This window comes from Oncorhynchus mykiss, chromosome 28 (assembly GCF_057628025.1).
Source record: "Oncorhynchus mykiss isolate SJ-2025 chromosome 28, ASM5762802v1, whole genome shotgun sequence".
In the NCBI taxonomy this organism is placed as follows: domain Eukaryota; kingdom Metazoa; phylum Chordata; class Actinopteri; order Salmoniformes; family Salmonidae; genus Oncorhynchus; species Oncorhynchus mykiss.
Window position 1 is genome coordinate 1583762 of NC_143049.1, and position 545600 is coordinate 2129361.

The 545600-nt window shown below is 42.8% G+C and overlaps 13 protein-coding genes and 1 long non-coding RNA gene across 28 annotated transcripts; 9 read left to right on the plus strand and 5 right to left on the minus strand.

Moving 5' to 3' along the window:
* The first annotated feature begins 25777 nt into the window (after window positions 1–25777).
* Window positions 25778–165816, plus strand: LOC100136604 (insulin receptor). Of its 3 annotated transcripts, XR_005040201.2 has the most exons (25): window positions 25778–27251; window positions 47683–48243; window positions 73676–73806; window positions 74168–74361; window positions 131801–131940; window positions 132058–132202; window positions 132522–132736; window positions 133108–133234; window positions 133573–133688; window positions 134394–134525; window positions 138120–138287; window positions 144214–144412; window positions 148500–148792; window positions 149228–149367; window positions 149993–150152; window positions 150346–150448; window positions 151094–151161; window positions 151420–151649; window positions 152516–152626; window positions 152923–153085; window positions 154308–154437; window positions 163744–163878; window positions 164077–164485; window positions 164590–164683; window positions 164831–165816. XR_005040201.2 is itself a non-coding variant. In XM_036966058.2 (24 exons), exons 1-23 carry the CDS (start codon window positions 27167–27169, stop codon window positions 164468–164470), a joined length of 4140 nt encoding a protein of 1379 aa, XP_036821953.1. In that variant the 5' UTR covers window positions 25778–27166; the 3' UTR covers window positions 164471–164485; window positions 164590–165816. The 3 variants fall into 3 exon arrangements, 2 of the variants coding, with proteins under 2 accessions (XP_036821953.1, XP_036821952.1); XM_036966058.2 differs by having other exon boundaries at window positions 164590–165816; XM_036966057.2 differs by having other exon boundaries at window positions 164077–165816.
* On the plus strand, window positions 164590–205081 carry LOC110508311 (rho guanine nucleotide exchange factor 18). 5 transcript variants are annotated; one of them, XM_090225765.1, is made up of 19 exons: window positions 164590–164683; window positions 186899–187097; window positions 187248–187388; window positions 187584–187705; window positions 187873–187983; window positions 188959–189202; window positions 189419–189673; window positions 193412–193597; window positions 195160–195378; window positions 195669–195793; window positions 195936–196004; window positions 197749–197796; window positions 197963–198145; window positions 198727–198879; window positions 199082–199210; window positions 199325–199522; window positions 200238–200436; window positions 202152–202256; window positions 202408–205081. In XM_090225765.1, exons 2-19 carry the CDS (start codon window positions 186995–186997, stop codon window positions 202587–202589), a joined length of 2772 nt encoding a protein of 923 aa, XP_090081891.1. In that variant the 5' UTR covers window positions 164590–164683; window positions 186899–186994; the 3' UTR covers window positions 202590–205081. The 5 variants fall into 5 exon arrangements, with proteins under 5 accessions (XP_090081891.1, XP_021444412.3, XP_021444413.2 ...); XM_021588737.3 differs by lacking the exon at window positions 164590–164683 and adding an exon at window positions 181887–182127; XM_021588738.3 differs by lacking the exon at window positions 164590–164683 and adding an exon at window positions 182043–182177 and having other exon boundaries at window positions 187218–187388.
* LOC110508312 (signal peptide peptidase-like 2B) lies at window positions 203458–255832 on the minus strand. Of its 2 annotated transcripts, XM_036966059.2 has the most exons (15): window positions 255653–255832; window positions 248987–249103; window positions 248652–248834; window positions 246710–246799; window positions 246187–246326; window positions 231842–231984; window positions 231275–231371; window positions 230935–231051; window positions 223422–223503; window positions 221004–221078; window positions 220779–220841; window positions 220520–220619; window positions 214330–214407; window positions 214015–214175; window positions 203458–208650 (listed from the first exon to the last, which is right to left on the minus strand). In XM_036966059.2, the coding sequence occupies exons 1-15, from the start codon at window positions 255698–255700 to the stop codon at window positions 208549–208551; spliced, it is 1596 nt and encodes a 531-aa protein (XP_036821954.2). In that variant the 5' UTR covers window positions 255701–255832; the 3' UTR covers window positions 203458–208548. The 2 variants fall into 2 exon arrangements, 1 of the variants encoding a protein (XP_036821954.2); XR_016492950.1 differs by lacking the exon at window positions 223422–223503 and having other exon boundaries at window positions 205306–208650; window positions 255653–255753.
* A 133-nt stretch (window positions 255833–255965) lies between these two features.
* On the plus strand, window positions 255966–262697 carry LOC110508313 (U6 snRNA-associated Sm-like protein LSm7). The gene is made up of 4 exons (XM_021588741.3): window positions 255966–256053; window positions 261279–261393; window positions 261632–261703; window positions 261978–262697. Exons 1-4 carry the CDS (start codon window positions 256048–256050, stop codon window positions 262118–262120), a joined length of 336 nt encoding a protein of 111 aa, XP_021444416.1. The 5' UTR covers window positions 255966–256047; the 3' UTR covers window positions 262121–262697.
* Window positions 262698–278142: 15445 nt separating this feature from the next.
* LOC110508314 (death-associated protein kinase 3) lies at window positions 278143–292528 on the plus strand. Of its 3 annotated transcripts, none has more exons than XM_021588742.3 (11): window positions 278143–278528; window positions 279854–279949; window positions 284517–284738; window positions 285271–285409; window positions 286955–287084; window positions 287410–287458; window positions 287576–287602; window positions 287904–288056; window positions 288291–288336; window positions 290155–290366; window positions 290526–292528. In XM_021588742.3, the coding sequence occupies exons 2-11, from the start codon at window positions 279888–279890 to the stop codon at window positions 290839–290841; spliced, it is 1356 nt and encodes a 451-aa protein (XP_021444417.1). In that variant the 5' UTR covers window positions 278143–278528; window positions 279854–279887; the 3' UTR covers window positions 290842–292528. The 3 variants fall into 3 exon arrangements, with proteins under 3 accessions (XP_021444417.1, XP_021444418.1, XP_090081894.1); XM_021588743.3 differs by having other exon boundaries at window positions 278441–278688; XM_090225768.1 differs by lacking the exons at window positions 278143–278528; window positions 279854–279949 and adding an exon at window positions 280572–280824.
* A 321-nt stretch (window positions 292529–292849) lies between these two features.
* LOC110508203 (uncharacterized) lies at window positions 292850–295827 on the plus strand. The gene is made up of 7 exons (XM_021588637.3): window positions 292850–293026; window positions 293286–293466; window positions 293608–293784; window positions 294019–294115; window positions 294330–294483; window positions 294641–294666; window positions 294825–295827. Exons 2-7 carry the CDS (start codon window positions 293311–293313, stop codon window positions 294845–294847), a joined length of 633 nt encoding a protein of 210 aa, XP_021444312.1. The 5' UTR covers window positions 292850–293026; window positions 293286–293310; the 3' UTR covers window positions 294848–295827.
* Window positions 295806–300046, minus strand: LOC118944809 (uncharacterized). The gene is made up of 3 exons (XM_036965921.2): window positions 299362–300046; window positions 298630–298869; window positions 295806–298388 (listed from the first exon to the last, which is right to left on the minus strand). Exons 2-3 carry the CDS (start codon window positions 298684–298686, stop codon window positions 297537–297539), a joined length of 909 nt encoding a protein of 302 aa, XP_036821816.2. The 5' UTR covers window positions 298687–298869; window positions 299362–300046; the 3' UTR covers window positions 295806–297536.
* A 2014-nt stretch (window positions 300047–302060) lies between these two features.
* LOC110508316 (PWWP domain-containing DNA repair factor 3A) lies at window positions 302061–312604 on the plus strand. 5 transcript variants are annotated; one of them, XM_090225769.1, is made up of 12 exons: window positions 302061–302203; window positions 302809–304935; window positions 305381–305813; window positions 308391–308461; window positions 308547–308632; window positions 308766–308826; window positions 310153–310228; window positions 310331–310378; window positions 310556–310800; window positions 311020–311229; window positions 311698–311786; window positions 311887–312604. In XM_090225769.1, exons 2-12 carry the CDS (start codon window positions 302872–302874, stop codon window positions 311963–311965), a joined length of 3462 nt encoding a protein of 1153 aa, XP_090081895.1. In that variant the 5' UTR covers window positions 302061–302203; window positions 302809–302871; the 3' UTR covers window positions 311966–312604. The 5 variants fall into 5 exon arrangements, 4 of the variants coding, with proteins under 4 accessions (XP_090081895.1, XP_090081896.1, XP_090081897.1 ...); XR_016492951.1 differs by lacking the exon at window positions 308766–308826; XM_090225771.1 differs by lacking the exons at window positions 302809–304935; window positions 305381–305813 and having other exon boundaries at window positions 302107–302203.
* A 1634-nt stretch (window positions 312605–314238) lies between these two features.
* On the minus strand, window positions 314239–337459 carry phc3a (polyhomeotic homolog 3a). 2 transcript variants are annotated; one of them, XM_021588749.3, is made up of 13 exons: window positions 337259–337459; window positions 335106–335384; window positions 328454–328648; window positions 328222–328374; window positions 327917–328006; window positions 327250–327484; window positions 326198–327001; window positions 325955–326064; window positions 321758–321971; window positions 321563–321677; window positions 321064–321205; window positions 320288–320555; window positions 314239–315131 (listed from the first exon to the last, which is right to left on the minus strand). In XM_021588749.3, the coding sequence occupies exons 2-13, from the start codon at window positions 335340–335342 to the stop codon at window positions 314977–314979; spliced, it is 2718 nt and encodes a 905-aa protein (XP_021444424.1). In that variant the 5' UTR covers window positions 335343–335384; window positions 337259–337459; the 3' UTR covers window positions 314239–314976. The 2 variants fall into 2 exon arrangements, with proteins under 2 accessions (XP_021444424.1, XP_021444421.1); XM_021588746.3 differs by having other exon boundaries at window positions 325817–326064.
* Window positions 337460–344849: 7390 nt separating this feature from the next.
* Window positions 344850–413781, plus strand: prkci (protein kinase C, iota). The gene is made up of 17 exons (XM_021588751.3): window positions 344850–345231; window positions 364597–364718; window positions 372259–372348; window positions 373003–373053; window positions 373182–373267; window positions 392927–393064; window positions 393262–393325; window positions 402424–402479; window positions 402617–402793; window positions 403132–403316; window positions 403565–403700; window positions 403888–403975; window positions 404173–404298; window positions 405229–405308; window positions 405599–405688; window positions 409820–409935; window positions 411574–413781. Exons 1-17 carry the CDS (start codon window positions 345149–345151, stop codon window positions 411659–411661), a joined length of 1776 nt encoding a protein of 591 aa, XP_021444426.1. The 5' UTR covers window positions 344850–345148; the 3' UTR covers window positions 411662–413781.
* An 18221-nt stretch (window positions 413782–432002) lies between these two features.
* LOC110509188 (ski-like protein) lies at window positions 432003–466992 on the plus strand. Its single transcript, XM_036965927.2, has 8 exons — window positions 432003–432219; window positions 434457–435806; window positions 458457–458558; window positions 459024–459109; window positions 460082–460227; window positions 460690–460997; window positions 461456–461686; window positions 462081–466992. The coding sequence occupies exons 2-8, from the start codon at window positions 434649–434651 to the stop codon at window positions 462354–462356; spliced, it is 2307 nt and encodes a 768-aa protein (XP_036821822.2). The 5' UTR covers window positions 432003–432219; window positions 434457–434648; the 3' UTR covers window positions 462357–466992.
* Window positions 466993–467601: 609 nt separating this feature from the next.
* Window positions 467602–473599, minus strand: gpr160 (G protein-coupled receptor 160). Its single transcript, XM_090224746.1, is given in 7 exon segments — window positions 467602–467658; window positions 467660–467780; window positions 467782–467805; window positions 467807–467995; window positions 467997–468433; window positions 470272–470332; window positions 473520–473599. Coding segments are annotated over 7 exon segments (969 nt in total).
* A 2188-nt stretch (window positions 473600–475787) lies between these two features.
* On the plus strand, window positions 475788–506650 carry LOC149970658 (uncharacterized). Its single transcript, XR_016492952.1, has 2 exons — window positions 475788–476735; window positions 505687–506650. It is a non-coding gene; the product is annotated as an uncharacterized LOC149970658 (long non-coding RNA).
* Window positions 506651–507888: 1238 nt separating this feature from the next.
* On the minus strand, window positions 507889–514332 carry LOC110508204 (protein shisa-like-2A). The gene is made up of 4 exons (XM_090224747.1): window positions 514157–514332; window positions 509925–510107; window positions 508507–508643; window positions 507889–508046 (listed from the first exon to the last, which is right to left on the minus strand). The coding sequence occupies exons 1-4, from the start codon at window positions 514330–514332 to the stop codon at window positions 507889–507891; spliced, it is 654 nt and encodes a 217-aa protein (XP_090080873.1).
* Between the last annotated feature and the right edge of the window lie 31268 nt (window positions 514333–545600).

Genomic DNA, 545600 nt, shown 5'->3' on the forward strand with positions numbered 1-545600 from the left:
TGAGCTCAGGTGCACCATGTTTCCATTCATCATCCCTGAGATTTTTCTACAACTTGATTGGAGTTTACCTGTGGTAAATTAAATTGATTGGACACAATTTGGAAAGGCACACACCTGTCTATATAAGCTCCCACAGATGACAGTGCATGTCAGAGCAGAAACCAAGCCAGGAGGTCGAAGGAATTGTCCGTAGAGTGCCGAGACAGGATTGTGTCGAGGCACAGATATTGGGAAGGGTACCAACAAATGTGTGTGGCATTGAAGGGCCCCAAGAACACAGTGGCCTCCATCATTCTTAACTGGAAGAAGTTTGGAACCACAAAGACTCTTCCTAGAGCTTGCCGCCGGCCAAACTGAGCAATCGGGTGAGAAGGGCTTTGGTCAGGGAGGTGACCAAGAAACCGATGGTCCCGCTGACAGAGCTCCAGAGTAACTCTGTGGAGATGGGAGAACCTTCCAGAAGGACAACCATCTCTGCCACTCTCCAACAATCAGGCCTTCGTCGTAGAGTGGGCAGACGGAAGCCACTCCTCAGTAAAAGGCACATGACAGACCGCTTAGAGTTTGCCAAAAGGCACCCAAAGGACTCAGAACATGAGAAACAAGATTCTCTGGTCTGATTAAACCAAGATTGAACTCTTTGGCCTGAATGTCAAGCATCACGCCTGGAGGAAACCTGGCACCATCTGTTCTGCTCCTGAGCAAGGCAGTTAACCCTCTGTTCCCCGGGCGACTAAGACGTGGATGGCAGCCCCCCGCACCTCTCTGATTCAGAGGGGTTGGGTTAAATGCGGAAGACACATTTCAGTTGAATGCATTCAGCTGTACTCCTGACTAGGTATGCCCCTTTCCCTACGGTGAAGCATGGTGGTGGTAGCATCAGATGTTTTTCAGCGGCAGGATCTGAGACTAGTCGGGATTGAGGGGAAAGATGAACGGAGCAAAGTACAGAGAGATCCTTGATGAAAACCTGCTCCAGAGCTCTCAGGACCTCAGACTGGGGCGAAGGTTCACCTTCCAACAGGACAACGACCCTAGGCACACAGCCAAGACAATGGATGTCCTTGATTGGCCCAGCCAGAGCCTGGACTTGAACCCGATAGAACATCTCTGGAGAGACCTGAAAATAGGTGTGCAACGATGCTCCCCATCTAACCTGACAGAGCTTGAGAGGATCTGCAGAGAAGAATGGGAGAAACTCCCCAAACACAGGTGTGCCAAGCTTGTAGCGTCATACCCAAGAAGACTTGAGGGGCTTCAACAACATACTGAGTAAAGTGTCTGAATACTTATGTAAATGTGATTTAACTTTTTTATTTGTAATAAACTTTTTTTTAAATTGTTTTGCTTTGTCATTATGGGGTATTATGTAGATTGAAGGCAAAAAAAACAATTTAATCAATTTTAGAACAAGGCTGTAACATAACAAAATGTGGAAAAAGTAGAGGTCTGAATCATTTCCGAATGCACTGTACATATTCACATACGTGTGTGGGAGACCGTGTGAGTGCATGTTGCGTTTTATTTTTCCTTGTCAGCCACCATCTCTCCTAAACATGCACTCTCCACCAACTGTGAGTAAGCACAACTGTACATCTGTTGTGGGGAAATGGATAACACAATCTGTAGGCCTAAATATCTCCAATCCTAAAGTAAATTGGAGCATGCATAAAATGAATGAGTAATTATAATGTACTTACAGACTGTTTTATTTGTTCTTGTTAGCCACCCATCTGTGATTTTCTGCTACATAAAAAGCTGACGTCTGGAACTTCCTCCAGGTCATCTCTCTTGCAATTCCTTGGCCTTGGTTGCCTGATGAATCACCCTGATTTTTGTCGCTACATACATTCACTGTGGAGAACAAACATCAGTTTGACCTGAACAATGTGGATGGGTAGCCAGGAAATGCCCTTGGTACATTATTTTTATTTTTAAACATATTTGCCACTCCTGGGAACGCTGTACACATGTGAGGGCTGTTGGGGCCCCGTTTCAGCTCCAGATGACAAAACTTGCACACAGTCCCAGAAGGTTGCAGGTCTGCCGACTTCCTTTTTGTCATTCAAATATCTAATAAAACAAACTGTTGCTTTAACTGTGAATTTACTTTAATACACACAATCCTCAAATAAATGGAGCCAAGGAACTTGTATGTCGGCCCTGTATTAAAGAACGTAAATGGTTAAAGAAAAGTGGGATAAATAAAAACATATACCAATTTCATTTCAGGACCAAAAAACTGACAGCTGTGCCATATAAATTGCTAAATAGTTGGGAAGAGATTTTCGATGTACCCATTCCATGGCACATGGTTTATGAATGGATACGCAAAACAACGCCGGATTCAAAACTTCAAATTTTTCAATATAAATTACTATACAAAATTCTTGCAACTAATAGAATGTTATATATATGGGGGATACAATCTTCCCAGCTCTGCAGATTCTGCTGTGAGGAGGCAGAATCATTAGATCATTTATTTTGGTATTGTCCATTTGTAGCTCATTTTTGGTCACAGGTCCAGGAATGGCTGAACAATTGCAACATTTGCCTAGAACTAACACTACAGATAGCAATACTGGGTGATTTGAAAAGCCATAGTCCAAACAATAATATAATAATTATTTTAGCAAAAGTGTTTATTTTTAATTTACAATCTTTAGAAGCTATGAGAATAGGAAGGTTCAATTATTTTGTGAAGCATCACAGCACAGTTGAAAAATATATGGCAAGTAGAAATCCGAAATGGATGATGTTGAGAGACAGATGTGAGGGGTTGAGTGGAGCTGAAGGGTGGGACTAATAACAAGATAAACAATGTAAAGCATACGGGATCTGTAAAATGTATATACAGTGCCTTGCGAAAGTATTCGGCCCCCTTGAACTTTGCAACCTTTTGCCACATTTCAGGCTTCAAACACAAAGATATAAAACTGTATTTTTTTGTGAAGAATCAACAACAAGCGGGACACAATCATGAAGTGGAACGACATTTATTGGATATTTCAAACTTTTTTAACAAATCAAAAACTGAAAAATTGGGCGTGCAAAATTATTCAGCCCCCTTAAGTTAATACTTTGTAGCGCCACCTTTTGCTGCGATTACAGCTGTAAGTCGCTTGGGGTATGTCTCTATCAGTTTTGCACATCGAGAGACTGAAATTTTTTCCCATTCCTCCTTGCAAAACAGCTCAAGCGCAGTGAGGTTGGATGGAGAGCATTTGTGAACAGCAGTTTTCAGTTCTTTCCACAGATTCTCGATTGGATTCAGGTCTGGACTTTGACTTGGCCATTCTAACACCTGGATATGTTTATTTTTGAACCATTCCATTGTAGATTTTGCTTTATGTTTTGGATCATTGTCTTGTTGGAAGACAAATCTCCGTCCCAGTCTCAGGTCTTTTGCAGACTCCATCAGGTTTTCTTCCAGAATGGTCCTGTATTTGGCTCCATCCATCTTCCCATCAATTTTAACCATCTTCCCTGTCCCCGCTGAAGAAAAGCAGGCCCAAACCATGATGCTGCCACCACCATGTTTGACAGTGGGCATGGTGTGTTCAGGGTGATGAGCTGTGTTGCTTTTACGACAAACATAACGTTTTGCATTGTTGCCAAAAAGTTCAATTTTGGTTTCATCTGACCAGAGCACCTTCTTCCACATGTTTGGTGTGTCTCCCAGGTGGCTTGTGGCAAACTTTAAACAACACTTTTTATGGATATCTTTAAGAAATGGCTTTCTTCTTGCCACTCTTCCATAAAGGCCAGATTTGTGCAATATACGACTGATTGTTGTCCTATGGACAGAGTCTCCCACCTCAGCTGTAGATCTCTGCAGTTCATCCAGAGTGATCATGGGCCTCTTGGCTGCATCTCTGATCAGTCTTCTCCTTGTATGAGCTGAAAGTTTAGAGGGACGGCCAGGTCTTGGTAGATTTGCAGTGGTCTGATACTCCTTCCATTTCAATATTATCGCTTGCACAGTGCTCCTTGGGATGTTTAAAGCTTGGGAAATCTTTTTGTATCCAAATCCGGCTTTAAACTTCTTCACAACAGTATCTCGGACCTGCCTGGTGTGTTCCTTGTTCTTCATGATGCTCTCTGCGCTTTTAACGGACCTCTGAGACTATCACAGTGCAGGTGCATTTATACGGAGACTTGATTACACACAGGTGGATTGTATTTATCATCATTAGTCATTTAGGTCAACATTGGATCATTCAGAGATCCTCACTGAACTTCTGGAGAGAGTTTGCGGCACTGAAAGTAAAGGGGCTGAATAATTTTGCACGCCCAATTTTTCAGTTTTTGATTTGTTAAAAAAGTTTGAAATATCCAATAAATGTCGTTCCACTTCATGATTGTGTCCCACTTGTTGTTGATTCTTCACAAAAAAATACAGTTTTATATCTTTATGTTTGAAGCCTGAAATGTGGCAAAAGGTCGCAAAGTTCAAGGGGGCCGAATACTTTCGCAAGGCACTGTAGGTTCGGAACTTTTGTGAAATAGCATAGTTACAAATAGAAATCATCAAACTGGATGGACATCAGAAATAGAGGAAGGACTAAGAACAAACAAGAGAGAACTATTGTAAAGTAGACTGTGTCTGTAGAATGTGTATAAGATGTATGGATTGAAGGTAGAAGCAGAAGTGTTTATTAGTTTACTGAAATTGGGGGATCGGCGGAATGGTTTGTGGGGAATAATAATAAAGGTATATTCTTTAAAAAAGTATGTATGTCTATATTGGTATGTGTATGTATATATGTGTATATATATGCATTGGTGTATGGATATACTGTATATATTTACCAAAAAAATATGGGGGATTGGAAATGATGCAGACAATTACATTGGAAGCAACATTCTTTCCGCAATATTAAGCTGATCCACCCTCTAATTTTTTTAAATTAAAAAAAATATATATATAATAAAAACATTTAAAAAAAATAAATAAAATAAATTAATGGAGCCTACATTAAATAATGTATTTACATTATTAAGGTTGTGTGTGTGTGTGTGTGTGTGTGTGTGTGTGTGTGTGTGTGTGTGTGAGAATGTTTTTCAACTCAAAAAAGCACACCGAGTTTTCTCAAACTACAAATTAAGCAATACTCTTACAATATTATCAATCACACTGATTGGAAAGATTCTTAGAGTAATTATGTAGATATTGATAATTAATATGTAGGCATAGATATCTCCAATCCTAAAATAAAATAATGAAGTAATTACAATGCATTTACATTGGGGATAATGTGTGTGTGTGTGTGTGTGTGGGATGTTGTTTTATTTTTCCTTGTCAGCCACCTATCTCTGCTTTGTCAATCGTGATAGACCCGGTGTATGCACTTCTGGGTGAGGCTATCAGGGGCAGTGGTGGAGTGCATGGCAGATCTGAAAGAGAGAGGCACAAAGTGACAGTAGGTAAACAGTTGTTGGTGTGAGGGAGTGAGCGTATGTTTATGTAATATAATTCTGAATGACCTGTATCCATCTGGGAATCCTCAAAAGTTTCTCCCTTCGCAGCCAGTGTAGTAAGAACTGGTGCAGCCGGTAAATGAAATACCACAGCAGAGGACTACTGTGACTGCAGCTGAACTGGGGGGTGGCAGATCTAAAAGAGAGAGGCACAATTGTATTAACTGACAATAATCATACAACTAAACAGACAGAATGAGTGTAAGGCCTAGATTCGATCAGATCAAGCGTTAACCGGCGATATCCGACACCCACATAGCTGATGTTTTGGTGGTGTCTGAGGTGCAACTGCGTTGGATCTGTCAAATCAGGAAGCAGCTGCTCTTGATCATTGTCACAAAACTACACCCGTCCTACTCACGTTACACTTTCTTGTTCTGAATTTGCATGTTACATAGAATTAATGACACTCAAATTCTAAATCATTAAACTAAATAATGAGGATTTCTATCAGCCTAATCGAGGTGTAGATTACATCTCAAATTGCAGTATTCTAACTTGTGTGTTTGTGTGTGTGTGTGTGGGGCAACCACGCAGCAGACTTCATTTTCCCAACTTCTCATTGTACTTCCCTCGCAATCTGTGGTGTGTGTGATATGTGTTATTTTGACTCAGAAGTGAGTCAACCTGACCACATCCTTGTAGTAGGACATTCAGTGATTAGATTCAGATCTGGATTGACAATTACGCTACATCATGTGAAGTTAAAAAAACCTCTAGGGCTTAGTCTACACAAATTGAATAAAGGATGCAGGACCTGAGCCCTAGGACGAGGACTACCTGGCCTAATGACTCCTGGCTATCCCTGTCCCCAGTCCACCTGGTCGTGCTGAGGATTCAGTTTCTGCTGTTTCTGTCTGTTGCTATGGAACCCTGACCTGATCAGGACTCACCGGAAGTGCTACCTTGTCCCAGACCTACTGTTTGATCCTGTCTCTCTCTACTCTAATTGCTCAGCTATGAAGGGCCAACTGGCATTTACTCCTGAGGTGCTTAACTATTTCATAATCTATAACCATAATCTATATGTGATTATTAAATGGCTGCACTCTTTTATAATCTCTACCAGCACAGCCAGAAGAGGACTGGCAACCCCTCAGAGCCTGGTTCCTCTCTAAGTTTCTTCCTAGGTTCCTGCCTTTCTAGTTTAGTTTTTCCTAGCCACTGTGCTTCTACATCTGTATTGCTTGCTCTTAGGGGTTTTAGGCTGGGTATCTGAATAAGCACTTTGTGACAACTGCTAATGTAAAAGGGGCTATATGAAATACATTTGAAAGATTGCTTGTATATGTGTCGTCGTCGGCCTACTAGCTGCCATTGATTCCCTTTTTTGTTTCTGTTAGTTTGGTCTGATTGGTTACACCTGTTTTGAGTTTAGTTTTGTTTGTGGGCTATTTAAGGGCACTAGGCCCGCCGGCTTTTGTGCGGGCTTGTTTTCTGTTCATGGTGTTGGATTATTTGTGGATTCTATTTTTCCGGACAGTTTAGTCCTGTTTGTTTGGACTGGGTATTTTATGCGCCCTTGTGTTTGGCATGTCCGTTTTCACTGTCTTTGGAATAAAGATCCGCGTTCTGAACTACCTGCTCTCTGCGCCTGACTCCTCCACCCACTACTCCTAGAAGCCGTTACAATATGCTTCTATTCATGTTAGTAACTCTAAATATGACATCTTACATTTCCTCAATAGGATGCTGCACCTTAAGCCAACACTTTTTCCTGGTCTTTCCTGCTGGGGACAGGGGGCTTCAGGTTTGGGAATGAAGGGGCTAGAGAATTGGAATATTAACAATAATTAGTGTTCACATTTATGAATGAATTAACTTAAAATTTCAGTTAGCTGTGTACCTCATCTGATTGAGAATTGCTGATGATATGCTGTATATGTCAATTTTCATTTGAAAATCTGCCACCGAACCACACAATTCTATCTGGTGAGAGTGCACACAACCATTAGTTTCTTTTACCAGGTCAAAAATAACAATTTGTTAAAGGGAGACCTGGCAAAGAGGACAGGGCTCTCAAGTAAAAGGCATATCCATAGCATGGTATAGATAAAGACAATGAGACACAACAACATCTGCATGAATGTCTGATCTTTCTATAATATTAACTAATTAAACCATAAAGCCAACGAATAACATAACAATAGGAAGGCTATTGTTTCTGTATTGTAGCCTACTGTATCCCACCCCATCAACCAACTACTAGCTAGTGACAAGGCTACGTTGTTATCATTTAGTAATGTTGTACTGTAGCCTACTGCACCCCATATCAACCAACTTTCCAACTAACGTTAGTAGTGTTCAAGGCTATATTGTTGTCATTCAGTAATACTAATGGTACTGTAGTGTACTGTAGCCTAACACATACATACATACATACATACATACATACATACAGACATACATACAGTGCCTTGCGAAAGTATTCGCCCCCCTTGAACTTTGCGACCTTTTGCCACATTTCAGGCTTCAAACATAAAGATATGAAACTGTATTTTTTTGTGAAGAATCAACAACAAGTGGGACACAATCATGAAGTGGAACGACATTTATTGGATATTTCAAACTTTTTTAACAAATCAAAAACTGAAAAATTGGGCGTGCAAAATTATTCAGCCCCTTTACTTTCAGTGCAGCAAACTCTCTCCAGAAGTTCAGTGAGGATCTCTGAATGATCCAATGTTGACCTAAATGACTAATGATGATAAATACAATCCACCTGTGTGTAATCAAGTCTCTGTATAAATGCACCTGCACTGTGATAGTCTCAGAGGTCCGTTAAAAGGGCAGAGAGCATCATGAAGAACAAGGAACACACCAGGCAGGTCCGAGATACTGTTGTGAAGAAGTTTAAAGCCGGATTTGCATACAAAAAGATTTCCCAAGCTTTAAACATCCCAAGGAGCACTGTGCAAGCGATAATATTGAAATGGAAGGAGTATCAGACCACTGCAAATCTACCAAGACCTGGCCGTCCCTCTAAACTTTCAGCTCATACAAGGAGAAGACTGATCAGAGATGCAGCCAAGAGGCCCATGATCACTCTGGATGAACTGCAGAGATCTACAGCTGAGGTGGGAGACTCTGTCCATAGGACAACAATCAGTTGTATATTGCACAAATCTGGCCTTTATGGAAGAGTGGCAAGAAGAAAGCCATTTCTTAAAGATGTCCATAAAAAGTGTCGTTTAAAGTTTGCCACAAGCCACCTAGGAGACACACCAAACATGTGGAAGAAGGTGCTCTGGTCAGATGAAACCAAAATTGAACTTTTTGGCAACAATGCAAAACGTTATGTTTGGCGTAAAAGCAACACAGCTCATCACCCTGAACACACCATCCCCACTGTCAAACATGGTGGTGGCAGCATCATGGTTTGGGCATGATTTTCTTCAGCAGGGACAGGGAAGATGGTTAAAATTGATGGGAAGATGGATGGAGCCAAATACAGGACCATTCTGGAAGAAAACCTGATGGAGTCTGCAAAAGACCTGAGACTGGGACGGAGATTTGTCTTCCAACAAGACAATGATCCAAAACATAAAGCAAAATCTACAATGGAATGGTTCAAAAATAAACATATCCAGGTGTTAGAATGGCCAAGTCAAAGTCCAGACCTGAATCCAATCGAGAATCTGTGGAAAGAACTGAAAACTGCTGTTCACAAATGCTCTCCATCCAACCTCACTGAGCTCGAGCTGTTTTGCAAGGAGGAATGGGAAAAAATGTTAGTCTCTCGATGTGCAAAACTGATAGAGACATACCCCAAGCGACTTACAGCTGTAATCGCAGCAAAAGGTGGCGCTACAAAGTATTAACTTAAGGGGGCTGAATAATTTTGCACGCCCAATTTTTCAGTTTTTGATTTGTTAAAAAAGTTTGAAATATCCAATAAATGTCGTTCCACTTCATGATTGTGTCCCACTTGTTGTTGATTCTTCACAAAAAAATACAGTTTTATATCTTTATGTTTGAAGCCTGAAATGTGGCAAAAGGTCGCAAAGTTCAAGGGGGCCGAATACTTTCGCAAGGCACTGAACATACATACATACATACATACATACATACATACATACATACAGTTGTCGGAAGTTTAGATACACTTAGGTTGGAGTCATTAACACTTGATTTTCAACCACTCAACAAATGTCTTGTTAACAAACTATAGTTTTGGCAACTAATTTTTCCAAAAATTGTTTACAGACAGATTATTTCACTTATAATTCACTGTATCACAATTCCAGTGGGTCAGAAGTTTACATACACTAAGTTGACTATGCCTTTAAACAGCTGGGAAAATTTCAGATAATTATGTCATGGCTTTAGAAGCTTCTGATAGGCTAATTGACATAATTTGAGTCAATTGGAGGTGTACCTGAGGTCTACCTTCAAACTCAGTGCCTCTTTGCTTGACATCATGGGAAAATCAAAAGAAATCAGCCAAGACCTCAGGAAAAAAATTGTAGACCTCCACAAGTCTGGTTCACCCTTGGGAGCAATTTCCAAATGCCTGAAGGTACCACGTTCATCTGTACAAACAATAGTACGCAAGTATAAACACCATGGGACCATGCATTCTGTCTCCTAGAGATGAATGTACTTTGGTGCGAAAAGTGCAAATCAATCCCAGAACAACAGCAAAGGACCTTGTGAAGATGCTGGAGGATACAGGTACAAAAGTATCTATATCCACAGTAAAACGAGTCCTAGATCGACATAACCTGAAAGGCTGCTCAGCAATGAAGAAGCCACTGCTCCAAAACCGCCATAAAAAAAGTATACGGTTTGCAACTGCACATGGGGACAAAGATCATACTTTCTGGAGAAATGTCCTCTGGTCTGATGAAACAAAAATAGAACTGTTTGGCCATAATGACCATTGTTATGTTTGGAGGAAAAAGGGGGAGCTTGCGAGCCAAAGAACACCATCCCAACCGTGAAGCACGGGGGTGGCAGCATCATGTTGTGGGGGTGCTTTGCTGCAGGATGGACTGGTGGACTTCACAAAATAGATGGAATCATGAGGAGGAAAATTATGTGGATATATTGAAGCAACATCTCAAGATATCTTGGTCGCAAATGGGTCTTCCAAATGGATAATGACCCCAAGCATACTTCCAAAGTTGTGGCAAAATGGCTTAAGGACAACAAAGTCAAGGTATTGGAGTGGCCATCACAAAGCCCTGACCTCAATCCCGTAGAACATTTTTGGGCAGAACTGATAAAGCATGTGTGAGGTTGGAGGCCTACAAACCTGACTCGGTTACACCAGCTCTGTCAGAAAGAACGGGTCAAAATTCACCCAAATTATTGTGGGAAGCTTGTGGAAGGCTACCCAAAACGTTTGCCCCAAGTTAAACAATTTAAAGGCAATGCTACCAAATACTAATTGAGTGTATGTAAACTTCTGACCCACTGGGAATGTGATGAAAGAAATAAAAGCTGAAATAAATTATTTTCTCTACTATTATTCTGACATTTCACATTCTTAAAATAAAGTGGTGATCCTAACTGACCTAAGACAGGGAATTTTTACTATGATTAAATTTCAGGAATTGTGATAAAATGTGTTTAAATGTTTTTGGCTAAGGTGTATGTAAACTTCTGACTTCAACTGTACACAAATATAGCTAGCTAGTACGAGTTCATGTAAAACAACTCTACAGATGATTACAAAGTTCGAAAGCAAATTTGATTTACCGGTCTGCTGCTTTTGGGAACTAGATGGAGGCATCCACATAGGTCATCTAGCATCATTAGCTAGCTAGCATGTTAGCTATAAACGTTATCTATCCAGCAAAATGTTGACTTCAAAAATAACAGAAGCCATGATGACTTAGTACAATAAATCAAATAGGGTTGAAATAATTAACAGGCTAAAAGTACTTTTCTGTGACTCACTAGCTAACTTCAGCTTGCTAGCTCAGTGACTGGTGCTGGCACCTCTTCCTGTTGATAGTTTCCCCATGGGGAAATCAGACTATAAATCAGAAATCAGACTAATCAGAAAAAGAAAAAAAAAACGTTTTAAATAAACAAATAAATATAAATATATTTATAAATAAATAAACATATAAATATAAATATAAATAAATGTAAAAAACTAGCGCCACAAAACCAGAATTATATTACATCCGGGTTGGCAGCGTTTCTCAGCCAGTAGAAATCATGAATCAGCTGGCATCATTTTTATGAATATATACAAAGAAATTTCAATTGAAAAAAGGTGAAACGAAAAGGACAGTTTGCTGTCTTCCAGCTTCAGTATGAAGTGATTGAGTTAGCTGTGTTGTTGGCTAGCTCCTTTGAACAACAGTGTCCTGAGGAGTGAGCAAATGTTCTATGCCAGGCGAAATTTCGCCTATTTTCTCATTGTTATGTGTGTATCCAAATAAATGTCACTAGAAAACAGCTTAAACAAATGCAAAGGCAAATACTTTGCTGTTATTCTGGTTGCACTTTTTGACGTGACTGTAAATTAGCCATAATTGGCTAGCTAGCAAGCAAGGGATACGATCGTTGCCAGCCAGTATGACAATGGAACGTTTAGATCAAACAAATGGGTCGCGTCCATAGATATAGAATGAATGACCAGCCGGCTTGGGTAGCAACACTAGATTTGTGTATGGAATATTGTACAAGGAGGAAATAATATTAATAAATTCAGCAAAATAACGTTTTTTTATGAAAATATGTCAATCATTATTTGAATATGTTGGTAACCCTTGTATAAAAGTGTTAATGCCCTTCGAAGCTTGTGTTTGGAGGATATACATTATTGGCACGGTTTGCCAATACTAACAACACCCGTGACAATATATCCTCCAAACACTGGCTTCCCTGGCATTATCACTTAAGCAGAGACGCTGTCATAGCATATTTAGGTTCTAGTCCCAGATTAGGTGCACGAGACTGGACGAATACGTACATTGAATTAGTTCTCCTGGAACTGGATCGGGTCCAAACGCATGCAATGACACACGCACACACAAACACACACAGCCCCCCCCCCCCCCCCCCCCCCACACACACACACACACAAACCTCCATAGTAAATGAGCGTGTCCATTAAACCTCCAAAGCCCCAGTATCCATCAGCCAAGACTCAAAACAACAATGTTGTTTTTAGAAACACTAGAAAGGGGCAGCAGGAAGGAATATTTCTTGAGAACGAGACACCGTGGGACCCCGGGTGGTCCAAAGGGGAAGCCAGTGAGGTGGAAGAGGACGTCACACTCGGACTGAGTGGAAAGAGCGGATGGCATCACCTCTTCCTGAGTGCGGATCGTCGTGGCGCCCTGGCGGAGCCCTCGGATGAATCACTCTGTGAACTTTATTGTTGCTCCTGTCAGGCAGCTTCGTGTGAAAGGGTCTCTGTCTCTCACCTCTGCAGCACCCCTTTCCCTTCCCATGTTCTATATGTAGATCTCCGTCGGTGGAGTGCCTCCAGACAGACTGCGTCCTTCACTCCCATTGTCCACGGATGTTGGGTGGACCGTTTAACACAGGGATGGGTGTTTCTCACCTAACGGCCACTTCGACAAAAACTGAGTCCCAAATAGCCCCCTATTCCGCATGTATCACTACTTTTGACCTGTGCCCTGTAGTGCACTATGTAGGGAATAAGTTGCCTTACGGGATGCAGTCACTGCACATCACTGTTTAGTTTTTGTTCCACCAGGGGAAGGTTGGGAACTGTGAAGATTGGACAGAGTAGACCCACCATGACAGCCCCCACTCTCCTTCCCATCCTCACATATACAGTGCATTCGGAAAGTATTCAGATCAGCATTTTGTTACATTACGGCCTTATTCTAAAATTTATTAAATAGTTTTTCCCCTCATCAATCCACACACAATAATGAGAAAGCAAAATCAGGTTTAGACATTTTTGCACAATTATTACAAATAAAAATGGTAACATCACATTTACATAAGCATTCAGAACCTTTACTCGGTACTTTGTTGAAGCACCTTTGGCAGAGATTACAGCATCAAGTCTTCTCGGGTATGACGCTACAAACTTGGCACACATGTATTTGGGGAGATTCTTCCATTTGTTTCTGCAGATCCTCTCAAGCTCTGTCAGGTTGGATGGGGAGCATCGCCACACAGCTATTTTCAGGTCTCCAGAGATGTTTGATCGTGTTCAAGTCTGAGCTCTGGCTTGGGCACTCAAGGACATTCAGAGACTTTATTATTTATTTATTTATTTATTTCACCTTTATTTAACCAGGTAGACCAGTTGAGAACAAGTTCTCATTTACAACTGCGACCTGGCCAAGATAAAGCAAAGCAGTGCAACAAAAACAACACAGAGTAACACATAAACAAACGTATAGTCAATAACACTATACAGTGTGTGCAAATGTAGAAGAGTAGGGAGGTAAGTAGCAATAAATAGGCCATAGAGGCGAAATAATTACAATTTAGCATTAACACGAGTGATAGATGTGCAGATGATGATGTGCAAGTAGAAGTACTGGGGTGCAAAAAAGCAAGAGGGTAAGTAATAATATGGGGATGAGGTAGTTGGGTGTGCTGTTTACAGATTGGCTGTGTACAGGTACAGTGATCGGTAAGCTGCTCTGACAGCTGATGCTTAAAGCTAGTGAGGGAGATATAAGACTCCAGCTTCAGTGATTTTTGCAATTCGTTCCAGTCATTGGCAGCAGAGAACTGGAAGGAAAGGCGGCCAAAGGAAGTGTTGGCTTTGGGGATGACCAGTGAAATATACCTGCTGGAGTGCGTGCTATGGGTGGGTGTTGCTATGGTGACCAGTGAGCTGTGATAAGGCAGTGCTTTACCTAGCAGAGACTTACAGATTACCTGGAGCCAGTGGGTTTGGTGACAAATATGTAGTGAGGGCAGCAGGGGGTTGTCAGCGTAGCCTAGTGGTTAGAGCGGTGGACTAGCAACCGGAAGGTTGCAAGTTCAAACCCCTGAGCTGACAAGGTACAAATCTGTCATTCTGCCCCTGAACAGGTAGTTAACCCACTGTTCCTAGGCTGTCATTGAAAATAAGAATTTGTTCTTAACTGACTTGCCTAGTTAAATAAAGGTAAAATAAAAAAGGGCCAGCCAACAATAGCATACAGGTCACAGTGGTAGGTATTATATGGGGCTTTGGTGACAAAACAGATGGCACTGTGATAGACTACATCCAATTTTCTGAGTAGAGTGTTGGAAGCTATTTTGTAAATGACATCGCCGAAGTCAAGGATCGGTAGGATAGTCAGTTTTAGAGGGTATGTTTGGCAGCATGACTGAAGGAGGCTTTGTTGCGAAATAGGAAGCTAGATTTAATTTTGGATTGGAGATGCTTAATGTGAGTCTGGAAGGAGAGTTTACAGTCTACCAGACACCTAGGTATTTGTAGTTGTCCACATATTCTAAGTCAGAACCGTCAAGAGTAGTGATGCTAGCCGGGCGGGAGGATACAGGCAGCAATCGGTTAAAGCAATCGGTTAAAAATTCACTTAGTTTTACTAGCATTTAAAAGCAGTTGGAGGCCACGGAAGGAGGAGCTCGTTTGGAAGTTTGTTAGCACAGTGTCCAAAGAAGGGCCAGATGTAATACAGAATGTTGTTGTCTGCTTAGAGGTGGATCAGAGAATTACCAGCAACAAGAGTGACATCCTTGATATATACAGAGAAAAGAGTCGGCCAGAGAATTGAACGCTGTGGCACCCCCATAGAGACTGCCAGAGGTCTGGACAACAGGCCCTCCGATTTGACACACTCAACTCTATCTGAGAAGTAGTTGGTGAACCAGGCGGTGCAGTCATTTGAGAAGCCAAGGCTATTGAGTTTGCCAATAAGAATGTGGTGATTGACAGTGTCGAATGCCATAGCCAGGTCGATGAAGACGGCTGCATAGTACTGTCTTTTATCAATGGTGGTTATGATCTCATTTAGGACCTTGAGCGTGGCTGAGGTGCACCCATGACCAGCTCTGAAACTTTTTTGCACAGTAGAGAAGGTACGGTGGGATTCGAAATGGTTGGTGATCTGTTTGTTAACTTGGCTTTCAAAGATTTTAGTAAAGCAGGGTAGGATGGATATAGGTCTATACTTTTAGGTCTAGAGTGTCTCCCCCTTTGAAGAAGGGGATGACCGCGGCAGCTTTCCAATCTTTGTCCTGAAGCCACTCCTGCATTAGGGGAAGGGGAACCTTTGCCCCAGTCTGAGGTCCTGAGTGCTCTGGAGCAGGTTTTCTTCAAGGATCTCTGTACTTTTCTCCGTTCATCTTTCCCTCAATCCTGACTAGTCTCCCAGTCCTTGCCACTGAAAAGCATCCCCATAGCATTATGCTGCCAACAGCATGCTTCACCTTAGGGTGAAGAGTTCAATCTTAGTTTCATCAGACCAGAGAATCTTGTTACTCATGGTCTGAGAGTCTTTAGGTGTCTTTTGGCAAACTCCAAGCGGGATGTCATGTGCATTTTACTGAGGAGTGGCTTCTGTCTGGCCACTCTACCATAAAGGCCTGATTGGTGGAGGCCCTTCTCCGACCGATTGCTGAGTTTGGCCAGGCGGCCAGCTCTAGGGGGACTCTTGGTGGTTCCAAACTACTTCCATTTAAGAATGATGGAGGCCACTGTGTTCTTGGGGACCTTCAATGCTGCAGAAGTATTTTGGTACCCTTCCCCAGATCTGTTCCTTGACACAATCCTGTCTCGGAAGTCTGAAGACAATTAATTTGACCTCATGGCTTAGTTTTTGCTCTGAAATGCACTGTCAACTGTGGGACCTTATATAGACAGGTGTGTGCCTTTCCAAATCATGTCCAATCAATTGAATTTACTACAGATGGACTCCAATCCAGTTGTAGAAACATCTCAAGGATGATCAATGGAAACAGGATGCACCTGAGTCTCATGGCAAAGGGTCTTAATACTTATGTAAATAAAGTATTACTCTTTTCTATATTTAATACATTTCTAGAAACCTGTTTTCACTTTGTCATTGTGGGATATTGTATGTAGATTGAAGAGGATTTTTATTTATTTAATCCATTTTAGAATAAGGCTGTAACGTAACAAAATGTGGAAAAAGTCAACGGGTCTGAATACTTACCGAATGCACTGTATATATTCTACAAGACAAGCACTTTATGACACTGTGGCAGACTTGGCTGAATAACAAACACTAGGCTGAGCTACATATATTATCATACATGATATAACAGAGCGAGAGAGGCCTTCGCATGGCTCTTATCAGTCTGAACCCTGACCCTGTTGTTTTAGTCTTGTTTGAATAGTGTGCAGCTGGTTACCTACATAGAGGAACAAGCTGAGGGCTATTGGGTTAGCTTTTCAATACTGTGTCAAGGACATTCATGTGTAGCTCAAGGCTTGAGGTACTCGAAGGGCCGGTTTACCAGTGAATCTCCATTGAAAGTGTTTTTTAATCTGGAACTAGACTCAATCTGTTTTAAACCCTATTCCTCACTGACTGTTGTCCAGCGTTTATCTGGCCATTTTGATGGTTATGCTATCATCATGAGGTTTCTACTGTACGTCACCAGACGTCAGCCACACTGATCACTATGACATTTAAAGGTAATTTACAATTAAGACAACATCTGCAGCGTTGACTGAATGAAGTCTCGGAGACCGCAGTAAGATTGCCTTTAAATGTTTCATAGCCGAAAAGGGGGCTATCGGATTGAATAGTTAAGTAAGTAATGAGTCAAGCCCTAACAGATTTGCTCTAGCAGTAAGAGATTTGCTACCTAAGCTGTGATGACTCCATGGGTGTCCAATCTTGCTGCTTCATCCAGACTGTACCCCATTCCTGGGCAGAGCAGGTCTATGATCAGTTTACTTATCCTAAATCCTTACCTTAATCATTGAGGGAGATAATATATACATTGAGTGTACAAAACATTAAGAACACCTTCCTAATATAGAGTTGCACCCCCCCTCTTTTGTTCTAGTCAAGCACTATAACACACCTGATTCAACTAACAAGGGCTCAGTGATTATTTTGAATCAAGTGAGTTAGTGCTGGGTTTAACAAAATTGTGCACCCCTCTAAAGGTCCAGCATTGAGAAATACTGAGCTGTATGGTATACCCCTTCAAAGTAGGAGGATACATAATAAAATAAAAGATGACTGGTCATTGGTCAGAATGACATCAGATTGTGATGTCATGATCTGGGCAAAAAACTCCATACCATCCATCCCTGAACAGGCTGAAATTCCAGGCATTTTTTGAAACAGCTGTTAAAATGGCATTATCATAATTTTCTCTTTCAGATTGCTATTTATCATTTTTTTTACCCCCTTTTCTCCCCAATTTCATGGTATCCAATTGTTAGTAATTACTATCTTGTCTCATCGCTACAACTCCCGTACGGGCTCGGGAGAGACGAAGGTTGAAAGCCACGTGTCCTCCGAAACACAACAGCAGCATCCAACCCGGAATCCAGCCGCAACAATGTATCGGAGGAAACACCGTGCACCTGGCTACCTTGGTTAGCACGCACTGCACCCGGCCCGCCACTTGTCCCTACCGGCCAAGCCCTCCCTAACCCGGACGACACTAGGCCAATTGTGCATCGCCCCACGGACCTCCAGGTCGCGGCCGGCTGCGACAGAGCTTGGGCGCAAACCCAGAGTCTCTGGTGGCACAGCTAGCGCAGTGATGCAGTGCCCTAGACCACTGCGCCACCCGGGAGGCTATTTCAACCTCGTGGAAATATCTTTAAAAAAACGGGAAATCACATTTTTAACCACTGCCCCTTTAACACGGACAGCTTCTACTGAGATAGCGTTCCTCTTTAACGCATCTGATTCATTGGTGATTATTTCAGTCAGATGTGTTAGTGCTGGGTTAGAACAAGATTTTGCATCCCATAACAGAGAACTAGAAGAGTCTCAGTCTCTTCACTCACTTCTCCTGTTTGATGGATTTGATCCTCTCGATGAGGGTCCTCTCAGACTCCATGTCTATATCCGACCGGTTAAGATCATCCATTTGAGGTACGTCCAGCTCTGATGAATGTTTCTCTAAGATCTTCAGAGATACAGTATGAGCCAATATACCAGGCAGCAGACAAGACAACTATTTTTGGAAACGTGGGAATTGTATTCCCAAAGTGAAATTCCCAGTGGGAATTGGTATTTGGATCACCAGGTTTACATATTCTCAGATGTATTACACACAAGAGCATACCAAACATTAGGATCACCTGCCTAAATTTGAGTTGCACCCATCCCCCTTTTGCCATCAGAACAGCCTCAATTCTTCGGGGAATGGACTCTACAAGGTGTCGAAAGTGTTCCACTGGGATGCTGGGCCATGTTGATTCCAATGCTTCCCACAGATGTGTCAAGTTGGCTGGATGTCCATTGGGTGGTGGACCATTCTTGATACACACGTGGAACTGTGTGAAAAACCCAGCAGTGTTGCAGTTCTTGACACAACCGGTGTGCCTGACACCTAATATCATACCCTGTTCAAAGGGCACTTAAATCTTTTGTATTGCCCATTAACTGTCTGAATCCATGTCTCAATTGTCTCAAGGTTTAAAAATCTTTCTTTAACCTGTCTCCTCCCCTTCATCGACACTGAATGAAGTGGATTTAACAAGTGATATCAATAATGGATCATAGCTTTCACCTGGATTCACCTGGTCAGTCTATGTCTTGGAAAGAGCAGGTGTTCTTGATGTTTTGTACACTCAGTGTATATACTGAAAACTGACCTTAGATCAGTGTGTAGGATCAGCTACATAATCATCTCTGAGCTGGCCAATGCTGTGCAGTGTGTAATGGGATTTCAGAGAAACCCCTGAGAGAGAAGAGGGAGGTAGAGGGCGAGAGAGGGTAGCGAGAGAGAGAGAGGAAAATAGAGAGAGGGGCGAAAAAGAGGGTCCTAGCTTTGACCTGCCTCCCCCAGGCCCCTGGAACCGGATTAGGAGTCAGTCAGTCACTCAGTCAACAACAGCCTTCTGACTCTATGTCTACGTACCAAATACTACGGCACCCTATTCCCTATATAGTGCACTACTTTTGAGAGCCACAGAGCCATGAGGCTCTGGTCAAAAGTAGTGCATTACATACACTCTTAGAAAAAAAGGTGCTATCTGCACTGTAAAAGGGTTGCCGTGAATCTGACAGTAGATACAGGCAGCTCCGTGGTTAAAAAAAAATTATATAGTTTATATTACAGTACACCTGCTGTAATACGGTATCAAAGCTAGTGCTGTGTAAGGACAGTACAATACCGTAAATTGACTGTTTTATGCTGTAAAAAAACGAAATGCTAGTGTAATCTGAATGAATGGATGAATGAATTATCTACCATGGAACCAAAAAGGGTTCTCCTATGGGAACAGCTGAAGAACCACTTTGGAAAACTTTTGCTAGAGAATGGGGTGCCATTTGGGACACAGACCATGGCTCCATGGCTACTGGTTACATACTGTCAACAATAGCATCATGTGTTTACCGGTCATCTGCTATCCTTCAGTTGTCGTCAATAAGTAAGCCTTGTCCGAGCCAGAGTGGCCCATAGGGGCAGGAGCTTATCTGCTGTTTCATGTACCGTGAGTTGGCTTGATGTCCAAGTACACCCCCTGGACAGGAAGCTAGACTGTCAATACTACATCAATACTGCATGGCCCCAGTCTTAAATTGTTGTTCAAGAGAACCTCAGTAGACCTCACAACATGTATTTGTGTTTTAATGTCGCCATTAACTAGACCAGGCATTTATTTGTGTGCTCGTCATCGCTCTTATTTCCATCAGAAATGATGGGAAAGTATCTTGCTTCAATTTCCTCAAATGGTTATTGAACTACACTGTCAAGGAGGCAAAACAAGCCTTACTGTAAACACCCACAATCAGCCACTGCATACTGCTAAATAAATGATATTTTCCTCAATGGAAAACACTTTATTTGAAGTGTACCTACATGACTTGTATGACTTGTGAATGTGTAATGTAATCGCTTTGAATGTATTGTGAAGTGTTATACCCTTAAAAGAAACTGTTGCTGGAAATGTTGTGAACAAAAGACTGAACAGGGTGATTAAAACTAAAACTGCCTGGTGCCATAATGTTATTATAACTCCACATACCTACAGACAGACAGACTATGATATTATAATTTGTGTCAAGAAGTGCATCACAACCCTATTAGCTTCCTTACACCTTCTTATAATAAAAGATGTTCCCAGATTAGTGATGTGCTGAAATCGGCTCATTGGCTCAAAGCTGCTGGTCACCTCTCTCTCACCCTTACCCTCACCCCCCTCTCTCTCTTAACCTGTCTCCCTCTCTCCCATAGCCTTACTATAGCCCATAGCCATAGTAACTTTACTTCATAGTCATTTAGCAGACATTCTTATCCAGACCTATTTACAATAAGGGCATTAACTGAAATAGCTAAGGTAACCACATTCAATACCAATCATCACAAGTCAACACTTTTTGAAAAGAACTGCTATCAGAAAGCCCAGTGCTAGGCTCCATCCAGTGCCTGTGAGTGACTCACCTCCCACTACACAGCCTGCGGATGACACGTTGAACAGCATCATCATTAGTAAGATGGCTATAACATTCACGGCCTCCATATTGGCACTCAGAAGGAGCAGTCCTCCATGGGAATTAATGGAATTCTACAGCAGTATTTATTTGTATTGAGGACAGTAACATTAGTATTAGTACATTAGTAACTAACTTGGCATTTTTTGAAAGTAGAACATACATACAGGAAATATTTATTCAATTGTAGCAATATGTGGCAAATGATTTCAATTTATCCATGTTGCAGAGATCAGCACAGCACTGCCACCGGCAAATGTGTGCCGAGCTGGCACTTTCTATTCAGTTGAATAAAAAATATTGACACAAAAGCGTTGAAAAGAGGGTCAAAGTACTGTTGTTTAGACTGATTTGTCTCATGATTGGTCATCTCGTGTACAATCTGTGTTTCAGTCTGATCAGCTGTAGCCAACTAACAATCACAGCTGCAGGTAGCCTAGAGAAGCCTATGAGCTCTGATCCCATCTGGCCAGGGGAAACGAAGCAGTAATAGCCTAAGCTATGTTCCTGTATTTATAGCCGAAAATAGGCCTATTTATTTGTGTTAAGAGAAAATGTGAATGTCATCAAATTTGTTTTATATTAGAACTTCAGGCGGTTAGGCTACTTAGACATTATCAATCCAAAAGGATTGACTGGAATTAATCAATTAACACAATAGTGATGACGTACTGTGTGAGTAACTATTTAATTACAGATGTAAAGGCGTACAGCAAGCGCAGCCCTGTTAGTTGTATTGTCCAATCGCAGTTGTTGTGTAGTTTTTACAATACGACCAGATTATAAAAAGTCTTGTCCCATCATAGCCCATAAAACACAGTTTTACAGCTGACATATTACTATGCCAAGAGTGTGCATAGCTGTCATCAAGGCAAAGGGTGGCTACTTTGAAGAATATCAACTATAAAATATATTTAGATTTGTTTAACACTTTTTTGGTTACTACATGATTCCATATGTGTAATTTAATGGTTTTGATGTCTTCTCTATTATTCTACAATGTATAAAATAGTAAAAATAAAGAAACACCCTTGAATGAGTAGGTGTGTCCAAACTTTTGACTGGTACTGTAAGAATTCAGACCCTTTACTCAGTACTTTGTTGATGGACCTTTGGCAGCGATTACAGCCATGAGTCTTCTTGGGTATGATGCTACAAGTTTGGCACAACAGTATTTGGGGATTTTCTTACATTCTTCTCTGCAGGGCCTTTCAAGCTCTGTCAGTTTGGATGGGGAGTGTCGCTGCACAGGTACCCTTCCCCAGATCTGTGCCTCGACACAATCCTGTCTCGGAGCTCTACGGACAATTCCTTTGCCCTCATGGCTTGGTTTTTGCTCTGACATGCACTATCAACTGTGGGACATTATATAGATAGGTGTGTGCCTTTCCAGATCATGTCCAATCAATAGAATTTACTACAGGTGGACTCTAATCAAGTTGTAGAAACATCTCAAGGATGATCAATGGAAACAGGATGCACCTGAGCTCAATTTCGAGTCTCATAGCAAGTTTTAATACTTATGTAAATACAATATTTCTGTTTTCTATTTTTAATACATTTGCTAACATTTCTAAAAAAACTTTTTTTGTTTTGTCATTATGGGGTATTGTTTGTAGATTGATGAGGGGAAAAAAACATTGAATCCATTTTAAAATAAGGCTGTAACGTAACAAAATGTGGAAAAAGTCAAGGGGTCTTATTACTTTCCGAATGCACTTTATGGAAGCCCAATTCATTTTTATATGTTGATGCTATCTCAACATTTAGTATCTACAAATGTTGAGATACTACCTCAAAATATCGAGATACTACCTCAAGATATTGAGATCCTAACTCCAAATTTTGAGATACTAACTAGAAATGTTACCTGGTTAAGTTCTCAAGCTTCTACACGGGGAGCTCCAGCCGTTTCACAATTTTGTTTTAGCCCTGAACTAGTTCACTTGAATCGCCTAATCATTTAAAAGCATGCATTAAGGTGTCTGTAATATAATACACTTCTCAAAAATGAATGTAGTACCAAAATGGCTGCATAGTGGCTTCAATACAGCATCCCCTGTCAGTCATCCAGGGTTTATAGACATCATTGGTGTGTATGTGCGTGTTTGTGCATGTGTTTGAATTCCTGTAAGATTGAGGGCTATTTTCTCTTAATTGGTGACAGAAGAGGTTCCTTTTTTTATCCGAAATGTACTGGTCCTGCTGGGAAGGCAGGATGCTAACAGGTAGTGAGTTAACACTGGTAGTATTGTCCAGCCAATCCCCTGGCTGCCAGTACAGGAAAACTAATCTAAGTCATCTTTCCGCTTGTTGTTATCAGTTCTAAGCATCACCCATCAACTTTTCAACACAGGCAGGCTTGTGGTTAGTTATGATTACAGTAAATGAACAATAAGCATCTCCACCCTATCAAATCATGCGTCCCAAATGGGAGCCTATTCCCTATGTAGTGAACTACTTTTGACCAGGGCCCATAGGGCTCTCATCGAATGTCGTGCACTATATAGGTAATAGGGTGCCATTTTGGACGCAATGTAGTAAAATCTATTTTTATATTATTTTTTATTATCTATCTAGAACCCTTATTTTACCAGTTAAGTTGGTTGAGAAGAACACATTGTCCTCTCCACGCCAGCAACGAAGTGTGGGAAAGAGTTGGAGCCAGGGAAGAGGCGAGCCAGTATTTGTGGGTCGTTCCACCAGTTCGCTGCCTTTTGAGAAGTGTAACTTGGTCCCAAAAAACATTTATCATAAAGAGCACGTTTAACTTAATAAAAAACACGTTGTCCCAACTCAAGAGGGATAGGCCTTTGAAAAAGCCTTTTTGGTTCCACAGAACCATTTTGGGTTCCATGTAGAACCCTCTGTGGAATGGGTTCTACCTGGAACCAAACATGTTTTTCAAGGGGTTATCCTATGGGGACAGCTGAAGAACCCTTTTAGGATCTAGATAGCTCCTTTTTTTCTAAGTGTACTGTAAACATCAACACACATATGTTAGTCCCAAATGGCACCCTATCCCCCTATATAATGCTAAACTATTTAGGGAATAGGTCGCCATTTGGCACGGAAACATACTCCCACATCTTCAATAGTGTCTCTCTACAGCAGTGTAGGAAGAGACCCCATCAGTTCAGCCCTTTAAGACTGGCAAGTGAGACTAAGTATGCCGCAAATGGCACCCTATTCCCTACGTAGTGCATAACTTTTTTTAAAGTAGTGTACTAGTGCACAATGAGGAGAATAGGGTGCGATTTGGGATGTAACCCACCTTTTAAACAATGCATACATACAGAGAACACAAGTGAATTCAGAAAGCTAAAACTGGAAACAATTGGTACACAAATGTCTTAGTGATAGTCAGTTGTGTAAAGTACTTAAGTAAAAATACTTGAAAGTACTACTTAAGTAGTTTTCGGAGTATCTGAACTTTACTTTATTATTTCTATTTTTGACAACTTTTACTTCACTACATTCCTATGAAAAGTATGTACTTTTTACTCCATGCATTTACCCTGACACCCAAAAGTACTCGTTACATTTTGAATGCTTAGCAGGACAGGAAAATTGCCTAATTCACACACTTATCAAGAGAACATCCCTGGTCATCCCTACTGCCTCTGATGTTTGTAAATGATGTCTGAGTGTTGGAGCATGCCCCTGACTATCCGTAAATAAAATAAACAAGAAAATTACGCTGTCTGGTTTGCTTTATGTAAGGAGTTTGAAATGATATATACTTATACTTTGATACTTGAGTATATTTTAGCAATTACATTTACTTTCGATACTTAAGTACAGTACCAGTCAAACGTTTGAAATGATGTAATACATACATACATACACACACACACACACACACACACACACACACACACACACACACACACACACTACCAGTCAAAGATTTTAGAACACCTACTCATTCCAGAGTTTTTCTTTATTTCTACTATTTTCAAAACTATGAAACAACACATGAAATCATGTAGTAACCAAAAAAGTGTTAAACAAATCTTATATTTGTTAAAATTTGTATTTTATATTTGAGATTCTTCAAAGTAACAACACTTTGTCTTGATGACAGTTTTTCACACTCTTGGCATTAAGACAAAAAATAAGAAAAACCCTTGAATGAGTAGGTGTCCAAACTTTTGACTGGTACTGTATATTTAAAACAAAATGCTTTTAGACTTTTACTCAAGTAGTATTCTACTGGGTGACTTTCACTTTTATTTGAGTAATTTTCAATTAAGGTATCTTTACGTTTACTCAAGTATGAAAATTTGATACTTTTTCCACCACAGGTGATAGTTCCTCTCTAAGCGGTTAGCATTGACATGGTCTATCTGAGCATAGGAGTTTCAGTGCAGCTGTTTTTCCCATAAAGGCTGCCAAGAACTAACACAGAGAGAAGAGATAACAACGCTGGACAATGTGATATTTAAACAGGGTAACCTAGTGGTTTGAGCGTTAGGCCAGCAACCTTCGAATCCCCGAGCTGACGAGGTAAAAATGGTTCTGCCCCTGAGCCTGGCAGTTAACCCACCGTTCCCCGGGCGTCAAAAACGTGGATGTTGATTAAGGCGACAGTCTAAGTAATTAATAAAAATCCCTATCCAAATCAGTCAATTTAAACTATTGTTTTTTTTCTCCATGGGCTGCATCTCAATATCTCACACCCACCTATTTCGGCCTTCCGCATCTGCGTGAAAGGTGGCCAAGATATAGCGTTATTTCTAAGACATCCCGAAAATCGGTCTTCTTCTAAATATAGGACAGACACTTAAAAATCTTATTCCTTATGATTCATTTTTTAACTTTTTAAAAATTTTTTTAACATGTATGAATGTGTTATTTAATAATGCGTTTCTATGGGTTATAGTAGTAAAGATTATCCATGGTATGACCCCCGCTCGTTTGTAGCCTATTCACAGATGCAATGTAGGTTTTTACAGTATTTTTTAGTCTAACTGCCTAATCCAATATATTCCAGTCCGTGTTTTCCTTTAGCCCCAGCTGGCTCACTTGCAGGTTTTGTTTACTGGCGGAGGAGAGGCAGAGAAGAGGATTTAACAATCTACCTCTCATGTGGGAGACTAAAATATACGTTTTCGACTTTATTTTTTGCTGTTGTCGTTGTGCAATAACCATGTGGTCATTTTGAAGGGAGATATCCCTCATGTAAAATCACCGAAACGCGCTTTATTGTGAAGAAATAGTGCGAACAATTTGACCAACGGTGAAGTCTGACAGTCAATGTTGTCTTGAGTGGAAGTCTCGTTAATGTCAGTATTGACCGAATCGAGTTTGCGGTTTAATTGTTTATTCTCTCCATACAAGGTTCAGTTGAGTTTAAGTAAACTACCTATTAATCGAAATACTTTTGCGTTTATTATTGTGGTATTTTTTGGTGAAAGACACCAGCGGTGAGCGTGAAACGCAGTGACCCGTGGATTTGGTTTAGTACGCCACGCGTGCCATGAACCTGAAGTTGTCATAAGGGAAGCTACAGAATGTGGGACTGCGACACGAGAGAAATTTCTGCACATCACTAGCTGTGGTTTTTATCCTTTCAATGCAAGGGAATAAGCCATTTCCGAAGTAGATACACGGCGCCATAGCGAGTGTTACCGAAAGCGTAATTCAATTGCGAGTTGGTATCAAATCGCACAAACTTGCGTTGTGGCCTGCTGCACAGCCAGCTAACAGTAGCTAGCAGTTAGCTAGCTACTCAGCTTGGCCTGTTCTGACTGCGGATTGAATCAAGAACAATTGAAAAGACCCAATGCCATGCAAGTTATTGGCAAGTGAGACTTTAGCTTCGTTTGTCCACAATGAATCACACTGTTGCATTTGTTTGTGGCGATTTTGAATATCCACCAGATCTGTACAGATAACTAGCAGTGGCTAACCAGGTAGCTAGTGAACACGTTGGACTCTTAACTTCCCTCCGCCCATTTTTCCGGAATGCATGTTTTTATTTTTGTTTACCTCTGGGTTCTCGTGGTTTAGCTAACGAACCAATTGACAGCTACCACTTGCCAGCTAGTTTTAACCGAGTTGACACGGATTCTAACCCAGTTCTCGACTGTGTCTTCGGTCGGATATTGATTTAAGTAAATATGTGTCAGCGGACTTTACTTGTGGTTTTTGTGACTGCTGTCTACGTATGGAATTGTCAGCCAACGAATGGAGAAAATACAGAAAGTAAGTAGCTAGTTATAATCTTCTCACCCTACTCATCTGTTTCACATGTGTTCACTTGCATAATTGTACCTAATTTAACAGTGTCACTGTTAAATTAGGTGTCACTTTTGGAAGGCTCTGCTTTGACATCAATATCCGCTATGATGACAGCAAGGCCAGCCTTTTCGTTAGATACGCTAGATTTAAACGGACAAAGGTCAATTTTATTGACTTTTTGGTTAGTAAAAAAATTACTTAACCACCTAAACTGATCAAAATGCCTTTGCAACCTGCAATTGTTCATGTCTATCCCATAAATGTGCTTGGCTATCAAATAGGTGCGTACAATGTACATCACATTGATTAGGGGTAGGGTGTTAGGGCTCAAAATTAGACACTGGTTCTGGTGTTATACTTTGTATTCCATATAGTACACGCTTTATTTCATGAGGGTGTGAGACTTACAATCGCTGAGATCTTATTTTCACGTGATCAGAAAAGGTACAAAAAAAATTGTGGACAGGACAATGATAAACCCTTGTCAAAAAGGCACAAAATCACCTGTATGGATTCTTAATTTCAACAAGTTTTGTCCAATGTCTTAAGATGGAGGGATCATATTGTTCTGACATTTTATGAAATGTATATGTAATATTATGACAATTAGGCTCTTAATATGCACATTAGGCAGTAGGGAATGCATAATTACTGTAATTTGAGGGCCAATTGTCATATTAACAAATATACATGCTTTATGCATAACTGAGAGTTTGTAACAAATTGAAACATTTTTTGAAATTAGAATAAAAAATATATACGGCTTTATGCAAATTAGATGCATAATAATATGCTAAGTAGTCTATACAGAATAAAACAAATACAGTATGTTAAACCCATTAATTTAAAGTCAGGTGGTCCTATTGTTAACATATATATTGAGATATTATGCACTCCTGGGAGTCTACACTGAAGAGTAAGGTGGCGCCCACACACTTGAGTGCGCACACACAAACAAACACACACCAGGGGTGGTAACAGAGTAATTGGGGTGACATGATCATGAACAAAAAGTAGGGTAACTATTTACTAGTTAGTAAGTTAGGTTGTATTCAGTAGCCCCTCTGAATAGGACTAGAGTGCACACAAACACTTCTCAGCATCCCTACACACTCATACAGCACCAACACACACACACACAGCCTAACGCAGACTTACACTTCTCAGCACTCACACCAACACACATACGCCACATACGCCAATCAGTACTAGTCATTATTACAGGACTTGTACATGTATTAGCCATCTACATTACTGTGTGATTCACTAGATTGACTGTTGTGTTGCAAATACCAGTAAATTAGTTAACAAAATGACAGTTTAAAAGAGGGTACTTAATGTCAAACCAGACACTCTGAAATTACAGCAGGTTTATCACAGGACTGGATCAAATTGGATTAAACAAATTAGCATATTTCAAATGAAAGGTAAAGTATGGTACACCCATCTAGTACTGTATTGGGACCCCCTTTGCCTCCAAAACAGCCTGACTTCTTTGGGGCATATATTTTACAAGTTGGAAACATTCCACAGGGAGGTTGGTTCATGCTGACGCGATGGCATCACGCAGTTGCTGCAGATTGGACGGCAGTACACCACCGCCACCATTCTGTACCTTTGACATCAGTCAGGATGGGTCCATGTACTCATGCTGCTTGCAGCAAATCCTGACTCTGCCATCAGCATGACTCAAAAGGAACTGGGATTCCTTGGAAAAGGCCATGTTTTTCCACTCCTTAATTGTCTAGTGTTAGTAATCGTGTGCCAACTGGAGCCGCTTCTCCTTGTTTTTAGCTGATAGGAGTGGAACCCAGAACAGTGGTCGTCTGCTGCAATAGCCTGTGTGTGACGAGGATCGACGAGATGCCATTCTGCACACCACTGTTGTGCTGTTATTTGTCTTATTTGTGGCCCCAGTGGATGAGCCTATGCCCTCCCATGCCCACTCATGGCTGCACCGCTGCCCAGTCATGTGAAATCCATAGATTAGGGCCTAATTTATTTATTTCAATTGACTGATTTCCTTATGAACTCTAACTCAGTAAAATCTTTGAAATTGTTGCATGTTGCATTTATACATTTTTTTTCATTGTAAGTTGTTACGTCTTACATGTCCAAGCAGGAATGCATGATTCAAAATATTTTGATATGCAACCTAATCCAGTTATTGTCATGCATTTTGGATTGAACATTTTTAAAAATATTTTACCGTCAAATAGGGCTCCAGAATGTTTTGTTAAATAGAGATTAATTTGCCTTCATCTTTATGTACATTAACATTATATATTTGCTTAATTCAATTGGTGCTAATTCACCGCCTGAGGAAGTAGAAACTCAACACATTAGCTAGATCACGAACTGTAAATATAACACCTACTGCTAGTAGCCATGTAAGTGCAATGAGGCTAGTTCCCTTGCGATGGCCGATGCTCAATTTCACACCCTCTGTATTTCAAAGACATATCGGGTATCTTGATTGTAGAAGAGTGCTTTGAGCACAGTAATGATAGTTGAAAACTAACAACTATACCTACAGTAGAAGAGACACTCCTCTCTTTTTAATATGGACAACTAGTTGCTTCCAAAGTTGTTTTTTTTCCCCTGCCATTGCATTTTGAAGCAATTAAAAATGAAACTCGCACAGCCAAGTTAAAAGGTCGCATAATATGACTAAATTGTCACACTCTGGATTCCTGCGTATGGTTTCTATTCACCCCGTCTGCACCTGGTGACCCACTTGTGATTTTTAACTATTTGAAAAGCTGGGAAGAGTCAATGTAGTAGAATTCTTGACACTTTGTGATGAAATAGGCCTATACCTACTCTTGCACCAACACTATGCACCATTAATGTATTTGGGCATGGGAGTTAACCCTCTTAAACAGTCTTTGTCTAGCAGCATTGCAACAAATCAAACGCTCAACTAACACCTCTGTACTTGTTTTGGATGTTAAATGCTGTCGGGTTTGGTTTCAGCCTATGTGATGGGACGAGAGAACGAGTTGGACTGAGAGTTGGAAAAAACCTAATAGTAATGTCGGAGAGGTGCGAGAAGGGGGCCAGTCAGAGCCAGTAGCCGGGTAGCTACCCTTTTCATTAAACTGAAAGGGGGGGTGTTGAGATTGGGTAATGGCATCAGACCAGTTTGTGAGATTCTGTTGCTAGACTGACAATTCGTAAACAATTTGTGTATTGCTCGGCTACTGGCTCTGACTGGCCCCCTTCTCGCACCTCTCCGACTTGACAGTGAACCAGTGAGTGAGTGAGAGAAACTTGGGTCTCACGGAAAGTGTTTCATAACATTGACTGACAGTAACTGACCAATGCTTTTGCTGAACCAAGCCCGTGTCTGTATGTGACTTATGTTGTGAAGGAATTGTAAATGTTTATTGACCCAATACCTCTATCAAAATGGACAATTCTGGCTTGGGCAAGCTTAATTAATTCGTTTGTCAAAATGGCTAAATGAAACTAAAATCCTTGGTGGGTTTTATATTTAAATTTTTACATTTACATCACCCCATTTTACCAACTGAAGGTTTGAGTATAGGCATAGATTAAGAATTGTCCTATCTGTATCCTGTATCCTTTCTATTCTGTTGTCAGATCTGTATGCACAGGTCTCACCCTCCTTCCACATGGTAGAATGTCTTACGTTCTATTTCTGCCTGCAATGTTTGTTCATCATTACACTCTATTGTGCTACCATCCATCGTACGGTAGGTCACCTCGGGTACCAAGATACAGTAGTTAACCACAGGTCTCCAATGTAAAGTAGTAGTTCACCTCAGGTACCACCGTCCAGTAGTTCACCTCAGGTCTCCAACGTAGAGTAGTTCACCTCAGGTTACCAATGAAATCATTTGAAGTGGTCAGGTTGTCAAACCAGACAATATCAATATATCTTAGAAGTGTGCCTGAGGCTGGTCTAGCGGGTAATGCTGCCGCCTGCAGCATGTACACGTCACCCTTCAGCATGGGCACGTGTCCCGGCCCTACTACTACTCTGCGTCTACCTCCCTATCAGTGTCTCCCTGCTCATTTCCACTTAGCAGAATACATGTATTTTTGATATCTCCAAAGTGGCCAGGTTGTCAAACTACACATTATCAATCTATTCCTGAACCAGACAGTATCTACAGTGCATTCAGAAACTATTCAGACCCCTTGACTTTTTCAACATGCTGTTACGTTACAGCCTTATTATAAAGTGTATTAAATTAAAATTTGTACTCAATCTACACACAATACCCCATAATGACAAAGCGAAAACTGTTTTTTAGACATTTTTGCAAATGTATTAAAATTAAAAAACACCTTTTTATTTATATACAGTACCAGTCAAAAGTTTGGACACCTACTAATTCCAGGGTTTTTCTTGATTTTTACTATTTTCTACATTGTAGAATAATAGTGAAGACAAACTATGAAATAACACATACAAAATCATGTATAAACCAAAAAAGTGTTAAACAAATTAAAATATAATTGAGATTCTTTTAAGTAGCCACCCTTTGCCTTGACGACAGCTTTGCACACTTCGCATTTTCTCAACCAGCTTCATGAGGAATGCTTTTCCAACAGTCTTGAAGGAGTTCCCACATATGCTGAGCACTTGTTGGCTGCTTTTCCTTCACTCTGCAGTCCAACTCATCCAAACCAACTCAAAACAAATGATAGTCCCACTAAGCACAAACCAGATGGGAAGGCATATCGCTGCAGAATGCTGTGGTAGCCATGCTGGTTAAGTCTGCCTTGAATTCTAAATAAATCACAGATGGTGTCACCAGCAAAGCACCATCACACCAACTACACATGCAGAGATCATCCACTCACCGACTCTGTGTCTCACAAGACACGGCGGTTGGAACCAATAAATCTCAAATTTTGCAAAATCTGTTCTTTGGTCTGGTGTAATGTTCATTGCTCGTGTTTCTTGACGCAAGCAAGTCTATTATTATTATTATTGGTGTCCTTTAGTAGTGGTTTCTTTGCAGCAATTCGACCATGAAGGCCTGATTCACGCAGTCTCATCTGAACAGTTGACGTTGAGATGTCTAACTTGAACTCTGAAGAATTTAGGCTGCAATCTGAGGTGCAGTTAACTCTAATGAACTTATCCTCTGCAGCAGAGGTAATTCTGGGTCTTCCTTTCCTGTAGCGGTCTTCCTGAGAGACAGTTTCATCAAAGCGTCTGATGGTTTTTGCGTCTGCAGTTTAATAAACGTTTTCCCGATTGACTGACCTTCATGTCTTTAAGTAATAGACTGTCATTTCTCTTTGCAGATTTGAGCTGTTCTTGCCATAATATGAACTTGGTCTTTTACAAAATAGGGCTGTTTTCTGGTTACTATTTGATTCCACACGTATTATTTCTTAGTTTTGCTGTCTTCACTATTATTGTACAATGTAGAAAATAATACATTAAGCAAAACCCTTGACTGAGTAGGTGTCCTAACCTTTCACTGGTACTGTATGTAAATTAAATGTAATATTTCAGTTATTCATTTTTTATACAATTCTAAACCTGTTTTTTGCTTTGTTTTTATGGTGTATTGTGTGCAGATTGAGGGAACGCTCTAACCACTAGGCTGGTAGCCACGTTAGAGCGTTGGGCCAGTAACCGAAAGGTTGCGAGATCGAATACCCAAGCTGACATGGTAAAAATATGTTGCTCTGTCCCTGAACAAGGCAGTTAACCCACTGTTCCTAGGTTGTCATTGTAAATAAGAATTTGTTCTTAACTGACTTGCCTAGTTAAAGAAAGATAATCCATTTTAAAATAAGGATGTAACGTGACAAATGTGGAGAAAAGTCAAGGGGTCTGAATTTTTGCCGAATGCACTGTACATGTATCTATCCTTGAGGTGCTCAGGAGAGGGAATAGTCTAACCAAAAACCGTGTCAATCCATCTCACTCAAGAAGCTCAATTTCCACGCCTCATGTTAAAGACAGACATCCTTTTGTCATAAGTGTCACCCAGTGTGTAACTCTACTAAAGAACTAACTCTTGTTAAATGTCACTCGTCAAATGAGATCCGGTTGGTCTGTAATTGTGTAACATAACAAGCTATTGTCTGCATCCCAGATGATACCCCGTTCCCTATGTATACTGAACACAAATATAAATGCAACATGTAAAGAGTTGGTCCCATGTTTCATGTGATAAAATAAAATATCCCAGAAATATTGCATAAAATAAAAAGCTTTTTTTTTTCTCAAATTTTGTGCATAAATTTGTTGACATCCCTGTGAGCATTTCTCTTTGGCCATGATAATCCATCCACCTGACAGGTGTGGCATATCAAGAAGCTGATTAAACAGCATGATCATTACACAGGTGCACCTTGTGCTGGGGACAAAAAAGGCCACTCTAAAATGTGCAATTTTATTACACAACACAATGCCACAGATGTCTCAAGTTTTTAGGGCGAGTACAATTGGCATGCTGACTGCAGAGCTGTTGCCAGAGAATTTAATGTTAATTTCTCTACCATAAGATTCCTCTTTGTAAAAGTATTTATTTTCAACTCGCAATCTGTGGATTCGATTAGAAAGATTGAAATTGTACGTAAAACGTCACAGCATAGTTGAAAGATGTGTTGCGTAGAAACCCGAAGAGGGTGGCCAGCAGAGATGGGTGGGATAGGCTGAGGATTGGGATGTGGAATTGGAGACAAGTGGGAGTGGAGTTGCTGTGTGGGAGATAGAATGATGGTCAAAGATAAAAGTTTTAAAAAAAGTCAAGTTGAAACATAAAAAGTACATTTGAATGACACTGAGGCAGTGTTTTTACAACTAATGCCGGTTTGCCTGAGGCTGATGCCGTGCAGGTGTTTGTACACATGCATGTACACGCATTCATTCAAATTAACACACACAAGAACACACGCATACATGTAATAATGCCAGACATGCACACAAACATGTAGTTTGCTTTGCTGTTATGATTTTAGTTGTCCTTGATATCCATATCCATGTGCTTCTACACCTGCATTGCTTGCTGTTTGGGGTTTTAGGCTGGGTTTCTGTACAGCACTTTGAGATATCAGCTGATGTACGATATTTGTACGATATTTGATTTGATTTATTTATTTATACTTGACATTTTTCTGCATTGTTTGTTTTCTTCTGTCTTTTCACTTTCTCTTTAGTTCATTCTCTTGGTTGTTGGTGCATTGGGGTTTCTTGGGGGTGGGGAATGGAATTAATTGTATTTTTTATTTTTCTTCTTGGGGGAACTGTGGGAGGGGTCTCGAATGGTTGAGGGACAGCTATTGGGGAACTGTGGGGGGATCTTGGAGGGTTCATAGTTTATGTTTTTTGGCGTTGTGGGAGATCTGTCAACTTGGCCTTGAGCAGGGTATTGACCCTGGATGCTTCTGTGTGTCGCTCTGAATGGGAGTCTGTTCAATGACTGGTATGATATAGTTGTTGAGTGGCTTCACTGCAAGTATATTGTATGTTTCGGATATTCAATAAAATAAATACAAATATTCCTCCAATGTTTTAGAGAATTTTGCAGTATGTATGGCGTCGAGCGGTTTGGTATGGTTATGGTTATGGTATGGGCAGGCATAAGCTACGGACAACGAACATAATTGCATTTTATCGATGGCAGTTTGAATGCACAGAGATACCGTGACGAGCTCCTCAGGCCCATTGTCGTACCATTCATCCACCGTCATCACCTCATGTTTCAGCATGATAAGGCACTGCATCTCATTGCTAGAGGAGTTACTACAGACCCTGGTTCTATTCCAGGTTGTATCACAACCGGCCGTGATTGGGAGTCCCATAGGGCGGCACACAATTGGCCCAGCATTGTCTGGGTTAGGGTTTGGCTGGGGTAGGCAGTCATTGTAAATAAGAATTTGTTCTTATCTGCCATGCCTAGTTAAATAAAGGTTAAGTAAAAAATAGGGTGCTGACATGGCCACCACACAGGGAGAGTCAGTCAGTGGTGATCTCAGGTAATGAATCTGGTTATGTCCCAAAAGGCACCGTATTCCGTATATAGTGTACTACTTTTGACCAGCGCCCATCAAAAATAGTGTACTATATTGGGAATAGGGTGCCATTTGAGACACTCTGTGAGAAAACCATGAGTGTGTGTGTGTGGTTGATACACAGGAATTGTTTGTCTTTATTGTTCTCTTGAACAATAGTCCTTTAATCCTGGGTGACATGTTCAACTTTGTCAAGCTGTGAAACACCTCATTTTCAAGCAACTCAAGCACCTGGATCTGTGTGTATCAAGCAACTGAGTAAGAATGCTAATCTAGGATCAGTTCCCCTGTCTATAATCTTACTCATTATGATCTAAAAGTCAAACCTGAACCTGAATCAACACTCCTACTCCGAGATGCTTGATACATATGGCCCTTGATCTGACAATGTGCTTTCTTTCTGAGGTGCGTACTCAGTACGTGCCCTTGTCATGGAGGCCTAACTGACCTTGATCAAGGAAATGTCATATTACATGATACCATAAAGCAGGTAGGGATCCATTGTAGTGTTGCATGGTATACCAGTACCAAAACGTTGCCAACATTTTAGAATACGATTTCATCTGATACTACTGAATTTTTCGACCCTAAAATTCTAAATGTTTATAAAGTCAGTTTTGTTAATAAATTCAGTCAACGCAAAAAAAGCAACAGTAACTCTCCTGTATGCGCCCGTTCACTAATGTTCATTTCACTTTCATGTGTATATCACATTTAGCAGCTGTAATTAGCCAGCCACATCCCCTACCAGCAATCACTCACAGGTTCTCTCCGTCCTCTCTTCCTGCGCATCTGTTACATTTGGTTTTAAAATATAATTTAGCCATGATGTCAAGCAGGGATGCAGACCCTGGCGTTCTTCTGCTACATGTACATTTGATAGATTGGAGCAGTGTGCAGAGCGGGCAAAGTTGAAACATTGCATAATTTCATCACTTGGTATAACCAAGAGCACAGGCCTTTCTGAGTAGGCTTTGCAAGTTTGCTGTCAGCCTCTGAGTGTCAGAGAGAGAAAATAGAGCACAGTACTTTACAGCAATGAAAACGGCTTGTCTCTAGGGCACACCATTAATAAGAGATGACCCGTATTACCAGAGCGACTTTTTACAAATTCACATTCATTTTATATACTTTTACAAACAGCTGTTTTAAACTGTTCCCGGGTGGCTAATTATTGATTTGATAACAAACAACCTTGTTCAGTCATGTTACCTAACTAGCTAACAACCAGTTAAAGGAAAGATTCACCCATTAAGAATGTTCTATCGTTTTTCTATCTCTGAGCGATGTTCTATCGATTCCCGTGGTCATTTCATGTATGTTTAAGCTATTGCCTGTCAAGCATGCAGAAATACAGCCGGTATGACGAGTTTTGCATCGATACACATGAAAACATGAAATGACCCCAGGAGTCGATAGAATATCGTTCAGAGATGCAAAAAAACTATATATAACATTCAAAATGGTTGTTTTACGTTGTGTAATGTGAAACAGGATATGTAAAAGTTAATGCAGCTGGTGAGTTTGAGGAATGACTGAAGTACAGTGCATTTGGAAAGTATTCAGACTCCTTGACTTTTCCACATTTTGTTACATTACAGCATTATTCTGGGGCGGCAGGTGGTTAGAGCGTTGGGCCATTGAGCATTAACCGAAAGGTTGCTAGATCAAATCCCTGAGCTGACAAGGCAGTTAACCCACTGTTCCTAGGCTTTCATTGTAAATAAGTGTTCTTAACTGACTTGCCAAGTTAAATAAAGGTTTACATTTTTGAAATTTAAATTGTTTTCCACATGTGTCAAATACAATTTGATTTAATTTGAGGGGAACAAAGCAAAAATGCAGTGGAACTGGCTTCGAGGTCCAGAGTTGGGTTTGAAGGTCCTAGAGGCACAGTTCCTAAAAGCTTAAGCAATTATTCATCAATCGCCATCAAGTACCTTTAATACATTATAGAGATTTTTTAGAACATCATAGGCATAGTTGATCTCAGACTATGGTTAATACCGCTAATCCTTGTTAAGAGCCCGCTAGTAATTATTTAAAGTGCCTTTACTGTTCTGTTGTCTGAAACCTGAAATCTGTCTATTATTGGTAGCGTACTGGTTAGAGCGTTGGGCCAGTAACTGAAAGGTTGCTAGATCGAATCCCCAGATCAAGGCAGTTAACCCACTGTTCCCCAGGTGCCAAAGACATGGATGTCAATTTAAGGCAGCCCCCCCGCACCTCTCTGATTCAGAGGGGTTGGGTTAAATGCGGAAGACGCATTTCAGTTGACGGCATTCTTGGTATGGATTACATCACGCGCCGCTGCAGCCAATTGTCTGATCCGCTAGTGCCTCCCTGATCTTAGCTCCAGCAGCATATGTTGGAAAACAATAAACCAACGATCCACCTAGTAAAATCTTGAAAAGGGAAGTGTTGCAATAGCTGCTGGGTGTTTGTGTTCTTCCTGAGGCCACACTAGTGTAGGAGGGAGAGGCGTGTGAGGCCCAGGGAGAGGTTTATGTCCCAAATGGCACACTATTCGTATGTAGTAGATTACTTTGACCTGTAGTGAAGGAGGGAGAGTAGAGGGAGAGATGCACTCACACACATCTGGACAGTGCCCTTGCCCCCGCCTGTTGTCTACTTTTTCAGAAAAGGGCATCAAATTAACTGTGTGGTCAACCTACCGTTTCATTTTCACTTAACCTTTATTTATACAGGTTAGTCTAATTGAGATTTAAGTTTACATTTTTTAAATATTTTTTTTACAGTGAGACCTGTACAGTGTTTATGGAACCAGGCATGCAGCCAGTGTGGCTGTGGATGAAAACAAAATTCACCAGCCACTCAGACTCTGTACTATATGTAGCCTCATACCAGCGACATTTTCAGTGCAGGTTTATTTAGCCCATTCGTGTAGATACTATCTAAATGCATTCATAGTAGATGTAGGCAAGTATCTACATGCACTACATAAGAGTGCTGATGTTGGAGTTTTCTTCTTGAGTAGGTGAGTGTTTGAAGTGAATCAGAAGCTCCATAGCCGCCCTTATGTAGTTGGCTTGCGGGTTTCTTTTGGTATCTTCTTCCGGGAGAATCATGTCAGGACAACTGTACAGCTGCAGCATATTTTTGGGTTTTCATGTTCTGAAATGTTATTATATTCTGTAATATTATTTATATTCTGCAAAACCTTATCAGACAGTTTCATAATCTCTCAATTTCACCTTATAAATAGCTTGTTCAATTACAGAGCTTTTTCTTTCTAATCATAGACAATGGAACCTAAATTCTCAATTGACTTTAAGGATTCTAGAATTGAAGTCTAGGTTCTAGAATGAATGACCTGTATCTCCAGACAGCAGATTGTAATAGACAGTGTTTTTTTCTATTAGTTTTGCTAAAGTTTTATGTGCTATTTCAACAGATCAGTTTGCTCCAGCACCTACAGAGTTAACCTCTCACAGTCTACAGCAGATGACTGTTTAGGAATAGACGATTTTGTGTTAGTTTCTAGTTAGTTTCTACGAATATATTATTTCATTACTTGTTATTGCTGTGTTATATGATCCATTGCTGGCAATTCAGTGGTTTGCTCCAGCACCTACAGAGTTAACCTCCCAGCATGACTTTCCTATGACTCAATCCTGACCTTTGATTTTAACTCTCTGCCTGTTGTTAGTTGATCACCCCTGTTATTTCTTCATGCACAGGAGAGGTGGTACAAACGACAATTAAAGCCAATTAAGTTTGAATTCCTTTGCATGGGGATTCTGCTGTTTTGAGGAATAGAAATACATCATAGTTAGCCCCCCTCTACAACTCTCTTAATGGCTGTTAGACTCTGTCAGTGGTGGTGTGAGATATTATTGATCAGTGGAAATCTTCAGTCGTGATCCTTTTATCGATTATACAGTACCTCCGAGGCACAGACTTATCTCTATGTGTCTGTATGAGTTAGTCCAGCAGCCCCTGTCTGCCTGCCTGCCTGTCCGTGTGTGGCTGGTTTCCATGGTAACTCCATCGGTTTGCGTGATGTTCCCAAAACATCTCCTCTTTGTTTTTTTCCCAAGTTGATAGGAAGGACTCTTAACAGCTAGGTTGCTCCCCAAATGGCACAATATTACCTATGGGCCCTGGTCAAAAGTAGTGCACTATATAGGGAATAAGGTGCCATTTGAGCTCAGGCAGCCCTATACCTGTGGTGTTATGGATGGAATAGGATACCCCTCGACTGTTCATGAACTCTCTTACATCTGTGACGGTTGTCCCTGTTCTACCAGTTTGTGTTCTACACCGTTGTGACATCGGCGGTATTATTTGTTTGCATCAATGTTCAGTCATAGTAAAAACTCAATGTTAGTCATCATAGAATCTGGTACAGGTGAATCATGATTTGCCTCTGGAGAGTAACCAGCTTTCTACAGATGGGCATAAAGTTATATGATGAAAGCCTAACCACCACACTCAGCCACTGCTGTGTGGTAGGGTTGAACATTTTCCTGGTATTTTACAAATGTTCCATCCCGAGAATAAATCACTTTGCGATATACCTAAACCAACTATGTTTTTAGTGCCATTTAAATTGGACAATTAATAATGAGGCAAATAACAGTACTTTGGCTGTTTTTAGTTTTAATCAGTTTTTTTGTGAAACGCACCAAACAAGCTGTCGACCTCAATGGATACAGCGAGCCGCGATATCATACACAAGAGATGTCCTGCTTCATCTCTGGCCCTTTGCTTCAAGTCTACACTGCAATGGAGTACCACCATCATGACAATCAACATGTCCCCAAGGATAGGCTTCAAAACCAAGGAAGGGTGGCAGCAGAGGAGGAATTTGGATTCGGATGAAAAAAAACGCCCTTCAGAACACCTCTTCCATCTATTATGCATGGCAATGTAGAAAGCATAAGGAATAAGACTGATGAGTTACGGGCTTGTACCCAATACATCTGAGTACTGACAATCCTGCTTGATCTGTCTGAGACCTGGTTTATGGAACATGATCCCGACTCTGTTGTGGAGCTGCATGGCTACAGTGGGCATTCGTCAATGAGAAATATTGCAATCCTGCCCATATTACAACTAAGCACAAGGTCTGTACTAAAGATATTGAACTCCTTGCTCTTAACCTACGGCCATACTACCTGCCACAGGAAATAAATCCAGTCCGATTTATTTATTGTTTACATAGACTCCTCTGCTGACACACTCAAAGCTGCCGACTTGATTCATGACCTTGTATCCCAGGCTGGGACAGTCACCTGAAGCAGTAAAGCTAATCATGGGAGACTTTAATGTGTGCAATCCATCTCAACATTTACCATCATATCAGCAATATGTTACCTACCCGAACTGAAGCCTGTCTGGACCTCTGTTATGGTAACATCCCAGGTGTGTATTTTTCCAAGGCACTACCCAGTCTTGGGGGTTGGGATCATAACATGGTTCTGCTCATCCCAGTCTACAAAGTGTGTCTGCATCGAGAGAAGGCTTAAAAGGTAGAGATTCAAAGATGGACTCCTGAAGTGACTGAAGGATGCTTACTTTTTCTGTGGCTTAACCTCTCTGGGATCGTTCGGGATGCTAGCGTCCCACCTCGCCAACAGCCAGTGAAATTGCAGGGCGCCAAATTCAAAACAACAGAAATCTCATAATTAAAATTCCTCAACCATACAAGTATTTTACACCATTTTAATCGTTAATCGTTAATCCAACCACCGTGTCCGATTTCAAAAAGGCTTTTAGGCAAAAGCAGGTCAGCAACTAGTCACAGAAAGCATTCAGCCATTTTCCAACCAAAGAGAGGTGTCACAAAAAGCAGAAATATAGATAAAATTAATCACTAACCTTTGACAATCTTCATCAGATGACACTCCCGGGACTCAATGTTACACAATACATGTATGTTTTGTTCAATCAAGTTCATATTTCTATCCAAAAACCTCAGTTTACATTGGCGCCATGTTCAGAAATGCCTCCAAAACATCCGGAGAAATTGCAGAGCTACATCAAATACTCATCATAAACTTTGATGAAAGATACATGTTTTACATAGAATTAAAGATAAACTTGTTCTTAATGCAACCGCTGTGTCAGATTTCAAAAAAGCTTTACGGCAAAAGCACAATTTTCAATAATCTGAGAACAGCGTTCAGCCACAAAAGCAAGCCATACAGTTACCTGCCAAATTGTGGAGTCAACAAAAGTCATAAATAGCATTATAAATCTTAACTTACCTTTGCTGATCTTCGTCGGAATGCACTCCCAGGACTCCCACTTCCACAAGAAATGTTAGTTTTGTTCGATTACGTCCATATTTATGTCCAAATTCCTCCGTTTTAGTTTGCGCGTTTAGTTCACTATTCCAAAGGCACAATGCGCGAGCGCAAAATCCAGATGAAAAGTCAAGAGTTCCATTACAGTTTGTAGAAACATGTCAAACGATGTTTACAATCAATCCTTAGGGTCTTTTTATAATAAATCTTCAATAATATTCCAACCGGACAATAGCGTATTCATTACACATTACTGCGCGCAGTAAACTGATTGGCCTCAGCCTAGTCCACTTGTTGAAACAGCTCTTATTTGACACCCTTCCACAATAGAAACCTCAAACAACTTTCTAAAGACTGTTGACATCTGCTGGAAGCCTTGGGAAGTGCAATCTGGTCCCATAGACACAGCATATTGGATAGGCAATCACTTAAATGAAACTACAAACCTCAGATTTCCCACTTCCTGGTAGGATTTGTCTCAGGTTTTCGCCTGCCATTTGAGTTATGTTATGCTCACAGACATGATTCAAACAGTTCTAGAAACTTCAGAGTGTTTTCTATCCAATACTACTAATAATAAGCATATATTAGCATCTGGGACAGAGTAGCAGGCAGTTACTCTGGGCACCTTATTCATCCAAGCTACTCAATACTGCCCCCCTCTCACCAAGAAGTTAACAATTGTATTGATATTTACAGATGACATACAAGTTTCTTATTAAGGCACATGAAAGTTCACATGTTCAAGAAGGCATTTCTGCCACAAAAACACATTTTGATGAAAACATTTTTTTTACGTTCAAACGGCTCGCCTGTGAAGTCGTGACTTGCGACATACACCTAGTTTCCTGAATTGGGTCATATATTTTCAAGCAGAGTGGTGGCTGCATTATTTTGTGGGTATGCTTGTAATCATTGAACTGGGGAGGTTTCAGAATAAAAAATTTACGGACTGGAGCTAAGCACCGGCAAACATTTAAGGAAAACCTGTTTCCATTTGCTTTCGACCAGACACTGGGAGATGAATTCATCTTTCAGCAGGAGCTCTAACCTAAAACACAAGGTCAAATCTAAACTGGAGTTGCTTACCAAGAAGATGGTGAATGTTCCTAAGTGACCTAGTTAAAGTTTTGTCTTAAATCTGGTTGTCTAGCAATGGTTTTCTAGAAATGATCAACAATTTGAAAGAGCTTGAAGAGTTTTGAAAATAATAATGGGCAAATGTTGCACAATCAGGGTGTAGAAAGCTCTTCAGCCATGTTCACATGGGCAGTTTGAAGTGATTCAAATCCTATTGATTCGCATATCCGATTCGAATCTGTTCTTTTTCCTGCAGTCTGAACATCCAAAAAACACACTGAATCGGATATTATTCGAGCCACATTTCAAACCACCTTCGGAGGTGGTTTGAAGTCGGATACAAATCTGATTCCTGGCCATGACTTGTCTGAATGGTTAAATCTGATTTATTTGAAAGTCTTTTTACAATTTTGTACATTCAAAGCAACTGGGAAACATCCATGGCAGGCATTGTCACCTTAGCTTGCTACGTAACTTCTGAGGGATAGGAAGCATGAGCACCACCACCAATCAGCCTACACCACTGCACACAGACCTGTCGTTACTGTGACAACTGCTTTAGCCTTGTTTGCAAATGACTGCTACCTGAACAAACACACACATCCTATTTGGTCACATGCAACTTGCTATTTGGACAGTCCGTAGTCCAAAACAGATTTGAAAAACAAAACTCTATGAGCAGTAAGGCCTGCAGTGCCAAGCAGAATTGTAAGGCTGCGTTGAGACACTGACTTATCAATGACCCAAGCCCAGCTCAGTTAATCCCTACCATGCTGAGTTGTCATAATGCTTCATTCAGCAAATGTACATTATACCACGGGTGTTGGTAGACAATGTAAGTAACCTAATGTATGTCTCTCTAACTGCCCTGAATGCCTCTGCTAATCCTACAGCTATCGCATGCAGTAATCATGTGCCTTGTATGGTTGAGAGGGATGAGGCAAAAGGAATGGCAAATAAGTCTGTCTGCACAACCGATTGGCAAACCTATTGCAAATTGAGAAATCATATGACTAAAATTAATAAAAAGAATAAACTACACTGAAACAAAGATGCATGACAATAAGAATGGTAGTAAAAAGCTTTGGACCACCTTAAATGACATTTTGGGACAAAAGGCAAACTCCGCTCCATCGTTCACCAACTGATATTGCCAACTACTTTAATGCTTTTTTTCATTGGTAAGATTAGCAAATTTAGTCATGACATGCCAGCGACAAACTGACACTACACATCCAAGTATATCTGACCAAATTATGAAAGACTGGCTCAAATAGCCGACCAATCAACTTGTTACCAACCCTTAGTAAACTTTTGGAAAAAAATTGTGTTTGAGCAGATACAGGCTATTTTACAGTAAACAAATTGACAACAGACTTTCAGCATGCTTATAGGGACGGACATTCAACAAGCACAGCACTTACACAAATTGAGAGAAATTGATGATAAAAAGATTGGGGGCTGTTTTATTATATTTCAATGTGGCTTTTGACATTATCGATCATAGTCTGCTGCTCAAATCCATTTTAAACCCACTTTGTAACACAACAAAATGTGGAAAAAGTCAAGGGGTGTGAATACTTTCTGAAGGCACTGTATATAGTGCACTACTTTATCAACACTAGTCACTATCACCACAGTGGACTGTATTAGATTCTCAGTTAGGAATGCCAGGCTCTGGCTGAATGAGATGTCCATCCCAAATAGCATCCTATTCCCTATGTAGTGTACTATGTTGGGAATAGGGTGCCACTTGGGACATGACCAGCCTGGTCAAAGGTAGTGCACTGTAAAGGGAATAGGCTGCCATTTGGGACGCAAACAGTGTGTCCACACTCCACAGCACACTGCTGGGAGCTGTTTGTTCTCTGGTTCCCAGGCTGCTCCTTTGGGTCATTTACTGTCTCTCCCTGTGTATGTATCTCTATCTGTTTGGGTCATCTTACCGCTTCAGCCCTTCTGCCGCTTTCTCTCTCTCCCTGTCTCTCTATCTATCTCTCCCTGTTTCTCTATCTCATACACTCTCTGAGAGGGGCTCTCATGATGGGTGATGATTTGGGGTGTTTGTGATGGATATCTTAATTAACCCGTGATGTCCAACACCAGGGCCCTCTATAGTTGTTAGTAAGACTTGTTCTTATACCTCTACTTATCTGTGTAGTAACAATGCAATTACTGCAGTAATAACATTCTAATAACATGTTATTAGTCTTTAGTCATTGCTAAATGGAAGGATTGTTCCTTATTCCAGTTGTGTAATAACAAAACTCCATTACAATGCATTTACTAAATTAGGCTACTCTGTAACAATGGCATAGTAAAGTTGTTCTTACTATAGTAATTACAGTGTTACTACTCGGGTGTAGTCAGAGCAGTAACAGTGATCATGACAGATCAACACGATCCGGAAACGTCTTGTTTGGAAATAAGTGTTGCAATGACAGGTTTCAGAGTATGCACCGCATGGTTCAATGTTTTCCCACACAGACTGTCTCTTTCTTTCTCTCGCAATTCAATGAGGCTGTCATTGTAACTAAGAATCTGTTAAAGAAGGATTTTGAAGCCTTTAGACAATTGAGACGTGGATTGTTTCAATTGGGGTGGGGGGGCTGCAACTCAATATTAGGAAGGTGTTCTTAATGTTAGTTTTGACTACTTTAATAGTGGATTAGGTCTACTCTATGCAAAATTAGCATCTCTTCCCTGTTTCAAACCTGGTAGTTTGGCTGATGGGACTACCAGCTCTCTGTAACCTAGAGAGCAAAATTTACACTGAAGAAAAAATATAAATTCAATTTCAAAGATTTTACTGAGTTAATTCATATAAGGAAATCAGTCAATTGAAATACATAAATCAGGCCTTAACATGACTGGGACTAAAGTTATGTGTCTGTTGGTCCCTAAAATAAAAAAAAAGGTGATGGCGGTGGATGAATGGCACGACAATGGTCCTCAGGATCTCGTCACGGTATCTCTGCGTTCAAATTGGCATTGATTAAAATGCAATTGTGTTCATTGTCCGTAGCTCATGCCTGCCCATACCATAACCCCACTGCCACCATGGGGCACTCTGTTCACAACGTTGAAATCAACAAACAACTCGCCCAACAACTCGCCCATACACACTATCTGCCATGTGCCCGGTACAGTTGAAACTGTGATTCATCCGTGAAGAGCACAGTTCTCCAGCGTGCCAGTAGTCATCAAAAGTGAAATTAGCTTCCCTGAGAGAGTTTCTGACAGTTTGTGCAGAAATTCTTTGGTTGTGCAAACATCGTTTCATCAGCTGTCCAGGTGGCTGGTCTCCAATGATCCCGCAAGTGAAGAACCCGGAGATCTTGGGCTGGCGCGGTTACACGTGGTCTACAGTTGTTAGGCCGGTTGTACGTACTGCCAAATTCTCTAAAACAGCGTTGTAGGCGGCTTATGGTAGAGAAATTAACATTGACTTCTCTGGAAACAGCGCTGGTGGACATTCCTGCAGTCAGGATGCCAACTGCACGCTTCCTGAACTTGAGACATCTGTGGCATTGTGTTGTGTGACACAACTGCACATTTTAGAGTGGCCTTTTATTGTCCCTAGCACAAGTTGCACCTGTGTAATGAACATGCTGTTTAATCAGCTTATTGATATGCCACACCTATCAGGTGGATGGATTATCTTGGCAAAGGAGTGATGCTCACGAAGAGGGATGCAATCAAATGTATGCACAAAATTTATTTGAGAGAAAAAAGCTTTTTGTGCATACGGAACATTTCTGGGATATTTTATTTGTGCGCATGAATTATGAGACCAACACTTTTTACATGTTGCGTTTTATATTTTTGTTGAGTGTAGTTACTTAAATTACAGCCTCCAGCCCCATGCCAAATAAGAGTAGAGTTGTCAGTTGTGATAACAGAGCTTACTTCCGTATTGGAATAAAATGTGGGAAGAAACCAATGACAGCGGCCCCTAGTAGAATAATGCTTACAGCCAATGACAGTGCTCAATACTGGAATGTGGGTATTAACAGCCAATGATGGCGCTCTATATTATAATGTGGGTAACACCCAGATATGTGGTTGCTGAACCAACTGTCTGCAGAGAGGCATGGGTTTCGTCAAACCAAGATACTGTAGATACATAACCACATATATTGATGTGAAATTTGTTTCTTCTCAATCCAGACTATTTTAGTCTATTTTTATTATAGTCCTTGGTCTCTTTGCCCTAAAACTGGTTTTGCAATGAAGGTTATATTAAATATTACACAATTCACTTACTCTGAACTATGCATAGCATACTGTACAACCATTTCATGAAATAGCTGTTAGATTTTATCTATCAATTGTATTTAACCCTTAATCAATGTTGGTCAGTTAAGAATAATTTCCCATTTGCAGAAATAATGAGCTAACTAAGATATCATCAATATTCTTATTAATTAGGCTACATATAGCATCTTAATCAGACTTATGTGGCTATTGCTTGGGTTCACTGTCTACACAAATGTTATTCACATTCGATACAACACAATAATTGCCCCTGAGGGGATAAGTAAAAAAGTTGTATTGAATTGAAATAAAGATATGTATAAGTGAGGTAGGGCCCGTGAAGGTGTTCTTAATGAACTTAGTAGGTTGTAGCAAGCAAAATAAACAATAGCCTACTGCGGTTTATTTCTTGAACTATAAAAAGCTCAACTCTTGGGGATATGATACAATACAAAGCCGAACTGATCATTAAATTAATGTGCTTGAAATACATTTTTTTTCTTCCCAGGAGGTAAAAAATAACATTGCATGAATAGGATATAATGCGCTCACTCAGATTATTCCTCATAAGTGGTTGGTTGTGGAATCTTCTTTAATGAAGTCCATAGAATTTAGATTGACAACACACCAAAAAATATGCAGACCAATAAATGTCTTGACAGAATATTTTTGATGTGCAATACTATCGTTGCCAGAATCCCATCACTAATCAGTTTGTCTCCTCCCCTTCCACTTCTCTCTCCTCTCTTCCATTCCCCTCTCCTGCTTCCCTGAAGTATCCCCTGGAATCTGCTCCAGTAAGGACATCCGGAACAACGTGACCAACCTGCGCTCCCTGGAGAACTGCACAGTGATCGAGGGCCACCTGAAAATCATCCTCATGTTCAAGACCAAGCCCGAGGACTTCAGGGGCCTAAGTTACCCCAAACTGACCGTGGTCACAGACTTCCTCCTCCTGTTCAGGGTCTACGGCATGGAGAGCCTCAAAGACCTCTTCCCTAATCTCACTGTGATCCGAGGTAACAACCTGTTCTTCAACTATGCTCTGGTCTTCTTTGAAATGCTGCAGCTCAGGGATATCGGCCTCCATAGCCTGATGAATATCACTAGAGGAGCGGTGAGAATCGAGAAGAACCCAGACCTCTGCTACCTCTCCACCCTGGACTGGTCCAAGATCCTGGACACTGTGGAGGACAACTACATCGTAGCCAATAAGAATGACCGGGAGTGCGGGGACGTGTGTCCTGGGGCGGCCAAGGGGAAGACCACCTGTCAGCAGACCACCATCAACGGCCTCTTCAACGAACGCTGCTGGACGCACAAGCACTGCCAGAGAAGTAAGTCACTGGGTTCTTATTTAGTTAATCCTTTATTTAATCAGGACGTCCCAATGATGTCAGAAGACCTCTTTTACAAGGGAGACCTGACTGTCTTTGGTTCTTAGTCATTTCTTTGTACGATGGAAGGAGTGTTTGTATTTAAATGCATGTAAAATTGCACACTAGGATAGATGTTTCCTTCTCTGCGGTTATTCCATGTTTTGGATACTCACTCTGTTTTTTCCTGCCATAACCTCAATCTGGGAGAAGACCCACTGCCGTGCACAGGGCTTGTACTTGTTTTAATGTGTCCGATTATTTATGTTTTAGTGTTTTGCTATTTATAAGCGAAAGTAGATCAGGGATCTTATCTGATTGAGGTGAATCTGGAAGGGGAGAGGGAGGGCAGGGGAAAAAGAGGGGGAGCAATCAAGAGTGGGGGAAGTGTGAAAGAGAAATTGAGAGTGGGGAAAGTGTGTGTGATAGAGAAGGAGCTCTCAGGTTGCAGTGATGTCACTTAACATTCAAAGACCTGGTCTCCAGGGGAGATGAAGGAGAAGAGTTGTTAGAAAGCGAGAGTGGAGTGTGTGTGTGTGCGTCAGACGGAGTGTTGTAGTCTTGCCTAGACACTTACTCACTCACTCGTGTCCTTTAGTGTAGAAAGTCCAGCTGCAGAGCCAAGAAGTCATATGCTAACTATTAGGGGTGTAACGGTACAGTTCGGTATAGGGGCCTCGGTTCGGTCCGCACTGTGAACCCGAATGAATACATAAAAAAACACTAAGCCTATTGGCTATGCCTACGCTGTGTTGTAGGCCTATGCCTCTTGAGTAAATATGAGCTGAAAAAACATTTTGAGGCTATTCCGTTAAAACAACTAGAGCCTATGCGCCCGTTGTACTTCAAATTCAAATCTTAATTGGCACATTTCAAACTGTCCTTTTGTGAGGCGCAGCCAGGAACTAGTTCTGTGCGATGGTGAGTGGTGGGGTCGATAAACCAGAATTGGAGGATCCTCCATCATCGTTTAAATCTACAGTTTGGAGACATTTTGGCTTCGAAGTAGATTACAACTGCGATGGGCAGAGAGTAGTGGATAAAATGTTAACAGTATGTCGCTCAATAGCCTTTGCAGCTGCCAACACCTCAAATATGTTGACACATTTAAGCCGACATCACCCCAGTATACCGGAACAAGACAGAAACGCAAAGAAACATCAACACAACACCCTGCCCCCTCTGCATTCAAGCAGCACCTGGCAGCTGATTCTTACATGGCCAAAGAAATTAAAGGAGCGATAGGTAGGCGGTTTATATTTTTACAGTCTTTGGTTTATAGCCGAGGATATGCGCCCGTTTTTGGTGGTTGAGAATAGAGGGTTTCAGCACCTCGTGAAAGTGCTTGAGCCACATTACGAACTTCCCTCTTGCAACCGTTTCAGCAAACAGGTAGTACCCACTCTATATAAGCAGGCCAAAGCCAAAGTTTTCAATGAATTGGCCAATGCACTCTGTGTTGAGCTTATTTAACAGTGACAGCCCATCACATTACCCCAGAGTGGGAGATGTACTGTGCTACAGACACGCCCCCTTTATGAAAGTCACACGTGCACATCTGGCACTGAAGGAGTCAGGGTCATGGTGCGTTTAACTAATATAGAAGTGGGAATTTACCACATATGGCTGGGAAACATCTACTGGAGCAGCTCTCCAACTGGTAATTACTAATGAGAAACTCCTCCGGAGCACCCGCTTCACCCACATGGTGACCCTTGATGTCACCTACTAAGGAAATGGCCTCTTAAACAGCATTTTCAGCAGTTAAATGCAACAACAAAACTATTTTTATAAAAAGCTATCTATTTGTGTATTTTTTTTTACTATAAGTTATTACAATCATGATAGCTGTACTTAATTTATGATTGACGCAGCTTGTTGGCCATTAGCCAATCAGAGGTTCTCTGAAAGTAGTGCACTATATAGGGAATAGAATGCCATTAGGGGCACACCCTGCCTGCTGCTGAGGCCCGTTCTCCTTCTGAAGTGGGTTTGTTGTGAAACCAGGAGCCCACCCATTCCACATTCACACTGTTCAATCAGCTTTCAGTCTGAGCTTGGAGAAGAATGTAACATATGGGTATTACTGAACCCCCTCTCTCTGCTCTGCCTGCCTGGACTGCAGTATTACGTAACACACTGTAGAACAAACACACACACATATACAGTACCAGACAAAGTTTGGACAAACCTACTCATTCAAGGGTTTTTCATTATTTTTACTATTTTCTACATTGTAGAATAATAGTGAAGACATCAAAACGATGTCTAAACGATAATACATATAGAACCATGTAGTAACTAAGTGTTAAAACAATCAAAATATATTTGAGATTTTTCAATGTAGCCACCCTTTGCCTTGATGACAGCTTTGCACACTCTTGGCATTCTCTCAACCAGCTTCACCTGTAATGCTTTCCCAACAGTCTTGAAGGAGTTCCCACATGCTGAGCACTTGTTGGTTGCTTTTTTTCCCCACCATAATTTGCAAATAAATTCATAAAAAATCCTACAATGTGATTTTCTGGATTTTTTTTTCTCCCATTTTGTCTGTCATAGTTGAAGTGTAGCTATGATGAAAATTACAGGCCTCTCTCATCTTTTTAAGTGGCAGAACTTGCACAATTGGTGGCTGACTAAATACTTTTTGCCTCACTGTACGCCGTCTGCCATCTGCCCGGTACAGTTGGAACCATGATTCATCTGTGAAGAGCACACTTCTCCAGCCATTGAAGGTGAGCATTTGCCCCCTGAAGTTGGTTACGACGTCGAACTGCAGTCAGGTCAAGACCCTGGTGAGGACGACTAGCAAGCAGATGAGCTTCCCTGAGACAGTTTCTGACAGTTAGTGCAGAAATTCTTTGGTTGTGCAAACCCACAGTTTCATCAGTTGTTCGGTAGGCTGGTCTCAGATGATCCCGCAGGTGAAGAAACCGGATGTGGAGGTCCTCGGCTGGCGTGGTTACACGTGGTTTGCGGTTGTGTGGCCGGTTGTGCATACTGCCAAAATCTCTCATTGTCTTACGGTAAAGAAATTAAAATTAAATTATCTGGGAACAGATCTGGACATTCCTGCCGTCAGCATGCCAATTGGACGATCCCTCAAAACTTGAGACATCTGTGGTGTTGTTTAACAAAACTGCACATTTTAGTGGCCTTTTATTGTCTCCAGCACAAGGTGCACCTGTGTAATGATCATGCTGTTTAATTAACTTCTTGATATGCCACACCTGTCAGATGGATGGATTATCTTGGCAAAGGAGAAATGTTCACTAACAGGGATGTCAACAAACTTGTACACATCATTTGAGCAAAATAAGCTTTTTGTTTATATGGAACATTTTGAGGATCTTTTATTTCAACTCATGAAAAGTGGGACCAACACTACATGTTGCATTTATATTTTTGTTCAGTATATTTAGGAAAAGTCCAGGACTGATAGGGCGTGACATTAAAAATTGCAGAGTAATAAAACAATTAGTCATGAGCAGTCCAAATGGTCCAAATGACCGCCTTAGCGCTTCTAGTGTTAAATATGTGGTGACTGTTCCATGGGGTTTCTTTCAGAATGTCTTTGTTCTGGTGAAATAATCTCATTGCGGTAGTGACTACTGAGCCATGCTGTGCTGTGCTGTGGTGTTGCGTGACAGTCTGTCTTTCATAGGGGATTGAGCACCACAGCTTCTGTACAGCAGCTGGCCTTTAATGTACTTTAGTCAAATGGCATCCTATCCCCTATATAGTGCATTACTTTTGACCAGAGCCAAAAGTAGTGCACTCAATTGGGAAAAGGGATACACCCCAACAATGAGACTCCAGCTAAATGAGTGCTGAATGAGCCAGAGGTTCCCAGGAGACTGGTATTTGACACGCATTATAAAATTATCTTCATTATCTTCCCCTCAGAGAAGATTACACACACACACACACACACACAGCTGTGAGGGAGGGAGGAAAATATAGTGGGGGAGAGAAGGGGACCAAGAAAGAGAGGGAGAAGAACATATAGGAAGAGAGTAGCAGTAGCAGCCTGTGTTCCAGTGTTATGATTGGTGTTCCAGTGTTATGATTGGTGTTCCAGTGTTATGATTGGTGTGCCAGTATTACGGTAGGTGTGCCAGTGTTACGGTTGGTGGTTCAGTGTTACGGTTGGAGTTCCAGTGTTACGGTTGGAGTTCCAGTGTTACGGTTGGAGTTCCAGTGTTACGGTTGGAGTTCCAGTGTTACGGTTGGAGTTCCAGTGTTACGGTTGGAGTTCCAGTGTTACGGTTGGAGTTCCAGTGTTACGGTTGGAGTTCAGTGTTATGGTTGGTGTTACGGTTGGTGTTCCAGTGTTACGGTTGGTGTTCCAGTGTTACGGTTGGTGTTCCAGTGTTACGGTTGGTGTTCCAGTGTTACGGTTGGTGTTCCAGTGTTACGGTTGGTGTTCCAGTGTTACGGTAGATATGCCAGTGCTACGGTTGGAGTTCAGTGTTACGGTTGGAGTTCAGTGTTACGGTTGGAGTTCAGTGTTACGGTTGGAGTTCAGTGTTACGGTTGGAGTTCCAGTGTTACGGTTGGAGTTCCAGTGTTACGGTTGGAGTTCCAGTGTTACGGTTGGAGTTCCAGTGTTACGGTTGGAGTTCCAGTGTTACGGTTGGAGTTCCAGTGTTACGGTTGGAGTTCCAGTGTTACGGTTGGAGTTCCAGTGTTACGGTTGGAGTTCCAGTGTTATATATGGTTGGTGTTCCAGTGTTATGGTTGGTGTTCCAGTGTTATGGTTGGTGTTCCAGTGTTATGGTTGGAGTTCCAGTGTTACGGTTGGAGTTCCAGTGTTACGGTTGGAGTTCCAGTGTTATATATGGTTGGTGTTCCAGTGTTATGGTTGGTGTTCCAGTGTTATGGTTGGTGTTCCAGTGTTACGGTTGGTGTTCCAGTGTTACGGTTGGTGTTCCAGTTTTATGGTTGGTGTTCCAGTGTTATGGTTGGTGTTCCAGTGTTACGGTTGGTGTTCCAGTGTTATGGTTGGTGTTACGGTTGGTGTTACGGTTGGTGTTCCAGTGTTACGGTTGGTGTTCCAGTGTTACGGTTGGTGTTCCAGTGTTACAGTTGGTGTTCCAGTGTTATGGTTGGTGTTCCAGTGTTACGGTTGGTGTTCCAGTGTTATGGTTGGTGTTACGGTTGGTGTTACGGTTGGTGTTCCAGTGTTACGGTTGGTGTTCCAGTGTTACGGTTGGTGTTCCAGTGTTACGGTTGGTGTTCCAGTTTTATGGTTGGTGTTCCAGTGTTACGGTTGGTGTTCCAGTGTTATGGTTGGTGTTACGGTTGGTGTTCCAGTGTTACGGTTAGTGTTCCAATGGTGTTCCAGTGTTACGGTTGGTGTTCCAGTGTTATGGTTGGTGTTCCAGTGTTGGTGTTCCAGTGTTACGGTTGGTGTTCCAGTGTTATGGTTGGTGTTACGGTTGGTGTTCCAGTGTTACGGTTGGTGTTCCAGTGTTACGGTTGGTGTTCCAGTGTTATGGTTGGTGTTCCAGTTTTATGGTTGGTGTTCCAGTGTTACGGTTGGTGTTCCAGTGTTATGGTTGGTGTTACGGTTGGTGTTCCAGTGTTACGGTTGGTGTTCCAGTGTTACGGTTGGTGTTCCAGTGTTACGGTTGGAGTTCCAGTGTTACGGTTGGAGTTCCAGTGTTACGGTAGATATGCTAGTGCTACGGTTGGTGTTCAAGTGTTACGGTTGGAGTTCCAGTGTTATAAATGTGGTCCATATTGTGCTTACAGAATGACTTCTCTCTCTCGCTCGCACGGACCCTAAGAACTGTTGCAATGTTGCCTGGGTGTTATGTTACAGTCTTCATGTGCTGGTGAGTCCAGAAAGAGTCAGGTGAGGTGAATGGTGGTCATAAATATAGGCCTACGGATGGTCCAAATTTATCCTAATGGACGTCGCATACACTTGCCTCCACCAATCAGAGGCCTGTGGGATGGTCTGGGACACTAAGAATTTCCTAACTGCGAACACACACACAGCCTAAATCACCTAGCGTGTGTTTGACTGAAGATGTCCATTGTTTTTTCTAGCTTCTAGATAATAGCAGAGTAGCACAGTGGTGTAAGGGTGGATGTGTACCCCCCAGTGGTAGGCTGTGTGTGAGTGCACTTATGTATCTCTGTGTGCATGTGTATGTTTTTGTCTATAAGTCTGTGTCCACGTGTGTGTGTTTGTTGTGTGTGACACCTCTCTCCCCTGTGGCCGGCGGTGGTCTCCACACATCCCAGTCAAGTCTGTCTGGCACCAAGTCCATCTCCTCGTGGAACAATAGGAGTCCAAGTTCATAGAGTGTTCTATGCACGATTGTTTCCTGTCTTTGTGAGGCCAGTTCCTGTCCAAGGTTATGGATGGCCCCATGGGGCCGAGCGAGGGCCATCTCTCTCTCCGCATTGATGTTGCCGTGCAGACAGACTCTTTTACAACCAAAACACTTCCGCCATGTGACCTTATGTCTTGTTCCTTGAAAAGCAATGTATCTTCCTTTTGAAAAACTGATTTGGAGGGAATCAAGGGATTGTTAGCCTAATTATTGGGTTCTTACCTATAGTAGCTCATTGGTCTCCTCTTTCTTTGATTTGATTCTGACATGTGGAGCTCTGGTGAGAGGTGAGCCAATTTCAACAGCTCTGCCAGGCAAGAGGGAATGTGTGTGTGTTCATTAACCTGCCTGCCGTAGTGTTGCCGACTCATCCTCCTAAAACAGGATATGTGTTTGAAAGCCAAGCCAGCCCTGTCCAAGTCAAATCAATCAAACTTTATTTGTCACATGTGCCGAATACAACAAGTGTAGACTTTACCGTGAAATGCTTACTTACAAGCCCTTAACCAACAGTGCAGTTCAAGAAGAAGAAAATATTTACCAATAAAAAGTAACACAATAAGAATAACATTATGAGGCTATATACAGGAGGCACCGGTACCGATTCAGTGTGTGGGGGTACAGGCTAGTTGAGGTAATCTGTACATGTAGGTGGGGGCGAAGTGACTATGCATAGGTAACAAAAAACAGCGAGTAGCAGCAATGTATAAAAGGGAGGGGTGGGGTCGATGGAAATTGTGCCGATTTTATGAATTGTTCAGCAGTCCTATGGCTTGTAGGTAGAAGCTGTTGAGGAGCCTTTTGTTCCTAGACTTGGCGTTCCATGCCACGATGTGAATCACTCTCCATTTTCTTGAACTCTTGTAGAACTCAAACTAACTCTTCATTAAAACTCGTTTTTCAACCACTTCACAAATTTCTTGTTAAAGCTTGTTCGCAAATGGGTCTTCCAAATGGACAATGACCCCAAGCATACTTCCAAAGTTGTGGCAAAATGGCTTAAGGACAACAAAGTCAAGGTATCTGAGTGGCCATCACAAAGCCCTGACTTCAATCCTATCGAAAATTTGTGGGCTGAAATAAAAAAGAGTGTGCGAGCAAGGAGGCCTACAAACCTGACTCAGTTACACCAGCGCTGTCAGGAGGAACGGGCCAAAATTCACCCAACTTATTGTGGGAAGCTTGTGGAAGGTTACCCCAAACGTTTGACCCAAGTTAAACTATTTAAAGGTAATGCTACCAAATACTAATTGAGTGTATGTAAACTTCTAAACCACTGGGAATGTGATGAAAGAAATAAAAGCTGAAATAAATCATTCTCTCTACTATTATTCTGACATTTCACATTCTTAAAATGAAGTTATGATCCTAACTGACCTAAAACAGGGAATTTTTACTAGGATTAAATGTCAGGAATTGTGAAAAACTGAGTTTAAAAGTATTTGGTTAAGGTGTATGTAAACTTCTGACTTCAATTGTATGTAATCAAAAACTGTATGCTGTGTGTGTGTTTACGTATTCTATTTGCTGATTTAGTTAGTTAGTAAATAAATAATTAAGCCAATTTGTGTATCGCTGATTCATCACTTAGGGTTAGGGTTTGTGAAGATATCCAAGAACTGTGCGACGTTCATAATGAGACTGATGAGGTAATAATTAATAATTGACTGCTATCGAAGTAAGAGATATTTATATATTTTTAGAGTTGGTAAGTCAGGAGATGGTAACTCGCTAAATAACTTTTCCTGTGGTGCCCCAAATTCCTAATGCGTTAATTGTTACATGATTAATGAACCGTTGTAGGTAATTATTCGATAAATAGCAATCATCACATTATTGATAGTCATGACACTAGAAACATTAAACAACTGTTGTTCCCCAGCATTCCTAGAAAGAGGAGCACCAATTAGGGCTCCTGATCTGCGCAGCGGTCTAAGGCACTGCATCTCAGTGCTAGAGGCATCACTACAGACCCTTGTTCGATCCTGGGCTGTATCATAACCGGACGTAATTGGGAGTCCCATAGGGCGGTGCTCATTTGGCCCAGCATCATCCGGGTTAGGGTTTGGCCTGGGGTAGGCCGTCATTGTAAATTAGAATTTGTTCTTAACCGACTTGCCTAGTTAAATAAATGTATTTTAGTAATGTGCCTTCATGATTCACTACACTGTGTAGGAGGTCATATCCAAACGCCTGTCTCCCCTCCTTTCGGGACTCAAACAGATTTGTCGCGCTCTGGCGAGCTCTGGCGAGCTCTGGCGGGTTTTCCCCCTTAGTTGGTGTGAACACTACCCGAAGTCGGGAGCGCACTAAACAACGCGCTGTGGTTCCCTCAAAAAGGGTGGTCTCGGTCCAATTCCATTTGTACCTTTTATTGCGGTTCGCTGCAGATGAAAACACAGTCCAGACCAAAGAGGCAAGCAGTGTATTATTGGTTGTTTGACTGCAAGCATTTAATGAAATGCAAGTAGTACCATAACTTGATATCTCTGAAACATTCTGTGAGTAGTAGTGCATTTATGAGTGCATCTGATGCAGATTGGGGGAGACGGAGGCTATACCGTGGATATAGGCTACTAAATATAGCCTTTTGAAGTGAAATTCGTATGAATCATAGGTAGATTTAACGTGAGTATTTTTCTCCTTTAAACAAATGACATGGACGTGGTTTTGTTTATGCATTTTGTTCGTTTAACATTTGGAGATGTGAAACCAATGTAACAAATAATCCAACTTTGATTCGAACTATAACTCAGAACTGTGTGAAAATGCCTTAAGCCCTCTCTGTTCACACTCTGGTTGCTGCGCTACTGTACTACTTCGCAGTTCACCTCAATCTGGTGGTGGTGTTGTGCTGTAACGAACAGGGAGACACAGGTCAGTCAGTCTAGTGCCGCTTTGTGCTGCTCTGAGCCAGTTCACTGTGTGTCTGCTCGGCTGTAAGCCCTCGCTCAAGCTCAGCTCCTGGAATCTCTGGCATTTGAGGCATGTGTTAAAGCTGGGCAGACAAGTGTTTCTTCGCTACTCAGACAGTCACACACTGCTCAGACACACTCGTAGGCAGCACAGACACAAACACTCCGGCAGCACTTGTGTCTTGGGCTGTATACCGTACCCAGAGTAGGATTGTCAAACCTTTGAAGCTGTCTTTAAAGTTTATTAAATGTATATATTTCACTACAACATTTTTGCCAGTTAGATATCTTATAACTATTAAGATAACTGTCTAAAATGTGCTAAATACTCTCCAGTTGTGTGTTTGGTTTGCTAGCTATCTGAGTGGCTAACTTGCATGGTCAAGCGTCTCTTGAACTCAGCAGAGAATAGCCTCCTGGATCAAGATCCCTGCTGTTAAATACATTTTTGTGTGCATGCAGCACACTGTGACTAGCCTTTCTAGATACTTGTATAACTTTATGAGCTTAGTTATCTGTCCTTGCAATTTAGTTAGCACTTACAGTGCCTTGCGAAAGTATTCGGCCCCCTTGAACTTTGCGAACTTTTGCCACATTTCAGGCTTCAAACATAAAGATATAAAACTGTATTTTTTTGTGAAGAATCAACAACAAGTGGGACACAATCATGAAGTGGAACGACATTTATTGGATATTTCAAACTTTTTTAACAAATCAAAAACTGAAAAATTGGGCGTGCAAAATTATTCAGCCCCTTTTACTTTCAGTGCAGCAAACTCTCTCCAGAAGTTCAGTGAGGATCTCTGAATGATCCAATGTTGACCTAATGATGATAAATACAATCCACCTGTGTGTAATCAAATCTCCGTATAAATGCACCTGCACTGTGATAGTCTCAGAGGTCCGTTAAAAGCGCAGAGAGCATCATGAAGAACAAGGAACACACCAGGCAGGTCCGAGATACTGTTGTGAAGAAGTTTAAAGCCGGATTTGGATACAAAAATATTTCCCAAGCTTTAAACATCCCAAGGAGCACTGTGCAAGCGATAATATTGAAATGGAAGGAGTATCAGATCACTGCAAATCTACCAAGACCTGGCCGTCCCTCTAAACTTTCAGCTCATACAAGGAGAAGACTGATCAGAGATGCAGCCAAGAGGCCCATGATCACTCTGGATGAACTGCAGAGATCTACAGCTGAGGTGGGAGACTCTGTCCATAGGACAACAATCAGTCGTATATTGCCCGAATCTGGCCTTTATGGAAGAGTGGCAAGAAGAAAGCCATTTCTTAAAGATATCCATAAAAAGTGTTGTTTAAAGTTTGCCACAAGCCACCTGGGAGACACACCAAACATGTGGAAGAAGGTGCTCTGGTCAGATGAAACCAAAATTGAACTTTTTGGCAACAATGCAAAACGTTATGTTTGGCGTAAAAGCAACACAGCTCATCACCCTGAACACACCATCCCCACTGTCAAACATGGTGGTGGCAGCATCATGGTTTGGGCCTGCTTTTCTTCAGCAGGGACAGGGAAGATGGTTAAAATTGATGGGAAGATGGATGGAGCCAAATACAGGACCATTCTGGAGGAAAACCTGATGGAGTCTGCAAAAGACCTGAGACTGGGACGGAGATTTGTCTTCCAACAAGACAATGATCCAAAACATAAAGCAAAATCTACAATGGAATGGTTCAAAAATAAACATATCCAGGTGTTAGAATGGCCAAGTCAAAGTCCAGACCTGAATCCAATCGAGAATCTGTGGAAAGAACTGAAAACTGCTGTTCACAAATGCTCTCCATCCAACCTCACTGAGCTCGAGCTGTTTTGCAAGGAGGATTGTGTCCACTTCATGATTGTGTCCCACTTGTTGTTGATTCTTCACAAAAAAATACAGTTTTATATCTTTATGTTTGAAGCCTGAAATGTGGCAAAAGGTCGCAAAGTTCAAGGGGGCCGAATACTTTCGCAAGGCACTGTAGCTAGCATCCACTATGGTCATTTACATGTACGTTCTGATTAGACACTCATATTAGCGCCGGTAATACCACATTGTGTGCACTGCCGATTTATACGGTATGGCACAAGGACGGTATGAAAATGTGGATATCAAAAGTGTCACCTATACACAAGCATGAGATGAGAGGGGCCAGAGCGATGAGGGGAAGGAGCCTGACTGATGAGGTGGGGACTGAGAGATGCCTGCAGCATAGATAGGCATTCAGACTGCCTTTGCTGGTGTACAGACGAACTGCTGAGGAAAGATGCTTTTGGTATCCATGGACAGATTTAGCATGTGTTATTAAGTGGACTGTCCGGGTTAAAGTACCTGTAGTATGGCTTCCCTGTTGGCGCAGTGGTCTAAGGCACTGCATCGCAGTGCTAGCTGTGTCACCAGAGACTCTGGGTTCGAGCCCAGGCTCTGTCACAGCCGGCTGCGACCTGGAGGTCCATGGGGCGACACACAATTGGCCTAGCGTCGTCCGGGTTAGGGAAGGTTTGGCTGGAAGGGATATCCTTGTCTCATCGCGCACTAGCGACTCCTGTGTCTGGCCGGGCGCCGTGCACGCTGACCAGGTCGCTAGGTGTACGGTGTTTCCTCCGACACATTGGTGCGGCTGGCTTCCGGGTTGGATGCGCACTGTGTTAAGAAGCTTGGTTGGGCTGTGTTTCGGAGGACGCATGGCTTTCGACCTTCGTCTCTCCCGAGCCCGTACGGGAGTTGTAGCGATGAGACAAGATAGTAACTACTAACAATTGGATACCATGAAAAGGGGGTAAATCTTGTATAAGCCTAGTAGGTACTCCGATGCTCCAGCCACCAACACAACCCTTAATTGCTTGGCAACTGACAACTCTGTGACAGACTCAGCCTCCCGTATTAATTTGGCGCAGCTTCATGTCACAGTATTGACGTCTCTTGTAATTAAATAAACTAATTGGATAAAAAAAGCTAACTCAAAATACTGTACCTCTCCCACTTACTCCAACTTACTCCCCCGTCTGCTCTCTCTCTCTCCCTTCCTTAATTTCTCCCTGTTGGTCATCTGTATTCTTGTCACGTTGGAACATCCTGTCATTAGACCGCAGCGCTGGGTGATATTAAACAAAGTGCACCTCTCCTCCATGTTGTATATGCATCCCAAATGGCACTCTATTCCCTATATAGTGCACTACTATTGACCAGGGCACATAGTCTATGGTCAAATGTAGTGCACGATATAGGGAATAGGGTACCATTTGGGACTGACCCTGTGTGTTCTATTACTGAAGGCTGGCATAACAAACTAGCTAATGAAATTGTTTACAATTCTTGTTGCCGACAAACCCTGTTGCTATGACTCAGACCTGACTACCAACTGAGGAACTGGTTACCAGGAAATGAGAGAAATGACACAAGGTTATTATTATCCTATCTTTAATTTAAAATCACGCTTTAATTCAAAATTGACGGATAAAAGGTTTGACCCTTTAATTCCTCTGACATACTGTTCTCACCGTTTCCATCCTTTTCATCTACTCTCGCTCACTTGCGCTCTCCCTTACTCGCCCTCCCGCTCTTCCTTACTCGCCCTCCCGCTCTCCCTCATTCGCACTCGCCCTTCCGCTCACTCGCCCTCACTCGCACTCTCGCTCATCCTCCCGCTCATCCTCCCGCACCTGCCCTCGCTCACTCGCCCACCCGCCCTCGCTCACTCGCCCACCCGCCCTCGCTCTTTTGACAGAGTGCGTGCGTGCGTTCGGAGAGGCACTAAACTGCGAGAGGCAAGTAGGGAGGGACTAAGCAGGGACATGGGATGGTACAAGTGGTTAAAGTGCAGTAGACAAAGATGTGTAGGAGAGTAGCAGTTGTGAATGGAACATCAATAGCAGAAGATTGTGTGTGTGTGTGTGTGTGCATGTCACCGACTGACCTATGTGCTTGAGACACGCTAGTCATCAACCAGACCACATCAGTTTACAGCTCTTTCTCTCTCTCTCTTTCTTCGGGGGGAAAAAACAGATTTGATTTTCAAATCTCAAAATCTTTTTCAGTCGATCGGAAGATCACCATTTTAGGCTGTCAGACTCTCCTCATCTCATCTTTTCTCCATCTGATGCTTCTGCAATCATTTAGCAGCTAAATACCCACCTTGTTATGGTAGAGTGTTAATGACCAAGCGACCAGTACGCCACCACCACATTTCCTAGGTCTACATTTCAAATGGCAGGCGATTCTCTTTATAGTGCGCTACTTTTGACCCTACATGGTGTACTTCTTTTGACCAGGGCCCCTAGAGCACTGATCAAAAGTAGTGCACTATATAGGGAATGGGGTGCCATTTGGAGGACACACCACATTGTCTTGTGTGTTCTTAATTGACGCAGAAAGCCTGAATGGGGCTTCTCATGTTGCCATAGGGCTCTAGCCAAAAATAGTGCACTATATAGGAAATAGGGTGCCAATTAGGACGAACCCCGAATGTGGCTTATATTGTCCTGCTATGTTAAGCTAACAAGAAAGATAACGATTCTTACTAAATTACTATATTTAACTACGTTAGGGCTTAATATCACTTCCAGATACCACAGAGCACTCTTTTTCTCTCTCTTTTTCTCTTTCTCTCTTCCCCCACCCCCAGTGAAACTCGCCTCAAATTATTTTGTGGTCATAGTATGATTTCCTGATTACCCAATGTTGTCGTAAGAACAGCTGGGTAATAGCGCTGATATGATAGTCCCTGTTTGTTGTTGTTTTGTTTTACGTTTTGAGGGAATTAGGGTGTGTGTGTGTGACATGAAGAGAGCCAGGCATTCCTTCAGCATTCCTCCCAGCCTGCATCAGATCCACAACACTCAGTAACATGAACCCAGATATCCGTGTGTGTGTCTGGTTGCAGGCTCTCTTCGGGCAGATTTTCCCTTCAGCCCTGGGGTTCAAACCGTCAACCCTCCGGTTACTGGCCTGCCTCTCTAACCGCAAGGCTAGCGCTGCCTGTCCGCCTGTTCTTTCCATATGCCCATTGATAAGCTGTAACTGTTGTTGTGATTTCACACAGCGGCCCTGTGGCTTGAGTCGGGACCACATTCACAGGCTGCGTCTGAAATGGTATCCTATTCACTATATAGTACACACTACTTTTGACCAGGGCACATAAGGCTATGGTAAAAAGTTGTGCACTGTATAGGGTGCCATTTCGGATGCAGCCACACACAGCATTACTAAAGGACCCAGAAACAGAGAGAACTAAAGTCAGACTGGCAGCTCTTTTCACTGCTCCATAGTGGGCAGGGCTAAGCAGAGGAGCCCCATACCCTCTTCACAGTACTCAGTCAAACCAAGCTGAGCTGTAGTACTTTGGCCTGGTTACGCTTAAATATTGCGACAAGGAGAAAAAAATGTTAATTCATGTTTGCAAAACAATGTCCATACATGCTAGAACACTACAGTGCAAGAAGATATGTGATGATATGCTAACCATAATGCAAAAACATCAGCGAACTGACAGTGTGCGTGAGTAGGGCTCCAACGGGCCGACCCCTTCTTGCCTCGTGAATGACATCATTACTGGTTAAAGGGACGATTCTAAAAGTTTAATTTAGGCTTGTGGCGGTCACGAAATTTCATCAGCCGGTGATTGTAAAGCAAATAACTGTCAGTCTCACGGTAATTGACCGGCAATTAACATTAACACATTTAGCATCTCCTGGTGTCCACACACAGCCTAAAAGCCACTGACCTTTGGAACATCTACATTTTAAAAAGTATAATACATCCATGTAATATAGCCTGCAATCCATTATTTATTTTAGACAGGTCTAAAGAAACACGAAATGAAGAAAATGTAGTCTATTTCAGAAGAACAGAATAGCATACTCTGAGTTGTTCTTATGTTAGGTCCTGATCTGGCTATGCCAAATGGCTCTGGGCTACACTAGTTCATTTAGCAGACAAGATTTGCTTAGAAGTCCGTGGCATTATTTTATAGTATGAAGAATACAATTGAACAAAGCTGAATAATTTAGAAAGGATGTTTCCTCCAAACGGTTTGAGGGAGTCCGCACATGGGGCTATTCTGTGTTGAGCGGTTAACAAAGAAATAGGTACTCCTATATGCTTAATTTAGATTTATTAATGTAACTAGTTGTTCTACAAACATTGGGCTATATATTTAGATTTTTAATACATTGGGAAAGGGGGACACCTTGTCAGTTGTACAACCACATGTGTCTTCCGCATTTAACCCAATCCCTCTGAATCGGAGAGGTCTGGGGGACTGCCTTGTAAGGCTGCATGTTGCGACTCAAATAATGATTTGAAAAAAAGAATGAGCTCTGCACGCAGGCTGTATACACTTCATCAGTCTCTCATTCGACAAGGTTTTATTTAAAACCTCTTGGAACCACCCATCCCGGATCCGGGATAATTGTCATCAACTACACTAAATAGCATAGCGCAAAGGTCAAATAATCTTACTAGAAAATATTCATATTCATGAAATCACAAGTGAAATATAGCGAAACACAGCTTAGCCTTTTGTTAATCACCCTGTCGTCTCAGATTTTGAAATTATGCTTTACAGCGAAAACAATACAAGCGTTTGTTTAAGTTTATCGATATACTAACAAAACATTATGTACACCTAGCGGCAGGCAACTTGGTCAAGAAAATCAGAAAATCAGAAACGCAATCAAATTAATCGTTTACCTTTGATGAGCTTCGGATGTTTTCACTCACGAGACTCCCAGTTAGACAGCAAATGTTCCTTTTGTTCCATAAATATATTTTTTATATCCAAATACCTCCGTTTGTTTCATGCGTAATGCCTAGGAATCCACTGGAAATGGCGGTCACGACAACGCATACAAAAATTCCAAATTATATCCATAATATCGACAGAAACATGGCAAACGTTTTTTATAATCAATCCTCAAGGTGTTTTTCAAATATCTATTCGATAATATATCAACCGGGACAGTTGGCTTTTCACTAGGACCGGGAGGAAAAATGGCTACCTCTCTTTTTGCGCAAAAATCACACTGAAAGCCAACAACTGACTACTTACGCAATGTGGACGTTTACGCTCATTCTTCAAAATAAAGGCCTGAAACTACGTCTAAAGGCTGTAGACACTTTAGGGAAGCCACAGAAAAAGGAATCTGGTTGATATCCCTTTCAATGGGCAATAGGGATGCATAGAAAGACGGGGGTTTCAAAAAAAGATTCACTTCCTGATTGGATTTTTCTCAGGATTTCGCCAATATGTCAGTTCTGTTATACTCACAGACAATATATATTTTTTTGAAACTTTTGAGTGTTTTCTATCCTAAGCTGTCAATTATATGCATATTCTGGCATCTGGTTATGAGAAATAGGCAGTTTACTTTGCGAACGCTATTTTTCCCAAAATAAAAATAGTGCCCCATAGCTCCTTTCTAGTGCAGGCGTTCCACTAGCGGAACCTCTCGACAACATTCCGCTGAAAAGGCAGTGTGCGAAATTCAAAAATATTTTTTTAAATATTTAACTTTCACACATTAACCCAGTCCAATACAGCAAATGAAAGATAAACATCTTGTTAATCTACTCATCGTGTCCGATTAAAAAAAAAAAAAAAAAAAATGCTTTACAGCGAAAGCACAACATATGATGTTAGGTCATAGCCAAGTCAAAAAAACACAGCCATTTTTCCAGCCAAAGATTGGAGTCACAAAAGGCAGAAATATAGATAGAATTAATCACTAACCTTTGATGATCTTCATCAGATGACACTCATAGGACATCATGTTACACAATACATGTATGTTTTGTTCGATAATGTGCATATTTATATCCAAAAATCTCAGTTTAAATTGGTGCGTTATGTGCAGTAATGTTTTGATTCCAAAACATACAGTGATTTTGCAGAAATACTCATAATAAACATTGATAAAATATACAATTGTTATTCACAGAATTAAAGATAGACTTCTCCTTAATGCAACCGCTGTGTCAGATTTCAAAAAAACTTTACGGAGAAAGCATAATCTGAGAACTGCGCTCAGAGCCAAATCCAGCCAAAGAAATATCCGCCATGTTGGAGTCAGGATAAATATTCACTTACCTTTGATGATCTTCATCAGAAGGCACTCCCAGTTCGACAATAAATTACAGATTTTTTCCATAAAGTTCCACTAAGTCCATAATTTATGTCCAAATAGCCACTTGTTGTTAGCGTGTTCAGCCCAGTAATCCATCTTCATGAGGCGTGAGCACTTCGTCCAGACAAAAACTTGAAAAGTTCCGTTACAGGTCGTAGAAACCAGTCAAACGATATATGGAATCAATCTTTAGGATGTTTTTAACATAAATCATCAATAAGGTTCCAACTGGAGAATTTCGTTGCCTGAAGAAAAGCATTGGATGGATTACTCTCTTGACAACAAGGTTGATGAAATCCTCAACACTGGGGCCCCACAAGGGTGCGTTCTGAGCCCTCTCCTGTACTCCCTGTGTGGCCACGCACGCCTCCAAGTCAATCATCAAGTTTGCGGACGACACAACAGTGGTAGGCTTGATTACCAACAACGACGAGACGGCCTACAGGGAGGAGGTGAGGGCCCTCGGAGTGTGGTGTCAGGAAAATAACCTCACTCAACGTCAACAAAACTAAGGAGATGATTGTGGACTTCAGGAAACAGCAGAGGGAACACCCCCCTATCTACATCGATGGAACAGTAGTGGAGAGGGTAGTAAGTTTTAAGTTCCTCGGCGTACACATCACGGACAAACTGAATTGGTCCACCCACACAGACAGCATCGTGAAGAAGGCGCAGCAGCGCCTCTTCAACCTCAGGCTGAAGAAATTCGGCTTGTCACCAAAAGCACTCACGAACTTCTACAGATGCACAATCGAGAGCATCCTGTCGGGCTGTATCACCGCCTGGTACGGCAACTGCTCCGCCCTCAACCGTAAGGCTCTCCAGAGGGTAGTGAGGTCTGCACAACGCATCACCGGGGGCAAACTACCTGCCCTCCAGGACACCTACACCACCCGATGTCACAGGAAGGCCATAAAGATCATCAAGGACAACAACCACCCGAGCCACTGCCTGTTCACCCTGCTATCATCCAGAAGGCGAGGTCAGTACAGGTGCATCAAAGCTGGGACCGAGAGACTGAAAAACAGCTTCTATCTCAAGGCCATCAGACTGTTAATCAGCCACCACTAACATTGAGTGGCTGCTGCCAACACACTGACTCAACTCCAGCCACTTTAATAATGGGAATTGATGTAAAATATATCACTAGCCACTTTAAACAATGCTACTTAATATAATGTTTACATACCCTACATTATTCATCTCATATGTCTATGTATATACTGTACTCTATCATCTACTGCATCTTTATGTAATACATGTATCACTAGCCACTTTAAACTATGCCACTTTGTTTACATACTCATCTCATATGTATATACTGTACTCGATACCATCTACTGCATCTTGCCTATGCCGTTCTGTAGCATCACTCATTCATTTATCTTTATGTACATATTCTTTATCCCTTTACACTTGTGTGTATAAGGTAGTAGTTTTGGAATTGTTAGTTAGATTATTCGTTGGTTATTACTGCATTGTCGGAACTAGAAGCACAAGCATTTCGCTACACTCGCATTAACATCTGCTAACCATGTGTATGTGACAAATAAAATTTGATTTGATGATTTGATTTGATTTGGAACGAAAGCTAACTATTGGGAGCGCGCGTCACGAGCCTGAGACACTCTGCCAAACCACTGACTCATTCAGCTCCCATTCCCCGGTTGACATCTAGTGGAAGCCATAGGAAGTGCAACTTGACTCCATAGACACTGTGTGTTTGGTAAGCCAAGCTTTGAAAAACTACAAACCTCAGATTTCCCACTTCCTGGTTGGAGTTTTCTCAGGTTTTCGCCTGCCATATGAGTTCATTTATACTCTCAGACATCATTCAAACAGTTTTAGAAACTTCAGAGTGTTTTCTATGCACTTAAATAGTGAATGAAGGATGCTTTTCCCGTGGTTAATTTTCATGCAAGCCAGGTAGGGTATACCCCTGTTGTAAAGATAAGCATTGTGCTTAATATTAGGGAAGTTGAGAAATAAATATAGTAGGCCTAGCCTATAGAAAGCTGATGGGATCCTCCTGTTTAAGAGGCCATCACTCTGTTTTCTCTCGCAATTGCATAGCCTATAGAAATGTTTGCACAACATGAGCTCATGGACTCTCATAAAGTGTTTGATTTAGATTTTCGATTACATTTGGATTGATGTCAGAGTGATTAGAGGATCAATAGAGTCCTGAGTACCAGGCAGGTAGCAAGTTTGGTAGGCTACTAATGACCATCAGAAGCGTCAGAACTTTATGGAAGTCTTATTACCGTTGATAAACGGTCATGTGGAATTTGACTGCCTTCATGACTCGTGACCACCGGTTTGGCGGTAATACGGTCACCGCAACAGCCCTAGTTTACACTTCATATTCATCTCCAGCACCACCCCAACATCAACATACAGTGGGGCAAAAAAGTATTTAGTCAGCCACCAATTGTGCAAGTTCTCCCACTTAAAAAAATTAGAGGCCTGTAATTTTCATCATAGGTACACTTCAACTATGACAGACAAAATGAGAAAAAAAATCCAGAAAATCACATTGTAGGATTTTTAATGAATTTATTTGCAAATTATGGTGGAAAATAAGCATTTGGTCAATAACAAAAGTTTATTTCAATACTTTGTTATATACCCTTTGTTGGCAATGACAGAGGTCAAATGTTTTCTGTAAGTCTTCACAAGGTTTTCACACACTGTTGCTGGTATTTTGGCCCATTCCTCCATGCAGATCTCCTCTAGAGCAGTGATGTTTTGGGGCTGTTGCTGGGCAACACAGACTTTCAACTCCCTCCAAAGATTTTCTATGGGGTTGAGATCTGGAGACTGGCTAGGCCACTCCAGGCCCTTGAAATGCTTCTTACGAAGCCACTCCTTTGTTGCCCTGGCGGTGTGTTTGGGATCATTGTCATGCTGAAAGACCCAGACACGTTTCATCTTCAATGCCCTTGCTGGTGGAAGGAGGTTTTCACTCAAAATCTCCCGATACATGGCCCCATTCATTCTTTCCTTTACACGGATCAGTCGTCCTGGTCCCTTTGCAGAAAAACAGCCCCAAAGCATGATATTTCCACCCCCATGCTTCACAGTAGGTATGGTGTTCTTTGGATGCAACTCAGCATTCTTTGTCCTCCAAATACGACGAGTTGAGTTTTTTTTTTTTTTTCAAAAAGTTATATTTTGGTTTCATCTGACCATATGACATTCTCCCAATCTTCTTCTGGATCATCCAAATGCTCTCTAGCAAACTTCAGACGGGCCTGGACATGTACTGGCTTAAGCAGGGGGACACGTCTGGCACTGCAGGATTTGAGTCCCTGGCGGCGTAGTGTGTTACTGATGGTAGGCTTTGTTACTTTGGTCCCAGCTCTCTGCAGGTCATTCACTAGGTCCCCCCGTGTGGTTCTGGGATTTTTTATCACCGTTCTTGTGATCATTTTGACCCCACGGGGTGAGATCTTGCGTGGAGCCCCAGATTGAGGGAGATTATCAGTGGTCTTGTATGTCTTCCATTTCCTAATAATTGCTCCCACAGTTGATTTCTTCAAACCAAGCTGCTTGCCTATTGCAGATTCAGTCTTCCCAGCCTGGTGCAGGTCTACAATTTTGTTTCTGGTGTCCTTTGACAGCTCTTTGGTCTTGGCCATAGTGGAGTTTGGAGTGTGACTGCTTGAGGTTGTGGACAGGTGTCTTTTATACTGAAAGCAAGTTCAAACAGGTGCCATTAATACAGGTAACGAGTGGAGGACAGAGAGCCTCTTAAAGAAGTTACAGGTCTGTGAGAGCCAGAAATCTTGCATGTTTGTAGGTGACCAAATACTTACTTGTCTGTCATAGTTGAAGTGTACCTATGATGAAAATTACAGGCCTCATCTTTTTAAGTAGGAGAACTTGCACAATTGGTGGCTGACCAAATACTTTTTTGCCCCACTGTATGTGAAAATGGCATGTTTCAACGCTTTGTAGTAAAAAAGATCAATGAAGATAATGTGATAATGTGTTTTCCATGACAACATGTGGAGCCTCAAATAGAATTCGAATTTATAACGAAGTCAAAAACAAAGATTTAGCAGTTAGCTAGTCAAGTTGTTGTATTTTGAGGTTCAAAAAAGCAGAGATTTTGTGGTTGGAATTGCAGTATGACAATTTAGACGTGACCTAACAACGTTTGACAGACTGGTTTCGACTGGACAAACAAACAGTTGCTTAGCAACCGGATACAAACTTTTGTGAGTTCGAATATTTGGATAATCTTTATGATTGGAGGATAGCTGTGGGTTATCGAATCAGGATCCACTCCTCTGTTCTCCTCAAGGTCATTAATGATAAATGTTCATATTTGTAGATGGCAGAAAGGCCTGTTACTTTGACATTGACAAGGAGTGGAATGTTAGCTAAAGAGACTGGTACTCAGGCTAGAATGTCTCTGCTCTAACCGAGAAGTTTGGTCTTGACATCTTGCCACTTAGCTAGGAAGTTAGTAAACCAAATGCAAAGCTTGCACACATTTGTTTACATCTGTTAGTGAGCATTTCTCATTTGCAAAGAATAATCCATCCACCCGAACGGTGTGGCTTATCAAGAAGCTGATTAAACAGCATGATCATTACACAGGTGCACCTTGTGCTGGGGAAAATAAAAGGCCACCTTAAAATGGGCAGTTGTCACACAACACAATGCCACAAATTTCTCAAGTTTTGAGGGAGTGTGCAATTGGCATGCTGACTTCAGGAATGTCCACCAGAGCGGTTGCCAGAGATTTCATTTATTTACCATCAGCTGCCACAAATGTCATTTTAGAGAATTTGGCAGTATGTCCAACCGGCCTCACAACCTCAGACGATGTGTATGGCTTTGTGGGGCGAGTGGTTTGCTGATGTCAATGTTGAGAGCAGTGCCACATAGTGGTGGTGGGTTTAGGGTATGGGCAGGCGTAAGCTATAGACAACGAACACAATTGCATTTTAGGGATGGCAATTTGAATGCACAGAGATTCCATGACAAGACTCAGAGGCCCATTGTCATTCCATTAATCCACCGCCATCACCTCATGTTTCAGCATGATAATGCACGGCCCCATGTCGCAAGGATCTGTACACAATTCATGAAAGCTGAAAATGTCCCAGTTCTTCCATGGCCTCCATCCTCACCAGACATGTCACTCATTGAGTATGTTTGGGATGCTCTGACGTGTATGACAGCGTGTTCCAGTTTCCAACAATATCCAGCAACTTTGCACAGCCATTGAAGTGGAGTGGGACAACATTCCACAGGCCACAATCAACAGCCTGAACAACTCTATGACTATCTGTGACCGGGTATCTGTGACCAAGGTATCTATGACCAACAGATGCATATCTGCATTCCCAGACATGTGAAATCCTTATATTAGGGCTGAGTTAAGTAATTAATTAACTTAGTAAATTATTGGAAACTGTTGCATTTATATTTTGGTTCAGGATAATTTATTTGACACATCTTCGATAGTTATAAGCAGTGGTGTAGCAATCTCAGTGGCTTGTCCGAAATGGCACCCTATTCACTATATAGTGCACTATTGGGCCCATAGGGCTCTGGCCAAAAGTATTGCATTATACAGGGAATAGGGTGTCATTTTGGACACAGCCCGTGTCTCTCCTCATGACAATTCCTCACTGCCACACTGACAAGAGATGGAGTGGGTCAGTTTTTGTATGTGTGCTCGCATCAAAGTGAAGTGTCTGTCTGTTACTATGTAGCTCAGGTTTACTTTTCATGCATGCTGCCTCTGTGCCACTGTGTGAGTGACTGAGAGCAGTAGCAGTGTCTCCAGCACTTAAACGGTTAACTCTCAGCAGCTCCTCTTCTGAGTGGGGAGAGGTCATTTGAATGGCTAGCTTCCCCAACCAGACAACACATTGGTTAAAGCTGAGGGTGGATCTGCGGCTGCCGCTGTACTACAGAGTGGAGTCTACTCCCTTTACTGGATCAGGAGTCTGTTTGCTGTGTGTAGGCCTGCAGTCTGTTAGAGGGAGCGGCAGTATGTGTGTGGATTTTTATTTGGATGGGAGGGGTCGTCCATGTTGCAGCTGAGTTGAGAGTCTGGAGAGGAAAGGGGGAGACAGAGGGGCAGAGGGAACACCCAAAATTTAGAGAAAATACGTCAAGATGATTTTGTCGATGTAAGCTTCTCATTCAGAAATGTGTGTATCTAAACCCCTCTGTCCAGGATTTGAACAGAGGAAACATTTGATGCAGTTCTATTATCTGTCATTACCCTACTTTTACACAGATAAAGCGTGCAATTGTGCTGGTAAAAGAGTTTATCACTCAGGAGGATGTCAGTCACTTATTTTTCTCATTTTTGTTTTGCTCTGCATTTTCGTAGAGCTATATCTTTAGGTGTGTAAGTGTGTGTGTGTGCGCAGTTTGCTTGTTCAGTCTGTTATTCATGCACACAGACTCCAACAGTCCTTGTGGCCTGACCTGAGCCCCTCGTTAGGCTGCTGGTCAATCTTAATCTGTCTCGATAGGACTATATGGGATGAGCTAATCTGGTGGACAGGCAGTCAGCAAGGTGTTTACCTCTCTCTGACACACACACTGCCAGTGCCAACTGGCTCTGCACCTCAGCGATGGCACTGAACTTTACTGTGTGTGTGTACATGAGTGTGAGCACCTAACCAGTTTATTCTTGGCAGCTTGGCACTAGATGAAGCATGCGTGCGTGCGCCCGTGTGTGTGTGTGTGGGTGGCTAGGTCACATTTTTAGAAAGGGGCCAAGGCATCAGTAGCATTCAGTGTCTTCACAGCAAACCTGGGTCCAACACATACACTGAGTGTACAAAACATTTGGAACAACTTCTTCATGTTGAGTTGCACCCCCTTTTGTCCACAGAACAGGCATGGACTCTACAAAGTGTCGAAAGTGTTCCACAGGGATGCTCTCCCATGTTGACTCCAATGCTTCCCATAGTTGTGTCAAGTTGGCTTGATGTACTCTGGGTGGTGGACCATTCCTGTTAGGACTATAATGACACTAGAAGCTGGAAACTGTTGAGCGTGAAAAACCGGTGACACACTCAAACCGGTGCGCCTGGCACCTACTACCATACTCTGTTCAAAGGCACTTCAATCTTTTTTCTTGCCCATTCACCCTCTGAATGGCACACATACACAATCCATGTCTCAATTGTCTCAAGGCTTAAAAATCCTTAACCTGTCTCCTCCCCTTCATCTACACTGATTTGAAGTGGATTTAACAAGTGACATCAATAAGGTATCATAGCTTTAACCTGGATTCACCTGGTCAGGCTGTCATGGAAAGAGCATGTTTTGTACACTCATATATATCAAATTCTGAGTGAGAAAGTTAAACGCGCAAATATCCAATGTTAACCTTCTCTGTATATTCATGGTAACATCCACATTGGTAACATTCACAATGCAAAAGTGTTTAGAAACATATTCTATTCTTATTTACAATAAAAGTGACTCCAAAATGACACACTACATGATTTACCATTAATTTCTATTGGGCACAAAATAATCAGAAAAATAACCAAAACAAACCGCAAATGCATCCAACAAATGTGTGGAGTCACAAATTGATATAGTCATTGCATGCTATGAATATGGATCTAAACTTTTTACTACTTTAATACTCATACAAGTGAATTTGTCCCAAATACTTTTGGTCCCCTAAAATGGAGGGATTAAAAAAAAGGGATGTAATTTCTAAACAGTTCACCCAATATGGATGAAGATACCCTCAAATTAAAGCTGCGTCTGCACTTTAACCTCATAGTCATTGTATCATTTCAAGTCCAAAGTGCTGGAGGAAAGAGCCAAAACAACAACAACAACAACATTCACTGTCCCAATACTTTTGCAGTTCACTGTATCGCTCAGCCCTAGGTGGAAACATTCTGAAATCGAGTGAAACGGCCAGATATTACCTGAACTCTTTCTCTCTATGTAAATCCTGTCACTAACCCCCCCCCCCCCCCCCCCCGCCTTCTGCACTCCCACAGTGTGCCCCCCCAGCTGTAAGCACCGGGCCTGTACCAAGGACAACCAGTGTTGCCATGAGTCATGTCTGGGGGGCTGCTCTGAGCCCCAGAACAGCAGCAGCTGTGTAGCCTGCAAGAACCTCCAGCACCAGGTACCGTATGGAGCAGTTCAACACACTTGAGTAACATTTGTTGCATGGCAATAAAGTTTTCATTCTTCAAGAATTCAAATTCTTGATGGGTGCTAGAGATGTATTTTATTAACCTGTAGATTTATTAACCTGAGTTTTCCCTGTGAAATATAGTTAGATGCGTGCGTGCGTGCATACTAGACACAAGCTTACTTATCTATTGCTGGAGGGGGGGAAGCTGAATCAAAACAGAATCGTGTTTATTTAAACTTTATTTAAACATATGTCTGTCCAGCAATGGAAAATAGCACTTAAACGTGTTATACTGAATTGAATTGATGTGGATGCTTTCCATCAACTCATCCCTATTCCCTAATACCAGGAGGCCTGTGTGGACCGCTGTCCCCAGGGATATTACACCTACAGGGGCTGGCGCTGCGTCCCCTTCTCCTTCTGCCAGGACCTCCACAACAAGTGTAAGCAGAGCAAGAGCAGCGACTGCCATGAGTATGTTATCCACAACGGAGCCTGTATACCTGAGTGCCCCTCCGGATATACTACTGTCAACTCCACCACGTAAGTCTACTTACTGTATATTCAACTCTACACCGCGGTCAACTCCACTATGTAAGTCTATAATACAGTACTATACACCACCATCAACGCTAGCACGTGAGCCTAAGTACTATGTTTGTATGCTGTATGAATTATATTGTCAACTCAACAATGAAGGGTAAGTCTACTCTATACACCATTTACGTGTCTGCAGTCGTCTCAATAGGTACGCGTCTGCAGTCGTCTCAATATGTACGCGTCTGCAGTCGTCTCAATAGGTACGCGTCTGCAGTCGTCTCAATAGGTACGCGTCAGCAGTCGTCTCAATTGGTACGTGTCTGCAGTCGTCTCAATTGGTACGCGTCTGCAGTCGTCTCAATAGGTACGTGTCTGCAGTCGTCTCAATATGTACGTGTCTGCAGTCGTCTCAATAGGTACGCACGCGTCTGCAGTCGTCTCAATAGGTACGTGTCTGCAGTCGTCTCAATATGTACGTGTCTCCAGTCGTCTCAATATGTACGTGTCTGCAGTCGTCTCAATATGTACGTGTCTGCAGTCGTCTCAATAGGTACGTGTCTGCAGTCGTCTCAATAGGTACGTGTCTGCAGTCGTCTCAATAGGTACGTGTCTGCAGTCGTCTCAATAGGTACGTGTCTGCAGTCGTCTCAATATGTACCTGTCTGCAGTCGTCTCAATAGGTACGTGTCTGCAGTCGTCTCAATAGGTACGTGTCTGCAGTCGTCTCAATAGGTACGTGTCTGCAGTCGTCTCAATATGTACGTGTCTGCAGTCGTCTCAATATGTACCTGTCTGCAGTCGTCTCAATAGGTACATGTGCCGTCTTCTCAATAGGTACATGTGCAGTCGTCTTAATAGGGACGTGTCTGCAGTCGTCTCAATATGGACGTGTCAAAAGTCGTCTCAATATGGACGTGTCTGCAGTCGTCTCAATAGGGACGTGTCTGCAGTCGTCTCAATAGGTACGTGTCTGCAGTCGTCTCAATAGGTACGTGTCTGCAGTCGTCTCAATAGGTACGTGTCTGCAGTCGTCTCAATATTTACGTGTCTGCAGTCGTCTCAATATTTACGCGTCTGCAGTCGTCTCAATATGTACGCGTCTGCAGTCGTCTCAATAGGTACGCGTCTGCAGTCGTCTCAATATGTACGCGTCTGCAGTCGTCTCAATAGGTACGCGTCTGCAGTCGTCTCAATAGGTACGCGTCAGCAGTCGTCTCAATAGGTACGCGTCTGCAGTCGTCTCAATATGTACGTGTCTGCAGTCGTCTCAATAGGTACGTGTGCCGTCATCTCAATAAGGACTTCTATGCAGTCGTCTCAATAGGTACATCTGCAGTCGTCTCAATATGTTCGTGTCTGCAGTCGTCTCAATATGTACGTGTCTGCAGTCGTCTCAATAGGTACGTGTCTGCTGTCGTCTCAATAGGTACGTGTCTGCAGTCATCTCAATAGGTACGTGTGCCGTCATCTCAATAAGGACTTCTATGCAGTCGTCTCAATAGGTACATCTGCAGTCGTCTCAATAGGTACATCTGCAGTCGTCTCAATTTGTACGTGTCTGCAGTCGTCTCAATAGGTACGCGTCTGCAGTCGTCTCAATAGGTACGTGTCTGCAGTCGTCTCAATTTGTACGTGTCTGCAGTCGTCTCAATATGGACGTGTCTGCAGTCGTCTCAATATGTACGTGTCTCCAGTCGTCTCAATATGTACGTGTCTGCAGTCGTCTCAATAGGTACGTGTCTGCAGTCGTCTCAATTTGTACGTGTCTGCAGTCGTCTCAATATGGACGTGTCTGCAGTCGTCTCAATAGGTACGTGTCTGCAGTCGTCTCAATATGTACGTGTCTCCAGTCGTCTCAATATGTACGTGTCTGCAGTCGTCTCAATAGGTACGTGTCTGCAGTCGTCTCAATAGGTACGTGTGCCGTCATCTCAATAAGGACTTCTATGCAGTCGTCTCAATAGGTACATCTGCAGTCGTCTCAATATGTTCGTGTCTGCAGTCGTCTCAATATGTACGTGTCTGCAGTCGTCTCAATAGGTACATGTGCCGTCTTCTCAATAGGTACATGTGCAGTCGTCTCAATAGGTACATGTGCCGTCTTCTCAATAGGTACATGTGCAGTCGTCTCAATATGGACGTGTCTGCAGTTGTCTCAATAGGGACGTGTCTGCAGTCGTCTCAATATGTTCGTGTCTGCAGTCGTCTCAATAGGTACGTGTCTGCAGTCGTCTCAATAGGTACGTGTCTGCAGTCGTCTCAATAGGTACGTGTCTGCAGTCGTCTCAATATGGACGTGTCTGCAGTCGTCTCAATATGTACGTGTCTGCAGTCTCAATTTGTACGCGTCTGCAGTCGTCTCAATAGGTACGCGTCTGCAGTTGTCTCAATAGGTACGTGTCTGCAGTCGTCTCAATAGGTAAGTTTCTGCAGTCGTCTCAATAGGTACGCATCTGCAGTCGTCTCAATAGGTACGCGTCTGCAGTCTCAATAGGTACGTGTCTGCAGTCGTCTCAATAGGTACGTGTCTGCAGTCGTCTCAATAGGTACGCGTCTGCAGTCGTCTCAATAGGTACATGTGCCGTCTTCTCAATAGGTACATGTGCAGTCGTCTCAATAGGTACGTGTCTGCAGTCGTCTCAATATGGACGTGTCTGCAGTCGTCTCAATATGGACGTGTCTGCAGTCGTCGCAATAGGGACGTGTCTGCAGTCGTCTCAATAGAGACGTGTCTGCAGTCGTCTCAATAGGTACGTGTCTGCAGTCGTCTCAATAGGTACGTGTCTGCAGTCGTCTCAATAGGTACGTGTCTGCAGTCGTCTCAATATTTACGTGTCTGCAGTCGTCTCAATATTTACGTGTCTGCAGTCGTCTCAATAGGTACGTGTCTGCAGTCGTCTCAATAGGTACGTGTCTGCAGTCGTCTCAATAGGTACGTGTCTGCAGTCGTCTCAATATGTACGTGTCTGCAGTCGTCTCAATAGGTACGTGTCTGCAGTCGTCTCAATAGGTACGTTTCTGCAGTCGTCTCAATAGGTACATGTGCCGTCATCTCAATAGGTACATGTGCAGTCGTCTCAATATGTACGTGTCTGCAGTCGTCTCAATATGTACGTGTCTGCAGTCGTCTCAATATGTACGTGTCTGCAGTCGTCTCAATATGTACGTGTCTCCAGTCGTCTCAATATGTACGTGTCTGCAGTCGTCTCAATAGGTACGTGTCTGCAGTCGTCTCAATAGGTACGTGTGCCGTCATCTCAATAAGGACTTCTATGCAGTCGTCTCAATAGGTACGCGTCTGCAGTCGTCTCAATAGGTACGTGTGCCGTCATCTCAATAAGGACTTCTATGCAGTCGTCTCAATAGGTACGTGTCTGCAGTCGTCTCAATAGGTACGTGTGCCGTCATCTCAATAAGGACTTCTATGCAGTCGTCTCAATAGGTACGCGTCTGCAGTCGTCTCAATAGGTACGTGTCTGCAGTCGTCTCAATAGGTACGCGTCTGCAGTCGTCTAAATATGTATGCGTCTGCAGTCGTCTCAATAGGTACGTTTCTGCAGTCGTCTCAATAGGTACATGTGCCGTCATCTCAATAGGTACATGTGCAGTCGTCTCAATATGTACGTGTCTGCAGTCGTCTCAATATGTACGTGTCTGCAGTCGTCTCAATATGTACGTGTCTGCAGTCGTCTCAATATGTACGTGTCTGCAGTCGTCTCAATATGTACGTGTCTCCAGTCGTCTCAATATGTACGTGTCTGCAGTCGTCTCAATAGGTACGTGTCTGCAGTCGTCTCAATAGGTACGTGTGCCGTCATCTCAATAAGGACTTCTATGCAGTCGTCTCAATAGGTACATCTGCAGTCGTCTCAATATGTTCGTGTCTGCAGTCGTCTCAATATGTACGTGTCTGCAGTCGTCTCAATAGGTACATGTGCCGTCTTCTCAATAGGTACATGTGCAGTCGTCTCAATAGGTACATGTGCCGTCTTCTCAATAGGTACATGTGCAGTCGTCTCAATATGGACGTGTCTGCAGTTGTCTCAATAGGGACGTGTCTGCAGTCGTCTCAATATGTTCGTGTCTGCAGTCGTCTCAATATGTTCGTGTCTGCAGTCGTCTCAATAGGTACGTGTCTGCAGTCGTCTCAATAGGTACGTGTCTGCAGTCGTCTCAATAGGTACGTGTCTGCAGTCGTCTCAATATGGACGTGTCTGCAGTCGTCTCAATATGTACGTGTCTGCAGTCTCAATTTGTACGCGTCTGCAGTCGTCTCAATAGGTACGCGTCTGCAGTTGTCTCAATAGGTACGTGTCTGCAGTCGTCTCAATAGGTAAGTTTCTGCAGTCGTCTCAATAGGTACGCATCTGCAGTCGTCTCAATAGGTACGCGTCTGCAGTCGTCTCAATAGGTACGTGTCTGCAGTCGTCTCAATAGGTACGTGTCTGCAGTCGTCTCAATAGGTACGCGTCTGCAGTCGTCTCAATAGGTACATGTGCCGTCTTCTCAATAGGTACATGTGCAGTCGTCTCAATAGGTACGTGTCTGCAGTCGTCTCAATATGGACGTGTCTGCAGTCGTCTCAATATGGACGTGTCTGCAGTCGTCGCAATAGGGACGTGTCTGCAGTCGTCTCAATAGAGACGTGTCTGCAGTCGTCTCAATAGGTACGTGTCTGCAGTCGTCTCAATAGGTACGTGTCTGCAGTCGTCTCAATAGGTACGTGTCTGCAGTCGTCTCAATATTTACGTGTCTGCAGTCGTCTCAATATTTACGTGTCTGCAGTCGTCTCAATAGGTACGTGTCTGCAGTCGTCTCAATAGGTACGTGTCTGCAGTCGTCTCAATAGGTACGTGTCTGCAGTCGTCTCAATATGTACGTGTCTGCAGTCGTCTCAATAGGTACGTGTCTGCAGTCGTCTCAATAGGTACGTGTCTGCAGTCGTCTCAATAGGTACGTTTCTGCAGTCGTCTCAATAGGTACATGTGCCGTCATCTCAATAGGTACATGTGCAGTCGTCTCAATATGTACGTGTCTGCAGTCGTCTCAATATGTACGTGTCTGCAGTCGTCTCAATATGTACGTGTCTGCAGTCGTCTCAATATGTACGTGTCTGCAGTCGTCTCAATATGTACGTGTCTCCAGTCGTCTCAATATGTACGTGTCTGCAGTCGTCTCAATAGGTACGTGTCTGCAGTCGTCTCAATAGGTACGTGTGCCGTCATCTCAATAAGGACTTCTATGCAGTCGTCTCAATAGGTACGCGTCTGCAGTCGTCTCAATAGGTACGTGTCTGCAGTCGTCTCAATAGGTACGTGTCTGCAGTCGTCTCAATAGGTACGTGTCTGCAGTCGTCTCAATAGGTACGCGTCTGCAGTCGTCTAAATATGTATGCGTCTGCAGTCGTCTCAATAGGTACGTGTCTGCAGTCGTCTCAATAGGTACATGTGCCGTCATCTCAATAGGTACATGTGCAGTCGTCTCAATATGTACGTGTCTGCAGTCGTCTCAATATGTACGTGTCTGCAGTCGTCTCAATATGTACATGTCTGCAGTCGTCTCAATATGTACGTGTCTGCAGTCGTCTCAATATGTACGTGTCTCCAGTCGTCTCAATATGTACGTGTCTGCAGTCGTCTCAATAGGTACGTGTCTGCAGTCGTCTCAATAGGTACGTGTGCCGTCATCTCAATAAGGACTTCTATGCAGTCGTCTCAATAGGTACGCGTCTGCAGTCGTCTCAATAGGTACGTGTCTGCAGTCGTCTCAATAGGTACGTGTCTGCAGTCGTCTCAATAGGTACGCGTCTGCAGTCGTCTAAATATGTACGCGTCTGCAGTCGTCTCAATATGTACGTGTCTGCAGTCGTCTCAATATGTACGTGTCTGCAGTCGTCTCAATATGTACCTGTCTGCAGTCTTCTCAATAGGTACATGTGCCGTCTTCTCAATAGGTACATGTGCAGTCGTCTCAATAGGTACGTGTCTGCAGTCGTCTCAATATGGACGTGTCTGCAGTCGTCTCAATATGGACGTGTCTGCAGTCGTCTCAATATGGACGTGTCTGCAGTCGTCTCAATATGGACGTGTCTGCAGTCGTCTCAATATGGACGTGTCTGCAGTCGTCTCAATAGGGACGTGTCTGCAGTCGTCTCAATAGAGACGTGTCTGCAGTCGTCTCAATAGGTACGTGTCTGCAGTCGTCTCAATAGGTACGTGTCTGCAGTCGTCTCAATAGGTACGTGTCTGCAGTCGTCTCAATAGGTACGTGTCTGCAGTCGTCTCAATATTTACGTGTCTGCAGTCGTCTCAATATTTACGTGTCTGCAGTCGTCTCAATAGGTACGTGTCTGCAGTCGTCTCAATAGGTACGTGTCTGCAGTCGTCTCAATAGGTACGTGTCTGCAGTCGTCTCAATATGTACGTGTCTGCAGTCGTCTCAATAGGTACGTGTCTGCAGTCGTCTCAATAGGTACGTTTCTGCAGTCGTCTCAATAGGTACATGTGCCGTCATCTCAATAGGTACATGTGCAGTCGTCTCAATATGTACGTGTCTGCAGTCGTCTCAATATGTACGTGTCTGCAGTCGTCTCAATATGTACGTGTCTGCAGTCGTCTCAATATGTACGTGTCTGCAGTCGTCTCAATATGTACGTGTCTCCAGTCGTCTCAATATGTACGTGTCTGCAGTCGTCTCAATAGGTACGTGTCTGCAGTCGTCTCAATAGGTACGTGTGCCGTCATCTCAATAAGGACTTCTATGCAGTCGTCTCAATAGGTACATGTCTGCAGTCGTCTCAATATGTACGTGTCTGCAGTCGTCTCAATAGGTACGTGTCTGCAGTCGTCTCAATATGTACGTGTCTGCAGTCGTCTCAATATGGACGTGTCTGCAGTCGTCTCAATAGGTACATGTGCCATCATCTCAATAAGGACTTGTTTGCAGTCGTCTCAAAATGGACGTGTCTGCAGTCATCTCAATGGTTACATGTGCCGTCATCTCAATAGGTACATTTGCAGTCGTCTCAATATGTACGTGTCTGCAGGCGTCTCAATAGGTACATGTGCCGTCATCTCAATATGTACGTGTCTGCAGTCGTCTCAATATGGACGTGTCTGCAGTCGTCTCAATATGAACGTGTCTGCAGTCGTCTCAATATCTACCTGTCTGCAGTCGTCTCAATAGGTACATGTGCCGTCATCTCAATAGGTACATGTGCAGTCGTCTCAATATGTACGTGTCTGCAGTCGTCTCAATATGTACGTGTCTGCAGTCGTCTCAATAGGTACGTGTCTGCAGTCGTCTCAATATGTACGTGTCTGCAGTCGTCTCAATATGTACGTGTCTGCAGTCGTCTCAATAGGTACGTGTCTGCAGTCGTCTCAATAGGTACGTGTCTGCAGTCGTCTCAATATGTACGTGTCTGCAGTCGTCTCAATAGGTACGTGTCTGCAGTCGTCTCAGTAGGTATGCGTCTGCAGTCGTCTCAATAGGTACGTGTGCCGTCATCTCAATAAGGACTTGTATGCAGTCATCTCAATAAGGACTTGTATGCAGTCGTCTCAATATGTTCGTGTCTGCAGTCGTCTCAATATGTTCGTGTCTGCAGTCGTCTCAATATGTACGTGTCTGCAGTCGTCTCAATATGGACGTGTCTGCAGTCGTCTCAATAGGTACATGTGCCGTCATCTCAATAAGGACTTGTTTGCAGTCGTCTCAAAATGGACGTGTCTGCAGTCATCTCAATAGGTACATGTGCCGTCATCTCAATAGGTACATTTGCAGTCGTCTCAATATGTACGTGTCTGCAGGCGTCTCAATAGGTACATGTGCCGTCATCTCAATATGTACGTGTCTGCAGTCGTCTCAATATGGACGTGTCTGCAGTCGTCTCAATATGGACGTGTCTGCAGTCGTCTCAATATGTACGTGTCTGCAGTCGTCTCAATATCTACCTGTCTGCAGTCGTCTCAATAGGTACGTGTCTGCAGTCGTCTCAATATTTACATGTGCAGTCGTCTCAATATGTACCTGTCTGCAGTCGTCTCAATATGTACCTGTCTGCAGTCGTCTCAATATGTACGTGTCTGCAGTCGTCTCAATATGTACGTGTCTGCAGTCGTCTCAATAGGTACGCGTCTGCAGTCGTCTCAATAGGTACGTGTCTGCAGTCGTCTCAATATGTACGTGTCTGCAGTCGTCTCAATAGGTACGTGTCTGCAGTCGTCTCAATATGTACGTGTCTGCAGTCGTCTCAATAGGTACGTGTCTGCAGTCGTCTCAGTAGGTACGTGTCTGCAGTCGTCTCAGTAGGTACGTGTCTGCAGTCGTCTCAATAGGTACATATGCAGTCGTCTCAATAGGTACATATGCAGTCGTCTCAATATGTTCGTGTCTGCAGTCTTCTCAATATGTACGTGTCTGCAGTCGTCTCAATATGTACGCGTCTGCAGTCGTCTCAATTGGTACGCGTCTGCAGTCGTCTCAATTGGTACGCGTCTGCAGTCGTCTCAATATGTACGTGTCTGCAGTCGTCTCAATAGGTACGTGTCTGCAGTCGTCTCAATAGGTACGTGTCTGCAGTCGTCTCAATAGGTACGTGTCTGCAGTCGTCTCAATAGGTACGTGTCTGCAGTCATCTCAATATGTACCTGTCTGCAGTCGTCTCAATATGGACGTGTCTGCAGTCTTCTCAATAGGTACATGTGCCGTCTTCTCAATAGGTACATGTGCAGTCGTCTCAATATGTACGTGTCTGCAGTCGTCTCAATATGTACCTGTCTGCAGTCGTCTCAATATGGACGTGTCTGCAGTCGTCTCAATATGTACCTGTCTGCAGTCGTCTCAATAGGTACGTGTCTGCAGTCGTCTCAATAGGTACGTGTCTGCAGTCGTCTCAATAGGTACGTGTCAGCAGTCGCCTCAATAGGTACGTGTCTGCAGTCGTCTCAATATGTACCTGTGTGCAGTCGTCTCAATATGGACGTGTCAGCAGTCGTCTCAATAGGTACGTGTCTGCAGTCGTCTCAATATGTACCTGTCTGCAGTCGTCTCAATATGGACATGTCTGCAGTCGTCTCAATATGTACGCGTCTGCAGTCGTCTCAATAGGTACGCGTCTGCAGTCGTCTCAATAGGTACGCGTCTGCAGTCGTCTCAATAGGTACGCGTCTGCAGTCGTCTCAATAGGTACGCGTCTGCAGTCGTCTCAATTGGTACGCGTCTGCAGTCGTCTCAATTGGTACGCGTCTGCAGTCGTCTCAATTGGTACGCGTCTGCAGTCGTCTCAATTGGTACGCGTCTGCAGTCGTCTCAATAGGTACGTGTCTGCAGTCGTCTCAATATGTACGCGTCTGCAGTCGTCTCAATATGTTCGCGTCTGCAGTCGTCTCAATTGGTACGCATCTGCAGTCGTCTCAATTGGTACGCGTCTGCAGTCGTCTTAATAGGTACGTGTCTGCAGTCGTCTCAATAGGTACGTGTCTCAATAGGTACGTGTCTGCAGTCGTCTCAATAGGTACGCGTCTGCAGTCGTCTCAATAGGTACGCGTCTGCAGTCGTCTCAATATGTACGCGTCTGCAGTCGTCTCAATTGGTACGCGTCTGCAGTCGTCTCAATAGGTACGCGTCTGCAGTCGTCTCAATAGGTACGCGTCTGCAGTCGTCTCAATAGGTACGTGTCTGCAGTCGTCTCAATAGGTACGTGTCTCAATAGGTACGTGTCTGCAGTCGTCTCAATAGGTACGTGTCTGCAGTCGTCTCAATAGGTACGTGTCTGCAGTCGTCTCAATATGTACGTGTCTGCAGTCGTCTCAATATGTACGTGTCTGCAGTCGTCTCAATAGGTACGTGTCTGCAGTCGTCTCAATAGGTACGTGTCTGCAGTCGTCTCAATAGGTACGTGTCTGCAGTCGTCTCAATAGGTACGTGTCTGCAGTCGTCTCAATAGGTACGTGTCTGCAGTCGTCTCAATAGGTACGTGTCTGCAGTCGTCTCAATAGGTACGTGTCTGCAGTCGTCTCAATAGGTACGTGTCTGCAGTCGTCTCAATATGTACGTGTCTGCAGTCGTCTCAATATGTACGCGTCTGCAGTCGTCTCAATTGGTACGCGTCTGCAGTCGTCTCAATTGGTACGCGTCTGCAGTCGTCTCAATAGGTACGCGTCTGCAGTCGTCTCAATAGGTACGTGTCTGCAGTCGTCTCAATAGGTACGTGTCTCAATAGGTACGTGTCTGCAGTCGTCTCAATAGGTACGTGTCTGCAGTCGTCTCAATAGGTACGTGTCTGCAGTCGTCTCAATATGTACGTGTCTGCAGTCGTCTCAATATGTACGTGTCTGCAGTCGTCTCAATAGGTACGTGTCTGCAGTCGTCTCAATAGGTACATGTGCCGTCATCTCAATAGGTACATGTGCAGTCGTCTCAATATGTACGTGTCTGCAGTCGTCTCAATATGTACCTGTCTGCAGTCGTCTCAATATGTACGTGTCTGCAGTCGTCTCAATAGGTACGTGTCTGCAGTCGTCTCAATAGGTACGTGTCTGCAGTCGTCTCAATAGGTACGTGTCTGCAGTCGTCTCAATATGTACGTGTCTGCAGTCGTCTCAATATGTACGTGTCTGCAGTCGTCTCAATATGTACGTGTCTGCAGTCGTCTCAATATGTACGTGTCTGCAGTCGTCTCAATATGTACGTGTCTGCAGTCGTCTCAATATGTACGTGTCTGCAGTCGTCTCAATATGTACGTGTCTGCAGTCGTCTCAATAGGTACGTGTCTGCAGTCGTCTCAATATGTACGTGTCTCCAGTCGTCTCAATATGTACGTGTCTGCAGTCGTCTCAATAGGTACGTGTGCCGTCATCTCAATAAGGACTTCTATGCAGTCGTCTCAATAGGTACATCTGCAGTCGTCTCAATAGGTACGTGTCTCAATAGGTACGTGTCTGCAGTCGTCTCAATAGGTACGTGTCTGCAGTCGTCTCAATAGGTACGTGTCTGCAGTCGTCTCAATAGGTACGTGTCTGCAGTCGTCTCAATAGGTACGTGTCTGCAGTCGTCTCAATAGGTACGTGTCTGCAGTCGTCTCAATATGTACGTGTCTGCAGTCGTCTCAATATGGACGTGTCTGCAGTCGTCTCAATAGGTACATGTGCCGTCATCTCAATAAGGACTTGTTTGCAGTCGTCTCAAAATGGACGTGTCTGCAGTCATCTCAATAGGTACATGTGCCGTCATCTCAATAGGTACATTTGCAGTCGTCTCAATATGTACGTGTCTGCAGGCGTCTCAATAGGTACATGTGCCGTCATCTCAATATGTACGTGTCTGCAGTCGTCTCAATATGGACGTGTCTGCAGTCGTCTCAATATGGACGTGTCTGCAGTCGTCTCAATATGTACGTGTCTGCAGTCGTCTCAATATCTACCTGTCTGCAGTCGTCTCAATAGGTACGTGTCTGCAGTCGTCTCAATATTTACATGTGCAGTCGTCTCAATATGTACCTGTCTGCAGTCGTCTCAATATGTACCTGTCTGCAGTCGTCTCAATATGTACGTGTCTGCAGTCGTCTCAATATGTACGTGTCTGCAGTCGTCTCAATAGGTACGCGTCTGCAGTCGTCTCAATAGGTACGTGTCTGCAGTCGTCTCAATATGTACGTGTCTGCAGTCGTCTCAATAGGTACGTGTCTGCAGTCGTCTCAATATGTACGTGTCTGCAGTCGTCTCAATAGGTACGTGTCTGCAGTCGTCTCAGTAGGTACGTGTCTGCAGTCGTCTCAGTAGGTACGTGTCTGCAGTCGTCTCAATAGGTACATATGCAGTCGTCTCAATAGGTACATATGCAGTCGTCTCAATATGTTCGTGTCTGCAGTCTTCTCAATATGTACGTGTCTGCAGTCGTCTCAATATGTACGCGTCTGCAGTCGTCTCAATTGGTACGCGTCTGCAGTCGTCTCAATTGGTACGCGTCTGCAGTCGTCTCAATATGTACGTGTCTGCAGTCGTCTCAATAGGTACGTGTCTGCAGTCGTCTCAATAGGTACGTGTCTGCAGTCGTCTCAATAGGTACGTGTCTGCAGTCGTCTCAATAGGTACGTGTCTGCAGTCATCTCAATATGTACCTGTCTGCAGTCGTCTCAATATGGACGTGTCTGCAGTCTTCTCAATAGGTACATGTGCCGTCTTCTCAATAGGTACATGTGCAGTCGTCTCAATATGTACGTGTCTGCAGTCGTCTCAATATGTACCTGTCTGCAGTCGTCTCAATATGGACGTGTCTGCAGTCGTCTCAATATGTACCTGTCTGCAGTCGTCTCAATAGGTACGTGTCTGCAGTCGTCTCAATAGGTACGTGTCTGCAGTCGTCTCAATAGGTACGTGTCAGCAGTCGCCTCAATAGGTACGTGTCTGCAGTCGTCTCAATATGTACCTGTGTGCAGTCGTCTCAATATGGACGTGTCAGCAGTCGTCTCAATAGGTACGTGTCTGCAGTCGTCTCAATATGTACCTGTCTGCAGTCGTCTCAATATGGACATGTCTGCAGTCGTCTCAATATGTACGCGTCTGCAGTCGTCTCAATAGGTACGCGTCTGCAGTCGTCTCAATAGGTACGCGTCTGCAGTCGTCTCAATAGGTACGCGTCTGCAGTCGTCTCAATAGGTACGCGTCTGCAGTCGTCTCAATTGGTACGCGTCTGCAGTCGTCTCAATTGGTACGCGTCTGCAGTCGTCTCAATTGGTACGCGTCTGCAGTCGTCTCAATTGGTACGCGTCTGCAGTCGTCTCAATAGGTACGTGTCTGCAGTCGTCTCAATATGTACGCGTCTGCAGTCGTCTCAATATGTTCGCGTCTGCAGTCGTCTCAATTGGTACGCATCTGCAGTCGTCTCAATTGGTACGCGTCTGCAGTCGTCTTAATAGGTACGTGTCTGCAGTCGTCTCAATAGGTACGTGTCTCAATAGGTACGTGTCTGCAGTCGTCTCAATAGGTACGCGTCTGCAGTCGTCTCAATAGGTACGCGTCTGCAGTCGTCTCAATATGTACGCGTCTGCAGTCGTCTCAATTGGTACGCGTCTGCAGTCGTCTCAATAGGTACGCGTCTGCAGTCGTCTCAATAGGTACGCGTCTGCAGTCGTCTCAATAGGTACGTGTCTGCAGTCGTCTCAATAGGTACGTGTCTCAATAGGTACGTGTCTGCAGTCGTCTCAATAGGTACGTGTCTGCAGTCGTCTCAATAGGTACGTGTCTGCAGTCGTCTCAATATGTACGCGTCTGCAGTCGTCTCAATTGGTACGCGTCTGCAGTCGTCTCAATTGGTACGTGTCTGCAGTCGTCTCAATAGGTACGTGTCTGCAGTCGTCTCAATATGTACGTGTCTGCAGTCGTCTCAATATGTACGTGTCTGCAGTCGTCTCAATAGGTACGTGTCTGCAGTCGTCTCAATAGGTACGTGTCTGCAGTCGTCTCAATAGGTACGTGTCTGCAGTCGTCTCAATAGGTACGTGTCTGCAGTCGTCTCAATAGGTACGTGTCTGCAGTCGTCTCAATAGGTACGTGTCTGCAGTCGTCTCAATAGGTACGTGTCTGCAGTCGTCTCAATAGGTACGTGTCTGCAGTCGTCTCAATATGTACGTGTCTGCAGTCGTCTCAATATGTACGCGTCTGCAGTCGTCTCAATTGGTACGCGTCTGCAGTCGTCTCAATTGGTACGCGTCTGCAGTCGTCTCAATAGGTACGCGTCTGCAGTCGTCTCAATAGGTACGTGTCTGCAGTCGTCTCAATAGGTACGTGTCTCAATAGGTACGTGTCTGCAGTCGTCTCAATAGGTACGTGTCTGCAGTCGTCTCAATAGGTACGTGTCTGCAGTCGTCTCAATATGTACGTGTCTGCAGTCGTCTCAATATGTACGTGTCTGCAGTCGTCTCAATAGGTACGTGTCTGCAGTCGTCTCAATAGGTACATGTGCCGTCATCTCAATAGGTACATGTGCAGTCGTCTCAATATGTACGTGTCTGCAGTCGTCTCAATATGTACCTGTCTGCAGTCGTCTCAATATGTACGTGTCTGCAGTCGTCTCAATAGGTACGTGTCTGCAGTCGTCTCAATAGGTACGTGTCTGCAGTCGTCTCAATAGGTACGTGTCTGCAGTCGTCTCAATATGTACGTGTCTGCAGTCGTCTCAATATGTACGTGTCTGCAGTCGTCTCAATATGTACGTGTCTGCAGTCGTCTCAATATGTACGTGTCTGCAGTCGTCTCAATATGTACGTGTCTGCAGTCGTCTCAATATGTACGTGTCTGCAGTCGTCTCAATATGTACGTGTCTGCAGTCGTCTCAATAGGTACGTGTCTGCAGTCGTCTCAATATGTACGTGTCTCCAGTCGTCTCAATATGTACGTGTCTGCAGTCGTCTCAATAGGTACGTGTGCCGTCATCTCAATAAGGACTTCTATGCAGTCGTCTCAATAGGTACATCTGCAGTCGTCTCAATATGTTAGTGTCTGCAGTCGTTTTAATATGTACGTGTCTGCAGTCGTCTCAATAGGTACGTGTCTGCAGTCGTCTCAATATGTACGTGTCTGCAGTCGTCTCAATATGTACGTGTCTGCAGTCGTCTCAATTGGTACGTGTCTGCAGTCGTCTCAATTGGTACGTGTCTGCAGTCGTCTCAATAGGTACGTGTCTGCAGTCGTCTCAATATGTACGCGTCTGCAGTCGTCTCAATTGGTACGCGTCTGCAGTCGTCTCAATTGGTACGCGTCTGCAGTCGTCTCAATAGGTACGTGTCTGCAGTCGTCTCAATAGGTACGTGTCTCAATAGGTACGTGTCTGCAGTCGTCTCAATAGGTACGTGTCTGCAGTCGTCTCAATAGGTACGTGTCTGCAGTCGTCTCAATAGGTACATGTGCCGTCATCTCAATAGGTACATGTGCAGTCGTCTCAATATGTACGTGTCTGCATTCGTCTCAATATGTACCTGTCTGCAGTCGTCTCAATATGTACGTGTCTGCAGTCGTCTCAATATGTACGTGTCTGCAGTCGTCTCAATAGGTACGTGTCTCAATAGGTACGTGTCTGCAGTCGTCTCAATAGGTACGTGTCTGCAGTCGTCTCAATAGGTACGTGTCTGCAGTCGTCTCAATAGGTACGTGTCTGCAGTCGTCTCAATAGGTACGTGTCTGCAGTCGTCTCAATAGGTACGTGTCTGCAGTCGTCTCAATAGGTACGTGTCTGCAGTCGTCTCAATAGGTACGTGTCTGCAGTCGTCTCAATATGTACGTGTCTGCAGTCGTCTCAATATGTACGCGTCTGCAGTCGTCTCAATTGGTACGCGTCTGCAGTCGTCTCAATTGGTACGCGTCTGCAGTCGTCTCAATAGGTACGCGTCTGCAGTCGTCTCAATAGGTACGTGTCTGCAGTCGTCTCAATAGGTACGTGTCTCAATAGGTACGTGTCTGCAGTCGTCTCAATAGGTACGTGTCTGCAGTCGTCTCAATAGGTACGTGTCTGCAGTCGTCTCAATATGTACGTGTCTGCAGTCGTCTCAATAGGTACGTGTCTGCAGTCGTCTCAATAGGTACGTGTCTGCAGTCGTCTCAATAGGTACGTGTCTGCAGTCGTCTCAATATGTACGTGTCTGCAGTCGTCTCAATATGTACGCGTCTGCAGTCGTCTCAATTGGTACGCGTCTGCAGTCGTCTCAATTGGTACGCGTCTGCAGTCGTCTCAATTGGTACGCGTCTGCAGTCGTCTCAATAGGTACGCGTCTGCAGTCGTCTCAATAGGTACGTGTCTGCAGTCGTCTCAATAGGTACGTGTCTGCAGTCGTCTCAATAGGTACGTGTCTGCAGTCGTCTCAATATGTACGTGTCTGCAGTCGTCTCAATATGTACGTGTCTGCAGTCGTCTCAATAGGTACGTGTCTGCAGTCGTCTCAATAGGTACGTGTCTGCAGTCGTCTCAATAGGTACATGTGCCGTCATCTCAATAGGTACATGTGCAGTCGTCTCAATATGTACGTGTCTGCAGTCGTCTCAATATGTACCTGTCTGCAGTCGTCTCAATATGTACGTGTCTGCAGTCGTCTCAATAGGTACGTGTCTGCAGTCGTCTCAATAGGTACGTGTCTGCAGTCGTCTCAATAGGTACGTGTCTGCAGTCGTCTCAATAGGTACGTGTCTGCAGTCGTCTCAATATGTACGTGTCTGCAGTCGTCTCAATATGTACGTGTCTGCAGTCGTCTCAATATGTACGTGTCTGCAGTCGTCTCAATATGTACGTGTCTGCAGTCGTCTCAATATGTACGTGTCTGCAGTCGTCTCAATATGTACGTGTCTGCAGTCGTCTCAATATGTACGTGTCTGCAGTCGTCTCAATATGTACGTGTCTGCAGTCGTCTCAATAGGTACGTGTCTGCAGTCGTCTCAATATGTACGTGTCTCCAGTCGTCTCAATATGTACGTGTCTGCAGTCGTCTCAATAGGTACGTGTGCCGTCATCTCAATAAGGACTTCTATGCAGTCGTCTCAATAGGTACATCTGCAGTCGTCTCAATATGTTAGTGTCTGCAGTCGTTTTAATATGTACGTGTCTGCAGTCGTCTCAATAGGTACGTGTCTGCAGTCGTCTCAATATGTACGTGTCTGCAGTCGTCTCAATATGTACGTGTCTGCAGTCGTCTCAATTGGTACGTGTCTGCAGTCGTCTCAATTGGTACGTGTCTGCAGTCGTCTCAATAGGTACGTGTCTGCAGTCGTCTCAATATGTACGCGTCTGCAGTCGTCTCAATTGGTACGCGTCTGCAGTCGTCTCAATTGGTACGCGTCTGCAGTCGTCTCAATAGGTACGTGTCTGCAGTCGTCTCAATAGGTACGTGTCTCAATAGGTACGTGTCTGCAGTCGTCTCAATAGGTACGTGTCTGCAGTCGTCTCAATAGGTACATGTGCCGTCATCTCAATAGGTACATGTGCAGTCGTCTCAATATGTACGTGTCTGCATTCGTCTCAATATGTACCTGTCTGCAGTCGTCTCAATATGTACGTGTCTGCAGTCGTCTCAATATGTACGTGTCTGCAGTCGTCTCAATAGGTACGTGTCTGCAGTCGTCTCAATAGGTACATGTGCTGTCATCTCAATAGGTACATGTGCTGTCATCTCAATAGGTACATGTGCAGTCGTCTCAATATGTACGTGTCTGCAGGCGTCTCAATATGTACGTGTCTGCAGGCGTCTCAATATGTACGTGTCTGCAGTCGTCTCAATATGTACGTGTCTGCAGTCGTCTCAATATGTACGTGTCTGCAGTCGTCTCAATATGTACGTGTCTGCAGTCGTCTCAATAGGTACGTGTCTGCAGTCGTCTCAATATGTACGTGTCTCCAGTCGTCTCAATATGTACGTGTCTGCAGTCGTCTCAATAGGTACGTGTGCCGTCATCTCAATAAGGACTTCTATGCAGTCGTCTCAATAGGTACATCTGCAGTCGTCTCAATATGTACGTGTCTGCAGTCGTCTCAATATGTACGTGTCTGCAGTCGTCTCAATAGGTACGTGTCTGCAGTCGTCTCAATAGGTACGTGTCTGCAGTCGTCTCAATATGTACGTGTCTGCAGTCGTCTCAATATGTACGTGGCTGCAGTCGTCTCAATATGTACGTGTCTGCAGTCGTCTCAATAGGTACGTGTCTGCAGTCGTCTCAATAGGTACGTGTCTGCAGTCGTCTCAATTGGTACGTGTCTGCAGTCGTCTCAATAGGTACGTGTCTGCAGTCGTCTCAATAGGTACGTGTCTGCAGTCGTCTCAATAGGTGCGTGTCTGCAGTCGTCTCAATAGGTACGTGTCTGCAGTCGTCTCAATAGGTACGTGTCTGCATCATTTCAATAGGTACGTGTCTGCATTCGTCTCAATAGGTACGTGTCTGCAGTCGTCTCAATATGTACGTGTCTGCAGTCGTCTCAATATGTACGTGTCTGCAGTCGTCTCAATAGGTACGTGTCTGCAGTCGTCTCAATAGGTACGTGTCTGCAGTCGTCTCAATAGGTACGTGTCTGCAGTCGTCTCAATAGGTACGTGTCTGCAGTCGTCTCAATAGGTACATGTGCAGTCGTCTCAATATGTACGTGTCTGCAGGCGTCTCAATATGTACGTGTCTGCAGTCGTCTCAATATGTACGTGTCTGCAGTCGTCTCTATAGGTACGTGTCTGCAGTCGTCTCAATATGTACGTGTCTCCAGTCGTCTCAATAGGTACGTGTCTGCAGTCGTCTCAATAGGTACGTGTCTGCAGTCGTCTCAATAGGTACGTGTCTGCAGTCGTCTCAATAGGTACATGTGCAGTCGTCTCAATATGTACGTGTCTGCAGGCGTCTCAATATGTACGTGTCTGCAGTCGTCTCAATATGTACGTGTCTGCAGTCGTCTCTATAGGTACGTGTCTGCAGTCGTCTCAATATGTACGTGTCTCCAGTCGTCTCAATATGTACGTGTCTGCAGTCGTCTCAATAGGTACGTGTGCCGTCATCTCAATAAGGACTTCTATGCAGTCGTCTCAATAGGTACATCTGCAGTCGTCTCAATATGTTCGTGTCTGCAGTCGTTTTAATATGTACGTGTCTGCAGTCGTCTCAATATGTACGTGTCTGCAGTCGTCTCAATAGGTACGTGTCTGCAGTCGTCTCAATATGTACGTGTCTGCAGTCGTCTCAATATGTACGTGGCTGAAGTCGTCTCAATAGGTACGTGGCTGCAGTTGTCTCAATAGGTACGTGTCTGCAGTCGTCTCAATATGTACGTGTCTGCAGTCGTCTCAATAGGTACGTGTCTGCAGTCGTCTCAATAGGTACGTGTCTGCAGTCGTCTCAATAGGTACGTGTCTGCAGTCGTCTCAATAGGTACGTGTCTGCAGTCGTCTCAATAGGTACATGTGCTGTCATCTCAATAGGTACATGTGCTGTCATCTCAATAGGTACATGTGCAGTCGTCTCAATATGTACGTGTCTGCAGTCGTCTCAATATGTACGTGTCTGCAGTCGTCTCTATAGGTACGTGTCTGCAGTCGTCTCAATATGTACGTGTCTGCAGTCGTCTCAATATGTACGTGTCTGCAGTCGTCTCTATAGGTACGTGTCTGCAGTCGTCTCAATATGTACGTGTCTCCAGTCGTCTCAATAGGTACGTGTCTGCAGTCGTCTCAATAGGTACGTGTCTGCAGTCGTCTCAATAGGTACGTGTCTGCAGTCGTCTCAATAGGTACATGTGCAGTCGTCTCAATATGTACGTGTCTGCAGGCGTCTCAATATGTACGTGTCTGCAGTCGTCTCAATATGTACGTGTCTGCAGTCGTCTCTATAGGTACGTGTCTGCAGTCGTCTCAATATGTACGTGTCTCCAGTCGTCTCAATATGTACGTGTCTGCAGTCGTCTCAATAGGTACGTGTGCCGTCATCTCAATAAGGACTTCTATGCAGTCGTCTCAATAGGTACATCTGCAGTCGTCTCAATATGTTCGTGTCTGCAGTCGTTTTAATATGTACGTGTCTGCAGTCGTCTCAATATGTACGTGTCTGCAGTCGTCTCAATAGGTACGTGTCTGCAGTCGTCTCAATATGTACGTGTCTGCAGTCGTCTCAATATGTACGTGGCTGAAGTCGTCTCAATAGGTACGTGGCTGCAGTTGTCTCAATAGGTACGTGTCTGCAGTCGTCTCAATATGTACGTGTCTGCAGTCGTCTCAATATGTACGTGTCTGCAGTCGTCTCAATAGGTACGTGTCTGCAGTCGTCTCAATAGGTACGTGTCTGCAGTCGTCTCAATAGGTACGTGTCTGCAGTCGTCTCAATAGGTACGTGTCTGCAGTCGTCTCAATAGGTACATGTGCAGTCGTCTCAATATGTACGTGTCTGCAGGCGTCTCAATATGTACGTGTCTGCAGTCGTCTCAATATGTACGTGTCTGCAGTCGTCTCTATAGGTACGTGTCTGCAGTCGTCTCAATATGTACGTGTCTCCAGTCGTCTCAATAGGTACGTGTCTGCAGTCGTCTCAATAGGTACGTGTCTGCAGTCGTCTCAATAGGTACGTGTCTGCAGTCGTCTCAATAGGTACATGTGCAGTCGTCTCAATATGTACGTGTCTGCAGGCGTCTCAATATGTACGTGTCTGCAGTCGTCTCAATATGTACGTGTCTGCAGTCGTCTCTATAGGTACGTGTCTGCAGTCGTCTCAATATGTACGTGTCTCCAGTCGTCTCAATATGTACGTGTCTGCAGTCGTCTCAATAGGTACGTGTGCCGTCATCTCAATAAGGACTTCTATGCAGTCGTCTCAATAGGTACATCTGCAGTCGTCTCAATATGTTCGTGTCTGCAGTCGTTTTAATATGTACGTGTCTGCAGTCGTCTCAATATGTACGTGTCTGCAGTCGTCTCAATAGGTACGTGTCTGCAGTCGTCTCAATATGTACGTGTCTGCAGTCGTCTCAATATGTACGTGGCTGAAGTCGTCTCAATAGGTACGTGGCTGCAGTTGTCTCAATAGGTACGTGTCTGCAGTCGTCTCAATATGTACGTGTCTGCAGTCGTCTCAATAGGTACGTGTCTGCAGTCGTCTCAATAGGTACGTGTCTGCAGTCGTCTCAATAGGTACGTGTCTGCAGTCGTCTCAATAGGTACGTGTCTGCAGTCGTCTCAATAGGTACATGTGCTGTCATCTCAATAGGTACATGTGCTGTCATCTCAATAGGTACATGTGCAGTCGTCTCAATATGTACGTGTCTGCAGGCGTCTCAATATGTACGTGTCTGCAGTCGTCTCAATATGTACGTGTCTGCAGTCGTCTCAATATGTACGTGTCTGCAGTCGTCTCAATATGTACGTGTCTGCAGTCGTCTCAATAGGTACGTGTCTGCAGTCGTCTCAATATGTACGTGTCTCCAGTCGTCTCAATATGTACGTGTCTGCAGTCGTCTCAATAGGTACGTGTGCCGTCATCTCAATAAGGACTTCTATGCAGTCGTCTCAATAGGTACATCTGCAGTCGTCTCAATATGTTCGTGTCTGCAGTCGTTTTAATATGTACGTGTCTGCAGTCGTCTCAATATGTACGTGTCTGCAGTCGTCTCAATAGGTACGTGTCTGCAGTCGTCTCAATATGTACGTGTCTGCAGTCGTCTCAATAGGTACGTGTCTGCAGTCGTCTCAATATGTACGTGGCTGAAGTCGTCTCAATAGGTACGTGGCTGCAGTTGTCTCAATAGGTACGTGTCTGCAGTCGTCTCAATATGTACGTGTCTGCAGTCGTCTCAATAGGTACGTGTCTGCAGTCGTCTCAATAGGTACGTGTCTGCAGTCGTCTCAATAGGTACGTGTCTGCAGTCGTCTCAATAGGTACATGTGCTGTCATCTCAATAGGTACATGTGCTGTCATCTCAATAGGTACATGTGCAGTCGTCTCAATATGTACGTGTCTGCAGGCGTCTCAATATGTACGTGTCTGCAGTCGTCTCAATATGTACGTGTCTGCAGTCGTCTCAATATGTACGTGTCTGCAGTCGTCTCAATATGTACGTGTCTGCAGTCGTCTCAATATGTACGTGTCTGCAGTCGTCTCAATAGGTACGTGTCTGCAGTCGTCTCAATATGTACGTGTCTCCAGTCGTCTCAATATGTACGTGTCTGCAGTCGTCTCAATAGGTACGTGTGCCGTCATCTCAATAAGGACTTCTATGCAGTCGTCTCAATAGGTACATCTGCAGTCGTCTCAATATGTTAGTGTCTGCAGTCGTTTTAATATGTACGTGTCTGCAGTCGTCTCAATAGGTACGTGTCTGCAGTCGTCTCAATAGGTACGTGTCTGCAGTCGTCTCAATATGTACGTGTCTGCAGTCGTCGCAATAGGTACGTGTCTGCAGTCGTCTCAATATGTACGTGTCTGCAGTCGTCTCAATAGGTACGTGTCTGCAGTCGTCTCAATATGTACGTGGCTGCAGTCGTCTCAATAGGTACGTGGCTGCAGTCGTCTCAATAGGTACGTGTCTGCAGTCGTCTCAATATGTACGTGTCTGCAGTCGTCTCAATATGTACGTGTCTGCAGTCGTCTCAATATGTACGTGTCTGCAGTCGTCTCAATAGGTACGTGTCTGCAGTCGTCTCAATATGTACGTGTCTGCAGTCGTCTCAATATGTACGTGGCTGCAGTCGTCTCAATAGGTACGTGGCTGCAGTCGTCTCAATAGGTACGTGTCTGCAGTCGTCTCAATATGTACGTGTCTGCAGTCGTCTCAATAGGTACGTGTCTGCAGTCGTCTCAATAGGTACGTGTCTGCAGTCGTCTCAATTGGTACGTGTCTGCAGTCGTCTCAATATGTACGTGTCTGCAGTCGTCTCAATAGGTACGTGTCTGCAGTCGTCTCAATAGGTACGTGTCTGCAGTCGTCTCAATAGGTACGTGTCTGCAGTCGTCTCAATAGGTACGTGTCTGCAGTCGTCTCAATAGGTACGTGTCTGCATCATCTCAATAGGTACGTGTCTGCATTCGTCTCAATAGGTACGTGTCTGCAGTCGTCTCAATATGTACGTGTCTGCAGTCGTCTCAATATGTACGTGTCTGCAGTCGTCTCAATAGGTACGTGTCTGCAGTCGTCTCAATAGGTACGTGTCTGCAGTCGTCTCAATAGGTACGTGTGCTGTCATCTCAATAGGTACATGTGCAGTCGTCTCAATATGTACGTGTCTGCAGGCGTCTCAATATGTACGTGTCTGCAGGCGTCTCAATATGTACGTGTCTGCAGTCGTCTCTATAGGTACGTGTCTGCAGTCGTCTCAATATGTACGTGTCTCCAGTCGTCTCAATATGTACGTGTCTGCAGTCGTCTCAATAGGTACGTGTGCCATCATCTCAATAAGGACTTCTATGCAGTCGTCTCAATAGGTACATCTGCAGTCGTCTCAATATGTTCGTGTCTGCAGTCGTTTTAATATGTACGTGTCTGCAGTCGTCTCAATATGTACGTGTCTGCAGTCGTCTCAATAGGTACGTGTCTGCAGTCGTCTCAATATGTACGTGTCTGCAGTCGTCTCAATAGGTACGTGTCTGCAGTCGTCTCAATATGTACGTGGCTGAAGTCATCTCAATAGGTACGTGGCTGCAGTTGTCTCAATAGGTACGTGTCTGCAGTCGTCTCAATATGTACGTGGCTGCAGTCGTCTCAATATGTACGTGTCTGCAGTCGTCTCAATAGGTACGTGTCTGCAGTCGTCTCAATAGGTACGTGTGCCGTCATCTCAATAAGGACTTCTATGCAGTCGTCTCAATAGGTACGTGTCTGCAGTCGTCTCAATAGGTACATCTGCAGTCGTCTCAATATGTTCGTGTCTGCAGTCGTCTCAATATGTACGTGTCTGCAGTCGTTTCAATAGGTACGTGTCTGCAGTCGTCTCAATATGTACGTGTCTGCAGTCGTCTCAATATGTACGTGTCTGCAGTCGTCTCAATATGTACGTGGCTGCAGTCGTCTCAATAGGTACGTGGCTGCAGTCGTCTCAATAGGTACGTGTCTGCAGTCGTCTCAATAGGTACGTGTCTGCAGTCTCAATATGTACGTGTCTGCAGTCGTCTCAATATGTACGTGTCTGCAGTCGTCTCAATATGTACGTGTCTGCAGTCGTCTCAATTGGTACGTGTCTGCAGTCGTCTCAATAGGTACGTGTCTGCAGTCGTCTCAATTGGTACGTGTCTGCAGTCGTCTCAATTGGTACGTGTCTGCAGTCGTCTCAATAGGTACGTGTCTGCAGTCTCAATATGTACGTGTCTGCAGTCGTCTCAATATGTACGTGTCTGCAGTCGTCTCAATATGTACGTGTCTGCAGTCGTCTCAATTGGTACGTGTCTGCAGTCGTCTCAATAGGTACGTGTCTGCAGTCGTCTCAATTGGTACGTGTCTGCAGTCGTCTCAATAGGTACGTGTCTGCAGTCGTCTCAATTGGTACGTGTCTGCAGTCGTCTCAATTGGTACGTGTCTGCAGTCGTCTCAATAGGTACGTGTCTGCAGTCGTCTCAATAGGTACGTGTCTGCATTCGTCTCAATAGGTACGTACGTGTCTGCAGTCGTCTCAATAGGTACGTGTCTGCAGTCGTCTCAATAGGTACGTGTCTGCAGTCGTCTCAATAGGTACGTGTCTGCAGTCGTCTCAATAGGTACATGTGCTGTCATCTCAATAGGTACATGTGCAGTCATCTCAATAGGTACATGTGCAGTCGTCTCAATATGTACGTGTCTGCAGGCGTCTCAATATGTACGTGTCTGCAGTCGTCTCAATATGTACGTGTCTGCAGTCGTCTCAATATGTACGTGTCTGCAGTCGTCTCAATATGTACGTGTCTGCAGTCGTCTCAATAGGTACGTGTCTGCAGTTGTCTCAATATGTACGTGTCTCCAGTCGTCTCAATATGTACGTGTCTGCAGTCGTCTCAATAGGTACGTGTGCCGTCATCTCAATAAGGACTTCTATGCAGTCGTCTCAATAGGTACATCTGCAGTCGTCTCAATATGTTCGTGTCTGCAGTCGTTTTAATATGTACGTGTCTGCAGTCGTCTCAATAGGTACGTGGCTGCAGTCGTCTCAATAGGTACGTGTCTGCAGTCGTCTCAATAGGTACGTGTCTGCAGTCGTCTCAATTGGTACGTGTCTGCTGTCGTCTCAATAGGTACGTGTCTGCAGTCGTCTCAATAGGTACGTGTCTGCATTCGTCTCAATAGGTACGTGTCTGCAGTCGTCTCAATAGGTACGTGTCTGCAGTCGTCTCAATATGTACGTGTCTGCAGTCGTCTCAATAGGTACGTGTCTGCAGTCGTCTCAATAGGTACGTGTCTGCAGTCGTCTCAATAGGTACGTGTCTGCAGTCGTCTCAATAGGTACGTGTCTGCAGTCGTCTCAATAGGTACGTGTCTGCAGTCGTCTCAATAGGTACGTGTCTGCAGTCTCAATATGTACGTGTCTGCAGTCGTCTCAATATGTACGTGTCTGCAGTCGTCTCGATATGTACGTGTCTGCAGTCGTCTCAATATGTACGTGTCTGCTGTCGTCTCAATATGTACGTGTCTGCAGTCGTCTCAATATGTACGTGTCTGCAGTCGTCTCAATATCTACCTGTCTGCAGTCGTCTCAATAAGTACGTGTCTGCAGTCGTCTCAATATGTACGTGTCTGCAGTCGTCTCAATAGGTACGTGTCTGCAGTCGTCTCAATAGGTACGTGTGCCGTCATCTCAATAAGGACTTGTATGCAGTGGTCTCAATAGGTACATCTGCAGTCGTCTCAATAGGTACATCTGCAGTCGTCTCAATATGTTCGTGTCTGCAGTCGTCTCAATAGGTACGTGTCTGCAGTCGTTTCAATATGTACGTGTCTGCAGTCGTCTCAATAGGTACATTTGCAGTCGTCTCAATAGGTACATGTGCCGTCATCTCAATAGGTACATTTGCAGTCGTCTCAATATGTACGTGTCTGCAGGCGTCTCAATAGGTACATGTGCCGTCATCTCAATAGGTACGTGTCTGCAGTCATCTCAATATGGACGTGTCTGCAGTCGTCTCAATATGGACGTGTCTGCAGTCGTCTCAATATGTACGTGTCTGCAGTCGTCTCAATATCTACCTGTCTGCAGTCGTCTCAATAGGTACGTGTCTGCAGTCGTCTCAATAGGTACGTGTCTGCAGTCGTCTCAATAGGTACATGTGCCGTCATCTCAATAGGTACATGTGCAGTCGTCTCAATATGTACGTGTCTGCAGTCGTCTCAATATGTACCTGTCTGCAGTCGTCTCAATATGTACCTGTCCGCAGTCGTCTCAATAGGTACGTGTCTGCAGTCGTCTCAATATGTACGTGTCTGCAGTCGTCTCAATATGTACGTGTCTGCAGTCGTCTCAATAGGTACGTGTCTGCAGTCGTCTCAATATGTACGTGTCTGCAGTCGTCTTAATATGTACGTGTCTGCAGTCGTCTCAATAGGTACGTGTCTGCAGTCGTCTCAATATGTACGTGTCTGCAGTCGTCTCAATAGGTACGTGTCTGCAGTCGTCTCAATATGTACGTGTCTGCAGTCGTCTCAATATGTACGTGTCTGCAGTCGTCTCAATAGGTACGTGTCTGCAGTCGTCTCAGTAGGTACGTGTCTGCAGTCGTCTCAGTAGGTACGTGTCTGCAGTCATCTCAATAGGTACGTGTCTGCAGTCGTCTCAATATGTACGTGTCTGCAGTCGTCTCAATAGGTACGTGTCTGCAGTCGTCTCAATATGTACGCGTCTGCAGTCGTCTCAATTGGTACGCGTCTGCAGTCGTCTCAATATGTACGTGTCTGCAGTCGTCTTAATATGTACGTGTCTGCAGTCGTCTCAATAGGTACGTGTCTGCAGTCGTCTCAATATGTACGTGTCTGCAGTCGTCTCAATAGGTACGTGTCTGCAGTCGTCTCAATATGTACGCGTCTGCAGTCGTCTCAATTGGTACGCGTCTGCAGTCGTCTCAATTGGTACGTGTCTGCAGTCGTCTCAATAGGTACGTGTCTGCAGTCGTCTCAATATGTACCTGTCTGCAGTCGTCTCAATATGTACCTGTCTGCAGTCGTCTCAATATGTACCTGTCCGCAGTCGTCTCAATAGGTACGTGTCTGCAGTCGTCTCAATATGTACGTGTCTGCAGTCGTCTCAATATGTACGTGTCTGCAGTCGTCTCAATAGGTACGTGTCTGCAGTCGTCTCAATATGTACGTGTCTGCAGTCGTCTTAATATGTACGTGTCTGCAGTCGTCTCAATAGGTACGTGTCTGCAGTCGTCTCAATATGTACGTGTCTGCAGTCGTCTCAATAGGTACGTGTCTGCAGTCGTCTCAATATGTACGTGTCTGCAGTCGTCTCAATATGTACGTGTCTGCAGTCGTCTCAATAGGTACGTGTCTGCAGTCGTCTCAGTAGGTACGTGTCTGCAGTCGTCTCAGTAGGTACGTGTCTGCAGTCATCTCAATAGGTACATGTGCCGTCATCTCAAAAAGGACTTGTATGCAGTCGTCTCAATATGTACCTGTCTGCAGTCGTCTCAATAGGTACGTGTGCCGTCATCTCAATAAGGACTTGTATGCAGTCGTCTCAAAATGGACGTGTCTGCAGTCGTCTCAATAGGTACATGTGCCGTCATCTCAATAAGGACTTGTATGCAGTCGTCTCAAAATGGACGTGTCTGCAGTCGTCTCAATAGGTACATGTGCCGTCATCTCAATAGGTACATTTGCAGTCGTCTCAATATGTACGTGTCTGCAGTCGTCTCAATAGGTACATGTGCCGTCATCTCAATATGTACGTGTCTGCAGTCGTCTCAATATGGACGTGTCTGCAGCCGTCTCAATATGGACGTGTCTGCAGTCGTCTCAATATGTACGTGTCTGCAGTCGTCTCAATATCTACCTGTCTGCAGTCGTCTCAATAGGTACGTGTCTGCAGTCGTCTCAATATCTACCTGTCTGCAGTCGTCTCAATAGGTACATGTGCCGTCATCTCAATAGGTACATGTGCAGTCGTCTCAATATGGACGTGTCTCCAGTCGTCTCAATATGTATGTGTCTGCAGTCGTCTCAATAGGTACGTGTGCCGTCATCTCAATAAGGACTTGTATGCAGTCGTCTCAATAGGTACGTGTCTGCAGTCGTCTCAATAGGTACGTGTCTGCAGTCGTCTCAATAGGTACATGTGCCGTCATCTCAATAGGTACATGTGCAGTCGTCTCAATAGGTACGTGTCTGCAGTCGTCTCAATATGTACCTGTCTGCAGTCGTCTCAATATGTACGTGTCTGCAGTCGTCTCAATATGTACCTGTCTGCAGTCGTCTCAATAGGTACATCTGCAGTCGTCTCAATATGTACGTGTCTCCAGTCGTCTCAATATGTACGTGTCTGCAGTGGTCTCAATAGGTACGTGTCTGCAGTCGTCTCAGTAGGTACGTGTCTGCAGTCGTCTCAATAGGTACGTGTGCCGTCATCTCAATAAGGACTTGTCTGCAGTCGTCTCAATAGGTACATCTGCAGTCGTCTCAATATGTTTGTGTCTGCAGTCGTCTCAATATGTACGTGTCTGCAGTAATCTCAATATGTACGTGTCTGCAGTCGTCTCAATAGGTACATGTGCAGTCGCCTCAATAGGTACATGTGCAGTCTTCTCAATAGGTACATGTGCAGTCGTCTCAATAGGTACATGTGCAGTCGCCTCAATAGGTACATGTGCAGTCTTCTCAATAGGTACATGTGCAGTCGTCTCAATAGGTACATGTGCAGTCGTCTCAATAGGTACATGTGCAGTCGTCTCAATAGGTACATGTGCAGTCGTCTCCAATATGTACGTGTCTGCAGTCGTCTCAGTATTTACGTGTCTGCAGTCGTCTCAATAGGTACGTGTGCAGTCGTCTCAATAGGTACGTGTGCAGTCGTCTCAATAGGTACGTGTGCAGTCGTCTCAATAGGTACGTGTGCAGTCGTCTCAATAGGTACATGTGCAGTCGTCTCAATAGGTACATGTGCAGTCGTCTCAATAGGTACATGTGCCGTCATCTCAATAGGTACATGTGCAGTCGTCTCAATATGTACCTGTCTGCAGTCGTCTCAATATGTACGTGTCTGCAGTCGTCTCAATATGTACGTGTCTGCAGTCGTCTCAATATGTACGTGTCTGCAGTCGTCTCAATATGTACCTGTCTGCAGTCGTCTCAATAGGTACATCTGCAGTCGTATCAATATGTACTTGTCTCCAGTCGTCTCAATATGTACGTGTCTGCAGTCGTCTCAGTAGGTACGTGTCTGCAGTCGTCTCAATAGGTACGTGTGCTGTCATCTCAATAAGGACTTGTATGCAGTCGTCTCAATAGGTACGTGTCTGCAGTCGTCTCAATAGGTACATCTGCAGTCGTCTCAATATGTTCGTGTCTGCAGTCGTCTCAATATGTACGTGTCTGCAGTAATCTCAATATGTACGTGTCTGCAGTCGTCTCAGTAGGTACATGTGCAGTCGCCTCAATAGGTACATGTGCAGTCGCCTCAATAGGTACATGTGCAGTCGTCTCAATAGGTACATGTGCAGTCGTCTCAATAGGTACATGTGCAGTCGTCTCAATAGGTACATGTGCAGTCGTCTCAATAGGTACATGTGCAGTCGTCTCAATATGTACGTGTCTGCAGTCGTCTCAATATGTACGTGTCTGCAGTCTTCTCAATAGGTACATGTGCCGTCTTCTCAATTGGTACATGTGCAGTCGTCTCAATATGTACGTGTCTGCAGTCGTCTCAATATGTACGTGTCTGCAGTCGTCTCAATAGGTACGTGTCTGCAGTCGTCTCAATATGTACGTGTCTGCAGTCGTCTCAATATGTACGTGTCTGCAGTCGTCTCAATATGTACGTGTCTGCAGTCTTCTCAATAGGTACATGTGCCGTCTTCTCAATAGGTACGTGTCTGCAGTCGTCTCAATATGTACGTGTCTGCAGTCGTCTCAATAGGTACGTGTCTGCAGTCGTCTCAATATGTACGTGTCTGCAGTCGTCTCAATATGTACGTGTCTGCAGTCGTCTCAATATGTACGTGTCTGCAGTCGTCTCAATATGTACCTGTCTGCAGTCGTCTCAATAGGTACATCTGCAGTCGTCTCAATATGTACGTGTCTCCAGTCGTCTCAGTAGGTACGTGTCTGCAGTCGTCTCAATAGGTACGTGTGCCGTCATCTCAATAAGGACTTGTCTCCAGTCGTCTCAATATGTTTGTGTCTGCAGTAATCTCAATATGTATGTGTCTGCAGTCGTCTCAATAGGTACATGTGCAGTCGCCTCAATAGGTACATGTGCAGTCTTCTCAATAGGTACATGTGCAGTCGTCTCAATAGGTACATGTGCAGTCGTCTCAATAGGTACATGTGCAGTCGTCTCAATATGTACGTGTCTGCAGTCGTCTCAGTATTTACGTGTCTGCAGTCGTCTCAATAGGTACGTGTGCAGTCGTCTCAATAGGTACGTGTGCAGTCGTCTCAATAGGTACGTGTGCAGTCGTCTCAATAGGTACGTGTGCAGTCGTCTCAATAGGTACATGTGCAGTCGTCTCAATAGGTACATGTGCAGTCGTCTCAATAGGTACATGTGCCGTCGTCTCAATAGTTACATGTGCAGTCGTCTCAATATGTACCTGTCTGCAGTCGTCTCAATATGTACGTGTCTGCAGTCGTCTCAATATGTACGTGTCTGCAGTCGTCTCAATATGTACGTGTCTGCAGTCGTCTCAATATGTACGTGTCTGCAGTCGTCTCAATATGTACGTGTCTGCAGTCGTCTCAATATGTACCTGTCTGCTGTCGTCTCAATAGGTACGTGTCTGCAGTCGTCTCAATAGGTACATCTGCAGTCGTCTCAATATGTACGTGTCTCCAGTCGTCTCAATATGTACGTGTCTGCAGTCGTCTCAGTAGGTACGTGTCTGCAGTCGTCTCAATAGGTACGTGTGCTGTCATCTCAATAAGGACTTGTATGCAGTCGTCTCAATAGGTACGTGTCTGCAGTCGTCTCAATAGGTACATCTGCAGTCGTCTCAATATGTTCGTGTCTGCAGTCGTCTCAATATGTACGTGTCTGCAGTCGTCTCAATATGTACGTGTCTGCAGTCGTCTCAATATGTACGTGTCTGCAGTCGTCTCAATATGTACCTGTCTGCAGTCGTCTCAATAGGTACATCTGCAGTCGTCTCAATATGTACGTGTCTCCAGTCGTCTCAGTAGGTACGTGTCTGCAGTCGTCTCAATAGGTACGTGTGCCGTCATCTCAATAAGGACTTGTCTCCAGTCGTCTCAATATGTTTGTGTCTGCAGTAATCTCAATATGTATGTGTCTGCAGTCGTCTCAATAGGTACATGTGCAGTCGCCTCAATAGGTACATGTGCAGTCTTCTCAATAGGTACATGTGCAGTCGTCTCAATAGGTACATGTGCAGTCGTCTCAATAGGTACATGTGCAGTCGTCTCAATATGTACGTGTCTGCAGTCGTCTCAGTATTTACGTGTCTGCAGTCGTCTCAATAGGTACGTGTGCAGTCGTCTCAATAGGTACGTGTGCAGTCGTCTCAATAGGTACGTGTGCAGTCGTCTCAATAGGTACGTGTGCAGTCGTCTCAATAGGTACATGTGCAGTCGTCTCAATAGGTACATGTGCAGTCGTCTCAATAGGTACATGTGCAGTCGTCTCAATAGGTACATGTGCCGTCGTCTCAATAGTTACATGTGCAGTCGTCTCAATATGTACCTGTCTGCAGTCGTCTCAATATGTACGTGTCTGCAGTCGTCTCAATATGTACGTGTCTGCAGTCGTCTCAATATGTACGTGTCTGCAGTCGTCTCAATATGTACGTGTCTGCAGTCGTCTCAATATGTACGTGTCTGCAGTCGTCTCAATATGTACCTGTCTGCAGTCGTCTCAATAGGTACGTGTCTGCAGTCGTCTCAATAGGTACATCTGCAGTCGTCTCAATATGTACGTGTCTCCAGTCGTCTCAATATGTACGTGTCTGCAGTCGTCTCAGTAGGTACGTGTCTGCAGTCGTCTCAATAGGTACGTGTGCTGTCATCTCAATAAGGACTTGTATGCAGTCGTCTCAATAGGTACGTGTCTGCAGTCGTCTCAATAGGTACATCTGCAGTCGTCTCAATATGTTCGTGTCTGCAGTCGTCTCAATATGTACGTGTCTGCAGTCGTTTCAATATGTACGTGTCTGCAGTCGTCTCAAGAGGTACATTTGCAGTCGTCTCAATAGGTACATGTGCCGTCATCTCAATAGGTACATTTGCAGTCGTCTCAATATGTACGTGTCTGCAGGCGTCTCAATAGGTACGTGTCTGCAGTCGTCTCAATAGGTACATCTGCAGTCGTCTCAATATGTTCGTGTCTGCAGTCGTCTCAATAGGTACGTGTCTGCAGTCGTTTCAATATGTACGTGTCTGCAGTCGTCTCAATAGGTACATCTGCAGTCGTCTCAATATGTTCGTGTCTGCAGTCGTCTCAATAGGTACATTTGCAGTCGTCTCAATAGGTACATGTGCCGTCATCTCAATAGGTACATTTGCAGTCGTCTCAATATGTACGTGTCTGCAGGCGTCTCAATAGGTACATGTGCCGTCATCTCAATATGTACGTGTCTGCAGTCGTCTCAATATGGACGTGTCTGCAGTCGTCTCAATATGGACGTGTCTGCAGTCGTCTCAATATGTACGTGTCTGCAGTCGTCTCAATATCTACCTGTCTGCAGTCGTCTCAATAGGTACGTGTCTGCAGTCGTCTCAATAGGTACGTGTCTGCAGTCGTCTCAATAGGTACATGTGCCGTCATCTCAATAGGTACATGTGCAGTCGTCTCAATATGTACGTGTCTGCAGTCGTCTCAATATGTACGTGTCTGCAGTCGTCTCAATAGGTACGTGTCTGCAGTCGTCTCAATATGTACGTGTCTGCAGTCGTCTCAATATGTACGTGTCTGCAGTCGTCTCAATAGGTACGTGTCTGCAGTCGTCTCAATAGGTACGTGTCTGCAGTCGTCTCAATATGTACGTGTCTGCAGTCGTCTCAATATGTACGTGTCTGCAGTCGTCTCAATAGGTACGTGTCTGCAGTCGTCTCAATATGTACGTGTCTGCAGTCGTCTCAATATGTACTTGTCTGCAGTCGTCTCAATAGGTACGTGTCTGCAGTCGTCTCAGTAGGTACGTGTCTGCAGTCATCTCAATAGGTACGTGTGCCGTCATCTCAATAAGGACTTGTATGCAGTCGTCTCAATAGGTACGTGTCTGCAGTCGTCTCAATAGGTACGTGTCTGCAGTCGTCTCAATAGGTACATCTGCAGTCGTCTCAATATGTTCGTGTCTGCAGTCGTCTCAATATGTACGTGTCTGCAGTCGTCTCAATAGGTACGTGTCTGCAGTCGTCTCAATAGGTACGTGTCTGCAGTCGTCTCAATAGGTACGTGTCTGCAGTCGTCTCAATAGGTACATCTGCAGTCGTCTCAATATGTTCGTGTCTGCAGTCGTCTCAATATGTACGTGTCTGCAGTCGTCTCAATAGGTACGTGGCTGCAGTCGTCTCAATATGGACGTGTCTGCAGTCGTCTCAATAGGTACGTGTCTGCAGTCGTCTCAATATGTACGTGTCTGCAGTCGTCTCAATAGGTACGTGTGCCGTCATCTCAATAAGGACTTGTATGCAGTCGTCTCAATATGTACCTGTCTGCAGTCGTCTCAATAGGTACGTGTGCCGTCATCTCAATAAGGACTTGTCTGCAGTCGTCTCAATAGGTACATCTGCAGTCGTCTCAATAGGTACATGTGCAGTCTTCTCAATAGGTACATCTGCAGTCGTCTCAATATGTTCGTGTCTGCAGTCGTCTCAATATGTACGTGTCTGCAGTAATCTCAATATGTATGTGTCTGCAGTCGTCTCAATAGGTACATGTGCAGTCGCCTCAATAGGTACATGTGCAGTCTTCTCAATAGGTACATGTGCAGTCGTCTCAATAGGTACATGTGCAGTCGTCTCAATAGGTACATGTGCAGTCGTCTCAATAGGTACATGTGCAGTCGTCTCAATAGGTACATGTGCTGTCGTCTCAATATGTACGTGTCTGCAGTCGTCTCAGTATTTACGTGTCTGCAGTCGTCTCAATAGGTACGTGTGCAGTCATCTCAATAGGTACATCTGCAGTCGTCTCAATATGTACGTGTCTCCAGTCGTCTCAATATGTACGTGTCTGCAGTGGTCTCAATAGGTACGTGTCGGCAGTCGTCTCAGTAGGTACGTGTCTGCAGTCGTCTCAATAGGTACGTGTGCCGTCATCTCAATAAGGACTTGTCTGCAGTCGTCTCAATAGGTACATCTGCAGTCGTCTCAATAGGTACATGTGCAGTCTTCTCAATAGGTACATCTGCAGTCGTCTCAATATGTTCGTGTCTGCAGTCGTCTCAATATGTACGTGTCTGCAGTAATCTCAATATGTATGTGTCTGCAGTCGTCTCAATAGGTACATGTGCAGTCGCCTCAATAGGTACATGTGCAGTCTTCTCAATAGGTACATGTGCAGTCGTCTCAATAGGTACATGTGCAGTCGTCTCAATAGGTACATGTGCAGTCGTCTCAATAGGTACATGTGCAGTCGTCTCAATATGTTCGTGTCTGCAGTCGTCTCAATATGTACGTGTCTGCAGTCGTTTCAATATGTACGTGTCTGCAGTCGTCTCAAGAGGTACATTTGCAGTCGTCTCAATAGGTACATGTGCCGTCATCTCAATAGGTACATTTGCAGTCGTCTCAATATGTACGTGTCTGCAGGCGTCTCAATAGGTACGTGTCTGCAGTCGTCTCAATAGGTACATCTGCAGTCGTCTCAATATGTTCGTGTCTGCAGTCGTCTCAATAGGTACGTGTCTGCAGTCGTTTCAATATGTACGTGTCTGCAGTCGTCTCAATATGTACGTGTCTGCAGTCGTCTCAATAGGTACGTGTCTGCAGTCGTCTCAATAGGTACATCTGCAGTCGTCTCAATATGTTCGTGTCTGCAGTCGTCTCAATAGGTACGTGTCTGCAGTCGTTTCAATATGTACGTGTCTGCAGTCGTCTCAATAGGTACATTTGCAGTCGTCTCAATAGGTACATGTGCCGTCATCTCAATAGGTACATTTGCAGTCGTCTCAATATGTACGTGTCTGCAGGCGTCTCAATAGGTACATGTGCCGTCATCTCAATATGTACGTGTCTGCAGTCGTCTCAATATGGACGTGTCTGCAGTCGTCTCAATATGGACGTGTCTGCAGTCGTCTCAATATGTACGTGTCTGCAGTCGTCTCAATATCTACCTGTCTGCAGTCGTCTCAATAGGTACGTGTCTGCAGTCGTCTCAATAGGTACATGTCTGCAGTCGTCTCAATAGGTACATGTGCCGTCATCTCAATAGGTACATGTGCAGTCGTCTCAATATGTACGTGTCTGCAGTCGTCTCAATAGGTACGTGTCTGCAGTCGTCTCAATATGTACGTGTCTGCAGTCGTCTCAATATGTACGTGTCTGCAGTCGTCTCAATATGTACTTGTCTGCAGTCGTCTCAATAGGTACGTGTCTGCAGTCGTCTCAGTAGGTACGTGTCTGCAGTCGTCTCAATAGGTACGTGTCTGCAGTCGTTTCAATATGTACGTGTCTGCAGTCGTCTCAATATGTACGTGTCTGCAGTCGTCTCAATAGGTACGTGTCTGCAGTCGTCTCAATAGGTACATCTGCAGTCGTCTCAATATGTTCGTGTCTGCAGTCGTCTCAATAGGTACGTGTCTGCAGTCGTTTCAATATGTACGTGTCTGCAGTCGTCTCAATAGGTACATTTGCAGTCGTCTCAATAGGTACATGTGCCGTCATCTCAATAGGTACATTTGCAGTCGTCTCAATATGTACGTGTCTGCAGGCGTCTCAATAGGTACATGTGCCGTCATCTCAATAGGTACATGTGCAGTCGTCTCAATATGTACGTGTCTGCAGTCGTCTCAATATGTACGTGTCTGCAGTCGTCTCAATAGGTACGTGTCTGCAGTCGTCTCAATAGGTACGTGTCTGCAGTCGTCTCAATAGGTACGTGTCTGCAGTCGTCTCAATATGTACGTGTCTGCAGTCGTCTCAATATGTACTTGTCTGCAGTCGTCTCAATAGGTACGTGTCTGCAGTCGTCTCAGTAGGTACGTGTCTGCAGTCGTTTCAATATGTACGTGTCTGCAGTCGTTTCAATATGTACGTGTCTGCAGTCGTTTCAATATGTACGTGTCTGCAGTCGTCTCAATATGTACGTGTCTGCAGTCGTCTCAATAGGTACGTGTCTGCAGTCGTCTCAATAGGTACATCTGCAGTCGTCTCAATATGTTCGTGTCTGCAGTCGTCTCAATAGGTACGTGTCTGCAGTCGTTTCAATATGTACGTGTCTGCAGTCGTCTCAATAGGTACATTTGCAGTCGTCTCAATAGGTACATGTGCCGTCATCTCAATAGGTACATTTGCAGTCGTCTCAATAGGTACATTTGCAGTCGTCTCAATAGGTACATGTGCCGTCATCTCAATAGGTACATTTGCAGTCGTCTCAATATGTACGTGTCTGCAGGCGTCTCAATAGGTACATGTGCCGTCATCTCAATATGTACGTGTCTGCAGTCGTCTCAATATGGACGTGTCTGCAGTCGTCTCAATATGGACGTGTCTGCAGTCGTCTCAATATGGACGTGTCTGCAGTCGTCTCAATATGTACGTGTCTGCAGTCGTCTCAATATCTACCTGTCTGCAGTCGTCTCAATAGGTACGTGTCTGCAGTCGTCTCAATAGGTACGTGTCTGCAGTCGTCTCAATAGGTACATGTGCCGTCATCTCAATAGGTACATGTGCAGTCGTCTCAATATGTACGTGTCTGCAGTCGTCTCAATAGGTACGTGTCTGCAGTCGTCTCAATATGTACGTGTCTGCAGTCGTCTCAATATGTACGTGTCTGCAGTCGTCTCAATAGGTACGTGTCTGCAGTCGTCTCAATATGTACGTGTCTGCAGTCGTCTCAATATGTACTTGTCTGCAGTGGTCTCAATAGGTACGTTTCTGCAGTCGTCTCAGTAGGTACGTGTCTGCAGTCATCTCAATAGGTACGTGTGCCGTCATCTCAATAAGGACTTGTATGCAGTCGTCTCAATAGGTACGTGTCTGCAGTCGTCTCAATAGGTACGTGTCTGCAGTCGTCTCAATAGGTACATCTGCAGTCGTCTCAATATGTACGTGTCTGCAGTCGTCTCAATAGGTACGTGTCTGCAGTCGTCTCAATAGGTACGTGTCTGCAGTCGTCTCAATAGGTACGTGTCTGCAGTCGTCTCAATAGGTACATCTGCAGTCGTCTCAATATGTTCGTGTCTGCAGTCGTCTCAATATGTACGTGTCTGCAGTCGTCTCAATAGGTACGTGTCTGCAGTCGTCTCAATAGGTACGTGGCTGCAGTCGTCTCAATATGGACGTGTCTGCAGTCGTCTCAATATGTACGTGTCTGCAGTCGTCTCAATAGGTACGTGTGCCGTCATCTCAATAAGGACTTGTATGCAGTCGTCTCAATATGTACCTGTCTGCAGTCGTCTCAATAGGTACGTGTGCCGTCATCTCAATAAGGACTTGTCTGCAGTCGTCTCAATAGGTACATCTGCAGTCGTCTCAATAGGTACATGTGCAGTCTTCTCAATAGGTACATCTGCAGTCGTCTCAATATGTTCGTGTCTGCAGTCGTCTCAATATGTACGTGTCTGCAGTAATCTCAATATGTATGTGTCTGCAGTCGTCTCAATAGGTACATGTGCAGTCGCCTCAATAGGTACATGTGCAGTCTTCTCAATAGGTACATGTGCAGTCGTCTCAATAGACACATGTGCAGTCGTCTCAATAGGTACATGTGCAGTCGTCTCAATAGGTACATGTGCAGTCGTCTCAATATGTACGTGTCTGCAGTCGTCTCAGTATTTACGTGTCTGCAGTCGTCTCAATAGGTACGTGTGCAGTCATCTCAATAGGTACATCTGCAGTCGTCTCAATATGTACGTGTCTCCAGTCGTCTCAATATGTACGTGTCTGCAGTGGTCTCAATAGGTACGTGTCTGCAGTCGTCTCAGTAGGTACGTGTCTGCAGTCGTCTCAATAGGTACGTGTGCCGTCATCTCAATAAGGACTTGTCTGCAGTCGTCTCAATAGGTACATCTGCAGTCGTCTCAATAGGTACATGTGCAGTCTTCTCAATAGGTACATCTGCAGTCGTCTCAATATGTTCGTGTCTGCAGTCGTCTCAATATGTACGTGTCTGCAGTAATCTCAATATGTATGTGTCTGCAGTCGTCTCAATAGGTACATGTGCAGTCGCCTCAATAGGTACATGTGCAGTCTTCTCAATAGGTACATGTGCAGTCGTCTCAATAGGTACATGTGCAGTCGTCTCAATAGGTACATGTGCAGTCGTCTCAATAGGTACATGTGCAGTCGTCTCAATATGTACGTGTCTGCAGTCGTCTCAGTATTTACGTGTCTGCAGTCGTCTCAATAGGTACGTGTGCAGTCGTCTCAATAGGTACGTGTGCAGTCGTCTCAATATGTACCTGTCTGCAGTCGTCTCAATATGTACGTGTCTGCAGTCGTCTCAATATGTACGTGTCTGCAGTCGTCTCAATATGTACGTGTCTGCAGTCGTCTCAATATGTACGTGTCTGCAGTCGTCTCAATATGTACATGTCTGCAGTCGTCTCAATAGGTACGTGTCTGCAGTCGTCTCAATAGGTACATCTGCAGTCGTCTCGATATGTACGTGTCTCCAGTCGTCTCAATATGTACGTGTCTGCAGTCGTCTCAATAGGTACGTGTGCTGTCATCTCAATAAGGACTTGTATGCAGTCGTCTCAATAGGTACGTGTCTGCAGTCGTCTCAATAGGTACATCTGCAGTCGTCTCAATATGTTCGTGTCTGCAGTCGTCTCAATATGTACGTGTCTGCAGTAATCTCAATATGTACGTGTCTGCAGTCGTCTCAGTAGGTACATGTGCAGTCGCCTCAATAGGTACATGTGCAGTCGCCTCAATAGGTACATGTGCAGTCGCCTCAATAGGTACATGTGCAGTCGTCTCAATAGGTACATGTGCAGTCGTCTCAATAGGTACATGTGCAGTCGTCTCAATAGGTACATGTGCAGTCGTCTCAATAGGTACATGTGCAGTCGTCTCAATAGGTACATGTGCAGTCGTCTCAATATGTACGTGTGTGCAGTCGTCTCAATATGTACGTGTGTGCAGTCGTCTCAATATGTACGTGTGTGCAGTCGTCTCAATATGTACGTGTCTGCAGTCGTCTCAATATGTACCTGTCTGCAGTCGTCTCAATAGGTACGTGTCTGCAGTCGTCTCAATATGTACGTGTCTGCAGTCGTCTCAATATGTACGTGTCTGCAGTCTTCTCAATAGGTACATGTGCCGTCTTCTCAATAGGTACGTGTCTGCAGTCGTGTCAATATGTACGTGTCTGCAGTCGTCTCAATAGGTACGTGTCTGCAGTCGTCTCAATAGGTACGTGTCTGCAGTCGTCTCAATAGGTACGTGTCTGCAGTCGTCTCAATAGGTACATGTGCAGTCGTCTCAATAGGTACATGTGCAGTCGTCTCAATAGGTACATGTGCAGTCGTCTCAATAGGTACATGTGCAGTCGTCTCAATATGTACGTGTCTGCAGTCGTCTCAATATGTACGTGTCTGCAGTCGTCTCAATATGTACGTGTCTGCAGTCGTCTCAATAGGTAAGTGTCTGCAGTCGTCTCAATAGGTAAGTGTCTGCAGTCGTCTCAATATGTACGTGTCGTGTCTGCAGTCGTCTCAATAGGTACGTGTCTGCAGTCGTCTCAATAGGTACGTGTCTGCAGTCGTCTCAATAGGTACTTGTCTGCAGTCGTCTCAATAGGTACGTGTCTGCAGTCGTCTCAATAGGTACGTATGCCGTCATCTCAATCAGGACTTGTATGCATTCGTCTCAATAGGTACGTGTCTGCAGTCGTCTCAATAGGTACGTGTCTGCAATCGTCTCAATAGGTACGTGTCTGCAGTCGTCTCAATAGGTACCTTGTCTGCAGTCGTCTCAATAGGTACGTGTCTGCAGTTGTCTCAATAGATACGTGTCTGCAGTCATCTCAATAGATACGTGTCTGCAGTCATCTCAATAGTTACGTGTCTGCAGTAGAGGTCGACCGAATAATCGGAATGGCCGATTAATTAGGGCCGATTTCAAGTTTTCATAACAATCGGATATCGATATTTTTGGGCGCTGATTTGCCGATTTAAAAAAATATATGTATATTTAAAAAAATAATAATACAGTTTTTTTTTAAATATACCTTTATTTAGCTAGGCAAGTCAGAACACATTCTTACTTTCAATGACGGCCTAGAACGGTGGGTTAACTGCCTTGTTCAGGGGCAGAACAACAGATTTTCACCATGTCAGCTCGGGGGATCCAATCTTGCAACCTTACGCAATAACGACCTGCCTCTCTCTCGTTGCACTCCACAAGGAGACTGCCTGTTACGCAAATGCAGTAAGCCAAGGTAAGTTGCTAGCTAGCATTAAACTTATCTTATAAAAATCAATCAATCATAATCACTAGTTAACTACACATGGTTGATGATATTACTAGATATTATCTAGCGTGTCCTGCGTTGCATATAATCTGACTGAGCATACAAGCACACAAGTATCTGACTGAGCGGTGGTAGGCAGAAGCAGGCGCGTAAACATTCATTCAAACAGCACTTTCGTGCGTTTTGCCAGCAGCTCTTCGTTGTGCGTCAAGCATTGCGCTGTTTATGACTTCAAGCCTAACAACTCCCGAGATGAGGCTGGTGTAACCAAAGTGAAATGGCTAGCTATTTAGGGGGACGGAAGCTATACTGTTTCACTGGTAATACTAAAGTGCCTATAAGAACATCCAATAGTCAAAGGTTAATGAAATACAAATGGTATAGAGGGAAATAGTGCTATAATTCCTATAATAACTACAACCTAAAACTTCTTACCTGGGAATATTGAAGACTCACGTTAAAAGGAACCACCAGCTTTCAAATGTTCTCATGTTTTGAGCAAGGAACTGAAACGTTAGCTTTCTTACATGGCACATATTGCACTTTTACTTACTTCTCCAACACTTTGTTTTTGCATTATTTAAACCAAGTTGAACATGTTTCATTATTTACTTGAGGCTAAATTGATTTTATTGATGTGTTATATTAAGTTAAAATAAGTGTTTCAGTATTGTTGTAATTGTCATTATTACAAATAAAATAAAAAAAATCGGGCAATTAATCGTATCGGCTTTTTTGGCCCGCCACTAATCGGTATCGGTATCGGCGTTGAAAAATCATAATCGGTCGACCTCTAGTCTGCAGTCGTCTCAATATGTACATGTGCAGTCGTCTCAATAGGTACATGTGCAGTCGTCTCAATAGTTACGTGTCTGCAGTCGTCTCAATAGTTACGTGTCTGCAGTCGTCTCAATAGGTACGTGTCTGCAGTCGTCTCAATAGGTACGTGTCTGCAGTCGTCTCAATAGGTACGTGTCTGCAGTCGTCTCAATAGGTACGTGTCTGCAGTCGTCTCAATATGTACTTGTCTGCAGTCGTCTCAATATGTACGTGTCTGCAGTCGTCTCAATAGGTACATGTGCAGTCGTCTCAGTGTGGTTTCAGAGGAGTTGTGCCAGTTAGATCGAAATGCTGCAAAGCCCTTTGCATCACGTCCTGCTAATTTCTGCTGTACAGTGCAGCATGACAGTGCAGTACTGCAAGGCTCCCCTGTTGTACAACGGCTGTTTGTGTGTGCGCATGTGCGGCGCTGCAGTGGGAGTGTGGAGGCGTTGGTTGGCACAGTGTATTCGCTATGCAGACAGTTCAGCAAGTTCAGGTCAGAGCAGCTAGCAAAGCAGGCAGGGAAAACAGGGCAGTGGTGTGTGTGTGTGTGTGTGCAGTGTTTTGTGTTGGGCTACAGAATACATTCCTCATAGCATTTCATTTCTGTTTGCTATTGCTGTCTCCACTCCATAGCTGAGCCAGTCTGAACTAAGCCAGCTGAGACAGTCACTCATGCAGGGCTAGGCTACAGTGCTCATTGATTTGCCAATAACAATGTTTAAGGTCGTCTGCTTGTGTGCATTCTAATCCTGGCTTGCCACTAGAGAGAAGAATCTGGGTGTGTTTATCACAGTGACCTTCGTGTGTGTGTGTGTGCGAGACAGACAAGACTCCAGACACACTAATCATTAGTTGGACAGAGATGGGTCTGGCCTCTTCAGGCCTTGGTGTCTTTTGTTACAGCGTGAAAGCTGGGTAGGAGCTGGCTGTGTGGTTGGGGAGGGGCAGGCTGGAGGGTGGGCCAAGGTTGGTGGCTGGGTAGCTGGAGTCTGATGGCCCCACAGGTTATGGCCTGCATTTCACCACCCATTGTCCTCTCCTCAAATCTCTCCTTCTCTTCGTGTCGGAGTGCATGCTGGGAGTGAGTCGTCAAGCAGAGTGTTTGTGAGTGAGAGCGAATGGAATTTCTTTTCACTCTATTGGGTTTTGGTATGTACATATATATATATTGATTAGTTTAGTTGTTTTACGGATATATTGTTTAACTATCACTAAGCACGTATAGGGGTGGTGGGATCTTTGAGCACGTATAGGGGTGGTGGGATCTTTGAGGTTGTTTTTTGCGAGGGCACAACCAGCGGGTGGGGGCCTGGTTGCAATGGCCACTCGGAAATGTAGAGTTTGAAAAACTTAGTCGGAGGCATGGAGTAAAAATTCCTGCTGCGGCTGGGTGTTCAGTGGAAGAATGTAGCTTGGCTGTGGGTGCTATCATTGGGTATGATAGCATCAAATCAGCCTCAAGGATGAATAGCGCTGTAGTGATATTCTATCAATTGAAAGGGTGAATAAGATAGTTGAGAGGGGTGTTGTGTTGCGGGAGACACAGACGCCGGTATTTCCGCTTATGAATCCTGCGAAGAAAGTTATGCTTTCTAACGTGCCACCATTTGTTAGAGATGAAGTGTTAGAGCGAGAGTTATCTCGCCATGGTCAAATCGTATCTACAATAAAGAAGGTTCTTTTTGGATGCAAATCTCCGTTGTTGAAACATGTCGTGTCTCATAGGAGACAAGTGCATATGATTTTAAAGAAGGAAGGAGATGAACTGAATTGTCAAGTTTAAGATTGATGGATTTGATTATGTCTTCTATGCATCTACTGAATCAATGAAATGTTTTGGATGTGGAAAGAGAGGGGCATTTGGTGCGTAATTGTCCCGAGAATGAACGCGCTGAGCCTGGTAGTAGCTTTAGTGCGGGTGCAACTAACGTACCACAGCGAAGGGATGAAAATACTACAGGTGTAGGGGAAGAGAGAAGGTGGGCAGACGTGGTTGGAAAGTAGGAGAGGAAGGCATTGTGGATACGGGGGCAATTGTGGTAGATCAGAACAAAGAGGGAGGGGAAACAGTAGGTGAGATTGCGACTGCCGTCGCTGAGGTGGTGCTGGAAAATGAAATTGGAGGTCAAGAGGAGATTGAAAGAACCCAAAGGAAGCGGTGTTTTCAATATCTTAGGAGTAAAAGGAAGAATTTAAGGGGTGGTGAAGGGTCTAATTCTAAGAGAAAGGTAGAGATGGATAAATCAGGTGAAGATGGAACAGGTTGTAGAGATGGGGTTTTCTTCTGGGGAGGATAGCGAGAGTGAGTCATCTGACGCGTCACAACAATATAGTGAGATAGATGGGGTGGAAGGGAGGTATGGGATCGAGAAGATACGTCAATTTCTGAAGTTGACAAAAGGGAAGAAATATATGCAGGATTACAATGTAACTGATTTTTTCCCTGAACGTGAATTGTTTATTGAATCAGCAAAGTTTCTGATGTCAAAAATTACAGGGGGAGGTTTGAAAAGCCCTGAAATTGCCAGACTCAAGAAAGTGGTCACGAGAGTAATAAGTGATGCAAATTCAAAGTAAATGAAAGAGTTCAGTTGCAGTTTTACTCTGTAAAGAGATGTGGTGGCTGTATCTTCCTCTGTATTTTTTTCTTATCCATGAGCAGTTTTAAGATCTCTTCTTTCAAACGTAAATGGGGCAAGAGATGTTAAAAAAAGAGCCATGGTGTATGAGTTAATGAGGGGAAAGGGAAGCGACATAATTTTTCTACAAGAAACGCATAGTAATTTGGAAAATGAAGTTATGTGGCAACAGGAGTGGGGGGGGACAGTGGTGTGTAGTCATAAAAACTCAAAAAGTGGGGGTGTGGTTATCTTGTTCTCAAAAGGGTTTTTGCCTTTGTCATATGAGGTTGAAGAGGTAGTTGAGGGGAGGTTATTAAAAGTTAGAGCAAGGTATGAAAACATCAATATGTGTCTGATAAATGTATATGCCCCAGTGGTGACAGTTGAGAGGGTATGTTTTTTAGAGACATTATCAAATACCATTGAGAAATGTAACAAAGAAGATTATTTGTTTATTGCTGGGGATTTTAACTGCACAGTTAGTGATTTAGATAGAAATCACCAAGAACCTCATATAGCCTCAAGGACGTTTTTGAAACGCCTTATTGTAACAAATGAACTGTGTGATATTTGGCGGAGTCAACATGGAGGAACAAGGCAGTACACCTGGGCGCATGTGAGAGAGAACATCATCTCTATGGCCAGGTTAGATAGGTTTTATGTTTTTGAGCATCAATCTCAGGTCTGTAAATCAAGTGTGATAACTCCAGTGGGATTTTCTGATCATTGTTTAATAACAGAGGTGGTGTTCATTAACGATGTAAAACCTAAAAGCGCATACTGGCATTTTAATATAACTTTATTGAGTGATGCTCACTTCAGGAATTGTTTCAGTTTTTTTTGGGAGAGGTGGAGGTCTCAAAAGGCCAGTTTTGTATCCCTTCAACAATGGTGGATATAGGGAAAATCCAGATTCAACAATTTTGTAATCAATACACGGAGAATGTCACCAAGGATATCACCAGATCAATGAAAGCCCTAGAGATTGAAATAGTGGAACTCATGACGTTGGTTGAGACCACAGGAGATCGAGGCCATACTCAGGCCCTCAAGAGGAGAAAAGCTGCATTGGCAGATCTGCTGGGTATCAGAGCACAGGGGGCATTGGTGAGAAGTAAATTTCAGGGCATATCTGAAATGGATGCCTCATCCAAATTTTTCTTTGGTTTAGAGAAAAAGAATGGACAAAGAAAAATTATTCATTGTCTCAAATCAGCTGTTGGACAAGAGCTCACTAGCCCTAGTCAAATTAGAAAGAGGGCAGTAGAGTTCTATGCTGAGCTCTACAAGTGTGAGTACAAAGAGGACAAAACGGTGACACAGCAGTTCTTTGATGGGTCCCCAAAGGTGACCTGCAGAAGCTCAGGTTGAGCTTGAGCAACCATTGTCTTTGCAGGATTTATACACTGCATTAAATGGCATGGAAAATGGAAGGGCACCAGGCATTGATGGGCTTCCCGTTGACTTTTTTAAGTCTTTTTGGGCTATGTTGGGAGAGGATTGGTTAGAAGTAGCTAATGATAGTTTAACCGAAGGGTTACTACCAATAAGCTGCAGAAGGGCTGTCCTCACCCTACTGCCTAAAAAGGGTGACCTGAGGGAGGTGAAGAACTGGAGGCCGGTGGCTTTATTGTGTACTGATTATAAAATATTGTCAAAGGCTTTGTCCAACAGGCTGAAGGAGGTGATGGGGCAAATCATACATACGGATCAGTCCTACTGTGTTCCTGGCAGGCAGATAGGGATAACATTTCTCTGATTCGTGATTTTTTGGACGTCTCTAAGGCTATTGGGTTGGATGCTGGTCTAATTTCAATTGATCAGGAAAAGGCATTTGACCGAGTTGAACATCAATATTTATGGCACACGTTTGAGGCGTTTGGGTTCAGCTCTGGTTTTATTGCCATGATAAAGGTGATATATGGTGACATTGAAAGTGTATTGAAAGTTAACGGTGGTTTGAGTGCTCCTTTTAAAGTGTGTAGAGGTATTAGGCAGGGATGTTCTATGTCTGGGATGTTATATGCTATTGCTATAGAGCCACTACTAAATAGCATTAGAAGTCGCATTGCAGGGGTGTGCCTTTCAGAGGATATTCCTCCGTATTCCGTCTTTCAGCCTATGCTGATGATGTAGTTGTGCTAGTGAAAAATCAAGCGGAGGTGGATAGTTTGAGTCTAATGGTTGATCGTTTTAGGGGAATATCCTCTGCAAAGGTAAATTGGGAAAAGAGTTGTGCTTTACAGATTGGAGAATGGTCTGGAGGGATCATGGTTTTGCCAGGGGGGCTAGAATGGTGTAAGGGAGGTTTTAAGTATCTTGGAGTGTACCTAGGAGATGAGGGGACTATGGAAAAAAATTGGAGTGGGGTGGTTGAAATGGTGGAAGGGAGGATGAGGAGATGGCGTTGGTTACTATCTCGTATGTCATATAGGGGGCGCACTATTATAGTTAACAATGTGATTGCCTCTGCACTGTGGCATCGGTTGTCAGTTTTAGAACCACCATCTGGCCTTCTGGCTAAGATACAGGCAATTATTGTGGATTTCTTTTGGGATAAGTATCACTGGGTTCCACAAAGTGTTTTGTATTTGTCAAGAGGAGGGGGGACAAGGTCTTGTAACATCTTGCTAGTAGGGCTGCTGCTTTTCGGTTTCAGTTTATTCAAAGGTTGCTTTATGGACCGGAAAATGTGGTGTGGAGAGGGGTGGCAGGTCTTATATTACAGCGGGTTGGAGGATTAGGTTTAAAGAAGGCTTTATTTCTGGTTGATAGTAGCCAGATTTCTAGGGAGGAAATACCTCCGTTTTATAGAGGCCTTCTCAAGAGTGTGGAGCGTAATGAAGGTGTCCAGAAGAACTTCAGCGGAGTCAGTGCATTGGCTGTTGGAGGAACCTCTGGTGTATGGGGCAAGACTGGACTGTACAACTGCAGCTGTTCCACATTTCTCCAAGATTCTGGTGGAAGGGAAAATCATCACCTTAAGACAGTTAATGGCCTATGGCTGGGCCCGCCTTAATGGATGGGAAGACGGGTGGCAGAACAGTTGGGGATGAGGTCGGAAAGGATTGTCGCAAGAATGCTGGGGGAGCTGTAGGAAGGCTCTGTCAGCGGAAGAATGGGGTATGCTTAGTAGCCACAAGAAGAAGGTGCAAGATGAAGACGTCTCATTTCCAAAACTAGGGATTACACCAAATATCCCAGAGTCAGAAAGAAAGGCGTTATTGCTGGATTTGAGAGGGTTGGAGGAGGTGGGTTTGGATGAGGTGAATGGGAAGGAATTGTATAGGGTGTGTCAAGGTGTTGAATAAAGATAAATTGAAAAATAGAAAAGATACTCCATGGAGGGTAAAATTGGGCATTGATGACAAGGTAAAGCCAGCATGGAGAGCACTGTACAAACCACCGTTACAAAAGGGTACTGGTGATATGCAATGGAGGGTTTTCGTATGGCATTATTGCAGTTAATGCTTTTGTATCTGTTATTAACTCAGATGTTAGAGATGGATGTCCTTTTTGTAATAGAGAGCTACCTTGACTGTTTTATGGAGTGTGAGAGGATAAAACCTCTATTGGAAATGCTGGAACTTTGTTTAAAGCAGTAGGCAAGTTTTTCAATAACACTGTTTTTATTTTGGGGTTTCAATATAGTAAACAACAGAAAAGAAAATGTCAAATGTTAAATTTTATTTTGGGACAAGCTAAGATGTCAATTTTTCTGAGTAGGAAACATAAGATAGAAACGGGATATGGGCAGGATGTAAGATGTGTTTTTAAAGGTTTAGTGAAAGCAAGAATAAAGGTAGATTTTGAGTTCTTTTCAGCTGTAAAAGATCTCCTATTATTTGAGGAGAAGTGGGCCTACGAAAGAGCGCTTTGTTTTGTAGAGGAGGGGAAATTATTTTTTGCTGCTGAAATAAGTTGAATGTATATGTTATGTATTTATTTTTGTTTAGGAATAACATTTGTTGTTTCATTTCTGAAAAGGCAGTGTGTCATTATTTATGTTAACACTTGAGTAAAAAATAAAGGTTTTATAAAAACTCAAAACTCTCTCTCTCTCTCTCTCTCTCTCTCTCTCTCTCTCTCTCTCTCTCTCTCTCTCTCTCTCTCTCTCTCTCTCTCTCTCTCTCTCTCTCTCTCTCTCTCTCGTGTCGGAGTGCATGCTGGGAGTGAGTCGTCAAGCAGAGTGTTTGTGAGTGAGAGCGAATGGAATTTCTTTTCACTCTATTGGGTTTTGGTATGTACATATATATATATTGATTAGTTTAGTTGTTTTACGGGATATATTGTTTAACTATCACTAAGCACGTATAGGGGTGGTGGGATCTTTGAGCACGTATAGGGGTGGTGGGATCTTTGAGGTTGTTTTTTCGCTCAGGGCACAACCAGCGGGTGGGGCTGGTTGCAATGGCCACTCGCGGAAATGTAGAGTTTGAAAAACTTAGTCGGAGGCATGGAGTAAAAATTCCTGCTGCGGCTGGGTGTTCAGTGGAAGAATGTAGCTTGGCTGTGGGTGCTATCATTGGGTATGATAGCATCAAATCAGCCTCAAGGATGAATAGCGCTGTAGTGATATTCTTAGATTCAATTGAAAAGGTGAATAAGATAGTTGAGAGGGGTGTTGTGTTGCGGGAGACACAGACGCCGGTATTTCCGCTTATGAATCCTGCGAAGAAAGTTATGCTTTCTAACGTGCCACCATTTGTTAGAGATGAAGTGTTAGAGCGAGAGTTATCTCGCCATGGTCAAATCGTATCTACAATAAAGAAGGTTCTTTTTGGATGCAAATCTCCGTTGTTGAAACATGTCGTGTCTCATAGGAGACAAGTGCATATGATTTTAAAGAAGGAAGGAGATGAACTGAATTTAGCGTTTAGTTTTAAGATTGATGGATTTGATTATGTCTTCTATGCATCTACTGAATCAATGAAATGTTTTGGATGTGGAAGAGAGGGGCATTTGGTGCGTAATTGTCCCGAGAATGAACGCGCTGAGCCTGGTAGTAGCTTTAGTGCGGGTGCAACTAACGTACCACAGCGAAGGGATGAAAATACTACAGGTGTAGGGGAAGAGAGAAGATGGGCAGATGTGGTTGGAAAAGTAGGAGAGGAAGGCATTGTGGATACGGGGGCAATTGTGGTAGATCAGAACAAAGAGGGAGGGGAAACAGTAGGTGAGATTGCGACTGCCGTCGCTGAGGTGGTGCTGGAAAATGAAATTGGAGGTCAAGAGGAGATTGAAATAACGGAAAAGGAAGCGGATGTTTTCAAAATACCGAGGAGTAAAAGGAAGAATTTAAGGGGTGGTGAAGGGTCTAATTCTAAGAGAAAGGTAGAGATGGATAAATCAGGTGAAGATGAACAGGTTGTAGAGATGGGGTTTTCTTCTGGGGAGGATAGCGAGAGTGAGTCATCTGACGCGTCACAACAATATAGTGAGATAGATGGGGTGGAAGGGAGGTATGGGATCGAGAAGATACGTCAATTTCTGAAGTTGACAAAAGGCAAGAAATATATGCAGGATTACAATGTAACTGATTTTTTCCCTGAACGTGAATTGTTTATTGAATCAGCAAAGTTTCTGATGTCAAAAATTACAGGGGGAGGTTTGAAAAGCCCTGAAATTGCTAGACTCAAGAAAGTGGTCACGAGAGTAATAAGTGATGCAAATTCTAAAGAAAATGAAAGAGTTCAGTTGCAGTTTTAACTCTGTAAAGAGATGTGGTGGCTGTATCTTCCTCTGTATTTTTTTCTTATCCATGAGCAGTTTTAAGATCTCTTCTTTAAACGTAAATGGGGCAAGAGATGTTAAAAAAAGAGCCATGGTGTATGAGTTAATGAGGGGAAAGGGAAGTGACATAATTTTTCTACAAGAAACGCATAGTAATTTGGAAAATGAAGTTATGTGGCAACAGGAGTGGGGGGGGACAGTGGTGTGTAGTCATAAAAACTCAAAAAGTGGGGGTGTGGTTATCTTGTTCTCAAAAGGGTTTTTGCCTTTGTCATATGAGGTTGAAGAGGTAGTTGAGGGGAGGTTATTAAAAGTTAGAGCAAGGTATGAAAACATCAATATGTGTCTGATAAATGTATATGCCCCAGTGGTGACAGTTGAGAGGGTATGTTTTTTAGAGACATTATCAAATACCATTGAGAAATGTAACAAAGAAGATTATTTGTTTATTGCTGGGGATTTTAACTGCACAGTTAGTGATTTAGATAGAAATCACCAAGAACCTCATATAGCCTCAAGGACGTTTTTGAAACGCCTTATTGTAACAAATGAACTGTGTGATATTTGGCGGAGTCAACATGGAGGAACAAGGCAGTACACCTGGGCGCATGTGAGAGAGAACATCATCTCTATGGCCAGGTTAGATAGGTTTTATGTTTTTGAGCATCAATCTCAGGTCTGTAAATCAAGTGTGATAACTCCAGTGGGATTTTCTGATCATTGTTTAATAACAGAGGTGGTGTTCATTAACGATGTAAAACCTAAAAGCGCATACTGGCATTTTAATATAACTTTATTGAGTGATGCTCACTTCAGGAATTGTTTCAGTTTTTTTTGGGAGAGGTGGAGGTCTCAAAAGGCCAGTTTTGTATCCCTTCAACAATGGTGGGATATAGGGAAAATCCAGATTCAACAATTTTGTAATCAATACACGGAGAATGTCACCAAGGATATCACCAGATCAATGAAAGCCCTAGAGATTGAAATAGTGGAACTCATGACGTTGGTTGAGACCACAGGAGATCGAGGCCATACTCAGGCCCTCAAGAGGAGAAAAGCTGCATTGGCAGATCTGCTGGGTATCAGAGCACAGGGGGCATTGGTGAGAAGTAAATTTCAGGGCATATCTGAAATGGATGCCTCATCCAAATTTTTCTTTGGTTTAGAGAAAAAGAATGGACAAAGAAAAATTATTCATTGTCTCAAATCAGCTGTTGGACAAGAGCTCACTAGCCCTAGTGAAATTAGAAAGAGGGCAGTAGAGTTCTATGCTGAGCTCTACAAGTGTGAGTACAAAGAGGACAAAACGGTGACACAGCAGTTCTTTGATGGGCTCCCAAAGGTGCCTGCAGAAGCTCAGGTTGAGCTTGAGCAACCATTGTCTTTGCAGGATTTATACACTGCATTAAATGGCATGGAAAATGGAAGGGCACCAGGCATTGATGGGCTTCCCGTTGACTTTTTTAAGTCTTTTTGGGCTATGTTGGGAGAGGATTGGTTAGAAGTAGCTAATGATAGTTTAACCGAAGGGTTACTACCAATAAGCTGCAGAAGGGCTGTCCTCACCCTACTGCCTAAAAAGGGTGACCTGAGGGAGGTGAAGAACTGGAGGCCGGTGGCTTTATTGTGTACTGATTATAAAATATTGTCAAAGGCTTTGTCCAACAGGCTGAAGGAGGTGATGGGGCAAATCATACATACGGATCAGTCCTACTGTGTTCCTGGCAGGCAGATAGGGGATAACATTTCTCTGATTCGTGATTTTTTGGACGTCTCTAAGGCTATTGGGTTGGATGCTGGTCTAATTTCAATTGATCAGGAAAAGGCATTTGACCGAGTTGAACATCAATATTTATGGCACACGTTTGAGGCGTTTGGGTTCAGCTCTGGTTTTATTGCCATGATAAAGGTGATATATGGTGACATTGAAAGTGTATTGAAAGTTAACGGTGGTTTGAGTGCTCCTTTTAAAGTGTGTAGAGGTATTAGGCAGGGATGTTCTATGTCTGGGATGTTATATGCTATTGCTATAGAGCCACTACTAAATAGCATTAGAAGTCGCATTGCAGGGGTGTGCCTTTCAGAGGATATTCCTCCTATTCGTCTTTCAGCCTATGCTGATGATGTAGTTGTGCTAGTGAAAAATCAAGCGGAGGTGGATAGTTTGAGTCTAATGGTTGATCGTTTTAGGGGAATATCCTCTGCAAAGGTAAATTGGGAAAAGAGTTGTGCTTTACAGATTGGAGAATGGTCTGGAGGGATCATGGTTTTGCCAGGGGGGCTAGAATGGTGTAAGGGAGGTTTTAAGTATCTTGGAGTGTACCTAGGAGATGAGGGGACTATGGAAAAAAATTGGAGTGGGGTGGTTGAAATGGTGGAAGGGAGGATGAGGAGATGGCGTTGGTTACTATCTCGTATGTCATATAGGGGGCGCACTATTATAGTTAACAATGTGATTGCCTCTGCACTGTGGCATCGGTTGTCAGTTTTAGAACCACCATCTGGCCTTCTGGCTAAGATACAGGCAATTATTGTGGATTTCTTTTGGGATAAGTATCACTGGGTTCCACAAAGTGTTTTGTATTTGTCAAAAGAGGAGGGGGGACAAGGTCTTGTACATCTTGCTAGTAGGGCTGCTGCTTTTCGGTTTCAGTTTATTCAAAGGTTGCTTTATGGACCGGAAAATGTGGTGTGGAGAGGGGTGGCAGGTCTTATATTACAGCGGGTTGGAGGATTAGGTTTAAAGAAGGCTTTATTTCTGGTTGATAGTAGCCAGATTTCTAGGGAGGGAGTACCTCCGTTTTATAGAGGCCTTCTCAGAGTGTGGAGCGTAATGAAGGTGTCCAGAAGAACTTCAGCGGAGTCAGTGCATTGGCTGTTGGAGGAACCTCTGGTGTATGGGGCAAGACTGGACTGTACAACTGCAGCTGTTCCACATTTCTCCAAGATTCTGGTGAAGGGGAAAATCATCACCTTAAGACAGTTAATGGCCATGGCTGGGCCCGCCTTAATGGATGGAAGACGGGTGGCAGAACAGTTGGGGATGAGGTCGGAAAGGATTGTCGGACAAATGCTGGGGAGCTGTAGGAAGGCTCTGTCAGCGGAAGAATGGGGTATGCTTAGTAGCCACAAGAAGAAGGTGCAAGATGAAGACGTCTCATTTCCAAAACTAGGGATTACACCAAATATCCCAGAGTCAGAAAGAAAGGCGTTATTGCTGGATTTGAGAGGGTTGGAGGAGGTGGGTTTGGATGAGGTGAATGGGAAGGAATTGTATAGGGGGTGTGTCAAGGTGTTGAATAAAGATAAATTGAAAAATAGAAAAGATACTCCATGGAGGGTAAAATTGGGCATTGATGACAAGGTAAAGCCAGCATGGAGAGCACTGTACAAACCACCGTTACAAAAGGGTACTGGTGATATGCAATGGAGGGTTTTGCATGGCATCATTGCAGTTAATGCTTTTGTATCTGTTATTAACTCAGATGTTAGAGATGGATGTCCTTTTTGTAATATAAGAGAAACCATTTTTCACTGTTTTATGGAGTGTGAGAGGATAAAACCTCTATTGGAAATGCTGGAATCTTTGTTTAAAGCAGTAGGGGAGTTTTTCAATAACACTGTTTTTATTTTGGGGTTTCAATATAGTAAACAACAGAAAAGAAAATGTCAAATGTTAAATTTTATTTTGGGACAAGCTAAGATGTCAATTTTTCTGAGTAGGAAACATAAGATAGAAACGGGATATGGGCAGGATGTAAGATGTGTTTTTAAAGGTTTAGTGAAAGCAAGAATAAAAGTAGATTTTGAGTTCTTTTCAGCTGTAAAAGATCTCCTATTATTTGAGGAGAAGTGGGCCTACGAAAGAGCGCTTTGTTTTGTAGAGGAGGGGAAATTATTTTTTGCTGCTGAAATAAGTTGAATGTATATGTTATGTATTTATTTTTGTTTAGGAATAACATTTGTTGTTTCATTTCTGAAAAGGCAGTGTGTCATTATTTATGTTAACACTTGAGTAAAAAATAAAGGTTTTATAAAAACTCTCTCTCTCTCTCTCTCTCTCTCTCTCTCTCTCTCTCTCTCTCTCTCTCTCTCTCTCTCTCTCTCTCTCTCTCTCTCTCTCTCTCTCTCTCTCTCTCTCTCTCTCTCTCTCTCTCTCTCTCTCTCTCTCTCTCTCTCTCTCTCTCTCTCTCTCTCTCTCTCTCTCTCTCTCTCTCTCTCTCTCTCTCTCTCTCTCTCTCTCTCTCTCTCTCTCTCTCTCTCTCTCTCTCTCTCTCTCTCTCTCTCTCTCTCTCTCTCTCTCTCTCTCTCTCTCTCTCTCTCTCTCACACATATATTTTTCTACCCTCGCCCTCCACTATCCCAACTCTTTTCCTCTCTCGCTCTCACTATACATAATAGGTAGTGTTGTAAGTCATCCCGCCTGCCTATCATTATTGAATGCATCCCAAATGGCACCCTTTTCCCTATTTAGTGTACTACTTTTGACCAGGGCTCCCATAGTGACTATAGTGCACTATATACTGGGGTCATTTGCTGATGCTACAACAGTGTTGCTCTATCCAACACCACATACCGCCACTCTTCACGTATTAGTTTTAGTAAATCACACACGGACACACGTTTCCATGAAAATATGCTACAAATGCTGCAGGAAGAAACTAGACCTGACCCCATTTAGTTGACTGTACGATTGTTTGGTCGATAGGCTATTGATCTGCCAATATTATTTTTAATCGAGCAGTAACACGTATATTTTGGGGGGGGGCACACAAGACACCTGGCTGATTTGTGCCTGTCTCAGTGGGCTTATCTATTGCAGAGGCAACGGGGATGGCGGAGTCCAAGAAGAAGGGGAGTGTGGCTAAGATTCACAACGCATGTCTCTCTCCAGAATGCACTCGCTCTAGCCGATTCATGCACATTCATTGTTTCATAACTTCATTGTGTGAATTGTTTTCCCTTTGATTGTAAGTCTATCAATTCTCAATTGCATATATCACCAGTAGTACATTTACTGCTAATTCCCATAATTTCTAATGTACAATGTTGGTTGGGTTATGGTAATTTCTGTTAATGCATTCAATACTTTATTATTAAAGTAATTTACTGTTCTCATTGTTGGAGTGGACACATTGTTTGCAGAGCGCATAACCTATGCTACAGATACAAGATTTGGTTTATGGAATTCAAGTTCGACTTTTGTAAATTAATTCATTTTCTTTTGTTTGGAGCGCTCATGTCATTGTTGAGTAAGGACGCGCACCTGATTACGCATAGAAGTAGGCCTGGGCTATCTGGCCTGCTCACAAATGTGAGCCTATAAATGTGCCCATTTGTGGATCTGATAGTATTTCTGATTGTCTTAACTCACCACCACTAATGAGGTGTGGAGCTTCTCAAGTAAGGTTTTCTTCACCTCAAACATCAAACAGCAAGCGAAGAGTCCATCCATTGACAATGACAATAGTTCCTTAATGTACAGTGCATTCAGAAAGTATTCAGACCCCTTGACTTTTTCCACATTTTGTTACGTTACAGCCTTATTCTAAAATGGATTTAATGATTTTTTTTCACTCATCAATCGAGACATAATACCCCATAATGACAAAGCGAAAATAGGTTTTTAGAAATGTTTGCAAATTTATATTAAAACCTTTTTTATATTAAAAACCCCCAGAAATATAAGAATTCAGACCGTTTGCTAATGAGACTCGAAATTGAGCTCAGTTGCATCCTGTTTCCATTGATCATCCTTGAGATATTTCTACAACTTGAATGGAGTCCAACTGTGGTAAATTCAATTGATTGGACATGATTTTGAAAGGCACACACCTGTCTATATAAGATTTCACAGTTGACAGTGCATGTCTGAGCAAAAAACAAGCCATGAGGTCAAGGAGTTGTCCGTAGAGATCCAAGACAGGATTTAGTCGAGACACAGTTCTGGGGAAGGGTACCAAAACATTTCTGCAGCATTGAAGGTCCCTAAGATCACAGTCTTCATCATTCTTAAATGGAAAAAGATTGGAACCACAAAGACTCTTCCTAGAGCTGGCCGCCCTGCCAAACTGAGCAATTGGGGGAGAAGGGCCTTGTTCAGAGAGATGATCAAGAACCCGATGGTCACTCTGACAGAGCTCCAGAGTTCCTCTGTGGAGATGGAAGAACCTTCCATCAGGACAACCCTCTCTGCAACTCTCCACCAATCAGGTCTTTATGGTAGAGTGGCCAGACGGAAGCCACTAATCAGTAAAAGGCACATGACAGCTCACTTGGAGTTTGCCAAAAGACACCTAAAGTGTCTCAGACAATGAGAACAAGATTCTCTGATCTGATGAAACCAAGATTGAACTTTTTGGCCTGAATGCCAAGTGTCACATCTGAAGGAAACCTGGCACCATCCCTACGGTGAAGCATATGGTGGTGGCAGCATCATGCTGTGAGGATGTTTTTCAGCAGCAGGGACTGAGAGACTAGTCAGGATTGAGGGAAAGGTGAATGGAGCACTCAGGACCTCAGACTGGGGGCGAAGATTCCCCTTCCAACAGGACAACGACCCTAAGCACACAGACAAGACAACGCAGGAGTGGCTTCGAGACAAGTCTCTGATTGTCCTTGAGTGGCCCGGACTTGAACCCGATCAAACATCTCTGGAGAGACCTGAAAATAGCTGTGTAGCGACACTCCCCATCCAACCTGACAGAGCTTGAGAGGATCTGCAGAGAAGAATTGGAGAAACTCCCCAAATGTGCCAAGCTTGTAGCGTCATACCCAAGAAGACTCGAGGCTGTAATCGCTGCCAAAGGTGCTTCAACAAGGTACTGAATAAAGAATCTGGTACTTAATGTAAATGTCATATTTCAGTAGATTTTTAAAAATACATTTGCAAACATTTCTTAAAACCTGTTTTTGCTTTGTCATTATGGGGTATTGTGTGTAGATTGAGAGAGAGATAGAGAGACGTTTTACTTTAGTCGGACACAGCCCTAGGAGAAACGCACACTGAACCCAACAACAAAGGTTGGAAGACAAATGTCCTCTTCCTCGATGGAGCTGCCAGTGTGTGCGTGTGTGTGGATAACATAGTGAGTGTGCTTGTGTGCTCACTAGACCAGATCATTCTCTCACCTCTCAAACCAGTCAGCATAAAAACTACCTTGACACATCGTGAATGGTTTGGCTCTGTGTTTGAAGGTTGAAGGGCTCGATCAGGGCGTACGACATTGTATACTTCTCTCTTATGAAAGATTGAACTTAACTCCATTGTTAGGTTATAGAGTAGTCCTCGCTCTCATCCTCTCTCCCTCTCTCTGGGAAGGTTGAGGGGTAGATGAGGGCACCGTAGCTCTTATGAAAGGATTATTGCCTACTTCCTTCAATTCATCGTGAGGTGACTTGAGGTTATAGAGTAGCTGTTGGGCAAACTCTGCTCGCGTGTGTGTGCGTGCGTGTACCGCCAAGTGAGAGTTTGATTATGTCTGTGAAGTGGTTCCCACCTCCTGTGAGTCGAACTCGGTGACTATGTGAACTCTCTGACTGTGTTAGTCTGTGTGTCTACCCCAAGAGTGTGTTTTCTGACTTGTGTGTGTTTGTACCGTATGACCTTAGGGCTGGGAATTGCCAGGGACCTCACGGTATGATATTATCACGATACTTAGGTGCTGATACGATGTGTATTGCGGTTCTATGTGTCTCACGACTCTATATGTACTGTGATTTTATTGTGATCCGATTTTCCAAACATATTGCTCACTATATGTCTGCTGCTGAGGAACAAGAGAGAGCCATGAGAAAACGAGTTTTAGAGATAAGTGTTAACATGTTGGCATACCATTTCAAACATTTGAAAACAATCTGTAGTTTTGGCGCAGGTACAGCCGATTTAGGGCTAGCTAAGGTTAACTACCTAGCCATTTTTTTACTAATAGGTACTTGGAGTCAGAGTATCAATATAAAATTGCAAAAAATAATATTGCGATTCTCTACTGTATGTATTTTTCCCCTCATCCCTATCTGACGTGTGTGCTCTCTCCATCTCCTCCTGCAGGTTAATCTGTACTCCATGTGCTGGGCTGTGTCCTAAGGTGTGTATGGGCCAGAAGATGGTGGACTCTGTGACAGCAGCACAGGCTCTGAGAGGATGCACCGTGCTCAACGGCAGCATGGAAATCAACCTCAGAGGGGGAAGTGAGTATTGTGAGCCCTTGTCTAATTTACAAGTGTATGTGTGTGTCATTATGTCACCCCTGCTTGTAACCAAAGTTCCTTCTAAGTTAATAATAATTTGATTGTGTGCGTGTGTAGATAACATAGCAGCAGAGCTGGAGGCTAACCTTGGTCAGTTGGAGGAGATAACAGGGTATCTGACTGTCCGGCGCTCCTACGCCCTCGTCTCTCTCTCCTTCCTCCGCAAACTACAGGTCATCAGAGGGGACACACTGATAGATGGGTAAGTTGACTTTCCTTCTCGTCCTCTTCCTCCAACTTTCTTCTTCCAAGCCCTGCAGTTCGCTTCTTTCTCTTTCTGCTCCTCTTACTCCTCCTCCTCCTCCTCTCATATTCTAAACTATATCTGTCAGTAATACTTAAAATACACTTAAAAATACATCAGTATAATGTGTCTGTCAGGGTTGGGGTCAATTCCAGTCAATTCAGAAAGTACACAGGAATTCCAATTATATTTAATGAATTGGAATTTGTTTTACTTTCTGAATTGACTTGAATTTGAATAGAATTGACCCCAACCCTGGTGTCTGTTTCTTCCCCAGGGGTTACTCGTTCTATGCGTTAGACAACCAGAACCTGCGTCAGCTGTGGGACTGGAACAAACACAACCTGACCATCCTCCAGGGACGCATGTTCTTTCAACTCAACATTAAGCTCTGCATGTCAGAGATCCGCAAGATGGAGGAGGTGACAGGCACCAAAGACAGACAGCACAAGAACGACATCGTATCCAAGACCAATGGAGACCAGGCCTCCTGTAAGGAGCATACAGTCTTGAGTACACACACGCATGAACGCCAACACACAAATTTGCAGAGATGAAAACACTTTATATATATATGTTTTTTTTTATTTGAGTCATTTAGCAGACATTCTTATCCAGATCAACTTACAGGAGCAGTTAGTGTTAAGTGTCTTGCTCAAGGGCACATCAGCAGATTTTCACCTAGTCGGCTCGGGGATTCAAACCAGCGACCTTTTTCATCACTGGCCCAACGCTCTAGCCGCAAGGCTACCTGCCGCCCCACACACATGCTTGTGCACACACACGTACATACATCTGTAGTGTGTCACAGACCTAGGACAGTGTAGTACTGACCATATTGTGTGTGTGTGTGACTCTCTCAGGTGAGAACCAGGAGTTAAGGTTCACTCAGGTGCGTGCCACACATGATAAGATCGTGATCAGGTGGGAACCGTTCTGGCCTCCTGACTTCAGAGACCTGCTGGGCTTCATGCTCTTCTACAAGGAAGCGTAAGTACACACGTTTGTGTGTGTGTGTCGGACATGACTGTGCCATCTGAAATCATTTTTCAGAAGGGCAGCTGGAGTCCAAAGCCCTCAAGTTACTTTTGGGAATGAGCAGTTTCCAGAGAAGTGGAGTTTTAATTGTATCAGTACACTATGGGCTACAAACAGTCGTCCCTAGGAACTTAATACCATTTAACCACTTCCTTTCTGAAGAACTTTGCAGAATATTCAATGTACTCTGGAGCCTAGTACAATTCCTCCTTTCTAAGGACCTTTTTGGAGCAGTATGTGTGTCTCCTTATTTCTTATCTATGCTATTCTGTGTCTCTCCCCTCTCCCAGGCCCTACCGCAACGTGACAGAGTTTGACGGCCAGGACGCGTGTGGTTCTAACTGGGTAATAGTTGACCTGGATCCTCCAGCTCGGGCTACAGAGGGCAACCCACAGGTGGAGCCAGGTAACGTTTCATTCTCTTCTGTCTTACAACTGTATTGGAAAGGATAGATGTCTGTACACTGTCAAAATCTTGGGGGAAATCCAAAATAGAGGTTTGGATGCAGAAATATTGTGTTTATTAAGACATGATGCCCCAAAATGTGCATGAATAAAAATGGACAAAACAATGTTTTCGGTTGATTAAAGGTAGACTCAGCAATATGACGTAGCTGCAGAAAGTAAAGAGTATAAGTGGGTCAATTTCCACAACAACTAAGAGCGTTGAAGTGAGAGGCTCAACTTCTCCTATGTTTTGGTGCCCTGGCTACCGTGCTGTAACAGCATGAACTCTTGCACGTGCGATGATGCTGTGTGTGACTGTGTGAGAGCGAAGTCTTGCATTTAGTCTATCTTTAATCCATCATGAGTGTCACCTGTCTGTCAATCTGTCTAACAACTATACAGAATGGACGGACGGTTAAATTATTTTAGCTGCTTAGCCATTCATATTTGACAACTTTCAGCATACAGTACAGGTACATACTGGTCACTGTAGTAGAAAGGAAGCAACAACCAGTGTTTTGCTCAATAGTGTCCGTGCTGCAACACATCCCAGTAATATTGTTCCAGGTACCCCGATTCACTGTAGTAGCAAGGTAAGAACAAAAAGTGTTTCGCTCAATAGTGTCTGTGCTGCAGCATGTACCAATACTATTGTTCCTTCCAGGTACCCTGATCTTGTCTTTGAAGCCCTGGACGCAGTACGCCATCATGGTCAAGACCCAGCTCTCTGCCTCTGATGAACACCAGGTCCTCGGGGCCAAGAGCAAGATCATCTACATCAGGACCAACGCCACCAGTAAGAGCCCTTATTGAGATATTAGCTACCTCTCAAATGGCACCCTATTTCCTATATAGTGCACAACTTCTGACCATTATGGACCCTGATCGAAAGTAGTACACCATATAAGGAATAGGGTGACATTTGTGACGCAACCATACAGTTCTTCATTCAATTCTGTGAGTAAGACTCCTCATTCTCTCTGGTGATCTCAAGCCATCACCCCCCTCCCCCAACCCCTTAATCAGACCAACTGGTGAGTGGACTATCCAATATATTAATTGGCTAGCAGGTTCTCCAGAGTCAAAGGTAGGATTTGACCACCCCTGGTTAGGATAAGTGGTATAAGAGCTACAGTAGCTGGTAGATTGGCTGTTGTCCTCTGCCTCACCTCGACTGTTAGCTGAGGTGTGTCATAGCTAATGGCACGAGAACAAGGAAGAGGAAGGAAATGATGATGAGACAGGAGTGCTACTTGTACCTCCCAGTCTCATTGTGTCTCTGCTTCGTGCCCAATGTCTGAAGTCACACAAGCTGAGGTCATGAATCTGATGTCACCCTGTGTGTGTGTGTCTATCTGTGTATGTGTGTCACCCTGCGTGCATTTAGATCTCCCTGTGTGTGTGTGTCACTGTGTGTGTCACTGTGTGTGTCTCCAGAGGACATGCTGTGGTTTAGGGTTGAACACAGACAGGTGTCTAAGTTTGTCTGACTGGCTTCCTTTGTACTTGTTGTGCGTTGTCTCCTTCCTTCCTGATAAACCACATTACAGTGCCGCCTCGTCGCACCACGCAGCCTGGTGTGAGGCCACAGTTGGCACACAACCATCGGAGGCGGGCAGGCATGTCAAGGGTGTTCTAGTTGCAGTTCAAACAGTGTTCTACTGTAATTACAGTTTCACCGTTTTCGTCTCAAGCCTGGTCCCACATCTGTTTCCGCTTTATTGCCAAGTCCTTGTCACTTATTGTCACGTTATGTTTGGCTGGCATCCAGGCTACCTCTGTCTCTCTGTCTTTGTGGAGGTTGAACCGAACCTGGATTCAGCCCGTCTTGTGTCATGACTCCATCAACCACACATACAGTGCCTTGCGAAAGCCCCCTTGAACTTTGCGACCTTTTGCCACATTTCAGGCTTCAAACATGAAGATATAAAACTGTATTTTTTTGTGAAGAATCAACAACAAGTGGGACACAATCATGAAGTGGAACGACATTTATTGGATATTTCAAACTTTTTTAACAAATCAAAAACTGAAAAATTGGGCGTGCAAAATTATTCAGCCCCTTTACTTTCAGTGCAGCAAACTCTCTCCAGAAGTTCAGTGAGGATCTCTGAATAATCCAATGTTGACCTTAATGACTAATGATGATAAATACAATCCACCTGTGTGTAATCAAGTCTCCGTATAAATGCACCTGCACTGTGATAGTCTCAGAGGTCCGTTAAAAGCGCAGAGAGCATCATGAAGAACAAGGAACACACCAGGCAGGTCCGAGATACTGTTGTGAAGAAGTTTAAAGCCGGATTTGGATACAAAAAGATTTCCCAAGCTTTAAACATCCCAAGGAGCACTGTGCAAGCGATAATATTGAAATGGAAGGAGTATCAGACCACTGCAAATCTACCAAGACCTGGCCGTCCCTCTAAACTTTCAGCTCATACAAGGAGAAGACTGATCAGAGATGCAGCCAAGAGGCCCATGATCACTCTGGATGAACTGCAGAGATCTACAGCTGAGGTGGGAGACTCTGTCCATAGGACAACAATCAGTCGTATATTGCACAAATCTGGCCTTTATGGAAGAGTGGCAAGAAGAAAGCCATTTCTTAAAGATATCCATAAAAAGTGTTTTTAAAGTTTGCCACAAGCCACCTGGGAGACACACCAAACATGTGGAAGAAGGTGCTCTGGTCAGATGAAACCAAAATTGAACTTTTTGGCAACAATGCAAAACGTTATGTTTGGCGTAAAAGCAACACAGCTGAACACACACCATCCCCACTGTCAAACATGGTGGTGGCAGCATCATGGTTTGGGCCTGCTTTTCTTCAGCAGGGACAGGGAAGATGGTTAAAATTGATGGGAAGATGGATGGAGCCAAATACAGGACCATTCTGGAAGAAAACCTGATGGAGTCTGCAAAAGACCTGAGACTGGGATGGAGATTTGTCTTCCAACAAGACAATGATCCAAAACATAAAGCAAAATCTACAATGGAATGGTTCAAAAATAAACATATCCAGGTGTTAGAATGGCCAAGTCAAAGTCCAGACCTGAATCCAATCGAGAATCTGTGGAAAGAACTGAAAACTGCTGTTCACAAATGCTTTCCATCCAACCTCACTGAGCTCGAGCTGTTTTGCAAGGAGGAATGGGAAAAAAAATTAGTCTCTCGATGTGCAAAACTGATAGAGACATACCCCAAGCGACTTACAGCTGTAATCGCAGCAAAAGGTGGCGCTACAAAGTATTAACTTAAGGGGGCTGAATAATTTTGCACGCCCAATTTTTCAGTTTTTGATTTGTTAAAAAAGTTTGAAATATCCAATAAATGTCGTTCCACTTCATGATTGTGTCCCACTTGTTGTTGATTCTTCACAAAAAAATACAGTTTTATATCTTTATGTTTGAAGCCTGAAATGTGGCAAAAGGTCGCAAAGTTCAAGGGGGCCGAATACTTTCGCAAGGTGCTGTACCTCTAGGAGAAGCTTTCATTAAACATGATCTTTGTTCTCTAAAGTCATAGCAGCTGGCACAGCACTATCGACAAGCTGGCTGGAGGGTGGCGTGCATTCTCCAGGGTGTTCTGGTTTTTCTAGTTTCACCCACCTCGCCTGTCAGGCACCTGTCCTGTGTCACGACTCCGTCACCCCCACAAACGCTCACACACACACCTCGAGAGGAGAATCTGTCATTAGACTTACTGTTCATTGTTCTCTAACAGAGTCTGATAATGTGGTCTGACCTGTACCCTGTAGGTGTCACCGTCATCATCAGTCACAGACCGAATGTCATCACACACCGGTACAGACAGTGATGCCTGGTACTCTCTGTCCTGTCAGTCACTCACCCTGGGGTTTTTACCCCTCCCCCTTCCGCTGCTGATACATACGCTTATTTCTAAATAACTATAGTGTATCGAACACTGTGAACCTTTTTTGTTGGTTATCATATTGTTATTTGACTAAATAAAGGGGAGTTCATGTCTGGGCATTGACTTACGCAGGACTGCTGGTGCTCAATCCTCCCCAGTAGTTAGTTGATTGGTTATTTGGCCCGAGTACACTCAGTCTAAAATTCTTCAATGGTTAGCAAGGAAGAATGAGTACATAGCAGCAGTGTACAGATCTCAAGGCCACGATTTGAATACCCCTGCACTAACAGAATTTAGTTGGTTTATATCATAGACCAGGGATATTCAAATCTGATTCTGGACCTTTTTTTACCTGGTAGTTAATTGCACTCACCTGATGTCCCAAGTTTGAATCAGTCTCAGATTCGAAGGCAGGTGTATGAAAACCAGCAGTGGAACTGGACATCAGGTCCAGATTTGAGTTTCTCTGTCATAGACATTAGTAACCCGTATGGTATGTATCTGTGTTCTCCCCCAGAACCGTCCGTGCCCCTGGACCCCATCTCATCATCTAACTCGTCCTCTCAGATCATCCTGAAGTGGAAGCCCCCAACGGACCCCAACGGCAACATCACTCACTACCTGGTGTACTGTCAGCAGCAGCCTGAGGCCAGCGAGCTCTACAAGTTTGACTACTGTCAGAAAGGTGTGTTTTAGAGAGACTGTTCAATTCTATTATATTCTACAAATGCAACTTCAGTCAGAAAGGTGGTTCATAGGCATCATGTATACTGAACAAAAATATAAATGCAACATGCAACAATTTCATTGATTTTACTGAGTTACAGTTCATATGTGAAAATCAGTCAATTGAAATAAATTCATTAGGCCCTAATCTAGGGATTTCACATGACTGGTAATATAGATATGCATCTGTTGGTCACAGATACCTTAAAAATGGGCCAATGGGCCTCAGGATCTCGTCACGGTATCGATAAAATGCCATTGTGTTCGTTGTCCGTAGCTTATGCCTGCCCAAACCATAACCCTAACCCCACCGCCACCATGGGGCACTCTGTTCACAACGTTGACATCAGTAAACTGCTCGCCCACACGACGCCATACACATGGTCTCCGGTTGTGAGACCGGTTGGACGTACCAAATTCTCTAAAACGACGTTGGAGGTGGCTTATGGTAGAGAAATGAACATTTTATTCTCTGGCAACAGCTCTGACGGACATTCCTGCGGTCAGCATGCCAATTGCGCGCTCCCTCAAAACTTATGACATCTCTGGCATTGTGTTCTGTGACAAAACTGCACATTTTTGTTGCCGTTTATTGTGCACCTGTGTAATGGTCATGCTGTTTAATATGCCACACCTATCAGGTGGATGGATTATCTTGGCAAAGGAGAACTGCTCACCAACAGGGATGTAAACAAATGTGTGCACCCCCAAAAAATGTGTGCGTACTGAACATTTCTGGGATCTTTTATTTCAGCTCATGAAACATGGGACCAACACTATACATGTTGCGTTTATATTTTTGTTCAGTATAGTTATCATCATTAGTTTGACAACTATCATTAGTTTGACAACTATCATTAGTTTGACAACTGCCAGAAAGGTGAGTGTGAGTGTCTTCTTCGGTGGAATATTCTACTCTATTGGACTACTGCCAGAAAGGTGAGTGTCTTCTTTGGGTGGAATATTCTACTCTATTGGACTACTGCCAGAAAGGCAGTGTTTTCCATAAACGTCTAAATAGCCGATAACAGATTAGTTGTAAGCCGGCTACTTTTTCCACATCATAAATTAACTAGGTTTCTTTTCATTTAAAACTTTCAAATCGCAAGTCAGAAGAGTCTGTATAGGCTTCTCCCGAACGATATGCATAATCTAGTGATCTATTGGTAGGACAGGTACCTGTCAGTCACAAAGTGATACCTGTGTTATTTTTGTACACCGTGGTTGGCTGCAGTCAAATGTATTTTCATGGGGGAGGGAGACCATGATGTTTCTTCATTGTCTCCTGTGAGTGAATTTACATTTCCCATGTAATGTAAGTGGTAACGATGAGTTGAAATCCACTTAATTATTGTTATAATGTCCATGGTATAGCATCGGAACAAGTAAACCAAAGAGCTTGTTTGTATTTTCCTCGGATTATAAACCCGTGAAGACTTGTTAGTGACTGCTAAAGTGACTTGTCAGTGTAGCCTAGTGATGAGTTGTTCTGTTTGATCGGATTTGTTAGGGGCACGGAACCAGAACGCATCGGTTTGAGGGACGTTCATTTGGCTCCCTAATTTGCGTAATGATAGGCTACTACTGCTTTTTGGCGATTATCTGCAGATAAATTATGAAAACATTCAATGATTATGTTGAACACTCACTGCAGGAACAATTGGTAGTGGAGAGCGCCTCATTCTGGTCCAAAATATGATAAAGGAAAACGGATTGAAGTTTATAAAAGCTAATGTCATGATACATATATGGTATTATTAAAGATAGTGAAATGGCCTACTGGTTTGATTAAAGCGTTGACAATGAAGTAGTCAACTGCTGCTTTCTGTGTATTAAAGCTCATGTTTAACACCTGCTTCATTCTTCAGTCATACCTGTAGTTCTGTTTTTTGATTTTATATATATTTTTTAATTACCCCCCCTTTTTTTCCCTCCACAATTGTGTGGTATCCAATTGTAGTAGTTACAGTCTTGTCTCATCGCTGCAACTCCCATACAGACTCGGGAGAGGCGTCCTCCAAAACACAACCCAACCAAGCCGCACTGCTTCTTGACACAGCGCCCATCCAACCCGGAAGCCAGCCGCACCAATGTGTCGGAGGAAACACCGTACACCTGGCGACCTGGTCAGCGTGCACTGCGCCCGGCCCGTCACGGGAGTCGCTAGTGCGCGATGAGACAAGGACATCCCTGCCGGCCAAACCCTCCCTAACCCGGACGACGCCTAGGCCAATTATGCGCCGCCCCGTGGGCCTCCCTGTCGCGGCCGGCTGAGCTCGAACACAGAATCTCTGTTGGCATAGCTAGCACTGTGATGCAGTGCCTTAGACCACTGTGCCACCCGGGAGGCCTGTAGGTCTATTCTATTCCAACTGCTCTTAAATGCAAGTTAAACTAAGTGCACTAAGTTCAACTGATCGCTGCCCCCACCTGCCCGCCCGTCCAGCATCACTACTCTGGACGGTTCTGACTTAGAATATGTGGACAATTACAAATACATAGGTGTCTGGTTAGACTGTAAACTCTCCTTCCAGACTCACATTAAGCATCTCCAATCAAAAATTAAATCTAGAATCAGCTTCCTATTTCGCAACAAAGCATCCTTCACTCATGCTGCCAAACATACCCTCGTTAAACTGACCATCCTATCGATCCTTGACTTCAGCGATGTCATTTACAAAATCGCCTCCAACACTCAACTCAGCAAATTAGATGCAGTCTATCACAGTGCCATCCGTTTTGTCACCAAAGCCCCATATACTACCCACCACTGCGACCTGTATGCTCTCGTTGGCTGACCCTCGCTTCATTTTCGCCGCCAAACCCACTGGCTCCAGGTCATCTATAAGTCTTTGCTAGGTAAAGACCCGCCTTACTGGTCACCATAGCAGCACCCACCCTTAGCACGCGCTCCAGCAGGTATATTTCAGGTCACCCCCAAAGCCTGGTCACCCCCAAAGCCTATTCCTCCTTTGGCCGCCTTTCCTTCCAGTTCTCTACTGCCAATGACTGGAACAAATTGCAAAAATCACTGAGCTGGAGACTCATATCTCCCTCACTAACATCAGCCGTCAGAGCAGCTCACAGATCATTGCACCTGTAAATAGCCCATCCAACTACGTCATCCCCATATTGTTATTTATTTTTTTGCTCCTTTGCACCCCAGTATCTATACTGCACATTCATTTTCTGCACATCTATCACCCCAGTGTTTAATTGCTAAATTGTAATTACTTCACCACTACGGCCTATTTATTGCCTTACCTCCCTAATCTTTCCTCATTTGTACACACCATATATAGATTTTTTATATTGTGTTATTGACTGTATGTTTGTTTATTCCATGTGTAACTCTGTGTTGTTGTTTGTGTAGCACTGCTTTGCTTTATCTTGGCCAGCTCGCAGTTGTAAATGAGAACTTGTTCTCAGCTGGCCGACCTGGTTAAATATAGGTGAAATTAAAATAAAATGTAAAAATGGGCACCGGACTTTGTATAAAAGTGGGGGTGCACAATCTGGTGGCGGGTCTTGGGTTCCTCCCCAAATTGTTTCTTTTTTTAATACTTTTTTTGTGTTTGTTTTTTTTTTTACCCATTTTTCTCCCCAATTTTGTGGTATCCAATTGTTTAGTAGCTACTATCTTGTCTCATCGCTACAACTCCCGTATGGGCTCGGGAGAGACGAAGGTTGAAAGTCATGCGTCCTCCGATACACAACCCAACCAAGCCGCACTGCTTCTTAACACAGCGCGCATCCAACCCGGAATTCAGCCGCACCAATGTGTCTGGGGGAAACACTGTGCACCAGGCAACCTTGGTTAGTACGCACTGCGCCCGGCCCGCCACAGGAGACAAGGATTTCCCTACCGGCCAAACCCTCCCTAACCCGGACAACGCTAGGCCAATTGTGCGTCGCCCCACGGACCTCCCGGTCGCGGCCGGTTACAACAGAGCCTGGGCGTGAACCCAGAGTCTCTGGTGGCACAGCTTAACCGCTGCGCCACCCGGGAGGCCCCCAAATAGTTTCTTAACAGGGAATCTATGTTTACATGACAGAACATCCTTTCTTCCTAGGTTTTTGACACAAACTAAATTGAAAGACAAATGTTTCGGACTACAGTGCATTCGTAAAGTATTCAGACGCATTGACTTTTTCCACATTTTGTTACGTTACAGCCTTATTCTAGAATGGATTCAGTTGTTTTTTCCCCCTCAATCTACTCACAATACCCTATAATAACAAAGCAAAAACAGTTTTTTAGAAATATCACATTTACGCAAGTATTCAGACCCTTTACTCAGTACTTTGTTGAAGCACCTTTGGCAGTGATTACAGATTCAAGTCTTTTTGGATATGATGCTACAAGCTTGGCACACCTGTATTTGGGGAGTTTCTCCCATTCCTCCCTACAGATCTTCTCAAGTTCTGTTAGGTTGGATGGGGAGCGTTGCTGCACAACTATCGTCAGGTCTCTCCAGAGATATTCGATAGGGTTCAAGTCTGGGCTCTGGCTGGGCCACTCAAGGACATTCAGAAACTTGTCCCGAACCCACTCCCGTGTTGTCTTGGCTGTGTGCTTAGGGTCATTGTCCTGTTGGAAGGTGAACCTTCTCTGCTCTGGAGCAGATTTTCATCAAGGATCTCTCAGCACTTTGCTCTGTTCATCTTTCCCTCGATCCTGACTGGTCACCCCAGTCTTAGTCACCTCCTTGACCAAGGCCCTTCTCCCCCGATTGTTCAGTTCGGCCAGGTGGCCAGCTCTAGGAATTTATTTTTTTGTGGTTCCAAACTTCTTACCTTTAAGAATGATGGACGCCACTCTGTTTTTGGGGACCTTCATTTTTTGGTATCCTTCCCCAGATTTGTGCCATGACACAATCCTGTCTCGGAGCTCTACGGACAGTTCCTTTGACCTCCTGGCTTGGTTTTCGCTCTGACATTACTGTCATCTGTGGGACCTTGTATAGACAGGTGTGTGCCTTTCCAAATCATTCATGTCCAATACATTTACCCAATAAAGTTACATTTTTCAAATGATCTCTCTCAATAACATTTGTATATTGTCCCATGAAATAATCTGAACTCTTAATTTTTTGTCCCCCCCACCTAAAAAGGCTGCAATTTCCCCGCGACCCCGACTTTGAATACCACTGGCCTACAATATCCAAAACAACTAACACGCTGAATTCATACATTTTCAGTCATTTTAATTGTGAAGTCTCTTCTTTTTTTCTCAATAATACACCTAATTTTACCAATCTGGGAGGTAAAAGTTGTTAAAGTATTCAATGATTTAGTTGTGTATTTCGAATAGAATCAAGGCATTAGAATGTACCAGAGGCCACCAAAACAGAGCTCGTTCTACAAAAGAAATTCACCCCAGTCTGGAACACCCTGGCTGGCTATGTTTTCTATGTGTTACTCCATGTACTTGGAAAACCCTGTTGAAAGGTCAGGGTGTGCGAGACTGTGAAGTTCTGTGATTGAGGTGGATGGAATAGTTCTTTACCTGATTTGGCCTTCTAACAAGTGGCAGCCACTCACTCTGTGGCACACACACATGCTCTACTTTAACGTCTTCTCCTCCTCTACTCCCACTCACTCGCCCAAACAGTCAGGAGTCTAGACAACACTAGTCTGTAGGGGAATAATGTCAGAGTAGGTGTATATCAACCAGCAAAGATATTGCTGACAATTAATGACAGGCTCCCCCGGCTCTGTGTGCCTGTTTCTGTGTGCCTGTCTCTGTGCGCTTGTCTCTGTCTCCATCTTTGTCTGCCTCTCTCTGTATGTCTCCTCCTGTCTCCATCTTTGTATGTATATTTCTCTCTCTGTGTCACTGTCCGTCTTTGCCTCTGACTCTGTCTCTCCCTCCCTCCCTTCAGGTATGAAGCTGCCGTCACGGGTGCCCACCCAAGTGGACAGTGATGAGGAGGCCAAGTGGAACCAGACTGAGGATGAGGGGCAGGGTGGCCGCTGCTGTGCCTGTCCCAAAACAGACAAACAGCTGAAGAAGGAGGCAGAGGACTCAGAGTACCGCAAGACCTTCGAGAACTACATTCACAACGAGGTCTTCGAGCCCAAGTACGTATGACATCTACCTCAGTCAATCAATCAAGGACAAATGTCTCTATTTCTCTCTCTACTGCACCTGCTGTCTTGACCTGAATGCTCAGCTATGAAAAGCCAACTGACATTTACTCCTGAGGTGCTGACCTGTTGCACCCTCTGTAACCACTGTGATTATTATTTGACCCTGCTGGTCATCTATGAACGTTTGAACATCTTGAAGAACGATCTGGCTTTAATAGCCATATACTCTTATAATCTCCACCCGGCACAGCCAGAAGAGGACTGGCCACCCTCGGTGCCTGGTTCCTCTCTAGGTTTCTTCCTAGGTTCCTGCATTTCTAGGGAGTTTTTCCCAGCCACTGTGCTTCTACATCTGCATTGCTTGCTCTTAGGGGTTTTAGGCTGGGCTTCTGTATAAGCCCTTTGTGACAACTGCTGATGTAAAAAGGACTTTATATAATCCATTTGATTGATATTGATTGATTGATAAATCAATCAGTCAGTCTTTATTGTATAAATTATAATTTGTTAATTGTGTAATCAGGGTACAAAAGAACCAGCATACATAACATAACATAACACATCATGTACACACACTAGAGGTCAACCGATCGGCATGGCCAATAAATTAAGGTTGATTTCAAGTTTTCATTACAATCGGTAATCTGCCTTTTTGGACGCCGATTATGGCCAATTACATTGCAATCCACGAGTAAACTGTGTGGCAGGCTTGACCACCTGTTACGCGAGTGCAGCAAGGAGCCAATGTAAGTTGCTAGCTAGCATTAAACTTAGAATGTTTTTTATAAGATAACTTCACATAATCACCAGTTAACTACTCATGGTTGATGATATTACTAGGTTAACTAGCTTGTTCTGCGTTGATTATAACCAATGTGGTGCCTGTTAATTTATCATCGAATCACAGCCTACTTCAACTTCGCCAACGGGTGATGATATAACACAAGTGCATTAACCATAAACATCAATGCCTTTCTTAAAATCAATACACATTAGTATATATTTTTAAACCTGCATATTTAGTTAAAAGAAATTCATGTTAGCAGGCAATATTAACCAGGTGAAATTGTGTCACTTCTCTTGCATTCAGTGCACGCAGAGTCAGGGTATATGCAACAGTTTGGGCCGCCTGGCTCATTGCGAACTAATTTGCCAGAATTTTACAGAATTATGACATAACATTGAAGGTTGTGCAATGTAACAGCAATATTTAGACTTAGGGTTGCCACCCGCTCGATCAAATACGTAACGGTTCCGTATTTCACTGAAAGAATAAACTTTTTGTTTTCGAAATGATAGTTTCCGGATTTGACCATATTAATGACCTAAGGCTCATATTACTGTGTTTATTATATTATAATTAAGTCTATGATTTGATATTTGATAGAGCAGTCAGACTGACCGGTGATAGACAGCTGCATGCTCGTAAGCATTCATTCAAACCTTACTGCGTTAGCGATGATTGAAGCACAGCGCTGTTTATGACTTCAAGCCTATCAACTTCCGAGATTAGGCTGGCAATACTAAAGTGCCTATTAGAACATCCAATAGTCAAAGGTATATGAAACACAAAGGGTATAGAGAGAAATAGTCGACACGTCATAATTCCTAAAATAACTATAATATAATAACTACAACCTAAAACTTCTTAACTGGGAATATTGAACCACCAGCTTTCATATGTTCTGAGCAAGGAATTTAAACGTTAGCTTTTTTACATGGCACATACTACACTTTTACTTTCTTCTCCAACACTTTGTTTTTGCATTGTTTAAACCAAATTGAGCATGTTTCATTATTTATTTGAGACAAAATAGATTTTATTTATTTATTATATTAAGTTAAAATAAAAGTGTTCATTGTTCATTCAGTATTGTTGTAATTGTCATTATTACAAATATATATATAAAAATCATCCGATTAATCGATATTGGCCATTTTTGGTCCTCCAATAATCGGGATCGGCGTTGAAAATTCATAATCGGTCGACCTCTAACACACACACATTCACAATGTGTTTTAGGTAAGCTGTCGTCATTCATCATTTGTACCGCCATCCCTTCCCTTCCTGTTGTCAGACAAGCTGAGCGATCTTTACCTGCATACTGTTTCCCCAGCAACACACATCATCCAACTCGAATAACACAGGGCTGGGTTGCGTCCCAATAATCTCTCCTTTCTCCCGGTGTTCATGGATTTGAAAAGAAATGACTGACATGGAAACTTTTTCTAGCCCATGTCTACACTGGCGGGCATGCTTTGAAATGTATGGGGAGTAGTGAACGAGTGCACACTTCAGGAGGAAGGAGAGACTGTTGGGACGCAACAGTTATTTTTTCTTCAAGGCTAAATGGATCCTCATTTCGTTTAGTGCCTTCTGAATACGACTCAGCAACCTACCCAGTAGCAATAAACTCAACATAATGGTGTGATATATATACACTGCTCAAAAAAATAAAGGGAACACTAAAATAACACATCCTAGATCTGAATGAATGAAATATTCTTATTAAATACTTTTTTCTTTACATAGTTGAATGTGCTGACAACAAAATCACACAAAAATGATCAATGGAAATCAAATTTATCAACCCATGTAGGTCTGGATTTGGAGTGACACTCAAAATGGAAAAAAGTGGAAAAAAAAGTGGAAAACAACACTACAGGCTGATCCAACTTTGATGTAATGTCCTTAAAACAAGTCAAAATGAGGCTCAGTAGTGTGTGTGGCCTCCACGTGCCTGTATGACCTCCCTACAACGCCTGGGCATGCTCCTGATGAGGTGGCGGATGGTCTCCTGAGGGATCTCCTCCCAGACCTGGACTAAAGCATCCTCCATCTCCTGGACAGTCTGTGGTGCAACGTGGCGTTGGTGGATGGAGCGAGACATGATGTCCCAGATGTGCTCAATTGGATTCAGGTCTGGGGAACGGGCGGGCCAGTCCATAGCATCAATGCCTTCCTCTTGCAGGAACTGCTGACACACTCCAGCCACATGAGGTCTAGCATTGTCTTGCATTAGGAGGAAACCAGGGCCAACCGCACCAGCATATGGTCTCACAAGGGGTCTGAGGATCTCATCTCGGTACCTAATGGCAGTCAGGCTACCTCTGGCGAGCACATGGAGGGCTGTGCGGCCCCCCAAAGAAATGCCACCCCACACCATGACTGACCCACCGCCAAACCGGTCATGCTGGAGGATGTTGCAGGCAGCAGAACGTTCTCCACGGCGTCTCCAGACTGTCACGTCTGTCACATGTGCTCAGTGTGAACCTGCTTTCATCTGTGAAGAGCACAGGGCGCCAATCTTGGTGTTCTCTGGCAAATGCCAAACGTCCTGCACAGTGTTGGGCAGTAAGCACAACCCCCACCTGTGGACGTCGGGCCCTCACCCTCATGGAGTCTGTTTCTGACCGTTTGAGCAGACACATGCACATTTGTGGCCTGCTGGAGGTCATTTTGCAGGGCTCTGGCAGTGCTCCTCCTGCTCCTCCTTGCTCAAAGGCGGAGGTAGCGGTCCTGCTGCTGGGTTGTATGGCCTCCTCCACGTCTCCTGATGTACTGGCCTGTCTCCTGGTAGCGCCTCCATGCTCTGGACACTACGCTGACAGACACAGCAAACCTTCTTGCCACAGCTTGCATTGATGTGCCATCCTGGATGAGCTGCACTACCTGAGCCACTTGTGTGGGTTGTAGACTCCGTCTCATGCTACCACTAGAGTGAAAGCACCGCCAGCATTCAAAAGTGACCAAAACATCAGCCAGGAAGCATAGGAACTGAGAAGTGGTCTGTGGTTACCACCTGCAGAACCACTCCTTTATTGGGGGTGTCTTGCTAATTGCCTATAATTTCCACCTGTTGTCTATTCCATTTACACAACAGCATGTGAAATGTATTTTCAATCAATGTTGCTTCCTAAGTGGACAGTTTGATTTCAGAGAAGTGTGATTGACTTGGAGTTACATTGTTGTTTGAGTGTTCCCTTTATTTTTTTGAGCAGTGTATATAGCAAATAGTTATAATAAAATAAATGATTGATTTGATTAATTAATTGATTATCCCTCATTCCCTCCAAGACCAAGACAGCGCCGCTCCGCCATGGGCGTAGCCAATCAGACGCTGCCGTCATTCGCGGCGACTCCCACCACCCTGTCCGAAGGTTTCGCCACCCGCGGACCAGACAGTGACGATGCAAATGGTGTGGAGAGCACTAAAATCCAGCTGACAGTGTTTTCCAAGGAGTCTACGGTCATCTCCGGCCTCCGACACTTTACCTCGTACCAGATCGATGTGCTGGCCTGCAACCACCCCACAGACCCCTCACGCTGCAGTATGGCAGCCTTCGTCTCAGCTCGCACCATGCCTGAGGGTGAGGCTATCTACATACTAGCACACTACACATACACGCACACCCACTACTTAAAGCGATACTTTGGTAATGAGGCCTTTTATCTACTTTCCCAGAGTTAGATGAACTCATGGATTCCATTTTGATGTCTCTGTGTCCAGTATGAAGAAAGTTGGACATAGTTTCGCAAGCCAATGCTAACTAGCGTTAACGCAATGACTGGAAGTCCGTGGTATCTGCTTACATAAAAAGTGAATTCGACTCTGGGGAAGTAGAAAAAGGCCCTCATTACCAAAATCCCAAAGTATCCCTTTAAGAAACCACTGTAAGAAGTAATAAACCAGTTTAACATGATGATTTCTTGTCTACCTTTGCACAGTATTTCTAGACCAAGGATGTTTGTAGTAGTAGGATAGTAATGAGGCCATTTTAAAACCTTGTGTATCCTGTCTACAGACAAAGCAGATGACATAGTGGGGCCCATCAGCTATGACGTGACTGAGTACACAGTTCATATTAAGTGGCTTGAGCCTAATGCCCCCAACGGCATGATCATCCTGTATGAAGTCAACTATAAGAGACTGGGAGACACAGAGGTGAGAGCTCTCATACATGACACACAGGCACATAAGCAGACACGCACACACACACACACGTATGCAAACACACATAGGTACACAAGCATAAACACACACAAGCGCATGCATGCACGCACACACAAACAGACAAATACTGAACACTGGATGTGCCCTATAGTCTCACTTAATATAATACAGTCTCTCTGTGCTCTCATTTAGTGAATAGGACCGTTAATGGAAAAGTAATAATAGCCCAATGTTGCATCAGCGCTGTGTTTTAGTTACCATGGAAACGCTGCAAAGGCCATAGTCATCGCTGATGTTGAAAACAACATAATCACTCCGGTGGTTCTCAAGTAATAGTTATTGCACAAACATGTTTTTCTCAAATCAGGTCATTAGTTTTATTATTGGCTCATATGCAATGATTTCAAAACACATCTGATTCACACAGACATTCTATTCTATTTGCACCCAATCTTAAGTCTATTATTACGCATGGCCTGTTTTATCAATTCCTATTCTCAATCAATCAACAAAAAATATATATCTTAAGTGGCTTATTCAGCCCTTCTCCTGTCCCCTCCAATTCCTCTCCTCTTACAACGCAGATAAATGAAAATAAAGTGTGTGTTTGTTCTAGGAGCTGCACCACTGTGTGTCCAGGAAGATGTACCAGCAGTCGGGGGGCTGCAAGCTGAGAGTGGTGCATCCTGGGAATTATACCGTGAGGATCCGAGCCACCTCGCTGGCAGGAAACGGCTCCTGGACTGACCCCACACACTTCTACGTAGAAGACCTGCGTAAGAGACACACAGACCACTTGACCAATCAGTGAATCAATCAAAGATAAGTTGTATATGCAGCTTTTACATTAGCAGGACCAGAAACCTGGCCTAAATCTCCTAAACATTAGAGCACAGCGAGGCACAGTCAAATTAAGAAGATAATTGTATGTGACCATAACTGACTTTCTCCATGGCGATGTGTTTTTAGGGGTGGATCCATCCAATATGTTGAAGATTATCATTGGTTCAGTCATTTTTATCGTTTTGCTGATACTGATGACAGCGGGAGGATTCCTCATGTTCAAGAAGAAGTGAGTATTATGCTTACTACACGTCTATCTTACTACAGCCAACCCGACTGTCTATGAAAGAATCGGCCTGGTGTGTAGTCTGTTGTTCAAGAAAAGGTACGTAGTGTTACAAAGCTTCTCTCCTGACTAGTAGGATTACACCAGTAGTATTTATAGGCTTTTGTTACAGCACAGCACTAACACATGACTCAACTAATAGTGGTCTAAATTTCCATTCCATCAAACTTTATTTGCCACATGCGCGGAATACAACAAGTGTAGACTTTACCGTGAAATGCTTACTTACAAGCCTTGATACACACTGGAAACGGTTGAGCGTGAAAAACCCAGCAGCGTTGCAGTTCTTGAAACACTCAAACCGGTGCACCCTGACACCTACTACCATACCCCGTTCAAAGACACTTCAATCTTTTTTTCTTGTCCATTCATCCTCTGAATGCTACACAATCCATGTCTCAATTGTCTCGAGGTTTAAAAATCCTTAACCTGTCTCCTCCCCTTCATCTACACTGATGGACGTGGATTTAACAAGTGACATCAATAATGGATCATATAGCTTTCATCTGGTCAGTCTGTCATGTTTTGAGCACTCAAGTGTATAATCATGATATATTATTAACCCCTACCTCCTTGTGTTCCCTCAAGGCAAACCCAGGGCCCCTCTGGACCCCTCTACACATCGTCCAACCCAGAGTACCTTAGTGCTGCTGACAGTAAGGACACATTATGATAATATTCTTTGTTCTCAGCTGACCTTTGTGAATACACCTGTTTAAAAGCATAGCTGACTGGATTTTGATGTTATAACTAGTGTACCATGTAAATAGACAACTGACACATACTAGCTGTCACAACATTAGCACTATGGTGGATGTCTATGCGAATCAGAGATGTAGAATGTACAAGACTTGATTGTTACTGTCTAGTAGTGTCCAGCCATTGGCTGTGTGTGTGTGTGTTGTGATCTGCAGTGTACGAGCCAGACGACTGGGAGGTGGGCAGAGATAAGATCAACATCCTGCGTGAACTGGGTCAGGGCTCGTTCGGCATGGTCTACGAGGGCATCGCCAAGGACATTGTGAAGGGCGAGCCGGAGACAAGCGTGGCGGTGAAGACGGTCAACGAGTCGGCCAGTCTGAGAGAGAGAATAGAGTTCCTCAACGAGGCCTCCGTCATGAAGGGCTTCACCTGCCACCATGTGGTAAGAGACCTACAGAGGTTAAAGGGGATGCCACCTTACGTTTACATTTTTGTCATTTAGCAGCTTGTAATAAGGATCAATCAATAAAATGTATTTATAAAGCCCTTTTTACACCAGCCAATGTCACAAAGTACTATACAGAAACTTAGCCTAAAATCCCAAACATTAAGCAATGCAGGTGTAGAAGCATGGTGGCTAGGAAAAACTCCCTAGAAAGGCAGAAACCTAGAGAGGAACCAGGCTATGAGGGGTGGCCAGTCCTCTTCTGGCTGTTGGAGATTATAACAGTACATGGCCAAGATGTTCAAATGTTCATAGATGACCAGCAGGGTCAAATAATAATAATCACAGTAGTTGTAGAGGGTGCGGCAGGTGTACTCTCAGGAGTAAATGTCAGTTGGCTTTTCATAGCCGAGCATTCACAGTTAGAGACAGCAGGTGCGGTAGAGAGAGAGAGTCGGGTCCGGGACAAGGTAGCACGTCCAGTGAACAGGTCAGGGTTCATAGCCACAAGCAGAACAGTTGTAACTGGAGCAGCAGCACGACCAGGTGGACTGGGGACAGCAAGGAGTCATCAGGCCAGGTAGTTCCTGAGGCATGGTCCCAGGGTTCAGGTCCTCTGGGAGGAGAGGGAGAGAGAGAATTAGAGGGAGCATACTTAAATTCACACATGACACTGGATAAGACAGGATAAATACTCCGGACATAACAGACTGACGCTAGCCTCCCGACACAAACTATTGGTGAGGAAGGTGAGACCACCACATACCATGATCGTGAATAGTAGAATTGTCTTCAAAAAGTAGGTTGGTAGCTGCCACAGTTCAAGAATCAAAGCAAGTAAGGTAAACAAAATATTCCCTCAGGTGCGTCTGATGGGTGTGGTCTCTAAGGGCCAGCCTACTCTTGTTGTCATGGAGCTGATGACACACGGTGATTTGAAGAGCTACCTGCGCTGCCTCCGCCCTGACTCAGAGGTACATACACACACACACTCTACTGCCCCCTTGTGTCTTGTTGGAAACCAGACTAGTCTTGCACTGTCTCTAGCTGGCTGACTGACCAACTCTGATGGCCAGAGCGAGACTAAATTGCACCCGATTCCCTATATAGTGCACTACTTTTGACCTGAGCTCTATAGGCCCTGGTCAAAAGTAGTGCACGCTATACGGAATTGGGTGCCGTTTGGGATGCAACCTAGAATTATTGTGGCCCCCATGTTTTGTAAAATAGCCCTCGTATTAATAAATGTTTTATTGTTTATTTTTTACAGAATAACCCTACAGGGCGCCCGCCCCCCACTCTGAAGGAGATGATTCAGATGGCAGCAGAGATAGCAGACGGCATGGCCTACCTCAACGCCAAGAAGTTTGTCCACAGAGACCTGGCTGCTAGGAACTGCATGGTGGCGCAGGACTTCACTGTCAAGATAGGAGGTAGACTACACATATATACACGAGCTGGGATGATAAACCAAAAATGATCAACATTACTTTATTTTGCTTATGACGGTCATTTTTTGTGATTTTGCTACACAACGTTCCTGTAGATTGTTCTAAACCCATTATTTGGTCAACAGCCTATGCATTATTGTTTGTTCCTGTTATGAAAGTATCTGCCTGTTTCCCTTTGGCTGCTGTGTGAGCGAGCCACTCTCACTCCCTCTCCCGACTGCGCACGAACGAGGGCGAAATGGATTCTGAGAATTTGATCGTTGCTCAAAATACAATTGCGGGAAAATTGCGGGAAAAATACAGTTTTTAAAGCAACTACCGTTGTCCTAGTTACAGAGAGGAGAGTCACAGCTTTCTGTGAGTGTATAATTGATATATTTTGAGTTCATAGCACCACTTTATTTAGTATGGGTTTTGTTGTGGAGCTGAGTGGAGCGCTCCACTTGTGGTAAATAGACCTACATCAAGTAGCCTAGGCCTAGTGCTGGAAAGGTTTTGTACAACATTACATTTACTAATAGATTAATCAATTAGTCTACATGGCTATCCAGCAAAAAAATCATGTTTAGAGTAAGCTAAGTGTTTTGAGTTCCCACTTCCTCAGGCGGTGAATAATATAGCCTAGGCCACAAAGATGTCTGCAAATTCCTCTCTGAAGCACCCAAAGATAAATATGATCATTCTGGATCCTATTTTGACCCGTGGCACCTAAAAATATAAATCATGCATTCCGTGGATATGTTAGATGAAATAGCTTTTTTAATCATAGGCTACCATCTGTTGTCTTACTTGGCACTGGGAAAAATATGTATAGAGCCCTGCCGCTAATGTAAAGTAACTGTCCATTAAAAACAAAATGTATTGTTGTATTTATCGTTATCGAGCAAAATAGTTACGTTTTTCGCGTTATGACTTTTTGTCCATATCGCCCAGCTCCATTATATATACACACAAATGGCCGACAGTACTTGACTGTCAAGATAGGAGGTATGGCAACTCACCACCTTACTTTTAAAGGAGGGGAGTCGAACAAATTCAGTTGTACTGTTTCTACGGACTATACATTAATCAGTTAAATGCACCCTTATTAAGCGTTTAATATGTTAATATAGTTAAAACAAAGTCAAACAATACCATTTGAATATTTTTGATAGGGTCATAACAGATCTGTGGGTTGTGTTTTAATTGTCCCCCACTCCTTCAGACTTTGGCATGACCAGAGACATCTATGAGACAGACTACTACAGGAAGGGAGGGAAGGGTCTGCTTCCTGTCCGCTGGATGGCTCCTGAGTCTCTGAAGGATGGAGTGTTCACTGCAAACTCAGACTGCTGGTGAGGACACCTGACTGTGTTTGTCTGTCTTTCTCTGTGTGAATGCTTGCCGACTGTCGAAAGCAGGGATGGGCAACTGCAGTCCTCACGGGCCGAAGTGGTGTCACTGTTTTTATTTATTATACAAGGGGACAGGCCAGGTCAGGTCAGGTCGAGGGCAGGAAGAGGTCAGTAAGTCAGAGGTACAGAACGGCAGGCAGGCTCAGGGCAGGCAGAATGGTCCGAAATCCAAGGCAGCAATGAACAGGTACAGAATATCAGGCAGGCTCAGGGCAGGCAGAATGGTCAGAACCGGGGAGACTAGAAAACAGAAACTAGCAAGGCTGGAAATGGGAAAACACGCTAGTAAGACTTGATGGGACAAGACAAACTGGTATCAGACAAACAGAAAACACTGGAATAAATAACTAAGAGATAATGGGGACAAATGGGAGACACCTGGTGGGGGGTGGAGACAAGCAAAAGACAGGTGAAAAAGATCAGGGAGTGACGCATCAATGCAGAGAGGGAAATCTATACACAGTACCAGTCAAAAGTTTGGACACGTCCTCATTCAAGGTTTTTTTTTTTTTTTTTTTACTATTTTATACATTGTAGAATAATAGTGAATGCATCATAACTATGAAATGACACATAAGTAGTAACCAAAAAAGTGTTAAACAAATAGAAATATATTTTATATATGAGATTCTTCAAAGTAGCTTTGCCCTTTGCCTTGATGACAGTTTTGCACACTGTTAGCATTCTCTCAACCAGCTTCATGAGGTAGTCACCTGGAATGCATTTCAATTAACAGGTGTGCCATGTTAAAAGTTAATTTGTGGAATTTATTTCCTTCTTAATGCATTTGAGCCAATCAGTTGTCTAGTGACCCAGACAATATTATTGGCACCTTCTAGAAGGGGTGGTATACAGAATATAGTCATATTTTTATAAAGACCAAGTCCATATTATGGCAAGAACAGCTCAAATAAGAAAAGATAAACGACAGTCCATCATTAGTCAATCCGGAAAATTTCAAGAACTTTGAAAGTTTCTTCAAGTGCAGTCGCAAAAACCATCAAGTGCTATTATGAAACTGGCTCCCATGAAGACCGCACAGAAAGGGGGGACCCAGAGTTACCTCTGCAGCAGAGGATACGTTTGAATTACCAGCCTCAGAAATTGGAGCCCAAATAAATGCTTCACGGAGTTCAAGTAACAGACACATCTCAACATCAACTGTTCAGAGGAGACTGCGTGAATCAGGCCTTCATGGTCAAATTACTGCAAAGAAACCACTACTAAAGGACACCAATAAGAAGTAGAGACTTGCTTGGGCCAAGAAACACAAGCAATGGACATTAGACCGGTAGAAATCTGTCTTTTGGTTTGATGAGTCCAAATGTAAGATTTTTGGTTCCAACCGCTGTGTCTTTGTGAGACGCAGAGTAGGTGAACATGGAGGAGGAGGAGTTGTGATGGTGTGGGGTTGCTGACACTGTCTGTGATACACAATGAGTCAAATATACAATGAGTAACGATAACTTGGCTATATACAGTCGTGGCCAAAATATTGGCACCCTTGCACTTTTTTCGAACAATGCACCATTTCTTTCAGGAAACTGTTTAAATTAAAACATATTTTGGTATCCATATATTTATGTCTTCAGTGTGCAGTTGAACAAAACAAAAAATTAACTAAATCTTAGCTAATTCCACAAAGAATTCCTACAATGGGTGGCAGGTAGCCTAGTGGTTAGACCGTTGGGCCAGTAACCAAAAGGTTGCTGAATCAAATCCCGAGCTGTCAAGGTAAAAATCTGTCATTCTGCCCCCGAGCAAGGCAGTTCCCCAGACGCCAACGACGTGGATTTCAATTAAGGCAGCACCCCGCACCTCTCTGATTCAGAGGGGTTGGGTTAAATGCGGAAGAGACATTTCAGCTAAACGCATTCAGTTGTACAACTGACCAGGTATCCCCCTTTCCCCCAAATGAGCCAGACAATATTATTGGCACCTTCTAGAAGTAGTTAGAAATAATTAGATTCCAAGCAGGTGATTCTCATTTACTTTGGACTTGAACTCACCTGTGGTGAGTTGAAGGTGCCTGCAGTATAAACGTCACATATTCAACCAGTTTAAATAGAGAAGAGGACTCATTCTCCTGGTTTGTGTCACTGTGTTTACCGCAATGAGAATGGACAAAATAAAGAAAATCAGAGAGTTATCTGATGAGGTCAGACACAAGATTGTAGCCAAGCATGGACAAGTCCACCTCCAGAGACCTTGATGTTCCTGTTTCCACCATATGTAATGTTATCAAGAAGTTCAAGGCCCATGCCACTGTAGCCAACCTCATTGGACGTGGCCCCAAGATAATTTGATGGAAGATTGCAGCGAAGGACTGTTTGAATGTTGGAGAAAGCACCTCTGTCAAATGCCACACAGATTCAAGCTGACCTTCAGACACACAAGGTACGACAGTTTCAACTCGCACCATCCGTCGCCAACTCAATGAAAGGGGGTTATATGGTAGGAGACCCAGGAGGACCCCACTGCTGAGAGAAAGACATAAGAAAGCCTGACTGCAATTTCCCAAAACACACCTAAACATGACAAAATCCTTCTGAGAGAACATCCTGTGGACAGATGAGACCAAATTATAGCTTTTTGGTAAAGTACAGAAAACAAAATTAAGCTTTCAAAGAAAAGAACACCTTCGCTAAAGTCATACATGGAGGAGGTTGAGTGATGTTTTGGGGTTGCTTTGCTTTCTCTGGCACCGGGCACCTTGAACGGATGCATGGCATCATGAAATCAGGATGATACCAAGGTATTTTGGAGCGCAATGTCGTACCCAGTGTCAGAAAGCTCGGTCTCCGTCGAAGGTCATCGGTCTTCCAGCAGGACCCCAAAGACACTTCAAAAATCACCCAGGAATGGTTCAAGACAAAACGCTGGACTGTTCTGAAGTGGCCAGCAATGAGTCCAGATCTAAATCTCATTGAAAACATGGAGAGATCTGAAAACAGCAGTTAGGAGAATGCACCCTTCTAATCTGGGATAACTGCTGCATCAGTTTGCACAAGAGGAGTGTGCCAAACTGCCAGTACAGAGGTGCAGGAAGCTCATTGATGGTTATAGGAAGCGCTTGATTGCAGTTATTTTGACCAAAGGCTGTGCTACCAAATATTAAGTCTAGGGTGTGAATTATTTTGTCAATGGCATTTCTTACTTAAATGGATATATTACGTTCTGAATCAAAAACAAAGGTTCTGTAATATTAACAATAAAAAATTGTGGAGACCAAAAATGTTAAATTTCAACTTATTTTTAGTTACTTTAAAAAAGTACATGGGTGCCAATATTTTTGTCCATGATCTACGGGGTACCGAGTTGATATGCAGGGGTACGAGGCAATTTAGGTAAATATGTACATATAGGTAGGGGTAAAGTGACTCTGCAACAGGATAGATAATAAACGGTGGCAGTAGCGTATGTGATGAGTCAAAAGAAGTCAATGCAGATAGTCCGGGTAGCTATTTGGTTAACTATTTAGCAGTCGTAAAGGCCCTGCATGGTCAATCCGGCATCTGCATTGGCCGTGCGGCATTTGCGGTGATATGGCCTCTGCAGACATCAGGGCATTCATACTTCTCGCGCTTTACGGAGCAGCGCAGAGCCGTTGAGCATAGTTGTTGTGAAGGAAAGTGTCAAGGAGGTGAGTTTGTGTTTATACAGCACCTCCCGCCCCACCTACCATTAACCAATCAGGTCACTGGGTCATATACGGAGCCCTTTGCATCGTTACAAAATTTGGGAGGCGCACAGCGATGCGGTACAGATCTCCATTTTGCCTCTGCATGCCTCCATTTTTGGATCAAGCATAAATTGGCTTTTGTGGTTTGGGAGTAAAAGCTGTTCAGGGTCCTGATCAGTAGAGGCTGGTTGGAGGAGGGAGCTAAAGGAGGACAGGCTCATTGTAATGCCTGGAATGGAATAAATTGAACGGTATCAAACACATTAAGCATATGGAAATCACGTTTGACTTTGTTCCATTCATTCCATTCCAGCCATTACAATGCGCCTATCCTCCTATAGCTCATCCCACCAGCCTCTACTGGTCCTGTTGGTTACAGACTTGGTGCATTGGTACCGCTTGCCATGCAGTAGCAGAGAGAACAGTCTATGACTAGGGTGGCTGGAGTCTTTGACAATTTTTAGGGCCTTCCCCTGACACGGCCTGGTAGAAATGTCCTGGATGGCAGAGAGCTCGGATGGCATGTAAGCGCCTTGCCAAGTAGTTGCTGTAGCAAGTGGTGATGCAGGCAGTCAAGATGCTGTCAATGGTGCAGCTTTATAACATTTTGAGGATCTGAGGGCCCATGCCAAATCTTTTCAGCCTCCTGAGGGGCAAGAGGCATTGTCACACCTTCTTCACAACTGTGTTGGTGTGTGGACCATGTTAATTCCTTAATGAGGTGGACACCAATGAACTTGACACTCTTGACCCGCTCCAGTACAGCCGACGTGGATGGGGGGTGCTCGGACCTCCGTTTCCTGTTGTCCACAATCAGCTCCTTTGTCTTGCTGATAGTGCTGAGCGATTAACTGAAACTATTTTCTAGTTATTTTTCCGATTTTAACCCTTCGCGCGCCAATCCCTTTTTGCGGGATCCATTTGACAACATACAGTGAAATTGCAGAGTGCCAAATTCAAACTACAGAAGATAGTCAGATTTTCGACCATAAATGGTCCTTTTGTTCGATAAATTCCTTATTTATATCCCCAAAATGTCCATTTATTTGGCGCGTTTGATTCAGAAATACACAGGTTCCAACTCGCCCAACATGACTACAAAGTATCTAATAAATTACCTGTAAACTTGGTCCAAACATTTCAAACAACGTTCCTAATCCAACCTCAGGTATCCTAAAATGTAAATAACCAATAAAATTTAAGACAGGATAAACTGATTCCAATACCGGATAAAAAACAACGTGAAGCGAGTTCAAGTTCACGCTCACCAAACATTAGACTCCACCTGGAGTGACACTTACAAAGAACAGCCATACTTCTTCATTTCCCAAAAGAAAAACATCGAAAAAATGTCTAAAGACTGTTGACATCTAGTGGAAGCCATAGGAACTGAAACCAGGTTCCTATTAAATAGGGATTCCCATAGAAAACTATTGGGATATACTATGACCTCAATTTTTATCCTCCCTGGATGGTTTATCCTCGGAGTTTCGCCTGCCAAATCAGTTCTGTTATACTCACAGACATTATTTTAACAGTTTTCGAAACTTTAGAGTGTTTTCTATCCAAATCTACCAATTATATGCATATCCTAGCTTCTGGGCCTGAGTAACAGGCAGTTTACTTTGGGCACGCTTTTCATCCGGACGTGAAAATACTTCCCCCTATCTCTAAGAAGTTTTAAACAACTAATTGACCGACGCCTGTTCAATTATTTGAATTCCATTTTGTTCATTTTTTCCCCGGGACCGAGTTTGGGAAACCCTGATCTACAGTGGCTTGCGAAACTATTCACCCCCCTTGGCATTTTTCCTATTTTGTTGCCTTACAACCTGAAAATTTGGGGGTTTGTGTCATTTGATTTTACACAACATGCCTACTACCACTTTGAAGATGCAAAATATTTTTTGCGTGTGAAACAAACAAGAAATAATACAAATAAAACAGGACTTGAGCGTGCATAACTATCCCCCACCCCAAAGTCAATACTTTGTAGAGCCACCTTTTGAAGCAATTTCAGCAGCAAGTCTCTTGGGGTATGTCTCTATAAGATTGGCACATCTAGCCACTTGGGATTTTTGCCCATTCTTCAAGGCAAAACTTCTCCAGCGCCTTCAAGTTGGATGGGTTCCGCTGGTGTACAGCAATCTTTAAGTCATACCACAGATTCTCAATTGGATTGACGTCTGGGCTTTGACTAGGCCATTCTAAGACATTTAAATGTTTCCCCTTAAACCCATCGAGTGTTGCTTTAGCAGTATGCTTAGGGTCGTTGTCCTGCTGGAAGGTGAACCTCCATCCCAGTCTCAAATCTCTGAAAGACTGAAACAGGTTTCCCTCAAGAATTTCCCTGTATTTAGCGCCATCCATCATTCCTTCAATTCTGACCAGTTTCCCAGTCCCTGCCGATGAAAATCATCCCCACAGCATGATGCTGCCACTACCATGCTTGGTGTTCTCGGGGTGTTGTGTTTGCGCCAGACATAGCATTTTCCTTGATGGCCAAAAAGCTCAATTTTAGTCTCATCTGACCAGAGTACCTTCTTCCATATGTTTGGGGAGTCTCCCACATGGCCACTATTCCGAAAAGCCCAGCACTGTGGAGTGTATTGGCTTAAAGTGCTCCTATGGACAGATACTCCAATCTCCGCTGTGGAGCTTTGCAGCTCCTTCAGGATTATCTTTGGTCTCTTTGTTGCCTCTCTGATTAATGCCCTCCTTGCCTGGCCTGTGAGTTTTAGTGGGCGGCCCTCTCTTGGCAGGTTTGTTGTGCCATATTCTTTCCAATTTTTAATAATGGATTTAATGATGCTCCATGGGATGTTCAAAGTTTCTGATATTTTTTTACGACAGAACCCTTTACTTCTCCACAACTTTGTCCCTGGCCTGTTTGGAGAGCTCCTTGGTCTTCATGGTGCCGCCCCTTGCTTAGAGGTGTTGTAGACTCTGGGGCCTTTCAGAACAGGGGTACAGTTGAAGTCGGAAGTTTACATACATTTAGGTTGGAGTCATTAAAACTTGTTTTTCAACGACTCCACAAATTTCTTGTTAAAAAACTATAGTTTTGGCAAGTCGGTTAGGACATCTACTTTGTGGATGACACAAGTAACTTTTCCAACAATTGTTTACTGACAGATTATTTCACTTAGAATTCACTGTATTACAATTCCAGTGGGTCAGAAGTTTACATACACTAAGTTGACTGTGCCTTTAAATAGCTTGGAAAATTCCAGAAAATGTCATGGCTTTAGGATATTCTGATAGGCTAATTTACATCATTTGAGTCAATTGGAGGTGTACCTGTGGATGTATTTCAAGGCCTACCTTCAAACTCAGTGCCTCTTTGCTTGACATCATGAGAAAATCAAAATAAATCCGCCAAGACCTCAGAAAAGAATTGTAGGCCTCCACAAGCAATTTCCAAATGGCTGAAGGTACCATGTTCATCTGTACAAACAATAATATGCAAGTATAAACACCATGGGACCACGCACGCAGCCATCATACCGCTCAGGAAGGAGACGCGTTCTGTCTCCTACAGATGTACGTACTTTGGTGTGAAAAGTGCAAATCAATCCCAGAACAACAGCAAAGGACCATGTGAAGATGCTGGAGGAAACTGGTACAAAAGTATCTATATCCACAGTAAATCTGGTCCTATATCAACATAACCTGAAAGGCCGCTCAGCAAGGAAGAAGCCACTGCTCCAAAACCGCCATAAAGAAAGCCAGACTACGGTTTGCAGCTGCACATGGGGACAAAGATCGTACTTTTTGGAGAAATGTCCTCTGGTCTGATGAAACAAAAATAGAACTGTATGGCCATAATCACCATCGTTATGTTTGGAGGAAAAGGGAGAGGCTTGCAAGCCGTAGAACACCATGCCAACCGTGAAGCATGGGGGTGGCAGCATCATGTTGTGGGGATGCTTTGCTGCAGGAGGGACTGGTACACATCACAAAATAGATGGCATCATGAGGAAGGAAGATTATGTGGATATATTGAAACAACATCTCAAGACATCAGTCAGAAAGTTAAAGCTTGGTCGCAAATGGGTCTTTCAAATGGACAATGACCCCAAGCATACTTCCAAAGTTGTGGCAAAATGGCTTAAGGACAACAAAATCAAGGTATTGGAGTGGCCATTACAAAGCCCTAACCTCAATCCTATAGAAAAGTTGTGGGCAGAACTGAAAAGGTGTGTGTGAGCAAGGAGGCCTACAAACCTGACTCAGTTACACCAGCTCTGTCAGGAGGAATGGGCCAAAATTCACCCAACTTATTGTGGGACGCTTGTGGAAGGTTACTCCAAACGTTTGACCCAAGTTAAACTATTAAAGGTAATGCTACCAAATACTAATTGAGTGTATGTAAACTTCTGACCCACTAGGAATATGATGAAAGAAATAAAAGCTGAAAAAATCATTATTGCTACTATTATTCTGACATTTCACATTCTTAAAATAAAGTGGTGATCCTAAACAGGGAATTTTTACTAGAATTGTGAAAAACTGAGTTTAAATGTATTTGGCTAAGGTGTATGTAAACTTCCGACTTCAACTGTATATGTACTGAGATCATGTGACACTTAGATTGCACACAGGTGGACTTTAATTATGTCACTAATTATGTGACTCCTGAAGATAATTGGTTGCACCAGATCTTATTCATTTCTTCAAAGCAAAGGGGTGAAAACATATGCACTCACCACTTTTCCATGTATTTAAAAAAATATATCTAATTTAACTAGTCATTTTTTTCATTTCACTTCACCAATTTGGACTATTTGTGTATGTCCATTTCACAATCAATTTAAATTGCAGGTTGTAAATGCAACAAAATAGGAAAAACACCAATGGGGATGAATACTTTTGCAAGGCACTGTAAGATTGAAAGTTGGTATTCAGCACTCCTAAAATAGTGATTTTTGTCAGACAGTATAGGCAGCAGCTCTATACTTTATGAGTTGACTTGGAGTAAAGTAATAGTAATCAAATAAAACAAATATTTTATTAAAGTAATGTTAATAAGTGATAAGCAGTAATAGTGACAACTGTGGGACTTTTATTGTTCTATTCTGTGTTACAGCATTCAACCCACATGTATCGAAACCTAAATGGAAAACCGTGATTATTTTTGTAATAACCAAAATGAAACCGAACTGAGGTCAGAACAATAAATTCCTTAACACTACTTGCTGACGTTGAGTGAGAGGTTGTAGCCCTGGCACCTCACTGCCAGGTCACTGACCTCCTCCCTATAGGCTGTCTCATTGTCGTCGGTGATCAGGCCTATCACCATCGTGTCGCTAGTAAACACAGCTGATTAAACTAATTGCATTCTAAACTGAATATCATGATTATTTGATTATTGGAGTCAGGTGTGTTAGCTGGGACTGGGGCAAAAGTGTGAAACCAATCAGGCCCCCGAGGACTGGAGTTGCCTGGTCCAGATGGACAGAATCTGGATCTTCTCAAGATTTTCTCCCTACCTATCTACCTATGGAGTTTTTCCTTGCCAGTGATTTTTTTCTCTCTCCTATGTTTTTGTGTCTCTCTTCCAGGTCATTTGGTGTGGTGCTGTGGGAGGTCAGTACCCTAGCGGAGCAGCCATACCAGGGCCTGTCCAACGAGCAGGTCCTGAAGTTCGTCATGGACGGAGGATTTCTGGACCGACCAGACAACTGTGCTGACCGGCTGTAAGTCTCACCTCCATACTGTACATATCTATGTCCAGCTGTGACTGGTCATAACAAGATTAATAATTATTGAAGGGAACTGTATGGAACATGGATTACACTTCTGTGTGTGATATTGATGAAATCGTGTTTCAACGACAACGAACATCAGCTCTCAACTATAAGATGTAACAGCAACTCCTCTCTCCTGCTATTCAGACACGACCTGATGTCGATGTGCTGGCAGTATAACCCCAAGCTGCGTCCCAGCTTCCAGGAGATCATCGAAATGCTCCACGAGGACCTTCACCAGTCCTTCCAGGAGGTCTCCTTCTACTACAGTCAGGAAAACAAGCCTCAGGAGCAGGAGGACTTTGACCTAGACATGGACAACATGGAAAGCATTCCCCTGGACCCGTCCTCCTACTCCCAGAGAGGGGACCACAGTTCCTCGTACTCTCAGAGGGGAGACCACAGCTCGGAGAGGGACGAAGCGGGTTCATCGCTGGGGTTGAGACAAAACAGCTACGAGGAACACGTCCCGTACACACACATGAACGGGGGAAAGACGAATGGACGGATACTAGCTCTGCCTCGGTCTAGTCCCTCCTAACAGAACACTGTATGGGTATTGTATCCCTATCTCCCCTTAGGCCCAACCTTTTCCCTCACACAGATGCATAGATATAAATATATGAATATATTTTTCTTTTGTTTTTTCATTTTATATAGATAAACACTTTTATCACTCAGAGGCCCTCTGGAAGTGTACATATCTCAGGACGTTAATGCTCTCTTGTCAAGATGCCACATCCAATAGACTACGGTATGTATGTTAATGTTCACACAGGAAACACACACACACACACAACCACACAGACACTTTTTGTATTTAAGAAAGAACCCCCCGTGCTTCTTTCTAGTCTTTGATCCTTAAAAAATATATTTCCAATCTTCCACAAATGGGTGGCAGTTTGGGGAATCAACTGTGAATCTAACTTTGGGACAACCAGAAGGCTGCTAACCCGAGGACTCTCCAGACTGTCCCTTGCCCAGGCCGAGGCGCTCTCCCTTGGCAGGTCAGCCCTCACTGGGTCCCTGGGGCTCCCTGGGCCATGGAGGTCCACCTGGGTCGCTCAATGTAAAAGTGCCCTTCTCTTCTATCTCTGGCTGTAGCTTGCATCTTATGTCATGGAGCTGTGTCTCTGTATCTTTGTACTCTCAAGTCGTCAACAAACGACACACTTGAGAACTAACTTTTGGATGAATGAATGTTTCAAATCCAATTTTAAATCTTCAAACAAACTTTATCGATCCACTGGAGAAGCTTGTTGTCAATTTTCTCCTCACACTCTGCAGTATTCCAGCATCACACAGAAATAATTAACAGATTTTTGGGGTTATATATTTTTAATTTATTTACGTTTCATTTTCTCTTTGCGTTTTCACATTTACAGCTGAAGGATATTTAAAAAACTGTTTCAGAAAAACATTTTGACGAAAGAAACGAGTTCCTCAGAAGACATAGCTGCTTCTTTTTATATATTTTAGTGGGTATAGAAAATATAAATATATTATTGATATTTTTTTTTTGTACATAGTGGTTGACATACATTGTCTTTCATGAGGTATTTCCAGTCTGTAGAAAAAAAGGTTTTACATGTTTGTCTCTTATGTTTATTTTTTTCTAATCCAGAATTCATACTAATAATCATTTGGACTTGTGATAAACCAGCAGCATATGGTATTTTCTCTTGGCTTGGCCCGTTGATATCAGATCAAATCAAACTGTCTGCTCTTCATAAATAAAGCAGCACGGTGCAACATGACCACGCTCTTTCTCTGTCCACATGCTTCTGTTACTGTTTACTTTGTTGTTGTTTACTATGTCATGGTGTCATGTGTACAATTCATCTAATAGGTCGGTCTTTGCTGAAATAAAAGATCCCAGAAATATTACATACGCACTTAAATCTTATTTCTCTTAAATTTTGTGCACAAATTTGTTTACATCCCTGTTTAGTGAGCATATCTCCTTTGCCAAGATATGTCACACCTGTAAGGTGGATGGATTATCAAGAAGCTGATTAAACAGTATGATCATTACACAGGTGCACCTTGTACTGGGGACAATAAAAGGCCACTAACATGTGCACAACACAACACAAAGCCACATGTCTCATGTTTTGAGCAAGTGTACAATTGCCATGCTGAATGCAGGAATGTCCAACAGCTGTTGCCAGAAAATGTCATGTTAATTTCTCTTCCATAAGCCACCACCAACGTTACTTTAGAAAATTTGGCAGTACGTCCAACCGGCCTCACAACCGCAGACCACGTGTATGGCAGGCATAACCTACGGACAACAAACACAAATGCATTTTATCAATGGCAATTTGAATGCACAAAGATGAGGTGACGAGATCCTGAGGCACCTTGTCGTGCAATTCATCCATCACCTCATGTTTCATCGTGATAATGGATGGCTCCATGTCGCAAGGATCTGTACACAATTCCTGGAAGCTGAAAGTGTCCCAGTTCTTCCATGGCCTGCATACTCACCAGACATGTCACCCATTGAGCAGCACCCATTTACACAGCGTTTTCCAGTTCCCAATATCCAGCAACTTTGCACAGCCATTGAAGAGGAGTGGGACAACATTCCACAGGCCAAAATCAACAGCCTGAACAACTCTATGCGAAGGAGATGTGTCGCGCTGCATAGGGCAAATGGTCACACCAGATACTGACTGGATGTCTGATCCAAGCCACTACCTTTTTTTTAAGGTATCTGTGACCAACCGATGCACACAGTGGGGCGAAAAAGTATTTAGTCAGCCACCAATTGTGCAAGTTCTCCCACTTAAAAAGATGAGAGGCCTGTAATTTTCATGATAGGTACACTTCAACTATGACAGACAAAATGAGAAAAAAAATCCAGAAAATCACATTGTAGGATTTTTAATGAATTTATTTGCAAATTATGGTGGAAACAAGCAAAATTTCTGGCTCTCACAGACCTGTAACTTCTTCTTTAAGAGGCTCCTCTGTCCTCCACTCGTTACCTGTATTAATGGCACCTGTTTGAACTTGTTATCAGTATAAAAGACACCTGTCCACAACCTCAAACAGTCACACTCCAAACTCCACTAACACAATTGTAGACCTGCACCAGGCTGGGAAGACTGAATCTGCAATAGGTAAGCAGCTTGGTTTGAAGAAATCAACTGTGGGAGCAATTATTAGGAAATGGAAGACATACAAGACCACTGATAATCTCCCTCGATCTGGGGCTCCACGCAAGATCTCACCCTGTGGGGTCAAAATGATCACAAGAACGGTGAGCAAAAATCCCAGAACCACATGGGGGGACCTAGTGAATGACCTGCAGAGAGCTGGGACCAAAGTAACAAAGCCTACCATCAGTAACACACTACGTCACCAGGGACTCAAATTCTGCAGTGCCAGACGTGTCCCCCTGCTTAAGCCAGTACATGTCCAGGCCCGTCTGAAGTTTGCTAGAGAGCATTTGGATGATCCAGAAGAAGATTGGGAGAATGTCATATGGTCAGATGAAACCAAAATATAACTTTTTGGTAAAAACTCAACTGGTCGTTTTTTTTTTTACCTTTATTTAACTAGGCAAGTCAGTTAAGAACAAATTATTATTTTCAATGACGGCAGTGGGTTAACTGCCTGTTGAGGGGCAGAACGACAGATTTGTACCTTGTCAGCACGGGGGCTTGAACTTACAACCTTCCGGTTACTAGTCCAACACTCTAACCACTAGGCTACCCTTGGAGGACAAAGAATGCTGAGTTGCATCCAAAGAACACCAAAGCTACTGTGAAGCATGGGGGTGGAAACATCATGCTTTGGTGCTGTTTTTCTGCAAAGGGACCAGGGCGACTGATCCGTGTTAAGGAAAGAATGAAGTGGGCCATGTATATTGAGATTTTGAGTGAAAACCTCCTTCCATCAGCAAGGGCATTGAAGATGAAACGTGGCTGGGTCTTTCAGCATGACAATGGTCCTGGAGTGGCCTAGCCAGTCTCCAGATCTCAAACCCATAGAAAATCTTTGGAGGGAGTTGAAAGTCCGTGTTGCCCAACAACAGCCCCAAAACATCACTGCTCTAGAGAAGATCTGCATGGAGGAATGGGCCAAAATACCAGCAACTGTGTGTGAAAACCTTGTGAAGACTTACAGAAAACGTTTGACTTCTGTCATTGCCAACAAAGGGTATATAACAAAGTATTGAGATAAAAGTTTGGTATTGACCAAATACTTATTTTCCACCATCATTTGCAAATAAATTCATTAAAAATCCTACAATGTGATTTTTCTGGATGTCTGTCATAGTTGAAGTGTACCTATGATGAAAATTACAGGCCTCTCATCTTTTTAAGTGGGAGAACTTGCACAACTGGTGGCTGACTAAATACTTTTTTGCCCCACTGTATCTGTATTCCCATTCATGTGAAATCCATAGATTAGGCCCCATTTATTTATTTATATTGACTGATTTGCTTAGATGAACTGTAACTCAGGAAAAATCTTTGAAATTGAAGCATGTTGCGTTTATATTTTTGCTCTGTATAAATCAAATCCAATTGTATTGGTCACATACACATTTTTAGTAGAGGTTATTGCAGTTGTAGTGAAATACTAGCTCCAACAGTGCAGTGGCATCTAACAATTCACTACAATACAAACAAATCTAAAGGTAAAATAATGGAATTAAGAAATGTATAAATATTAGGACGAGTAATGTCGGAGTGGCATTGACTAAAATACAGTAGAATAGAATACGGTATATACATATGAAATGAGTAAAGAAGCATGTAAACATTAAAGTCACCAGCGATTCTATGTATATAGGGCAGCAGCCTCTAAGGTGCAGGGTTGAGTAACTGGGTGGTAGCCGGCTAGTGATGGCTATTTAACAGTCTGATGGCCTTGATATAGAAGCTGTTTTGCAGTCTTCCGGTCCCAGCTTTGATGCACCTGTACTGACCTCGCCTTCTGGATGGTAGCGGGGTGTACAGGCTGTGGCTCAGCTGGTTGATGTCCTTGATTACCTTTTTGGACGTCCTGTGACATTGGGTGCTGTAGGTGTCCTGGAGGGCAGGCAGTGTGCCCCTGGTGATGCATTTGGTAGTACACATCACCCTCTGGAGAGCCCTGTGGTTGCGGGCGGTGCAGTTGCCATGCCAGGCGGTGATACAGGATGCTTTCATTTGGATGCAGGATGCTTTCAAAAAGTTTGTGGTTCTTAGGGGCCAAGCCAAATTTCTTCAGCCTCCTTAGGTTGAATAGGCGCTGTTATGCCTTCTTCACCACACTTGTCTCTGTGGGTGGACCATTTTCTAAGCTTTTACCTTCTCCACTGCGGTCCCGTCGATGTGGATAGGGGGGTGCTGTTTCCTGAAGTCCACAATCAGCTCCTTCGTTTTGTTGACATTGAAGGAGAGGTTATTATCCTGGCACCACTCTGCCAGGGCCCTCACTTTCTCCCTTTAGGCTGTCTCGTCATTGTTGGTAATCAGGCCTACTACTGTTGAGTTGTCTGCAAACTTGATGATTGAGTTGAAGGCGTGCGCGGCCATGCAGTCATGGGTGAACAGGGAGTACAGGAGGGGGCTGAGCACGCACCCTTGTAGAACCCCTGTGTTGAGGATCAGCGAAGAGGAGGTGCTGTTTCCTACCTTCACCACCTGGGGGTGGCCCGTCAGGAAGACCAGGACCCAGTTACACAGGGCGGGGTTCAGATCCAGGGCCCCAAGCTAAATGATGAGCTTGGAGGGTACTATGGTGTTGAATGCTGAGCTACAGTCAATGAACAGCATTCTTACATAGGTATTCTTCTTGTCCAGATGGGATAGGGCAGTGTGCAGTGCGATGGTGATTGCATCGTCTGTGAATCTATTGGGGCGGTATGCAAATTGAAGTGGGTCTAGGGTGTCAGGTAAGCTAGAGGTTATATGATCCTTAACTAGCCTCTGAAAGCACTTCATGATGACAGAAGTGAGTGCTATGGGGCGATAGTCATTTAGTTCAGTTACTTTTGCTTTCTTGGGTACAAAAACAATGGTGGACATCTTGAAGCAAGTGGGGACAGCAGACTAGGATAGGGAGAGATTGAATACTACATTTTGGCCCAATTACCTCGACACGGGTGCCCCCGCACATTGACTCTGTACCGCCACCCCCTGTATATAGCCCCGCTATTGTTATTTACTGCTGCTCTATAAGTATTTGTTATTCTTATCTCTTAGTTTTTTTGTTGGTATTTTCTTAAAATTGCATTGTTGGTTACGGGCTTGTAAGTAAGCATTTCACTGGTAAAGTCTGCTACACCTGTTGTATTCGGCACGTGACAAATACAATTTGATTTGATATGTCCGTAAACACTCCAGCCAGCTGGTCTGCGCATGCTCTGAGGATGTGGCCAGGGATGCCGGCTGGGTCGGCAGCCTTGCAAGGTTTAAGACACTTAAATGTCTTACTCACATCGGCCACGGAGAACGAGAGCCAACCGTCCTTGGGGGCGGGCAGCATCGGTGGCACTGTGTTATCCTCAAAGCGGGCGAAAAAGGTGTTTAGCTTGTCCAGGAGCAAGAGGTCGGTGTCCGCGACGTGCTTGGTTTCCCATTTGTAATCCATGATTGTCTGTAGACCCTGCCACATACAGTAGTAGTCAAAAGTTTGGACACACCTACTCATTCCAGTTTTTCTTTATTTGTACTATTTTCTACGTTGTAGAATAATAGTGAAGATATCAAAACTATGACAAAACACATATGGAATCATGTAGTACCCAAAAAAGTGTTAAACAAATCAAAATATATTTTATATTTCAGATTCTTCAAATTAGCCACCCTTTGCCTTGATGACAGTTTTGCACACTTCGCATTCTCTCAACCAGCTTCACCTGGAATACTTTTCCAACTGTCTTGAAGGAGTTCCCACATATACTGAGCACTTGCTGGCTGCTTTTCCTTCACTCTGCGGTCCAAACCATCTCAAATGGGTTGAGGTCGGGTGATTGTGGAGGCCAGGTCATCTTATGTGGCACTCCATCACTCTCCTTATTGGTCAAATAGCCCTTACACAGCTTGGAGGTGTGTTTGGTTATTGTCCTGTTGAAATCAAATGATAGTCCCACTAAGCGCAAACCAGATTGGATGGTGTATGGCTGCAGAATGCTGGTTAAGTGTGCCTTGAATTCTAAATAAATCACAGACAGTGTCACCAGCAATCCACCCGACACAATCACACCTCCTCCTCCATGTTTCACGGTGGGAAATACACATGTAGAGATCATCCGTTCACCTACTCTGTGTCTCACAAAGACACGGCGGTTGGATCCAAAAATCTCAAATTTGGACTCATCAGACCAAAGGACAGATTTCCACCGGTCTAATATCCATTGCTTGTGTTTTTTGGCCCATGGAAGTCTCTTCTTCTTGTGGTTTATTTTCTGCAAATAGACCACGAAGGCCTGATTCACACTGTTCTCTGAACATTTGAGATGTGTCTTTTACTTGAAATTTGGAGCATTTATTTGGGCTGAAATTTCTGAGGCTGGTAACTAATTAACTTATCCTCTGCAGCAGAGGTAACTCTGGGTCTTCCTTTCCTGTGGCGATCCTCATGAGAGCCAGTTTCATTATAGCGCTTGATGGTTTTTACGACTCACTTGAAAAATCATTAAAAGTTCTTGAAAATTTCCGGATTGACTGACCACCATGTCTTAAAGTAACGATGGACAGTCATTTCTCTTTGCTTATTTGAGCTGTTCTTGACATACTTTTGACTTGGTCTTTTACCAAATAGGGACATCTGAATACCACCCCTACCTTGTCACAACACAACTGATTGGCTCAAATGCATTAAGAAGGAAAGAAATTCCACAAATTCACTTTCAACCAAGAATACATTTTAATTTAAATGCATTCCATGAAGCTGGTTGAGGGAATCCCAAACTGAGCAATTGGTGACCAAGTACCCAATAGTCACTCTGACAGAGCTCCAGAGTTCCTCTGTGGAGATGGTTGTCCTTCTGGAAGGTTCTCCCATCTCTGCAGCACTCCACCAATCAGGCCTTTATGGTAGAGTGGCCAGACAGAAGCCACTCCTCAGCAAAAGGCACATGACAGCCCACTTGAAGTTTGCCAAAAGGCACCTAAAGGACTCTCAGACCACAAGAAACAAGAGTATCTGCCTGATGTAACCAAGATTGAACTCTTTGGCCTGAATGCCAAGCATCATGAAGGAAACCAGTCACCACTCATCACCTGGCCAATACCATTACTAGCTGGCTTCCACCCGGTTACTCAACCCTGCACCTTAGAGGCTGCTGCCCTATATACTTAGACATGGAATCACTGGCCACTTTAATAATGGAACACTAATCACTTTAATCATGTTTACATACTGCTTTACTCATCTCAGTTCTCTCACTTAAAAAGATGAGAGAGGCCTGTAATTTTCCTCATAGGTACACTTCAACTATGACAGACAAAATTAGAAAAAAAATCCAGAAAATCACAATGGAGGATTTTTAATTTATTTATTTGCAAATTATGGTGGAAAATAAGTATTTGCTCAATAACAAAAGTTTATCTCAATACTTTGTTATATACCCTTTGTTGGCCATTGCAGAGGTCAAATGTTTTCTGTAAGTCTTCACAAGGTTTTCACACACTGTTGCTGGTATTTTGGCCCATTTCTCCATGCAGATCTCCTCTAGAGCAGTGATGTTTTGGGAATGTTGCTGGGCAACACGGACTTTCAACTCCCTCCAAAGATTTTCTATGGGGTTGAGATCTGGAGACTGGCTAGGCCACTCCAGGACCTTGAAATGCTTCTTACGAAGCCACTCCTTCGTTGCCCGGGTGGTGTGTTTGGGATCATTGTCATGCTGAAAGACCCAGCCACGTTTCATCTTCAATGCCCTTGCTGATGGTGGGGGGGTTTTCATTCAAAATCTCACGATGCATGGCCCCATTCATTCTTTCCTTTACACGGATCAGTCGTCCTGGTCCCTTTGCAGAAAAACAGCCCCAAAGCACCCCCATAATTCACAGTAGGTATGGTGTTCTTTGGATGCAACTCAGCATTCTTTGTCCTCCAAACACGGCGAGTTGAGTTATCAAAAAGTTATATTTTGGTTTCATCTGACCATATGACATTCTCCCAATCTTCTTCTGGATCATCCAAATGCTCTCGAGCAAACTTCAGACGGGCCTGGACATGTACTGGCTTAAGCAGGGGGACACGTCTGGCACTGCAGGATTTGAGTCCCTGACGGCATAGTGTGTTACTGATGGTAGGCTTTGTTACTTTGGTCCCAGCTCTCTGCAGGTCATTCACTAGGTCCCCCCGTGTGGTTCTGGGATTTTTGCTCACCGTTCTTGTGATCATTTTGACCCCACGGGGTGAGATCTTGCGTGGAGCCCCAGATCGAGGGAGATTATCAGTGGTCTTGTATGTCTTCCATTTCCTAATAATTGCTCCCACAGCTGATTTTTTTCAAACCAAGCTGCTTACCTATTGCAGATTCAGTCTTCCCAGCCTGGTGCAGGTCTACAATTTGGTTTCTGCTGTCCTTTGACAGCTCTTTGGTCTTGGCCATAGTGGAGTTTGGAGTGTGACTGTTTGAGGTTGTGGACAGGTGTCTTTTATACTGATAACAAGTTCAAACAGGTGCCATTAATACAGGTAACGAGTGGAGGACAGAGGAGCCTCTTAAAGAAGAAGTTACAGGTCTGTGAGAGCCAGAAATCTTGCTTGTTTGTAGGTGACCAAATACTTATGTTCTACCATAATTTGCAAATAAAATCATTAAATATCCTACAATGTGATTTTCTGGATTTTTTTTCCTAATTTTGTCTGTCATAGTTGAAGTGTACCTATGATGAAAATTACAGGCCTCTCATCTTTTTAAGTGGGAGAACTTGCACAATTGGTGGCTGACTAAATACTTTTTCGCCCCACTGTATGTGTGTGACTAATACAATTTGATTTGATCCCTATGGTGAATCATGGTGGTGGCAGAATCATCCTGGGGGATGTTTTACAGCGTCAGGGACTGGGAGACTAGTCAGGATCGAGGGAAAGATGAATGGAGCAAAGTACAGAGAGATCCTTGATGAAAACCTGCTCCAGAGCGCACAGGACTTCATACTGGGGCAAAGGTTCACCTTCCAACAGGACAACGATCCTAAACACACAGCCAAGACAACACGGGAGTGGCTTCAGGACAAGTCTCCGAATGTCCTTGAGTGGCCCAGCCAGAGCCTGTAACAAAAAGTGGCAAAAGTCAAGGGCTCTGAATACTTTATGACTGCGACGAAATAGACTACTACAAAAGCTACAAGTACATATTGTGTTACTATAATTCAGCATTTATCATCCATAGTACACTTGAAACTAAATAAACCATTATCATCATTGAATCTTGGGACAGCTCTTTGCCATCTGCACTTGATACCAGTTGGGGTCCTATGTGACTCACTGGACATAGCTAGCTAGCTAAGATTAGCTAGCGTAGCTAACTGTGACTGTTAGCTAGCTACAGTAACTATGTTAACCAGGTGCTTTCTTGTCTAGTCTTAGCTAGACTACCAATGTTTTATAAACTAAAACACTAGCTACAGTTGAAGTCAGAAGTTTACATACACTTAGGTTGGAGTCATTAAAACTTGTTTTTCAACCACGCCACATATTTCTTGTTTTAACAAACTATTGTTTTGGGAAGTCTGTTAGGACATCTACTTTGTGCATGACACAAGTCATTTTTATTAGGATTGAATGTCAGGAATTGTGAAAAACTGAGTTTCAATGTATTTGGCTAAGGTGTATGTAAAGTTCCGACTTCAACTGTAGCTCAATTAACTATCTAATATCACACAGGATAGACACTAAATGTATTGACTTAGCTAGCTACCTCTGCTCTAACAGTTGGCTAAGATAGCTAGCTAATATTAATGTTATCTGATGTTAACGGAGAAACTTTGAAAACAACCATGACCATTCAAGAATCTAAGCAAACCACAACGTCCAAACTAATTACTACAAATACAAAAGCTACAATTACGTATTTTGAACTTTTTGTTATCTTCTCCGGCTGGCCTCGACTGTTAACCAACTGAGTGACTCTAATAACGACCGTTGGAAAGACAGACGCCGAGTCGGGCTCGAGCTGCAAAGCAGATGGCTCGAGCAGCAGAGGCAGCCGCTGCTGAATCGTGTGTTTTTGTTTTTGCTAGCTGCCTATTAAGGATACTTAAGCAACGATTGATGTTGGCAATTGATGATACATGTATGATGTTCAGTGGCAACCCGTCATCACTGGTGGGTCTCAAATTGTCATTTGAGACCCATATGTTTTGCTTCCTTTTCAGAAACATCCAAATGGAACTTGTTCTTGTAGTCAGGTGCAGTTAGAGCTGCCGCCGCTGAAAGATCAGTTTTCAGGAGTGCAAAAGCTGTTGAGGCTTCAGGCGTCCAGGCCAGGGGAGAATGTAGGTTCCTGGGTCCAGCATCACGCACTATTTCCCTCAGGGGTTCAGTTTTGGATGTGTGTGCCACCGATATGGAATCAGATGACAGCATTTGAGGGAACTTGATAGCAGAATAGGTGCATCCTGTGTCTTACCAGGAACTGATGGGGGACACCCTCAACTTCGCACATCATTGTTGGTTCAGTGTGCTGTTGAAAGTGTTGCCTCCCTTCTCCTGCCGTGGGTGGTGAGCATCTTCATGGCCAGGGCATGGCGTTCCCTGTCATACCTTGGAACTGTGGTTGGTTGTAATCTTGCTGTTGGTTGTAGTATAGATGAGGAGGGGGTCCTCCTCTTCCTCTCCCTCTTCCTCTTCCTCTCCATTGCTGTTGCTGCGGGGAGAGTGGTTTCATGCAATCTCTGGCAAAGTGACCGGGAATTCCACAGTTATAACACTGGTAGTTTCCCTTTCTGGGTGGTCCAGCGTAGGGGCCCCGTTGAGCCCATTGTGGCTGTTGTTGTTGCAGGATATACTGCTGTGGGGGAGGGTATTGGGTTGGTTGGGCCCCCCTAGAGGCAGTGAGTGAGGCTGCCTGCTGTTGGATCATTTGAGAGACCGTCTGTGCTACGATCTGAGTGATATCTGGCTGTTCCCGTTGGTCTTGAGTTTCTTCTGTAATCATTTGTTTTTTAGGTTTCTCACCTTTCTGTGCCTCTTTTAGTTGAAGCTTCAAGAGTTGAACTTGGAGGGACTGGACCTGGCTCTCAGCTCCCCCTCTTTCCTTGTTGTGTTGGGATACATGGTGGTGCACATGCATATTGAATTGGGTCAGAGGAAGTGCAATCAACCCCACTGTTCCTCTGAGTTTGGTTTTAACATCTCCAGGACACCCGTTCACACATGCTGAGTGTGGTATCAGTGTGATCGAATGGTTCTTCGTGGACCGATCTCCATGTGGTCTTAGCCCTGTCCAGGTATGCTGCAGGTTGCTCACCTGGGTTGATTGTAAAGGAGGATAAGGTGGCATGGTTTCTTTCTGTAGGGTATGCTCTCCGTAGAACTTCCCATAATCTGGTACGGAAGGGGTCTATGGGCAGTGTTGGGGCCCGCCATCCAAGGTCAGCTGCTGTCATGAGGGCCTCCATGGTTCCGTGGTCGGTGGCTCTTGCTAGAAGTGCTTTCATGTCTCCTAGGCAGAGTTGCAGGCCTGACGTAAGTGTCTGCAGTTGAAGTAGCCACGCTGAAGCTCCCCCATGTAAGCTAGGCATCTGTTCCATCAAGGTTGTTAAATCAGTCATTTTCCAGGGCTGGTACTCCAAAGTGTGTGCATCACCTGGTGTCGGTCGCAGGGTGTACTGTCCTGCCATCTCCTGCTCTCGCTCTCTTCTATCAGCAATTCTGGAGGACCGACGGAGTGTTTCGGACCCCATTGATTCGGTAACTTCGGTTACTGTTCCTCTCATTATGCCTTCCACACGGAAGGCTCCCTCTCTGTTGTTATCTTGGTTAGCTATAAGCTCCCTGAGTTCCTTAGCCCGAGCTATTAATGATTGCAGCAGCTCCTGCATCCTAGTCACGTTTGGAGCTTCCATCGGAGCTGGGGTGAGCACCATGTCAATTTCTTCTTCGTTTTCAATATCCATGTTCTGATGACTGTCCTCCCTATCCGTCCGATAGAAGTGGTTTGAATCTAATCTTGTTTGTAGGTGTCCTCTGGTTTCAGAGGTGAGAGAGTTCACAGAGGAGCATTGCGGCCTCCGTTCCTGGGGGAGGCCTCCTGCGCCTGGAGTCCCAGTTTCGAGCTGTTCACATACAATATGGCCACCCGTTATCCCCAGTGTCATTTCCCCTTTTAACTCCCCTTGCTGTACTCTCAGAACTGGAGCCTGTATTGCGGGAGGTGCCCTGGACAGGAATGGGTTGTTACCGTGGAATGGGTTGTGTGACGGGCTCCGGTGATTTTGTCCCTTTGAGTATGGCGGGGGCTGAACTGCCTCCATTGTCAATTTTGGATATAGTGAGGAAGAAGCGGCCTCAGGGGGAGCCGTGGGTAAGTTTTCAGGCGGGGCTTTCTCTCTGTCTCTCGTGCCTATTTTTTTGAACATGTGTTTCTTGTTTCTCTCCGTCTCACTCGCTTTTGCCTGCTCTACTGCATCCTCTAGCTCTTTCTGCATACCTTGGAGTTCCCCCCATGTAGGGGGTCCTCCGCTAAAGTAACCCGCTTGTGTCCATTTTAGCCGTATTCCTTTCCACACTTTCTCCACTTTCTCATACTGTTCTTTACCTCCCGCTCTATCAATCATACTCTGATCTAAATATTCATTGAATTTGAGTTTGGGCGTGGTGGCTGCAGACATTTTATCTAATTTGCTGATATTGTGTATAATGCGTTATCTAGGTTTTTTCAGTCCTTACTATGTGGTGTTTATTTCTATCGTTGTATGCTTAGCCCGTCCCTGGTCGAGACCAGGGATGTACTGTGGAGCTGACTCAGACTTCTCCCATGCGCCCCCACCCTCGCACAGAAAGATCTTATCAGTAACCTGGTGGCATTCACGTGTGTGCTTCTCCGGCATGTAATTTGAATTTGTTCAGCGATTTGTTTAGGTATTTTCTAGAAATGATTCGGCGATTTCCTTTTGGAACAATATATCAGTGAATATATGCGGTTCTATAACAATTGTCAGAGTAATTCTAGCTCTGTAGGAAATATAGATAGAAATTTAGACAACTAAAAGTTGTTCAGTGAATTATTTAAATACTTTCTGCAAATAATTCAGTAACTTCCTTTTGGAACTTATATCAGTAAATTCAAGCGATTCTATAACAATTGTCAGAACAATTTTAACACTTTAGGCAATACCAGCAGAATTGAGAAACTGAAAATCAGTGTTAGCCCGGCCGCTGTGAATCAAAGCGTCACGTTGATTCGACTATTGGGTGGCTAGGCTATCAGCACGAGTGCATAATAGCCCAGTTACGTAACTTATCCTGGCGGTTACTCCACAACAAACGTTTCTCTCAATTTAATTTCTCCGGTCTCAAAATCGTGGAACGTCAACTCTAGTTCATACGTTTTCTCAATACTACATTCATTCGTACAAAATTCACATTGAATTTCCAACATCCATAATTGTGTCCTTTACATGTTAAAACACAGCCTCTGCTTAACCTCACCTCTATCAGATTTCAGAACAAACAGGGTTCCGAAGGAATTTAACACATTGGTCAATCACAATTCACACATTCCTATTAAAATAACTCCTCAATACTACATTCATTCGTACGAAATTCACATTGAATTTCCAACATCCATAATTGTGTCCTTTACATGTTAAAACACAGCCTCTATTTAACGTCACCTCTATACACAACCTAATATATTTATAATTAGGACAGTTTTCTATGCAGATTTCAGAACAAATAGGGTCCCGAAGGAATTTAACACATTGGTCAATCACAATTCATACATTCCTATTAAAATAACTCAGTATAAGCCAATTAGAAAAAATAAAACAAGCAAAACAAGATCTCTTTGATCAATGCCTTAGGTTCTTATGTAAAAATAATTTGGCAACGATTCATACTCACGCTCAGTACTTTCTGATCAAAATTTGGTTTAGACTATAATACAATATGCAGATTTCGATTTACCAGGCTCTGCTTACCTTTTAAGTAGAGCGCTCTGATCAGGTTTCCTGAGGCAAGACGAATGGTTGTGGTAGTTGTACTACCGGTCACTCTTCCATCAGATTTTGAGCCGCTGATTTGTCTCGCCTCTCACACCAACTTATCATAGATCGAATTCAGGAATAACCATCCTCTGCTACCAAGTTCTGTTGATGTTCAATTACTGGAGAGTTGAGACCAAATCACGGACGCTGGACAGAGTGGATTTCAGTTGTAACAAAAGGCAGTTTTAATGAGTCAAAAGATATCTTGTCCTGCCGTTTTACGTGCACGGACCTAGTTCATATAACTCATTAAGTGAGTCAGGTGAAAAAGGGACCTAGACATTGGTCACAGCAGATTTTATACATAGAATGATGTAGGTGGAGTCTTGTCGTGGTGGTCTTCTGACTGGTCCTGAAGAGTTGGAGGCGGGCCTGCTCCAGCCAGAGCAGGAGCCTCATTGGTGCACAGCATAGTCTTGTTCTGAGCACCCGACCAGTAGAGGGGGTTGAGATGTGTGTTTATACAAGGAGATATTTGTGTGTCTGGAAATCTGATACAGGAGAGCAGAGGGGGTCGTGAAAGAAGAGAACAGAGGGGGTCAGTTTTATGGCTGGGTGTATGTGTTCTTGCGATGGAATGTCTTTGTTTCCTGGGGTGGTAAGACAACAGAGCTGAGGGGGGGTAGTTTTATTGCTGGGTGAGTGAGCTGGTTCCTGTTTTAGCAGGGGTAAGTAAGATGACTTGAGTCAGACGGTTTGGCTTGGCGCTGTATAATATATGAGCTATGTGTATGAATGTTTACATATATATGTATATGACAAATGTAAAAAAAAACGTGTTAATAAAGCTGCATACAAACATGTCTCTTTTTTGCTCTTGAGTAAGGCAGCTCAAAAATGCAGGTTTCAGCCTAGCTCAGTGCTTTTTGTGATGGTGGGGCAGCCAGCGGAAAATACACAGCGTAGGGGTTGGTAATGTTCTCTAGTTGCACCGTGATTGGCTCAGTGTTCTGTCACGCATGGGGACACTACTTCACTGCAAAATCTACAGGGAGAACTCCAAAATTCAAGCCCCTTGGGTGCTGCCATAGATTTACATTAGAAGTGCCCATCCAAGAAGGCTCAAGGTAATTGGTAAAATGACATCAAATCACATATCTACCGTAGCTTTGATTGGACTGATCATGTCAACATCATATTTTCAAAATCTTAGCTAGCAAGCTAGTCAAGCAGTCATCATCATGAATCAAGTCGACAATCTACTGGCAAACCCTTTTCATTTCTTGTCATATGAAGAGAAATTAGAGATAAAACGTATTGGTGCTCATCGGCTTTTGGACATAAACATTACACAACAAGTTGGAAATCGCAAATTCAACAATGAGTGGATTGGATGAAATCAGTGGCTAACTGCAAGCGTTGCAGAGGAATCACTATTTTGCTACACCTGCCTGCTACTCGGTGGAGAGGGTGTGTGGTCCAAGTCTGGGATTAACGGTCTCTTTTCCAAGTTTAACAGGATAAGCATTCACACGCAATACCATCGGCCAGAAAAGGTTGAATACATTGGCCATGCTGTCAATCCAGCATTACTTCTGCCGCGTTCAAAACAACTGGAAACTCGAAACTGGGAAATCTCAGACTTCAGTAAGTTCACGACAACTGGGAACTCGGAAAAGAATGAGCTCAGACTGGGAAAATACGTTTTGAAAGGTCATCCAACTCAGAATTGCAAGTCAGGAACTCTGGCCTCTTTCTAGAGCTCTGACCTGAAGATCAGTGACATCATGATTCAACCATGTTTTTATCTGAGTTCCCAGTTGTCTTGAATAGACCATAAACTGTATGTTGTGCTGTAGCTGTTAGTAGCCCATGTGCCTCACCCTAATAATTTGGTCCCTTTTCCCTCAACTTAGCCCACTGTTCTGACTTGGTGGTGCACATGTAGCCTATGGCCTGTTTTAGATGAATGTAATCATTGAATATGGTAAGAGCTTTCATTGTCTGCTTATATGCCTCATTTATCTTACGGCTCTGACTTGGTGTACAGGGAGAATACTGTAAGAACGGCCCATGTTCTGAATTCTGTCGCTGTACATTTCAAAGGTGCTAAACAAATAGTTATTGACTACGTCCATCTTAGCTCGCTCATTGCTTTATTTGAAATTACGGATTGCATCTTATCCGCTCATCGTTACCATATGCCATAATTTGTACATCTCAATTGTCAGTAAAAAACACATTTGTTTTTAAGCAAGTCAGCCATGTTTTAAAAATGCAGTAAATTAGTCTGAATGCACTGTTTCGCTGGCAGAGAAGGCTATGTTGATAGCCAGGTATGGCGGTGGTATGGATTCACTCCATGGTGATGAAAAGAAAGTAGGTCCTAGCAGTTTGTGGGCACCGTTTGTCACCGTTATAGTCCACTGAATGTATTGTTTAGTGTTGTGTGTAGTGGCTTTGCTGGCATGCATTAAAAAAATATATGTTGAGATTGCCTCACCAAAATGTACATGCTAAAATCGCCACTGGTAGCAACCTAACCATTATGAAACTTATATTTGATCAAATAAACCTTATATGTAGCAAATTAGCATTTACATGTTTTGTTGACCACATTCGACCCTCATTAACCTCCATACAAAGATTCCTCACTTCGTGGTCTTATTTTCGAGGGCAGAATAACCCTCCAGTTTTGCCTCTTTCTCTGGTTGCGTTTAACTATTAAACGAACGACTCCCAGAATGCATTGAGAAGGTAGGATAACATAAAGAATGATAGAGGCTTCTAGTTGCCAAAATAATATTTTAGCATGGGCAGTGCCAATGAGGGCTTTCACCTATTTAATGTTGTCAGCTCGGTGGGACTTGCAACTTCATTGGCTGAACTCTCCTGGTGACCCTGTTGGCGTCATTGTCCAACCAGGTAATCAGGAAGGATCCGCCAATCGTGAAGAAGAAAATCACAGACGCTATAAAGGCACAGATACAAAGTGTCCTCTATCTATCTCTATGTAGGAAACGGCACAGGCTCGTACACGCAAACGCTGTCGATGCTATCCGGGATCCTTAGCAGCTGATACAAAGTAACAACATTTTTACTACAGTTTGCGCTGGAATTAGTTCGAGGGTGGGGGTAAGAATTTATCGAGACTATCGGGTTGATGTCATATTTTATAGTTTTATTTCACGGGGAAATGAAATACTTCTTGTTGACTTAGTCAGGTCAGGTGTTACAGCCTATGTGGACCTGGCAAATGAATGTTGCTAGGTTGGTTGGGTCGCCATAAAAACGTTACATTGCAATGATCCCAGTAACGACATGTATTTGACGTACTGAAATGAAATGCTTTACAAACATATGCCTTGTAGCCTTCAAACTTAAATTCCTACCTCAATGCAATATTTGCTCAAAATAAGCTGTTGAAAGTCATTCAAGTCACTTGGATGTTATCTGTTGTCAAACTAAGATGTTGAATATCCATCTCTCTCCAAGACATCAAAGTGTAAACGTTAACAGACACCCACTTGTACCTATTTATCTACACATTTCTCACCACTACTGAAATTAACACCTGCCATTCACACTCGGGGCTATTCCCTGTTAGGGAGTGAAAAGGTTCTAAACCTCAGTGGCTGTGTTTAAAACAGTACATTACATTAGAAAGACAGATCATCATGGATCCCTGTTAGAAGATCTGACAGGGGTCACTATCACCTCTCAGATAGAAACTAAACATGGGACACTGTTGAGCAAGCTACCTATATGGTGTGTGTGTGGGGGGGGGGGGCGCATTAGTGAGGCTGTATTCTGTATTTTTCAGTTTGTCCATGCAGAACCCCTGATGGGAGTAGGTCACATGATTATAAGTAGGCCTAGCTAGCTGTGCTGGAGCTCACACTCTCTCACACACACACACCACTCACATAATTTTCCTCCAACCCAAGGATTTAGACTCTCGCATGAGAATTCACCTCCACAGTCCACAAACGCACGCACAGAGCGAGAGAGCAAAAGGGAGAGAAATATACTTTAGCTATTTCCTGTTAATGAGTAAACAGTGTGTCAAGGCCCCTACCCTGTGGACATCATGAAGGGAGCATGTTGAACATTTGCTAGTGGCAGTGTACTGACTAATGTTTTACAGGCAGTCAGTGTTGTAGTGGAGTATTTTTTTTATTTTGCATTACATTCGTTTACAGTTTTTTTTCTGGGAGAATGCATTGAAAGTAGAGAAAGCGTTAATCTATTGATACTGCGTTCACCTGCCGGGATACTTGGCTGACCTGTATTTCACGCTCCACACCCCCTCTCCCCTCCTCCCCTTTCCTCCCAGGTCAGTATGGGGAAGTGTAAAACTTACATTCCTAAATGGCACCCTATTCCCTATGTAGTGCATTACTTGTATGGGCCCTGATCAAAAGTAGTGCACCATGTAGGGAATAGGGTGCCTCTTCTTGACTCTCTGTGTAGTGTACTGTAGGAGGAAGCTGTGTCCTGTCTGTTGTGTACTTAACAGGTGAGCCAGAGACTGTAGCGACAGAAGGGTGTGTGAACTGTGTCTTTAGTACCCAGCTGTGTGAACTAAGCCACACACACACACACACACACACATGCAGCCAGTGGGTTACTTTACTCTATGGCACATACTCCTGTCTGTATGTTTCGGCCAGCCTTGGTGTCACTAGGCTGTCACTGGTGTGTGTGTGTGTCCACCCACCCACCCAGTAGAGAGAGATCTTTGAGCTACAGTGGTTGGACATATAAGACCAAACTTGCTCTGAGGCCCATACATACTGATGGTGTACTGACATAACCCTTTCTCCATCCATTTTAGCATGACATATGCTTATGAATGTTTTTTTATTAATATATTTATGCCTTATAAAGGATCTATGAAGGCTTCATGAAGTTGATAGCATATTTTATTTCAATGCAATTTAGTTGATGGAGTCAGTTCACAACTGTGACCGTTAGGTCTATGCTATGATACTAATGAACATCAATCAAGTTCGTAGGAGCATGTCAAATTGGGTCTCAAATTAAAGCTAAGAGACTATTAGAAAACTTAGAAAACATCTACAGTACCAGAAAAAGTCAAGGTTTTAGAAATGCATTAAAACACAATGATGTTGAAGACCCCTGACAAGTTATATTAACACTTTTTAATATTTAGTTTTGGAGAATTTTTTTGCCTCTTGTAAGTTTAAGAAATATTGCCTTCTGCCTCGAAATTCCGTTACCAAAACAACACATCTTAAAGATATTTTTTTTATTTCTCTCCCTCATGAAGAGGGAGGATAATGAACATACACAGAAGTAACAAGTAAAGATAGACCTATCAATTAGTGTTTTTACTGATATCAATTTTATGTATTAAGTGATTAAAACTCAAAATTCCGTTACCAAATCAGTAACGGGATTTCTAAAAAATCGCTATCGGAATTTCTGCAATTTAATTTGTTACAATGGGAAATCATAGTTGTCACAAACCACAGTTGGGTTCACATATTTGGATAGTACAGTAGAGTACAATAAAGTATAGTACAGTACAGTAGAGCACACTGAGCTGAATTCACTAATGTATTGTGCTCTACTCTACTTTACTGAACTCTACTGTTCTGTACTGTGCTCTACTGTGCTGTACTTTGATGTCCAAACTTGCAGTGGTGGAAAAAGTACCCAATTGTCATACTTGAGTATAAGTAAATATACCTTAATAGAAAATGACTAAAGTAAAAGTAAAAATTACCCAGTAAAATACGGGTTTTAAATATACTTAAGTATCAAAAGTATAAATAATTTCAAATTCCTTACATAAAGTAAACCATTTTCTTGTTTTTTAGCCAGGGGAACAGGTGAACACTCCAACACTGAGACTTAATTTACAGATAGCCAGGGTCACACTCCAACACTCAGAAATAATTTACAGATAGCCAGGGGCACACACCAACACTGACATAATTTACAGATAGCCAGGGGTACACTCCAACACTCAGACATAATTCATAAACGAAGCTTGTGTGTTTAGTGAGTCCGCCAGATTAGAGGCAGTAGAGATGACCAGGGATGTTCTCTTGATAAGTCTGTGAATTGGACAATTTTCCTGTCCTGCTAAGCATTCAAAATGTAACAAGTACTTTGGTTGTCAGGGAAATGTATGGAGGAAATGTATATCATTTTCTTTAGGAATATAGTGAAGTAAAAGTTACCCCCAAAAACTACTTAAGTAGTACTTTAAAGTATTTTTACTTAAGTACTTTACACCACTGCAAACTTGTGAAACATAGATGACTAGGATTACTTCAGATTTGATTACCCCAATTCTGTTACTGGGTGTAAATCCTCTTCACTTACTGTAGTTCAATAACCAAAAATGTTTTTTTTCAAAGTCAATGTATCATGCCATAGCTGATACCCCATTCTTTCTGCAGACATCGTGGAATCCTAATTTGAAAAACGTGGACACAAAAAACTGAGGGAGATTTTACTGAAATTCAGTATAAATTGTTAAAATGATTCATTGTGCATAGAGTTGTATGGGTTGTTAAACTTTGAAATCAATATTTTTTGTGTGGCGTACTTTTCAATAAAAAAAAAAAGAGAGAGAAAAAAGAGAGAGAAAAAGAGTCTCGGTGCAAGTTCTTTATCATGGAATTGCCCCCTGCTCTCTTGTGTGAATTGCCCCCTGCTCTCCCTGCCATGTGTGTTGTCAGTGAGCTCGTCTGACTAGGGCTGTGGTGCTGTAATTGTGTCAAACCAGCTTTCTTTCCTTTCCACACCACAGGCTTTGTTTCTGTTCTGTAATAGAAAATAGTCTTTGTCAGGATTCAACACGATCTAATCCTCTCTTCTTGTTTGGGGTATTTTCAGGCTTTTGATCGTTTCAAGGAACGGTAGAAATAGTCTAGAATGTCATTGTGTGCTCTAGCCTTAAGATTTCCCTTCACTGGAACTATGGGGCAGCCCCAGAGCTACTCCTCCTACACCAAACTTTACAGTTGATACTATGTGTTTGGGCAGGTAGCATTCACCAAACCCAGATTAGTCCGTCGGACTGCCAGATGGTGAAGCGTGATTCATCACTCCAGAGAACGCGTTTCCACTGCTCCAGAGTAAAATGGTGGCGAGCTTTACACTACTCCAGCCAACGCTTGGCATTGCGCATGGTGATCTTAGGCTTGTGTGCGGCTGCTCGGCCATGGAAACCCATTTCTTGAAGTTCCTGACGAACAGTTGTTGTGCTGAGGTTTCTTCCAGAATAATTTTAGAACTCGGTAGTGAGTGTTGCAAGCGCTACACGCTTCAGCATTTGGCGGTCCCGTTCTGCGAGCTTGTGTGGCCTACCACTTTGTGGCTGAGCCGTTATTGCTCCTTGATGTTTCCACTTCAAAATAATAGCTCTTACAGTTGACCATGGCAGCTCTAGCATGGCAGAAATGTTATGAACTGTCTTGTTGGAAAGGCTGCATCCTATGATGGTGCCACATTAAAAGTCACTGTGCTCTTCAGTATGGGCAATTCTACTGCCAATGTTTGTCTATGGAGATTGCATGGCGGTGTGCCCGATTTTTATACACCTGTCAGCAATGGGTGTGGCTGAAATGACCGAATCCACTCATTTGAAGGGGTGTCCACAATTGTTTTGTGTATATCTAATCTAAAATCAGTTTAAACATCTAAAATTATAGTAGGCCACAACAAACAAAACACTGTCTTTACATGAAACCAAACTTCCAGTACCGTATACGGTATTGTGACCTGGCCAGGTTATTTCTCATTAGCTTTACAAATGAGCAATTAAATAACAAAACACAATGTAATACAAATGCAATCTCTCTCCTCCCTCCATCCAGCAATCCTGTATACAGGTTCCATCCCCCAGGCTCCCATGGCCTCCCAATGGCCTTGGACCCATCATCCTGACTTTTAACCCCCACATACTGTAACACATGGATAACCTGGATGCTGTCAGAGGACTTTCTCCTCGATCCCCTCCTCCCGAGGACTCTGTGTCCCTCTCTTCGTCCAGCACCGACATCATCAACTTAGAAGGTACAGGATCAGAGAGTCAGCTACGCTACAGTAGTTGCAGTAGTTAGTCCTGTATGTGTTATTGTACCTGCCTTATGTTTGTTGTGTGTTATTGTGACACTTTGTTTTGTGTGTGTCTAGATGTCCATTAAGCTGTGTGTGTGTGTGTAGATGGCCACTACAGTGCCCTGCTAGCGGAGTTGGAGGCTGATGCTCAGGACCTAGAGGGAGAGTCCTGGAGTGTCTCTGTGGACCAGCAGTACATAAAGAGGCTACACAAAGACGCTATAAAGAGACAAGATGTCATCTATGGTAAGACTATAGCTGGGGTAGCTGATCTTATCATTAAAGAACTGATTTGGGTGATGATGATAACCATTGCTACAATTATGTTGATGACTTTATAACAGTAATAATGATGCCGATGGTACTAACTTTAATAATAAGCATAAGCATAATTATAATGCTGTGTGTGTGTGTGTGTGTGTGTGTGTGTGTGTGTGTCAGAGTTGATCCAGACTGAGCTGCACCACATGCGGACCTTAAAGCTGCTGCTGAGTGTGTACCAGTATGAGCTGAGACGCAACCTACAGATGGAGGAGACTAGGCTGGACAGGATGTTCCCTCAGGTAACACATGGAGAGATGGGGAGAGAGTGCGAGAGATCGGAGACTGAGCCTTCAGATGAAGGAGCATAAGCTGGACTGGATGTTCCCTCCGGTGACTTCATCTCCTGCTTAAAACCAATAGGTGTGTATTACATGTACAGTAATCATTTCCTTTACTCTTCCATCAGATGGACAGCCTGCTGCACATCCACCAACACTTCCTGTGGTGTCTTAGAGACTGCCGCGACGGACAGAATCACTACACAGTCACACAGCTGGGAGCTATACTCATCAACCAGGTAGGAACCATTACACCCTTACACAGACGGGTAGGAACCATTACACAGTCACACAGTTGGGAGACGTACCCATCAACCAGGTAGGAACCATTACACAAACAGGTAGGAACCATTACACAGTCGCACAGTTGGGAGACATAATCATCAACCAGGTGAAAACCATTACACTGTCACACAGACAGGTATGAACCATTACACTGTTACACAAACAGGTAGCAACCATTAATTACACTGTTACACAGAAGGGTAGGAACCACTGCACTGTAACACAGACAGGTAGGAACCATTACACAGTCACACAGACCAGGGGAAAACGACTACCACCTCTCATTTAAGCCATGGAAGTTGAAGGCCGACCCCGGTACTACAGGCATTGTTAGCAAAAAACATGATCCCCAATTTTAGTGAATGGATAAAAGGGCAATCTTCGTGAAGACAATCAAAGTACCAATAATTGCTTCTAATACACCAGATGTATCTTCGAACCGATTATTTTAAAATCGCACACAGAATAAGTTATTTTTGTTGATTTTGTTAATTTTGTTGCTAATGGCAGCCTGCAGTACCCAGGTCCGCCTTCATCTTGAGTTAATGAATGTGTAGGGCAGCTGAGCTAGCCTGCAACTTCACTTCCTGGAGTAGCTGAAACTGCGCAAGTTGTCTCCACGAGACGCCATCTTAACCGACCTAATTTGGCTTCAATGCGCTATTGAGTCTTCACATAGGAATGGTTTCACATGACTGATGGCTTGGTCCATTCATATATACAGTCATTGAAACAGACATGTAGTAACCATTACACTGTAACACAAACAGGTAGGAGCCATTACACTGTCACACAGCTGGGAGATATACTGATTCTGAGAAAGCATTCTCAAGAAATCATGACTCTCTCTGTACTATCCCTTTGTCATATATTGAGTCATACCTGATGCTTGTTGTTTACCTAATCATCATGATGATGTGGTGGTGTAGTTTTCAGGTGAGATGGGAGAGAGGATGAAGGAGAGCTATGGAGACTGCTGCAGTCACCACACAGATGCTGTCAGCTTCTACAAAGAACAGCTACAGAACAACAAGAAGTTCCAGAACTTGATTACGAAAATCGGTCGGTTGTCCATCGTGCGGCAGTTAGGAGTCCCAGAATGTATTCTGTTGGTGACTCAGCGGCTCGCAAAGTACCCCTTTCTGGTCGAACGCATTCTACAGAACACTGATGGTAACTAACAGACTTCGTTAGGTAACTGAATGCCTTTAAGGTGGGCTCAGGTGGGCAAGGATGCATATATCTTTGCACTATCAGCCCCCAGGCCCAGCATGCTTGTTAACTGCGCTGTTCACAAATTAAATTTGATTTTACTTCCTGAATTGACTGAATTTAATTGGAATGAACCCAAACCCAATCCTCTACTCTCATCCCATCTTCTCCCATCAGCTGACAGTGAGGAGCACGATGCCCTGGCCCAAGCCCTGGTTCTGATCAGAGAGACCATCTCTGCTGTGGACTCTCAGGTCCATGACTATGAGAGGGCCTCTTGGTTGAGAGACATAGGCAGAAGTTTGGAACCTCATTCCCGCGGCAGGCTGAAGGATGGAAGGGTGTTGAAGAGAGAGGACCTGGCAGTGGGGTCCAGAAACCTGCTCCATGAGGGGACTGTCAACTGGCAGGCAGCCAACAGATGGCTGAAAGGTGATTTAAAAAGAAATAGTCAAATCCAAAATTATTGGCATCCTTGATAAAGATCAGCAAAAAACTGTATCAAATAAATAATACATATACTGAGCTATATTGTAAGCAAAAACAATATTTTACATGTAAAAAATTTTCTCTCAAAAAGATTGGGGTCAAAATTATTTGCACCCCTGTTTTCGGAATCTTTCCAGATCCTTGATATCCTTAATCTGCGCTTGTAGACTGCCCAAACACAGGTTTTCACCGTGATTCAAGTCCGGAGACTGAGATGCCCAATGCAAAATGTTGATTTTGTGGTCAATTAACCACTTACTTGGGGTTATTGTCTTGCTGGAAGATCTGCTTTCGGCCAAGTTTCAGCCTCCTGGCAGAGGCCACCAGGCTAAAATGACCTGGTACTGGGTAAAGTTCATGAGTTGACCTTAAATATATTCTCTGGTACTTTTGTATACTTTTTAGCCAGTAGTTCTGAAAGTAGTGTCCACGAGCCAAAAGTGTACAGTTACAGTGAAGTATTGGGACAGTGACACATTTGTTGTTTTGGCTCTGTACAGTCGTGGCCAAAGGTTTTGTGAATGACACAAATATGCATTTTCAGTCTGCTGCCTCAGTTTGTATGATGGCAATTTGCATATACTCCAGAATGTTATGAAGAGTGATCAGATGAATTGCAGTTAATTGCAATGTCCCTATTTGCCATGCAAATGAACTGAATCCCCCAAAAACATTGCCACAAAAAGACCAGCTGACCATCATGTCAGTGATTCTCTCGCTAACACGGGTGTGAGTGTTGACGAGGACAAGGCTGGAGATCACTCGGTCATGCTGATTGAGTTCGAATAACAGACTGGAAGCTTCAAAAGGAGGGTGGTGCTTGGAATCATTGTTCGTCCTCTGCCAACCATGGTTACCTGCAAGGAAACACGTGCCATCATCATTGCTTTGCACAAAAAAGGTCTTCACAGGCAAGGATATTGCTGCCAGGAAGATTGCATCTAAATCAACCATTTATCGGATCACCAATAACTTAAAGGAGAGCGATTCAATTGTGGTGAAGAAGGCTTCAGTGCACCCAAGAAAGTCCAGCAAGCGCCAGGACCGTCTCCTAAAGTTGATTCAGCTGCGGGATCGGGGCACCACCAGTACAGAGCTTGCTCAGGAATGGCAGCAGGCAGGTGTGAGTGCATCTGCACGCACAGTGAGGCGAAGACTTTTGGAGGATGGCCTGGTGTCAAGAAGGGCAGCAAAGAAGCCACTTCTCTCCAGGTAAAACACCAGGGACAGACTGATATTCTGCAAAAGGTACAGGGATTGGACTGCTGAGGACTTGGGTAAAGTCATTTTCTCTGAATATCCTTTCTGATTGTTTGGGGCATCCAGAAAAAAGCTTGTCCGGAGAAGACAAGGTGAGAGCTACCATCAGTCCTGTGTCATGCCAACAGTAAAGCATCCTGAGACCATTCATGTGTGGGGTTGCTTCTCAGCCAAGGGAGTGGGCTCACTCACAATTTCGCCTAAGAACACAGCCATGAATAAAGAATGGTACCAACACATCCTCCGAGAGCAACTTCTCCCAACCATCCAGGAACAGTTTGGTGACGAACAATGCCTTTTCCAGCATGTTGGAGCACCTTGCCATAAGGAAAAAGTGTTAACTATGTGGCTCGGGGAACAAAACATCAATATTTTGGGTCCATGGCCAGGAAACTCCCTAGATCGTAATCCCATTGAGAACTTGTGGTCAATCCTCAAGAGGCGGGTGGACAAACAAAAACCCATCAATTCTGACAAACTCCAAGCATTGATTATGCAAGAATGGGCTGCCATCAGTGTGTGGCCCAGAGGTCTTGAAAAAGAAAGGTCAACACTGCAAATATTGACTCTTTGCATCAACTTCATGTAATTGTCAATAAAGGCCTTTGACACTTGTGAAATGCTTGTAATTATACTTCAGTATTCCATAGTAACATCTGAAAAAAATATCTAAAGACACTGAAGCAGCAAAATCTGTGGAAATTAATATTTTTGTGATTCTCAAAACATTTGGCCACGACTGTACTCTAGCATTTTGGATTTGAAATGACACAATGAAAACGAGGTTAAAGTGCAGACTGTCAGCTTTAATTTGAGGGTATCTTCATCCATATCGGGTGAACCCTTTAGAAATTACAGCACTTGTTGTACATAGTTCCCCCATTTTAGGGGACTAAAAGTATTGGGACATATTCACTTGTATGTGTATTAAAGTAGTAAAAGGTTAAGCATTTAGTCCCATATTCAAAGCACGCAATCACTACATCTAGCTTGTGACTACAAATTTGTTGGATGCATTTGCTGTTTGTTTTTGTTGTGTTTGTGTTTTGTAACCAATATAAATGAATGATTCATAATGTATTGTCATTTAGTGTCACTTTTATTGTAAATAAAAATAGAATATGTTTCTAAACACTCCTAAATTAGTGCGGGGACTCCCGTGATTACGGATCATCTTTAATGAAGTGTGAATAATGATGAGTGACAAAGTTACAGACGCACAAATATCATACCCCCTCAAAAGCATGTCTTGGGGGTTTGATATTTGTGCGTCTAACTTTCTCACTCATCATTATTCACAATTCATTCAGGATTATCCATAATCATGGTAGCATCCACATTAATGTAGAAGTGTTTAGAAACATTATATTCTTATTTACAAAAAGGTGACTCCAAAATGACACAATACATTATGAATCATTCCTTTCTATTGTGCATAATCTGAAACACAACCAAAACCAACAGCAAATGCATCCATCAAATGTGTAGAGTCACAAGCTTGATCTAGTCATTGTGTGCTATGAATATGGGACCAAATACTAAACTTTTTATTACTTTAATACACAGGAATTTGTCCCAATCCTTTTGGTCCACTAAAATGGGGGGACTATTTACAAAAAGTGCTGTAATTTCTAAACCGTTGACCCCATATCTGTCATTCTGCCCCTGAACAGGCAGTTAACCCACTGTTCCTAGGCCGTCATTGAAAATAAGAATTTGTTCTTAACTGACTTGCCTAGTTAAATAAAGGTATAAATAAAAATATGGATTAAAATCCCCTCAAATTAAAACTGACAGTCTACACTTTAACCCCATAGTCATTGTATAATTTCAAAGTGCTGGAGTACAGAGCTAAAACAACAACAAATGTGTCACTGTCCCAGTACTTTTGAAGCTCACTCTATGTGCACCAAGTCATTGCTCTCGCTCTGTGTGTGCATCTTGCTAGCTGTCACTCAAATAGCGAGGGGCTGAAGCTCATTTGGCTGAAACTTGAATTGCTAAGGGCATTGGCCAGTGTGGGGTTTATTTATGCTCGTGCATCCTTATTTTGACGCCAAACCCACCACTGGTGTGCGTGGCCAAAGAGATCTATTTTCATGTTTTCATAACACTGGTTCCAATGCCGTTTGGCATCCAAGTGCCAACTCCAGGCGTTTAGATTTGTCGGATGACATGAAAATAGAACTCTTTGGCCACGCACTCGGTGGAGGAGCAGCTGTACAGTGAACAGGAGGAGGCCAGGCTAAACCAGAGACTTCCAAGGTAAAAGACACAACCCATACCAGCTCTACCCGATCGCTTCAAAATGTCCTCAATAACAGCTGCCTGCAACTCCCATTGTCAGGTCATATGGAATATATGTGTGTGTATCTGTAGGTCTGTTTTTTTTCTGACCATAGAATCTGTGTGTGTCTCCAGGGAGTCTATGTATGAAGGATGCCCAGATCATGCAGAGCCTGACAGAGAAGCTGCGTATGTTTGCTGACATGGCGGAGGCTGTAACAGGGCTGGAAGATGTAGCTAATCACTCTCGTCTGCTGCTCCGCAGTGACGACTTAGACCCCCAGCAGGGGGAGACACTGCTCAAGGGGGCCATCACTGAGGGTAAGTTTGTATGACAAATGCACCCCTAGACCTTATGCAATTGTGGAGATCTGAGAGGATTTGATAGGTTAAAGCAATATTGTAATAGCTCCACCGTCACCTCTGATAGGCTGGCCTTGGTACTCCTGCTAGGTCTGATAATAGGGAACTTAACCCTTTTCTTTAGTAAATCTGATATACAGTTGAAGCCAGAAGTTTACATACACCTTAGCCAAATACATTTACACTCAGTTTTTCACAATTCCTGACATTTAATTCTAGTAAAAATTCCCTGTTTTATGTCAGTTAAGATCACCAATTTATTTAAAGAATGTGAAATGTCAGAATAATAGTAGAGAGAATGATTTATTTCAGCTTTTATTTCTTTTATCACATTCCCAGTGGGTCAGAAGTTTACATACACTCAATTAGTATTTGGTAGCATTGCCTTTAAATTGTGACAAACGTTTCGGGTAGCCTTCCATAAGCTTCCCACAATAAGTTGGGTGAAGGTTGGCCCATTCCTCCTGACAAAGCTGGTGTAACTGAGTCAGGTTTGTAGGCCTCCTTGCTCGCACACACTTTTTCAGTTCTGCCCACGACTTTTCTATGGGATTGAGGTTAGGGCTTTGTGATGGCCACTCCAATACCTTGATTTTGTTGTCCTTAAGCCATTTTGCCACAACTTTGGAAGTATGCTTGGGGTCATTGTCCATTTGGAAGACCCATTTGCGACCAAGCTTTAATTTCCTGACTGATGTCTTGAGATGTTGCTTCAATATATCCACATACATTTCCATCCTCATGATATTTTGTGAAGTGTACCAGACCCTCCTGCAGCAAAGCACCCCACAACATGATGCTGCCACCCCCGTGCTTCACGGTTGGGATGGTGTTCTACGGCTTGCAAGCCTCTCCCTTTTTCCTCCAAACACAACGATGGTGATTATGGCCAAACAGTTCTATTTTTGTTTCATCAGATGAGAGGACATTTCTCCAAAAAGTATGCTCTTTGTCCCCATGTGCAGCTGCAAACTGTGGTCTGGCATTTTTATGGCGGTTTTGGAGCAGTGGCTTCTTCTTTGCTGATATCGATATCGGACTCGTTTTACTGTGGATATAGACCATTTTTTGTACCTGTTTCCTCCAGCATCTTCACAAGGTTCTTTGCGGTTGTTCTGGGATTGATTTGCACTTTTCTCACCAAAGTACATTCATCTCGAGGAGACAGAACGCGTCTCCTTCCTGAGCGGTATGACAGCTGCATGGTCCCATGGTGTTTACACTTGCGTACTATTGTTTGTACAGATGAACGTGGTACCTTCAAGCGTTTGGAAATTGCTCCCAAGGATGAACTAGACTTGTGGAGGTCTACAATGTCTTTTCGGAGGTCTTGGCTGATTTCTTTTGATTGTTAACAAGAAATGTGTGGAGTGGTTGAAAAACTAGATGTAATGACTCCCACCTAAGTGTATGTAAACTTCCAACTTGAATTGTGAATACTTATTGGCCCACCATGAGAATCCAATGTCAGCTTATCAGTCAGATAATCAGCTTTTAGTTTATTCTTCTTCTCTCATCAGTGGAGAATCTGCAGCGCCTTCTCCTGTCCGGTGTGACTCTGAGAGACCCCTACCCCCCTCCAGAGGACTTCCTGGGATCACTGGGATACAGTTTGAGACCCGAAGATCTACGGCTCCTTCGAGGGGGGCTAGGCCTTGAGGGGCTGCGGAACCTAGCCGCACTCAGGACAGCCGAAACCTTAGGGCGCTATGTCTGCAATCCCATACCCCCTATGAAGAGTAAGTCTACCGCTCAGTCTACAACTCATATAGATGGACTATGGTTGCTGGATTTACCCCTACTCCTCTCTGATTCAGAGGGGTTGGGTTAAATGCAGAAGACACATTTCAGTTGAATGCATTCAGTTGTACAACTCATTAGGTATGCCCCTTCCCTTTCCCTTATTATACCACTGTTCGTATTAATATCTGGTCATACTGTATCATTCCTCTTATCTCACAAATCCAGTGTTTTCTTTGGAACACAGTTGAACGTTATTTGTTCAACATTTGCTGTGCATGTTTTCCAGATGGTAATATACAGGCGGGAGAACGGCCAGGCAGTGTGGCGGTACAACCTCTAGACAGCAGTCAGCATTCAAACTCTGACCCCCAGCTACAGGACCTTGACCAGTCAGAGAGTCTGGAAATGTCGGTGAGTGACTGGCTGTCCCATTCTCTCCCTTTCACTTCCAAGTGGGCACTTGTTCCCTCCTACAAGTGTGCTATTGTTCTCTCCTCAGGGAGGGAGGTATTGACTGGTTTAGTTCGTCTGATTCATGGTATTGTGATTACAGGCTGAGTCACCTGCACCAGCATCATACTGGACTTCTCCATGCCCAAATCCATCCTTTCCTGAAGCTGAGGTAAGTGTTGCTAGATGACTCTGAAGTCTGAACATATCTTGATGTTTAGGTTCATGAATATCTGCAGTCACACTTTTTTTTTTTATTGTGCTAACCTGTTGGAGCCAGTTTTTGTGTTTTATTAGTTATGCAAATATTTGTCTATTAGATCATATTTATATTTAAGGATCATTTAATTTATTTACAGTGCTGTGAAAAAGTATTTACCCCCTTTCTGATTTTCTCTATTTTTGTATATTTTTGACACTGAATGTTTTCAGATCAAATCCTAATATTAAATAAAGGTAACCTGGAAGGCCCTGTTTAGTTTTCGAGAGACATAACAACGTTCCACTTTTGACACATCTGTCCATAGAACATAGAACATTCTTGACAATCATCCAGGTGCTTTTTTTTTTTCAAGGCCAACTTGAGTCGACTTTTTAGACGACATGGGTCCCGTTATGTCTGACGAAAACCAAACACTGCATTCCACAGTAAGAACCTCATACCAACGGTCAAGCATGGCAGTGGTAGTGTGATGGTTTGGGGATGCTTTGCCTCCTCGGGACCTGGACGACTTGCCATCATTTCTGCTCAGTATTATAGAATTGTATTTTTTTTCTCCAATTTTGATCTTGTCTCAATCGCTGCAACTCCCCAACGGGCTTGGGAGGCAAAGGTCGAGTTATGTGTCCTCCGAAACATGACCCGCCACACTTCGCTTCTTAACAGCACCATTGTGTCGGAGGATACACCGTTCAACTGACGACCGAAGTCAGCCTGCAGGCGCCCGGCCCGCCACATAGTCACTAGAGCAAAACCCTCCCCTAACCCAGACGACGCTGGGCCAACTGTGCGAAGCCCTATGGGACTCCCGATCACAGCAGGTTGTGACACCTCCTGGGATCGAACCCGGGTCTGTAGTGACACTCGGGAGGCCTGTATTAGATAATTCTAAAGGAGAATGTCAGGCTATCCATCCGTGAGCTGAAGCTGGGTCATGGAGCAAGACAATGATCCAAAACACAGAAGCAACTCTACATCAGAATGGCTGAAAATCTACAAATGTAAAGTTTTGGAATGGCCTAGTCAAAGTCCAGACCTAAACCTATTTGAAATGTTGTGGCAGAACCTGAAATGAGCAGTTCATGCATGAAAACCCACAAATGTTTCTAAGTTAAAGTAAGAAGAGGGGGCCAAAATTCCTCCACAGCGATGTATGATCAACAACTCTACGAAGTGTTTGGTTGCAGTCATTGCAGCTAAAGATTTTCACACAGGGGCATTGGGTATTGTATAACTTTGTCAAAATGTTGTGTTATTTGTTCACTCAGGTTCCCGTTATCCAACATCAGGTTTTGGTCAAAGATCTGATAACATTCGGTGTCAAAACAAAAAGAGAAAATCAGAAAGGGGGCATATTATTTTTCACGGCACTCTGTGGTTTATGCATTAATTTGGTTATGCTCTATTATTTGAATTCTAACAGGCCAATTACTCCCTCTATCCTCATTTAGTTGTAAGTATGGGTGGGCCCGCCCGGATATCCACATATTGGGTATATAGAAACAGGAAGTGAGGCCTGCGCGTTATGGCAAATGTTTTACCTTGATCTAATTTGTATACCTGTTATACTGGAACCTTTTGTTTACCTTGCAGTTATTTGTTTGGATTCTTGTGTGCATCTCAAATCTTGCAATTGGTTTTCCCACGGCTATTCGAAAGCTGCTACACAACCTTACTTCTATCTCTCTCTCCCCAGTTCTTTGACAGAGTGCTGCTGCTCTCACAGAAACTCTACAGTCTGCTGGTAAGACATACTGTATCTATTCTTTACATTCTACAGACAGTTGCTACGATTGACCGGTCTTCTCTTACTATTAGATAGGTTTTAACTGTGTCCCCTGACCGTCCCCTGGTCTGAAGTTTGTCCTCTGCCTCCTGGTGTTAAGTTTGTTCCCTGCCCGTCCCCGTAGGCCATCGTGTCCCAGCAGGACAGCCACATCGAGTTGCAGCGTGCCTCGCTGTCAGACCGTGAGCATCCGGGCCGTCCTCGTGGAAATGTGCTCCTGGAGCAGGAGAAACAACGTAACATGGAGAAACAGAGAGAGGAGATGGCCAACTTCCACAAGCTGCAGACACAGCACAGACAAGAACAGGTATTGAACTAGAACACCGTTTATTACATTATAGAAATGGAGAGAGGAGATGGCCAACTTCCACAAACTGCAGACAGCACAGACTAGAACACAGTTTAAATTCCTGAGGTAGAAAATGGTTTATTAGGTTAGAGAAACGGAGAGAGACACCATCAGGAACAGGTAGCTAGAATAGAGCTTTAAACTGCAGAAACTGTATCAGTTATTACGTCTTTCAGCTTTTACCAAAATATAGCCATGTTGTATATGTATACATACAATCTTGTTATACGGTTACACCTGCTGGATGAATTTCCTGTGTCTTTTTATTTTTATCTCGATTAATCCTCTATCTATTGTGTTTTATCTATGATATCTATCTCATCTCTCTGCCTCACAGGTGTCAAACTCGTTCCATGGAGGGCAGAGTGTCTGCATGGTTTTTGCTTCTCAGTGATTGATCACTGATTTACTTAGGAACTTTCCTCGCCTGGTTTTCTAGTTGCTCCAGCAGAAACTCAGGCCTCCATGTAATGAGTTTGACACCCCTGCTTATCTATCTTACTTTTCTCTCATTGCTATTTGATCCATCTCATTCTCAGGCTCGCTGGGAGGAGGAGCAGGCGTGCCACCAGTTGCAGGCGGAGGTCCTGGAGGCAGAGCTAAGACACAGAGAGGAGGAGTGTAGGAGACTGAAGGAGAAGCTAGCAGAGGAGAGGGGGGAGCTGGAGAGATGGAGAGAAACCTACCAACAGGTTTCTGCTTTGTTTTGTTACATTATACAGTGTTACAATATAACAATGGTGGTCTTACTGTGATAAGAGTGTCTGCTAAATGACCAAAATGTAATATGGTCTATTAAGAGTTTTTAAAAAAACAAAGCATCAATTGCCAATTTTATCCAAGTGAGTGCTGCTGGCATGTTTCCATTGTTCATGTGACTTACCTTACCAACAGGATCTGGAGAGGCTGAGAGAGTCTACAAGGACTGTGGAGAAACAGAAGGAACGCCTGGATTTACAGATGAAGTTGAAGAAGAACAAGACCATTGCCAAACCTGGGAGTTTTAACTTCAACACTCAGCAGGTGAGGAGGTGGTGTGGTCGTTAAGGACTGAGGATCAACAGTGAGAGGGAGGTTAATTATGCATTTATATACATTGATGTTTAGGTCACCTGGTCATTCTCTTCTTCTTCTCAGGCTGTCCCCCACTCTCAGTCGTTCCGAGGGGACCTCCCCCACTCTGCTTCCTTCCGAGGGGACCTCTCCCAGTCGTTCAGAGGGGACCTGATTGGTGGTTGGACCACGGGAGGTGACGTGACCCCCATCCCAGCCTCGAAGGTCCACATTCAACCTAGCCTCTCTCTAGCCACAGCTTTCCTGGAGCCACCCCCAGAGGTGAGACATAGCTAGGACGTAACGTGAGCTAGACTCCATGGATGGACAGTATACCAACCACAGATAGGGTTGACAAATTCCGGCAACTTTCCCCAAATTCTAGAAATAGGAAATATGAGAAGTAGAAGATTTCTGTAATATTTTGGAAAAGTTAACGGTACTTTGCAAACCCTATCCACAGGACTATGTGAATATGTGTTCACCTTCCAGCATTTTTGTATTCCATTTGTTGTACTGTAGTGTATTGATATTTTGTATGCTGACCTCACAAAATGCATTTCCATGAAAAGTGACAAAGTTCCCTATCAGATGGTACACTCGGTACAACACTCTTACGAGTTTGATCCCCATAGCTGTGTGTTGTAACTCGTTTCCCAGTAGTTCCCAGTATTCATAATCTCATTCCCAGACACTTCCGCCCAAATGCGAGTCTGGTGGACCAACGTGTGCCAAACTTGGCCTTCATTAGCCAATACAGAAAGAGCAGGAGAAACTCCCAGAGCATAAGCATTGACTTAATCTACCAACCAATCATTTCCGACAACTAAGGTTGGGCGGTATTCAGATTTTCATAGCGTCATACAGTTTCTGTACCACCTGGAGTATACGGTATTACCGGAAGTGCACACAAGGGACGCCATTTCAAATAATAACTGTGCGCGATAGCGTGGGGACAAGGTTACAGTATTCCTAACTTTACATTATTGTGTTATAGGTGCCCCTTCATAGAGAGAGCATCAGCCCTGCGCCCCCTAAAGCGGAGGTTCCCATTCACCTGATCAGCACCACCAACCAGGTGGTCCACAAGCCAGGGGCTGTGCAGCAGCAGATCCCCACCAAGCTGGCTACCCTCAGCAGCAAGGGCAAGGAGAAGAGCAGAAAAAAGGGATCGCACCAGCGCATGCATAGTGCAGGTCAGAACACAGCACTGTAGAATATAACGGAATACTTCATTACAGACATGGTAGAAATGATCACATAAAACTACCCACACTGGATGGTTAGATGCTCCTATAGTTTTTATTAGCAATGTATTGAAGACAAAGGCTCTTCATCGGGCTTAGTGGGAAGGGAAGGACCATCCTCAGTGAATTTTATAAAAATAGTGAAACATAAAAAAAGTGATCATATACTAAATATATTCACATGTCACCAAATAATAGATTAAAACACACTGTTTTGCAATGAAGGTCTACAGTAGTCTCAACAGCACTCTGTAGGGTAGCACCATGGTGTCGCCAGGGGACAGCTAGCTTCTGTCCTCGTCTGGGTATACTAACTTCAATACAAAACCAAAGAGGCTCAAGGTTCTCAACAGCCTTCCATAGATTTACACAGCACAGGAGGTTGGTGTCACCTTAATTGGGGAGGACAAGGGCTCATGGTAATGACTGGAGCAGAATTAGTGGAATGGTATCAAATACATTAAACACATCCTTTCCATGTGTTTGATGCCATTCCATTTACTCTGTTCCAGCCATTATTATGAGCCGTCCTCCCCTCAGCAGCCTCCACTGTTACACAGAAATTATGACAACTTCCGGAGGACATCCTCCAACCTCAGAGCTCTTGCTGCATGAACGGACATGTTGTCCACCCGATCAAAGGATCAGAGAATGAATCTAGTACTGAAAGCATACGCTACAGCTAGCTAACACTGCAGTGCATAGAATATGGTGAGTAGTTGACTCGGCGAGAGAAAGATGACAATAGTTGAACAGTTTGAACAAATTAATTTCTTAAAAAATGGAGGCGCAAATGGAGCTAGCTAGTTTAGCCTACTCAAACACCCAGCTCAAACAGAGAGGGATGCTATGTTAGCTAGCTGGCTATGACTGTCCAACACTTGAACTCTTCCAAGTCAAGGTAAGCTTTTGGTTTGACTAATTTATTGCCAGCCGCCTTCTAAACTGCTTACTGACTGTACACTGTACAGCATGATTGTAGTGGGTTTACTAACACATTAGTTATATTAGCTATGTTGACTAGGACATCACTTTAGCTAATATGGTGAAAACAATGTAGGCTGTATGTATTGCTTATGATATGAAGGTTTAGCTTGGACATATCCCCCCTGGTCACAGACAGCTGATGTGTTGTGCATTGAAGTCCACAAGCGAAGGGAAAAGGTGAGAGGAAGAGAGTGGGTAGATGTGAGAAGGAATAGAAAAAGCTATGAAAGTGAACTGTTTGCGTCTGATCAGGGGTGTATTCATTCTGCCGATTCTGTTGAAAAACGTTTCTTAAACGGAACCAAACAGGGATAAACATACCTGAATTTGTCCAATAGAAACTCTCGTTTGCAACTGTGCACCTACATTGTAAACGTTCATTCATAGCTAGGTTGAAGCAACCTCATAGGTATAGGGAGAATTCAAGTAGTAGCCTAAATCTATTGATGTTACATTGAACTGGGTGAATGGGATACGAATGACAGTCATTCAATATGCTGTTATAGAAATAAGGCCATGCTCATAAAAAATGGTGTCCTCATCTTAAACAGCACCAACCACCACTGGTGGGATCATGATGTCAATCACAAGTCAGATCTTTGAGCAAATTATAACATTTACCTCCACTGTTGATATTTTCTATGTTAGGGAGTGAGTAGTTGTCTTTCTTCCTGCAGCATCTATAGACATGTCTCAGGTGGTGCCGATCAGAGTGACAAGAAAAGAGGGCGGGAGTCTGCGAGGGAAGAGGACTGTGAGTCCTCACAGGAGCTACCAAACAGGTAAGACGAGAACCTCGGGATTTCCAGATACACATTATCAGATTATTACCATGACTGGAGATATGTTTTAACGTCTCAGGATCTAAATTAACATTAAGCATGTACAGACACACGATGAGTAAGTTAACCCTATGTTGCTATCCCTCCTCAGATCGTTTCTTTAGTCCTCCAGAGCCTCTGTCCAATGCCAAGCACTCCCAGACCCTATTGTCTAGCAGCAGCATGAGGATGAACAGCCAGAGCCACTTCCCTCCACCCGAACCTCCCCATCCTCCACCCTTCCCAAAAGACATAGCCAGCAAACCAACCAAGGAACGCGTAATCTACCTGTAAGGCGACAGGGTAAGACCAAAACCCTATGCCAGGGGTCTGCAGCTGGGTGCCTGTGTGCCAAAACCGGTCCACAAGTGATTTTATTTGGCCCTCAAAAGCAGTCTGTTCTGATCAAAGTAAAGATGTGATTTTTAAAATATTTGGACTGATTTGGCTTTTCTAATTCCTTGTACTTCTTGAGTGCCTGTTGAATTTCCAAAGACATTTATATTGTTCTGATGAGTGTTTCTGTCATGGTTTAAGAGAAAGTGTCTCTAACCACTCACGTCTTTACTTTTAAAGGATTCTTATTCATGTTGAGCAGTGGTGTTAGGAAGCTGTTTATTATTTTAACTTGTTTACAGATCTGAGGTGCCAAGTACGCTTTATTCTCAGAGCACATTAGAAACTACTCTAATCTATATAGTCTACCTGCTGCTTGAAATCAGAATGTCTTAATGAAAATAATGCATTTGTCATAGCTACATTTACTTCCATACATTCTATCTGTTAGAGGGAATAATAACTGTATGGGGTTCTGGTGTATTTTAACACTGAATAATAATGACTACTGGAAAGAGATGATGCTAATTCTGCTGTGGTTTCTGTCATGAGGGAGACAGGAATGGGTGTCATGACAGTTTGTGCACTTGGTGGACTGTTGAATGCAGAAGGCCTGACCACGTGATATCAATGCTCAGAATGGACTGTAGTAAGTCAAGTTTTACCACACAGCTTCCCTGTGTGTGTGAATGTACAGAAATGTTAGGACACTGTGTTTAGTTTGAACTGGAGCAAATCGTTTTTCCTTTTTGCTCATTGTGTAACTGTAACAAGGTTATGTTCTGGGAACCAAGGTAACTTGTAAATAATGTTTTAATAATGAAACTTTTTGAATTATGTTTTAATATGGGGGAGGTTGTTTGGAAGGATTTGTGAATTATGTTGCTCACAGTTTCCAGTGAACACATACATATAATTAGAACATGTTATATACAGTGCCTTCAGAATGTATTCATACCCCTTGACTTATTCCACATTTTGTTGGGTTACAGCCTGAATTCAATGAGTGAAAACATAAAAAAAAAAGATTTTGCAAATGTAATACAGAAATCAAATGTACATCCCCTTTGCTATGACACTCCAAATTGAGCTCAGGTGCAACCAATGTTCTTTGATTATCCTTGATGTCACGACTACTTTGTTAAATTGTTTGGACATGAATTTTAAAGAAACACACCTGTCTATATAAGGTCCACAGTTGACAGTGGATGTCAGAGCAGAAACTATACTATGAAGTCCAAGGAACTGTTATTAGAGCTGAGATAAAATTGTGATGAGGTATATATCTGGAGAAGGGTATAAAACTATTTCTCGATTGTTGAAAATTTCCAAGAGCACCGTGGTCTCTATCATTGGGAAATTGAAAAAATATTGAACTACCCAGACTCTGCCTAGTTGGCCTTCTGTCCAAACTGAACAAGAAGGCCCTTGGTCAGGGAGGCAATGACCACTCTGACAGAACTCCTTGACTGAGATGGGAGAACCTGCCATAAGAACAACATTCTCTACAACACTTCACCAATCTGGACTTTATGGGAGGATGGCCAGACGGAAGACACTTCTGAGAAAAAGGCACATGACAGCACACCTGGAGTTTAGAAAAAAGGCATGTGAAAGACAGATCATAAGGCAAAAGTTTGTGGTCTGAATGCAAAGCACTGAGAAAACCAGGCACAGCTCACCACCTGTCGTGAAGCATGCTGGTGGCAGCATCATGCTATGAGGATGCTTGTCAGTGGCAGGAACTGAGAGAGTGGTAAGGATAGAGGAAACATTGAATGGATCCAAATATAGGCAAATCCTTGATGAGGACCTGCTTCAGAGAGCAAATGACCTTAGACTGCGAAGATTTACGTTCCAACAGGACATAAGCATACAGCCAAAGAAACACTGGAATGGCTTCAGAACAATAATGTAAAAGTCCTTGAGTGGCCCAGCCAAAGCCCAGACCTGAATACCATTGAAAATCTATGGAAACACTTAAAGATTGCTGTTCACCACCGCTCCCTATCTAGCTTAACAGAGCTTGAGAAAACCTGAATGGAAGAAAATCCTCAAATCCAGATGTAAAAAGCTCATACAGACATACCCAAGATAACTCAAATCTGTAATCACCGCCAAAGGTGCTTCTACAAAGTATTGACTCGGGTGTGAAAACGTATGTAAATTAGATTTCTGTATTTAGTTTTGAATGCAAAAATGTCTACACATGTTTACACTGTCATTATGGCGTATTGCATGTAGAGGGGCGGAAAGTATTTCATCCATTTAGAATTCTGCATGTAACAACAAAATATGTAATAAGTCAAGGGGTATGAATACTTTCTGAAGGCACTGAAGATCTATGGTCTGACTATTCTGTTGTAATATCATTGTTCTGCTGAACTGTTGTTCTTCCCATCCACAGCTGATAGAAATAATAAAAAGAAAGAACCATGATGATGTATGTAGCCAGCCTTGCCTGTCCAGTCAATGTCATCTCCGAATTATTCCCCTCCTACCCTTTCCAGTCTAAAACAGAAATAATGATTTTATTAGGATGCCAATTGCGACAGCTAGTCTTACTGGGGTCCAAGAAAGTACAGACACAATACTTTACAATTTACATTTAAAAACATGAATATGTTTGTTTGCATCTATCAGTTACACTTCATATCAGTACATACACAGGAAGTAGGTCACATGGAGAGGCGTTGCTTTATTTGTTGTTTTAAACAGGTTTGCTGCTCACTTGTGCCATATGAGATGGAAGGGAGTTCCGTGCAATCATACTGTATGTTTCCTTGAATTTGTTCTGAACCTGGGGACTGTGAAAAGATCCCTGGTGGGGTAAGTGTGTGTGTGTGTAAGTTGACTATTGCAAACAATCTGGAATTTAACACATTCATGTTTCTTATAAAAACAGGAATTGATGCAGTCAGTATCTCCTCAACTCTTAGCCAAGAGAGACTGGCATGCATATAATTGATATTAACCCTCTAATTACAATTAAAAGCTAAATGTGCTGCTCTATTCTGGACCAGCTGCAGCTTAACTAGGGCCATCTTTGCAGCACTTGACCATATGACTGGACAGTAATCAAGTGAAGATAAAACTTGAGCCTGCAGGACTTGCTTTGTGTGTGTTGTCAAAAAAGCACAGACCTCACCCTACCTTTACAACTCTCAAATCAATGTTTTGACCATTACATTATATAATCTAAGGTAAAACGGACTGCAACTCTTTGTTTAGGGCTGCTGTGGTTGCGTACCCCCCCCAACACACACTTTGCGACCAAAACATTTTAGTAACCCACCCCCGTGACAGCAGAGAACTTATGTTTTAACGTTCCTTTCCTGCCATTCAGCACATTTTGCCATGGGGCGTAGAGAAAATTGTGCTGCAATTCTACACTTTCCCATGGGGCGGAAAGAAAGATGTGTAGTTTTAAAGCTAATTTCCTGTAATTCTACACATTTTGCCACACAGTTCAACTGACTACCGGAAGTCAGCCTGCAGGTGCCCGGCCCGCCACAAGGAGTAGCTAGAGCGCTATGAGCCAAGTAAAGACCCCCGGCCAAACATCCCCTAACCCGGATGACCCTGGGCCAATTGTGCGCCGCCCTATGGGACACCAGGTCACGGCCGGTTGGGATCGAACCCGGGTCTGTAGTGACGCCTCAAGTACTGCGATGCAGTGACTTCGTCTGCTGCGCCACTCAGGAGGCCCCATGTTTGCAGTTAATATAACTGATGATCAATGGCTCCACCCTATCGGTAATTAGACCATGCTTACGATAAGTTTAGATAGCTGTCCGCCTCTGTCTTCATAAAACAATATGCACAGACATACAAGGCCAAAACCCATTTAAGGCTATATTGAATATTATAAACAAATCGGTTAATCTAGGGGGTTTGATTCAATCCGTATTGCTGAAGTTCAGCACTATTGTGCACTTGAAATAAAGGTAATTTCAGTTTGAGCCATTATATACAGCGTTTACCGTGAATGCAGCGAGAACGTTGCCTTTCAATCGTGCTATAGCGCTGAATCGAGCCCTAAGTCTCCTTATAACGTAGTTAGTGTAATGAATTAGTACTTACAACTTAAACTGTTTACCTAGGCAAACATTCTTACATAACTGCCTACAATGTAATTAAACACATACATGGGTTTTACACCTAATTTGAAGTGGAACCACAACATCTACTGGAAAAAGAGTGGGGACAACCTTAAATGTATATAAAACAGCCTGGATCAAACCAAACCCATAGCAAGCTAAGATAAAAAAAATATAGATATTTGGGAAGATTTCCCAAACACAGATTAAGTCTTATTCTGGATATATAAACACTTTACATGAAGATTCTCCACAAAGCTTGCTTTTTAGTCCACTAGGACAGTGTCCCTTTATGCCCTAAATCAATAATCATTATTATCATATACCTTTGGCTGGTTGAGAATACATTATAGCACCACACGAAAAAGGGTATGTCTGTTACTTCAGTCATCTTTGATGTACAGAGGACAGGCCGTAGTGTGGCTCTTTCGTTCTTCATGGTACTTAAAGAAGAAAAAGAAAGGGAACAAGCCGACAGATTTATAATGGTGGTATCATCCCAAATCGCACCCCATTTCCTATACAATGCGCTACTTTTGACCAGGGCCCAATTTAGGGAACAGGGTGTAATTTAGAATGCACATATTGACCTTCTAGTAGTGTAGATTATAATGGCTGCCAGGCCTCCCTTAAAAAAATAGATTCAATGGGACTCACCTGGTTAAATGTAAAAAATTATTGAATGCTTTTCTGCATATACATTTTTTTTTGGGGGGGGGGGGGGGGCAAACTGAACAGGATGGTGTTGAGGGTGGGGTGTTGAGCAGGACAGGTCATGTGTATTGGATGCGACTCAGGCTGACTACATGGGAGATGCATGAACATAATCGGTGACCACATCATATGGGGTTGAACAGGGCAGAGTAGGCCATCTATAGTGGTGTGACTCAATTTCAGTCACGGAGGTCTAACTCATATGGGAAGGGCCAGGGGGTGTTGGTTAGCGTAAACCTTTATTTCCAACCTTCCTCATGTCCGATTGGAATAGCCGAGTAGTGAACAAGACTTTGGCATAGTGTGTAGTGAGAAAATTAGACATACTTTTTACTTAGAGAAGTGTCTATTGTTATATGCTAGTGTTTTTTCCCCCCTGATACAATCTTGTCGACAGCTCAGAGCCGTTTGGGTGCAAACGCAGCATGCGACATCACGTTTTATCTATCTGCCAGAACTCAGCTGTGTGGAAACTTGCAGAAATGAGCACGGTGTGAGCTGTGGCAAATGCCGTTAGACGAGTAATCGTGCAATCTTAATCTGCACAGACAAACTAATCTTTTACACACTGTTCCCTGCCCGTTTACACACATCTGCCAAGAGGTTGTACTTTCATATAAAAGCTGAGACCCCACTGTTCGTTGGGCTCCAAAATCTGCACAATTGAGTGACTTAACTGCTCCGTTTTTGGAAATCTTATAATTAAGTTGTTTGAAGAATCAGGTCTCTCTTCCTTTTGGTTAGAATTTCCATTGAAGCTATATTGTGCTCTTTGCCTGTCCCAGACTGGCTTGGTGTTGTTTAGCCTGGGTCATGTCTGGCTCATTTACCAGGACTCCCATGGCTGATCCTGCAACCCCAAGGATATGAAGAACAGCTACTGTAGGTTGGGTGCCCTCCCTCCCGCTCATTCTTTCATCCATCCTCCCCTCCTCTTTACACACCAAGTGCACTGAAATGTTCATAATTTCTGTCTGTTACAAATGTATAGAGAACCTTTGTAAAAAAAAAACAATAGAAACTAAATGAATAAGAAATTGGCATCCTAGAAATCCTTTTCTGATTTGCTGGCCTCTGGAGGGGGTGTGTCCTGAAGTGGGTCCTCACTCTGCTTCAGGACCTTGTAGTTCAGGATTGGTGAGGGGCTCCTCTCTGGTTGGTCCTGGGGTTTGCGTACAGTTGATTGGTTGCAGAACTATGGGAAGCTGGGCGGGACAAACAGAGGAGAAACATCAGACCACTGTGGAGCTAGTCTGAGACAACAATAAGCACACGACAGTTTATGCAGAATACCAAAACATATACTGCCATTCCTCTGTCAAGTCAATTCTAGATCAATGGACTAAATAAAGCCTTCATTGTATTTCTATTATCACAGCAACCCACTGACTGGAGGAGTGTGCAACTATAGCAAGCTTGTTAGTGCTCTAGTATCTGCGCATTAAAGATTTTGACTATGAGTAGGTGTCTCTAACGCCCAGGAACATCTGATTCAAACTCCCATTAGACCGCTCCGCAAGAGTTATATGTTTGTTCCTCACCAAATATGGAGTTTCGTTGAGAAACTATCGTCATTTACTCCTGTTGCGGCCAGTATGTACTTCCAAAAAAGGCCTAAAAAAATGCCTATTTGGCTCCTCCAATCACTCATTACTGCAATGCACAGGTCAGAAGTCTACAACAGCAGAATACTGAAGATTAAAAAATAAAAGGTTTCTTGTATATTTTTTCAGACCCTTTTTGGAAGTACATACTGGCCGTAATAGGAGTAAATTAAGAGTTGCTCAGCGAAACTCCATATCCATAACGTTTGCAGAGCTCTCTAATGGGAGTTAAAAATCGGAGCTTCCTGGGTGTTAGAGAGGAGACATCTTTAAAACACATTTTTTGTTTATTTAACAAGGCAAGTTAAGAATTTGTTCCTATTTACAATGACGACATACCAGAACGCAAAGGGCATCTTGAGGAGGCGGGGGCTGGGATTAAAAATAAAAATATATAGGACAAAACACACAACACTACATAAAGAGAGACCTAAGACGACAACATAGCAGCACAAAACATGGTACAAACATTTGGCACAGAAAACAGCGCAAAGGGCAAGAAGGTACAGCCAATACCTCACGCAAAGCAGCCACAACTGTCAGTAAGAGTGTCTGAGTCTTTGAATGAAGAGATGGAGATAAAACGGTCCAGTGTGGGTTTTGTTGCAGCTCGAGAGCACCCTTACCTGCCAATCTATAAATGATGTCGTAAATGATGTCGCCATAATCTAGCATGGGTAGGGTGGTCATCTGAATCAGGGTTAGTTTGGCAGCTGTGGTAAAAGAGAGATTACGATAGAGGAAACCAAGTCTAGATTTAACCTTAGCCTACAGCTTTGATATGTTTTGAGAAGGACAGTGTACCGTCTAGCCATACTCCCAAGTACTTGTATGAAGTGACTACCTCAAGCTCTAAACCCTCAGAGGTAGTAATAACACCTGCGGGAGGAGGGAATTATCTTTACCAAACCACATTACTTTTGTTTTGGAGGTGTTCAGAACAAGGTTAAGGGCAGAGAAAGCTTGTTAGACAATAAGAAAGCTGTGTTGTGGAGCGTTTAACACAACATCCGGGGAGGGGCCAGCTGAGTATAAAACTATCTGCATATAAATGGAAGAGAGAGCTTCCTACTGCTTGAGCTAGGTTGTTGATGTAAATTGAGAAGAGTGTGGGGCCTAGGATCAAGCCTTGGAGTACTCCCTTGGTGACAGGCAGTGGCTGAGACAGCAGATGTTCTGACTTTATACACTACACCCTGAGGTAGTTAGCAAACCAGGCCAAAGACTCCTCAGAGACACCAATACTCTTTAGCTGGCCCACAAGAATAGAATGGTCTACTGTATCAAAAGCTTTGGCCAAGTCAAAAATTGCAGCACAACATTGCTTAGAATCAAGGGCAATGGTGACATCATTGAGGACCTTTAAGGTTGCAGTGACACATCTATAACCTGAGCGGAAACCAGATTGCATACCCGAGAGAATATTCTAGATGAACAGGGCAAGAAAGCCAGTCAGTTGATTATTGAGAAGTTTTTCCAACACTTGATAAACAGGGCAAAATAGAAATAGGCCTATAAAATGTAAGATTAGCTTGATCTCCCCTTTAAATAAAGGACACACTGGCTGCCTTCAAAGCAATGGGAACCTCCCCAGAGACGAGAGACAGGTTAAAAAGGTCAGAGATAGGCTTGGCGGTGATAGGGGCAGCAACCTTAAAGAAGAAAGGGTCTAAACCATCTGAACCAGATGTTATTTTGGGGTCAAGCTTAGAGAGCTCCTTTAACACCCCACCTGCAGGGAGAAACTTTGTAGCAGGGCAGGGGAAAGAGAGAGGAGCATCAGGGATAGTCGCATTAGAAGGGGTGGGAGATGAGGAAATGTTGGATGGGCAAGGAGGCATAGCAGAGTCAAATGAGTCCTGACTCAATGAAGTGGTGATGAAAGAGCTCAGCCATGTGCTCCTTGTCTGTAACAACCACATCGTCAATATTAAGGGACATGGGCAGCTGTGAGGAGGGTTTATTCTCCAGGTCTTTAACAGTTTTCCAGAACTTCTTGGGGTTAGACCCATAGAGAGAACTGCTCCTTAAAGTAACTAACTTTGGCGTTCTGGATAGCCTGAGTGCACTTTTCTAGTTTGCCTGAATGAGAGCCAGTCAGCCCGAGTATGTGTGGGCCAAGCGATTTGCTAAATGGCATTCTTGAGGTGGAGTGTAACTCTACCAGATCATGGTCGAACCTGGGGCTGAACCTGTTAAATTCTCATTTTCTTTATGTGCGCATATTTGTTAACGATACCCCTGAAAATAAATAAAAAATAAGGTCCAAGCGTCTTCGACAGAGGGGATCAAGCTGATTCTATACCAATATACAGAGGCCAGCTCATGAAGGAAGGCTTGCTCATTAAAGTTTTTTAGCAAGCGTCTATGACAAGTCGTTTCACTGAGCAGCCATTACACAGGCTGTAAAACAGTGATCACTTAGGTCATCACAGAAAACACCAGACTGATACCTATCAGGAGGATAACATCAAGGAGAGTAGCTTTTTCTGGGTGTTGGAGTCATACTTTGTAGGATTGGTAATAATCTGAGAAAGATTTAGGGAGTCCCATTGCTTTAGGACTTGGTCAGGTGGTTTAAGCACATCCCAGTTTAGGTCACCTAGCAGGACAGATTCAGACTTAGTGTAAGGGCATTTAGGGTACAGGCCGGTGCTGATGGTGGACATTAACACCCAGCAACAGTCAACAAAGAGCTAAAACCAGCAAATGAAATTGATTGGGGATCGACTTGGAGACAACCGAGCACTAAAGGTATTCCTTGGTAAAGATTGCCACTCCACCACCTTTGGAAGATCTGTCTTGCCGAAAAAGGTTAACATTAGTGTTCAAAACACTCCTCCTTAATCACGTTTCAGTAATGACCAAGACATCTGGATTGCATCAGTGAACCCACACTTTCAATTGATACATTTTAGGTAAAAAAGCTTCTAGTGTTAACGTGCAGAAAACCCAGGCTTTTACGAGAGCAGAGATCAGTGAAGCAGATATCAGAGCACAAATCAGAATGGGGGCTAGCAACAGTAGATGGGCCAGGGTGTACATGCATGTTTTCCAGAAAAAAAACAGCAGTAATACAATTAGGGCACGGCTGAGGACAGGGAGAGCTCTGCAGTGTTGACTTAGAACATTTGAATGTTCATTAGATGGTAAAAAGATCATATTCTACAGAAATGTCATCAGGTAACATGAATACAAAGCCGGCGAGAGGTGGTTAGCATAGGATGGGAGGCCAAAAGTCTGTGTAACCAATGGAGCAGGGCTGTCCAAACCTGTTCCTGGAGAGCTACCCTCCTGTAGGTTTTCAACCCCAGTTGTAACTAACCTGATTCAGCTTATCAACCAGCTAATTATTAGAGTCAGGTGCGCTAGATTAGGGTTGGAGCAAAAACCTACAGGATGGTAGCTCTCCAGGAACAGGGTTGGACAGCCCTGCAATAGAGAGTCAGAGTCCCGAGTGCGGGAACACACAGATTGTCCCACAGTTAAGTAAACAAGCAAGTTCATAGTCAACAAAGCACACAGGAGTCATGAGGATATCATGAAATATGAAATATCATAAAGCACAAGAGAAAAATATAATTTGGGGCTAGCCATTGTAAGTTCAGAGTCACTTGCCCCAACAGTCCATGTGTGCTGGAGGCGATCGAAAGCTCGGGAGAGAAGGGGGATTGTGGCGGGGGTACCTGTACCAGACAGGGGGAGACAGGCCAGGGAGACGGCGAACAGATTGCCAGGTGGAATCCAAGCAGCAGTGCAGCAGGCAATGGGAGTAGGTGAGAAGTTTGAGAGATGTTTTTTTTTTTCTCTGCACAGATGGAGGGGGTGGGGGGGGGTGGGAGGGGCTGTGAAACTCTCCTGCCATTGTTAGGCCAAACGTTCACATCTCTCACTTTACACTTAAGTGCTAATTTTAGTCAGATTCTTTCCTAGCAGCTTGATAGCCTTAATGATTAAGCTTTATATAACAAAATGACCTAGAGACAGTATTTTACTGTTTGGCTTCAGAAAGGAGGTTCAGACTGAATATTACTCACTCAGTTTTGTGTTGGATGGTATTTCCAGGTTCCGCTGTGTTTCTTCTGAAGGTTTTGGCTATTTAGAAGTTAGTTTTTGTTGATAGTCCTTGTTGGTAATAGTCCATTCAGTTCATTTTATCCAAAATCAAGGTTTTAGGTATGGAATTGTGAATTGTAATAAAGGTTTTGATGTTAGTATCCTTTAATAAGTCCTTGCAAATTTTTGTTTTACTTATCTACATTTATCAAACTCTAATTTTATGTTTTTGCAGAAGAACTCAGGAGCCCATGCTCTCTGTGTGTCTCCGTCTCTCTCCCTGACCACAGATAGTGGGGCAGCTTGTTAGCAGAGGTATGGCTGTACATTGAGCGATAGATCTGACACACAGAGGGGGAGGAAACATTAAGAGGAAAGCAAGAGCCTTAAGAGCACCTTGTCACACAAAACCCAGTAGCTTCGAGAAACATGTTCACAATTATCAGTTCAGAGAAAAGGGGTGAGATACAAAGTACAGTACTCCCTTGTCACCGCCAGATACTATGGGTTGTCAACTACCTACCAAATGGTGTTTCATGACCCAAAACACTATTATGCATAGCGTCTATTCTAACGCCACAACATTACAATCTACTGTAAGACAATCTGACTGGTATCTAGCAGCAGAGGACTATAATTATACTAGTAAAGAATAAAGGCAAGCCCAGATCAGATATCGTCAGCGACATTCATAGACACTGGAGCCCTCAGCAGCCGACTATAGCAAAGAACCCACAGTAAAATGACAGCATGGGTTGGGAGGGCAGAGCAGGGGAACAAAGAAAGCGATATCTAGTTTTTGGGGCTACAGTACTCAACAGTAAAACTAGAATTTAAAGTTTGGTACATAACACTAGACAGGTTTCTTTCCGTAGACGGCGGCGACACTCATATCAAACTGGTAATCACCACAAATCCACTTCCTGTCCAGAATAAGGGCAGCTCTTTGCGCCACAGCGCCACCGCGAGGCTGGAGAGGAGGGTGCAAGGCACCAGGTACAACAGTGCCGGCTGACCCATCTGCATCAGGGCAAGAGCTACAAAGGTGATGAGCAGCCCGATACCATAACCTGTAGAGCGGGAGCAAGGGAGAGGGTGAAAGAGGTAGGGGAAGCGTGAATCAGGTGTGTTACTGCTTGGTTGGAACAAATATTGTCTGTTATAGACTACAAAGTCGATTTGACAATCAAAAAGATTATGCAAATGAAAATGTGTTGGTCTTACCGATAGTGCAGGCCAGGAAATAGAACCGTGAGGACTGCATGAGGATGTCAAACCTGTGACAGTAGGCTACCAGCAGACCTGACACACACAGAGAGCGAGGCAGAGAGCGAGGCAGAGAGCGAGAGACCAGGTCAGCTAAGCTGGGACAAGTTCAGATAGCAGCTTTATCTCGCCACAGAAAGATGCTGTATGATATAGGTCCAGGTCAGGGAAAACTCTTGGCCCTAAATGAGATTTAGATTAGGCACTATGGGTGTTACCTGGTACTAAGACAGGATACAAGAGTAGAGTAAATCAAATTGTATTTGCCACATAACCAACAGTGTAGACTAACAGGGAAATGTTTACTAAATGGGCCCTTCTCAACAATGCAGGGAGAAAAATAAAAATAATAATAAAAATACGAGGAATAAATACACAATGACTAATGATAACTTGGCTATATACAGTGCATTCGGAAAGTATTCAGAGCCCTTGATTTTTTTCCACATTTTGTCACGTTACAGCCTCATTGTCAAATGGATTAAATTGTCCCCCCCCCCCTCAGTTTACACACAATACCCCATACTGACGACAAAGCAAAAACGGATAGATCACATTTACATAAGTATTCAGACCCTTTACTCAGTAATTTGTTGAAGCACCTTTGGCAGCGGTTACAGCCTCGAGTCTTCTTGGGTTTGAAGCTAAAATCTTGGCACACCTGTATTTGGGAGTTTCTAGCATTCTTCTTTACAGATCCTCTCAAGCTCTGTCAGGTTGGATGGGGAGCTTAGCTGTACAGCTATTTTCAGGTCTCTCCAGAGATGTTCGATCGGGTTCAAGTCCGGGCTCTGGCTGGGCCACTCAAGGATTCAGAGACTTGTCCTGAAGCCACTGCTACGTTGTCTTGGCGGTGTGCTAAGGGTCGTTGTCCTGTCGGAAAGTAAACCTTCGCCCCAGTCTGAGGTCCTAAGCGCTTTGGAGCAGGTTTTCATCAAGAATCTCTGTACTTTGCTTCATTCATCTTTCCCTTGATCCTGACTAGTCTGCCAGTCCCTTCCACTGAAAAACATCCCCAGAGCATGATGCTGCCACCACCATGCTTCACCGTAGGGATGGTGCCAGGTTTCCTCCAGACGTGACACTTGGCATTCAAGACAAAGAGTTCAAGCTTGGTTTCATCAGACCAGAGAATCTTGTTTGTCATGGTCTGAGAGTCCTTTAGGCAAACTCCATGCGGGCTGTCATGTGCCTTTTGCTGAGCAGTGGCTTCTGTCTGGCCATTCTACCATAAAGGCCTGATTAGTGGAGTGCTGCAGAGATGGTTGTCATTCTGGAAGGTTCTCCCATCTCCACAGAGGAACTCTGGAGCGCTGTCAGAGTGACCATCGGGTTCTTGGTCACCTCCCTGACCAAGACCCTTCTCCCCCTATTTCTCATTTTGGCCGGGGAAACAGCTCTTGGAAGAGTCTTGGTGGTTCCGAACTTCTTCCATTTAAGAATGATGGAGGCCACGGTGTTCTTGGGGATCTTCAGTGCTGCAGAAAGTTTTTGGTACCCATCCCCAGATCTGTGCCTCGACACAATACTGTCTTGGAGCTCTACGGGCAATTCCTTCAACCTCATGGCTTGGTTTTTGCGCTGACATGCACTGTAAACTGTTGGACCTCATGTAGACAGGTGTGTGCCTTTCCAAATCATGTCCAATCAATTGAATAAACCATAGGTGAATTTGCTAACATTTCTAAAAACATGTTTTTGCTTTGTCATTATAGAGTATTGTGTGTCGATTGAGGACATTTTTGTAACGTAACAAAATGTGGAAAAAGTCAAGGGGTCTGAATTGATGTGCAGGGTTACAAGGTAATTGAGGTAGATACAGTATGTATACTGAACAAAAATATAACATGCAACAATTTCATCGATTTTACTGAGTTACAGTTCATATGAGGAAATCAGTCATCAGAAATAAATGTATTAGGCCTTAATCTATGGATTTCACATGACTGGGAATACAGATGGGCATCTGCTAGTCATAGATAACTTAAAAATGGACCTCGCAATGGGCCTCAGGATCTAATCACTGTGTTTTTGTGCATTCAAATTGCCATTGATAAAATGCAATTGTGTTCGTTACCAGTAGCTTATGCCTGCCCATGCCATCATGGAGCACTCTGTTCATGTCATTGACATCAACAAACCGCTCACCCACATGACGCCATACACTTGGTGTGCGGTTGTGAGGCAAGTTGGACGTACTGCCAAATTCTCTAAAACGACGTTGGGGATGGCTTATGGTAGAGAAATTAACATTCAATGCTCTGGTGGACATTCCTGCTGTCAGCATGCCAATTGCACACTCCCTCAAATTGAGACATCTGTGGCATTGTGTTGTGTGCATTTTAGAGTAGCCTTTTATTGTCCCCAGCACCTGTGCACCTGTGTAATGATCATTCTGTTTAGTCAGCTTCTTGAAATGCCACACCTGTCACGTGGATGGATTATCTTGGCAAAAGAAACATGCTCACTAACAAGGATGTAAACCAATTTGAGCACAAAATGAAAGAAATAAGCTTTATGTGCATACGGAACATTTCTGGAATGTTTTATTTCAGCTCATGAAACATGGGACCAACATTTTACATGTTACGTTTATATTTTTATTCAGTGTACATATAGGTAGGATGTAAAGTGACTAGGCTAGACTAGGATAGATAATAAGCAGTAGCAGCAGCGTATGTGATGAGTCAAAGGAGTTGGTGCAATGTAAATAGTCTGGGTGGCCATTTGATTAATTGTTCAGCAGTCTTTATGGTTTGAGGGTAGAAGCTGTTAAGGAGGCTTTTGGTCCTAGAGTTGGCGCTCCGGTACCACTTGCCATCCAGTAGCAGAGAGAACAGTCTATAACTTGGGTGACTGGTGTTTTTGACAATTTTTTGGGCCCTCCTCTAACACCGCTTAGTGTATAGGTCCTGGATAGTAGGAAGCCCCAGTGATGTACTGGGCCGTACGCATTACCCTCTGTAGCGCCTTACGGTCAGATGCCGAGCAGTTGCCACACCAGGTGGTGATGCAACCGGTCAGGATGCTCTTGATGGTGCAGCTGTAGAACTTTGAGGATCTGGGGACCCATGACAAATCTTTTCAGTCTCCTGAGGGGGAAAAAGTGTTGTCGTGCCCTCTTCATGACTGTCTTAGTGTGTTTGGACCATGATAGTTCATTGGTGATGTGGACACCAAGGAACTTTTAAACTCTAGACCCGCTCCACTACAGCCCCGTCAATCTTAATTGTGGCCTGCTCAGCCCGCCCTTTCCTGTAGTCCACAATCAGCTCCTTTGTCTTGCTCACATTGAGGGAGAGGTTGTTGTCCAAGCACCACACTGCCAGGTCTCTGACCTCCTCCCTACAGGCTGTCTCATCATTGTCGGTGACCAGGCCTACCACTGGAGTGTCGTCAGCAAACTTAACGATGGTGTTGGAGTCATGTTTGGCCACACAGTCGTGGGTGAACAGGGAGTACAGGAGGGAACTAAGCACGCACATCTGTGGGTGCCCCATGTTGAGGATCAGCATGGCAGATGTGTTGCTGCCTACCCTTATCACCTGGGGGCGACCCTCAACGCCTTGATGATAGTGTTGGAGTCGTGTGTGGCCACGCAGTTGTGGGTTAACAGAGAATACAGGAGGGGACTAAGCACACACCCCTGAGGGGCCCCCATGTTGAGTGTCAGCGAGGCGGATATGTTGTTGCCCACCCTCAACACCTGTTGGCAGCCCATCGGGAAGTCTAGGATCCAGTTGCAGAGTGAGGTGTTCAGTCCCAGGGTCCTGAGATTAGTGATGAGCTTGGAGGGGATTATGGTGTTGAACGTTGAGCTGTAGTCAATGAACAACACTCCTCTTATCCAGGTGGGAGAGGGCAGTCTGGAGTGTAATAGAGATGGCATCATCTGTGGATCTGTTGGGGCGTAATGCGAATTGGAGTGGGTCCAGGGTATCTGGGATGGTGGTGTTGATGTGAGCCATGACCAGCCTTTCAAAGCCTTTCATGGCTACAGATGTGAGTGCTGATGGATTCTGGGTTCTGACTCCTAAACTTGTAATAGTGTTAATTATCAGGTATCCTATTGAAATATTGAGTGCTATAGTCTAGCGTCAACACCAGAAGATAATGGTTATCTGTAGGAGGAATGTATATGGTGGAGGGCAATCACATGTGGCAGGGACTAATAAGACTGGAGAGATGTGGTTTAGTGAGGAAGGGGGCCGAGGTCAGGGCACGTTAAGGGAGAAGGAACAGTTTATGGCCCGCATCACTTAATTTCCTGCCTAGCAATAAAGATGTAATGCTTAGAGAGGAGGAGGACATCACCCAAATTGGGAAAGAGATATATATACAGTGGGGCAAAAAAGTATTTAGTCAACCACCAATTGTGCAAGTTCTCCCACTTAAAAACATGAGAGGCCTGTAATTTTCATCATAGGTACACTTCAACTATGACAGACAAAATTAGGGAAATAAATCCAGAAAATCACATTGTAGGATATTTAATGAATTTATTTGCAAATTATGGTGGAAAGTAAGTATTTGGTCACCTACAAACAAGCAAGATTTCTGGCTCTCACAGACCTGTAACTTCTTTAAGAGGCTCCTTTGTCCTCCACTCGTTACCTGTATTAATGGCACCTGTTTGAACTTGTTATCAGTATAAAAGACACCTGTCCACAACCTCAAACAGTCACACTCCAAACTCCACTATGGCCAAGACCAAAGAGCTGTCAAAGGACACCAGAAACAAAATTGTAGACCTGCACCAGGCTGGGAAGACTGAATCTGCAATAGGTAAGCAGCTTGGTTTGAAGAAATCAACTGTTATTAGGAAATGGAAGACATACAAGACCACTGATAATCTCCCTCGATCTGGGGCTCCACGCAAGATCTCACCCCGTGGGGTCAAAATGATCACAAGAACGGTGAGCAAAAATCCCAGAACCACACGGGGGAACCTAGTGAATGACCTTCAGAGACCTGGGACCAAAGTAACAAAGCCTACCATCAGTAACACACTACGCCGCCAGGGTCTCAAATCCTGCAGTGCCAGACGTGTCCCCCTGCTTAAGCCAGTACATGTCCAGGCCCGTCTGAAGTTTGCTAGAGAGCATTTGGATGATCCAGAAGAAGATTGTGAGAAAGTCATATGGTCAGATGAAACCAAAATATAACTTTTTGGTAAAAACTCAACTCGTCGTGTTTGGAGGACAAAGAATGCTGAGTTGCATCCAAAGAACACCATTCCTACTGTGAAGCATGGGGGTGGAAACATGCTTTGGGGCTGTTTTTCTACAAAGGGACCAGGACGACTGATCCGTGTAAAGGAAAGAATGAATGGGGCCATGTATTGTGAGATTTTGAGTGAAAACCGCCTTCCATCAGCAAGGGCATTGAAGATGAAACGTGGCTGGGTCTTTCAGCATGACAATGATCCCAAACACACTGCCCGGGCAACGAAGGAGTGGCTTCGTAAGAAGCATTTCAAGGTCCTGGAGTGGCTTAGCCAGTCTCCAGATCTCAACCCCATAGAAAATCTTTGGAGGGAGTTGAAAGTCCGTGTTGCCCAGCAATAGCCCCAAAACATCACTGCTCTAGAGGAGATCTGCATGGAGGAATGGGCCAAAATACCAGCAACAGTGTGTGAAAACCTTGTGAAGACTTACAGAAAACGTTTGACCTCGGTCATTGCCAACAAAGTGTATATAACAAAGTATTGAGATAAACTTTTGTTATTGACCAAATACTTATTTTCCACCATAATTTGCAAATAAATTAATAAAAAATCCTACTATGTGATTTTCTGGATTTTTTTCTCATTTTGTCTGTCATAGTTGAAGTGTACCTACGATGAAAATTACAGGCCTCTCTCATCTTTTTAAGTGGGAGAACTTGCACAATTGGTGGCTGACTAAATACTTTTTTGCCCCACTGTATATATATAAACCACTGGTGGAACCATGTCTTTGTCCTATGCAGCTGTGTGACCCAATGGGTGAATAAACTTGATTTAAGCTTTACTAATTGTCTGTGAGTTTTACTCGGTTCATTTAAAACCTAACAGGGTGATAGTCATTACCTTGGCCTTCTTAAGCACAGGTCTGCTTGAAATATCTAGGTATAGAGTAGAGGGCAGATTATAGAACAATAATGTTACCTGGCACTAAGATGTCTCCAAATCCCAGCAGAGAAAAGGGCCTGTCACACAGAGCCAGGGGGGAGGAGTTGAGGCAGGGCACTTTAAGCACCATAGGAAGCTGGAGAAAGGACAGGAAGGACAGAGAGCATAGATTAGTACATTATTTCTTACTTTTATTACTACACCGGTTCAAGTGAAAAAACAACTTGTGACGCCAAATGAACAACAAAACATAAAATCAATTGATTGACCGATTAATTAATGATGCCAACTGTACCTTTTCATGTGTGGAGGAGTCAGAGGGACCAGCCGCAACCTCCACCATTATACTCTCACCACTCTGAAGACAGAAACACAGGAAACATGGTAGTGGCTTAATGTATGGTTGATCTAGCAAGTTATAGTTCTTTAAGTTCGTCCTGTAACAAAAAGCGTTTTAGAATGAAAATGTATCATTATTTCTTATTGAAAAGTTGGGCTCAACCATGAATGACTGACATACCTTGGTAAAGAGAGGTGTAATAAATACAAAGAAAATATCGTAGACAAACAGGGTCACCAACAGCATGGTGCAGGCCTGGAAGAAAGAACATCAAAGAAGACATTAATATGTCTTTTCATGCCCATGGTTAGATACACAGGCCATTGAGTGTCATAGAGCCCCGAGTTGTGGTTAGGAAAGTCATGGTCATTAACACACATGCATGATCATCAGTACAACTCGTGACCCTAGTTAGTTATTAAATGTGGTCAGTACCATAGACATAAAATCTATTTAAAAATAGTCCCAATTACAATCCACGACAGACCGATCGACTTAGTTGGATACGGACTTAAGCCTATTTTAACACAATTGTATAATTAGCCTAGCAGTAGTAATTGTGTTATGGGTTAGATGGAATGATCTGTGGGCATTGTATTTGGGCAGAGAGAAAGTACAAAGGCCTGTCTCTGAGGGCCTCATTCCATAAGGTTTGAATAAGAGCCAAGTGTCTGGCGATAGAGCTGATAGAACAGTAATTACAATCTATAACCGTGTCTTATATCTTTACTGTTTTATACCATTATATACTCTTAAGATAAATATATAGCACATTACATACACATACAGTACCAGTCCAAGGTTTGGACACACCTACTTATTCAAGTTTTTTTTCCTTCTACATTGTAACATAATAGTGAAGACATCAAAACTATGAAATAACACATATGGAATCATCTATTAACCAGAAAAGTGTTAAACCAATCAAAAAAAGTATTATATTTGAGATTCTTCAAAGTAGGCACCCTTTGCCTTGACAGCTTTGCACACTTTTGGCATTCTCTCAACCAGCTTCATGAGTTAGTCACCTGGAATGCATTTCAATCAAAAAGGTGTGCCTTGTAAAAAGTTCATCTGTGAAATTTCTTTCCTTCTTATTGCGTTTGAGCCAGTCAGTTGTGTTGTGACAAGGTAGGGGGGGTATAGAGAAGATAGCCCTATTTTGGGAAAGCTCAAGTCCATATTATGGCAAGAACAGCTTAAATAAGCAAAGAGAAATGACAGTCCATCATTACTTAAAGACATGAAGGTCAGTCAATCCGGAAAATATCAAGAATTTTGAACGTTTCTTCAAGTGCAGTCGCAAAAACCATCAAGCGCTATGATGAAACTGGCTCTCATGAGGACCGCCACATAAAAGGAAGACCCAGATACCTCAGCCTCAGAAATTGCAGCCCAAATAAATGATTTAGAGTTTAAGTAACAGACATCTCAAAATCAACTGTTCAGAGGAGATTGCATGAATCAGGTCTTCATGGTCGAATTGCTGCAAAGAAACCACTACTAAAAGGTCACCAATAAGAAGAAGAGACTTGATTGGGCCAAGAAAAATTAGCAATGGACATGAGACCGGTGGAAATCTGTCCTTTGGTCTGATGAGTCCAAATTTGAGATTTTAGGTTCCAACCGCCATGTCTTTGTGAGACGCAGAGTAGGTGAACGGATGATCTCCGCATGTGTGGTTCCCACCGTGAAGCATGGAGGAGGACATGTGATGGTGTGGGGGTGCTTTGCTGGTGACACTGTTGGGGATTTATTTAGAATTCAAGATACACTTAACCAGCATGGCTACCACAGCATTCTGCAGCGATACGCCATCCCACCTGGTTTGCGCTTAGTGGACAATAATTTGTTTTTCAAAAGGACAATGACCCAACACACCTCCAGGCTGTGTAAGGCCTATTTGACCAAGAAGGAGAGTGCTGCATCAGATGTGCTGCATCAGTGCTGAATCAGATGACCTGGCCTCCACAATCATCGGACCTCAACCTAATTGAGATGGTTTGGGATGAGTTGGACCGCAGAGTGAAGGAAAAGCAGCCAACAAGTGCTCAGCATATGTGGGAACTTCTTCAAGACTGTTGGAAAAGCATTCCGGGTGAAGCTGGTTGAGAGAAAGCCAAGCGTGTGCAAAGCTGTCATCAAGGCAAAGGGTGGCTACATTGAAGAATCTAAAATTATTTTTGGGGGTTACTACATGATTCCATATGTTTTATTTCATAGTTTTGATGTCTTCACAATTATTCTACAATGTAGAAAATAGTAAAAATAAAGATAAACCCTTGAATGAGTAAGTGTGTCCAAACTTTTGACTGGTACTGTTTGGGATGGGCGGTTATAAATATGTGCTTGTAACGTTGTATCTGGTCTTGGAAGCTACAACACCCAGTGTGGTGAATGAATCTAGCTTGAGCTTTCTTTGATATCTGTCTGGGTTATTGAGCCATAATGTAGAAACTAACAACTTGAATGGGGATACCCATACTAATGATTCTACTTATATGGTCAGTACATTATAGAGCTCCATCTATGCTGGTTTACCCATAGAAAAACATAGAAAGTAATCTTATTATAGGATCTCTATACAGGTGTACCCACCTTAAATGTGGGCAGTCTGATAGTCTTGAGCATGTAGAGACAAAAGGCTATGCCCAGGGCATCCTGTAACACCCAAGCCCACCTAGGTGAGGGGACATACACACACACATATAAAAATAATCATTTTGGGGGTGCAGGTACCCTGGTGGTTAGAGCATTGGGCCAGTAACCGAAAGGTTGCTTGATTGAATCCCCGAGCTGACAAGGTAAAAATCTGTTGTTCTGCCCCTGCTGCCCCTGAACAAGGCAGTTAACCCACTGTTCCCCGGTAGGCCATCATTGTAAGCAAGAATGTCTTCTTAACTGACTTGCCTAGTTAAAAAAAAAAAATGCAGGCTTTTGGCCGATAAAATACATAAAAAACAACAAATAAAATTGCCGCCAACCAATTGTCCATAAGAATAAAAAAATCCCATAGCAAAATACAGCTTTTTCAACTATTCGGTTCATGAAAATACCAGTTGATGACAAGTATATTTGACCGTACTGCTATGGGATCCCCCATGGCTCCTCACTATGCTAATTTGTATGTGGGTTACATGGAGAAACAGTCTATTTTCAATCTTCTCAAAAATGTTTTCTTGCCTAACATCATTATTTGGAAATGGTATATTGATATTATTTTTGTTCTATGGACGTGTGTTGCAAAACAGCTCCAGGCGTTCCATGCTTTTCTGAACATTTGAGATTTACTATTTCATTTGATACACGTCAAATCAGTTTTCTTGATCTTCTGATATTTTCTGAAGTGAAGTGTTCTATATCTTTTGTGAAGTGTTCTATACACGGATCTTTACAGGAAACCTACTGATCGTAACAGTTTGTTGTGGGCTGATAGTCACCTACTTCACCTACACCTACTTCCCAATTCTGTCAAATCAAAAGAATTTGTAAAAAACAAATCAGATTGACAGAAATATGGTTGAGACACAAAGAAAATTCAAGGAGAGGGGGTACAAAAGTGGTCAGATTAATACTGCCATTGAGAAAATTCTAAACAAAACGAGCCATGGGTCAGTCTCGCAAAAAGAAGCATTCTTGCATTTTAACTACCCCGCTATTCAAAGTACTCTGAACAAATGAAGGGAATCGTTCTCAAACATTGGCACATTCTATGATCCGATGAGAGTATCGGTAATGTGTTTTCGGACATCGGTCGTATTATCGCGGGGCAGAAACCTCAGAGATCAATTGGTAAACTCTGATTTACCACCCCAAGATATCCCTGCACAACGTGTATTGCGCCCCTACTGGATGGAAACTACAAGTGTAATGGCTGTGCTCAATGCAATGGTCCTTATAGATGTAGATCCTTCAAACACCCCCAAACAGGGAAACAGATCCCAATCTAAAGGTGTTATTACGTGCTCCACTAAGGCAGTTATTTATCTTATAACTTGTCCTTGTGATAAAAATGATGTGGGTAAAACAAAGCGCAAATTAAAAGTACGTATCTCGGAGCATCGTAGCACCATAAGGTGCAAAAACTCGACTTACCCAGTTGCGGCCCACTTTTTGGAAGCAAACCACTCGATTTCGTCTCTACGTTATATTGGCATCGAACATGTCACCCTCCCTAGGAGGGAGTGACCTCGACAATTTATTATTAAAATGAGAGGCTACCTGGATCTTTAATTTAAAGGCCCTTGCTCCCTTCGGTCTCAACGTAGACTTTGATCTGAAGCCATTCTTGTGATTTTGCTATTGTAAATGTTTGTAGGCTTATGTAGCCAAATTGCATCTATGATCGTATGCTATCCATTTATATTTTTTGTATGCTATTTTAATATATGAGAATGAATCAATGATATCAGGCCACACCCGGCCATGATTACAGACACCTGTGTGTGTCTTTTGACACTATATAAAATTAGTCACCCCGCAGTGTTCGTCATTATACCCTGATGAGGACAGCTTGTCTGTTGAAACGTTGGACACAACATTTTTGCATATGAGCTCCTAGAATGGCCCCAATAACATATTGGTAAAATCATGGTACAATTATTAAGTTATTGGATATAGCCTGTGGTCTATCATCAGGTGTGCTATTAAAACCTGTTGCGACGAGCAATCCCGTATCCGGGAGCGTAATTATAGCCTCAAGTGCATTACCATAACGCAACGTTAACTATTCATGAAAATCGCAAATGAAATGAAATAAATATATTGGCTCTCAAGCTTAGCCTTTTGTTAACAACACTGTCATCTCAGATTTTCTCTGGCAAACAAACAGCACAGACCTGAGGACACCATCCAACCTGGAACTGAGTGAGTAGTGTTTGGTCTGATGCTATTTTGAAAGCCAAGAAGAAAAAGAAAAAAAGAAAATAAAGTACATTACAAAGATATATTTTATTTTAAATGGAGACTGAATGCTGAGTTAAGGCTCCCAGGCTTGCAAGGACAGACCAGATGCAAATTCAATGAGCACTAAGGTGTGAAGTAAAAAGGTGTTGAGGCCTTTGGTCCCAACAAGTGGCATGAGTCTTTGAAGCATCCTTTGAAGCCCCCACCAGCCGTTCAAAGACCATTCACTGGTATTTTCTACAAGAAATCTGCCTCCAGAAATAAAAGCTTCACCCAAGTGGGTGTGACACCTACTACTGTTGCACTGCTGCTTGGATTCCACCTGGCGATCTGTTCACCGTCTGCCCTGGTCGTCTCCCCGTCTGCTACAGGTACCCCCACCACACTCCCCTGTCTCTCCCGAGCTTTTGGTCACCTGAAGCACTCACACACTGTTGGGGCGAGTAACTCTGAACTTACAATGGCCAAGTCGTTATACATAAAAAATATATATTGTACGTTTTGCTACTTGCCTCATGACTCCTGCATACCTTGTTGACTACAAACTTTCTTTACCCAACCGTGGGACCGAGTATGTTTTTTCCCCACACTTGGGACTCTGCCTCTCTATTGGTTACTTTTGGCCTCCCATCCTATTCTAACCACCTCTCACCAGCTTTGTATTCATGTTACCTGATGAAATTGCTGTACAATATGATCTTGTTGCCATCTGATGCACATTGATGTCATAAATCAGCACTGCTGAGCTCTCCCTGTCCTATGCCGTGCCTTGATTGTATTACTGTTGATGATATCTGGAAATGTGCATGAACACCCTGGCCCATCTGTTGCTAGCCCCCATTCTGATTTGTGCTCTGCTTCACTGATCTCTGCTCTCGTAAAAGCCTAGGTTTTCTGCACGTTAACACTAGAAGCTTATTACCCTAAAATGGAACATTTGAAAGTGTGGGTTCACAGCAACAATCCAGATGTGTTGGTCATTACTGAGACGTGGTGAAGGAAGAGTTTTGAATACCGATATTAACCTTTCTGGTTATAACCTTTTCGGCAAGGCAGATCTTCCAAAGGTGGGGGAATGGCAATCTTTACCAATGATCACCTTCAGTGCTTGGTCTTTCCCCAAACAATTTGATTTGCTGGTTTTAAGCATTAAACTTTCAAATAACTCTTTGTTGACCTGTTGCTGGGTGCTATCGTCCTCCGTCAGCACCGGCCTGTACCCTACCTGCCCTAAACTCTCTCCTGGCCCCTTACACTAAGTCTGAATTTGTCCTGCTTGGTGACCTAAACTGGGACATGCTTAAACCACCTGAGCACATGGCTAGCTCTTCAGTCACCACTTCATTAAGTCAGGATTCCTATTTGACTCTGCCATGCCTCCTTGCCCGTCCAACATTTCCTCATCTCCCACCCCTTCTAATGCGACTATCCCCGATGCTCCTCCCTCTTTTTCCCCTGCCCCGCTACAAAGTTTCTCCCTGCAGGCAGTCACTGAGTCCGAGGTTCTGCCTTCCAAGCAATGGGTACCTCCCCAGAAAAGGCTTGGCGATGATCGGGAAGCAACCTTAAAGAAGAAAGGGTCTAAACCATCTGACACAGATGTTTTTTGGGGGTCAAGTTTAGCAGCCACACTCCTTTAGCAGCCACACTCCTTTAGCAGCCACACTTCATACTTTACTTAAAGGGAGAGATCAAGCTTATCCTAACTGTTATAGGCCTGTTTTTATTTTGCCCTGTTTATCAAAAGTGTTGGAAAAACTTGTCAATAATCAACTGACTGGCTTTCTTGATGTCTACAGTATTCTCTCGGGTATGCAATCTGGTCTCCGCTCAGGTTATAGATGTGTCACTGCAACCTTATAGGTCCTCAATGATGTCACAATTGCCCTTAATTCTAAGCAATGTTGTGCTGCTATTTTTATTGTCTTGGCCAAAGCTTTAGACCATTCCATTTTTGTGGGCTGGCTAAGGAGTATTGGTGTCTTTGAGGGGTCTTTGGCCTGGATGGCTAACTAAGTCAAAGAGTGCAGTGTATAAAGTCAGAAAATCTGCTGTCTCAGCCACTGCCTGTCACTAAGGGGGTACCACAAGGCTCGATCCTAGGCCCCACGGTCTTCTCAATTTACATCAACAACATAGCTCAGGCAGTAGGAAGCTCTCTCTTCCATTTATATGCTGATGGTACAGCCTTATATTCAGCTGGCCCCTCTCCGGGTTTTGTGTTAAATGCTGGACAACAAAGCTTTCTTAGTGTCCAACAAACTTTCTCTACCCTAAACCTTGTTCTGAACGCCTCCAAAACAAAGGTCATGTGGTTTGGTAAGAAGAATGCCCCCCTCCCACAGGTGTTATTACTACCTCTGAGAGTTTAGAGCTTGAAGTAGTCACCTCATACAAGTACTTGGGCGTATGGCTAGACGGTGCTAAAGTTCAATCTAGACTTGGTTTCCTCTATTGTAATCACTCCTCTTTCACCCCAGCTGCCAAACTAACCCTGATTCAGATTACCATCCTACCCATGCTAGATTATGGCAACATCATTTATAGATTGGCAGGTAAGAGTGCTCTCGAGCGGCTAGATGTTCTTTACCATTCAGCCATCAGATTTGCCACCAATGCTCCTTATAGGACACATCACTGCACTCTATACTCCTCTGTAAACTGGTCATCTCTGCATACAGACCCACTGGTTGATGCTTATTTATAAAACCCTCTTAGGCCTCACTCCCCCCTATCTGAGATATCTACTGCAGCCCTCATCCTCCACATACAACTGTTCTGCAAGTCACATTCTGCTAAAGGTCCCCGAAGCACACACATCACTGGGTCGCTCTTCTTTTCAGTTCGCTGCAGCTAGCGACTGGAATGAGCTGCAACAAACACTCAAACTGGACAGTTATCTCAATCTCTTCATTCAAAGACTCAATCATGGACACTCTTACTGACAGTTGTGGCTGTTTTGTGTGATGTATTGTTGTCTCTACCTTCTTTCCCTTTGTGCTGTTGTCTGTGCCCAATAATGTTTGTACCATGTTTTGTGCTGCTACCATGTTGTTATGTTGCTACCATGCTGTGTTGTCGTCTTAAGTCTCTCTTTATGTAGTGTTATCTCTCTTGTTGCGATGTGTTTTGTCATATCTATATTGTATGTATATTGTATGTATTTTAAATGTTTAATCCCAGGCCCCCGTCCCCGCATGAGGCCATTTGCAGTAGACCGTCATTGTAAATAAGAATGTGTTCTTAACTGACTTGCCTAGTTAAATAAAGGTTCAATTATTATTATTATATATTTTTTTAAAACAGAAACCCTGACACAAACACCTCAAGAATACTATATTAGCCTACTGAGCTGCATTCATTATATCTGGGAGCAAAAGGCTGAAGCCACTCTTCAGGTCTCAGGTAATGTTACTCATCCCTCTAGCATAGTTAACCAGTGAGACGGCTGGAAGATTCCCGGAATAAGGAGAGAATAAGCAGGAAATCCGGGAATCCTCTAACCAGGATTTCTGAAACTCTGTAGACAATGGATGTGAGAAAGACCCTTTAAACAGGTCCACATTCAAAGCCACGGGTCCAAACGGATTACCAGGACGTGTACTCAAAGCATACGTGGACCAACTGGCAAGTGTCTTCACTGACATTTTCAAACTCTCCCTGACCGAGTCTGTAAAACCTACATGTTTCTAACAGACCAGCATAGTCCCTGTGCCCAAGGAAGTGAAGGTAACCTGCCTAAATGATTACCTCCCCGTGGCACTCATGGCGGTAGCATGAAGTGCTTTGAAAGGCTGGTCATGGCTCACATCAACAGCATCCTCCCGGAAACCCTGGACCCACTCCAATTCTCAACAGATACACAGATGACGCAATCTCAATCGCACTCCACACTGCCCTTTCCCACCTGTACAAAAGGAACACCTATGTGAGAATGCTTTTCAATGACTACAGCTCAGCGTTCAACACCATAGTGCCCTCAAATATTATCACTAAGCTAAGGACCCTGGGACTAAACCCCTCCCTCTAACTGGATCCTAGACTTCCGCCCCCAGGTGGTAAGGGTAGGTAACAACATGTCTGCCACACTGATCCTCAACACTGGGGCCCCCCCGGGGTGTGTACTTAGTCCCGTCCTGTACTCCCTGTTCTCCGACGACTGCGTGACCAAGCACGACTCCATCACCATCATTGAGTTTGCTAACTACACAACAGTGGTAGGCCTGACCACTGACAACGATGAGAGCCTATATGGAGGTCAGCGAACTGTCAGTGTGGCGCCAGGACGACAACCTCTTCCTCAATGTGAGCAAGACAAAGGAGCTGATCGTGGACTACAGGAAAAGAAGGGCCGAACAGGCCCTCATTAACATCAACAGGGCTGTAGTGGTGCGGGTAGAGAGTTTAAAAGTTCCTTGGTGTCCACATCACCAACAAACTAGCATGGTCCAAACACATCAAGACAGCCGTGAAGAGGGCACGACAACACCTTTTCCCCCTCAGGATGCTGAAAAGATTTGGCATGGGTCCCCAGATACTCAAAAAGTTATACAGCTGCACCATCAAGAGCATCCTGACCGGTTGCATCACTGCCTGGTATGGCAACTGCTCGCCATCTGACCGTAAGGCGCTACAGAGGGTAGTGCGTATGGCCCAGTACATCACTGGGGCCAAGCTTCTTGCCATCCAGGACCTATATAATATGTCAGAGGAAAGCCCATAAAATTGTCATGGACTCCAGGCAAGCACAAAGTCTAGGACCAAAAGGCTCCTTAACAGCTTCTACCCCTAAGCCATAAGACTGACAAACAATTAATCAAATAGCCACTGGACTATTTACATTGATGCCCCTTCATTTGTTTTGTACACTGCTGCTACTCACTGTTTATTATCTATGCATAGCCACTTCACAGCTACCTACATGTATAAATTACCTCAACTAACCTGTACCCCTGCACACTGACTCGTTACTGGTACCCCGTATATAGCCTCGTTATTGTTATTTTATTGTGTTACTTTTTAGATTTTTTTTATTTATTTGGTAAATATTGTTCTTGTAAAAAAAAACATTGTAAAAACTGTACTTGAACTGCACTGTTGGTTAAGGTCTTGTAAGTAAGCATTTCACGGTAAGGTCAGCACCTGTTGTATTCGGCGCATGTGACAAAGTTCGATTTGATTTGATCACACGCCCACAGAAACTCACTGGTCTTCGTTGCGGAACACGCCCCAGATAACACTGACTCCGATGCAGAAGGCTGACAGCAGCAGCATGCGGACCTGAGGCCTCTTGTGGCAGTAGGGAAGGTTGTTCTCTGGGATCCTATATACACACACAACAAACCAGGAATAAATTAGAAGTTGGAAAAAGTAAAAACCAACAATAGTTAGAGAAGAGTAAACTATTTGCATTGATTCAGTTTGTGTTTTTGATTGGTTGATTGAATAGGCCTACTCTTCTTGTGATTTGTGTTAGGTTGATTGGGTACCCCTTAATCTGTGATTATGAACAGATCTTTGTTAGGTTTATTTGATAAGTATCTCACCTGCACTTGCCAAAGGGGAGTCTCCTCACAAAGGGCCAGAGACAGTTGTAGAGGCCAACAGACGAGGCCAGACAGAATATCCCAATAATGATATACACTAAACCGACAGAGAGCGCGAGGATTAGCATACACACTATATACACACACACACAGAGAAATGAACAGGAGGCTGTGGCTAAAGCAACAAACAAAAAAAGGTATGTAGAACTCAGATCGATTGTCTGTGGGGTGAAGTTAACCTCCCCTTTCATGTAAAAAAAAGGCATGACCATCATGCTTTTAGGGAAAGAGGATTAAATCTTGTACATGTATTAAACTGAGTTTGACCAATGCCAGTCATTTTCTCTGTGACAGAAAACTTTAACCCCTGCAGGAAGGGCAGTGTATTTCAACTAGCTTATTGTAATGTAATTACCTATTTTTTAACTGACATCTGCAAAAACAGGTAGAGAGAAAGAGAGACATGGAGAAAGGCTGAGGGAGGCGGACAGACAGACAAAGAGAGAGAGAGACAGAACGCTACAGGTAGAGATAACGACAGCTACAGGTGTATATCTCGGTGTGTACCCAGGTGGTCGTAAAAGAAGTAGAGCAGCACGAGCATCGAGCAGCACATGACCACAAACACAGAGATCATGATGGGCGTCACATCCACCGTCTCCTCATCCTGCTTCTCCGCGCTGTCGTCACGCTTGTGCTTCATGTAGCGCCTGCAAAGGGACACAACAGGGACACGTGAGGGAGGGAGGATGCCCCTGGGATGCCGAACTGACCTCTGAACAGTAGAGGCAATTTCAGTCAAGCCCTCTCTCTCTCCACTCTGCTTTTAGCCACCCCAGCAATGGCCACTCAGCTTTGCAGTGTAGCTGGCTCTTTCTCTCTGGTCAACATCACTACTGAGTCACTCTAAATGACAACACCAGTCACATAGCCATGCCCTCCACTCCACATAGAATGTCTCTTCAGACAACACAAGGATTCACTCAGCCTTGGCCTATGACACTGCCTCCACACACAGTAGAATGAGTCTTCAGACTGCAATTCAATGGAATAACATCGGACAAGATGAAACTGTCTTGGGTGGGTTTTCCCCAGAGATGATAACTAGGGATGTGCATCTGACTCTATACATGGGCTCTAATACGATACAGGAACGATCCATTTTCATTTGAAACAATTCGGTTTGATTAGAGAACGAATCGATGCGATTCGGTAAGATACACTAATGCATAAACACATACATTTTCCATTCTAAATTAAAATGGCACCGAAGCAGAAGGCAGACGTTTTACATGCCCCAACCGATTGTGTTTTTTGTTAGTTTATCTGCGTTGTTTGTAACTTCTTTACTATTTTTGTACATAATGTTGCCACTACTGTCTCTTATGACCGAAAATAACTTCTAGACATTAGGACTGCGATTACTCACCACAGACTAGCAGAATAATTTTTCTTCTTTCACGACTCTGATGAGCCCGAGGCGGAGGATATACGGCTCCCTCAGGAACAGGCCCCTACCCCAGTGATCTGCGTGAAGTGGCGGAGAAAGAGAGGCCGGAGGGCGGGCTGCCTTCTGAGGAGTAGGCAGCGATCGAATAAACCCCCACTCCCCTCAAATCTGCTCGCAAACATGCAATCTTTGGACAATAAAATGGACGAGTTATTGGGAAGATTAAACTACCAAAGGGACATTGAAAACTAACATCCTATGCATCACGGAGTCGTGGCTGAATGACGACAATATCAACATACAGCTGGCTGGTTATACGATGTACCGGCAGGATATAACAGCGGCGTCTGTTAACCTCTATGCGCACCGAACCCGTTAGCGGGGTTCAATTCGAAAACATACGGTGATCGCTACATAAATAGTCATATTAAACATTCATGCAAATACAAGTGTCTCACATGTTTCGAAAGCCTAGAGTCTTGCTAATCCAACTGCGCTGTCAGATTTAAAAAAGGATTTACTGCGAAAGAATACGATGCGATTATCTGAGGACAGAGCCCCATAAAAAAAAAACTATTTCAACCAGCACAAACGTTACAAAATCACAAATTGCGATAAAATAAATTGTTTACCTTTGACAATCTTCCTCTGTTTGCAATCACAATGCTCATTGTTACACAATTAATTATCTTTTGTTTGATAAAATACATTTTTACAGCCTAACACGAAACATTTTGTGAACCGCTTGTGTCGTGAATTCCATCTCATTCAATTTTCGACGACACATTCGATGTAAATACACACACTAAACGTGACTTTTCCAGTCATGTTTGGTTTCATTGCAATCAACTGGTTGTTTGTAACACAACCAAATGTGATGGGTCATTTCGCGGGACGTATTGACTGAAAGAAAGCGATTTGAAGACAACAAGTAATGACATCATTGTGCGCCTATGATATGACTGCTGTTTCGTTGATTGACTGTATTTTAACCCAATGACCACTGATCGTCTTGAAATCTAGCTTGGTCGATAGCCATGTGCTGAGGTAAACGGCAATATGTAATGGTTATGTGTTGGAAGACCAACCCATGTAGTAAACTCCGGCGTAAAGAGGGTCATTCACCATTGATGATTCATACTGGAAGGAGCCGCGCATGATGCGCACAGCACTTTTTTTGTAAAGCGCATCTTCAGCTGTTTATATATCAATCAGTATGGCGACTAAGTCAGGGAAAGCTAAATCTAAGTCTAGATATACAGATGTACACACAATTTTGGAAGAAATAGATCGGGAAAGTGAGACAGAGATTGTTGGAGGATGATTCATTTAGCTAGCATAGCTTTGATTCCCAAAAGGAGGAATATTTTTTGAATGGAGAGGACATCGTTTTGGACTGGTAAGTTCTTCTCATGCTAATGCCATTGTTTGAAATTAATAATATAAAATATTATTTGTGATTTAAAACATTTTTTGTAGCAATATATAAAAATGTAATGAAATGTGTACACGTTGGCTATACGGGTAAAGTACACGTTGGCTATACATTGTGGGTGGGGGTATGTTTGTAAGTATGTATGACCCATAGCCTATGTTTGTATGTATGTGTATGACCCATAGCCTATGTTTGTGTGTGTATATACACACATATTGTGGATTAGAGGGAGCATGGCCGAGATGCGTGTCTGCCGCTCCACCCCACCCCACCCCCACATGAAATAGCCTATTTGAGGCTGTTGAGGGGAAGGCAGGCCCACAACAATGGCCAAAGTGAAATGGAGACAGTAGATACAGCTGGTCTGTTGTAATATAATAAAGACAGTAGATCTAGCTGGTCTGTCATAATATAATAGAGACAGTAGATCTAGCTGAAATGTCATAATATAAAAGAGACAGTAGATCTAGCTGGTCTGTCATAATATAAATGAGACAGTAGATCTAGCAGGTCTATAATAATATATTCAACCTTATGTTCCCTGTACTCTCTCATATATATATATATATTAATTATACCTGTTGATACAGGGCTCATATGTGAAACTATTCTAACTGAACATTTTCTTTCACAGTGACACTGACTCCGAATGGGAGCCCCCAGTGCCAAGGTGTCCATCCCCCACTGAAGCTGGTTCATCCAGCCGGACACCTGTTGTCTCAGCGCTACTGGGGCATGGAGTGCAAAAAATGTCCCCATTCCAACTGCAATAAAGGACTACAACAAGAGCATGGGAGGTGTGAACCTGTCAGATGCGCTGATAGGCTATTACAATGTTCTCCATTAGACGATGAAATGGTACAAGACCTTCTTCTATCATTTCATCGACATTGCTGTGGTGAATGCATTCATCCTACACTAGGAAATGGCTAAGAGCTGTGTAAAGCCCCCCTCATCTCACAGCTAGCCTTCAGAGAGCTGCTCATCAAGGAGCTTGCTGGCTACAGCACCACTGCACCACGTTCTGGCCCCTCTACCTCTGTCCCTTCTGCTCCTGCCACAAGTGGTGTTCATCTGCCCAAATGTATTTATGCAGGCATGGATGTGCCTCAGGGCCAAAAGGGCACAGCATGGAGGAGTCGCTGTCGTCTTTGCAAAATGAAGTCCCCCATCACCTGCACCACATGCTTGGTGACCCTCTGCTTTACAGCAGAAAGAGACTGTTATGGCACCTGGCATCAGCAGCACAATATTGTGTAGAGGACTGAGGGTCTTCCAAATATTGAAACTGTTATTTTGTAAATGTATATATATTTTTTCATGTTTTTCTCAATTTTTTGGGGGGGGTGTGTTAGAATACAATTTTGGTATTTTGTATATAGTTATTCCATTCTAAATGTATAACTTCACCAATTTGGCCACTTGGGTACATTTGGGCTACTTGTGTGGGACACCTGGGTGACTTCATGATAAATGTCATGTAGCACACTCATTTTGGAAGTTATCATTCTGAAACTTTGCACAAGTACTGTTGCCCTCTTATGTTTTTCACGGAAATTGTCCCCATCATCCTATCTGAATGTTTGTTTTATCTTGTTCATTATAAAGATGATACAACAATAAAAATAAAAAACTTAGGTTTTTTTCATTGTATTATCTAAACCAGATCTATTTTGTTATAATCTCCTACATTCAATTCACATTTACACAAACTTCAGAGTGTTTTCTTTCAAATGAAACCAAGAATATGCATATCCTTGGTTCTGGGCCTGAGCTACAGGCAGTTAGGTTTGGGTATGTCTTCAGGCGGAAATTGAAAAAAGTAGGGGGTAGCTGTAAGAGGTTCAAGGGCGGCGGTCTATGTATTTTTGTAAACAACAGCTGGTGCACGATATCTAAGGAAGTCTCGAGACATTGCTCGCCTGAGGTAGAGTTTCTCATGACCTACCGAGAGTTACCTACCGAGAGAGTTCTAATCTATATTCTTTGAAGCTGTTTACATACCACCACAGTCAGAGGCTGGCACCAAGATAGCTTTGAATGAGCTGTATTCCGCCATAAGCAAACAAGAAAACACTCACCCAGAGGCGGCGCTCCTAGTATTCGGGGACCAAACTGAAATCAGTTTAACCTCATTTCTATCAACATGTTAAATGTGCAACCAGAGGGAAAATAACTCCAGACCACCTTTACTCCACACACAGAGACGCATACAAAGCTCCCCCTCACCCTCCATTTGGCAAATCTGACCATAATTCTATCCTCCTGATTTCTGCTTACAAGCAAAAATGAAAGCAGGAAGCACCAGTGACTAGATCAATAAAAAAATGGTCAGATGAAGCAGATGGTAAGCTAAAGGACTGTTTTGCTAGCACAGACTGGAATATGTTCAGGGAGTACACCACATCAGTCATTGGCTTCATCAATAAGTACACAATTGACGTCGTCCCAACAGTGACCGTACGTACATACTAGAGGTCAACCGATTAATCAGAATGGACGATTAATTAGGGCCGATTTCAAGTATTCATAACAATCGGAAATCTGTATTTTTGGGTGCCAATTTCCGATTATTTATTTTTTATACCTTTTATTTAACTATGCAAGTCAGTTAACCATTGCACTCCACGAGTAGCCTGCCTGTTACGCGAATGCAGTAGAACACATTCTTATTTTCAATGACTGCCTAGGAACTGTGGGTTAACTGCCTTGTTCAGGGGCAGCATGACAGATTTTCACCTTGTCAGTTCAGGGGATCCAATCTTGCAACCGCACAGTTAACCATTGCACTCCACGAGTAGCCTGCCTGTTACGCGAATGCAGTAGAAGCCAAGGTAAATTGCTAGCTAGCTTTAAACTTATCTTGTAAAAAACAAGCAATCATAATCACTAGTTATAACTACTGATCCAGTTTAGCAGGCAATATTAACCAGGTGAAATTGTGTCATTTCTCCTGCGTTCATTGCACGCAGAGTCAGGGTATTTGCAACAGTTTGGGCCGCCTGGCTCATTGCGAACTAATTTGCCAGATTTTACGTAATTATGACATACATTGAAGGTTGTGCAATGTAACAATAATATTTAGACTTAGGGATGCCACCCGTTAGATAAAATACCAAACGGTTCCGTATTTCACTGAAATAATAAACGTTTTGTTTTCGAAATGATAGTTTCCGGATTCGATCATATTAATGACCAAAGGCTCGTATTTCTGTGTGTTATGTTATAATTAAGTCTGATTTGGTAAAGCAGTCTGAGCAGCAGGCCCGTAATCATTCATTCAAACAGCACTTTCGTGCGTTTTGCCAGAAGCTCTTCGCAAGCACAGCGCTGTTTATGACTTCAAGCCTATCAGCCTAATGGCTGGTGTAACCAATGTGAAATGGCTAGCTAGTTAGCTGGGTGTGTGCTAATACTGTTTCAAACGTCACTCGCTTTTAGATTTGGAGTAGTTATTCCCCTTGCGCTTTTGTGGAGCGATGGGTAACGATGCTTCGAGTGTGGCTGTTGTCGATGTGTTCCTGGTTCGAGCCCAGGTAAGGTCGAGGGGGGGGACGGGAGCTATACTGTTACACTGGCAATACTATAGTGCCTATAAGAACATCCAATAGTCAAAGGTATATGAAAAACAAATGGTATAGAGAGAAATAGTCCTATAAATACTATATTAACTACAACCTAAAACCTCTTAGCTTGGAATATTGAAGTCTCATGTTAAAAGGAACCACCAACTTTCATATGCTCTCATGTTCTGAGCAAGGAACTTAAATGTTAGCTTTTTTTACATGGCACATATTTTACATGGCACACATTACTTTCTTCTCCAACACTTTGTTTTTTCATTATTTAAACCATGTTTCATTATTTATTTGAGGCTAAATTGATTTTATTGATGTTTTCTAAGTTAAAATAGGTGTTAATTCAGTATTGTTGCAATTGTCATTATTACAAATTTAAAAAATATATTTAAAAAATTTGGCCGATTAATTTTTTTGGTCCTCCAATAATCGGTATCGGCGTTGAAAAATCATAATCGGTCGACCTCTAGTACATACCCCAACCAGAAACCATACATTACAGGCAGCTTCCGCACTGAGCTAAAGTCTAGAGCTGCCGCTTTTCAAGGAGCGGGACTCTAACCCGGAAGCTTATAAGAAATCCCGCTATGCCCTCCTACAAACCATCAAACAGACAAAGCGTCCATACAGGACTAAGATCGAGTCGTACTACACCGGCTCCGACGCTTGTCGGATGTGGCAGGGCCTGCAAACCATTACGGACTACAAAGGGAAGCACAGCCAAGAGCTGCCCAGTGACATGAGCCTACCGGACGAGATAAACTACTTATACACTCACGTCGAGGAAAATATCACTGAAACATGCATGAGCGCACCAGCTGTACCGGAAGACTGTATGATTACGCTCTCCGCAGCCGATATGAGTAAGACCTTTAGACAGGTCAACAATCACAAGGCCACAGGGCCAGATGGGTTACCAGGACGTGGACTGTGAGCATGCAGCTAGAAATGTACCAACTAGAAAGTGTCTTCACTGACATTTTCAACCTCTCCCTGTCCGAGTCTATAATACCAACATGTTTTAAGCTGACCACTATAGTGCCTGTGCCCAAGAACACTAAGGTAACCTGCTAAAATGACTACTGACCCGTAGCACTCACGTCTATAGCCATGAAGTGCTTTGAAAGGCTGGTCATAGCTCACATCAACACCATCATCCCAGAAACACTAGACCCACTCCAATTTGCATACCGCCCCAACAAATCCACAGATGCTGCAGTCTCTATTGCACTCCACACTGCCCTTTCCCACCTGGACAGAAGGAACACTTATGTGAGAATGCTGTTCATTGACTACAGCTCAGCGTTCAACACCAGTGCCCTCAAAGCTCATCAATAAGCTAAGGACCCTGGGCATAAACACTTCCCTCTTCAACTGGATCATGGACTTCCTGACGGGCCACCCCCAGGTGGTAAGGGTAGGTAACAACACATCCGCCACGCTGATCCTCAACACAGTGGCCCCTCAGTGGTGTGTGCTCAGCCCCCTCCTGTACTCCCTGTTCACTCATGACTGCACGGCCAGGCAAGACTCCAACACCATCATTACATTTGCTGATGACACAACTGTGGTAGGCCTGATCACCGACAAACGAGACAGCCTATAGGGACGAGGTCAGAGACCTGGCCATATGGTGCCAGGACAACAACCTCTCCCTCAACGTGATCAAGACAAAGGAGATGATTGTGGACTACAGGGAAAAGAGGACCGAGCAAGCCTCCATTCTCATTGACGGGGCTGCAGTGGAGCAGGTTGAGAGCTTCAAGTTCCTTGGCGTGCACATCACCAACAAATTAACATGGTCCAAGCACACCAAGACAGTCGTGAAGCGGGCACGACAAAACCTATTCCCCCTCGGGAGACTGAAAAGATTTGGCATGGCTCCTCAGATCCTCAAAAGGTTCTACAGCTGCGCCATCGAGGGAATCCTGACTGGTTGCATCACTGCCTGGTATGGCAGCTGCTCGGCCTCCGACCACAAGGTACTAGAGAGGGTAGTGTGAACGGCCCAGTACATCACTGGGGCAAAGCTTCCTGCCATCCAGGACCTCTATACCAGGCGGTGTCAGAGGAAGGCCCTGAAAATTGTCAAAGACTCCAGCAACCCTAGTCATAGATTGTTCTCTCTGCTACCACAAGGCCGTACCGGAGCGCCAAGTCTAGGTCCAAGAGGCTTCTAAACAGCTTCTACCCCCAAGCAATAAGACTCCTGAACATCTAGTCAAATGGCTACCCAGACTATTCACATTGACCCCCCCTATCCACACCACTGCCACTCTGTTGTAATCTATGCATAGTCATTTTAATTAACTCTACCTACATGTACATACTACCTCAACTAACCGGTGATCCCACACATTGACTCTGTACCAGCACCCCCTGTATATAGCCTTCACATTGACTCTGTACCGGTACACCCTGTATATAGCCTCCACATTGACTCTGTACCGGCACCCCCTGTATATAGCCTCCACATTGACTCTGTACCGATACCCCCTGTATATAGCCTCCACATTGACTCTGTACCGGCACCCCCTGTATATAGCCTCCACATTGACTCTGTACCGGTACACCCTGTATATAGCCTCCACATTGACTCTGTACTGGCACCCCCTGTATATAGCCTCCACATTGACTCTGTACCGGTACCCCCTGTATATAGCCTTCACATTGACTCTGTACCGGTACCCCCTGTATATAGCCTTCACATTGACTCTGTACTGGTACCCCCTGTATATAGCCTCCACATTGACTCTGTACCGGTACCCCCTGTATATAGCCTTCACATTGACTCTGTACCGGTACCCCCTGTATATAGCCTTCACATTGACTCTGTACCGGTACCCCCTGTATATAGCCTTCACATTGACTCTGTACCGGTACCCCCTGTATATAGCCTTCACATTGACTCTGTACCGGTACCCCCTGTATATAGCCTCCACATTGACTCTGTACCGGTACCCCCTGTATATAGCCTCCACATTGACTCTGTACTGGTACCCCCTGTATATAGCCTCCACATTGACTCTGTACTGGTACCCCCTGTATATAGCCTTCACATTGACTCTGTACTGGTACCCCCTGTATATAGCCTCCACATTGACTCTGTACCGTAATACCCTGTATATAGCCTCCACATTGACTCTGTACCGTAATACCCTGTATATAGCCTCCACATTGACTCTGTACCGGCACCCCCTGTATATAGCCTCCACATTGACTCTGTGCCGTAATACCCTGTATATAGCCTCCACACTGACTCTGTGCCGTAATACCCTGTATATAGCCTCCACACTGACTCTGTACCGGCTCCCCCTGTATATATTGTTATTTTTTACTGCTCCTCTTTAATCTCTTATTCTTATCCGTATTATTTGGAACTGCACTGTCGGTTAGGGGTTTGTAAGTAAGCAATTCACTGTACACCTGTTGTATTCGACAAGTGACAAATAAAATGTGATTTGATTTAAAATCAAATCTGCTGCTGATGTAGCTCATGAGCTGGGCCTCTCTGAGCTGGAGCCGTCTTAGCTGACTTGTGTGTGTGAGAGTGTAAATTATGTATGTCTATAGTGTGTACTATGTAGGCACCTGAGCTGAGCCAAAGAGAGACTTGGCATCTACCGACCCACTACCACTATCATACTGGGGGGGGGGGGGGCTATGTTTTTTGTCCCCCCACTTTGGTTCTGAAATCACCATCACTTGTCATTTTTTCAGATTAAGTGTTTGAGCTAGTAATGTAACCATTTTTAACGTTTACAAATTATCCAATGAATATGTAGTACAACTTTGGATTCCATCCCATCTCAAAATAATCAAATGATTTTGACTTTTCGCTTCGGCCATGAAGTGTGCCTCACAAACATGATTGCCGTCCTCATTATGAAATTATTAACTTAACCCTTTTTATCTACAAATGACCAAATGCACTGATGGTTTTGGTAGTTATGCATTAAACAATTGCTGATGGTGAACCTGAACAATCCAAATAAATAGATTGTAAACCCTGTTCAGCAGGTATAGCCAGATGAGTCGTCTTCAGAAGCTTACTTTTATACCAGTAAAACACAACTTTTACACCATGCACAATAACCTAGCAAATCACATATGTTGTTACTCAACTAATAAAGCCATTTTAGCATTTGAATGCTGAAAGTGCAGCACAGATGTGCAAGATCAGGAACAGGCCGACTACCTCGGTCTGCGAGCGAAGCAGTTTGACAAGGCTACTGATATTGCCTGGGGTTATCCGGCATGCAACATGACTTGTAGATGAATGACTGTCAACCCAGTTACATGCAGTTCGACACTGAAAGAGAGGACGCATCAGTTGTCCCAAAAGATGAGCGGGGCCTCCCGAGTGGCGCAGTGGTCTAAGGCCAGAGATTCTGGGTTCCAGTCTAGGCTCTGTCGCAGCCGGCCGCGACCGAGAGACTCATGGGGCGGCGCACAATTGGCCCAGCGTCGTCCGGGTTAGGGGAGGGTTTGGCCGGCATGGATGTCCTTAACCCATCGCGCACTAGCGACTCCTGCGGCGGACCGGGCGCAGTGCACGCTGACACGGTCGCCAGGTGTACAGTTTCCTGCAACACATTGATGCAACTGCCTTCCGGGTTAAGTGGGTAGTGTCAAGAAGCATCGCGGCTTGGTTGTGTTGTGTTTCTGAGGATACACGGCTCTCGACTTTCGCCTCTCCCGAGTCCATACGGGAGTTGCAGCGATGAGACAAGACTAACTACAGATTGGATACCATGAAATTGGGGAGAAAAAGGGGTAAAAAAAATATTACATTTTCCGAACAAAAAAAACATTTGCTAAACATTTTAGCAAATCGGCAATTTGTAGCCTTTTAATGTATATTCTGACAGGTGCGTGGTGCAGGTGCACTTGTAACTTAAACATTTGAATCAGGGACTGATTCGGTGTATCGGTGAATCATTACATCTCAAATGATAACCCTTGATAATTAGACCTTGGTCTAAATGAAGCCCCCACCACACTTCCCTTGTCTCAGAGCACGCTGCTTTCCACAACTGTCTGTTTGAGTGGCGTAGGGCGGTCTAGCGGTCTCCGCTGCTGCCTCCAGATCACATATACTGCTGCAGCATTGATTCAAATCTGGCCCAATGCAATGTCAGCGCACACTCTCCTCTATTTTCCTCTCTACCTCTTTCCTATTGTTAATTTGTTTAAATAAATATAATTCATTCATACATACACACACACACACACACACACACACACACACACACACACACACATACATATATATATATATATATATATATATATATATATATATATATATATATATATCTGAGCTTTAACTATTATTAATCATTAGTTATAAAAGAGACATGAGGGGTGACATAATGAAGCTTGGGAGAGGCTGAGTGCAGGGAAAATGGTCACATGTGGCACTACTGATAAGGGGAGGAACTGTTTTAGGCCCATTTCACTCAGCTCCCTGACAGGCAATAATGATGCAATGTGTAGTGATAAGGAGGAGACTCTCTCCACGGGTGAAACCACATATTTGTCTAATGCAGCTGTATGGAACCTCTGGGCAGAAAAACATGGTTTAAAGCTTTCATGGTGTCCGTTGAGTTTGTACTCTGAAAATTAGTAACTATTTATCTATCTATCATATATCACTATATACAGTTGAAGTCGGAAGTTTACATACACCTTAGCCAAATAGATTTAAACTCAGTTTCACAATTCCTGACATTTAATCCTAGTAAAAATTCCCTGTCTTAGGTCAGATAGCATCACCACTTTATTTTAAGAATGTGAAATGTCAGAATAATAGTAGAGAGAATGATTTATTTGAGCTTTTATTTCTTTCATCACATTCCCAATGGGTCAAAAGTTTACATGCACTCAATTAGTATTTGGTAGCATTGCCTTTAAATAGTTTAACTTGGGTCAAACAGTTTGGATAGCCTTCCACAAGCTTCCCACGATAATTTGGGTGAATTTTGGCCCATTCCTCCTGACAGAGCTGGTGTAACTGAGTTAGGTTTGTAGGCCACCTTGCTCGCACACGCTTTTTCAGTTCTGCCCACAAATTTTCTACGGGATTGAGGTCAGGGCTTTGTGATGGCCAGTCCAATACCTTGATTGTGTTTTCCTTAAGCCATTTTGCCACAACTTTGGAAGTATGCTTGGGGTCATTGTCCATTTGGAAGACGCATTTGCGACAAAGCTATAATGTCTTGAGATGTTGCTTCAATATATCCACATCATTTTCTTCTTCAAGATGCCATCTATTTTGTGAAGTGCACCAGTCCCTCCTGCAGCAAAGCACACCCACAACATGATGCTGTCACCCCATGCTTTTTTTTGTTTTGTTTTTTGCTTGCAAGCATCCCCCTTTTTCCTCCAAACATAATGATGGTCATTATGGCCAAACAGTTCTATTTTTGTTTCATCAGATGAGAGGACATTTCTCCAAAATGTAAGATCTTTGTCCCCATGTGCAGTTGTAAACCGTAGTCTGGCTTTTTTAATGGCGGTTTTGGAGCAGTGGCTTCTTCCTTGCTGAGCAAGGAATTTCAATTTCAAGTTATGTCGATCTAGGACTTGTTTTACTGTGGATATAGATACTTTAGTACCTGTTTCCTCCAGCATCTTCACAAGGTCCTTTTGCTGTTGTTCTGGGATTGATTTGCACTTTTCGCACCAAAGTACGTTCATCTCTAGGAGACAGAATGCGTCTCCTTTCTGAGCGGTATGGCGGCTGCGTGGTCCCATGGCGTTTATACTTGCGTACTATTGTTTGTACAGATGAACGTGGTGCCTTCAGGCGTTTGGAAATTGCTCCCAAGGATGAACCAGACTTGTGGAGGTCTACAAGAGGTCTTAGCTGATTTCTTTTGATTTTCCCATGATGTCAAGCAAAGAGGCACTGAGTTAAAAGGTAGGCCTTGAAATACATCCACAGGTACACCTCCAATTTACTCAAATGATGTCAATTAGCCTATCAGAAGCTTTTAAAGCAATTACATAATTTTCTGGAATTTTCCAAGCTGTTTAAAAGCACAGTCAACATAGTGTATGTAAACTTCTGACCCACTGGAATTGTGATACAGTGAATTATAAGTGATCTGTCTGTAAACAATTGTTGGAAAAATGACTTGTATCATGCACAAAACTATAGTTTGTTAACAAGACATTTGTGGAGTGATTGAAAAAACGAGTTTTAATGACTCCAACCTAAGTGTATGTAAACTTTGGACTTCAACTGTACACACACACACACACACACACACACACACTACTAGTCAAAAAAATGTGGACACACCTACTCATTCAAGGGTTTTACTTCCTGTTTACATTGTAGAATAATAGTGAAGACATCAACATTTTGAAATAATACATATGCAATCATATAGTAACGAAAGAGATTGTTAAACAAATCAAAATATAAAATATGTGTTAGATTCTTCAAAGTAGTCACACTTTGCCTTGATGACAGCATTGCACACTCTTGGCTTTCTCTCAACCTGCGTCATGAGGTAGTCACCTGGAATGCATTTCAATTAACAGGTGTGCCTTGTTAAAAGTTCATTGGAATTTCTTCCCTTCTTATTGCGTTTGAGCCAATCAGTTGTGTTGTGACAAGGTAGGGGTGGTATACAGAAGATAACCCTATTTGGTAAAAGACCAAGTCCATATTATGGCAAGAACAGCTCAAATAAGCAAAGAGAAACGACAGTCCATCATTACTTTAAGACATAAAGGTCCGTCAATCCGGAAAATGTCAATAACTTTGAACGTTTCTTCAAGTGCAGTCGCAAAAACCATCAATCGCTATTTATTTAGAATTCAAGGCACACTTAACTACCATGGCTACCACAGCATTTCGCAGTGATATACCATCTATCTGGTTTGCGCTTAGTGAGACTATTATTTGTTTTCAACAGGACAATGACCCAACAGGGCTATTTGACCAAGAAGGAGAGTGATGGAGTGCTGCATCAGATGACCTGGCCTCAACAGTCCCCCGACCTCAACCCAATTGAGATGGTTTTGGATGAGTTGGATTGCAGAGTGAAGGAAAAGCAGCCAACATGTGCTCAACATATGTAGGAACTCCTTCAAGATTGTTGGAAAAGTATTCCAGATGAAGCTGGTTGAGAGAATGCCAAGCTGTCATCAAGGCAAAGGGTGGCTACTTTGAAGAATCTAACATGTAAAATATATTTAGATTTTTTAAAACACTTTTTTGGGGTACTATATGATTCCATATGTGTTATGTCATAGTGTTGATGTCTTCACTATTATTCTACAATGTGAAAATAGTAAAATAAAATAAAAACCCTTGAATGAGTAGGTGTCCATACTGTACATATCTGCCACACTTCTTGATGGCCTTGCTGATCCTACTACCACCAGTCTCACTTGTTGTTGTCCTTACTGCTACTACTACTACCAGTCTTACTTCTTGATGTCCTTGCTGCCGGCCCAGTATCCTCCGATGGCCACCGTCCCCACAGCCATGAGGAAGATGATGACCATGTTGTAGTCCAGAACAGGCTCGCTCGGGGCGTACATGGCCACCTCTCGGCCCTGTCCAAACGTCTGCAGGGGACAGGAACATGGCATTTGGGTCAATTTATTGATATTTGTTAGTCACGTTAATTGTCAAACATTAAGTTTGTTTGAACAGAGTCACATACAGGAAGGAGGATGCAACATGCCAATCGCGGCAGATAAAACATGTCATAAATAGAACTGACCTGGTACCTTAATGCTTTCTCTACATGTTAGAGGCATCTCTGATCTATAAGATATATGCTTTACTGAACATTGCACAATCCCACATTGTGCCTTGCTGAACAGTGTTGATGTAGCCTGGTCCCAGATCTGTTTGTGCCATCATTCTACTCCTTGACGGTCCTTGTCATGTCAAACAAGCATGATGGCTGGCACCTAGGCTCATATTGGTTGGTCTCCCCTCTCACCTTACTGATGTCCAGCATGTCAGTGTAGCTGAGCAGCGCCACAGGGATGTCAATCTTCTCATACTGAGTCTTGTTTCCTGCTGGTGGGGTCTTATCAGGAAAAATAAATTAGCAAATACTGTACAGAAGCAAAAGCCTTTTAGAAAAATCTATATTCAATCTATTATTCATACACCAAGTAGGCTACTAGGACAGATACACACGATGACCTACAGTCACCTCCAAAATAATTGGCACACTTGACAAAGCAAAAAAGACTGTATAAAATAAATAATACAAATACTGTGCTATATTGTGTGCTAAAATTATATTATTTTATACTAATGCAATTGCTCAGAGAAACAACCAGAAAATAGGTGTCAAAAGTATTGGCAGCCCTGTTTTCAAAACTCCGGCATATTTTTCAAAAATATTTCATGAATTTGGAGAACACATTGGGAAGGATCTTAGACCATTCCTCCAAACATAATATTTCCAGATCGTTGATATCCTTCAGTCTGCACTTAGACTGCCCTCTTCCATTTAAACCACAGATTTTTTAAATCAGGTTCAAGTCAGGAGACAGAGGGCCAATGCAAAATGTGGATTTTGTGGTCAATTAACCATTTCATTGTGAATTTTGAAGTGTACTTGGAGTTATTGATCCACAAGTTTCAGCCTCCTGGCAGAATCAGACAGGTTTTTGGTTAAAATATCCTGGTACTTGTTAAGGTCAATGGCATCAGGAACTCTTCCAAGGGCCCCAGGACCAGTGGAAGCAAATCAGCCGCATACAATCAAAAGATCCACCACCATATAGGCAGGTACCAGTAGTTATGAGGTTATTTTCAGCATACTTCTTTTGATGCCAAACCCACCACTAGTGTACGTGGTTTTGAGACTTAGTGACCCGAAGATACCAAGTTTTGTAATTTTCAACTTTGGCTCTTAGATTTTTCTTTGACTCCCAAACCATCTTCTTCACTGTGCATGGGGACACTTGCATCCAATACCAGGCAAGTTGACCACTGTTCCAGTGGTTTTAAACTTCTTAACTTCTTAATTATTCTTGTTGTACCTAATGCCTGATTTATGAAGACGAACAACCATTTGTCTTTTCTTTGCCTTTTCTCATGGTGATGGATGACATACGTTGTACATGTGTGTTACCAAGTTTTCATACCCCCAGTGAAACTGGAAGACATACTGGAGGCCACAATACAGTACAAACTGAGATTACATTTTTTTTTTAAAGTAGAATGTTATTGCAGATTTCATTTTGTTTGATTTAATTTCTAAGAATCTTTAGGGGTGCCAATAATTTTGACACATCTTTGAGAAAACATATATTACTTCTTAAACTAAATCTATTTCTCTAAGCAATTGTATAATTTTTCATACAATATAGCTCAGTATTTATATCATTTATTTATACAGTCTTTTTTGCTCATCTTTATCAAGGGTGCCAATAATTTGTGGTGACTGTATAACCTGAATACTAAGGTGTGTTCAAATGCTCTTATTCTGCTTCCAAGCCTATTAGAACTGCAGTAGTGAAGATCAAAGGAAACAGGAGAGATAGCTAAAGAACATAGACAAGTATGGAACCACAGGCTAACATGATAGGACTTGCTGAATGATATGGTTTGACTCTTACTAGCCTGTCTTTTCTGAATGATATGAGTTGATTCATGCCAGCCTGTCTATGATATGAGTAGTCTCTTACCAGCTTGTCTTTGCTAAATGAGTTGACTCTTACCAGCCGGTCTTTGCTGAATGATATGACCAGTAATGTAGTTGTAAATGCTGATTGCCATTCGCGGTAAGTAAAGTTGCGCTCCCTATACTTTCAATGCCTTTTTTTCTGCCGAAGGTGGGTGAACACAAATGTGGTTTTACCCTCCAATACACCATTGGATATGACTCTTACCAGCCTGTCTTTGAAGAAAGATTCACCTCTTACCAGTCTGTCTTTGCTGATGATGAGCAAGCCTTTAGCTCCGTTGAGCTGGGCCAGGCGGACCTTCTCGTAGAAAGTGCAGTTCCCCCTCATTACCATGGGGATACGATTGGTGAAGCCCCCCTCCGGGACGTCCGACGAGGAACACAGGACTGACGGTGTCAGGTCATAGATCTGGAGACGGGACTGGAGACAAAGGATAGGTTAACAATGGGGGGCGCTCGCAATGTTTCAACTTGTCAGGGCAGCTGTATTTTGAGAGTATCCAGCATAGAGCACAAACACACACTACTGTTTGTCCGACATCTCTCAGGAATTTAGGTTACTCCACCACTTACTGCTTTGTCGAGGTGCTGAGGTAGACGAGCCCACTGGGAGTTGAAGAAGATGCAGTAATCTTTTCCTTTGCTCTGGCTTTTGTTTCTGAAATGGGCCATGCCATATTCCCCGACAACCTTGCATAAGAGAATGAAAATTATTAACAGACAGTGGTCAGAAGAACTTAAGATGTTTCAGAGACTGGCCTAGACCTTGATCATGACTCTCAGTTCCATTACATTACACATAAGAGTCATTGGACGAAGGTGTAATGTTCAGACCGATCCCCGACACTCAATCGGAACCAGTGGAGGCTGCTGAGGAGAGGACAGCTCATAATTACGGCTGGAATGGAGTCAATGGAGTGGTATCAACCACATGGAAACAACGTTTTTGAGGTGTAGGATACCATTCCATTGACTCTATTCAAGACATTACTATGAGCCATCCTCCCTTCAGTAGCCCCCACTGGTCTGAACATTAACACGCATCATTTGCGGTACGGTTTTGGAAGCATAAGGACCGTATCCTTTAGAGGTCGGCCGTTTAATCGGAATGGCTGATTAATTAGGGCCGATTTCAAGTTTTCATAACAATCGGAAATCGGTGTTTTCGGACACCGATTTGGCCTTTTTTTTAAAAAATGTAACGCCTTTATTTAATCTTTATTTAACTAGGCAAGTCAGTTAAGAACACATTCTTATTTTCAATGACGGCCTAGGAACGGTGGGTTAACTGCCTTGTTCAGGGGCAGAACGACAGATTTTCACCTTGTCAGCTCTGGGGATCCAATATTGCAACCTTACAGTTAACTAGTCCAACGCAATAACGACCTGCCTCTCTCTTGTTGCACTCCACAAGGAGCCTGTTACGCGAATGCAGTAAGCCAAGGTAAGTTGCTAGCTAGTTAACGATCCCTGTACAGGGATCAACATCAGGGGAAATTTCAGAGTGACAACTAAAAATACAACTTCGTAACATTAAACATTCTTGAAAAGGCAAGTGTCTTACACCCTTCAAAAGATTAGAATCTTGGTAATCAAACTATGTTTTCCAATTTAAAATAGCTATTACAGAGAACAAATACCATGCTTTTGTTTGAGAAGAGCAATCAACAACAGAAACATTTTCCGCCATGACAGTTTTTACACATTTACATCTGAAGGTAAAATGATGACTTACATTCTGATATTTTGCTCTTATTTCTCTTCCTGAGGGTCCCAGTGATCAAATGAAGTGCCGTTTTCTTTGAAAAAATCAATTTTTATAGCCAAAATCGAAACATTTTGTAAACTGTTTGTGCCATGAATTCCATCTCTAGCAATTTTTTTACGGAGCATTTGACGTGATTACACACCGTAAACAATCGTTTATCTAGTCATGGTTGGTTTCAGTGCATTCATCTGGATGTTTGCAACACAGCCAAACGTCATTGTTTTTTTTTTTGCGGGGAGTATTGACCAAAGTGAACTGATTTGAAGACAACGAGCAATGACTACCTTACGCACCAATAATTTTAGCGAAGCTTCATTGATTGACTATATTTCTGCCCAATGATCACTGATCTTCTTGAAATCTAGCTGGGTAGATAGCCAATGAGCTGAGGTAAACGCCAGTATGTAATGGTTTTGGGTTGGACCACAATTCCTTGTTTGTAATCGCACGCGCAAGGAACTCCATTCTCGCCTTGACGATCAGAGGAGTTGCTGTAAGGCTTTTTACGCGCAGCTGTATTTCGGAAAGTTGTAGTTTCAACGATTTCATTGAAGATATCATGGCGAATAAATCAGGAAAAGCGAAGTCAAAGTCTAAAGTGAAAGTGAAAAAGTGAAAGTGAGACAGATGTTTTGTTTGAGGAATCTTGGAGTGTTATGATTCAAACGAACTGAAGAGCTGTGTCTGCGAGGACAGGACTTCTGGACGGGTAAGTGCTAATGCCGTTTTATGAAATATAAAAAAAAAAATATATATATATATATATATATATATATATATATATATATATTTTATATATAAAAAATTTACAAAATTTAAAAATTGCAATGAAATGTGTGGTTTGTTTGTGTGTGTGTGTGTGTGTTGGTTTGTTTGGGTTTGTGTGTGTGTATATATATGTATATTTATTTTTTTCCATGTCAGATTATATTTTCCATTTTTTTATTCAAATGGAATGGAGTAGAACAGCAAACACACACATGGCCACTGCGCCTGCTACTCCTCTTCATTTCCATATGAAATAGCCATTGGGTGCTAGGGGCGAGTGCAGGCCCACAACAATGACCGGAGTTGAATGGAACAGCACTTCACCTTAGTGACTGTTCCCTCTGCTCTATACAATACATATCTGTTTATTTTATGTGATGATAAAAGGCTCATACAATACAAATATTTTTTTTATGTTTTCTTTCACAGTGATAGCGACTCCGACTGGGAGCCCCCGGTGCCAAGCTGCCCGCTCTACCTCTGCCCCCAGTGGTGTTCATATGCCACAGTTCATTACTGCAGGCATGACTGTGCCTCAGGGCCAAAAGGGCACAGCATGGAGGCGTTGTTGTGTTCTGTGTCGCATGAAATGCACCACTTGTTCAGTTTGCCTCTGCTTTACATCAGAAAGAGACTGCTATGGGACAGGGCACAGGCAGCAAAATATTATGACGAGGACTTCCAAGGCGTGTACTGTTTTTAACAAATATTTATTTTCTAATATTTTTTTTAAAATTGTTTTGTGTGTGTGTGTGTGTTAGAATTGCTTTTTGATATGTTGTATATAGTTATTTGCACTGCTGTATATAGTTATAGGTCATTTCACCAATTCGGCCACTTGGGTACATTTGGGCAACTTGTGTGGGACACCTGGGTGACTTCATGCTAAATGTCATGTAGCTCATCCATTCCTGAAGTTATCAGTCTGAAACTTTGCACATCTACAGTTGCCCTCTTGTGTTATCCATCAAAATTATCTCCAGCATCCTATCTGACTGTGTGCCTATTCTAGTACATGTGAAAGATGAAACTACAACAATAAAAAACAGAAAACGTATGCTCTTTCTTTCTCTTTTCTTCCACCATATCTACTGTGTTATATTCTCCTAGATTCAATTAACATTTCCACAAACTTCAGAATGTTTCCATTCAAATGATACCAAGAATATGCATATCCTTGCCTCTGGGGCTGAGCTACAGGCAGTTAGATTAGGGTATGTCTTCAGGCGGAAATTGAGAACAAAGGGATGCAGCCATAACAGGTTAAACTTATCTTATAAAAAACAATCAATCATAATCACTAGTTAACTACACATGGTTGATGATATTACTAGATATTATCTAGCGTGTCCTGCATTGCATATAATCTAACTGAGCATACAAGTATCTAAGTATCTGACTGAGCGGTGGTAGGCAGAAGCAGGCGCGTTAACATTCATTCAAACAGCACTTTCGGGCAGTTTGCCAGCAGCTCTTCGTTGTGGGTCAAGCATTGAGCTGTTTATGACTTCAAGCCTATCAACTCCCGAGATGAGGCAGGTGTAACCGAAGTGAAATTGCTAGCTAGTTAGCACGCGCTAATAGCATTTCAAACGTCACTCGCTCTGGGCCTTGGAGTGGTTGTTTCACTTGCACTGCATGGGTAACGTTGCTTCGAGGGTGGCTGTTGTCGTTGTGTTCCTGGTTCGAGCCCAGGGAGGAACGAGGAGAGGGACGAAAGCTATACCGTTACACTGGCAATACTAAAGTGCCTATAAGAACATCCAATAGTCAAAGGTTAATGAAATACAAATTGTATAGAGGGAAATAGTCCTATAATTCCTATAATAACTACAACCTAAAACTTCTTACCTGGGAATATTGAAGACTCATGTTAAATGGAACCACCAGCTTTCATATGTTCTCATGTTCTGAGCAAGGAACTTAAACGTTAGCTTTCTTACATAGCACATATTGCACTTTTACTTTCTTCTTCAACACTTTGTTTTTGCATTATTTAAACCACGTTTCATTATTTACTTGAGGCTAAATTGATTTTATTGATGTATTATATTAAGTTAAAATAAGGGTTCATTCAGTATTGTTGTAATTGTCATTATTACAAATAAATAACAATTTCAAAAAATTCGACGATTAATCGGTATCGGCTTTTTTGGTCCTCCAATAATCGGTATCGGCTTTGAAAAAACATTATCGGTCGACCTCTAGTATCCTTCATATAAGCAAGAAATCATTTTCAAAAAAAACTACAGATTAAATTGATACACACTTTTACAGGGTTAGTGTTCCCACACAGCCATATCTCCATGTTACAGCACGTTTACGGAAGACAGAGGGACAACCTGTGCTAATTAGCTTTCTAGCATGCTCCAAACACCTGTGTAACGGAAGAAGGCCGCCAGAAGCGTGTTGTCACCAAAAATATACTGTCGGCTGCAACTGTGATGAAGCCGGTTATAACACTGTACAGTAAGTGTATATTTTGCATTTGACAAATTATTTTTGATGTAATATTAAAGTAAAGGGCTTTATGTTTCTAGAACGGTATCTAAATTGGGAATCGATACACGTTTAGATGGAGTATTTGGCTGTCAGAGCCAGTCTACCTCTGAAAATAACAAGGTCCTCGGACTTTAAAGTGACAATCAGCAGTAGAAACAATAACAAAGGCGTGTCCTCGCCCCTGTTTCGGTAAAAAGCTGATGATAGGGCTGGAGAAATGTAACCACCCTCAAATTCATAGACAGAGCTATGATGCAAGGACTGACAATAATGTTTCTACCATGTTTTGTGCTGCTACCATGTTGTGCTGCTGCCATGTTGTTGTTATGTGGTGTTGCTACCATGCTATGTTGTCATAGGTCTCCCTTTATGTAGTGTTGTGGTGTCTCTCTTGTCGTGATGTGTGTTTTGTCCTATATTTTTAATCCCAGCCTGGTTGTGAATGAAGTTGTCAAGGAAGTGAATTTGTGTTAATACAGGACCTATGGAGCCTCTGGTTCACATTTCCAGAGCAAGCCTAAATTGTCTTTAAGACTGGCCACACTAACGTTAACTGTGGGTGCAGTACTGCATCTTTCCAACACCAGTTAGTTAACGTTAGCTAGCTAGCTTTACTCTTATGCACAAGCTTAGCTAGATATTTCTCAAAGTGACAATACCAGCAGACACGATATGAGAGGTGTATAATGAATTCATCTTAAACCACCGCGATACTTCAACTATCAAAGTCATATTACAGAAGGATTTACAGAGGACGTCTAGCAGACCCTGAGTCGCGCAGCGGTCTAACATGCTGGAACAGACCGCCCGCATGCGTCTTCGCGCGCATGTTGATTTCGTCCACCCACACTAGACGTGATCACGACACAGGTTGAAATATCAAAATAAACTCTGAACCAACTATATTAATTTGGGGACAGGTCGAAAAGAATTAAACATTAATGGCAATTTAGCTCGCTACCTTTCTGTTGTCCTGGGATATCAACATTTGGTTGTTATTTTACCTGAAATGCACAAGGCCCTCTACTCTGACAATTAATCCACAGATAAAGGGGTAAACTGAGTTAGTTTCTAGTAATCTCTCCAACTTCTGGCTACTTCTTCTTTGGGCTTTATATGGTGGTTGGCAACCAACTTTAAGGTGCATTACCACTACCAACTGGACTGGAGTGTGGACCTCAGTTCATCGTTCAATCACCCAAGTGGGTAAATGCTCCTAAAAACCAATGAGGAGATGGGAGAGGCAGGACTTGCACATGTCAAGTGTCACACATAGAACCAAGTTCTATTTTAGCGTCTGGATACACAGACGCTCGTTGATGCACACACGATGCAAGCGGTGTGGTCAGCATGTAATGCACTACATCGCAGTGCTAGAGGAGTCATTACAGACCTGGGTTCAATCCTGAGCTGTATCACAACCGGCCATGATCAGGATTCCCATGTGGCAGCACAGAATTGGCCCAGCATCGTTAGGGGACTGTTCGTTGTAAAAAACAATTTGTTCTTAACAGACTTGCCAGTTAAATAAAGGTTAAATAAATACACAATAAAACGAGCCCTGTGTAGCTACGAATATTCTCAGCGCCCTACTGTACCTCGACTAACCTGTATCCCAGCACATTGACTTGGTACAGGTACCCCCTATATATAGTCTCGTTATTGTTATGTAATTTTCTTGTGTTACTTTTTGATTTGATTTTGTTTATTTAGTAAATATCTTCTTAACTCTATTTCTTTAACTGCATTGTCGGTTAAAAAAAGGCTGCATTTCACGGTAAGGTCTACCTACACCTGCTGTATTCCGCGCATGTGACAAATAAAATTTGATTTGTACTCAATCGTTGGTGTATGTTAGCATGCACATGTAACGGATGTGAAACGGCTAGCTTATTTAGCGGTGGTGCGCGCTAAATAGCGTTTCAATCGGTGACATCACTTGCTCTGAGACCTTGAAGTAGTAGTTCCCGTTGCTCTGCAAGTGTCGCGGCTTTTGTATGTAACGATGCTTCGTGGGTGACTGTTGTTGATGTGTGCAGAGGGTCCCTGGTTCGCGCCCGGGTATGGGCGAGGGGACGGTCTAAAGTTATACTGTTACACACACTAATTACCTCGACAAAAGTACGAGTACTGACTGTTTAGATTGTTTTACAGATTAAGGTCACATTATATTAGGTGGATAGACATGAGACCAATCTCACCTGTTTTATGAAAATAACTGCCCAAACCAGGTTTAGCGAAGCCTTCATGCTGCTTAGCTTATTGTTATCTCCCAATTACCCGCACAGCTCCCGCCCATATTATCAAATGCGTTTATCATTGGTTGATTTTGATCCAGCGCCGAGGTACATACATTTTGATTGGTTTACATCGATGCCAATGAAATTATTTTGATAAAATCCAGGTGTTTTATGTCAGCATGTTAGCTAAACTTGTGATTTAAAATACATTGAGGAGTTAAAATTGGTCTAAAATAGGCTAAATTTGATTTAATGTATATAGAAACAACTTAAAACAGAGGAGCTAAAAATTGATTATTTTGCTTCTTCCGGGTCAAAGGTTGGAGTTCGAAAGGCGTAGCTGGAACAGTTTAAAAATGGCGGTGAGTCAACCATATCTTCTATAAACTTTTTTAAATCGTCGTAAACTATTTATTGACTATTGTATATTATTTACTTAGCGATTGAAAATACGTGTCTCTTTCAATCCAGCAACAGTATTCTGGTAACTAGCAAGTGAGGGCAGAGTAGACATATTTGGGAGCGTGCTAATTAGATTGCATCGTGTTGTCAATGAAACCGACTAAGCAAAAAAAATATCTCTTGAAACCCCGTTGGGACGTTGCAGATGACGAGAATATATTCAGCAAAACGTGCAACGTTAGACCACATAAGAACATTCCGTATAGATATAAAAATAAAAAAAACATAATCATCAAATGAACTCAAGTTGTCTGAGAATGATGGGCCGTCTACTTCAAAAATCTAACAGGGCAGTTCATACAGGCTGCAGGAGGTTGTGGAATATTTGGTAGGCTTTTATACTGAACAAACATTTTAACGCAACATGTAAATTGTTGGTCCCATGTTTCATGACCTGAAATAAAATATCCCAGAAATGTTATATACGCTCCAAAATCTTATTTCTAAAATGTTGTCCACAATTGTTTTACATCCCTGTTAGCAGTGCTTGACTTGGGATGGAAGAAGTGCAGGAGCTATCTTTTTCCAAATCGGTCCATTAGACTATGTTCACTGAAATTCACAAATGACATTATGCTGGACAGACCTGATTATTTACTGTTAACAGGTTATACAAATTTTCCATGACTTCTAACCAAATGTTCATTATTATTATAGCCTACATGAAAAAGTAAGTATTATTGGCACTGGAAGCACTGAAAGCTGCTCTGTGTGATGTAGACATACCACCTTCTACAGTGGTTGTGCCCTTAATCAAGGCACTTAGTCCCCCACATAGAGCTGCACTGTTAGTCACATGCTGTTAACATGTGGTCAACCCTCCATCTGGAGAGGTCCTGGGTGTGCAGGCTTTTAACATTACAACCAAATACTTTTGTCTTTTATAAAATTATTCCCTCATTCAATTAAACAGGGATCAAATGGATACGGTAGGCTACTTCAAAGCAAGGTATCTAACTAGACATGTTTATATATAAGGCTGAAATATTAATGTTTCTGGGGAGATCTATGCACAGCAAGTTTTGTCAATTAGGCTACTCTTAAAAATATTCTAACGTTGTCGCAATTACATGGCTAATGTTTAATAGAGGAGAATCCCAGCTTTCCAAATGTGCAGATGTATTTAGGCTCTACAGTGCTGGTGGAAAGGCAACAATGAAATTAATGCTTAGCTATAGTTAACTAGTAGCAGTTGTCTCGCTAGGTATGTTTTGAATTGGTGATCTAGTCAGTCTGTCGTTATTTTATACCTGCTTCTGAAATGTCGCTCTCTCTCCTCGGGCAACGGCCCACTCGCACTGGCACACACGCAGCACCATAGACCTGCACTGAAGGGTCATTCCGATATTGGCTGATATGTAGTTGTTTAATTGATTGATCATTTTTAAAGTGTGCTTTCATGAATTACATTAACAATTATGAAACTAATTTCCATGACTTTTCGTGACCCTACAAACCCTCATTTGACAATTTGGAACAGTGCATCATGCCATTCAAGCTGGCACATTTTCAATCTGCACAATCCCGAAAAGCCTACTGGCACACACATATTCACAGATTAGAGGCAAATAAACTTGAACTAAGCGGAATCAAGAAATGAATACCCACTTTCCATTGCTATTCAATGAAGATTCCACTTTGATCAACCTTTTTTGCCTTGGTGTGTGCATCTGGAGCCAGTGATAGGCTATTTTAGTTTTTTATAGAGGAGCCGGTATGCAATTCCCCCAAAATTTGAAGTGTCGGTACAGCCTTCAAACAGCTCCCGCCCAAGTCAAGCACTGCCTGTTAAGGAGCATTTCTCCTTTGCCAAGATATGCCACACCTGTTAGGTGGATGGATTATCAAGAAGTTGATTAAACAGCATGATCATTACACAGCTGCACCTTGTGCTGGGGACAATAAAAGGCCACAATGACACAGATGTCTCATGTTTTGAGGGAGTGAGCAATTGGTAACAGCTGTTGCCAGAGAATTGAATGTTACTTTATCTCCCGGTACTAGCTACTCACTGTTTATTATCTATGCAGAGTCACTTTACCCCTACCTACATGTACATGTTACCTAAATTACCTCGATTAACCTGTACGGTATCCCCTGTATATAGCCTCGTTATTGTTATTTTATTGCAATTTCTTTTTTCTTCTTGAAAATGCATTGTTGGTTAAGGTCTTGTAAGTAAGCATTTCACGGTAAGGTTTGGCGCATGTGACAAATACAATTTGATTTGATAAGCCGACCACCAACGTCATTTTAGAGAATTTGGCAGTACCTCCAACCGGCCTCACAACCACAGACCATCTGTAACTACACCAGCCCAGGACCTCCACATCCGACTTCTTCACCTGTGGGATCGTACGAGGCCAGCCACTAGGAACGCTAATGAAACTGTGGTTTTGCACAACCAAAGAATTTCTGCACAAACCATCTCAGGGAAGCTCATCTGCATGCCCTGTCATCCTCATCCGGGTCTTGACCTGACTGCAATTAAGCTTCAGTGGGCAAATGCTCATCTTCGATGGACATTGGCACGCTAGAGAAGTGTGCTCTTCATGGATGAATCCCGGTTTCAACTGTGCCGGGTAGACGGCATGTATGGCATTGTGTAGGCGAGCGGTTTGCTGAACAAAGTGCCCCATGGTGGGGTTATGGTATGGGCAGGCATAAGCTATGGACAATGAACACAATTGCATTTTATTGATGGCAATTTGAATGCACAGAGATACTGAAATACTGTGACGAGATCTTGGTAGCCGCCATAATGCACGGCCCCATGTTGCATGGATTTGTACACAATTCCTGGAAGCTGAAAATGTCCCAGTTCTTCCATGGCCTGCATACTCATAAGACATGTCACCCATTGAGCATGTTTTGAGATGCTCTGAATCAACGTGTAAGACAGTGTGGGCCAGTTCCCGCCAATATCCAGCAACTTCGCACAGCCATTGAAGAGAAGTGAGACAACATTCCACATGCCACAATCAACCGCCTGATCAACTCTATGCGAAGGAGATGTGTCGCGCTGCATGAGGCAAATGTTGGTCACACCAGATACTGACTGGTTTTCGGCTCTTATGCCCCTACCTTTTTTTGTAAGGTATCTCTGACCCAACAGATGCGTATCTGTATTCCCAGTCATGTGAAATCCATAGATTAGAGCCAAATGAATTGATTTCATTATATGAACTGCAACTTAGTAAAATCTTAGACATTATTGAATGTAGGGTTTATATTTTTGTTCAGTGTACAAGCATCCAAATTAATTAAAAAAAAACCTGGGGTGTATTCATTACTCATATTCTGTTGAAAAACGCTTTGCAACAGAAACCGTTTACGCCAAACATAAAATGTTTTGCAACGAAAACTAGTTTATTAGACAAATTCAGGCAGTTCCCTCGTTCCGTTTGGTTCTTCAACGGTTTCCGTTGCAAGACGTAATGACTACACCTCTGGACAACCAGAAACTGTGCATTTATCAATAAACGTGAAAAACGGAGGCGCAGTTCCTATTAGTGGCCAACTCAGGGGACTGCATGTACCAAGGGTAGATGCAAAAAAATGTCAGTGGATAATTTCTTCCATTAACTCTAGCCTTTTTGGATTTGTTTGCCACTTCGTGGCAATTCTGGGTTAATAATTTTGAGCAGACTTTATGCGTTTATGTGGTGAAATAGAATTAGAACTGCCCGCAACCTACGAAGTAAATTGGAGCCAAGCAACCAGCATAGCAACGGACGCTTTGGTTCATTACGTAATCCGGTCAGAACGTTGCAAATTCTAGCAACAGACCTTGCAACACAATCTTATTTTTTTATTTTTTACTTAGCAACACAATCTAGAGCTCATCGAATCCCATTGTGACGTAGAGGGGGACACTATTTGGCATGACAGCCCCCTTCTTGACATTCTTTTCCTGCGATAGTACACTTTTTGCCATGGGGCGTAGAGAAAATAACCAGGTTTCCATCTAACCTTTTTATGCGAGTAAAGTACATGTTGGATTAAAAAAAATGTCATGACAGGCCTAAAGGAAATAGCTAATTTGTCTGTAAACTTTCCAAGTGTCAACAAAACACTCCAGACAAGGTGGGATCTTTTTGTGTCAGTAAAATACATTATGCAAGAAAATGCGGTGGAAACGCTTTTATGAGCAAATATTGATATAATAACTCAAGGTATTTGGACCTACTTAATTCATTTTGATCAGTAGTTACACCTAATGGTTATTTTTACTTTAAAATTATTATTGCAGATTTACCTAATATACTTGTTATTCAAACATTATTGAATTGATAAATAATCATTAGAAATTGTCAGGTTGACAATGTATGTAAGTCTTCATGTCTCTAACATAACTGGGTCAAATACCTCTAAAATGAATAAATTACTCCTTTCCAATTAATATATATGATCTTCTTCTGGTGACATGATGATCAATGCTTGGCTGCCTAATTATTATTAGATTTTTGAAACATTTGATGAACCTTTATCTAACTAGGCATGTCAGTTAAGAACAATTTCTTATTTACAATGGCAGACTACACCGGCCAAATCCGGACAACGCTGGGCCAATTGTTCGCCGCCCTATCGGACTCCCAATCACGGCCGGTTGTGATACAGCTTGGTTTCGAACCAGGGTGTCTGTAGTGACGCCTCTAGCACTGAGATGCAGTGCCTTAAGACCGCTGCGCCACTCAGGAGCCCCGATTGACCCCCCCCACCCTGAGCTCTTATGTCCATAATAATGTCATCATGTACTAGGCTACCCGTACTGTATCTGCCAGTTGTTAGCTAGAGTGCACGTGCCAAGACCAGAGTGGGCACAATCACCATTTATTGCAATTTTTTTATTTTCTAGCAGCCAGGGGCCCTAAGCGACCGTTTATTTCGCTTATGCCTGGAACCGGCCCTGCATAAACTTATCCTAAACCACCTAATATATCGTCCACTATCTGTTCTATAGTTCTTACAAATTGAAAATAGGTGTCTTTCAATCTAGTTACAGTCTTCTGACCACTACTAGCGAGAGATGGAATGGGTTGAAATCTTTGTTAGCGTGAGGTTCAAACTCATGATTGGTTCATCGCAGCGTGCTAAATAAATATACTAAATGTTTTCCTTTCAGGACAGAAACCAGGACAGAAACAAGGAAGGAGAGAAGAAGAAGAAAGAGAGTATCTTTGACCTGTCAAAGTACATTGATAAACAAATCCGTGTGAAGTTTCAGGGAGGACGAGAGGGTAGGCCTAAATCACAGTTTTTACCTTTTGATCTAGCTATTGAAAAGAAAGTGAAGATAACATTTACTTAGTCCTCTTCATTACTATGTGAAAACATGCAGCTTTCACAACAGAACACTGACAAACTTTTGCCTGTGTGGAAATGCTGTTCCATGACTGGCCACAGTCCTCATCCTCTTCTCTAGTGTTCTTCTCCTTGATTCCATTCAAGATAATAATCAAAATGTATTTGTCTCAGCCAGTGGAGTCCTGAAGGGGTTTGACCCCCTGTTGAACCTGGTATTGGACAGCACCATCGAGTACTTGCGGGGTATGTAGTAGAAACTAAATCTTGCTTGTATGACCTCATATCACTTCTACAGAAGTAAAAATGCACTGCTGGGTTTTTGAGGAGACTGTTGCCCACAGACTTAAATGGAACACGTATGTGATGTAGCCCCTCAGTAAAAAAAATTGACAATGAAACCAAAAGGTCATCCTTTGCCAATTTTATAAAGAAGGTTGTGTTGGGTCATTCATGGTGAAGTTGCACATACTATCAATGACCTCTGGCCTGTTTTGTCACTTCCTTCTGTTGTTTCCAGATCCTGACGACCAGTTCAAGTTGACTGAGGACACGCGGCAGCTGGGCCTGGTGGTTTGTAGAGGGACGTCCGTGGTGCTCATCTGTCCTCAGGACGGCATGGAAGCCATCCCCAACCCCTTCATCCAGCAGCAGGACGGATAGTCGGCCAGTCTCATTCCTCTCGGATGACCTCACAGTAGTCCAATTCCTGGGGAGTATGTCAATTGTATTTCCTTGATTCCTCGCATCCTCTACTTGCCTCCTTCGCAAAATGCATTGGAGAAGATCCGAGGGTGGGGAATGTAAGATTTACTCCGTGCTTTGAGAAGGAGACAAGGAGGGAGGATGTGAGGATTCAATTAAATATAATTGAGATTAACTCCCCTGTCCCATCTCCCCAAGGTGTACTTCATGTTTACAGCCCCACACGTCTTTGAGTCCCTATAATCAGGAAAATCATTTTGTTGTAATTTAATTGGTTTTGCCAACCTGAATATTGATCTAGCAGGGTATGGTGTGATAGCATGTATTTTGTTTATAACTGAAGAATAGTGATTTAAATGTTCGTTTTTGGTGGGTAAGTGTCTCTGACTGCAGATTTTTTGTTGTTGCTGTGATGGTAAACACTGAAAACGGTTTTATTACTTTTTACTACTGTTTTCCCAGTCAGGCCAGGATTGAACGATATGGCATATTATGTTTTTACGTTCCAAATGTAATACATTGACTATTTTCTTTATTCGTGTGTTTTGCGTTTTCTTTGAGCCTCAATGGAACATAGGGCACAACTGGAGTAAATAATTGTGGTTAATGAAACAGACCCATACACAAACAGACCCATACACAATCGCAGTGGCGATTTTAGCATTTAAATCTTGGTGGGGCAAAAAAAATCAAGTGGCATGCCAGCAAAGCCACAAGACTAAACATTAATTGCACTATAGCGGTGACAAACGGTGCCCACAAACTGTTAGGGCCTACATAAAGCTGTCCCAATATAAACAGACAATGAGAAGCTCTTACAATATTCAATAATTACATTTCTCTAAAACAGGTTATAGGCTATATGTGCACCACCAAGTTAGAACAGTAGGCAAAATGAATTAGGTTGAGGCACATTGAACACCGTTTAGGTCTTTGCGTGTCAAAAAACATACGTCATATAACACTATTTGACGTGTTAAATAAGCTTTTAATTTGACACGTCAAATAACACAATTCTATTATAGAATGTTGTGTGTGTGTGCTGAATTTGTACGTGTAAGCCAAGCACCAGCACCATGAGTGACACAACACTGAGCCAATCACGGCGTAACGCTCCAGATTTTGCTGGCTTGCCCTACCACCACAGAAAGCACTGAGCTAGGCTGAAACATCTGCATTTTGTCTTACTCAAGAAAACAAAAAAGAGACCATGTGTGTATGCAGCTTTATTAACTGAATTATATATATTTTACATTGTTTGCAAACTGATATGTGACATGTATTAATGCCAAATAACATGTAAAATAGGCAAGCCCAAAAAATATTATTTATTTGTTCTACAAATGTGGAGCTGCCCCATCTGCCCTGGATGACGGGTCGCCACTGATGCCAAGATGTCCAAGTTGTGGAAAAGATGTCATGTTTTAGTTGATGAAAATGTGACATGTTGCAATTGTGGTGGGAACCATGAAGCAACTACTTTGGAATGCCCGACAAGGGTGAAGGAGAATGAGGTGGCCAAAATCAGGGCTGTCCAGAGTGTTTCATATGCAGCGGTTCTTAAAAGGGTTGAGGGTTCAAATGGTGTTCCAGAAGAGTCCATGGTGGTGGATAAGCCTTCACTGCAGACTGCAGGGGTTGTCTTTCACCAGCAGGACCCAGATATTTCAAAGGTTAAGAAGGTGGACATTGTCACCTTTATAGCTATGGTGATTAATGGCACTGCCAAGGTGGAGAGAAGGTCCAGGAAAATAGATTAGTTATTGTGGGTGCGGTTCCTGGGATTGAAATATTTCTTGGCGGAGGAGTTGCATAGAGTATTGTCAGAAGCCATTTGGAGATTTGAAGGAAGAAGTGGGAGTTTGTTTTGTTTTTATCAATGTACTATTTTTATTTGGGTGGATTAGCTTAGTTTTCCCTAGCTTAGTTTTCCCTATCGTGTATGGATTTACTTTTTACCTTTGTAATATATCAAATCAAATTTGATTTGTCACATACACATGATTAGCAGATGTTAATGCGAGTGTAGCGAAATGCTTGTGCTTCTAGTTCCGACAATGCAGTAATAACCAACGAGTAATCTAACCTAACAATTCCACAACTACTACCTTATACACACAAGTGTAAAGGGATAAAGAATATGTACATAAATATATATGAATGAGTGATGATACAGAACGGCATAGGCAAGATGCAGTAGATGGTATAGAGTACAGTATATACATATGAGATGAGTAATGTAGGGTATGTAAACATTAAGTGGCATTGTTTAAAGTGGCTAGTGATACATTTTTACATCAATTTCCATTATTAAGATGGCTGGAGTTGCGTCAGTATGTTGGTAGCATGTTAGTGGTGGCTGTTTTAACAGTCTGATGGCCTTGAGATAGAAGCTGTTTTTCAGTCTCTCGGTCCCTGCTTTGATGCACCTGTACTGACCTCGCCTTCTGGATGATAGCGTGGTGAACAGGCAGTGGCTCGCTCGGGTGGTTGTTGTCCTTGATGATCTTTATGGCCTTCCTGTGACATCGGGTGGTGTAGGTGTCCTGGAGGGCAGGTAGTTTGCCCCCGGTGATGCGTTGTGCAGACCTCACTACCCTCTGGAGAGCCTTACGGTTGTGGGCAGAGCAGTTGCGTACCAGGCGGTGATACAGCCCGACAGGATGCTCTCGATTGTGCATCTGTAGATGTTTGTGAGTGCTTTTGGTGACAAGCCAAATTTCTTCAGCCTCCTGAGGTTGAAGAGGCGTTGCTGCGCCTTCTTCACGATGCTGTCTGTGTGGGTGGACCAATTCAGTTTGTCCGTGATGTGTACGCCGAGGAACTTAAAACTTACTACCCTCTCCACTACTGTCCCGTCGATGTGGATAGGGAGGTGCTCCCTCTGCTGTTTCCTGAAGTCCACAATCATCTTCTTTGTTTTGTTGACGTTGAGTGTGAGGTTATTTTCCTGACACCACACTCCGAGGTCTCTCACCTCCTCACTATAGGCCGCCTCGTCGTTGTTGGTAATCAAGCCTACCACTGTAGTGTCGTCCGCAAACTTGATGATTGAGTTGGAGGCGGGCATGGCCACACAGTCGTGGGTAAACAGGGAGTACAGGAGAGGGCTCAGAACGCACCCTTGTGGGGCCCCAGTGTTGAGGATCAGCGGGGTGGAGATGTTGTTACCTACCCTCACCACCTGGGGGCGGGCCCGTCAGGAAGTCCAGTACCCAGTTGCACAGGGCGGGGTGAGCTTGATGACGAGTTTGGAGGGTACTATGGTGTTAAATGCTGAGCTACAGTGGGGCAAAAAAGTATTTAGAAGGCCACCAATTGTGCAAGTTCTCCCACTTAAAAAGATGAGGCCTGTAATTTTCATCATAGGTACACTTTAACTATGACAGACAAAATGAGAAAAAAAATCCAGAAAATCACATTGTAGGATTTTTAATGCATTTATTTGCAAATTATGGTGGAAAATAAGTATTTGGTCACCTACAAACAAGCAAGATTTCTGGCTCTCACAGTCCTGTAACTTCTTCTTTAAGAGGCTCCTCTGTCCTCCACTCGTTACCTGTATTAATGGCACCTGTTTGAACTTGTTATCAGTATAAAAGACACCTGTCTTCAACCTCAAACAGTCACACAAAAACAAATGCCCCAAACACGGGGACTAAAACAGTCCAGCAAAAAATCCACGAACAGGAAAACAAGTTTAACCTCTAACGTGCAGACTAGTCACACAAACAATCCCGCACAAAGAGCAGGCGGGCCGGCTGGCTAATAAAGCCTAACTAATCACCAAATAAACCACAGGTGTAACCAATAAACAGACAAGGAGGGGGAGGAAAGAATCAGTGGCAGCTAGTAGGCCGGTGACGACGATCGCCACCCGAACGGGAAGGGGAGACACCTTCGGTAGGAGTTGTGACACATAGAGTCAAATAAAGTTAGTTCAGGGTCATCGATGTGTCTGCTTGGGGGGGAATATATACGGCTGTTATTATAATCGAAGATAATTCCCTTGGTAGATAATGCGGTCAACATTTGATTGTGAGGAATTTGAAGTCAGGTGAACAGAAGGACTTGAGTTCCTGTATGTATTTATGATCACACCACGTCTCGTTAATCATAAGGCATACCCCCCCCCCCCCCCCCGCCCCTCTTCTTAGCAGAAAGATGCTTGTTTCTGTCGGAGCGATGCGTGAAGAAACCAGCTGACTGCACTGAGTCCGTTAGCGTCTCCCGAGTGAGCCATGTTTCCGTGAAGCAAAGAACGTTACAGTCTCTGATGTCTCTCTGGAATGCTACCCTTGCTCGGATTTCATCAACCTTGTTGTCAAGAGACTGGACATTGGCGAGTAGTATGCTAGGGAGTGGTGGGCAATGTGCCCGTCTCCGGAGCCTGACCAGAAGACACCCTTTTACGGTGTCATTGTTTAGGGTCGCCGGCTGGGATCCGATCCATTGTCCTGGGTGGAAGGCAAAACACAGGATCCACTTCGGGAAAGTCATATTCCTGGACCTAATGATGGTGAGTTGACGTTGCTCTTATATTCAGTAGTTCCTCCCGACTGTATGTAATTAAACCTAAGATTACCTGGGGTACCAATGTAAGAAATAACACGTAAAAAAAACAAAATACTGCATAGTTTCCTAGGAACGCGAAGCGAAGAGGCCATCTCTGTCAGTGCCGGAAGTACATGGATTTTTTTCCATAATTTATTCTCTCATTATCTGAGGAATGACACGTTTTGTACTTTTGAACAGCAGTCCATCTGAGTATGTCAAGTCCTCTCTGAAGGTTCAGTAGTGCTGTATTTTCTTTGTAACTTTCCCTCTCGTATCTGGCCATCCTTTAACTGTTTCTGTGACTAGTCTTAACTCTTCATCTTCTGCCGTTGTTGTTTTGAATTGCTGCAATTTCTCTTCTGAAATAGTGATGTAGTTTACATCCAGCTCACCATCCAGCTCTCTCTGTTCCTTCAGGTATGCTCAGCTCAGTGCATCAGCGATGTGCATCTCTGTTCCTGGTTTGTATATCACATGTAGACTATCTCTGTACTCTCATCAGCATTCTACTACACTGTCTCTGACGCTCGTCGGATGTGGCAGGGCTTGAAAACTATAACGGACTACAAAGGACCGTAGATGCCCAGTGACATGAGCCTACCAGACGAGCTAAATGCCTTTTATGCTCGCTTTTATGCTCGCTTTGAAGCATGCGTGAGCATGCTGAAGCATGCGTGAGAGCACCAGCTGTTCCGGACGACTGTGTGATCACGCTCTCCGTAGCCGTTGAGTGCAAGACCGTTAAACAGGTCAACACTCACAAAGCCGCGGGGACAGATGGATTACCAGGACGTGTACTCAAAGCACGCGTAGACCATCTGGCAAGTGTCTTCACTGACATTTTCAACCTCTCCCTGACCGAGTCTGTAATACCTACATGTTTCAAGCAGACCACCATAGTCCCTGTGCCCAAGAAAGCGAAGGTAACCTTCCTAAATGATTACCGCCCTGGAGCACTCACGTCGGTAGTCATAAAGTGCTTTGAAAGACTGGTCATTGCTCACAGCAACACCATCATGCCAGAAACCATACTCCAATTCCCATACCGCCCCAACAGATCCACAGATGATGCAACCTCAACTTAATCCCACTCCACACTGCCCTTTCCCACCTGGAAGAAGGAACACCTATGTGAGAATTCTGTTCATTGACTACAGCTAAGCGTTCAACGCCATAGTGCCCACGAAGCTCATCACGAAGCTAAGGGCCCTGGGACTAAACACCTCCCTCTGAAACTGGATCCTGGACTTCCTGACGGGCCACCCCCAGGTGGTCAGAGTAGGCAACCGGGTGGGTGGGTTCCTGAATGCTGTAGCGGTCTAAGGCACTGCATCTCATTGCTAGAGGTGTCACTACAGACACCCTGGTTCGAATCCAGACTGTGTCACAACCTGCCGTGATTGGGAGTCCCATAGGGCAGTGCACAATTGGCCCAGCGTCGTCCGGATTTGGCCAGTGTAGGCCGTCATTGTAAATAAGAATTTGTTCTTAACTTACTTGCCTAGTTAAATAAAGGTTAAATAAATTTAAAAAACACATCTGCGACGCTGATCCTCAACACTGGGGCCCCTCAGGGATGCGTCCCTTCCTGTACTCCTTGTTCACCCACGACTGCATGGCCAAGCACCACTCTAACACCATCATTAAGTTTGCTGACAACACAACAGTGGTAGGCCTGATCACTGACAACAATGAGACAGCCTATAGGGAGGTGGCAGTGTGGTGCCAGGACTAGGGTTGCAAAGGGTCGGAAACTTTCCGGTAAATTCCCAGAATTCTTCCGGAGATTTTCCATGGGAAGTTAAGCCCAGGAATTTGGGGAATTTTGCTTAAATTCATCAATTCATTATAAAAGCCCTTCTTACATCAGCTGATCAGCTGATGTACAGAAACCCAGCCTGAAACCCCAAACAGCAAGCAATGCAGGTGTAGAAGCACAGTGGATAGGAAAAACTCCCTAGAAAGACCGAAACCTAGGAAGAAACCTAGAGAGGAACCAGGCTATGAGGGGTGGCCAGTTCTCTTCTGGCTGTGCCGGGTGGAGATTATAACAGAACATGGCCAAGATGTTAAAATGTTCATAGATGACAAGCAGGGTCAGATAATAATAATCACAGTGGTTGTAGAGGGTGCAACATGTCAGCACCTCAGGAGTAAATGTTAGTTGGCTTTTCATAGCCGATCATTTAGAGTATCTCTACCGCACCTGCTGTCTCTAGAGAGTTGAAAATAGCAGGTCTGGGACAAGGTAGCACGTCCGGTGGACACGTTCGGGTTCCATAGCCGCAGGCAGAACAGTTGAAACTGGAGCAGCAACACGACCAGGTGGACTGGGGACAGTAAGGAGTCATCAGGCCAGGTAGTCCTGAGGCATGGTCCTAGGGCTTAGGTCTTCTGAGAGAGAGCGCGAAAGAGAGAGAGAGAATTAGAGAGAGCATACTTAAGCTCACACAGGACACCGGATAAGACAGGAGAAATACTCCAGATATAACAGACTGACCCTAGCCCCCCGACACAAACTATTGCAGCATAAATACTGGAGGCTGAGATAGGAGTGGTCGGGAGACACTGTGGCCCTTCCGACGATACCCCGGGACAGGGCCAAATAGGCAGGATATAACCCCACTCACTTTGCCAAAGCACAGCCCCCACCACCACTAGAGGGATATCTTCAACCAGCAACTTTACTATCCTGAGACAAGGCCAAGTTGAGCCCACAAAGATCCCACCCCTGGCACGAACCCGAAGGGGGGGGGGGGGCTCCAACCCGGACAGGAAGACCACATCAGTGACTCAACCCACTCAAGTGACGCACCCCTCCTAGGGACAGCATGGAAGAGCACCAGTAAGCCAGTGACTCAGCCCCCGTAATAGGGTTTGAGGCAGAGAATCCCAGTGGAGAGAGGGGAACCGGCCAGGCAGAGACAGCACGGGCGGTTTGTTGCTCCAGTGCCTTTCCGTTCACCTTCACACTCCTGGGCCAGACTACGCTCAATCATAGGAACTACTGAAGAAATTAGTCTTCAGTAGAGACTTAAATGTCGAGACAGAGTCCGTGTCTCTCACATGGATAGGCAGACCATTTCATAAAAATGGAGCTCTATAGGAGAAAGCCCTGCCTCCAGCTGTTTGCTTAGAAATTCTAGGGACAGTAAGGAGGCCTGCGTCTTGTGACATGTACATGTAGGTACAATTGAAGTCCGAAGTTTACATACACTTAGGTTGGAGTCATTAAAACTCGTTTTTCAACCACTCCACCTGTGGATGTATTTCAAGGCCAACCTTCAAACTTAGTGCCTCTTGTTGACATCATGGGGAAATCAAAATCAAAAGAAATCAGCCAAGACCACAAAAAATAAATTGGAGACTTCCACAAGTCTGGTTCATCCTTGGGAGCAATTTCCAAACGCCTGAAGGTACCACGTTCATCTGTACAAACAATAGTACGGAGGTATAAACACCATGGGACCACGCAGCCGTCATACCGCTCAGGAAGGAGACTCTTTCTGTCTCCTACAGATGTACGTACTTTGGTGCGAAAAGTGCAAATCAATCCCAGAATAACAGCAAAGGACCTTGGAGGAAACAGGTACAAAAGTATCCACAGTAAAACGAGTCCTATATCGACCTGAAAGGCTGCTCCAAAACCGCCATAAAAAAGCCAGACTATGGTTTGCAACTGCACATGGGGACAAAGATTGTACTTTTGAGAGAAATGTCCTCTGGCCATAATGACCATTGTTATGTTTGGAAGAAAAAGGGGGATGCTTGCAAGCTGAAAAACACCATCCCAACCGTGAAGCACGGGGGTGGAAGCATCATGTTGTGGGGAGGCTTTGCTGCAGGAGGGACTGGTGCAATTCACAAAATCGATGGTATCACGAGGAGGAAAATTATGTGGGTATATTGAAGCAACATCTCAATACATCAGTCAGGAAGTTAAAGCTTGGTCGCAAATGGGTCTTCCAAATGGACAATGACCCCAAGCATACTTCCAAAGTTGTGGCAAAATTACTTAAGGACAACAAAGTCAAGGTATTGGAGTGGCCATCACAAAGTCCTGACCTCAATCCTATAGAACATTTGTGGGCAGAACTGAAAAAGCATGTGCGAGCAAGGAGGCCTACAAACCTGACTCAGTTACACCAGCTCTGTCGGGAGGAATGGGCCAAAATGCACCCAACTTATTGTGGGAAGCTTGTGGAAGGCTACCCAAAGCGTTAAACAATTTAAAGGCAATGCTACCAAATACTAATTGAGTGTATGTGAACTTCTGACCCACTGGGAATGTGATGAAAGAAATAAAAGCTGAAATAAATCACTCTACTATTATTCTGACATTTCACATTCTTAAAATAAAGTGGTGATCCTAACTGACCTAAGACAGGGATTTTTTACTAGGATTTCCATACATGTTTCATTTTAAAACAGCTTAACTATTTATCTGTACATGGAATTTTATTTCTTTTTGTTTTACTCTTTTTTCTAATCTTTACAGGAAAATGCCACGGCACTATCTGATGTGTGGAGACATTTCACTGCAGCTAATGTAGAAGGAAAAGCTTTGTACATTTGCAAATACTGTGCCAAATAATATGTGAAGAATGCAACAAAGATGCAGAATCATCTGGCCAAGTGCATAAAGTTCCCTCAGCGCTCCCAACAAGTGTAACCGATGTGAAATGGCAAGCTCGTTAGCGGGGTGCTAATAGCGTTTCAATTGGTGACGTCACTCGCTCTGAGACCTTGAAGTAGTTGTTCCCCTTGCTCTGCAAGGGCCGCGGCTTTTGTGGAGTGATGGGTAACGATGCTCCGAGGGTGGCTTTTGTCGATGTGTGCAGAGGGTCCCTGGTTTGAGCCCAGGTAGGGGCGAGAAGAGAGCTATACTGTTACACAAGCAACCTCTGACAAAAGTCCTATTACTTCTATTCGAGGTGAAAATTATGAATCAGACACCTTATCGATAGCAACAGCTCATAGTCCTCCTGGAATCTGAAGTTATTTTCACAAAATGGAGGAACGTACAGAAATGCAGATGAATGTCTTGCTCAAGCTGTGTATGCAACTGGTTCACATCTGATGCTCACATGCAATGTGTATTGGAAGAGATTTCTGAATGTTCTTCGCCCAGCATACACCCCTCCAACCAGGCAAGTATTATCTACTCATTTGCTGGATGCAGAGTTCAAGCGAAGGTCAAGCAAATCATAGTGAAAGCAGACTGTATTGCAATCATCTCTGATGGGTGGTCGAATGTTCATGGGCAAGGAATAATTAACTACTTCATCTTCACCCCTCAACCAGTATTCTCAAGAGCACAGACACAAGAGACAACAGACACACCGGTCTCTAAATTACAAAGGAGCCGAAGGCAGTCATCAATGACCTTGGACCCCAGAAGGTATTTGCGCTGGTGACAGACAATGCTGCGAACATGAAGGCTGCTTGGTCTAAAGTGGAGTCCTAACCTCACATCACACCCATTGGCTGTGTTGCTCATGCATTGAATCTGCTCCTCAAGGACATCATGGCACTGAAAACAATGGATACACTCTACAAGAGAGCCAAGGAAATGGTTAGGTATGTGAAGGGTCATCAAGTTATAGCAGCAATCTACCTCACCAAGCAAAGTGAGAAGAATAAGAGCACCACATTGAAGCTTCCGAGCAACACCCGTTGGGGTGGTGTTGTCATCATGTTTGACAGTCTCCTGGAGGGGAAGGAGTCTCTCCAAGAAATGGCCATATCACAGTCTGCCGATTATGGACAGCCCCATCAAGAGGATCCTCCTTGATGATGTATTTTGGGAGAGAGTGGTAAACAGTCTGAAACTCCTGAAACCTATAGCAGTAGCCATTGCACGGATTGAGGGAGACAATGCCATCCTGTCTGATGTTCAGACTCTGCTTGCAGATGTAAGAGAAGAAATCCGCACCTCCCTGCCCACTGTTGCTCCCAGCAGAGGAAACTGCAGTTCTGAAATCCATCAAAAAGAGTGAAGACTTCTGCCTGAATTCAGCTGCAGCGTACATGTTGGACCCCAAGTGTGCTGGCAAACGCATCCTGTCTGGTGCAGAGATAAACCAGGCCTGTGGTGTCATCACTACCGTGTCTCGCCACCTTGGTCTGGAAGAGGGCAAGGTCTTGGCAGTCTGGCGAAGTACACTTCTAAGCAAGGGCTTTGGGATGGAGTTGAAATATGGCAGTCATGCCAAGATATCTCATCAGCCACCTGGTGGAAGGGACTTTGTGGATCTGAGGCTCTTTCCCCTGATGCCTCCATTATCCTCCAAATCCCACCAACATCAGCCGCCTCAGAGCACAACTGGTCCTTGTTTGGGAACACTCACACCAAAGCATGCAACAGGCTGACCAATACAAGGGTTGAAAAATTCATGGCCATCCGGGCAAATTTGAGGTTTTTTGAGCCTGACAACGAGCAAATACGGCTGGAAAGTGACAGTGAAGATGAGGCCTTAGAGTCTGATGTTCAAGAGCTGGACAATGAAGAGGTCCAGGGAGAAGACATGGAAGCCTGAGAGGAAGACAAGCAAAGCTTTAGTTTCTAGACTATCATTTTACAGATGTATGTTGAAAAAGTTTTTGGGAGATGTGATGGATCATTGGGATCATTCAGTATTCCCTTTGTTTTGTTGTTCAGTGAAATCATTCCATGTGAAGAGTCAATTCATTTAATTAAAGTTCAATTCGTAACTAAATATTTGTATTTATTTCTATTGGAAGGATTTAATCATTTGTAATTATGTCTTCTTACAAGGTGAAAGGTGTATGTTTCTGTCTCCATATGATATGGTAAATATATTCAACGCAAAAATGCAACGTGAATGGTATTAATATGAATTTGCATATGTTTTAGTTAATATATTTCCGTTAATTCCCACAGAAATTTTCCACCTCTGAATATTCCCCAAAATGTGATTCTAGCCAGGACAACAACCTCTCTCGCAATGTGCGCAAACAGGCCCCCATTAACATCAACAGGGCTGTAGTGGTGCGGGTCGAGAGTTTCAAGTTCCTTGGTGTCCACATCACCAACGAACTATCATGGTCAAAACACACCAAGACAGTTGTGAAGAGGGCACGACAACACCTTTTCCACCTCAGGAGACTGAAAAGATTTGGCATGGGTCCCCAGATCCTCAAAAAGTTCTACAGCTGCACCATTGAGAGCATCCTAACCGGTTGCATTACCGCCTGGTATGGCAACTGTTCGGCATCTGATCGTAAGGCGCTACAGAGGATAATGGGTTTGGCCCAGTACATCACTAGGGCCAAGCTTCCTGACATCCAGGGCCTATATACTAGGTGGTGCCAAGTCATAGACTAGTCAATCTGCTACCTCATGGCAAACGGTAACGGAGCACCAATTCTAGGACCAAAAGGCTCCTTCACAGCTTCTACCCCCATGCCATAAGACTGCTGAACATCTAAACTAATCCAATTTTCACCTGGACTATTTACTTTGACCCCCCCCTCCCCCCTTTGTTTGAACACTGCTGCTACTCGCTGTTTATTATCTATGCATAGTCACTTTACAATTTACATTGATTAACCTGTACCCCCGCACATTGACATCGGTACCGGTCCCTCATGTACAGTGCCTTGCGAAAGTATTCGGCCCCCTTGAACTTTGCGACCTTTTGCCACATTTCAGGCTTCAAACATAAAGATATAAAACTGTATTTTTTTGTGAAGAATCAACAACAAGTGGAACACAATCATGAAGTGGAACAACATTTATTGGATATTTCAAACTTTTTTAACAAATCAAAAACTGAAAAATTGGGCGTGCAAAATTATTCAGCCCCCTTAAGTTAATACTTTGTAGCGCCACCTTTTGCTGCGATTACAGCTGTAAGTCGCTTGGGGTATGTCTCTATCAGTTTTGCACATCGAGAGACTGACATTTTTTCCCATTCCTCCTTGCAAAACAGCTCGAGCTCAGTGAGGTTGGATGGAGAGCATTTGTGAACAGCAGTTTTCAGTTCTTTCCACAGATTCTCGATTGGATTCAGGTCTGGACTTTGACTTGGCCATTCTAACACCTTGTATTTCTCCCATAACTCATCAAACTCACTGTCACATCAGTTTTTCCACACAATTGTGGGCACTGCGGATGAATTGGATGCCAGTGTACAGATCAGTTGCTTCAACCTTAAGTAACTTGTTAGGGGGATCGAGCAGGCGTGAACCATGAAGGCAATGAATCTGAAGCTCGGGTCAGAAACAGCTTTCAATAGGCCCACAGCCTCAGGTCGCACCTCTGTACCGTAGCAGCGGGTACTCTCGATTTCTCTGAGCAGATGGAAGATGCTGTCCAGAGATTTTATAATAATGACACTCACCGTGGCCAGATGACCAGTTTCAGTTTTTCTCCTGTATATTGTTTGTTTCCTGAGGAACTTGTAAATGGAATTACACACATTAAAAAAGTCATCCAATGCACCCTCAGAGGACATAGTGTGCACTATGACTAAATGCAGCTAGTGGTTAAAGCAATGCACATACGGCACTTCCCGATTCAGCTTGTCCTGCACTACCTTTTGCATGCCCCCATGTTACACTGGCGCCATCATAACATTGACTAAGAATCGTTAACATTTGTTAACTGACAGGACCAAGTTAGTCAGCGATAAAGCAGCACATTCTTTACTCGTTGCCATTGATAGTAGCCGCTCACAAACACGGTTGTTTTCGCCCACTTAACGGAATACAATTGAAGTGTTCTCGCACCCGGGTTGGGTATTTAGTCCCATACACTTTAAGTGTGTACCACGAATCACCTACTACCTCACTCATGTTTCGTTCTGGATGTTATGAGATGTGTATGTGGCATTGTGGGGAATTGTGCTTAAGGCAAGTTCTTTGTCTTTCCTGAGCGTGTAATCTAACATTGCCAGGAATAGTCCACCCCCCCCTCCCCTCTTGCATCCAAAGTTCCCGAGAGGAAGCTCATTAACAGCAAGAAATTCCACAATGTCCACAATCGATGCCAAATACATACGATTTCTTGCAAGCTGTGCAGAAATAACAGGTGTTGAAATCTCTGCTCCCTGTGCATTCCTTGCTTGTCTTTCTGTCCAAAGTAACATGCATTTCAAATGTTCTTTGCTTGATGTGTGCCTCCCCAGTCCCTTGTTGCTATCAATGGCATGCTGGCAGTTATTATATCTGTAAGGGTTTTCCCCCTCTTCCTCTGAAGAGGTGTAGCAAGGATCGGACCAAGATGCAGAGGGGTAAGTGTCCATGTTTTTAATATGAAAAAAACTCAACGTGAACACTAATACAAAAACGTGAACATAACCGAAACAGTACCGTGTGGCAAACAAACACAGACACGGAAACAAACACCCACAAACCAACAGTGAAACCCAGGCTACCTAAGTATGATTCTCAATCAGAGACAACTAACAACACCTGCCTCTGATTGAGAACCATACTAGGCCGAACACAGAAATAGAAAAACATAGATACACAAAACATAGACTGCCCACCCCAACTCACACCCTGACCATACTAAATAAAGGCAAAACAAAGGAAAATAAAGGTCAGAACGTGACAATATCCAGTTTGGGTGAATGCCTTATCGGTGTTAGCATTGGAGCCGATGTAACACTTTCAACAAGGATAGTAGAAAGCTGCATCTGCCTTGCAGGAATATTCCAGCCACTCTCTGCCTTTGAACCACACGCTACAAAATGCCCGTTTTCTCCCACAGTACAGGCAGGTTGGGTATTTCCCCAGACAAACCCGCGCTGGCTCTTCATCACCGAGGCCGTCAGGCACTAATGGAGGCGTCGGTGCTTGTATTAACCTGGCAGTGTGCTGCTGCTAGGTTTGGTCTTGGCGGCTGCAGGCCCCTCCTCGGGTTGGTTACCTCCTATGTCACCAGGCTGCAAGATGGTTGCGCAGGTACCTTTGCTGCTGGGCTCGACGGCCTTGGCCTCGGTGATTAGCGTCAGCTCAGCGGCCTTGGCCTCTGTGGCAGGCTTCTCTCCCTCCTCGCCGCTTTGATCCGATGCTGCCATTGTGCCCTGGCGAAGCCACTTTCTAGTATCCACCATGCTATCAGCTACCTACCTAAATGTTAACATTAGCTCAATTCCATCCAGCTGAGCGGTGAAAGTTTTTTTTTCTTCGTAGTACGTAACTTTGAAAGTAAACCTAAACCGTCAAATTGAAGGCCAATCAAAATGTGAAGGCCAATCAAAATTAGTTTATTTTTAACTGGTAAAATGTGTATGACATACGTATGATGCATGCAAGGGAATTGTATGAATGAAGCATACACAACAAATCGGTTGGGCATGACGGAGGGGGCAGATTGTGGGACAGAATATGGATACAAAACTGAGGGGGCACAATATTCCAACTAAGGGGGCAATGCCCCCCTTTGCACCCTCGTGGCGCTGGGCCTGGTTATGAATACTCCTTCCTTTAATGAAAGATGATTGAATTTCACTGATTATATCATCAAGGCCTTGTTTCAGCCTATTGACATAGACATGGGCTAGTAACTTATTGTCAGTTGCCAACAATGTGATTGGTCTCCAATTGTCCAGGTAAAGAGAGTCCTTCTTTGGTTTGGGTATAAGAACTATTAGTCCCTGTCTCAAAGAAGGAGGTAAGATAGCATTAGCAATACCCTCTTTGTAGACCAAAAGCAATAACTCTCTAATATCAGGCCAAAAATGTTGATAGAATTCAGGAGACCACCATTCCGGTCCAGAAGATTTACCTATAGGCATTTGTTTAATGGCTTGGTCCAACTCAGTAATATCTACATCAGAATCACCTGTTTAGCCTTTTTTCTATAGGCTAAACAGAGTTATTAAAGGAATCAAAAAAGGAATCCAAGTTGCCTTCCCAAAGATGACATTGATATAGTGAACAGTAGAAAGTGTATTTTCTTATTAATCACTTCAAAATCATCAGATATAGTGTCATTTACATAAATGGATTAAATCCTATTCCTACTATGCATACTTTTCTCCAAATTAAAGAAATAAGATGTTTTTTTTCTCACCTTTTTCAATCCATTTGGCCTTTGAATGGATGAAGGCATCATGTGCCTTATCGTTGTATATGTCGTTCACGTTGGCTTTTAGCAAGCTGTGGTTTTTCATTTTCATTTAAATCAAGTTTATTGCTCAGCCTGTTAATATCAACAATAATATCCATGAGCTTGATGAATCTTTTCCGAACTAGCATTTTACCAGTAGCTACGGGACCCGTAGCCAGCAAGACATCGAATTCTGAATTTAATCATTTCCCATTTGTTAGTAGGAGAAAGAGCAGAATCGAGACAGGTCTCTCTGATAAGAGCTTTAGACTGTAAACAAAATGACTCATTCTTTCAAATAAAATAATGAAATGTTCAATATGTTTTAGAAAATCTCTTTGTCATTATCAAAAGAATAATGGAACAATGGTCTGTCAGAGGAGATGAAGAAATACTACATTCACTGACAAGATTCATAAAATTGGAAGATACCAACCAATAATAATTTCTATATTTGAATTGCCTGTCGCTAGTTAAACCAATAAAAAAAAAATTAAGTTGGATTCTGAGAACGCCAAATATCGGAAAGGTGAAAGTTGGAGCAGAAATGTATAATTAAGTTATTTTAAAAATGGGCTGAATGCCTGGTGGGATACCTATCCATCCAGTCATCAGGAGCCCCTCATGCCATATGGTCCATCCTGATATTGAACATGCTGTAATTATCTTCAACCACCTTTGACTCCGGAGACGAATGCGGGACCCGTAGCCAGTTAACGTTATAATGTAGGTAGCTGTCTATATTATTGTGATTAAATTACATAATTTTTTAAATAAAAGTGCCATTTTACACAAACGTTAGCGTTTGCTTCGAATGCCGACCGTGTGTATGACAAGCACAGCTAGCATGCAGCGATTGCTAAATTGGATAGCAAGACTGGCTAATGTAAGTTAGCAGCTAGCAAGTTAACTAGATACAATGTAATAGTTTTGTCAAATTGTTGCTATAGCTTAAATGTTATGAATAGTTATCGATTTGGCCCATTGTCATATCAGTCCCGTGTTTTAGCTAGGTTTGCTGGTGAGCTATTTTCTTCTGGACTAAGTGGACAGACATAGTCTGCAAGATTTGTTTTGCTTGTTTTGTTTTGCCTATTTAACAAATCTAAATGTTTTTTTCTTGATAGCAGAAGTTAGCAAATGGTTATCTAATGTCATGTTAAAACCTGTTGAGAGCCTTTAATCTGCTAGGTAGTGGAAGAATATGACGTAAGTATGACTGACTAATACATCGACATCAGCCTGCTGTGTTGACTTCGGCCAAATATGGACGGCCACTGCTGGTGTTGTTGGATCAAATCAAATGTATTGGTCACACACACATGGTTAGCAGATGTTAATGCGTGTGTAGCGAAATACTTGTGCTTCTAGTTTCTGACAGTGCAGTAATATCTAACAAGTAATCTATCAATTCCCACACTACTACCTAATACACACAAATCTAAAGGGGTGAATGAGAATATGTACATATACAAATATGGACGAGTGATGGCCGAGCAGCAAAGGCAAGGTGCAATAGCTGGTATAAAATACAGTATATACATGTGATATGAGTAATGTACGATATGTAAACATTATTTAAAGTGGCAGTGTTTAAAGTGACTAGTGATCCATTTATTAAAGTGGCCAGTGATTGGGTCTCAATGTAGGCACCAGCCCCTCTGAGTTAGTGGTTGCTGTCTGGTGGCCTTGAGATAGAAGCTGTTTTTCAGTCTCTCTGTCCCAGCTTTGATGCACCTGTACTGACCTCGCCTTTTGGATAGTAGCGATGTGAACAGGCAGTGGCTCGGGTGGTTGTTGTCCTTGATTATCTTTTTGGTGGGGGAATGTGCGGGCTGTCATAAATCCATACTGTATGTGTTTGTTTGAGCTGATTTTATTATCACTGCCACCTAATGTTGCTATAAAATGTCTATAACAATCAATCCTGTAGTTCATTTAGGCATTTCTGCTCATGTCAACATTCATCTGTCATTGTTATGATATTGGTCTTTGTGCTCTTTCTCTGGTAGTTACTAAAACTATTTTGTTCCCCCTCTTCTGTATTTCAGTGTGATTCAAGACAGCTTCTCTCAGCAGCAACCCATGGCTGGCTTCAGGCAAGAGGATGTGGAGGTGTTCTACGATATGGGGGAGGAGCTGGGGAGGTTAGTTCTGACATCTGTAGGGCTAACTACTATTACTATCTGAGAGCGCACAGATTCTTCTGCTTTTTCAAGATCGGACGTGTTTGTGTGATACTGTTTTGCTGGATGATACTAGCCTTGACTTGATTCAGCTTGCCCGGTGCATCAGTGGGTAGAGTTCGCAATTCAGGGCGAGTGAGGTAAACTCTAAACCTGGCCTACCCAGCACATCAGACAGTTTCAATCAAGTATGCCTACTAATGAATATGTTTTCAATGAGGTGGTAGAATAATGCAGATCTCTTATCACCTTTTCGTTCTCGCTTGCATGTGAAGTGAAACACAATTTCTCCAATCTTTTTAATATAGAATCCGTTGTTTGACTCTCATAATTGATATACCAGTATAATACCACTTATTTAACTTGAAAATGCATAGCAGGAGGAAAACATCCATTGGCACATCCCCAGTGTATTTGTGGGACTGTTTATTAAACTGCATTGCACTCTGCCTTGTTATACAAGCTCTGTTTTTAGCAAGTCCTTGTAAACTAAACAGAGCTAGAGCAATAGAATGAGTCATGTGCTTGTAGAGGATTAAAACCTGACTTCATCTCAAATGGCACCCTATTCCCTTCATAGCGCACTACTTGAACATAGTGCTTTATATGGAAGTAGGGTTTTTTGCTACAGTGTTGCAGCAGAAGAATTACATAATTGTGTTGGGTACTAACTTCTAAACTTGAAGTATCCTTATTCATGTTACCATATTAGAACTGAGGGTAATGGAAATCTACTGAGTGAGAAAGGGGAGTGCAGGAAGAACATGTTATTGTTAAATCTCAGGTATCCTATGGAGAAGAGAAGTGCCACAGTCTGGTTTCAGTCAACAGATAAGGTAGGACAGCCATGAGTTGGGGAGGAGTGAGGAATTTGGGCATTTATTTTCTGTCCATGCCTCTAGGTTTAGACTTACTGTGAGAGTAGGGGAGACTAAGTTTGCTCAGGAAACTGCAGGAGTTAATGTTCTCCTGTGACGGATTTCCATCATTTGGATTCTGGAGAGGTTATTTTTGAGATCAATGTAGAACCGCAATAAAATAAAAATGGGGGGGAGGGGGGTGACATTGCCTAATACAGAGAAGCTGTTCTACAAAATATATTCCCAAATAAATGTTTTCTTAAGTATTTTATTTTTTCTGTTAAGCTGTGTACACTGAACTGACATGAATGATTGTTGCTGACACTCCAACGTTCAGATGAAGGGAATTAAATAGTCTATAATGCGCACCACCGCAGCGCTCAATTCAAACAGTGGTGTGAAGCCTACAGGGAAACATGTATTCTGGCAAGCAGTCAATGCACAATAATTCTTAATGCAATCACATTAACACTTTTAAAAGCACTTTTGGCAAATGTAATTTGAAAGCAGTTTTGGCCTAAAAAAAAAGAGGGAATCACAGTTTTCCATTGCTACCACATTTATTTCTCTACTCCTTCAATTGCGCAAGTGGTATGTTTTGACAAATGTAGTTACAAGCATGTTAGGGGCAGCTGCATAACAGAGCTCTTAAAGGGGCAATTGTTTCTTAAAAGGGCAATGACATAGGCCTACTTCGTAATAGAAACAACAACAAAAAATGTGGGTAGTGAATAATAATAATTCATTTATAATAACAATCAGGATGTTGTGTCCAATGGGGTAAATGTAAAGGGACAAACGCCATGCTTTAGCCTACGTACATTTTCAGTGGTGATGCATCACATGGGGCAGGTGGGGCTCCAGCAGATTTGCATGCAATTCTGTTATTTCATGTCACGACAATAAATCAGTTGGCAAACTATTTTATTTTATTTTAGAAAATTGCTTTATCTAATAAAGCATATGTGTTCGCTTTCCCATTGTCTCTGTTTGTTTTGGTACATTTTCATCTCCAAAATGCAGCTGTCTCAGCCTCGCTCTGTGCTTTCTGTGGTGGAGGGGCAGACAGAGAAAGTACTGTGTGTACACTACCAGTCAAAAGCTTTAGAACACCCCCACCTTTCCATTTTTTATAGAAATTTAAGCAGTTCAAGTCCAGTGAATAACCTGAAATGGTACAAAGGTAAGCGGTAAACTGCCAGAGGTTTTAAAAAAAGTTTAGGTTACCAAAAGCTGAAAAAATAATTTACATTTCAGAGTTATATTTTTTTTAAAGGCCTTTTTCAGGGAACAAGTAATGGGTTAACAACTTACAGCTGATCTGCAGAAATGGAAGTAAATTAAGCCTTGAAGGTTGATGTTAACAATTCCTACAGGTCTCCCAACTTTTGTTGATACAAACCCGTACAAACCCCCTGTCTGTATAAAAGCAGTGTTGGAACAGACTGTGTTACTACACCCTCTTAAGCATTATTTGGACAATATTGTACTGCAAGAAAGTAGTATATTGCTATCATAATGTCGAGAAAAAGGACATTAACAAAGGAAGACAGATAAACCCTATAACCCAATAAAAACTGGAAAAATGGAGGTGTTCTAAAACTTTTGACTGGTAGTACAGGTGTCGTTTATCTTCTCTGGTTGTACGTGATTGGCTCAGGGTGCTGTCACTCATGAGGACACTACGTCCCCGCAGCACCTGCTGGGAGAGCTAGCCAGCAAAAGCAGGGTGCACCTGATACAATGATTGTTCTCGATTATATTGACTGATTGGTTCTGTATGGGGTGACGAAAGCCCCTCTTCGGTGCTCCATTGGTTTAAGGTAGAAGTTCCCGCCCAATAAGGCTCATTGTCATTGGCCAAAGATAAACCAACGTCTTGTGCCCGTTAACTCTGGACTGATGTGTCAACTTCATAGCTAGCTAGTTGATTACCACACGCTGTTTCCACGTCTTTAAGCTAGGTAGCGTAGCTATGTAGCTTAGTTATGTCCTAGAAAATAATTTTCTACCTTTAGTATTATGAAGGAAATGTGTATAGAACGCCTGGTGCTCATTATTCACCTAAACTTTAAAATATGTCCATCCAATAAAATAAAGCATGCTGGAAAATGAGATTCAGGTCGAGTGGTTGGTGGTGGATCATGTAGCAGTTGCTAACATTTGTTTTGACGTAGGCTAGCTATAATATCCTATAGGCTACATGCATTATAGTTGATGTTTGATGGCAGACTGTATTAGGCATGGAACCACATGTAAAATAAGGGTTAGTTATACATATCTTTGATGGAAGTGTGCAATAGATTGAGCAAGAGAATAGTTGCATGTTGTTAACCGGGGCCCTTTATAACAGGCAGGCAGACACAGAATATTGCAGACAGATTACTAGCTCGTTTACACAAGAAAAGTCTGCTGGACTACCGTGGTCTTCTGTGCAATAAGAGCTAAAGATATGGGAAGTAGCCATAAACTGATAATAACCCATGTTATAACGTTTGTCTGTGGCTCAAAACTCATTTATGTGATTCAATGTGTAGTCAGTGTAGTGTACTGGTTTCGATGCCTATGAGCTTTGTTGATTGAGTTTGCCCCACAAATATTTTCATTTTAAAATCACTCCTGTACATTTTATAGACACTATTTTGCATCAGTTGAGCAACAGGTGATAATGCCTATTGCTAATAGCACATCTGATAATATAGACCATGGGCTATATGCATGGTCCAATGTTTTTTTTTCAATGTTTCACCAATATGTTATTTCACTCATTTCTGGAGGTGGAAATTATATTCTAGATGGTATCAGCGTCATTTTATTTTCATTAATGTTGGAGTAGAATGTCCTTTTTAAAAAGCTTCTCAGACCTTCTACATAACAATGATCCCAGGGAGGACCACGGACCCCCTAAGAAAAGGGACTGGGATTGGTCAAGCTCAGTTAAATACATGTACAAAATTATAATTTTTCCCTAAAAGCATGATGGTCATAGACTTTCTTACAGGCCGGTGACATCACGACTTCCCATCAAAACAACTCCTTGAATGCCCTACTCCTTGAAATTTGCAGTTGTCTAAAAAACACTATTTTGTGATTTAAAAAAAAAAAATGCTTTAGTGTGCACTTTACTGTATACTTTTATACTTATACACTTTTGAACAGTAAAAGTTCAAAAGTCACTGGTGAACGTCTTTAAGTTTCAGTCATAGGATTTATTTTTGTTTAGACTCCTGGGAAAGGGCTTGCAGACATACATTAAATGGCAGAGCAGAAAATGCATTTCTTTGCAGACACACAATAACCTAAGACATTCCGTTAGGAACGGATTCACTCTCTGGAATGCAGCCTTCATAGCTTCTTCTTCCTATAGCATTATCATGCGCTAAATCAAATGTTGGGTGATTTTAGATTTTTTTTGTCACCCACTTTACATTTGCTAATGGTCTTCATCTTATTACATCAAAGTTATGAACCTGCCAGCCAGTGTGTTGCAATGCAGCCACTGAACACGAGCCTATACAATCTGTAGTCAAGATTGGTTAATTGCTTCAAATCGGGATTTTCCTAGAGAGCTATCTGATTGTGGCCCAGTCACTCTTTCCTGTGTATTCTATGTTCATGTTTTACTTTGTATCATCATTCTCATGATGTCATTTCCCCCCTCCCCTCAGCGGACAGTTTGCCATCGTACGGAAGTGTAAAGAGAAGCCCTCTGGCTCTGAGTACGCCGCCAAATTCATCAAGAAGCGTCGCCTGTCGTCTAGCCGCCGTGGCGTTAGCCGCGAGGAGATCGAGAGGGAGGTGAACATCCTGAGAGAGATCCAGCACAGCAACATCATAACGCTACACGACATCTTCGAGAACAAGACCGACGTCATCCTTATCCTGGAGCTGTAAGGGAGACTAGATGATACCAGGGTCATATTCATAAATAATGTCAGAGTAGAAATTCTGATCTAGGATCAGTTTTGTCTTTAAAAAATCACAATTCATGAGATAGGGGCGGCAGGTAGCCTGGTGGTTAGAGCATTGGGCCAGTAACCAAATGGTTGCTAGATAGAATCCCCGAGCTGACGAGGTAAAAATCTGTCGTTCTGCCCCTGAACAAGGCACTGTTCAGAACCCACTGTTCCTATGCCGTCGTTGTAAATAAGATTTTGTTGTTAACTGACTTGCCTAGTTAAATAAAGGTTCAATAAAAAAAGAAAGAAAAAACATAGATATGGGGACGTGATCCTAGAACAGCACAATACTCTGAGACATTTTATACATACGGCCACAAACCTGGGTTCAAATTAGCCTGTGTGACATTCTGTTCCTGCTCTCTTGTTAAGTGAAAAATCCCAAAACATCCTGATGTGGTTCTGTTGAGATGCTAGTTGTGTGTGTTGTTTTAGAGATTCATCTGTTTATGTTGTGTTTCAGGGTGTCTGGGGGGGAGCTGTTTGACTTCTTGGCAGAGAAGGAGTCTTTAACAGAGGAGGCTGCCACACAGTTCCTCAAACAGATCCTGGATGGGGTCCACTACCTGCACTCCAAATGCATAGCTCACTTTGACCTCAAGGTACACACACACACACAGATCCCGGACGGGGTCTACTACCTGCAGTGCCACACTCCAAACGCATCGCGCACTTTGATCTCAAAGTGGACTGTAGGCTGCGGAGCTGGGTAAACCAGGGTCATGTTCAACGAAAAACATTTTGCAATGGAATACACTTCTTATTCTTAAGTCCAGGTTGTCTCTAGTGCCTAGTGAACACCATCCAGGCTGGTGTTTTCAACAGTCATCCTTATTAAACACATACACTATATATACAAAATTATGTGGACACACCTTCAAATTAGTAGATTCGGCTATTTCAGCCACACCCGTTGCTGACAGATGTATAAAATCGAGTACACAGCCATGCAATCAGCCATGCAAACATTGGAAGTAGAATGGTCTTACTGAATAGTTCAGTGACTTTCAACGTGGCACCGTCATAGGATGCCATCTTTCCAACAAGCAGTTTGTCAGATTTCTGCCCTGCTAGAGCTGCTCTGGTCAACTGTAAGGGCTGTTGTTGTGAAGTGGAAACGTCTAGGAACAACAACGGCTCAGCTGCAAAGTGGTAGGCCACACAAGCTCACAGAATGGGACTGCCGAGTACTGTAGCGGGTAAAACTCTTCTGTCCACGGTTGCAACACTCACTTCCGAGTTGCAAACTGCCTCTGGAAGCAACGTCAGCACAATAACTGTTTGTCTGGAGCTTCATGAAATGGGTTTCCATGCCAGAGCAGCCACACACAAGCCTAAGATCACCATGCGCAATGCCAAGCGTCGGCTGGAGTGGTCTAAAGCTCGCTGCCATTGGACTCCAGAGCAGTGGAAATGCGTTCTCTGGAGTGATGAATCACGCTTTACCATCTGGCAGTCCAACGGACTAATCTGGGTTTGGCGGATGCCAGGAGAACGCTACCTGCCCCAATGCATAGGGCCAACTGTAAAGTTTGGTGGATGAGGAATAATGGCCTGGGACTGTTTTTCATTGTTCGGGCTAGGTCCCTTAGTTTCAGTGAAGGGAAATATTTACACTGAAGAATACAATGACATTCTAGACGATTCTGTGCTTCCAACTCTGTGGCAACAGTTTGGGGAAGGCCATACAGAAATGGTTTGTTGAGATCGGTGTGGAAGAACTTGACTGGCCTGGACAGAGCCCTGACCGCAACCCCATCTAACGCCTTTTGGATTAATTGGAACGCCGACTGCGAGCCAGGCCTAATCGCCCAACATCAGAATGGAAGCAAGTCCCCGCAGCAATGTTCCAACATCTAGTGGAAAGCCTTCCCAGAAGAGTGGAGGCTGTTATAGCAGAAAAGGGGAGACAAGCTCCATTCCCATGATTTTGGAATGAGATGTTTGACAAGCAGGTGTCCACATACTTTTGGTCATGTAGTGTACCATGATAGTATACTGTTTAGGATATTATAATAATAGTAATAATCATTCAGGTCAGTTATTTATTTTCGACATATGACGTTGTTATTATATTTCAAAACATCTGTAGTGTATCCATTCTCTTCTAACTTGTATTATGGAATGCTTGTTTGTTTTTGTTGCAGCCGGAGAACATTATGCTGCTGGATAAGAATGTTCCCAACCCCAGGATCAAACTCATCGACTTCGGCATCGCTCATCAAATCAAAGCTGGGAACGAGTTTAAAAACATCTTCGGAACGCCAGAGTTCGTTGGTGAGACCCTCTTCTACCGCTCAAGACCAAAAGAGCCATGAACAGTTTTTTTAACGGCATTAGTACGGCTTTTATTTTCAAATTGATTCTTTTCACTTCGGGTTTGGATTCCCTTTGGAAAAAATAAATTCCTTATTCCTATGAAAGACATACAGTATCCATAAAATGTCTGTCCAGAAATGTTATTGTTATGGTATGCCCACATGGGGAAAATATTCTTTGACATTTATCTTATTTAGTGGAGGTCTGTTGATGTCCTTGACGACCATCTGGGTTGAATTAAAGCTTTAAAGTGATGCTGGTGTTGATGCTGCTTGTTTTACAGCTCCAGAGATAGTCAACTATGAACTGCTAGGCCTGGAGGCTGACATGTGGTAAAATGGACTAAGATCATTTAAATGTTTTTTATGATTTTGAGAATGTTTTCTTGTTGTTACTGTTGTTTCTCTCTGAGGGTAAATCTCACTAAGTTTTGTCCCTTTTGTCTCCAGGAGTATTGGAGTTATCACATACATTCTGTAAGTACTTGTTCACATTATAATGGTTGTCTCTTTTCATACAGTCAGTTGAGCAATATTAAACAGTGTTATGTTAAATTATTTCAAATCTACACACATTTTTGCATTACAAATGACAACTCTAGAAGTGACACGTATTTCTCAGTAATTCCATCATCAAAATGATGATATAGCAAGAAAGCCAATCTACTGTGTATAACGTTTGGCCATGACCTGAAAGATGACATGATACAGTACTACTGTTTTACCTCCTGTTGAGTGTTCTTATTGTGTTCTCACCATGCTGTCTGTTGGTCCTCAGGTTGAGTGGTGCCTCTCCGTTCCTGGGGGAGACCAAGCAGGAGACTCTGACCAACATCTCAGCAGTCAACTATGACTTTGACGAGGAGTACTTCAGCAACACTAGTGAGTTGGCCAAGGACTTCATCAGACGGCTGCTGGTCAAGGATCCCAAGTAAGCCTGGTTTACGCTGGACGGAATATGCCAGGGAATGCTTAACACAACATACACAAGAACCATGTACTTTGTCTTGTCTTTTTTAATAGCATATTATCTTAGGGACCCGAGCAAGAAATAAAGGTTTGTACCTTGTTGCACCAATGTTAGAACTGCAAATACTAAAGCATAAAAGTAAGGAAGAAATGAGATTGATTTTCATCTCTAATCATTTAACAATGCTTCTTCCAGGAAGAGAATGACCATCGATGACAGCCTTCAGCATCCCTGGATCAAGGTAGGTACCTTTCACCATCTCATACATACTGTACCTCACATATCAGTAATCCCCAAACTACAGTGCCTTGCGAAAGTATTCGGCCCCCTTGAACTTTGCGACCTTTTGCCACATTTCAGGCTTCAAACATAAAGATATAAAACTGTATTTTTTTGTGAAGAATCAACAACAAGTGGGACACAATCCTGAAGGGGAACGACATTTATTGGATATTTTAAACTTTTTTAACAAATCAAAAACTGAAAAATTGGGCGTGCAAAATTATTCAGCCCCTTTACTTTCAGTGCAGCAAACTCTCTCCAGAGGTTCAGTGAGGAACTCTGAATGATCCAATGTTGACCTAAATGACTAATGATGATAAATACAATCCACCTGTGTGTAATCAAGTCTCCGTATAAATGCACCTGCACTGTGATAGTCTCAGAGGTCCGTTAAAAGCGCAGAGAGCATCATGAAGAACAAGGAACACACCAGGCAGGTCCGAGATACTGTTGTGAAGAAGTTTAAAGCCGGATTTGGATACAAAAAGATTTCCCAAGCTTTAAACATCCCAAAGAGCACTGTGCAAGCGATAATATTGAAATGGAAGGAGTATCAGACCACTGCAAATCTACCAAGACCTGGCCGTCCCTCTAAACTTTCAGCTCATACAAGGAGAAGACTGATCAGAGATGCAGCCAAGAGGCCCATGATCACTCTGGATGAACTGCAGAGATCTACAGCTGAGGTGGGAGACTCTGTCCATAGGACAACAATCAGTCGTATATTGCACAAATCTGGCCTTTATGGAAGAGTGGCAAGAAGAAAGCCATTTCTTAAAGATATCCATAAAAAGTGTTGTTTAAAGTTTGCCACAAGCCACCTGGGAGACACACCAAACATGTGGAAGAAGGTGCTCTGGTCAGATGAAACCAAAATTGAACTTTTTGGCAACAATGCAAAACGTTATGTTTGGCGTAAAAGCAACACAGCTGAACACACCACCCCCACTGTCAAACATGGTGGTGGCAGCATCATGGTTTGGGCCTGCTTTTCTTCAGCAGGGACAGGGAAGATGGTTAAAATTGATGGGAAGATGGATGGAGCCAAATACAGGACCATTCTGGAAGAAAACCTGATGGAGTCTGCAAAAGACCTGAGACTGGGACCGAGATTTGTCTTCCAACAAGACAATGATCCAAAACATAAAGCAAAATCTACAATGGAATGGTTCAAAAATAAACATATCCAGGTGTTAGAATGGCAAAGTCAAAGTCCTGAATCCAATCGAGAATCTGTGGAAAGAACTGAAAACTGCTGTTCACAAATGCTCTCCATCCAACCTCACTGAGCTCGAGCTGTTTTGCAAGGAGGAATGGGAAAAAATGTCAGTCTCTCGATGTGCAAAACTGATAGAGACATACCCCAAGCGACTTACAGCTGTAATCGCAGCAAAAGGTGGCGCTACAAAGTATTAACTTAAGGGGGCTGAATAATTTTGCACGCCCAATTTTTCAGTTTTTGATTTGTTAAAAAAGTTTGAAATATCCAATAAATGTCGTTCCACTTCATGATTGTGTCCCACTTGTTGTTGATTCTTCACAAAAAAAATACAGTTTTATATATTTATGTTTGAAGCCTGAAATGTGGCAAAAGGTCGCAAAGTTCAAGGGGGCCGAATACTTTCGCAAGGCACTGTATATCACTAACCCCCCCCCAAAAAAAATATATGCAACTGCTGGCTTATAGCACCCATTATACTGATGTTTTTTGGCCAGACAAAATAATTGAGCACCCCCCCACACACTTTTATCTACTATCCATTAAACCCCCTCCCAGGTGATCAAGAGGCGAAACGTGCGCCAGGAGGAGAGCGGAAAGAAGCCGGAGCGCAGGCGCCTGAAGACAACGCGTCTAAAGGAGTACACCATCAAGTCCCACTCCTCCATGCCCCCCAACAACACCTACGTCAACTTTGAACGCTTCTCCCAGGTGCTGGAGGAGATCGCTGCTGCCGAGGAGGGGCTGAGAGACCTGGAGCACAACCAGAGGTAGGGGGGGGAGGGGGGTAAACGGAGGGATGGATGGATGATTCAATGAATGGGCAGATTAATTAATTAGTGATTATTAAAAACTCATATAAAGCCGTTCTAGTTGGGTACAACAATAAATCTATCCATTCATGCTAACATCCCCCTCTCTTCTCAAAGGTCATGTCAGGAGGACGTGGCTGCTCTACTCTCTATCTATGAGGAGAAGGAGGGCTGGTACAAGGAGGAGAACCAGAGCATCGCCAGCAACCTGGATCACATCCGCCAGGCTCTGCAGTGTACCCAGGCCCAGCGCAGGCAGAGTCAGGAGGATGCCCGCGCCGCCATGCTGGCTGCTAACGCACTCAAGAGGACGTTTGGGCGCCTGGAGAACCGCTACGAGGTCCTGGCGGAGCAGGTGGCGTCGGAGGTGCGCTGGGTGGAGGAGCTGGTCAGAGGGATAGAGAGGGAGAAAGACAGTCTGGTCATGCCCTGAGACCTGGCTCCAGCTTGGCTTGTAGAATAGTCCTGAGCCTGGCCTGCCTTCTAGAATCAATGACATTATTCTCATAGAATCACTGACATTAGTCTGAATCTACGCTCTTCAGTTTCTTCTTTCTAGGGCGGTCTGGTCATGGCCGATAGGCAAAGTCCTACCGGGCTGGGGCTGGAGTCACTGAATTACATTATTCTAGTTCTCAGCTTACTTCCTACTATGTCCATGTCTGTGTGTGTGTATGGTACAGTCAGGACAGTACATGTACACCAGCTCTCAGAGTTTTTCTGGTGTTGGTGTGGTTGTTGGAATCACAGACATTACTCTGCTTCTGCACTCTCAGCTTCTTCTTTGTCTGTGTGTTTGTGGCACGAACAGGGCACATATTCTACACCAGCTGTCATCAGATTCAGAATGAGGGTCCAGAGTTCTTCGGGTTAGAGAAAACGCTGGGCCCCCGATCATAATCCATGCTGCCCCTCACACACATTTGATTGGGAAAAAGGTTACTCCTCCTGTATCACTTTGTATGGAGAGAACTAGCAACGTAGAGTCCTTATTATGAATATGTTCGGTCAACAAAATATGTGTTTAATAATACATTTTCTAAATAAATGTTTAATGTTGAAGATAAGGATTTTGATTGTTATACGCAATACTGACACATTGTAAAATACGCTGTTCGTTTTTGCAGTATATTTGGTTATGATTTGGTTTTCTGCACCGGCAATCATTTTCCTAAAGAGTTTTAAGCTCCATAGTTGAAGAAATACATGGTATATGCACCTGTGTGACAGCCTTAGTCTGGCTTGGTATGTCAATTTTAAGTACGCAATCATAACATGTATCATTCACAGCTGACTGTTATAAGTAACAACATAGTACAAATTGCACAGAAATAACAGGAAATTCATGTTGATGTATTATAGGGAGATCTCAGTACTTCATCTTATTGACAGTAGGCTATCTATTCTATACCATATGTCACTCAGCTGACTTGTTGTACTGTGATGCAAATGAAACAAATGCAAACACTATAGCTGTCTTACCTAAGGAGAGAGTAGTCTTAAAATATATAGATTGTATAAACCTGTTTTGCTCTTTGTACGCTGTGCCTGGATATAGAACACCTTATTGCCTATACATAAGCAAAAACAAATTTGTAGTAATGGTTAGACATGTTAGTGAAAATACAGGCTTAGTTGCTGTCCCTCAAAACGCTTTGGGCCAGTTTCCTGGATAAAAACATGCTCAATGGAAGTTGTACATTGAATTTGGTTTTTAGCCCAGGACCAGGCTTAATCTGTGTCTGGGAAACTGCCCCGTTTGAGTACAACTATTGTACATAAGATTCTTCCCAAATGATCTGCATGATGTTAAACTATGTAAAGTATAAAACATATATATTTTTTCATTACGACCATAATAACCCACACACTTCAGACATTCCACGAGTTAGTCATTAAATCTATGCATCACATTCCATGTTCACCATAAAACTATAGAACCCTATATACTGTGTAATTCCCTCGTTTAATATTCTCATTTGCACTTAAGAATACAGCAGTGTTCCAAACTATCTCCCACTGAATTATTTTAATGTTTGCAAAATGTATAATTGGTATGTATTTATTGGTTTGAACAGTTTTAGACAGGTTTGTGTTTTAAATAAACAAGCTTAAATACATGTAGCTTAACTTTCCTTGTGTATATTTATTGTGTCCATCGAGATAACTTAATAAACATTTGATCTTCTAAAATCGAATCCTTGTGGAAAGTAATTGAGGGAAAGATTCTTACAACTTAATAAACATTTGACCAGCTAAAATCGAATCCTTATGGGCCCTGGTCAAAAGTAGTGCACTAGATACAGAATGGGGTGCCATTTGGGATATATATGATCCTTAGGTGTTGTGATGTCATAGGAGTCTACGACCATTTGTCAGGGAAAGTGTAGTCTTATTTCTACAAGTAGTTGGCATGTGAACAACCTTCTACAAAAGGATTTGTTTAAAAAGTAGTGAGATGGAATGTGCAGTGATGAGCGTGGAGTGTACTGTACACTAGTCCTGGCATGATAAAATAAACACAGAGAGGCTGCTAGGATTCTTCCTTTATAAAAGCATTCTAACTAAGATGTGGTGAAAGACTGGGTATTGGTTTTAAAGGGGATATTTGGACAAAGGTAAGTGAGTTGTTTTGTTGAACGAGGACTCTACAGTTAAATGGAAAACCTTACAATTTACAGTACTGCTTCAGCCTGTGTAACATGAGTCGTTAGGCTCAGTTGATAAAGACAAGTGTAAACTTCTGTCTGGACTTCTGAGACTTTTTCCCCATCACAGTGGACACAAAAGAGTCCTTCCGCCTGAAGCTTGTACAACTGCTGTCTGTCTCTGTTGTCAGACATAACCGACAAGGGATATGATCTTTGTCATTCCCAGCGCAACCACAGCTCCCTTCAACACCATGGCTCGTTCCAAGAGTTCCAAGTCATCCGGGACCTGCTGTAACCTGGTGATGGCACTGCTGACCCTGTGGTCCATGGTCTCCCTCATCGTTATCGTGGTGTGGGCCACCTCTCCTCACATGAAGGGCGTGGCCCAGTGCAACGTAGCCCAACAGGTGTGGACCACAGTGTGCCTGCTTGTTCAGCAGTATGGTGCCCTCCGTATCTGGGTACAACCCAAGGTACACTGTCTGTACAAGAGCTCGAGACAGTGCTTGCTGTGAGCTTACCGGTACAATCTTAACTCTGTTACACAGTCCCTGACGGAGAAGATGGAAGGGGCGAAGGTTGTGTGGGAGAAGGAAAAGCAGGCCTTGCTGGAGTCTGTAAGGCTGAGCCAGGAGAACCAAACCACACTGCAGCGGGAGATGGAGGTTGTCGCTGAGAGACTGAGAGAGAATTACGTGTCCCTGAGCCTCAGCCTGCAGGAGAATGTGAGTGTAGCCTCCAATGTAATTTTAGACATTCACCTGTTTGACATCCTTGTTCATGTTCAGAATACATAGATTATAGATTGTATGCTGTTGATGTTCAGAATACATAGACTATAGATTGTATGCTGTTCATGTTCAGAATACAACTCCTTGGCATCAAAACTTTTGGTCAAAACTATCTATTCTAAAACATCATATAGATTGTCAGTGACTGTAGATTTGCTTTGTACACAGGCGATGCTGCATGCGAATGAAACAGCACAAAGGAGTGCTATTTCCCTGCACAGAGATACACAGAGAAATATGTCCCTAGATCTGAGTCTACAGAGAGGTACGGTATTACTGGATTAAAGAATACATATATATATACACACATGTATTTTTATTTATTTTTTTACCTTTATTTAAGCAAAGTCCCATTGAGACAGTGTCCTGGCCATAAATCACATCCCTCTCGTGATAGCGATTACAGAATAACCAACATATCTTACATTATAAATGTTATTTTATGACACTGGAAGATGTTCCGTTTTTTATTACTGTAGACCATTTTGAGTGGTTACGATTCAACTTCACCCAAGCTGTCCACCAGTCCCACTCCTGCTCTGCTTCATGTGATGCTTCAAATAGCCAGGCGGTGGCAGCAATGAGTCAAATGCAAGCCTGCGAGTCCAGCAAACACTATATGATGACACAAATGTGAGTGTACAGCAGCTCATATGTAAAAATGTATATAAATACAAAAAACTTAACTAAAAACTGTATTTGTGCTGTAGACACCAGCATTCCCCTTATTGTTCAGTTTCATTTCCACTAAACGAATATCTTAAAAAGGACATTACGTTTTGTATTACAGGGAAAGAAGAGGTTGCAAGATCAATGGTAATTCACCACAAGAATCACTTCTGTTTATTGCTCATACACACTATGATTGATAACCTCATATATGCAGGCTTGTATCAAACCAACATGGCATAATAGTTTGCAATTGCTTTAGTTTATCTGTGTCCTAATGTCGTTTTTTTCCTACTTTCTCTCAGGATTGTCATCCAGTGCTTTTTGACTGTGAGGAGAGATATATGAGGGCGTCATTGTTAATCTGAAGGGTTTATTAATTAATGTGATTAACACATACTTATTTCACCGTGCTCTGTGTACTGTTATATATTATATTTTTATGTAGGGTTGGAAACATGTTGCACTGCTTTGCCATGTGTCTGTGTTGTGTTATTCCTCTGTGGATAAAACACTCCTGGGAGTAGCTCAGCTTTAATATTACAGATAGATGGTGGGTTGTATCAATGTCATTTTCTGCATCATTTCTAATCCCCCGTGTATTTTTCACACTACAGTATTACACTCATGACATGATTGTGATGGAATAACATGTAACATTTTCCAGCTATGACCAGAACCCTATGTGGGGCGGCAGGTAGCCTAATGGTTAGAGCGTTGGGCCAAAGATCTAGCTCATCAGTCGAGGTTGCGACACCAGGAATTAAAGTGTAACGAATTCGGGTGTCATTTTCTACCAAGAACGAACATACCCGCCCATGCCGACGGTGAATCGAATCCCAACGAGGCTGCTGTATTTAGCCTTGCATGGTTTTTTAATGCTTTCTTTTCCCTACCCTGACAATCTGAGAGTAGAAAAGTATCGGGCTTCATCCGACAATCCTCGTTCCTCTCACCCCGTAAATCTGTCATCCATAACTTTTTATTATGAAAACCTGTCACCTTTGGTCAAATCGCTCACCCTCTTCAGGATTCACATTTATAGAAGGGTAGCCTGAATGTGTTAAGCCTGAACACCACAGGAGTTAAATCTAGTTCATCTCAAATAAGAGAAACGGCTTAATTTATACATTTAATATCAAGTTCACATCGAAAGCGTAATGTTGGCGGAGTTGTTTTGATTGTAAATCAAGGAAGTAATTGAAGACACAGAATTGGAGAAAGACGTGAGAATGACAAATGTACTCAAATGGTTTGAAATCAGTGCACAAAGCACACAAGCAGGAACATTAAATAGTTTATACAATGGAGCATTCAAAGACTGACATTAATTGAACAAAACAAAATGTAATTAGAGAATTCAGCTAATGGCTTTTGTGCTCAGAGTGAATTAAGAGTATGGGGAGAATACTTTTTAGTAATAGGTCAATGACAAATGATGCTGTATTACAGTTAATTAAATAAACACCACAGAGGGACAAACAATTGAACACAAATAATTACAATTATATAAAATTAACTGAAAACGAAGAGTGATCGCTGGCTCCATCAGAATGCCCAGCCCATAAGGAGCAGAGGACGGGACTGGCACAGGTGTGAAGATCATGAACAGAGGTCCACCCGGGCACAGGTGTGAAAATCATGAACAGAGGCACAGGTGTGGAGATCATGAACAGAGGCACAGGTGTGGAGATCATGAACAGAGGCCCAGTCGGGCACAGGTATGGAGATCATGAACAGAGGCACAGGTGTGAAGATCATGAACAGAGGCACAGGTGTGAAGATCATGAACAGAGGCACAGGTGTGAAAATCATGAACAGAGGCCCAGCCGGGCACAGGTGTGGAGATCATGAACAGAGGCCCAGCCGGGCACAGGTGCGGAGATCATGAACAGAGGCCCAGCCGGGCACAGGTGTGGAGTGGAGATCATGAACAGAGGCCCAGCCGGGCACAGGTGTGGAGATCATGAACAGAGGCCCAGCAGAGCACAGGTGTCAAGGCCACGGAGAGAGAACCAGCTGGTGGTGGAGTAGTCCGTACAGGAGCAGAGGACGGATGCGGGTAGAGGTGTGGACTGGATGCTGGATGGTGGGACCACTACAAAGTCATCTGATTGGCAGCATGTTTTTTTGCAACACTCTTCATCAATGCCACCAAATACCCAGCATACCACAGAGCATTTTCAACAACCTACTTGAAGGTCTTCTCCTCAGAAGCCCTCCTGGCCAAACTTATCCAGAGATATAGACCTGGTGTACTCTTTCAGAACCGTCTCCTGAAATGGCAAGCATCCTCTCTGTCAAATCAAATTAAATCAAATCCAATTTTAATCATCATATATATACAGGGTGTAAACAGTGCAATGAAATCCTTACTTACAAGCTACCTCTCAACATACACCCAAGACATGCTGTATGACAAGGGGTATGATATTTGTGCATCTGTAACTTTCTCACTAATCATTCTTCACAATTCATCAGGACTATCGGTAGTCCTGGTAGCATCCACATTAATGTAGAAGTGTTTAGAAACATATTATATTCTTATTTACAATAACTGACTCCAAAATGACACAATACATGATTTATCAGTAATTTGTATTGGGCACAAAATAATCTGAAACACAACCAAAACAAACAGCAAATGTTTGTAGAGTCACAAGCTTGATGTAATCATTGTGTGCTAGGAATAACGGACCAAATACTAAACTTTTGACTACTTTAATACACATAAGTTCATTTATCCCAATACTTTTGGGTCCTCTTAAATGGGGGGGGACTATGTACAAAAAGTACTATAATAAAAAGTGCTGTAATATGGATGAAAATACCCTCAAATTAAAGCCGACAGTCTGCACTTTGTATCATTGCAAATCTAAAGTGCTGGAGTACAGAGCCGAAACAACAAAACATTATACTATCCCAATACTTTAGATGGAGTATTTGGCTGTTTTGACTGCCAGAGCCAATTCACGCTTTAAAAAGAATATTCATGGTACATGGACTAAGGCGTAATGTTAGCCTGAACAGGAACGTAGGACAGGGGAATGACGAGCCAAGTGTGGAGGACAGAGGCCCAGGTGGTGGAGTAGCCCGAACAGGAACATAGGACAGGGGTAGGACGAGCCCAAGTGTGGAGGACAGGGGCCCAGGTGGTGGAGTAGCCTGTACAGGAACATAGGACAGGGGTAGGACGAGCCCAAGTGTGGAGGACAGAGGCCCAGGTGGTGGAGTAGCCGAACAGGAACGTAGGACAGGGGAAGGACGAGCCCAAGTGTGGAGGACAGAGGCCCAGGTGGTGGAGTAGCCCGAACAGGAACATAGGACAGGGGAAGGACGAGCCCAAGTGTGGAGGACAGAGGCCCAGGTGGTGGAGTAGCCCGTACAGGAACATAGGACAGCGGAAGGACGAGCCCAAGTGTGGAGGACAGAGGCCCAGGTGGTGGAGTAGCCCGAACAGGAACATAGGACAGGGGAAGGACGAGCCCAAGTGTGGAGGACAGAGGCCCAGGTGGTGGAGTAGCCCGTACAGGAACGTAGGACAGGGGAAGGACGAGCCCAAGTGTGGAGGACAGAGGCCCAGGTGGTGGAGTAGCCCGTACAGGAGAGGAGGACAGGGGACTGACTGATGCAGCTGTGGACTGGATGCTGGTAGAGGGGGTGGGAGTACGACGACAGGTGCCAACAAGAGGCAGGGCTGTCTCCAGCCCAGGAACTGTCAGGTCCTGATATTCCACAAGCTCCACAAAGCCCTCATCATCCTCCCCTTGGACATCAGGATCACCTGTCTCCAGTTCCTCAATGGCAGCCTTGTGATCCTGCAGCACCAAACCAGTCTGATCAAAGAGGTACTTCAAACCTATCAGCTCCTCCAAAGAAAACAAACTACATAAATATGAGAATACACTGGACTGAGAATGGAATAATTCTATAATAACATTTCACAAAGAGAAATGTGTTGCTGTTTTGTATTAAATATAAAAGCTGCATTAGATTATTATTTACATTATATTGCCATTACCAGTGTATTTCGCGTGGAACAGTGTAAGGAACCATATGTTCCAACTGATGACCTTCCTACTGCACAGAATGTGGGCAATACAACTTTACCTGCCAGAGCTTCCTGGGCATCCAGAGCAACAGAGGATCGGCAAAGTATCTTTCCATCTCTACTGAGCTGCAGATGGTGGTGGAGGGCAGTCCCACCACATTTTGTCAACCCTGGCAAAGTCCATCTCTGGAATCCCATTCCCCGACCACCTGAACAACGCCTTGGTCATCCACTTATGATCCACATCAGGCAAAATGCTTTGCCATCCCTTGGGAAGGCATACATCTCTCCCTGAAATCCTAACACAACAACATTTCCCACATGAGAAATAATGTATCGATGATACATTCCCCAAAGAACAGGTGATCATATCACATGAGACATACCGTGTAACGTTAGGCCTGTATATCATTTAAAATGCAAGTCATCACTATATATACTTCAAATACAGGCCTGGAAGGGCTGAAAAGTAGAACTATTAACTTAATTAGATCAATAGATTAAACACCATCCTTTGTTTTACTTATCTATTATCGCTATCAACTAAGCGTCATCATTAATGAAAATAATAACTCCAGATTAGTATGAAAATAGTGAGGTTAACAGACTATTTTGATGGTCTGAGTCATCGGACGTTAAACTAGCTAAAGTTACGTTACTTCGTTAACCTGTGTCAGTGTTAAAACACCAGTTTACTAACGTGTTAGCGTTACCGTAGCTACACTGTAAATCTTGTTAACCGAACCGTGCGTCGGATGACTATTAACTGTAGCCTAACACAGTGATCTTACCTGCTAGATATTCCGATCGATTATGATGATGATCAATGAAAACTCAAACAAAAAAAATGTAGCTAACGTTACTTCAGAAAATAAACATAATTCGCGAATAAAATTACCTAAAAGAAAATATATATTTTCCATGGTCCTCTTGGAGAGAGTTTAAAGGTCCCGCCATAGCTCTATCCTCATTGGTGAATTATTGGTTACTGGTTGGTTGCACTGGCCTCTCGGATTGGTTGGCGAGTGAAATTATTGGTTATACAGACGGCGATATGATTGGTTGTCGGAACCAAAAATTTCCTTGACTCAAGAGTGTCAGCGGGGGGCCAAGCAGGTTACGGGATCAAATCACCGAGCTGAAGGTAAACATCTGTCGTTCTGCCCCTGAGCAAGGCAGTTCCCCGGTAGGCCGTCATTGTAAATAAGAATTTGTTCTTATTGTTATGTTTTATTTATTTATTATTGTCTCAGACACTAATGTTTAATCACTAGTTTGTTACAGTCACATTAAATTCCTTTTAATTCCTTTCCTATTTTGGTTTTCTGCCTAAATATTTAATGTTGTCAACTTGTCTTGAAATAAAGGAAAATATAATTGCGTTGTTCCTAAATTCAGTGTAATGTGCTACATATGCCACGAATCAAAGGGCGCAAAACCCGACGATATTAAGTTGTGTTTTGGCTCAAGAGTTGCATTAGCGTCATGGCAGCAACATTAGTGTCCTGGTAGAAATATTAAAACTTCCGGTTTTCCGATTTGCCTTCACAATAAAAGTCTGCGGTAAAACGCTGTGTATGACATGAAATCAATAATTTTGTGCAGCTTTACGTAGTGCATAATGTTAAAACTAAAGACAATTACTACTCCATATAAGATACATAACATTATAAGGTGGAGCAGAATTGACTGTTCCTAGGCCGTGGAGCTCATTGACTGTTCTTAGGCCGTCACTGAAAATAAGAATTTGTTCTTAATTGACTTGCCTAGTTAAATAAAGGTAAAATAAAAATAAATAAATTGGTAAATGTTTGGCACTTAAGTAAATGAATGTAAAGAACATCATATTCTACAAACCCTATTGATGTCGCACTAGACTAGAGTTTATAGATGGTGTTATATCTTGAATGTGTGTGGTCTAAATACCCAGCAGCCCTTTCTACTCCACCCACTCCTTTGGTCCCAATGCAATACACTAGGTCTATAAATTACACATGGGCTTATAGAGAAAAAACTATTCTAGTAGGGTCTGTGGAATCTATATATGGTGTTATTTCATGGGACTCTGAGTGTTGCTGGCCTTTTACTGTGGCCCAATAGCTTAATAATGGGGTGCCTGGACACTATACGGTAAAAATATAGCAATGTACAGGAACAATGATTATTTGTGATGATGTTAAAGTAGGGAAATAAGTACTAAGTAGGGTCTGTAGAATGTATACTGTATGGTGTCATTTCATGGGGCTCTGAATAATATGGAGTGTTTCTGGCCTTTTGCTCCATCCATTCCATTGGCGGCCACAATGCGAATCACTGCATATGGAATACATATTGGTGTAACCGATGTGAAATGGCTAGCTAGTTAGCGGTGGTGCGATGGGTAACGATGCTCTGTGGGTGTCAGTTGTCTGTGTGTGCAGAGGGTCCCTGGTTCGAGCCCGGGTAGGGGCGAGGAGAGGAACGGAAGCTATACTGTTACATTGGCTTATAGAGCAAAAACTATTCTGGGTGCTGCAGTAAAACTGTAGTATTATTTAAGTGCCAGCTGATGGGTCATCAATTGTGGATGGGCTTCCCATTGTATTAAAACGGGTTAAGTAGGTTAATACCACCGGAACACACTTGGCCCAATGGGCAATCCGCAAGCAGTTGTCTGGACATCACAGAAAAGTGAACATTCACACAATTGCAATGTATTTTCTACGAACCGATATAATATCAATATCGAATCGAAAATGCAACTGATATTGATTTTCCATATTTGTGGCCATCACTAATTTAATGTATGTATTTGATAAGGGATTGCTACAAATTAATGTATCAAAGTGTGTTAGACCATAAATGTTTTGCCGAAACATTTTATGAAATGATTTAAGTATGACCATAAATTTTAACTGACACATTTGATACAATTGGTGACTGAAGTGACTGTGTCCCTATAGCCTGGTTGATGTTGATTATGTTTAAATTGTAAATAAATTAGATTTTTGTTTTGACAAAAAAAAATTGCCTTATGGGTTTGTTATTTGAGTGTTGATAGTTTAGTGTGTATAGGCATTGACTTCAGGACCATAGATGGCACCTGGTCATTTGAAGGTGGTTTATACAGACCTTACTGAGTACTCCCAACCACACTTTTCCCTCTGCACATAGAATCATTTGTTTATATTTTAGCCCCCATTTTAAGCTATTTGACCACAGTAAAAGGCCAGCAACACACTGTATTATTTAGAGCCACATGAAATGACACCATATATACATTCTACAGACACTACTGACTATCCCCTATAATACTTTTAGTAAGGTCCCCAGGATACTTTTTGCTCTACAAGCCAACATGTATTCCATATACAGTGATTCGCATTGGGGGAATTTATTTGACCTTGGAACATGTATTACAACCTAAATGTAATGCAAATGTCACTTAAATATGAACAATGTTAATGTTTAAACAATTATTTACACGTCATTGACACTTTTCTACTATTAGGTGGGCGAATTTTATTTTGAAAATGTTTGAAATTCCGTGACCCGGAACGACTTTTTTAAGAGTTGTTGACGAGACGCTGAGAGGAGTTGCAACCTTTCAAGTATCTAGAAGAAAGTATTCCATCTATCTTGCTGTGTCTATGTGTATGTATACATATTTATACAAATCAGTATTTGGAACCTTCTATGCTACTATTATTTCTTGCTGGGTTGTTAGCGAAATAATAATTGCAATCCGATACAGTAGCTAGCTATCTGATTAGCCAGTACAGAGTATGCGATATAATTATCGTTAGCTTGCTACTGTTGCTTGACCAGCAAACACGGTGTGCATGCATATGCGGATGTAAAGTAAATACAAAAAGTTATCAAAGCTAGGCAACTGTCTGTAATCTCATTCGATCATTTTTGTTGTGAAATTTCGACGAGACTGATCAGTGGAGTGTCGACAACAGATGTGTTGCTAGTTAATTTACTTGACCTACCTGTTGGTATTGTTGTCGATGGTAAACCCACAATCCCCACAACTAGCTAGTTACACGCAAAAGCGTTTAGGTATGTTGTTATAGCTAGCAAAGCAGAACTTTCAATTATTTACAAGCTGTGGTTAGCAGAACAGATTTTTGCTCAAATGTTTCTTAGATGCACACAACAAGCCCTAAGATTACACCCCTCTCTGAAATTCACATGGCTTTATTTGATCAACACAAAGAATAAACCTGTTCACATCCTGCATGGTTCCATAACAGCTCAAGATGATGAGCTTTGTCCTCCTGAGGAGCTGAAGCACTGGAGCTTGCCTGGCCCTGAACATGAATTCTCCAGAGGACAGTTCTTCCTCTTCCACACAGAAGACCTCGGTTTGGGCCGACCAGCAGACAGCCACTGCACAGCTGGGAGTTAGCCCTCCGTCTCCCACACACTGCTTTGGGGATGGGGAAGGAACCAGCTCTGCTATCCCAGCTGAAACACCTGTTTCAACCAACCCTTCTTGCCCATCTCAAACACTTGTTTCACCCCAAAAAAAGAGGACAGCAGAGAAAGGAACCTTTGATGCATCACAGCCACAGGGTGAACGTCGCAAGAGGGGGAGGCCACGGAAACACAAAAAAACCCAGACTGACACAGAACACCATATCCACCAGGCCCATTCCCCGACAGCTACACATCCATGTTTACAGCCAGAAGACCAAACAGAGGCTGTGACACTGACACCCAGCTCACCTGTGATACCTGAGGCCACCTTTGAACCACCATGCCCTGCCTTGGACTTACAGAGCGCCAATAAGGGACAGAGTAAGAATGGGCCCCATCTCTCCAGTGCTTCTGTTGGACAAGGAGACCTAACAGGCCCTAATGTTCTAACCACTGGTGGTATCACTGCCACTGGGATATTTATAAGCAAATGTGCCAAAGAGCAAAGGACTCTGTGCCAGTCACCACAGAATCTGAAAGATGGGAGAAAGGCGGCAAAAAAATCCCAAATTCATAAGGTCGATCATCCACAGGAGACCGTGACAAATGGGGAAAATACATCTAAACCCTTACCGACTATTAAGGTAGGACAAGAGAATTGCCTGACACAAAAGACTGGGCAAAAAAGGAAATATACAAAAAAATCACAGAGCCATAAGGTAGGCCAGCCAAGGGACACTGACCAGTCACAGGAGAGTGAGACAGTGAGAAATGGGGAAAATACATCTAGAAAATCACCAACCCATAAGATAGACTGGTCACAGGAGACGGTGAGAAAGAGGACATATACAAAAACATCTCAGACCCCTAAGGTTGACCAGTCACAGGAGGAGTCTGTAACAAAAAAGAAAAAGGGCTCTAAAATATCTCCAACCCATAAGGGAGAGCAGTCACAAGAGATGGTAACAAAGAGGAAATATACAAAAAAAACACAGAGCCATAAGGGAGACAAGCCACAGGAGACTGTGAGAAATGGGAAAAAGACAACTATGAAATCACCAACCCACCAGGTAGACCAGTCACAAGAGTTGGTAACAAAAAGGAAAAAGGTGTCTAAAATATCTTCAACCCACAAGGTAGACCACTCACAAGAAACTGTAAAAAAGAGGAAATATACAAAAAAATCACAGACCCAGGAGATTGACCAGTCACAATCCCCAGAGACTGGAAAAAATAAATCTATGAAATCGCTGACGAATAAGGTAAACAAGGTGGCATCGAAAAAATCACAAAGCCATATCGTAGAACAGTTACTGGGGATTGACCAATCACAAGAGACCGTGAGAAAGAGGAACTACACAAAAAAATCTCAGAAGCATAAGGAGGACTCACATGAGACCGTGAGAAATGGGGAAAAGACATCCAAAAAATCGCAGAAGCATAAGGTAGAGTTACGAGACACGGAACAGTCACAGGAGGAGACTGTAAAAAAAAGGAAATATACTAAGAAATCAAAGACCCACAAGGTAGACTCAGGAGTCCTCTCCTTACTCCCTGTGTTATCTGCAGACCTCAACCTTTCCTCTCCCACATTCAGTTATCCTGGGCTTCCAAAGAGAAAATATATAAAAAAATCACAGACCCTCAAGGTAGACTCCGATGTCCCCTCCTCACTCATTGTACTGTCTGCAGACCTCTCGTCCAGCCTACAGAGTAGCCTCTCTCCTACTCGCAGCCCTTCTGGCATCCCCTTCTCACCAAACACGCCTAAGAGAGTCAGAGGCAGACCTCAGCGGGTCCAGCAGCAGCTCTTTCTTAGCTCCACGCCAGGCCCTCACCCCAGATCCTCCACAGGAACAGACAACCCCTTCTCTGCCTCCCTGACTCACTTGGGACTGGGCCCACAGAACGCCTCACCTATCACCCCCTGGAAGCTGTTGGAACTAAGCCCTCTGGAGAAGGTACTGTGTTATCATCTTCATCACTGATTAGAAACATTTATTTATTTATTTAACCTTTAAGGTTAAAACCTGTTTTCACTTTGTCATTATGGGGTATTGAGTGTAGATTGAGGAAAATGTTTTATTTAATCAATTTTAGAATAACAAAATGTGGGAAAAGGAAAGGGGTCTGAATACTTTCCGAATGCACTGTATTTCCTCTTATCAAAAACAAGTTATCATGAACCTCAGGTCACCTCCTTCCTTTTCCTTTAACACTATATTACGTTGTCAGGTGAATGGTCAAACACTGAATAGTGCTCAGGATTGTGGTCAGTGTTTAAAAGTAATCACCATTATATAACCTTCTCTCTTGCCTATTGCATTTCAATCTGTTTAAAATGAAATCCCAGTATTCATATGTTCAATACAAAATTGTTAAAAAAATATATGTAATCTCTCCCAGACACACTTAGCTTTACCCGGTAGTAAACCTCGGGGTAGACCCAGAGTTAGGCCAAAGAACTCGGCTACAGTGAAGGGAGTGAAGACTCAGGGTGGTAAGAAGAAGGTGAAGGCTGCAGCAGAGGGAGGGTCCCAGACCTTCAGCTCTGAGGAAGGCCCCCCAGCCAAACTCAGACGTAGAAGCAGGAAGGGCCAGACAGCAGAGGGAGCTGGCCTGCAGAGCGGTTACACTACCAGCACTGAGCCACGCTCCAGACCAAGGTTTGAGCTGCAGGAGTCAGACTCACCAGACACAGACACAGGAGATGCCTCCCTGTCCTCAGACCTCTCCATCGAGTTAAGCGTACAGGAAGACCGTGTAACATCACTGACTCTTGAAGAGGAGGAAGAGCAAGACGATGAGGAAGATCTACCCAGTTTCTTAAATAACACAAGTGAGTAACGTGCTGACTAGACTGGCTACGTTGCGTGGGCAAGCATTGCTAAATACAGTGCCTTGCGAAAGTATTCGGCCCCCTTGAACTTTGCGACCTTTTGCCACATTTCAGGCTTCAAACATAAAGATATAAAACTCTATTGTTTTGTGAAGAATCAACAACAAGTGGGACACAATCATGAAGTGGAACGACATTTATTGGATATTTCAAACTTTTTTAACAAATCAAAAACTGAAAAATTGGGCGTGCAAAATTATTCAACCCCTTTACTTTCAGTGCAGCAAACTCTCTCCAGAAGTTCAGTGAGGATCTCTGAATGATCCAATGTTGACCTAAATGACTAATGATGATAAATACAATCCACCTGTGTGTAATCAAGTCTCCGTATAAATGCACCTGCACTGTGATAGTCTCAGAGGTCCGTTAAAAGCGCAGAGAGCATCATGAAGAACAAGGAACACACCAGGCAGGTCTGAGATACTGTTGTGAAGAAGTTTAAAGCTGGATTTGGATACAAAAAGATTTCCCAAGCTTTAAACATCCCAAGGAGCACTGCAAGCGATAATATTGAAATGGAAGGAGTATCAGACCACTGCAAATCTACCAAGACCTGGCCGTCCCTCTAAACTTTCAGCTCATACAAGGAGAAGACTGATCAGAGATGCAGCCAAGAGGCCCATGATCACTCTGGATGAACTGCAGAGATCTACAGCTGAGGTGGGAGACTCTGTCCATAGGACAACAATCAGTCGTATATTGCACAAATCTGGCCTTTATGGAAGAGTGGCAAGAAGAAAGCCATTTCTTAAAGATATCCATAGAAAGTGTTGTTTAAAGTTTGCCACAAGCCACCTGGGAGACACACCAAACATGTGGAAGAAGGTGCTCTGGTCAGATGAAACCAAAATTGAACTTTTTGGCAATAATGCAAAACGTTATGTTTGGCGTAAAAGCAACACAGCTGAACACACCATCCCCACTGTCAAACATGGTGGTGGCAGCATCATGGTTTGGGCCTGCTTTTCTTCAGCAGGGACAGGGAAGATGGTTAAAATTGATGGGAAGATGGATGGAGCCAAATACAGGACCATTCTGGAAGAAAACCTGATGGAGTCTGCAAAAGACCTGAGACTGGGACGGAGATTTGTCTTCCAACAAGACAATGATCCAAAACATAAAGCAAAATCTACAATGGAATGATTCAAAAATAAACATATCCAGGTGTTAGAATGGCCAAGTCAAAGTCCAGACCTGAATCCAATCGAGAATCTGTGGAAAGAACTGAAAACTGCTGTTCACAAATGCTCTCCATCCAACCTCACTGAGCTTGAGCTGTTTTGCAAGGAGGAATGGGAAATAATTTCAGTCTCTCGATGTGCAAAACTGATAGAGACATACCCCAAGCGACTTACAGCTGTAATCGCATCAAAAGGTGGCGCTACAAAGTATTAACTTAAGGGGGCTGAATAATTTTGCACGCCCAATTTTTTAGTTTTTGATTTGTTAAAAAAGTTTGAAATATCCAATAAATGTCGTTCCACTTCATGATTGTGTTGTTGATTCTTCACAAAAAAATACAGTTTTATATCTTTATGTTTGAAGCCTGAAATGTGGCAAAAGGTTGCAAAGTTCAAGGTTGCCGAATACTTTCGCAAGGCACTGTACATGTACACATGCGTGTTATTAGGGCCGGGAAATACCAGTATTGCGATACTCATTAGTATCGTGGCAAGGAAACAAAACACAGCATATTTCATTTCTGTGGGAAAACAGCCCTAATTTTGGAAAAAATATGTCATCCAGAGTCACATTTATTTGTTTTCCAAACTATAGCACACAATATTTTACATAAAGCAGGTTTTTAAGGGGCCAAAGAGTTTGACTGCTTCGTGGTTTCATTTTTGCCATGGAAAAAATATTGTGATACTGATATCGTCCGGGCCCTACATGTTATTCAATAATTTAACCCAAACTGCTCGCGCGCGTTATCATTGAGATGCCTGAAGCACTGCCTGAAGCACTGCAAGTCCCCCCTCTCCCATCTACTCATTGGTTTTCACAAGCATGCTAACCAATGTGGGTGATTGAAAGATGAGTCAAACTAGTTTTCCTGTTTTATCTCTCGATGAATTGTCGGAGTAGAGAACACACATTTATGTATGACTCAAAATGGGTCAAAATTCTACACAGATCCAGCTTAGAAAAAAATAGGACCATATGCATTTCAGGTAAAATGACAACCTGATGTTTATCTCCCAAGACAAATGAGCTAGCAGCAACAAGCTAGCTAAATGTCCATCATTGTTTCATGTGTGTTTCGACCTGTCCCCAATTTAATATAGTGTGTTCACAGTTGGTTTTGGTATTTTAACCTGCGTGTCATGAACGTGTCTGGTGGGGATAGACAAAATCAACAAGGGCATGTGGATGCACGTGGGGGGTGGTTTGGTGTGTTAGAGAGAGAGCGCGTTGGTTAACTCCCTTGATGATATGATGCCTTCCTGCATGTGTACTATAGCTTATGTTGAGTTGTTAATTAAAACTCAAATAACCGTAGTTATTTGTCTCTTTCAGAGCCACTGTCCATAACGGAAGGAATATGTGTTTGGTGCAAATTTAGAAACTATCCTTTCTGGCCGGCAATGGTGAGTATTGATTGCTGTGCTTCAACTAAACTAATTTTGAATAGTCATCAGTAGTAACTGAACTAGAAACTGTTTGACTCCATAGGTGAAGAGTGTGAACCATAAGCTGAAGAAGGCCAGCATTGTGTTTATTGACGACCTGCTGTTTGACAAAAAGAGGATACGAAAAGGGTAGGAGCCAAAACTCTGTGCAGCCCTTCCCACAGTCATTCCCTATGAGCTGTAACTGGTGTCCATTCCCTGATTGCCCGATTAGCCTCCGCGCTCCAATATTAACTGTTGTCTTTTTGTGTTTCTTTCAAAGCTTTTCTGTGTCCCTAAAAACATTGAAGCCTTTTGACTGTGAAGAGGCTGATCAGCTAGTGGTAAGGGTAACTGAAGAAAACAGTTTCTTAAGAATACTGACTCCACAGAACTAATATATAATATAGATACAGATATATATTTGTACAGATCCTTGAGTCATGGGGCTGTGCATTATCATATATATATATATATATATGCTTAACAAAAACATGGTCCCATTTGCACAAAAATCTTATTTCTCTCAATTTTTTGGGACAAATTTGTTTAAATCCCTGTTAGTGAACATTTATCCTTTGCCAAGATAATCCATCCACCTGACAGGTGTGGCATATCAAGAACCTGATTAAACAGCATCATTACACAGGTGCACCTTGTTTTTGGGACAACAAAAGGCCATTCTAAAATGTGCAGTTTTGTCACACAACACAATGCTGTAGATGTCTCAAGTTTTGAGGAAGCGTGCAATTGGCATGCTGACTGCAGGAATGTCCACCAGAGCTGTTGACAGTGAATTTAATGTTAATTTCTCTACCATAAGCCCCTTCCGATATGGTTATAGAGAATGTGGTAGTACGTCCAACCAGCCTCACAACCGCAGACCACATGTAACCACGCCAGCCCAGAACATCCACATCTGGCTTCTTCACCTGCAGGATCATCTGAGACCAGCCAACCGGACAGCTGATGAAACTTCGATGGCCACTGGCAGGCTGGAGAAATGTGCTCTTCATGGATGAATCACGGTTTCAACTGCACAGAGATACCGTGACGAGATCCCGGGGCCCATTGTCGTGCATTTAATATGCCGCCATCAATATGCCGCCATCACCTTATGTTTCAGCTCGATAATGCACAGCCCCATGCCGCAAGGATCTAAACACAATTCCTGGAAGCTGAAAATGTCCCAGTTCTTCCATGGCCTGCATACTCACCAGACATGTCACCCATTGAGCATGTTTGGGATACTCTGGATCGACATGTACGACAACGTGTTCCAGTTCCCGCCAATATCCAGCAACTTCACACAGCCATTGAAGAGGAGTGGGACAACATTCCACAGGCCACAATCAACAGCCTGATCAACTCTATGCGAAGGAGATGTGTCGTGCTGCATGAGGCAAATGGTGGTCACACCAGATACTGACTGTTTTTCTGATCCACGCTCAATTATATATATTTTTTTAAAGGTATCTGTGACCAACATATTGCTTAACTGTATTCCCAGTCATGTGAAATCCATAGATTAAGGCCTAATGCATTTATTTCAATTGTCTGATTTCCTTATGTAACAGTCAAATATTTGAAATAGTTTGATGTTTTTGTTCAGTGTATATTTTGTCAACATTTCTGGTGACCGTTGTGTTGATGTTTCCTGTTGTCTGTAGTGTAAAGCCAGAGAGAAGTATGATGCTGCCATCAAATGGTGTCTGGCGTTGATAGCCGACTATAGAATCCGTATCGGTAAACTATTCTGCACTTCTCTTAGAATGAGCACCTTGATCCAGATTATACTCAGTGTTATATTCCCCATTACTGTTGTTAATGTTTGTATTGTCTTTGCAGGATGCGGCTTCACCGGTTCCTTCATTGAATACTTTTCTGATGACATAAGTAAGTTCATGTCCGTTCACTGATGTTTTCTGATGTTGATACAGTGACATTCCCACAAGTCATCTCAAATGCTGTCTGTCCTGTTTAAACAGGTATTTAGTACCACATAATGTGTTCTCTGTGACTGAGATAAAGGTTAGATGGATCAACACATTAACTGTATGATCCCTCCCCCAGGCTGCCCAGTGAGAAGGTGCTACCCCCGGGGCACCTCAGACCTCACCTTCCCCAGTAAGCTAATTCTGGAGGAGCAGTACGTAACCTCTGACCCGGAAGGGGACGATCAGGAGGGCAGCAAACGGCAGGAGGAGGAGAGGAGGAGGAAGCTGCTGCCTGACCGTTCCAAGGCTGCACGTAACCGTGCCAACGAGAAACTGGTGGACTTCGTCGTCAGGCAGCGCCGGGTGGAGACACGCCTTCTAGTGAGTAACCATGCCGATGCCTCTCTCTCTCCCAGGCACTCAGTATAGTAGTTGTTTTCTCCCTCCATCTGTCCGTCCCTCTCCTTTGCCTGTCAGTATCTTCTCTCCATCCCCCTCTCTCTGTCCATTCTCTATCCTTCCATCTTTCTCTGTATGTAATATGGTCTCCAAACTTGAGTAGCTCTATATGTAGAAGATAAACCCTCTCTCTAACCCCAGGGCGTAATCAGTGGTCAGCAGCAGTCTAAGTGGCTGCGTTGGTTCCTGGCAGCCAGTCGGTCAGTTGTGGACACGTACCTGGAGGACGAGGAGCAGCTGGACCAGGTGTACCAGTACCTGAGAGGGGTGTACGAGACCGCCCCCCTCACCGCACCCTGTCTGGCCGATGTAGACCTCATCCGCTTGGTACTGGACGTGCTGTTACCAGAGGTCAGAATGCTGTAGAATAGAATACAACTTTATTGTCCATCGAAACACGTGTCTTTCTTTGCTGTCTGTTTTTAATACCATTCTTTATTGTTGGAAGTGATGTTAGAAGTCCTACTCCAGTCTCCTTTTCACCTCATTTAACACCTGATTTACTTAACAAAAGGCACTTCTCAATAGGTGGTCCAGGTATGACATGGCACAAGTGGGCCTTTCCTATTTTGTTCTCTATTGTTCCTCAAGCAAGCAAGGAGGGAGGCTGATGACATCAGACCAACTCCTTGAATGCCCTAATCCTTGAAGTGTGCAGTTGTCAAAAAAAACAACTTTTGTTTTACCCTTAAGTGTGTTTACTGTGTTTATACTTATTTTATACTTATTACTATTGTTTTTCAACAGGAAAAGTTCATAAATAGCTAGAGTGTGTCTTAAATGAGTTATTATTCTGAAGTGTGATGTCTTTTTGTGTAGGCTATTATCTATGCCATAGCCGGAGTAGACAAGTTGTCACTGGTGAAGGCAGAAGACAAATACCTGAAAGGGCCCTGTCTGAGTAAAAGGTAAGTGGTCAGTGTGTTGGCTCACTGAATTAAAGGCTAACACCGTTACATTTATTTCTGGGTCTAAATCTGCTTTCTTCTCTTTCCTTCCTCTCCTCAGAGAAAGAGAGGAGTTTGATGCGATGATCGAGCAGCAGATGAAGACGAAAGCATCGATCCGTCAGCATCCTGCACACTGAACATAACACAGTCTACTTGGCTTCCAACCCTCAGACTAAACGGGCCATAGGGTTCTGGTAAAAAGTAGTTTGAATAGTGCCATTTGGGATGCAGCCTCAGAATGCCAGTGTCCTAATCAAATGATGCTTCTAAGCATTATAGGACAGGAAATAAGTAAGTAGCCTTGTCCAAGAAAGAACAGCCAGTAAGGTAGAAGCCTTTTTCTGTACCGTGAAGCAGCTTGATATACAAGTACACCCTCTGGCCAGGACACTGGTCTATCGCAGACAATAAGAACCATATATAACGGTCTCTAAATGTGGCTCTGAGGACAATCAACTGCTGTTGTACATGCTAGCAGTGGTGTGATTTAACAAAACTACGTTGAATTATCAAGTCATTGTCAAATCATCTGAAATCTGTGATCGACTGGTCAAGATTTACAGCTTCAACACGGAACTCCTGGGAGGGTGGGACCTCGTATAAGACTTATGCCGCTGGTTGAAACTGGGACTTCATTTTAGACCCACTGCAACCGTATTTGATCCAACATGGTCGCCCGTTTAGACAGTTCAACTGTAAATTCAGGACATTAAAGACACTACTCTATTTTTCTATGGAAAAGTCTGCTCTTTTTTAAATAAATAGTCATATTTGAACATTCCAGTCTTATTCTATGGTCATGTAAGGTTAGCTTGTTAGTAAGTACCCATTTCCTGGTGACAGTGTTTAAAACATCAAGCTATACAACATTCTGAATGTCAACTCATCTATAGTGAAACCCAAATGACACCCTATTCCCTTTATAGTGCACTTTTTTGATCAGGGCCCAAGTTGTGCACTATGTAGGGAACCATTTGGGACACACCCAGTGACTTGCAATGACAGTACAGGAACACGACTATTCCCCAATGACAGGTCAATAATGAATACATGCAAGTCTGATAAAGGATTTTATTTGTATTATATTTAATACTGAACAAAAATATCAATGCATTATGCAACAATTTCAACAGTTCATATAAAGAAATCAGTCAATTGAAATTAAGTCAAGTAGGCCCTAATCTATGGATTTCACATGACTGGGAATACACATATGTATCTGTTGGTCACATATCTTCCAAAAAATAGGTAGGGGCGTGGATCAGAAAACCAGTCAGTATCTGGTGTGACCATTTGCCTCATGCAGCGCGACACATCTTCGCATAGAGTTGATCAGGCTGTTGATCGTGGCCGTTGGAATGTTGTCCCACTCCTCTTCAATGGCTGTGTGAAGTTGCTGGATATTGGCGGGAACTGTAACACGCTGTATACGCGTCGATCCAGAGTATCCCAAACATGCTCAATGGGTGACATGTCTGGTGAGTATGCAGGCCATGAAAGAACTGGGACATTTTCAGCTTCCAGGAATTGTGTACAGATCCTTGCAACATACAGCTGTGCATTATCATGCTGAAACATGAGGCGGTGTTTGAATCGCACAACAATGGGCATCAGGATATCATGGTATCTCTGCATTCAAATTGCCATCGATAAAATGTAGTTGTGTTCGTTGTCCATAATCCCACCGCCACCATGGGGCACTCTGTTCACAACGTTGACATCAGCAAACCGCTCACCACAACGTGTATGGCATTGTGTGGGTATCCCGGAGGTCTACCCCAGGGGTTGGTGATAGAGGGGAGGTACGTGCCGCGACGTTGGCTCCCTCTGCTGGGAGTACCCGGGGTGGGCACCACGACACTGATGCCACCAATTAGGGGAGAGTGCCAACCAGTCGTGCAGGCCATGTACAGGGAGCACCGTGGGAGAGAAAATGAGAGGCAGGGAGTGGACCAACAGATGGGAACGAAGCACCCGGAGCCGAATACGAGGAGGCGGCCCAACTCCGTTATTACATTTATTTTATGTTGACCAGTAAAGGCGTGTTTTCTAGAACCTCCCCGTCTCTGTGTCCGTTTGTGTGCTCAAACCCAACACCCCATGGATTACCACAACGTGGTCTGCACTTGTTGAACGTACTGACATCCTCTCTAAAAACGACATTGGAGGCGGTTTTTGGTAGCGAAATTAACATTAAATTCAAAACTTGAGACATTGTGTTGTGTGACGAGACTGCACATTTTAGAGTGGCCTTTTATTGTCCCCAGCACAAGTTGCAACTGTGTAATGATCATGCTTCTTGATGCGCCAAACCTGTCAGGTGGCTGGATTATCTTGGCAACTGAGAAATGCTCACTAACAGGGATGAAAACAAATTAGTGCACAGAATTTGAGAGAAATAAGCTGTGTGTGTGAGTGGAACATTTCAGTGATCTTTTATTTCAGCTCATGAAACATGTGACCAACACTTTACATGTTGCGTTTATATATATATATTTTGGTGTATTTATTATAGCAGTAATAAACATGTTACTTGATCTAATGTCTCAACCTTGGAATTCACAAGGCACTTCCTGGTTGCTCTGCAGTTGCTATGCTGCACGGGTTGGAAGTGGATTTCCTCATATGCAACTTCAGTCAATCTGGATACATCCCAAATGGCACCATATTCCCTATATAGTCCACTACTTTTGACCAGAGCCTTATGGGTCCTGGTCAAAAGTAGCGCACTAAGGAATAGGGTGCCATTTGGGGCACATACTGAGTCATTGTTAAATGCCAACTCCTCTCAGGCTTGGAAAACGGTCTTCAGAGAATAACATTTTGAAAACATTTAAATACAATTCTTTAAACTTAAGTTTAAACACCATGTACAGTACTTACAATGTAACACAGAAAAAAGGCCACCTTGAGCCTTATTGCTACAATCACTACGATGATAGATGGTTGTTAATGTGTTGAATGATGACTGACACACAGATGAACAGTTAACTCGCTGCTTCTCAAAGAGTTAAGGTAGAGAGCAAGTATATTTGTTTGTGTGTCATTTCTAAGAATCTCATATCCTCTAAGTCTGATAAGGGTGCTCCTCCCGTTCGCATCTCCTATATAGTACCCTATTTTTGACCAGATGGGCCCTGTCCTGTGCTCATGGTTCCTTCAGAGAGTTGATGTGGGCACAGAGTTTGAGGGCGGGTCCTAGTTTGATGTTCATCGCTGTCATCAGGTGGTCCTCTGTCAGCAATAGGAGGGCCTGGCCGTCAATCTCGTGGGAACGGAACTCCTCTGATATGTCCCGCCCACCTAAAGGAGGAAAAGGGTGGAGAGAGAGGTGGGAGAATGAAGAGAGTGGGGGGAGAGGAACAGGAAGGTGGAAAGAGAGGAGTTTAGGGCCAGGAGATGTGGCCTATGCAGGAAAAACTACTGGCCCCAGTGATATTGTATAAGAGACTGTATATAAACTCAGCAAAAAAAGAAACGCCCCTTTTTCAGGACCCTGTCTTTCAAAGATAATTTGTAAAAATCCAAATAACTTCACAGATCTTCATTGTAAAGGGTTTAAACACTGTTTCCCATGCTTGTTCAATGAACCATAAACAATTAACATGCACCTGTGGAACGGTAGTTAAGACACTAACAGCTTACAGATGGTAGGCAAATCAAATCAAATGTTATTTGTCACATACACATGGTTAGCAGATGTTAATGCGAGTGTAACGAAATGCTTGTGCTTCTAGTTCCGGCAATGCAGTAATAACCAACAAGTAATCTAACTAACAATTCCAAAACTACTGTCTTGTACACAGTGTGAGGGGATAAAGAATATGTACATAAGGATATATGAATGAGTGATGGTACAGAGCAGCATAGGCAAGATACAGTAGATGGTATCGAGTACAGTATATACATATGAGATGAGTATGTAAACAAAGTGGCATAGTTAAAGTGGCTAGTGATACATGTATTACATAAGGATACAGTCGATGATATAGAGTACAGTATATACGTATGCATATGAGATGAATAATGTAGGGTAAGTAACATTATATAAGGTAGCATTGTTTAAAGTGGCTAGTGATATATTTACATCATTTCCCATCAATTCCCATTATTAAAGTGGCTGGAGTTGAGTCAGTGTCAGTGTGTTGGCAGCAGCCACTCAATGTTAGTGGTGGCTGTTTAACAGTCTGATGGCCTTGAGATAGAAGCTGTTTTTCAGTCTCTCGGTCCCAGCTTTGATGCACCTGTACTGACCTCGCCTTCTGGATGATAGCGGGGTGAACAGGCAGTGGCTCGGGTGGTTGATGTCCTTGATGATCTTTATGGCCTTCCTGTGACATCGGGTGGTGTAGGTGTCCTGGAGGGCAGGTAGTTTGCCCCCGGTGATGCGTTGTGCAGACCTCACTACCCTCTGGAGAGCCTTACGGTTGAGGGCGGAGCAGTTGCCGTACCAGGCGGTGATACAGCCCGCCAGGATGCTCTCGATTGTGCATCTGTAGAAGTTTGTGAGTGCTTTTGGTGACAAGCCGAATTTCTTCAGCCTCCTGAGGTTGAAGAGGCGCTGCTGCGCCTTCTTCACAATGCTGTCTGTGTGAGTGGACCAATTCAGTTTGTCTGTGATGTGTATGCCGAGGAACTTAAAACTTGCTACCCTCTCCACTACTGTTCCATCGATGTGGATAGGGGGGTGTTCCCTCTGCTGTTTCCTGAAGTCCACAATCATCTCCTTAGTTTTGTTGACGTTGAGTGTGAGGTTATTTTCCTGACACCACACTCCGAGGGCCCTCACCTCCTCCCTGTAGGCCGTCTCGTCGTTGTTGGTAATCAAGCTTACCACTGTTGTGTCGTCCGCAAACTTGATGATTGAGTTGGAGGCGTGCGTGGCCACGCAGTCGTGGGTGAACAGGCAGTACAGGAGAGGGCTCAGAACGCACCCTTGTGGGGCCCCAGTGTTGAGGATCAGCGGGGAGGAGATGTTGTTGCCTACCCTCACCACCTGGGGGCGGCCCGTCAGGAAGTCCAGTACCCAGTTGCACAGGGCGGGGTCGAGACCCAGGGTCTCGAGCTTGATGACGAGCTTGGAGGGTACTATGGTGTTGAATGCCGAGCTGTAGTCAATGAACAGCATTCTCACATAGGTATTCCTCTTGTCCAGATGGGTTAGGGCAGTGTGCAGTGTGGTTGAGATTACATCGTCTGTGGACCTATTTGGGCGGTAAGCAAATTGGAGTGGGTCTAGGGTGTCAGGTAGGGTGGAGGTGATATGGTCCTTGACTAGTCTCTCAAAGCACTTCATGATGACGGAAGTGAGTGCTACGGGGCGGTAGTCGTTTAGCTCAGTTACCTTAGCTTTCTTGGGAACAGGAACAATGGTGGCCCTCTTGAAGCATGTGGGAACAGCAGACTGGTATAGGGATTGATTGAATATGTCCGTAAACACACCGGCCAGCTGGTCTGCGCATGCTCTGAGGGCGCGGCTGGGGATGCCGTCTGGGCCTGCAGCCTTGCGAGGGTTAACACGTTTAAATGTCTTACTCACCTCGGCTGCAGTGAAGGAGAGACCACAAGTTTTCGTTGCAGGCCGTGTCAGTGGCACTGTATTGTCCTCAAAGCGGGCAAAAAAGTTATTTAGTATGCCTGGGAGCAGGACATCCTGGTCCGTGACTGGGCTGGATTTCTTCCTGTAGTCCGTGATTGACTGTAGACCCTGCCACATGCCTCTTGTGTCTGAGCCGTTGAATTGAGATTCTACTTTGTCTCTGTACTGACGCTTAGCTTGTTTGATAGCCTTGCGGAGGGAATAGCTGCACTGTTTGTATTCGGTCATGTTACCAGACACCTTGCCCTGATTAAAAGCAGTGGTTCGCGCTTTCAGTTTCACGCGAATGCTGCCATCAATCCACGGTTTCTGGTTAGGGAATGTTTTAATCGTTGCTATGGGAACGACATCTTCAACGCACGTTCTAATGAACTCGCACACCGAATCAGCGTATTCGTCAATGTTGTTGTCTGACGCAATACGAAACATGTCCCAGTCCACGTGATGGAAGCAGTCTTGGAGTGTGGAGTCAGCTTGGTCGGACCAGCGTTGGACAGACCTCAGCGTGGGAGCCTCTTTTTTTAGTTTCTGTCTGTAGGCAGGGATCAACAAAATGGAGTCGTGGTCAGCTTTTCCGAAAGGGGGGCGGGGCAGGGCCTTATATGCGTCGCGGAAGTTAGAGTAACAATGATCCAAGGTCTTTCCACCCCTGGTTGCACAATCGATATGCTGATAAAATTTAGGGAGTCTTGTTTTCAGATTAGCCTTGTTAAAATCCCCAGCTACAATGAATGCAGCCTCCGGATAAATGGTTTCCAGTTTGCAAAGAGTCAAATAAAGTTCATTCAGAGCCAACGATGTGTCTGCTTGGGGGGGATATATACGGCTGTGATTATAATCGAAGAGAATTCTCTTGGTAGATAATGCGGTCTACATTTGATTGTGAGGAATTCTAAATCAGGTGAACAGAAGGATTTGAGTTCCTGTATGTTTCTTTCATCACACCATGTCACGTTAGTCATAAGGCATACGCCCCCGCCCCTCTTCTTACAAGAAAGATGTTTGTTTCTGTCTGCGCGATGCGTGGAGAAACCTGTTGGCTGCACCGCCTCGGATAGCGTCTCTCCAGTAAGCCACGTTTCCGTGAAGCAAAGAACGTTACAGTCTCTGATGTCCCTCTGGAATGCTACCCTTGCTTGGATTTCATCAACCTTGTTGTCAAGAGACTGGACATTGGCAAGAAGAATGCTAGGGAATGGTGCACGGTGTGCCCGTCTCCGGAGTCTGACCAGAAGACCGCCTCGTTTCCCTCTTTTTCGGAGTCGTTTTTTTGGGTCGCTGCATGGGATCCACTCCGTTGTCCTGTTTGTAAGGCAGAACACAGGATCCGCGTCGCGAAAAACATATTCTTGGTCGTACTGATAGTGAGTTGACGCTGATCTTATATTCAGTAGTTCTTCTCGACTGTATGTAATGAAACCTAAGATGACCTGGGGTACTAATGTAAGAAATAACATGTAAAAAAACAAAAAACTGCATAGTTTCCTAGGAACGCGAAGCGAGGCGGCCATCTCTGTCGGCGCCGGAAGTATTAATTAAGGTCACAGTTATGAGAATTTAGGACACTAAAGAGGCCTTTCTACTTTCTACTGACTCTGAAAAACACCAAAAGAAAGATGCCCAGGGTCCCTGCTCATATGTGTGAAAGTGACTTAGGCACGCTGCAAGGAGGCATGAGGACTGCAGATATGGCCAGGGCAATACATTACAATGTCCGTACTGTGAGACGCCTAAGACAGCGCTACAGGGAGACAGGACGGACAGCTGATCGTCCTCGAAGTGGCAGACCACGTGTAAGAACACCTGCACAGGATCGGTACATCCGAACATCACACCTGCGGGACAGGTACAGGATGGCAACAACAACTGCCCGAGTTACACCAGGAACGCTCAGACTGTCCTCAATAGGCCGAGAGAGGCTGGACTGAGGGCTTGTAGGCCTGTTGTAAGGCAGGTCCTCACCAGACATCACAGGCAACAACATCGCCTATGGGCACAATTTCACCGTCGCTGGATCAAACAGGACTGGCAAAAAGTGCTCTTCACTGAGGAGTTGCAGTTTTGTCTCAGCTGGGTGATGGTCAGATTTGCGTTTAAAGTTGAAGAAATGAGCGTTACAGAGTCCTGTACTCTGGAGCGAGATCGATTTGGAGGTGGAGGGTCTGGGGTGGTATGTCACAGCATCATCGGACTGAGCTTGGTGTCATTGCAGGCAATCTCAACGCTGTGCGTTACAGGGAAGACATCCTCCTCCCTCATGTGGTACCCTTCCTGCAGGCTCATCCTGACATGACCCTCCAAGCAAGACAATACCACCAGCCATACTGCTCGTTCTGTGTGTGATTTCCTGCAAGACAGGAATGTCAGTGTTCTGCCATGGCCAGCGAAGGGCCCGGATCTCAATCCCATTGAGCACCCATTGAGCACCTCTGGGACCTGTTGGATCGGAGGGTGAGGGCGAGGGCCATCCCCGCCACCCCCCCCAGAAATGTCCGGGAACTTGCAGGTGCCTTGGTGGAAGAGTGGGGAAACATCTCACAGCAAGAACTGACAAATCTGGTACAGTCCATGAGAAGATGCACTGCAGTACTTAATGCAGCTGGTGGCCACACCAGATGCTGACTGTTACTTTTGACCCCCCCTTTGTTCAGGGACACATTATTCCATGTATGTGGAACTTGTTCAGTTTATGTCTAAGTTATTGAATCTTATGTTCATACAAATATTTACACATGCTAAGTTTGCTGAAAATAAACACAGTTGACAGTGAGAGGACAATTCTTTTTTTTGCTGAGTTTACATCCATTACAGTATTGGTTACAGCAGCTTTAAGTCCCATGGTAGGACATATTCATGATACCTGGTAGAGAGTTGATGTAGGAGCAGACTTGACCCACGCTCCACTGTGTTGGATTGTCACTACATTCTTGACCTCCTGTGGTCTGTTCACCAGAGGATATGAATGTGTCTTTCCTCTGTCTTCCCTGCTCCCTCTCTCTCTCCTGCACCCTCTCCCTCTCTTCCTGCCGGCGCAGCCTGGTGATCATGGGGACAGGGGGCTCATCCTCAGCCTCCTCTTCCCCCCTCAATGTTCTCTGGGTCTCTTCAGAACCGTACGGCCCCTGCACCTGCAGTGGAAAAACCAACATGACTACAATCAGACCTTTACCTATGGAATATTCTGAGTGATAACAGTTTGGGGTTTCATACTGTAAGTAGACCAGAGAATTGCAAAGTTGTTAATATCAATTCTGACTGATTGACCTAGCCTGGTTTCAGATTTGTTGTCCCCCATGATGAAATTGGGGAGGGGACTGTAGAGCTGTCTCTGTATGTCCATTCACTTGTGCGTTAGTCACACGCAATATCTCAAACAGCACTGGCCCGAATTTGACAACTTGGGTGAATGATGCGTCTTGCCATAGAGATCCGGCAGTGACAAAATTGATTGTCCTAAGACGGGAGCTATAGTTATTAACAGAAATGTTAAGGCGGGCGCTTCATCATTCGTGGAGGACGACATGTTTACTGTTGCCTGGTTTGTGTTGTTTTGCAAACTGTCTTGTCGTGATTGGCATTGACCATAGGATAGTTAGCTAGTTATGTTAAATCTGGGACCAGGCTAGGACATCTGACCTGTCTGAGGAGGAAGTGTTCTCTGGTGCCCCCGTTGACCCTCCCCGAGGGACGTCCTCTACGGCCCATCGGCCTGTGGCCCCAACGACTGGCCTTGTCCACCTTCAACACGCTCAGACGCTTTGTACAGCTCACATTGAACCTGACAGGAGTGGGGAGGGGACAGAGAGAGAGAGAGCGAGAGAGATGAGATGTGTAGATAAAAAGTTTCTGGAGTTTAGCCATTCAGGGGAGATATTCCACAGAACACCATAATGTTCAAAACATCCCAGTTGTGGTGTCTAGATTCCCCTGGATCCTGGAAGAGAACATTTACACATGGCTTTTGACTACAAATCGGCTTGAGGAGCTTAATCTGGCTCGGGAATAATGTTCCAAAATTCAGATTTTTCAAGAAATACAGGTTCCTGGAATCAGGAGTGAATAACCAGGAACTACAGGAATCTTCCAACTGGGATATCTGGAAACCCCAGAAATGGTGCAACCCTACAGGACTCACCTCTTGACACAGGTCATGGAGCAGAATCGTTTGGATCGGAGGAAGGTGTGAACGTAGCCCCTCTTCCCACAGAACTCACACTGCAGCACATCTACCAAGCTCTCAGCAGCAGGTTCTATAGTACAGCAGGAGATGACAAGCTGTTAGACAGACACACAGACAGATGGACGGACACACAGACACACCGGAACTGACCGTCCTGGGTGGGGGTATCATCCATGTCTGAGTCATTGTCTGGCTGCTCAGCATCCATCAGGCTCTCCTCTGGCACTCGATCCACATTGGTTCTCAATTCTATAGCTGAATCCTTATTGGTTCTCATCTCAAGTGTTGGATCCCCATTGGTTCTCACCTCCCGGGCTTCAGGAAGCGTGGCCTGCTGGTCTGCCCCCAAAGAGGAACGGCCCATCTGAAGCAGGAACACACCACTGTATCACATACAGTACACAACATATACCAGTGGGAGACTGCTTGTTCAAGATTTTGTATTTTGTATTTGGGAGGTTGTTGGTTCTTGATGCAGTGCTGTCAGAGTGAGGGAGGTGTGGCTGGGACTAAGCTACTCTCCCAGCTAGCACATTTGGTTTCTTGGAAGATGTGGGAACGTACGTTTTTGGTTTCTCATTGGTTCCGGGAATGAAGCCATACGTTTCTTGACCTGTAAAACTGAACATTTTATAAACGTTCTGACACTGGAAATGTGAACTTGTTGGTTGCAGAGGTTATATAACCTTTATTTAACTAGGCAAGTCAGTTAAGAACAAATTCTTATTTTCAATGACGGCCTAGGGGGTTAACTGCCTGTTCAGGGGCAGAACAGAACAACAACGTTCTAGCTGCGGGTCCAGTTCGGACATTATGTGTAGGCCTATGTGAGGCGACCCCAAATCCCGAGTTTCGGCTCGATAGGTCATTCGGTGCCCGAGCAAGACCCTAATTGGTGCTGAAAATCCACTTTTTTCCATGCCTTGCTACGGGGTCCTTGAATGAGCTATCGGACAGAAACGTTGGGGTCCGTTTATGAGCCGAGCCGGTTTCAATGCACCTAGTCTTGCGTCTGAGACTTTTCTAAATGTCGTCATTTTCGTAATGGTCAAAATGAATTGAAGTCACTGCAAATGTACGAGGCTGTTTCTCGGTCCGAGAGCCTTCTAGAGCCAAGTAACTCACCATCGACCTGAGGTCTAGAACAGGTTTCAAACGTTTCAGAACTCTAGGTCTGACGGTTCTTTTTTAGCTATTGCAGGCACAGTCTGTCTCTACTCACGTGTGTGTGTGATTTAGTTTTTCTTTGAAATTTTATGGGAAAAATGACTGATTTACAGTTCATGGGGGTCGCCTAATCACACATATGAAGTTTTGAAAAGATCTGAAACAGCCACTATGACACCATTTAAGGAACTTCCGTTTGGCACAGGAAACAGCTATAAGTTAACTCCTAACCTGATTGGGGTATGCCTTTACAGAATCCTGAGTATTAAGTGTTTACGTTAAGAACTGACCGATTTACACAGGGTTGAATGCACTATTTATCACAAACTGATGGTTGGGTATGGAAAAACACGTTTAGGGTGATTTTAACCACTTCCGGTTGCTTCAGGAAGCTTAGAATCGACACAGGTAGACCTCAGTGTCCTGATGGACTGTCATTGAAGACAGGTTCATAAGGCATTCATAACCCACATAGGCTTCAGGTTGACTTTAGAGGAGCAGGCAATGTATTCCTATGGGGAGAGATGTCATTGTAATCTGTGAGATCAAAAAACCCTGATTAACTGTTAAGGGTTAATGCTACACGGTCAAGGTTAGGCTTGAGCAGATCGGGACGACCTCAGGAACGTATCTGAGGTCGAATTGTGCTTCTCCCCCTAACGGTTCTCTCACTGTCACCCAAAAGCAAATGATATTTAGGGCCAGGCTTAATTTTGGGCCTACTTTTTTCACGGTCGCTCCACTCAGAGCGAGCTACGGTCAAGCGGGGCATCTCGTTGAACTCGGCACGGCCTAGAGAATATGGAAATGCCATTGCAGGCTCTGTGTGTCTTTAAGCACCGCACTTTGTCACTCCATCCTTGCTGTGTGTGTGTGTGTGTGAGAGAGAGCTTTTCTTTGACATCTGTTGGGAGAAATGACTGACTTACAGTTCATGGGGGTTGCTTAATCACACATATGAAGTTTTGAAAAGATCTGACCTTTTTAACCCTTCGAAACAGCACCTATGACACCATTTTAAGGCACTTCCGGTTTACACAGGAAGCTGAAAGTGAACACATATCCTCCTTGGGGTAGGCAATTATAGAATTTTGAGTTTTAAGTCTTTATGTTAAGAACTGACTTATTTACGGAGGGTTTAGTGAGTGTGTGTTATTTCAGAAAATCACAGAAATCTCGCAGTGCTCCGAAGCACACTTTAAAAAGATTTGTATGAACACGCTGCAACTGGATCTGTAACTGTTTAAAAAAATAAAATAAAACTATTTTTGAACATCACCAATTTGACATTGTACGATTTCTCCTAAATGACGATAGATAAATGGCTGGTTATTTTTTTACTGACCACCGTAGGTTCCTTTACTTTGACGTGAAGCGGAAAAAGTATTGCTCTATTTTCATTTTGGACCTTTAATCCCAGAAAAATGGCCATAACTCAAAAGCCGTTGAGGCCTAGACGCCATCTTGTTCAGGGCCAACTGCCCATTATGCCAAACCTATGCTCACCAAGTTTCGGCTTCTAAATATTTTCCGTTTAGGAGATAAGGCCATGTCGTGATTCGTGATGTTTTGTACATTTGCAATATGATTCCATTCGCCCTCTTGTGGGATTTACCGGGACAGCGGAAAAATGACCAAAATTTGATTATTTTATAAAACGGAAACCGAATGTCCGAGAGAGTTTGTTTGATGACTTCCTGGAAGATCCGGCCCTGCCGCACGGCCCAACGCTGTCCGCGAATTTTACAAACGTTTTCGGACGTCTAGTAAGGGACCGTACATTTGCAATGTAGTCTTTCTTACTAACCATATGGCAAATGTCAAAATGTTCCCTTAAGGTATGAAAGTATAGGGGTATACTGAATTCTAACAATTTGGATGCAATTTCTATGGCTTCCACAGGGTGTCAGTAGTCTGTTCAAGGTTTCAGGCTTGTAACTTCCAAAACGAATAAGAAATATGAGTTTTAGTACAGGGACACAGTCTTGGAAATTCATGTATGAACGTGTGATGAAGACAGAAGACCTGCTAAAATCCTATTCCTATTGAATAATCCTATTTCCTATTGAATATACTTCTTTCCGTAAGAAATAATATAGTTTGATTACATTTGAGGGTATCTGAGTAGTAAATAGAAACATATTTTGACTTGTTGAAAAAGTTAGAGGTAGATTTTTGGATTCCTTTCTTTGCATGTTGAACGAGTGGATTACTCAAATCGATGGCGCCAACTAAACTTACTTTTTGGTTTGTAAAGAAGGATTTTATCTAACAAAACGACACAACATGTTATAGCTGGGACCCTTTGGATGACAAATCAAAGGAAGATTTTCAAAAACTAAGTGAATATTTAATTTCTATTTGTGAATTTATGAAACCTGTGCCAGTGGAATTTTTTTTCTTATGTGGGACGCCGTCCTCAAACAATCGCATGGCATGCTTTCGCTGTAATGGCTACTGTAAATCCGAAAGTGCAGTTAGATTTACAAGAATTTAAGCTTTCAACCGTTATAAGACACTTGTATGTACCTAAATGTTTAATATCCATAATTTTTATGATTATTTATTTGAATTGCACACCCTCCGCTAGCGGGATGCCTAGACCTAAAGTTTTTAAATAACATTCTTAGAACGTTACTCAAGTTCTTGTGGTTTTTATGGAAAATATTCTTACCGTTCTCAGAACAATTTGAGAACATGCAAAATAACCAAAGGACAACCACGCTCTCACCAAGCTCTAAGAAACAAATGGTTCTCAGAACATTATGTGCTAGCTGGGCTCAGTCGCAGGGCCGACTCCAGGCATAAGTGACATAAGCGGCCACTAGGGGGCCCAACTCAAAAAAACGGTACTCAGTCGAACTTTAAAAACGTACATTTTTCTCTCCACTGTCAAGTTTTCGCCTGCTTGTTGGCCAACCCCCAACCAAATCTTGCTTAGGTCCCCTAAAAGGCTAGAGCTGACACTGGCCTCAGTGCCTTTGGTGACAATTAACAAGACCAGTACCTGTGTACACTGTGGAGCTTGGTTAACACACCCACCAGTGGACATATCGGGAGGAACGGCTGCAGGGCCTCTCTGACGACGAACCCCTCTATGATGTGAGTGAGGATGAGAGGTCTAGCTCTCTCAGGGCTCCCTGGAAGGGTGGCTGAGGGGGATTGGCCGTGGCTTCTTACCGCGGCCGAGGGCAGGAGTGGAGGAGGGGAGCAGCTGGTGTAAGAGGGGTCTTGAGACGAGTGGGTAACGGAGCGGCTGAGCGGAGGAACGCAGGGGAAATCCAACCTGCCTGGAGGATGGAGCCGAGCAAAGAAAGAGAGGCAGTTACTGTATGTTAGTGTGCTTTATCGATTTAGTATAAAAATAGTGCAAACGGTAAAGTTAAGTAATGAAAAAAAAGTAAATGCTATTGTGCCGTGTACCAGTGCAGTTCTCTGTAAAGGTGAGCTGTATGTCTTTACAGAGTCTGTCTGAACAAGCCAATGGAGAGAGTGTGGGTGGAGGGGTCGTCCTCTCCGCTCTCATCTCCTCTCTCCTCTCTGGAGTCTGGGTGCGTAGGGTGGCTGGAAGCATCTTCAGGTCCACAGCTACAGTCTGGGGTGGGGAGAGATTCTGGAACGTCTGGGATAGATTCTGGAACGTCTGGGGGGGGTGATGGTTCTGAAAAGGCATCTGGACCGGCGCCTCTGCCACAGGCAGCTCCTCCGACACCTGAACCCCAGTGGACTGCACTGCCAGGGCCTGGACTGAGCGCAGGGACAACCTCTGGAGGGAGGCCGGTGGAGACTGGACCAGCCTGGGGAGAGACGCCTGGGAGATGGGGCCAAGACGCAGGGTAGGGGGCTTGGGCTGGCGGTGGAGCTGGGGCTGGAGCAGGCTGGGACACAGAAGAGGTGGAGGGGCTGATGAGGATACTACCACTGTCTGCTGGGGAGGGGGTGGGGTGGGCAGCTCACAGGAAGAGGAGAGGACTGGAAGGCCATCGCCAGGCTGGGATTGGACAGTGGTGGTGGTGTGGGTGGGAGTGGCCAGGGGCTGGAGGGTAAGAGGGAAGAGAGAGGGGGAAGTGTCTTGGGGTGCGAGGCGCAGTGCGATAGGGTGCAGCTGCCGGTGGGATCCTGCTGTGGTCTGCTGGATGATGAGCTGGTGGGGTGCCCCCTTATGGCTCGGAGGACAGTGCAGCTGGTGCCTGACCACAGCATGGGACTGGACAGGAGTGTACGACGCTGAAATAGAACCACATTATTACACCTGAAGGTGGTCTAAACCTCTGCACTAGGTTGGAACAGAATGTACAACACTGGAGTTGAAATAAAACCATGTTAACAGACTTAAGTGATTGAGACATTGATGTGTGTTGTAAAACTCCTCTGGGCTGGAACAAAAGCCTACCTCAGGATCAATATTATTTAAGAACACTGATATGAACCAACAGAGCACAAAAGATGAGACCATGCCATGGTGACTGACTTACCAGGCGCGATAAGCTGGTTTGCTGATGTTAGCCTGGTGATGTCAGCCAGCCGAGGCTTAGCTCCAGAGGCTTCTGTGGAGGGGTCAGATTGCTGACTGGACCTCAGGGGACAGATGGACATCTTGGGCAGAGAGGAGACCAGCGTCTGGGGCTGGGTGGAGAATGGCTTCAACAGGACACTCTGGGCAGTGGCCAAAGCCCCTGGGAGATGGGCCTGCACAGCAAGGCTGTGGACCTGAGAGAGGAGAGGACTTGCAGTATTATTATAGATGTAAATCTAACATCCAATGTCTCTTAGAAAGTGCTTGATATCAAAAAATATCATGTGGATATCATGTTGTGTCCCACAGGGTTCCATACTGGGGCACTACTGTCTGTACCTGATATATATTTAGGTAATTGCAACTTGATCATGTCGAGCAATGACATACCAAGTCAAGTCAGATACACTCCACTTAGCATACCTCCACATACCTTTATCCAAAGCGACCTGTGCATAGGCTTACATTTTTTGTATAAAAATGATTTGTCCTCCAGGGATATAAATAACATGTCAGCAGGAGTTTGCTGTCCTCTGATGACAACATAGTTAGCTTGTCAGGTATGTAAAACCTGGCAATGCTTAACCTTTCACCTTTGACCTTTGCCCCTGGTGGAGGTTGCTGACCTGTGAAGTGGAGAGTTGAGAGGAGCTGCAGCAGACAGAAGGCAGGTCAGACTGGACTGCTGCCACCGTGGCCGCAGGGGTCAGAATCAACTTACAGAGACAGAAGAGAGAAAAGAGTGACAGAAGAGGGAGAAGACAGAGAAGCAAGGGAAAAGATAAGTAGAAAAGTTAGCGGAAAACATCAATGGAAAAGGAGACAGAGAACTTGGCATGCTTACTTATTTTTACTTCCCATGATCTTTGGGCAAGGAGATAGCTTTGTAGCATATGATAAACTGTTACAACAAGAGATAGAAGGTAGGTACCATCTGGGTGCGAAGGTACATCTGGGCTTGGTTACAGGAAGCAGAGCAATTCCCCAGGAGCATGGCCTGCTGGGTAATCGTGCCTGTGGTGGAGCTGGAACTCTGAGAATGACCAATCAGCTGGCCTGTTACTGGAGAGGCTGGGAGGGGGATCTGGAGACAGACAGAATTGCAGTGGTCTTACTAGGCATTGGTAGTCTTGGTAGTCTTGACACCAGAGTGCTAAACTTACAGAGGTACCAGTTGACTGGGGCACCGTGTTGTTGGCAGCAGAGGGTAAGGAGGGGGACTGTCTGCTACAGTAAGGCTGTTGCTGCTGCAGCGCAGCTGTCTGCAGGATGATGTGTTGCTGCTGGGCCGCGTACATCTGCTGCAGGTACTGAGCTGCCATGGTCTGGGGCCTGCTGTGGGTGGCCTGCTGGATCACCTAAAGAGAGAGAGACAGCAGAGAAACAATAGTCATATTGTGTATCTGGGAACGGTTCGGTAACTACTACACTCACCAGAGCTGATGACTCATGTTAGCTCCCAGAACTAATGCCTCAGATTTAGCTCAGCACCTGCATGATCAGGGTTCGATACCAGAAATGCTCGTTCTGGGAACGAAGCCATACGTTTTCTGACTGGTAAAACGTAACATTTTTTAAACATTTCTAAGAACCCTGTTCTGGGAACATACATTTTTAGGTTGCAGGGAGGTTCTGAGAATGTTCTCCTGGGAGGTTTTATGAATGTTCTGAGAATATAAATGATATGTTATTTGAAGGTAATTAAATAACGTTCTGAGAATGTTTCAATAAAACTTCCACTAACACTGCTAGCTTAGTTTGGGTTAACAGTTTTGAAGCACAGATAGGACACATGGAAATTCACTTACTTAGGCATTAATCATGTAAACACATTTATTTTTTTTATCGTGGCACGGCGTCAGTGAGATTCTATCCTATTACCTTCTGTTCTAGATCTATAGAATTAGTCCACTGAGCCACCTGGATGGAGCTAGCATTAGAGGTCTTTACAGATTCACCTGTACCCGAATACCCGAGACCTGAGCAGATCCAGAATTCGAAATAATTTCATGCGTCTGGGTCGGATCTGATATGATTGTCACGGGTATGTGTAATATTAACTGACCTTTCCGGTAGGAACAGTACAGATCCGAACGCGACAGCTGCAATAGAGAGATACATTTTATAATTTATGCTGCTGCTCGTGCTTTTCACGAGAGTGGCGCTTGTAGCTTGTTGTTGGCCAATCATAAATCATCATAGCGGCAATAGGTTAAATTAGGAGATATCTAATCCTCCCTGCTCCATGTGTCACTCGCTCACAGTATGGCTCCACCCCAGCCTGCTTGAGCGGCACATCTCTCTCCCTCTTCTCACGCTTTATCAGCTCCGGCTAATAAAGTAGTTTAAAAAATGACTGCTGCTTCCCTCACTCGGATCTGACCGGTCTGGATTTAACCAGGTTTATACGGAATGGAATTAGTTGTGCTTGGGTCCATTCGGAACGGGTCTCTATATTTAAAACGCGTATTTAAGCTTAAATTGATCAAGTCCGGATTGGGAAAGACCCTATCCCAGTTTGGAACTGGTCCAACTTTTTGGACCTGTGAAGACCTCTAGCTAGCATGTCATTTTTTTCTCCGACATAGCTGTTAATTTTAGTCTATTCAAAGACCCCATTTCAAAATAAACAAACACTCATTAAGATCAGGTGTGGCAAATGAGTTGGCGTGGCCAACACATCTGAACACATTTAACAAGAGAGAGGATAGAGAGTTTGACGCTGAGAACAGTGTTTATGCTTTTAAAACATTAGAACGTTCTTTGAACATTAATGTTTTCTTGTCATTTTAATGGAAAGTTGGTGAGGGAGATAAGTCTCCAACTTCAGAGATTTTTGCAATTCGTTCCAGTCGCAGGCAGCAGAGAACTGGAAGGAAAGGCGGCCAAATTAGGTTTTGGCTTTAGGGATGATCAGTGAGATACACCTGCTGGAGCGCATGCTACGGGTGGGTTTTGCCATCGTGACCAGTGAACGGAGATAAGGCAGAGCTTTACCTAGCATAGACTTGTAGATGACCTAGAGGCAGTGGGTCTGGCGACGAACATGTAGCGAGGGCCAGCCGACTAGAGCATACAGGCCACAGTGGTGGGTGGTATTCCCAGTGGGTCAAATAGTTAATGAAATGGTTACTCGGACTATCTGCATTGACCCTACATGAACACTCACAAGACTATATACAGTATACACATTATATACATACTCACACACACACACACTACACTGACACTCACACAAAACCCACACACATACAGTACGTATGCACACACACAGGCATACTGACACAACACACAAACATTCACACATCATATGCTGCTGCTACTCTGTTATTTCTTCTTACTATTATCTATCCTGATGCCTAGTCACTTTACTCTGCCTTTATGTACAGTTGAAGTCGGAAGTTATACACCTTTGCCAAATACATTTAAACAGTTTTTCACAATTCCTGACATTTAATCATAGTAAAAATTCCCTTAGGTGAGTTAGGATCACCACTTTATTTTAAGAATGTGAAATGTCAGAATAATAGAGAGAAGGATTTATTTAAGCTTTTATTTCTTTCATCACATTCCCAGTGCATCAGAAGTTTAAATCCACTCAATTATTTGGTAGCATTGCCTTTAAATTGTTTAACTTGGGTTAAACGTTTTGGGTAGCCTTCCACAAGCTTCCCACAATAAGTTTGTCCCACTACTCCTGACAAAGCTGTGTAACGGAGTCAGGTTTGAAGGCCTCCTTGCTTTTTCAGTTCTGCCCACAAATTTTCTATAGGATTGAGGTCAGGGCTTTGTGATGGCCACTCCAATACCTTAACTTTGTTGTCCTTAAGCCGTTTTGCCACAACTTTGGAAGTATGCTTGGGGTCATTGTCCATTCGGAAGACCCATTTGCGACCAAGCTTTAACTTCCTGACTGATGTCTTGAGATGTTGCTTCAATATATCCACATACATTTCCTGCCCCTATTTTGTGAAGTGCACCAGTCCCTCCTGCAGCAAAGCACACCCACAACAAGAAGTGTGGCTTCTTTCTTGCTGAGCGGAAGAAGGTTAACCTTACAGGTTATGTTGATATAGGACTCGTTTTACTGTGGATATAGATAATTTTGTACCTGTTTCCTCCAGCATCTTCACAAGGTCCTTTGCTGATGTTCTGGGTTCTGATTTGCACTTTTCGCAACAAAGTATGTTCATCTCTAGGAGACAGAATGCGTCTCCTTCCTGAGTGGTATGACGGCTGTGTGGTCCCATGGTGTTTATACTTGCGCACTATTGTTTGTACAGATGAACGTGATATACCTTCAGGCTTTTGGAAATTGCTCCCAAGGACGAACCACACTTGTGGAGGTCTACATTTCTTTTTCTGAGGTATTTTGATTTATTTTGATTTTCCCATGATGTCAAGCAAAGAGACACTGAGTTTGAAGGTAGGCCTTGAAATACATACCCCTCCAATTGACTCAAATTATGTCAATTAGCCTATCAGAAGCTTCTAAAGCCATGACATAATTTTCTGGAATTTTCCAAGCTGTTTAAAGGCACAGTCAACTTAGTGTATGTAAACTTCTGACCCACTGGAATTGTGATACAGTGAATTATAAGTTAAATAATCTGTCTGTAAACAATTGTTGGAAAAATTACTTATGCCATGCACACAGTAGATGTCCTAACCAACTTGCCAAATCTACTGTTTGTTAAACAAACAAAATAAATTATTGGTTGAAAAACGAGTTTTAATGACTCCTACCTAAATGTTTGTAAACGTCCGACTTCAACTGTACATAATACCTTGTACCCCTGCACATTGATCTGGTACTGGTACTCCTTGTATACATCTTCATTCTTGTTTTTTATTCCTCTTTCATTACTATTTATTACGTTGTTTTTTTACACCGCATCGTTGGGAAGGGCTCGTAAGCAAGCAAGTCACTATATTCAGCATTTGTGACAAATACAATTTGATTTGATTTTGAACATCGCCAACAAATGCGTTAGTTTATTTAAATGTGCAATTTAAAAGTATAGTGCCTAGGTGTCAGTTTAATTAAATATGCAATTAAAAGTATAGTGCCTAGGTGTAAGTTTAATTAAATGTGCAATTAAAAAGTATAGTGCCTAGGTGTCAGTGTAATTAAATGTGCAATTAAAAAGTATTGTGCCTAGGCCTATTTAATGAAACCTTTGTGCTGTTGACATAGGCAACAGATCACAACGGCCCAGTACATCACTGGGGCCAAACTTCCTGCCATCCAGGACCTCTATACCAGGCGGTGTCAGAAGAAGGCCCTAAAAATTTCCGGAGTGCCAAGTCTAGGTCCAAGAGGCTTCTAAACAGCTACTACCCCCAAGCCATAAGACTCCTGAATGTCTAATCAAATGGCTACCCTTTTACACTCTGTTATTATCTATGCATAGTCACTTTAATAACTCTACCTTCATGTACATATTATCTCAATTACCTCGACTAACTGGTGCCCCCGCACATTGACTCTGCACCGATACCCCCTCTATATAGCCTCGCTATTGTTATTTTACTGCTGCTCTTTAATTATTTGTTACTTTTATTTCTTATTCTTATTTTTTTCTGTATTTTCTTTTAAGCTGCATTGTTGGTTAAGGGCTTGTAAGTAAGCATTTCACTGTTGTATTCGGGGCATGTGGCAAATACAATTTGATTTGATTTGACAAAGCAGGGAATCCCCAATTTCCCACTGAGCTCCTTTTTGGAAATGGCGAGTTCACTTTCTTATCCATGATGTTAGTGACCAACTGCGCTGTTCAGCGTTGGAGCCCAGCAGCTCACATCAGCAGGATGGGGGGGCCTTTTCATTAGGAGGGACGTCTAACGTGGATCTCTAAAATAATGATTATGATCAATTACATTTCCTCAATTTATATATGTAAGACCTATAGGGACACCTACTGTATACATTTGGCAGCCATTTGGCAGCGAGACCCGTAATCATCTATGCACAATACAAGCACGACACGAAAGCCAAAACAACAAGGCACAGGTACTCACACGACCAACGGACATTGGAACAACAATTGACACCCCACTACAAATACAATCAGTGAGGAATTGGAACCATGTGTGCCATGGAACGAGCAACAGTACTGGAGGGATCTGTGACATACAGTGTAAAACACAACACTTAATTTAGAGTAAACTGGACATACTTTGCTTAGTGCTGACGCTGTTAAACTTTCTCAGTGTAAGAAATTAACACCTGTAGTGATACAGTAAATCATTTTAGGGTGTTGTTTAAAAACTGTATGCTGTAAAGCCTAATTTGTCTTTTCTTTTCAAGGGAATTTTAGAGTTTACCATCCATGGCTGTAATACTTTGTGAGAGAGACATGGTTCTTTAATTATTTCCTTATAAAGGCTTGTGGCTTTCACCAAGTGAGTACCAAGGTGAATGCTATCATTCAAATTCAACTATGACAATACCGTACATACTGTATATCATAAGGCCTTACTTTGATGGCCTAGTTTTACCATAACCCAGTGATGTTAGGAAACTCCGAGTTTACAGGCCACATCAGGCCTGAAAGTCAAATTGTGTTGGATTGCAAAGTGATGTGTCTTTTTATCTAACATTCTACTCCTTGCCAGTTCTGCCATTTGCCAAATTGACTGGCCTTTCAGCAATCTCAACATTTAATATGCAGTTCAATATGAGACATCATTAGGATATCCAAAGGTTTGACCCGCCGCCTGCATTCAGAATGACTGTCAGGGTTAGGAAAGTTGATAAGAAGACTCCCTAAACCATTTAACCTGGAAAAAACATTTCAGTAACAAGTGCTAACTGTTACTCTAACTAACTGATTTGATTAGTTTACAAAAATACATGTTATTTGTCTTAGTGTAGCATATGATTAATCAATCAATGTACATGCAAAAACACTGATATTAAAAACAATCATTAAAAAATCTACTTGCAGTAGTGAATTCTGGGAAATATGATAATAATGATGTGGTTTTGTTAGGCTGTTCTACTCTCCAAAGTGTAAAACAATAACTCTGGTTATTAACACCAACACTAGGGGGTTATTTTAGACCACTGAGTGTTAATTTCACTCTTACAGAGTGAATTTAACTTCTGAATCAACACTAGAAATGTTATACCAAAGAAATCAACACTGGCCAATTTGCTAAGTAGGTCATTTTAGGGTTTGTGTGTTTTTCCTAAAGTAGCCTGTCTGGACTCCATCTCTTAATAAAAGAGGAGGGACAAATAATATAACTGAAATGAGCATGACAACATTTTACAAACATAGGCCTAAGCAGGTCATGATGATCAGCATAAGTGTGAGGAATGACGACAGGTGGCAGGTTTGCATTTCTTTTCTCTCATTAATGGGATGCAACTGAAGCAAACTTGGCTCGATTGAATCTTGTAGGCTAATATTTCCCATATCATTATTTCTCTCTCTCATTATGGAGTCCTCTAGACACTTTGAACAACATGATCTTCATTGACACTGCCTTCTCACAAGAGAATGATCGCAGCAGGTCATAACGGTGATGTTGCTTGTTGTTCTTATTGCACCAAATTGGCAAGCACATAATGTTGTAATGAAAAATATTTGTGTTGTTTTCAACTACCAATCAGCAACTGTAGTAAATCCGGCTGCATATTGAACTTCGAGATTGCCGAAAGGCCAGTCTCTTTGACAAATGACAGGAGTGAAAAGTAATGAAATGTTAGCTAAAACTGAAACCCAGACTAGTGGCTTCATTATTTGGAGTTCAACACACACACATTGACACTGTCCCCTCTGGCGCCCTCCCTGTCCCCTCTCTCACCTGAACTGCCTGGCTCTCTGTAGGGGCGGTGCCTAGAGAAGTGGGTGGGGCCTGACTGCTTGGGGGCGTGGTGCTGTCGGTTGTCGTCATGGCGATGACCACTGAAGCAGCGACGTTGTTGTTGGCAACCGTTGTAACTGCTTTGGTGTTAGAGGTGACAGTGACAGTAGCAGCAGTCCCATTGGTCTCACTCTCTCCTCCTCCCTCTGTCTTTTTAGGGCTCTGCCTGTCCATCATGCTGCTGGTAAATCTAAGCTACGGTCTGTATCACTGGGCCAACTAGAAAGGACACACAGAAAACACCTCTCTCTGTAGCCTAAACATATTTGTATATATTTGATTTGACATATGGATGTATTTTTTGGAAAATAACATTGATATCTGGTGCCCTACATTGTTCAGTAAAAAATAAATCCCACCTACATCCCTAAAATAATATTTGTTGGGACATAATTTTGCTGATAAATTGTCCCATCATAAAATAAATCTAATTATAGATGCATCTGCCTATCTATAACAATGTCAATGACAATTTAGTGCTGGGTGCGTTTGAATACGGGGCAAATACGGGGCCAATAGCACTGGCTCGAACGGATGTGATGGGTATTGCTTGACCGGACCAAGACAGCGCTTCTCGCGCGGCTATAAATCTGAAGGTTGATAGAAGTGAAGTTTCCATGCTCTGTGTGCACATTCTGCTTATTTCTTACAACCTTAAATCGAAGAAAATTATTATATTTACATTTATAGGCCTTAAAAACACAAACGGGACATTTGGGCAAACGGCGTCACAAAAAAGAAAATCCTTTAAAGATCTATAGATATGATGGCCCCCAAGCTGATGTCCCTGGATCCTGGTCACTAGAGTAGGCTATTAGTCTTAGTCATAAAGTATTCTTAGCAAAAGTGTCATATATTTTAATTAAGTTTAATAAGTCCCGAGCTGTATTAATTGCATGTGTATAGGACTACTTTACATTTCAACTGACCTATTACATTTATTGGAAGGTAATGGTCAGTAGGAAATAGCTAATCAGAAACCGGGGCTTGTACGCCTAAACAAGGAATTGTACTAAAATCAGGTCGAACTTATGTCGGCCTATTCATATTAAAGTTCTAATCAAGCAGTTGTTCGTTATGTTTTTTTTTTCATTTGATTTGCTGCGTTTTCAACGAAATCATTCAGTTTTGTTAATTTCTATGTCATAATGGACGTGCATTTCTGTTTTTGAATTTCTCCCCATATGACCATGACATTTTCCAAGTTTTTCCATGTATGAAATTACCAAAATTCAATAGCTTATAGCCTAAAATAAATAGATCAGAAATGTATTTTGATAAAGCCTCTTCGCTTGGGTGTCATGTTGATTAGTATAGCCTACTCATCAGGTTTATATGGCCTACACATAAAAATACTGGAAGAATCTGAAAAACAGGCTATATCAAACTACATTTATCCAGTTTTTGAATTGTTGAATGAAATTGAAAGAAATGTACACAAACCTTCCAAATAAAGTGGCCTAGTTTGAAATAGGCTATTTTGTCCACATGTTTTACATGTAGCCTAATTTGTGTAAATAAAGTAGAGCCTACTTTAATTTGCTCATAACATTTTGGTAAAAAGGGACAATTTGAGACATAATAGATTGCTGATATTGATTCTGTTCCAATTCCTGGTGCTAAACTATTTCATTTTTAAACATGTATGTAGTTTTTGTGCAACACACCCCTAATGCTCAACCGAGAAAATATTCCAAACCCTATAGCCACAACCATGCACTGACAAAAAGCAGACTGGTTAAATGTACACACATTTTCATTCAGCAATAGCAATGCATCAAATCCGTTATGCAATTTAAAATCTATGAACAATTGTCGTTATCGTGTGCGGAATGCATCTAATTGGGCAATTCATGCATTGGTCTACAGTCACCCCTTTTGGCCTTTTCTCGATGGATGTGCAGTGCTGGCAACTATAGAATGCACTAACCTAGCTATACGATCATTTATTTATTCATTATACTAAAACAAAATCGTATAATAATTATATTACGTTTGGGCATCATCCTCTATTTCCTCGGCCAAATCTATGGCCACCGATAAGAACCTTATATATGCACCATGCACAATCGTTCACCTATCATTAGCGTTACCTGGCTGGATTTGTTATTAGACCTGACCCATGGCGAAGTGACCGAACGAAAACCCACCGGTTCAGACTGTCACAATCCCAGTCATGTTCTAATGCGTCAAGTCTGTAATGCTAAAATGGAGAGAAAAACAAACGGGTCGGACGGAATGAAAACCCAGACACAGCACCACTTGCAGCGCGGGAGGACCTCATACAGTAGAGCAAGAGGGGTTAGTGTGAAAATGGATTTTTATAAAGCTAATTTCTCATTTTCAAGACTCAGTCAAGGATTTACTCAACATGCAACAAACAACACATATCAAGTCAAGTTCAGGCTGTGTCACGAAACGCATTATAAAGGTAGCATTGTGGAGTCGGGTCCTATACCTACATAGTAATTATTTTACTGGCAGTAGATACTGTAATACTATCACCACTAGGGGACACAGGACTCGGGAAAAGAGACCCCATATATATATGCTGAGGACTGAGGAAAAGCTGGGGTCAGTTGAAATGTAAAGTAGTCCTAAACACATGCAATTAATACAGCTCGGGACTTATTAAACAAACTTCATTAAAATATATGACATTTTTGCTAAGAATACTTTATGACTAAGACAAATAGCCTACTCTAGTGACCAGGATCCAGGGACATCAGCTTGGGGGCCATCATATCTATAGATCTTTAAAGGATTTTTTTTTGTGTGTGTGTGTGTGTGTGTGTTTTATTGTCACAGACACTGGATAGGTGCAGATCGGGGCAAATATGTTTTTACATATATAATTACCATACATAAATCATGATTAGGCTATGTTGATCAGACAGAGAAATGCTGGTATGTGTCATGCTCATGTGTTGTTTCTCAAATCAAGTCAAATCAAAGGTTATTACCGAATACAACAGGTGTAGCCCTTACAGTGAAATGCTTACTTACGAGCCCCTAACCAACAATGCAGTTTAAAGAAAATACGGATAAGAATAAGAAATAAAAGTAACAAGTAATTAAAGAGCAGCAGTAAAATAACAACAGCGAGACTATATACAGGGTGGTGCCGGTACAGAGTCAATGTGCGGGGGCATTGGTTAGTTGAGGTAATATGTACATGTAGGTAGAGTTATTAAAGTGACTATGCATAGATGATAACAACAGAGTAGCAGTGGTGTAAAAAGGGGGGAGGTAATGCAAATAGCCTGGGTAGCCATTTGATTAGGTGTTCAGGAGTCTTATAGCTTGGGGGTAGAAGCTGTTTAGAAGCCTCTTGGACCTAAACTTGGCACTCCAATACTGCTTGCCGTGCGGTAGCAGAGAGAACAGTCTATGACTAGGGTGGCTGGAGTCTTTGACAGTTTTTAGAACCTTCCTCTGACACCGCCTGATATAGACATCCTGGATAGCAGGAAGCGTGGCCCCAGTGATGTACTGGGCCATTCTGTTACGGTGCGTGAATGAGGACCCAAAAGCGAATTAACGTAAACAGAGCTTCTTTAATAACAAAACAAACGTAGGCTCAGATGGACCGGCAGATTCCGACAGGACAGGACAAGGTTGCAGCAAACATGACGATAGTCTGGTTCAGGCATGAATAACACAAACAAGAATCCGACAAAGACAGAAACAAAAACAGAGAGAGATATAGAGGACTAATCAGAGGGAAAAAGGGAACAGGTGGGAAAAGGGGTGACGAGGTAGTTAGGAGGAGACAAGGAACAGCTGGGGGAAAGAGGGGGAGAAAAGGTAACCTAATAACGACCAGCAGAGGGAGACAGGGTGAAGGGAAAGGACAGAAACAAGACACAACATGACAATACATGACAGTACCCCCCCACTCACCGAGCGCCTCCTGGCGCACTCGAGGAGGAAACCTGGCGGCAACGGAGGAAATCCTCGATCAGCGCACGGTCCAGCACGTCCCGAGAGGGAACCCAACTCCTCTCCTCAGGACCGTACCCCTCCCAATCTACTAGGTACTGATGACCACGGCCCCGAGGACGCATGTCCAAAATCCTACGGACCCTGTAGATGGGTGCGCCCTCGACAAGGATGGGGGGGGGGGGGGAGACGAGCGGGGGCGCGAAGAACGGGCTTGACACAGGAGACATGGAAGACCGGGTGGACGCGACGAAGATATCGCGGAAGAAGAAGTCGAACTGCGACAGGATTAATGATCTGAGAAATACGGAACGGACCAATGAACCGCGGGGTCAACTTGCGAGAAGCGGTCTTAAGGGGAAGGTTCTGAGTGGAGAGCCAAACTCTCTGACCGCGACAATATCTAGGACTCTTAGTTCTACGCTTATTAGCAGCCCTCACAGTCTGCGCCCTATAACGGCAAAGTGCAGACCTGACCCTCTTCCAGGTGCGCTCGCAACGTTGGACAAAAGCCTGAGCGGCCTGGACTCGGCGAACTGAGATGAGAACAGCGGAGGCTGGTACCCGAGGCTACTCTGAAAAGGAGATAGCCCGGTCGCAGACGAAGGAAGCGAGTTGTGGGCGTATTCTGCCCAGGGGAGCTGTTCTGACCAAGACGCAGGGTTGCGAAAAGAAAGACTGCGTAAGATGCGACCAATAGTCTGATTGGCCCGTTCTGCTTGACCGTTAGACTGGGGGTGAAAGCCGGAAGAGAGACTGACGGAAGCCCCATTCAAACGGCAAAACTCCCTCCAAAATTGAGACGTGAATTGCGGACCTCTGTCCGAAACGACGTCTGACGGAAGGCCATGAATTCTGAAAACATTCTCGATGATGATTTGTGCCGTCTCTTTAGCAGAAGGAAGCTTAGCAAGGGGAATAAAATGAGCCGCCTTAGAGAACCTGTCGACAACCGTAAGAATAACAGTCTTCCCCGCTGACGAAGGCAGTCCGGTGACAAAATCTAAGGCGATGTGAGACCACGGTCGAGAGGGAATGGGAAGCGGCCTGAGACGGCCGGCAGGAGGGGAGTTACCGGACTTAGTCTGCGCGCAGACCGAACAAGCAGCCACGAAGCGACGCGTGTCATGCTCCCGGGTGGGCCACCAAAAACGCTGGCGAATGGAAGCAAGCGTACCCCGAACGCCAGGGTGGCCGGCTAACTTGGCAGAGTGAGCCCACTGAAGAACGGCCAGACGAGTAGGAACGGGAACGAAAAGAAGGTTCCTAGGACAAGCGCGCGGCGACGGAGTTTGAGTGAGTGCTTGCTTTACCTGCCTCTCAATTCCCCAGACAGTCAACCCGACAACACGCCCCTCAGGGAGAATCCCCTCGGGGTCAGTGGAGGCTACTGAAGAACTGAAGAGACGAGATAAAGCATCAGGCTTGGTGTTCTTAGAGCCCGGACGATAAGAAATCACGAACTCGAAACGAGCGAAAAACAGCGCCCAGCGCGCCTGACGCGCATTAAGTCGTTTGGCAGAACGGATGTACTCAAGGTTCCTATGGTCAGTCCAAACGACAAAAGGAACGGTCGCCCCCTCCAACCACTGTCGCCATTCGCCTAGGGCTAAGCGGATGGCGAGCAGTTCGCGGTTTCCCACATCATAGTTACGTTCCGACGGCGACAGGCGATGAGAAAAATACGCGCAAGGGTGGACCTTGTCGTCAGAGAGGGAGCGCTGAGAAAGAATGGCTCCCACGCCCACCTCTGACGCGTCAACCTCGACAACGAACTGTCTAGTGACGTCAGGTGTAACAAGGATAGGTGCGGATGTAAAACGATTCTTGAGGAGATCAAAAGCTCCCTGGGCGGAAACGGACCACTTAAAGCACGTCTTGACAGAAGTAAGGGCTGTGAGAGGGGCTGCCACCTGACCGAAATTACGGATGAAACGACGATAGAAGTTCGCGAAGCCGAGAAAGCGCTGCAGCTCGACGCGTGACCTAGGGACGGGCCAATCAATGACAGCTTGGACCTTAGCGGGATCCATCTTAATGCCTTCAGCGGAAATAACAGAACCGAGAAATGTGACGGAGGAGGCATGAAAAGAGCACTTCTCAGCCTTCACAAAAAGACAATTCTCTAAAAGGCGCTGGAGGACACGTCGAACGTGCTGAACATGAATCTGGAGTGACGGTGAAAAAATCAGGATATTGTCAAGGTAAACGAAAACAAAGATGTTCAGCATGTCTCTCAGGACATCATTGACTAATGCCTGAAAGACAGCTGGAGCGTTAGCGAGGCCGAAAGGAAGAACCCGGTATTCAAAGTGCCCTAACGGAGTGTTAAACGCCGTCTTCCACTCGTCCCCCTCCCTGATGCACACGAGATGGTAAGCGTTACGAAGGTCCAACTTAGTGAAAAACCTGGCTCCCTGCAGGATCTCGAAGGCTGAAGACATAAGAGGAAGCGGATAACGATTCTTCACTGTTATGTCATTCAGCCCTCGATAATCTATGCAGGGGCGCAGGGACCCGTCCTTCTTCTTAACAAAAAAAACCCCCGCTCCGGCGGGAGAGGAGGAGGGGACTATGGTACCGGCGGCAAGAGCTACAGACAAATAATCTTCGAGAGCCTTACGTTCGGGAGCCGACAGAGAGTATAGTCTACCCCGGGGGGGAGTGGTTCCCGGAAGGAGATCAATACTACAATCATACGACCGGTGTGGAGGAAGAGAGGTGGCCCTGGACCGACTGAACACCGTGCGCAGATCGTGATATTCCTCCGGCACCCCTGTCAAATCACCAGGCTCCTCCTGTGAAGAAGAGACAGAGGAAACAGGAGGGATAGCAGACATTAAACATTTCACATGACAAGAGACGTTCCAGGAGAGGATAGAATTACTAGACCAATTAATGGAAGGATTATGACAAACTAGCCAGGGATGGCCCAAAACAACAGGTGTAAAAGGTGAACGAAAAATTAAAAAAGAAATGGTTTCGCTATGATTACCAGAAACAGTGAGGGTTAAAGGTAGCGTCTCACGCTGAATCCTGGGGAGAGGACTACCATCCAGGGCGAACAAGGCCGTGGACTCCCTTAACTGTCTGAGAGGAATGTCATGTTCCCGAGCCCAGGTCTCGTCCATAAAACAGCCCTCCGCCCCAGAGTCTATTAAGGCACTGCAGGAAGCTGACGAACCGGTCCAGCGTAGATGGACCGACAAGGTAGTGCAGGATCTTGAAGGAGAGACAGGAGTAGTAGCGCTCACCAGTAGCCCTCCGCTTACTGATGAGCTCTGGCTTTTACTGGACATGAAGTGACAAAATGACCAGCAGAACCGCAATAGAGACAGAGGCGGTTGGTGATTCTCCGTTCCCTCTCCTTAGTCGAGATGCGGATACCTCCCAGCTGCATAGGCTCAGCACCCGAGCCGGCAGAGGAAGATGGTAGTGATGCGGAGAGGGGGGCAACGGAGAACGCGAGCTCCTTTCCACGAGCTCGGTGACGAAGATCAACCCGTCGCTCAATGCGAATAGCAAGTTCAATCAAGGAATCCACGCTGGAAGGAACCTCCCGGGAGAGAATCTCATCCTTTACCTCTGCGCGGAGACCCTCCAGAAAACGAGCGAGCAAAGCCGGCTCGTTCCAGCCACTGGAGGCAGCAAGAGTGCGAAACTCAATAGAGTAGTCTGTTATGGATCGATTACCTTGACATAGGGAAGACAGGACCCTGGAAGCCTCCTCCCCAAAAACAGATCGATCAAAAACCCGTATCATCTCCTCCTTAAAGTCCTGATACTGGTTAGTACACTCAGCCCTTGCCTCCCAGATTGCCGTGCCCCACTCACGAGCCCGTCCAGTAAGGAGAGATATGACGTAGGCGACACGAGCAGTGCTCCTGGAGTAAGTGTTGGGCTGGAGAGAAAACACAATATCACACTGGGTGAGGAACGAGCGGCATTCAGTGGGCTCCCCAGAGTAACACGGCGGGTTATTGATTCTGGGCTCCGGAGATTCGAAAGCCCTGGAAGTGGCCGGTGGATCGAGGCGGAGATGGTGAACCTGTTCTGTGAGGTTGGAGACTTGGGTGGCCAGGGTCTCAACGGCATGTCGAGCAGCAGACAATTCCTGCTCGTGTCTGCCTAGCATCGCTCCCTGGATCTCGACGGCTGAGTGGAGAGGATCCGAAGTCGCTGGGTCCATTCTTGGTCGGATTCTTCTGTTACGGTGCGTGAATGAGGACCCAAAAGCGAATTAACATAAACAGAGCTTCTTTAATAACAAAACAAACGTAGGCTCAGATGGACCGGCAGATTCCGACAGGACAGGACAAGGTTGCAGCAAACATGACGATAGTCTGGTTCAGGCATGAATAACACAAACAAGAATCCGACAAAGACAGAAACAAAAACAGAGAGAGATATAGAGGACTAATCAGAGGGAAAAAGGGAACAGGTGGGAAAAGGGGTGACGAGGTAGTTAGGAGGAGACAAGGAACAGCTGGGGGAAAGAGGGGGAGAAAAGGTAACCTAATAACGACCAGCAGAGGGAGACAGGGTGAAGGGAAAGGACAGAAACAAGACACAACATGACAATACATGACACATTCGTACTACCCTCTCTAGTGTCTTGCGGTCGGAGGCCGAGCAGGTGCCATACCATGCAGTGATGCAACCAGTGCTCTCGATGGTGCAGCTGTAGAACCTTTTGAGGATCTGAGGAGCCATGCCAAATCTTTTCAGTCTCCTGAGAGGGAATAGGTTTAGTCGTGCCCTCTTCACGACTGTCTTGGTGTGCTTGGACCACGTTAGTTTGTTGGTGATGTGGACACCAGGGAACTTGAAGCTCTCAACCTGCTCCACTGCAGCCCCGTCGATGAGAACGGGAGCCTGCTTGGTCCTCTTTTTCCTGTAGTCCATAATCATCTCCTTTGTCGTCATCACGTTGTTGTCCTGGCACCACACGGCCATGTCTCTGACCTCCTCCCTATAGACTGTCTCGTCATTGTCGGTGATCAGGCCTACCACTGTTGTGTCATCGGCAAACATAATGATGGTGTTGGGGTCGTGCCTGGCCGTGCAGTCAGGGAGTACATGAGTGGACTGAGCACGCACTCCTGAGGGGCCCCTGTGTTGAGGATCAGCGTGGCGGTCCTTACCTTATTGATGAGCTTTGAGGGCACTATTATGTTGAAAACTGAGCTGTAGTCAATGAACAGCATTCTCACATAGGTGTACTTTTTGTCCAGGTGGGAAAGGGCAGTGTGGAGTGCGAAAGAGATTGCATCATCTGTGGATCTGTTGGGGCGGTATGACAATTGGAGTGGGTCTAGGGTTTCTGGGATAATGGTGTTGATGTGAGCCATGACCAGCCTTTGAAGCACTTCATGGCTACAGATGTGAGTCCTACTTGTCGGTAGTCGTTCTATATGAGAAAGGCAGCCAAAGCGATTCATTTGTAAAAAATATTAATTTTATTTCAATAACTATATTTCCAACTACCACATTATATTTTCATAGAAAATATATTATATGTATAAATGGCCATATATAAATGTTCCCATGGACAACACAAACGCCCTTGCATTTAATTTGGTACAATAGGGATCATGAACACATTCACATTTACAGTACTGTGTTAAAAATAAAATGTACTCTTTGTCTATAATTACAATATATGATAATCATATGATTCGCCTTAAATATGTTTAATTTACCAAATATTATCTACGATCAGTGTATCTTCTTGTTCAGTTTGTTGATTCAAATATTGTTTGGCCCCTCCTACATTCCGCTAATGGATTCGTCCGTCGTGAGGCCTTATTGCAGTAGGGAGTGTTGTTTGGCGGACTCCTGAAGTTGTACACTACTTTGTCTGGATTTTGTCAAATTAACAAGACTCAAATTGTTATTTTCCATAGCAAGTCAGCTATCTAATTGTTGTATCTATCGAGGCAAGTTACAGAGGAGATTGTTTTCGGCGTGGTACACAGCTAAATTTGTCGCAGCCAGAAGGAAAACATATTTGGCGTGCGGAGTTCCGATTCCGAGGGCTTATGATGCCGACGTTGCGGGACAGCACCATGTCTCACCCCGGCGAAAACCCTCACCAAGTCCGGGTAAAAGCTTATTACAAAGGGTAAGTAGACGGTTAGGGTTTGTGTGATTTGTGTCGGAATAAAGCACTTCGTTATTTGACTCGTTAGGAACTTGGGCTAGGCTTTATTAGCCAGACAGTTAGCTTTTTAGCTAAGTTAGCTCGCTAGTTAACGTTATAAACTTGACAGACAAGTGAAACTGTCCAGAAATGTAGTTAGTTAGCTGTTGCTAACTTAACGTTACCTAGCTACTTAATGTTGGCCAGTATTAGTTAGCATGCACGTTCCCAATATCAATCTATTTTTAGTGAGTGAAGTTTCTTCCATTGTTTATGGCTTGGTAGCTAGCTACAGGTTCTGAGACATAACTAAGCTACATTGAATGTACTAGTTCACTAGCTAGCTAAATGGTAACTTCAAACCAGTTAGCTGATGTTTTTGATTATGCTAGCTGGATGTTTGATACTCATCATGTGTCCTGATATAGCCGTACTGTACTGAACCTGGTGAGTTATTGTTGTCACAGCTCAAATTACACTATTACAATAATTGATGTAAAGCAAACTTTACAACATCCTGTGACATTATTATTATGTGAGGCTCACATTGGATGTAATCACGGATTTGTTTTCTTATCTTTGACATAGATAGGTGAGAGTTTACAACAATTACAGATACTTAATGTTCATGACATGATTATGCCATTATTTGGGGTGTAGCTAGTTATTTATAGTCAGTAAATAGTGGACCTAGTAATTGTATTCAGACATGGAAATCATTTGTCACACACAGGTGTTGCCATGACACTTCTTGCTGTGTGATGGAGTCTGTGATTGTTGTTTTTCCCAAAAGAGAGACTGGCCAAACGTGTATTACCAGTAACTTCTGCCAGACCTGTTGTATTTCCCACTCACTCTAATTACCGCCCTGCAAGCACTCTATTGTCCCTGGATACTTTTTAATAAAAAAAATAAAAAAAATGTATGGAGACAAAAGCATCCAAAATATTTCTGAGATCAATGCCTTGGAAGGTCAAGTATGTGGGGAATCTGGGATGAAACATTTCATTGGTTGGTCAAGTACAGTGTTGGGTCACACTTCATCAAGCCATCTAGGCAGGCCTTAAATCAGCATTGGCGGTTGTACATGTACATTTGCGAAGGATGGGGGTAAAGGGAATTTTTGTGGAATAGCTCATCTGTTAGCCTACATCCAATCAGATTAAAACATAACCATTCAATTGGATCCAGGCTTACATCATACACTAATTGGCTCTCATCTGAATGTAATTTATGATTCTAACCATCAAGCCTGCTCCTTTATGTCTGCTGCACTTTGTATCAGAGTCATATAATGTATACATGGCTCTGCTTTGACTGCACAGTGTGCCAGGGTTTCCTGTACTTGGGATGCCAAGGGGTGCACGATTACTTTTTTGCCCTACCCTACACAGCTGACTGAAATACTCAAATAATCAACTCATCGTCAAGCTTTTATTATTTGAATCTGCTGTGTAGTGTTAGGGCAAAACACTAAACTGAAGACAGAGTTTGGGAAACGCTGCAGTATGCATTCATACTGTCCTATAATAATGGTCAGTTTGACAGAAGAGAGATGGCGGTAGCGAGAACTGCCCTCTAGCTCCGTTCACTTTCATAGTCTCATTCACACAGACCCACACTGCTGTCAGCCAGCTTTCCAGTCAAGGCCAGCAGTAGGCAGGGTCTGGTCTGGTGTCAGGCTGTGGCAGTCTCTGCTTGTCACTGTCATTACTCTTTATTGACACATAGTAGTGGTTAGAATAGAGGGAGTAGTGGTTAAAATAGAGGCATGGCGGCTGGTAACAGATACTGGATGCAATGATGATACAATAAGCTTAGTAACTATTCATTTATATAGCACATTTGAGTAATGATACAGCAACCTGTTTCCAATTATTTTAAGTCACCTGACTGACAGTGGAATGCTCATAGTCATCACTCAAGTTTCTGGTTTTAAGGCTTACACTCGTAAATATTGTTCTATCTCTAGGCCCATTTGTAAGCCTGTCTGCTGTCTTAGTTTTAACGCAACATACATTTGTCTCAGGAGTTTCAATGTCACTACCAAACATCAGCTGCTATCAACTTCCTCTTTGTAAAGTAAACATGACGCATGAGCAATGAACAACATAGCACTGCAGTGTTTCCCCTAGGATTTCTTTCAGCAGCGGTGGCAAAGTTGGGGGAGGGGGTGATTTTACACAATTCTACACATTTTGCCATGGTGATGAGTACATTTTTATAGTTTAAAGCTGGTTTCCTGCAATACTACACATGTTGTCATGGGTTTGAGAGAACATTTTATGTTTTTAAGCTAGTTTCCTGCAATTCAACACATTTTGCCATGGCTTATGCCGTGTTCTTATGCTGTCTGAATGACTCAAACATTATAACTAAATCAATGTCATGTCCCATGCAGTCCCATGTCCCATGTCCCATGCAATCCCCATGTCATGTTTTTTTGGGGATTTCTTATCCTTGGCCGTCTATTTTTTTTTCTTCTTTTTTTCTCAAAGATCTTATTTAAAAATATATTGTTCCATTATCTTTTCTATATACTTTCTATATGAATTTAGTCGTTTTTAAGTTTACGCGGAAAACGTTTTATTGATTGGTCAAAATGTTTTACAGCTGTCCGGTGGCTGGTCTCAGACAATCCCGCAGGTGAAGAAGCCGAATGTGGAGGTCCTGGGGTGGTGTGGTTACACATGGTCTGTGGTGGTGAGGCTGGTTAGACGTACTGACAAATTCTCTAAAAAAACATTGAGGTGGTTTATGATAGAGAAATGAACGTTCAATTCTCTGGAAACAGCTCTGGTGGACATTCTTGCAGCCAAGCATGCCAACTGCACGCTCCCTCAACTTGAAACATCTGTGGCATTGTTGTGTGACAACTGCACATTTTAGTGGCCTTTTATTGTCCCCAGCACAAGGTGCACCTGTGTAATGATTGTGCCGTTTATTCAGCTTCTTGATATGCCATACCTGTCAGGTGGATGGATTATCTTGGCAATTGAGAAATGCTTACTAACAGGGATGTAAACAAATTTGTGCACAGCATTTGAGAGAAATAAGCTTTTTGTGCGTATGGAACATTTCTGGGCTCTTTTATTATATCTCATGAAACATGGGACCAACACTTTATATGTTGAATTTATAGTTTTGGTCAGTATTATTGAAGTGCATGGCAATTACTTAGGAACTGAGCACACTTTGGAGAGGTGTGTGGCCACATGGAGACACCAGTTAGTCCTCTCACACAAACCCTTGATAATTTTGTTTTATGGTGCACCTACCAAGCGTTTTCCAGGAATATTCTTATCACGTCACTGAATGTATTCCGATTATTTTCAGATTTTGTTATCAACAAATGCACATAAAATCAAGTGTAATGTTTGGATTCAGTCTTGAACTGTTTTGTCCTTTCTATTACGACCATTATTTTCACATATCTAATGTAGTAAACATTTCAATTTAGCCCTATCCATATAAGCCAATTCCCATGAGTGTAAAGGGTTAAAAACACGTTCCTGAACTTTGGCGACTAGGACGTTTTTTTCTTTAAACCTCATGCCTAGGGGCTGGATGTGTCAATGTGGAGTTCATACATGCATAAGCAATTAGCCACAAAATCCCTTTTATCCTGCATTTTCCCCCATGTGGGCTAGCCCCCTTGCAATTTGAGTTCCAGCCAATGAGTTTCAGCCCCTCACCATTTGAGTAATGTCTAGCAAGATGCACACACAGTAGAGGGAGAGCATCTCATTCCAAAAAAAGTTATTGACATTTTCTGGATTGACTGCACTTCATTTCTTAAAATAATGGACTGTCGTTTCTCTTTTCTTATTTGAGCTGTTCTTGCCATAATATGGATTTGGGTCTTTTACCAAATAGGGCTATCTTCTGTATCCCACCCCAACCTTGTCACAACACAACTGATTTGCTCAAATGCAATAAGAAGGAAAGAAATTCCATAACTTAACTTTTTTAAGAAGGCACACCTGTTAATTGAATTGCATTCCAGGTGACTACCTCATGAAGCTGGTTGAGAGAATGCCCAGAAAGCGGTCAACAAGCTATCATCAAGGAAATGGGTGGCTACTTTAAAGAATCTCAAATATAAAATATATTTTAATTTAACACTTTTTGGTGGAGCTCGTTAAAATAAAAGCCAGTGTATATAAAATATTCCAATATGCAAAGGAGGATATCGCATATTTCTACCTTTGTGTACCTATTTAGGATACATCACCATAAAGAGGGTGACATTCATGTAGACGGAGTATACCAAACATTAGGAACACCTTCCTTGAATTGAGTTGGCACACACAATCCATGTTTCAAGGCTTAAAATATTTATTTAACCTGTCTCCTCCCCTTCATCTACACTGATTGGAGTGGGTTTAACAAGTGACATCAATGAGGGATCATAGCGTTCACCTGGTCACTCTGTCATGGAAAGATCCATTGTTTTTCATGTTTTTTTACACTCGGTGTATATTTAATCTGAACACGTGTTGGTAGTGTCAAAAGAGCAAACCAATCAACTTGTGTACTGTCCAGGTACCAACTGTTCAATTGTCACTTTTAAACCTGTAATCAAACCCACAATTGCTGATGCCCCAGATACTCAACTAGTCTGAAGAAGGACAGTTTTATTGCTTCTTTATTCAGATCAGTTTTCAGCTGTGCCAACATAATTGCAAAAGGGTTTTATAATGATCATTTAGCCTTTTTAAAATGATGTACTTGGATTAGCTAACACAAAGTGTCATTGGAACACCTGAGTGATGGTTTCTGATAATGGGCCTCTGTATGCCCATGTAGATATTCCATAAAAAAATGTCCATCTACAATAGTAATTTCTAACATTAACAATGTCTACACTGTATTTCAGATCAATTTGATGTTATTTTATTGGACAAAAAACAAGGGAATTTCTAAGTGACCCCAAACCTTTGAACGGTAGCATATGTAATGTGTGTGCAATGCTGTCTCGGGTAATATGCAGCTGTAGTTTTTATGAAACTCCATTCCAGGATACATGACACCCACACACCTTTCTATCTACATACTTTTATTTGGGTTTCTACCCGAAGTAGGCTATATGATTGAATGTATCCTTAAGCCTGCTGCTAGTTACTTGAAACCAGACACATAATCACGCCAAAACATGGTTCTAAAATTGAAATCACTGACGGAGTTAATGAATCACTAGACTCCTGAATAGGCAAATTGAGATTTACAGTAGCTGGGTGTTTATAGCTGCAATGGAGATTGAGGGTACATGCCTCCAGTGGTGACAGAGAGATGGATGTTCCTCGGTGTGCTGCCTGGGGAGAGGGGCACACTGATCAACACTCTCCCTGCTTGGGTGCTCACCAGTGACCAATGACCTACCTGCTTAGCAGCAGATGGGGCTGCCGCTGGGGTTTTAGTGGGTAGTGGCGACAAGGGGAAGGGGCAGAATTCCATTCTCCCTAGTTACCCATGTTACAGAAAATGAACAACGGTAATTACTTTTCTCATACGTAACTAATGAAGTACCCCTATGAAGGCTAATGCAGAAACACTGCTCAAACTACAAAGGCATTCTCTCAATGTCCTTCTCCAAGAGTGTCTGAATATTATACCTCTCACATGTACACTGAGTGTACAAAACATTAGTAACACTTACTCTTTCCATGTGTAACCATTATTTAACTAGGCAAGGATCCTTGTCTCATCGCGCACCAGCGACTCCTGTGGCGGGCCAGGCGCAGTGCGCGCTAACCAAGGTTGCCAGGTGCACGGTGTTCCCTCCGACACATTGGTGCGGCTGGCTTCCGGGTTGGATGGCGCTGTGTTAAGAAGCAGTGCGGCTTGGTTGGGTTGTGTATCGGAGGACGCATGACTTTCAACCTTCGTCTCTCCCGAGCCCGTACGGGAGTTGTAGCGATGAGACAAGTTAGTAGCTACTAAACAATTGGATACCACGAAATTGGGGAGAAAAAGGGGTAAAATTCATTCAAATAAAAAAGAATGGTCTACCACCCGAAGGACTTCCAGTCAACTTGACACAACTGTAAGAAGCATGGGAGTCAACATGGGGCAGCATCCCTGTGGAATGCTTTCAACACCTTGTAGAGGCCATGCCCCGACGAATTGAGGGCAAAAGGAGGCAGTGAAGCTCAATATTAGGAGGGTGTTCCTAAAGTTTTCTACACTCAGTGTACGCTGGACACAACATTTTGAACAATAGATAATAACGAATTCATTACATCCGCCTTGGAACCCAGTTTGATAATATTACTGTATGCTGCTTGCTGTAGTTTTGAAGTAATGTGGAAAAACAGGCCTTATTTTAGGGCATTTTTCACCCTGCCAGCTCCTATTAGTTGTATTGAGCACCGTGGTACCAACTCACTTTCAGAATGTTCTATTCCCAGTTACAATGCTTGCTTTGCTATTGTTGGCAGTGAGACCTGCCCACGCTAAACCAATTGCTGTTAGTTAAAACGTCAATCACAACAAAAAATGACCCATGGAACTCTGAGGTCGTCCCATTGTTTCCTACATGGGAAATATAGGTATGTCTGTCTATTTCCCCAAATATCTCGCAACCATGAGAATCTTATCTTATTATGTAAGGCTGGGCAGCGTACTCCGTTGTCATCAAACGCTAGCCCCGGAATACCTTTTGCCTTTGGAACGCTGAGCTCCCCCCATTGTTTTGCTATGTAGAGGCATGCTCGTATATTCCGCCAAATATCTCGCAATGTGTGTATTTAGATTTTTTTTTTAATAGTTTTTTAATAATCAGTATAATCTCTTTCTAATCACTTAAGGCAGTGTACTCTGCTGTCATGGATCGCTAGACAAGAAATAGTCTGAAGTTGCCATTTTCTTTCCTACTTCCTCGTTATTCTGACATAAGCACACTTGGCACCATCGAGGTGTGGATGTTTACTTTCTACACAAGTTATTTTTCAGTTTTGTCCTAAGAACAGATTGTAGTGGTAAAATAAAAACGGATAATTTTTTTGGTGCAATTTAGATGAAATGGAATTCTAAGCACCACTCCAGTCAGAAGAGGCTATGCGAACATTTGATTAAATTAATTTGCTATGGCCAGCTAGTGTTCCAGCTTATCCAAAGTTCTTTTGCCATTTTTCAGCCTTGGGTGAATTGACTCGTTCTATTGTCCAGCCTAGTATAGTCTTATTTTGTCCATACAGCTCAGTTGGACCGACTGTTACAAGGCAACAGTAGTAAGCCTATACCAACTTCCTTTGCACAAGAATGGAGTGGTATCATAGAATGGCATTTCTTCTGTTACTCATCAATGATGAGCAGCTATTACACAATTCATCTGTGTTTCTCACTAATGTAGCTATCCCCACAGCACAGTCACAGCTCCAAGGTAGGTCGACAGTTTCATTTGGGTTTCGAGGTTGTTTTTTTACTGTTCATCCATGTCAATATCCATTTGTTTTCTGTGAGGCTTTAGCGCTACTGCCTGCAGACCTGCTCTGTGTAGGGGAGTAACAACAGTTTCTTTGTTAGTGCTGCTGCTGCTGGCTGGGTAAACTTTAACCACAGTGTAGTAGCTAGGTGTTTAAAGTGGAACTGACAGCGTTGCAGATATAGAACAGTCAAATATAACATTTCCAGTTTATGCTTAAAAACCAATTTTATAAAAGGCTTTAGAAATGGGTTCTATTTGACAAATTCCAGTCATTGTTGGCAGACTAGATGGATGCAGTCTAATGCATGATTAATATAATTCACCGATATATTTCTTGATAGGTCCAAACATATTGCTGTAAGATTGTAAATAACAGCTGGCCCGGTACATTGTTTGCTGCCTCCACCCATTCGGTATGCACTGTTTCAATGACTCAATATTTTGAACAAAAACGGACGACTGTAACTAAGGCTGGGAATGCCAATGCAATCAAACTAGCAAGGGCAATAATTACAAGTCAGTCATTATGTGGCCAATAGGCTAGCGCACGTGTCAAACACAAGGTCTGTGGGCCGAATAGGACACAAGCAAGTATAAACTGTTGAGTCATCTACATTATGAATATTCAGCCTGATGTGCTCTCATTGGAGAATTAAACTTCAATTGCGCTGCTTTCGTGTGTCCTGTTTAGTCCAAGCTAGGCTTCTAAAATGTTGCAGTACAGCTTCGGTTTTAAAGATTGACAATGAATAACCAAAACACAACCTGCAACAAAACACCATGCAAACTTGTAGGCCTGTTACAGCAACATTTGAACAGTAGCCTAGGCTGGTGCACCATACAGCAATGCTGCATTCAACCGCAGCGGTGATCCATGCAGTGCAAAAAAAAAAAAAAAAACATGTTTTAAGTGTTACAACAAACCTATAGCTTAGTTTTTGTTATTTGGAGTTATAAAATACTTTTTGATTAGTGTCACAGCATATTATGCACATCTGCTAGCATAGCAGCAAAGACTGGAGAAATTATATTTTGTTTTAATGTCTTAAAATGCTATACAGCATCCTCTGGACATAAGTGGACATTTTGTATAAAGGACAATATTTTGTTCTAATACAACAATGGCCATTTTGGGTCACAATTGAATGTTTTTTTTGTAGCTATGTCTGGGCTGCGCTTTTTTTGTTTTTATGTGGCCGCGAGCTGATTTAAATCTGACACCCCTGGGCTAGCGTATCTATTTATATAACTATTAGCTAGCTACTGGAGGATGTCATGTCATTGGAGCAGGGTTTGAGTGACAAATTTGCAAAAATCCAGTCGGGTGTATTTTGTGGCTTTTGGCGAATGTATTCTAATCTAAATTTGCACTGTTGGTACTTAACTGAAAACACTAAGTCCAGTTGAAAGTGAATGACGCCTGGCCCGTGGCATAGGGATTATTTGCATATAGGCCTACTGTAGCTCTGATCGGTCCTCGTAATGACCAACGTTTTTATTAGGTTTTATTTACTAATGTATTAATTGTCCAAACGCACGGCCGCTGTAGAATTTTCACAAATGCCTTACTATACGTTATTCCCAAACATTCTATTAACTTATGAAAATGACCATATCTAAGTGCTTGCTTGTCAGAAAATGTAAGAAAAGTGTAATATTCTTCCTGCGGGTGTATATGAACAGATTTGAATAAGATTTCATGTTGCTTAAACGCTGTCAGTTCCACTTTAATGAAGAGCAACGGCACAGGCCCAGTTACCTAGCCGTATGGTGCGTAATGGAGCAGTGTACTGGCATTGATACTCGAGGTCAACCGATTAATCGGAATGGCCGATTTAATTAGGGCCGATTTCAAGTTTTCATAACAATCTGTGTGTGTGTGTGTGTGTGCGCGGACGGACGGACGGGCGGACGGACGGAGCCTTGCGAAAGTATTCGGCCCCCTTGAACTTTGCGACCTTTTGCCACATTTCAGGCTTCAAACATAAAGATATAAAACTGTATTTTTTTTGTGAAGAATCAACAACAAGTGGGACACAATCATGAGGTGGACCGACATTTATTGGATATTTCAAACTTTTTTAACAATTCAAAAACTGAAAAATTGGGCGTGCAAAATTATTCAGCCCCTTTACTTTCAGTGCAGCAAACTCTCTCCAGAAGTTCAGTGAGGATCTCTGAATGATCCAATGTTGACCTAAATGACTAATGATGATAAATACAATCCACCTGTGTGTAATCAAGTCTCCGTATAAATGCACCTGCACTGTGATAGTCTCAGAGGTCTGTTAAAAGCGCAGAGAGCATCATGAAGAACAAGGAACACACCAGGCAGGTCCGAGATACTGTTGTGAAGAAGTTTAAAGCCGGATTTGGATACAAAAAGATTTCCCAAGCTTTAAACATCCCAAGGAGCACTGTGCAAGCGATAATATTGAAATGGAAGGAGTATCAGACCACTGCAAATCTACCAAGACCTGGCCGTCCCTCTAAACTTTCAGCTCATACAAGGAGAAGACTGATCAGAGATGCAGCCAAGAGGCCAATGATCACTCTGGATGAACTGCAGAGATCTACAGCTGAGGTGGGAGACTCTGTCCATAGGACAACAATCAGTCGTATAATGCACAAATCTGGCCTTTATGGCAAGAAGAAAGCCATTTCTTAAAGATATCCATAAAAAGTGTCGTTTAAAGTTTGCCACAAGCCACCTGGGAGACACACCAAACATGTGGAAGAAGGTGCTCTGGTCAGATGAAACCAAAATGTAACTTTTTGGCAACAATGCAAAACGTTATGTTTGGCGTAAAAGCAACACAGCTGAAAACACCATCCCCACTGTCAAACATGGTGGTGGCAGCATCATGGTTTGGGCCTGCTTTTCTTCAGCAGGGACAGGGAAGATGGTTAAAATTGATGGGAAGATGGATGGAGCCAAATACAGGACCATTCTGGAAGAAAACCTGATGGAGTCTGCAAAAGACCTGAGACTGGGACGGAGATTTGTCTTCCAACAAGACAATGATCCAAAACATAAAGCAAAATCTACAATGGAATGGTTCAAAAATAAACATATCCAGGTGTTAGAATGGCCAAGTCAAAGTCCAGACCTGAATCCAATCGAGAATCTGTGGAAAGAACTGAAAACTGCTGTTCACAAATGCTCTCCATCCAACCTCACTGAGCTCGAGCTGTTTTGCAAGGAGGAATGGGAAAAAATTTCAGTCTCTCGATGTGCAAAACTGATAGAGACATACCCCAAGCGACTTACAGCTGTAATCGCAGCAAAAGGTGGCGCTACAAAGTATTAACTTAAGGGGTCTGAATAATTTTGCACGCCCAATTTTTCAGTTTTTGATTTGTTAAAAAAGTTTGAAATATCCAATAAATGTCATTACATCCAATACAGCAAATGAAAGATAAACATCTTGTTAATCTACCCATCCGATTTTAAAAATGCTTTACAGCTAAAGCACAACATGTGATTGTTAGGTCATAGCCAAGTCGAAAAAACACACAGCCATTTTTCCAGCCAAAGATAGGAGTCACAAAAAGCAGAAATATAGATAAAAATAATCACTAACCTTTGATCATCATCAGATGGCACTCATAGGACATCATGTTACACAATACATGTATGTTTTGTTCGATAATGTGCACGTTAGCCACTTTTTGTTAGTTTGTTCAGCCCAGTAATCCATCTTCATGAGGCGTGAGCATTTTGTCTGGATGTTTTTAACATAAAACATAAATAATGTTCCAACCGGAGAATTCCTTTCTTCAGAAAAGCACTGGAACGAGAGGTAACTCTGTCGGGAAAGACTCAGAGGTCGTATGAGCCCCTCCTTTATAGCAGAATCCTTAAACCAGTTTCTAAAGACTGTTGACATCTAGTGGAAGCCCTAGGAAGTGCAACCTCATCCATATCTCAATGTGCATTCGGTTGGTCAAGCTTTGAAAAACTACAATCCTCAGATGTCCCACTTCCTGGTTGGATTTTTCTCAGGTTTTCGCCTGCCATATGAGTTCTGTTATACTCACAGACATCATTCAAACAGTTTTAGAAACTTCAGTGTTTTCTATCCAATACTAATTATATAATATGCATATATTCACATCTGGGACAGAGTAGGAGGCAGTTCACTCTGGGCACACTATTCATCCAAAAGTGAAAATGCTGCCCCCTATCCCAAAAAGGATAACATAACTAGTGATTAACTATACATGCTTGATGATATTACTAGTTCATCTAGCATGTCCTGCGTTGCATATAATCGATGCGCCTACTTCGACAAACGGGGATGATTTAACAAACGCATTTGGGAAAAAAGCACTGTCGTTGCACCAATGTACCTAACCATAAACATCAATGCCTTTCTTTAAGATCAATACACAAGTATATATTTTTAAACCTGCATTTTTAGTTAATATTGCCTGCTAACATGAATTTCTTATAATTAGGTAAATTGTGTCACCTTCTCTTGCGTTCTGTGCAAGCAGTCAGGGTATATGCAGCAGTTTGGGCCGCCTGGCTCATTGCTAACTGTGTAAAGTCCATTTATTCCAAACAAAGGCCTTAATTAATTTGCCAGAATTGTACATAATTATGACATAACATTGAAGGTTATAATGTAACAGTAATATTTAGACTTTGGGATACCATACGTTAGATAACATATGGAATGATTCCGTATTTCACTGAAAGATTAAACATTTTGTTTTCGAAAGGATAGTTTCCAGATTCTACCATTTTAATGACAAAAGGCTCATATTTCTGTGTTATGTTATAATTAAGTCTGTGATTTGATGGAGCAGTCTGACTGAGCGATGGTAGGCAGCAGCAGGCTCGTATGCATTCATTCAAACAGCACTTTCGTGCGTTTGCCAGCAGCTACTGCGCTGTTTATGACTTCAAGCCTATCAACTCCCGAGATTAGGCTGGTGTAACCAATGTGAAATGGCCAGCTAGTTAGCGGGGTGCTTGCTAATAGCTTTTCAAACTTCACTCGCTCTGAGACTTGGAGTGGTTGTTCCCCTTGCTCTGCATGGGTAACGCTGCTTCGAGGGTGGCTGTTGTCCATGTGTTCCTGGTTTGAGACCAGGTAGGAGGGACGGAAACTATACTGTTACATTGGCAATACTAAAATGCCTATAAGAACATCCAATAGTCAAAGGTATATGAAATACAAAATAGTCCTATAATAATAACTACAACCTAAAACTTCTTACCTGGGAATATTGAAGACTCATGTTAAAAAGGAACCACCAGCTTTTATATGTTCTCATGTTCTTAGCAAGGAACTTAAACTTTAGCTTATATACATGGCACATATTGCACTTTTACTTTCTTCTCCAACACTTTGTTTTTGCATTATTTAAACCAAATTGAACATGTTTCATTATTTATTTGAGGCTAAATGATTTTATTGATGTATTATATTAAGTTAAAATAAGTGTTCATTCAGTATTGTTGTAATTGTCATTATTATAAATACATTCAAGAAATCGTCTGATTAATCGGTATTGGCTTTTTTTGGTCCTCCAATCGGTATCGGCGTTGAAAAATCAAAATGGGTCGACCTCTAATTGATACTGGCTCTGCTAGTGTAGTAACAGTACTGAATGAATGGGGTGTCATTTGAGTGAGAGCAGGTGTCTGTCTGTTCCTGCTCCTATCAGCCATGGTGCTTAGAAGGATGTGTGGGCCTGTAACGTTGGGAGTGTAGCTACCAAAATGAGGGTCAACACTCCTCCTATACTGTCACTAATTAACACAAACAAGGGAGAGGGTGAGGGGGAGGAAGCGAGAGGAGTGAAAATGTGACTAAGAGAAAAAGAAGAGGAATCAAGAGGCAGAAGGTGAGAATATGAAGGAGGAAGCGAGAGAGAGAGGCAGGGGTGGGAATAGGAGATGGCATATACCAGCCAATTTTCTGTCTGCTCTGAACCTCTGTCATTCCAAGGCTAGAATGGTGCTCACCTACAGTAGCCAATGCACTTCAAAGTAATGTAGGCATATACAACAATTTCAGGTGCAGTGCTGGCAAAAATTTATATTCTTTACAAAAATATATCTGCACACGCTGTTGTACACTGCCGTTTTCTTTGTCAGACATGGCAGTAGCCAGGTCGGAGTTGTAATTGAAAACTTGTTCTCAACTGGCCTACCTTGTTAAAGAACGGTGAAATAAAAATGAATAAAAAGCATGCAGTGTTCACGTAGGCCTACTTCTACTACCTTCAGCTCCTGCGTTACCTGACTGACGTGATGTGAAAGTAGAGCTGGTTGCTATGGACAAAAAGTCCTATCGCAATAAATTGACCGATTTTGCTCATGATAAATGAAACAATAATAATAACAAAAAAATACAATTATGCACATTTACTTTCCATTAGCAGTAAGACATGAAACGTTAGCTATTTCATCTAACATCTCCAGGGAATGCATGATGGATATTTTTATGTGCAACATGACAAAATAGAATCCAGAATAATCATATCTCAATTTGGTTCTTTAGAGATGAAATTGCCTGCATGATTTGTTTTGTGCGTATTGGCGTAGGCCAGGGATCATCAACATAATTACAAATAATTTGTGACTGAAAATTGACAGCAATAGTTTCCGTTAAGAAAATGTGGTGCGGGACATTTGACGGGCAGCATTTTAATTTACTGGACATTTTACTGGACCCATATGCATTGGGTACTTTGCATTTAGATTTCTGCCAAAATAGACATAACCAAAAGGTGCTGATATTAATGTGTAATTACATGATTCTGACATGCCAAAACTTTGTTTATTTGTTAAGACTCTGCAGGTCATTCACTAGGTCCCCCCTTGTGGTTCTGGGATTTTTGCTCACCGTTCTTGTGATCATTTTGACCCCACGGGGTGAGATCTTGCGTGGAGCCCCAGATCGAGGGAGATTATCAGTGGTCTTGTATGTCTTCCATTTCCTAATAATTGCTCCCACAGTTGATTTCTTCAAACCAAGCTGCTTACCTATTGCAGATTCAGTCTTCCCAGCCTGGTGCAGGTCTACAATTTTGTTTCTGGTGTTCTTTGACAGCTCTTTGGTCTTGGCCATAGTGGAGTTTGGAGTGTGACTGTTTGAGGTTGTGGACAGGTGTCTTTTATACTGATAACAAGTTCAAACAGGTGCCATTAATACAGGTAACGAGTGGAGGACAGAGGAGTCTCTTAAAGAAGAAGTTACAGGTCTGTGAGAGCCAGAAATCTTGCTTGTTTGTAGGTGACCAAATACTTATTTTCCACCATAATTTGCAAATAAACTCATAAATCCTACAATGTGATTTTCTGGATATTTTTTTTCTCATTTTGTCTGTCATAGTTGAAGTGTACCTATGATGAAAATTACAAGCCTCTCATCTTTTTAAGTGGGAGAACTTGTACAATTGGTGGCTGACTAAATCCTTTTTTGCCCCACTGTATATGCTGTATACATGCTCCAATTTAATTCCAGGAAATTATGCAAATTAGACCGGTTAACATGACCAGTCAAATATATTTCCATTGACTGGTATTTCCATCAATGAATAGGCTAGAGAACATTATTTTGCAATGGGATTTGTTCTTCTAGCGGACAATTGGCCAGTGGCAATTTTATTTATCACTCCTTTTTTTTGGTCGGCCAATAGCCAGTTATTACCGGCTAATGAAAATCCTTCGCAAGAAGCCGAAGCGTATATATATATTTGACTGAAACATAATCATTTCAAACCTTGCTTACATGTTGTATCCGATCATGTCTCCCTATTATACATGGGAACAGATTTTTAAATCATTTGGAGCTGATTTCCTGGTGTTTTTGCAGTCTTAATTCTCAAACAATACTTTTTGGGGGACTTAGTGAACCTGGGTGGGTTGAGGGGTGGGGCAAATAATAAAATAAAGTCAAACATGAGCTCACCAGTTGGACAACCCTGGCCTAGGCTATATGCTAGATTTACCACCCAAGGAAGTGGGAACTCAAAACACCTTAGCTAGATTGTGAACTCTAAATGTGATATTGTTGCTAGATGGCCATGCAATTTGACAAACTTTCCATTTGTAGAGACACGCGCTACTAGATGTAGGCCTATTCACCGCAAATGGCACACTCCGCTCCATTCCTCATCTCAATTATGTACTCCGTTTGTAAAGTGGTGTTATTTCCTCTATTGACAATTGAGGGGGGGAAACATTATATTCACATAACTCACATATCCTCTTTCTTTTTTTTTTATACTAAAAGTCGTTTTAAAAAAACTCTCTTCCTCACAATTATACTTTTGAAATGTTGCTCAACTGTCAGTATACTTCCACTAATCAGAATTTCTCTCCCTTCATGTGCAAAGGGGAGGGAGCGGGAGTGAGAGCCAGCAGCGAGACATGGCAGATACCTTCATGTCAGGAAGCATGTTTTTTGTTGACCATTGGTTTTAGAACCAAAAAATATGCGGGAACCTTGTCGCCTAATCACCGAAATGACCGATGTAAGCAAAATTGCTTGGGTAATAGGGCATTGTCTGTAATTTTCGGATTATCGTCCCAGCTCTCTTTAAAAGTACTATTGTCTCACCCGCCAACAGAATTTAATAAAACACACAGTAATATATTGAAAGCAAAAGGACACCCTGATGAAGGTGTAAGCCAATACTTTTTAACTTTCAAACCCACACGAATGCCTGGACTTGGATTTTGTATGCCTCTTGGCACCTACAGTGCATTCTGAAAGTTTTCAGACCCCTTGACTTTATCCACATTTTGTTACGTTACAGCCTTGTTATTTATTTAATAAATTTTATAACATCTCAACTCAATACCCCATAATGACAGGGAAAACAGGTTTTTAGACATTTTTGCGATGGTATTAAAATTAAGAATTTAAGTATTCAGACCCTTTGCTATGAGACTCGAAGTTGAGCTCAGGTGTATCCTGTTTCCATTGATCATCCTTGAGATGTTTCTACAACTTTATTGCAGTGGTAAATTCAATTGATTTGGAATGATTTGGAACGGCACACACCTGTCTATATAAGGTCGCACAGTTGACAGTGCATGTCAGAGCAAAAAACAAGCCAGGAGGTCGAGGGAATTGTCGGTAGAGCTCCGGGACAGGTTTGTGTTGAGGCACAGATCTGGGGAAGGGTACCAAAACATTTCTGCAGCATTGAAGGTCTCCAAGGGCACAGTGGCCTCCATCATTCTTAAATGGAAGTAGTTTGGAACCACCTAGACTCTTCCAAGAGTTGGTCGCCCGGCCAAACTGAGCAATCGGGCTTCCGGGTGGCGCAGCGGTCTAAGGCACTGCATCTCAGTGCAACACTCCCTGGTTCAAATCCAGGCTGTATCGCATCCATCTGTGATTAGGAGTCTCATAGTGCGGCGCACAATTGGCCCAGCGTCGTCCGGGTCTGGCTGGGGTAGGCCGTCATTGTAAATAAGAATTTGTTCTTAACTGACTTGCCAAGTTGTTATTTAAAAATGAAAATAAACAAAAGGGAGGTGACAAAGAAACCTGATGGTCACTGACAGAGCTCCAAAGTTCCTCTGTGGAGATGGTTGTCCATATGGAAGATTCTCCCATCTCTGCAGCGCTCCATCAATCAGGCCTTAATGGTAGTGGCCAGACGGATGCCACTCCTCCTCAGTAAAAGGCACATGACAGCCCGCTTGGAGTTTGTGTAAAGGAACCTAAAGACTCTGACCATGAGCAACAAGATTCTCTGGTCTGATGAAACCAAGTTTGAACTTGAATGACAAGCGTCATGCCTGGAGGATACTTGTCACCATCCCTACGGTGAAGCAGGGCGGTGGCAGCATCATGCTGTCTTTCAGCGCCAGGGTCTGAGAGACTAGTGAGGATCGAGGGAAAGACGAATGAAGCAAAGTTCAGAGAGATCCTTGATGAAAACCTGCTCCAGAGTGCTCAGGACTTCAGACTGGGGTGAAGGATCACCTTCCAACAGGGCAACGACCCTAAGCACACGTACCAAGCTGTAGCGTCACCCTAGAAGACTCGAGCCTATAATTGCTGCCAAAGGTGCTTCAACAAAGTACTGAGTAAAGGGTCTGAGTACTTATCTAAATGTGATACTTTTTTATTTTTTATTTTTTTTTATACAGTTTTATTTTAAATACATTTGCAAAAATGTCAACCTGTTTTTTGCTTTGTCATTATGGGGTATTGTGTGTAGATTGAGATGTTTTTATTTGGTCAATTTTATAATAAAGCAAAATGCACTGTAGGTAGGGATAAAGTGACTTGGCAACTGATGGACAATAAACAGTAGCAGCAGCGTATGTGATGAGTCGAGTTGTTGCAAAAAGGGTCGATGTATATTTTTTTTATACCTTTATTTAACTAGGCAAGTCAGTTAAGAGCAAATTATTATTTTCAATGACGGCCTAGGAACAGTGGGTTTAACTGCCTGTTCAGGGGCAGAACGACAGATTTGTACCTTGTCAGCTCTGGGATATGAACTTGCAACCTTTTGGTTAATAGTCTAACGCTCTAACCACTAGGCTACCCATATAGCCCGGTTAACTATTAACTAACTATTTAGAAGTCTTATGGCTTGTGAGTATATGTTTTTCAGGGTCCTGTTGGTTCCAGACTTGGTGCATCCGTACCGCTTGCCGTGCAGTAGCAGAGAGAGCAGTCTATGACTTTGGTGGCTGGAGTCTTTGACAATTTTTAGGGCCTTCCTCTTACACGGCATGCTGTAGAGGTCCTGGATGTCAGGGAGTTGGCCCCATTGATGTACTGGGCTGTATGCACTCTGTAGGGCCTTGGGGTCTGATGCCAAGCAATTGCCATACCAAGCTGTGATCAAGAACAGTGAAGATGTTCTGTGGTGCAGCAGTGCTGCAAGGCTATGCTCACTGAGTCTGTACATAAGGACTTTATTAATTTTTGGTCAGTCAGTTGTAAGGGGGAAAAAAGCCAACACTTGCACCTTTTCTTATTTTTTTTCTTACTAGCTCTGACCTTGCGAATGGCTACTTTGAGCAAAAATGTTCCTACTGTTATATGTGGTTGTCCCACCCATCTATCTTAAGATGAATGCACTAACTGTAAGTCGCTGTGGATAAGAGCTTCTGCTAAATGACTAAAATGTTATTCTGTTTAGGGCTAGATAACATTCCAATTTTTTCATTGTTTTGGGGTTGATTCTTTCCAGCGTGTCAAATAAGTTATTTTTTGGCCGTGTCATTATTTGGTGTGGTTTAATTGTGTTGGTGTCCTGGGGCTCTGTGGGGTCTGTGTTTTTGAACAGAACCAGCTGGCTGAGGGTACTGTTCTCTAGGTTAATCTCTGTAGGTTTGGGCTTTCTGGTGGAATGTGTATGCTTCAAAGTCATTGTTGTCAATTTAAAAGCTCTTTTCTGGATTTTCGTAACTATAGTCCTATTTCTGCTCTGTGTGCATTGTTTGTGGTTTTGTGTTGTACACAAAGTGCATGCAGAATTCTTCGAAAATAGTCTCAATTGTGTGTTTGTCCCATTTCTTTTTTGTAAATTCTTGGTTGGTGAGTGGACCTCACAACCATAGAGGTCAATGAGTTTTTAGCCAGATCCTAATTCAGAGTTTAATGGTCCTTTTGACGGCATAAAGGCCCTTTTTGCCTTGTCTTAGATCGTTCACAGCCTTGTGGAAGTGACCTGTGGTGTTGATGTTTAGGCTGAGGTAGGTATAATTATTTGTGTTCTCTAGGAGAACGGTGTCTAGATAGCATTCGTATTTGTTGTCCTGGCAACTGGACCTTTGTTGGAACACCTTAATTTTTGTCTTACTGAAATTCACTGTCAGGGTCCATGTCTGACAGAATAAAAATGATGTAAATAAGTGTATGTACGTGTACTTAATGTATTTCTTTGACTGTCCCCCCCTCTCTCCTCTGGTCTTCTCCCAGGGACATTATGATCACACACTTTGAGCCATCCATCTCCTACGAGGGTCTGTACGGGGAGGTCAAAGACATGTGCTCCATGGACAACGACCAGCTCTTCACCATGAAGTGGATCGACGAAGAAGGTTTTATTTTTTTTCTTATCCTCCATCCATCTAGCCATCTCTCACCCATCTATCCATCTAAGCTAATTTCCTGCGATTATATGCATTTTTCCATGGCTAAATCTGTTATTTTGTTCAAACATAACAAATACTGCTAAATTCATTGTTTTTGTTATTTTCAATTCTCCTCTCGCTTTTATTTTGGTGATTATTAGTTCTCAAAGATTTAATTATAAAAAATTATACCACAGCATTGTTGAATTTTTGTTTCTGATTTTCTAGAAGGCAATCTAGAATGCACGTTAAAACCAGATAACGGGAGAGTTGGAAAAGATATTGGAACACATGACGTAATATGTGCCTACACATTCAGACCGTACTTGCTATACAGTTACAGAAAGCTAAACCAACAACTACACAAACTGAAATTGGATGCAGTGTGGATGCAATGTAAACACAGGTCCAAAGAGGAAGAAACATACACTGAACAAAAATATTTAGCGCAACAAATCTCCTTCACATTGTTGATCAGGCTGTTGATTGTGGCCTGTGGAATGTTATCCCACTCCTCTTCAATGGCTGTGCGATGTTGCTGGATATTAGTGGGAACTGGAGCATCCCAAACAGTGGACACTCGTCAGAGGAGGAAGGGGAGGACCATCCTTCTCAGTGAATTTCATTAAAAAAAGTGGAACATTAAAGTTATCCTTTTTAGATTAAACTATACTAAATATATTCACATCAAATAACACTGTTTTGCAATAAAGGTCTACAGTACCGTCTGTAGCACTATGTTCTGTAACATCATGGTGTAGCCGGAGGACAGCTTCCTTCTGTCCTCTGGGTACATTGACTTCAATACAACCTAGGAGACTCATTGTACTCACCCCCTTCCAACTTCCGGAGGATGTCCTCAAACCTATCAGAGCTCCTGCTCTTGCAGCATGAACTGACATGTTGTCCACCCAATCAAAGGATCAGAGAATGATTCTTGTACTGAAAGCATACGCTACAGCTAGCTAACACTGCAGTGCATAGAATATGGTGAGTAGTTGACTCAAAGAGAGAAAGACAATAGTTTAACAGTTTTGAACTAAGTAATTTCTTCCAAAATTAAGGAGAAGCGAGAGAGAGCTATTCGAAGTATATACAGTGCCTTGCGAAAGTATTCGGCCCCCTTGAACTTTGCGACCTTTTGCCACATTTCAGGCTTCAAACAAAGATATAAAACTGTATTTTTTTGTGAAGAATCAACAACAAGTGGGACACAATCATGATGTGGAACGACATTTATTGGATATTTCAAACTTTTTTAACAAATCAAAAACTGAAAAATTGGGCGTGCAAAATTATTCAGCCCCTTTACTTTCAGTGCAGCAAACTCTCTCCAGAAGTTCAGTGAGGATCTCTGAATGATCCAATGTTGACCTAAATGACTAATGATGATAAATACAATCCACCTGTATGTAATCAAGTCTCCGTATAAATGCACCTGCACTGTGATAGTCTCAGAGGTCCGTTAAAAGCGCAGAGAGCATCATGAAGAACAAGGAACACACCAGGCAGGTCCGAGATACTGTTGTGAAGAAGTTTAAAGCCGGATTTGGATACAAAAAGATTTCCCTTTATGGCCTTTATGGAAGAGTGGCAAGAAGAAAGCCATTTCTTAAAGATATCCATGAAAAGTGTTGTTTAAAGTTTGCCACAAGCCACCTGGGAGACACACCAAACATGTGGAAGAAGGTGCTCTGGTCAGATGAAACCAAAATGGAACTTTTTGGCAACAATGCAAAACGTTATGTTTGGCGTAAAAGCAACACAGCTCATCACCCTGAACACACCATCCCCACTGTCAAACATGGTGGTGGCAGCATCATGGTTTGGGCCTGCTTTTCTTCAGCAGGGACAGGGAAGATGGTTAAAATTGATGGGAAGATGGATGGAGCCAAATACAGGACCATTCTGGAGGAAAACCTGATGGAGTCTGCAAAAGACCTGAGACTGGGACGGAGATTTGTCTTCCAACAAGACAATGATCCAAAACATAAAGCAAAATCTACAATGGAATGGTTCAAAAATAAACATATCCAGGTGTTAGAATGGCCAAGTCAAAGTCCAGACCTGAATCCAATCGAGAATCTGTGGAAAGAACTGAAAACTGCTGTTCACAAATGCTCTCCATCCAACCTCACTGAGCTCGAGCTGTTTTGCAAGGAGGAATGGGAAAACATTTCAGTCTCTCGATGTGCAAAACTGATAGAGACATACCCCAAGCGACTTACAGCTGTAATCGCAGCAAAAGGTGGCGCTACAAAGTATTAACTTAAGGGGGCTGAATAATTTTGCACGCCAAATTTTTCCGTTTTTGATTTGTTAAAAAAGTTTGAAATATCCAATAAATGTTGTTCCACTTCATGATTGTGTCCCACTTGTTGATTCTTCACAAAAAAATATAAAACTCTATCTTTGTTTGAAGCCTGAAATGTGGCAAAAGGTCGCAAAGTTCAAGGGGGCCGAATACTTTCGCAAGGCACTGTATATTTTTCTCTTCCTTAGCTAGCATTGAATGCAGCCAGCTAGTTTAGCCTACTCAAACACCCAGCTCAAACAGAGAGGGATGCTATGTTAGCTAGCTGGCTATGGCTATCCAACACTGTAACTCTTCCAAGTCCAGGTAAGCTTTTGGTTTTCATTTTTTGCCAACAGGGCCCACCGGAGTATCTGCTAAATTGCTTGCTTCTGACTGTACTGCAAGATTTTCAGGTTTACTAACACGTTAGTCAATCACCATAGCTACTGGAACTATGATGTGACAATGGTGTAGGCTGTGTAGCGGTTAGTGGTAATGATCTAAAGGTTGGGCTTGGAATTTTTTTTTGTCTGGTCACAGACAGCTGATGTGTTGAGCACTGAAGTGCACAAGTTAAGGGAAAAGGTGGGAGGAGAGCGCATAGATTCGAGAAGGGATAAAATATACAACAAGCTGTTTGTATATGACTGCTATTAAAGTGAACTGGTTGCGTGTGATCGGGTGTATTCAATCTTGCAGATTCTGTTAACTTTTCTTAAGGTGTGAATTTACTAACGCACCCTTAAACAGAACAAACCGGGGCTAAACTGAATTTGTCCAATAGAAACTTGTTTGCAACTGTTGGACTACACCTTAGATCAGCTGGAGGCGTGAATGTTTCACTGCCTGTCACCTTGATTACTCCATTTTCTCTCTACCTGTGCACCTGTGCACCTACTTAGCCACCTTAGCCAAATACATTTAAACTCAGTTTTTCACAATTCCTGACATTTTAATCCTAGTAAAAAATTCCCTGTCTTCGGTCAGTTAGGATCACCACTTTATTTTAAAAATGTGAAATGTCAGAATAATAGTAGTGATTTATTTCAGCTTTTATTTATTTTATCACATTCCCAGTGGGTCAGATGTTTACATACACTCAATTAGTATTTGGTAGCATTGCCTTTAAATTCTTTAAACGTTTAAACGGTTAAACGTTTTGGGTAGCTTTCAACAAGCTTTCCACATTAAGTTGGGTGAATTTTGGCCCATTCCTCTTGACAGAGATGGTGTAACGGAGTCAGGTTTGTATCAGGGCTTTGTGGTGGCCTTTCCAATACCCTGACTTTGTTGTCCTTAAGCCATTTTGCCACAACTTTGGAAGTATGCTTGGGGTCATTGTCCATTTGGAAGACCCTATTTGCGATCAAGCTTTTACTCCCTGGCTGATGTCTTGAGATGTTGCTTCAAATTATCCACATAATTTCCCTTCCTCGTGGTGCCATCTATTTTGTGAAGTGCACCAGTCCCTGATGCAGCTAAGCACCCCCACAACATGATGCTGCCACCCCTGTGCTTCACGGTTGGGATGATGTTCTTCGGTTTGCAAGCCTCCCCCCTTTTCCTCCAAAAATAACAATGGTCATTATGGCCAAACAGTTCTATTTTTGTTTCATCAGACCAGAGGACATTTCTCTAAAAAGTACAATCTTTGTCCCCATGTGCAGTTGCAAACCGTAGTCTGGCTTTTTAATGGCGGTTTTGGAGCAGTGGCTTCTTCCTTGCTGAGCGGCCTTTCAGGTTATGTCAATATAGGACTCGTTTTACTGTGGATATAGATACTTTTGTACCTGTTTCCTCCAGCATCTTCACAAGGTCCTTTGCGGTTGTTCTGGGATTGATTTGCACTTTTCGCACCAAAGTACGTTCATCTCTAGGAGACAGAACGCATCTCCTTCCTGAGCGGTGTGACGGCTGCGTGGGCCCATGGTGTTTATACTTCCGTACTATTGTTTGTACAGATGAACGTGGTACCTTCAGGCATTTGGAAATTGGGTGAACCAGACTTGTGGAGGTCTACAACATTTTTTCTGATGTCTTGGCTGATTCTTTTGATTTTTCCATGATGTCAAGCAAAGAAGCACTGAGTTTGAAAGTAGTCTTTGAAATATATCCACAGGTACACCTCCAATTGACTCAAATGATGTCAATTAGCCTATCAGAAGCTTCTGAAGCCATGATACTTTCTGTAATTTTCCAAGCTGTTTAAAGGCAGAGTCAACTTAGTGTATGTAAACTTCTGACCCACTGGAATTGTGATACAGTGAATTATAAGTTAAATAATTTGTCTGTAAACAATTGTTGGAAGAATTACTTGTCATGCACAAAGTAGATGTCCTAACCGACTTGCCAAAAGTATAGTTTGTTAACAAGACATTTGTGGAGTGGTTGAAAAACGAGTTTTAATGACTTCAACCTAAGTGTATGTAAACTTCCGACTTCAACTGTACATACAGTATAAGTCAGATGTTTGGACACCTACTTTTCAAGGGTTTGTGTTTATCTTTTAAAACTATTTTCTGCTTTGTACATCAGACCAAAGGACAGATTTCCACTGGTCTAATGTCCATTGCTAATTTTTCTTGGCCCAATCAAGTCTCTTCTTATTGGTGTCTATAGTAGTGGTTTCTTTGCAGCAATTCGACCATGAAGGACTAATTTCACGCAGTTTCCTCTGAACAGTTGATGTTGAGATGTGTCTGTTACTTGCTCTGTCTAGCATTTATTTGGGCTGCAATTTGAGGCTGGTAACTCTAATGAACTTGTGCTCTGCAGCAGAGGTAACTCTGGGGCTTGCATTCCTGTTGCGGTCATGAGAGCCAGCTTCATCATAGCGCTTGATGGGTTTTGCGATTGCACTTGAAGAAACGTTCAAAGGTCTTAACATTTTCCGTATTGACTGACCATGTCTTAAAGTTGTAATCTACTTTAATTTCTCTTAGCTTTTTTTTGAGCTGTTCTTACCATAATATGGATTTGGTATTTTAGCAAATAGGGCTATCTTCTGTATTCCCCCCTACCCCCCAACTGATTGGCTCAATCGCATTAAGAAGAAAATGTATTCCACAAATCAACTTTTAACAAGGTACACCTGTTAATTGAAATGCATTCCAGGTGACCTCATGAAGCTGGTTTAGAGAATACCAAGACTGACAAGCTGTCATCAAGGCAAAGGGTGGCTACTTAAAGAATCTAAAATATGAAATATAGTTTGATTTAATGGTTTTTTTGTTTACTACATGATTCTGTGTTATTTTATAGTTTTGATGTATTCACTATCAATCTACAATATAGAAAATTGTACAAACAAAAACCCTGGAATGAGTAGGTGTCAACTTTTAACTGGTACACTGTATAGTGTATGTACAGTATTTTTTTTTATTTAACTAGGCCAGTCAGTTAAGATCAAATTCTTATTTACAATGATGGGCCAATTGTGTGCTGCCCTATGATTCTCCCAATCACGGCCGGTTGTGATACAGCCATGATTGGAATCGAACCAGGATCTGTAGTGATGCCTCTAGCACTAAGATGAAGTGCCTTAGACCGCTGCGCCACTCGGGAGCCCAAAATTCAGACCCCTTGACCTTTTCCACATTTTGTTACGTTACACCCTTATTCTAAATTGGATTAAATAATGACAAAGCGAAAACAGGTTTAGAAATGTTTGCTTATTAACATAAGTGTTCTGTGCTATGGGACTTGAAATTGAGCTCATGTGCATCCTGTTTCCATTGATCATCCTTGATGTTTCTACAGCTTGATTGAAGTCCACCTGTGGTAAATTCAATTGATTGGATATGATTTGGAAAGGTACACACCTGTCTGTCAACTGTGGGACCTTATATAGACATGTCAGAGCAAAAACCAAGCCATGAGGTCGAGGGTATTGTCCATAGAGCTCCGAGACAGGATGGTGTCGAGGCGCAGATCTGGGAAAGGGTACCAAAACATTTCTTTCAGCATTGAAGGTCCCCAAGAACAGTGGCCTCCATTATTCTTAAATGGAAGAAGTTTGGAACCACCAAGACTCTTCCTAGAGCTGGCTGCCTGGCGAAACTGAGTAATCAGGGGAGTAGGGCCTTGGTCAGGGAGGTGACCAAGAACCCAATGGTCATTCTGAGTTCTTCTGTGGAGATTGGAGAACCTTGCTGAAGGACAACCATCTCTGCAGCACTCCACCAATCAGGTCTTTATGGTAGAGTGGTCAGATAGTAGTAAAATGCACATGACAGCCCACTTGAAGTTTTCCAAAAGGCACCTAAAGACTCAAACCATGAGAAACAAGATTATCTGATCTTAAGAAACCAAGGTGTAACTTCTTGACCTGAATGCCAAGCGTTACGTCTGAAGGAAACCTGGCACCATCACTACGGTGACGCATGGTGGTGGCAGCATCATGCTGTGTGGATGTTTTACAGCATCAGGGACTGAGAGATTGGTCAGGGTTGAGGGAAAGATAAACGGAGCAAAGTACAGAGTGATCCTTGATGAAAACCTGCTTCAGAGCACTCAGGACTTCAGACTTGGGCGAACAGACATCTTCCAACAGGACAACAACCCTAAGCACACAACCAAGACAACGCAGGAGTGGCTTTGGGACAATTGTCTGAATGTCCCTGAGGGGCCCAGCCAGAGACTGGACTTGAACCCGATCGAACATCTCTGGAGAGACTTGAAAATAGCTATGCATTATGATATGTGAGAAAACAGTGCTAACTGTGCTAGGCTTTGTACCCCCTCACTATCTGTCCAGATAGTCATGCATAGCTACTGTATCTAGCTAGCTGGCCCTGCCTCGGTATCGTGCTGGTCGTTAACGCTTGTGTGTGCCACAGCACAGTTGATGACGTCAGGTTGTTGGACTCAGTGAAAGGTCAGGCTGCCCTAACTAATTAATGTATCACCAGTCACCAGCCAGCCATACTTCAATAGCCTCGTCACAGTCTCTGAAAAACACACTGTAACTGTTCATAATGAACTCAGCCAAGACTGAGCCGCTGCCTTAACAGAAGTCACACACACACACCCACATACACTCCCTCATAGGCGCCTTCTCTAAACTGGGAACAGCTAAATGTATCAGAGATCTTGAGGAACGTGGTGGTGCTGAAGGATTACTGAACTCCACTATATGGGGAATTGTGTGTCAAATGTGAGATGCAGTTGCTGTACTGACCGGTTGTGTTGCTGTGTCCACTGTCTTCCCAGGTGACCCGTGTACAGTATCGTCTCAGCTGGAGATGGAGGAAGCCCTGAGGCTCTATGAACTCAATAAAGACTCTGAACTCATCATCCATGGTAACATGACCTTCAGTTCTATTCAATAAACATTTATTTATACCCAAGGGGAAATCATTCCTTGACTGACAGTACAGTGACAATGCAGACAACATAATACACACATTGGCTTTGCATTCAATTCAATAAGTTAAGTTTATCCTCAGTGCAGATACACATTAACCAACAGACAACTTGAGAACATTCACCTTCCATTACATTCAATTCAATGTATTAATTGAATAAATAAGAATGTTGGCTGCTCGCTGACATTGCAGACAAGGATACAAGCAGACAACATAATGTATACATAACAAACATGAATTTTTCTGTCTGCTACACTGATCCTATCCATCTGCTAGCGAGGCAAACATCAGGTAGCCTCTCAATAACCAGGAACTAGTCATGGGTTTACTGAGTAGCCTGTTCATGAGCGTGATTTGGTTGTCCTTAATCAACACCGGATAGAGGGGAGGGTGACCGGTTAAGAGCAAGGTGAAGGTCACAGTAGAGGAAGTGAGGGAGATGAGTTGGGGGATAGGGGGAAGGGCACGGGGGGGTTAAGTCTGCTAGTTAATGATGGAGCATCCACCACTCACCTCTGGCACACGTACTTGTGTGATGTAGGGTGTGCAATGTTGTAGGCCTAAAGCTGTTATTTCCCTCTCCTCTCAGTGTTTCCTTGTGTCCCAGAGAAGCCTGGCATGCCCTGTCCAGGAGAGGACAGTAAGTCTACAACTACTTGTCCCTTTTTCTCTTATATCCATATCACTGTTTTCTGGAGATGGGGAGTTTCTCTCTGACACACACACACACATACTTTATCCTGTAACCCTTGTTTCTTGCTCCTACAGAGTCTATATATCGTCGTGGAGCGAGACGCTGGAGGAAGCTCTACTACGCCAGTGGCCATGCCTTCCAGGCAAAACGCTTCAACAGGGTGAGCTACCTTTCTATCCATCTCTTTCTCTATGTTCCACTCTTCGTTCCTCTTTGTCTCGATCTCCCTCTCTCTCTCTCTCTATATATATATATATATATATATATATATATATCACTCCAGTCATTCATTCATTCGAGGTTCTTCCTTTAAAAGTTGCATCATACCGCTACTCCACAGCTTGCGGTATGGCATGGAGTGCATAACGTCATAGTATTTTACTGTCAGCCATTGTTGCTATTTATGCTAGTTTGACCACCAGAGGGCATCTTTGAGATGCTAAGTTATTGAAATGACATGGAGCTGTAGGCCTAAGTTTCCTGTAGCTGTTTTAGCTTAACTTACTTATTGGCATCAAGGCCTACATCATTGATTGATATACTGTATAATTCCTTTGTGTGATCATTACACAGGATGCAAGTCATCCATGTCTTTAAATGCAGCCAAGCATTTTAGTTATAAAACAAAATAACAAAGGGAGCCTTGAATAATTAAACAATGAGTAAACCGCAACATGTCGGCTAAAGCAATTTAATTCATGAATGCATTTGACCTCGTGGCTGCAAGGAGCCAAGGTAAGTTGCCAACTAGCATTAAACTTATCTTATCAAAAACAATCAATCCTCACATAATCACTAGTTAACAACACTGTCATCTCAGATTTTCAAAATATGCGTTACAGCCAACGCTAGACAAGCATTTGTGTAAGTTTATCATGGCATAATGCTATGCTAGGTTCTGCTGGCAGCAGGCAACATTTTCACGAAAATAAGAAAAGCAACCAAATTAAATAATTTACCTTTGAAGAGCTTCAGATGCTTTCACTCAGGAGACTCCCAGTTAGATAGCAAATGTTCCTTTTTTCCAAAAATATTATTTTTGTAGGAAATCGACCGGAAAATGCTACCTATACAACGCCAAACTTTTTTCAAAATTAACTCCATAATGTCGACAAACACGGCAAACGTTGTTTAGGATCCATCCTCAAGGTGTTTTTAACATATATATTCGATAATATATCCGTCGAGGCAATTGGTTTCTCATAAGAAGCGATTGGAAAAATGGCTACGTCAGTATTTTACGCAAGATTTTCTGCGGGAGACACCATGTGACCACTTGCTATATATGGTCCCTTACGGCCATTCTTCAATGGAAATGCCTAAAAAGACTTCACAATGCTGTAGACACCTTGGGGAATACGTGGAAAACGTAAGCTCATTCGTAGCTCATTCACAGCCATATAAGGAGTCACTGGCATGAGGCGGTTTTAAAAAATGCGGCACTTCCTGGTTGGATTTTTATCTGGGTTTCGCCTGTAACATCAGTTCTGTGGCACTCACAGACAATATCTTTGCAGTTTTGGAAACGTCAGTGTTTTCTTTCCAAAGCGGTCAATTATATGCATAGTCGAGCATCTTTTCGTGACAAAATATCTTGTTTAAAACGGGAACGTTTTTCATCCCAAAATTTTAATAGCGCCCCCTAATGCATGGTTGATGATATTACTAGCTTGTTCTGCGTTGCATATAATCAATGCGGTGCCTGTTAATTCGAATCACAGCCTACTTCAACTTCGCCGAACGGGTGATGATTTAACAAAAGCACATTCTCGAAAAAAGCAGAATCGTTGCAATAATGTACCTAACCATAGGTTAGGAGAGTTCAATTCCTTCGACCTCATGGCTTGGTTTTTGCTCTGACATGCACCGTCAACTGTGGGACCTCATATAGACAGGTGTTTGCCTTCCCAAATCATCACGAATCAATTGAATTTACCCCAGGGTCTGATTACTTAGGTAAATAAGGTATTTCTGTTTTTTTTTTTTTTATTATACATTTGCAGACATTTCTTAACCTATATTCTATTTGTCATTATGGGCTATTGTGTGTAGATTGAGAAATAATTTAATCAAAAACATTTTTTATTATTTGATTTGAAAAAAATTAAACCTTTGTTTAACTAGGCAAGTCAGTTGAACATTTTCTTATTTACAATGACGGCCTAGCCCGGCCAAACCCAGATGACGCTGGGCCAATTGTGCGCCGCCCTATGGGACTCCCAATCACAGCCGGATGTTATTATTCAGGCTGTAACTTAACAAATTGTGGAAAAAGTTAAGGGGTCTGAATATTTTCCCGAATGCATTGTATGAGATTGATTGATTATATTTTTTTGTTAATTATTATTGTATTTGTTGTGCTGTTTATACTGTCAGAAATGTAGCTTCATTAAATTGATCAATATTATGGTGTTTCTATTCCAAGAAAAAATGCATTTTACAGTAGCCTATGTAGGCCTCGGGGCTTCCGTTATGAAAATATGGTGCTGTACAACGTGACCGGTCGGGAGTAGGCCTAGGTTACTAAGGGACTGCGAGTGAAGAGCAAAATAATCTGAACATTTCCACACCCTAATTGTAGGCTAACCAATACCCAAACAGAGATTCAGTGGCAAGAAACATCTGATTTATGAAGACCAGTCTCCATGCTTGCTTCAAATCCTATTATAACAATTGGTTGACTTTGGGTGTTTTAGTAAGCAACAATTTTATGGCTGCAGTTGCATTAGCCCACTTTATTCCAATATTTCTGTCATTCAGTGAAATTTATTCCCATAGTAATTCGTTATGGATCCATCCAGATGTGGTTAGAAAACAGTGCATGTGGTGGGCTATGCAGAGAGATTGGTGAAGTGACATGTCTTGCAAAGGTCTGTTAAAGTCCCTAAACTCAGCAAGAGTCTATTGTCCTGCTGATAGCCCATCAATGGTGGATGGATTCTTTTGTACTCCAATTTATTGGAAAGGCTGCTTAACCATTCACACCTGGCCCACAGCTTTGTTGCGTCCTCTTTCACTCCATTCGCCGCTTGGCAATGGCCAAATTTTTCTTTCAAATTTTTCTATTCGGTAACATTTTACAAGTAAATGTAATAACTCGGGTCTTGAAGAAATGTTAAACTTTCTTTAATTTTTTTTGGTTTTAGTGACAAAGGCTTTATGGCTAAGCCATCAACTTTTTTAATTTGGCAGACATCACTTGTGTAGTCAACACAGTACCAGTCAAAAGTTTGGACACGCCTACTCATTCCAAGGTTTTATTTTTACTGTTTCCTACATTGTAGAATAATAGTGAAGACATCAAGACTATGAAATAACACACAGGGAGTGACACACCCAAAAACTTTTAAACAAATCAAAAAACATTTTTATATTTGAGATTCTTCAAATAGCCACCCATTGCCTTGATGACAGCTTTGCACACTCAAATCAGCGAAATGCTTGTGCTTCTAGTTCCGACAATGCAGTAATAACCAACAAGTAATCTAACTAACAATTCCAAAACTACTGTCTTGTACACAGTGTAAGGGGATAAAGAATATGTACATAAGGATATATGAATGAGTGATGGTACAGAGCAGCATAGGCAAGATACAGTAGATGGTATCGAGTACAGTATATACATATGAGATGAGTATGTAAACAAAGTGGCATAGTTAAAGTGGCTAGTGATACATGTATTACATAAGGATACAGTCGATGATATAGAGTACAGTATATACGTATGCATATGAGATGAATAATGTAGGGTAAGTAACATTATATAAGGTAGCATTGTTTAAAGTGGCTAGTGATATATTTACATCATTTCCCATCAATTCCCATCATTAAAGTGGCTGGAGTTGAGTCAGTGTCAGTGTGTTGGCAGCAGCCACTCAATGTTAGTGGTGGCTGTTTAACAGTCTGATGGCCTTGAGATAGAAGCTGTTTTTCAGTCTCTCGGTCCCAGCTTTGATGTACCTGTACTGACCTCGCCTTCTGGATGATCGCGGGGTGAACAGGCAGTGGCTCGGGTGGTTGATGTCCTTGATGATCTTTATGGCCTTTCTGTAACATCGGGTGGTGTAGGTGTCCTGGAGGGCAGGTAGTTTGCCCCCGGTGATGCGTTGTGCAGACCTCACTACCCTCTGGAGAGCCTTACGGTTGAGGGCGGAGCAGTTGCCGTACCAGGCGGTGATACAGCCCGCCAGGATGCTCTCGATTGTGCATCTGTAGAAGTTTGTGAGTGCTTTTGGTGACAAGCCGAATTTCTTCAGCCTCCTGAGGTTGAAGAGGCGCTGCTGCGCCTTCTTCACAATGCTGTCTGTGTGAGTGGACCAATTCAGTTTGTCTGTGATGTGTATTCCGAGGAACTTAAATCTTGCTACCTTCTCCACTACTGTTCCATCGATGTGGATAGGGGGGTGTTCCCTCTGCTGTTTCCTGAAGTCCACAATCATCTCCTTAGTTTTGTTGACGTTGAGTGTGAGGTTATTTTCCTGACACCACACTCCGAGGGCCCTCACCTCCTCCCTGTAGGCCGTCTCGTCGTTATTGGTAATCAAGCCTACCACTGTTGTGTCGTCCACAAACTTGATGATTGAGTTGGAGGCGTGCGTGGCCACGCAGTCGTGGGTGAACAGGGAGTACAGGAGAGGGCTCAGAACGCACCCTTGTGGGGCCCCAGTGTTGAGGATCAGCGGGGAGGAGATGTTGTTGCCTACCCTCACCACCTGGGGGCGGCCCGTCAGGAAGTCCAGTACCCAGTTGCACAGGGCGGGGTCGAGACCCAGGGTCTCGAGCTTGATGACGAGCTTGGAGGGTACTATGGTGTTGAATGCCGAGCTGTAGTCAATGAACAGCATTCTCACATAGGTATTCCTCTTGTCCAGATGGGTTAGGGCAGTGTGCAGTGTGGTTGAGATTGCATCGTCTGTGGACCTATTTGGGCGGTAAGCAAATTGGAGTGGGTCTAGGGTGTCAGGTAGGGTGGAGGTGATCTGGTCCTTGACAAGTCTCTCAAAGCACTTCATGATGACGGAAGTGAGTGCTACGGGGCGGTAGTCGTTTAGCTCAGTTACCTTAGCTTTCTTGGGAACAGGAACAATGGTGGCCCTCTTGAAGCATGTGGGAACAGCAGACTGGTATAGGGATTGATTGAATATGTCCGTAAACACACCGGCCAGCTGGTCTGCGCATGCTCTGAGGGCGCGGCTGGGGATGCCGTCTGGGCCTGCAGCCTTGCGAGGGTTAACACGTTTAAATGTCTTACTCACCTCGGCTGCAGTGAAGGAGAGACCGCATGTTTTCGTTGCAGGCCGTGTCAGTGGCACTGTATTGTCCTCAAAGCGGGCAAAAAAGTTATTTAGTCTGCCTGGGAGCAAGACATCCTGGTCCGTGACTGGGCTGGATTTCTTCCTGTAGTCCGTGATTGACTGTAGACCCTGCCACATGCCTCTTGTGTCTGAGCCGTTGAATTGAGATTCTACTTTGTCTCTGTACTGACGCTTAGCTTGTTTGATAGCCTTGCGGAGGGAATAGCTGCACTGTTTGTATTCGGTCATGTTACCAGACACCTTGCCCTGATTAAAAGCAGTGGTTCGCGCTTTCAGTTTCACGCGAATGCTGCCATCAATCCACGGTTTCTGGTTAGGGAATGTTTTAATCGTTGCTATGGGAACGACATCTTCAACGCACGTTCTAATGAACTCGCACACCGAATCAGCGTATTCGTCAATATTGTTATCTGACGCAATACAAAACATGTCACAGTCCACTTGAAGGAAGCAGTCTTGGAGTGTGGAGTCAGCTTGGTCGGACCAGCGTTGGACAGACCTCAGCGTGGGAGCCTCTTGTCTTAGTTTCTGTCTGTAGGCAGGGATCAACAAAATGGAGTCGTGGTCAGCTTTTCCGAAAGGGGGGCGGGGCAGGGCCTTATATGCGTCGCGGAAGTTAGAGTAACAATGATCCAAGGTCTTTCCACCCCTGGTTGCGCAATCGATATGCTGATAAAATTTAGGGAGTCTTGTTTTCAGATTAGCCTTGTTAAAATCCCCAGCTACAATGAATGCAGCCTCCGGATAAATGGTTTCCAGTTTGCAAAGAGTTAAATAAAGTTTGTTCAGAGCCATCGATGTGTCTGCTTGGGGGGGGGATATATACGGCTGTGATTATAATCGAAGAGAATTCTCTTGGTAGATAATGCGGCCTACATTTGATTGTGAGGAATTCTAAATCAGGTGAACAGAAGGATTTGAGTTCCTGTATGTTTCTTTCATCACACCATGTCACGTTAGCCATAAGGCATACGCCCCCGCCCCTCTTCTTACCAGAAAGATGTTTGTTTCTGTCTGCGCGATGCGTGGAGAAACCCGTTGGCTGCACCGCCTCAGATAGCGTCTCTCCAGTGAGCCACGTTTCCGTGAAGCAAAGAACGTTAGTCTCTGATGTCCCTCTGGAATGCTACCCTTGCTCGGATTTCATCAACCTTGTTGTCAAGAGACTGGACATTGGCAAGAAGAATGCTAGGGAGTGGTGCACGGTGTGCCCGTCTCCGGAGTCTGACCAGAAGACCGCCTCGTTTCCCTCTTTTTCGGAGTCGTTTTTTTGGGTCGCTGCATGGGATCCACTCCGTTGTCCTGTTTGTAAGGCAGAACACAGGATCCGCGTCGCGAAAAACATATTCTTGGTCGTACTGATGGTGAGTTGACGCTGATCTTATATTCAGTAGTTCTTCTCGACTGTATGTAATGAAACCTAAGATGACCTGGGGTACTAATGTAAGAAATAACATGTAAAAAACAAAAAACTGCATAGTTTCCTAGGAACGCGAAGCGAGGCGGCCATCTCTGTCGGCGCCGAATGCCAAGTACTCTTGGCATTCTCTCAACCAGCTTCATGAGGTAGTCACCTGAAATGCATTTCAATTCACCGGTTTGACTTGTTAAAAATGTATTTCTGGAATTTCTTTCTTCAATATGTTTGAGCCAATCAGTTGTGTTGTGACAAGGTAGGTTGGTATACAAAAGAGAGCCCTATTTGGTAAAAGACAAAGTCCATATTATGACAAGAACAGTGCAAATAAACAAAGAGAAACGACAGTCCGTCATTACTTTAAGACATGGTCAGTACATCCGGAAAATGTCAAGAACTTTGAATGTTTCTTCAACTACAGTCGCAAAAACCATCGAGCGCTACGATGAAACTGGCTCTGAGGACCGCCACAGGAAAGGAAGACCCAGAATTAAAAATATATATTTTTTTTTATTTAACCAGGTAAAACCCATTGAGGTTGTTACCCTCGCAAAATAGGTTGACTTGGTAAGAAGGCAAAACAGGGAAAATAGCAGCGTGTCCATAAATCATTACAGAAAGATACAGAATACACTGAAAAGACAGTGTCACAAGTTAGATACAATTGAAAATTCGAAACAACTGCATTTTTCACAAACAGTGTGGTCTTAAAAACAGGACACTAACTCCCCTAACTTTAAAATCTTCTGAATCATGTTCCAGGGTGAAAGGGCGTTATGGGAAAAATATTGTTTCCCCATCTCAGTTCTAGCCTTAGGAACAGATGAGGACAGCAGCGACTGAACGAAGACTGTATTGAGTGACTGATCTGGTCAGTAAAGAACAGAGATACAAAGGGAGTTGTCCCATCAATGCTTTGTACACAAGTTTACCAGTGCTTTAGCCTCCTGGTGGAGAGAGAAGTCCATTGCACCATAGCATGCAAATCACAGTGATGGGTCCGTGATCTAGCGTTTGTAATAAATCTTAAAGCAACATGATACACTGTGTCCTGACTTTAAGGTACTTGCTGAGGCCTGCATATAGACAATATCACTATAATCCAGCACTGATTTTATAAAATTTAAAAAATATATATATATATTTTCTGACTAATATTGAAAAGCAAGATTTGTTCCTGTAATAGAAATCCAATTTCAACTTCAGTTTCTTGGTCAAGGTATCAATGTACTGTTTAAAATTCAACTTCTCATCTAACCAAATCCTAAGATACTTATAGGAGGTGACCCTATCAATTTGCTGGCCTGTTATAGTTCAAATATGCAATTGACTCATTTGTTAACTTTCAGGGAAGAGAACCATAAACTTTGTTTTCCTTTTTCATTAAGCACAAGTTTAAATTGGAAAAGCTGCCTTTGAATAACATCAAAGGCTAACTGTAAGTCCTGAAAAGGCTCAATATTAGACATGCTAGAATTAATGTGTCATCAGCATACAAATGGAGGTTTGCAGAGTCAACAGTCTTCCCTATATCATTTATATACAGTTTAAAAAGGATCAGACCTAAAATTGAGTCCTGGGGAACTCCTTCACACCCTTTTGTGCTACACACTGTGTTCTGTCAGAAAGGTAGTTTTGGAACCAATCCTATGCATCAACACTTAAACCAACCTTTTTTAGTCTATACAACAGCAGGGCATGGTCAACAGTGTCGAAGGCCTTCAATTCGTCAATAAAAAGGGAGAAACAGTGATTTTTCTTGTCCTGCGCATCTAGAATGTCACCTACAACCTTACTTTCAGCAGTAATTGTACTATGCTTGGCTCTAAAACCTGACTGGAATTGAGATATAACTGAGTTATTATAAAGAAAGTCTTTCAACTGAGTTCACCAGGTTTTCCAAAACTTTTGCCAGTGCAGACAGTTCGGATATGGGACGATAATTATGCAACAGGGACGGATCTCCACCTTTATGTATAGGCTACTTTCCAGACTTTTGGAATGGTATTATTTGCCAATGAAAGATTTTAATACATGAGTGAGAGGGGCAGCAATGATCTCTGCACCAATTTTTGTTTAAATAAGGGTTTAATTCATCCGGGCCAGCTGCTTTCTTAATAGCAATAGATTTGAGTTCCTTTACAACTTCTGAAAGCTCAATCTCGGTCAAATGAAATAAATGACCCGTAGGCCGGCATGTGGCAGTTTCATTCACAGCCTCATTTGAGATGTTTGGAAGGAGTTCATCAAATAAATGCCCGGCTTGAGTAAAATGCTCAATAAACATGTCAAGCAGTTTATTCTTGTCGATTGTCTCGACCTCTTCCCCGGTACTTTTTGAGAGGGGCGTGTTTATCACAGATAGTAGAACATGAGAATGCCTCTTCGATATATGGAATAAGTACAATCCTATCCCAGTTGCATGCAGAAAGTTAATGTGGGAATGCCTGCTCACAGAACTGCGTAACATTTTGTTTGACTCAGAACCGAGAGGGGATTTTGGTGTCTCTAATGCAAGCAACTGCACAATGATCACTTAAATCATTAGCGAAAATCCCAACGGCCGTGTATATATGCAGATTGTTTGTTAGAATAACGTCAATAAGTGTTGATTTAGAGATGTCTTTGGGATTGAGTCTTGTAACCGCATTTATAATTTGAGTGAAATGTCATTCATTGCACAGTCCTCTCATGACCTCCGAGTTTGGAGATAACCAATCCCAGTTTAAATCGCCCACGAGGACCATTTAATTTTTCCCCCAACCACGCATCAGTTCAGCCAGAGAATCCAGGGATTCTACTTTTGCAGTTGGAGGTCTATAACATCCTATCAAATCTAAGTTTACAACTTTTGATAACTGCAGCTTCAATGCTAAAAACTCACTGTTTTGGTTTAGATAAAGACTTTAGTTCAGTAACCACATATGTCTTTAATATAGATGGCTATACCTCCCCCTTTGTTGGTCACATCGATAAACATAACTATCCAAGCCTTTAGACTGATTTAGATTTCTTAAGCCAGGTCTCGGACAGTACTAAGACATCTGGGTCAGCAGTGTGAACCCAGACTTTTATCATGTCCAATTTCGGCATCAAACTCCTCACATTTAATATGCATCAGTCCCAACCCTGATCTAGTTTTAAAGTCATTTGGAGTGGGAAGTTCATCCGTAGCCAATGGGCCTGGGTTTGGGTGAATGTTTCCTGACACCAAAAGCAGAAGAATAATTAAACACCTTTATTTGTTATTTCCTAAAATCACTCTGCACTTAGATGATTCAAAATAATCCAAACTAGAGTCATCTGATTACAACACAGTTTTTAGCCAGACCAAACCCTGTAGATTAAAGTTTTATGTGAATGTCACAGTAGGAGTCAAATGGTAACACAATGGGATCCCTCTGAAAGACTACAGCTGCTATACCATCAGTCAAAGTAGGGTTTAGCAGTATCTCTGGGTCAGGGAGATTGCATAGCTGTAGCCTACAGGTCTAGTAGAGTTAGAAAGCAAGTGTGTGCCCGAGCGTTATTGCCTTGGAATGGTCAGTGCGTTCAACAGCCGCTGCAGGAATGTACTGACAGGGATTTCGCCCAGTGTGTGGGTCTGGTAAGTGCACCCAGTCGCCTTGCAGTATGCTACCGCACCGTGAGGCAGAAAAGGCTTCGTAGACCAATTACTAGTGGCTAGTCCACCCGGCAGAGGTATCCTGGGCTAGGAAGCCCAGCACATCTAGACGTTATATCACAGCGCAGATACCAACCTCCGTCTTCTACCGCACAGGGAGGCAGGAGAGGAGTCGGATGACTCCGGTAGATTGGCAAAACACAGATAATAACCTGACCGTCTGAGTATCCAAGGCTAGTCGGCCCATCGTGTCTAGACCGTCAGTCACAGCACAGATGTATCCTCTCTCGGCTTTCAGGGAGGGCACCACACCGGCTTTATCTCCTTGTGTAGAAACCAGCAGATGTCAATTTAACTTTTTTAATTGCTTTGATCCTGTAGGATTTTAGATTTTTCCTGTTGTTTAATTACAACTCTCACAGCCTATAACGGTTTTGCTAAGTAATAAAAACTTGTAACAAACAGTGTGACACAACAAGCTCAGCAAAACTGCCCTGCCGCCATCTTGATGAAATTAAGCACATTAATCTGCTTTAACCTCTGCAGCAGAGGTTAAGTTAATTCAAGTTACCAGCCTCAGAAATCCGCAATTAATGGCACCTCAGATTCCAACCCAAATAAATGCTTCACAGTTCAAGTAACAGACACTTCTCAACATCAACTGTTCAGCGGAGACTGCGTAAATCAGGCCTTCATTGTCGAATTTCTGCAAAGAAACCACTACTAAAGGACACCAATAATAAGAAGAGACTTGCTTGGGCCAAGAAACACGAGCAATGGACATTAGACCGGTGGAAAATTTGTCCTTTGGTCTGGAGTCCAAATTTCCTGGCTTTCATTCAAAATAAGTTCTATTATAATTCAGGGTTAAAGACACATTCTTTCTGATTGTCTTTAGCATGCAATCACCTCTCGCTACAGCTAATTTTGTTTGAACTATGTGGATTATAATGTATATATTTGTATAGGTTCATGCATTTTTCGTGAGGGCAAATCTGGTCTGTGATATTGCGTTAGAAATTTACAACTTTAGAATACTTAACCTCTAGCGTCAAGCAATCCCGTATCCGGGAGCGTAATCATAGCCTCAAGCTCATTACCATAATGCACCATTTCCTATTCATGAAAATCGCAAATGAAATGAAATAAATATATTGAAACACAAGCTTAGCCTTTTGTTAACAACACTGTCATCTCAGATTTTCAAAATATGCTTTAACCAAAGCTACACAAGCATTTGTGTAAGAGTATTGATAGCCTAGCATAGCATTAAGCCTAGCATTCAAACTTTTTTCCAAATTAGCTCCATAATATCGACAGAAACATGGCAAACGTTGTTTAGAATCAATCCTCAAGGTGTTTTTCACAATTCTATTCGATGAAAAATCATTCCTGGCAGTCGGTTTCTCATCAGAGGCAAACGGAAAAATACTGCAGCTGGAGATTACGCAATAATTGCGACGGAGGACACCAAGCGACCACCTGGTAGATGTAGTCTCTTATGGTCAATCTTCCAATGATATGCCTACAAATACGTCACAATGCTGCAGACACCTTGGGGAAAACGTGGAAAACGTAAGCTGACTCCTAGCTCCTCCACAGCCATATAAGAAGTCATTGGAATGAGGCGGTTTCAAAAAAATGCGGCACTTCCTGATTGGATTTTTATCTGGGTTTCGCCTGTAACATCAGTTCTGTGGCACTCACAGACAATATCTTTGCAGTTTTGGAAACGTCAGTGTTTTCTTTCCAAAGCGGTCAATTATATGCATAGTCGAGCATCTTTTCGTGACAAAATATCTTGTTTAAAACGAACGTTTTCATCCAAAAATTAAAAGAGCGCCCCCTATATCGATGAAGTTAAGCCTCAACTCTGAAACCATCTATTGGTAGTCTAAACTGTGGCACAAATTGGGGTTTTTTTTTTTACACCTAGCTGAGCTATTAGACTATCCTATTGTATATTAATGGAGGTGTGAATGTTTTTTTTATTTTTTTATTTTTTTTTATTTTTTTTTTTTTTTTTAACCTTTATTTAACCAGGCAAGTCAGTTAAGAACAAATTCTTATTTTCAATGACGGCCTGGGAACAGTGGGTTAACTGCCTGTTCAGGGGCAGAACGACAGATTTGTACCTTGTCAGCTCGGGGGTTTGAACTCGCAACCTTCCGGTTACTAGTCCAACACTCTAACCACTAGGCTACCCTGCCGCCCGTTACAGTCAGTCTCTCTCCTATCGACTAAAGTCCTGCATCAGGCATAAAAAATCAGGTGGTCCCAGAGTTGAGCGAGTGGATCTTGTTGATGTCCTCTATCGCCTCGAGGCTTACTGTCCACCTGGTAATTGTGAGGTTCCAAAGGATAAGGCGTCACCTTCAGATGGATGTGTGGTTTCAGAGAGAAACCAGCTGTGAGCCTGTGACCAGGCAGGGTGGATAAAGAGTTACCTTCAGATGGATGTGTGGTTTCAGAGAGCAACCAGCTGTGAGCCTGTGACCAGGCAGGGTGGATAAAGAGTCACCTTCAGATGGATGTGTGGTTTCAGAGCGCAACCAGCTGTGAGCCTGTGACCAGGCAGGGTGGATAAAGAGTCACCTTCAGATGGATGTGTGGTTTCAGAGAGAAGCCAGCTGTGAGCCTGTGACCAGGCAGGGTGGATAAAGAGTCACCTTCAGATGGATGTGTGGTTTCAGAGAGAAGCCAGCTGTGAGCCTGGGACCAGGCACGGTGGATAAAAACTCACCTTCAGATGGATGTGTGATTTCAGAGAGAAACCAGCTGTGAGCCTGTGACCAGGCAGGGTGGATAAAGAGTCACCTTCAGATGGATGTGTGGTTTCAGAGAGCAACCAGCTGTGAGCCTGGGACCAGGCAGGGTGGATAAAGAGTCACCTTCAGATGGATACCAGCTGTGAGCCTGGGACCAGACACGGTGGATAAAGAGTCACCTTCAGATGGATACCAGCTGTGAGCCTGGGACCAGACACGGTGGATGGCATCCTTTTCCCACACAGCAATTTGAAGAAATCCAGTGATAAATGGACTGTTTTTGAAGTTATTGTTTTAGTATATTTTTTTATTGTATAATATTTAAGGCTTTTTAAAGAGATTTGAGTTGTTAGTGTGCCGCATTTCATTGTGATTTAAAATCTATTCTTGATTCATAGCGTGGTTTATTTTTTAATTAATGCAGGAAAAGAGCAATAATAGCCTACTGTCTGGAGTCATAAAAACAATTGGGCAAAATAAATTATTTTGTTGGGTAACGGATTGACTCTCGGAACTCATTAAGAGGCTGTTTCTATCATCAATATAATCATTCATTCAGAAGTTTAAACCCATAGGTTTTAGGCCTGCAGTACATTTAAATTAGATTTACCAGGTACATTTTTCACTAGGTTATAATAATCCATGCCTTCTGGGAATGTTATGATGTCCAAAAGTTATGGGTGGAGTTAGAAATTATTACAATGGAAATGAACTTTTAATCTGTCTGCATATTTCAAGACATGGTATATAAGGGTGCAGTGAGATACCCTATGGGTTATAGATGATACTTTTCTGGTTTCAGAGATCTGGTTGCTCTCTGAAACCACACATCCATCTGAAGGTGACTCTTTATCCACCGTGTCTGGTCACAGGCTCACAGCTGGTTGCTCTCTGAAACCACACATCCACTAATCATCTTGAAAAAAAAGTATTCTTAAACTTAAATTCAACCAACGTCAGCCTTTTAAATTGCTTTATTATCCAAATGTTGAACGTGTGTGTCGGCGACGTAGAGAAACAAAATGGTGCGGTTTGAGGCCATGTGGTGGAGAGTGATGAGGACACTGGAGATAGGTGTGTGAGCAGGTGGGTCTGGGCAGGTGTGATGTAAACTCAGCAAAAAAAGAAACTTCCTCTCACTGTCAACTGCTTTTATTTTCAGCAAACTTAACATGTGTAAATATTTGTATGAACATAAATTTCAACAACTGAGACATAAACTGAACAAGTTCCACAGACATGTGACTAATAGAAATTGATTAATGTGTCACTGAATGAAGGGGGGGGGGGGGGGGGTGTCAAAATCAAAAGTAACAATTAGTATCTGGTTTTGGCTTCCAGCTGCATTAACTACTGCAGTGCATCTCCTCCTCATGGACTGCACCAGATTTGCCAGTTCTTGCTGTGAGATGTTACCCCACTCTTCCACCAAGGCACCTGAAAGTTCCCGGACATTTCTGTGGGGAATGGCCCTAGCCCTCACCCGCCGATCCAACAGATCCCAGAGGTGCTCAATGAGATTGAGAGCTTGGCTCTTCGCTGGCCATGGCAGGACACTGACATTCCTGTCTTGCAGGAAATCACGCACGGAACGAGCAGTATGGCTGGTGGCATTGCCATGCTGGAGGGTCATGTCAGGATGAGCCTGCAGGAAGGTTACCACATGAGGGAGGAGGTTGTTGAGATTGCCTGCAATGACAACAAGCTCAGTCCGATGATGCTGTTACATACCACCCCAGACCATGACGGACCCTCCACCTCCAAATTGATCCCGCTCCAGAGTTCAGGCCTCGGTGTAATGCTCATTCCTTCGACGATAAACGCGAATCCGACCATCAGCCCTGGTGAGACAAAACTAGAGGTCGACCGATTAATCGGAATGGCCGATTTCAAGTTTTCATAACAATCGGTAATTTCGGACGCTGATTTTGCCAATAAAAAAATATATTTATTTTATTTTATTTTTACGCCTTTTCATTCATCTTTATTTAACTAGGCAAGTCAGTTAAGAACACATTTTTATTTTCAATGACGGCCTAGGAACGGTGGGTTAACCTGTCCCCCCCCCGCAACAGCCAGTGAAAGTGCAGGGCACCAAGTTCAAAACAATAAAAATCTCATAATTACTTTTCTTCAAGCATACAAGTATTTGACACAATTTTAAAGATAAAATTCGCGTTAATCCAGCCACAGTGTCTGATTTCAAAAAGGATTTACAGCGAAAGCACCACAAACAATTGTTAGGTCACCACCAAGCCACAGAAAAACACAGCCATTTTTCCAGCCAAAGAGAGGAGTCACAAAAAGCAGAAATAGAGATAAAATTAATCACTAACCTTTGATGATCATCAGCTGACACTCATAGGACATAGGAGTTTACATTGGCGCGTTATGTTCAGTAGTTCTAAAACATGCGGTGATTGTGCAGAGAGCCTCATCAATTTACAGAAATACTCATAATAAACATTGATAAAGATACGACTATTATACATGGAACTTTAGATAAACTTCTCCTTAATGCAACCGCTGTGTCAGATTTTTTTTAAACTTTACGAAGAAAGCAAACCATGCAATAATCTGAGGACAGCCTCTAGACAACAAAGCAGCCAAAAAGATACCCGATATTGGGATATCGGGTCGTCAACATTACTCAGAAATAGCATTTTAAATATTCACTTACCTTTGATTATCTTCATCAGAATGCACTCCCAGGAATCCCAGTTCCACCATAAATGTTTGATTTGTTCGATAATGTCCATCAGTTATGTCCAAATATCTTCTTACGTTAGGGCGTTTGGAAAACAAATCCAAAAGCGCGTTCAAGTCGCGCCGAACGTTGGACGAAAAGTTCAAAAAGTTCCGTTACAGCCTGTAGAAACATGCCAAACTAAGTATGGAATCAATCTGTAGGATGTTTTTAACATAAAACTTCCTTAATGTTCCAACCGGACAATTCCTTTGTCTGTACAAATGAAGTGGAACGTAGCTGCTTTTCACGTGAGCGTGCCAGACCGAGGCTGTGGCACTCTGCCAGACCACTCACTCAGCCTTTATGAGCCCCTCCTTTAGAGTAGAATCCTCAAACAGGTTCTAAGTACTGTTGACATCTAGTGGAAGCCTTGGAAAGTGAAACAACTAATATCACCCTGTATCTTCAATGGGGGCAGAGTTGAAAAACTACAAACCTCAGATTTCCCACTTCCTAGTTGGATCTTTTCTCAGGTTTTTGCCTTCCATATGAGTTCTGTTATACTTACATACATCATTCAAACAGTTTTAGAAACTTCAGAGTATTTTCTATCCAATAATAATATGCATATATTAGCATTTGGGACAGAGTAGTTCTGTCTGGGCACGCTATTCATCCAAAAGTGAAAATGCTGCCCCCAATCCCAAAAAGGTTAACTGCCTTGTTCAGGGGCAGAACGACAGATTTTTACCCTGTCAGCTCAGGGATCCAATCTTGCAACCTTACGGTTAACTAGTCCAACGCTCTCACCACCTGCCTTACGAGGAGCCCGCCTGTTAAGCGAATGCAGTAAGAAGCCAAGGTAAGTTGCTAGCTAGCATTAAACTTAATCAATCATAATGGGGCGGCAGAGTAGCCTAGTGGTTAGAGCGTTGGACTAGTAACCGGAAGGTTGCGAGTTCAAACCCCCGAGCTGACAAGGTACAAATCTATCGTTCTGCCCCTGAACAGGCAGTTAACCCACTGTTCCCAGGCCGTCATTGAAAATAAGAATTTGTTCTTAACTGACTTGCCTGGTTAAATAAAGGTAAAAAAAAAATAAAAAAAATAATCACTAGTTATCACTAGTTACACATGATCTTATCTAGCGTGTCCTGCGTTGCATATAGTCGATGCAGTGCGCATTCGCGAAAAAGGACTGTCGTTGCTCCAACGGGTACCTAACCATAAACACCAATGCCTTTCTTCAATACACAGAAGTATATATTTGTAAACCTGCATATTTAGCTAAAAGAAATCCAGGTTAGCAGGCAATATTAACCAGGTGAAATTGTCACTTCTCTTGCGTTCATTGCACGCAGACAGTTTGGGCCGCCTGGCTCATTGCGAACTAATTTGCCAGAATTTTCCGTAATTATGACATAACTAACATTGAAGGTTGTGCAATGTAACAGGAATATTTAGACTGATGGATGCCACCCGTTGGATAAAAACTGGAACGGTTACATATTTCACTGAAAGAATAAACGTCTTGTTTTCGAGATGATAGTTTCCGGATTCGACCATATTAATGACCTAAGGCTCGCATTTCTGTGTATTTATTATGTTATAATTAAGTCTATGATTTGATAGAGCAGTCTGACTGAGCGATGGTAGGCACCAGCAGGCTCATAAGCATTCATTCAAACAGCACTTTCATGCGTTTTGCCAGCAGCTCTGCTGTTTATGACTTCAAGCCTATCAACTCCCGAGATTAGGCTGGTGTAATGATGTGAAATGGCTAGCTAGTTAGCGGGGTGCGCGCTAATAGCGTTTCAAACGTCACTCGCTCTGAGACTTGGAGTAGTTGTTCCCCTTGCTCTGCATGGGTACGCTGCTTCAAGGGTGGCTGTTGTCGTTGTGTTCCTGGTTCGAGCCCAGGTAGGAGCGAGGAGAGGTATGGAAGCTGTACTGTTACACTGGCAATACTAAAGTGCCTATAAGAACATCCTATAGTCAAAGGTATATGAAATACAAATGGTACAGAGAGAAATAGTCCTATAATTCCTATAATAACTACAACCTAAAACTTCTTACCTGGGAATATTGAAGACTCATGATAAAAGGAACCACCAGCTTTCATATGTTCTCATGTTCTGAGCAATGAAGGAACATCTGCTTTTTTTGTTCTCCAATAATCGTTATTGGTATCGCCGTTGAAAAATCATAATCGGTCGACCTCTAGACAAAATCCTGACTCGTCAGTGAAGAGCACTTTTTGCCAGTCCTGTCTGGTCCAGCGACGGTGGGTTTGTGCCCATAGGCGACGTTGTTGCCGGCGATGTCTGATGAGGACCTGCCTTACAACAGGCCTATAAGCCCTCAGTCCAGCCTCTCTCAGCCTATTGCGGACAGTCTGAGCACTGATGGAGGAATTGTGCATTCCTGGTGTAACTCGGGCAGTTGTTGCCATCCTGTACCTGTCCAGCAGGTGTGATGTTTGGATGTACCGATCCTGTGCAGATGTTACACGTGGTCCGCCACTGAGAGGACGATCAGCTGTCCGTCCTGTCTCCCTGTAGCGCTGTCTTAGGCATCTCACAGTACGGACATTACAATTTATTGCCCTGGCCACATTTTCAGTCCTCATGCCTCCTTGCAGCATGCCTAAGTCACTTTCACGCAGATGAGCAGGGACCCTGGGCATCTTTCTTTTGGTGTTTTTCAGAGTCAGTAGAAAGGCCTCTAGTGTCCTAAGTTTTAATAACTGTGACTGTAATTGCCTACCGCAAGCTGTTAGTTTCTTAACGACCGTTCCATAGGTGCATGTTCATTAATTGTTTATGGTTGAACAAGCATGGGAAACCATGTTTAAACCATTTACAATGAAGATCTGTGAAGTTATTTAGATTTTGACTAATTATCTTTGAAAGACATGGTCCTGAAAAGGGGACGTTTCTTTTTTTGCTGAGTTTAGTTGTCATATGTGTGTTTTGTGTTGTCTAAAAATATCAAATAAAATCTGAAATAATTTAATAAGTAAAAATGACAAGCCTGCAACGCATCTGATTATTCATTATGAATAGGATTTATTTTATGTAGTTTACGTGCTTCATTGTAACCGCAATCTCACAAATGATTGAACACACACATGAGCAGATTAACTTGGTCAAAACATGTATTTATTAAAGACTATCAAAGAATTTGATTACTTATTTATTTTGATCAAAAGCATCAAATGAGTGAGTCACTCAGCTTTATGCTGACATATATGGCTTTATGCTGCGAAATAGCCTCCTAAATATGCCAAGCCTAAATTAATATATTAAATTGCCTAAATAAACTAGTACATTTCATAAATTCATGAAGTATCTCAGGTCTTGAAAATATGGGCCACCATTTTCCCCTCCCTATCCTCGCTGGACTCTCATTCAGTTTCTTCTTCACATCAGCAAAGAAGGACTCAGAAACTCACTTTATATAGAGGGGCTATCCCTCTTTCACACTGTGGTAAATAATGCCCGTTTGCTATTTAGAATTATATCTGTTTTTAGAGGGAGAGAAATCAAAATCCCACTGTGCCTATTTTTAGAAAATTGTCAGTCTACATGTCAAGTGTAATTGCGCAATTGTATTTACCCATGTTCTCTCTCAACTTCGGGACCACCCGCCAGGTCATTTTTTTGTTGTTACCTGATTCAGGACTCGAGTGCCAAAGAGAGACTCTGACTTAAACATTTACACCTCTATTCATTTGCGAAAATATCATCAATTTGTGCCACAGTTTAGACTACCGATAGATCAGCATTCTAACTCCCCCTTGTGATAGTGTGGTGCTATGACGCAAGTTACCACAATCTGACACAAATGGTCATAGGCTCTAAAACTTTGAGGAACTACTGTATATACTGTATATACCTCTCTTCCTTCACTACTTTCTCATTCTTCCTCTTTCTCTTCGTCTCTGTTAACCTCTATCCCTCTGTCTCTCTTTCTCTCTAAAGGTTTGTTTTCTTTGTCTTCCAGAGAGCTCACTGCGCCATCTGCACAGACCGTATCTGGGGTCTGGGGAGACAAGGTTACAAATGCATCAACTGCAAATTGCTGGTCCACAAGAAGTGTCACAAACTGGTCACCGTGGAGTGTGGCCGACAGATGATACAGGTGAGGAACAGGGAGCGGTTAGTGCTGTCTCTTATACTTAGTGCCCAGAGTTTTACCTTGGTCTTTTCACGTGACCTGTCCCGGAAAACTCTGGGCCCTACACATATTGTATTTTCATTAAGAAAGGACTGAGACACAATATTTCTCAACGTGTCCTCTTACACTCTCTCTCGCTCTTCATCTCACTCTCTTTCTAGGAGCCTATCATGGGGCCTGATAGAGGGGCCTCCATCACTCCATTAGACCGATCAGAACAGCCAGGTAACACATACGCGCGCGCGCACACACACACACACCCTTCCTTTTTAATGAAAACTAGCCCTGGTGGGTTAAGGTTGTTTATGATGATCTATCAGACATTTTGACGCAATTAATTGTTTCTTTAGACCTTGTCCCTAGACCTGAGTCACTAAGCTGGATCCAGTAGGACTAAGACGGCCTTAAGTCCTGTCAGGTGCTCTACTGGTGGCTGACTGAATTAGAAAGTTTAAAGGAGAAGTTTACCCAAAAACGCAGAAACTCCCAATTGATTCCATAGCTTGAAACTAGTTCAGTGGAGTTTACCATCTCTCCCTCTCTCTCCCTGTACTAAAACGGCTGCAAAAAACAGATCTCGTGACTCGTTACGTTGCTAGAAATTTCACTGTTTTCACTGTAAATATGTAAATACTACTGCAGCCAACTTTGCATAGCTGCATGTGGACAGAAATTATATTTAAAGAAACTGCTCTTGCTACTGTATTTCCATGGACTGGATCTGGCACAGTGCCAAAATACAAAGGCTTGTTTAAGAAAAGACAGCCACAAAACCAGCGTGCGGAGGTATGTAACCTAGCCAGATTCTTGAGCTATGAGGTGTTCTTATTATGTTATTACCATGGCACCATATCATGTAGACATATAGGCCTAGGTGCTCTACAGATTAGCACAGCGGTTCCCAAACTAGGGGACGAGACCCCGTGTGGGGTTGCCTGATATGAAAATGGGATCGCGGGAGAATTTCCAACATCCAGAGCAGAAAAAAAAGATATACAAAAAAATGCGTATTATAATATCGTCTTTATCTCAAAATCATTAATGTGGTTAACCTCACTAGGGTACTTGCCGTCGCTAGCGTCCCACCTGGCCAACATCCAGTGAAATTGCAGAGCGCCAAATTCAAAAACACAAATACTCATTATAAAAATGTATAAAACATACAAGTGTTATACATCAGTTTAAAGATGAACTTCTTGTTAATCCAACCACGGTGTCAGATTTCAAAAAGGCCTTACGGCGAAACCATGCGATTGTCTGAGAACAGCACCCAGCAGACAAATCATTACAAAATGTCTTAACCAAGATGGCATAGCAGTCAGACATCCTTTGTCCTCGTCGTGTGCCATGTATGTATGTATATATGTATGTATGTATATATGTATGTGTATGTGTATATATATATATATATATGTATGTATGTATGTATGTATGTGTATGTATGTATGTATGTATATTTGTAAAAATATCAATTGATGGTAAAAACAGAAAGAGGAAAAACATTTTATAAAATCTTTACACCTAAAAGGAGCTATATGGATGTTGTCATTGCTACAAAAATGATTATGTGAATGTCAAAACAGACACTACCTAAACTAGCAATGGGGTTTCCTGAAAGAGAAACCTTGCATCTTTAGACCCCAGCTAACTGATCCACAGAAAAGACATTCAGTTTAGTACAAAAAATAAAACATTAAAAAGGATCTGAGGATTTCAACCACAAACCGTGGTTAGCTGAATACTAACATTAACCAGTAAACTGGCTAGCTTCTGGTTAGCTTCTATTGGGGATTTCAGATTTGAGGTAAATAATATTTTTTTAAAATGTTTTGAATATGTGAGGCAGGTTGCAGGAGAGTGTTTTGAAGTTTGAAAAGAAAATATATTAAAAAATATATATATAAAAGATATGCGACGAAAGGTGTGTGTGTGTGTGTATATATATATATATATATACACACACACACATATATATATATATATATATATATATATATATATATGTCCAAAGCTTGCGGTTGAAATATATATATATATATATATATATATATATATATATATATATTTATTTATTTATTTCAACCGCAAGCTCTGGACATTTACACTCGCAGCTAGCTAGCTGCTATCTGTGTGACTATTGGCTTACGTCAGAAACAAACATCTCCAATCCAAAGTTAAATCTAGAATTGGCTTCCTATTTCGCAACAAAGCATCCTTCACTCATGCTGCCAAACATACCCTTGTAAAACTGACCATCCTACCGATCCTCGACTTCGGCGATGTCATTTACAAAATAGCCTCCAAAATACCCTACTCAATAAATTGGATGCAGTCTATCACAGTGCCATCCGTTTTGTCACCAAAGCCCCATATACTACCCACCACTGCGACCTGTACTCTCTCGTTGGCTGGCCCTCGCTTCATACTCGTCCCCAAACCCACTGGCTCCAGGTCATCTACAAGACCCTGCTAGATAAAGTCCCCCCTTATCTCAGCTCGCTGGTCACCATAACAGCACCCACCTGTAGCACGCGCTCCAGCAGGTATATCTCTCTGGTCACCCCCAAAACCAATTCTTCCTTTTGCCACCTCTCCTTCCAGTTCTCTGCTGCCAATGACTGGAACGAACTACAAAAATCTCAAACTGGAAACACTCATCTCCCTCACTAGCTTTAAGCACCAGCTGTCAGAGCAGCTCACAGATTACTGCACCTGTACATAGCCCATCTATAATTTAGCCCAAACAACTACCTCTCCCCCTACTGCATTTATTTATTTATTTATTTATTTATTTAGCTCCTTTGCACCCCATTATTTCTATCTCTACATTGCACATTCTTCCACTGCAAATCTACCATTCCAGTGTTTTACTTGCTATATTTTATTTACTACACCACCATGGCCTTTTTTTTTTGTCTTATCTCACCTCATTTGCTCACATTGTATATAGACTTATTTTTCTACTGTATTATTAACTGTATGTTTTGTTTTTACTCCATGTGTAACTCTGTTGTTGTATGTGTCGAACTGCTTTGCTTTCTTGGCCAGGTCGCAATTGTAAATGAGAACTTGTTCTCAACTTGCCTACCTGGTTAAATAAAGGTGAAATTAAAAAAATAAAACAGTTACCAGCCAAGTAGAGGAGTAACAAAAGTCAGAAATAGAGAAAATGAATCACTTACCTTTGATCTTCATATGGTTGCACTCACAAGGCTCCCAGTTACTCAATGAATGTTTGTTTGTTCGAATAAGTCCCTCTTTATAGCCAAAAACCTCAGTTTTGTTAGCGCGTTTTGTTCAGTAATCCACTGTCTCAAACAACATCCGGTGAAATTGCAGAGCGTGAAACTCAACAAAACAGAAATTCTCATAATAAACATAAATAAAAGATACAAGTGTTATACATCAGTTTAAAGATTAACTTCTTGTTAATCCAACCACTGTATCAGATTTCAAAAAGGCATTACGGCGAAAGCATACCATGCGATTATCTGAGAACAGCGCCCAGCAGACAAATCATTACAAACAGTAACCAGCCAAGTAGAGGAGTAACAAAAGTGAGAAATAGTGATGAAATTAATCACTTACCTTTGATGATCTTCAAATGGTTGCACTCACAAGACTCCCATTTACTCAATAAATGTTTGTTTTGTTCGATAAAGTCCATGTTTATATCCAAAAACCTCCATTTTTGTTTTTGCGTTTTGTTCAGCAATCCACAGGCTCAAACGAAGTCACTACAGGCAGACGAAAAATCTAAATAGTATCCGTAAAGTTTGTGGAAACATGTCAAACGAAGTTTAGAATCAATCCTCAGGTTGTTTTTAGTCATAATAATCAATAATATTTCAATCGGACAATAACGTCGTCAATATAAAAGGTAAACAAGAAAGGCGCACTCTCGGTCGCACGCATGAAAAAGCTCTGGGATACTGTAGGGTCCACTCATTCAGAGTGGTCTAACTCTCATTTTTCAGAATCAGTTCTGTTATACTCACAGACATTATTTTAACACTCTAGGTTTCCAAAACTGTTTTCTATCCAAATCTACCAATTATATGCATATCCTAGCTTCTGGGCCTGAGTAGCAGGCAGTTTACTTTGGGCATGCTTTTCATCCGGAAGTGAAAATTGTGCCCCCTACCCTAGTGAAGTTAACCTTAAAAATCAAAATTATTCAAATCTAAAAGATAAAATTCAACCAGAGTGCACTTAGATCATGGGAATATTCGGTGAGTGGCTAGGCCCGCTACAATAAGAAACAACACACTATTGCAGAGACTTTGATCATTATTACCGGCCGCAATTGATATGGTGAAAACAATGTGTAGGAAAGCAGGCGCACAAACTCACATCAATACCTTTGTCAAACAACACTGTTAAACAAATCATTCTTGCTATTGCTAGCAAACAAGCGGAAACTCTTCTTAGCTTATGCTCTCTAAATGGACTTTAGTTGTGAGGGCATGCATTGAATTTAGTTTACTAGTTTACTCTGCTGAAGGAAAAAAAAACGAATAAGGGAATAACGTAGCAGGGATTCCTCCGAGAGAGCACATGCACAGTTGTTACCCATCTCCGTTGCTGTGGCAGTTGGCTACATAAAATAATCCAAATGTTTTTGGTGTAAAAGTACACATTTCCTGACACAAAACCGATAGTACTTTTGACAGCAATAGCTCATACGCTGTACACTGTCAGTAAAACAACAAATGTGTCCACATTTTGCGGATTTGTGAATCATGAATTCACTGGCAACAGAGCAGAAAAAGCCTGCACTGTCACGAGTAGAGGTCACCCGATTAATCAGAATGGCCGATTTAATTAGGGCCGATTTCAAATTTTCATAACAATCGGAAATTGGTATTTTTGGGTGCCGATTTGTCGTCCCCCCCCCCAAAAAAAAGGTATACCTTTATTTAACTAGGCAAGTGAGTTAAGAACACATTCTTATTTTCAATGACTGCCTAGGAATGGTGGGTTAACTGCCTTGTTCAGGGGCAGAACGACAGATTTTCACCTTGTCAGCTCGGGGGATCCAAACTTGCAACCTTAGTTAACTCGTCCAACGCAATAACGACCTGCCTCTCTCGTTGCACTCCACAAGGAGACTGCCTGTTGCGCGAATGCAGTAAGCCAAGGTAAGTTGCTAGCTAGCATTAAACTTATCTTATAAAAAACAATCAATCATAATCACTAGTTAACTACACATGGTTGATGATATTACTAGATATTATCTAGCGTGTCCTGCGTTGCATATAATCTGACTGAGCATACAAGTATCTGACTGAGCGGTGGTAGGCAGAAGCAGGCGTGTAAACATGCATTCAAACTGCACTTTCGTGCGTTTTGCCAGCAGCTCTTCGTTGTGCGTCAAGCATTGCGCTGTTTATGACTTAAAGCCTATCAACTCCCAAGATGAGGCTGGTGTAACCGAAGTGAAATGGCTAGCTAGTTAGCGTGCCCTAATAGCGTTTCAAACGTCACTAGCTCTGAGCCTTCTAGTAGTTGTTCCCCTTGCTCTGCATGGGTAACGCTGCTTCGATGGTGGCTGTTGTTGTTGTGTTGCTGGTTTGAGCCCAGGGAGGAGCGAGGGGAGGGACGGAAGCTATATTGTTACACTGGCAATACTAAAGTGCCTATAAGAACATCCAATAGTCAAAGGTTAATGAAATACAAATGGTATAGTGGGAAATAGTCCTATAATAATAACTATAACCTAAAACGTCTTACCTGGGAATATTGAAGACTCATGTTAAAAGGAACCACCAGCTTTCATATGTTCTCATGTTCTGAGCAAGGAACTGAAACGTTAGCTTCCTCACATATTGCAGTTTTACTTTCTTCTCCAACACTTTGTTTTTGCATTATTTAAACCAAATTGAACGTTTCATTATTTACTTGAGGCTAAATTGATTTTATTGATGTATTATATTAAGTTAAAATAAGTGTTCATTCAGTATTGTTGTAATTGTCATTATTACAAATATATATATTTTTAAATCGGACGATTTTAATCGGTATCGACTTTTTTGGTCCTCCAATAGTCGGTATCGGTGTTAAAAAAATCGTAATCGGTCGACCTCTAGTCACGAGTCACGTGACTCATTTATACATCTGTTTCAGTACAGCACTACAGAGGGGGAGAGGGCAACCTCCACTGGACTAGTGTCAATGTATGGAATCACTTGGGAGTTTCTGGAATTTGGGTAAACTTCTCCTTTAACATTCACACTATTAACCATTCTGTATCCCCCTCTCAGACCTGCCAATCTGCACGCATTTTGCGTACCATGCACGCAATTTGAGGTCGAATAGGTTTCTAGTTGGAGGGCTGCATGAGACCTGCAGGTCCCAACAGAGATCATTGCAGTCTATATTATTTGGAAACAGTAGTCTTTCTGCCCTGTATGTGTTAGACCTACCCCTTGTATTAAAAGCACATCTTTGTCGCAGTATTCACACATGTTGCTGCTTCAAGTGAAGTAGCCTACCTCTCCTAGTTGGGCGTGCGAGATCAAGTGCACCTAGTATATAGTAGAGTATAGTAGAGTAGGCTGTCTATGCATGGACAGAGAATCACATGGAAGTTATCTTTCCAAATAAATTAATTATGATTAGACTATAGTGGCGCAGCGGTCTAAGGAACTGCATCGCAATGCTAGAGGTGTCACTAAAGACCTGAGTACAATCCTGGGCTGTATCACAACCGGCCATGATCGGGAGTCCCATAGGGCGGCGCACAATTGGCCCAGTGTCGTCCGGGTTAGGGAGGGGTTTAAACGGGCGTCTTTACTTGGATCATCACGTTCTAGCGACTCCTTGTGGCTGGCTGGCCACCTGCAGGCTGACTTCGGTCGTCAGGTGAAACTGTGTATCCTCCGACACATTGGTGCGGATGACTTCCAGGTAAAGCGGGCAATTGTTAAGAAGCGTGGTTTGGCGGGTCATGTTTCGGAGGACTCGGGACTCAACCTTCGCCTCCAGAGCCCGTTGGGGAGTTGCAGCGATGAGACAAGTTCGAAATTGGGGAGAAAAAGCCCAGCGGGTGTGGGCGGTTGGCGTAATAAAAGCTGTGTGTGCAGGCGGGAGCAGTTTGAATAAGTCAGTCCCGCACAGATCTCTACTTCTAGTTCAAAGCACATTGTGGTTTTTGACTCAACCGTCTGAAGTTGGAGCTGAACCAATCAGAATAATTGGGTGAGGAGGAAAAATCTGTAGAGCTCTGGCCCACTCCCCCAGTAGTCGCAGTACTGTTTTCCTCCCTCGAACTGGATGGCAGCTCTCCACTTCGTTTGTTGATACCACTGATGTTTGAGGAGGAAGGGTAGGGAAAATTAACAACAAACTGTTTGCGAAGTACATTTTCCAAGCATACAAGCACTACTAGATATTTTTTCTCTCCCATCTACACACAATAATACCCCATAATGACAAAATGAAAACATGTTTTTAGACGATTTAGCAAATGTATTCAAAATGAAATACAGATATCAAATTTACGTAAGTATTCACACCCCTTTAGCAGCTATTGCAGCTTTGAGTTTCTGGGTAAATCTAAGAGCTTTGCACACCTGGATTGTACAATAGTTGCACCTTCTTTTTAAAAATTATTTAAGCCCAGTCAATTTGGTTGTTGAACATTGCTAGACAGCTAAGTCTTGCCATAGATTTTCAAACCAATTGAAGTCAAAACTGTAACTAGGCCACTCAGGAACAGTCAAAGCTGTCTTGGTATGCGACTCCAATGAATATTTGGCTTTGTGTTTTAGGTTATTGTTCTACTGAAAGGTGAATTTGACTGTATCTGCTGGAAAGCAGACTGAAGTAGGTTTTCCTCTAGGATTTTGCCTGTGTTTAGCTCTATTCCATTTATTTTTATTTAAAAAAACAGCTCCCTAGTCCTTGCCGATGATGAGCATACCCGTAACAATGCAGCCACCACGATGCTTGAAAATATGGAGTGGTACTCCGTGATATGTTGGATTTGCCCCAAACATAACGTTTTGTATTCAGGTAAAAATAAATTGTGTGTATGTTTTGGATAATTTTGTACTCTGTACATGTTTCTTTCTCATTTAATTTAGTATGTTGGAGTAACTATAATGTTGATCATTCCTCAGTTTTCTCATATCACAGCCATTAAACTCTGTAAATGTTTTAAAGTCACCATTGGCCTCATGGTGAAATCCCTGAGCGGTGTTCTTCCTCCCCGGCAACGAGTTAGGAAGGACATCTGTATCTTTGGTGTGACTGGGTATATTGATACACCATCCAAAGTGCAATTAATAACTTCACCATGTTCAAAGGGATATTAATTGTGCTTTGGAAAACCTCCCTGGTCTTTGTGGTTGAATCTGTGTTTGAAATTCACTGCTTGACTAAGGGACCTTACAGATGGTTGTCGTGTGGGCTATAGAGATTATGTAGTCATTCAAAAATCATGTTAAACACTATTGCATACAGAGTGAATCCATTCAACTTCTAACTTGTTAGGTACATTTTTACTCCTGATTGTATTTAGGCTTTCCTTAACAAAGGGGTTGAATACATATTGACTCAAGACATTTCAGCTTTATATTTTTTATTAATATTTTTTTTAAATCTAAAAACATAATTCCACAGACATTATGGGATGTTGTGTGTAGGCCAGGGATGACAAATATCAATTGAATCCATTCAAATCTCAGGCTGTAACACAACAACATGTGTAAAAAGTCAAGGGATGTGAATACTTTCAGAAGCTACTGTAGCTACAGCGTTCAGTCAACTAAGCAAGAACACTTTCTTGCCCACACATACTTTGATCTCCGCAATGGTAGTAAGCACGAGCACATTGACCAACAAGGAAATGTGCTGTGTTGCAGTAGTTCAGTGCGTGTTGCTGCGTGGATGGATACAGACATGGCAGAGAAAGCTGTTCCGCGAATACCGTCCTTCACAGAAAGTTATGTTGGACTGTTAAAGAGTAGTAGGTGTATGTTATTGATATAGCTGTATGTCAACAGTAGGCTGCTAGTGATGTGATAGTCAGTTCACCAATGACAAGGCATGTTGAATGAATGGTAGCCAATTATCAAGTGCCCTTAAGTCTATAGCCTACCATTCTTACTGAGGCAGTCTTCTGTCAACATCATTAGGCTTAAAAAGGTGCGGTGTGGGTATCACACACTCTGTCGTGGGGTCTGCGAGGCTGGGGGTGCCGCTGAATTGGTACTCATAAAATGTATTCAATTTTGGCAGGTCTGCTCTCTAGTGTCTGGGAGGATATGTGACTGCTCCTGCTTTCTGTCTCCCCCTATCTGTCACTCTTGCTCTCTCAGGTCATCAGAACAAAGATTCTAGTGAGAGTCTAAACTACAATGGAGAAGAGAAAGAGGTGAGGAAGATGGACTGCGATTGTGTGTGAGTGAGAGAAGTGTTTGTTGCCAAAGTTGTTGTATGGGAGAGTGATGGCAACCTGTCTGCCTGTCCGTCCATCTCATGCCTATTTCTGTCCATCCCTCCGTCCTGTAGGCACGCAGCAGCAGAGACACAGGGAAGTCAGCGTCTAGTCTTGGTCTGGTGGACTTTGACCTGCTGAGGGTGATCGGACGGGGCAGCTATGCGAAGGTCCTGCTAGTCCGACTCAAGAAGACTGAGAGAATCTACGCCATGAAGGTCGTCAAGAAGGAGCTGGTCAACGACGATGAGGTAAACACACACAGACGGAGTGACACATGCACGCACACACACACACACTCTGAAGAAACACACACACTTGGTCTGACATGTTGACAGGCGCTACCTGATCAATCATCTGTGCCATCCCTCTGTCTGAGAGGCTGCTCTGTCCTGACCTTTTGTTACCTGTCTGTCAATAGAGATCTGTCAACACCATTCACTCACTCTTGTCACATCCACTCTTTCACTCTGTCTGTTCTCTTCAGCCTGGTTATGTCTGCTTATTTAGCTTTTCTAAGTGTGTGATATGATTTTAAGTCTACTGGATTTCCAAATGCATCCTGTGTGTGTTATTCTCTGGGTTGTAGGATATTGACTGGGTCCAGACAGAGAAGCACGTGTTTGAGCAGGCATCCAACCACCCATTCCTAGTTGGGCTACACTCCTGTTTCCAGACTGAGAGCAGACTGTTCTTTGTCATAGAGTATGTAAACGGAGGAGACCTGATGTTCCACATGCAGAGACAGAGGAAGCTACCTGAGGAACATGCCAGGTTTGAACAATGATGTCATAGCTACACTTGAGTTATGTTCACTAGGGTACGCAACAGAACTTTTTGCATTTGAAAATCCTGGTAGTCCCTTCTTGTTTTAGCACATTTTCTTCTGTTTGGGGTCTAACGAACACGACCCTTAAATTCAACTGATGAAGAGCTTGGTGATTTAGTTGTGTAGCTCTTAGACAGTGATGTATCTGTGTGTGTGAGTCTGACCGGTTCTTTTCCATCTCTCTCTCTGTCAGGTTTTACTCAGCAGAGATCAGCTTGGCGTTGAACTACCTCCACGAGAGAGGCATCATCTACAGAGACCTCAAACTGGACAACGTGCTGCTGGAGTCTGAGGGACACATCAAACTCACTGACTATGGCATGTGCAAGGTGGGTGTTGGGGGGGGGGGCTCTGTCCGTGCGCGTGCTTATGTCTGTGTGTTTCTGTCTGTGTGTCTTTTTTTGTGTTTGTGTGCTTGTGCGTGTTAATGCCATGTAAGCTCTGAAGTGTTTGTGTGTTAATGCCTCTACGCTGTGAGATGTGTGTGCTGACTGCTGTGCTCCCTGGGTACTGTAGGAGGGCTTGAGGCCAGGAGACACCACCAGTACATTCTGTGGAACCCCCAACTACATCGCCCCCGAAATACTAAGAGGAGAGGACTATGGTAAGACTGTCTGCTACAAATAATGCCCATTTGCTTCAGATTCAGAAGCAGAAGACGATTTATATTATTCACACGTCATTATAGATTTCCATGCTCTTCCTCGCTTGCACACTACGACAATGTTCTCTTATGTCTATTTATATTGAAATGTAAGGCAAAGGCATTTGAATGACTTTCTGTCAATTGTGTGGGTTCAGGTTTCAGTGTGGACTGGTGGGCGTTGGGGGTGCTGATGTTTGAGATGATGGCTGGACGGTCGCCCTTCGACATCGTAGGGAGCTCCGACAACCCAGACCAGAACACTGAAGACTACCTCTTCCAAGGTAACACACACAATACTTCAAACTACCTCTTCCAAAGTATTTTTTATTTTATTTAACTAGGCACGTCAGTTAAGAACAAATTCTTACTTACAATGACGGCCTACCAAAAGGCAAAAGGCCTCCTGCGGGGATGGGGGCTGGGATTAAAAATAAATAAAATACAAATATAGGACAAAACACATCACGACAAGAGACAACACAACACTACATAAATAGAGACCTAAGACAACAACATAGCAAGACAGCAACACATGACAACACAGCATGGTAGCAACACATGACCACAACATGGCAGCAGCACAACATGGTAGCAGCACAAAACGTGGTACATTCATTATTGGGCACAGACAACAGCACAAAGGGCAAGAAGGTAGAGACAACAATACATCACACAAAGCAACCACAACTGTCAGTAAGTGTCCATGAATGAAGAGATTGAGATAAAACTGTCCAGTTTGAGTGTTTGTTGCGGCTCGTTCCAGTCGTTAGCTGTAGCGAACTGAAAAGACTGGGGTGAAAGAGCAGCGATTACAATAGAGGAAACCAAGTCTAGATTTAACTTTAGCCTGCAGCTTTGATATGTGCTGAAAGAAGGACAGTGCACCGTCTAGCCGTACTCCCAAGTACCTGTATGAGGTGACTACTTCTAGCTCTAAACCTCAGAGGTAGTAATCACACCAGTGGGGAGAGGGGCATGAGACAGATCGAAGTAACACTCACACACATATCTATATAACAGCTGACCTACTGGATGGCTGGGTCCTATTCTCTAGTACCCTACTCTCCAACGAGCTTGCACTTGTTCACTTCCTGGGAGTGCTCTAGGATAATGTGTGTGTAAATATGACTTTGTTTCCTTGTTAGTTAGATCCTAACTAAGTAACTGTTTCAATAAATAACAGTCTAATTTCCTCTGTCTCCTCTCTGTAGTAATATTGGAAAAACAGATCAGGATTCCTCGGTCGTTGTCAGTCAAAGCTGCCAGCGTTCTCAAGGGCTTCCTCAACAAGGTAACTACCAGACACAAAGTTAATTCCTTACAAGGTCATGTCACATTGCCCTCTGACCATGATGTAATGAACCTTTATTCTCCTTCTTTCCCCCCTCTCTCCATCCTCCTTCCCTCTCTCCACCTGTCTCTTATTATCAATGTTCTTGAGCTCATTCTCTCCCTCTGTCCATCCCTCTCCTCATCTGTCTCATATCTATGCTCTTGAACTCATTGTTTATCTATCCCTCTCTTTCTCCCTCCTCTCTCTCCCCTCTCTTTCCCTCCTTGCCTGTCTCTCTCTTTTCTCAGGAACCTAAGGAGCGGCTAGGCTGTCATCCCCAGACAGGCTTTGCTGACATCATGGGTCATCCCTTCTTCCGAAACGTAGACTGGGACCTTGTGAGTCATTGTCTTCTATCTCTTCTCCCCTCTCGCTGCTCTCTTCTACAGTGCCTTGCGAAAGTATTCGGCCCCCTTGAACTTTGCGACCTTTTGCCACATTTCAGGCTTCAAACATAAAAATACAAACATAAAATATATTTTTTGTGAAGAATCAACAACAAGTGGGACACAATCATGAAGTGGAACGACATTTATTGGATATTTCAAACTTTTTTAACAAATCAAAAACTGAAAAATTGGGCGTGCAAAATTATTCAGCCCCCTTAAGTTAATACTTTGTAGCGCCACCTTTTGCTGCGATTACAGCTGTAAGTCGCTTGGGGTATGTCTCTATCAGTTTTGCACATCGAGAGACTGAAATTTTTTCCCATTCCTCCTTGCAAAACAGCTCGAGCTCAGTGAGGTTGGATGGAGAGCATTTGTGAACAGCAGTTTTCAGTTCTTTCCACAGATTCTCGATTGGATTCAGGTCTGGACTTTGACTTGGCCATTCTAACACCTGGATATGTTATTTTTGAACCATTCCATTGTAGATTTTGCTTAATGTTTTGGATCATTGTCTTGTTGGAAGACAAATCTCCGTCCCAGTCTCAGGTCTTTTGCAGACTCCATCAGGTTTTCTTCCAGAATGGTCCTGTATTTGGCTCCATCCATCTTCCCATCAATTTTAACCATCTTCCCTGTCCTTGCTGAAGAAAAGCAGGCCCAAACCATGATGCTGCCACCACCATGTTTGACAGTGGGGATGGTGTGTTCAGCTGTGTTGCTTTTACGCCAAACATAACGTTTTGCATTGTTGCCAAAAAGTTCCATTTTGGTTTCATCTGACCAGAGCACCTTCTTCCACATGTTTGGTGTGTCTCCCAGGTGGCTTGTGGCAAACTTTAAACAACATTTTTTATGGATATCTTTAAGAAATGGCTTTCTTCTTGCCACTCTTCCATAAAGGCCAGATTTGTGCAATATACGACTGATTGTTGTCCTATGGACAGAGTCTCCCACCTCAGCTGTAGATCTCTGCAGTTCATCCAGAGTGATCATGGGCCTCTTGGCTGCATCTCTGATCAGTCTTCTCCTTGTATGAGCTGAAAGTTTAGAGGGACGGCCAGGTCTTGGTAGATTTGCAGTGGTCTGATACTCCTTCCATTTCAATATTATCGCTTGCACAGTGCTCCTTGGGATGTTTAAAGCTTGGGAAATCTTTTTGTATCCAAATCCGGCTTTAAACTTCTTCACAACAGTATCTCGGACCTGCCTGGTGTGTTCCTTGTTCTTCATGATGCTCTCTGCGCTTTTAACGGACCTCTGAGACTATCACAGTGCAGGTGCATTTATACGGAGACTTGATTACACACAGGTGGATTGTATTTATCATCATTAGTCATTTAGATCAACATTGGATCATTCAGAGATCCTCACTGAACTTCTGGAGAGAGTTTGCTGCACTGAAAGTAAAGGGGCTGAATAATTTTGCACGCCCAATTTTTCAGTTTTTGATTTGTTAAAAAAGTTTGAAATATCCAATAAATGTCGTTCCACTTCATGATTGTGTCCCACTTGTTGTTGATTCTTCACAAAAAAATACAGTTTTATATCTTTATGTTTGAAGCCTGAAATGTGGCAAAAGGTCCCAAAGTTCAAGGGGGCCGAATACTTTCGCAAGGCACTGTATGTCTCTCTTTAATGTAACTCTGTCACTATCTGTCCTACTGTATCTAGTGTTTAGGTGAGATAGAGCATCATGACCAATATATAGAGATCATTGTTTTCAAACAAAGCAGCAGAAGCAGAATTCTCACCAATGAAAATGTACTTAAACACGAATGACGGACCGTGAGAAATCAACTCTCATATTGTCTTTCCACATAGTTTAAAAGAAAAGGTCATAGTTGAGGGTCATCACCTTAGACAAGCCCAGAAAGTATTTTTTCCCACCAGGCACCCAGAAGGGCCAATTTGATTTAACCATGGCTGTATCGGTTCTCTAAATGGCAGGTTTTCCAGACCCAGATGAAGCCTGTTCTTGGACTATAAAAGTCAGCACCAAGTGGCCAGTGTCACAGTGATTTTATTGTAATTAGAGGGTCACCACCAGAGAATTAAGAGCATTTGGCTAACCTCAATATTCAAATTCAGAAACGTGTTATTGTCCTAATGCTGGGCAAATTTCAAAGGAATTGACTCCAACCTGACACAGACAGGCTGGCCTCCAGACAGGCATCCAGGCCAGCTCAGGAGCAGCTTGGCCTCTTTTCCCAGTAGGGTCTACCCTGTCTGCTGACTGGCTGTCTGAGCTGGCTCCCCCTCCGCTCAGTCTCACCTCACACGTAGCCTTGCCCTGCACTCCTCTACCTCCAGGGGGTGGTAGTGCTGGGTGAACACCTTGCAGGCTGCCTGTCTGTTTGTGTTCTGACTTAACAATGGAGTTTCCGCTGATCCACAGGCTGCCTCACCGCTTCAAAGGAGAGAGAGAGATTGGCTTTTGGTGCAATTATTTGTTAGCCACGTGAATATTTTTTTCTGTGGTTTAAAATGGTTCTAAACTATTTTCAGGGGAATTTGTACTTTACTTCTTTGTAAATAAGGCTAATTTGGTTGTAACATGGTGCTTGCTGGACTATGTTGACTAAGTCGCTTCATATACATTATTTTAAACAAGATTATCCAGCTGTGTAGTGCATTCGGAGAGTATTCAGACCCTTGACTTATTCTAAAACGAATTAAATGGGTTTCTTGTTTCTCATCGATCTACACACAATACAAAGCAAAAACAGGTTTTTAGAAATGTTTGTAAAAATATAAAATTGTAAAAACTGAAATATAACTTTTAAATAACAATCCAGACCCTTTACTCAGTACTTTGTTGCAGCGATTACAACCTAGAGTCTTCTTGGGAATGTATTTGGGGAATGTCACTACACAGCTATTTTCAGGTCTCTCCAAAGATATTAGATCAGGGTTCACGTCCGGGCCACTCAAGAACATTCAGACATTTGTCCCGAAGCGTTGTCTTGGCTGTGTGCTCAGGGTTGTTGTCCTGTTGGAAGGTGAACTTTCGCCCCAGGCTGTCCTGTGTGCTCTAGAGCAGGTTTTCATCAAGGATTTCTCTGTACTTTGCTCCGTTCATCTTTCCCTCTATCCTGACTAGTCTCCCAGTCCCTGCCACTGAAAAACATCCCCACAGCATGATGTTGCCACCACCATGCTTCACTGTATGGATGGTGCCAGGTTTCCTCCAGACGTGACGCTTGTCATTCAGGCCAAATAGTTAAATCTTGGTTTCATCAGAACAGAGCATCTTGTTTCTCATGGTCTGAGTGTCTTTAGGTGCCTTTTGGCAAACTCCAAGCGGGCTGACATGCACCTTTTACTATAAAGGCCTGATTGATAGTGTTGCTGAGATGATTGGCCTTCTGGAAGGTTCTCCCATCTACACAGGAACTCTGGAGCTCTGTCAGAATGACCATCGGGTTCTTGGTCACCTCCCTGACCAAGACCCTTCTCCCCAAATTGCTCAGTTTGGCCAGGTGGCCAGCTCTAGGATTGGTGGTTCCAATCTTCCTCTATTTAAAAATGGAGGCCACTGTGTTCTTCGAGACTTTCAATGCTGCAGGCATTTTTTTCATAGCCTTCCCCAGATCTGTGCCTCGACACAATCCTGTCTCGGAGTTCTACGGACAATTCCTTCAACCTCCTGGCTTGGTTTTTGCTCTGACGTGCACTGTCAAATGTGGGACCTTTTATATAGACAGGTGTGTACCTTTTGCAAATCATGTCCAATCAATTGAACTGACCATATGTGGACTCCAATCAAGTTGTAGAAACATCTCAAGGATGATCATTGGAAACCGGATGCATCTGAGCTCAATTTCGAGTCTCATAGCAAAGGGTCTGAATACTTTTTTAAATGTTTTTATTTTTAATACCTTTTCAAAAATCTCTAAAAACCTGTTTTCGCTTTGTCATTATGGGGTATTGTGTGTAGATTATTTAATATGTTTAGAATAAGGCTGTAATGTAACATAATGTGAAAAAAGTCAAGGAGTCAGAATACTTTCCCGAATGTACTGTGTGTCTCTTTGACCTCAATGCTGTGTGTCCTGTGACCTTGTTGCATTGTTATTTCAGATGGAGCAGAAGCAGGTGGTTCCTCCATTCAAACCCAACATCTCAGGAGAGTTTGGACTAGACAACTTTGACGCCCAATTCACCAACGAGCCTATCCAGCTCACGCCTGATGATGAGTGAGTATCTGTCTGTCTCTGTATGCGTCCCAAATATACCTTTTATTTAACTAGGCAAGTCAGTTAAGAACAAATGGTACCATATATAGTGAACTGTACGGAACATAAAATGGAAACAAGCATGTAAAGTGTTGGTTTCATGAGCTGAAATAATCCTAGACATTTTTAGTTTTAGAATTTTGGGCCCAAATTTGTTTACTTCACTGTTGGTTAACATTTTTCCTTTGCTAAGATAATCCATCCACCTGACAGGTGTGGCATATCAAGAAGCTGATTAAACAGCATGATCATTACACAGGTGCACCTTGTGCTGGGGACAATAAAAGGCCAATCTAAAATGTGTGGTTTTGTCACACAACACAATGCTACAGGGAGCTTGCAATTGGCAACCAGAGCTATTGCCAGATAATGTAATGTTAATTTTTCTACCATAAGCCGCCTCAATGTCATTTTAGAGAATTTGGCAGGACGTCCAACCGGCCTCACAACCACAGACCACGTATAACCACACCAGGAACTCCACATCCAGCTTCAATACCTGCCACCCGGACAGCTGATGAAACTGTGGGTTTGCACAACCGAAGAATTTGTGCACTAACTGTCAGAAACTGTCTCAGGGAAGCTCATCTGCATGCTTTATGGCCTCACCAGGGTCTTGACCTGACTGCAGTTTGGCATTGTAGCCACTTCAGTGGGCAAATGCTCACCTTCAATGGCCACTGGCATGCAGGAGAAGTGTGCTCTTCGCGTATGAATCCCAGTTTCAACTGTACCGGGCAGATGGCAGACATCGTATTTTGTCGTGTGGGCAAGCGGTTTGCTGATGTCAACGTTATGAATGTAGTGCCCCATGGTGGCGGTGGGGTTATGTTCTGGGGCAGATATAAGCAACAGATAATGAACACAATTGCATTTTAGAGATGGCAATTTGAATGCACAGAGTTACTGTGACGAGATCCTGAGGCCCATTATCATGCCATTCATCCACCGCCATCACCTCATGTTTCATGATATGGCACGGCTCCATGTCACAAGGATCTGTACACAATTCCTGGAAGCTGAAAATGTCCCAGTTCTTCTATGGCCTGCATACTCATCAGACATGTCACCCATTGAGCATGTTTGGGATGCTCTGGATCGACCTGTACGACACTGTTCCAGTTCCCGCCGATGTCCAGCAACTTCGCACAGCCATTAAAGAGGAGTGGGACAACATTCCACATGCCACAATCAACAGCCTGCATGAGGCAAATGGTGGTCACATCACACACTGACTGGTTTTCTGATCCACGCCCCTAACTTTTTTTTAGATATATGTGTGTATTCCCAGGCCTTCGAAATCCATAGATTAAGGACTAATGAGTTTGTCAATTGACAGATTTCCTTATGTGAACTTGTAACTCAGTTAAATCTGTGAAATTGTTGCGTTTATTTTTGTTCAGTGTAATTTTAACCAGGGCCCGTCGTTCTGTCTCCGTCCGTCCGTCATTCTTCATGGATCATTTAAATCAATGCTTTATGATGCCTGTTCAGTTTACTAGATTAGTTAGTGGAGGTATGAGAAGCGATTTACTTACTGATCAATATTGTCATATGTCTCCCCTATAACTGTTTGTTTGTTTCCTGTCTGTTTTGCAGTGATGCAGTGAAGAAGATCGACCAGTCGGAGTTTGAAGGGTTTGAGTACATCAACCCTCTCCTGATGTCAGCTGAGGAGTGTGTGTGAGGACGCTGCACGCCGCGTCTTCTTGACAACGACGTTGCTAGTTAACTCTGCATGGTTACCAAACAACCCATCGACGGCGTCACCATCAAGCACCCTGCTGTTGGAGAGAGCCATCGGGACTCTCAGACATGAGATGCTAACTTGCCAAACCAATCTCCCATAGTGTGGACGCGTCCCATTTGGCACCCTATACCATACATAGTGCATTAGAGAATAGGAGGCCATTTTGGACGGAAGCCACTCTGCCATTTATAACCACTAGTCCTTAAAATCTACCTTCTCTCTTTTAATTATTTTTGGATCATGTATCAAATCCACACTGATTTCCTCGTTGGTCATCAGGGAGCCTCTTCTCAGTAACCAATGAGGCTTGTAGGTGGTTGGGTACCTAGTTTACATGACACAAAGGGGCGGGGGAAAGAGGGACACAGACAGTCCACAGAGAACGAACTAACCCTCTTATTTTCTACTTGGTGGTGTTTGATGGATATTTTATTTGTACATATTAAAAATCATTGAGGATGGATATATGTTTAGACCAGTGGTTCCCAACCAGACCTTTTTAGCTTTAAACCAGATTATCAGGGGGACATGGTTGAAAACAATTGAATGATTTACATCACCTACATGTATTATTAGCTTTGTTGCAGCACCATGTTTGTAGAGGAAGGAAGAACAAGACAACACTAGCCTTTTTTTAAAACAAAACACTAATCTATATATTTTTCAATTAAATAGCTGTTCTCTATGTATGATGGCCATTGTCGTAAAGTGTCACGTTGTCTTCAAGCCTGGTGTCCTGTCAGAACCACATAGGTTGGCCCACTATTGTTTGTTTACAGTAGTTGTCCTGGCAACCTCAGTACATAGATGGTTACAGGATGTAGTGACTGACTGGAACCTCAGCAGCCAACCAACACTAACATAGATACTGACAAAGGGCAATTGGCAAATCTCAAATGGCACCCTATGTCTCAAGTGCATTACAATTGTATACTACACTACGAAAAGTGCACTATTAAGGGAATAGGGTGCCATTTTGGATGCAACCAAACTGTGAATAGAACAATTGACTGTGTGGAGAGAGGACGGGTAGGGCTGGAGCACTAGTTAAGTTTGGGGACTCCTATGGGTCCTGGTCAAAAGTAGCTCACTATATAAGGAATAGGGTGCCATTTGGGACAGACCCTATTAGTCTATGCAGATATAGACCATCCATGCAATCTATTGTTCACACAGGACCAACAAATATTTTCTAGAGAAGATGTTAATGATGTCTTGGTGGTACGTTGAAAAAGGTACAGTATATATACAGTAGGAAGACGTGCTTTTCTAATCTTAGAAACTACGTATGACATTTATTTTCTTCATTTGTACTATACAATGCCTTTCTGAAAGTCTTATTTCTGTTTTCACTTTTTTTTCCCCTACTGTTTTCTCCATTACAGTCTGATTCTGATTGCTACAGTATACAAATGGACCATCACTGATTCTTGAACCATTTCTGACAACGTAACGATAGATTTCTTGAATGAGATTTTCTTAAAATCTGAGAAATTACAAACACTATCAATACAAAGCATATAAAAGCAAAATATTATATTCCCCAAATAGTTTATTTAAAGATTAATGTTGTCCTAAATGGAATCCTATTCCCTACATTCCCTACTTACTTTTGACTGCACTATGTAGGGAATAGGGTGCCATTTGTAACGTAGACCAATTCTTCTGTTGAGATGTCGCTGAAGAATTTAACTAAGGTTAAGAGTATAAAGTGTGTGCCCAAATGGTATCTATAGATCCTGGTCAAAAGTAGTGCACTACATGGAATAGTAGGGTGCCATTCGAATTACATCCGGAGTGTTTTTAGCGGGGCCGTGTTGTGATTGATTGAAGGAATGAACACAATGTTTACCATGCTACTTTATATTGTCGTGTCTTTTTTGCTTTGTTACTTTTTTCAAATAGAATTTGCTGTAACTAATGATTGAGCACTACATTGATTGGTAATATTGCTATTGGGTGAATCCTGTATGGAAACCCTTGGATGATGAATATGCGTGATTTCATCCAGAGGAACCTACTGAACTGTAACAAAAATAAACATTTTATTTCCCTTCGTCTGGCTATCTTCCCGTCTGTCTGTTCATCTTGCAATGAACCGGAGGGGTTTATAACAAATATGTATCAATAAGTTGGCTAGCTAATGTTGGTAAACATTAGGATGTTGTTCAGGATTCTGTTTTGTTCAGTACTTGCTGCAGCTCGTCTTCCGTGGTCCTGTGACGTTGCCACCCATTTGGCTCCTACAGCCCCAGATAAGAAATCGCAACTCAAACTTTGATTTGAGAAGTCGAGCAAAACCTATTGAAATATTCTCACTGCCATGGGAGCTCTTCTTTTCCCTACCCTCGCTCTCCTCTGCTCCGTCTCCTTTTCCCTCTTCACTCCCCTCGACTGTCCTCTCAACTCTCATCTACCCTCTCTCCTCCTTTGCCCTCTTTCCATCCTCTCCCTCTATTTTAACAGTTTATTATACAGTATCAACAGTTTCATCAACACCCTTTGTCTACCAATCTAAATAAAAATACACTACATGACAAAAGTAAGTGGACACCTGCTTGTCTACCATCTCACTCCAAAATCATGTGCATTAATATGGAGTTGGTCCCCACTTTGCTGCAACAGCAGCTTCCACTCTTCTGGGAAGGCTTTCCACTAGATGTTGGGACATTGCTACGGGGACTTGCTTCCATTCAGCCATGAGCATTAGTGAGGTCGGGCACTGATCGGGCACTGTTGTGCAATTAGGCCTGGTTTGCAGTCGGCGTTCCAAGTCATCCCAAAGGTGTTTGATGGGGTTGAAGTCAGGCCTCTGGCAGGCCAGTCAAGTTCTTCCACAACGATCTCGACTAACCATTTCTGTATGGACCTTGCTTTGTGCACGGGGGCATTGTCATGCTGAAACAGGAAAGGGCCTTTCCCAAACTGTTGCCACAAAGTTGGAATGTCATTGTATGCTGTAGCATTAAGATTTCCCTTCACTGGAACTAGGGGCCTAGTCCGAAACATGAAAAACAGCCCCAGACCATTATTCCTCCTCCACCAAACTTTACTGTTGGCTCTATGCATTCGGCCAGGTAGCGTTCTTTTGACATCCGCCAAACACAGATTCATCCGTGGTACTGTCAGTACTCCAGGGAACGCATTTCCACTGCCCCAGGAGTCCAAAGCCGGCGAGCTTTACGCCACTCCAGCCAACGCTTGGCATTGCACATGGTGTGACCTTAGGCTTGTGTGTGGCTGCTCTGCCATGGAAACCCATTTCATGAAGCTCCTGACGAACAGTTATTACTTTGCTTCCAGAGGCAGTTTGGAACTCAGTAGTGTGTGTGTTGCAACCGAGGACAGATGATTTTTACACGTTACGCGCTTCAGCACTCGGCGGTCCCGTTCTGTGAGCTTGTGTGGCCTACCACTTTGTGGCTGAGCCATTGTTGCTCCTAGACATTTCCACTTCACAATAACAGCACTTACAGTTGCCCGGGGAAGCTCTAGCAGGGCAGAAATATTACAAACTGACTTGTTGGAAAGGTGGCATCCTATGATGGTGCCACGTTGAAAGTCACTGAGCTCTTCAGTAAGGCCACCCATTGCTGCCAATGTTTGTCTATGTAGATCGCATGGCGGTGTGCTCAATTTTATACACCTGTCAGCAACGGGTGTGGCTGAAACGGCCGAATCCACAAATTTTAAATGATGTCCACATACTTTTGTATATATAGTGTATCTCAAACTGTGCAGGGGGTACTGCACTGTAAATTATATTTCATCCATGAAGGACATACAGGGAGGGATACATGCCTATTCCCACAATCCTGTTCTCCCAAGACTCCATGTTTGACATTGGTCCTGTGCCCTCTTCCTCACAGAAGGGGGGGTGGGCTGGTCCCCCCCCCCCCAGCTGCGTCGCTTGGAGGATCTGAAAAACATCCTGCTTTAATTGCTTGTCTTCTATTCTCCCCTGTTCCTAGAGGGATTTATTTGAGCAATAAAGGCATCTATCATACTGTTCTAGTACAACCCATTTAGTAAAACTTACATTCTGTTCCCTATATAGTGCACCATAGGGCTCTGGTCAAACGTATTGCACTATCTAGGGAATAGGGTGCCATTTGGGATGCACTATATATGTACTTCAAGGTGCTGCATACTACATGCTAAACACAGTCTAGGCAACACTGTTATAACCAATGGCACTCTTAATTCTATAACTCAGTTAAATCAGTGTATATGATTAACCTTCTTTGTCAATGTATCAACAATGAGTAATTCTCATCACATTCCCCACACCACATAGTGCTGTGAGATGCACAGCTTGGATTCAGTAATAGTGTGCTCCTGCCGTAGTTGTAATGATATAGTAACAGCATCTCATCTCAAGTAGATTATTGTGAGTGTCATTACGGCCAAGTAAACACAGTGCAGCTCTTTTCCAGATACATATTTCTCTTCCTCTCAAAACACAAGGATGAATAACCAAATCAGTTGATATTAAACCGCATCAAGACCAGGTGAGGTCCACAGGGAGTGGGGGTTAAAGGCAAAGACATGGGTTGAATTAATTTATGATTGACTATAGAGTCTGTAGTCTATTGATTGAATTTCCTTAGTTCATAAAGCACATGGGTATGAGAGCTGGGCAGCAAATTACAATATAATAGGTCATAGAGTGTATTGTTAGCCATTGATGTCTTCCCCATAGACACAGGTTTATCAATATCCTATATAGAATATATCCTGTAAAAGTGTATTAATTGCAGGATTCGCTGTGATTAACCACATATTTGGTTGTAATTTCATTATACAAGATGCATTACAAGAATATTGACGTCTTGATTTTGCGCATAGTAACGGTTAGCAAAATCTGGTAAATTGATAAAGCACATTGCTAGCTAATTTGTCCTGGAAGATAAAATTAACATTCGGTTGATATTTTATCTGAAATGCATATGGTCCTTTTTTAAGCTGGATCTTTGTAGAATTTTGACCCAGAGTCGTACAGAATCGTGTGATTCTCTACTCTGAGTATTAACACTAGAAAAGCTGGTCATCTAGCGATCTAGTTCTGAGCCAATGCATTCTAACAGTCTAATAAATACATTTCACATATGCTATTTAGGGTTTAATACCGGTGAATATCTGCATGAAACTGACAGCTATAAACTATCTGGCTTCATTCATACATTAGACCAGTCATCACAATGCTATAGCAGCCGACCATATTTAGCCTACACAACGTAAAGTCCCCAATAGAAAACATAAATTACTTGCAGGACTTCTATAAATTGCATTGCTGACTATCATGTGTAGACTAGGCTACAAGTGACCACTCCACTCAGTTACTGAAGGCAATCTCTGTCCCACATGAACAAATCCCCAAACGGGCTTTGTGGTACTGGCAGCTACTCACTGTTCACAAAATGATTGTTACACCCTGTCCACAAACACGACCGAAACACGACCGAGAAAATAGACATTTGCAACATTGTTCCATGGTGTTACTATAACAAAAGCAAGTGCAGGCTACTGAACCTATTTGCTTGTCTGTTTGTTTAGCGATGATGTTCCTTGTGACCACAAGAATCGGGTTGTCATAAAGTAAAAACAGCCACAACCTTCTGATTTTCCCATGACAGCCAGATACAAGAGGAGAGAAAGGGGCCAAAACGCTGGTTGACATATTTAAGTCAAAGGTAAACTAAAACGCCATCTGGAAATTCTGGCAAATTCTGGTCGAAAGGGACACACACACCCCAAAAAAATGTGAGGTAAAAATAAAACACTGAAAAAGGTGATGTCCATGGGCTTGTTAAGATAAAACAGTGAAAATGTTTGTACAATTTCTCTGTTATACTAATCTTTAATGAGCCTTTGGCTGATCTGCGGGCAATGGTTTTCTGATAGGCTGAGCTGAGGTCACACAAACTAAATTTTAAAGTAAAACGTGACATCAGCAAGAGACCTGCTCAGACTGTCATCAGTTACACAGCCAAGATCATGGAAAACGGAAAGGGTGCTTATAAAGGTATAAAAAACACTTTCCACATTACCTCACTCAAAACTTCACATTTTTGGGTCAAACCGTAAAGTGCATTATCCTCATGATTCCTGTAATGAAAGTGTCTGTCCTACCTCTGTGCCTGTGCCCTCGCTGGAGCCTGCTGCTGTGATGAGCGAGCCACTCCTCTCCCCACATGTGTCCGAGATAAATACGTGTTCTGATCGTATAACATTTAAAAATGCAACACCGGGAAAAAATTGCAACTATTTTTTCAAACAAGATATTTGAAATGGAGCGGTGTGCGCGCTAAATGCTCACCGACCATTGCGACGGCATAGGCCTGTGTCTCATGTTTTTTTTAGGACATTACATTTACTGATGGATGAACACATGACTACTAGCAGTGGGTATTATATTTAGAGTTATCAATCTAGTTAATGTGTTTAGTTTCCGCTTCCTCAGGTGTTAAAACCCAAATTAATTAGCCTATGACATTAGTTAGTGAACATTAAGATATACGCTGAGTGTATAAAACATTAAGAACACCTGCTCTTTCCTTGACATAGACTGACCAGGTGAATCCAGGTGAAAGTTATGATACCTTATTGGTGTCACTTGTTAAATCCACTTCAATCAGTGTAGATAAAGGGGGGAGACATGTTAAAGAAGGATTTTTAAGTCTTGAGACAATTGAGACATGGATTGTGTATGTGTGCCATTCAGAGGATGAATGGGCCAGACAAAAGATTTGTGAACGGGGTACGGTAGTAGGTGCCAGGTGCACCGGTTTGTGTCAAGAACAGAAACGCTGCTGTGTTTTTTACGCTCAACAGTTTCCTGTGTGTATCAAGAAGGGTCCACCACCCAAAGGATATCCAGCCAACTTGACACAACTGTGGGAAGCATTGGAGTCAACATGGGCCAGCATCCCTGTGGAATGCGATCGACACCTTGTAGAGTCCATGCTCCAACAAATTGAGGCTGTTCCGAGGGAAAAAGTGAAATTATGGAGTTTTAATTAATGTCCTATTTTGACATTAAACTATAGTCTAATTGTCAACCAGATTCATGGCAATAACTGGATTAGGTTGCACATCAAAATATATTGAATCATGCATTCCTGCTTGGACGTGTTAGATGAAACAACTTATTTCTTGAATTCCTTAGTAGTATATTTATTATACTTCTTAATAAAACACTGTGAATTACTTTATTAGATGTAAAAGTGACTTTATAACTGTAAATGTTAGTGGCACCAGTCACACCAGGGGAAAATGTTGGTCTGGAGCCCTGTAATAGTAATTAACACTTAGGGAGACAGGCAGACAGAGAACAAGAAGAAGCACAGTGACAGCAGAGAAGATGCTGAGACAGATAGACAGCACAACAGAGGCAAACAAAATGGCTAGAGCAGATGCCCAGTTATAGTGGTGAGTTGTATCTCCAGTGGTGTTTTTACACATTGTAGGGTTTTTTAAACACGAGCTGGTTAAAAAAGAGGAGGAGGAACATGTCTGGCCAGTCAAGTCACTGGTACAGAAATGGTTGAGAAACACTGTACTGTCAATGTTATGTGTCAGCACTACTGCCTGTGTCTAATTATGGTGTGGAGGGTCATGGTCGTATGTGTGAGGGTGGGGTGAGTTGGCGGCGTGTAGTGATGTGGGCTGGTGTGGATATAATGCCATACCCAATTCTTGTCCCAGTCCGCTCCTGCTAAAACAAATGTAATTTTCACTACAAACGATTATGACCACTCTAAAAAGGGGAGACTCTCACAAACACAAAGGTGTTCTCCGTTTTGCTCTACAGCCTCCACAAGTGTCACAGTACTCATCTGTGTCACACCCTGTTTCACCTGTCCTTGTGATTGTCTCCACCCCCCTTCCCCATTATCCCCTGTGTATTTATACCTGTGTTCTCTGCCTGTCTGTTGCCAGTTAGTCTTGTTTGTCAAGTCAACCAGCGGTTTGTTTGTCAGCTCCTGCTCCACCCCACTATGGAAAAGGGAGACTATCAGGACCAAGATGGTGTTCTCCTCCCATACAAACAAATGGAAGTATAGAGGTTGTTAAATGTGTCTCTAAAATGTTTACATTTCCAGAGTTTTCTTAGATCACCTAGATATAGGATAGACACTTCAAAACCTTATTTCTTATAATTCAATTTTTGACAGTCTTTTTTGCCTTTTATGAATGTGTTATTCCTTGCGTTTCTATGGGCTATAGTAGTGAAGGCCAAATTCAATATTTTATCAAATCATTTTTAAATACAATTTTTTGATACCTAAAGGGTCCTACAATTCAATGTCAAATAGCTAAATGATCCATGGTATGACCATCTTAAAACAATTCCATATGTTAGGTTAGTACCCCCCCAATAAAGCATCCAATACTCATACCAATTAGAATAATCTAGTATGCGTGTGACTATTATCATAAGCAGTGTTTGCGTCTCATATGGCACCCTATTCCTTATATATATATAATCCCTACTTTTGAATATAGGATTTTAGGCAACAGTAGTAGCAGTAGCGATGCGTGGGTAAAATCACTTGGGAAGCCAAGCCAGATAAAAAGTCATATTATAACCTATGTGTTGTGGTAATTGCATAGTTTTTTTCTCTAACCTTTTCTTTCATAGCCTTGCCGCTGTTATACAGTATAGGCCTAAGGCTGAGACAATAAGAAGACACCGTGGCAGAATAAATTCAATCACACCTTTGTTTCATCACAAAACCGGAGAGCAACCTCTGTCAGGTGAAGTCCACAAAGCACATTGCATGTAACAAACAGTTACATGGCCTACAGCATGTAACTGCAAGTTAATATTTTCGGACTAATAAACAACTATTGATGAAGAACCACAGTTCTTGCAAGTTGCAAAGAAAACAGAAGCTGCATCCACTATTCCAGCACCATTTCAACTTCAACATTTCAACATCATCAAATCATCTATGCTTAGTCTTATACAATAACAGCGAAAATATACCAGAAACTATTTAGTCCAATCAACGTAAGCTAAATATGATGTGGCTGTCCATGTTTCTGATTTCTGTGTGCGTACGTTCGTGCTAGTAGAAAACACATGTTGACTCACCCTACTTGCAGAGAAAAGCCAATGCCATCCTCTCATGTTGACGAAACAGTCTATGACTGTCATACAATGCACACTTATTTTTTGTTGTCCTAGGCTACCTGGATAAAATGCTTCCTCGCTAGCCTAACATAATTTCATGGGCAATGTTAGCTAGTTAACATTAGCCTTCTACATCTAGCTACATATTGAATATTACATCCACTCAGTCCAGGGACACAATGTACAGTTGAGGTTGGAAGTTTACATACACTTAGGTTAGAGTCATTAAAACTCATTTTTCAACCACTCCACTAATTTCTTGTTAACAAACTATAGTTTTGGCAAGTCGGTTAGGACATCTACTTTGTGCATGACACAAGTAATTTTTCCAACAATTGTTTACAGACAGATTATTTCACTTATAATTCACTATATCACAATATAGTATACATACACTGAGTTGACTGTGCTTTTAAACAGCTTGGGAAATTCCAGAAAATGCTTTAGAAGCTTCTGATAGGCTAATTGACATAATTTGAGTCAATTGGAGATGTACCCGTGGATGTATTTCAAGGCCTACCTTCAAACTCAGTGCCTCTTTGCTTGACATCATGGAAAAAATCAAAAGATATCAGCCAAGACCTCAGAAAAAATTTTGTAGACCTCCACAAATCTGGTTCATCCATGGGAGCAATTTCCAAACGCCTGAAGGTACCACATTCATCTGTAAAAACAATAGTACGCAAGTATAAACACCATAGGACCACGCAGCCGTCATACTGCTCAGGAAGGAGATGAGTTCTGTCTCCGAGAGATGAACGTACTTTGGTGCAAAAAGTGCAAATCAATCCCAGAACCGCAAAGGATCTTGTGAAGATGCTGGAGGAAACAGGTACAAAAGTATCTATATCCACAGTAAAACGAGTCCTATATCGACATAGCCCGAAAGGCCGCTGAACAAGGACGAAGACACTGCTCCAAAACCGCCATAAAAAAGCCAGACTATGGTTTGCAACTGTACATTTCAACAAATATCATTATTTTTGGAGAAATGTCCTCTGGTCTGATGAAACAAAAATAGAACTGTCTGGCCTTAATCACCATCGTTATGTTTGGAGGAAAAAGGGGAGGCTTGCAAGCCGAAGAACACCATCCCAACCATGAAGCACGGGAGTGGCAGCAACATGTTGTGGGGGTGCTTTGCTGCAGGAGGGACTAGTGCACTTCACAAAATAGATGGAAGGATAATTATGTGGATATATTGAAGCAACATCTCAAGTCAGGAAGTTAAAGCTTGGTCGCAAATGGGTCTTCCAAATGGACAATGACCCCAAGCATACTTCCAAAATTGTGGCAAAATGGCTTAAGGACAACAAAGTCAAGGTATTGGAGTGGCCATCACAAAGCCCTTACCTCAATCCTATGGAAAATGTGTGGGCAGAACTGAAAAGGCGTGTGCGAGCAAGGAGGCCTACAAAACGGACTCAGTTACACCAGCTCTGTCAGGGTGAATGGGCCAGAATTCACCCAACTTATTGTGGGAAGCTTGTGGAAGGCTACCCAAAATGTCTGACCCAAGTTAAACATTTTAAAGGCAATGCTACCAAATACTAATTGAGTGTATGTCAAATTCTGACCCATTGGGAATGTGATGAAAGAAATAAAAGTTGAAATAAATCATTCTCTCTACTATTATTCTGACATTTCACATTCTTAAAATGAAGTGGTGATCCTAACTGACCTAAGACGGGGGATTTGTACTGGGATTAAATGTCAGGAATTGTGAAAAACTGAGTTTAAATGTATTTGGCTAAGGTGTATGTAAACTTCCGACTTCAACTGTATTTTATGGTTGGATCAGAATCGCCCTTGTAATCATTGGCCAGTACAGAGAATTAAGTAAAATCACAAGTCCAAATTGGTTCATTTAGGAAAGAGCTAATTTTAGCTAGCTAGCCACTGGTGGACAACAACACAACAAAATGCAACTATTCAAGTTGTTTCCGTCAATTACGTATTTCTTTTGATGCGATGTGATAGGAGTGAAGCCAAATCCAAACTGGCTTCCCTTGACAATTTGTTTTGGCAAGTCAGGACCATTCATGGTTTAGCTCAACACTGATTGGCTATTATTATTATACTTGATGGCTACCCTTGCATTCAATGCTACAGCGGCAACAATGTCATACTCTTTATAACCATACAGCATCAGATAGATGGTGTACCCTTACAGAGACAGAGGGGCGCTGTTTCGCTCGCTTTAATCCTTTTTTCGGTGAGATACATTCAGCTTCTTGCCAATTAAAGGAAAATTATGAAAACAAAGATACATTATTTCACATGCTTTTTTCTTTTAATCACATTTTTCTTCATAATTTTTTTTTTGGAAAGCCTGGCTTCCCTTTGCATCCATGAATACACAACACTGATTCAGGAAAGGTTAAAGCGGCTCTGCCTCCTCTCTGATCCGAGCTTTAAAATGTATTAACTTTTATGTGTAGCATGAACACAACCAGTCACAATGTGTTTATCTGATTAGGCTACTTCAAATGTGGCACGTTCGTCCAAAATATAATTCCAGCATCCAAACTGTGCAGATTGTGCTGTTGAAAATGCAAACCATGATGTTGAAGAGCCCGATGTCGGCATGCTTTGTTTATAGGTGGTGCATTTGCACAGAAACCAGTTGGTGAAAAATTTGTTGCATATATTTTATATAATTATACAGTGGCTTAAGAACAAAACAAGGACAGCGTCTGGACAGAGGGAACAAAATGACATGAATGCAGACACAGGGATCAAACTGAGGAACAGACAGATATAGAGGGGGCAATCAACAAAGTGAAGGAGCCGGTTGAGGCGTGGGAGCCCTACAAACAGACTGAGGCATGGGAGCCCGACGAGCCGGCTGAGGCATGAAAACCTCTTGAGCCAGCTAAGGCATAGAAGCCCAACAAGCCAGCTAAGGCACCCTCGGTTCCTTCGGCAGCGGAACCCGTACCCAACGTCACCAACCCCAACAAAAAAACTAAAGAACTCCCTGATGCTTCCAATATTAGTGTCTGCATTCTGTAAGGACAGATGTTGGGACACGAGAAGCAAGTACAGGGAGTGAACATTTAATAAATAACTGACATTAAACAAAATAAGGACAGCGTCTGGACACAGGGAATAAAACGACATTCATGCAGACACAGGGAGGGGGAGCGGAAGCAGGAAGCGGGAGCAGGCGTGACACTAACCTAATTGTGAAAAGAAGGAAATGTATACAGAATAAAAAATATTCCAAAACATGCATCCTGTTTGCAACAAGGCACTAAAGTAATAATGCAAAATAATTGGCAAAGCAATTAACTTTTTGCCCTGATTACAAAGTGTTATGTTTGGGGAAAATCCAATATAACACATTACTGAGTACCACTCCCCATATTTTCAATCATAGTGGTGGCTGCATCATGTTATGTATACCTGTTAGCTCATCCATGGTGGTCGGCGAACCCTCAACCTTCTGGCCCATAGTCCTGGGCGTCATTGACTGTGCCACAAAAGCATGCTGAAGTGGCAAAGTTGATATGCATGTTTATAAACACAGGGACACTACAGTTATTGTTATTTGTGGTTGTAAAGATTATTTTGTGTTAATTATGAGGGGGGATGGTGTGCATTTTTTTTTTTTTTTTTACAGTACTAGGGAAGGGATGTGTGAAAAAAAATGTACGTTGGGGGTTGCTTTTTTTATGACACCTCTAGTTGTGTGCCTCTTAAAAGTGGCACCCTATTTCCTATATACACTACCAGTCAAAAGTTTTAGAACACCTACTCATTCAATGAAATAACACACATGGGTTACATGTTGTAACCAAAAAAGTGTTAAACAAATCAAAATATATTTTATATTTGAGATTCTTCAAATAGCCACCCTTTGCCTTGATGACAGTTTTGCACACTTGGCATTCTCTCAACCAGCTTCACCTGGAATGCTTTTCCAACAGTCTTTAAGGAGATCCCACATATTTTGTCATTTTTATTAGGATCCCCATTAGCTAACGCTGTAACGCTAGCTAATCTTCCTGGGGTCCAACACCAATTAGCAAGACATTACAAACAACCACAATCAAGACTTCACAAACATTCAACAAGTAGACAATACAGATAATTAAAATACCTGACAGGAAACACATTTAACATTCAGTTGATGCTTTCTATTTGCTGTTCAGTTATATGGTCTGTCGCATTAGATGATCTGTTTTTCTTGCAGGGAGATTTACTTTTAGCCTGATTGCTTGGATTGGTAAAGAGTTCCATTCAGCTATGGCTCTATATAAAACTGTAGATTTAAGGTGATTTGTCCTTGACTTGCCTGTCTTTTTTGGTGGTTATGCGTGTTGCTAGTATATACTAACTGGCCTGAAAAATGCTGTGTGTTTTTTTAAAATATAACATTCCTAAAGAAAATCAGAAGACTGGATAGTAATTTGTTTTTAACATGAAGCCATGAGAGATTCTGATGCATTTGGGTAATTCATATGGTTAGCGCAATGAAGAGCTAAACTGGCAGCACTGTTTTGAGTGATTTAGAGCTTTAAAAATGTATATCTTTCTTTGCTGCGGATGACCTTACAACCGGACAGTACTCTAAGTGTGCAAGGACCAGAGATTGAATCACCTGATTCAGAGTGCTAGACGTTACATACTCTCACATTTTCTTGTAACAGCAGTTCACTTACCCATCTTAACAACAATATTATCTATGTGTTCTGACCATGATAAAGCTTGCTCCAACATGACGCCGAGTAGTTTTGTTTTTTTCACTTGCTCTACATGCGTTCTATTCCTCGACACATTCAATTGGGGATAATCAGCAAGCATATATCTTGAAGCAAATACAATACATTTAGTTTTAGAAATGTTCAACACCAATTTGTTCATATCAACCCACTCAGACACCATGCGTAGTTCACTGCTCAGTACATCTGTTAGCTCATTACATTCGGATGCTGCGCTATACATTGTAGAGTCATCAGCAAACATGACCTCTCTTGCTTTATTCACGACTGAAGGTAAATCATTAGTAAAGATAGAGTAGAGAAGTGGGCCTAGGCAACTTCTGAGCACTTGTTGGCTGCTTTTCCTTCACTCTGCAGTCTGACTCCATCTCAATTTGGTTGAGGTCGGGGGATTGCGGAGGCCAGGTCATCTGATGCAGCACTCCATCACTCTCCTTCTTGGTAAAATAGCCCTTACACAGCCTGGAGGTGTGTGGGATCATTGTCCTGTTGAAAAACAAATGATAGTCCCACTAAGCCCAAACCAGATGGGATGGCGTATCGCTGCAGAATGCTGTGGTGCCATGCTAGTTAATTATGCCTTGAATTCTAAATAAATCACAGACAGTTTCACCATCAAAGCACCCTCACACCATAACACCTCCTCCTCCATGCTTTACAGTGGGAAATACACATGCAGAGATAATCCGTTCACCCACACCACATTTCACAAAGACACGGCGGTTGGAACCAAAAATCTCCAATTTGGACTCCAGCTCGTGTTTCTTGGCCCATGCAAGTCTCTTCTTCTTGTTGGTGTCCTTTAGTACGGGTTTCTTTGCAGCAATTCGACCATGAAGCCCTGATTGAAACAGTCTCCTCTGAACATTTGATTTTGAAATGTGTCTGTTATTTGAACTCTGTGAAGCATTTATTTGGTCTGCAATTTCTGAGGCTGGTAACTCTAATAAACGTATCTGCAGCAGAGGTAACTGTGGGTCTTCCATTCCTGTGGCGGTCCTCATGAGAGCCAGTTTCATCATAGTGCTTGATAGTTTTTGCAACTGCACTTGAAGAAACTTTCAAAGTTCTTGAAATGTTCTGTTTTGACTCACCTACCTTGTCACAACACAGCTGATTGGCTCAAACAGATTAAGAAAGAAAGAAATTCCACAAATTAACTTTTAAGAAGGCACACCTGTTAATTGAAATGCATTCCAAGTGACTATCATGAAGAGAATGCCAAGAGTGTGCTAAGCTGTCATGAAGGTAAAGGGTGGCTATTGGAAGAATCTCAAATATAAAATATATTTTGATTTATTTAACACTTTTTTGGTTACTACATGATTCCATATGTGTTATTTCATAGTTTTGATGTCATCACTATTAGAAAATAGTAAAAATAAAGAAAAGTCCTTGAATGAGTAGGTGTTCTAAAATGTCTTTATCGGTAGTGAAGTACTCTATCTTTGACCAGAGCCCGATGGGTTTCCCTATGGGACCTGGTCAAAACTTGTGCACTATATAGGACAAAGAGTGCCATTTAAGACCCACACATTGAAAACTCTTGAGCCTATACACTACCACCCCAGCAAACAGCTCTGTGTTGTTCAACTCCTAATGAACAATCAGCAGGTCATGTTATGTATGAGATTAATTTACTCCAAGCAGCAACACACAGTGATGTTATTACAAGGAAATCAATGTCTCCCTGCTTGTGATTTGCAGATGGACCGGAGGACAGAGTGTGTCTCCCAAATGACACCATTCCCTATATAGTGCACTACTTTTGACCAAGATCCATAGGGACACATGGTGTATGCTATGCAACTTTGGCTAAACTCTGCTGCTCTGCTCCTCTCACAATACAACTGCTGACCTTGCTGTCGTAAGAGAGCCAGCCAGGAAGCCACATGCAGCCAAATGGTGGTGGCTGGGGTTGTTTATCAAACCTTTATCATGCTGCTCACACACACGCGCACACAAATGTAGACACATGCACACACAGAAAAATGTACTTTCACACACACACGCACCAGACAGGGACACCAGTGTCAGACAGACAGAGAGGGAGCGTGTCGTATCCTCTCTCTCCCAGCCACCGCCTGATAAACCTTTCATGACAAGTCTCAAATAGCACCCTATTCCCTACACAGTTAACTACCTTTGACCAGGGCCCCAAAATAGTGCACTATGTAGGGAATAGGGTGCCATTTGGGACAGAGCCTGTCTCTCGGCTGGGGGCAGCAGGAGGAGAAATGGGTTGGGTTTCATTTAGGAGAAAAGCTGTTATAACATGTTCAGACGATCTTCAATTGCTTGGACAAAAATAAATGATGAAAATGTATATTTAGTCATAACTGACCATAAAACAATTTGAGGTTAATGGCTAATTTAGCTGACTAAACTCCACTCCATGGTAAAGGTATTACTAATGAACTCCACCAACAGAGTGGAGCAGAGACCAGGCTTTGTTGAATTCAGCTCTGACTACATAAATTGGCCCAAGGTCAATACTTTCATACTTTTTCAATAAACTTTAGTCAAATACAACCCCCGACTGTTCGCTCATTGCTGTTGCTCTAAGATGGCAACTCAGCGGAAATGCGCATGTGCCAATTGAATCTCAACAAGGAAACAGTCGGTGGTTGTATTTGATTAACATTTATTGAAAAAGTATGGATTTCAGCAAACAAAGATAGGCACGCAAATACGAAGGACAAACATAGGCACAAGTTAAGTGTTTCCTCATTTACATTTTTGGAGGTATTGACCTTGGGGCGAATTGATGCAGTCAGAGCTGAATTCCACAAAGTCTTCCCACTTGGCATACTACATCATTTCAACATGGATAATTGGGTAATATTTGGCTGAGACATTGATCAATGAGATTACAAGCTATATCCACCCACTCAAAGGGATAGCCAAAAGTTAGTTGAATTTCCAATGTGTCACTTTGCTTTCAAACTGTGACGTGGTGAGGTGCAAAGAAGAGAACAGACGAGAAAACTGCGGTTAAGGATAAACATAAACATTTACTGAGAAATGGTAATGAAAAGATCACAGTAACACTGGGAAAACAACAACAAACAGCCTATTTTAACAGGGAAATCATAATGAGTAAATGGGACACACCTGAATGTCGTTAATGTCTCTGGGACGGTCTCTACCGCCCTCTGGTGACAGGTGGAACCATGACAGTACCCCCCCTTCTAGGAGCGGCTCTAGCTGCGGAGCCAGGGTGACCACCAAGTAGTTGGTTGAAGTCCTGAACGAGTCCCGGATCCAGGATGTCCTGGGCAGGCATCCACGCCCGCTCCTCGGGGCCATAGCCCTCCCAGTCTACCAGGTACTGCAGGGTGCCTCCGTTTGCCCATTCGACTGTGGGTGGAACCCCGAGTAGAGACTCAACAACAGGGAGCATAAGGCTTTCCAATACCGTGCAACGAACTGGGGCCCACGATCCGAGACAATGTCCTGGGGAAGTCCATGTAGTCGAAAGACATGGGGAATCATGAGATCAGCGGTCTCCTTCGCTGAGGGCAACTTGTGTAAGGCAATGTCATGGGCTGCCTTGGAGAACCGATCAATGACCACCAGGATAGTGGTAAGCCCTTGGGATGGAGGCAACCCTGTGATAAATAGTCTACGGACAGGTGGGACCAGGGCCGGCTGGGGATGGGCAGAGGTTGGAGCAACCCAGCCGGTCGCTGTCGTGAAGACTTGCTTGGGCACAGGTGGAACAGGCTGCAACAAAGGATCTCACATCCTCAATCATGTTAGGCCACCAGAATTTCCACATCAGGAACTCCAGTGTCCGATTAACCCCTGGATGCCCAGTTAATTTAGAGGAATGTCCCAATTGTAGTACTCAAGAACGGGCTGATCGCAGAACATAAAGTATGTTAGTGGGACCGCTGCCGGGCTCAGGTTCTCGGGTCTGGGCTTGTCGTACTGTGGTCTCTATACTCCATTACACGGGAGCCACAATCCTGGAGCTGGGGATGATGGGTTCAGAGTCCCTCTCCCGTGTTGGCGGGACAGGGCATCTGCTTTCTGATTCTTGTTACCCTGGCGATAGGCTAAAGTGAAGTTGAACCTGCTAAAACAGAGCCCACCTAGCCTGGCGAGCGTTCAACCTCCTGTCTTCTTGAATGGAGACCAAGTTCTAATGGTCCGTCCAGATCACGAAAGGATGAAGTGCCCCCTCCAACTAGTGTCTCCACCCCTCAAGGGCCCACTTGACTGCCAAGAGCTCCAATTTGCCTACATTTTAGTTGCGTTCCTGCTGGCAAGAACCACTTGGAAATCCTCGGGGGTTCAGCCAAAACGGGTCTGGGACTTGCGGGTTAGGGCAGAGGCGATGCCACCACACAAAAGTTCTGTATAAAACGCCTGTAAAAATTGGCAAACCCGAGGAACCGCTGGACTTGTTTGAGTGAGGCGGGACGGGGCCAGTCAGTGACCACCCTAACTTTAACAGGGTCCATTTGGATGTCGGCGGTAGATATAATGTGACCCAGGAAAGACACTGGAGATACATGGAACTCACACTTCTCAATCTTGACATATAGTTGACTCTGCAGGAGGCATATCAGGACTTGGCGGATGTGCAGGATGTGTTCGGAAGGATCTTGGAGAAGATCAGGATGTCGTCGAGGTACACAAAGATGAACCGATTCAACATATCCATAAGAGTGTCATTGACCAATGCTTGGAAGACTGCCGGTGAGTTCACAAATCCGAATGGCATGACTAAATACTCAGAGTGGCCACTCCGGGTGTTAAAGGCAGTCTTCCATTCATCTCCCTCCCTAAGTATCACCAGATTGGTCCAGTTTGGTTAAGAATTGTTCCCCCGACATCATGGGTAGGGGGTAACGGTTCTTAACCGTGATCCTGTTCAGCCCTTGGTAGTCGATGCAGGGACGCAGACCTCCATCCTTCTTTCCCACGAAAAAGAAACCTGAACCAGCTGAGGATATTGAGGAGCAAATGCAAAAAAAATCAAAAAAAATGTTTTCACTTTGACATTATGTGGTATTGTGTGTAGATTGATGATTTTAATTTTTTAAATCCATTTTAGAACAAGGCTGTAACGTTACAAAATGTGGAAAAAGTCAAGGGGTCTGAATACTTTCCGAATGCACCGTGTGTATGCTATCTTGAACATGCACGCTTTAAATGATTTCATAAGAAGAAACTTTAACTTTTTTCTAAATATCATTCAATTTGAAATCAACCAGAGCTTGAAACCCTAGGCCTATTGTATTGTCTATTTTTTGTTAAATTCTGTGTTGAATTGAAACAATAGCTGTGGATGGGAGACCAAAAGGTAGCCGTAGATAGATAAATTCTCCAAAGGAGAACACTACGTTGACACATTACATTTAAACAACGTTGGTTTTCCCAGTTTGTGCCCAGTGAGTGGTCTCTGTTCCACTCCATTGGTGGAGTTTATCAGAAACTTCCTTCACCATGGAGTGGAGTTTAGTCAGCTATGGCTACTTTAAACATTCAAAGAAATGTGACCTAAAATCTGTTGTAATGATCTCTATCTGCCTGACAGAAGAGTGAACTTTTGACATTTACTTTCCTCTTTATGTTAACACATTTTACTGCCAATCTCTGAAAGGGATTGCCTAGTGTATAGAAAGTGAGTCCAATATGAAACATTACACAGTCCCTTTAAGTACACTTATATAGTATAAAACTCCTCCAGCCCTTCTGGTTCAGGTCCTCAGGGAGGATGTAGGGCTTGAAACAGTATCTGGACAATAGATAGAACTCAGACCTCCATTGCCCCTTCCCTTCCCACTTGTAAAAACATGTAAAAACACATATCATGTAAAAACATGAATGGCTCATTCATGATACAGGTATGAGTCTGAGGAAGCCACAGCAGCAGCAACCCAGTCAGAGGCGTAAATCATCACTATGTACATCCTAAATGGTACCATATTTCCTATATACAGGTATAGGATCTTAATTGGGCCTCTCTGCCTCAGTTTGCTCCTCAATTCATGCACCTTGGTTAGAAAGCGAGGTAGCAGCAGTGATCCATTCTCTCCTTTGACCGCACTGTTGCAGCATAACTTTCCTGCAATTCAGGGAATGTAAAACTTGTAGTGTATTTGAGGTTAAAACGCTTTGTTTGACATTTTTTGGGGGGACCTTCAGTGTAACGTGGCTCATTTAGCGAACATCGCTAGAATATGTTGATTATTAAAGACACATAGGGAATTGTTTCAAATAAAACATATTATTAATAGTTGGGCATTTGAAAAGAACACACACCTCGACTAATATGTAACCTATTTAAATATTTTACAGGTCTGTGATCAATGACAAAACGAATGGGAAACAAAACAAATCGTTATGGCCGGTGAGAGAGCGCAACATTCTCTCCCTGTCCACTGCAGATGAAGGCAACACAAACCAACCAGACTGCGAGACAGACACCCCTGCACAATGTTTCCGTGACGTGCCCAATTCGAGTCTGGGTGACGTATCTCCGTTAGTGATGTGACGTTGCGGGGCTCTAGATGTAGTGGTTTCTAGCTGCATCTTGTTGACGCTCGGTATTACAGATGAGAACCGAGAGAAGAGGAGCCGAAACGACCTCACTCAGTCTTTTTAATCGGGTTTCGGTACGTCCTTATTTGCTTCTATGTACAAGATGAAATGGGTAATGTGATGTATCGGGTGTTGGATTATTTTGACGGTTTACCGAAATGGTGGCAAGCTTTAATGGTTTAACAAGCGTTCGCTAATTGTTAACTAGCCTAGGCTAGTTTGCTATGGCTTCATACAGCGCAGGGTGTGTAACAGTAGTGGCTATGCTAACCTAACCTGGCTAATCCGTTTCCCCAGCTCGGGTATAACGTAGTACATTTTTGTAGCTAAAGCAATGCTATTTCGAGCTAATTCGAGCCTCAGATGTGTTGCCATAATCATTGTAACGTTATTGGCTTCCTTACATTTGATACTCAATATATTCGCTATTTTATGTTTTATTTCCTCCAAGACAAGTATTTTTCGAGGTTCGAGGTGTGAAATACACCACACAGCCGTATATGCCAGCTAATTCTCATGTCGGCTCAATTTGCTGCTACAAGCCGGGTATTTGGTTCTACGTTTAGCTAATGTTAGCTGGAAATTGCAGGTAGCTAACTAGGTCGATAGACCGTCCAGCCGCAGACGGTAGTTGAGCCAGTGAACGTCATTATCAGTGCTGTCTGCATACCGGTGCCACCGTGGCGAGCCAGAGGAATGGAACAGAGCGCAGGCTGTGCGCGGTGTCCTTGCTAGCTACGAAGAAGGGGGTGACACTGCTCGAGATGGAGGGAAAACGACAGCAATGGAATCTCAGCGATATTTTCTGGAGAAATAGTTAGATTTGTTCGAATATTAATATTGTCTAAAAACCTTTCTTAGCCGGAACTCTATTATTTTGTTGCGTGGGGACAATGTCAGTTTTGGTTGTAAATCCACGCAGGAATCACGGGTGGTGAAGCTTGCATCGCCGCATACCTCCTTGCATTGATAGTCATTTAATTATTACTGCGACCAAAGCCTGCTCTGTGGTCCGACTTTTTGTACCCGGATAGCGCTAGCTTTGGTGGAAAGATCTGGCGGCGGTGTACTTACTGTAATTACTGCATGGAGGTCAGTGCTGGTTCTGGTATAATCTAGCTAACGCGTTAGTGTTGTCGCTGTAGTCCGCACACAGCTACATTAGAACTGCCTAAACGCATGTATAGTCTCTCTTCAGTTGTTTTATATATATATATATATATATATATATATACACACACACATTTAACCCCATTTTGTATTTGGCAGCCGATTTTAAATGGATGATATTGCAGTGTAAAATACATTGGTCACCCACAAGCAAATACGATTGTAGCTTTATTGGAGGGTGGTTGTTTACACCGCCCAATGTTGAGGGTTCCCAGTGAAATGTTGTAGCCACATATGTACATTTTCCTAAAATTGGATCACAGTACAATTTCCTGTTAATAAAACCGTCGTTTATAGATGTAGCTAGGTATGAACAGTTTTTTTTATTATTTGAATTGATGCAGTGTAAATGGAGCTAGATTCCAGGGCATAGGGAAGATTCCTCTTCAACATCCATTCCATGTCACGCTGTGCATTTCGATAACAATTGAACCGGTTGAATGAGAGCCTTTATACTCCTTTATCAATTGTTTTCACATAGTTGATGGGGTCAGCGTGGGGTTACCAGCAGAGCAGACGTTGGCTTGAGGACAGCAAGCAGGACAACTGGTGGGGTTGGGGTGGCTAGCTATTTGGTCAATTTACAGCCATTTGGGCAAATTGTTAATTTGATTACCTAGGCTACACCAAGTGTGAACTTTTTTGTCACAGTTTCTAGTGATTGAAAGAGGCCAGAGAGAATTGCTAGAAACTAGTTGTTGGTTGCCTGGCCACCTGGTTGGTTTTACTTGACAAAACTAGCACTTTCTGTTGGCAATGAAATGGTGTGGTGGGTGAAAACTTGTCATTGCCCCATGGGGTTCAATGACAAGGGCTGAATGGGCAGATGTTTGGGTGGTGAGGTATGGTAAATAGCCATTTGGCCCCCAACAGGTCTATTGAGCCACTCAACCCCCAACCAGGATAGCCTCCATAAAACATGTAAACACCTTCAACGTTATTTTATGCTCAGAGAAAAACGCATCTGATGGGATAGTCTTCTACTTAGACAAATCCTTTCAGTTGACATGAAAAATGCTACATGCAGGCTTAACATAGTTTGAGTTTTACTAGGGAGAAAAATTCAAATGTTCTCCCTTCGGTTTGTGTTAACGCCTGAACCATTCCACTCCCCCACTACCCCACCTCTCGTCCCCTACAGGAAGCAGACATACAGACAACAATCTGAACAGAAACACAGCAGTCTCCACCATGTACCTTTCTGAACACCAGAAGATCTGGAACATTTGAAACGAGAATAAAACAAACTAACAAAACCCACATTACCTCAAAGGGTTCTATAAATCCAAGTGAAGGTGGTATTGGAACAAAACGGACCTCTATCAACGCCGACATGGCCAGTACTCAGACAAGTCTGAAAACCTCATTCAAAGATCTGACCTCGTTCAAGGGCAACATGAAGCGGCTGTACCGAGAGAGGCTAGAGGACGCGCCCATCAAGAAGAGGCTGATGGCTGAGATGAACCTGAAGCGACGCAGCCTAGACACCCTGCCCCAGACCCCCAAGGTGAAGAGGGAGTCTGGGGAGGAGCACACCCAGCACCGGGAGGCAGATAGAGGCATGGATAGATCCATAGAGATGGACAGTAGAGGGGAGCTCCAGGTATGTGGAGCCAAGGCTCTGGATCTCAGTCCTGGGCTGAAACACACACTGGCTGCCTTCACCCTCAGCAGCCAAAGCTCTCTGGGGGGCCCAGCAGCCTTCTCAGCCCGCTCCGGCCACGAAGCCTCCCCCGAGGTCAGCCCTGATTCCTGCCCCAGCATGGCCCCTCTACCCTCCCCACCAGTCCTAGGAGGTGGACCCCTCTTGGTGCCCAGCGACAGCTCCACAGAGTTAAGCCACTCCCTTCTAGAGGGTGAATCCATCTCCTGCTTTGCTGTCGGTGGGGAGAAACGCCTCTGCCTCCCCCAGGTGCTCAACTCGGTGCTCCGTGACTTCTCCTTGCAGCAGATCAATGCGGTGTGCGACGAGCTCTACGTGTACTGCTCGCGCTGCGACGGTGAACAGCTCCACATCCTCAAGGTGCTGGGTATTTTACCCTTCAATGCCCCGTCTTGCGGCCTCATCACCCTTACCGACGCCCAGCGCCTCTGCAACTCCTTGCTCCGCCCGGGGGCTGCCCTGCCCTCTGACCCCAGCACCAAGCGACCCGGCCAGGGGCTCCTAAAGGAGACCGAGTCTAGCTTCCAGGTGGAGCACCAGTGTCTAGGGAAATGCCAGGGTCTGTTTGTACCCCAGTTCTACACACAGCCTGAGGCGCCCTGTGTTCAGTGCGTGGAGTGCCAGCTGCTTTTCTCACCGCAGAAGTTTGTGATGCACTCACACAAGTCCCCGGACAAGAGGACCTGTCACTGGGGCTTTGACTCTGCCAAGTGGCCGTGCTACCTGCAGCTGGGAAGAAAGTATATGGGAATGCCTGAGGAGCCGCAGCTCAAACTGCTGCTAGAGGACATGAAGGACAAGTTCCACTACAGCAGGACCACTGACAAAGTAAGCACTGATTATCTTATTGTGTGTGTCAGACTTCTTTCAATTTTATCAGTTCGTTTGGTTGCACTGTCGATATAACTACCAATAAATGGTATCTATTGAATCTCTAGAAGCCAGCCCCCAACTATGGGTTTCATTAGGTAGGTGTGTGTGTGTGTGTGTGTGTGTGTAAGACAGGGGACAGGTGTTACCCCTCCTGCTGGCTGTAGTGTAGTAGATCCAAGCATTTCGCTGCACCTGCGATAACATATGCAAATTTGTGTGCGTGATCAATTAACTGATTTTGAGGAGGGGCGGACAGGATGACCACTGACCAGCTGGTCTCTCTCTCGGTTGGTGTGTGTGTGTGTGTGTGTCACGGGGAAGGGCATCATTTGTCTTCCAGGTCAGCTGGAGGTCACTAGAACCATCACTAGACAATAGGCCACAACACTAACTGAACTAGTGGACTCTCTCACAGACCTCTGGGCTTGAATGGATGGGCTGACAATTTACATCCATTGCATCCACCCCGCTTCACCCTTCCATATTTAAATAGTTAGTTAATTGATACTTTTAGGGATCGTTTAAAAAAAAAATATATATATATATATATATATATATATATACATACAGTGGGGCAAAAAAGTATTTAGACAGCCACCAATTGTGCAAGTTCTCCCACTTAAAAAGATGAGAGGCCTGTAATTTTCATCATCATACACTTCAACTATGACAGACAAAATAAGATTTTTTTTTCGAAAATCACATTGTATGATTTTTACTGAATTTATTTGCAAATTATGGTGGAAAATAAGTATTTGGTCAATTACCTGAATATGACTGCACGTCACATAATAATTTAACGCGTTCATACATGTTTTACATAGTGTAATCAATGTGTAATAACTATCACTCGTATTTCATATGTTACAGGGATTCATCGATACATATGTTATGACGCTGGTAAAGTTGTCTCGCGCATCTACAGTGCTGGTCATTTTAAAAAAGCTAGCTTGCTAATGGATGCAAACAATGTTCTTCCCCAAAAACATAGCAAAACGACAATCTGTTTCAGTAGCTATAGTTAGCTAGCTAACTATTTAGCTAGGTGTCATCATCTAAAATAACCCTAATTTATAAGACATTTGATTAATGGTGGTCAGACCCATCTTTGTGAAGCTAGTCACAATAAGGATTTGCTGCAATAGTGGACATTACGGTTAGCCTTCAAAATAAAAGTATGGCATAAATATATTTATTTTGACCGCGACCCACAAATTCCACTATTGTGCCTAATCCTTATTTTGGCTAGCTTCATAACAGATAACCCGGTCGGGTCGAGCCTCACTAGCCAGATGAAGCTAGCTGGCTGCTAATAACGTTGGCTTTGGGAAACAGGGTTAAGTAGCTGGTTAGCTATTTATTTTCATGAACTGAAGTTCAATTTCAATAGGTAAACAACAAGTGGCAACCTAGCTAATACTTACTCACAAGGATTCCTAAATCATTGCTAAGAATAATGAAAATGACTTCAGTTTCTAATGGTCATTGTTTTCAGGCTGGTTGTATTGGTGCTAGCTAGGTACCAAGCTAAAGCTATCTACCCCAGAAGTTGCGGTCAAACAAATGATGCTTTATTACCAACGAGGTATTGTAAACTCATCGTTCTCGGCCGGTGTTTGCTTGTTTGCAGACTTTTTTTGTACAGCATTGACAGTGCTACTGTATCTTTTTTGATATGCAAAGACCCAAACTGCGTTCCATAGTATGTATGTATGTATGTCATGAAGCTAATAGCAGCGACGCTATTACTGTGTACCTCCGGTAGGGCAACATCTGAAAAATAGCGCACTTAGTAATGTGTACTGGTACTCGTTCAGTCGGCGAAAGCAAACATCACCCACGACAGAGAACAGTTGATTGTCAAGGGGATGAATTCCATTATCTCGGCTTTAATGGATTTCGCCTTTGAGTTGTCTTGCTGAAATGTTCTTACTTTTTCAAATGACTGCTCGATTTGTTGACTGCTCGATCCACACAGCAAACATTGTGGGCTAGGTTAGGAATGCTGTGTTGCTCGTGTAGCGCACAATTTTACGTGGTGTCATTGCACGGTAGCTTTAACATCGGCGTTACACTAGACATCTGGCCGATACCGATGTTGGCATTTTTAGCTAACATCAGCCGATTCCCATATGTTCACCGATATATCGGTGAACTGTCATAAATTTGAAAAATATCTTGATATGAAATTTAGGACATATTCACCAGCACTACCCTAAACTAAGAAGCATTCTTAGGCAGTAATGGTCTAATTTTCATATCATGATATTTTTCAAATTTATGAAAGTGTTTTATTTTTTTGAATAACACAATTCTAAATATGAGTTGTTCAGTACCCTAGAGTGGCAACACCTATATAAGTGATTTCAATATGGCTTGCTCCATTCTGATTGTTTTATACTGTTCAATCTAACCTCAACCCCCTAAAAAATTCAGCATTTTTCATACATTTCTGCATTTTCTGCCCTTTTTTAAATATTTTCCACACTGTGCCACGTTGGGCTCCATAATGGATATGGGCAAACAATCTAGGCCTAGTTTATTGGTGAACTGTTGGAATCATGGACATACAAGGATTCTTGTAATTCATTAGTTGGAATATAGCGGACAGCACTTTGAATACATTTTTGTATGACATGACACGACAAATGAATAAGCCAGGAAGGAATTATTGTGACAGGGTATTGTTGGTCAGTGTTTCCCAGGGGATCCTATACGATGTTACATATTTTCTCATGTAACTAGCTAGCTCTCTGGCTAACATATTAATGCTAAGCCTATTCCTTTCTGATTTAAAAGATACTGTTGTCCAAACCACATGCTGATCTAGGCCTACACCAGTACTGGTATCTGGCTCTATTAGTTAGGTACGTTTGCTCTGACTATGAATACATTTAGCTAGTGGTTAGCATTAGCGGATAACATATAATTTATTTTAGTCGTGCTAAGAAAAGACAAACTAGCTGTTTGCAGACAAACAAACTAATAGTGTAATTATGTAACGCTTGAAAGCAGCATCCATGTCACCAACATTTTGACCATACAGACTGCAGAGTGAACGGCAAGTGAAGTGAAGTGTTCGTGACGTCGTGGTCAAGCAACAACATGCTCTCCTTGAGTGACGGGGCAGGGCTTTGTGTGGGAACCGGCATGCTATATCCGGGATCCTTGGTCTCTACCGTAACCTTAAACCATAACCCTTACCATACCTTAACCCTTTTAAATGTAAACTTCAATGGGGGGGGACGTCCCAAGGGTCCCAGATAGCAAGGACCAAAGCGGCATACAGGAGGACAGGGAGAGCGATGGCTTGCATGTAGCAAACGGAGTAAACTATAAAAACGGACATTACACTCGCCGGAGTTGTGTATCACATTTAACAAACCAAACATTGAAATACTGTTATATGGTAAATTAAAAAACCCAAATCTGTTTATGCATCAATACCAGTAGTGGTGTAACGGTACACTTATTGTTGAACCATTCGGTACTGGGACCTCGGTTCGGTTCGCACTGTGAACCCGAATGAATACATCAAATGACCCCGCAGTGGGAGATGAGAAGTACCGTACTACAAACAAGCCGCCTTTATGACAGTCACACAAGTGACTAGTAACTACAGTAACTGTTGGCATTTAATTTACCCCTGTAACCGAGCTGTGATTCCAAACTGCAATACATACTGAACTGTGGGTTTGGTGAACCTTTTAGATCCCTAAATACCGGTGTGTGTGTGTGTGTATATAGAAATAATACGGTATACCGCCCAACCCTAGTTTAGGGCCCTATAACATTTTTATTTTTTTTGACTGATTACAGTTTCACCTGTTTTTTGCTCTCAAAACCACTAATTGTTTATGTAAAACAACTCAATTTTATGTTTTTAGTTCACAACAATACTTAAAACACATCAGGAGACTTGAGGTCTGGAAAAAAAATTAAGGAATGTGTAGTTACCATTTACCATGCAGGAGACCGTTGTTTGGTTAGCAATTTTTCTGTAGCGCTCATGTGATTGTAGAGTTTGCAAAACAAATTTACACTGGATTTATGCAAATAATCATCATTCTGCCATGTAGACATAGGCTACTTTGTAGTTAACATTTCATTTAGGTGGTTTTTGGGAAAGCTGTTCCATCTCTACCAGAAGGTTATGATTAGCATCATCACTGGCAGCTACACAAAGTGGGCATTTGTGTTCCATTTCAGAAAATACGAATCACTGGTTCATTTTGTTCATGTCTTATGATTATCTTGGGCAAATTATCTTGGGTTGGCAAGTAGCCTAGTGGTTAGAGCGTTGGGCCAGTAACCGAAACGTTGCTAGATTGAGTCCCCGAGCTGACAAGGTAAAAATCTGTTTTTCTGACCCTGAACAAGGCAGTTAACCCACTGTTCCTAGGCCGTCATTGTAAATAAGAATTTGTTCTTCACTGACTTGTCTAGTTAAATTAAGGTTAAATATATTTTTTTTTAAATGGTTTTTTTTATAAGTTCATTGCATTTAAGTTTTTCATATAGTTCAATAAAAAAAAAGTCTATTGTTGAATTATGTTTTAATGTCTTCGCAACGGGGACTAGGCTTAAGATGTTTCCGGGAAACCATCCTTTGATCTTTTTTTGTACCACTTAGCTGGAAGTGCACAGAAACAGGCAACCCAAGCCCTTGCATGGGGGAATGCCCATGTTGCATCACCACCACCACCAGTGCTTTCCACTAAAGACCAGAACCCAAGGGAGGCTTCTACAGAGCATAGGGGGTTTTGATGGTTTTTGTCTTTCCGTCATTCTTACAAAAAAGAAAGTGACAGTGGGAGAGAGAGAAGTGCACAGCCTGGGACCTATAGAAATGTCAGACACCCTGAAGAAGGCAGGGATGCTGAAACGTTGGTTATTTTACTCAATAAATTACTTGGAGTTTATACATATATATGGAGTGTGCGACTCTCTTTTGTTTTTATAGCTGAAAACACGAAAAGCTATAGATTTGGTTCCCTTCCATTGACTGGTTCACATCCATGTCTCATGTTTTCTTCTTGACCAAACCGGACTATTATGTGCATCCCAAATGGCACTCTATTCTCTATATAGTGCACTACTTTTAACCAGGACCCATAAGTCTGATCAAAAGTAGCGCACTATCTTTGGAATAAGGTGCCATTTGGGACGTAGGCTCAGTTTTGTATTGCTGAGATAAACACTGACTTTAATTGGTGTTTTCTAGGCCAAGTAATTTGTCTTCACTGTAGCCGCCTGGCACACATGGGTTAAATAAGAGACTATGGACTCGGAGCAGACAGGCTTTAGTTTCTCTCTGTGTGTGTGTGCGCAGACAGGTGTGAGAACACTACCTGCTGTACAGTCATTTGGCACTCCCTGTCCGCTGTGTTTTGTGTTTGGCAGAAAGAGAGAGAAAGAGCGTGAGGAGAGAGAGAAGCCCCAGCCTCCCCTCCCTGTGTGTTTGACGTGTGTGCGTGATTCTGCCGGAAATACTGTCTGGTGTCTAGTCTAGTGCCCAAACCACATTCCTACCCCCCCTTTTCTCTCTCCCTCTCCTCCCTCGCTCCTCGGCTTGTCTCACTTTCGTCTGAGAGAGTCAGACAGATCGACCTGGGGCCACTCAGTCACGCAGACACGTCTCCACCACAGAGCAGACTAATCACACACCTTATGGTGTGTCATGTAGCCTACCACTGACTGGTTAGGTAAGCCTGTCACATGCTATCCAGTCAGCGGTTCGTGCATATATTATGAGATTTTGTGATGTTTTTGTTAGTTTAGGTGTTTGGCTGTGTTTTTTTTTTTGTGGCTGTTCGCTACGGCCTGGACGATACCAGTATCGCGAGACTCATGGCAAGGAAACAAAATACAAAGCAGATTTAACTTCTTGAATGAATCATAAATAATGAGTGAGGAAGTTTGAGGCATAAATATCATACCCCTCCCAAAAAATGCTAACCTACCCTGTTGTTGTAATGGTGAGGTTAGCATGTCTTGGTATGGCATTTGAGCGTCTGTGACTTTCTCACTCATCATTGTTCACGATTCATTCAGGACTTACTGTATTCATGGTAACATCCATGTTAATGTAAACGTTTTTAGAAACATATTCTATTCTTATTTACAATAACAGTGACTCCAAAATGACACACTACATTATTTACCATTCATTTCTATTTACCATTCATTTCTATTGGGCACCAAATAATCAGAAACGCAACCAAAACAGCAAAGCATCCAACACATTTGTAGAGTCCCAAGCTAGATGTAGTCATTGTGTGCAAGGAATACGGGACCAAATACAAACTTTTTCCTTCTTTAATACGCATACACTAAGTGTACAAAACATTAGGAACACCTTCAGGTTATGGTTACCCTTTGGGTTAGGATTACCAATTATCAGTCGTTCTCTAGTAATGATAGTGTCAACCGAGATATTGGTGAGACGACAGACAGATGCTACAACAGATGACTATAACTGGCGGCTCTTTACAGTGTTTGTGTGTTTGGCGTCTAAAACAACGATGTAATGAGCCTGCGGGGATGACAAGCAGCTTGTACTTCCCTCTCGGACAGACGCACGCACACAGATTGATAGGGTGGCGTCATCTATGTTGGGAGGCGTTTTGTCTCTGTTCCCTGATTAGAGGAAAGCAGAAATTCCCAGTGTGTGACTCCTCCTTGGCCTGGTTGTGAAATACCTGCTAGACTGTCTGGAGGGACACAGTGTCCTGATATACACACATTCAGATTAGGAAAAACACTTTGTGACGTACTTGTTAGGATAGTGTGTGAGGCTGGGAACATTTACATGTCTGTCTGTGTGCCCGAGAGTTGTCCAGAAGTGCCAGCCATGTTGGCCTATACCAATCCACCCCTGTAGTTCTAGCCCTGGCACCATGTCAGCTGTGGTAGACAGACAACACTCCCTGTGCGTGTCTGTGTCGGCAGGTCCTAGACGACGAAGACTGCTGTTCAGACAGCAGACAGCTGCTTCTCTATGCTTCCTCTATTGGCTATTTACACACCAGTGACTTCATTACCACAGACCAGACCTGCATTCTCTCTCTCGCGCTCGCTCTTGCTCTCTAATCAATTGGCTTTATTGGCATGGAAAGTGTTACCACATACAATGCCAAAGCAAATATACACGCATATCAAATCAATGAGGATGGAGATTGATAATAGGAAAAATGATAATACTCAGTAGCAATTAACAGGACAATGCAATAAGAAATGAATGAGGACAATAATGAAATGGTGAGAAAAACACAGGTAGAAATGTTATTACTGTGGTTTGTCATTCTGCTGGTTGTCACTACCCGTGTGTCAGGATTCAGGGAGCTACATCATTTGCAACTAATATGGCAAAAAGGTTTTTTTCAGATTTTGTTTAAAAATCTTTGGATTTGTTTTCAATTTTGGGGAAGAAAAAAGATTGCCACTAAGTCTGTGTAGTTCTCGCAGCTCTCTCTCTCGACCTCTGAGGGCAGAGTGGGCACAACCTGTCCTCTCTGTGTAGCCAGATCTGCTGTGATGGCCTGTTTCTATTGAGTCTGTGCTGTTTTTCTCAATTTTCTATTGTGTACCAAATAGCATGGAGGTTCGACCATTTTTTTTGTGTGTCTTTCCAATAGGTGATATATTTTGCTTTGTGATAATTTGGTTGGGCCCGATTTTCTGAGTGCTGTCCTGAGGCTTTATTGGGTTGGTAGTGGTTAGTGAACTTAGCTTCAGGGCCAGCTGGCTGAGGGGACTCTTCTCTATGGCACCTCATGACATTTGAGAGCTTTTGAATTATAGGAGTGGGGGTCACTTGTCTGTCTCTTCCAAATCATTCTAGACTAGAGCATTCTACCCTCTGCAGATTTCTTGAACAGAACAGACTTTCCCACTTCGTGTCTGGAGCCCTGCCCCACCACATTTTTTCCATTTTAAACAGTCAACATCCCCGAGGGCCCAATTAGAAGACCGTAGCAAAATAAGCATTGAAACTAGACGATAAGTTGATGCTTACATAACTCAGCAGACCACTCTCTTGTTTCTGACTCTCTCTTTGGCTCTACGCACGGCTCAGGCATGCAAAACCCTCATGCAGTATGTTATAAAGCCGCTTGACCCCCTCGTCTCCCACTATATTCCCAGTGTTTGCACGGTCATGGAACGCATGGAAAAGTGATGGAATTTTAAAATGGTGTTTTCCAAGCCTGGAAAAGTTTTGGAAAATGATCAAATCTGAAAAGTAATGGAAATTCATTTAATATCAGTTATTTAGGCAAAGTTTTTAAATATTTTAGCAATCAAATAAAAATCAACATATCAGCCAGGATCTGAATGACACATTAGCCCGTCTGGTTGTGCGCATCACCAGCATGTGTTTGTGAGATGTGTAGGCTGTTCTTCAAGGAGAGAGAGACAGTTGGACAAGAGTGTGCAAAGCTGTCATCAAGGCAGAGGGTGGCTACTTCAAAGAATATAAAATATATTTTTAATAGTTTAACACTTTTTTTTTTTTTGTTGGTTACTATGTGATTCCATGTGTGTTATTTCATAGTTTTGATAGTCTTCACTATTATTCTACAATGTAGACAATAGTAAAGTAAAGAAACCCTTGACTGAGTAGGTGTGTCCAAACCTTGACTGGCACTGTACATCAAGGTTGGTCAAACCGTCCTTCAGGAGAGCTAATGGGCGTGCAAGCTTTTATTACAGTTCCCCTCTAACAAACCACATTTTCGAAATGAGCTGCTCAACGGGACCTTCGTAAACTGTCTCTGATGTGTTTTGGTTTGAGCAGGGCTTGATCAAAAGCCTGCACACCCAGTAGGTCTCCAGCCTTAGGTTTGACCACGTGTGTGTGTGTTATACAGTTGACTAACAACAACGACAGGAAATGGTACATGGCATCAGAGAGCAGCCTCCCAGTGTTGTTACCACAATACGCTTACTTTTTTTGTAAATACATAGAGACGCTGCCAATTGTTGATCATGGAAATTTGGTTAAAAGTCATGGAGAAGTCACGGAAAAGTCATGAAATTCCATCTGTCAACATGTGTATGAACCCTGCTCTCCCTCTCCCTCTTCTTTCCTCCCCCTCCTCGCTCCTCTGCTCTCTTCTCCTTGTCCAGGGGGAGACTAACCTCACAAGACCTGGTCTGAACGAAATACTCAGCCTGTTACAACCCTCATGTTCAGCCAATCACACGCTAGAGCTGGACTCCTCCCTATGTCTCCCTCTCGCTCCCAGCCTCTTTCTCTCGCCCCCTCTCCCTGTGTGGATGTGTTAGTCTTTTTTCTTCTCTTTTTCCCCCCTGTTTTTATTTATTTTCCCTCTGCTGTAATAACAACCTGCTCGTGGTTGTAGATGTTTAATGAGAGTCACTACGTTATTTCTAAACAGCCACAGCTAAGGAAAGAATTATGTTTTTTGACTGTAACACCAGTGGTTACACTAGTGTATACACTAGGTGTGTAATGGTTCATCAAAACCATGGTTCAGTACGTATTGTGGTTTTTGGGTCACGTTCCGGTACAGCTGGGAAATGAAATGCTATTGACAATTTTCCGCAGTCACGATGTTTCTTGCGTTGTCTGTTGAGACCGGATTGTTATAATGTGCCTCAAGTTTCCACTCTGATGCTGTGTTTGTAGCCATGTGGGAGGTGGGAATTTACCAGTTGTGAAGTTGTAAGTACCAGTTGGATGCGTTCATGTGATTTTGAACTCATTGAGAAATGCCGATTGGCTAATGGCCAACAAACCATCAACCATAAACAAAAAGTACAGCTATCATGCTTGTAAACAAATTTTAGTGTTAAAAAAAAACACATTAATAGATTGCTTTTTATAAAAAATGTTTTGTTGCATTTAACTGCCGAAAATGCTGTTGGAGGCCATTTTCTTAGTAGGTGACGTCAGAGGTCACCATGTGGGAGAAGTGGGTGCTCAGGATGAAAGACAAGTTTCCCACTAGTAATTACCAGTTTGAGGGCCGTTAAAGTGGATTTTTCCCAGTTGTATGTGGTAAATTCCCACTTTCCACTTGGCTACGAACGCACCATGACACTGCTTCATTCAGTGCCAGATGGGTCCATGCAATCTGGTATCCTTGAAGTTGCCATTTAAAATGGTTAGGGAAGGGTTATGGTAAGGGTAGAGGTTAGGGTTCAGGGTAGGGGCGATCCAGGATTGCACTGACAATGCCAGATGTGCACTCGTGACTCTCATAAAGGTTGCGTGTCTGTAGCACGGTATGTCTCCCACTCTGGGGAAATGTGATGGGCTAACACAACAGAGTGCATTGGCCAATTTAATAAAAACTTTGGCTTGCTTATATAGAGTGGGTACTACCTGTTTGCTGAAACGGGTGCAAGAGGGAAGTTTGTAACGTGGCTCAAGCACTTTCACGAGGTGCTGAAACCCTCTATTCTCAACCACCGAAAACGGGCGCATATCCTCGGCTATAAACCAAAGACTGTAAAAATATAAACCGCCTACCTATCGCTCCTTTAATTTCTTTGGCCCGGTCAGAATCAGCTGCCAAGTGCTGCTTGAATGCAGAGGGGAGAACGTTGTTTTTTTTGCGTTTCCGTCTTTCTCTGGTATACTGAGGGGGATGTCAGCGTAAATGTGTCAACATATTGGAGGTATTGGCAGCTGCATAGGCTATTCTCATTGAGCGTGGCGACATGCTGTTAACATTTAATCCACAAATCTGTCCATCACCGTTTTAATCTACTGGGAAGCCAACATTTTCCCAAACTGTTGGTTTAAATGCTGATTTGAGGATCCTTCTGGTTTATCGACCCCACCACTCACAGTCGCACAGAACGAGTTCTCGGCTGCGCCTCACAAAAGGACAGTTTGAAATGTGCCAATTAAGATTATAGTTTTGAATAGGACGTGCGCATAGGCTCTAGTTTTAACGGAATAACCTGAAATGTGTTTTCAGCTCAGATTTACTTTGAGGCATTAGGCCTACAACGCAGCGTAGGCATAGCCTGTTACCTAGTGTTTTATTGCCTAGCCTAGTGTTTTTCTAATTTTGTACATTTTTTATTGTATTCGTTCAGGTTCACGGTCTGAATGGTACGGTAAGTGTACCGTTACACCCCTAGTACACACCCTTATGTTATACTAGGGAAATTGTGTTTCGATAGAGCTTGGTACACTGAGGTAAATCCTGTATGGAAATGCGCCGTAGAATTACTAGGGAAACTTAACTTGTCTCCATAGAGCTATGCTCCTGCCCTGTTGTTTCTGGCAGTGAGGGGCCCTGTCAGGGGGAGGGGGAAGGGGTTCTCTAACTGCAGCTTGCTTCATATGCACTCCAGCCCAGAGCCAACCAGCCAGTCAGGCAGCAGACTAAACACACACAAACACGCCTGTTCCCTTGTCTCACTACCTAAAGTTGACAGATAGACAGAGCTGGCTCCAACAACATAGAGGAAGGCGGGAGGATCGAGAGGAGAACATGGAGACGAGGTTGTTAGCATGGAACCAGGGTTGTGTCCCAAATGGCACCCTATTTTCTATATACAGCCTTATGAGCCTCGATCAAAAAGTAGTGCACTATATAGAGAATAGGGTGCCTTTTAGTGCTAGTAGTACATAAATACATTGACCAATGAGAAGATTAACTACCCAGTGTCTAGTCTCCCAGAGCAACCAGGGGGATGTGTGTATGTACACACACACACACACACACACACACACACAGGAACATATTAAAAATGCACATACTCTAGTCTCTGTACATCTCTTTTCTCCATCCTTCTCTCCTTCCACCATCTATCTCTCCATTATACATGATGCAAACGTGGGAAGAGGGAAAAGACCGTATTCCATTAAAGGAATCCTCTTCGCTCCCCTTTACTACTTCTATATCTGCAGCAGGTTCTGTAATGGCTGTCATTTCCATGGGGAAGCGATGACGTGCATCCTAAATAAATAATGCTTTTTATAGTGCACTACTTTTGACCAGTGCCCATTAGGGTCTGGTGAAAAGTAGAGCACTATGAAGGGAATAGGGTCAGGGTCTAAAATGAACACCCGCGACCTGCCAAATGTGGGTAGATTTTGGAATTGGCAGGTAATATGTATATTTCACCAGCCACGTTGGTGCGTGGTCAGGGCTCCACAGCGCAAGCATTTCATTCGTAGTCAAGTATGAGCACAAATTCTAGCGAAATGAAGGAAGCAGTAGCTGTTTTCAAAGTGTTTCTGTCATTTTGTTTCATCGCTGGTGGCTAATCACACAGAACTATTAATCCTATAATACAGTTGAAGTTGGAAGTTTACATACACTTAGGTTGGAGTCATTAAAACTTGTTTTTCAACCACTCCACAAATGTCTTGTTAACAAACTATAGTTTTGACAAGTCGGTTAGGACATCTACTTTGTGCATGACACAAGTAATTTTTCTAACAATTGTTTACAGACAGATTATTTCACTTATAATTCACTGTATCACAATTCCAGTGGGTCAGAAGTTTACATACACTAAGTTGACTGTGCCTTTAAACCGCTTGGAAGATTCCAGAAAATGATGTCATGGCTTTAGAAGCTTCTGATAGGCTAATTGACATAATTTGAGTCAATTGCAGGTGTACCTGTGGTTGTATTTCAAGGCCTGCCTTCAAACTCAGTGCCTCTTTGCTTGACATCATGGGGAAATCAGAAGATATCAGCCAAGACATCAGAAAAATAATTGGAGTTCTCCACAGGTCTGGTTCATCCTTGGTAGCAATTTCCAAATGCTTGAAGGTACCACATTCATCTGTACAAACAATCGTACTCAAGTATAAACACCATGCGTTCTGTCTCCTAGAGATGAACGTACTTTGGTGCGAAAAGTGCAAATCAATCCCAGAACAACAGCAAAGGACCTTGTGAAGATGCTGGAGGAAACAAAAAGTATCTATGTCCTAGATCGACATAACCTGAAAGGCCGCTCAGCAAGGACGAAGACATTGCTCCAAAACCGCCATAAAAAAGCCAGACTACAGTTTGCAACTGCACATGGGGACAAAGATTGTACTTTTTAGAGAAATGTCCTCTGGTCTGATGAAACAAAATAGAACGGTTTGGCCATAATGACCATTGTTGTGTTTGGAGGAAAAGGGGGGAGGCTTGCAAGCCGAAGAACATCATCCCAACCGTGAAGCACAGGGGTGGCAGCATCATGTTGTGGGGGTGCTTTGCTGCAGGAGGGACTGGTGCACTTCACAAAATAGATGGCATCATGAGAAAGGATAATTGTGGATATATTGAAGCAACATCTGAAGACATCAGTCAGGAAGTTAAAGCTTGGTCGCAAATGGGTCTTCCAAATGGACAATGACCCCAAGCATACTTCCAAAGTTGTGGCAAATGCTACCAAATACTAATTGAGTGTAAGTAAAATTCTGACCCACTGGGAATGTGATGAAAGAAATAAAACCTGAAATAAATCACTACTATTATTCTGACATTTCACATTCATAAAATAAAGTGGTGATCCTAACTGACCTAAGACAGGGAATTTTTACTAGGATTAAATATTAGGAATTACTGATTCCTGAAAAACTGAGTTAAAATGTATTTTGCTAATGTGTATATTAACTTCTGACTTGGCTGGGGAGCTGTGCGCACTGTGATTCGGCTGAAGATCCATTTTTAGAAGCGCTGTGCACAGGCATGAAAGTTAGTGTAATTTTCTCAAAAGTACTAAAGTGAAACTTTATCCTTGTGTCTTGGCTATATACATTGTTTTGTTTACAAGAAAGGTTGTCTTCCAATGTTTGAGTTTGCTTCAACTGCTAGCTAAGATGCATCGGCTACTGGTCAGATTCTCTACCTCATAGGCACACTGTCACAAGACTTGAGAGTTTGAGTGCCCTGCCCTCGTTGCCACGGTAACCTCCCACCCTTAAAGTGACAGCTGCATATTTTTTTGGGTCTGGTCAGTGATACTCTGGTTACAAAAAAAAGGAAATAAAATTTATCAATATACCACATCACTTCTTACTAGTAATACATTTATTGTTTAACAAACATTACAAAGCATGGTCATTCATGTAAAACAAAAAGTAATTATGACCAAATATTTTGTCTGGTAAATCTGTGGCTGTTTTTTTTGTTTCTTGTTGTCTACCTGCCACAGTGGCTGGTGGACCAAAAAGTTTGTTTTAGGCTCTGAATAGGGTGCTATGTGGGACGCACCCACCCATGGTTGTGTGTGATTAGGTATTCACACTGTCTGTGTGTGTAATGGTGTGTGTTAATGGTATGCGTGGTGGTAGCTGGTTGCTCTCATGTCGCATGTTTTAATGAAAGCAAGTTTGTCCTCATTTTGGTTGGTAGTTCCCATGTCAACATGGCTGCCAATGTGTTTGAATTTGAAGCTTGCTAGTTACAGTAGCAACAGTCTCGCATTACCTTACTACAAAGTCTCTCGTTCATCACTATGGCTTATTGGAAAAAAACCCGAGGAAGCCTGGAAGCAGAGGCGATAGAGGCTGAGGATCTTCTGCGAGCTAGCTGCACTTACACCGTGTCCTCTCTTGTCATTAGGAACCTCAGGAGAATCTCCTCCTCCAACCTTTTGGGCTCCCAGAATATAATTGTTTTCCCTCCTTACCCAACTGGGTGCTGACAGTCAGGCCTCTAGTCGTGAGGTAGCTGAGGAAAACACAGCCTTTAGGAGAAGTCAATATACAGTACTGTAGTATCTGTTGTCATAAACGGATAGTACACACTGCCTATTGCACATCACTGAGACACTACACACGCAGCATGTGTGTCCTCCATGGACATGAGGGGGGTTCAATCCTGTATAGTTTGGGCTCGTTGGGGGTTTGAACGTTTAAACGGATCCTTAAAGTTAAGAAGAAGAAAATATTTTGACATCGATGCAGAAAGTGAACAGTGTAGTGGTTCAATTTCTGCAGTGTTGAAGTTAGAGGCTCAACTTCTCCACTGTTTTGGTGCCCTGGCTACCATGCTGTGAACAGCCTGAAGCGAACCTGTGCGGAGATGCTGTGTGAGAGCGTCGTGTTGCATCTCGCTCATCTCAGTATCCTAGCTTATTCATTGACGATAGGCCCTGCTTTACTGAAGTTGGGAGACATTGCAAGCCACGAAATTGCGAGATACAGCATTCCATTGCGAGATGCAGCTTTTGATTGCTGATAGATAGGCCTAGTGCACTGACTCTGCCTGGTGGTTGATCCTCTCTAGCTCGCTATGAAGATGCATGTATTTGTGTTCTCGGAAGTACGGCAACTAATCTTGAAACTCAGAAATAGGAGTTGATGTGCAAGGAGTCCACTACGTCATTGTCGTTAAGTTGGAGAAATGGCAGAGAAAGGCAAGCGACATGAACGAAGTGGAGAACCAGTCTTTTTTGTGTTTTGTTTAAACATTCAGATTTTTCTCTCCACCTGTCACATCCCTAATGTATGTTACTTTGTTGCTACTGGACTGTGAAGGTATGACGTGGGGCCATTATCAGCATGCTCGAGGGAGTGACACACTGTAGTGGCATCATCAGGGTTCCTGTGACACACAGGCTATGGTACCCATGGGCAGAGGGTCAGGGCCATCTGTCCACACACACACAGCTGCCAGCCTATTCACTTGGGTCACTTCCTCCCCGTCACTGCTCTGCTTCCTCCTGTAGCTCTGTAGCCTGATGACTCATGGATGGCTGTGTGTGTGTGTGTGTGTTACTTGCTTGTTGCATGCCCTCTGCTTCTCTCCTCTCAGCATCACAACATGACAGATTCATCATCAGATGGGATTCTGACTGACAGGAATCAATTCCTCCGTTTGTACATTCATTAGAGAAATACTACTGTACTGTACTCCCAAAGCAATATCCCCTGGTGTCTGTCCTGTCCGTCTGTCTATGTCCCTTTACTGTTTGTTTACGTTTGTGTGTACACTGGTGTGCTTACTGTGAGGTGCGTCATCATCCTGTCCTCCCACTCACTCTCTGTGTGTGTGTTTTTTGAGATGACTCAGAGGTAAGCAGTGACAGCTGGGTAATTCATTATCTAGACGAAACTAGGCTGCAGACTAGACGAAACTAGTCTTCAGCCTGGAGATGGCTGAAAAGGGAGAGATTGGACTGAGTGGCTGGGAGGGGCAGACGGAGTGTGTGTGACGCTGCCACTGATGACAGGCGTCTAGACAGTGCCCATGTGGCCTGAAAAATGTGCCTCAGGCCAGCAGCCAACTCTGGTCAGGAACAAACCTGTCCTTATCTCTCTCTCTGTGTGTGTGTGTGTGTGTGTGTGTGTGTGTGTGTGTTGACTGATATTTATCTGTATGTCTGTCTGCTTTTGTTTTTCCTTCCTGTGTTTGTGTCTGAAGGAAAGAGACAGAGGAACAGGTGTGTGTCTGTGTGTTTGTTTAACCAGACAGTCACAAGGGTTCTTTCAGCATGTTTTTCTTAGGGCACAGAGAGAATGAAGTGAGAGAGAGACACACACACACAGAGTGAACTCTGATACTGCTCTAACAACAGTGAGCTCTGGAACAGGATGTGGTAGACTGCAGACAGGGCGGACCCACTGACTGCTGTCTTTTTCTCCCTTGTTCTCTGTCTGGGAGAGGGAGAATGCTAACCCAAACAGAGTTTTACTTCCTTGTAGAGACCAGCTCCTCTGTCTTTTCCTGGCCCCTTCTTCTTTTAACCGTCTAGTGTCTAAGCCCTGTCTAATCCAGGGGAGGGGGGTTCTAGGGTAACATATGGAATTGTTTTAAGATGGTCATGCCAATGATCATTTAGCTATTTGATTTAGAATTTTAAGACCCCTTAAATATAAAAAAATAAAAATTATTGGGTGAAAGAATGAATTTGGCATTACTGCTATTAGCCAATGCAAATGCATTGACTAACATATTCACTACATGGAACACCAGATATCCCCCCCAAAAATCTAAAATACTTTTTTTCCTGAAGTGTCTGCCATATATCTGAGAGATATAAGAAAGATCAGGAAACGTTTAAATTGTTTATTATATATATATATATATATATAAAACATCAAGGACGATCAATGGATACAGGATGCACCTGCGTTCAATTTCGAGTCTCATTGAAAAAGGGTATGTAATAGGTGGGGTTCAAATAAATTATAAAACATTTCTACAATCCTGTTTTCGCTTTGTCGTTATGGGATATTGTGTGTAGATTGATGAGGGGAAAAAATATTTGAATCCATTTTAGGAAAAGGCTATATATATACACAGCCTTTTCCTAAAATGGATTCAAATATATATATATTTTTTCAAATATTATTCGAAATTGAACGCAGGTGCATCCTGTATCCATTGATCGTCCTTGATGTTTCTACAACTTGGAGTTCACCTGTGATAAATTCAATTGATTGGACATGATTTGGAAAGGCGTGCACCTGTCTATATACAGCTCCCACAGTTGACAGTGCATGAAACCAAGCTTGAACTCTTTGGCCTGAATGCCAAGTGCCACGTCGGGAGGAAACCTGGCACCATCCCAAGGGTGAAAGCATGGTGGTGGCAGCATCATGCTGTGGGGATGCCTGTTGCGCATGGCACCGCACAAAAATCGGTCAGAATTTTGAAACTATCTAACCAGGAACAACTGCTAGTTGATGATAATCCTAGTCATATTAGTAACCCTGCTAGTTGATGATAATCCTAGTCATATTAGTAACCCTGCTAGTTGATGATAATCCTAGTTATATTAGTAACCCTGCTAGTTGATGATAATCCTAGTCATATTAGTAACCCTGCTAGTTGATGATAATCCTAGTCATATTAGTAACCCTGCTAGTTGATGATAATCCTAGTTATATTAGTAACCCTGCTAGTTGATGATAATCCTAGTCATATTAGTAACCCTGCTAGTTGATGATAATCATATTAGTGACCCTGCTAGTTGATGATAATCATATAAGTAACCCTGCTAGTTGATGATAATCCTAATCCTATAAATAACCCTGCTAGTTGATGATAATCATATTAGTAACCCTGCTAGTTGATGATAATCATATAAGTAACCCTGCTAGTTGATGATAATCCTAATCCTATAAATAACCCTGCTAGTTGATGCATCTTTAGATCTCCCCTCTTCATTTGTAATGGATATTTTAATTTCTGACACATAAAACCACTCACATGTGCCTTTGAGAGCAATGTTTTCCCACTAATTGTGTTTTGGAACATTTCCGCATTGCCTACATCCATTTCTGCATTGCTGAGTTTATAATATGAGGTAGAGACAAAATGATAACCCATTGTTGATGTTATTTAACATGGATGAAGTGGTGATACATGTGTACAATTGAACCTTACATGGCATGATGAATACAAAAAGACCACCATTGAACCTGGTGTGTTTTTTTACAGTTCCTAGGTTCATTGTACTTAGAGTTAACTATTGGTCTTCTTGACTCTAATGCAGTTTCTTTTTACTGGCTTCATTGGGGAGTATTTTACATCAGATTGATCTTAAATTGGTCAGCGGTGTTGAAAACATTATGGGATCATGCGTTAACTTCTCCAGCTGACATTATAGTAATCGACATTTAGTTTTTTAGAAGATAAATACACATTTTATTTCATTAGAGACAAATACATAGTATCGTATGAACTGAAAGAAGCCAATAATTTCTCAATAAAAATGGAAAATATATATATTTTTTAGAGTCCACACTACAACAAAGAAATACTTAAATGCATGTGTTTTTATCCTTGAAAAATGACATTGAAATGCTGTAAATTTCTATGGAGGCTGTTCCTTGGGAGTGTCATTACTGACGGACGGCGCCCCCTGTCATTCATCTAGTGAATACATGTATATCATTGGTCTGACCCTCCTCAGCAGTGGATGAGATGTGGAGTAGAGACATGAACCCTGGCAGTTTGTGTGTTTGTGGCTGGTAGATTATAACAGTAGGGAAAAGCTGTTCCTGTGCCTAGAATACTAATCCACATTGTGGGTCTCACACATAGCTACTTGTGTGTGTGTGTGTATATATATATATATATATATATATATATATATATATATATATATATATATATATATATATATATATATATATATATATATATATATATATATATATATATATATATATATATATATATATATATATATATATATATATATATATATATATATATATATATATATATATATATATATATATTAGTTTGGCTGAGTGCACCTCCCTCGGTGGCACCACCCTCACCCTCGGCGGTGGAGTTGCCTTACCAGGCCGTGATGCAGCCCGACAGTATGCTCTCTGGTGCTCCTGTAGAACACTGTGTGCCCTCGGGGATGTGTCACATCAGCACATATTTCTAATGTTTCCCTGTTTCTCCCTGGTGTTTGTGTGGTTTAATATGAGACGGAGGTGATGGAGAGAAAAAGGGGGAGAGATGAATGGAGAGAGAGGGGGACAGACTGCCTCACCACTGCAGTGGCTGATTTGTTGTTGCTTATCTTTTCTCTCGCTCGCAGTGTGCACTGCCTCTGAGAAATACAGCAAAAAATTTCAGACACAGATAGCGCACCCCATACACACACTCGGAAATATTCACACTGGCTTCCACTGCTGAGGAGGGTCAGACCAATGATATACATGTAAACACACACATGGCCAAGCCTAATGCATAAACACACACATTAGAGGTCGATCGATTATGATTTTTCAACGCCGATACCGATTATTAGAGGACAAAAAAAGCCGATACCGATTTATCGGCCGATTTAAAAAAAAAAATAAAAAAAATAAAAAAATAAATAAATAAAAAATAATAATTAAAAAACAAACAAACTAAATAAATAAATAAATAAATATATATATATATATATATATATATATATATATATATATATATATATATATATATATATATATATATATATATATATATATATATATATATATATATATATATATATATATATATATATAAAATAATAATAATATGACTACTAATTATTTACTTATTTGTAATAATGACAATTACAACAATACTGAATGAACACTTATTTTAATGTAATTCATCAATAAAATCTATTTAGCCTCAAGTAAATAATGAAACGTGGTTTAAATAATGCAAAAACAAAGTGTTGGAGAAGAAAGTAAAAGTGCAATATGTGCAATGTAAGAAAGCTAACGTTTCAGTTCCTTGCTCAGAACATGAGAACATATGAAAGCTGGTGGTTCCTTTTAACATGAGTCTTCAATATTCCCAGGTAAGAAGTTTTAGGTTGTAGTTATTATAGGAATTATAGGACTATTTCCCTCTATACCATTTGTATTTCATTAACCTTTGACTATTGGATGTTCTTATAGGCACTTTAGTATTGCCTGTGTAACAGTATAGCTTCCGTACCTCTCCTCGCTCCTCCCTGGGCTCGAACCAGCAACACAACAACAATTAGCGCGCGCTAACTAGCTGGCCATTTCACTTCGGTTACACCTACTCATCTCTGGAGTTGATAGGCTTGAAGTCATAAACGGCGCAATGCTTGACGCACAACGAAGAGCTGCTGGCAAAACGCCCGAAAGTGCTGTTTGAATGAATGTTTACGTGCCTGCTTCTGCCTACCACCGCTCAGTCAGATACTTAGATACTTGTATGCTCAGTCAGATTATATGCAACGCAGGACACGCTAGGTAATATCATCAACCATGTGTAGTTAACTAGTGATTATGATTGATTGTTTTTTATAAGATAAGTTTAATGCTAGCTAGCAATTTACCTTGGCTTACTGCATTCGCGTAACAGTCAGTCTCCTTGTGGAGTGCAACAAGAGAGAGGCAGGTCGTTAATTGCGTTGGACTAGTTAACTGTAAGGTTGCAAGATTGGATCCCCCAAGCTGACAATGTGAAAATCTGTCGTTCTGCCCCTGAACGAGGCAGTTAACCTGTTGCAACGAGCAATCCCGTATCCGGGAGCGTAATTATAGCCTCAAGCTCATTACCATAACGCAACGTTAACTATTCATGAAAATCGCAAATGAAATAAATATATTGGCTCACAAGCTTAGCCTTTTGTTAACAACACTGTCATCTCAGATTTTCAAAAAATGCTTTTCAACCATAGCTACACAAGTATTTGTGTAAGAGTATTGATAGCTAGCATAGCATTAAGCCTAGCATTCAGCAGGCAACATTTTCACAAAAACAAGAAAAGCATTCAAATAAAATCATTTACCTTTGAAGAACTTCGGATGTTTTCAATGAGGAGACTGTTAGATAGCAAATGTTCAGTTTTTCCAAAAATATTATTTGTGTAGGAGAAATCGCTCTGTTTTGTTCGCCACGTTTGGCTAAGAAAAAACCCTGAAAATTCAGTCATTACAACGCAAACTTTTTTCCAAATTAACTCCATAATATCGACAGAAACATGGCAAACGTTGTTTAGAATCAATCCTCAAGGTGTTTTTCACATATCTATTCGATGATAAATCACTCGTGGCTGTTTGGTTTCTCCTCTGTTCAAAATGGAAAAATGCACGCACCTGGAGATTACGCAATAGTTTCGACGGAGGACACCGAGCGGACACCTGGTAAATGTAGTCTCTTATGGTCAATTTTCCAATGATATGCCTACAAATACGTCACAATGCTGCAAACACCATGAGGAAACGACAGAAAGTGTAGGCTCATTCCTTGCGCATTCACAGCCATATAAGGAGACATTGGAACACAGCGCATTTGAAATCTGGCTCACTTCCTGTATGAAATTTCATCTTGGTTTCGCCTGTAGCATTAGTTCTGTGGCACTCACAGACAATATCTTTGCAGTTGTGGAAACGTCAGTGTTTTCTTTCCAAAGCTGTCAATTATATGCATTGTCGAGCATCTTTTCGTGACAATATATCTTGTTTAAAACGGGAACGTTTTTCATCCAAAAATGAAATACTGCCCCCAGAGGTTCTAGGCTGTCATTGAAAATAAGAATGTGTTCTTAATTAACTGACCTGCCTAGTTAAATAAAGGTATAACAAAATAAAAATAAAATATATATATTTTAAATCGGCGCCCAAAAATACAGATTTCCGATTGTTATAACTAATCGATTGTTATAACTAACCCTAATTAATCGGCCATTCCGATTAATCGGTCGACCTCTAACACACATACACCTCTCTCTCGCTTACCTACTACTGGCTTCTCTCACGCTCTTCATCCCTCCTTCCCTTAGCTGCGTGTTAGAAATGTTATTGAGCTGTGAACCGTCCTGTTGCATTAGTACTGTGTGTGTGTCAGCCCTGTCTGTCCGCGATGAGCATTAACACATTAGCTCATGGCCTCTTGCTGAGAGTGACCTGGATAAAAACACACACGCACACAACCGGCAGCAGCTTCAGTAGAGCGAGATTGGACTGCGTGGATGGGAGTGGCAGACATTTTTGTTGCAGCCCCATACATAAAACAACTGATGCCTGTGTGTGCAGTCAATGCTGTTTCCCCCCCCAAAAATAATTGAAAAGTCCTGGAAAATAACATCTTGAAAAGAGTGGAAGTCTCTGGCTAATCTGCGCCATAACACAGAGGCCCGTCTCGCTCTCTCTCCAGTGTCTAACCCTCCTCTCTCTCTCTCTGGAAGATGGAAGATGAGGACAGGGACACCCAGGTGAGGAGATCGCGTCCTCCTGAGCCTCTGGTTTCTCCTAACAGTAAACTGGCCGACAGCGATGCAGCAACCAAGGTACACACACACACACACACAGGAAGCGGTGTACTGCTGACGATGTACCATTGAATCGACTACACCCCCCCCCCCCCCCCCCCCAACCTTCCTCGAATCCCCTACGACCCTAACCCAACCCCCCCCCCCCCCCCGTACCACGTAAACCCCACACAAACTGGGGTCAGCCCCTAAAACACACTCCTATTTGAAAAAGCACGCCATGCTCTCTCTCCTTTTCTCTTCTCACCCTCCCCTAAACACACACAGCCATTGAAAAATCCATGTGTTTTTATCACAATCTTCTCAAACATGCACGCACAATTATAGCTACAAACATTGACATTCAGATATAGGTTTTATATAATAATAAATTAATAAACATCTACAGATCTCTCCTTTTTGGTTTTTATCTTTGTGATTTTTTAATGTTTTTATCTACAGCATATTACCATGTGTATTAATGTATTATTATGTTGTTTACAGGCTAAAGCCCAGGCTACTCTGGTGTTCAACCGCCTGTTCCCCCACATTAAGGAAGAGCCTGGCCACCCTGCCATGGTCCATCCCAGGTACTTTTGTTTTCCTATTTTCATATATTTTAGCCCACAATGGAGGCTAATCTTCCAAGAGTCCTGGGGACTGGCTAGCTACAGTCTTCCTCCTGGGAAGACCTGGCCCTTGAGAATCCATTCCAAGTAACTTTCCCAACGTCCTCTCGAGGAGCGTTACTAGAGCAGCGCTGAAACCCCGCTCTGCCTCTTTACCCTGCCTCTAGTTAACCCGCCCGTGGGCCCGTGCCAGCGTGACCTTTTGTGTTCTTCTGATCAGTAATCGGTTCCAGATTAATGTGGAGACTAGCTGGATTATAGGAGGCATGGCAGCATGTGACCACAGGGAGGAAACAGACAGGCTAGACTATGGGATTACAACTGACCGCTCGACAGGACATGTCTGCCTTAGACTTCAGACTTCAGACCAAAGCTGGTTTCCCCGCATTCGGTAGTTTTTTACAGTGGTCGTTACTGACGTGCAACTTTAGAACCGAGTGTTTTCTAGAACACCAGGGAGTCTCGCTAGCCTGTGAAAACTTGCCCCATATTAAAGGTGTGCACTATGCAGAAGTCGATCTGACATTTCGCGGTTGCTAAAATTCGAATAGTTTTGGGCCTACCTACCTACTACAGTGCTGAGTCCTGGGGCCGTGGCCAGGAGCCTCATAGGACGGAGCACAATTTGGCCCAGCGACGTCTGGGTTAGGGGAGGGTTTGGTCGGGGAGCTCATCACGCTCGCGTGTTAAGAAGCGGCGTGTTAAGAAGCGGCGTGTTACGAGGCGGCGTGTTACGAGGCGGCGTGTTACGAGGCGGCGTGTTACGAAGCGGCGTGTTACGAAGCGGCGTGTTACGAATATAGTATATCCATTTTAGTGCAACTTGGATGCCAAAAATGCACAAGTGGTATACGTAGAATAACGGTGAGCATGTGTAACTCTGTACCTGTATATATTTGATAATGTCTACTCTCTCTTTCTCTCTCTCCCTAGTCACTTCCTGTATACATATGATAAGATGGTGGCTCCTAACGTGTCTCTGAGGGGTCAGCCGGAGGTCAGCCCTGAGGTACTGGGGGTGCTGCTCAAACACCACTACAGCAGGAGACTGACCCACGGCCACGGCGACACTGCTATGGGTCAGTACCCCACACACACACACACACACACACACATGGATGAATCAGCCATGCTGCTGCACCCTCCTGTCACACAGGTTGTAAATTAGTGCGTTAAAGTCCCAGGTCGTGTCCCAAATGTCACCCTATTCCCTATAGAGTACTACTTTTGACCAGAGCTCTGTGGGCCAAAAGTCTATGGGTCAAAAGTAGTGCACTATAAAGTGAATAGGGCTGCCATTGGGGGTTCAGCCCTAGAAGTGCGTGTGTATGAGGGGACCATTTGTATGGGTGAATATGTGGTGTCGGGTTGTTAGGTGAATGGTTCTTCTCCAGCTGTGTGGGAGGATGTGTGTATTTGTCCATATATCTGCGTTGCACATGCATGTGTGTGGGTTGGCTATGCTGTGTAGGTGGATGAGACTTTGTACTGCTTCCATCTCTCAACTTCCCTCTCTTCTTCTTCTCCTTCTTCCTCCTCAGATCTCCACGCCTCTCCTGTAGTTGACGAGACCAAGTCTCAGCAGCGCGTCGTTTCCGCTGCCGACCGGGAGCGCCAGCAGCCAGTTTCCATGGAGACCAGCCCCGGCAACAAGAGTTATTCTGCTATAGCGGGAGCCACGGCGACTGCGGCGGTAGAGTCATCGGTAGCGGCGCTGGGGAGTAAAGATGTTCTGTCTTCAGGCTGTGAGGACGACAAGGACAGGATCGTAGTGGAGATCGTTCAGATGTACAGCAGACAGCAGGAGAAACTGCACTCCACCCTGCACAAACAACTGCATCTAGAGATGGTGAGACACAAGACACAGTGAGACAACTAGAGGTTGTCTACTCCACCCATAGAAACAGATTTAGCCAGGGAGTCAATAGCATAAAACAATATTTCTCAATCTGTTCATCAGGGACTCCTCAGGTCTTCTTAGTTCCTGCCCAGCACTAACACTCCTGATTCAATCAACAAGAGGGCTTGGTAGACCAAAGAACCAAGATGTTAGGTTGTCTTGGAAAATATTGAGTCCCTTCAATTCATTGAATTCCACATGTTGAATTTAAAGAAATCACGCATCAGGTATAGGACAGCATTTCAAAAGCATTTAGTGTGTCCTTGTACACCTCAATGACCTAAACTGCCTATGCGGAATGTACCATCCCCTGTATCTCTCTCTTTCTGTGTCTGTCTCTCGCTCCCTCTGTCTCTGTGTAATATAGTGAGAGCTATGTAACTGACCATGCCCCCCTCCGTCTCTAGGAGTTGGAGGCGCTGCGTGGAGGCGAGGCGGCCAGGCTGCAGCAGTTGTCTGCAGAGCAGCGTGAGCTGCAGAGTGAACTGGAGGCAGTTCACACTGAGCACACTCAGAAACTGGGGCAGGTGAGGGAGGAACAGAGGGAGTTGGAGCACCGGCTGGAACAGCTGCGACAGCAGAGCTGTGTGTGTGACAACAGCATACACACACACCAGGAGGCACACTACGCCAATCAGGTAGGCACTGGAGATACACACACACACACACACCACCACATCCTGCTTGACCTCAGACAACACAACACTTAGTCATTCTGGGAAAATATACTCATATCTGTTTGTGACACTGTAGTGGTGTGTAGAGGACACTGGGTCTTTGTTTGGGTTTCCAGTACAGAGCTTTATTTTCAGATAGTGCTGCTGGGCTCAGCTCAGGGAGGAATGTAACACACACACACACCCCTCCTGTCCTGCTGTCTCCTTCAGCCTTGGTGTCTGGCTCAGACTGTCTGGCTGTGTGTTTCTGTGTGTGTGTGTGTCCAAGTGTGTGTGAGTGTCTGTGTGCTGTTCAGACAGTTCAGACTAACCTGACCTCATCTTTCTTACGTCCTCCCTTCCTCCTCCTCTTTAGCTGGCAGAGCTGCGTGGGAGGTTGGATGGTGCGGAGGCTGACAGGGAGGAGCTCCAGGAGGAGTTGAAGAGGGAGCGGGACGCCCGGGAGAAGCTGGAGAGAATCATCTCTCAGCTCAAACACCAGATGGACCAGACGGCCTCTTCCTCGTCTTCCTCGGCCACCACAATTGCTACAGGGAGCCCCTCTTCAAACCCCACCCCCTCCACACAAGCACCCCACACAGAGGGACACATCGCAGGCCTCGAGCAGCAGAACGGCCACGCTCAGAAGTAGCCCCTCACGAAACTCCCCTTTTCCATTTGTCTCTCAACCCCCACCCCCCAAGCGCCCTGCTTTGTTCCTCCAACTCACTCCCTCATCCCTCACCTCCTGCTGGCAGAGACGGCAGCCCTAGACAGACAGACAGACAGACAGACAGAGTACTCTGTCCCCCAAGGCTGCTTCTCTGCTCTGTCTCACCCGCTTCCTTCCTGGTCCCTCCCTCGTCTTTACTTCTTTGGAAAAGGAACTCCCGTTGGTTTTTATTTAACATCACATGAAATGAGTTTTATGTTTGTTTTTTATTCCTCCTCACACCCCCTATCCTTAAACAGTATTTACATTTTGGGAAGTATATGTTTGTTTTAATTTATAGTTTTACTGAACAAACTAATGACTGCTTGGCAGACCGATAGGAGTTGGATGTTTTTAGGACCCTTTCCTCCATCCCTCCCTCCTTCCTTGGACTTGATGTTTTGTCGCCCCCATAGAGACCGGGAAGTCAGTCAGACAGAAAGACAGTTCTCTCCTGCACCACTCGACTCTGTTCTGAACTCTGGTTACACTAGCGCTCAGTCGCTCTTTCTACTACTACCTTGCACGCCAACTGGAGCCAAGATGGTGCCCGTGTGGGTGCTCTCAATCTTTGTACATACACCCAGCCCAGCCATTCTGGACCAGCTACCAGCCACACACAGCAGTAAACTGCATTGACAGACATTTTCATTTCACCTTTGTCTGTTTTTGTACTCTTATTCTTGGTAAGAAGAGAAGTTGAAAGACAAAAGTTCTACATGTATAAAACGAAGGTATATGAAAACTTTATTGTACAGAGCATTTGCAGTCGTCATTGTTAAGCCTACTGAAAATGCTGAAGTGATATTAAGATGTAAAGACATATGAGTGATGTGACTCTGAGGACTGCTTAGGTTGTTGTGGTCTGGAACAACAACAAACCCCTGAACTAGTCTGGCTCGGTCTGTTTTGATAGGACATGTCACTCACACACATACACACACACACCAAATTTCCTTGTAGAAATCTGCAGTTTGTCCTGTTTTAGTTTTGATTTCCCTGTTGGCAGCAGTTGGTGTGTTTGCCATCCTCATCTCTCCTTCTCGTGAGAGCAGCAGAACCTAGCTGTCTGCTTGGTGAAATGTGGGTCACAGGTGAATGGAATTAGTGCAGATTGACAGAGTGTGGTGTGGGCTGGCTGCTGCCTTGGATCCAGGCCCCTGCTTCCTCCGCGTTATTCCAACTCACTGAACAAACAGATCCTGAGAGGGAGGAGGGAAAGACCAGGATTCAGGGAGGGAGGTACAGTCAAGCGGAGAGAAATGGAGGCGGGGGAAGAGAGGAGTGAGAGAGAGAAAGGGGATTGAGGTAGTGCAGGGGGCTGATGCCCTCTCTCTTGAGCTGGGTGGGCCGGGTGCGGGTGATGAGGAGGAGAGAGGAGCCTCTTGTCCTGTCAGAATTGGGGCAGTTTCTATAGTCTGGGGCCTCTCTCTCTCCTGCCCCGGGGAGCTGGTACAGGAGCCCCTCTCTCTGCCCCACACACATCGCCATCTCTCCCTCCCACAAACGTACACACAGAACTGGGGTTTTGTCTAGTTGCCAGACAGTCTTTCTTTTATAGCCTCCAGGCAGAGCCAGGCAGCGTGTAAATAGTTGTTTAAAAGAGGTTTTGGCCTTGGCTTTAACTACAAGCTGCTTTTTTATGCATCTGCTGTACATGCAAGTTGATAGACATTCCACTGTGCTCAACTATTCAATGCAGATCTCTAAAGAGAATTCCCTACAACATACTCAATGCTCTGCCAGAGTACTAAAGTATAGTAGGTCTTATTTTGTAATCGAGTTTCAACTAAGCTACAAAATGTTATTTTCATGAGGAGAAAAACGACAGCGATGAAACTAACACCCTTGGTGTGTGACGTGAAGTTCACTCGCATGTAGAAAAATCCAATCCATACTGCAAATGTATGTTCTCTACCGACCATTGTTCCATATAAACCTTTCTTGGAAATTGTAAACAAAAGAAATAAATAAAAATATATTTAATGTATTAATTAAAGATTTATATTCACTTTGTACATACATTAGTCATTTAATATATTTACTGTGTTGTTATGGGATGATCTTTTAAAGGTTATTATAATATTAACTAGGCCAGGCCCGAAGCTCTAAACAGCCCTGATGTTTTTGTTAACTCTGAATTCTTCAAAGATTCACTTAACTTGTTGTTTACCCTGTTAAAGGGACAATACGCAGCGGAGTGACTTCCTGTTCACACATTTATCAACAACCTAATTCAAGATTGACACTTGGCTCTTAAAAATAAAAAAAGGGCCATGCCTACATTGGGACTAACCAATAGTGGCAGATTTGAATTTGTTGTCGCTCTGCTGTGTACGATGATATCATATTGCACCTTTTTAAAGGATGTAATCTTGCTGTTGGGAGTTGAAATGCATGGTGTTCAGATGTGACCACCTGACACAGGACAGAGGTCAGAGTTGAATAGGAAAGAAAGAGCGTTGTTACAGCACTTCCCCAGAACTGATTGCTTTCATTTAGTTTATTTTGTGGATGATTTCACCTTGATAGACTGTAATAATGATGTAGAATCTTTCTCCCTTAATACCTTCCCTTTTTGTACGCTAAACCCTCAACCCAGACAATTTGAAAATGCACCGAACATTTGTTTAGAGAGAAAAAAAGAAACTGAAAACAAACAAAACTATAGTTTGCATATAACAAGTTGTTTTGTTAGGTCAATGATTTCTTACTTCTCACTGAGCCACTCAATTGATACGTTTTTGTAAAAAATAAATAAAAAGAGCCTGTCCTAAATGACACCCTATTCCTGATTTGTAGTGCACTATATAGGGAATATGTTGCCATTTGGGATGCCACCAGTGTCTCCAACGTACAAGTTGTTGACCTGTCTCACTACTAGCAAGGAGACGCAATGGCTGAGGGCATCTGAGCTAGTTTGACCGTTGAAATATACTTCTGGCTTTAGAAGATGGCTAAATAGAACTAAAGTCCAACTACCTAATCATACCATACAAATGTAGCCTCATGAGATTCTGCAAAGATGAGAGAGAAGTGTGTGTGTGTGTGTCGAGTTTGTGTCTGACTGACTCTATGCCATCGATTTGAAAGTGACCGAAGCACAGTAGCTATGAAAAAGCGAGAGACTTATTCTCAAGTAGCACTGTGGTTGTCCTCATTTTTGTCCAACACACAGAGACAATTGTCCTCTTCGGGGTATAGAGTCTTTAACTGCATTGTGTTTACATCACAAGATAAATCAGTATTCAGTTATCACCATAGGTAATTATCTCTACAGTCTACTGCATTTAGTTTTTTAACAATCGTTCTGGGGTATCTAATGTATTTCTGTATTTAATTTTCTGTCGGTGTAAATTGAATTTATATACAAGAGGGCGCTCTATATTGACTTTAGTTAAATGTCATAATAATGATATGATAGACACAATGGATTAAAAGAAGTCAAAAATATTATGTAACACAGCGGGCTGGGCCCTCTTGCATTCGCATTGTTATGAGAACTAATGTTGTGTCCCAAAAGGCACCCTGTTCCCTACCCTGTAAGCAACTTTTTGTTCCCTATGGGCCCTGGTCAAAAGTAGTGCACTATATAGGGAATGGGGTGCCATTTAGGACAGAACCTAAGATGGATGTGCTTTGTACAGAGTTTAAAATAAAATAAAAAATGTTTTTAGAGGGGTGCATTTTACCCAACTCACTACTAACTAGACCATTACCATTAGGCTTGGTCCTGGCCTTGCTTCAGAAGCACAGCTAAACAGTAACTATCATTTCCATTTGATATATATTTTACATGCATCCCCAATGGATTGTTCTCAGACATAAAAGGATAGTTCAGCGATTTTTACATTTTGAGAGATATACAATGGCTCAACTTTCCCTTTTAATGAAGAAGGCGATGAAGTGTAGAAGTGGCGCTCTTTTGCAATGTCAACAAGTTATTTTGGATGGGTGATATAATGCCAGATCAATTGTTTCCAATTATGCTTTGTAGTTGAATATTTATTTACAAACACCCTTATCTACAAGCGTGGGACCTGGACATTACACCTTGTCCTAGCTAGGTCCCATCTTGTTAATGATTTCACAAAATGGTTCTTAATATTATGTGTGCCTGGGATAAACATGCCATGTTTTCAGTTTAAAGTTATTAGGCTACACCTGACAAATCATAGTTTAAAGAAGAAATGTTATCTTTTTATGGCTTTTTTTATTCTTCAGAAACCTGTATGGCAGTGAGTGTATGTATGACCATTGCATACCATGTTGCCAACAATGATACAGTGTGATTGAGACGTTTATTTTGTTGTTGCATGAAACGAGACACTGTTCTCCTACCTCATGTTGTGATATAAAATGTTTTTTTTAAGCAGAGGACACTGCGTCTTTAATCGTGGATCATAATTGATATTTACTAGTAAATGACGACGACCTGTACTTGCTTTTAGCGAATACCTCAGTTGTATATCTCGTGTTGTGTTTTTCCTCCCGCCCTTATTTCACATCTTGTAAATATACACTGTATAAACAATGAACTTGGATCACGTTCAAGTAAAGTTCTGTAGTGTCACAATTGGTGTCGGGAATCTTCTTTTCTTCGGGAGTCGAGACTGATGTCATGTGTTGTCGTAGACCATCACTGATAGCTTAAAGTAGAATAGTTCATCTTCATAGGCAATTAGCTGTACATCAGCCAGTCAAAGTTTAGACTATAACTAGAGTACAAAAAACAGAACTGTACATCATAAAATTAACTCATTACATTGTCTGCATCATTATCCAAAATACAACAATGGCCTACACATCAAGTAGACATAACTGTAAATATGCAGATATTTTTGTGTTCATGTTAAAAAAAAGTTAACATGAGAATGACAACTGACCAGTCGGTCTTATTATTATTCTCGGTACCCAGAACCAAACCTTGCGTTGTGTAATATTTAATATTTCATGAGAGACGACATAATCTTACAAGTCGAGACTGAGTGTGATTTATAAATACCCTGTTAAGATTTGTACAGCTCTCTCGCCTGATAATGACAAAAAAAAAACAATGGACCTACAATATATGGACTCCATTGTTTATGTCTTGTCACTGGACTTACAGAGTGGCCCTTAAGGCATCAGTTACAGCTCAGTGTGGTGTTAAGCATTAGGGGACAAGTGTAGCTCCTCCAGAGCATCATGTGTGCTTAGGTGCAGTAGGCCTGTCAGTAGTCACTGAGCCCTGAGCTAGCTGAAATGCTAGCCAGGCAGTGAACACACAACACAACCCCAAGAAGGAAGTTGTTGAGCAAACAGAGCCAGGGATCATTCAGCCCCAGGTATCTAGGGATCCCAACTTGGAAGACCAGACACAGGCAGGAACACCAGGAACAGAGCCCACTCTGAGGATAATCCACAACACCTGGCGAAACACCTCTACTCTGCACTGCCTGCCAGTGTGACTCCAAAATGGAGGATGAATCCATGTGAGCATCCTTCCACCCCTGTGGATCCCCATAGGAGACCCTGCGTGGCTATGAACGTACAGCACTGCACAGGCCACAGTCAGTAGCAGCACTTCGGCCAACTGAGGTATGAGCGCTAGTGAACACCCAGCACTGATGCAACTGGTGAAAAGACTGGTTCCGCAACACTAGAATGACCCCAGACACCAGGAACACATAGAGCAGGGCCACAATCCACAGCAGAGAGATGACTGCTAAGAACACGATCTTTAGATCCCAGCATGGAGTCCTCATGGTGTAGGGTGAAGTTGCCCCTAGATGGAGATGCTGGGTGAGTTTAGCATTTTGCCCACTAATGGTTACCGTCAGGATTGGGGGAGCCCGGGAAGCTGATCCTAGATCTCTAACTTCACCCCAGAGCGAAGTGGTCTCAGTCCAGTAGTGGTCTAGCCCAGTCAGAACCACCACAGGCCAGAGGAGGCGGTCGTAAGACCAACGGGCGATCTGGACTAGCAGACAGATGTGGTGCCTGGTGAGGTGCTAGCCCAAGAGGGAGGTGTCTCCCTGAGAGAGGGAGAGAGAGAATGTTGTTTATTTTACTCAGCAAGACATTGTACAAGTGGCAGCAACAAGCTCAATTGCGAGTACAACTTTTAATAAGACAATACTAAATGAAAAAATAAGCAAACGATGAAAGTAAATAAGTTCAGTAATTTTGACTCCGGCTGAGCAGCCTTCTATCAAAATCAATCAATCAGCTGTACCGGGAGAACAAGCTCAGCAGGGTGTCCACCACGGTCAGAGAGAAGAGAACAGACCCAGGAAGTGGCCGATTTAATTAGGGCCGATTTCGAGTTTTCATAACAATCGTAAATCTGTATTTTTGGGCGCCGATTTGCAATTTTTCAAAAACAAATTATATACCTTTATTTAACTAGGCAAGTCAGTTAAGAACACATTCTTATTTTCAATGACGGCCTAGGAACGGTGGGTTATCTGCCTTGTTCAGGGGCAGAACGACAGATTTTCACCTTGTCAGCTCGGGAGATCCAATCTTGCAACCCTACAGTTAACTTGTCCAACGCAATAACGACCTGCCTCTCTCGTTGCACTCCACAAGGAGACTGCCTGTTACGCGAATGCAGTAAACAAAGGTGAGTTGCTAGCTAGCATTAAACTTATCTCATAAAAAACAATCAATCATAATCACTAGTTAACTACACATGGTTGATGATATTGCTAGATATTATCTAGCGTGTCCTGCGTTGCATATAATCTGACTGAGCATACAAGTATCTAAGTATCTGACTGAGCGGTGGTAGGCAGAAGCAGGCGTGTAAACATTCATTCAAACAGCACTTTCGGGCATTTTGCCAGCAGCTCTTCGTTGTGCGTCAAGCATTGCGCTGTTTATGACTTCAAGCCAATCAACTCCCGTGATGAGGCTGGTGTAACCGAAGTGAAATGGCTAGCTAATTAACACGCGCTAATAGCGTTCCAAACGTCACTAGCTCTGAGCCTTCTAGTAGTTGTTCCCCTTGCTCTGCATGGGTAACGCTGCTTCGATGGTGGCTGTTGTCGTTGTGTTGCTGGTTCGAGCCCAGGGAGGAGCGAGGAGAGGGACGGAAGCTATACTGTTACACTGGCAATAAGAACATCCAATAGTCAAAGGTTAATGAAATATAAATGGTATAGAGGGAAATAGTCCTATAATTCCTATAATAACAACAACCTACAACTTCTTACCTGGGAATATTGAAGACTCATGTTAAAAGGAACCACCAGCTTTCATATGTTCTCATGTTCTGAGCAAGGAACTGAAACTTAGCTTTCTTACATGGCACATATTGCACTTTTACTTTCTTCTCCAACACTTTGTTTTTGCATTATTTAAACCAAATTGAACATGTTTCATTATTTACTTGAGGCTAAATTTATTTTATTGATGTATTATATTAAAATAAAATAAGTGTTCATTCAGTATTGTTGTAAAAAAAAAAAAAAAAGGCTGATTAATCGGTATCGGCTTTTTTGGTCTTCCAATAATCGGTATCGGCGTTGAAAAATCATAATCGATCAACCTCTAGTTTAGGTATGCTCGGTGGAAGAGGAGCAGGGACAAGCCTTGCATAACCCCCCCACCCTTCAGACGGAACAGGATTGAGGGGATGGACACGTCCATGATGTGACCTGAGTTCCAGATGAGTCCTGCTGCCCTTAGGGGTCCTGGAGAGGGTTATACTGCTGCCTTAGGGGTCCTGGAGAGGGTTATACTGCTGCCTTAGCGGTCCTGGAGAGGGTTATACTACTGCCTTAGGGGCCCTGGAGAGGGTTATACTACTGCCTTAGGGGCCCTGGAGAGGGTTATACTGCTGCCTTAGGGGTCCTGGAGCTGCGGTGACCTTGTGGCTTGAGAGGCAGGCCAGTAGGCTACTCAGAGCCTTGCCCGCTTGAATCCCAAGGCTGACAGCAAAGAAGGACACATTTTAGTTTTTATGTTATGTTATCGAGGAGCTAACATGAGAATGCCCCAGAGGCAGTTGAGAGGTCTAGAGTCTACAGTGCAACCCCAGTGGCTAGCAAGAGCTGGGGGTCAATACCTTAGAGAAACACACCGGTATTAAAGATACATTGTGTGTTACTGTTATTCCATTAAGAACTCAAATATTTACAGTACTGTATGTATTACCACGAGCCAGTCTTCCCCAACTAAGGCGCCACCAACCTCCTGGGCTCCACATGTCCCGAAAATAAGGTTTAAGATGGAATCGAGATGTCGATGAAACATCAACATAAAATGGCTATAAAAATGGTTTGTTTTGTTGAATTGAAACTGAAAAGCCGAGGCACTAATTCTTGAATCTAAATTAAAAAGCCTTGGCTATCGTCTTTTAGAAAATACTACTCCAGCAGGATGTGGTCAAAAAGACCATACCTTGATGATATGTAAGACACATACATTCCTTTTCTGTTCATACACCCTTGGATTCAATGAGAACCCATTTGATACAGTATATAATACAGAATATATACATTTTTATAAACACATCTTCTGTATTTCATTGACACATGTGCCACTTAGCAGACACTTTTATGAGTTTTATCCAAAGCAACTTACAGTCATTCACGCATACATTTCACACATGGCTGGCTCCAGTGGGAATTGAACCCTAGGCATTGCATGTGCCTTTGCATGTGCCATGCCCTACCAACTGAGCCACACAAGATCAATGCATAGATACCTATTCTCTACCACTTTAAAAGTTGTAGATGCAGCACAGAATAATAAACAGTGTTTTCTTTGACACTATTCTCCACACATCATTCATATCTACCAGATAAACAGAACACATGAAATTAAGCACATGAAGTGAACTTGGTAAATAACACACAAAAAAGGCATCAATCACAACTTGTCATGGAGTGGTAGGAGGAACAAAAAGCACACACCTTTCAATGGTATTCAAGCTGCTCTGCTCTGCTCTCTGCTGCTCTCCACTTCTTTTCAAATGTGATTCCCATAGATTACTACTTGTCTCATCTGATGGTCAAATTTCTGCCATGTAAAATAAAATCGGTAAAAATATATATACATACACTACTGGTCAAAAGTTTTAGAACACCTACTCATTCAAGGGTTTTTCTTTATTTGTACTATTTTCTACATTGTAGAATAATAGTGAAGACATCAAAACTGTTAAATAAAACACATGGAATCATGTTGTAACCAAAAATGTGTTAAACAAATCAAAATATATTTTATATTTGAGATTCTTCGAATAGCCACCCTTTGCCTTGACAACTTTGCACACTCTTGGCATTCTCTCAACCAACTTCACCTAGAAATCTTTTCCAACAGTCTTGAAGGAGTTCCCATATATGCTGAGCACTTGTTGGCTGCTTTTCCTTCACTCTGCGGTCCAACTCATCCCAAACCATCTCAATTTGGTTGAGGTCAGGGGATTGTGGAGGCCAGGTCATCTGATGCAGCACTCCATCACTCTCCTTCTTGGTAAAATAGCCCTTACACAGCCTGGAGGTGTGTTTTAGGTCATTGTCCTGTTGAAAACAAATGATAGTCCCACTAAGCCCAAACCAGATGGGATGTGTGCCTTGAATTCTAAATAAATCACAGACAGTGTCACCAGCAAAGCACCCCCACACCATAGCACCTCCTGCTCTGTGCTTTACGGTGGGAAATACACATGCGGAAATCATCCGTTCACCCACACCGCGTCTCACAAAGACAGCGGTTGGAACCAAAAATCTCCAATTTGGACTCCAGACCAAAGGACAAATTTCCACTGGTCTAATGTTCATTTCTCATGTTTCTTGGCCCAAGCAAGTCTCTTCATCTTATTGGTGTCCTTTAGTAGTGGTTTCTTTGCAGCAATTTGATCATGAAGGCCTGATTCACACAGTCTCTTCTGCACAGTTGATGTTGAGATGTGTCTGTTACTTGAACTCTGTGAAGGATTTATTTGGGATGCAATTTCTGAGGCTGGTAACTCTAAGGAACTTATCCTCTGCAGCAGAGGTAACTCTGGGTCTTCCTTTCCTGTGATGGACCTCATGAGAGCCAGTTTCATCATAGTGCTTGATGGTTTTTGCGACTGCACTTGAAGAAACCTTCAAAGTTCTTGAAATGTTACATATTGACTGAGCTTCATATCTTAAAGTAATGATGGACTGTCGTTTCTCTTTGCTTATTTGAGCTGTTATTGCCATAATATGGACCTGGTATTTTACCAAATAGGGCTTTCTTCTGTATACCCCCCCCCCCCCACCTTGTCACAACACAACTGATTGGCTCAAACGCATTAAGAAGGAAAAAAATTCCACAAATTAACTTTTAAGAAGACTGTTAATTGAAATGCATTCCAGGTGACTACCTCACGAAGCTGGTTGTGAGAATTCCAAGAGTGTGCAAAGCTGTCATCAAGTCAAAGGGTGGCTATTTGAAGAATCTCAAATATAAAATATATTTTGATTTGTTTTAAAAAATGTTGGTTATTACATGATTCCATATGTGTTATTTCAAAGTTTTGATGTCTTCACTATTATTATACAATGTAGAAAATAGTAAAAATAAAGATAACCCTTGAATGAGTAGGTGTTCTAGAACTTTTGACTGGTAGTGTATATTTCTATTAACCAGTAAAGAAATATATTCTCTAGTTGTATTGCATGTTTTATGATGGCAGTTTGCTTGAATAGCTTCATCACAAGCTGTTTTTCAGTGTGTTGAATACAGAACATATCAATTAGCATACTATGATATGTGATGTTGATGATGTTCATCAAACATTCATATTTAAATTACCACAATGAATGAATGAATGTAATGGCTCTGGGCTACACCCGTAGCCCAGAGCCATAATATTTAGAGAGTTGGGACAGCTTTGAGGTTTTTGTGTTATGGTGCATTTACATTAAATATGGCGGCTATGTTAGCAGTCCATTATTAACACAACATTGGGAATATTAAGCAACGGAATGTCTTTTATTCGATCAATATTCTAAATTCTCAAAGTTGTCCGAACTCTAAATATATGCCACTGTTGTAGCCTTATTGGGTGAACAAACATTTCAACTTAAGTAGAAGTAATATTCTCAATGTACCTTTGGCTGATGTGTAATGCAGACCTACCGTGTAGCTGTGAGTCTCTTGTGGTTCCCATATGAGCGTTGGGAATAAAAGGCAGTGTAGTTGATGTTGATATCAATCATCTTACAGTGTTAAGTGACCTGTCTGTCCATAGGTTGGACAATGATATGCATATAAGTACCAGAAAGGAAATATAAGTACATAGGGTGTTTTTTATTCACACAGCAGGTGTGTCAAAATAGCGGGAAGATCTATAGACAGTAGACACATATTGCTGTCACAGGTGTGTATCACAGGTCCTATTGTCGAAGGATAGAAAAACATTAATCATCAATTGTATGTTGTCCGAGGGGTTGGAAGCCAGGGATTAGTTGCAGTGAAGTGAGTGAGTGCCTCTGGAGCGGATTTCTTGATTAAGTGCATCGTGGGTACTGATGCCAGAAACCCTCTTTGTTGGCAGCTCACTTCCCACCACATTTAAATGGCTGACTCAGGATTCAAATGTTAATGTGTTTTCAATCTAAACTTAAAAATAGGGAAATACATAAGCTGCTCAATTGGCAATAGTCTGTTGAAAGTACTAAATGGTAGGTTACACAGAATGCTTATGTTAGAGCAGTGGTTACCGACTGAAGTTTGCTCTGGCCGGGGTACCCATGAAGTACCCCCTCTCCTCATGTGCATGTTACCAGTTATCCTATGGTCTCATAAGTCTTCCCCTGTGAATAGCCCAAGTACCCCCGGGGGTCCTAGTAGCCTACTACTGGTTGTGAACCACTGTTAGAGAGAGGAAGAATCCATAGACTCTAACCACTTCTGGGAAAATTGGAAAACACTAAACAAACAACAAACAGAATAATTATCTATCCAGAATGGAAATGTATGGGTGAACCACTTCTCCAATCTGTTTGGCTCTATAACAAAGAACAAAAAGCAAACACATATACATGATCAAATACAAATCTTAGAATCAACTATTAAAGACTACCAGAACCCACTGGATTCTTCAATTACCTTGAATGAGCTACAGGACAAAATAAAAACCCTCCAACCCAAAAGGCCTGTGGTATTGATGGTATCCTCAATGAAATGATCAAATTAACAGACAACAAATTCCAATTGGATATACTTAAACTCTTTAACATCATCCTTAGGTCTGGCATCTTCCTCAATATTTGGAACCAAGGACTGATCACCCCAATCCACAAAAGTGGAGACAAATTTGACCCCAATAACTACCGTGGGATATACGTCCACAGCAACCTTGGGAAAATCCTCTGCATTATCATTAACAGCAGACTTGTACATTTCCTCTCTGAAAACAATGTACTGAGCAAATGTCAATATGTCTTTTTACCAAATTATCGTACGACAGAGCCCATATTCACCCTGCACACCCTAATTGACAAACAAACAAATTTAAAAAAAGGCAAAGTCTTCTCATGTGTTGTTGATTTCAAAAAAGCCGTCGACTCAATTTGGCATGAGGGTCTGCCATACAAATTGATGGAAAGTGGTGTTGGGGGAAGAACATAGGACATTATAAAAATCCATGTACACAAACAACAAGTGTGCGGTTAAAATAGGCAAAAAACACACACATTTCTTCCCACAGGGCCGTGGGATGAGACAGGGATGCAGCTTAAGCCCCACCGTCTTCAACATATATATCAACGAATTGGCAAGGGCACTAGAACAGTCTGCAGCACCCGGCCTCACCCTACTAGAATCTGAGGTCAAATATCCACTGTTTGCTGATGATCTGGTGCTTCTGTCACCAACCAAGGAGGGCCTACAGCAGCACCTAGATCTTCTGCACAGATTCTGCCAGACCTGGGCCACACAGTAAATCTCAGTAAGACCAAAATAATGGTGTCCAAAAAAGGTCCAGTCGCCAGGACCACAAATACAAATTCCATCTAGACACCGTTGCCCTAGAGCACTCAAAAAACTATTATCAAAATCCAGAAAATAGCCGTTAAATTCTACAACCACCTAAAAGGAAGCGATTCCCAAACCTTCCATAACAAAGCCTTCACCTACAGAGAGATGAACCTGGAGAAGAGTCCCCTAAGCAAGCTGGTCCTGGGGCTCTGTTCACACACCCCACAGAGCCCCAGGACAGCAACAGAATTAGACCCAAACAAATCATGAGAAAACAAAAAGATAATTACTTGACACATTGGAAAGAATTTACAAAAAAAAACAGAGCAACAGAGTTCCAGTAAACATGTGTATAAGGTTACATAATACATAAAGTTATAATGAATGCCAGCCCCCCTGACCTGTTTGTGTTTGTTTCCTGTCCAGGTTAAGATGACATCTCTAACTGTATTGACCCGTATTGACCTGTATTGATCTGTTTGGGAGGAGATGGGACTCTACTCTACGCCTTCTTTCTCTTCAAGCTACCCACTAACACAGATACAGTATATCAGGGTAGCCAACACACCTCCAAGGGAGCTACTGTCTATGCAGGTCCAACACACCGGCTTAATCTGTCCAGGGTCTTGTACTTGAGTGGCTCAGGGCAGGCTGGGTGTGTGTGTGTATGGTGATGTAAATATCTGAGGCAGTGTGTTTGGGTTAGTCATTGTTGTACTTGGAACATAACGTGGTGTTGAGCTGAGTTGTCCTTGGCCAGACTTGGATGCGTCCAAAATGGAAGCACCCTATTCCCTACATAGTTCACTACTTTTGACCAGAGCCCATAGGGTGCCATTTGGGACACAGTCTTGGAATGAGACATGCTGTTAGGTAATGTTCTTGAAATGAGGCCAGATTTTTTTCTTCTTCATATTTCCAGTATGTTATACAATGTTCTCTCTCTCTCTCTCTCTCTCTCTCTCTCTCTCTCTGCAATGTTTCTCCACTTATGGCGTTCCATTTAGGTTCTCTGACTGCGTTCAAGTTTGAATCATACAAAACAGAGGTGGCTAAAGTATTTAATGGTTGAGGATTCTTTTCAAAGAAAATGTTATAGTGCTGTGCATCAGTGATCTGTCTGTCGGTCTGTCTGTCTGTACCAGGTAATGCAGCCATCACGCTGCATAGTCGTCTGAAGGTAAAGATGGTGAAGTACATGCTCCATAGGACAAGCCAGCCAGGCCAGCATCAATACCAGGGCCTATGGACGCCAGGGACCTGGGGGCCAGGAGTATGGGGGCCTGGGCCAACCTGGGGTCCACATCGGGGGCCAGCCGGACACAGAGCACAACGCCACAGTTACACCAACAACAAGTTACTCTGCAAATGCAGGTGAGGATAATACCACAAAGGACTTAATCCCTAACCCCTAGCTCCTAACCTTTACTCACTAGGCACTAACCCCTAGCTCCTACTCCTAGCCTCTTCCCTGTAGCCTCTGACCCCTAACCCCTAGTCCTTACACCTAGCCCCTAGTTCCTAAACCCTATCCCCTAATCCTAGTCCCTTCTCCTAGCCCCTTACCTCTAGGCACAATTGTGGATCTGAGAGGATTGGATAGCTGTATAAGCAATAGGACTGGGCTAGACTGGGCAGATAAAGCCTGTAGTTCTTCCTGATATTTACACGGGGTTGTGTACGAGTTAGTAAACCTACTCCTCTGACCTGGCTAAATCAGAGGGAGAATGGAGCAGAGCCGTTATGGTGAATGTGGTGAACATTTACATTTCATTGCCATTTTCTCAAACTCCTTTTGAGTTTTTGTTCCTTTCCCGTAACAGGTAAAATAAGAACTACACTTCTACATAAGACAGCTCAGCAGTACAAGTTATCCAACATATCAGATCAAGATTAAACAGAGTACTAAATTAATATAGACAATCTCCTCCAGACCTATAAAATATATCCTGGTATTAAATAGATTCAGGTTAGTGTCCAGAGCCAAACAGACTCATAGGCTTTCAGACAACAGCTGTGAAACATTCAGGTGAACTTTATCAGTGGAGAAATCTCAGAAAGCTTCTTTAGTCTAACTGGATTCATCCTTCAGACATGGTATAAATAATATTCCCTTAATAGTGCACTACTTTTGATTATGGCCCATAGGGCTCTGGTGAAAAGGAGTTCACTATAGTGGACAGAGTGCCATTTGGGATGCATCCTGAAAGCCTTGTGACGTTCTTCCCAGGCATTCCCTCTTCCCCTTCTCTCCCTCCTCTCCTTCTCCAACCGTTCTGTCTGGGAGCGTCACCAGTCTCCATGGCAGCAGTCAAAATAAAGTGGATGTAAGCGGCCCTGTTGAGACAGTTGCTGTGGTTACGACAGCGTCACACAGACTGATTCAGACTGGGGACCCTAATGTGCTCTGACGCTTGTAGTCGGACACACACACACTAGTCTGTTGAACAACATGCCTCAGTCTGTCATACAGAGGAGAGACATTATACTGTGTTTTTCCCCCTGCAAAACCATTTCCTTTCCTGCTACTCGTGAGTGATTTTTCTCACACTGATGTAATGCTGATTTACTAGTTATTTAGAGGGAGCTGAAGTTGAGCTTTTGCTTTAACGTTATTCTCCAGATGCATTTTATCCTCTTCAGAAAGGTGGGGATATCTAGTAAGTCCTAGATCAACCATCATGAGCTTTATGATCTTTTCAAGGGGCAATCTGCAGTTCAAACAATAGCAAAGCATAGGCCACACCACTGTTTTGGTAAAGTAATGAGGGTTGGGGCTGGAGGAATGTAACCACTTTCAAATTCATGGACAGGGCTATGGATGTAAAGACTGACCATCCATGACATCAACATAGTTTTAACCATGTTTTGAGACTATACAGAATAGAATAAGTAAGCCAAATAGAATAAGTAGCCAGCCAGACTCCCCCTAGGTTAATCATTTTTGCTGAATAAGCTCTATTTTGGTGGCCCTTGATTCCATCCAAAATACTCAGTGAAATTATTGAATACTTTATTGAGTTTACCTCCCAGATTGGAAAAAGGTTACATTTAAAATCAAACAAATTGTGTGAAGGCCACTTTTTCCAATTACAAAATGGGTCTCTAAAACAGAACAGATGCTCAATTAAGTTCTGGGTCCACACTTGTTAAGAGAACAGAGAGAACAACATCAGTTAAATTACTGAATTTCAACAAGTGTTTGCAACTCTCTTTTGTGAATAAAAAAAATACTTGTTTAGCAACTGACCCACAGATTTCTTCTTAAAGGTCTAATTCAGCCATTTTTATATCAGTATCAAATCATTTCTCAGTAAAAATTAAGTACCTTACTGTAATAGATATAGAAAAATGGGCAAAAACCAGAAAACTAGCTGTTATTGGCAGAGATGTCTGGAACTGTCTTTGTTATTGGTCTGTTAACCAATTTGCCGCATGGGGATGTCACCATGGAAAGACAAAACTCCCGCCCATGCAAGCTTTCTGATTAAAAGGTCATGTGTAGATTATATTTTCTACCAGCAACTATAAGAAAATAACTGATCAACATTTTTCACAATTTTACAGTGTTAGTTTCATCAGCTGTTGTACAATATGATATAAAACACAGACAAACTTAATTTTGACTGCACTGGGCCTTTAAATAATCCATTTAGAATCTGCTGACTTCCACAGGCTTTGTGCTTCCTTTTAATAGACATTTGATCAGTTATTTGCAATACAGGGATAATTGAAGAATGCAGCAGGTGTTAAACGTGGGCCATGCTACACAGAGAGCAGCAGTTGACTACACCATTGTCAACACTTTAAATTAAATTAGTAGACAGAGAGCAATATCTTGGAAAATACCATAAGCATCATTAGCTTTTATAACAATTCAATCTATTTTCTTTTATCATATTTTGGACCACAGTGAGGCTCTCTCTCCACTAGCCTACCTGTTTTTCCTGCAGTGAGGAAGATTCACCATCTTCATACATTTTTTTGCTAGTAATTTATCTGCTGATAATCGCCAAAAAGCCAAATGAACAGCTCTCTTACCGATTCGGTAGGCTACTGACGAGTCACTCACTTCTGTTGGACTTCATATGAAAAAAACAAAGGAGATCTTTAGTTTACTTGTCCCGGTGTGATATAATAGACGTAACTACATTGTGTGATTTATGAATGGCAAGGATACAGTGCCTTTAGAAAAGCATTATTTTTTTGCTCTTTTAAATTTTTTAAAAAAATATTTAAAAGATTACAAGCATACCCATAACATGATGCAACCACCACTGTCCTTGAAAATATGTAGAGTGATACTCTGTAATGTGTTTGTTCGGATTTGCCCCAAACGTAACACTTTATATCATATTACTTTAGAGCCATGTTGCAAACAGGATGCATGTTTTGGAATAGTTGTACGCTGTACAGGCTTCCTTCTATTCACTCTGTCAATTAGTTTAGTATTGTGGAGTAACTACAATGCTATTGATCCATCCTCAGTTCTCCTATCACACCCATTAAACTCTAAATGTTTTAAAGTTACTGTACCGTTGGCCTTCTGGTGAAATCTCTGAATGGTTTCCTTCCTTTCCGGGCAACTGAATTAGGAAGGACGCTTTTATCTTTGTAGTGACTGGGTGTATTTACAGTGCATTCAGAAAGTATTCAGACCACTTCACTTTTTCCTCATTTTGTTACGTTACAGCTTTATTCTAAACTTGATTAAAACCCCCCCCCCCCCCCCCCCCATCAATCTACACACAATACCCCATAATGACAAAGCTCAAACATGTTTAGAAATATTTGCAAATGTATTAAAAATAAAAAACAGATAACTAAATTTACTTAAGTATTCAGACCCTTTACTCAGTACTTTGTTGAAGCACCTTTGGCAGCGATTTACAGCCTCGAGTCTTCTTGGGTATGACGCTACAAGCTCGGCACACCTGTATTTGGGGAGTTTCTACCATTCTTCTCTGCAAATCCTCTCAAGCTCTGTCAGGTTGGATGGGGAGCGTAGCTGCACAGCTATTTTCAGGTCTCTCCAGAGATGTTCAATTGGGTTCAAGTCCGGGCTCTGGCTGGGCCACTCAAGGACATTGAGACTTGTCCCGAAGCCACTCCTGAGTTGTTTTGGCTGTGTGCTTAGGGTCGTTGTCCTGTTGGAAGGTGAACCTTCGCCCCAGTCTGAGGATCAGAGCGCTCTGGAGCAGGTTTTCATCAAGGATCTCACTGTACTTTCCTCTGTTCATCTTTCCCTTGATCCTGACTAGTCTCCCAGTCCCTGCCACTGAAAAATATCCCCACAGCATGCTGCTGCCACCCCCATGCTTCACCATAGGGATGGTGCCAGGTTTCCTCCAGACATTACGCTTGGCCAAAGAGTTCAATCTTGGTTTCATCAGACCAGAGAATCTTGTTTCTCATGGTCTGAGAGTCCTTTAGGTGCCTTTTGGCAAACTCCAAGCAGGCTGTCATGTGCCTTTTACTGAGGAGTGGCTCCCGTCTGGCCACTACCATAATGGCCTGATTGGTGGAGTGCTGCAGAGATGGTTGTACTCCTGGAAGGTTCTCCCAACTGTGGAGCTCTGTCAGAGTGACCATTGGGTTCTTGGTCACCTTTCTGACCAAGGCCCCTCTCCCGCCGATTATTCAGTTTGGCCAGGCAGCCAGCTCTAGGAAGAGTCTTGGTGGTTCCAAACTTCTTCTATTTAAGAATGATGTAGGCCACTGTGTTCTTGGGGATCTTCAATGCTGCAAAAGAAATGTGGTACCCTTCCCCAGATCTGTGCCTCAACATAATCCTGTCTCGGAGCTCTACGGACAATTCCTTCTACCTCATGGCTTGTTTTTTGCTCTGACATGCACTGTCAACTGTGGGACCTTATATAGACAGGTGTGTGCCTTTCCCAATCATGTCCAATCAATTGAATTTACCACAGGTGGACTCCAATCAAGTTGTAGAAACATCTCAAGGATGATAAATGGAAACAAGATGCACGTGAGTTCAATTTTGAGTCTCATAGCAAAGGGTCTGAATACTTATGTAAATAAGGAATTTCTGTTATTTATTTTTAATACATTAGATTACATTGTTAAAAACCTGTTTTTTGCTTTGTAATTATGGGGTATTGTGTGTAGATTGATGTGGAAAAAGACAATGGGCCTGAATACGGGCTCGTCTGGCCGACAATGTTTCTGACTCCTCAGATACAGAGAACTGAACACACACACACACACACACACACACACACACACACACACACACACACACACACACACACACACACACACACACTGACATACACATAGATGTACACAGGAACTGAAAACACGCAAGCACAGACACTGTCTTGGCTGGGAAGTGCTATAGCAGAACAGTCGCATGCTGAACAGGTTATGATGCTAAGTGACTGGTTTTCATGGGGCCCATGGATGATTCACTTCACATGCAGCATGTATTAGTGTAGTTATAATCATCACTCTTTTGTAGTATCCAGTTACATTCCAAATATTTTAATTAAACTGACCTGTACAGACCGCACAAGTTGAGGGAGATGCCATAGAAATAAAATGAGATAGAACCCATTCTAGTTCTGTGGATGATACTGTACATGTTTCTCACTCAAGGTTGAAAACCAATGGCCACTAGATGGCCATGCTGCAAAGAGAAATACACGGAGTGTACAGAACATTATGAACACCTGCACTTTCCATCACATTGACTGACCAGGTGAATCCAGGTGAAAGCATTGTCACTTGTTAAATCCACTTCAATCAGTGTAGATGAAGGAGAGGAGACAGGTTAAAGAAGGATTTTTAAGCCTTGAGACATGGTTTGCCATTCAAAGGGTGAATGAACAAGACAAAATATTTAAGTTAATTTGGGGTATGGTAGTAGGTGCCAAGCTGTAACGCTCAATTAGTGAATGGGTGTGGAGTCAGGCGCAGAGAGCAAAGGATGCGGGAAAAAACACGCTTTAATGTCCAAAATGAAAAAGAACAAAATAGTTATACCCTACACAGGCGTAACTATTACTACAATAAGTACCCTTAGGTAAAAATACCAGGACAGCGAGAAAACCAAACAAAACACTAACACCTCTCACAAAATACAGAAGAACAAGCCCGCATAAACAGATGCGGGTTAAACTTAAAACTTAAATAACACAACCCTAACAACCAAACAATGAACAGGTGAAAACAATTAGACAAAACCAAACGAACACGGAACAAAGGATCGGTGGCAGCTAGTAGACCAGCAACGACGAACGCCGAGCGCCACCCGAACAAGAAGGGGAGCCACCTTCGGTAATTTTCGTGACACAAGCGCACCGGTTTGTGTCAAGAACTGCAACGCTGCTGGGTTTTTCACGCTCAACTGTTTCCTGTGTGTATCAAGAATGATCCACCACCCAAAGGACATCCAGCCTTCTTGACACAACTGTGAGAAGCATTGGGAGTCAACATGGGCCAGCATCCCTGTGGAACGCTTTCACCACCTTGTAGAGTCCATGCCCCGACAAATTGTATTTATTTTCTGATGGAAAAAGGGGGAGGGGGGTGCAAACCAATATTAAGAAGGTGATCTTAATTTTTTGTGCACTCAGTGTAGATATTCTTCTATACATTAAATTGCAGCCTGGCATAGTATTTATCTAACTTCCTGATGTTAAAGATATTCTACGGTACTTTTGTATACTTTTTAGCCAGTAGTTCTGAAAGTAGTGCCTACGAGCCAAAAATGGGTACTACGCCACAAATGTGCAGATACTGTATGTGCGCCATGTCATTGCTCTCTCTCACTCTACTGTGTGTGCATCTTGCTAGCTATCACTCAAATGGCGAGGGGCTGAAGTTCATTGGCTGAAACTCTAATATCTAGGGGATGGCCCACATGGGGGTAAATGTAAGGAAAATGGCATGCACAACTTCCAGAAAACTGTTGCATTCAAAGTAGGGATTTCCTGGCTAGTTAAGGTAAGACAGTAACTCTGCTCATACAGTTGAAGTCAGAAGTTTACATACACGTAGGTTGGAGTCATTAAAACTTGTTTATCAACCACTCCACAAATGTCTTGTTAATAAACTATAGTTTTGGAAAGTCGGTTAGGACATCTACTTTGTGCATGTGTAGCTGATGCGAAATGGCTAGCTATTTAGCGGTGGTGCGCGCTGGTAGCCTTTCAATCGGTGACGTCACTTGCTCTGAGACCTTGAAGTAGTAGTTCCCCTTGCTCTGCGAGGGCAGCGGCATTTGTGGAGCAATGGGTAACGATGCTTCGAGGGTGACTGTTGATGTGTGCAGAGCGTCCCTGGTTTGCGCCCGGGGCGAGGGGACGGATGTAAAGTCTATACTGTTACACATGACACAGGTAATTATTCCAACAATTGTTTACAGACAGATTATTTCACTTATAATTCACTGTATCACAATTCCAGTGGGTCAGAAGTTTACATACACTAAGTTGACTGAGCCTTTAACAGCTTGGAAAATTCCCGAAAATTATGTAATGGCTTAAGAAGCTTCTGATAAGCTAATTGATAACATTTGAGTCAATTGGAAGTCTACCTGTGGATGTATTTCAAGACCAACCTTCAAACTCAGTGCCTCTTTGCTTGACATCATGGGAAAATCTTAAGAAATCAGCCAAGACCTCAGGAAAAGAATCTGAGAGAAAAAGAGTCTGGTTCATCCTTGGGAGCAATTTCCAAATGCCTGAAGGTACCATGTTCAGCTGCACAAACAATAGTACACAAGTATAAACACCATGGGACCACGCAGCCGTCATACCGCTCAGATAGGAGAAGCATTCTGTCTCCTAGAGATGAACGTACTTTGGTGTGAAAAGTGCAAATAAATCCCAGAACAACAGGACCTTGTGGACCTTGTGAAGATGCTGGAGGAAACAGGTACAAAAGTATCTATATCCACAGTAAAACAAGTCCTATATACACATAACCTGAAAGGCTGCTCAGCAAGGAAGAGGCCACTGCTCCAAAACCGGCATTAAAAAAGCCAGACTACAGCGTGCAACTGCACATGGGGACAAAGATAGTACTTTTTGGAGAAATGTCCTCTGGTCTGATGAAACAAAAATAGAACTGTTTGGCCATAATGACCATCGTTATGTTTGGAGGAAAAAGGGGGAGGCTTACAAGCCGAAGAACACCATCCCAACCGTGAAGCACGGGGGTGGCAGCATCATGTTGTGGGGGTGCTTTGCTGCAGGAGGGACTGGTGCACTTCACAAAATAGATGGCGTCTTGAGGGAGGAAAATGATGTGGATATATTGAAGCAACATCTCAAGACATCAGTCAGGAAGTTAAAGCTTGGTCGAAAATGGGTCTTCCACATGGACAATGACCCCAAGCATACTTCCAAAGTTGTGGCAAAATGGCTTAAGGACAACAAAGGCAAGGTGTTGGAGTGGCCATCACAAGCCCTGACCTCAATCCCATAGAACATTTGTGGGCAGAACTGAAACAGTGTGTGTGTGCTAGAAGGTCTACCAAACTTATTGTGGGAAGCTTGTGGAAGGCTTCCCAAAACGCTTGACCCAAGTTAAACCATTTAAAGACAATGCTACCAAATACTAAGAGTGTATGCAAACTTCTGACCCATTGGGATTGTGATGAAAGAAATAAAAGTTTAAATAAATCAATCGCTCTACTATTATTCTGACATTTCACATTCTTAAAATAAAGTGGTGATCCTAACTGACCTAAAACAGTGATTTTTTGCTAGGATTAAATGTCAGGAATTGTGAAAAACTGAGTTTAAATGTATTTGGCTAAGGTGTATATAAACTTCCGACTTCAACTGTATATTATGCAACTACACATTGACACATCCAGCCCAAATCGGGATGTTTCAAAAATACTTACTTGTCGCCAAAGTTCCCGGAGCATGTCTTTAAGTCTCTGTACATGACAGATAGTGCCAATAGTCTCTCTCTCCTCTAGTTCACTTCTCCCCACACAGAAAAGTGTTTATATATTAAGTTAATCTAAATTATTATACCCACTTGTGTGATAGTCTTGTAATATTTATATTATTCTGGTTATGGGGTTTAAAAATGATTTCAGTGATACAAAGTTTGCTTTAGTAATCTCATGATGGATCAGTCATAGACATCTCTCCTCTCACTCAGTGTTCAATATTTTGGTCAACTGTAGATCAGCTGTTTAATTATTATTAAATTATTCTTATTTATTCTGTATATAGATAATATATTTCAATCACCACATTAATTATATTAATCTATTATTGCACATATATGTCCTCTAGTTTATACTTTGTATGTTTAGTGGTATTCTATATCTTACATGAAGAGGTCAATTTACTGAATATTTAAAATAGGTAGGATACGATGGTGGCGAGAATTATGATATTTTCGTGGTCACAACAAGCCTTTCACCATAATGTTGGAGAGATTTTTCCTTTTGAAACACATATTTGTCTCATTTAGGGTTGATTCCGTGCTGAAGTAAAGCTTTCTATCACAGTTACTTTGTCTCAATCTGTTCTATTTGCTGACAATGTGAAACGATAGGTCAGGTTTATACAGGGGTGTAAATCCCTAGGAACCAAGCTTAAGCAAATGAAGCAAAAGGGGACAGACCTAGCTGAATTTGTCCAATAAGAAATGCTTGTCTTTGTTTTTCTGTTGCAAAGCATTTAGCTTTGGTGTGCCCTAATGAATACACCCTCAGGTTTGCTTGTAAAGTAAGTACAATTACACCACTTGTCATATCCACTAGGGGGATGTCTTTCACCACTTGTCATATTCACTAGGGGGCTGTCTTTCACCACTTGGAATCATCATTCAGCTGGTTCATACACACACACACATATATATATATATACACACACACTACCTGTCAAAAGTTTTAGAACACCTACTCATTCAAGGGTATTTCTTTATTTTTACTATTTTCTACATTGTAGAATAATAGTGAAAACATCAAAACAATGAAATAACACATATGGAATCAGGTAGTAACCAAAAAAGTGTTAAACTATTTTATATTTTGGATTCTTCAAAGTAGCCATCATTTGCCTTGATGACAGATTTTCACATTCATGGCATTCTCTCAACCAGCTTCATGAGGTAGTCACCTGGAATGCATTTCAATTAACAGGTGTGCCTTCTTAAAAGTTAATTTGTGGAATTTCTTTCCTTCTTAATGCGTTTGAGCCAATCAGTTGTGTTGTGACCAGGTGGGGGGGATACAGAAGATAACCCTATTTGGTAAAAGACCAGTCAATATTATGGCAAGAACAGTTCAAATAAGCAAAGAGAAACAACAGTCCATCATTACTTTAAGACATGAAGGTCAGTCAATCTGAAAAATGTCAAGAACTTTGAAAGTTTCTTCAAGTGCAGTCGCAAAAAACATCAAGCACTCTCATGAGGTCCGCCACGGGAATGGAAGACCCAGACCCAGACCTCTGATGCAGAGGATAAGTTCATTAGAGTTCCCAGCCACAGAAATTGCATCCCAAATAAATGCTTCACGAAGATCAAGTAACAAACACATCTCAACATCAACTGTTGAAAGGAGACTGTGTGAATCAGGTCTTCATGGTCGAATTGCTGCAAAGAAACCTTGACTAAAGGACACCAATAAGAAGAAGAGACTTGCTTGGACCAAGAAACATGAGCAATGGACATTAGACTGGTGGAAATTTGTCCTTTGGTCTGGAGTCTAAATTGGAGATTTTTGGATCCAACCGCCGTGTCTTTGTGAGACGCGGTGTGGGTGAACGGATGATCGCCGCATGTGTATTTCCCACCGTAAAGCATGGAGGAGGTGTTATGGTGTGGGGGTGTTTTGCTGGTAAAACTGTCTGTGATCACACTTAACCAGCATGGCTACCACAGCTTTCATCAGCGATATGCCATTTGGTTTGCGCTTAGTGGGACTATCATTTGTTTTTCAACAGGACAATGACCTAAAACACACCTCCAGGCTGTGTAAGGGCTATTTTACCAAGAAGGAGAGTGATGGAGTGCTGCATCAGATTACCTGGCCTCCACAATCACCCGACCTTAACCCAACTGAGATGGTTTGGGATGAGTCCGAGCGCAGAGTGAAGGAAAAGCAGCCAACAAGCACTCAGCATATGTAGGAACTCCTTCAAGACTGTTAGAAAGGCATTCCAGGTGACTACCTCATGAAGTTCGTTGAGAGAATGCCAAGAGTGTGCTAAGCTGTCGTCAAGGCAAAACTGTATATATACACTACCAGCAAAACACCAGTCTCAATGTCAACAGTGAAGAGGTGACTCCGGGATGCTGGCCTTCTAGGCGGAGTTCCTCTGTCCAGTGTCTGTGTTCTTTTGCCCATCTTAATCTTTTATTTTTATTGGCCAGTCTGAGATATGGCTTTTTCTTTGCAACTCTGCTTAGAAGGCCTGCAACCCGGAGTCGCCTCTTCACTGTTGACGTTGAGACTGGTGTTTTGGGGGTACTATTTAATGAAGCTGCCAGTTGAGGACTTGTGAGGCGTCTGTTTCTCAAACTAGACACTCTAATGTACTTGTCCTCTTGTTCAGTTGTGCACTGGGGCCTCCCACTCCTCTTTCTATTTTGGTTAGAGCCTGTTTGCGCTGTTCTGTGAAGGGAGTAGTACACAGCGCTGTACAAGATCTTCAGATTCTTGGCAATTTCTCATATGGAATAGCCTTCTTTTCTCAGAACAAGAATAGACTGACGAGTTTCAGAAGAAAGTTATTTGTTTCTGGCCATTTTGAGCCTGTAATCGAACCCACAAGTGCTGATGTTCCAGATACTCAAACAGTCTAAAGAAGAAGAAGAAGAAGTTTTCAGCTGTGCTAACATAATTGCAAAAGGGTTTTCTAATGATCAATTAGCCTTTTAAAATTAGAAACTTGGATTAGCTAACACAACGTGCCATTGAGGTTATTTTAATAGCCCAAAAATATGCTTTACTTTCAAAAACAAGGACATTTCTAAGTGACCCCAAACTTTTGAACAGTAGTGAATGCATTTCCAGCTGCAGACCAATAATTATACGTCTGCTCTTAATCTGTAGTGATCGATAGTCTCAGAGTTGAACCATTTCCAGCTGTGTAGCTGTCTGGTCTCCGTGGCCTATAGAGTTGTAGTTCTGAACCATTTCAACATGTAGCGTCAGCTCCATATTTTCTGGTCTAATGGTCTATGGAATTGTAGCCATTCTAACGTGGGGACTCCGTCCCGGCGTTCTCTGACCTAATGTAGATTTTGTAGGAAGTGGGTTTTATACTCTGTGGAAGAAGGGGCGGTTCTATGATGCCTCGTTTAGAAGGTTAACATCACATTACATCTTTACACAAATAGTTTAATGTTTAAATCACATACATTTCACAATATTTTGATGTAAACCTGACAGCTGGGAAATGCACACTTTAAGAGATAGAGTTATGTGTGTTTCCTGTTCTTCATGAGATCACCAAATGAAACACACTCATCATAACTGTCCCTTAAGTGTCCACGGACCATTCCCAGATTCTCAAAAGTAGAAATATTGTTTAATTATTCAAACGTTTGATGTCCATGTGTCTCTCTGTGTTCCACAGTTTACATTCTAATCTTGAACACTAAAGAGCATAGGGGCAGCGTATTTTATGACCAACTATAAAACAGCCAACTTCCCGCTCTCCTCCTCTACGAGAGAGAGCACATTGTAGAGCAGACCCACTGTAACCTGATCCTTCAGATCGTCACAGGAGAGTTATGACACTGGGGTATTGTTTGTAGAAAGATGAGGGGAAAAAACAATTTAATCCATTTTACAAGAAGGCTGTAACGTAACAAAATGTTGAAAAAGCCAAGGGATCTGAATACTTTCCAGATGCACTGTAGGCACCTGGCCCCCCTACAGTGTGCAGGACCCCATTGGTTCGTACAACTTGTGACACTCATTTTCCGTCCAAAAGCTTGAATAAAAAGCCAATACAAAGAAACAAAATGTGATATGTTAATTACTTACAGGCTTTAGGAAATGGTACAGAGATAGATGGGTAGGGGAGAGGGAAAGGAGGTGGATCCATGTTCCCCGCTTCAATTCAAGCAGGATTCAGTCACCCACTTGGCTTCAGTCATCCACAAGTTTGAAGAGTGAGATAAATCCAACTATGACCTCCTTGTCAGGCCTCTCACCCTGGGCAGACAGGGATCCTGGGATGGACAGCTCACACAGGTTCCTCACATACAGTGCTGGATCAAGGGTGACCTCATTGAAAATGAGATCCAGGAGCCTGTCTACGTAGCCCATAATGTATTTGAAAAGGGAAATGTTTATTAAACGGTGTCGTGACGTGACTATCATTAATATGATGACTTCTATTTATAGAATAATTAAATTAATCATGTAACAATTAACTAATTAATTATTGTTTACCATGTTACTATCTGCCGACTTAAACTCTAAAGATGATCTAAATAATCTCAGCAAAAAAGAAACATCCTCTCACTGTCAACTGTGTTTATTTTCAGCAAACTTAACATGTGTAAATATTTGTATGAACATAACAAGATTCAACAACTGAGAAATAAACTGAACAAGTTCCACAGACATGTGACTAACAGAAATTGAATAATGTGTCCCTGAACAAATGGGGGGTCAAAATCAAAAGTAACAGTCAGTATCTGGTGTGGCCACCAGCTGCATTAAATACTGCAGTGCATCTCCTCCTCATGGACTGCACCAGATTTGCCAGTTTTTGCTGTGAGATGTTACCCCACTCTTCCACCAAGGCATCTGCAAGTTCCCAGACATTTCTGGGGGGAATTGCGCTAGCCCTCACCCTCCGATCCAACAGATCCCAGACGTGCTCAATGGGATTGAGATCCGGGGTCTTCGCTGGCCATGGCAGAACACTGACATTCCTGTCTTGCAGGAAATCACGCACAGAACAAGCAGTATGGCTGGTGGCATTGTCATCCTAGAGGGTGATGTCAGGATGAGCCTGCAGGAAGGGCACCACATGAGAGAGGAGGATTTCTTCCCTGTAACGCACAGGGTTGAGATTGCCTGCAATGACACCAAGCTCAGTCCGATGATGCTATGACACACCGCCCCAGACCATGACAGACCCTCCACCTCCAAATCGATCCCGCTCCAGAGTACAGGCCTCGGTGTAACGCTCATTCCTTCGACAATAAACGCGAATTCGACCATCCCCCCCAGTGAGACAAAACCCTGACTCGTCAGTGAAGGGCACTTTTTGCCAGTCCTGTCTGGTCCAGCGACGGTGGGTTTGTGCCCATAGGCGACGTTATTGCCGGTGATGTCTGAGGACCTGCCTTACAACAGGCCTACAAGCCCTCAGTCCAGCCTTTCTCAGCGGACAGTTTGAGCACTGATGGAGGAATTGTGCATTCCTGGTGTAACGCGGGCAGTTGTTGTTGCCATCCTGTACCTGTCCCGCAGGTGTGATGTTCTGATGTCTCCCTGTAGCGCTGTCTTAGACATCTCACAGTACGGACATTGCAACGTATTGCCCTGGCCACATCTGCAGTCCTCATGCCTCCTTGCAGCATGCCTAAGGCATGTTCACGCAGATGAGCAGGGACCCTGGGCATCTTTCTTTTGGTGTTTTTCAGAGTCAGTAGAAAGGCCTCTACAGTGTCCTAAGTTGCCATAACTGTGCCCTTAATTGCCTACCGTCTGTAAGCTGTTAGTGTCTTAACGACCGTTCCACAGGTGCATGTTCATTAATTGTTTATGGTTCATTGAACAAGCATGGGAGACAGTGTTTAAACCCTTTACAATGAAGATCTGATTGTATTTTTACGAATTATCTTTGAAAGACCGGGTCCTGAAAACGGGACTATTATTTTTTTGCTGAGTTATCTCGTACATCAATAACAGTCAACTATTAATTATTTCTTCATATCATTCTCATTCTGAACATCGTTGACTTCGTAAATCTGCTTATACCCTAACCTAAGTGATGAATCAGTGATAAACAAATTGGCTTAATTATTTATTTACTAACTAACTAAATAACCACACAGAAATACAGAAACACACACACACGGTATAGGTTAGTGATTACTAACATAATGCAATGAATACAGGTCCCTAGTGGACTGACACGGCTTGTTACACAATGGAAAGTGTGTGGGGAAAGATAAAGAACAGGAGAGACATAGAGAGTGGACTTATTGTAAATACATTTGGAAACTACGCTTACCGTAAATATGAATATTTAGCACCCTAACAACCGGTCATTCGAATTAGAAATGCAACATATATTTACGCATAGATGTCTTTCTCTGTCGTCTCTCTGTTGAAACCACTCTATCCGTCGTTGGGGAGTAGTTCGATGTAAGTCTCTGGTTGTCCACCAGAGGTCACAATGTCCTTCTTAGTTGTAGGCTTCTTTGTTCTTAGAATGGATCCATCCAGGTGAACCACATGGTGGTGGATCTATACTTCCCTTCCGTCTTTGGTCAATTGAACTTGACTACTTCACATACCCAGCTGCAGACGGTGAATGTTTGGTCTAGTCTTCACCTTCTTCACTCGTTGAGGGTTTCAGAGGGTCTTACCATTTTCTGGTCTTGCAGTTTTAACCATTTCAACGTGTGGACTAGAGGTCGACCAATTATGATTTTTCATAAACAATACCCATTATTGGAGGACCAAAAAAAGCCGATACCGATTAATCAGCCGATTTTTAAAATGTATTTATTTATTTGTAATAATGACAATTACAACAATACTAAATTAACACTTTTATTTTAACTTAATATAATACATCAATAAAATCAATTTAGCCTCAAATAAATAATGAAACATGTTCAATTTGGTTTAAATAATGCAAAAACTAAGTGTTGGAGAAGAAAGTAAAAGTGCAATATGTGCCATGTAAAAAAGCTAATGTTTAAGTTCCTTGTTCAGAACATGAGAACATATGAAAGCTGATGGTTCCTTTTAACATGAGTCTTCAATATTCCCAGGTAAGAAGTTTTAGGTTGTAGTTATTATAGGAATTATAGGACTATTTCTCTCTATATGATTTGTATTTCATATACCTTTGACTATTGGATGTTCTTATAGGCACTTTAGTATTGCCAGTGTAACAGTATAGCTTCCGTCCCTCTCCTCGCCCCTACCTGGGCTCAAACCAGGAACACATCGACAACAGCCACCCTCGAAGCATCGTTACCCATCGCTCCACAAAGCCGCGCCCCTTGCAGAGCAAGGGGAACAACAACTTCAAAGTCTCAGAGCGAGTGACGTCACCGATTGAAACGCTATTAGCGCACACCCCGCTAACTAGCTAGCCATTTCACATCGGTTACACCAGCCTAATCTCGAGAGTTGATATGCTTGAAGTCATAAACAGCTCAATGCTTGAAGCACAGCGAAGAGCTGCTGGCAAACGCCCGAAAGTGCTGTTTGAATGAATACTTTCAAGCCCGCTGCTGCCTACCACCGCTCAGTCAGACTGCTCAATCAAATATCAAATCATAGACTTAATTATAATATAATAACACACAGAAATACGAGCCTTAGGTCATTACTATGGTCAAATCCGGAAACTATCATTTCGAAAACAAAACTTTTAATCTTTCAGTGAAATACGGAACCGTTCCATATTTTATCTAACGGGTGGCATCCCTAAGTTTAAATATTGCTGTTACATTGTAAAACCTTCAATGTTATGTCATAATTATGTACAATTTTGCAAATTAATTACGGTCTTTGTTAGGAATAAATGGTCTTCAGACCGTGTAAAGGAAAGAATGAATGGGGCCATGTATCATGAGATTTTGAGTGAAAACCTCCTTCCATCAGCAAGGGCATTGAAGATGAAACGTGGCTGGGTCTTTCAGCATGACAACGATCCCAAACACACCGCCCAGGCAACGAAGGAGTGGCTTCGTAAGAAGCATTTCAAGGTCCTGGAGTGGCCTAGCCAGTCTCCAGATCTCAACCCCATAGAAAATCTTTGAAGGGAGTTGAAAGTCCATGTTGCCCAGCAACAGCCCCAAAACATCACTGCTCTAGAGGAGATCTGCATGGAGGAATGGGCCAAAATACCAGCAACAGTGTGTGAAAACCTTGTGAAGACTTACAGAAAACGTTTGACCTCTGTCATTGCCAACAAAGGGTATATAACAAAGTAGAGATAAACTTTTGTTATTGACCAAATACTTATTTTCAACCATAATTAGCAAATAAATTCATAAAAAATCCTACAATGTAATTTTCTGGATTTTTTTTCCTCATTTTGTCTGTCATAGTTGAAGTGTACCTATGATGAAAATGACAGGCCTCTCTCATCTTTTTAAGTGGGAGAACTTGCACAATTGGTGGCTGACAAAATACTTTTTTGCCCCACTGTACGTCTCGTGTCTGAGCCATTGAATTGCGACTCTACTTTGTCTCTATACTGACGCTTTGCTCGTTTGATTGCCTTGCGGAGGGAATAGCTACACTGTTTGAATTCCACGGCTAAGGGCTGTTCTTGTAGTTGGATGGAAATGATCCAACCATTATGTAGAAATGATGTTGAATATAATAATAAACAACATTGATCATTATCTCCAATATTATGTGAATAAATTTAACAGTCCCTGGGTGTCTCTAGAGGATCTAGTCAAAGTAGCGAGCCTTGCGTCAGCACTAGGTATGACTACAATGAACATGTGTCTAACTTGCACTGTTTTGCAATTATTAAGAGACTAGATACAAATAGGTAATCCTGGCGACTAATGTTCTAGAATTAATTTATCGAGGCAAGCAGATCAGGGATGTCAAAGTGGGACCAAAGCATATGCTATGTGTGTAGTGTATGTAACAACTACCAATAGACCTACCCAATTATAAGTGTATATTCAATCAAAGAATTACATTGTAAAACAAGGAGTTAATTTAGGAGTTAGTTAGTTTTTTTGACTGACAAATCAAATCAATCTATCAAGCAGAGTGCTAATCTCAGCTGGTCAGTGAGGTGTGATGAATGACTAAATGACAATCAGCCACAGAGCAGCAGCCAGGAAAAAATATGCTGGTTTAACTCGGTATTGGATCTTTACATCAAACCTGTATGCCTAGTTGAAGTGTACCTATGATGAAAATTACAGGCCTCTCTCATCTTGCCTAGTTAAATAAAGGTAAAATAAAAAAATTGTACAGAGAGTTTCCTGGTTCAAAAAAGTTAACCCAAAATAAGCTAGCAGTGTTATAAAAAGTATTTTTGAAACATTCAGTAAAAGTTTTAAGGAAGATATTAAAATATCTTGAAATAACCTATATTTTTCATTGTCAGAGGGTTAATTAAAACATCCCACGAAGGCGGATCCTGAGAAAGTGAAGGCTGTCTTGGACATACCCCGTCCATCTGACATGAAGGCACTGCACTCTTCGTCGTGTTTGTCACCTACCTGGCTAAGTTCCTGCCGCGGCTCTCGGAGGTCTGTGACCCAGTAAGGAAGCTCATGGACAAGGATGCCACCTGGAATTGGCTCCCAAAACACAACACAGAGGTAAGGGAAATAAAGCGATACTACGATGTGTCAAAACCTGTCATGATTCAGAGTGACTTGAGACAGTATGGACTGGGCTCTTGCCTCATGCATGAGGACCAGCCTGCGCATTCACCTCTAGGCCACTCACTCCAACAGAGCAGAACAATGCCCAGATAGAGAATGAGTGCCTGAGCATTATATTTGCAATCCAATGCTTCCACCACTACCTCTACGGGCGTGACAACATTACAGCAGAGACAAAATCACAAGCCCCTTATTGCTATATTCAGCAAGCCTCTCCTGAACGCCCCGAAGCACCTGCAGAGCATGCTACTGGCAAAGCTACAACCTCAAGGTGGTGTATAAGCCAGGGCCGGAGATGTATGTGAGTGACACGCTCAGCAGGGCTACTGCATCAGGGACTCACACATGCTCCATGCATGAACAACACGCCGTGTGCAGCTTACAAACAGAGCAAGGGGATGTTGAACACATAATCCAGGCTGACTACCTCAATGTTACTGACCAGCACCTTGTACAAATCAGACAGCACACAGACAGGGACAAGCACCTTCAGGCATTGAGATCTGTGATTCTGATAGGATGGCCCAACTTCAAGGAAGAAACTGCTCTAGCTGTCAGAGAATATTGGCCAGTCAAATAGGAGCTCAGTGTTCAAAATGGAGTGATATTCAAGGATCAGAGAGTCGTTATTCCCCAGTCCCTGCACCCTGAGATGTTGGCTCGGTGCACTCAAGTCAAATTGGAGGTGAGGCCTGTTACAGACAAGCACGTGACACACTGTATTGGCCTGGAATGCAGAGTGAAATAAAATACTATGTCAGTAAATGCACACAGTCTGCAATGAATACGTCATTGAGCAACAGAGAGAGACAATGATGTCCCACGAGCTACCTACTCGCCCCTGACAGATAATACATGTAGATCTCTTCCAGCACAGTGGAAAATACTTCCTTTTGCCAGCCAGATAGGGTAGTCCCAGATAATGGACCCCAATTCTCCTGCAGAATGGGATTTTGAGCACCTCGCCTCATCCCCACGACACCCAAAAGAGGCAGAGTCGGCAGTCAAAATCAAAAACTCTGTGAGAGGGCAAGGATACCTGGAAAGTGGTCCTGCAGTGGAGCAATACCCCAACAGAAGGCATGAATAGCAGCCCGGCCCAGCGCCTCATGGCACGGCGCTGAAAAACAGCTCTGCCAGTAGCCAACACTCTCCTGGAGACCTACAGTGCCTTGCGAAAGTATTCGGCCCCCTTGAACTTTGTGACCTTTTGCCACATTTCAGGCTTCAAACATAAAGATATAAAAGTGTATTTTTTTGTGAAGAATCAACAACAAGTGGGACACAATCATGAAGTGGAACGACATTTATTGGATATTTCAAACTTTTTTAACAAATCAAAAACTGAAAAATTGGGCGTGCAAAATTATTCAGCCCCCTTAAAACTGTTAAGGATATGGCAGACATACGCCCCCTTTGGAGAGATTGGGTACCCCTAGTAAACTGGAAAAAAAATCTGTCAAAAATTGCTAATATATGCAAATAAAAATTATTATTGGATAGAAAACACTCTAAAGATTCTAAAACCGTTGGAATTATGTCTGTAAGTATAGCAGAACTCACAGGGCAGGCATTCTTCCAAACTAGTTTTTGTGGCCATGAAAGTTGGAGCAACTTTGACGTCATGGCCCCCACCCTTCCCAACCAGTTATGATTCTGGGGACACTTTCTATCTCTTCCGCTAGATGTCCTCTTTCAGTAGAGCTTTGAATCGTTCAAATCCTGCGAGAATTGACCCTATGGGAGTGAAATTAGTGCGTGCCACGAGAGAATAGGCTGTGCGTATGGGCGCGAATTGGTCCCAGCCATTCCTTTGTTCCAGCACTCAAGAGAAGGGCAGACGATGGCCGATTGAATTGAAGTTTGTTTTGCGTGTCTAAAACATCATAAAGCTTGCTTCTGCACTTAGTTTGACCTGTTTAGTCGACATATAATATGTAATTTTGAAGTTTTGATGCGCAACTTTTCCGGACCAGAGGACGTTTTGGGTGCATTTCAGCTGATGTTATTAGCAGTAGCTAATACAAAGACGCAAGACTTGAAACCAAACGATGTATTGGGTAAGTATGAAGCCTTCCAGAACATTCTGAACGAAGACCATCGAAGGTAAGGGAATATTTATGCTTAAATCTGTGTTTCTGTTGACTCCAACATTACGTAGAAATGTAGCTTGGAACTTAGCGCCGTCTCAGCATATAGAATAGTGTGCGATTTCTGTAACGTTAAAAATAAATCTAACAAAGCGGTTGCATAAAGAAGCAGTGTATCTTTCTAACTATATGTAGAACATGTATATTTAGTCAAAGTTTATGATGTCTATTTACGTTATCTTGCCGCGCTACATAGATTTCCTGCGGGCATTTTTGAGTAATTTCTGAACGTGAACTCACTGTAAATGGACATTTATGGATATAAATGGCATATTATTGAAAAAAAAAAAAATGTACTGTGTAACATGTCATATTACTGTCATCTGATGAAGATTTTCAAAAGGTTAGTGAGCGATTTATTTTTTAATCCTGCGTTTGTTGATTGCATGTTTTGGCTATTCAAATGAGCTGTGTCTGGTGGTGGTTTTACATTTATATGTGCTATGTTTTCGCTGTAAAACATTTTAGAAATCTGACTTGCTGGCTAGATGAACAAGGTGTTTATCTTTCATTTGAGCTATTGGACTTGTTAATGTGTGGAGGTTAAATATTTTTAAGAATATTTTTGCGTTCCATGCGCCACCGTTTCAGCTGAACGTGGGAGGGTTGATTCCCAATTGGGAACCAGTATCGTAGACAGGTTAAGTTAATACTTTGTAGCGCCACCTTTTGCTGCGATTACAGCTGTAAGTCGCTTGGGGTATGTCTCTATCAGTTTTGCACATCGAGAGACTGACATTTTTTCCCATTCCTCCTTGCAAAACAGCTTGAGCTCAGTGAGGTTGGATGGAGAGCATTTGTGAACAGCAGTTTTCAGTTCTTTCCACAGATTCTCGATTGGATTCAGGTCTGGACTTTGACTTGGCCATTCTAACACCTGGATATGTTTATTTTTAAACCATTCCATTGTAGATTTTGCTTTATGTTTTGGATCATTGTCTTGTTGGAAGACAAATCTCCGTCCCAGTCTCAGGTCTTTTGCAGACTCCATCAGGTTTTCTTCCAGAATGGTCCTGTATTTGTCTCCATCCATCTTCCCATCAATTGTAACCATCTTCCCTGTCCCTGCTGAAGAAAAGCAGGCCCAAACCATGATGCTGCCACCACCATGTTTGACAGTGGGGATGGTGTGTTCAGCTGTGTTGCTTTTACGCCAAACATAACGTTTTGCATTGTTGCCAAAAAGTTCCATTTTGGTTTCATCTGACCAGAGCACCTTCTTCCACATGTTTGGTGTGTCTCCCAGGTGGCTTGTGGCAAACTTTAAACAACACTTTTTATGGATATCTTTAAGAAATGGCTTTCTTCTTGCCACTCTTCCATAAAGGCCAGATTTGTGCAATATACGACTGATTGTTGTCCTATGGACAGAGTCTCCCACCTCAGCTGTAGATCTCTGCAGTTCATCCAGAGTGATCATGGGCCTCTTGGCTGCATCTCTGATCAGTCTTCTCCTTGTATGAGCTGAAAGTTTAGAGGGACGGCCAGGTCTTGGTAGATTTGCAGTGGTCTGATACTCCTTCCATTTCAATATTATCGCTTGCACAGTGCTCCTTGGGATGTTTAAAGCTTGGGAAATCGTTTTGTATCCAAATCCGGCTTTAAACTTCTTCACAACAGTATCTCGGACCTGCCTGGTGTGTTCCATGTTCTTCATGATGCTCTCTGCGCTTTTAACGGACCTCTGAGACTATCACAGTGCAGGTGCATTTATACGGAGACTTGATTACACACAGGTGGATTGTATTTATCATAATTTGTCATTTAGGTCAACATTGGATCATTCAGAGATCCTCACTGAACTTCTGGAGAGAGTTTGCTGCACTGAAAGTAAAGGGGCTGAATAATTTTGCACGCCCAATTTTTCAGTTTTTGATTTGTTAAAAAAGTTTGAAATATCCAATAAATGTCGTTCCACTTCATGATTGTGTCCCACTTGTTGTTGATTCTTCACAAAAAAATACAGTTTTATATCTTTATGTTTGAAGCCTGAAATGTGGCAAAAGGTCGCAAAGTTCAAGGGGGCCGAATACTTTCGCAAGGCACTGTATGTGGTGACAGACATGCTGGTGAAGCTACGTCACAGAAGTTCATCTATGGACCACTGTACTGTCCTAACAGGGTTGACCTTCGGATTGCTGAGCCAGCACTTACTCAGAACCCTAATGACATAGGGGTTGCATGACAAACAATGGACCCCAGCAAGTCATGTGGGGCCTGAGGCACAGGACGAAGAGCTAGGGGATCACAAGGCAGCCGCTCCCTCACCCATCAACACTCCCCTCAGACAGTCAGGTGACGACATGGGTGAATGGCTAAGAGATACTATTAAGATTAAGATCCCTTCATTTGTTGTACACAAGATCCAAGGACTTCTGCTTTATCCCAACCCCTCTGAAAGACACACATATGCAGTTAGGAGAGGTCACCTGACTGTCTGAGGGGAGTGTTGATGGGTGAGGGAGCGGCTGCCTTGTGATCCCCTAGCTCTTCGTCCTGTGCCTCAGGCCTCACATGACTTGCCTGCACGTGATCTCACAAAAAAGCCCCCTGTCTTTTCACGCTGGGGGGCGGATGTCCCAACCACCTAAAAGACTTCATCTGTAGTTTTCCGATTATGGACTGTTGACAGACAGAACAAAATACATGTTAAAGGAAGGGAAAAATAAGTATTTATTTTATACCTGAAAAAACTTAATGATGGATATTATTACTAGGTTTGTTTTGTTAGTGAATTGACAGCTCCTGTCCTACTTTATAAAAGGGAAGATGTTATGGGTGTATGACGACATGTTGATGCAGCAGTGTTTTTACCGGTGTGCTTCACATACCTGGATGTATTGCAATGTGCTGAACAAGACTGGTTACTCGCATCAATGACTCTGTCTAGTCATTTATCTTCCCTACAGTGTTAAAAGTATTGAAAAACCATCCTGTGGCTCTTTTCAAAAACCCTGGTATACGGTATATACTGTATACCGCCCAAGCCTATCGTGAACTCATCAGGGTGTCCAGTGTGGCAGTCCTCTGCACCAACCTCTCCTAACTGTATATGTGTGTGTCTTTCAGAGGGGTTTGGATAAAGCAGAAGTCCTTAGACCTTGTGTACAACAAATGAAGGGATCTTAATCTTAATAGTATCTCTTTGCCATTCACCCATGTCGTCTTCCTGTCATTTCATGACCTTACTACTTATCTGTCATGACCCTAATCAACTTGTCTTTGCAGCCATACCTAGGAAGCCCCTTTCTACTGTACTATTATTATGTTTTAGAATTGACTTGTAATTTACTCTGCAGCTTCTAATTGAAACTATAGTACAGTTGTGGTTTTCTTATTCAGTTCCAATTATTAGCTATTATGCACCGTTTTCCAAGAGACATCTATGCTACGCTGCTACACTACACTGTATGTAACAGGTGACATCATTCACATGAGGTAGTGATGGATGCCCCATATTGTTGATGTCTTCCATGTTGTTACACAGCTATTATGTACAGTTTTCCAAGAAACTCGTTCAATGTTTATGCCACACTGCTACACTATGTAACAGGTGACATCATTTACATGAGGTGGGGGTGTGTATTCATGGGTGCCAAGGGAAGCCAGACTTCCCCCAAAAAATGTATCAAGAAAAATAAATGCAAATAATAATTTATCTTTCCTCTCTGTGTTTCATCATTTTCCTTCAATTTGCAAGAGGCTGAATGTTTCTCACAGGAGAAACCATCCGAGCAAGCGAAACAGTGGCCCTGTAGGCTATCTATCTGATGCTGTCTGGTCCAAACCAGTATGACATTGTTGCCGCCCGTAGCGTTGAAGGCAAGGGAAGCCAGCGAGCATCTGGCCTCCCTTGACAAAAGAAGTATAAAACATTTGCCAATTAGCTTGAGCTAAACTGAGGGCGCAGTTTTACGAAGGGTGGCATTTTCCGAGGTAAACTGACCAAGACACACCTCCAACTAGGACCGGTCCTGGACGTTCTGCCGACCCCCACCCCCATAGGTCTGGCCTTGGGCCAATTTGTTTCTCGGCTAAAAGTCTGAGGAACAGAACATAATAGCAGCCCAATTAATAGGCCTGTGCTACATTTAAACACAATTTTAACACATCTGGTAAGTAGGCTATATAATCAGTTCAATGTCAATAACACAGCCTAATATTTTACATCTGATTACATTGATAAAATCAACAATGCCCTGCATGTTCTGCCGCCCTAGGCAATAGAAAAATAATTACATCTTAGACATCCTTATGAATCTAAGCATGGCACATTCAAAAGTTACCCCACCCAGACAGAGGCTCTACTGACTCAGAAAACTGTAAGCTTCAACTGCTAGCTACTCTTCCGTTTATAACCCAACAACATAAGTGCTTCCCTAAAAGCTGCCTGGGTTTAAACAAACATTTCTCTAATCAGAAAGAGAAAAGCTCAATTAATAGGGACAAAATAGTAAAGTCATTTTTTTGTATCTCCTCGAATACTATAGGCTGCAGTTTAGCTTCAGATTGTCATAGAGAGGAATCAATATATCCCCATATGCATCGGAGAGAGTTCTTTCGCTGCCATTTTAGAGCTTGTTTCTACCATAAGGCATCACCGAGTTAAGCGTTGTTATATAACGCTTGATATAATCTGGATACATTTCATGCATTTATTTCAAAATATAAAGCAAACAATAGATATCCTTTTTGCCCTTTTCTTTAACAAAGGGTATATGATACCCTCACCCTTATTGGCAGGCTCGACAGCCTTGGTTTCTCAAATGATTGCCTCGCCTGGTTTACCAACTACTTCTCTGATAGAGTTCAGTGTGTCAAATCGGAGGGCCTGTTGTCTGGACCTCTGACAGTCTCTATGGGTGTGCCACAGGGTTCAATTCTCGGGCCGACTCTCTTTTCTGTATACATCAATGATGTTGCTCTTGCTGCTGGTGATTCTCTGATCCACCTCTACGCAGACGACACCATTCTGTATACTTCTGGCCCCTCCTTGGACACTGTGTTAACTAACCTCCAGACGAGCTTCAATGCCATACAACTCTACTTCCGTAGCCTCCAACTGCTCTTAAACGCAAGTAAAACTAAATGCATGTTTTTCAATCGATCGCTGCCCGCACCTGCTTGCCCGTCCAGCATCACTTCTCTGGACGGCTCTGACTTAGAATACGTGGACAACTACAAATACCTGGGTGTCTGGTTAAACTGTAAACTCTCCTTCCAGACTCACATTAAGTATCTCCAATCCAAAATTAAATCTAGAATCGGCTTCCTATATCGCAACAAAGCATCCTTCACTCATGCTGCCAAACATAACCTCTTAAAACTGACCATCCTATCGATCCTCGACTTTGGTGATGTCATCTATAAAAGAGCCTCCAACACTCTACTCAACAAACTGGATGCAGTCTATCACAGTGCCATCCGTTTTGTCACCAAAGCCCCATACACTACCCACCATTGCGACCTGTACGCTCTCGTTGGCTGGCCCTCGCTTCATACTCGTCGCCAAACCCACTGGCTACAGGTTATCTAAAAGTCTCTGCTAGGTAAAGCCCCGCCTTATCTCAGCTCACTGGTCACCATAGCAGCACCCTCTCGTAGCACGCGCTCCAGCAGGTATATCTCACTGGTCACCTCCTTTGGTCGTCTTTCCTTCCAGTTCTGTGCTGCCCATGACTGGAACGAATTGCAAAAATCTCTGAAGCTGGAGACTCACATCTCCCTCACTAGCTTTAAGCACCGCTGTCAGAGCAGTTTACAGATCACTGCACCTGTACTTAGCCTATCTGTAAACAGCCCATCTACCTACCTCATCCCCATACTGGTATTGATTTATTTATTTTGCTCCTTTGCACCCCAGTATCTCTACCTGCACATTCATCTTCTGCCGATCTACCATTGCAGTGTTTAATTGCTATATTGTAATTACTTCGCCACCATGGCCTATTTATTTCCTTAACTTACCTCATTTGCACTCACTGTATATAGACTTTTTGTTTTCTTTTGTTCTACTGTATTATTGACTGTATGTTTTGTTTATTCCATGTGTAACTCTGTGTTGTTGTATGTCTCGAATTGCTACGCTTTATCTTGGCCAGGTCGCAGTTGCAAATGAGAACTTGTTCTCAACTAGCCTACCTGGTTAAATAAAGGTGAAATAAAAAATAAACAAAAATAAACTCAATTCGAGCCCTGATTTTAGCCAAACACACCAAGCCCTTTCCAGACACTGTGGTATTGTATCAGTGCAGGCGACAGTAATGGAGTATATGCCTATACTGACATCTATGAATAGGATGATTGAGTCTGTCAAACAGGTAGGCTAACCACTTACTTTTTGGACGATTTAAGAAATAGGCAATTATATTTAACCCCTGTATCGGAGAGTTGCAATGTTGCTATCTTTATGCCACCTACTACTTATTGTAGGAAAACGAGTTTCTTATTAATATATCACACATGGCACGACCCCGTAATTGTTACAATTACAATAAAAATCACACTTTTATATATCATATTTAACATACTGTAATGAAACAGCAGGGAGCAGGTCTCGAACCCTCGACCTTCTAGCCCGAGGTCCGGCGCGCCATCGACTGTGCCTCAAAAGCATTCTTGTGCATCAGGTCCGATTTCTGCGCTTATAAACCCACGGGTGCCACAGGCAGTGTAGTAGCCGATCAAGGGCGCCGGAGGGCGGCAGCCAATTGTCAAAATACCGCCCCAAATTGAAGTGCCGCCATAGGGGGCGGCCTAATCTTGTCTAATGGGAGGACCGGCCCTGCATCCAAACTTCTCTCACCCAGTGGCATGAGGGCTATTTAGGTGAGCGCTGATGCCGCCCCATGATAAGCAGTGCCCACTTTGCCAAAGGCAGGGACGCAAAATATTTAGCTTGTCCATGCCCAGCGCGCCTCTCCAGGGTGCTGTAGGAGAGATGCAGCTCTGCGGTGCTCCACCAACAATCCATTAAATTAATTTAACATAAATAATGTAGCCTACGGTAGAAAGAGTAGTAGCTTATGTGGTTTTCTGTAGCCAATAGACTAGAGACTAAATGTATTATTTTGTCATGAGACAGACACTTTTTCAGTAATTCAGCAAGCAGGCAGACATCAGCTTTGGAGCGGCATAATCAGACAAGTGGACAGCAAATGGTGCTGAAAGTTATTCCTTTCAACAATTATTTTCATTTTCATTTGACTTCACTAACAACAAGAGGGCTTTGTTGGAGCCTACTTCGTACATGTTTGACAGACACAATTATACTATCCATAGATTTGTCGGTATAGCCAAATCCTCCAATACTGCCACCATGCACTCCTTAAATGCCTCTGTGTCTGGGAAGGGTTTGGTGTGTTTGGGTAAAACCAAGGTTCAAATCGAGTGAGAGGGTATGCCATACCCTTTGTTAAAGAAAAGGGCAAAAAGGATACCTATTGTTAGCTTTATATTTTTGAATAAGTATCCAGATAATTTAAAGCGTTCTATAACAATGCTTAACTCTGTGATGCCTTATTCTAGAAACAAGTTTTAAAATGCCCACAAAAGACCTGACTGATGCATATGGGGATATATTGATTCCTCACTATGACATTCTGAAGCTGAGCTGTGGCCTTCAATATTGGTGGAGACAAAACATTTACTTTGCTATCCCTATTAATTGAGCTTTTCACTTTCTGTAAAGAGAAGATGTTTAAACCCAGGCAGCTTTTAGGGAAGCGCTTCTGTTGTTGGGTTAAGTAACCAATGATTAGCCAGCTTAAATTGTACTGCGTTGGCAGAGCTTCATTGTCCACCTTTCTTGTGAGACTTTTTCAGAGGACATTCTCTTGAATGCAAGCAGTTATTCCCAAAAACAATGCACAAAGAAATATTCTGGGCAGTTACTACAATGGACAATGTGATAGTGACAGGCATGTTACCTGCAGGAACATCAGCACAGGTGGCAGAATTGGTGGCTTTGATAAATGCATGCAAACAGGCTGAAGGAAAAACAGCTAATATCTACATAGACTCAAGGTATGCTTTTGGTGTTACACATGATTTTGGAAGAATATGGAAAAACAGAGGATTCATGACATCGCTGGGAGCTCCTGTGAAGATTGGACCAGAGGCGATGGCTCTATTGATTGCGCTCCAGTTACCTGGACAAGTTGCGATTTTGAAAATGAAAACACATGGAGAAATCATAGACAGACAAGTAAAGGAGGCGTGGGGAATAACTCCCGAGGGGGGACATGACGTAGTGCCAGGACAGTGGGTGATGGTAAAAAAAACATGTAACAGACACATTAGGACCAAAGTCCAGGGAAAATCACGATGGATACATGTCACTCATTGCAAAGCGGAGCCTGGAGAATAGAGAACTGATTGATTAGCAATCGGGGGCCAATCTCCGGTGAAGAAGCATAGTAAGATGATCAGAATCTGATAAGCTTCTATGTTGTACACCGCAGTCATCATATTAGGGATATCTAGGTGAAATGTCCAACTTTTCCCTGAAAATCAGGACATGCTTACTGAGGGAAATCTATGTGAAATATCAATTTCTCTTGAAACCAGGACATGTTACTTTAACTTTTTTGTTTCCTTCGTTACAGGTTATGAGAATCTATCATTTGAGGCTGCATCATTATCCCTTGACGCGAGGACTGTACCTGAAATGATACAATATCCCCGGTGAAGTGTTCATTAGAGAAGTCCTTATCAACCAGTGGAACGGAAGAATTCCTCACTACCGGCAGACTGTCAGAATATAATTTCTAATAGTTATCTATGTGGGACTGATACCAGTGTGGAAGAGATGGTCATGATTAAAGGACTTGGTGAATGATTACCTTGCCAATAGGATGATTGAATATTATTGTCTTGCAGCCAATTTGTCTTTTGGGTGTTTCCTCCTAATACAGGATGAGGTAGGAATCGTAAGGGACAGCATCATTACACCTGTTAATACTTATTTTCTATGACTATGTTTGAAATCTGTTTCTTATTGCAACAGCAAATATAATATGCCCTTTGTGTTTTATAGAAATGCAAGGTGTTTAATGTGAATGATTTTATGCTTACTGCTGTTTTTATGTCACTATATTCTTTCATGTTTTCTATTGTTTCTTTTTAAAATGGTCTAGGGGGGAGTGTAAGAATATTTTAAGATAATAGACAACGCAGAGGACTAAAAGTACTAACGGTCAAGAGGGAATTAACAATCAATGGAAAGAAACCCAATGGGTTAGAGTCATGGGAGGAATTTGTCTAGGCATTAAGCCTGAAAGAGGATACTTGTTATTTGTCCATGAGCCCAGTTTTATTGCAAGGAATTATAATTGGTCAACCATAGGCTAGGGTTGGGTTATAAAACTACATCCTGTCTCTTTCTTCTGTGGAGAGAATCATTGAGGACAGGGGAGAATGAACATCTACCTCTCAGCATAACATCTATGATTTGTCCTCTTTGAATAAACCTATTTTTTCTCCCCCTGATTTGGGGTCTGTATTATTGAAGAGTAACATCAACTGCTAACACTGGCTATCCAACAATAATAAAAAAGAATAACAATTGTGCTCTCTGGTTTGCTTAATATAAGGATTTTTTAAATATGTTAGCAATATCATTTACATTTGATACTTAAGTATATTTAAAACAAATACTTTTAGACTTTTACTCAAGAAGTATTCTACTGGGTGACTTTCACTTTTACTTTTTCTATTAAGGTATCTTTACTTTTACTCAAGACTGAAAATGTTGTACTTTTTCCACCACTGCAGAGCCGCACCAGAATTAAAAACACATCTTAACTTTTTGTAGTTAATAAATATAATTTGAAACGTGATAACTATAGTATCCCTAGCTAACATTGAAAAAGTTAATCCATTCTTCTCTAATTAAACATTTCTCTCCCTATCTTCTGAATGTCAGCAATCCTACTGTGGCCTTTGCCTTGGAGAGGGAGGGGCAGGTAGTCTACACATGCACAGTGCACACACACTGGAAAAGATTTTGAGCTCATAGGCAGACACTGGAAGAGGTTTTTGAGTGACAAAGTAAGGGCATTGAATATGTTTTTTATGTTTTTGTGGGAGTTGAAAGAAATGCCTGGCATGTAAAATAACCAGAACAGTATAGATCACGTTTGATACCGGTTATTTTTCTGTTCCTCAAAACATTATTTTCCCGTTCAGGTTTTGGTCCCTGAACTGGTTCCAACCCCGGATGAACACACCCTCAAATAAAAGGGGACATTCTGTACTGTAAATGAAACATTTGATTTCTAATCCAAAATGCCAGAGTACAGAGCCAAATTGAACATTTAGCTTCACTGTCCAAATAAATATGCAGGGGAGTGTATTTGTACATTTACCCTTTACCAAACACCCACCCTTAGAGGAAAACTAGTGTGTGAAATGAGCTAAAGAGAAGCTGCAGAATGATCAGAAGAGAGAGAGAGCGGCAGAGTGGAATCTGAATGCCTTTAGGCAACCTCCCACACAACATCTAATTTCAAGTTTCAAGTTTTATTAGTCGTATGGGATACGCATGGTATTCATCATCTAACTAAACTCTGACTTGCAGGTTCCTTCTCAACAATACAACAACAATCAAAACAATACAAGAAAAGAATATGAACATAAAGTGAATGGCAGTGGAATAGAATAAACATTTTTGCATAAGTATAATACAGTCCAACATTTACATGTGTATTGGGGAAGGGGGGTATGGAATACATCTGAATCAGATTTTCCATGCCCTTCTACATCTGAATCGAAACCTCCAAGCCCTTCTAAGCTCCCTAAAAAGTGCACTATGAAGGGCCCTCCATATTGACGGTGGCCATGAAGCCCCTCTGGAACAGTCTCTCTGGGTTGGGCGGCTGGTTGTCACAGTCCAACTTCCTGCTGAGGAAGTGCATCCTGAAGCCCCGGGCGCCGGTGGGATGGGCTGGAGGGACTGGGGCCCTCACTGGGGTCCAACCCTGGAATAGAGACATACAGGCGCATGCATGGACACACACACACACACACACACACACACACACACACACACACACACACACACACACACACACACACACACACACACACACACACACACACACACACACACACACACACACACACACACACACACACACACACACACACACACACACACACACACACACACACACACACACACACACACACACACACACACACACAGGGCACAACGGTAGTAGATGCCACCAGTTTCTCGTCATCAGACCAGAAGATTCAAACCTGCCAGCCCTTCAATTACTGACCCATTTTGCTAAGCTCAAGGTTCATTATTATAATGACATGTCGCTAGCTAGCCCATCATCATGGTATGTCATTGGCTAGTCTATGATAATGACATGTCGCTATGATAACAAAATGTTGCCACCTCTGGCCAGATATGTTACCTGGTGCTCGTAGCGGCAGGCTATTGTCAAGGCGACTGGGCTTTGTGGCGATGAAGAGGTAGCAGAGAACAAATACGGTGATGAGGAAGGCCAGTAGGACCACCGCTGCTATGGACAGACCTATCAGAGCCCCAACACTGGGGAGGAAGGGAAGGGAGAGAGAGGGAGGGGAGTGGGGGATAGAGAGAGAGTGATTGTGAGACGGGAAATCAAAGGGAGAGAGGGAAAATAGGAAAATAAGAGTGAAAAGGAGTGAGAGCCAGGGAGAGAAAAAATCACTTTCTCTATACCTGACAATGGTACTGTTGGATTTCTATGAGATATTTGCCCCACAGCCACCTTACTCCACATTCATGACCCATATAATGAACAGACCCTATGGGCTCTGGTTACAATAGGGTGCCATTTTGGATGCAGGCTTATTCATATGTGAGCAGCAGCCTTCCTGTAAGGACCTATCCCATTATAAGAAAATATCCCATTATCCCAATGGAATGACTCATCTCATGAATAACAAACAGCCAGGGGCCACAATCATAGCATCACAGGTTGTGCCCTAAATGGCACCCTATCTCTGAAATAGTGCAGTACTTTTGACCAGTACTTTTGACCAGGGCTACTTCAATAGAAGACACTTGAAAAACTTGAATTTCTATGGAGGTATGAATCAGACCAAAATGAAATGAAATAGAATGTTTAGATTGCTTATCAGAAATTGATAAGGTCATTCTCTCATGATAGATGATTCATATTATGATGAAATCTCAAAGCTCATTATTGGGGGAAATCAGTTTCCCATGATTTCAACTTTTTCTATTGATATTTTCACATTTCGTTTTAATTTAGGTATTTATCGCAAGGGTTTCATTCCAATGCCGTCCACGGATCAGAGCGGGATACAATAAGTAGCCTATGTATAGAGACCACCAAAAACTTCTGCAAACCCAAAAGTCCATTGAAATTTGAATATACTATACATCTGTTATCAGTAGCCTAAAAATAACTGTTGTTCTAGTGTAGTAGCCTTTTCCTGCAGTCAATGACCATGGGTGGATCATTATTCATATTTTCATCATTTCACAATAAATCTTATTTAAAAATAATTAAACAGTTTTGCTATATTTCATGTAAACAACGTGTAATATTGGGATGCAAACTCAAACTGGTTAAGATTAATAATTAATATATGTACCTGGCTTAGCCCACTGCAGTAAAATTATATTATTATGTGTGTGCATTGGAGTGGAGTATAAACATGCTTTCTCATCTTGTAGTTTCTTGATATTGCCCCAAAAATATGTGCAAAAGACAACGGAATTCTTAATATCATATTTTACACTCATGTTGTAGTTTCTTGAGAATCCAAAAAGATAGGGGCAAAGCCCACCATCAGAGGCTTGTGAAGATCCCTTACATACCTGAGCCACCACATGTATCCATACTCGTAAGGGAAAAAGCTGTTGGGATCATCACAGCAATACTTGATATCGTTAAATCCGCAGCAGAATGCCGCGCGCGCATCGCCCCCCGCTTTAGGACAGGAAGAACCATTCACAAACACATTATCTGCGCTGTAGTAGCTCGTGCACTCTGCACTCATGCTGGTGGAAAATACACTCTCCGGGAGAAAAGACCGTGAGATAATTTCCTTAGATGTTAACGCAAGGGTTTCCTTCCAATGCCGTCCACATACGTGTCCCCTGCTCTGCTGAAAAGTGTAATGCATTTAGTTCGAGCATGCCAGTGAAATGGGATAAAACTTCGCATTTCATCCTGCCATATAGAATTCTAGAGTCCCCCCACCCCACACCACACCTCCTCCATCTTTCTCTCACCATCACTTAAGAAAAAACGTAACAGAATACACAAACAATATTTCTGAGTGACCTCTATCTAATCCAGATCTTCCTTTGTTGTTAGACACGTGTAGACAACACTTCTGATTATTTAAGTTTCTTAATTGACTGATTTCATTCATTCGAAACGGAATAGAACGTAAGTGACTTATGAAACGTGACTGATGTTCGATCAACCGGAATAAAGTAATTGAAAAAATCTACCTTGGAAAAAACGCTGCTCTCCATTTCATTTGTAGATAAATTATTGCATTGAACATTTCTAAGAAGCACTAAATGCTCACTACCACAAATACGCAATTTGTATTGTCTTGTGCAACGTGCCTGTAGCAAAGTAACATAGCCTATATGACCTTTCCCAAAGAAAAAGTCAAAACCAACTTTCATCATTTGAATATTTTGTTAGTTTGCTATTCAAACAACTAAACTATTACACTAGCCTGTTGTTGAAGTCGAAAAATATTTTTATCCCCCAGTATAGTCAAATAATTGTATTGAGCAGTGTTCAGTCAGTGTATGCTTGTGGAAGACAACATTTTCAAACAAACCAACAACACTTTCTTTCGAAGATGAGATTGGATAGCTTGCTATGTGTGCGAGTTTCGATTTCCTGACCACATTTCATTTCACGGACTGCATATTTTTTTCTAACACACTGAACAACGTTTTTGCATTGGTTTGCTAGTTCCTCATTTAAAATAAACACTTGAACACAACACTGAATTAATAGTCCTAATGTGTTCAAAACTCTAAAAGTAGGAGAACAAACGTTGCTTTACAGATTTCCACCGGAGCTGTCCTCTGTAGTACTGTCCATGGTGCTGATATGTTGAAAATAATAATGGCACTACACACAGTGCCTGCAGCTCACTTTGGGCTGGATATCATTTAGAAACAAACAAGAACCGATAATAAAGTAATAGAGGTTGTTTACAATGCCTTTCTCAAGACCAGTCTCCTTTGTGGAGCTGTCTGTCAGGCTGGACGACCACTACTGATGTGAAGATACTAGAAGGCCTACAGGTTTGATGAAAAGACCCAATACCGAGTTAAACCAGCATATTTTTTCCTGGCTGCTGCTCTGTGGCTGATTGTCATTTAGTCATTCATCACACCTCACTGACCAGCTGAGGTTAGCACCCTGCTTGATAGGTTGATTTGATTTGTCAGTCAAGTGTATGTACACTGAGTAGACCAAACTTTAGGAACACCATCCTAATATGGAGTTCACCTGGTCAGTTTATGTAATGGAAAGAGCAGGTGTCCTTAATGTTTTGTTTACTGAGTGTATGCCTCTGGTAGCTAGACCTCAGAACGCAATCAGATGAAAATCTCACAGGTCAAAATATTGGCCTCAATCTCTTGAGTAAAGTCTGACGACTAATCTAAAAGTAATATGTTCTGTCAGGGGAGGACTGGGACCATAAACCGGATGATTGTTGTCCTCAAGGGCCCCATTATTAGCCAGATAATTGTCATTTTGCACAAAACCCCCAAGTTAGACAGGCCCACTAGGTTAAAATTGGCCTTTTCCAGATGGCCAGTCTGCCCTGCAGACTGCTGTGGGATGCAGCCTCTTTCTCATCAGAATTTCCTTTCTATTCATGTATAGATTTATGGTTGTGTATTGCATTTGTTGACCTGCAGACTGAAGAGTCAAGGCCATTTTCAAGCAATCATTATCCATGGCCCTTTATGGTGATAGTTATTTACTCTGAGTAGTCTGTAACACATCATGTATTTCATGTACACTGTAGTTGTTTGAGACTTTCTTTCATGACTAATCCACTCTATTCGTTTAATTGAGTAAATTAACTCCTTGTTTTATAATGTAATTCTTTGATTGAATATACACTTATAATTGGGTAGGTCTATTGGTAGTTGTTACATACACTACACACATAGCATATGCTTTGGTCCCACCTTGACATCCCTGATCTGCTTGCCTCGATAAATTAATTCTAGAACATTAGTCGCCAGGATTACCTATTTGTATCTAGTCTCTTAATAATTGCAAAACAGTGCAAGTTAGACATGTTCATTGTAGTCATACCTAGTGCTGACGCAAGGCTCGCTACCTTGACTAGATCCTCTAGAGACACCCAGGGACTGTTAAATTTATTCACATAATATTGGAGATATTGATCAATGTTGTTTATTATTATATTCAACATCATTTCTACATAATGGTTGGATCATTTCCATCCAACTACAAGAACAGCCCTTAGCCATGGAATACAAACAGTGTAGCTATTCCAAGGCGAGGCAATCAAACGAGCAAAGCGTCAGTATGGAGACAAAGTAGAGTCGCAATTCAACGGCTCAGACTCGAGATGTATGTGGCAGGGTCTACAGACAATCACGGACAACAAAAGGAAAACCATCCACGTAGAGGACACCAACGTCTTGCTTCTGGACAAGCTAAACACCTTCTTTAGGATAACACAGTGCCACCGGCGCGGCCCGCAACCAACGACTGTGGGCTCTCCTTCTCAGTGGACGATGTGAGCAAAACATTTAAGTGTGTTAACCCTCGCAGGGCTGCTGGTCCAGCATCCCTAGCCGTGTCCTCAGAGCATTGCGCAGAACAGCTGGCTGGTGTGTTTACGGACATATTCAATCTCTCCCTTTCCCAGTCTGCATGCTTCAAGATGGCCACCATTGTTCCTGTACCTAAGAAAGCCAAGGTAACTTAACTAAATGACTATTGCCCCATAGCACTCACTTCTATCATCATGAAGTGCTTTGAGAGACTTGTCAAGTATCATATCACTTCTACCTTACCTGTCATCCTAGACTCACTTCAATTTGCTTACCGCCCCAATAGATCCACAGACGATACAATTACCATCACACTGCACACTGCCCTATCCCATCTGGACAAGAAGAATACCTACGTAAGAATACTGTTCATTGACTATAGCTCAGCATTCAACACCATAGTACCCTCCAAGCTCATCATTAAGCTCGAGGCCCTGGGTCTGAATCCTGCCCTCTGCAACTGGGTCCTGGATATCCTGACAGGCCTCCCCCAGGTGGTGAATGTAGGAAACAACACCTCCACTTTGCTGACCCTCAACACTGGGGCACCACAAGGGTGCGTGCTCAGCCTTCTCCTGTACTCCCTATTCACCCATGACTGCGTGGCCAAGCACGCCTGCAAATCAATCAGCAAGTTTGCAGACGACACAATTGTAGTAGGCTTGATTACCAACAATGACGAGACAGCTTACAGGGAGCAGGTGAGGGTTCTGTGAGTGTGGTGCCAGGAAAATAACCTTTCACTCAACGTCAACAAAACAAAGGAGAATCTCGTGGACTTCAGGAAACAACGGAGGGAGCACCCCACTATCCACAACGACGGGACCGCAGTGGAGAAGGTGGAAAGCTTCAAGTTCCTCAGCGTACACATCACTGACAAACTGAAATGGTCTACCCACACAGAAAGTGTGGTGAAGAAGGTGCAACAGTGCCTCTTCAACCTCAGGAGGCTGAAGAAATTTGGCTTGGCACCTAAAACCATCACAAACTATTACAGATGCACAATTGAGAGCATTGTTAGACATTACTTGTTAGATATTACTGCACTGTCATGAGCTAGAAACACAAGCATTTCACTTCACCTGCAATTACATCTGCTAGACACGTGTATGAGACCAATACAATTTGATTTCATTTGATAAGGTGCTGTGAACCAGAGCAGGTGGTCAGTCCAGTTCAAGTGTTCAGCAATCTGATGGCTTGTAGATAGACAGTCTCTGAGCCTGTTGATATCAGACCTCATGCTCCGATACCGTCTGCCCAATGATAAGTGAGAGGACAGCTCATGGCTGGGGTGTGTGGGGTCCTTGATGATGCTGCGTGCCTTGCGGTCATGGACGGATAAATTCCTGTACCAAGCCATGATGCCTCTGGTCAGGACGCTCTCGATGGTGCAGTGGTAGTATTTGGAGAGGACCCGGTGCGGCATGCCAAATTTCTTCAGCCGCCTTAGGAAGTAGAGATGATGTTGCTTCCTTTTTTTAACCCTTTTTCGCCACAATTTCGTGGTATCCAATTGGTAGTTACAGTCTTGTCTCATCGCTGCAACTCACGTACGGACTTGGGAGAGGCGAAGGTCGAGAGCCGTGCATCCTCCGAAACACAACCCAACCAAGCCGCACTGCTTCTTGACAGAATGCCAACTTAACCCGGAAGTCAACGTGTCAGAGGAAACACTGTACACTTGGCGACTGTGTCAGTGTGCACTGTGCCCAGCCCACCACAGAAGTTGCTAGTGCAACATCCCTGCCGGCCACACCCTCCCCTAACCAGGACGACGCTGGGCCAATTGTGCACTGCCCCATGGGTCTTCTGGTCGCTGCCGGTTCAACAGAGCCTGGACTCGACCCAGAATCCCTAGTGGCACAGCAAGCATCGCAATGCAGTGCCTTAGACCACTGCGCCACTCAACAGGCAGCACTGTTGCACCCTTTGACAAGAGTGGTGGTGTTGTTGGTCCATGACAAGTCCTCAGTTATGTGGATGCAGAGGAACTTAAAACTTGTGACTATCTCTACTACAGTCCCATTGATGTGGATCGGGGCATGTCCCTCCTCTGCTTTCTGAAGTCACAATCAACTCCTTTGTTTTGCTGATGTTGAGGGAGAGGTTGCTGTCATGACACAACAATACCAGTTCACTTACCTTCTCCCTATAGGCTGACTCATCAATGTTGTTTATCAGGCCTTCAAACGTGGTGTTGTCAGCAAACTTGATGATAGAGTTGGTGTCGTGCAAAGCCACGCAGTCGTGGATAAACAGGAAGTAAAGCAGATGACACACCCCTGGGGGGCCCCTGTGTTGCTACTTGTAGGCGGGGAGTAGGAACAGAGAGATGTGATCTGATTAGCCAAAGTGGGGGTGGGGGATGACTTTGTATGCATCGCAGATGTTTGTGTATGCATGGTCAAGCATGGGCGATCCTCTTGTAAGGAAGAATACATGTTGGAGATATTTTGGGAAAATGTTTTAGAAAGTCTTAGTTAAAGTCACCCGTGACAATAAAGACTGATTCCGGGTGAAAAGATTTTTGCTGGCTAATGATCTTTTACAGTTCGCTGAGTGTTCTGTGTTTGCTTGTGGTGGTATGCACACAGTTGTGATAATAACACATGTGAATTCCCTTGGCACATAGTGGGATCGGCATTTTAGCACCCAAAACTCCAGGTCGGGTGAACCGGAGCTTGCAATGTTTTCAACTTCAGTACACCAGGAATTGTTTATAAGAAACATACACACCCCCCCCCCCCCCCGACTCTTACCAGAAGCCACCTTTCGATCCATTCGGAATATGGTTGAATAGCTGAGTTGAGTGTGTGGTAAACACATGCTAAGGAGATCTTTTACGTTTGGTTCTATGAGATAATCTTCATCAGCTAACGTCACCATTTACTTCAGTCCCTTCTGAAAATATTTACACCCTTTTTCCACATTGTGTTGTGTTACAGCCTGAATTTCAAATTGATTACATTGAGATTGTGTGTCACTGGCCTACACACAGTACCCCATAATGTCAAAGTGGAATTATGTTTTTACAAATGTTTACAAATGAATGAAAAATGAAAAGCTGAAATATCTTGAGTTATTAAGTATGCGGGATAGGGCCGATTGAGCGCCATTTCTTCAGCCAGTTAGAGAGGGTCTTGAGGTCCACACCGTTTGGTCAAATTGTCCCATCCATGCATCTGGATACCATCTGTAGTCACCTTAGCCATAATCTCGAAAGAGGACAGATCAGAACAACAATTTAGTTCAGTGCATTTCTGATTCAAGAAATCCGGACAAGCATTGACTGTATGACAAATTATTACTTTTACCAATATTCTTAATACCAATTTCTAAGACAAATGTCAAAAGGAATAACAATACATTCTGTTGAAACAGTTTTTCAAATTGGCTTATCATACTGTCGACCTCATCGCAGAGTCACAGGATCAGGAAATTAGACCGCTAATCCTTTGGGAGTAATCTCGATCATCCAGCAGACCCAATCTGGTGAGATTTGTATTAAAACAAAACAAACAAACAATAATACAATCCTTCATACATCACTCGATACACTTCTATATATCACTTAATGTGTGTAAACTTCAATCCCAAAAACTCAAAGGACTGGTAATTCCCCCATTTTGACACGCGTGACAACGTGATTAATGTGTAAAAAAAACAACAACACTGCAAATCAAATTAGAATTACTACCGTTAATAACTCCATAAAGAAAAAAGTGTACCCATAACTTGATTCAATAATATAAAAATAGACTAGAGACAGGTATATCCTTCTCGTGGTCCCGAATCAGACATAACTATTAATTATAAACTTCTCCGTAATTACAAATGACCTTTAAATCATCATCCAATGACTCTCAGGTTTCCAGTGAGGGTGATCAAACCACACTAGAAAGTCAGGTCAGATGTTAAAGGTGATTCAAACCCTTAAAATAAGTGTTTCCTTTTCTATTAGATTAATTATGTATAAACTGTATAAACTGTCACTATTCATATCCCAGGTTACAGTAAGTTTCTTCAGTACATTTCTTATCAAAATAATTCATGTGTTCAATTAAAACTCAGAAAATAAAAACTTCAGAAAATTCCATGTGTGTGCCCCTTTAAGATACATCTCCTCTAACCCGCGAAAAATTCAATAAAACCACATGAAAAACCCAATAAAACTCACAATAAATCAGACGTGGTATTTAACTTCACTAGGTTAGGGGGAAATATTTTCACCTCTGGATGAAAAGTGCGCCCAAAATAAACTACCTGATACTCAGGCCCAGAAGCTAGGCTATGCACATAATTAGTAGAGTTGGATAGAAAACACTCCAAAGTTTCTAAAACTGTTACAATGATGTCTATGAGTATAACGGAATTGAAATCGCAGGCGAAAACCTGAAGGAAATCCATCCAGGAAGTGCCATTACCTTGAAAAGGCTGTTTTTCCAATGAAAGCCTATCCACCATTTAAAGGGATAGGACCCATATTCCGTTCCCTATGGCTTCCACTAGTTGTGAACAGTCTTTAGACATTGGTTACTGCGCACGACCGAGAGCACGCCTTTCTTGTTTTCTTTTTATATTGACGAAGCTTTTGTCCGGTTGAAATATTATAGATTATTTAGGCTAAAAACAACCTGAGGATTGATTAGAAACATCGTTTGACATGTTTCTACGAACTTTACGGATACTATTTTGAATTTTCGTCTGCCTCTTGTGATCACATTTGAGCCATTGGATTACTGAACAAAACATGCCAACAAAATGGAGGTTTTTGGATATAAAGAGGGACTTTATCGAACAAAACAAACAGTCTTGTGAGTGCAGCCATATGAAGATCATCAAAGTTAAGTGATTAATTTTATTGCTATTTCTGACTTTCGTGACTAATCTACTTGGCTGGTAACTGTACGTAATATTTTGTGTGCTGAGTGCTGTCCTCAGATAATCGCATGGTTTGTTTTCGCTGTAAAGCCTTTTTGAAATCTGATACGGCGGCTGGATTAACAAGAAGTTAAGCTTTATTTTGATATATAACACATATATTTTCAAGACTGTTAACTATTTGAATGGTGTATTTTTGAATTTCGCATTCTGCAATTTCACAGGATGTTGGCCAGGTGGGATGGTATCGTCCCACACCCCCTAGAGAGGTTAAACACTAACAAATATTCATAATGTAACTAAATTTGTCAAAATCAGGTACCTTTATACTTTCTAAAACTGCAGAATTTCACTAATTGCTCTTCCAAGACAACAGTCTCGGAAACATCTCAAATGGAGAGAAATAAACATTTAGTTTAGTTTATAGTTTGCTACATCTTAATCAGTCCATGCAATTCAAATTCAAAATTCTTAATTTCCAACTAATTTACTTTCCTTTGTTACCTTCACTAGTCTACATCTCTATTTCTTTCAACTCGGAAAGCCCTCTACAATCTCTACCATACTCTACCTATGCCTTTTTACTCACGTTACTTTATCAGGTGAACAATGATTTTTTTGTTATTATAGTCAAAACAAACACAATAACTTCTGTTCACACTTATGCCACTTTAATTACTATGTTATTTCTTGTTTTTCTGCTTGTACTTTCCCATATGATGCCTTGTGACCCTGCTCTACCAAATAGTTGACTAATGTGGTGATGTTTGGCATATGATTTTTTTTGTCTTTTTACGGCAGTAACAAATTCGCTACATTTTGTATCAACACAGAACTCTCAAATTTACACCCTTTAGTGATTGTTTAAATGCGTGATATAAAGTTTGACTACATGTTAACATAATTCGTGCTCTCGCCCATATATACTGCCAATTTTAATATGTTACCTAATATCCACTGTCCTTGATTCTTAGAAGGATTATTCAACCCCAAAATCGTCCAAGAAGCAGGGTTGATCCAAGCTCTCTGATCTCACAAAGGCAGTAAAGCACCCAAGCTAACTGGCTAAAGTTAGCCAGCTTGCTAGCTACTTTCAGACATAAATAAGAGAACACATCCTCACTCTGACCCTTCTACTCACCCTAGCAGAGCTGGTTAGAATTTTGTCATGTTATTCAAAGTGTTTCTGACTAACTGTGCTGCTGGCAATAATTGAATTGCGTTCTTTTCCCTGACATTTACTGGCACCGGCCATATTCAATGGGTGTTGAGTGTTCATAAATTCATCAGTTATTCTGCGCTCTGGTACATTCAGACGAGTGCCCTGAAATCCAAACAAATAACCAGAGCAAATTTACAAAGCATCCATTGAGAATGTACAACGACTATATAATTTAGCTAAGCTGAGAGTGATGTTAATAATCAAGTCAACAAATGTTGGGTAGTTGGATAGCATATAGTTAATATACTAGCAAGTTTGATGCAATGATGTGCTATTCATAAGGATAGCGTCAGCCAACATAACATACAACACAACTTTATTTGAAAAGTCATTACTTTATAACATTGCTCAACATTTTCTTAACATTTGTCATAATTAGTTAAAGCAATGAATTTGTATCTTAAAATTAAACAATTACAGGTGCACCTTACTATCTTATACTGTATCATTGTAATGCATTATCTAATATTTCTATAGTGCATTTCTCAGTCCACACAGGGCTGTAGCCCACACAGAACTTGTTGCTTTAAAGTCTTAACTACACAGATTCTAGTTTCCAAAGCTTCGAAGTCTTAACTAGTTCACACAGATTCTAGTTTCATCCAGTTCACACAGATTCTAGTTTTCATCCAGTTCACACAGATTCTGGATGTTAATGTCAGATGGCAGCTCCCTCAGAACTAAATTTTCTCAACATAAATGTATAATTGATTTCAAGAAATGCCAGTGTCACTCTATTTATCTGTCTCTGTTTGGAACACCGTAACCACCCGTCTGACACCCTCCTTCAGATCTTAGACAGGGCCCTGGCTTCTCCTTCAGTGGTTTCCTTGAGGCAATTGGTGTGGCCCTGTGCACGGTTAAACCCAGGTCCTCAGGAGCAGTCAGCAGATGCGGTTTGGTGTCCCATCTGGGTCGCCAAATATTGTTGTGGAATATTCTTATCAAGTAAGAGAGACACTTTGTCATTTCTTCAAACAATCATCTTTATTTAATATGGATTTAATTACTGCAATAGTGAGGCTGCTCGTTGGACGGAGAGTCTAACCTTTATAGAAAATTGTGGTTCTTATATACTGTAGCGGACACTAAAAATAATGACTGGTTCCACCCCTTCTATGCAGATGGGGGGGCATCACAAGCCATTTTGTGTTCATATTGTGGTTATCTGCACCTGGTGTTTTAACCCCCACCCGGCTTAGTCTCCCAGATGCTAGGATGATTTTGAGACAATGAGACAAAGGGATTGTTCTACCTGTTACTGTAATTTAAATATACCAATGTGTTTTCATTAATTGAATTCCCTTAATCTATTTTATGAGAATTTGTAAGATTCTTGTTTGCATAAAATAGACAGAGACCAGTCTTATCAATAATAGGTAACAGAATGTATTCTCGGAGCGCGCTGCCACGTTACCACAAGCAACAGTTTATATACAATAACATGACGTCATTTGTAAAAATGTATCTCCTCCTCTGTACCGAGACAAAGGGAACTTTAAAAGTTCATTCTGAGTTCATTCTGACCCCCTAGCACATACACAGGACACACAACACAACTGAATTAACTTTTGACTCCTCACCATTATAGATCACCACTTAGCTGACAGTTCTAATTAACAGAAAACCTGGGAATGCACTCACTGCCTTATCTAAAACACCCCAGAGCTCAGTTTCGTCGGTTCAACCATAGGTTAACTACCTTATCTGTTTACTTAATCTACAAACCATTCCTATCTTCCTAGTTGGAATGGTGTTCATTAACTTTAATTACTCCTTGTCCGTGTCACACAATCCCTTCTTATGAACTCATATTGTTAATCAGATATAATAAAACAGAGTATAAGTTTACTTAGTTACAGTTTCATTTAAAATAAGACTATTGTTGTCATGTACTGTCATGTTGTGTCTTGTCTCTGTCCTTTCCCTTCACCCTGTCTCCCTCTGCTGGTCGTTGTTAGGTTACCTTTTCTCCTCCTCTTTCCCCCAGCTGTGCCTTGTCTCCTCCTAACTACCCATTCACCCCGTTTCCCACCTGTTCCCTTTTTCCCTCTGATTAGGTCCCTATATCTCTCTCTGTTTTTGTTCCTGTCCTTGTCGGATTCTTGTTTGTTGTGTTTCATGCCTGAACCAGACTGTCGTCATGTTTGCTGTAACCTTGTCTTGTCCTGTCGGAATCTGCCGGTCCGTCTGAGCCTACCTATGTTTGGTAATTAAAGAAGCTCTGTCTAAGTTAATTCGCTTTTGGGTCCTCATTCACGCACCGTAACAGAAGAATCCGACCAACAGAAGAATCCGACCAAGAATGGACCCAGCGACTTCGGATCCTCTCCACTCAGCCGTCGGGATCCAGGGAGCGATGCTAGGCAGACACGAGCAGGAAGTGTCTGCTGCTCGACATGCCGTTGAGACCCTGGCCACCCAAGTCTCCAACCTCACAGAACAGGTTCACCATCTCCGCCTCGATCCACCGGCAACTTCCAGGGCTTTCGAATCTCCGGAGCCCAGAATCAATAACCCGCCGTGTTACTCTGGGGAGCCCACTGAATGCCGCTCGTTCCTCACCCAGTGTGATATTGTGTTTTCTCTCCAGCCCAACACTTACTCCAGGAGCACTGCTCGTGTCGCCTACGTCATATCTCTCCTTATTGGACGGGCTCGTGAGTGGGGCACGGCAATCTGGGAGGCAAGGGCTGAGTGTACTAACCAGTATCAGGACTTTAAGGAGGAGATGATACGGGTTTTTGATCGATCTGTTTTTGGGGAGGAGGCTTCCAGGGCCCTGTCTTCCCTATGTCAAGGCAATCGATCCATAACAGACTACTCTATTGAGTTTCGCACTCTTGCTGTCTCCAGTGGCTGGAACGAGCCGGCCTTGCTCGCTCGTCTTCTGGAGGGTCTCCGCGCAGAGGTAAAGGATGAGATTCTCTCCCGGGAGGTTCCTTCCAGCGTGGATTCCTTGATTGAACTCGCTATTCGCATTGAGCGACGGGTTGATCTTCGTCACCGAGCTCGTGGAAAGGAGCTCGCGCTCTCCGTCGCCCCCCTCTCCGCATCACTACCATCTTCCTCTGCCGGCTCGGGTGCTGAGCCCATGCAGCTGGGAGGTATCCGCATCTCGACTAAGGAGAGGGAACGGAGAATCACCAACCGCCTCTGTCTCTATTGCGGTTCCGCTGGTCATTTTGTCACTTCATGTCCAGTAAAAGGCCAGAGCTCGTCAGTAAGCGGAGGGCTACTGGTGAGCGCTACTACTCCTGTCTCTCCTTCAAGATCCTGCACTACCTTGTCGGTCCATCTACGCTGGACCGGTTCGTCAGCTTCCTGCAGTGCCTTAATAGACTCTGGGGCGGAGGGCTGTTTTATGGACGAGACCTGGGCTCGGGAACATGACATTCCTCTCAGACAGTTAAAGGAGCCCACGGCCTTGTTCGCCCTGGATGGTAGTCCTCTCCCCAGGATTCAGCGTGAGACGCTACCTTTAACCCTCACTGTTTCTGGTAATCATAGTGAAACCATTTCTTTTTTAATTTTTCGTTCACCTTTTACACCTGTTGTTTTGGGCCATCCCTGGCTAGTTTGTCATAATCCTTCCATTAATTGGTCTAGTAATTCTATCCTCTCCTGGAACGTCTCTTGTCATGTGAAATGTTTAATGTCTGCTATCCCTCCTGTTTCCTCTGTCTCTTCTTCACAGGAGGAGCCTGGTGATTTGACAGGGGTGCCGGAGGAATATCACGATCTGCGCACGGTGTTCAGTCGGTCCAGGGCCACCTCTCTTCCTCCACACCGGTCGTATGATTGTAGTATTGATCTCCTTCCGGGAACCACCCCCCCCCCGGGGTAGACTATACTCTCTGTCGGCTCCCAAACGTAAGGCTCTCGAAGATTATTTGTCTGTAGCTCTTGACGCCGGTACCATAGTCCCCTCCTCCTCTCCCGCCGGAGCGGGGGTTTTTTTTGTCAAGAAGAAGGACGGGTCTCTGCGCCCCTGCATAGATTATCGAGGGCTGAATGACATAACAGTGAAGAATCGTTATCCGCTTCCTCTTATGTCTTCAGCCTTCGAGATCCTGCAGGGAGCCAGGTTTTTCACTAAGTTGGACCTTCGTAACGCTTACCATCTCGTGCGCATCAGGGAGGGGGACGAGTGGAAGACGGCGTTTAACACTCCGTTAGGGCACTTTGAATACCGGGTTCTTCCTTTCGGCCTCGCTAACGCTCCAGCTGTCTTTCAGGCATTAGTCAATGATGTCCTGAGAGACATGCTGAACATCTTTGTTTTCGTTTACCTTGACGATATCCTGATTTTTTCACCGTCACTCCAGATTCATGTTCAGCACGTTCGACGTGTCCTCCAGCGCCTTTTAGAGAATTGTCTTTTTGTGAAGGCTGAGAAGTGCACTTTTCATGCCTCCTCCGTCACATTTCTCGGTTCTGTTATTTCCGCTGAAGGCATTAAGATGGATCCCGCTAAGGTCCAAGCTGTCATTGATTGGCCCGTCCCTAAGTCACGCGTCGAGCTGCAGCGCTTTCTCGGCTTCGCGAACTTCTATCGTCGTTTCATCCGTAATTTCGGTCAGGTGGCAGCTCCTCTCACAGCCCTTACTTCTGTCAAGACGTGCTTTAAGTGGTCCGTTTCCGCCCAGGGAGCTTTTGATCTCCTCAAGAATCGTTTTACATCCGCTCCTATCCTTGTTACACCTGACGTCTCTAGACAGTTCGTTGTCGAGGTTGACGCGTCAGAGGTGGGCGTGGGAGCCATTCTTTCTCAGCGCTCCCTCTCTGACGACAAGGTCCACCCATGCGCGTATTTTTCTCATCGCCTGTCGCCGTCGGAACGTAACTATGATGTGGGTAACCGCGAACTGCTCGCCATCCGGTTAGCCCTAGGCGAATGGCGACAGTGGTTGGAGGGGGCGACCGTTCCTTTTGTCGTTTGGACTGACCATAGGAACCTTGAGTACATCCGTTCTGCCAAACGACTTAATGCGCGTCAGGCGCTGTTTTTCGCTCGTTTCGAGTTCGTGATTTCTTATCGTCCGGGCTCTAAGAACACCAAGCCTGATGCTTTGTCTCGTCTCTTCAGTTCTTCAGTAGCCTCCACTGACCCCGAGGGGATTCTCCCTGAGGGGCGTGTTGTCGGGTTGACTGTCTGGGGAATTGAGAGGCAGGTAAAACAAGCGCTCACTCACACTCCGTCGCCGCGCGCTTGTCCTAGGAACCTTCTTTTCGTTCCCGTTCCTACTCGTCTGGCCGTTCTTCAGTGGGCTCACTCTGCCAAGTTAGCCGGCCACCCTGGCGTTCGGGGTACGCTTGCTTCCATTCGCCAGCGTTTTTGGTGGCCCACCCGGGAGCATGACACGCGTCGTTTCGTGGCTGCTTGTTCGGTCTGCGCGCAGACTAAGTCCGGTAACTCTCCTCCTGCCGGCCGTCTCAGGCCGCTTCCTATTCCCTCTCGACCGTGGTCTCACATCGCCTTAGATTTTGTCACCGGACTGCCTTCGTCAGCGGGGAAGACTGTTATTCTTACGGTTGTCGATAGGTTCTCTAAGGCGGCTCATTTCATTCCCCTTGCTAAGCTTCCTTCTGCTAAAGAGACGGCACAAATCATCATCGAGAATGTTTTCAGAATTCATGGCCTTCCGTCAGACGTCGTTTCGGACAGAGGTCCGCAATTCACGTCTCAATTTTGGAGGGAGTTTTGCCGTTTGATTGGGGCTTCCGTCAGTCTCTCTTCCGGCTTTCACCCCCAGTCTAACGGTCAAGCAGAACGGGCCAATCAGACTATTGGTCGCATCTTACGCAGTCTTTCTTTTCGTAACCCTGCGTCTTGGTCAGAACAGCTCCCCTGGGCAGAATACGCCCACAACTCGCTTCCTTCGTCTGCGACCGGGCTATCTCCTTTTCAGAGTAGCCTCGGGTACCAGCCTCCGCTGTTCTCATCTCAGTTCGCCGAGTCCAGCGTCCCCTCCGCTCAGGCTTTTGTCCAACGTTGCGAGCGCACCTGGAAGAGGGTCAGGTCTGCACTTTGCCGTTATAGGACGCAGACTGTGAGGGCTGCTAATAAGCGTAGAACTAAGAGTCCTAGATATTGTCGCGGTCAGAGAGTTTGGCTCTCCACTCAGAACCTTCCCCTTAAAACGGCTTCTCGCAAGTTGACCCCGCGGTTCATTGGTCCGTTCCGTATTTCTCGGGTCATTAATCCTGTCGCAGTTCGACTTCTTCTTCCGCGATACCTTCGTCGCGTCCACCCGGTCTTCCATGTCTCCTGCATCAAGCCCGTCCTTCGCGCCCCCGCTCGTCTTCCCCCCCCCCCCCCCCATCCTTGTCGAGGGCGCACCCATCTACAGGGTCCGTAGAATTTTGGACATGCGTCCTCGGGGCCGTGGTCACCAGTACCTCGTAGATTGGGAGGGGTACGGTCCTGAGGAGAGGAGTTGGGTTCCCTCTCGGGACGTGCTGGACCGTGCGCTGATCGAGGATTTCCTCCGTTGCCGCCAGGTTTCCTCCTCGAGTGCGCCAGGAGGCGCTCGGTGAGTGGGGGGGTACTGTCATGTACTGTCATGTTGTGTCTTGTCTCTGTCCTTTCCCTTCACCCTGTCTCCCTCTGCTGGTCGTTGTTAGGTTACCTTTTCTCCTCCTCTTTCCCCCAGCTGTGCCTTGTCTCCTCCTAACTACCCATTCACCCCGTTTCCCACCTGTTCCCTTTTTCCCTCTGATTAGGTCCCTATATCTCTCTCTGTTTTTGTTCCTGTCCTTGTCGGATTCTTGTTTGTTGTGTTTCATGCCTGAACCAGACTGTCGTCATGTTTGCTGTAACCTTGTCTTGTCCTGTCGGAATCTGCCGGTCCGTCTGAGCCTACCTATGTTTGGTAATTAAAGAAGCTCTGTCTAAGTTAATTCGCTTTTGGGTCCTCATTCACGCACCGTAACAATTGTTCAGTCATTGAATCATAATTTTCCTAACACTACCCCTAAACTCTCTCTAGTTAAACCCATTCTTGAACATACACCCAGATTAGCTGCAGGGAGCTAGAGTGGATACCATAAAAACACAGCACTGGTAGAACAGAAATGTCTTACTATTTGTTAAGTATTAATTGTTAAATATCAAACAAATCAGGTAAATACGTAATTTTTCTCTCAAAGTCCCAACTCTGGATCCACGAGAGCAGAGAAACAGTCATGTGATCTTTTGCCACCTGGGACAGGTGTGAGTATCTCATCTTCATCAGTTTCTGCTAGACCCTTTTTAGTGTCGATCACACTAGCTGGCTGTCCCTCGTGCTGTTTCTACAGCGCTAGTGGATTTCAGTGCCGCAAGGAACTTCATTGACCAGATCCTTACATCCTCTCTGAACATCCCCTCATACCCGCTCTTCTCTCCGTTTGCGGTGCAAGCCCTTGACAATCGGCCAATAGGATCCGGAACATCATGGTTTTACCACCATTTTGGTGGTTGTGGATAGATTTTCTACATTCAGGTTGTTTTAGTCCGCTCTCCGACTGCTCTCCAGGTCGCATTATGGACGGAAGACCTGCTGGAATAGCGTCTCCGATCGTGGGCCCCAATTCACATCACAGGTATGGAGAGCCTTTATGGAGAAGCACGGGGTCACGGTCAGCCTCACATCTGGGTATAGGCCTCTGTCCAACAGGCAGGTGGAGAGGATGAACAAGGAGCTGGGAAGGTTCCTGAGGTGTCACTGCCAGGACCGGCAATTCCTTCCATAGACAGAGTACGCACAGAATTCGTTACATCACTCCTCCACTGGACTGACTCCCTTCCAGTTCTGGGTTGTCCAGTGTGTTCCCGGAATTCTGCAGTTGATGAGTGGTTCAGCCGTCCACCGTCAGAAGGAGCAGGCATACCGCCACGGCAGTGAGACTCCAGTGTTCCATCCTGGGGATCGTGTCTGGTTCTCTACCAGGAAACTCCCACTCTGCCTGCCCTCCAAAACATGCATCTTGTTTGCAATAAAGCACAAAACTAAAACTTCATATTTTCAAGCATGGTGCTGGTTGCATTGTGTTATGGGTATGCTTGTAATTGGCAATGACTAGGGAGTTTTTTAGCCTGTCTACGATACTGGTTACCAATTGGGAATCAACCCTCCCACGTTCAGCTGAAACGGTGGCGCATGGAACGCAAAAATATTCTTAAAAATATTTAACCTCCACACATTAACAAGTCCAATAGCTCAAATGAAAGATAAACACCTTGTTCATCTAGCCAGCAAGTCAGATTTCTAAAATGTTTTACGGCGAAAACATAGCACATATATATGTAAAACCACCACCAGACACAGCTCATTTGAATAGCCAAAACATGCAATCAACAAACGCAGGATTAAAAAATAAATTGTTCTCTAACCTTTTGAAAATCTTCATCAGATGACAGTAATATGACATGTTACACAGTACATTTTTTTTTTTCAATAATATGCCATTTATATCCATAAATGTCCATTTACAGTGAGTTCACGTTCAGAAATTACTCAAAAATGCCCGCAGGAAATCTAGGTAGCGCGGCAAGATAACGTAAATAGACATCATAAACTTTGACTAAATATACATGTTCTACATATAGTTAGAAAGATACACTGCTTCTTTATGCAACCGCTTTGTTAGATTTATTTTTAACGTTACAGAAATCGCACACTATTCAATATGCTGAGACGGCGCTCAGTTCCAAGCTACATTTCTACGTAATGTTGGAGTCAACAGAAACACAGATTTAAGCATAAATATTCCCTTACCTTCGATGGTCTTCGTTTAGAATGTTCTGGAAGGCTTCATACTTACCCAATACATCGTTTGGTTTCAAGTCTTGCGTCTTTGTATTAGCTACTGCTAATAACATCAGCTGAAATGCACCCAAAACGTCCTCTGGTCCGGAAAAGTTGCGCATCAAAACTTCAAAATTACATATTATATGTCGACTAAACAGGTCAAACTAAGTGCAGAAGCAAGCTTTATGATGTTTTAGACACGCAAAACAAACTTCAATTCAATCGGCCATCGTCTGCCCTTCTCTTGAGTGCTGGAACAAAGGAATGGCTGGGACCAATTCGCGCCCCTACGCACAGCCTATTTTCTCGTGGCACGCACTAATTTCACTCCCATAGGGTCATAGGGTCATTCTCGCGGGATTTGAACGATTCAAAGCTCTACTGAAAGAGGACATCTAGCGGAAGAGATAGAAAGTCTCCCCAGAATCATAACTGGTTGGGAAGGGTGGGGGCCATGACGTCAAAGTTGCTCCAACTTTCATGGCCACAAAAACTAGTTTGGAAGAATGCCTGCCCTGTGAGTTCTGCTATACTTACAGACATAATTCCAACGGTTTTAGAATCTTTAGAGTGTTTTCTATCCAATAACAATTTTTATTTGCATATATTAGCAATTTTTGACAGATTTTTTTTCAGTTTACTAGGGGTACCCAATCTCTCCAAAGGGGGCATATGTCTGCCATATCCTTAACAGGCTTTAGGATAAAAATAAATGGAATAGAGCTAAGCACATGCAAAATCCTAGAGGAAAACTTGGTTGTCTGCATTCCAACAGACACCGAGAGACAAATTCACCTGTCAGCTGGACAATAACCTAAAACAAAAGGCCAAATATACACTGAGTTGCTTACCAAGATAACTAAATTATTAATTAATTAATTAATTAATGATAATTAAATGCTCCTGAGTGGCCTAGTTACAGTGTTTACTTGAATCGGCTTGAAAAACTATGACAAGACTTACAAATAGATGTCTAGCAATGACCAACAGCCAACTGGAAGAATTGAAGAATTTTCAAAATAATATGCAAATATTGTACAATCCATGTGTGCAAAGCTCCTAGATTTACCCAGAGACTCATAGCTGTAAGGTGATTCTAACATGTATTGACTCAGGTGTGTGAATACTTATGTAAATTAGATATTTTTGTATTTCATTTAAAATTTGCAAAGATTTCTGAAAACATATTTTCACTTTGTCATTATGAGGTATTGTCACGGTCTTCCTCCTCTTCATCTGAAGAGGAGAGGCGAGAAGGATCAGAGGACCAAAATGCGGCGTGGTAAGTGTTCATGGTGAATTTTAATAAAGAAAACACTGAACACTGCAACACTATACAAAAACAATAACCGAAATAACGACCGTGAAGCTACAAATGAGACCTGTGCTGACACAAGCCACTAACATAGACAATCACCCACAAACAAACAGTGCAACCAGGCTACCTAAGTATGATTCTCAGAGACAACTAATGACACCTGCCTCTGATTGAGAACCATACTAGGCCGAAACATAGAAATCCCCAAATCATAGAAAATCAAACATAGACTGCCCACCCAACTCATGCCCTGACCATACTAAATAAATACAAAACAAAGGAAATAAAGGTCAGAACGTGACAGGTATTGTGCGTAGATGGGTGAGAAATTATTTGAATACATTTTGAATGCAGGCTATAACACAAGAAACGTGGAATAAGTCAAGGGCATAAATGTCACGACTTCCACGGAAGTCCTCTCCTTGTTCGGGCGGCGTTCGGCGGTCGACGTCACCGGCTTTCTAGCCATCGCCGCTCCATTTTTCGTTTATCCATTTGTATTGTCTTGTTTTGCACACCTGGTTTTCATTCCCCAATTACGCTGCATGTATTTATTCCTCTGTTCCCCCTCATGTCTTTGTGTGATATTGTTTGTGTGTTACGTGTTTTTTGTAACGCTGGCGTTCGTTATTTCCATGTTATTTCACAAAGCTTGTTTGAATTGTTTAACATTCATGTTTTGTGACTGTTTTTGCTTTACACTTTGCCTTGTTCGGCTAGAGGTTTTTGACGCAGCTGCATCTGTCTGTAATCTTTCTCCTGACAAAATAAAGTGTGCGTCTGTTCACAATTCTCTGCTCTCCTGCACCTGAATTCACCACAAGTAAGCACACACCTGACAATAAATACTTTTTTTTTTGAATTTTACCCCTTTTTCTCCCCAATTTCGTAGTATCCAATTGTTGTAGTAGCTACTATCTTGTCTCATCGCTACAACTCCCGTACGGGCTCGGGAGAGACGAAGGTTGAAAGTCATGCGTCCTCCGATACACAACCAACCAAGCCGCTGCTTCTTTAACACAGCGCACATCCAACCCGGAAACCAGCCGCACTAATGCGCCGGAGGAAACACCGTGCACCTGGCCACCTTGGCTAGCGTACACTGCGCCCAGCCCGCCACAGGAGTCGCTGGTGCGCGATGAGACAAGGACACCCCTACCGACCAAGCCCTCCCTAACCCGGGCGACGCTAGGCCAATTGTGCGTCGCCCCACGGACCTCCCGGTCGCGGCCGGTTACGACAGAGCCTGGGCGCGAACCCAGGACTCTGATGGCACAGCTGGCGCTGCAGTACAGCGCCCTTAACCAATAAATACTTTTTAAGGGCACTATGTAAAAAAAGGCTTCATAATTCATAAAGCTCATGTTAACTGACTGATATTCTCACAGAACAAAACGGATACAGTCTCCTAAGACTGTGTTAACCTCTGACCTTATTTTTGTTTTTTATCCCAAAACTATTTTCTTTCCACATTAATTTTCCCATTGGAAAGGCTGAACGAACCGGTTTTTAGAACTACAAGCTGGCAGCTCTATGGCTAGAACTTTCTTATTGGGGATAAAAACAGATTACCTTAATTTTTTCGATTCATTATTCCATGTAACAAATTAAATATTAAACCACGTATTCATCTCATATTTCAGTTCATGAAACATGGGTCCAATACTTTACATGTTGCGTTTATATTTTTCTTCAGTATATTTAGGAATAGCTTATTATTATTACCCATTCTAAAACTGATTGCAGCTTTTTGTTAAGGGTTGCAGTGATTTAACTTGCTGTGGTAGTATAATGTTGAGTCATCAGCGTACATAGACAAACAAACTTTATTCAAGGCTAGTGGTAGACATTAGTAAAAATAGAGAACAGTAGAGTGCCAAGACTGCTGCCTTGAAGTATACCACACTTTACCTGGTTTATGTTAGCATCTTCTACCAAGGATTACCGTTTTGGTCCTATACTTAATGAGAATTCAGATATCCACAAAGGACGGCGTCAAGATGTACACTACTTGTTTTCTATTTTCTACATTGTATAATGATAGTGAAGACATCAAAACTATGAAATAACACATATGGAATCATGTAGTAACCAAAAAAAAGTGTTAAACAAATCTAAATATATTTTAGATTTTAGATTTTTCAAATAGCCACCCTTTGCCTTGATGACAGCTTTGCACACTTTGCATTCTCTCAACGAGCTTCACCTGGAATGCTTTTTCAACAGTCTTGAAGGAGTTCCCACATATGCTGAGCACTTGGGCGTTGGTTGCTTTTCCTTCACTCTGCAGTCCGACTCATCCCAAACCATCTCAATTTGGTTGAGGTCAGGGGATTGTGGAGGCCAGGTCATCTGATGCAGCACTACATCACTCTCCTTCTTGGTCAAATAACCCTTACACAGCCTGGAGGTGTGTTATGTCATTGTCCTGTTGAAAAACAAATGATAATTTCACTAAGCCCAAACCAGATGGGATGCAGAGGTAGCCATTCTGGTTAAGTGTTTACTTTTATTTGACCTTTATTTAACTCTGCAAGTTAGTTAAGAACAAATTCTTATTTCAACGACGGCCTAGGAACAGTGGGTTAACTGCCTGTTCCGGGGGAGAACGACAGATTTGTACCTTGTCAGCTTGGGGATTTGAACTTGCAACCTTTCGGTTACTAGTCCAATGCTCTAACCACTAGGCTACCCCCATACCATAAACACCTCCTCCTTCATGCTTTATGGTGGGAAATACACTACCGGTCAAAAGTTCTAGAACACCTACTCATTCAAGGGTTTTCTTTATTTTGACTATATTCTACATTGTAGCATAATAATGAAGATCTCAAAACTTTTAAATAACACATATGGAATCATGTAGTAAACAAAAAAGCATTCAATATTTTATATTTGATATTCTTCAAATAGCCCCCCTTTGCCTTGATGACAGTACACTCTAGGCCTTCTCTCAACCAGCTTCATGAGGTAATCACCTGGAATGCATTTCAATTAACAGCTGTGCCTTCTTAAAAGATAATTTGTGGAATTTCTTTCCTTCTTAATGCGTTTGAGCCAATCAGTTGTGTTGTGACAAGGTAGGGGGGTATACAGAAGATAGCCCTATTTGGTAAAAGACCAAGTCCATATTATGACAAGAACAGCTCAAATAAACAAAGAGAAACGACAGTCCATCATTACTTTAAGACATGGTCAGTCAATACGGTACATTTCAAGAACTTTGAAGTGCAGTAGCAAAAACCATCAAGCGCTATGATGAAACTGGCTCACATGAGGACCGCCACAGAAATGGAAGACCCAGAGTTCATTCTGCTGCAGAGGATAAGTTCATTAGAGTTACCAGCCTCAGAAATTGCAGCCCAAATAAATGCTTCATGGAGTTCAAGTAACAAACACATCTCAACATCAACTTTTCAGAAGAGACTTTTATAGGCCATCTTACATGCAGTTCTCATACAATCATGACCTGAAAAGCATGACACACACACGCACATGGAGGAGCCTTCCTCCTCCTCCATGTGTGTGTGTGTGTCAGGAGAGAGGAGGAGCTGTTCATAAGTGGTGGGTGAGATCCCCAAGGCCAGTATTCATTCATCATCTCATCACAAATTTTCTCCTCTCTAATCGTACCCCTCCCATTCCCCCCCCCCTCTCTTCCTTGCTCTGACATAACATTTACATAAGTAGTCAGACACAATACTTTGTTGAAGCACCTTTGGCAGCGATTACAGCCTCTGATCTTCTTGGGTATGACGTTACAAGCTTGACACACCTGTATTTGGGGAGTTACTCCAATTCTTTTTTACAGATAATCTCAAGCCCTGTCAGGTTGGATGGGGAGCGTCGCTGCACAGCTATTTTCAGGTCTCTCCAGAGATGTTCGATTGGGTTCAGGTCCGGGATCTGTCTGGGTCACTCAAGGACATTCAGAGACGGATGCCAAAGCCACTCCTGCGTTGACTTAGCTGTCTGCTTAGGGTCGTTGTTCTGTTGGAAGGTTTTGCCCCAGTTTGCCCCAGTCTGAGGTCCCTCCATTCATCTCTCCCTCTATCCTGACCAGTCTCCCAGTCCCTGCTGCTGAAAAACATCCCCACAGCATGATGCTGCCACCACCAGGTTTCACCGTAGTGATGATGCCAGGTTTCCTCCACCTGTGACGCTTGGCATTCAGGTCAAAGAGTTTAATCTTAGTTTCATCAGACCAGAGAATCTTGTTTCTCATTGTCTGAGAGTCCTTTAGGTACCTTTTGGCAAACTCCAAACGGGCTGTCATGTGCCTTTTACTGAGGAGTGGCTTCTGTCTGGCCACTCTACCACAAAGACCTGATTGGTGGAGTGCTGCAGAGATGGTTGTCCTTCTGGAAGGTTATCCCATCTCCACAGAGGAACTCTACAGCTCTGTCAGAGTGACCATTGGGTTCTTGACCAAGGCCCTTCTCCCTGATTGCTCAGTTTGGCCGGGTGGCGAGCTCTAGGAAGAGTCTTGGTGGTCCAAACTTCTTCAATTTAAGAATAATGGAGAGCACTATGTTCTTGGGAACCTTCAATGCTGCAGAAATGTTTTGGTACCATTCCCCAGATCTGTGCATCGACACAATCCTGTCTCGGAGCTCTACGGAATAATTCCGTTGACCTCATTGCTTGGTTTTTACTCTTACATGCACTGTCAACTGTGGGACCTCATATAGACAGGTGTGTGCCTTTCCAAATCATGTCCAATCAATTGAATTTACCACAGGTGAATTTACCACAAGTTGTAGAAACATCTCAAGGATGATCAATGGAAACAGGATGCACCTGAGCTCAATTTTGAGTCTCATAGCAATGGGTCTGAATACTTACAGTATGTAAATAAGGTATTTCTGTTTTTTATATTTAATACATTTGTAAACATTTCTCAAAACCTTTTTTTGCTTTGTCATTATGGGTTATTGTGTGTTGATTGGTGAGGAAAAAAAATATTTCATACATTTTAGAATATGGCTGTAATGTAATAACAAAATGTGGAAAAAGAGAACGGGTCTGAACACTTTCCAAATGCCCTGTATATATACCCTGCATACTAATGCCCTGGCCAGGTTATGGTTTAACCCAGCTTGGTCTACCAATCTAATCTAATTAAAAATAGATAATATCATGGTAATCATTTCTATGACTCATTTACACAGTGTACAAAACATTAGGAATTACCTTCCTAATATCGAGCTGCACCCCCTTCATTTGTCGAGGCATTGACTCTACAAGGTGCCGAAGGAATGCTGGCCCATGTTGACTCCAGTGCTTCTCACAGTTGTGTCAAGTTGGCTGGATGTCCTTTGGGTGGTGGACCATTCTTGATACACACAGAAAACTATCAGCATTGTAGTTCTTGACACAAACCGGTGCACCTGGCAGCTACTGCCATATCCCATTCAAAAGCACTTAAATATTTTGTCTTGCCCATTCACCCTCTGAATGGCACACACACAATCCATGTCTCAATTGTCTCAAGGCTTAAACATGCTTATTTAACCTGTCTCCTCCCCTTCATCTACACTGATTGAAGTGGATTTAACAGGTGACATCAATAAGGGATTATAGCTTTCACCTGGTAAATCTGTCATGGAAAGAGCTGTTCCTAATGTTTTGTACACTCAGTGTATGACAGACTGGGAATAGGCTATAATCTAATTCCTCAACTCTGAGAAACAGCAGTCATTCATAACGCATTTAGCATGCTAGCTCTGGTAAATAGTGAATTAGTTTGATAAATTCCAAGTATGTGAGGATTTGTACTGGTATGTGTTTGGACTCAAAGGACATGACCAGTGGATGTTGAACATGTTGGTCAGATATTCTAAATGAATGAGGGACAGATAGACCAGCCCTCAATGGTCGTTTTAATCCCAGATTATCTCCTGAGTCCAATCCTGAAACAGGACAAAATTGGCAAAAGAAAGGGATTATTTGTCCATTGGTGTAGGGAATGTTGGTTGGGGGATGTGGTGGAGAAGGCATGTTCATCATGCTCTCACGCACACGCAAGTGTGGGCACAGCTTTGTTTTCATCAAATCTCAGAACTTTTTGGAGCATAAAAATGTTTGCCCATGGCGCAGTGGTCTAAGGCAGTGCTTGAGGTGTCACTACAGACCTGTGTTAGATTCCAGGCTGTGTCACAACCAGCCGTGACTGGAAGATGCATAGGGTGGTGCACAATTGGCCGAGCACTGTCTGGGTTAGGGGAGGCTTTGGCTGGGGGGGGCTTCACTTGTCTCATTGTGCTCTAGCAACTCCTTGTGGCTGGCCTGCAGGCTGACTGCGCTTGTCAGCTGAATGGTGTTTCCGCCAATAATTTTGACCATTAAAAATCCTATTTTCCCTAATCATAACCCCAATACTCCTATCCCTCTAGTGAGATAACATATAGAACTGTTTTAATATTGGCATACCACGGATCATTTGGCTATTTGATTTAGAATTTTAGGATCCCTTTAAGCATAAAAAATTATATTGAAAAATTATTTGATAACATATTGAATTTGGCCTTAGCTAATATAGCCCATACTATAGCATTGAATAACACATTCATAGATGGCAAAAAAGACAGTCAAAGAAAAGATCATAAGAAATCCTCCAACCAGGATTTCTGTAAAACCAAGGAAATATGAGTCCAAAAAAACAAAAACATTTTGTGAGCTTTCTTATATCTCCTAGATATACAGTGCATTCGGATAGTACTCAGACCCCTTGACTTTTTCCACATTTTGTTAGTTTACTGCCTTATTATAAAATTGGTTAAATTAGTTTTTTTCCTCATCAATCTACATACAACTCCCCATAATCACAAAGTGTATACCATATTTGTTTACATCTCCGTTAGTGAGAATTCCTCCTTTGCCAAGGCAATCCATCCTTCTGACAGGTGTGGCATATCAAGAAGCTGATTAAACAGAATGATCATTACACAGGTCCTCATTGTGCTGGGGAATATAAAAGGCCACTCTAAAATATGCAGTTTTGTCACACAACGCAATGCCACAGAGATCTCTAGTTTTGAGGGAGTGTGCAATTGACATGCTGTCTGCAGGAATGTCCACCAGTGCTGTTGTCAGAGAATTTAATGTTAATTTATCTACCATAAGCTGTCTCCAACGTTGTTTTAGAGTATTTGGAAAACGTCCAACCGGACTAAAAACCGCAGACCAAGTGTAACCACACAAAGCCCTTTTGTGGGGAAAAACTCATTCTCTTTGGCTGGGCCTGGCTCCCCAGTGGGTGGGCCTATACCCTCCTAGGCCCACCCAAGGCTCTGCCCCTGCCCAGTCATGTGAAATTCAGAGATTAGGGCATAATTTATTTATTTCAATTGACTGATTTCCTTATATGAACTGTAACTCAGTACATTCTTGAAATTGTTGCATGTTGCATTTAAATTTTTCTTCATTATAGATGGTCTTTCTGCCTCTCTGTCTGACTACCTCTCTCACATATTCCAGGGGCCAATATTCTGTAGGCCTAAACTCAATGGCCAGTACTGCATAACTTCTCCGTATTTAACTTCTCGGTTTTTACCGGAAATGTCCATATCCTGGCAGTACAAGTGTGGCACCATGTTATGGTATTCCGCTAATGGTATTCCACTAAAAAGCCACCTACATCACCATAAATATATGGTCGCAGAACAATTTACCTTCACAATCACGGCTTCAACAAAACAAACACCACAAAAACAACATTTACTTCTCTCTTTTACCATTTTTATAAACAAACAAACATTATGGGGCCACACTGTTGACCAATTGAAGATAAGGACTGAGTGCCTGTAATTTACCCCCCTCCTCTCTTCCTCCCCTCACTGCGTAGCATTTCAACTAGATGGCCTCTGTGTGTCACATACAGAGATCCCCAACCAACAGAGTAGATACAATAGCAGAGAGTACCACAGATGAGAGATGATTAAACAGAGCTTTGGGAGCTGTGGGACTCAATCAGGATTATGATTTTGGTATGTTATAATATTATCTCTGTTTAGTTTAGTTAGCGTGAGTAGGCCTTGCTGTGAGCAGAGTGCATTACACTCTTAGAAAAAAAGTTTCCATGTAGAACAAAAAGTGTTCTGTCACTTGCTTCATATATGGAACCCTTAAAAGTTTGATATGGAACCCTTTTATAGGGTTCTTTGATCAGAACACTAAGGGTTCTTCATCACAGAACCAAAATTGGTTCCATATAGAACCCTGTATGGTGCCATTTATGAAATATGGCTACTACTAATGAATAATTATTTTTAGCAAAGAATATAATATAATAAACAAGTAATGGACAAAAGAATACCTGCATAGTTTTTAAATAGTATTGTCATTATATGCAAACATAGTTTAGAAATATGCACTGGGGGCCAGGGAGGCATCTCTGTTTAAATAATGGACCACGCCAATCTTGGTACGCCAACTCTAACTTCTTTATGGAACAGTCAGCTACAGTACGGGTTGTTGCCTGGCTGGTTCCTGAGGAGATTAAAAAATGAGCACTAACATGAGTTAATCTTCAGAAATAAGCATTTGTAAATCTGCCAAAATGAATACGAAATGCTATGCAAACATATAATTATTATGATGTAGAAGAACAACTTACATGTAGCTGTTATCAGCAGCAGCCAAAAGAGAGATCCTTTGCCTCTTTATAGTTGGTTACTTCCAGACTGAGCAAAACATAGATAGTGTTAAAAGTCATGTAATGATTACTAGGCTACTGAATCTCCCAGACTTATTATACATAATTTATTATAACTAATTTAGATACATACCTGCTCTGTCAGCTCACTGCCCATTACATACATTCAACAGGGGTCAGCAACAGTCTAATGGCTTCATGAAACCTAATAGTTCCCTCATCTGACTCCACACTGAAACACTGAAATTAAAGTAACAATTAGCTAATTGCCAATGTCAGGGTTGGTCTGTAGCTCTATATGGCATATGCCATAATACAAATTAAGTTAGCTGGCTAGGCATGGAGGAGGAGGTGTGATGGTGTGGGGGTGCATTGCTGGTGACACTGTTGTTGATTTTTTTAGAATTCAAGGCACACTTAACCTGCATGGCTACCACAGCATTCTGCAGCGATACGCCATCCCATCTGGTTTGCGCTTAGTGGGACTATCATTTGTTTTTCAACAGGAAAATGATCCAATACACCTCCAGGCTGTGTAAGGGCTATTTGACCAAGAAGGAGAGTGATGGAGTGCTGCATCAGATGACCTGGCCTCCACAATCACCTGACCTCAATCCAATTGAGATTGTTTGGGATGAGTTGGACCACAGAGTGAAGGAAAAGCAGCCAACAAGTGCTCAGCATATGTGGGAACTCCTTCAAGACTGTTGGAAAAGCATTCCAGGTGAAGCTGGTTGAGAGAATGTGTGATTTGAGAGAATGTGTGATTTGTTTTACACTTTTTTGGTTGCTACATGATTCCATATGTGTTTTTTCATAGTTTTTATGTCTTCAATGTTATTCAGAAAGTATTGTTTCACATTTTGTGTTTCACATTTTGTTACATTACAGCCTTATTCTAAAATATGTCAATCATCAATCTAGACACAATAACCCATAATGACAAAGCGAAAACCATATTTCAAACATTTTTTCAAATGTATTAAAAATAAAAAACAGAAATAGATTATTTTTATATGTATTCTGACCCTTTGCTATTCGACTCAAAATTGATCTAATGTGCATCCTGTTTCCATTGATCATCCTTGAGATGATGACTGAAGTCCCCCTGTGGTAAATTCAAGTGATTTGATCTGATTTGGAAAGGCACACACCTGTCTCTATAATGTCCCAAAGTTGACAGTTAGCTGGCTAGCTTGTAAAAAGGCAAATTAAAGTAGCCTAGCTTTTTCCTGAGCTAGCTATCTTACAAACGGTACTCAAATTCTAATACAACTTTATTTAGCCTATAGTTTATCATTTGACTTTGGCTTAATTTATTTGAATAAAAAAATCAACTATGCTTACCTTAATACATTGAAAAATAACGACCTTATTGTTAGGCTATTTGCAAGTTCAACGACTGTCCTTGTACAACCATCAACCTCTTCCCTCATCATGCTGGAATGGCAGTTGGTTTTTGAATCGGAATGGCAGTAAAAATTTGAATTGACGAAAGGTTCTATAGAACCCCTTTTATTTCTTTATTTTTTATTAAACACATTATTTTCTCTTGCTTCTAGCTAGCATTTAGTTCACAACAGCACGGGTTGTATGAACCTTTCTGTTTGCCACTCTGACCTCGGTAACAATGTTGCAAAATAAGAATTAGATCTCCCCCTGCCATAAAGAGGTAACGGTGTCAGACGTCAGCTAAACATTTTTCTGACCAGGCGAAATCATGCAGCAGCATCATTAATATGGACATATATGTTTATTTATTTTATTTCACCTTTATATAACCAGGTAGGCAAGTTGAGAACAGTGAGGGAGATAAGTGTTTCCAGTTTCAGAGATCTTTGTAGTTCGTTCCAGTCATTGGCAGCAGAGAACTGGAACTGGAATGTCAATGCAAAACAGCTAAAACTGATGAATTGCTGCATCAGATGACCTGGCATCCACAATCACCCAACCTCAACCCAATTGAGATGGCTTGGGATGAGTTGTAGGAAAAGCTATGGAAAAGCAGCCAACAAGTGCTCACCATATGTGGGAACTCCTTCAAGACTGTTGAAAAAGCATTCCAGGTGAAGCTGGTTGAGAGAATGCCAAGAGTGTTCAAGGCTGTCATCAAGGCAAAGGGTGGCTACTATGAGTTATTTCATAGTTTTGATATCTTCACTGTTATTCTATCACGTGGAAAATAGTAACATTAAAGAAAAACCCTTGAAAGAGGAGGTGTGTCCAAACTTTTGACTGGTACTGTATATGTAAAGTGTTGTTCAATCTAGTCCAAATAACCAAAAGGTTCTATTTAGAATTCCAAATAACTGTTTTTTCTAAGTGTACAGTATGGCCTGCGTGTGTGTGTCTGCATGCTTGTTCCGTGCTTTTGTATGCGTTCTGTAGGTGCACACAGGCATTTGTGTGCGTGTGTGTCATCACACGCCCCAATCTGGGAATCCTGAGCACACAGCTGTATGTAGGATTACCATTACTGTAATATAATCCCAAAGCTTGTTAAAATGTTAAAATAATACGAAATGCCATTTTCCCCTCATGGGGCTAAATGCTCCTAGGTTATTTTATTTCCTGGGCTGTATTAAAGGGGCAATCTGCTGTTAAAATAACAACAAAGGCATCACCCCGAATCTGTTTTGGTAAACAGCGGAGTGATGGTGCTGGAGAAATGCTACCACTCTCAAATTCATAGACAGCTATGGATGCAAGTACTGACCATCCATAGTTTGAGGATATACAGTGTTACAGTTGTAAAGCAAGCTTATATTTTGGGTTCTGATGGGATACAACAGTTGAACTAAGTTATATTCCTCAATAATTAATACAGTGCAATCGGAAAGTATTCAGACCACTTGACTTTTCCACGTTTTGTTACGTTACAGCCTTATTCTAAAATGTATTAAATTGTTTTTTTTCTTTCTCATCAATCTACACACAGTACCCCATAATGACAAAGGAAAAACTGTTTACATTTTTACTAATGACACATTTTTTAAAACTGAAATCACAGTACAGTCATGGCCAAAAGTTTGAGAATGACACAAATATGCATTTTCACAAAGTCTGCTGCCTCAGTGTCTTTAGATATTTTTGTCAGATGTTACTATGGAATACTGAAGTATAATTACAAGCATTTCACAAGTGTCAAAGGCTTTTATTGACAATTGCATGAAGTTGATGCAAAGAGTCAAAATTTGCAGTGTTGACCCTTCATTTTCAAGACCTCTGCAATTTGCCTTGGCATGCTGTCAATTAACTTCTGGGCCACATTCTGACTGATGGCAGCCCATTATTGCATAATCAACTTTATGGCAACGTGCTCCATCATGCTGGAAAAGGAATTGTTCATCACCAAACCGTTCCTGAATGGCTGGGAGAAGTTGCTCTCGGAGGATGTGTTGGTACCATTCTTTATTCATGGCTGTGTTCTGAAGCAAAATTGTGAGTGAGCCCTGGCTGAGAAGCAACCCCACACACGAATGGTCTCAGGACGCTTTACTGTTGGCATGACACAGGACTGATGGTAGCGCTCACCTTGTCTTCTCCGTACAAGCTTTTTTCCGGATGCCCCAAACAATCGGAAAGGCGATTCACCAGAGAAAATTACTTTACCCCAGTCCTCAGCAGTCCAATCCCTGTACCTTTTGCAGAATATCAGTCTGTCCCTGATGTTTTTCCTGGAGAGAAGTGGCTTCTTTGCTGCCCTTCTTGACACCAGGCCATCCTCCAAAACTCTTCACCTCACTGTGCGTGCAGATGCACTCACACCTGCCTGCTTCCATTCCTGAACAAGCTCTGTACTGGTGGTGCCCCCATCCTGCAGCCGAATCAACTTCAAGAGACGGTCCTGGCGCTTGCTGGACTTTCTTGTGTGCCCTGAAGCCTTCTTCACAACAATTGAACCGCTCTCCTTGAAGTTCTTGATGATCCGATAAATGAATTATTTAGGTGCAATCTTACTGGCTGTAACGGTTTTCATGTGTCGGAGAGGAGGACCAAAATGCAGCGCGGTAGTTGTCCATGGTTTTTTAATTAGAAAACTGAACATGAACACATAACCAAAACAACAAAGTGAAAACCCGAAACAGTCCCGTGTGGTACAAACACTGACACAGGAGACAATCACCCACAAAACCCAACACCAAACAAGCTACCTAAATATGGTTCCCAATCAGAGACAATGACTAACACCTGCCTCTGATTGAGAACCATATCAGGCCAAACACAGAAACAGACAAACTAGACACACAACATAGAATGCCCACTCCGAACACACCCTGAACAAACAAAACATAGAAACATACAAAGCAAACTATGATCAGGGTGTGACACTGGCAGCAAAATCCTTGCCTGTGAAGCCCTTTTTGTGCAAATCAATGATGACAGCCCGTGTTTCCTTGCAGGTAACCATGGCTGACCGAGGAAGAACAATGATTCTTAGCACCATCCTCCTTTTGAAGCATCTAGTCTGTTATTCGAACTCAATCAGCATGACAGAGTGATTTCCAGCCTTGTCCTCGTCAACACTCACAGCTGTGTTAATGAGAGAATCACTGACATGATGTCAGCTGGTCCTTTTTTGGCTGGGCTGAAATGCAGCGGAAATGTTTTTTGGGGATTCAGTTCATTTTCATTGCAAAGAGGGACTTTGCAATTAATTGCAATTCATCTGATCACTCTTCATAACATTCTGGAGTATATGCAAGTTGCCATCATATAAACTGAGGCAGCAGACTTTGTGAAAATGAATATTTGTGTCATTCTCAAAACTTTTGGCCACGACTGTACATAAATACTCAGACCCTTTACTCAGTACTTTGTTGAAGCACCTTTGGCAGTGATTACAGTCTTCTTGGGTATTACGCTGCAAGCTTGCAACACCTGTATTTGGGGAGTTTCTCCAGATAATCTTATTTATCATGGTCTGAGTCCTTTAGGTGCTTTTTGGCAAACTCCAAACGGGCTGTTATGTGCCTTTTACTGAGGAGTAGCTCCCGTCTGGCCACTCTACCGTAAAGGCCTGATTGGTGGAGTGCTGCAGAGACGCTTGTCCATCTGGAAGGTTCTCCCATCTCCACAGAAGAACTCTGGAGCTCTGGAACACCTACTTGACCAAGATCCTTTCCCCGATTGCTCCGTTTGCCGGGTGGCCAGCTCTAGGAAGAGTCTTGGTGGTTCCAAACTTCTTCCATTTAAAAATGATGGAGGCCACTGTGTTCTTGGGGACCTTCAATGCTGCAGATCCCCAGATCTGTGCCTCGACACAACCCTGTCTCAGAGCTCCACGGACAAATCCTTCGACCTCATGGCTTGGTTTTTGCTCTTACATGCACTGTCAACTTTGGGACATTATAGAGACAGGTGTGTGCCTTTCTAAATCAGAACCAATCACTTGAATTTACCACAGGTGGACTTCACTCATCATCTCAAGGATGATCAATGGAAACAGGATGCACATTAGATCAATTTTGAGTCGAATAGCAAAGGGTCAGAATACATATAAAAATAATATATTTCTGTTTTTATTTTTAATACATTTGAAAAAAAATCCCCAAAATGGTTTTCACTTTCTCATTATGGTGTATTGTGTGTAGATTGATGATTGACATATTTTAGAATAAGGCTGTAACGTAACAAAATGTGAAACAATTAAAGGGGTCTGAATACTTTCTGAATGCACTGTATATACAGTACCAGTCAAAAGTTCTGACACACCTACTCATTCAAGGGTTTTTCTTTATTTTTACTATTTTCTACATTGTAGAATAATAGTGAAGACATAAAAACTATGAAACAACATATATGGAATCATGTAGCAACCAAAAAAGTGTAAAACAAATCACACTCTTTGCATTCTCTCAACCAGCTTCACCTGGGATGCTTTTCCAACAGTCTTGAAGGAGTTCCCACATATGCTGAGCACTTGTTGGCTGCTTTTCCTTCACTTTGTAGTCCAACTCATCCCAAACCATCTCAATTGGATTGAGGTCAGGTGATTGTGGAGGCCAGGTCATCTGATGCAGCCCTCCATCACTCTCCTTCTTGGTCAAATAGCCCTTACACAGCCTGGAGGTGTATTGGGTCATTTTCCTGTTGAAAAACAAATGATAGTCCCAATAAGCGCAAATCAGATGGGATGGCGTATCGCTGCAGAATGCTGTGGTAGCCATGCAGGTTAAGTGTGCCTTGAATTCTAAATAAATCACCAACAGTGTTCCAGCAATGCACCCCCACACCATCACACCTCCTCCTCCATGCTTCATGGTGGGAACCACACATGCGAAGATAATCCGTTCACCTACTCTGCGTATTACAAAGACACGGCAGTTGGAACCAGAAATTTGAAATTTGGGATCATCGGCCCAAAGGACAGATTTCCACCGGTCTAATGTCCATTGCTCGGGTTTCTTGGCCCAATCAAGCGTTTATTTGGTCTATAATCTGAGGTGCAGTTAACTCTAATGAAGTTATCCTCTGCAGCAGAGGAGAGACAGTTTCATCATAGTGCTTGATGGTTTTTGTGACTGCACTTGAAATTTTCCAGACTGACTGATCTTCATGTCTTAAAGTAATGATGGACTGTCATTGTCTTTGTTTATTTGAGCTGTTCTTGCCATAATATGGACTAGTCTTTTACCAAATAGAGCTATCTTCTGTTAACCACCTCTACCTTGCCACAACACAACCAATTGGCTAAAATGCATTAAGAAGTAAAGAAATTCCACAAATTAACTTTTAATTAAGAAGGCACACCTGTTAAAAATTTGAAATGCGTTCCAGGTGACTACCTCATGAAGTTGGTTGAGAGAATGCCAAGCGTGTGCAAAGCTGTGACTACTTTAAAGAATGTCTATATAAAATATATTTTGATTCGTTTAACACTTTTTTTGGTTACAACGTGATTCCATATGTGTTATTTCATAGTTTTGTTGTCTTCACTATTATTCTACAATGTAGAAAATAGTAAAAATAAAGAAAACCCCTTTGTTTAAATTATTTAAATGTCAGGAAATGGATGTACCAATTTCAGATTGCCTACTACAGTAGCTTATTTATCAGGTTTATACCTGATATCTATTGTCTATTGTCTATTGTTTAATCTCCCCTCAGGTATCAAATCAAATCAAATCAAATTTTATTTGTCACATACACATGGTTAGCAGATTAATGCGAGTGCAGTGAAATGCTTGTGCTTCTAGTTCCGACAATGCAGTAATAACCAACAAGTAATCTAGCTAACAATTCCAAAACTACTACCTCATAGACACAAGTGTAAGGGGATAAAGAATATGTACATAAAGATATATGAATGAGTGATGGTACAGAGCGGCATAGGCAAGATACAGTAGATGGTATTGAGTGCAGTATATACATATGAGATGAGTATGTAAACAAAGTGGCATAGTTAGTGGCTAGTGATACATGTATTACATAAAGATGCAGCAGATGATATAGAGTACAGTATATACACATACATATGAGATGAATAATGTAGGGTATGTAAACATTATATTAGGTAGCATTGTTTAAAGTGGCTAGTGATATATTTTACATAATTTTACATAATTTCCCATCAATTCCCATTATTAATTCCTATTATTAAAGTGGCGTACTGTAATTATCAAGTGCTATCTTGCTATCTTGCCATGGGTGTAAATTAATCTAAATATGAGCAGGCAGGTAGAGCTGTAATGAAAAAGCCCTCAAGTTTGGTGCAGGCTTTCATAATTAAGAGCGAGAGAGAACCTTTTTCAGTCCCCTCATCCGCCACCTCATGATCATACATTTGACATCTTAACTATGGGCCCTGGTCAAAAGTAGT

Excerpts from the sequence above, each read along its gene's own strand:
- LOC110508311 (XM_090225765.1), top strand. The coding sequence starts at position 186,995 with ATGGATAACCTGGATGCTGTCAGAGGACTTTCTCCTCGATCCCCTCCT. Across the intron at positions 187,098-187,247 it reads CGACATCATCAACTTAGAAG|ATGGCCACTACAGTGCCCTG; the intron begins GTACAGGATCAG and ends GTGTGTGTGTAG. Across the intron at positions 196,005-197,748 it reads CATCCTTTCCTGAAGCTGAG|TTCTTTGACAGAGTGCTGCT; the intron begins GTAAGTGTTGCT and ends CTCTCTCCCCAG.
- LOC100136604 (XM_036966057.2), top strand. The coding sequence starts at position 27,167 with ATGTGTCAGCGGACTTTACTTGTGGTTTTTGTGACTGCTGTCTACGTA. Across the intron at positions 48,244-73,675 it reads GCACAAGCACTGCCAGAGAA|TGTGCCCCCCCAGCTGTAAG; the intron begins GTAAGTCACTGG and ends GCACTCCCACAG. Across the intron at positions 134,526-138,119 it reads CATCAGGACCAACGCCACCA|AACCGTCCGTGCCCCTGGAC; the intron begins GTAAGAGCCCTT and ends GTTCTCCCCCAG.
- LOC110509188 (XM_036965927.2), top strand. The coding sequence starts at position 434,649 with ATGGCCAGTACTCAGACAAGTCTGAAAACCTCATTCAAAGATCTGACC. Across the intron at positions 459,110-460,081 it reads CCTGCCATGGTCCATCCCAG|TCACTTCCTGTATACATATG; the intron begins GTACTTTTGTTT and ends CTCTCTCCCTAG. Across the intron at positions 460,228-460,689 it reads CCACGGCGACACTGCTATGG|ATCTCCACGCCTCTCCTGTA; the intron begins GTCAGTACCCCA and ends CTTCCTCCTCAG.
- LOC110508203 (XM_021588637.3), top strand. The coding sequence starts at position 293,311 with ATGGCTCGTTCCAAGAGTTCCAAGTCATCCGGGACCTGCTGTAACCTG. Across the intron at positions 293,467-293,607 it reads AGTGCAACGTAGCCCAACAG|TCCCTGACGGAGAAGATGGA; the intron begins GTGTGGACCACA and ends TCTGTTACACAG. Across the intron at positions 294,484-294,640 it reads CACTATATGATGACACAAAT|GGAAAGAAGAGGTTGCAAGA; the intron begins GTGAGTGTACAG and ends TTTGTATTACAG.
- LOC110508204 (XM_090224747.1), bottom strand. The coding sequence starts at position 514,332 with ATGCCGCACCGGGTCCTCTCCAAATACTACCACTGCACCATCGAGAGC. Across the intron at positions 510,108-514,156 it reads CACTTATCATTGGGCAGACG|CATGAGTGCAGAGTGCACGA; the intron begins GTATCGGAGCAT and ends ATTTTCCACCAG. Across the intron at positions 508,047-508,506 it reads CCTGCCGCTACGAGCACCAG|TGAGGGCCCCAGTCCCTCCA; the intron begins GTAACATATCTG and ends GTTGGACCCCAG.
- LOC110508316 (XM_090225769.1), top strand. The coding sequence starts at position 302,872 with ATGAATTCTCCAGAGGACAGTTCTTCCTCTTCCACACAGAAGACCTCG. Across the intron at positions 310,379-310,555 it reads ATACTTTTCTGATGACATAA|GCTGCCCAGTGAGAAGGTGC; the intron begins GTAAGTTCATGT and ends TCCCTCCCCCAG. Across the intron at positions 311,230-311,697 it reads TGGACGTGCTGTTACCAGAG|GCTATTATCTATGCCATAGC; the intron begins GTCAGAATGCTG and ends CTTTTTGTGTAG.
- LOC110508313 (XM_021588741.3), top strand. Across the intron at positions 261,394-261,631 it reads GTTTCAGGGAGGACGAGAGG|CCAGTGGAGTCCTGAAGGGG; the intron begins GTAGGCCTAAAT and ends TATTTGTCTCAG. Across the intron at positions 261,704-261,977 it reads CACCATCGAGTACTTGCGGG|ATCCTGACGACCAGTTCAAG; the intron begins GTATGTAGTAGA and ends TGTTGTTTCCAG.
- prkci (XM_021588751.3), top strand. The coding sequence starts at position 345,149 with ATGATGCCGACGTTGCGGGACAGCACCATGTCTCACCCCGGCGAAAAC. Across the intron at positions 402,794-403,131 it reads AGCTGGTCAACGACGATGAG|GATATTGACTGGGTCCAGAC; the intron begins GTAAACACACAC and ends TCTGGGTTGTAG. Across the intron at positions 405,309-405,598 it reads TCAAGGGCTTCCTCAACAAG|GAACCTAAGGAGCGGCTAGG; the intron begins GTAACTACCAGA and ends CTCTTTTCTCAG.
- LOC118944809 (XM_036965921.2), bottom strand. The coding sequence starts at position 298,686 with ATGGAAAGATACTTTGCCGATCCTCTGTTGCTCTGGATGCCCAGGAAG. Across the intron at positions 298,389-298,629 it reads TGCCCAGGAAGCTCTGGCAG|GAGCTGATAGGTTTGAAGTA; the intron begins GTAAAGTTGTAT and ends TTTTCTTTGGAG.
- LOC110508312 (XM_036966059.2), bottom strand. The coding sequence starts at position 255,700 with ATGAAGGCTTCGCTAAACCTGGTTTGGGCAGTTATTTTCATAAAACAG. Across the intron at positions 248,835-248,986 it reads CTCAGCACCTCGACAAAGCA|TCCCGTCTCCAGATCTATGA; the intron begins GTAAGTGGTGGA and ends CTTTGTCTCCAG. Across the intron at positions 231,372-231,841 it reads CTTCTTTTACGACCACCTGG|TGTATATCATTATTGGGATA; the intron begins GTACACACCGAG and ends CTGTCGGTTTAG.
- phc3a (XM_021588746.3), bottom strand. The coding sequence starts at position 335,342 with ATGATGGACAGGCAGAGCCCTAAAAAGACAGAGGGAGGAGGAGAGAGT. Across the intron at positions 328,007-328,221 it reads TGTACCTTCGCACCCAGATG|TTGATTCTGACCCCTGCGGC; the intron begins GTACCTACCTTC and ends TGTCTCTGTAAG. Across the intron at positions 321,972-325,816 it reads TCCTCCCGATATGTCCACTG|ATGGGCCGTTCCTCTTTGGG; the intron begins GTGGGTGTGTTA and ends TTCCTGCTTCAG.
- LOC110508314 (XM_021588742.3), top strand. The coding sequence starts at position 279,888 with ATGGCTGGCTTCAGGCAAGAGGATGTGGAGGTGTTCTACGATATGGGG. Across the intron at positions 288,337-290,154 it reads TTCAGCATCCCTGGATCAAG|GTGATCAAGAGGCGAAACGT; the intron begins GTAGGTACCTTT and ends ACCCCCTCCCAG. Across the intron at positions 290,367-290,525 it reads GACCTGGAGCACAACCAGAG|GTCATGTCAGGAGGACGTGG; the intron begins GTAGGGGGGGGA and ends CTCTTCTCAAAG.